Here is a 542,818-nt window from a genome sequence, read left to right as displayed (position 1 = left end):
TTTTCCCCTCAAGCAGGGCTGGTGACTGGCCTCCACTTTTGACGCCTCCGTGGCGTCTACTAGAGACGGCTTTCGAGGCGGCTGCCGGCGTGAGGCTTGTCTCCACTTTTTCCCCGTTTGTGGCTGCTGATGGTTAGACATTCCCTCACCTTGTTTTCTCACATATCCTCACTTCTGTGTCCAACCCACAGTAGTCGCTCCCAATGCACTTCCTGGAAAGAGAAAAATGAGGAGCCTGAAGGAGGTTCACCTGGTGAAGGTGCTTGGTGTCCAAGCTTGAATGCCCGAGTTTGATCCCTGGATCCTGTGTAAGAGTGGAAGACCGACCCCACAAAGCTGTCCTCTGACAACCATCCACGCTTTCAAATGAAAAGCTGTTAGTTCCTCCCTCTGCTTCCAAGACCAGCTTTGTCCCTACCTCCTAGGAACAAGTAAGAGCTCCAGGTGGCCCATGGTCATTTCTTCTCAATAGTTCCAATTGCAGGGTCTACACAGGTCTCAGAGCCCCAGATTTGATGTGAGGGAAGACCAGCCAGTAGTGATGAGAGCTTCACGGGACCTATCTTTTCCATTAGAATTTCCTCGTAGAATTTGTGCACATCCTGCATAACAAGGCCCTGAGTTCAATCCCCAGCACCATAAACAAAAGAGAGACTCTTGTCTTGATGTTGTGTCACAGACCTTTAATCCTAGCACCCAAGAGACAGAGACAGGTAGATCTCTGAGTTTGGGACCAGCCTTCGCTACATAGTAAGATCCTGTCTCAAAACAAAACAAGCACACATAGAATACTGGCTGTAACTCCTCAGCTTTTCACTGGGCTATAACCAAACTCAAAGTAGAGCATACTATATCTCACATGTGGAGCTGTTGAGGACTGCTGTGGAAAAACACATAATTGTGCTACTTGGTCTCATTTTACACGCATGGCCACAGCGTTAGTATGTTAGAGGACCTAGGCAATCAGTGTGGTAGGGCAAGAAAACCAATTGAAAAGAATATGGAGGTCAAGATGGAAAAATCGTGCCCACGGTCAATATGATTGTGTAAGTAAAAAACTGCAAAGAAAGGGTGAGCGCTTAGTGGGGTGCTTGCTTCTGTCTGAAGCCCTGGGGTAGATCCTTAGCACTGAACACAGCAGCTGTGGCAGGCAGGCAGGCAGGCCTGGGATCCTAGCACTCAGGAGGTAGAGGAAGGACGGTCTGAAGTTCAAGGTCTTTAGACAGAGTTACTGAGGGCCTGTTCTAAAAATAAAATGTAACAATCCAAGGGACCCTAAGGGTAATTGTCATTTTGCTTGTGTATTAGATTTACCTGATGTGTATGAGTGTATTGCCTGCATACGAGTATGTGCCACACATGTGTCTGGTGCCTGCAGAAGTCAATGTAGGGCATCAGATCCCCAAGAGGTAACGTTACAGATGGCTGTGAGCTGCTGTGTGAGTGCTGGTAACTGAAACCTGGGCATTCTGCAAGAGCAACAAATGCTCTTAACTCCAGCCTCACTAAAAGGAAGTTGTTAAAGTGAGCTTTAAAAAGTTGTTGGACACGGGACTGGAGAAATGGACCAATTGTTTAGAGAACCTATTATTTTTGTTTTGTTTTGTTTTGTGATAGAGTTTTTCTGTCCCTGGCTATCCTGGAACTCTGTAGACCAGGCTGGCCTTGAACTCTCAGAGATCCACCTGCCTCTGCCTCCTGAGTGCTAGGATTAGAGGAGTGTGCCATCACCCAGCTAAAGAAATGATTTTTAATAAAACATAAAAATGTACTAAACAAATGAAAAGCATCAATAAACTGGACGACATTACAATCAACTTTGTTTGTTTGTTTGTTTCTCGAGACAAGGTTTATGCTTGTAACAGCCCTGGTGGCTATCCTGGAGCTCTCTTTGGAGACCAGGCTGGCCTCAAACTCTCAGAGATCCACCTGCCTCTGCCTCCCCAGTGCTGAGATTTAAAGTGTGTGCTACCACACCCAGTTCCAGTGAACCAATTATTCTTATTCAGTGGCAATATTAAGAAGGGAGCCAGCCAGGTGTGTTGTTACATACCTGAAGTCCCAGGACTGGGCTGAGATAGTAAGATATCAGTTACCTGTTGGCTAGGGCTAGATAGTGAGACCATGTTTCAAATAACAACAGCAACAATAACAACAACAAAAGAATGTTAACCAACCCACTGCAGTCCTGTGATCCCACAGACTCAGCCTCTTTGAAGACTGAAATAGGAAAGTTATTCATGTTAAGGCAACATAGATCTTGATGGACAGATGATAGATTGGATGGATGGATGGATGGATGGATGGATGGATGGATTGATGGATAGACAGATGAACAGATAGACAGGCAGACAGACAGACTATATGTAAGTATAAAATTTAAGAACTCATGTTGAATACATATATAAGTCAATAAAAACTACACAAATCAGGGGCTGGTGAGATGGCTCAGCGGGTAAAAGCACTGACTGCATTTTCAAAGGTCCTGAGTTCAAATCCCAGCAATCACCTGGTGGCTCACAACCACCCACAGTGAGATCTGACATCCTCTTCTGGCATGTCTGAAAACAGCTACAGCGTACTTATGTATAATAATAAATCTTTGGGCTGACTAGAGCAAGCAGGGTCAACCGGAGGGAGCAAAGGTTCTAGATTCAATTCCCAACAACCACAAGAAGGCTCACAACGATGTGCAGATACAGTATACTCATATACATAAAATAAATAAATCTATAAAAAATACACAAATCAGTCGATATATGGATAAACGATTAAATAAGCATTACAATGGAAAGTAATTGAATAGCCAGGAAACTAATGAAAAGGTGCAAGCCTTTGAATATTGCATGAACTTGTCATGGTGTGCTATTCTTCCATTAAAAGGGGGAAAGATTGGGTTGATGGCTCAGCAGCTAAGGTACTTCTAAGTGTGAGGACTAGAGTTTAGATCTCCAGCACCCACGTGAATATTGGACGGATGTGACAGCCTGTTCATAATTCTCAAGTTCAGAGGGCAGATGGGCATCCTTGAAACATCTGGCTATGCATACTAGCTGTATTACTATTCGTGCTGTATTGCTGAGCTCTGGGTTCAACTGAGAGACCCTGCTTCAGTGAATAATGTTACAAGCTATGGGGGAAACGCCCACTGGGCTTGGGCTTCTATCTGCATATGCATCTGCACACGTGTGCTCACACACACTACAGCGCACACAGACATATTAAGAGAAAAAAATCAGATTTCTCCTCATTGCAGCCTCAGTCAATGTCTTTTGAGGACAGAGCTGAACTCTCTACCCCTCAAACAAAGCTGTGCAGGAGTAGGGAGGGGTTCAGTGCATGTCCCACATGGGCCAGCATCCACGTTAGGTGCCATTTCTGGTTCAAAATAATGCTCAGCCTACAGATTCCTACTGCTCCTGTTTGCTTCTCTCTACCATCCAAACATCGTCCTTTCTTGGCAGAGCTAAGAGTTTTCTGTCCCTCACGCTCTCCTGCCTAGCCACATCCCACACTGACCCTTCCAAGCAGCTGGAGAGGTGCTGTCTCAAAAACTTCTCTTCCTGACAGGAATCACCACAACCCACCTTTTAAGCTACAATTTTATGTTGTGAAACTATTGCTGGGGCATTTGCTGAGGGGGTTTTGGAGTTCTGCTCTCCCCACCCCTAGACTGTTTGGAAACAGTACCCAGTATTTATGTGCCCCCCCCCGGCTAGAACTTCTGTATCTTCTACAAACATGCTGGACCCCCTGGATAATTTTGCAAATGTGACTGTGGGCTTCATGAACCTATATACTGTTTATTTAGGAACCAGCCCTCAAAGCACAGATCAGCCCAGCTCTTCCCACAAAGTCCGAGTGTACATCACAGGAAACAGATGCTGCCCAGTGCTCCTGCCTCGGCTTCCTGGGAACCCTCTGCTCTTCTCTGGATTCTGTCATCTCCTGAGGGTAATGGTTTCCTGTTTGCAGCACTCAAGTGAAAGCAGTCGTGGCTGGAACTCAGTGTCACTGACTTTGGATGTGACAGAGGAGGCAAACTATCTCAGGGCAAAGAGCAGTGAGCAGGCTGTGGCCCTCCACCCAGAGCCTGTGAGCTCAGCATGGTGACAGAGCCAATGGCTAAGGAAGGACAGTGCCCGGAAGGTTGCCAAGATCCCCTCTACTCCAGCTTTCCTTTGAAATGTCCCTGCCTCTCTTTGCTGAGAAACTGTTGAGCCTCTGCTCTGCCTGCTGCGTGTATTCTGTGTGTGGATGTCTGTAAGCAGGGCAAGGCTGGAGGGTGGTAGTGAGTGTTTTTCTCTATTGCTTTCGTGCACCTTTAACTTTCTATTTACATCTTAAAATATTCATGTGTATGACTTTTTTGCTGGCATGGATGTATGTCCACTACATGTGTGTTTGGTGCTTGCAGAGGTCAAAACAGGACACCAGATCTCCTGGAAGTGGAGTTACAGGTGATCCGAACTGAGCCATCTTCAAGAGCAGCTGATCCTCCCAACTGCTGAGCTACCTCTCCAGCCCCTCAGCTTCAGATTTTTTCTTCATGTTTAATCATGTGTGTATGTAGTGACTGAGTTTGTGCAGTGCTGGGAAAGGCCAGAAGAGGGCGCTGGATCTCCTGGAGCTGGAGGAGTTACTAGGAGGGTTGGGAGTCTCCTGATGTGGGTGATGGAATTGAACTAGAGTCCTCCCCAAGAATGTGAGTGCTCTAACTTTCTTAAGCACTGGGCCATCTCTTCACCTTCCACTTTAAATTGCACTTAATTATTTTGTGTGTGTGAGTGTACATAGGGACGTAGCACAGCACACACTTGGAGGACAACTTGCAGTTGGTTCTTTCTGCCTCCCGTGTGGACCTGGGGATTAAACTCAAGTGCATGCCACCACACCTGAATTTCTACACGGGTGCTGAGAATCTAAACTCAGGCCTCCATGCTGGGGTGGCAAGCACTTTACCAGCTAAGTCATCTCTCCAGTCCCTGCCTTCAGCAGCCTACTATAATCCTGCATGTGCAGATCTGTATGAGGAACAGAGCTGCAGTAAGAAACGCCTCAAGAACCAGACTTTGCTGGTTTCCCATGGGCCCTCACTGTTCCCTGACCACTCTCAGTAAGAACTACTGTGCTGACCTGAGAGAGAACAGGCTTCTCTCTCTCTCTCTCTCTCTCTCTCTCTCAATCTCTGCCTCTAATGAAGCAGGAAGACACACTTAACTGCACCCTGGTCAACATATTCTTCCAGGATATAAAAATTATAAAATCCGCTGAGGTTTCAAAACAGAGGAATCATGGTGGATCAAATAACAAGAGGATGGTAATCAAGCCAGCATGCTCAGGGAGAGCAGAGCTGGGAGAGGTGCCTGCTCGGCCTAAGACCATGCAGGGAGCACGTGTGAGGCTCAGGCTGCATTGCAAGAGGGAGATGGAGGGGGGGGGAGAGAAAGGGAGCACCACAGACTAGCTGGAACTGCAGGATTCCACAACTTTATTTTACTTGTATTTTTGGTGAGACAGGCTCTCCCTGTATAGCCCTGGGTGGCTGGAATTATGTAAACTAGGCCAAGTATGAGTATCTGTCTGTCTCTGCCTCCCAGGTGCTGGCATTAAAGGTGTGCACCACCGTGGCCAAGAAGGTAAGAATGGAACCCAAAAGGGAAAGATACCTACAGGTGTGTCCAGGGCACGTGGCTGCCTGCCGCTGGGCCCTAGAAGAAGCACAGCGAGGAGGCCAGTCTGGTCAAGGACCATCACCTCTTTGGGCTGCAGATAGCAGTTTAAGCTGGAGCTGTGAGGTCCTGAGCCCCCGCCACCCTCCCCATCGTCTCCCCGCAGCATCATACAGGGGAGCCCAGCTCCTGGTGCCTGTAATTTATTTCTGAATGTGAGCTGTAGTACATAGGAAAATACACATGGCTTTTGGCCTACTCTTTTTTTTTTTTTTCCAGAGAAAATAGATTCTATCATTGGCTTTCTCAGCACCATCATCCTGTCCCATGGGGCTGCAGGACGGATGGCCTGTCTCTAGGATCCCGCTTTCAAGGCAATAGCCTGGCCAAGGCCTCTGGGGCTGAAAGCAGGGGGTCAGGGGACAGTGGTCCCTATGGGGGAAGGGTTGCACATGAGCAACACTCACTGCAAAGCTAAGGCAAAGAACAGAGCTGGCAGAAGGCGCCTCCCTCACCCTAAGGACATGGCTTGCTGAGGGTCAAGACTCAGACCAGACAGTGGGTAGGGATGGCAGCAGCCCAGCCTGGAGCAGCAGCAGGACTCTGGGTATGCACATGGGTGTGGGGGATGGGGGTGGCATGCTGAAGAGGCAGCCTACCAGCAAACAGAGGGTCTTCAGCTTGCGCATTTCCTCTGCCCCAATACAGTTCCCAGACTGTGGTCCCCAATCCTACATCTGGCCCCTTACCCTGACTCTCCTTCAGGTAAGGGGCCCGGCTCAGGTCCCTTCTAATCTTTTATCACCTCGCAGTGTCGGTACAGAACATCCTTAGAGCCAAGCCCCTGAGTTCTCTGCACCCTCCCAGGGCTGCAGAGAAGGGAGTAAAGAGAAGTGCTAGCTGGGAACCTCTCCCAGGTCCGGGAATTCCTTGTACATCTCTTGGACAATCATACGGTCCATCTGGCACTGGGGTGAGGCCTCTTCCTCAGTCAGGATGCGCCGCAGTGTAGCCTGCAGGTCTGACAGCCGATGCCGGTGCTGCAGGTAGGGCGTGGAGCGGACCACGGCATGCATCAGGGAGAGGTACTCCATGCGTAGCTGTAGGAAGAGCAGGCTGGTTCAGCAACCCCTGGAATGGTACTGCAACTGCCCCCAGAGGGGGACTGACCACTACTGGCCAGTGGACTATGGGACAACAAAGCAGCTCACACTGCTAACTATTTTACTCAACACTAAATGGCTCTCAAAGCTGTGGAGAAGAGAATGAATGAATCATTCCAGCCACGCATCCCAGAATGTGGCTGCCCTGGTCTTGCCAGTCCTCTAGTGCCAGGTCCCCTAGGACCTGTGTGTCAATCAGAGTCCTGGCTTCTCCATGTCCCTTGCCCCAGAAGATCTTAACTACACCCATGGCCTGAAACAGCAATCTGCCCTCATAGATCTTATGCAGATCTTTCCTGAGAGCGCCCAACAAGAATGTCTAATGGCCTGCCTGTCATCTCCTACCTATCTCGGTCACCTCAAATCCACACATCTGACAGCAAACTCATGAGCTTCCGCCATCATGTCTAAGGTCCAGTGTTCCCATGCTCGTCAGGAAGGAGCCACGGTTCCATCAGTTGATCAATTGAGGCCTGGAACGTACGTGACCTCTTCTCCTCTTCGCTTCACCTGTTTCCAACCCCCTGATGACCTCTGCTTTCTGTCCTTATAGCACCACTGCCTATCTTCTTTGAGCAGCTGGTCTTGTGCCTTCTCTTCTGCTCGCAGCACCTGCCCTTCCTGTCCTCATTAGAACAAGCAATAGAGTCCACCACTGGCCGCCTCTGTCTCACCTGTGCACCTCCCAGTCTCCGCAGCACATGGCCCTTTTCTCTATGCTTACTGGAGCCTTGCCCCAGACCAGGGCATGTCACAGCACCTCCCACCTTACAAGACCCTGTCCCCGTTTTTCTGTTTCTCTGTACAGAAAATTGGTTACCTTCATTTATTGCTTCCAAGTCCTTTCCCATCTCCACTCTCCCAGTGGAGAAACTTAAAAATTTCTCAAACTTCCCATTCAGACCTGATTCCCTCCACCACACTGGCATTGCTTGCCAGTCACCACCGGCTTCCACATGGCAAATTCAAAGACTAATTCTCCGCCCTGCCAAGAGCTCCTAACAGCACAGCGCACTCCTCCCTGCACACACATGGTCTGTGGCTTGCTCGCTCACTTGGGTTTGTCCCTGGATTTGTCCTTAGCTGAGCCTGTGGAGTCACAGCTAATGCCCCTGCTGATTATACCATCAGATTTCCTAGGTGACGACCCTGTCATAGGCTTTCTGTCATGACTCCACACACAACCCCACGTCTCTAGTCTCAGTTCACTCACTGCCTCCAGTGCCTTGGCACTTCAATGTCTTCTAAGTACTGTATTTTTTTAGTGCTAGGGATTGAAGTCAGACCTCAGGTACGAAAGGAAAGTACTCTATCCACAGAGCTCTAGCCCCAGCCCTGGTCCTCAATCTTTTTTTTTTAATTTGTTTTTTCCAGAGTTTCTCTGTGTAGCCTTGGCTGTTCTGAAACTTGATCTGCAGACCAGGCTGGCTTCGAACTCACAGAGATCCGGCTGCCTCTGCCTCCTGAGCGCTGGGACTAAAGGCGTGCGCCACCACTGCCTGGCTTGACTCATTCAAAGCACAACTGTTGTCTTTCCCTAAGAAGCTCTTTGGGCCTCTTCCATTAACCATCATCTGTCCACCTACCTGCTCAGAACCAATCCCGACGCAGGCTCTTCCGGGCCCACTTGCAACACACCCAAGCCTGGCCTACTTCACCACCCACTCCTGCCCCGGGCTTCCTGGCTTCCACTCTGCTCTCACAGGAAGGCAGTGTCTCTTCCTCTTCTGAAAAGCGATTCCAGCTCGCCTCAGACATCCTGCTCCAGTCTGCCACATACAGGGCTGGCTGCCATGTCCTGGTTTCCGAGTAGTCTTCCACGCTCACTTGGCCCTGGCAGCGGCAGCCCTGCCCCCTCATCTGCACTCAATGTCATAGTCACCCCTTTTGGTTAAGCTGCTGTGTGGCCCCCAGGCACCTTGTCTCCAGGTGACAGGTCTGCGATCTGGCGCACAGTGATGTCAATAAGCGCCATCATGTCTGTGTGGTAGAAGATGGCGGCTGTGGCAGAGCTGCTGAACACATCCTGCAGGAACTTGAGGACAGAGTGTGGTGGCTGGGGCTCGTGTCTGAAGATACGCACAGGGTCGTCTAGAAGACAGGGGTTCACAGGAGTCAGAGGAGGGCACGTGACAGAATCAAGTGTGTACGCAAGCGGCACTGTGCAGACTTCTAGGCTCTCACCCCCTCTGTTCAGAAGCAAAAGCAGCTTCTCAGAGAAGATCTTAACATTGGTGTGTCTGCTCAAGGCAGCCATGATGACATTCTGGTCAGGAGCTGAGGAGAGACGTGGATGGAGACAGGTAAGAGTGTAGGCACAGAAGCCCGCAAAGCCCACTGCGGTCAGCTGCCTTCCACACGGCCCCACCCCACCTGTCAGGTGCAGGTTGAGAGCCAGAAGCAGGTTCATGCAGAGGTCTGGCAGCTGCTCCGTGGTGTCCATTGGAAGGCCATCCTCAACAATGCTTAGTAGGAACTGGGCGAAGGGTGTGCCCAGGTGTTCTGAAAGAGCAGCATAAGGAAAGCAAGCTACAGATCCAACTTTTGCTCCCCATACGATTCAGCCTCCCTGGCTTTCTGTGAGCCTAAGAACACCATCTTCTAGTCAGTAGGTCTTCAGGCCCTGGAGAGACGCATGGTTCTTACCTCGGGATCTTGTGCCCACTGCTTAGGGTTTGACTCTTACCATAGTGTGCGTAGGGCACCGCCTCTCCCATGGAGAAGACCATGGCCAGGACGAGGGCGGAGTAACAGAGCTTCTGGTGGTCTGGGGGTGGGGGGTAAGGAAGGAGTCAGCAAGGCCAGGGATCCCTGGCAGATGGTGAAAACAGTCTCCGAGTGGTAAGGAGGGCCACCCCCACCTCACCCTGTGTGTCGGTCTGCATGTCCCGTGCCAATTCCACAGGCAGCACGGAAGACACCAGAGTGGAGATGATCGCTGCATCTAGGCTGCACATGGCACCGAAGCACTTGAGGAGCAGCAGCCGTAGCGACGCTCGGTGTTCCTGGCAGAAGAACCCGTGTGCTCAGTGCCCTTACGTCTGCCCACATGCCTCTGTGCCCCTCCCTTGTCTTATACATACCATTTGGTAATAGGCCACCAAGGCTAGGACAGACTCAAAGTCGCTCCTTTTGCACATTTTCTTGCAAACTTCGGGATCTGCATCCGTCTGGAGGGAAGGAAAAAAGTGAGAGTCACCCAGTGTGAGGTGAGCATGCATGAGCAGAAGTGACCTAACGGCTGAAGAGTGATGGTCCAGGGGAGGCTCACTGCTCCCACGCCGGCAGGCCCGAGGGTCCATCCCTGCCCCATACCAGGATGTGTAGCAGTTCTTCCAGATAGCAGCGGATGACGTCTTCATCCTCGTACAGCGCCCAGCTGCGCTGCTGGGCGTCATCCTTTCTTCGAGCCAGGTCTGCAAAAATCACTTCCAGTCTCTGCTGGTCGTGGCAGACCTGCCCTGAGGGTAGGGCTGTGCTCAGGTCCTGTGGGGAGAAGGCAGGAAGTCTCTGGATCACTCAGTAAGACCTCTGTACACCACCAGCTCCAGGCAGGAAGCCTCCAAGACCTGGCCCTCTAAGCTTAGCATTCTTTGAACTGAGGTCCCACAAAATTCACACTGTGTAGGCCAACTCCAGTTCCCACCTCCTGGTACAAGACTCTGCTCAAGGCTCAGCTGTGGGAATTCCCAACATCCCAGCTCCCACCCTGGAACTTGATGAGCAGCTCCCAAGAGGCAGGAACAAACTCTGTCACTCCTTGAATGTGACTCAAAATCCATCCTCATCCCATTTCACACAATGTGACACCAGGCCTGTCGTACTAGACACTAGCTGCTATGCTCAGCATAGGCACACAAACCACCGGCCTACTGCTCTCTGCTCACTCTAACCAGTATCATAGGTGGCGCCTAAGTACCACCTTTGGCCCACTCAAACCCTATCATGTAGTCAGGACTCACTACCCCGTTCCTTCTCCTAATGAGTGACCTACTTTTTTTTTTTTTTCAGAGACACAGTTTCTCTGGCTGTCCTAGAATTTGCATTGTAAACCAAGCTGGCCTCAAACCCAGAGAGCCACCTGCCTCTGCCTCCTGAGTGCTGGTATTAAAGGCGCGCAGCACCAGACCTAACACCAGTACTCTAACCTTGAGAAACGACCACAGTCATTTTGAAATGCCCATGTCACTCACTACCATCCAAGTTGGCACCTAAGCCACTATCAAAACTAAGCAAGCATCCAAAGTTAACCAAGCCTCCTTTTCTCTACTGTCAAGGCTGGCAAGGTACTGACCTCTCACCCACATGCTGTCTCTCTTCTTTCCCTGCATCCAGATCACAAAGACAGAAGGAGCAGCAGTGGGAAACCCCTCCAGGCGATGGGAAGCTTCCCCTAGTCCCACCTCATCCTGGTCTCCCTTATCACCTGCCTTAGGCTCACCGGCTCCCACACTGCCTGTGATGCAGATATGCCATCCACCTTCTTCCTTCCTGTGAGCCATGCTTGGTCCTGTCTCTTGTTCCTTAGAAGCTGAGTCTCTGTCTAGAATGTTCTTCCCCCCTTTCTCCTTCATGGGTCAACTCAAATGACTCTAGGACCCAGCACAGCACAAGCCAAGGGCCAGAGCTTGACAAATACCTGTCACACAGCCTGGACAAAGGCGTGAGGGCAGGAGCGGGGTGGGACTAGCAGGCTGCCTGAGGGTGGGAAGGCTTCTTGGCCATGCTGCCCACCCTCACCTTGCCTTCTACCAGCGAGAGGAGGACCTGCTCCATGACAGGCGAGCTGGCTGGCACGGTGGACTGGATGTGACCCACCACGACGCCGATGGCTACACGGCATAACTCATGGCTTAGACCGGTGTTTCTCCGCACAAGTTCCATCAGCTCTGCCCCAATGGTCTTTGGCACAACTGTCTCAGCGGCTGCCTTCTCCTCTGTGGTCTCTGGGCTCGGGGCATCCTGAGCTTCCAAGTCATCAGGGGTTGAGTTTGTCTCAGCTTCCACCTCCTCGGTAGGGGGCTCAGGGGATGGTGCCTTGGAGGGAGAGGGCTGGGGCTGGGACACAGTAGTGTGGACACCTCGGCGAGGTACAGGCGGGGGTGTGGGTGAGCAGCTGGGACCTAGATCAGAGGGGCTGGAGCCAGTATAGAGCGTGTCCATGGAGGTGCTGCTGGCTGATGAGCCACTAGACACAGAACTACCTCCAGAGGGTATGGCTGTGCGGCCACCTGTGAACAAGAAGTAAAAGCTATGCTGGGGCAATCTGTTGGGGAGCCCCAAGCTTCTTGGCCTAGAGAACCTGACCCTAGTACAAGACCTAGTCCCTCTGTCAGGCCCTATCTCCTCACCAAGCCTGGAGGCCCCACACAAACTCTATATTTACCCCAAGTTCAGAGCTCCTATTTGCCCAACATGGGCAGAGCAACCACTCCAAGCGTAGGGTACTCCCATCCCAACTACCCAAGCCTGGCTCTCTCACCACTCCCTGAGATCACCAGGGCCTCACGGTCTCGGCGCTTCACCGGCGGGGGTGGGGTGGTAGGAGCTGCTCGTCGAGGCTGTGGTGGGACCTGAGAGAACAGAATTGAGATCTAGGGGAAGACAGGCTGCTAGCTGCACCTGAGCAGACCCCTTGGGCCTCTGGATGAAGTCTTAGTCCCACACACCTCCTTCTAAAAGATACCCTCACTCCATACCTGGTAGAGGGCTCCATCTGTCCCAAGATGCTCAGAACTGGGCAGGCTATGCTGCCGTTCAAACCCAGTTCGACACACCCCATTGGGCTGCCTAGATACAGCAGCGTCCAAATGGTGGTCACTGGTGGATGGGGTCATAACCGTAGCACTGGAAGCCGAGGTGCCTCTTCGAGACAAGGTTTCTTTCCGGTGATGGATCAGCTTCCTAATAGACAAACAGACCATGATGGGAAGGCTCCTCTCTACACCCAAAGTACACACACACATGCATACACACACATGCATGCACATACTCTCACACACATATACACTTTCTCTCATATATACACTTTAAAATAAATATTTTTAGACCCCCCCCTGCAGGATTCTGGGACCTCCCAGTACAGCTCCTCATCCTCCATCTTTCCCATCATTCATCCCACTCTGTGGGCCCTCACACTAACCCCAGTCCTGCCTCCACGGTGTCTCTGGCCCCACGGAAGGAGCCTCCCCAGCAACACGCTCAAGGGAAAGCATGACCTCCACTTCCCAGATACTCACTGAAGGACTCCACGCTGTTCCAGGCTGTACTTGCCGCCATCTCGCATGGCTGTGTTGTGCACAGCCTCAATGGCACGGTCAATAGCTTGGAGGACATCTTGCTCCATGCCCTAAAGGTAGGTGGGTAGTTAGACCTGGGTGCCAAGTGGGATTGGTCAGCCCAGACCCAGCCCAATCTGGAACTAGCCTGGAATTCTGAACACTAGAAGACAGCCAAAATGGAATACAGAATGAAGTGGTCAAATCGTGTTACCTGGGACTCTGTGATGGTATTTTATATTTTACATTTAGGGGCTCGCATACACAGGCTCTCGGCAAAGACAATTCTAAAAACCTATAGGTCTAGAGAGAAACCATAGGAATCCCAGATTGGGACCAGGAGTCCAAACCTAGTCTCTCCCTGGGCTTGGCTCAGAGCCCAGCGTAAGATGCCAAAAGGAAGACTCTCATGTCTGGAATCCCTAATCAGTCACTCTGGATGCTGCGCCTTCACAAAACCAAGGTCACACTCCAAAACAGCCTTGTCCCCACAGGGACCTTCCCAAGCGCTGGGAGGTAAAAAAACGGGTCAAAAGGACCTCCCTTCCTTCCATCCTCCCAAGCTGTCCCGCCACTTTTTCAGACCACTTTGGGAAGGCACTCTGCTTCTGGCAAAGGAGGGACTTGAGAGACTGGCCTGATTCCTGGCCTATGTGGCCATCCTCAGTACCCAGGAGTCCATTCTACCCCACTGTCTGGCATGGAGGGAGGTGTGGATTACAGTGGTGGGGTTGGCCAGCTGTGGGATAGGAACCCCAGAGCAGACCTAAGCACACATTAGGGTACAGTCTCGTTTGTTTTGGTTGGCTGGGTGGCTGGTCTTTTGAGATGAGAATCTCTGCAGCTCAAGCTGGTCTGGAAGTGGCTATGTGGCCCCGGGCTGGCCTGGAACTCATGGCAATCCTCCCGAAGCCTCAGACTGTACACATAAGTCACCGGGTTTAGTTCTAGAGTGAGTTTAAGGGGCTTCCCTAGATAGGGTCAGATAAAATATAGGGGTCAGCAAAGTCCTTCAGATGGCAGAAGGTGTGTGGGTGTGTGGGCGGGGCAGGGAGAGACAGCGACAGAAAGGGAAAAGAAGGGCAAACATCAGGTGGAGTAAAAATGAGACAGAAATTCGCAGTCGGGGGGAACTGAGACTAGGGGTATGACGAAAGAAACAGGAAGTGATCCAAGAAAGAAGGGGCCTTTCTTTCCTTCCCAAACCCCCAGCCCCACTGACTCTGGCTAGAGCAGAGGCTCTACAGGGCCTGACAAAGAGGCAGGGCTTCCTCAAAGTCTCCAAAGAGACCTGGGTACTCAAAAAGCTGAGCTGGGTATGACACAGTTTAGATTTTTCTCCCCCTGAACACCTCTAGAGGAGACTGAGGGTCTGTGAGGAGGACCCTAGAACCAAGGGTCCCTCCCTTTAGCAAGACCAGATGACATTTCCAAATTTATCACAGTATTTCTGTCCTTAACTGGGCTGGGACAGGATGTTTCCATAGCTAGGGACTAGGGCAGGACAGGAGTCTGGAATAGCCCAGACTGCCCTGGGTCCCCCTTCCTCCTGCAGTCAGAACAGGCTAGCTGGGGACACTGCAGCATGACTACTATTGAGCAAACAGGAACTGGAGCAGGCTCCACTGGAAGGGGACCAGGCCATCTTCAGAACAGGGGAAACCATGAAGGAGGCTCACTTCCTCACAGTGTGGACAGCTCCCATTCCAGGATGGAGCGCCCAGATTTCAGAGGAAGGAAACGGGAGAAGTCAGGAGTGGAGGCTTGGGAGAAGTGGGGGCTGGCTGTACCAGGGAACCTTGTTTATCAGCAGGGGCCAGGGGTCTTGGTTCCTGAAGTGTTGGGGAATTGTCCTTGGGGAGAGCTTGATAGGTGGGCGGGTTCGGAATGCAGAGATACTACAGGAATTGGGACTCGCATAAGGGACGGGAATGCCTGTGGCTCTGGGGTCCAAGTGTGTGGGTGGGGTGGGGACTAAGAACCTGGAGGGTGGTTGAGGAAACAGGTGGTGTATGAGGTGGCACAGTCAGTGGTGGGCACGGTGATCTTTACGGTTAAAGGTTGAGGCTACAAAGATGGGAGATGGGCATCCTAGGGATTCAGGAAAGGGGAACGAATAGGGTTTGGAGGTCTAAGGGACTTGGGTAATGAATGGACTGGAAGTCTCTGGATCCAGCTCGAGAATTCAATGGAGATGGAGGCTCTGATTATCGATGAGAGTCCCTGTTCCAGAATTAAGCTTTTCACGGGCCTGCGGTTAGATGTCAAAGGCCTAGTCTCGGGTGGGTGTTGACGGCCCCTCCGGAGGGGTCTCAGTCCTTACGGCTCTTGGGACTTAAGGTCAGATTCTCAACCTCCTTGTCTGGTAGAAGTCCCGAAGAATCTGACTGAGCTTCCTGGATCGGTTCTGCGTGCTGGTGAAGGGGTTCGGTCGAGAGGCCTGGGAAGGAGGGCCACACTCACCTGCAGGCGATGCAGGTAGGCAGGCGGCACGTACCCGGTCTCGCCACTGCGCGCCCGTGCTGCTAACCACCAGTGCGTGCTGCTGCGCTCCAGCACCAGGAAGGTCTCGCCTGCAGCGAACGCCATGGCGTTCGGCTCCGCGGAGCGGAAAGCATACAGCGCGCGGTACATGAGGCCGGGCCGGGCCGCGAAGCGCCGGAGCTGGGTACGCGACGAAGGTTGCGGTGCCGGGAAGCCAGGCCCTGAGTGCCGCGCCGCCCGGCGCTTGCCCCGCCCCACCCCGTGACACGCCGCGCGTGCGCATGCGCGACCGCCGGAACCCCGCCCAGGAGCGAGTCGGCTCCAGTATTGGAGCGCCGCGCCCCCTCGTGGCGGGGAGAGGTTTGGCGGGGCGGGGTGGGAGTCTCCAGTTCCTTCAGGCCTCAGACTCCAGTCAGCTGACTTAGGGTCCTAACTCCCTCTCCCTGGCTTTCCTCTTCCTTTCCCAGCTCAGGTGCGAGTGCTGCATTCCTTCCCACCTCCTGATGAAGGATGCTTATAGCCAGTGCGTCCCTGGGGACGGGATATGGCGTTTTGCTTTGAGGAATCCTGATCAGACATTTGGAAGTTCTTTCTGGGGAGGGGTCTCCCCAGCGCATCTAGGCCTCACAGTGCCTTAGTACAAAGTCCCTACTCTGTCGCTGAGGTGGTGGACAAGTGTGGAGGGCAAGGGACAAAACCAGGTTGTACTGTCCAGAATGCATCTTTGCTACCCACTACATATACACTCCCTTCATATATACTGGCTTCTTTCCTATCTTGAGTCTTGCATCTGTTCTATTTGAACACTCCCTTCTGGACCACGCCCCAACTTGTCAACGACTATCCTTTTGCCATTTTGTTGTCACAAAAGGATTTAAGTCTATGACCTAAGGTCATATTTATTCATAACGAATCAACCTGCATGTATACATGCATCTCCCATTTTTTTTAAAAGATTTATTAATTTTTTTTTATGTAAGTACACTGTAGCTGTCTTCAGATGCACCAGAAGAGGGCATCAGATCTTATTATGGGTGGTTGTGAGCCACCATGTGGTTGCTGGGATTTGAACTTTGGACCTTTGGAAGAGCAGTCAGGTGCTCTTACTCACTGAGCCATCTCACCAGCCCGCATCTCCCATTTTAAAAGGCAGTCTGTTACCAACCCTGTCCTGTCCCAACGTCACAAATGGCACTGGGAAAAGAAGGGGTTAGGGCAGAAGGCTGATAGGGTAGGGACTGAACACATGAGGTTTAAAAAACATGTTTTGAGTTCTGAATGGTGGCATAATCCCAGCATCCAGGAGGCAGAGCTGCAGAAAGCCAAGATCAAGACCAGCCTGGGCTTCATAGTAAGAATCCGTCTCAAAGAAAGAAAAAGCATCCTTGACCTTCAGTTTAATATTCAGCCTGGCCGTCCACATCTTTGAAATCCTTGACATCCCTCGGTCGTAGTGAAGAAGACCTAAAGGATCCTTGCGTGCTCTCCACTAATCTAAGGAGCACAGGATATACACACCATCAGACAATGCTCCAAGGCAAGGTCTCACTGTGTAGTTTTGGCTGTTCTGGAACTATGTAGACCAGGCTGGCCTTAAATTCAACGATCCATCCGCCTTTGCCTCCCAAATGCTGAGACTTAGGGCAGGTGCCACCACACCTGGCTCCCCCCGCCCCGCCCCCCAAGACAAGGTCACACTAGCAGCACCAACTAGCCTGAAATTAACAGCAATCCAACTCCCTCTGCCTGAGTACTTAGAAGACGAGCCAGACTACACCTGGACTTCACTCATCTATTTTTAGGCATGGTGGAGGTAGGCCCAAGTGGGATGTGGGGAGCTGCCAGAAGGCTCAGCCAAGACAAGAACTTGATATCCAGACCCTGGCTTTATCAAATGTTTCTGCCAATTTTTGGCAGTGCGCGCGCACGCACGCACACACACAAGCTTTCAGGCACAAAGCAGTGGCAGCTCTTTGGAGCTTTGCTGGCTGGTCTTTGGTGTGATTATGGGATGCTGAGTAGGAGTGGTAGCAGGTGTTGAAGCTAAGACTGTCCATGGCTACCAACAGACCAGAGACTTGTGGCTACTTGAGACCCCACCACGGGGTCCAGGATATCTGAATTACTATGGCCAGCTAATTAATTTCTTGCTGCCAATTACCAAGGAGAAATAAAAAGCTGGACCCAAACAAGGGTTGGAGCACCTGTTGTCCAGCTTCTCCTTATGCTGCACAGGGCCATGGGAAAGCCTATACCAATTGTACTTTTGTGTAAGGGTGGTAGAGACCAAGCCAGCACAAACCACAGTGACCTGATTAAGTAGTGCTAGACTGGGACACTTTAGACAAAGCCAAGTCTTTGTAATGAGTGGATGCCAGGCCTAGGAGACCACAAGGCAAGGCTTCTGCAGGCTGGGAGGAGTCTGCATGCTCTTAGAAAGAATGACAGCAGCACTGTATACAATAAACAAAACCATCTGTATTAGAACATTTACACTCAGGGAAGAAAGAGGTATCTGCATCATCAAATGTGGAATGTTGAAGAAATAGTTAAAATAAATAAAAGGCTCTGAGCACGTCTGGGGCCGGCTCAGGCTGGAGGCGGGGGGAGAGGGGGTCACAGGGGCCACTGTCTATCAGCTCCAGGCTGCAGAGGCCAACACCTAGCCATACTGGCCTGCTTCCCGACAGCACAGCTGTAGGGGGACACAAAGAGTCTCTCAGGTCCTGGGATAGCCAGAAAGCTCACTCCCCACTCTCCTCACTTATCTCTGTGACAATGTCTATCAGGCTCTGCAGCCCAAAGATATAGCCAGCATCCTGGCCCTCATGCACCACACTGTCCTCGCCATACAGCCTGCAGGTGGTGTGTGCAAAGTCAATCATGCGAACGTCCACGGAGCTGGCACCGATGGGCTTGTAGGCATAGGCACCGGCAGACTCATCGGCCGACTCCTCGGAGAGGTCCTCCAAGTCCTCAGCGTCCGAGTCCAGGGCCACTTCTGGCCACTCCTTGCCGTCATAGATGACCAGCAGGGAACTTGAGTAGAAGCGGTAGGATTCCTGTCGCTCCAACACAGCCTTGAGCTCAGTTAGCTTCTTGAGCACGGGGCCCAGGAGCTCACGGCGCAGGTACCGCCCATTGTGAAAGAACTGGAAAAGTGCCTCCTTGAAGCCCTGCACCGAAAGCTTCCGCCCATGGTACTTGTTCATGAACATGAGCTGCCCAGTGCCCGCCTGGTACACCTGTGAGAAAGACCAGCAAGTCAGGGTCAAAGGGCCATTGCAAAACCTACCCATTGGGTGAATACAGGAGATGCGACTGGCTGTTGAGTAGGTCCCATCACCTAGGTTCAGTCACTGTACTCAAGCCCCCAGTTCTGCAACTACATCAATAGAAATGGCTTAACTTTGTATTCTAGTATATGAACACATACTATAGACTCAGCCATCCAGACTGGCCTCAGGGGGCTCAAGTAGGTATACATGCTTTCTTTTTTAACCAGAAAACAACAAATTCTGAGAAGGCCAAACCTAGAGTTTGCTTCTTTTTACTTTGTAATTTTTTTTTTTTTTTTTAAAGCTGAGCCTGGGCATGGTGATGCACGCCTTTAATCCCACCATTTGGGAGGCAGAGGCAGGCGGATTTCTGAGTTCGAGGCCAGCCTGGTCTACAAAGTGAGTTCCAGGACAGCCAGGGCTACACAGAGAAACCCTGTCCTGAAAAACCAAAATAAATAAATAATGTGAAAAGCTGGAGATCAAACCCAGGGCGTATGTATACAAGGCAAGCGCTCCACCCTTGAGTTAGTCTTCAGCCAGCTCAGGTGTTTTGTTTTGGATTCTGGGTACTGAACCTACAGCCTCACGCATTCTGGGTGTACTCTCAGCTGAGATGTAGCCCTACTAAGTCAACAGTTTGCTGTATTAAATAAAGCATACTGAATAGATGAAGGGCAAGTGGGGGAGGCTGAGTGGGAGGAGTTCCAAGGGGGAAGTACTTCAAATGTGAACTTTTAAAAGCATTTCAGAATACTACGCCACAGTGGACACCCTCGTAGTATCTGGGCAAACTCACCTGCATGCCGCACACTCGAACACCGATGACCGCAGACGTGCTCTGCTGACATTTTCGGATCTGGTTAGCTGCTTTTTCCTCCGAAGCATCATCGCCATGCTGGCGTGTGCCCATCTTGAGGTCCAGGACACAAGGCACCTCATAGCGGGAAGTCAGGTTCTCCAGTAAGATGAATTCTGAGTGGTTAAGGGCAATAGCCCAGAAGGAAGTACCTGCACATAGTGACTCAAGAAGCCTAGGCCTGCAGGACACTCATCCATTAGTTGTACTGTCTCCCATGGAGGGAGTTCAGGGCGGGGAGAGGTTTAGGCACCCCTACTGATTTGTCAGGAAACGAGGATAAACACAACAGCCAGTGTATAGCCTCAGCACAGGCTAGGGCCCCCAGGGCAGGAATACACATACTGTTTTCCTAAACTCAGCTTGGTAAGAGGTCACAGTCTTAACAGCACTGTCTTCAATTATAAATGTTAACAGTAAATAAGATGGATAAGTCCTGTAGCCTGAAATAAGAACTCTGAATAGCATGAAAGTATACTTTAATTGTAAAAATGTCTGTTTACTAGCCAAGTCTAGAAAGAATGAAAGGAGAGTCTAGAGTCTAATCTAGTTTGAGATAGGGGTTGACCATGCAGCCCCGGCTGGTGTGGAACACACTGTGTAGATCAGACTGGCCTTGAACGTGTGGTGATCCTCACACACCTGGGTGCCAGGCCTGGATGTCCATGCTTGACTCTGAGTGCCCAGAGTGCTATTTCATCATTCCCCACTTACGAGGAACCAGTGCTGCCCAGAAGAGAAACCAGTAAACCACAGCCCACCCAACAGTTGTGTAGTTTATAACTAGGAATGGATTTTACATTTCTGGAGTACAGAGGTTAGAACCAGAGCTTGTACCTGCTAGGTAAGTACTCTACCACTGAGCCATAGCCTGTTTTCCTTTCCTTTTCTTTTTTATTATTTACTGAGACAGGCCCTCACTGTGTAGCTCCAGCTGGCCTGAAACTAACAGATCCACTTGCATCTGTCTCCTTCGTGTTGGGATTAAAAGCACATGCTACCATACCTAATTATTATTACTATTATTATTTTATTTAAAGATTTTTAGCCAGCATGGTAGTATAAATCTTTAATAGTCTTCAGGAGGCAGAAGCAAGAGGATCTGAGTTCAAGGCCAACCTGATGTACATAGTGAGCTCCAGGTCATCTAGGACTACATAAAGAGACCCAGTCTCAAAACAACAACAAAGGGAGAGAGGGAGGATGGATTTCTAAAGTCTGTGTGACTCTGTGTGTCTGTACTGACTTGTGCATGTCAGTACTAAAAGAGAGCAATGACTCAGATTCTCTGAGCAGGAGTTACAGGTGATTATGAGCCACCTAGTTAGTTGGATGCTGGGAACTGATCTAGTAGTCTCCAATAGCAGTGTGAACTCTTAAACACAGAGCTATCTTGCCAGCTCAAATTTTATATTTTTAATGCAAAATATGTAATACTTCATCAAATGTATCAAAATATACAGTACTTTATGACCTAAGAGCATGATGGTCAAGGCTGGAGAGTAGCTTGCTTGCACACAATCCTGATGACCTGTTTGGATCCTCAGAATCCATGTACAATCTGGATATGGTTGCATATCTGTAAACGCAGCATGTTTAAGATGATATGTGAGGTGATAGTAGAAAAATTTCCTGGAAATATGAGGGCTGGATAGGCTGGAGTAAGGACACAGAGAAGTGCCAAGCAGACACTGCCTCAAGTAAGCTGGAAGATGAGAGCTGACGTGAGGCTGCTCTCCAGTCTCTACAGGCTACCATGGCATCTGCTTACACACACACACACACACACACACACACACACCACACATGAAAATATCTTTAAAAGAAAAGGTTTCGTTATAAGTAACTTTTCATTATTAGAACGTAGCTACACTAATTCATTTATATTAATATCTATGGATGTTGCTGTAGTGGCGAAGTTGTGACAAAAGACTGTATGACTTACAAAACATGAAATATTTACTGTTTAGTTCTTTACAGAAAAGGTTTACTGATTTCTGCCTTAAAAAGGTTTAAGTTAGCTTCTGGGACAGCAAATATACATGGTCATCTCCTAGACCATCTTTTTCAAAACAGAAAAAAAGACAAAGACTGTTGAACTTGGGACATTTAGGTTATCAGTAAAGATAACAGTTGTGGGGCTAGAGATATGGCTCAGTGAGAGAGCTTGTCTAGCAGGCCCAAGGTCCTGGGTTTGATTCCCCAATACCGCAAACAAATACCAATACCTGTACTCGATAAAAATATATCTAAAATGCCTAACTCATGTATTCAAAATAATGCTAAAAAATCTCACAGTGATGGACACCTCTGGAGGATTAGGACCCACTTATTCATTATTCCAAACATCTAGTAATAAAAGAAAGGCAAACATTTAATCTCTCCAACTGTAACTCAAGGTTATTCCTCTCAGAATTCCAGCTAATGACTAACAAAATTAGAAAATCACCTGTTAAAAAAGTGGATGTAAAACAACAACTGAAGAAACAAAGCTAACACCGTGTTTCCTAACGGACAACTCAGAATTCCCAAGGAGTCTCAAGAATTCTTGCTTGTAGCCCCTGAAGAACTGACCCTGAATCTGATCAAGCCTTTGGATCTAAATAACAACTTACTGTAAAGAGATGAGAAGATCATATGTTAAAGACACCCAACAAATGTACTCAGTAAAACCCAGATCATGGGAAACTCCAAGCTCTTTCTAATGTGAACAGCCACACATTAGTACAGAAGAACTCTAGATGTCAGGCACCTTCTCTATTACTTCCCACCTAATATGGTGACATAGGTTTCTTCATTGAACCTGGAACTCCTCACTGACTAGACCAGCTGGCTGGTGAGTTCCAGAGCCTTCGTGTCTCTGCCCTCCATCGACAGTTGCAGGACTGGGCTGTCATGCTCATTTTTCTGTACTGGGGATCCAAACCCAGGTCTCTGTGCTTACAGAGAAGCCTTATCTAACCACAGAGACATCTTCCTAGTCCTGACCCTTATTCACTCGTCTGGCAAGAAATCTCTAAAAAGAAAAAAAATGGAAATAATATTTTAAAAGTCTCAAACACTTCACATCCAATGCTATATTTAGAACTCCATATGGATCTGCCCCTTAAACTAACCAACAATAAAAAGACATTGACTGGGACAAGTAGAAAAAATGTGAACATGAAATAGGCATTCATCCATTCATTCTCATTCTGTCTGTCTCTGTCTGTCTTTCCTCCCCCACCCCATTCCTTCTGAGACAATGTTTCTCTGTGTATCCCTGGCTGTCCTGGAACTTGCTCTACAGACCTGGCTGGCCTCTGCCTCGATTCCCAGAATTAAAGATGTGCACCACCACCACCCAGTGAAATAGGTATTTTATAGTAAAGAATTGCTCTCTATGTTGATAAGTAAAATGGTATCAATGTTTTAAAATATTTTTGTGGATATGCACATATTCACACGTGTGCACATATGTGTGGAGAGCAGAGGCTGACACTGCTGTCTTCTTCCCTCACTTCCCTCCTTATTTTTCTTTGTTTTGAGACAGGGTCTTACACAGACCCTGGTACTTAATGATTTGGCTAGGGTGGCTACCTAATGAGCCCCAGGGATCCTCCTGCGTCTGCCTCCCAACACTGCGATTACAGGTGTGGCCAGCTGTTACCTGAATGCTGGGAATCAAACTGGTCCTCGTACTAAAATATTTTTACCTTTTGGGGATACATGATAAGTATAAACAGAGAAATTGATACATCTCAGACTTGTTTCACAATCAGATTTAGGAAAATAATCTCAAACTGAACAAGAGTAGCGTTACTAAGTTAGCCCAATGGTAAGAGGGTTTGCTTAGATTGATGAATCCCCAATACCAAAAGAGAAAAAAAAGCTGTCCTCTGTCCCCAAGATCTAACATGATAACTGTAGCCCTCACTCCTCATCAAGGAAAACTTCTCTTCTCAAAAAACGACAACCAACCAAAATGCAAAGTTGTGGAGCCCAGTCCCAATGAATACATTTACAAAACAAGTCCTACCCTTGAGTCTCAGGGAGCACTGACGAGGACCAGGAAGGTTGTGAGAGCCAGAGGACCAGGAGGATCAATGTTGATACTGCCTCCCAGGAAATTCAGAAGCTACACTCACAAAGTCTCACTAACATGACTGCCAAAACATGAGCTCAGCAAGGACAACAGACATGTTAAAGTGGACAAGGTAAAATCCACAAGGCCTCAATGCTATACAAACAACTACAGGCAAGGAGTCAGAGAAATGGTCTCTCCCAGGAACAACACACCAACTGGTTATCGACTATCAAATGGTCAAGCTGTGAAAATATACATGCAAGTTACATTATACAGACTGAAATGGTTATATATATATTTAAGAATATATATATATGATATATATTTAGATATATCATATATATATATACTTATCATGTATCTCCCAAAAGGTATAAATATTTTAGTATGAGGACCAGTTTGATTCCCAGCATATATTTATATATATAGTAAGAAATGTATATTCACATACGCATATGCATGTAACAACAATCAATGAAAAAGGAGGCCATGAATTTCAAGAGAACAAGAAGTATATGGGAGAGTTCAGAGGGAAGAGAAGGAAGGTGAAAATGATGTTAATTATATTCTCAAAAAATATAATTTGAAAAATGTCAGTGGTGGAACACTGGGGCATATGCAGACAGTCATGACTTGAGACTGAATGACAAGTAGCTAGAAATTCTATTTTTAACATTTTTCCTAATTAAAAATATTCTGGGGGGCTGGAAAGATGGCTCAGCAGTTAAGAGCACTGGCTGCTCTTTCAGAGGTCCTGAGTTCAATTCCCAGCAACCACATGGGAGCTCACAACCATCTGTAATGGGATCTGATGTCCTCTTCTGGTGTGTCTGGAGACAGTGACAGTGTACCCATATACATAAATTAAATAAAATCTTAAAAAAACAAAACAAAACAAACTCTGAGGAATTTCAAATTATACAATATAAAAAAGGGAGAGAGAGGGAGAGAGACAGACAGGCAGACACCCTGGGGGAGAGGGGAGCAGTGCGGTGGTTCAGTAGGTAAGCCACATGAGGGAACAGACTCCTGCACGCTGTTCTCCCACCTCCACACACACTGGTGAACTCCTGACCCCAGGCAAATCCTAGCCTGGGTGTAAAAAAACAAACAAAAATTAGGAGTCCAGTGAATGATAACTTATCAGAAAGGGGAAAAGGATCCTGGGACTTTCCTTGTGCAGCTGTGAGGCAGATTGATTCCTCTCAACTGGGCAGACAAAAATCCGTGATCCACTCCACAGGAGTCTGCAAACAGGGACGGCAGCCTCTTGGCATCCTAGGTTAAACAAAGCCCATCCTGTATAAGATGGCTTCCTCATGAGGTTCTCAGAGAACCTCCTCTTCTCGCTTACCTGCACTCTGAAACTAGGTTCTATTCCTAAGAGATGTGACAGCTGCCCAATTATCACACAGTTGTCCTGGGCACAACTCCAATAGAGGAAATTAACCATAGCTAATACAAAACCAAACCAAGGCCCATTAGATGGCGCAGTTGGTAAAGGCACCTGCCACCAAGTCTGATAACCCAAGTTCAATCCTTGGAACCTTCTTGGTGGAAGGAGGTGCCCTCTGACCCTCTCATTTATGCTGTGGTACATACATTCGAGCACACATACCCACACCCAGAACGGAATACTTCAGGCAGGAGCAGTGGCAGGCACCTGTAAGAGTTAGAAGAGTGCTCTAGACCCACTGGACTCTACACAGACCCTGCTATCACAGACCAACCAAGTACCCAACCTACTTCCCGGTCTCTGTTCAAGCTCCCCCTGCTGCTTCTGCCTTCCCGGGGGAGGAAGCCTTTACAAAGGATACTGTACTGGTTTCGATGCTTGGCATTCTCCTTCATTCTCTGTAACTGTTGTTGATGACATTTCATGCTCCAAGGGTTATAGTGTTTAAGCTGGGAACTTACATTTCCCTTTTTTTCTACACTGTAGTATAAGACTTCAGATTTCTTTAACCACTCAAATTCTTCTTCTAACTTATGGCTATAAAGAAATAAGGATTTGATAAATCATAATATGTTATTAAAATTAAATATGAAAGAATTAAGCAAGTTTCAAGAGTGATGGAAATTTATTGTGCAATGTACATATGTATGCTACCCAAACTTGTGACATATTTCAAATGGGTGCATTTTATCATGCGTATCTTTAGAAAGCTGATTAAAAACTTTAAAGGGAAGCAGTCTACCACCAGTTTCTCCAGCAAGATGCAACAATGACCTTTCCTCCCCAGCGTATGAGGTAGGCAGCTTTCCTCCCCTGTCTCCAGGGGCTACGACTCCTGGGCTGGCCCACAAGGTCCCCTGACTCTAGGGACTGGGGAAAAGTGAAGTGAAATGATACTGAATTAGTCAGTCTACTTAACCAGATTACATAATTTACACCTTTGCTTTATAGTCTCAGAAGTTCTTCTATGGTCCTGCCCACATGGGACCTCACTTTTGCAAAAGCTAACTGATCATTCGGTCACCCGCCATGAGCAAGCAACCTGAAGTAAAAGAATGGTTCCTGTCTGCTTGTGGCAGGCAGGACAGGAAGGAATTGTCGATTGTGGAAGAAATGAGTCAACGTCTTTTATAGCTGCCACTTCGGCTACTTATGCCTAATGGCATGATCTTATCTGGAGCCAATTAGAGACAGCAGACATGTGGAACCAGCCACCCAGTCACCTAGAGGGCCACCCTGAGCTCCTGGCTGCAGGGAACTAAGCTATAACACCAAGCCCCCAAATGACCTTTCAGGCATCACCCACCTCTTCATCTTCTCTTCTTTCCGGTGCTGGCGCACCCAGTCCTTGGGATTCTTTTCTGTTTCTAGGGCATGATGCTTTTTGTTTGTCCATCTTAGCAGCTTACTTTTTGGTTCACAGTCCGAATTGTCTACTATATCCACAGTTCCATGGTCCCCTTTTAATGGATATGCTATTAAACACAAGTTCCTGTCTTCATCTTCTTCAAAGCGTACTGATACCACACCTGAAACGGGGGTGAGGAGCAGAAACAACTCTTAATTCCACAGAAAAATGCATTCTAGATAACATGATTGTAACATTTGTTTTGTTTCTTACCCTGTTCCTTAGTCTCTATGTTGCCAGAGGCCCCAAACTCATCTGCACACCTAACAAATATCAAGACAGCTAGAAAAAAGTGACACCATACAAGACAAGCAATTAGGGAGCAAACATGGCCGAGAGACTTCCTCTCTAATGCACTCAACAAGGGAAAGCAAGGGCCAAAGAATTACAAGACACATTTTTCCATCATTGAAAATGTTTATTAATTTTATGTAACTCTTCTAATCCCAAGAAAGACACAAAAACATTGCTCTATATAGCTTATGAAAGTGTTTATGCCCTAAACAGAAACTCCGACGGCCTTGAGGCTTGCTTTAAAGCAGAGCCTGACTGCAGGGAACACAGGCGTGCCCTCAGGTGAAGGCACTGAGGGTGAGGGAAGACTGGGCAAGCAAAGCCAAAGCAAGCAGCAAACAATCCACACAGCACAGACGCCCTGGCAAAGGCTTCCACAAGCCTGCATGGTGGGTGAGCCAAGCCTTTTGTCCTTCTCAGTTATGCATTTATTGGTTTTTGTAGTTTGTGTCACAAAAGAACAAAATGAACACCAGCAGATGAGGGGGCAGGAACACAAGCACATGGTAGCCTTGAAAGCAGCTCTCCCTTTTGAGTCTCTAGGACCTGCCATGTGTAACTGGACAGTCTTTGAGAAGGGGCTGTGAGGTGGGAGCACTTCAGCGGTGCCGACGAGCGCCTTACAGCCGACTGGCTCAACACCTTTCCTCCTAGGCCTCTCTGCCCCACGGTCACTCAATCTGCTCAGTCCTTGCTGCCCGCCCGCTTGCGTGCTGCAGGGGAATGCGTGCTCAGAGAGAGACGACACTTCTGAGGTGGCCCCAGCTCTGGGCGCAGAGGAGCGGGAGGGGGGGTGTCAGGGGACCACACTTCCCTGTGGGCATAAGGAACGACCAAAGGGATAAAAACGGGGCAGGGGTGGCCAGCTAACAAGGGAACTTTGGCTTTGTCCTGGAAAAAAATAACAGAAAAGGACCAAGTGAGGGTCCCCAACACCCCCAGTCCCACCACATGCATTTCCAAGTAGAGAGCAGGAACCCAGTCCACCCTGTCTTTAAAGAACAATTGTGTCCCAGGGGAATCTATGCTGTCCTAGTCTTCTTTATCCCTGGTAATGCACATTTCAAATTAATTTAACGAGTTCTCTTCTGATTTACAAAGACTCCTCCCTCCCCAGGGAAAACCGCACCATTGCTGGTGGCTGGTTCCCTCAAAGCATACAATTATAAAGAGAGAAAAAGTCACTACATGTGAATCAAAGTGTTGCCTTCACATAGCAATTCTGGGGACATTCCGTAACAGCAAAGGGCTGGAGTTGACTGTACAATCCTCCCACTCCTGCATTCCATCTGACTCAACCCTGCTCCCAGCCTACCTAATCACCAGGGCTTCTGGTTTCCTGGAGGACAAAAAGCAGGCAGCAAGAATTCTGTGCATAATCCTCCTAGAGTCTTCCCGAACTGTCCCCACATGGGGACTATGGGTTACCTTGAGCAAGAGACACCTGAGCATAAAAAATAACTATACTTCTACCAAAAACAAACTCAAAGCAAATCCAGAAAACAAAACAATTGAGCAATCTTACCAGGGCTTGAAAACTGAGGGTGAGGTGCTGGGCTGAGGGCCAAGAGGAGGAGGAGGAGGAAAACAAAAGGGTAAATGGGAGGGGGGAGGGCTCCCAGGACGCTGCCAGGGCCTTCCACTGGCAAAATCCCTTACATCTCACCAGCCTGGAGACCCCTCTAGCAGCTGGGGGCTCACCTTTGTACTGGGGAGTGAATTTGCGCATCTCAGCTGGGAGGGTCTCGTAGAACTGATGCTCCCTCGGAACCAGGGGCTTGCACAGGGTTGTCTCATTGAATCGGAGAACGCATGAGTGCCCCCCAACCTGGTGGACAAATGGCTCCAGCAGGATGCCCTTGGTGCGGGGCTCCACGTCCATGGTCCTAAAGGCTGGGCTCATCCTCTGGACACGAGCAGCAGGGAGAAAGGGGAGGCAGCGGGGTCCAGAGGCCGGCTCGCCCTCCGTTTACTGTCTGTCCTTACAGCCACCTGTTTGATCTCTGCTCCTCGGTTTGTGCAGGCCAGGACACTCTGGCGGAAGCAAACACAATGATGACATGAGGCTTGGAAGTAGCCTGGGAACCTCCTTGCAGTCAGTCAGTCACTGGTCTTCTGGGCAGGAAGACAAACGCCTGAGCTTACATAGGGCTCCGCCCACACTGCCAACCCCTGCCCCGCCTTCTTCCAGGAGAGACAAACATTGGGAGAGGGAGGGTAAAGTAGGGTGGGGCAAATACTGATGGGCAAAGACTGGGCTCTAGGGGGCCCCTAAACTGCCAAACCCGGCCATCACAGCAAGCAAAACACAAAGCCACAATGGCGTAAAAGCACAATTTCCAACACAGTATTCAGATAAAACCTTGCAATTTTATAATTAAGGTTGTCATGCTTAAAGATAAATGGTTCCTAAATTACTCTGCTAATTATATTTTTATAAAGTGGATTTTAATACAGGGAAAACCAGCTTAAGTATTGTTTAATATGACTGACTCTCTCAGAGTGTCCACAAACACTGTCCCTTGCCCAAAGCCAAAGCCAAGCCCCATTAACCTTATTAGCAATGAAGCTCTGAACCCGCTTTAATGATTAACGTCTGTATCTAAAAACAACTGATTGAAGCTGGCTAACTCCATTTAAAAAGATACACAGTGTTCTAGGTCACCAACTATTTTTATCAGTTCTATCCTGATCACCAAATGCCTTTAAACCAAAGTTGTGAGGCAAAGTTGAGGCAATCTGACTATAAGAATGCATACATTCTCTGACACAGTTTGAGCTTACTAAAGCAACAAAGTCTAACCTATTCCCGTGCTCTCTTTCCCATGAGGCAAGCAGTCATACAAGCTCAAAGAAAGAAAAAAAAAAGCAAACATTCTAGTATTCCAACCACCTCTCTTTAAAGATGGGGCCCTGTTATTATGCCTCAGGACTTAACCTCTTTCTCTGTTTCTACAGACTTCCTGAGAAAGCAATAGGAAAGGAAAGCTACTGACTCATGAGCAGCTGTCAGAATCACATAGGTCAGGGACCATACTTATTAAACTGCCAGAGTCCGGCATGCTCCCCAAGGCACAGGCCAGGGAGACATAATCCAAAGTCTTCGTCAAGATATAAATCTGCTTTCGCTCCAAAAGTCACGCTAGGTACCAGGCCCCACAGCTGGGAGGCTGGGCCAAGGACTGCCACAAATTCAAGGCCAATCTGAACAAGAGTTTTCCAAATCTCTAGAAACCATTTCCCCCCTAGAGAGAGAGCCCAATACTGTCCGTATAAGTCCAACATACAAGCCATGAAAGAGAGGAAGGAGAGGACAGATTCCATAGAATATTCTCTGACCTCCACATCTGTGCCCATAAAAATACACATCACAAATACATTAATAATAGTTTTTAAATACCCCCCGAAAAGGCAATAACTTAATCAAGCTGAGGACTTGAATAAAATCCCCAGCTACACAAGCACTGGCCTTGGTAAATCCTGCTGGCAACCCAGTGCTGGGGAGGCTGGGATGGGAAGAATCTTGGGCCTCATGGGCCAGACAGCTTAACCTCATCAGGGTGCTCTAGCACAAGAGGCCCTACCTTGAAAAACCAAGGTGAACAATTCCTAGGAAAAAACCAAGAACTGACCTATGGATTCTAGACTTATGTGCACCTGCACACACATATGCATCCATATAAGCATGCATGCATACATGTGTGGCACAAGTGTACTACATCACACATGTACACACTGCATACTACTCAAATGTATTCAACTACAAAGAGTATCTTTCCATCTACCCCTCTAGTGAAAATTTCCCAATGGTCCCATGGCATCTCTGTACAGTGTGCTGTACTGTACATGGTAAGGTCAGAGGCTGAAAGACCCACAAGACACTCTACCTCCTCTCCTAGACATAAATGGCAGCTCTGCCACATCCACATCCTCCCCACCCAACTCTTTTTTCCCCCTTGCCTGAGCCAAATCTGATGGCAGAGAAAACTTCCGAATGTGAAATGGAATTAAAAAACTGGTTAGCCTGTGGTGAAGTGGAGCCAGACTCTGTCACTTAATTGATTGGGGAGCAACTCCAGTCCTTATTTCCCCTTTTCCTTTGAAGATCATTTTCTGGTCCATAAAATAGACTTCAAGTAGAAGTCTGGTTGTAACCACCAAAACTGGTATTTTATTTATTTTTTGAATAAACATTCCACATAAGGTAAGTTCTGTTCTGCAATTCTTTGGCTTCAATCACGTTTAACTTTGAAACATGAATTTAAGAATAACTTCATTGTGCAGCAGGTCTCACAGTTGGAAGCAGTAAGGAGAGCACCTCTGTTCTAAGTACGTTGTACTTTCCCAAACATTACAAGGCCCATCAATTTTCTCCCTTGAGACTGCAGAAGAAAGAAAAGCCCAAAGGGGCCTGCTCTCTGCCTCACTTGTCTCTCCCTGCTCCACAAGCAGTTGAGTAGAAGGTTACTAATTGCTTTCTAATAAAGCAGAATCGCACTATATAACCTAAAACTTTCAGCCATCTTCCTGCCCCAGAATCTGAAATGCTGTGTAGTTACAGTCATGTGCCACTGTGCCTAGCCTGCCAGTGATTTACAAACATCCAAAGACTAAAACTCAGTTTTTCAGGAGCCCTGGATTAGCTAGCAATGGTTACTGTAAAGCGCTTGCAATCTAGAGAGACCAAGAAGACCTACAAAATCCTGGCTTCTAATTTAGCAGCTGTTTTAGCTTTCCATACTGGCTCACCGTTCACAAAAATACAAGTAAAAGCAGAAAATGATGGGTCCTAGAACAGAACAGTATGCCCACAGTCTACCCCAACTCCATTAACCATCAGTCTAAGCATCTCGGTAAACAGTGCCTTAACCTTTTTGATTTTATTTTACTTTTTTAGTATTGCAAGTTAAACACCTGAGATTGAAGTCCCTGGGCTCTTAGCTCACTCCTTCAGAATTTACTTAATGAGACAACAAATGGGATCCACAGGAGCCACTTACTGCCTCAAAAAAAGCCCCAGGGTCAGGTGGTCATGGGAGACTGTGTGAGGTAACCTAAGTCTCATGGTACAAAACAAGCCTTTCCATTCGAATCTCTACACGGGGGGGGGGGGGGGGGGGGGGTGCACCACTAACAGCTGATCTGCACACCTGGCACAATCCACAGCTGCACAAGCAGGGACATTCACCGACTCTCCTACACTACTGCTAGGAGTACAAAGCCGCAGAAACCAGTGACAGAAAACAAGTGAACACTGACAAGCCAAAGCAGAGGACACAGTTGACTGAGGCTCCATCAACTTTCAGGGGCTGGAGGGTGGCCTGAAGAGTATGCGCCTGGAATAATCCGCCAGGAATTCATCAAATCATGGACTTAAAATTGCCTCTCAGTCACACATGCCTACGTCAGCCTGGTTAATATCCTGGTCAGAATTATATCATCTTCCTAGTTTTTATATACACATATATATACATACATACATACTATGTGTGTGTGTATTTTTGTTTGAGATAGCTTATCTACATAGCCCAGCCTGGTTTTGAACTCATAACCTTCCAGCCTTGGACTTCCGAGTACTACGATTACAGGCACATGGATAATGCCTGGTTCAATCTCTTCCTCCTCAATTCTTACCTCCCTTCTTTTTCTTTTTCAGACAGGATTTTGCCTTGTAGTTCAGGCTGGACCTATCTCTGAGCCTCAACTTTTTTCCCTGAAAATGTTTTAATTACATTAATTCATCTATTCATTCACTATGTGCTTCTGGGTGTAGTACAGGGTGTGTGTGGAGGTCAGCACATGTTTGAGAGGCAGTTTCCTCCTACTATGTGGTGAGCTCTGGAGACTGAACTCAGGTGGTCAAGACTGGCATTATGCCTTTACCACTGAGCCATGTCACCTACCCTCCTTTCTCTTTTTCAGACTGTGTGTGTGTGTGATGTTGCCCAGGATAGCTCTGAACTCAAAATCCTCCAGACTAGCTAGCCAGAATCTATGCCACTACACCCAGCTCTCAAGTCATTATGCAAGGGCCACACACTTGGCTTTTCCCAGGCTCTATTTTCAGTGAGAGAGGGGCTGGGGTAGAAGTGTCCTACTGTGTTGCCTGTGCTGTGTGTAGGCTCCAGTGATCCTCCCTTGAGCCTCCTGAACAGCTGAGTACAGAGGTCACCTGAAATCTTCCTGAGCCATATTAACCCCGTACTGTCCCAGCCTCACTCACCTATGGCACTTGTTTTGGTCTCTCCCTTGCCTGTCTGTCACCACATAACATAGTGTTTATACTGTCTGTCTCCTTTTCTCACCTCTGCTTGAAAACAAGTTCTGTGGACTAAGGGTTTTGTTTGTTTGTTTGTATTGTTTTGGGGACAGGGTCTCCTTATGTAGCCCTGGCTGTCCTAGAACTTGATATACAGAACAAGCCGGCCTTAAGTCAGAGATCTGTTCGCCTCTGCTTCAAATGCTGGGATTAAATGTGTGCACCACCATGCCAGCCCAGAATTTTTTAAAAACCTTTTTATTTTATATGTATGAAGTGTGTCTGCGTGTCTGCGTGTGTGTGTGTGTGTGTATACCACGTGCTAGCACAGAAGCTACAAGAGAGTGTTGGATTTTCTGGGACTGGAGTTAGAGAGTTATTGAGCCATCATATGGGTATTGGGAATTGAACCTTGGCACTGTGGGAAAGCAGCTAGTGTTCTTAACTGCTGAGCCATCTCTCCAGCCCAATATAAGACATTTTGGCTCTTTGGTTTACCCCACTAGCATAGAACAGGTATTCCATAGAACTGCCTCAAATCCCTACTACATCCTGTGCACCTATCTATTATCACAGATCCTGAGGATGCAAGGGAAAAGCCACACCGACGACGCCGTGAGCACAGTTGTTAAGGCCTGCAGCACACTTTACATCCCAAGCACAGATTTTGCACTTATTACTGCCACTTTATCGAGTCTGCCTTAACAAGTATAAATGAATGTAGATACTTGCACCTGAATACTCACCTAGGACCTGCTGGTATGGAAACTTTCCATGGAAACAACACCCAAGTTCCTGGTGTTTTATTTTTAAGACAGGCTCTCATTTGTAATTCTGTCTGGCCTCAAACTCACAGGTATCTATCTGCCTTCCTCTGTCCAATTCTTACCCCAAGTGCTTGAATTAAAATCATGCACCACTCTATCTTGTGATTTTGGTTTTTGAGATTTCACTTAGTTTTGTTTTTTGTTTGTTTTTTGAGACAGGGTTTCTCTGTATAGCCCTGGCTGTCTGAGAATTCACTCTGTAGACCAGGCTGTCCTCGAACTCAGAGATCTGTCTACTTCTGCTTCTCCAGTGCTGGGATCAAAGGTGTGTACCATCACTGCCTGGCAACTTTTTTATTTTTTGAGACAGTCTTACTGTATAGCCTGGATGACCTTAAACTTGCAGTGATCCTCCTGAAGTTACAGGTGTATCCTACCACACCTAGCCAAAACCCAAACTCTTAATGTTACAACAAATTTTTTAGGAAATCCTTTTGTGTGGAAAAGCAAGGAAGGCAATAGTTCAACAGAATCACCTCTTACTGTAACTGTAAACTTTCTATTCAATTCCAGCTTATCCCAAATGAACCAGCATTCACACATTATGTTTATTAAACCTCAAAGATTCAAGATCAGGGTGTTCTAATGTCACTGAAAGAAAATCCTATTTTGTAGGTAAAGTAAAACAACACCAAGTTGTTCTCAGTGTATTCAGCAAGCCTCTCCAGCAATAAGTGTGCCAGGCAACCTAGGCGTCTCAGAGAGCTGACGTGGGAGGGGACCTATCAGCTCATTTCCTGAGTTTCCACAGAAGCAACAAATGGACTGCAATCCGTGCTGAAGCCAGCAGGGTTAGTGCACTCTCCAGTTCTGACTCTCACAAGGTGAAGGTAGGAAGATCTGAAGTCAGTGGCCAGGCTTGGGAGTGAGTGACCAGTCTGGGCTACATACCAAGAACCAATCTCAAAACTCAAGAATAAAAAAGAGAAAGGAGGAGGGAGAAGAGCAGAGGAAAAAGAGGGGGAGAAAGGCAGAATAGGTAGGTATCGAACAAGCTTATGTCATAATAAACTGTCCATTTAAAATGTTGAAATGGAGCTGGCAAGATGATTAAATGTGGGGCTGGAGAGATGGCTCAGTAGTTAAGAGCAGTGCTACTCTTCCAGAAGACCTGGGTTCAATTCCCAGCACCCACATGGCAGCTTACAACTGTTTGTAACCCCCGTCTCAGGGGAGGGACACCCTCTTCTGGTTTCTACAGGCACAGGACATGTAAGTGGTGCACACACATATAAGTAGGCACCACACCCATGCATATAAATATTCTTTTTAAAAAAATATTTAAAAACGTGGTTCAGTGGGTAAAGGTGTTTGCACAGCTGAGTCTGACCACCTAGGTCCAATTCCTAGAAGCTAGCATAAAGAACCGACCCCCATAGGTTATCTTCTGAGTATTTGAAATTCCTTTAAATACTAATTCTGAGCATACATTACTTTTAACACCAGGAGAGAAAACAGAATGGTGGAATATTCCCAAAGCTGATATAAAAACTGAAGACAGCTTCCCAGCTCTTCAAGATTTTTAAACTACCCAAAAAGCAACACTGATATAGTGCTTACTTTAGGCTTACTAACTTTACTCCATATTGGAGTCTGTGAGAAATGGTCCACCTTCTCCCAAGTGAAGGCTATATGACCCAGGTGTATGTAAGGCACAGGACAGTCAGAAGAGAAAACAACCAACTTCTCAGCTTTCGATAATAATGTGGAGTGGTTTTAACAGAAATAAGAGGTGTTGGGGGTTTTTTCTTTGAAACATGATCTCATGTGGCCTAGGCCGGCCTTGAACCTGCGATGTACCTGAGAGTCACTTTGAACTTCTGATCCTCCTAAGTGCTGGAAGTACAGGTGAGCACTGCACACAGCTTGTGTATGGTGGGTTGAGTCCAGGGCCTTACACAGCACTAGGAGAACTACACTCCCAGCCACACTTTGTTTTGAAACAAGAGTCTACCTATGTCACTCAGGTTGGCTTTAAATCACCATCCTCCTGCTCTGACCTCCGAGTGCTGAGATTATAGGCCTGAACCACCATGAGCTCCTGTTTACTAAACACTTACATGGCTCCTCCATTCTTACAACTCTCTGAGAGAGGTACTGATTACTGTCCTTACAGGTGTGGACACGAGGTACTCATTACCCAGGTCTCCTCCCAGAAAAACAACAGGTGCCTTAAATCAAAGACGCACTGCTAAGAGCAGCAGAATCATTCTAACCTTAAGGAGTCAGGGCTTCTTTGCTGGCTCTAAGGGTCTCCCCATCCATAGCAGTCAAGAGCCTCCAGCAGCAGCAGGAACAGAGACAAGGCACAAAAGCCCTGTACAAACTTGATCTCTGAGCTCTAAAACTGGGAATTCATTTTCTACAAGTTTATTTCTTATTTAAAACAAACAAACAAACAAACAAAAACGAACAAACAACCCAGTGTGTGTGTATGCACATGTGTGTGCACATACGTGCAAAAGTGGATGCACCAATGCACAGAAGCATTAGGATGACATCCTAAGAAATGCTGATAGCTTCAGACAAGATTTTATGCTCCCTGTCTTCAGCACTTCACCTAACCCCAAATCTGAAACAAATGGTACCAAAATGATGTGGACTTCATGGACAGTAAACCCCAACACTGTTCCAGGCAGCACCTGCAGTGAATTGGAACAGGGTGAGCCCTATGCAGCACCAGACCCTGTGCTTTCTCAAACAACTCCCATAACTTGTTCGGGGTCTTCCCGAGCCCTCCTTCAGGCAATATTGTACCTCCAGTCTCTACAAATATTACACATTCACTGTCTAGTTTTTATTATCCATTCTGCCTGTGGACAGTCAGTTTTCTTCCAAGAACAAACCAGAAAAAGGAAAAAGGAAAAAGAAAGAAAGAAAGAAAGCCAGCCAGCCTTGTGAGAAAACTTCTAAGACTACACCATTCATAGCACTATGTCCTAAACCAAACCACCTGCCAACTATCCTTCACAAATCAGGAGACTTCTAACCATCTTCAAAGTCTACTTCAAGGAAAGCAAATCCAGCTATACTCATAGTCTTGTGAGGGAAGCAGTAGGCTCTGGTCAAGGAAAACCAAACTGAGGAATGAGGACTGAATACTTACTAATAGAGCAGTTCCACTTTGACGGCATCACTCTTGCTTGGTGTGCCCATGTGCTTATGCATGCTCCCATTCATTCGCTCATTCATTCACATTTCCTCTCCTATCACAAGGAGCTTACGTAACTTCCAAAGTAAAAACACTCTTTGAGAAAACAAATACCATTCTTGTTCCTTCCTTTTCTAGACCTTTCTTAAACGGGTAACCATATCCATCAATATTTAGGCCACAGAGCCTAGGAACAGCTACTTGGCACCCTAACAAGGTCTATATTCCCAAATGTCCCAGGACCTTTTTACCTTGGCTTAGAGTTCTCAATGCAGATGGGTATCCCAACTAAGCAATGATGTCATCACACATGAGGCCTTGGGAAGGTGCTCTTCAGTCACTGAAGGCCCTACACAAATCTTATAAAGACCAGAAGAAGGACGGACATCCCCACATTCAAATATGCGAACAGTCAGGCATAGTGGCACATGAGTTTAGTTCCAACTCCTCAGTATTCTGGAGGCAGAGGCAGGCAGGTAGGTATCTGTCAGTTTTGAGTAAAGATGGTTCAAGACTGGGGCAGGTAAGTGGTAGGCAGTGCAGCGGTTCACACCTGTAGTCTCAACACTCTCTCTTAGGTGAGACTCCATCTCAAGAGATAAAGTGCTGGTGTGCTGGTGCACGGCAGGCAGGCCTCTCTAAGCTAACCCTGCCTGATCTACACTGCAAGGTTAGCCAGGGTGACATGCTTACTAGACCCTGTCTCAAAAAACAAAACAGAAGTTCTTTGTACAGCTATGTTAAAAACTTATTGTCTCTAGCAACCTATTTCAAAAAATAGTATAAAAAATTATAAACATTAAGATTTGAGTAGGGAGAACAGTTAGAGAAAACATTATTATCCAATGTTCATTTTATACTTCAGAACAAAAACAGTCTGTTACTCTCCTAAAATAAGCAGTGGAGGGTGATGCAATATTTTTGCATTCCCCAATGGAGCGGAGACAAGTGCTTACAGCCCATGGGACACACATTGTGCACAAGAGTTTGAAAAGGCTGTTGGTCCTAATGCAGCCCCAGCTAGAAGAGAAACACAAAGCTCAAGACAAAGACTGGTAGGGGTACTGTAGATTGCATAGCTTTTTCTTTTTCCTCTTGAGACATGGTCTTGCTACAGAGCACAGGCTATCCTGAACTTTGGTGATCCTCCTGCCTAAGTTTTCAATGTTGGGATTTACTCACAACCCCACACTTGTCTTCAGAGCTATATACTAAAATGTGTAAACAAAGTTACATTTCTGGGGCTAAGGGTATATCACCAAGTATGGTTTCAAAAGCCCTGGGTCTGAGACTCAAAGCAATACAACAGAAACATTTCTGGGATATGCACCCTTCACAATTCAGCTTTCTTCTACTTTTCCTTCTCTAAAGACTGAGGCAAAGGACTGGAGAGATGGCTCAGTGGTTAAGCACACCACCTGCTCTTCTAGAGGTCCTGAGTTCAATTCCAGCAACCACATGGCAGTTCCCAACAGTAAACAACTGTAGTCCCATGGGATCTCTGTCCTCTGGTGTACATATATAAGGACAAAATACCAAAAAAAAAAAAAAAAAAAAAGCCAGGTGTGGTGGCTCAGGACTATATCTTGGGAGGTAGAGGTAGGCAGATATCTTGAGTTTGAGGCCAGCTGGACTACCAAACAAGTTCCAGGACAGCCAGGGTGACACAGAAAAACTCTGTCTTAAAAAAATAAGATAAAAATCAAAACATGCTTTAAATTGCAATCATACTAAAGTCATTTTCTATCGTAAAAAATGTGGTCTATTTTTAAGACATGATATGAAATAATTTCCCTTGCCAGCAGTAAGGGCAAATACCTCTAATCCTGGCACAAAGAGGCAGAGGCAGGCAAATCTATGAGCTCAAGGCCAGCCTGATCTATACATAATGAGTTCCAGGCCAACTAGAGACCCTGTCTCAAACAAGCAAGCAAACAAACAAACCTCTTCTCTTAAAAGGGAAAACCATTCCCCAGTGCATTCTCTTTATGAGCCAACAATGGAAATTTTTCACCTCAACAAGCTGGCCTCAGGAAGGTTCAAACTCATCCTTGTTGCCTAGATACCAGTGACATCTCTGGGGCTTACAGAAAGGCCCTGACATCCTCTGCAAAGGCCCTGCCATTCATCAGTCAGCAATTACTCCTGGCACATTCTAAGGTTCAGATACTTGGTTGTAAAGACCAAAATCTGTCTCCTAGGAAACTCTAAGGCACCAAAGAAATATGATAAACTGGTTTCAACAACAGTAACAGGTCTAGTCCTGCTACTGATACACCTGAATTCTACTCTTAACAGAAAACTAGAATACAGGTAAACCAGTCTGAGTTACATTGTTCAACCAACTTGATCTCCAAAAAAGATTTAGTGGGCAGTCAGATGGCCTGTTCACACCAAACATAAGTACTCATTTTGTATTTCTATCTGCGATAGCTGCTAAAATTAAAACAAAACCCTACAATTACACTCTCTGAGGCAACAACTTGGTAAATAAGCATCGCCCATCTCTTAAAATGTTATCCCAGGGAAAGTGCAAATCAGCAAACATTTTAAATACTGAAAATCAACAACAATGCTGTCAACAAGGAAGGTCCTTTAAATTTTTCGAAATGTTTGTCTACATCATATTTGCTGTTTCAAAACTTCCAGGGCTTCTTTCTTTTGGGTCTTTTTATTTTCATAAATATTTATTAGTTGACAATTCCAAACATGTATACAATGTATTTTGACCATATCCATCCCCCTGGGTCCCTTCTTATCCTCCTCCCACTGCCTCTGGATCCCTTCAGTACTTTTTCTTACAAATATTCGAAATTATTTTGTTCTTGCTCTATGTACATTTTTGCTAACAAAATGTTTATTTACATGCGATGACTAGCTCTATTTCCTTTGGCGTGTAAGAAGAGCCCTAGATTTCAGCAGTTCCTACATTTTTCCACTCATTTTTCCCGCTAGTACAGCTTTCTTGATATTTGATAGAAATTAAAATCCTAAAAACGAATCAAGTCATTAGGAAGGATGCAGAAGATAGATGCAGTCTTGTTATCAAATATGAATAAAATCCCACTCGTGGTAGGAGCATCAGCATAAGAAGAAGAAAAAAAAAAAGACACCTTCTGATCCATTTTGAGATCTTAAAGAAGAAGAAGGGGTAAGAAAAACCAGTAAGGTTGGATGCGCAGATCACCCTCTCCCCCGCCTTTCCGGGATCAAAGAGGAGCTGACTGGCACAACTGGCGTTCAACACCCAAAATGGCTGCACATCTGCAGGCCCAGGTAACAGTACCTGAGGATCCGGGCTGACCCTTCCTTCCATCCAAAGACAAAGATAAAGACCCCATCCTCAAAGACCAGGGAGATCGTGGCCGGGGGACCTCTGTGAGACCAGAGATCCTGTCCTCCACCGGAAGACCCAGGGAGACCGCTTCAAAACCGGAGAAAGACACTGTCGTCGTCCCCCGCCCCCTCCCCTCCCCTCCCCCGGTTCCGGGAGACCCTCTCCAATGCCGCGGGGAAGAGTCTTCCCCGTCTCGGTGGGCAACGCTACTCTCCCCAGTGACTGCAAGGTACAATGGCCCCCCGTAAATAGGGAAGAGATGACTACACAAAAAAAGGGGGAGACCGCTTCTCAATGACAGCCATAGGACCCCTTTCCCAAACCAACTGCAAAGCCTCCCAGGGATCCCGGAGCCCGGCCGCTACCAGCACCGAAAACCTCTTCCCCTGAGCCCCGGGGTGACAGGGCCACGGGCCGGGCGGGGCGGGCGTTACCTGCGGCCACAGCCCAGTCCCGCGACGCTTCCGTCCTATTGTTTCTCTTCCACCAAAATGGCTGCGGCCGCGCTCAGTCCCGCCCCCCAGCCTCGCTCCCAGGGCCCCTCGCTATTGGCTCGCACCCGAAGCCGCGCAAGCGGACTGGGCGGCCTGGAAGACTGTTGCTAGGGCGCCGGGATTCGCTTCGGGCGGCTTCCTGAATGGGCAAGGGGCGGGGAAGAGGCGGGGCGTTGTCCTGGGTGAGGAGGGTGGCCAGTCTGTTCTGGAGTTGAAGTAACTGATGGGCTGTGTGCCAATGGATCGATTGCAGGATGCCTAGGGTAAGGGTGGATGGACAGTCCTGGTTTGCCCCGCACTGGGGAGTTTCCTAGGATACAGGAATGTCAAGGCCAGTATTCATTCTGTGATAAACTGCAAACCTGGTCAACCTAGCAGATGGATGGACAGAACTACATGTCGCTAAGATGGATAAAGGGATAGCAGTAGGGAACAGAGAGAATGACTATAGACGATAGACAAATACATGGCTCTATAGGAGGCCAGTAAGACGGCTCAACGGGTTAAGCCGTTGCTCTGTTTTTCTCTGGCTTTCTCTGGCTCTGGCTCTTTGTCTCTATCTCCGTCTCTCTCACTCACATACACACACACACCACACACACTCACTATAATAATTTTTAAAAAATGTTTAGACAGGTGACCAGATGAGTGGACAGACGGACAAGATAAAAGCCAATAGAAGTCTGGTCAGAGGGATGTATAGAGTCCTCGGTAAATTGATAGGTCTGGAGCATAGAGCTCATCCAAGACTTTTGTCCTGGGGCCTGTGTCATTCAGAAGGCCTCCTGCAGGAAAGGCAAGGAGCACGATGGGAACCATGGGCATGGGATGACCTCCTTCTTGGCTATTGGCCTTTCTGTAAAGGAGGCCAGAGTTGTAACCATGCATCCTGGACATTAGCAAAGATGTGGCTCATAGGTTTTTAAAACTGAAGTATTTATTAAGCACCTACACTCTGCAGTGAGTGCAGTAAACATATTTTTTTAAATCCCTGCTTTCTAAAGGTGGACAAGAGAAACTCCTATTACAAACAGGTTCCTCTTGGAATCACCTTCCCTTGAGGCCTTCATGGTTCTGTGTTCAGCTCTGTCTAGTTTTTCTTTTCTTTTTCACATTTTTTCCTCTCTGTCTATACCCACTTACCCGGGGTCATGGTTTTGTCTTTAAAATATTGACTAATTGAGTCCGGATCCCACTCTGTAGCCCAGGCTGGCCTCAAAATTAAGGCAATTCTCCAGCATCAATTTTCCTCTTACTGGGATTACAGGCATGAACCGAGAGGCCCAGGTTTCAGGTTTAAATGCCAACTTCATGTTAATCGACCCCAAAAGTGTTTGCCCAGTTCAAGCTCTTCCTGGTTCAGTGTTCAGCTGTTGATAGACAGCCTGCCCTCTGGCTGTGTGTGTTCCTTGACTGTTTCCGTATGGCTGTTGTCATATTGTTTGTTTTGCATTCATCTGTTGTGCCAGGAGCTTGTGCTGTCTCAGGAACACGCCACTTTTTGACATGACCGTGACTTGAGTACCTTAACCCCTACAAGTCTCTCTCCAGATCAGTGTCACAGTTCCCGCCCAGCCCCCTGTTGACCTTGCTGCCTTCAGCCCACTCTCCATCTATCAGCCTGTGGATTAATAATCACTCCCCAGAGAGGCTCCAGAGGCAGCTAGACTCTCAGGCTTGCCCACTCCCGCCTATCTATTGCCTCCTCTGCTGGCCTCCAGCTCAGTCTCAAAGTGCACTGCACACACGGTGCCCAGTCAGGGCTGGCCTCCAGTTGTTCTCTATGCCTGAAAGATCAGGCTTCCACGGGCTGTACCTCAGAGCTCTCACATCCTCTCATTTTAGACTCTAACTTCTCTCTCTGTCCTCAGCACTGGGGACTACCTTTATTTTCTACCCTGTTCTACTTCCTTCCTCCCCCAGCAATTATGACCATATGGAATATTTTTTACTTTTTTTTTTTTTAAACACAAGATCTCATTCACTGTAGGCTGATTTCCTTGCCTCCAACTCTCAAGAGCTGGTATTACAGGTGTGCACTCCCTGGCTTTTTTTTGGTCTGTTTCTTCAGTATTGGGGATTGAATCCAGGGCTTCATATATACTAGATAGACACTCCGTCACTATAGTCACTATATTCACAGCCCTTTATACTTTTGAAGGTAGGTGTTTATTATCCTTCCAGCTAAACTCCAGAAATATTTGCAGATTTGTTTGCCTTAAAGAAGATGCATAATGCTCAGTGGTAAATATAATAATAATAAAGATAGTAAAACATTGGGGCAATGAGAGAATGTGGCTGCCATTCCAGGGTTGATGGCCTGCGGTGCTATTCTAAATTCCAGACTGCTTTAACTTCAGACTAGGCTGGCCTCAGAGCAGTGCTCCTTCTCCCTCTGAGAAGGAGCACCAGAAATGTAATTCTTCCTCAAAGCCCTAGCTGCCGTCTCTCTTAGGACAACCCTGTGCAACTGGACAGGGTGATGATCTCGACTGAACAGACTCAAGCCCTCGGAAGTTTGGCCCCCACGCCTGCCTCGCACAGACAGCTCTTCTCCAGGAGAGACAACCCACATGGTATAGGGTGTTCCTCGGCAGAACGATGAGTGTGGAGAGCTTCTGGCGCCTAATGGGGGACACTTGACATTGGGCCAGGACAAGGAAGTAGGCTTCAGGCAGGAATCTGATTTTGGACTAGAACAAAGATTTAATTTTAACTCATTTAAAAAAAAAAAAGTAGTCTCAATTGGCCTTTGGAGCCCTGCACTTGTAGCAAGGAGTCTAGCACAGCTGGAGAAGCCCAGCCAAGAGCTGATTGTCTGCACAAGCCGCTCTTAAAGGGCCATCAGCTTCTCTGCTTCTATAGTAAGGGAGCTGATGGCTGTTTGTCCTAGAAAAATCTCTGTGACTGTGATTATTGGGTTCAGCAGATGACAAGGTGCTCCTCTCTTGAAATTACAGCCAGAAAAAGTAAGAAAATTTTGTCTGGTCTAAATAAGTAAATGTGTAGCTACTTTGTTTTTGTTTCTGCCTGGTTTTAAATACTTATAAACATGTTCTGCATGTCTTGGTTATAGATTATTGGCTTATAAGTTATTGGGTGTGATTAAAAATCTGTAGCATTGGTAACAGAAAGTTGGCTTAAAACTGGTAACTCAGAGCCGGGCAGTGGTGGCGCACGCCTTTAATCCCAGCACTTGGGAGGCAGAGGCAGGCGGGTTTCTGAGGTCGAGGCCAGCCTGGTCTACAAAGTGAGTTCCAGGATAGCCAGGACTATACAGAGAAACCCTGTCTCGAAAAACCAAAAAAAAAAAAAAAACAAAAACCTGGTAACTCAGAGTTGGAGTCATTCAGACAACAACACGTGGCATGAGCCAACCCAAGGAAACAGGCCTCTAAAGTCTGCATTTAGTGAGCTTGCTGAAAAATCAAGCTTTTAATTTGTATACTAATAGCCAACACAGAGCTCATGGCTTACAATTGCTTGAAACTGTTCCTTTTTTAGATACTGCTAATTCTCAAATTTTGCAATTATTTATTGCATACACAGCTTAATTTAAGAGAATGGACTGTTCCTTAACTTTATAAGACATTTAAGAGCTCATACTGGATTGCCTGGACCCCTTAGGGCCATGCCACAGCAGATTTGTATACTAGGCAGATGCTGAAGGAGCATGCTAGCTGCCAGAGTGTTTGGTATGGCATCCTGATGCTGGGACAAAGAGTGATGCTGACCTCTGAGCCTGCTGAGTGCCCTGACAATGGTGACTGGGAAGCTGTATTGGACATATATTCCTGACCCATCTCTGCCTATATCCCAGATTGGACAAGCTGCTTTGCTTCAAGTGTTTAGACCTTGTGGGATGGAGACAGTGAAAACTGCCTTCAAACCAGGAATCAAGTAAGAAAAGTCGTTATAATGATTTTTCGCTTTCCCTTACTGGGACCAGTTAATCTGACTCACTCATGGACTGGTCTGGAAATCAATCTAATATTGGAAAAAAAGGAAAAGCCAAGTCTTCATTTGGAAGGCTGGCTCTGGACATTTTCAGAGACATATTTGAAATTTGAGATCTGCTTTGTATGAAGTTACATTTGCAGTGGATAAAATTGGACAGGATTTAGACTTCTGAACAAGTGTTAGTGCATGTGTTAAAGCTCTTAATCTTTTATTAATTGTCATGTTAAAATCACTTTTGTTTCTTCCACAGTATTTAATGTAAGTTGTATTGATTGTACACTTTCTAATTGTGTCAGGGTATTGAAAACTGGCATGTCTGTTATGGTGATCTATCAACCAGATTTTGTTTTATTGCCTGTGAGTATTACAGGACCTTGGCATTCTGAAAAAAGTTTGCACGAACTGGAAGAACTGAGTCAGGCTTTAAGCAGAAGCAAGAGGGTAGTGGGCTTGATTACTGCTGGAATAGCAGCTTAATTACATTAATAGCCAGCACCACTGCTTCAGCAATTGCTTTAACACAAGAAGTTAAAACAGCTACTTTTGTTAATCATTTAGCAAAAAATGTTACTAATGTTCTGACTATTCAAGAAGACTTAGGCGTTTGGAACAATGGATTGATGCTCTTAATGATACTATTCAGATCAGAGAGGAGGTTTAGTCTTTTGTTTTTTTTTGGGGGGGGGGGTTGTTGTTGTTGTTGTTGTTGTTTTTCAAGACAGGGTTTCTCTGTGTAGCCCTGGCTGTCCTGGAACTCACTCTGTAGACAAGGCTGGCCTCGAACTCAGAAATCCTCCTGCCTCTGCCTTCCAAGTGTTGGGATTAAAGGCATGCACCACCACTGCCTGGAGAGATTCAGAATTTAAGAATAAGAAGCCATCTTGAGTGTCATGCTAAATACCAATGGGTTGTGTTACTTCTAAAATTTACAATGATAGTCACTATAATTGGGAAAAAGTTCAAAGGCACTTGCAGGGTATTTGGCATAATTCCAACTCCTCTTTGGATGTTTTAACTTTGCATAGTGAGATTATAAATTTAAAGAATGCTGCTCTGCAGAGCTTTGGTGCTGTGGATACAGCTGATAAAATTATTCACGGCCTGAGGTCAGTGTTTCCATCTCTGTCAAGCTTTGAGAATGGCTTATACAGCTTGACTATGCTAGCACCACTTCTTCTTCTTCTTCTTCTTCTTCTTCTTCTTCTTCTTCTTCTTCTTCTTCTTCTTCTTCTTTAGATTTATTTATTTATTTTATGAATGTGAGTACACTGTTGCTGTCTTCAAACACACTAGGAGAGGGCGTCAGATCTCATTACGGATGATTGTGAGCCACCATATGGTTGCTGGGATTTGAACTCAGGACCTTTTTTAAGAGCAGTCAGTGTTCTTAACCACTGAGCCATCTCTCCAGCCCCCTATGCTAGCCCTTCTTGTCCTGGGAATACTTTTATTCCTGTTCATTGTAATAAACTTGCATTTAATAACATCAAATTGATGGTGGCCAAAATACATGACTTGAAACTAAAATTGGACCCCCAGACAGAGTTATTAATTTAACAGGCTGGCAGTCAGAGACGGGTAAGTTCTACACAGAGCCTTACCAACCTAACACAGAAGTGCATTGCTTTTGATAACACATATTCCACAGTGGGTAATGAAGGCATTCTTGTCAGAACAACCTAAGACAGACACAGTCTTGTTTATGAAATAAAAAAAGGGAAGATGTGGAGAGCTTTTGGGACTGCTTGGCAGGAATTTGACACTGGGCCAGGACAAGAAAGTAGGCTCCAGGCAGGAATCTGATAATGGGCCAGGACAGGGAAGTAGGCTCAGGCAGGAATCTGACTTTGGGCTAGAACAAAGAAGTAGGCTTCAGGCAAGAGTATGACTTTGGCCTAGGACAGGGAAGTAGGCTCAGATATCTTGGCCATCCTGAAAAGCCCCTAGAAACAGTGAGCACAGGACTTTGTTCATTGCCTTGCTTGTTCCTCAACCTAGAACTGACCTTATTACTTACATGTAATTAAAATGGTATAAAAGCAGATTTGGAAAAAATAAACCTGTCTCAGCATCAGAACTGGCTGGGGTCATGCTACAATGTTGTCTAGTTGTCTCTTTTTCTTTTTAATCCTCCCTCTTGCCCTAGAGAACCTGCTGACTGACTGGGCTGGCTTGTCAGATGAGATATCTGCCAAACTAGTCAGATATAAACCCTTCACAGCTGTCCTACCAGATAAGACCTAAGCAACCAGGCTCTGTGAGCATTAAAAGACTGTCTAAGCAGAGAATTGGTAAAGTGCTTGCCTCCCAAATGCCTGGTTTAAGCTCCAGTGTCTATAAACTGGATTGGTGGCACATACCTGTAGTGGAGGCAGGAAAATCAGAAGTCCAAGTTCATCTTTGTCTATCGGATGAGACCTAGGCTGTAGGAGGAGCTTTTTTTCAAAGAAGAAAGAAAGCAAGCCTGCCTCATCGCCTACATAGTGATCCCGCTATAAAAGTGCTGCCTTCAAACATGTGTGTGCAGTTCTCCATCTCCATCACTGTGCTTGTATACTGGCAGTGGAGCTGATAAATTTTATTTCTGTCGCTACAGCTGCCTCCTCTTCTCCCTTCTCCTCCCCCATTTCCATTCTTCAAAGTGAGTCAGCAGAAACAAATAAGATAATAGACTCAGTTTGACTTCAAAATGGCAAGAGCAGACTTTCATTGGTCTGAGAGGTTGGTGCCAGAACCCTGAGGCTTAGTATCCAAGGGTACAGGAGAATGAGCCAGCCTGAAAGTCACTTTCTGTACTTCAGATTAGGGAGCAGTAAGGATGAGTAAGGTCAGACCCAGAAACTACTGTGGGTTGGGAGACAAGTCAGGTTGCCTGGTTTTTGTTTTTGACCTATTGAGTTGACTGCTTTGTGGAATTCTATGGGCAGCAGATTTCTTGAAGCCTTGACCCTGATTTATGACCCTCTCTTTTTGGGAGGTAGTCCTTCTTTATATCATTTTTTGAATCAGGGTCTTATCCTGTAGCTCAGGCTAGCCTGGGACTCACTACATAGCCCATACTGGCTTCAAACTGGAGGCCATCCTCTAGCCTTAGCCTTCTGACTGTTGGGATTATAAGCGTGAGCCACTGTAATGAAATCGATCTCTCATCTTCTTCTGTCTTCTGGCAACCTATGCTGCTGCCAGCTGTCAACGCCGTCCCTAGCACAGCAAAAACTAACCCTAGGGTTGGGCTCAGAAGCCTACACCCTCACCTAGTGAGATTGCTAGAAAGCCTAGCCCAGTTCCTGCCCAGATACCAGACAGTGGTACCAGCTCTGGGTAGAGGCCCAACAGGCACTGCGTGGCCAGTGTTACAATGTTATAAACCACTGTTATACCTTCTCCCCACCCAAGCTTCTATTTCAGGGCTCCTTCCTAGGTGAGGAGTGAAAACCTGGCCAGGTAGCCCCAGCATTAACTAATTCACTCTCGGTCCTTCTGTTAAGTGTTTCCTAGGGGCTACATGGATTAGACCCTGGGAATGTGGTAAGAATGGATTTTGGATTTAGCAAGAATGTTATCGAATGACGGGGCTTCTGTCCTGTGAGGTGATAGGTATGGAAGACAAGATGGATACAACAGACAGCAAAAGATCAGATCTTAATCCTCAGGCGAGGAGGCAGGAGGGGCCTCTGAATAGGTGATCCTTGATCCTGGAGCTGATTAACTGGAAAGCATCTTGCTGCACAGGGAATGACCTGGGAGAACCCCACAGAAGGCACCGAAGGTGCAAAGATGCTGAGGAAAGAACCAGTTTGGCAGGATGAAGGAATATGTGCTAATGGGGGGAAAATAGCTCAAAACCTCAGGGAAAGATACACATTGCTCAAAGTCATTAGGCATCACCAATCTCAAGTCCAAGCCCAGGCAAACTCCAGAAATTCCAGGGAGGAAAAAAAAGAACAATTAAAACAGAGGCAGTTGACTAGTCAAATTACAGAGGCAAACTTCTGTGGTAGGAAAAAAAGGCTGCCCCAGCTAAGGCAAAAGGAAAAAATTGCAGTAAAAAAAGTAATTATTTTTGAAGAATCTTTTTTTGTTAATTTATCTCTCTCTTTTTCTTTTTAGATTTATTTATTTTGTTTTATATGACTATACTGTAGCTGTCTTCAGACACACCATAGGAGGGCATCAGATCTCATTACAGATGGTTATAAGCCACCATGTGGTTGCAGGGAATTGAACTCAGGACCTTTGAAAGAGCTGTCAGTGCTCTTAACCACTGAGCCATCTCTCCAGCCCCACAGCAAAAAATTTTAAAGGTGTATTTTTACTTGTGTGTAGGTGCCTGCCAGAGTGCTTGTCAGAGTTGGCACTGCATACATGCCAGAACCCACAGAAGCAAGAGTACTGCAGGTTCTCGGAATCAAACCCAAGTCTCTACAACAGCATTAGATCCTCTGTCACATGACCCATCTCTCCAGTCCCACAGTCAAATTCTCCAACAAGAAAAAAATTTAAAGTATTAGATTAGATAAAACAAGTCTCACACCAGGCAACCTTAGACTCTTCTCTATAACACAGACACAATATGGGCCACCTGCGTTCAGCCAAGGATCGTCCTCCCATCTAACAAAAGGACAGAAACTCAGGCAGGATAGAGAGGGGAAAGTCTGTGGTCAGACCACTCTGGACAGACTCATCTGATCTCAGAAGCTAGGCAGGGGTCAGTCTTGGATGGGTAAGACAGAGCAAGTCATGATCTTTTGGAAAGAGAAAACACTTTGAAGCCTCCAGGGAGGCTGATGCCTCTTGCCAGCTGAGAGTTAAATGCCCACATTTGCCTTCCTCCCTTCCTGGGCTAAAAACCTACAGATTTCTAGGAATCCCATCCTAAGTTCCTTATATGGTAAAGGAAAATGTCCTAACTGCTTTGTGCTACTTTAGAGGCTCCTGGTTTAATCTTACCGGATGGCAACTCTATTCTTGGCCCATCCAGAGCCAGCCTATAATCTCAACTTTTGAAAAAGGAAATAGCAATAGAAGAAGAGAGAATCCCTTGGAAACCTATTAACCATGGAATTCCAGAGGTCTCCAGAATCCTTTATTCAATCACCGTTACAGACACTTACAAACCCCGCCAGCCAAGGAGCAAGTGTTCAACAACAGGAGCCTGGCTCATGACACAAAATACGTTCGTTCAGATTTTAAAAGCCCCCATCATCTTTAACACTTTAAACTTGTTTAAAAATCCCAAATGTCGGGGCTGGTGAGATGGCTCAGTGGGTAAGAGCACCCGACTGCTCTTCCAAAGGTCCAGAGTTCAAATCCCAGCAACCACATGGTGGCTCACAACCATCCGTAACGAGATCTGGCGCCCTCTTCTGGAGTGTCTGAAGACAGCTACAGTGTATTTACATATAATAAATAAATAAATCTTAAAAAAAAAAAATCCCAAATGTCTTCAGAGCTCAAGACGATCTCTTCTTCACTGTGATCCCGTCTGGAAATAAAAATATAGATTACGTGCTTCCAGCACACAGTGGCACGGAGGAAACCTTTCTACTCCAAAAGGAAGAATGGAGGAATAGCAAAGGAAGCCTGAACAAACCAAAACTGAAACCCAGCAGGACAAACACTAGATCCTGCAGCTCACATCAGGCATTTGCAGCTCAGGATGGCCCCTTCTGACCTCTGAGATTTAGGTACCCCAGACCCTCAGCTCTGCTGAATACAGTGCACACAGATTCTCTCTTGAGTTGCTAAACTCTATATAGGATTAGAGTCACACACACACACACAAAAGGACAAAAGTCACACTCCTATAATCCAACACAGGAAAAAGAATTAAGGAGCTCTCTCTGAATTCAAGACCAGTGTGGTCTACATAATGAATTCCTGGCTCTCAAAAACAAAAGTAAACAAAACAAAGCAAGTCTGCATGCTCAGCTGTGCCCTTGCCTTTCCTAAGTGCCTCTATTTTCAATTAACGTCAACTCTGCTTCAGACTGGCTTATCCTGAAATTCTTTTCTGTGTTAAAACCAAGGGTCTACCTTGGTTCTACCTGAGTTGAGTTACCTAACAGATTAATGGAGCTTTTTAAACAACTTCGATGACAACGTGTAGTTGCACCTTTGCTGCACTGGGGCTGACATAAGCCTAATGCAGTGGAAGGAAGGATTGTAGAATCTTCAAGCTGGTGACAGACAAAAAAAAAAAAAAAAAATTAGACAAAATATTGAACTGACCAGATGAAATTGAGAATATTCAACTGTTTTGTAATTCTACAAAAATTGGCAGTTTCACACAAGGAATCGAATGAAAAGATAAAACCATGAAGTAAAACACAACAAATGAAGAGTGAATGTGAAAAGACTGGAGCTAAACATCCCTGTCAGAAGCCAGGCATGGCGGCACTCCTTTAATCCCAGTCCTTGGAGACAGAAGCAGGTGAATCTGTGAATCTGAGGGTAGCCTGGTCTACAGCTAGAGATACATAAAGAGACCATGTCTCGAAACAACCACAATGAAAATAAAATGGGAAAAAAAGAGAGGATTGTAGTGAGAATTCTGAAATTTTAGTTTCTTTTAAAACTCAGAAAAAAAAAATGTTTTTGTTTTAATCCCAGGTATGGACCGTCCACAGCAGCTGACTATGATTTGCCTCATGCTCTAGCAGAGGCATGGTTTTGCCAGCTGCAGACAGTTCCTGAACTTGTGTGATGTTTGGAATTCTAGGAACTTTTCAGAGGGTCTATAAATGGATATCTTTTTTAAGAGGCCAGCAGTTTATTGTGGCTGCTACCACTGGAATATCCCCTGCTTTGCTTCCAGAGGGGATTTTCTGTTTTTTATTTTTCTTCTTTGTACATTGTATTTAAAAAAAAGTTTGAAAGCCTGACTTAGCAGTTGGAAATAGAGGTGTCTGGGGTGGGGGCCTGAGGAATGGATGAATGGGCAAACAAAACTGGTTAATCTGTGCTCTCATTTCTGAAAGGATTGCAGAGTTGGCTGTCCAACTGGAGAGATTTCAGGTGGAGGTGGAAGCACTTGGGAATTGAGACGCACTGGAGAAGAGAGAACTCAAAGGCTCAGTACTGGTAACTGAGCAAGAGATCAGGATTTTCCAGCAAGAAGAAAGAGGGAAAGAAACTGTGCCTGAGAGTGGTCAGGTCAGAGAAAAGCTGAAAAGGCAGGACGACAATCTGATGGAACAGTCTGTTTCTAGAGGAAGGGTCAATCTTGTCAACCAAGTCACCAGAGTGAGAGGAGAGGTGGCCAGGGGTTAGAAGATCACCATCAGCTTTTCTAGTCACTGTACAACATATGCCTGCTAACAGGGTGGAACAAGGTTATAACAAGATAGAGCAGACTCCTATAGAAATGATAGACCTAGCCGGGCATGGTGGCGCACACCTTTAATCCCAGCACTTGGGAGGCAGGCGGATTTCTGAGTTCGAGGCCAGCCTGGTCTACAAAGTGAGTTCCAGGACAGCCAGGGCTATACAGAGAAACCCTGTCTCAAAAAAAAAAAAAAAAAAGAAATGATAGACCTAAGGTCTTTTCAGGAGACCATGATTTCATATGGGATGCACTCTCCTTATGTGAAGCAAATTCTAAATAACTCACCCACTCATATTAGAATTATTTCCCAAGACCGAAAAATTTGGTAATACCTATAGTAGAGGCCAGTTTGCAGTTGCAGTGGTAAACATGGTGAAGAGAAGAAGCCACGAATATGGCACAGCCAAGTAGAGCAAGGGGAATGAATACAGGAAAAGACCAGTTGCTGGGTGAAGGGCAGTACCCTAACCTACGAGAACAGATTCAATTTGATGTCTCTGCTATAGAACAATGCCGCTCAGTGGCTTTAAGAGCTTGGGAAAAAGTTGAGGAACCCCCAGGGGAAAAAAATCCACCTCATTTACAAAGATTTACAAGGCTCCGGAGAAGTCTTCATTGAATTTTTTGTATGCTTATATTTTATTTACTGACCCTAAAATTCTTATAACTAATATAAATTTCAAGTTATTCAACATGACAAACTTTTACAAAAAATACTTTACAGTATTTTTTTGTAAAAAAAATACACAGTACCTTCACTTCAGTCTTGAGCAGACAACATGGAACTTTACATTTGGAGGGTAAAATCAGATTTTACAAAAACAGGCTACATATAAACAGTGGACTTGTGGTTTATCAGGAACCTAACAGTTCTGAGAGTCATGCTATATTAATACTTTAGTTCAGTCTGAGGCAGGTACCACACAGTGTTCTGCGTACACTGCACACCGGCGTGAACTACGCACACACTGTCAGCCATCGGTGTCAGTATCCTGCCTGTGCACTCACAACTGCATCTCGCTCTGTTCACCACTCAGCAAGCAGAATCCACAAATCCCTTCCATTTAAACGTGCTTAAGAGTCCACTATGAGGGGAAACATTTCATTCTCAAAAAAAATTTTTTTTCCTCTTCTTCCTGTTATCAGTAGTTCTGAATGTTAGATATTTTTTCCATGGGGTCAAAGGTACCTAAGTATATGATTGCGAGTGGAAACATAGGAGACAGAATCAGGTATTGGCATTTCTCCACGTTCATTTGTGTGTGAATTTTTTTTTTTAAAGATTTATTTATTTATTATATGTAAGTACACTGTAGCTGTCTTCAGACACTCCAGAAGAGGGCATCAGATCTCATTACAGATGGTTGTGAGCCACTATGTGGTTGCTGGGATTTGAACTCTGGACCTTCGGAAGAGCAGTCGGGTGCTCTTACCCACTGAGCCATCTCACCAGCCCGTGAATTTTTAATATAAATGCAAGATGTAAAGCATTAATGCAAGCAAAATGTTTCAGTGAATACATTTCAACAGTTCAACTTTATAACAATTATAAATAAACCTGTTAAAATTTTCTGAACAATGCCAGCATTTGGATTTTTTTAAAATAAGTAAATTTCTTATTGACGGCAACTAAAAACAAAAAACAAAACAAAACAAAACAAAACAAAACAAAACAAAACAAAAAACAGTTTGAACCTGGCAAGAAAGGTAAATCAAACTTGCTCTTCACACCACTGGATCGTGCGCACCACAGAGCAGGTGATCCCCGGTACCATGCGAGTTTTATAAACAGCACACATGTTATACTCCAAAAGAAACAAGCCAATGCAACAAAAGTTATAGTTCATTTCCTCTTAAACAAACACAATCTAGAAATACTGACATGACTTTACCAGAAAAAAAAATTATATATGTGCCCAACATCAAATTATCTGCAAAAATTTCTAAGATATTTCTTATTCAGTTCCCAAAAATAAACGTTTTCTAACTAGAAATCCCGACATTCCTACTCTCTAAAACAAACCTTAGGACACAGGCTGGTCTCTCAGCTTTCGATAGCTCCCTTACATAAATATTTCCTTCCCAACACTCTCACTTTCAAAAGCTGATTGCTTCCCAAGAACATAACGGTCTTCATTTCGAACCATTCATTCTGTTTCCATAGTGACATCCGTTACTTTGATACACAAATTCCCATCAACATGCCTGTATTTGAGAGCTACTTGTATCTTTATGGGGTCCTCCAGGTAATGCTTCTCGGCCCCGTGGCTGAAATCCTCCCAAGTCTGGAACTGAGGCATTGTGGCTTCCGGCAGCGAGAAAACAAGACACCGCGCCACCGGAAGCCAACTGCTCTCCGGCAACCGCCCACAGCGCCGGACTCTGGTGGTACAAAGATCATCTTCACTAATTTTTAAACAAAGATTAGTCTCAGCAGTGAACAGAGCTGTATCAGACCTTGATGCAAAACAGGTGTTGATAGAGACCTTGGCATTTAAAAAATGGAATATCTAATATAAAATTTATTAAACCATTAAAGGCACAAGCAGCACCTATAGATGAATGGATAAGGGATGTGACCGATATTGGTTCTAATGTGTACCATGCTAACATGGTCAAGCAATAGTTAGAGGTCTCTGATATAAAAATGCCCAGTACCTTCAAGAAATACAGTCATTTGCAAAAAGACCTGTGACCAAGTTGCAAAAGATCTCAGATCTCTAAATTGTGGGAAATGTGTCATTTGCAACAAAACTGTAAACGCAGCATCTATCAAGGCAATGTTTGTTTGCTTGTTTCTAAATATAAATCAGGAAAATAAGCCTGGGCTTCCAGGGATGTGTAGGTGATGTAGCAAGGGTTGCCATTGAATTAATGAGTGTAGGTCCAGAAGAGATACTTGAGGTAATTTGAAGCTATAGTTAAAATCAGGAAACAGCCTTGGGACCCTAGCTCAAGCCCTAAAGCCAAAACTATGAGCTGTTTCAGCCAAGGAGTAACATGCAGACTGAAAAACCTCAATACTAAACAAGAGTCACCAAGTTATAGAAAAGAACGTGTGGAATTAAATCAGCCTATGTACTATAAGGATGTGCTAACAGCAGAATGGAAGCCAGCAAAGTTCTGCATTGGTTATGTGAACTTGTTTATATTTCCACAGGAAATGAAAAGCTGTGGATACCAACAAAGCCTTTAAAGGTTAGAACTGAGCAGGTGAGGTCTCACAAAGCCCTTGGCCACTTACCTGCGCGGTGCTTACTTCATTAAAAGCATCTCTCTAGTTTCTCACCACACCCAGCATAATCAATATAATAATACAATATAATCAATAATCAATGGGTTAACACAGAAAGGGAGAAATGTAGTGAGAATTCTGCAATTTTCATTTCTTTAAAAACAGAAATATAAGAATATGGTTTTTTTGTTTTAATCCCAGGTGTGGGGATATAGGTCTGCTTCGCAGCAACAGACTGTGATTTGTCATGTGCTGTGGCAGAGCCATAGTTTCCAGCTGCAGATAGTTTCTGAGATTGTGTGATGTTTGAATTCTGGAAATTTTTCAGAGGGTGTATAAACCCCCTCTCAGGTGGCATGGGTAGTTGTTGGTCATTCAGTGTCATTGGTGTACTGGCTTGTTTTGTGTCAACTTGACAAAGCTGGAGTTATCACAGAGAAAGGAGTTTCAGTTGAGGAAATGCCTCCATGAGATCCAACTGTAAGGCATTTTCTCAATTAGTGATCAAGGGGGAAAGGCCCCTTGTGGGTAGGACCATCTCTGGACTGGTAGTCTTGGGTTCTATAAGAGAGCAGACTGAGCAAACCAGATGAAGCAAGCCAGTAAAGAACATCCCTCCATGGCCTCTGCATCAGCTCCTGCTTCCTGACCTGCTTGAGTTCCAGTCCTGACTTCCTTGGTGATGAACAGCAGTATGGAAGTGTAAGCCAAATAAACCCTTTCCTCCCCAACTTGCTTCTTGGTCATGATGTTTGTGCAGGAATAGAAACCCTGACTAAGACAGAGGGGTTGGTTGCAGTTTGTTAGAAACAAAAGGAAAGAAATTAGATTCAGATCTCTCTCCCCCTCTCCTCCACTCTCCCTCCCCTCCACTCTCCCTCCCCTCCCCTCTATCCTTCTTTCTCTCCTATCTACTGACCAAGGGTGGGGAAAAAAAAAGAATCTACAAAATAGCTAAGTACCTGCAGAGTTTGAATTTCCATTTAAGTCTTTAGTGAATGTCATGATTATTAATCTAGAAAATCCAAAGTATTTTCCTTAATGTTGTCATAATATGGAGGTCCGGGAGAAAAAAGTATCATAAGATAAAATGTTAAGGTGATAAATAAATTTGCTACAGTTGACCCCCTTTAAAAGATATTACCTAAGAGAACGCTTTATGTAACAAGCCAAACTATAAAAAAATTAGGAATACATTCAGTAAGGAAAGAACCAGGTAGGAACTGTAAGATCCAGCAAACCTACAAACTGGTCAAATTTGATGAAAGGAGAACAGAGCTAAGTCTTAGCTCTGCACTAGTGGGAAGACAAACTAAGTTGATGATATCATGAGTGGTCCGGGTAGCAACCTTCAGATGTCTTCTCAGGGCAAGGTCTTCAGCCAAAGGCAGTCACCTTACAGAGGGTTAACATCCTCACTCCTGCAGGTAACCCCTGATCTCCCAGGACTCTCTCTCCTGAAGTGGCCGGTGCAATCCTAACCTCTCTCGTCCTAGATAAAGACCAGTTGTTTTAAAACTTAATATGTATGGAATCACACAGGATGCCTTTTTGAAATAACTCTTTGAAAGTCTCACGCGTATACAACATATCTTGGTTATATCCATCTCCCCTCTCTCTAGCCAATACCTCCCAACCTCGTGTCTTTTTAAAAAAGATTTACTTTATTATTTGAAAGAGGTGGGGGGTGAAGGAGAGAGAGGTGTGCTGGTGCCTGTGGAGGTAAGAGGCCCCTAGGGTGGGAACTACAGACACAACTGTACAGGGCGTAGTGACAGGAACTGCTATTGCAGTGAATATTATTTGGGGTTTCTGCCTCATCTTAGATCACTTATCTCCCAAATAAAAACACAAAACCTTTATATTTATACAAGCCTTAAAGCACTAGAGATGGGCAGATAGCATCTCTCTATGCTAGTTTATCTACTTCCCTGTCAATAACCCCAAGATATCACTTGCTATGTTCCACCTGGGTGGTTCCTACTCCAATAGGCTGGCCCTCATGGCCAGGTGCTTGTGATATGCACCCCACAGCAACTTCTTTCTCCTCTCTCACGATCTCTTTCCAGACCCCTAAGCCCAGGTACTGAAGTCCTGTCCGTTTACCTCTCTTCTGCCCAACCACAGGCTGTTGGCATCTTTATTAACCAATAGCTTTAAATTAAGGAGCAAGATTCATGCAACAAAAGCTGGCCCACTAGACCTTGGGATACAGAAGTGTTAGTTTTACAATTCATAGCAACAGACCAAAGCTCAACAGACTGCACCAGACTCCTCTGTAGGAGCAGTGCGTGCTGTTAGCTGCTTCACCATTTCTCCAGTCCTTAGTCCTCCTCATGTTTCCAGCATGCACAAGAGTGTGAGGACTTCCAGTGAGCCATGGGCAGCCTAGCAGCAGCCACACTTACCAAGAAAAAAGCAGCTTTCTCTCCTCCACCTTTCTTTCTTTCTTTTTTTTTTAAAAGAGATGGGAAGTTGTGTTGCCCAAGCTGCTCCCAAACTCTTGGACTCATGTTGACTCTTCTCTCCCAGTTTCCCAAGTACCTGAGACCATGGGCATGCTCCACGGTGCCCATCACATCCGGCTTAAATCTTGTTTTTACATCCATGTATCTATTGTGTGTACATGCTCATACACATGAGTAGAGGTCAGAGGACAGCCTTTGGGAATCAGCTCTCTCCCTCCACCATGTGGGCTTGGGGATCACACACAGCCATCAGGTTTGTCTTTGAGCATCTCCACTTGCTGTCTTCCCGGCTCCACGTCTAGCTTTGTAAATTCAGCATTATATCTGCCAATTTTATCGCTATTTTTCTCTTTTGCACGTATATAGCAATAGGTTTTTCTTTTAGTTGCTATATATTACAATATTCCATCATAGAACTGTAACATACACTATTCAACTATTCATTTGTTAGTGGGCATCTAGGTTGATATCGAATTTTGGCTGTTGTGAGTATAGCTGCCGTGGTTGTCCTCTTATGAGTCTCTGGTGGACACACCGCTTGTTGCCACTGAATAGACTCCAGTCCCTTGGTGCTTTTCCACCACCATCCTTAATATTGCTTCTGAGTTTGTGTTTGTGGTTTCAGTATCACAAGACGATGCCACCCTTTCCACATATTACGTCAGTATCCAAATCCCAGTGTAGGCTGACACTAGCCACACCTGGCCCTTTTTTATCAGGTTGGAAACACCCTCCCAGAGCCTCCCAGAGATAGCCACTTAGTCGCACCGACCAAACTCAGGTTACTATGGGTGTGCTTAGGCACAAGGAGGTCAGTAAGTCGGGGAATGGCTTCGGGATTGGCCTGTGACTTGAGATAGGATATTTTTGCTATTCTGTACTAATTCTGGGTTTGTTAATTAAGAGAGAGAGAGAGTGCACACCCACAGAACCTTTCCACAAGAAAAGGTGTTCAAATTGAACAGAAAACCAGGAATGCAAACAAAGTACGAAATGACACAGCAACAAAGGCTGCATAGATGGCTTAGCAGGTAAAGGGCTCGCCTCAGAAGCATGAGGACCTGAGTTCAATTCCCAGAACACCTGTAAAACTCAGGGCACGGTGGAACACGTATAATTCCCGTGTTTGAGTCAGAAACTGGAAGATTTTGGGGCTTTCTGATAGGCCAGTTTATCCTGATTGATGAACTCTAGACCAATGGGAGACCCTGTCTAAAAAAATACCACAAGGCTGGGGCTGGAGCAAGGACTCAGCAGTTAAGAACTGCTTGCCCTCACAGAGGACCTGGGGTTTATGCCCCGCACCCACTTTGTGTGGTTCACAATTATCTCCCTGCAGCTCCAGGGGATCCCATACCTCCTCGTATATCTGAACACACTGGCATGTACTCCTGATGGCTCCTGGAGAGCAACACTGGAAGTCAATCTCTGGCTTCCACACACAGAAACACACTTGTACCTGCACATACACAAGCATGCACATGCATACATATCTGCATAAGAGATTGATAAGCAATGAATAATAAGTTTTTAAATGACAATGAATGGCTATCAGCCTTTCAGCTAAGACCATGTGTAGAAATATAATAACAAGACAGGCCAATGCTCGAGTCCAGGGGTTGGGGACTTTATCTGAAAACAAACAGAAAATGCATATCAACAGGAAAGCTACAGAGAAGGTTAAAAGATCAGTTGCTGGTAGGCGTGAGAGGAGATGAGAATGTAGAACCCAAGAAGGAGGGGCAGGAAAATTGTCCCATGTGATGCCATCACAGTCAACACCTGTCATTATACTAATCTGCCAAGTGCATAGACTATGTAGCTGTGGCCTGAATGTTTCTCCACACAAATTCCTATGGTGAAACCTAATTACCTATGTGATGGTATTTGGAGGTAGGGACTTTGGAGGTTATTAGGTCATGAGAACTCCTCTTCATGCACACGATCGGTCCAGTGGGCTGCTTCAACCTTCAAACATGCAGAGATGAAGGGAAGATGCCACCTATGATAGGAAATGGGCCCCACTTAGACCCCCTCCAGGACCTTAACTTATGCTTCCTTGGCCTTCTGAACTGTGAGGAATCTTATCTTGTTTTGTTTTTAAAGCTACTCTGCCAATGATATTTAGCAGCCTGAAGAGACCCAGATAACAACACAAAGTGAACCCTATGCGAGCTGTGGATCTTGTCGATAACGTCAGGATTGCTTCATTCATTGTGTCGGGCATTGACCGTGGGTGTGGGTGCCGGGAAGGCCATATGAAAGCTCTGTAATGTTTTGTTTTTGAAGCAGAGCCTCAAACTCACCGTGTCCCCAGGGCTGTCCTGGAATTCAAGCTCCTTCTCCTTCCCTCCCCAGGCTGATGACCAGCATGCATTGCTACACTGGCTGAGAACTCTGGTATGTCATTCCATTTTGCTGTGTCCTTAAATTCTCTCGGGGCTGGAGACACAGATCAGCAGCTGAGAGTGTGCAAGTGTCCTGGGCAAGCGTAGGGGTGGGGTTCTGATCCTAGTGCCCACGAACGAGTCCAACTCCACACCTGTAACCAGAGCATTGAGGCGGCAGAGGCAGGAGGATCTTGGGAGCTTTGTGGCTACCAGTCTAGTCTAGTTGGTGAGCCACTGCACCAGCCCAACATGACAGAATATACGTTTCACTTTGAGTTGGGTGTGGGGGTAGAAGCCTGAAATCTCAGTTAAAAATGTGAGCTCTAGGTTCAGTGAGGGACCCTACTTCACAGGAAGAAGGCTGAGAGTGATAAAGGAGGGCGTGTACTTCTGAGAGCACAAGCATATATATGTGTGCACTTATATTTCACAAGCAGTTTCTTAGAATTCTCTAACAGTAGAGGCTATTCAACCAAACAGCAAAAAAACAAAACAAACAAACAAACAAACAAACAAAAGCAAACAAACAAAACAAACCAAAAAAACAAACAATAGCCAGGCCTGGTGGTGCAAGCCTTTGATGTCAGCACATGAGACATGCAGATCTCTGTGAGTGCCAGGACAGTCAGAGCTACATGAGATCATGTCTAAAAAAGGGAGGAAAGAAGGAAGGAAGAAACCAAGTGTGTGGCAGGGAGCTGGAGGGATGGCTCAGTGGTTAAGAGCACTGGCTGTTCTTGCAGAGGACCTGGGTTTGATTCCCAACAGTCACATAGCAGTTCACAACTATCTGTAACTCCACTCCCAGAATATTCTGCCCTCTTAGGGTGTGTCGTGCATAGACATACGTGCAGGAAAAACACACATACATATATAAAAAAAAAAAAGTAAAGATATAAAGCAGCTGTCGGAGGGATGGCTCAGTGGTTAAGAGCACGTGCTGCTCTTTGGGAGAACCTGACTTTGGTTCTCACTGCCCACACCCGGCAGCCCTTGACTGCCAGCATCTCCAGCTCCAGAGGACCTCACCCCCTCTTTTGACCTCTGGGAGCACACACCCACACAGCTTATACTCATATAGATACATATAAAAAATAAAGATAAATCTTAACAGAAAGAGTAATAATGAGAAGTCACTCAATAAGTCAACAGCCAACAAGCAAACATTTAGGAGTCACATCAACATGGCAGCAGTGGTTGGGCCTTTAATCCCAGAACTGGCAGAGAGGTAGGGAGGCAGGGAGGCAGGGAGGCAGAGGGGCAGAAAGGAGAGACAGAGGGATCTCTATGAGTTTGAGGCCAGCCTGATCTACATATTGAGTTCCAGGTCTACATAGAGAAACCCTGTTTAGAGAGAGAGAGAGAGAGAGAGAGAAACTTCCACCAACTCTTGTATTACAGGATGCGAGGAAATAGGTGCTGGATGGGGCAAAATAGCCTATAGCAATTCCACGTACTCAAGTTAAAACTCATAAAGCCCCTGAGGCTGGAAAGATGCCTCCAAGACTAAGAGCACACAGTGTTCTGCAGAACACTGTGACCAATGTTACACAGCCCTCACTGCCTGAAATGAGGATCTGAAACCTCTGACCACCACAGGCATCTGCACACACACACACACACACACTCACACACTCATAATAAAAAAACAACTCAGTACTTGGGAAGCAAAGCAGGCAGACTTCTGTGAATTTAAGGCCAACCAGAGCTACAAGGTGAGTTCTGGGCCAGCTCAGACTACATAGTGAAAGACTGTCTCAAAAATAAATAAGTATATAATCTACACAGCCCTGTGTGAAGAGGATTTTTTTTTTTTTTTTTTTTTTTTGGTTTTTCGAGACAGGGTTTCGGGTTTCTCTGATAGCCCTGGCTGTCCTGGAACTCACTCTGTAGACCAGGCTGGCCTCGAACTCAGAAATCCACCTGCCTCTGCCTCCCGAGTGCTGGGACTAAAGGCGTGCGCCACCACGCCCGGCCTGTGAAGAGGATTTTAAGTCTTCAGGCCAGCCTGGACTACTTAGTGAAAATTTATATCAATAAACCAAAACAGAAAAAAATCAAATACTCATCTTTGGGCCTCATCTTGGGGTTCACATTTACAGAAACGAAATCCCTGAAGGTGTTAGTGAAGGAGGACCAGGAGTTCAATGCCATCCTTGGGTACATAGGAAATTTGAGACTAGCCTGGGCTACATGAGACTGTCTCAGGGGAAACAAGATGGAGAAGAAGAGCAGGAGAAAGAAGAGAGGGAGGAAGAGTAAATGAGAGAGGAGGAAAGAGGGAGGAAGAGGAAAAGAGGGAGGAGGAAGAAGAGGAGAGGGAGGAAGAGAAAGAGGAAGAGAGGAAAGGGGAAGAAGGAGAGGAATTAACAGAATTTCCTAGAAATGAATGACATGTTCAGAGTATTTATTCTTCTATAATGTATAGCAAGAAAACATTTCTAAAAATAGTTGCCATCCACAAGAACGTTGCCGAAGACTGCTTGAAACCTCCGCACGGTTGTAGTAACTATATTGTAACAAGTTATCACAATATGGTTCTTCAAACTGTATTGATTTATTAAGTATATGTGCATGAGTGTTCACATGTGTATATATATATCTGTGAATCCCATATGTGCCTGGTGTCTTCAGACGTTAAGACTATGTGGGATCCCCTTGAGTGGGAGTCACAGATGCTTGTGAGCCATCTTTCAGGTCCTGGGAATTGAACCCAGGTCCCCTGAAAGATGAGCCCGCGCTCTTAAACAGAGCCAGAGCCATTTTCCCAACCTCGGTATTTAATTTTTAAAATTTGTTTTAGGTTAGGCTTATTTTATATGTGTGTATGCACACATGTGTCTATATGTTGGCACAGCACACGTGTGGAGGCCAGTGGGCAGGCAGCTCACCAGAGTTGGTTCTCATTTCCACCAATCAGGGCCTGGGAACCTCACTCCGATGTTCAGACTTGGTAGGAAACATGCCCAACAGCCGTTCCATCTCTCTGACCCTGGTCTTTAATTTTTGTTTGAGACATGGTTTCATTTATGTTTGTGAGCCTCTCCTTTTGCAGCTAAGAAAGAATTTAACCTCCTATCTCTCTCTCTAGGGTGCTAGTATTAAGAACATTTCTCAGCAACATAGTTTATGGGGTGCTGGAGAGCAAACCCGGGGTTCTGTGCATGCTAGGCAAGCCCTTTGCCAAATGAGCCCAAGACAAGTATTTGTTTGTCTTACAAAGCTGCAATCTGAGTTGGGTGTGGCCACAAATCTTGGCAGATGTAGAGACAGGAGAATCAGGAGTTTGAAGTCAATGCCAGTTACATACAGAGTTTGAGGCTAACAAGACATCTGAAGCCTCGCCTAGCAAAAGAATGGCCTCTGGGGCTGAAGAGCTTTTAACTCAGTGGTTAAAAGCAGTGATTTCTCTTCCCGCTGTCCAGAGTTAAGTCCTAGCACCCATGTGGTGGCGCAGAACCCTCTGTAATGTCAGGTCCAATGGATGTGCTGCCCTCTCCTGGCCTTCTCAGGCATTGCACCCATGTGGTACACAGCATACTTCCCAATCAAGCAGCCAAAGGCCTACATTAAAGATAAATCTTAAAGGGCAGTGGCACATGATGTTTCCTCATTCCCAAGTAAATAAATGTAGTGGGTTTTTGTTTTTTGTTTTAAGAAAAAAGGAATCCTAAACCAACCAACAAGACAAAAACCACAAATCAACCAGCCCCAGAGACCTTCCATAAGCTTGCGTAGACACAGGTCCCTCGGCATCACAAAGGCCCCTGGAAGGCAAAGGCTAGGCCATTTGACAGTTACCAGGGTCACTCTTGGGAGAGTTGAGGGCTGCTCTTGCCGATAGTGACTCTTCACTTGGCCCTGCAGATGTATAAAGGATGCTGACCATGGACGGTAAGATGTAACATTGCTGTCTTCATACTATCCACCGCTTGCTGCCTTCATCCGTGGGTCAGATGCTACTCAGCTCTGCTACATAGACACGTGTATCATTTAAAAATTGTTTGGGGACTGGAGAGATGGCTCAGAGATTAAAAGCACACCGCTCTCACAGGAACTGAATCTGGTTCCCAGCGCTCACTTCAGGTGGCTCACACTGACCTAGGGGATCCAGTGCCTCTGGCTTCCGAGGGAACCTGCATCCTCATGCGCATACCTAACACACACACACACACACACACACACACACACACAGTTAAAAATAAAAGTTTAAAAATGTGGGCTGGAGAGACGGCTCAGGGCTTAAGAGCACTCACTGAGCGCTTCTTCCAGAGGTCCTGAGTTCAATTCTCAGCAACCACATGGTGGCTCACAACCATCTGTAATGGGATCTGATGCCCTCTTCTGGTGTGTCTGAAGAGAGTGATCATGTATTCGCATACATAAAATAAATAAATAAACCTTTAAAACAAAACAAAAAAAGTTGGGTGGGCTGGAGAGGTATCTCTGGGGTTAGGAGCACTCACTGCTTTTCCAGAGAACCCCAGTTCAGTTCTCAGCACCAATGTTAGATGGCTCATAACCACATGTAACTCCAGGTCCCAGGGATCCAACAGTTCTGGCATCCAGGGGCATCTGTATGCTCCTGCACACACATAAAAGCATAATAAAAAATAACTTTGTTCTTTCGTTCTATCAAGACAGGGTCTCACTATGAAGCCCTGGCTGACCTGCAACTTACAGTGAAGACCAGGCTTGTCTTGAACTCAGAGATCCACCGGCCTCTGCCTCTCAAATTCAGGGAAAGGACTGAGGTTTGACTCCCAGCACCTCCATGGTAGCTGACAGCCATCCATGACTCCCGTTCTGGAGACTCTAATACCTTCTTCTGACTTTCACAAGCACCAGGCATGCACGTGGTACACAGACATACATGCGAGTAAAACACTCATAAACGTAAAATACACAAATAAAGCAGAAAAAAAAAGTGAAGTTCTACAGTGAACACTAACAAGAAACAGGCTCGTGGCTAATGCTGTAATCCAAGCACTACAGAGGAGGGGGGCGAGCCTTCGAGGCCCCAGAGTTCAAGGGGATCTTCAGTAACACAGCAGGTTCGAGACTAGCCTGTGCTTCATAAGACCTTGTCTTGAAGAAAATGTACTTTGTCCAAGACTATACATGAGACAAGGTTAACTCACCTCCCTGCCTGCTGGGCGTGTGTTTCTTGTGCTCCATCTTTGTGCTTTCTTTCAGCAGCTCAGACACAGGAAATCCCACCAAAAGGCCCAGAGTAAACCCAAAGACACGTAATGGTTCATGCACCATTACAGAGTGGGTGCTGGAGAGAGGCCTGGCTGCTCTTGCAGTGGCCCTGAGTTTGGCTCTCAGCACCAGGGTCAGGTGGCTCACATCTACCTGAACTCCAGCATGCACATGCACATTCATGCACACAGACACGTAACATTTTAAACATTATAAATCTGAAGGAAAAAAATGGAGCCACTAGCACATTTGCACACAAGAAGAAAAATAGCTTTTGAAACTCTACCTATAGCCAACGGAAAGTTACAAGATGAGCAGCCCCTCTGCCAACAATTCAACAAAATCCCCCCACCCCCACCCCTTGGCTCAGCCATCACTCTGGTCTCCTTCACAAACAGTGTCACCCTTCCCTCTGCTTGCCCATTTGGGCTGAAGTCCCAGTGTGACTTTTGCCTGTCATGTTCTTCATATCTGGCTGGGTCTCACTTCTATTGTTTCAGAGGCAAGAGATACCATTGCTGGCGCCAGACGGGAGGCTTTGCTTGGGGCCTGAACACCCACATTGCCTTTTTCCTCTGTTCTGGGTTTCATCAAAACACAGTGCCTAGGTTCTAACGATGGTTGTCTCAAAAGACAGCAAGCCCAGAGGAAGCTGATATCACCGTTTCTTGACAGTGTGTGAGTGTGTGTGTGTGTGTGCACATGCAGACGCTAGAAGTTGACATCTGGTATCTTCCTCAATTTTTCTCTATCACACTTAGTTTGAAACAAGGTTTCTCACTGAAACTGGATCGTGCCGATTTTTCTGTCCAGTAAGTCCCAGGGATCCTGTCTCCACCTTTCCAGGGCTGAGATTACAGCCATGGGCCTGCCTTTTAAAAAAAATCATTATTGTGCATGTGTTGGGGGAGAAACTGGGAAAGCAGAGGGAGAGGAAACTGTGGTCGGGATGTAATATATGAGAGGAGAATAAGAAAATGAAAAAATTCTTTTTTTTTTTTTTTTTTTTCCGAGACAGGGTTTCTCTGTGTAGCCCTGGCTGTCCTAGAACTCACTTTGTAGACCAGGCTGGCCTCGAACTCAGAAATCTGCCTGCCTCTGCCTCCCAAGTGCTGGGATTAAAGGCGTGCGCCACCACGCCCGGCCCGAAAAAATTCTTAGTGTGTTTGTGTGTGGTGGTGTGTCTGTGCCATGGTGCACATCTGGAGACTAAGACACAACTTTGAGAAATTGCTTCCAACCTTTTCCCTTTCCATGGGTTTCCGGGAATTGCACTGAGGTCATCAGGTTTGCCAGACAAGCACCTTTTCCTGCTGAGTCGTCCATCAGGCCCCCTGCCCCTGTGGTTTTTATTATTTTTCATTGTTATTTTTGTTTTTGAGTCAGGGTCTCAGTAAGTGTGGCAGTCCTAGAACTCACTATGCAGACCAGGCTGACCTCAAACTCATAGAGACCTGCCTGCCTCTACCTCCTGAGTAGTACCAATACTAAAGATGTGTACCATCATGCCTTGCTTTTAAAAAAAAAATGTGGGGTGTGCTGGAGAGATGGCTCAGTGGATAAGAACACTGGCTGCTCTTCCAGAGGATCTGGGTTCAATTCCCGGCAACCACCTGGCAGCTCACAATGGTCTATAACCATAGTTCCAGAAATCTGACAGCCCCACAACAATGCATAAAAAATAAATTTTAAAAAATGTGAATGCGAGAAGTTGAACTCAGTTCTCTCTCGTGTTTTCTTAGCAGGTATGTTACCAACAGCTACCTCTGCAGCCTGTTTTGGTTTTGAGAGGAACTCAAGTTCAATCAAGGAAACAGTAAGGCTCCCCGACATCAAAAGAAACATGTCAAGTATGGTATCATCTCAGAGTTTTGCTGAGGACTGGAGAATCACTATAAGGGGAGGGAGAGGGGAGGGGGAGGGGAAAAGGGAGGGAGAGGGGAAGAGGGAGAGGGAGAGGGGAAGGGGAAGGGGAAGGGGGAGAGGGGGAAAGGGAGAGAGCGGGAGAGGGAGAGAGAGAGAGAGAGAGAGAGAGAGAGAGAGAGAGAGAGAGAGAGAGAGAGAGAGAGAGAGAGAGATTGTAGTACCACAAACCTTTAACCTTTAACTCCAGCACTCAGGAGACAGAGGCAGGTGGAGGTGGATCTCTGTGAGTTTGAGGACAGCCAGCCTGGTCTACATAGTGAGTTCCAAACCAGGCAGAGTTGCATAGTCAAGTCTCCATCTCAATAGGAAAGGGGGGGAAGGAAGAGGAAGAAGAAAAGAAGAACAGATGGAGGAGGATGAGTTAGAAGGGAACAGCAGGCTCAGAAGGCCATGGTTGGACAATTGTGATTTCAAGGCCACCCCCAGGGTGACATGACATCCCATTCAAAAAGATATGTAGATACAAACGATAGTTGTATAGACATTGATGGCCTGCACCACTCACCCTGCCTAGTGACCTGAAGAATGACTAAAACTGGGACTAGGAGCCAGAATGAAGGCCAAGAGTGAGCGAGCAGTGGGGTTGATGGGACCACTGTGGACAGAGGGAAGGGGACAAAACCGAGGAGCACCTATGTCTAAGACAGCCCTGCAGCCTGGTGGAGATGTCAAGTAGGCAGGGGTCCACTCCAGCGCAGAGACATTAGCATGGCGATAAAAATCCTCTCGGGGAAGGAGAAGGGAGATCCCAGACCCCCGCAGCTTCTATTACAGCTGCTCAAGAGGAGATGGGGAAGGAAGGGGGAAGGAAGGATGGGGAAGGAAACCGGAGAGATGCGCATCACTTAAGAAGGTAGCCCTTGAAGCTCTGCTCAGCTGGCACACACACTGGTTGTCACTAAAAGTCTTTGGGGAGGCATGGATAGGGTGTGGAAAGAGTGAGAGGTGACAGGGGTAATGGCATCTCCAGGATGGTGTCGAGAAGGAGGCGGAGTCTTGGGGCAGGAGCTATAGGATCGTTGGCAGGCACAGAGGATTCTGACATTGGCAACACATGGCTTGGTTTCGCTCCCTGCAAACATGTTAAGGTCATTAGCAGCATCATGGGGTATAAGATGTTACACATGGCCTTCAGGACCCTGGAGAAGGATGGATAGCAGATACTGAAGTAGATCTTCAGAGTCTGGTGAGATCAAATCTGGTCTCTGGGCTGGTGTGTTAGGCTGCTGCTCTCTGCCCTTTTCTGGCTGTATCTGGGGACTTAAGAAGCACCCCTCTTTGCTAGTATCTGAGCCTGGAAGGAGGTAATATTGACTTGGGACCTGTCATTTATCAGAATCCCCTTCCCTTTATGCTCCTAAATTTGTGCCTTTCCTCCCAGTCCCCAGGGTGTAAAGTCTGCCCTGGGTCTCTGGTACCTGGCATCAGACACACAACTCAAGGCTAGAGACACAGTGTCCTCACTGGGACTGGAAGTGGTATTCGTGTCTCCCATGAGTCCATCCCTCTCCACAGCTACAGATCATGGGTCATTCAGGAAGGGAGCTGGCTGCTGTAAATCATCGCTAGGATATTCTCCCAGAACAAAACAGGAAAATTACCAAGAAAAGTGTTCCACAGGGCCAGGGTGGAGGCGGTTCCCAGCACGTCTTGGACATGCACACTGTGTCCCCAATGTCCCCAGTGCTTCCAGGCAGCACACAGCCCTGAGGGGCCAGCTGAAAGATTCCCATTGTGCTGGAAGGCTGCCCAGTCTGTGAGCCCCAATTCCACCCACACTCTCAATGCGCCCCTGCCTTCACACTGTGTGCCAGGCCTTTGCGTTGTTGTTTTTTTTTTTTTTAAATACATTTTTTTTTTTTTTTTTGGTTTTTCGAGACAGGGTTTCTCTGTGTAGCCCTGGCTGTCCTGGCACTCACTTTGTAGACCAGGCTGGCCTCAAACTCAGAAATCCGCCTGCCTCTGCCTCCTGAGTGCTGGGATTAAAGGCGTGCGCCACCACGCCCGGCCTTTTAAATACATTTTTAAGGTTTTAAATTTTGTATAGGGATGGATGGGAGAGATATATGAGTTAATCACACACACACACACACACACACACACACACGTGTACACACACAGAGGGATGGGGAGTGAAGGTCGGAGGACAATTTGCAGGAATAGATTCTTGCAGAGAACTGAATTCAGCTTGTTAGGTTTGACAGCCTTTACCCATTGAGTTCTCTTGCTGACCCTGAGCCTGGCTTTCTATTTTGTAAAACTAGCTTGTTTGGCTAGCTATTTGAAGGTCCACTCTGTACCAAGCAGTGGGGGCTGGTTTTGCTATGATCCAGAACATTCCAGTCTTGAGCAGAGCACAAGGGAGCAAACAAACCAGCCCCTGGACCCTAACTAACCTTTACTAAAGTCACCAGCTGATAGGGCAAGGGTCTAGGTAAAGCTAGGGCAGGCCGGGTGTGGTGGCGCACGCCTTTAATCCCAGCACTTGGGAGGCGGATTTCTGAGTTCGAGGCCAGCCTGGTCTACAAAGTGAGTTCCAGGACAGCCAGGGCTACAGAGAAACCCTGTCTCGAAAAACCAAAAAAAAAAAAAAAAAAAAAAAAGCTAGGGCAGAACGGATGGCTACCCTCCGGTAAGTATGTGGTTTCCCAGAGGGACAATCTGAGGCCCAGATCAGAATTCCCTTTTGTTCTTTGGGCAGCCTCCTCCAGGAGCTTGGGATGGTGACCTAAACGCCAAGGTCTAAGGGACACATTTTCCCACTCGACTGTGTCCTGCTCGAGGCTGTGGTTGCCTGGGGAACTGTCTCTCATTTAGGATCTGGGCTGAGATTTGGAGGCTGATGGAGACTTGGGACTTGGATGAGGTTTAGTTTCTCACTTGGGATTGGCTGCAGTTCTAGGATAGAAGGCCAAGAGCCCAAAGGGAGTCAGGGATAGCCTGCCCCCTGCTGACCAAAGTGGAAAACTGCAGCGCTGCAGCTCAAGGTCACACAAAATGGACACCGGCAAGAAAACTTGATTCTTGGCCACCTGTTCGAATTGAAAGCAACTTCGGCCAAAAGCGCATCTCTGGCCAACCGTTGTCAAGTTTCAAGTGCCATGAAACGAGGACGAGAATTCCTGAGGAATCCGTGTCTCTTACCAATCCAGTCTTCTCTTTTGCTTCTCCTGGGAGGCATCACATGAAAGGAGGGAGAAGGAGGAGGCGCTGTGTGCTTAAGTGTTTAAAACACTTAAGAGGCAAAAAGCCTGCGATGGTGCCATGACTTTAAACCCAGCACAGAGGCAGGCAGATCTTTGAGTTCAGGGCCAGCCTGCTCTACAGAGTAAGTTTTAGGACAACCAGGGCTACACACACACACAAGACCGTCTCAAAAAACCTCAAAACCTTTAAAAAAAGGGGGCGGGGGGAGAGAGCAAGACCGTCTCAAAAAACCTCAAAACCTTAAAAAGGGTGGGGGTGGGGGAGAGAGCTAGCTTCATAGCCTAAGACAGTAGAAACCTTAAAGTGGAAGCCATAGCTGCTGTCCACAGGAGTCCAAAAATATAAGCAATGAACTCCATCAGCAATGGTAAAAGGCTCTAGGACCCCCTGGCGGGCCACAGTACTATTACTGTTGAAACCCTTGGCTTAAAGTGTCAAGGACACACACAATTGCCCATCAGGATCTGTCCAATAAAGCAATGAACTACATCACATCTAACGTATGACATTTCAGTTCAGAACTTGGCAATTGTCATCCAAATTCAGGATTAGATATTCTTTATGTTCCTAACACTCTGATCCGCACTTTCAAAACCAGTAAGGAAGCCGCCATCTGCCGTGACCTGTAAGGAGGCAAACCTGTCTTTACAGACAACAGATGCAGCAAAACCTTCCATTTACCTCTGGACGCAGGGAGCGAGCAGCTCATGCCTAGATCCCAGGAGGCTGAGGCAGGACTGTTACAAGTTTAGGCCCAGCATGGGCTACAGCCTAAGGCCCCTTCTCAAAAATCAAGGAAACAAACAGCAAAAACCCCACCAACTCCAAAGGACCAAACTTACACTTGTCATGAAGCCTTGTGAAATAGCCCCTATTTCCTTCTGTGTCATAACAAGCACCTATCTATTTATTTATTTGGGTTTTTCAAGACAGGGTTTCTCTATGTAGCCCTGGCTGTCCTGGAACAAGTGCTGAGATTAAAGGCACTAATTTTATTGTTATAAGATTTTACTGTCATTAAGATTACTGAGTAAGTCAAATTTGACAGAATAAATGTTTAGCCTCTTGGTTCAATATACACAAAAAGCAATCTTCATGTAACATGCTCTCTTCAGGACTAAGACCTTGGACATGATACTGAGACACAGACACCACCCCACCCCCAACCTCAGAAAAGAAAACATTCAATTTTTAAAGCCTTGAGGCATGGCCAATTTGGCTTTTAGAGGACCAGCTATCAGATTCTTGGGACCTAGGTGGGTGATTCATGTCCCTATCACTTGGCACATTTCTATAGACAGGCATCTCTATCTAGTGAGGGGGCCATCCAGTGAGCTTCCTTTGCTCTCTAGGAAAGACAAAGGACAAAGACAAAGCTACCATGCTTACGTGTCCAGCTACAGTAACACAAAGAAGTGAGATCCCGGCAGACAGGAGATGGTTTCTATCACTGGTATCTTTTGGGAAGGGGCATGCTCGGTCCCCTTGATCTTATCTACAGCAATATGCCATGTCGTTACAGTTCACTTTGTGTGTCCACTTGATTGGGTTATAGAATATTTGGTCAACCATTATTATGAGTGTTCTCCCGAGTATATGACTTGGATGAGATTTTACTTGGTAAATGGAATAAATCACTTTGACCTGCCTAATGTGGTTAGGCCTTATCTGACCAGCTCAGTTTGAAAGCCTGAAACTACTCGGCCAGGCTGGGGACACAGCTCAACGGTAGAGTGTTTTTCTAACATGCGCAGGGCCCTGGCTTTGCTTCCTTCAAGTGGGAAAGAATTTTCCTTCTGACCTTTGGCCTGGCCCATGCCGTCTCTTGCTGTCAGCCTCATGCTGAGGAATTTGCTTTTCACAGCTCTTAAGCCCGCTGACCTTCGGACAAGAGCGACGGCTGACTGTCCTGGTTCTCAGGCCTCTGAACTTCAGAGCAGAACGAAACCCCATGTTCCTCGGGGTCTCCAGCTTGCTGATTCACCCTGTCTCAATCTTCATCATGTGGAGCAATCCCTTGTCACACACCTCAGAACCCTTCTCTCGTCATCCACCCCACCCACATCGATTGCTTCTCTGTGGAACCTAATTACCACAAATGTCCAGGACTTCTCCCTAATTTTCAAGGGTTCTATCAATCCCAATAATATATTTGCCAGGTAAGTGCTAAGATGGCCTGGAACCCTTACAAGAGAAGACAAATATACAACAGGAGACACACCAGGAAAATCAGACATGATTTGTCAGCCTTTATTAGTCAAGAGTGAAGCCGGGCCCTAGAGTTTCCTTTAAAAAACAAACAAAACCCCCAACCCAACCTTGTTTACAGCAAACTATGATTAATTACTTGCTAGTGGCTTTGATTCTGTGTTCAAGACTACAGATCAAGAATTGTGTGCTTGCCAATCATATATCCTTTTGAGATTAAAATACAAGTGTAAAACAGGTTAAATCAAGATTTACCCCAATGATTTAAAACATAACTCCAATTGAGAGACATTTCAAACACCATGTGTGTAACTCAGGACCTTAGAATCTTTTTACCTCTGAGGTAGCACAATAATTTTTAATTGGGTTTTTTTTTTTTAATTATTACAATGAGTTAAAAACAAAGCAACAAAAAAAAACAAGGAATCTAATCTTTGTTCAAGGTGGGCTAAATGTTTTTCTGCAAATCCCCCATGAGGTGAGCGACAATTTTCACTTTTTTTTTTTTAATTTTTTTTTTTTTTAATAAAGATAGCCCTGCAGAGTGTACTAGGAATCCCACGGGAAGGCTGCTCCCCATAGCACAGACATCAGAATCACGGAGAACGTCAGCAGTCAAGACAGGAGAGACAAGAGGTAACTGTAGTGAGAGATAAAAACTACCCAGATTGTGGGGAGACTGGCTTACAAGTGCATTATCAAAAACAAAAATTCCAATATCAACTGATTTGAGAAAGATAAAAGATGACATTCATGGGTCTTTTCTTTCTCTGTGCAAAATGCTTTCATCTTTTTAAAATGAAGACTGTGACACGCCATAAAATGCTGTGTGCACAGGGCGCTGGGACACCAGCAGCAGCACATAGAGGCTCCGCCACCACAAACAGAGAATCTGGGCAGTCAGGGTGCATGAGGCCCCTCCGGCTGGAGTGCTGGGCTTTCTCTTTCTCTCTTTCTTTCTTCCTTCTTTCTTTCTTTCTTTCTTTCTTTCTTTTTTTTTTTTTTTTTTTGCCACTTTGCTACTGAATTTGCTTACTAAACTGCTCAAAGAAAAGCTCAATGCTGATTTCTGAGACTCTATACCAGGAACATATAATTCTTTAAGAAGACTATGAGCCCAGAGGATGAGAACAAAAGAGCCTGTCCTACAGAGAATTCAACCAAGAGAAGACAGTGAGTGGGCTAAGCTGGGGCAGAAAGGAAGAGAAGTACTGCAGCTGGACCTCACGGCTCTGAGGAACATTCTCTGTCATTCCAAATCAATAGCAAAGTCAGGGGGGAGGGAGGGAAAGCTACACCCTCAGAAGAGAGGAGCTACCTAAGGAATCTTTCTGATACTCCTCCTAGGGGCCCAGCCACCTGCTGTGGGAGTTGCCTGCCACAATGGGAACCCTGCAACCTTGAGAAAAACCTGGTCTGTCACCTCTGATTCTCTGCAGAGAGACCTGGAATACTGTCAGGGCCTGGCACTGTGGTGACAGCCATCTTTCACCACCACCCAAGCTCCTGCAGACTCCGTGTACCTCTTCCCATGCCACCGTCACACGTGCCCTGACACAGGGCCACACTGCAGTGAAGACTCAGTGGCTACAGCAGAACTTGGACTTGATGCCTTCTCTGAAAAAGAACAGCCGTCAGTGAGGCAGGAGGGTGACAAGGAGGACTCTGAAGCCTAGCCCGGGAAGGGCGAGGGCAGGCGAAGGCCTACCCTAGCAGCCTATAGGAATAACTCTGGCAGGAGAGTCACAGCCAGCCCTATCCAGCGCTGGCATGGAGGGTGGGGGAGGGTTCAGAGTCTTTATAAGGTCTGGGTTGGATTTCTGGGCTCCTCCTGGAGCCCAATGCACCTCTTACCTTTGCAAGAAATCAGGTGTTATTCTGTCAAAGTACAAGGCCTGATTTATTTAATAAAGCAACACCATAGAAAAGGACCTTAGGAAAATTTGGGATCACTTTGAGGGTTTTCCAGTGCTAGCTGCCTGCTTCATAGTAGTAGTTACGACTGTACAATTCCCAGATCTGTAACGTAGGCTACTCAGAGCAGCCTGGAGAGTCCTGCTTTTACCTCATGGAACACAAGAAAAAGTGACTAATTACCAAAATTGTGGCAACTCACCTACTTTGGACATTTCTTGGCTATGGTGACCATGGCAAAAGTCGAGACTGTTACTTAGAAAGGCTTTCACAGTAATTCCACGTTTCTGCATGATAACCTGTCTTCCTGTGGCTGTTACAGTGCTGGAGACCAAACCCAGAGCCTTGCACGTGCTCCGTGTGCTTCGTCACTGAGCTGCACCCAGCCCCTACCCCAACGATACCTAGTTTTGAAAACGGATATTTAGGACAAATGCCTGAGTCAGTGGACAAACTCCATGTATATGAATACATCCAAGGTGAATTCTCTAAATAGAGAAATAATTTCCTTAAAAAAAAATAGCTTCTTTGTTAAGAGTTTAAAAACTGATGATTTCTAGGCACGCTATGCAGTAACGCTAGAAGGGAAGGAGTTCTCTGTGCAGCACAGCCTCCTGATGGCTTCCCGCTATCAGCCAGGGAAAGGGACAGGCAGGGCTCACTAGGGAAGTACTCAGGTCAGATAAAGTGACAACACCTCCAGACCCTGGCTCCTCATATCAGCACCATGCTCTGACCAGCTGAGCTAACCAGCCACCCCTGGCTCCTTAGAAAAGAATAGCAATTTGTTTATGTAAACAGCACAGAGGTTAAACAAAACAAAACAAAACAAAAACCTACTAAATACAAACAACAAAAACCCTAACCCAGATAACCTTTCCTGGCTACTACTGGAAAGAGCGCTGAATCCAAGTTTCCTGCTAACGTGAGTCTCAGTGCTCAGTCTGTCCATACGGACCTGCTGGGCCTTCAAAAGGGCCTCTTTCTGAGCTTAGACACAGCTGTAAAGTGTGTAGCTGCCAGCAAATAGGACAGAGCCTCTGGGGCAGAGACCTCCAGTATAACTGCTACCACCTTCCACTGTGAGAGTAAAGCAGCATTGTGAACACACTATGGACTTTCTAAAAGACAAACGAGACGGAAGGCTCTACCGATTTCTCCCTTGAGAAGGACTGGAGGTGTTGTCTACAGCTACTCAACAGGTTTCTGCAGACCTTAGAACTTTCAGAAGCAACGTTAGCAGCAAGAGAGGAAAGGAGGGTGTTACGCTTTGGACTTTGTATCAGGCACTTAAATTGCTGGAGAGACATGCCATTCTGAACCAAAGGTGAAACCTGGGTTGGAGTAATCATGACATAAGTGTCTAAGATGGCGTTCAGAAGCAAAGTGGAGGGTGGGTGTGGGTGGAGCCTCCATCCATCTTTCAGTGCTGACTTTCAAGATTTCTAAATGCCCTTAACCACAGCAATGGCAGCGGCGGAGACAGCAGCAGGAACGGTTCTGTCGTGTCTGTTTTCTGTGTGTGTTCTTGTGGCTGACTGGAAGGTTTTGGTATCACACTGAGAAAGCTCCAAGATTCATCACATCTACTGCCCGGGGTCCATCAGATCCAAGTTGGAGCCAAACATCTTCACCAGCTGTTCTTCGTAATGTGAGATGTTCCTCTTCATGATGTCCATGCAGGGGCCCAGAAGCCTCTCAAATGCTTGAACATCCATAACTGCATTGTTAAAAAAGGCGTGGGAAAGAATGATTTGTTTACATTAACAGTTTAAGTAATTTCCTGCATGTAACCCTTTTCCTAAACACACTACTCGGTCATGTTACAGGAGTGAACTTTTGAATACTGGGCACATGGGGAAAGGGGAAATGGGTGCTTCTGCATACTACAGCAGGAGGCATCTGGGTTGAAGATTAATGGCGGACAATGCCTTGTCTTGTTCCTCCACAGGCCTGACCACCTGCCTCCATCACTGCTGCTTTCACAGGCCTGTGTGCCTGTGTGTCTTTTTGTGTGCCTGTGTATCTGTTTGTCTGTGTGCCAGTGTGTCTGTTTGTCTGTGTGCCTGTGTGTCTGTGTGCCTGTGTGTCTGTGTGCCTGTGGGCCTGTTTGTCTGTGGGCCTGTGCGTCTATGTGCCTGTTTGTCTGTGTGCCTATGTGTCTGTGTGAATATGTGCCTGTTTGTCTGTGTGCCTGTGGGCCTGTTTGCCTGTGTGCCTGTGTGTTTATGTGCCTGTGGGCCTATTTGTCTGTGTGTCTGTGGGCCTGTGAGCCTGTTTGTCTGTGTGCCTGTGTGCCTCTTTGTCTATGTGCCTGTATATCTATGTGCCTGTTTGTCTGTGAGCCTGTCTGCCTGTTTGTCTGTGTGCCTGTCTTACTCACAGCCTGGATTCATTGCTCAGAAATGATTTCTAGGGTGCTGGGGTAGAGCTTTAGTAGCACAGCATGTGCTTAGAATGTGCAAGGTTTTAAGTTCAATGCCCAACAACTCCCCACAGGTGCAGACAGGGGGTGAGCTTTGCTATAAGAATTCATTTACACAAACTATCCAGACCTATCCAGACCTAGAACTGGACAAGAGTCATCAGAATAAGTCAGGCCAGTTACAGGAAAGACAATAAAACCTCTGTATATTAGTAATGCACGAAGAATTTTCTTTTCCATGTTTAGAATGTTTGTTAGCCTATTTCAGCCATACACGATAATGGTTTTTATCATGGCATCTTCACACATGCATGATTTTGATCATGCCCATCCCTCACTACCTGCCACCCGCCCTCACTCCAACCCATCCCCGCTCTTCCCAGCTAGTTCCCACCCTGCTCTTCTGATTTCATGTCTTTTTGGGAGGAAGGGGGAGATAGAGTTTAATCAGCTCCAGCTGCCATTAGTTGCCTAATGTTGGAGTAGGCCATGGAAGCCCTTCACAAAGCCTTTTCTTACCTAAGCATTTGACATCTCCAACCGCGTAAGCGGAAGCAGCTCTGGGTTTGTTGGTGACCAGGGCAAGTTCTCCGAAGTACTGCCCCTTATGGCAATGGGCAATCTCGACCTCCTGGTTCCCTCCATTCTTGTTCGACTTAGTCTGCAACAGACAAAGAACCTGACCTGGCTCTGGGATCCCAGAAGGGCGTGTCCAGTTGCACACACTCAAATCCTTCTCAGAAAGTCCAACAAAACTACCGAGGGATTCGCACTGCAGAGACTCTTACCTGTCCCTGTAAACCCGGACAGATAAATCTGTGACCTGGTACAACTGAAGGGTGGTTTTAGCTGGGTCTCACCTAGGCTATCAGATGTTAGGTAAAGGCTAAGCATGCAGTGTCTTCTGTGGAGATCACACATTCTGGGAGATGTGACCAAAGCACGGCTGAAGCCAAACAAGGTCTCGTGCTAATTCTTCTGCTAGTCACGAGCCAAAGCACAAGGGCACTGGCAGCCGTGGATGGTTTTTTGGGGACAACATTTCTCTTAAAGAACTTTCTGCACCTACACCAGAGCTGTCTCCATCCTTAACAAGTTCACTTCAGCCTTCAAGCATTTGTGCTATGCTGCATTGCTACACTGGGATTGGGTTTTTTTCTTTTTCTTTTTTTTTTCTTTTTGGTTTTGAGACAGGGTTTCTCTGTGTAGCCCTGGTCCTGGAACTCACTTTGTAGACTAGGCTGGCCTCGAACTCAGAAATCTGCCTGCCTCAGCCTCCCGAGTGCTGGGATTAAAAGCGTGTACCACCACCTCCCGGCTACACTGGGATTCTTATTATGACTCCATCTGCTAACAGTAGCAACAAATTATGAGAATCAGCCTCTGGCTCTAAGAACCACGAATGTTATAAGCAGAATGACAGCCCCTGCCCCAGTTGGTAACATAGTCTCACTTTCTGGCTCTGGCTAGACTGAAACTAGTTATATACACTAAGCTAGCCCTGCCTCTTGAGTGCTGGGATTACAGATATGTGCAACCATGCCTGTCTAATTCTGTTACTTTATTTGTGTGTGTGTGAGCACATGCACATGGACTTTATTTGTGTGTGTGGGGGGGGGCACACACACATGCACACACGCACATGGGTACAGATATCCATGAAGTCCAGAGAAAATGTACTAAGTCTTTATTAGTGGCAGTTCCACACCTCAGAGAGCGATGGCTTGGTATTAAGTACAGGCCACACTGTGCAAAGTAAACACTGGTGAGAGAACGTGTACACAGCACACTCACACTCACCTTGCTTCTAATCAAGATGCTCACTTCCCCAGACTCTATGATATAGAAGCTGTCGGCCTTTTCACCCTGAAAAAGAGGAGGTTAGGTCAGACTCGCGTCCAATACTGAAGACTGTCAGCACTGTCTGCTCTCAGACTCTATCTCCAAGTGCTCAAGTGGATCAATGGCTAACAAACTAAAGGTTTCTGATCAGTAAGGACATTAACCTCATTATGACTAACATTTCTCTTCAATCTTACACACTCATATTTATCTCCAGGAATATGCCCAGGTCACCAACTACACAGCATCTCTGTTGGGTGAGACCCATTCCGGGGACCAGTAAACAAGAATACAGCAAACAGTGTCAAAGCAAGGCCCAGAGTATGAGGTGTAGGAATAACCTTGATTAACAAACACAGTCCTCAAGAAGAGAAAGAGAGAAAGCTCAAGCACTGCAGACCAGGCACGATGACCTGAGGTTCAGTCCTCAGAACCTGTTTGGGGAGGGAATGCAAGTCTGAAATCTCAGTGCTGGGGAGGCAGATGCCTGGGGCATGCTAGGCAGCCAGCCTGACTTTAGCAGGCTGCAAGCCAATTAAGAGGCCTTAGTTCTTTTGGGTTTTGTACCCCTCCCCTGCAGGGGAAAAGTAATTAACATAGGGAGTTTTGAAACATCAATACACACCCAGTAATAAAATAAAATAGTGAAGTGAAATAAAGAGTAATATGTTTTATTTGTGTTTCCCATGCTAGGTGGTCCTGTGGAAAACCTGAATAACTTATGAAAAAGATACTGTCTTAGTCAAGGTTTCTATTCCTGCACAAACATCATAACCAAGAAGCAAGTTGGGGAGGAAAGGGTTTATTCAGCTTACATTTTCATACCTCTGTTCATCACCAAGGAAGTCAGGACTGGAACTCAAGCAGGTCAGGGAGCAGGAGCTGATGCAGAGGCCATGGAGGGATGTTCTTTACTGGCTTGCCTCCTCTGGTTTGCTCAGCCTGCTCTCTTATAGAACCAAGATTACCAGTCCAGAGATGGTCCTACCCACAAGGGGCCTTTCCCCCTTGATCACTAATTGAGGAAATGCCTTACAGCTGGATCTCATGGAGGCATTTCCTCAACTCAAGCTCCTTTCTCTGTGATAACTCCAGCTGTGTCAAGTTGACACAAAACTAGCCAGTACAGACACAAAGGATCTATATATCAAAGACATCTCATAGATCTGATTTATCACTGGACACTGAGGACTCTGGTGTCAGCACAGAGATAACAGAGAGCATAAGCCCCAGGTTTCTCTGGATTCTAGTATAGATTAATAAAGTTTACTTAAAGTCATAAGAAAATAATATCCAGTAGAACAGAAGCCCACCTCCAAATGAATGGAAGTCTGAGCCTAGCAGTAACTTTGAAGACTTCCAGGTTTAGGACAACTTGATAATATTGTCTCAAAGCACAAACAAAAAGTGCTAAGGATGCAGCTCAGTGGCAGAAGTCTTGGCTTAGCATGTGAGTTCAGTCCCTGGTACTTGAACTAAATAAGGCAGCAAGACATTTCCATGTCTCAGGGAGATGGGCATCAGTGAACTTCAGAGGTCTTAGTAAAAGGATTGACATGAGCCCCATCTCTTTCTCCTGCCTGAGTGCTGGGATTAAAGGTATGCACCATCATACCCAGCTAAATCTTTGTTTTCTATTGGAATCAGAGTAACACTATGTGTCCCAAGCTGGCCTTGAACTTGTGAACCTGATATCTTCGCCTTTTTTTTTTTTTTTTTTTTCTGTTTTGTTTTTTAAGACAGGATTTCCTCTCTGTAGCCCTGGATGTCCTGGAACTTACTCCGCATGCCAAGTTGGCCTTGAACTCAGAGACTGGCCTGCCTCTGCCCTTTGAGTGCATGGGTTAACAGCATGTGCCACCACTGCCTGACTTGCCTTCTCCTAAATGCTGGCATTACAGATGCGCGTTACCACAGTCCTCAAGCAGGACACTGTTCCTTAAGATGCTGACTTCCAGAAAAGGAGCTGTGTAAGACCCTGACTCACCTGCGCGATTATTCGCTCTCCGTCCTTATAGATCTTTTCCCCGATCACATCCACAATCTTCATTCGTTCTGACATCTAAATAACGGATACAGTTATACAGTATAAGGATAAAACCTGATTGAATGTTATGGTTACAGCTAGGTTAGAACAGCATTATTTGAAAACCTAAGAGTAATTTTAACAACTTTTTGTAAATCACATAAACAGACTCTTATTCAAACTTTACCTCTAGTGACTTAAAGAGTGGAACAGACTCAATAAATGATTCAAACATCTTCCTCTTCTTTGCATTGTTTTTCACTATGATTCTTCTAAAAGTCACCCGGTCCTACAAGAAAAAATTAGGAAAATTCTACTATATGTCTGTGTAGGAGAACATCTATTGTTTAAATAGCTGAACGACTGCTAGAGAGCTGGGAGTCACTGTATCAACAGAGTTTAATGATGCTGGAAGAAAAAAACCCTCTAAGCAGAAGTTTCCAAACTGTAGTTTGCTGTGCTCAGTGAGTGCCACCTATGGGCCATAAATAGAACACAAAACAAACTCCCATTAAATACCTGGGTGCTAGGGAAAGTACTCAAGGAGCTGAAGGGATCTGCAACCCTATAGGTGGAACAACAATATGAACTAACCAGTACCCCCAGAGCTCATGTCTCTAGCTGCATATGTAGCAGAAGATGACCTAGTTGGCCATCAGTGGAAAGAGAGGCCCATTGGTCGTGCAAACTTTATATGCCTCAGTACAGGGGAACGCCAGGGCCAAGAAGTGGGAGTGGGTGGGTAGGGGAGTGGGTGGGGGAGCGTGTGGGGGTCTTTTGGGATAGCATTGAAAATGTAATTGAAATAAATACCCAATAAAAAATGGAAAAAAAATACCTGGGTGCTCATAAGTATTATGGAGTATCAAAAGATACCCTCCAGAAAAGGCAAATGACACCTGTCAAGAGTTTGTAACTATAATGAAAAGAGAACATAAAATATGTAGGACCCAGGGTCTTAATCAACACTTAGGAGGCTGAGACAGGAAAACTATACATCCAAGATCAGTCTGGGCTACAAGGTGGGTTCTTGGCCAGCCTAGATGATAGTGAGACCCTATCTCTAACAAAAAAAAAAGAAAACAGACCATAAAGTAGTAAGAATATTTGCAATTGATATATGCTGAGGGAAAATATAAAGGAATTTAAAAGTTATATAGTTCAAGATGGCATTTAAACTGAAATGCACTAGGTCAAAGTACAGAAGGCAAACTCTACAGCCATGTCCAGTGGGCTCCAGGGCATGGCAGTATAAGCCTGTGATCCCAGACACTCAACAGACAGAAGACTCAACAGCAGGAGGCCCAACTGAGAAACTTAGCTTTATCTCACAAAAAATAAAATAAAATGGTTTGGAATGGGATCTAAGTTAGCAATATTTCTCTTCTACCTCTGGCTGTCAGAGATGAATGTTTTACAAACAGTAATGCCATCCTTAGTGTAAAGGCTGACAGATGAAGGTCAGAAGCCGCAGTACAGAAAGGGCTGAGCTGCAGCTGCTTAGCATCTTTGGTGACAGGCAGGCGCGTGGTGGAGACAATGTGGTTTTTATGGGCTCTTGTCCATCAGCCCCAGAATTCCAGGCCCTGTCTCATGCTATGACTCACTTACTTGATCAGAGAAGTCACTTACATTCCCAGTATGGGCGACTGTGGGCCCTTCCCCTCCACTGCTCTAAATTACATTGCTACTTTACAGCTCTCTGGCAAGAAGCTGGGCTCCATTTTCCTCACTGTCTGCTTGCTTGACAGGAGCTACTCAGTCTTAATGCTCTCATGGGACACATCATCTGCCATTGATTTCTGAATTCTTGTTTTGTTTTGTTTTTGAGACAGGGTTTCTCTGTGTAGCCCTGGCTGTCCTGAAATTCACTCTGTAGACAAGGCTGGCCTCAAACTCAGAAATCCACCTGCCTCTGCCTCCCAAGTGCTGGGATTAAAGGCCTGCAATACCACTGCCTGGAGATTTCTGGATTTTAAGGTTAAGAATTTATCACATGGGCTGGAGTTGGCTTAGTGGTTAAGAGCACTGGCTGCTCTTCCAGAAATCTTGTCTGGTGTGTCTAGAAACAGCTACAGTCTGAAGATGATGTACAGTAGACTCATATACATAAAATAAATAAATGTTTAAAAAGCTACTTTCGTGCTCGCTTTGGCAGCACATATACTAAAATTGGAACGATAGAGAGAAGATTAGCATGGCCCATGCACAAGGATGACACGCAAATTCGTGAATAGCCCAGAAACTTAGAATACCCAAGATACAATTTACAAAACACATGAAATTCAAGAAGAAGAAAGACGAAAGTGTGGATACTTTGTTCCTCCTTAGAATGGGGAACAAAATACCCATGGAGGGAGTTACAGAGACAAAGTTTGGAGCTGAGATGGAAGGAAGGACCACCCAGAGACTGCCCCACCCGGGGATCTATCCCATAAACAGCCACCAAACACTATTGCATATACCAACAAGATTTTGCTGACAGGAGCCTGATATAGATGTCTCCTGTGAGGCTATGCCAGTACCTGGCAAACACAGAAGTGGATGCTCCCAATCATCTATTGGGTAAAACACAGGGCCCCCAATGGAGGAGCTAGAGAAAGTACCCAAGGAGCTGAAGGAGTCTGCAACCCTATAGGAGTAACAGCAATATGAACTAACCAGTACCCCCAGAGCTCATGTCTCTAGCTATATATGTAGCAGAAGATGGCCTAGTTGGCCATCATTGGGAAGAGAGGCCCTTGGTCTAGCGAAGATCATATGCCCCAGTACAGGGGAATGCCAGGGCCAGGAAGCAGGAGTGAGTGGGTTGGGGAAACAGAGCAGGGGGCAGGGTATAGGGGACTTTCAGGATAATATTTGAAATGTACATGAAGAAAATATCTAATAAAAAAGCTACTTTCATACTTTGGAATATTATGCCATTATCTTTTTTCCATTATCTTTAAAATTCAGTTTCTGTATATTTTCTGGGCTAATCTAGGCCAAAAATATTGTAGAACGAGGGCAATTAAGATTGAAACACTGGCCGGGCGTGGTGGCGCACGCCTTTAATCCCAGCACTTGGGAGGCAGAGGCAGGCGGATTTCTGAGTTCGAGGCCAGCCTGGTATACAGAGTAAGTTCCAGGACAGCCAGGACTACACAGAGAAACCCTGTCTTGAAAAACCAAAAAAAAAAAAAAAAAGATTGAAACACTGTTGTTAGGTACAGTGGGACTTGCCTTTAATTCCAGCACTTGGGAGCCAGAAACAGATCTCTGTGAGTTTGAGGCCAGCCAAGGGTACATAGTAAAAGAAGGCTACCCCAGATGCCGATATCCTCTTCTGTGTGTCTGAAGATGGCTACACTGTACTCATGTGCATAAAATAAAGAAATACTTTAAAAAAAAAAAGATTTCCCTTCCTTTTTTTTTTTTTAAAAAGGAGGCTTTCTTCAGTGACTTATATATCGGGATTCCTGTCACATCAAATAATTTGCTTGTTTGTTTGTTTGCAAGTTCTCATGTAAGCCAGGGGTTCCTGTCCCCATCAATCAACTTCTTCCTTTCCCTTCCCCTTTCCTTTCCCCTCCCTTCCTTCCTTCCTTCCTTCCTTCCTTCCTTCCTTCCTTCCTTCCTTCCTTCTTAACAAGTTCTCATGTAAACCAGGCTGCTCTTGAACCCACCATGTAACCAGAAAACATTCTCCTATGCCTGGTTCTATGCAGAGTTGTGGACTGAGTTCAGGGCTTCCTTGCACTCCACCACTAAGTGACCTTTCCCAGCCAAGGCTGATCTTCTGTCTTTATGACTCCGTACTTCCCAGAACTTTTATTTTATGCTGTGCAAGGCCAGCTCTTGTGGCTGTGAACAGCATAAAAACTCTAGGATGCCCACCTACATCCTGAGGAGCAGTGAAGAGGAAACTTCCACAGGCAGTAAGTGCACAAGAGGACAAAGAGTCTTCACGTTCAAATGAAGAAAGGAACATCACTGCTGCTCATGTTTGCCAGAATTATCCTGACTGGGGGCAATGGCTCGTTTAAGCAGGAATGTAGAATTCAGTGTAAGGTCTCCGTGACAACATGGTCCTTGCTTATCCTCAGCAGGCAGTGCAAACGTTTTCCTTTGAACCTCTCTGAAGTTCCACTTCTGGACATAGGACAGAAGCTCCAAGACAGACTGAGCTAGCAAAGTAAACAACTGAAGCAGGAGAAAGGCAGAAGCCCATGGGCATCTTCTTCAAGGGTCACCAGCCTCACATCAGGGACAAGAAAAGACTGAAATGACTTCAAGTTAGGAGGGCAGGCTGAGATCTAAGAGGAGTATCCTTGAGAACAGACAGGTGGTGACCAGCACCACGGACGGTCACAGAGAACAGACAGGTGGTGACCAGCACCATGGACGGTCACAGAAAATTGATGCTACTATTCTCTGGGGATCTACCTGTGCCAGGCCTCGATGTGGCTATTTCTCTCATGTCTAAAACCCTTATGTCAAGCCAGAAGGCTGATTTCATAATCCATTATATTTTAAAATAATTTCCATTTTTATTTATACTTTCGTTCATAGTATTTTTATTAATTATTCACTTATATTACTTATATGAAAAGTGGGTTATATAATTTTCAAATGTTTGAGGATTTTCACTATTTTCATTATTATGGCTAAAGAATAAATACTAATTTCATTTTTTCAGACACACCAGAAGAGGGCATCAGATCCCATTACAGATGGTTGTGAGTCACCATGTGGTTGCTGGGAATTGAACTCAGGACCTCTGAAAGAGCAGTCAGTGCTCTTAACTGCTGAGCCATCTCTCTAACCCTAATTTCAAATTTAATTTGTTAGGATTAATTTTACATTCCAGGATAGGGTCTACTGTGGTGGCCATTTATGTTCTTAAAAAGAATATATACTGCTGTATGTCTTCTACACATTTCAATTAGATCCTGCTGGTTTATATATCCTCAATGGCCTTCTGCTGAGTAGTCTGTCAGTGTGGCGAGACAGTGTGTCATCTGTGATGTGAATCTGTCTACATCTCCTATTAGCTTTCTCACCTACAAGCTCTGCCACTGCTCTGTATACACGTTTTAAGGCTGCTGTGCCTCTGGGCAGACCGCACTCACTGTTATGCACATTGGCAGGCTGCACCTTTCATTACTATGCAGTGCTTACTCTTCTTTGTCCCTGCAATTTTTGTTGTTCTGAAATCTGATAATAATGTGATTATTCCTTTTTTATCGACATTCACATAATGCATCTATTTCTATCCTTACTTTTGACTTAATCATTGTATTTGAGTGAGTTTGTTAGACAGCATATGGCTGGATCATTTCTTTTTTGGGTTATGGGGAGGGAGTTCTGGGGGGGGGGGGTCTCTCTGTAGTCCTGACTGTCCTGGAACTCACTTTGTAGACTAGGCTGGCCTCGAACTCAGAAATCCGCCTGCCTCTGCCTCTGCCTCCCGAGTGCTGGGATTAAAGGTGTGCGCCACCATGCCTGGCTGGATCATTCCTTAAATTCAGTCTTATAGTCTTCTTAAATTAGAATGTTTGCTTACCTTTTGTTCTTCTTTTTACTTTATTTTCTAATTTTATGTGCATAGATGTTCTGCCTACATATAGGTGCATACAATCATTGTATCCAGAGGCCAGAAGGGGGCATGGGATCCCCTAGGACTGGAGTTACAGACAGTTGTGACCTGCCATAAGAGTGCTAGGAATTTAAATGTGTCCTCTTGAAGAGCAGCCAGGGCTCTTAATCCATTGAGCCATCTCTCCAGCCCATTTCTATTCTTTAAAAGACACAGAGTTATTATTATTATTATTAGGGAGGGGTGTCGAGCACAGGTGCATTAGTGACGGTCAGAGGATAACTGTCATCAATCTGTCCTCTCCTTCCATTGTGGGTTCTGAGGACTGAACTCAGGGTGTCATACTTGTACAGAAAGCTCTTTGATTTGCTAAGCCTGTGAAACAACAAAAGGTTTGCAGCCCTATCTAGCTTGGACTTAACTACGTAGACTAGGTGGTCTCATGTTTGTAGCGATCCTTCTGCCTCTGCCTAAGTGCTGGAATTATGACTGTACCACCACCGGCCTATTTAGATAACGTGAATTCTCATATTAGGAATTCGGTTTATAAAATGTGACTACCTCTCTATACAATTTTCGGTGCTGGAGGAGAGATGGAGCATCACTATGTCTGACCCTGAAGTCCTGGGCTTAAGTGGTCCTCATGTTTCAAGGCAACTGAGTAGCTGAGCCTAAGACACATGCCCTGCATTCAGCTAGAGACCTTTTTAGAGGCTGCTCTAGGCTTACATTATACATATATGAGTCACATCAATGAACTGCAAAACTGGACTCTTTTGATAGGTTTTACTTCTGGCCTCTCCCTCTTTATAAAATGTAGTTGTCGCAAATACTTTGTCATGTGTAATAACCACTGCAGTCACTCTACAAACTCTCACATAATTTAGAAACCTGACAAGCTGCTCACTGTTCACCTGCATTTCCTCCTTGCTTTTGGGTTTATAGTGTCTTCTCTAACTTTGCTTCTTCTATTGTCTCCCTCCTGAACTGGCTTTCACCATTCCCTTAGGGTCAGTCTCCTTCCAGTGAGAAGGTCCTCATTGTTGAAGGATCTCTTCAGGGAGCAGAGAGCGCTGGCTGACAGGAGCATTCTCCAGCATTGACTGTGGGTTCTCCCCACTCAATGCATCCATCACTCCTCTGCATTCGAGACACCTCATGCTGTACACTGGGTTATCCATTTCTTCATGCTTCTCTTGTTTGGGATCTGCTCTTTTTGTTTGTTTGTTGTTTCTTTTGAGACAGCCTCAATATGCTGCCTTAACTGGCCTGGAATTCATAATGTAGACCAGGCTGACTCTGAACTCATAGAGATCCACCTGCCTCTGCTTTCCAAGTACTGGGATTCAAGGGTTGTGCTACCGTTCCTGGCAGGAGTCACTTATTTTTAATTAATATATATTATATATATATATATATGTGTGTGTGTGTGTGTGTGTATGTGTGTGTATTTTTTTATGAAGTTTAGGAAATTTTGATTCATCTGTTATTCTTCCATTAACCAGAAAGATATTAATTCTATGACATAAATTAATTCTTATAAGAGAGGCAGAAATAGCCGGGCGTGGTGGCGCACACCTTTAATCCCAGCACTCGGGAGGCAGAGGCAGGCGGATTTCTGAGTTCGAGGCCAGCCTGGTCTACAAAGTGAGTTCCAGGACAGCCAGAGCTATACAGAGAAACCCTGTCTCGAAAAACCAAAAAAATAAAAAAAAATAAAAAAAAAGAGAGGCAGAAATAACTACAGAGATTCTCATTTTAAAAGTAAAATATGGAATTGTACTATAAGATATTTTTGAAAGAAGAGTTACAGATTATGGATATGTAACTTAATGCAAAAAGAAATCAGGTAGCCAGGTTGTGGTGGCGCAGCCTTTAATCCTAGCACTTGGGAGGCAGAAGAAGCAGGCAAATCTGTGAGTTCGAGGCCAGCCTGGTCTACAAAATGAGTTCTAGGACAGTCAGGGCTACCCTGTCTCAAAATACCATAGATAGATAGGTAGATAGAGACAGACAGACAGACAGACAGACAGATAGTTAGATAGACAGATAGAAATAAGGTAGACAGTAGATAATATACACAAGAACTACAGTGTTTTACCAAAGACAACTAGATCCCATTTCCCTGAATGTGGTCATTAGCATTCCTGATGATCCATTGGGTATGGCTGTGGATGGCTACTGGTACAACTAGAGATGGCAGTGCCACCTAGCTAAGGTTTCATGACAGCACCACCACTGTGGCTGCTCCTCTTCCTCCTCTTCTGTGTGTACACGAGTGTAAGTCCTAGGCTACAACTTAGGACACAGAGAGTTATCACTTCCCTGTATAATTGCCTAATAAAAACAAGTAAATGTAGCAAGGACCTGTCACCATGAGGACACAGACCACTCACATTTCTGTAACTTAGAATAAAGGACATGTGGTTAAGTCACTGAGGAAACATATCTTTTGATAACTGGCTATAGAAGGTAGTGACACGGCACCATGCACTTCTCACTCACCAATCCCCAAAGGGAGCCTTCTGAGGTGGCGATGATGGTAGCAGCTCTCGGGGTATTGTACATCAGAGCTAGTTCTCCAAAACTGCCACGGTTGTCATACTGACCGACAGAACGTGTTTGATTATCTTTCGTTACTAAAATGTCATAGGTTCCCCTAGGAGAATGATAAGAAATAGTTAATTCTTCTGATATATTTAAAAACTGGCTGGTACATATAAGACATAAGAGGTGCAGAGGCGAGGACAGAGCTCAGTTGAGAGTGTTTTCCTAGCATGCAGAAGGTGCTGGGTTTGAGCCCTGATCTAGATAAACCAGGCATAGTGGTTCATGTCTGCAATTACAGCACTGGGGAGTCAGAAGCAGGAGGATCAAAAGTTCAAGGTCATCCTCAGCTACACAGTGAGTTTAAGGTAAGTCTAGGGTACATAGCATCCTGCCTCACAGAGGGATAACCAACATAATTTTGCTAAAACATACAAATGATTTGTGCACTTAACACTGCTATTGTTTTTATTAACTTCTATGTGCATGGATGTTTTGCCTACATGAATACTTATGTACCATGTGCATGCAGTGCCCAAGGAAGCCAAACGAGGGTGCCCGATTCTTTGCAGTTGGAGTTACAGATGGTCACACACTGCCACATACATATTAGGAACTGAACCCAGGTCCTCTGGAGCTGCAGCCATTACCCTTACCTGCTGAGCCATCTCTCCAGCCCTGCATTTGACTTTGCATTTTCCAACCTTGATGAACTGACTTGCTCAGTTTAGTAACTTTTTTGTAGCACTCATGAGGATTTTTCCTGCAGAGACTTTCACTTCTTTTCTACTCTATATGAACTTTCTTCCTTACTTTTGCCTTACTACATTGGCTGGGGCTCCCAGCACAATATTAACTGGAAATGAAGAGCACAGGCACCCTTTCTTATGCTCAATCTTTTCTGGGAAGGTGGAAGGAGTACAGGGTCTTCCAGCTTAACCCAGGCTGGCCTTGAACTCCTGACCTCTGGCCTTAGCTCCTTATATAAGTCACTATATTTTGCATGATAAACAGTTTATTACAAAAAGATGTTGAATCTTATTAAGTATTCTGTGGAAAGCATTGAGTTGACAGTAAAGTTTTTCTTTCATGGTTTGTTGAAAACAAGGACCAAACTGATTAAAATAATTAAACAACTTTCTACCTGTTATTGCAAATGATTGCTAAAAAAGAGATACTCAGAACTACCCTTTAGAGAAATGGACATGTTCCACACACTAAGAAGCAAACAAACTTCTCAGAATTTCTGTAAGTCAACAACAATATCAACAAGTAACTCAAAGAGACCCTTTGGGGGTTAGAATGATGGTTCAATTGGCCAAGTGCCTGCATGTCCAACAGTGGTGGCCCATGCTTTTAATCCCTGCATTCCAGGAGGCAGAGGCAGGTGACCCTCTGAGTTCCAGGATGGCCAGACTACACAGAAAAACCCTGTCTTGAAACAATCAATCAAACAAACAAAGAAGGGCCTGCACTTCTCATCCCAGGCCCACGAAGGCAGGCAGATACATAACTGAGCTTGCTGGCTGGCCAGCTTATGCTAACTGGTGAGCCCCAGGCCTCTAATAAGGTGGACAGAACCTGAGCAATGGCACCCAAGGAGTCCTCTTACCTCTGAACACTGACACAGCAACACTGACATGTGTGTAATCATAAACACACACAAGTCCTGGTGACACCATTCAAAAGAGATAAAGATACTGAAAAGATTTATTGCAGGGTAACTCACCAGACAATATAACAGCAAAAATTAAAAAAAAAAACCACAAAACAATTATTCTGGGCTGCAGACACAGCTCAGAGGTTAAAAGCACTGGTTGCTCTTCCGAGAAATAGAGTTTACTTTCCAGAACACACAAGGTAACTCATAATTGTTTGTAACTTCAGTCCCAGGGTATCCAATGCCCTTCTTGTTTTAGTGGGCACCAGGTATGCATGTGGTACACAGACATACATGCAGGCAAAACACCCATATGCATAAAAAAGGTTTTCAAGAAAAATACCTTCAATATATATTATATGAATAATAAAATATAATATAATAAATATAATTTAATTATAATAATTAATTAGCCAGTAGTATCAAGGACACAAAAGATAACCAGGAAGTTGTAAAATTTTTCATTCAAATTTTTTAACAGGAATCAGAGAGGTGACTTGGTGGTTATGAGCACTGGCTGCTCTTCTAGAGGATCCAGGTTCAATTCCAAGTACCTACATGGTAGATCATAATCATCTATAACTCCAGTCCCAGGGGAGACAATGTTGTCTTCTGGTCTCTGTGGGTATCAAGCATGCCATGTGATGCACAGACAGGTATGCAGGCAAAACATACATATACATAAAGTTTTTAAAAATTTAAAAAGCCAGGAATGGTGGCACACATCTTTAATCCTAGGAGGCAGAAATAGACAGAGACAAACTCTGTGAGGCCAGCTTGAACTACATAGAGAGTTCTAGGACAAGCAGAGCTACAAAGAAAAACCCTGTCTCAAAACAAAACAAATGTGAACAGGGCTGGAGAAATGACTTAGCAGATAAGAGCACTTGTTCCCCTTGAAGAAAACCCAAGCTAGGTTCTTAGCATTCATGCCAGGCAGCTCACAACCACCTGTAACTCCAGTGCCAAGGCATCCACTTCCTTCTTCTGACCTTGACCAACACCGGTACATATGAGCCATGCATGCACCCAGATACCCAGACATACACATAACCTAAAACCTCCTTTGAACAGGGGCCAGTCAGATGCCTCTTTGGTAAGAGTTCGCGCTACTAAGCCTAACAACCTAAGTATTTTCAGTCTCGGAGATCTACGTGATAGGAGAAACTTCTCGGAGACCCACTTGATAGAAGGAGAAACTTGACTCCAGCAAGTTGTCCTGATGTCTGTACATGCACACACCAGAAGAGGGCGTCAGATCTCATTAGAGGTGGTTGTGAGCCACCATGTGGTTGCTGGGATTTGAACTCAGGACCTTCAGAAGAGCAGTTAGTGCTCTTAACCGCTGAGCCATCCCTGCCAGCGCAACAAGCAAGTTTTGATAAGCCAAATTTACAACAGTTACTTAATTACAAAGAATCCCAAAGCTCAGAGCAGTAATCAGAAAATTCTAAATAAGCCTCCATTGTGGCAGCAATTGTATAAAAGGTTTATTTCTCACTTAAAACTTGTGATGTGCCTAAGAGAACACCCTGGTTTTTAGAAAACACAGGTGGAGGTAAAGGAACATTGTATCTGAAACTTACTGTGTGTTGTCTGAGACAGGGTCTCAGATGGCTCAGGCTGGCTTTGAAATTGCTATGTATCTGAGGATGACCTCGAACTCCTGAACCTCCTGCTTCCACATCCCTGTTGCTGTGATTACAGGTACAGATGACCATGCCTAGCTTTCTGGAACTTATTCTGAACAAACTGATATGCTAAATATGGCAGAACATTAACCTGTAAGGCTGGGCTTATAAGAATTTTCTATACTATTTGTACTGTTTTGTTTTGTTTTTTTTTTGAACTTTGAGGTTACTTTGAAAGGAAAAAGGGGTTCGGAGAGCTGGCTCAAGGGTTAGAAGCACATACTGCTTTTCCAGAGTTCTGATTCCAATACCTCGATGGGCAGTGCACAAGTCTTTAACTCCAGCTTCAAGGGATCTAATGCCCTCTGCTGGCTCCTGTGGGCACTCAGTGAACCACCCTCACTCCCCACTCCCACCCCATCACACATAAGTAAATAATAACCTTTTTTTAGTACATACACACAAATTAACTAATGTAAGTATACATACATATAACATGAAAGAATGGAGGTCATGGAAGTCATGGATATGTGGTAATATTGTATTACCTTAGACTCTGATGAGACTACCTGATAACACTGTATTACCTTAGACTCTGACGATTACCTTAGACTCTGATGAGACTCCTTTTTTTAGGACTGAGAAGGATCAGAGGGAAGCCCTATTCTTCCTCAGGAGAATACATTCAGCTCAAGACACTAAGATGCAGGTACACTAGGGAGGTAAACCCCAATGCTTCATTTTCTCCAATATGGTTTATACATGGTGCAGAGTCAGAAGGTATTGAAGTTATGGAGGTCAGAGGAGTACATTCATTTTAAAAGCAAGCTGGAAATCAAAGCTTTCCACGACATTATAGAGTCACAGATCTGTTTCAGGATCAATTCAGTTGAACTCTGGAAATGGCATGTTTATAAAACACATTCTGCCATTCTTTGTCCAACTCCAGATTTTCAACTGTAAGTGGTGTCTCCCCCAAACAGGAGTTTTACTCAGGACTCTCAGGCCAGCAGTGGACAGAGAGGCAGCTATAATCAATCCCTCGAAAGGCTTTGGGAAACTTACTCACCTAGCTCTAGAGTTCTCTGGGCTGAATATAGTATAGTTTAAGGCTTTAGTCCGAAATTATGAATCTAAGGTGTGACCAAACACTTAGGAAGCATCCCCCACCTACCGTTCTATGACATAAAAGTTGTCCCCGTCGTCGCCTTGGTCAATGACATGCTCGTCAGTTTTGACAATCTTTTCAAACATGGCATCCAGAACTTGAGAAAGCTGTTCCTAAGGTGCACACAAAGAGAACGGATGGCTTTTACATTTGCTGAGAAAATATAATGGTCAGTCTACGTGGCAGTGTACACCCTTTAGCCCAACAAAAAACCACAAAGGTCGTATTTATCCCAATATATGTGATTATATAATAAGGTTCTATACTGGACCACCACTAAGATTAAAGCAGAAACCTGAGAGCTAAGGGAAATGTGTTCTTTATACTATTTGGCTTTTGGCTCATTAGAAGACAGCACAGTTGCCAACCCCACCCCCTCTTTCTCTGGGGGGTGGGGGAGAGGGGTGCTTTTCAAGACAGGGCTTCTGTGTAGCCCTGACTATCCTGAAACTTGCTCTGTAGACCAGGCTGGCTCTAAACTCAGAGATCCACCAGCCTCTGCATCCTGAGTGCTGGAATCAAAGCACCAGTGGGCTTGGGATTTTTGATGGTCCTGTCAGTCTCTTGAGTCTGGCCTGCCAATTCTTTTAAGGTAGGATTGTCTTGATAAGCTTTCTAATTCACTTGACAGAGAATCAATATCCAAAATATATACAGAATTCCAAACAAACAAACATTAGGACTGAGGGTGAAGCTCAGGCATATATTTGCATGCACAAGACTTTGTGTTCAATTTCCAATCATGTCAAAAAAATTTTTTTAACTTCCTAGAAGCCCAAAATGTTAAAAAAAAAATGAAGAAGAAGAAGAAGAAGAAGAAGAAGAAGAAGAAGAAGAAGAAGAAAGAGAAAGAGAAGGAGGATGAGGAGGAGGATAAAGAGAAGGAGAAGGAGAAAGAGAAGGAGGAGGAGGAGGAGAAGGAGAAGGAGAAAAGGGTAGTCAGGTTAAAAAAAAAAAATGGGCTAATGATCCGAAGAGACATTTATTAAAAGAAAGTCTGGGCTAGCAGTTTTAATCCCAGCACCAAGGAGGCAGAGGCAGGCAGATGTCTGAGGCTGGGGCTGGGGATTTGGCCCAACTGGTAGAGTGTTTTGCCTCACATTCAAGAAGCCCTGGGTTTGCCAGGCATGGTGGCGCATGCCTTTAATCCCAGCACTCAGGCAGAGGCAGGCAGATTTCTGAGTTCAAGGCCAGCCTGGTCTACAAAGTGAGTTCCAGGACAGCCAGGGCTACACAGAGAAACCCTGTCTCAAACAAACAAACAGCCCTGGGTTTGACTCCAAGTGCTGCAATAAATAAACAAACACTTTAATTCCAGCACCAGGAAATACAAGCAGAAGGATCAGAAGTTCAAGGCTATCCTAGGCAGCATTCAAGGTCAAACTATGGCATATGTATAGGATCACCTCTAAAAACAGAAAAGAAATGGGGTAGAGGGGCTCAACAGCAACATCCTTAGTCACCTGGGAAATGCAAATCTAAGCTATATTGAGATTTCATGCCACCCTAAATCCAATGTGTATTATAAGAACAGTTAGCAAAAGCTGGTGAGGAAGTGGAAAAAAAGGAACTGTGTCCTGGAGGCAGATGTAAATTAGTTAGAACCACTACGGAAAACAGAAGGCAAGCTCCTCAAAAGATAAGAATAGAGCTGCGTATGATCCAGCTATACACTGTTGGGTATTCATCAGAAGGAAATTAAGTCAGCAGACAAAATACATATTCATATTCTTATGTTACTATTCATAAGAGCCAAAATATGAAATCAGCCTATATGCCCATCACCATGTGAGCGGGTGGAGAAAATATGGTAACTACACAGCAAGGTGAATGAAGTCACGGAACGTTTGCAGGAAATGGAGGAACCAGGCAGCATCATGTTAAATGAAGTAAAACAAACACAGAGGGACAAGTGGTGCATGTTCGAACACTGAACAACAGAAAGATAACCTGGAAATGAAGAAGGACTATGGACTGTGAGAAAAGGAAAGAGCAGGAGAATGGTCAGAGGAAACATTTACATAGATGGGAATGTCACAATGAAACCATTAACTTTCATAATTAACATGTGATAATAATCTTTATTTAACAAATAAAGAGCTTTCCAACAATTTAAATGAAAATTGACTATCTAAATCATAGTTCCAATTTCCCTGGTTACACCTATACAAGTGTCTTCTACCTGGATGGCTCCAGTATATTGTATATAAAACTGTGCGCTGTTACTTTCCTAAATGTGTGGACATGAGTATGAATGGGTTTAGCAAGTCTAGAGAGCAGATTGTTGGAAATTGGTTCCAATGCTTTGAATTAATCTGGCCCCCAAAATCGGGTAACTGTGTATCCAAACACTGAACGTCCTTGTCCCCAACTGGTTTTTGATGGATCAAAAAGAGCCAATGACCAACGGTTGTGCAGGCAGACTGAGGCAGCATCTTTAGATTTGCGTGGGAGGAACTGGGAGGAAGACAGGGGAATCGTCATGACTTGGGGGAGAAGGGTGGGACATAAGAGCTGCAGGAGAGAAAGCCAACCAGTCATGTAAGAATTCAGGGAAGTGGCCACTGGCCATTTCCCCAACTGGGCCTGGGGTAGCAGGGGAAGATTTGGGAGTCTCAGGAGTAACAGAGGAGAATCTGCTAGCAGGGGAGAGTTTAGGAGTACCCGGTCTTTGAGCTAATCACAACATGTCAAAAATTAACTGGTGTGTGTATGTGTGTGTCCTTCATTCCTGAATCCAGATTGCTCCTGGGCAGGTGCGCGCTTTCGACCTGCTGGGAGCCAAGGCGCTGTAGACAACTACCGCTACAGCAGATGGCCTCAGAGGTTAGTTATATTGTAGAGTGGTACCTTACCTGAGTAGGCCAGCTCTACACTCTACTACACTCACAGCTAACTTCTAAAACAAGATTCATTTCTACCTCATCAATTTTAACGACTAAGGAGGCAAATGTAAGGAGAACATTTTGCTACACAGTGTTGCTTAGGACAGGAAATATATATATATTGTTCTATTCTTTTGACTTTACTGTAAATTTGAAATTTAAACCTTGTGTGTCCATTTATATTTGGAAATGCATTGTATTTGTGTGTCCATGCATGCAAAGGTGAATATGAGTGTCTTCCCTAGATTGTTCCCTACTTTATCTGTTGGGTCAGGGTCTCACTGAGCCCAGAGCTCACTGACAGGCTAGACTGAGAAGCCAGTGAACTTTGGGAATCTGCAGGTCTTCACTCCCACTGTGCAACGGTCATAAAGGTATGGGACCATGTTGGAGTTTTATCTGGGTACTGGGGATCCAAACTCAGGCCCTCATGTCTGTATAGCTACTGAGTTACAGACAGTTGTGAGCCACCATGTGGGTGCTGGGAACTGAACTCAGGACCTCTGGAAGAGCAGTCAGTGCTTTTAACCTCTAAGCCATCTCTCCAGCTCCCACAACTCCACAATTTTGCCCTTAGCAACATTACTGAATACAAAATGGAAAATAAACACAACAAAGACCTGTTGAAAATGGGCATTATCTCTCGGCGTGCTGGTACATTTCTCTACTCCCAACATTCAGGTGGTTGAGGCAGGAAGACTGTGTGTTCAAGGCCAGCCTGAGCTAAATAGTAAGTAATAAATTCTAGGTTGGGACTACATAGTGAAAAACAGACAAAGGAAAAAAAAAAAAGAGGAGAAAGGGGGAGCAGGGAAGGACATGAAGAGGAAACACAAGGCAGGAGTGGAGGAAGCTGAGGACAAAGGAAATTAGAAAATGAGCAGGAGCAAACAGCAAACTAGAAATGGAAAGAAGCTCATATTAAGAATACATGTTCAGGAGGCAGAGGCAGGCGGATTTCTGAGTTCGAGGCCAGCCTGGTCTACAAAGTGAGTGCCAGGACAGGCAGGGCTACACAGAGAAACCCTGTCCCGAAAAACCAAAAAAAAAAAAAAAAAAAAAAAGAATACATGTTGTTGGGCTGGAGAGATGGCTCAGCCGTTAAAGGCTAGGCTCACAACCAAAATATAAGAATATATGTTGTGCCAGATTGTGGCCGTGCACGCCTTTAATCTCAGCACTCAGGAGGCAGAGTCAGGTGGATTTCTGAGTTCGAGGCCAGCCTGGTCTACAAAGTGAGTTCCAGGACAGCCAGGGCTACACAGAGAAACCCTGTCTCGAAAAACCAAAAACAACAACAACAAACAAACAAACAAACAAAAGTCAGCATTACCTGATCGAGGTTTTTGAAAAGAAGAATGTCCTTACAAGCCTCCTGAAGCCGGCACCTCTGCTCATCAGTTTTGGGATGAACCACCTGTCGATTGAAACAAAGTCAGACAATGGTCTCACTGCATTTGGAAATCACCCATTTAAAAAGTAACATCTGTCTTCCTAAAAAGTGAGAGAAAAACAAAGAGTAGATATGTATGTATTGTATGTATGTATCTATGTATGTATTACAATTTTAATTCTACAAAAACAGCAAGCAGTGTGCTGCTATGGAAAGGCAATGGAATCCAGGAGTAAGAAGCACGGCTCTAGAGTCATCTGCTGTCTGTGTGGCTGCAGTCATCCCCTGGGAGCCTCCCGACTCTCATCTGGACAGCAGAGAGTTATAGCCTGTTCCTTCAATAAATTTTGAACATCTACCCAGTTGCAAGTACTCTCCTAACTCTGGAGACAACAGTGAACACATAGATAAAACCTTTGCCCTCAGAGTCTACAAACAGAAAACATGTTGGAAACTAACACGATTAAGGATAGTCAGTAGGCCAGGGAAGGAAGGATGAGGGTGGGTGAGGCCCACTGAGGAGGGGACAATGACGCTAAGATCTTACGCAGTGCCACCTGAGAGTGAGTGGCGAGGCTGCTTTGGGAAAAACAAGGCATTCTATGGGGTGAGAATGGTAGCAGATCTGACAAGTAACTGAGAGACGAGGCTCAGATAGACAGACAGACAGAGACCAGATCTGCTCAGTCGGGGAGGGATATCCAAACTCACAGAGCACACTATACATAGGTCATAGAATAAATGGAACTTCCTCTAACAGCTTGGGGGTGGTTTGAAGTTATCAATTCAGGAACAAGTTTAATATCTGAAGGATAACACTGGCTGTTAAGTTAGGCCTACAGGAAGGCAGGAATAGAGAAGAAGCCGGGAGCTTACATTACTGCAGTCCCATGCAGGTACCAAGAAGCAGAGAAGTTTGGATCTATTTTGAACACAGAGCCCATTAAACTTTCATTTTTAATTATGTGTATGTGTGTGCCAGTGTGTGGTAGGTGCATATGAGTGCAGGTGCCTACAGAGGCAGAGTGGCTGGAATTATAAGGTGGTTAAGAACTACTTGGTATGGGTGCTGGAAACTGGACATGGGTTCTCTGCAAGAGCGGCAGGTGCTCTTAACCACCAAGCCATTTCTCCAGCTTAGAAAGAGTACCTTTAAAGAAAATAATCAGTTCATATTGTCTTCTGACATCTACATGGAGATGGTAATTAACAACAGCTATGTAAGCTACACTTAACACACCAACAAGAACACTATTAACAGCCGGGCGTGGTGCCGCACGCCTTTAATCCCAGCACTCGGGAGGCAGAGGCAGGCGGATTTCTGAGTTCGAGGCCAGCCTGGTCTACAAAGTGAGTTCCAGGACAGCCAGGGCTATACAGAGAAACCCTGTCTCGAAAAACCAAAAAAAAAAAAAAGAACACTATTAACAATAACAGTAGTATTTACAAACTAGTTGTCTAAGAGTTAAATAATATATGTAAGGTCTCTAAAAACAATACCTTAAATTCATTTAGTAGGTGCTTTAAAACTATAACCATTATTACAGACAAAAATGTTTGCTGAACTAAAAAGAAACATTACAACTTAATAATATTATAATTAAGAGGCCTATTAAGTTACTTTCTAAACATGTTTTTTACCAGAAATAAATAGGTTAAATTTGCAACAGGAGGGGCTGGCTGCTTCTGTGGACCTGGCAGCCTGAGCCCAGTCATTGGAACCCACATAAAGGTGGGAAGAGGGGAAGCAACTCCATACATGTGCAATAGGAAATTGTATTCCTTTATTAAGACTCGTTTTGGGTTTTTTCATTTTTCACTATTACAACAATGTAATGATCTCCATTTGTGTTTCTTTAGGAAGAACTTTCCCTAGTAACTGCTGAACCTGACGGTGCCACCTGCCTAAGGCCAGGGCTTCTGCAAAGCCAGTCCTGGGCTCCTCACCAAACCCTTAACCAGAGTTGGTTTCAATCTATCATATAAAAAAGTCACGAATCATTAAGTTTCCTTTGGTATTTTTCATGCAAATTTTGTTTTTGTTCTTTCTCTTCCTTCCTCTCTTCTTCAATTCCCTTTTCTTCCTCTCCCCCACTTGACCTTTGAACCCTTAGTACTCTCCTTTTCATTTCCGTCTTCAGGATGCAGAAGTCCTCCTGCACCCTCCTCAGCTTTCCTCTACAGCTCTTGCCCCTCTCTTGTGGCTGCCTGGTTAGTTTTACAGTCTGTATCCACTCTCACAAAGGCATGCAGACATGAGAGCGAGGGTCTGCATGTGAGAGCGTGTGACTCACAAGGAGATTTTAATTTGCTCTTACTTCCACTATCAGTGGTTGTATGAGGCATGTAGTAGAAGAGAATGAATAGAAAATATAATTCCATGTAGCACTTTAGCTTTAGTTCTTACCCTTGGATCATTATCCTCCTCTTCTTCATCGGGGTTAAACGTTTCTGCACAGACTAAATATTGGAGAGAGAGAAAAAAGTTATAAAATGTGTGATTTTAGAAAAAAAAAAAGAGAAATTATGGTGTTCATATGTGTGCCAAAGGTTCCTTTGTCATTACTCTACATCCCATCCATTTGTCTGTCTGCCTATCCATCTATCTGTCTACCTATACACCCACCCATCCATCAAGTATCTATATTTGTATTTCAGACAGGGTCTCCCTGTGTAGCTCTAGCTGGTCTCAAAGATCCATCTACATGGGCCTCCCGAGTCCTGGGACTAAAGGCATGTCCCACCACCCCAGCCTCTGCCTCACTGTGTTTGGATAGTCTTTAACTGAACCTGGAGCTCACATTCTCAGTTAGGCTGCCTGGCCAGTGAGCTGCATGAATTCATCCGTCTTCCTCCTTCCCAACACTGACATAGATGTGTGCTGCCACGCTTAAAACTTTTATGTGGGTGCATGTTCCAGGCTAGCCATCTCCCCAGCTCCCTTCCTCTTTTTATAAGGACAAAAGTCCTGTTTTTGTTGACCCTTCATAACCCCTTTACAGGCTGTGTTCCTATTGGTATGGCTTCAATGTGTAGGTCTGCTGGGGAGGCATAATTCAGTTGTGACTGGATTTCTAAAGGATACTGAGCGACTGTTAGTGACATTATTTTATTACACTGTAAGCATGTAAGCTTACATGGCAGTGCTATTTAGTAGACAATCACTTAACATAAATAACTGGGGCAGGAGGGACGGCTCAGTGGTTAAGAGATGAGGCTGCTATTCCAGAGGTCCTGCATTCAATTCCCAGCAACCAGTGGGTGGCTCACAACCATCTGTAATGGGATCTGATGGCCTCTTCTGCATGCAGGTGTACATGAAGATAGAGCCCTCATATATACAAGTAAATGATTAATCTTTAAAAATAAATAAATAAATAGCTGACACAGTACCAGATTCCCAATGAACTAGCCTGTCAGTCATCAGCAGTCAAAACTCACTGCATAGACACACAGATGTTAACACAAACATCTCTGCTTAATGTGTTTTAAAGCCTCAACCTATATGTGGAATCTGTTTTCTTTCCCTTTTATTTTTTTTAATTTAATTTTATTTTATTTTTGGTTTTCTCTGTGTTGCCCTAGCTGTCCTGGAACTGCCTCTGCCTCCCAAGTGCTGGGAATAAAGGCGTGTGCCACCACTGCCCAGCTCCCTTTTATTTTTGATGAATGAAATTTTGAAATTGGTAGTCATATTTCAAATTTCAAATCATTTAATTTGAGACTGTATCAAGAAAGCAGCAGTTAGAACAGGTATGGTAGTGTATGCTTGCATTCCAGAACCCAAAAAGCGAAGGACAGGAAAGCTGCCATGAGTTTAGGGTGAACCTAGGCTACACAGCAAGAGCCTCCCCACCCCCCCCCACCCCAAAGAAAGCAGTGCTTTAAACATTTATGAGTCCAAACTGGACAGTGGTGGTACATCTCTGAGTTTGAGGACAGCCTGGTCTACAGAGTTAGTTCTAGGACAGCCAGGGCTACACAGAGAAACCCTGCCTCAAAGTCAATCAATCAATCAGTCAATAAAACAAAAAATCATGAATCCATCCCTGGGCTACACAATCAGTCCCAGTCTAAAATAAATAAAACCAAGGGAAAGACCACCACCACCACCAACAGCAGAAAACTTATTTTAAAAAATGATGTGGGGGAAGCTGGGGAGAGAGCTAAGTGCGTAAAGGCACTGCTGTTCTAGGGGAACCAGATTCAATTCCAAGCACCAGCATGGCACCTCAGAACGTTCTCTAACTATAGTTCCAAAGGAGCAACACCTCTTCCCGCCATCTTGGCACCAGGCATGCATGTGATTCACAGACAAGCATGTGGACAGATACATATAGATGTTCTGGATTCTGAAAGCATTAATTTTTATTAACAACTAGAGGAGCATCAGGTGAGCTAAAGCTCTGTTTGCAGCTAAATTGCTTATTCTTGAGATAGTAGTGAAAAACAAAAAGACATATTTGGGATACATTTCCCCTGCAGCCTTCTCTATACACTGCCTCTAAAAAGAGCATGGCAATGTCAGTCTCTCACCAGAGAACACCACGTCCCATGCTAGAACTGAAGACATAAGTCAAGTGACCTTAAAACTCATGAGAAAATTTAATGGCAGTATAATCTAGGATGCTAAAAATAGTAAAATGAAAAATCACTTTTGGAAATAATTTTCTACTTTTAAATATAGAAAATTCTTATGAGACAGATACAAAGAGAGCAAATATAATAATACATGTACACATTTACTCAGAATGAAGGAATCACAGATAGTTTTACTTTTAGTATAATGTGTGTTGTGTGTGTGTGTGTGTTGTGTGTTGTGTGTTGTGTGTGTGTGTGTGTGTGTGTGTATATATATATATATATATATATATATATATATATATAAAATACTGTTGGTTTATCTTTTCAGATTAGAGATGAATTATGGTCACTTAAAATATTCATATCTTAAAATAGGACTTTAGCAGTATATCATAAAAGAACACATACCTGATACTCGTCTAGTAAATTTGCTAGGAACCGGAACTGAAAAAAGAAAAAAAAAATTAGTCATCATTACATTACATGCCTCTATTCTTATCCCCACTTCTTGCAAAAACCTCTGATAGTAGAATTAAGCACCCCAAAAATCAATAGCAGGTCAGTCCATACTCTTCTGTATTTGACCACAAATTATTGTTGCTCAACACGATCATAAAAAGAAAAGCCCCTTATAATTTCAGTGTGGCCGGGCAGTGTTGGTGCACACCTTTAATCACAGCACTTGGGAAGCAAAGGCAGGCAGATTTCTGAGTTCAAAGCCAGCCTGGTCTACAGAGTGAGTTCCAGGACAGCCAGGGCTACACAGAGAAACCCTGTCTCAATAATAATAATAATAATAATAACAAGAACAACAACAACTTCAATGTGCTAGAGGATGACACTGGGCACCTCCCACTCCTGTCCTCCTCAGGCTTCCATGGATATCCGAGTGTGTGAAGTGAATGTAGCTAAAAATAATCGGGAACTTATACTTACATATATTCACAAATGTTAAATTATAAATATAATTTAAATTTTATTTTGAGATTTTATGTTTTATGTGTATAGGTGTTTTGTCTCAATGTATATCTATACATCATGTGGCTACCTAGTGCCCATAGAGTCTAGAAGAGGGCCCTCGAACTGGAGTTTCAGACCGTTGTGAGCCACCAACTGAGTGATAGGAATTGAAATTAAGTCCTTTTGAAGAGCAGTCAATGCTCTTAATTGCTAAACTATCTCTCCAGCTGTAATTTAAATAAAATAAATCTTACTAGATAAAGAAAGGGGCTTGTCCCCAAGCCTGGTGACCTGAATTCCATCCCTATAACCCATGTGGTAGAAAAGAAGAACTCTTGGGAAGTCGTCCTCCGACCTCCATGTATGTGCTGAGTATTGTATACCTGCCCCTGACAATAAATACATTTGTCTCTATAAAAATACATATGGCATCAGAGAGATGACTCAGCAGTTAAGAGCACTGGCTGCTCTTCCAGAATCCAGTTTCAATTCCCAGCATCCACATGATGGCTTACAGAAATTTGTAACTCTAGTTCCACGAGATCTGACACCCTCTTCTGGCCTCTGTAGGCACAAGGTACACATGTGGTACACATACATACAACCAGACAAAATACCCATACACATGAAAAAAATGATGGAAATATATCCGGATATCATAGTGCATGCATGTAAACTCAGTGTTTGAGAAATTGAGGTAGGAGTATTAGAGGTTTGAAGCCAACCTGGGTTATACACCAAGACTATATCTCTAAAAATAAAACCAAACAGAGCACAGACCCGAAACTATGGCAGGAACACTTGTCCTCCATCTGACAAACCCTGGGTTCAATCCTTAACATTGGGAAAAAGGGAGGGAGGGTCAAGAATAAAAAAATACATTAAAAAAGACAAATGACGTTCCCCCTCGCTAAAGGGAGAAACTGGGCTCTAGAAACAGACCTAGTCTGTTAGGTGCTTGCTCAGCATGTGTGAATTCCTAGGTTTGGTCACCTACACCTCCTAACCAGGTACAGAGCGCATGCTTATAATCCTAGTACTCAGGAGGATAGACAAGTTCTAGGTTATCCTTAGCTACATATTGAGTTCCAGCCCAACTTGAGCTTGAGATACTGCCTAAAAATAAACAAAAATGAGAGGAGGGGAGAGAAAATTTTAAGAATTAGTAGGGGGGGAAAAAAACAAAAGAGAAGAAAACAGGCAAATCTGAGCCTAACCAAGTTACTTGAGGGATCCTGTCATCCTGCCCCAGCTCCACCATCTAGCTCTGTGGCATTGGTTGCTAAACTCAATCCTGGAGGCACATGTTACCTCTTCGAGCAGACATCTCTCTGTTCTCAGCAGTCTGACAGGCTCTCGACTCTACATGCCACCATTATGATTATTTGCAATCCTAAATGCTAGAACCCAGGCCTGATGAACATGAATGCTACAAACTCATCTGCCTTCACAGGAAACACTGTATCTATCGTAGATTCTCCTGTCCCACCTCTGCTACATTGAAGACGAGAATAGAAAGACTGTGGCTGATGTCCTGGCTGTTTCCCCATGGACACATTTCCCAATTGATTGTGAAGCACCCAGGTTCCTTGGCCGGACCCAGAAGCTGATGAACCAGACCTTACAATCTACAATTAAAAACTTTAGTGCTAGGCAGAGTGTGGTGGCACATACCTTAGTCTCAACACTGGGGAGTTTGCAAAGGCACATAGATACCTGCAAGTTCAAGATCAGTGTGCTCTGCACAGCAAGTTCCATGCTTTTAGTGCCAGGAACATTTCCCTGCCTGCTAGAAATAGCAAACATGTGGTCCTGCACTGAAGTGGTTTCTTTTCTGTTGCTGTACCAAAAGCAACTTTCCCGGAGAATGGTGCACTTGGCTACAGTTCTAGGCTACTGTCTACTGTTGTGGAGAAGAAGTCAAGGCAGGAACTTGAAGCAGCCAGTCATATCCAGTAAAGATTGATGACAAGGAAAGCATGTATTCAGCTCACTTTCTTCTTCTTTTTATACAGTTCAAGATTCAAACCCAGGAAATACTACAGCAACCTTTTAGGCTGGGTCTTCCTACATCAATTAAAGCATTCCAGGTCAGTATGACCTAGAAAATCCCTCATTTAGACTCTTCCTAGGTGATTCTATGTTGCCAAGTTGACAATCAAAACTAACCATCATATTCTAATGCCCTCAACTTTCAGATGACAAAAGGGCTGGCGGGAGCTAGTGCTGAAGAGGGTAGGCGTGGAGCTGAGCTCCAGAAAGGCCAGGTGGCCCAAGGCAGCAAGCGCACTTTGTGTGGGAAGAGGCCTGTCCACAGGAACTCTGCTACCCCATGAGCCCTGATGTCCAAGCCTGGACATTAATAATATACTGAATCTCACTGGAAGCCACCTCTCAGACAGGCGGTATTATCTGTTTACCAGATGAGGAAACTGATGCAAATGAGCTCAAAGCCAACGTTCCTTTCATTTTCTTATCGCTCAATTATGCACTTCATTTGCAAAACAAAACAAACTCAAACTTCATCGAAAAGGAGAATCAGCAGTTTTAGAGTGTTCTGGGTTGACTTGATATATGAAAAGTATATATCAGTAGTAAATATTTATATAAATCTTCAATTTTAATCACCTTTTAGTTCTCCTCCTTCATAAAAACAAGTGAAGAAGTGCTTGAACCTCTGCAGAAAAAGTCACAGATAAATCTAGAGCTGTTCTTACTTAATTTTTGTCATTGTTTTTTGAAACAGGGTCTCATGTAAACAAAGCTGGCCTTGAACTCCTGGTTTTCCTGCCTCCCCTCCCAAGCATTGGTAGCATATTGTAACCTGCTCTGCTCTGCTCTGCTCTGCTCTGCTCTTCCTTCTTTTCTTTCTTCCTACTTTTTATTTTTAGTTTTCAAGACAGAGGGGTTTTTTGTGTAGCCCTGGCTGTCCTGTAGACCATGCTGGCCCTGAAGTCTCCAAGATCCACCTGCCTCTGGCCCCCAAGTACTAGGATTAAAGGTATCTACCACCATTACCCAACTATAAACAGCTCCTAATGTTTGTATATTCACTGAATGTAAACTACAAAAGTACATAACATTTTCACATTTAAATTTTTATGAAAAGTAGCTATATATGGATTTAACTCTAGTCATTTGACATTAGCTGAGAACAAGAGGTTAACTCTGTATTCTGTAATCAACCCCACCCCACCCCGCTACCCCCACTAACTACTTAGAAATCTACCCTACCTCACCACAGTGCCTGGAGAGATGGCTGAGGGTTTAAAATTCTTGCTTCTGTCTGTAATTCCAGTTTCAGATGTTCTAACACCCTCTTGTGGCCTCCAGAGGCACCTGCACACTCATGATGCAGGCAAAATGTTCATACAAATCCAATAAATAAATCTTTTAAAAAAACAAAAATCTGGGCTGGAGAGATGGCTCAGTGGTTTAGAGCATCCACTGCTCTTTTGAAGGTCCGAAGGTTTGAAGGTCCTGAGTCAAATCCCAGCAACCACATGGTGGCTCACAACCATCCGTAATGAGATCTGACATCCTCTTCTAGTGCATCTGAAGACAGCTACAGTGTACTTAGATATAATAATAAATAAATGTTTTTTAAAAATCTAGGGATGAGCCTGGCGTGGTGGCGCACGCCTTTAATCCTAGCACTCGGGAGGCAGAGGCAGGCGGATTTCTGAGTTCAAGGCCAACCTGGTCTACAAAGTGAGTTCCAGGATAGCCAGGGCTATACAGAGAAACCCTGTCTCGAAAAAAAACAAAAACAAACAAACAAAAAAATCTAGGGATGGAGAGATGACTCAGCGGTTAAAAGCATTGACTGTTCTTCCAGAGGTGCTGAGTTCAATTCCCAGCAACAACATGGTGGCTCATAACCATCTGTAATAGAATCTGATGCTCTCTTCTGGTGTTTCTGATAGGAGCCAGAGATGGCTCTGAGGTTAAAAAATAAAAAACAAAGCAAACAAACAAAAATTCTCTGGGCAGTGGTGGCGCATGCCTTTAATCCCAGCACTCGGGAGGCAGAGGCAGGCGGATTTCTGAGTTCGAGGCCAGCCTGGTCTACAAAGTGAGCTCCAGGACAGCCAGGGCTCCACAGAGAAACCCTGTCTCAAAAAAACAAAAAAAACCTAGCAGAGCACATTCAAGGAATGCCCCTGTGTCGATACAGCTGATAGTAAGTTTCTCCCTCCGTAAGAAGGACCTGCCATTTTTAGGCAATGCAAACCACTCGACTCTCCTTTTCTCCACACCCCTCCCTCTGAACCTGTTTTACTCCATCCCTTCAGGAATATGTCTACCTCTATTTTAAATACTATAGCTTTCTAGCATTTGCATCTTAGGCAGTATAATCTTCCTGATAAAATATAGTTCATGCCTTCATGGGCCCTGTCGGCTTGGTACCAGCTCTACAGAGAGAAACAGAAGCAGCCTTGGCTTACTTGAGCATTTCTCTCCAGTGTTAGACAGACTGTCTCTAATAGCTTGACAATAGGCTTCGAGCAGTAGGAAACAGAAATGACACTTCACGCTGATAGTGCAATTTTATAAAAGTACTGGATGCTTTTCTTGTTACTAGGAGACAATAAAATTATAGCAACCTAATCTTGGTTATGCTTTTTGAGACAATGAAATAATAGAACATTGTCAGAAAAAAATTAAATCTCAAGTGCAAGCTCCTTAGTGGTTGCTAGGAAAAATAAAGTTTGAATGCTATTTCCATGTTTCCATTCGGTCACACCACATGCCTGGATTTCTCCCATATTTACAGGTTCACTCTCCTCTGCCAGCCCTGTGGCACTGGGTGTTTGTTCTAGGTTATCATGCCTGTCAGTCAGAGCCCTCTTCTTGCTTTATCACACTTGTCCTGAAAGATCTCAATAATGCTCACAATTTCAAACAAAAGCTCACTCTTATACCTCTCATATCTGTCCTGTTAGATCCAGACAAGAATATCGAGTTGCCTATATCTGATCTGTAGGCTACAAGAAAGAGAACTGGATCTAGCATGGACTTTTTAAACCTCCAAGTCCAAACCCAGTGAGATACTTCCTCCAAAAAGGTCACACCTCCTAGTCCTTCTCAAATATCACCGCTCTCTGATGACAACGCATTCAAATATAAGAGCCTATGGGGCCCTTCTTATTCAAACCACCACATTCAGTGAACACTTACCAGAGCCTTTGGAACTAAGACTTTTCTCTGTAAGGAAGCTTTAACTGACTTTCCAGATCAGCTCATATTCCTGTCACAGGCTCTGTAAAAGAACCAAGTGCCTTCCCTTCAGAGAAGTGATGTCACAGCATAACGCTAAAGCAATCTAAGTCATTTATTTGGTTGATTGTGCTCTCCCTTCCTACCATTACCCCAAGGAATAAAATTAGGTCTATCTTTGCTTGCCCATGTAGCCTCAAAGCCTGACATACTATAGAACTTTCTGAGAGAGAGAGAGAGAGGGAGAGGGAGAGAGAATGAGAATGTGTATGTGTGTCTCCATGATTGTATGTAAGGGGACAGAAAATAAAAGCAAACTCCACGGTGTGTGTCTGAAGATCAAAGGTCAACCCTTTGGCATTGGCTCTCTTCTTTTACCTTTATCTAGGTTCTGAAGATCAAACTGAGGTCACCATGCTTGACAGCAAGCACATCAACAGCCCCCCTCTAGCCACTGTTACTACAGATCTTTTGTATATATTTGTTAGATAAGTTCACTTTAAATCATAGTATCACAAATATGCACCAAAATATTCATCTTTGGGGTAGGACATGACTCAATCTATTCAACCAAAAGTTAGCTGAGCCCACGGATAAAGAGGACTAGCTTTAAAGAGAAGCTGATTTTCCTGGGTGTGGTCATTCATGACTTTAACCCCAGGACTCAGGAGGCAGAGACTGGAGGAGCTCTGTGGGGTTGAGGCCTACAGCATTGTTCTCTCTAGTAACTGTCATCCCACTATACAGGGAGACTGTTCATAGTATTTCTGTTTATAATGTGCTTATAATACAGAAATCCTCTTTGCTGTTCTCAAAAAAAATTTAGTTCTGAAATAGGCATGAATATTTTAAACTCTGAACATGTAAACACAGCTGTCTACTATAAAAAGTAAAAACTTGTCTAATCTTATGCTACCCACAGTGGGCGAACTGGACAAAACTCTCCACACACAAAAACTAAAGATAGGAAACAAAGCCTAGGAAACTGGAGCTTTGTATAAGACTGCAATTTGTGCAGTCTGGACTCAGAGGATTAGATGTTCAAAGCCTATTTAGGCTACCAACAAAATTCAAGGTCAACCCGGGCAACTTAACCAGACACTATCTCAATAGGAAAACTAAGAGCCTTGTCAGACAGCTCAGGGGATATAGGCAGTTCCCACCATGCCTGATAACTTGAGTTTGCTCCTGGTGGGAGGGAACTGAATCTCAGGGGTTAGCCTCTAACTCCTCGGATAAGCCCTGGCATGCTTCCTCATACTCTCTTCATTTTAATTTAAAAAATTAAATAAATTATCAGAGCTGTTATCCTGTAAGCGCACTCAAATACTGTTAAAGGTTTATTTTATGTACTCTGTGAGTGCTGAGTGAACGCGACATGTACGCTGGTACATACAGATGCAAAAGAAGATCTGGAGGTGGAGTAACAGGTGGTTCCGAGCCACCAATGTGGGTGCTAGGAAACAAATCTCAGTCCTCTGGAAGAACAGCAAGAACTCTGAGCCATCTCTCCAGCCCTTATCACTTACTTGTCTGTTGTATGCGTATACATGTCTGTTGTCTGCGTATACATGTCTGTTGTATGCGTATACATGTCTGGAGGTAAAAAGAATTTGCAGGATCGAGTTCTCTCCTTGCACCATATGGGTTCTTGGGACTGAACTCAGGAGTCAGGTCTTCCGATTTGGCAGCAAGCCTCACTAACCAAGCCATCTCTCTAGTCTTACCATGTGCAAATATTATGCCAGCCTTTTTCTATTTTGTTTTTTGAGACATTCTCTATGTAGCCCCGGCTGTCCTAGAACTCACTATATAGACCAGGCTGTTTAGTACTCAGAGATCTGGCTGCCTCTGTTTCCGTAACCCTGGAATTAAAGGTGCATGTACCATCACACCTAGCCTGCCAAACATTTTAAAAGCATCATCACACAGACTCCTCACAACTCTTTCACCATACTATGAAGCAGAGGAGACTGAAATTCAGACAACTGCCCTTAAAGACAGGATTTATCTGCCGTGATCATCTCAACCTGACAACTGAGTTGTTCATATGAATATGTGTGTGCTGTGTGTTTTTGCAGGATATTTGATCACACTGTAAAACCTTTAATCCCAAACAATGAAGGTAAAGTTAGTTTATAGAAGGAAGCATCCATATTTGAAAGTAATGTCTAATTGAGTGGTAAACAAAGTGATGAATCAGAGAAAGACTTGACAGAATAGGATATGTCCAACTCTCATGAGAAGAGAGAGGAAAGGGAAGTTACTTGAGGGGCAGTGCAGAAAGAAGGGAAAAACACAGTTTTACCAGGAGAGTTTTAAAGGTTGCAAAGGGAGGACAAGCTGAACAGGTGAACACAGAACAAGCCAGAGAATGAGAAGGAGCCAGAAGATTAGAACAGATTGCTAGCATTAGTTTGAGGCCAAGCAGAGCAATTCAATCAAAGGCCTAGAAAGAAGCCAGTTTGAAATCAGTCAGCTTGGAGAGGAGTTTTGAGCCAGAAGAGCTGAGCTGAATCAGCTAGCCAGAGCACAGAAAGAACTAAAACAGATGAACTTACTCAAGCAGCAAGTATCAGAGGCTGAAAACACACTTGGTCTAGATTAGACTGTACAGAGGCTAGAAGCTTCCAGGATTAGGCCTAGGCTAGCAGATGGAGGCAATAAGCCCCTGAGACAATAATTACATCAGGCGAATAAAAGATGCTTTTACTGGGTTTTGTTTGTTTTTGTTTTTAAGACAGGTTTCTCTATGTAGCTCTGGCTATTCTAGAACTCTCTGTGTAGACAAGACTGGCCTAAAACTCACAGAGATCCACCTGCCTTTGCCCCATAAGCCACCATGCCTGTCTTCATTTCATTCATATATACACACATATTCATAAACATTTACATATACATTAAAGCTTGCTTATTTATTTATTTATTTATTTATTTATTTTATATATGTGAATACACTGCAGCTGTCTTCAGATACACCAGAAGAGGGCGTTGGATCCCATTACAGATGGTTGTGAGCCACCACGTGGTTGCTGGGAATTGAACTCAGGACCTCTGGAAGAGCAGTCAGTGCTCTTAGCTGCTGAGCCATCTCTCCTGCCCTACATTTTATATTTTTAAATAAAAATAAATTCTACCATGCTATTATTCTAATTATAGATCCAAAGCAAATTTAAATGTCCCCAACCTCTGCTGCTCTCAAAGGGTCAGAAGCTCCTATAGACTGGAAGGCTCTCATTTTCCAGCGCTGCAGACCAAGCAAAGGAAGAGTCAACCAAAGCAGCAGTGTGTCCTAGCGAGAAGTCTGCACAGCCCTCTTCTCCTTCAGACTGGAGCCCTGTGCTGCACAGGTGACCTCTCAGTCTTCCCCAGTGCTGCTGCTCACTTCTAACTTAGCTAGAGGACACCACACATGCTCCATGGTGGGAAGATTCCACACTGCCACAGTAAGATAACACTGTAGAGTGGGAACCTGACCCAAGCGCCAAGCCCGTCATGGTCCTTCCCTGAAATGTATCAAGCCGGAGAAAGAAAAGCTCGCGCTCCAGCTTGGATCGAAAACTACAAAAAGCAGTGAGGAGCAAATGGAAATCTTCCACAGGGGAGTGGAAGGTCATGAATGTTCATCACAGGAAGAAAACAGTTACAGCATCTGCAAGGGAGCAGAACACCACAAGAAGGGCCAGCAATGTGCCTAATGCAACAGTTCTAACAAGACCAGAAAAAAGAGAATGTATTAGCAATCGTGTCAAGTTCCCTTTTTCAGACACTGTCCTGAAAGAGAAAACTTTTGCCATCATATCCCTTGTTTTTTTAAAAAAGAAAAAAATCCAAAGGGCCTTGAGTATCCACAAGTTCAATGGGTTCAACTCATAGAACTGAAAAATAAATTTAAAAAATAAAATCTCTTCTTTAGAAAAGATCACTGTGACACTTTACTCATATAGAAAGTATTTGCCTTCTCAAACGTGGTTATTATTATGATTATGAAATCTGAGCCCTCTGCTGGGGTTCAAATCCCAGAGCCACCTCAATTACTTACAGAGAAAGCCTCAAATGAATGTGTATTGCGGACATGGACAAGGCCTCAGAACCATGGGAAATTGGCAAAACCTTTCCACTCATGCAGGCTGGGAAGTGACAAAGCCTTCCTCTGGTCAAGTATGTAAAACTTGTAACTGCGGCTTCTTTGTCTTGGATGTTTGCAGCCTGAGGCTGCTGAGCTGCAGAGAACAGCTAACTCCTCCCCACGGTGCTGTCTGCCCAGAGTCTGACAGCACACCAACACCAGCTTGCTAGTCCCTGTCCCTCCTTTATCCCCTCACGGCCTCTAGTCAGGTCAGGGGCCAAGCTGTGCAGTTGCAGAAAGAGACCTTGAACAAGTTCTTTACCCTCTGAGTCTCAGTTTCCTCATTATAAAAGCAGGGTAATAATAGCACCTGCCTTATAGGGTTGTTGCTTGGCACAAAACGAACCTTTGAACTGGTTGATTTATTTAAAGGAAAAAAAGCAATTCACTGTCAAGTAAGAAGGAAATAGGAGGGAGAAGGCCACTTTCAGGCAGAGAGAAGACAAATACAGAAGAAGAACATAAAAAGATAAGGCCCACTCATGACTCGTGTCCTCTCAGACTCACATTCCCACTGCTGGCTGGATGTCAGCTGGATCCTAGCCCTGAGAGCTGGCCCTGCATTCAACAAGTCCAGGATAGAACTCATCAGCGCTACAACTCCTGTCTCTTCTGGGTCGCCACATCTGGGGCAGTGCTAGCAAAGTCTCCTACCACTCCTCACAGCAGGTCAGGGTAAGGGCAGAACACTTTTCAGTATCTAAATACAGAACTTGACTGGTCAAGGCAGAAGTAAGATGTAGCATGATGGGCTAGAAACTGAGTCAGAAGTGGAAAAACAAACAAACAAACAAAAAACCCCAAATCTAGAAACAAAACCTAGCAGGCTCCAAATAATCACTTTTTGTCGTACGGTAAAGACCAACTCTTCATGGCGAATCCCCTTTATTAGCCACTTCCACTCCCTCTGGCTATTGGTATTTTGATGATCCCAATCCTGTTTTGTTCGATTTAATTTTTATCCATTTTATGTGTACAGGTGCTGTGTCTGGGTGTGTATCTGTGTACTATGAATGTGCCTGGAATTCCAGAACCTAAAATAGTGGAGGCAAGAGGATCAGGAAGGAGTTCAAGGCCAGCCTGGGCTATCTGAAAGAGAATTGAAAGGAAAGGAAAGGAAAGGAAAGGAAAGGAAAGGAAAGGAAGGGGAGGGGAGGGGAGGGGAGGGGAGGGGAGGGGAGGGGAGGGGAGGGGAGGGGAGGGGAGGGGAGGGGAGGGGAGGGGAGAAAGAAAACTAAGCTGGGAATTGTAGCACAGTCCTATCTATGATCACAGTGCTTAAAAGGCAAGACAAGCAAATCCCTTATAAGTTCAAAGCCAGCCTGCTTCCATAACAAGTTCCAGGCTAAGCCTGCCAGGGCCTGTCTTAGAAATAAAAAATAGGGGCTGGAGAGATATGGTTCAGTGGTTAAGAGCATTGACTGCTCTTCCAGAGGTCATGAGTTCAATTCCACAGATAGTGGCTCACAACCATCTGTAATAGAATCTGATGCCCTCTTCTGGTGTGTCTGAAAACAGCTACAGTGAACTAATATAAACATAATAAATAAATCTTAGAAAAACAAACCACAGTTGGGAGTGTAGCTGAGAGGACGGTGCGTGCTTAGCGTGTGCCAGACTTGGAATTCAACTCCCAACATAAAAGCAAAGCAAACAAGAAGGAAGGCCTGAGGCTCGGTGGCTGTGGAGCCAGGGCAGAGCCAGCCGAGGCTTTCTTCTATTTAGCAATATTCAGCAAACTAGTACAAATCAGTTATCAAGGAATAAACATATATGGACCTATTAAGTGTTTATTTTCTAAGGCAGACTTGGTGGCCTAAATTGTAGAGTAAAACTGTCTTTAAAAACATTTTTAAGCACATACATTGACTGGCTCGACCTTCTTGCCCACACTCTAACCTCATTAGAAAAATTAAACCATTTTCATTTTCTTAAGAATAAATTTTCATCAAAAAACAAAAAAGAATAAATTTCCATGTAGCTGAAGAGAGAGCTCAGCAGTCAGAAAGCACTGTTGCTCTTACTGAAGGCCTCATGTTCAAAACACCCTCACAATCTTCTGTAAATTCAATTTCAGGGAATCTCATGCCTTCTCCTAGCCTCCATATGCATAAAAACATGTGGTACACATACATACATGTAGGCAAAACATATGTATACATAAAATAAAAATAAATTCCCCTGCCTCTGCCTCCCCAGTGCTGGGATTAAAGGTGTGCGCCACCACTGCTCAGCTTGTAAAAATAAATCTTAAGAAAATAAAATTTTATGCCAGGTGTGGTAGCACATACCTTTCATTCTAGCACTCTGGAGGAAGAGGCTGGTGGATCTCGTTTGAGGACAGCCTGGTCTACAGAGTAAGTTCTATACCAGCCAGAGCTACACAGTGATATGCCATCTCGAGAATTAAAATAAGTGAAAATAAAATTTCACATAGTTTGTAATTAAAGCTTGAGACACATCATATACTAGTAATTCAGAGGAAATGACACATTAAGCTAATTAGTAAATCTGAATCATTCAATTAGATGCAGGTCCCTAGGCATACATGTATTCATGATGTGTCACTCAGTACTCGTTAACTTTAGAATGGTATAAATATGTAGAATGACTTCATTTAAATTGCTCAATCATAGCTTAAAAAAAAACTCTCATAACTTGTATCACACACTGGCACTCTCTAGTTCCAGTGGGTGGAAGTATAACCTGAGAACTTGTTAAATGCATACTGTATAAAGGCTGTTCTTCATACAAGGCTGTTTAGAGAAGAGCTCTGTAGTATATTGCCTGGCATTTATAAAAACCAAAATGACTATATATCATCTTTTTGCTTCTTAAGGGGAAAGATAAATTGTTAAGACCACCACAACAAAAGTTTCATGTCGAGCCGGGCGTGGTGGCGCACACCTTTAATCCCAGCACTCGGGAGGCAGAGGCAGGCGGATTTCTGAGTTCGAGGCCAGCCTGGTCTACAAAGTGAGTTCCAGGACAGCCAGGGCTACACAGAGAAACCCTGTCTCGAAAAACCAAAAAAAAAAAAAAAAGTTTCATGTCAGTAGTTTTTTTTGTTTGGTTGGTTGGTTTTTGGTTTTTCGAGACAGGGTTTCTCTGTATAGCCCTGGCTGTCCTGGAACTCACTTTGTAGACCAGGCTGGCCTCAAACTCAGAAATCCACCTGCCTCTGCCTCCCGAGTGCTGGGATTAAAGGCGTGCGCCACCACGCCGGGCTACAGTAGTTCTTAACTTTCTCTGCCCATGGCAAGCTGTTATCTAGGAACCTGTAAAACACACTGATACTTGAGTTTATCTTTTTTCCAGGTTCCCTTTAAACCATTAATTAATTGCTTAGTTGTTATTTTAGATTTTTGAAGCAGGTCTTTCTATGTAGCCCTGGCTGTCCTGGAACTCCCTATGTAGACCAGGCTAACTTCAAACTCATGGAGATCCACCTGCTGATATTAAAAGGGTGTACGATCATGTCTGACTTTTTTCTTTTTTAAGCTGCAAAAACTGAAAACCACTGTTACCAATTAGAAAGGGAAGGAGTGAGTGAAAGCTATATGGTATAGCCAGTCTTCTGTGAATATATCTTCTTCTATAGACTTGACTTCAGACCCACTTAAACGTATTACACAAGTTTAACATTAAATAGAAGGATAATCACTGGCCTTTTGATATAGAGTATCTATGATCCCAACACATAAGAGGTAGAGGTAGGAGGAGCTTGAAACTTGACTAATCTCCATAGCCAGTTCAAGACTAGCCAGGGCTACATAACTTTAAAACTAATCTCAAAAACAAAACAAAACAAAACAAAACAAAACACTAAAAAAGGAGCTGCGTGGTGGTACACACATCTTTATTCCCAGCACTCCAGAGGCAGAGGCAGGAGGATCTTTGTAAATTCCAGGTCAGCCTGGTTTACAGAGCTAGTTCCAGGACAGCCAGGGCTACACAGAGAAACCCTGTCTCAAACAAAACAAAGCAAACAAACAAAACCCAGAAAACAAGGTGGACCTGGGGAAATCACTCAGTTAAACACTGCCCGTCGAGCCTCTATGCTTTATCCCCACCACCCACACGCACAGTCAGGTATGGTTGTCCATGCTTGAGGTTCCCCAGTTAGCCAAGTCAGGGAGCCCCAGGGCCCAGTAAGAAACTATCTCAAAAAACAAGGTGAGGAGCTCCTAAGGAGTGCCACCAAGGGTGATTTCCAGTCTCCAAATGCACACACATAAGCAAATGAGCACGAATATACAACATGTGCATATACACATACTCTGACACATCTACATAAAAGATGCTAACAAATCTGTGAGTGGTGGTGCACACATTTAATCCTAGCCCTTGGGAAGAAGAGGAAGGTGGATGGAGTTCTGTGACTTAGCACCCTTAGGGAGGCTCTCGCACAACCAATGTACTGTAACTTCAGTCCCAGGGAATCTAGAAGCTGTGGCACTACACAGACATGTACATACATGTACAGAGACACACCTGCAAGTAAAACATACACATAAAACAATATTTTAAAGGAACTCTTAACCAGTTATCCTAGTGAAGTATATCTGAAGAACTTAAGAAAAACAAATATATATTTGGTAGCGAGGTCTCACTATATAGCCCTGGCTGGCCTGGAACTCTGCTGGCCTAAGGGGGAAAAAAAAGGGTTTTTGTTTTGTTTTGCTTTGTTTTGTTTTGTTTTGAGACTGAGTCTACTATGTAATGCTGGCTTTCCTGGAACTCACTATGTAGACCAGTCTGGCCTCCAATTCAGATCAATCTGCCTCTGCCTCTTGAGTGCTGAGGAAAAAAAAACAATTAAAGAAAAATTAAACTCTAATCACACTGTTAAAATTATGATTCTGAGATTGTTATCATGCGATTTAAAAATAAGAGTCACTGTCCCTCCCCCACCCCCTCCCGTGCTCCCTCCCCACCCTCCTTAACAAGTCTCTTACTGATTCTTTCCCATGCAAGCACACTTAGAGAAATGAGGATGTAACCAGGGCTTTGTGTGGCTAAAAGATTTAAAAAGCAAGTGCTTCTCGGTGAAAAGGAATGCCAAGCACAGAATCCATACGTTTAGGAGAACAAGCTAATCCCCAGTCTATAAAGCACTATATTCTTAATGGTCATCCTTGGTTTCTCAGCAAATTCGTAACTGGGACTTTTTTTTTTTTGGAAGTACACAAGACCATCTCAAAACAAAAACACAAAGCCCTAGGCCCAAGATGGTGGTGGTATCTGCATCCCAGGTTTCTGACACGCTCACAGTGGAGTCGGAGTTGCCCGAGATGATGTCTACAGCCTGGGCGGGGGTCTGAGCTTGGCTGTTCAAAGTCCTCACCTATTTCACAGTGCCCATTTCACTCCTAGTTGGAGTGGAAGTGAGGGTGTCAACGTTTTCCTGAAACCTCACCATGATGGACAGTTTGAAGACACAAGTTCATCACCAACACCCATCTCCACAACAGGACCAAACCCTTTCCATGGACAAATAGTAATCATTCCCTCTTCCTTAACCTTGGGGGCCAGGACTATCACCTAGGCAACAGGGCCACAGTCCTGGTTTGGACCATTTACTCCGCCTGCATGTGGGCCAGAAAAATGTGTGGAACATTAAACTCATGGGTTTTTTGTTTGCTTTGTTTGTTCTTATCCTGTTTTGTATCATATGAAGACTATCTCATGCTATCTTCCATTCTTTAACTGTGGGAGGAAATAGCTTAAATAAGAAAATTAAAGTTTAAAAAAAAAACCAAAACAACCAACTGTACTTTCTTTTTTAATTTTAAACAAGTTTATATAAAAAGCTTTAACTGGAAGAGAAAACTAGGACTCATTTTTATAATAATTTACTCCAACTCAGGGATAAATTGCCCTACACGTACCATCTATGTACCAAAAAAAGTCACAAAATTGTCCTTGCTTTTATGATGACAAATGACAAGTGAACACAGGATGTAAGAATCTTTTGGTTGAACAAAATAATTTACTGAAATATAAAAAGAGCTGACTGAAGCACTCCATTAATGGAAAAGGGAAATATCTTCAGAGAACTGGTAATTTTTTCCCATATTTCCATTTAATGTCAAGTAGATACATTACCCATTTAAAAAGGGAAAAAAATGTAGAGAGCCAGGAAGATAGCTCAGCAGGGGTATTAAAAATAAATAAAGATAGATGCTTACGAAAAATAAAAAGTGTAGTAATGGTGGTGGTGAAGGTGCCTTAAAACATCGGCTCTCTCTAATCCTATGATCAGTCTTCCGGAAGACAAGCCCTGGACCTGAGTAATCTTTATAACATAAGCTCAAATAGGAGCCAAGGGCTCAGCAACATTGAACATATCCCTAATCATCAAGAAAATTCAGAATTTCAAAAGCTTTAAGAATTCTTCTTGAGGGGCTGGAGAGATGGCTCAGCGGTTAAGAGCACCGACTGCTCTTCCAAAGGTCCTGAGTTCAAATCCCAGATACCACATGGTGGCTCACAACCATCTGTAATGAGATCTGACGGCCTCTTCTGGTGTGTCTGAAGACAGCTACAGTGTACTTACATATAACAATAAATAAATAAATATTTAAAAAAAAGAATTCTTCTTGAGAGAAAAACTAAGAAAAAGTGTGTGCACACCTCATGAGAGAGAAAGAAAAATTGTACAAAACATCTTAAGAAAGGATAAGAAGGTCTGGAGAGATGGCACAGTGGTTAAGAGCACTAACTCTGCTCTTCCAAAGGTCCTGAGTTCAATTCCCAGAAACAACATGGTAGCTCACAACCATCTGTAATGGGATCCGATGCCCTCTTCTGGTGTGTCTGAAGACAGTGGTAATGTACATACATAAAATAAATAAAATAAATCTAAAAGAAAAAAGGGCTAAGAGTGTAGCTAAGTTGGTCGAGGGCTTGCCTAACATGAATGAGGACCAACGTTCAGATGCCCAGTACTGCACAGCCCAGGAAACAGTGGGAGCACACCCATATTCTAGGTTTTGGGAGGTGAAGGCAGGAGTTCAAGGTCCTCCTCACCTACCTGGTAAGTTTGAGGACAACATGAGATTCTCTTTGTTTAAAAAAAAAAAAAGGAGGGGGCTGGTGAGATGGCTCAGCGGGTAAGAGCACTGACTGCTCTTCTGAAGGTCCTGAGTTCAAATCCCAGCAACCACATGGTGGCTCACAACCATCCGTAACGAGATCTGACTGGCTCCGTCTTCTGGAGTGTCTGAAGACAGCTACAGTGTACTTACATATAATAAATAAATAAATTAAAAAAAAAAAGAGGCTGGGCAGAGAGCTCAGCTGTTCATATAAGGACCGGCATTCTACACCAGAATCTACATAGGAAAGCCAGGACTGGTGGTAGGCACTTGTCATTGTAGCACTGAAAAGACAGAGACAGATGGATCTTTGGAGTTTGATGGCCTCACAGACCAGCCTATGTGAGCTCTAGGCTATTAAGATTTGTCTCAGAAAAAAAGAAAAGAAGAAAGAAAGAAAGAAAGACAGACAGACCAACTCCTGAAGAGTGATAAGAGGTTGACCTCTGTTATCTGTGTGTAAGACTGTCTGTCTGTCTGTCTGCCTGGGGGCTCAGCTAAGGAGATTGAGGCAGGAAGATCCATTTAAATCCAGGAGATCTGATCATTTCAACCAGCCTGGGCAACATAATGATACCTCAGAGATCTTTACAAAGATAGCTAAGACCAAGCCACAGAGATACTCAGTGGTAAAGAGCATACGCTGTTTTTATAAAGAACCCAAGTTCAGTTCCTAGCACCCAACCACATCAGGGGACTCAAAAACCTCTGCAACTCCAGCTCCAGGGAGACCCACAGCCTCTGGCTTCTGTAGGAACCAGCACTCATGTGCATACCATTATTTAAAATAATAAAAATAGTTTTTAAGAGAATATATACAAGACTAGTAATGTTCAATCATTTTATTAAATTTATTCCCCCCCCCTTCTCTTTTGGGACAAGGTCTTGTTATGTAGCCCCAGATGGCCTGAACTTACTATGTAGACCTAATTGGCCTCAAATTTATGAAATCCTTTGCCTCTGCCTCCCAAATGCTGGGATTACAAGCGTACATCACCTCACCCAATCTATAAGCCACTTTTAAAATTTGGTGTGCACTGAAATGAACCACACTCAGAACCATCTGAGGATCAAACAAAACAACTCTGGAACATTACCAAGCAGGTAATGTTTGTTTTGCAAGCAGATACACTGAGCCTTGGACACTTGGATTGGAAACAAAAAGACAAATCACTTACTATGGTCATGGAGCCAACAAACAAGACGCCTCAATAATCTGTCCCCATAAGACTAACCCACCTTTAATCCCAGCACTCGGGAGGCAGAGGCAGGCGGATTTCTGAGTTCGAGGCCAGCCTGGTCTACAAAGTGAGTTCCAGGACAGCCAGGGCTACACAGAGAAACCCTGTCTCAAAAAAACCAAAAAAAAAAAAAGACTAACCCAAAGAGGAAAACCAGATCTGATGCCCCACACTTTGTAACTCAAGCACTCAGGAAGTAGTGAGTTCCAGGACAGGATAGACAGTGCTACACAGAGAAGAAAAAACAAAAAAATGATTTAAAAAGAAAGAAAGAGGGCTAGAAAGATGGCTCAGTGGTTAAGAGCACTGACTGCTCTTCCAGCAGTATTGAGTTCAATTCTCAGCAAGTGTACTCATATACATAAAATAAATACATCTTTAAAAAGAAGAAAAAGAGGAGCCTGGGCTGGAGTGGTGATGCACATCTTCAATCTCAGCACTGGGGAAGCTGAGGCAGAAGAATACAGAGTTCAGGCCTGAGCTCAGTTCTCAAACCCTATCTATAAGGAAAAAAAAAGGGGGGAGGGAGGGCTTGGTATTTCTGGGTATATATTCAAGAATAATAGAAACACACACCTACAAAGTCACCCTGTACCAGAGTCTAGAGCAGCACATTTCTTCTACCCACAAAGTAGAAACCTCCAAATGACCACTAACCGCTGATACAATGTAGCATAGCCAAATAAGGAACAGTTGAAAGTATAAAATCCAACCAAAAGCAGAAGGCAACCAAAGAAAAGTTAAAGAGGAAAGAACACTTCAGGCAGGAGCCAGGAGTCTGCTGCAAACAACCTTGCAACACAGCAAAGCTGACAAAAAGAGAGCCATCGCTGCCATCCAACTCCAGAGTTTATTATTCCAAGCGGGAGTCCTGTGCTCATTAATACTCGGAAGCGAGGCTCAGTGCTAGAACAGAAAATAAAAGGGCTAGTGAGATGGCTCAGTGCTTAAAGCCACAGGCTGCTCTTCTAGGGGATGCTGTTTTATTTCCCAGCACCTACATGGTGGCTCTCAACCATCTGTATCCTCTTTTGGCCTGAGAGCTGCCTAATATAGTATGTATATACATGAGGCAGATAGACAAACACATAAAGAAAAATAAACCTGCCGGTGTTGGGCATAGATTGCCCTTTTTTTTTTTTTTTGGTTTTTTGGTTTTTTTCGAGACAGGGTTTCTCTGTGTAGCCCTGGCTGTCCTGGCACTCACTTTGTAGACCAGGCTGGCCTCGAACTCAGAACTCCACCTGCCTCTGAGATTGCCCATTTTTAATCCCAGCACTACTCAGGAGGCAGAGGCAGGCAGATCTCATGAGGTCAAAGCCAATTTGGTCTACATCATCCAAGGCTACACAGTGAGACTTTGTCTCAAAAAAAGGGGGGGGGGGATTAATTAAAATTAAAACAATTAAAGCAGGCTAACACTATTAAGTTAATAAAGCATAAGTGGAAGCAACCAAGGAAATAAAATTGCTCTTTGACAGTCTTACTTAAATCATATGAGTAGAATGTTACTTGTATACTTCCCTGCAATCAACACAGGAATCGAGGTATTGATTATGCTTGCCAATTTGTTTCAATTGTTTTAACCTTATCGAAACTTGGAGGAGGAGGAGGAGGAGGAACGCATAATTAACCGGACACGAATAAAATGGCATAACTGAAATTTCCTTTACATACTTGAGCAAAGGGAGAGAGGAAATATATATATATATATATATATATATATATATATATATGTGTGTGTGTGTGTAAAACAATAGTGAAAATATTTATAACTGTTGAATGTGAGCGGCAGTATTGGGCGAGGAGGTTCAGCTATTGAATGTGAGTGACAGCATTCAGGGAGGGGTTCAGCTCCTCTTTCCTCTTACGTGTATGCTTATAAGGTTTTCATTGAGGCAGAGGTAGCTAGATCGCCCCAAGTTCGAGGTCAGCTTGAACTACCTACTGAGTTCCTGATTAATCAAGGCGATCGACCTCATCTCCAACAAACAGTTTTCAGCAATAACTCTTCCAAAACGGAATTCTTTGCAAATGAAATGATCATCCTGTTTATTCGGGACGATTCGGATGCTGGTGCGCTTGCCTTCGGAAAGCAAGCAGGCTATGGGGTCTAAGGCAGAGAGGCAAAGCAGCTTCTGGCGGGACCGACTCAAGCTCCGCGCCACCACGCGGACCAAAGAACGCGCACGCTTCATTCAAGGCAGAATCTGACAAATCACTCTCCGTGAACGCTTAGGCTCAGAGAACCGCGGAGCTCAATTTGGAATGCTCACACGCCGGGGAACCCAAGCAGCTGGGCTGGAGAGCTCTCGGGTCTCGGCCCAGGGTAAGGCCGGGAGCCGAGCCCAGGGCACCCCTGGTCGGCCCTCGGGTCCCTCCCTGAACCCTTCACTCGGTGCCCACATCGCACCTCGGCCTTGCCCCGCCCGCCTACCTTCCAGATCGGCATCTTCCGAGTCCGAGTCACTCTCCCCGTCCTCCTCGACGACGGGGACAGCGCTGGACTCCTGCGTGTGAAAGGTCGTCGGGGAGACGATGAACGTGTCTGATTCCTGGCGGCGGGCCTCGCGCAGGCGTGTGAAGTACTCCACCGCGAAGTCGACCAGGTCGGGCGGCTGTTGCCGAAGCACCTCCACGGTGTAGCCCTGCAGCAGCTCCGTGAGCCCCGCGGGGATCTGGATGTGGCTCATGCCTGCGACGTCCGAGGGGCCCGGCGGGTCGGGGCCGCCGGCGGCTGCAACCTGCGCGCTCCCTCACGCCGGCCTGTCACTCCGTGCCCGCGGTCTCCCGCGCGGCCCGTCTCGGCCTTCCTCGCGTCGCGCGTTATTCTGGCCGGGTCTGAGTTTATTGTGCGGGCCGCGCGACCCTTCCGCTAGCAAGCCAGCCTGGCGCCGCTGCTGTTGTCACCCGGCCGCAGCCGCCGCCGCCGCCGCCGCCGCGCCGCCGCGGGGACCGCCGGGCAGGCGAGCTGGACGGGCGCGGCAGGCGCCCGGGTTGTGACGCACGCGGCCGCGGGCGTGCGCGTCCCCGGCCAGGAGCTGGCCCAAAGTGCGCGTGCGCCGCTGAGCCTCCCGCTCTTGGAGCAGCCCATGGTCAAGGTGCGGGAGGCCCCGGAGATGAGGGAAGAGTGGCCTGGCTGCGAGGCAGGCTGGTTAGTGTGTCTTGCCTGGTCACAAAGACCTTTCACTCATGCTTTCGGAGCATGCTGCGAGTCTCTTAAAGGAGTGCCAGGGACACTGAAGTGACACAGGACCACCTCACCTTGACCCCTGCTCTAGTGGAGGACCAGAGGGCTCACTCTAGGGAACGACATTAATGCTAAGCCTAAAGTACTGAGCAGGTTTGCCCAGAGAACGATCTGGAGGAAAGTCCTGAACAGCAGGAACAAAGACCTAGTCAAGTCAGAACCACCTTGACTGACAGGTAGAACGATGCGTGCCTGACTGCCTGAGGTCCTAAGGAGTCTAATATGACGTCGTGAGATGTCAAAGGGGGAAGGCATTGTAGGAAGTAAAAGTTTCAGTGAGATAGTCACTTGTGAGCCTCAAACAGAGAAATAACCCTGAAAGAGCTTGCTCAGCCAATTGTGGGCAGTGAGAAAGCAGAATAATGCCTGGAGCTGGACAGACCTCGGGGCTTGTTTCTCCTTTTGGACACTTCCATCTTGGTCTTCAGGTCTAGACTTAGAGTTCTCCTTCCTCCCCACTCTCAACCCTGGGCCACACTATTTGGTAAAGTTGAGCAGACCACAGACTGTGTTGTCTTTTGCCTTTGGGAAGAGAGCAGAGGTGAATTAGAGAGGCACCTGCTGTTACTCAACTTGTTTCCTCATGTCACCAAACTTGAACAAAAGAAGTTACAGACCTTTCTGGAATATCCAGCCTAGGTGCTGGCCAAAGAGCCAGCGAGAATACTGTCCTCCCTCTCCCTGCCGGAACCAGCCAGCAACTCGTGAGCTTGGGAACCTGAAGAGTATTGGGATTGTTAAGCACCACCTGGTAATTAACCAGTATTAATTAAGATCTCCATTAGCACCGCCCATACAGGCCTGGCACAAACCCAAAACCTCAGGCTGCTGGGAACTGAGCTGTGTATGGTGACAGGGGAATACCTTACTGAGGTACTCAATGTAGAGGCCAGTCCAGGCTGTAGGCTAGGTAGACCTGAGACTACAGACAGCTATGTGTCACTGAATGTATGTTGAGTGGTGGCGAAGCAGTATCCAGCATGCTGGCTGGGGGCACAGACAGCATACTTGTGAAGACTGAATGAATGAATGAAGAAGGAACAAATGATACATTTCGGCAACTGCAACAAAAGAAGCAGAAACTGCTCTCCTGACTTCAGTCTCATAATATGTATCATTTCTTTCAAAGCTGCTACATAATTCAAGTCTAGCCTGGGTTACATGAAACTATCTCAAATCAAAAACAAAAAAGCAAAGCAACACAGTGGAGATGGGTCTTCTCTTGAGCAGACTGGCTCTTTTTGGGGGGTATGGGAGGCGGGGAGAGGTTGTTGGTTTGGTTTTTCAAAACAGGATTTCTCTGTGTAGCCCTGGCTGTACTGGAACTCACTTTTTAGAGCAGGTTGACCTTGAACTCGGAGATCTGTCTCCTGAGTGCTGGGATTAGATGTGCACCACCACTGCCCAGTCTAGCCAACTCTTAAAAGTTTTCCAGGATTCAAATTACAACCCAAAAAACCTAAATGTGACCCCCACTGCATCATATTACCAAGGGAATTGCCTCTCTGCAAGCAACCCTACAGCCAAGCTTGTGGAAAAGTAAATTCACAACTCCAAGTCCCAGTCTTCCCACATTATCACGTCTTACATGTTTTAAATGGGGCACAGGCAAATGAAGAGTTAGGACTCTGACCTCAATTACAAAATAGAGGAGAGAAAGGTTGTTGACAGAGTTGGGTGTGGACAGGGTCTCCAGGTACACTGAAACCCTACTGGCCTCTGCCAGAAACAGTCTGGTTTTCCTGACCTGTTAAACAGATTCAGCACAGCCTAACCATCCATCTGTCCAACAGACAGCATTCAGAGAGCACCCAAGCCTAGTATAGCAACACATTTGTAGATCCAATTACTTAGGAGAATGAGGCAGAAAAAAAAAATCACTCTTGCACACAGGAATTTGAGACAAACCTAGGCAACACAGAGGAATCTCTATCTTAAATTAAAAAAAAAAAAAAAAAAAAAAGAGCAGGTGGAGCTGGAGAGGTAAGAACAGTTGTTCTCATAGAAGATCTGGATTGGAATCCCAGAACCCACATACTGTCACAAACTATACATAACCCCAGTTCCAGGGGAACCACAGATGATACAGACCTCCACAGATACAGTGAAGATACATTCATCCATATAAATAAATAAATCTAAAAGCAATTGTTTTAAAGAGGGTGACTCAGCAATAGAGGTTGTACTTAGCACCAAGCCTAAATGGGTTTAACACTGAAAGCCACAACAAAATCCTCAAAGGGCTGACATGAACAGAAATTAGACACCCTACAGCTAGCTGCTCCTTACCTTCCTCCATACAGCAGACTCACAGTGAAGTTAGATAGCTTGTAGTTCCAATCTGACTACCTCCCTCACTTCTAGGTTTCCAAAGGGAGGGTCTCTCTCTTCCCTATCCTTCAATAATTACAGGAGCAAAGGCTGTCATGAATGCCCATTTATGCTAACTAAAAGGCCTTGTAACAAAAGAGAGCATCAGGGATCTAAGCCCTGCATCTTCAACCTTTGTCCTGAATGCCATCTTGCCTGCATCCAAGCCTGTCCAGCTACACGACTAGTTGTTACCATGGCAACCAAACCCACCACTGACAAACAGCTGCTAAGAGCAAGTGACAATGGTGGGTGGAAAGGCCTAAAGCGGAGACCTTCAGAAGCAAAAGCCATCCAGCAGATGAGGCCCCTTGTCCCATGTTGTCTTCCTCACAACCCTCAGGTAATGAACATCATTAGACCACCATACCACCAGCCACAGATACAGATATGAATACAATGAGGCTAGTTCTCACAGACTTTTACAATTGCCATGCACAGTTTGCAGAGGAGGGACACAGGCAGTTTAGCACCAACAGCAGGGAGGGTTTTGATGAAAGCAATTTAGGCAGGGTACCAACTGCTGTTTCCAGTAAAATAGTGAATTTCTTAGACTCTTTTTTTGGTTTGGTTTGGTTTGGTTTGGTTTGGTTTGGTTTGGTTTGGTTTGGTTTGGTTTTTCAAGACAGGGTTTCTCTGTATAGCCCTGGCTGTCCTGGAACTCACTTTGTAGACCAGGCTGGCCTGGAACTCAGAAATCCACCTACCTCTGCCTCCCGAGTGCTGGGATTAAAGGCATGAGCCACCACGCCCGGCTTTCCTTTACTTAAAACCATTCCCCTTCCCAAGGGAGAGAGAAGCTAATACTTCTTGAAGCCTTGCCCTTGGCCCAGGTCCCAGCTTACTTACCTCATAGCTTTTATCTAAGAGAACTCAGCAGAAACAACCCACTTACCTGACCAGGAGGCCGTGTGACAACCTTAAACTCTTGATTCTCCTGTGCCCACCTCTGGAGAGTTAGGTCTACAGGCATGTGTTGCTATGTTCAGTTTATTCCGTGATGAGAATTGAACCAAGGGCCTTGGCCATGCTTGGCACCACGCTGACTGTGATACATCCCACAGCCCAGCTCCTTAAGCTCCTCCAGTCCCCACCTGTTCACTGGAACCTGCTGGTTACCTGAGCACCTCTATGGCAGTCCCTCACTGACAGTCTTCGAAGTTCACATATTACCTATGTTTTCTTTTACCTTAGAAGCATTCAGGAGCCTCTGGTTAGCAGGAGAGATGAGGAACTATTCTCTGTCTTCACCCATCTGTCCCTTGGCCTACATGATGCCTCCCCTATGAGATGCAGTCTTTGATCTAGGTGGTCTATTTTAACAAACATCCCTGTTCCAGGGAGCAGTTAATTCCCAGGCCACCTGTTTCTATACCTGCGAGTCAACCCCCTCTTTCCTGGGACATTGTGTCCCAAGAAAGTGTCAGCGTGTACAGCAGACCTGTTGTCTGCTTTTGAGACACCTTAGGGCAAGGAAAGAAACCGGGAAGCTCAAGAAACAACACTGCAGGACCAGAACCTTTGTGTGGTTATCACAGCAGAGAAAGCAGAAAAGTGAGCCCTCGGGGAGCAGCCGGCCCTCAGGCTTTTTCAGTGCTAATCAGGACTTTACTTGACACTCTTGGCCTGACTCACAGGCCAGCTACTTGGGCCTTGACCCAGAAAATACAGGCAAGTCTCTCACAGCCTAGGTCAAGTCAGCCTCAAGATAACATCAAAAGCGTTTCTTCAGGCCATTTAGACACACCTGGACACAGGTCCCTCTGTTACCAGCTTGGTCTTTAGAGATCTCTTTATCATAGCTGGGCTTTCTACATCTGAAAGTGAAAGTAAAAAAAAAAAAAATCAATGTAGTTAAATATTGAGTTCAATGAGGATAGAATTGGGAGAACTGGGGAGAGGTAGGGCTCCCTTGCAGAATAGGTAGTCTTAGCACTAGCATTGATGTGAATACATACCTTTCAGCAAGGACTGCCAGTCAGCTATATACAGCTCCAGACCTCTTCAGTTTTATTTTAAGATAGTACAAAGTTGCCCAGGCTGGCCTTGAATTCACTGTGTATCGCAGCTGCCCTTGAACCTTTGATCCTTCTACCTCAGCCTCCTGAACAGCTGAAATTGTAAGCCTGGACTACCTAAAACTAAAAAGAGGAAAGAAAGGCAGAAAGGCAGAAAGGAGAGAGGATGACGAAGCCAGAAAAGGTGTAGAATTCTGTTCAGTGGGACATGCCTATTATCCCAGCCCTCAGGAGGCCAAAGCATGAGGATCACAAGTCCAAGAGCCGGTTGAGCTACACGGCAAGCGTGAGGCCAGCCTGAGTTACATAATGGGGTGGACTCAACGAAAGAAACAAGTGTAGGTGCGTATGTTTGGGGACTGGGGGGATTGGATTGTGCTTCTAGCTTCAAAAGGCTATAGTGAACAAAATACAGGGTAGATACATCTCTTATATCAGAGAGAGTGCTACTGTACTTCTGAACGGCCACCGTTAAAACAACCTGCCCTGGTGCCCTCACCCTTAGTCCGGTTATATATAACTTCTTTAAAAATTCTGACCAGGTCACTATCCTTGATCAATCACTGCCTGGCTTCCATTCGACTCTGACAGAGAAGTCTTTGGGGAGGGCCCACATTCCCCACCCCCACCCCATGCTCCTGTCAGGAAGAGATATATAAGGAACAGGTGGCATTTCAAAGGACATCATAAAAGCAAGCCCTGACTGGGAGGGAGCCACTTGCCATCTGCTTGGTTCCTTTCACAAGCTGCCTCCAGGGGCCTCCCTGTTTGACTCAAAGTGCAAAGGGAAGAAATAATCCCCCCACCCCGCAGAACACCCCACTTTCAAATGTGAAGTATCTCCAAGGGGAAATGATCCTACCCCATGAGAATGGCTGGCATTTGGCTGAAATGCAAATACTCCATGAGCTTTCAGTCTAGGGCTGAGGTTTCCGGACAGACTCATTTCCTGGGGAGTATTAAGCAGTGCCTGGGCAGCTCTCAGAGAGACCTGCACTCCTGTCTGGTGTCATACTCTCCTTTTCTGAAGTCTCTCGCCTCTCTCAAGTCTGCACTTTAAAGTCCGTGCTCTCCCTTATTGTAACAACTTCATATTAACCTTCCTTTAGAGAAGGAGGGGTGGGGAGAGAGGGAGGAGAGGATGGGGAAGAGAGAGGAAGACAGGAGAGGGAAGGATGGAGGAGGGCGAGCTTCAGGGAAGCATGTGTATAGCTAACTTCTGGTCACTGAGATACCAAAGCTCCTGCAGCATGAGAGAGGTAGGCTGGCTTAAAGTTGATCTAGGGGCTGGAGAGATGGCTCAGCAGTTAAGGGCATTGAATGTTCTTCCAGAGGTCCTGAGTTCAATTCCCAGCAACCACATGGTGGCTCACAACCATCTGTAATGGGATCTGATGCCCTCTTCTGGTGTGTCTGAAGACAGCTATAGTGTACTCACATATATAAAGTTGAATTAACCTTCCCAAAGAGCCCCCGCAGGTAATAGCATTTGTTATACAAGCATGAGTATCTAAATTCAAATCTCCAGAACCGATGTAAAAACCTGGGCATGGCCGGGCATGGTGGCGCAGCCTTTAATCCCAGCACTTGGGAGGCAGAGGCAGGCGGATTTCGAGGCCAGCCTGGTCTACAGAGTGAGTTCTAGGACAGCCAGGGCTACACAGAGAAACCCTGTCTCAAAAAACCAAAAAAAAAAAAAAAAAAAAAAAAAAACCCAAAAAACAAAACAAAACAAAAAAACCCTGGGCATGCATATGTGTGCATGTGTAACCCCAGCAACATGAGGGACAGAGAGATTATTGCTGGAACATGCAGACACACCCACATGCAGACACACACACACACAATTAAATATACACATAATTAAAAACCAAAAAGATTTCTTTTAAAAATTGAAAATTTTATTTTTTGGCTGAGGATATAACAAAGTTGGTATTGCCTAGAGTTTGGCTAGAACCCTGGGTTCGGTTCCCAGCACCCCATAAGCTAATCTTGGTGATGCACAGTTGGTGCTAATCTCAGTACTTGTGAGGGACTGGAAGGCTCAGAAGATCGTCCTCTTCAACTACAGAGACTCCAAGGTCAGACAGGGAGACATAAGACCCCGTCTCCAACAAAGGTTATTTTCTACTCAGCCACAGTCCTTTTTGGTTTGCTTGTTTTCAAGATAGGGTTTCTCTGTGTAGCCCTGGCTGTCCTAGAACTCACTCTGGTCATAATTCTCAAGATTCTTTTTTTACTATATTTTATTATTGTGGGGGTGGGTATATATATGCCATCTGTGGAGGTCAGAGGACAACCTACAGGAGTCCCTCCATTCTCTCCTTCCATCATGTGGGACCCAGGGATCAAATTCGGGTGGTCAGTCTTGGTGGCACATACCTTTACCTTCTGAGTCTCTGCACTTATGCCACAATTCCCATTTGATCATTCAGAAATATACTGCTTTGAATCAAGTATCCTTCTTTGAACTCTCTGATCTTCAGCTTTCTGCAAGGTTAGCTACACACTCCAGGTGACTCCCAGGGGAGGTGCCTCTGTCCCTCATGCTCAGGGTGACAGTTCTAAAGCCAAGTCCCAAGGATCTCTGTGAGGCTGCTATGAGGCAGGAAGTGACACTGGAACTAACTTTCCAGGCTAGGGAGGGCAGTGCCAGAAAAGGCAAGCTCTCCCACCAAGATGATGACCATGCAGCTTAGGACTCCCCATCCAAGCTTTTCCAACCTCTTCTTGCCATATGTACACATATCATTGTGGTATAATGAATCAAACCTGGATGAGTGCATCAGATCACACAGCAAGTGCCAGACCCACAGCCACCCCGACTCAGGACTGCTTATGTCCTTTCAGAACAAATAACTTGCCATCTATAAACTCAGAACAGGAAGGAGAATGAAGGATGGACTGCAAGCCAGGTCTTGTGGTGGCCAGCCAGCCCAGCAGACACCAATCAAGTCTCCCAGCTCCACCCATCCTCCCTTGAATATCGAGAGCCAGAGAAATCCAGGCTAGTCAAAAAGTCCTCCTTCCCTATGAGAGGTCCAGCCTATGGCCCCAGGAATAGACACTGGATTTCTGACAGCCTCCAAAGGTACAGCCTACCCCCGCTGAAGTGTCCCTGAATCACAAGAGAAAATATCACACGATGGAAAAATTAGAAACAATCTTTATTGTTTCCTGTTAAAACTGAGCGCTCTCATGAGGAAAGAATGTGCGAAAGGAGCCTTCCTACACTATGGCTCTCACACGTGTCCCAGGAGGCTGGGACTGTCTTCACTGTGTAGGAGGGGAAATTCTCTACCTTCTCCTGGGGATTTAGACAATTGTAGTTTTCTTCTTATTATTTCTTGTGTAAAAATATCATTAAAAAAAATGGTTAGTAGGTGGGCTGTTCTTAGGTATTATCTACCCAGTCCATTGGGTAGACAGATGTGTGCTTCACACCTACATCCCATGCACAGCCAGGAGTAGATGGATGGCACCAGAGACATCTCTTGAGTTTTCCTGGCTAGCAATTAAAGATCCCAGCTCCTGGTTTAGCTGGCTGAAAATAGGCAAGGGACCTCCAGAGAGCCAGTCATCACCTCTTCGGGAAGGAGTATTTTGAGTGTAATAGGGCCTTCAGTCAACCAGTAGGTGGCAATTTGGCCAAAGGTATCGAGTCTATTAACTATTTATTCCATCTCCAATTCTCTGGAAATCCTCTAAATTCAAGTTTCAAAATGGCACCAAGTTATACAAGGTAGAGGATATCATTAAGGCAACAGTTTCACCATCACAGCCATGCCTGGAGCTCTGATCACACCACTTCCCTCCCCTCCCTCTCAGGACTTCCTCCTCCTGCCCCTGCCTCTCAGCAACAGTGTCCAGCATCCACAGGTCTTGAACAGTCTTCGGCCTCAAAAGTTGGGGGCAATCCAATTAAGGAACTTCATGGCAATTTCAAAGCCAAGGAAACAGGCCTAAGAAGAGGTTGGGTGGAAAAGAAAAGCCAGAAAGAGAGGGTGACTACTTGTAGATACCTTTTGCAGGACCATGTTGGTTAGCCCCTTCCTTAGTCCCATTCCCACCCAGATTAAGGGAGCAAATTGAACTGGCTGTGGTCATAAACACCTGTGCACCCAAGACTCCAGAAGCTAAGACAGGGAGAGCTGGAGTTTGAAACCAATGTAACTTGGACCACACAGTAGGGCCCCCTAAAAGAAGAAAGAGAGAGGTGAGGGGAGAGTAGTGGGAGAGGGGGGAGGAGTTAGTTACTGACTCCCAAGAAGAGTAAGATGTGCATGGCCTATACTGGGTATGCTGAAAAGCCTTAGAATCCTAACATTTTTACTGGGAGTTAGACTACATACAGAGGTGTGTGTGTGTGTGTGTGTGTGTGTGTGTGTGTGCAAGCACAAGTGCTCTAGAGAGGGGGGAAGGAGAGAAGAGATGAAAAACAGAAAAAAAAAAAAAAAAGAAAGTGAAAGGATATATGTCCCGCAACTGCCACTTCTGAAAACCAGGCAAAGAAATTCAAGTCCCTGACCTTAAAAGGCTCCACAGGCAGCTACAGGAAAGCAAGCAGATGCTGAAGCTCTGGCTGAGCCTTGGTGCTGAGTTGCAGAGCAATCCCAAGAGCAAGCAAAGCCAGCTCCTCCCACTAACCCAACAGGAACAAAACCTCAGCTCTCAGATACTCACTGCATTGGCTGGAAAGGCCCGGATCATGACGGCATTGAACCCTTTGTACAAGGAGGTGACTCCTTCTTCTCGGATCAGCTCTCTCAACACATCTCTGAAACCATTAGGATATTTTCCAGGAGGTGCTGCAGGGCAGAACCCAATTTTTTAAAGCTCTAAGAAGCTTTGTGACCTGACCATGGCAACCCACATGAGGAGGATCTAATAATGACACCTGTCGGGTCAGAGCTAGGACCAGGGTGAGGACATCTTGAAGGCTGCGTACAACTCAGCAGTACTCCATAACTCAACTCACACTGGGGCAAAGACACAAATGTCTAGCTTACTAGTGCCAAAGGAGTTAAAAATTGAATCAAACAGCTCTGGCCATGTTGAAGACGAAAAATAAGACTGTTTTAGTTTGTGTTTAGGCTGACATGAAAGCAAATCTAGAATATGAATGTGAAGGAGAAGGCAGGTCAAGCAGGCACTGGAAGAAAGAGTATATATATCCTCAGATTCTTAGACCTTCGCACTCACCGGTGGACACCCTTGCTTATGAACAGCACTTGGGAGGGAGAGGCAGGGAACAAGAATTCAAGATCATTCTTGGTTATACAGCAAGTTAGGGGCCAGCCTGAGCTACATGAGACCCCTTTTCAAACAACAAAAACAAACCCTCTGCACCCCAGGGTAGTCAATGATAGACCTGTTCCATCCACATCCACGCCACTCACCAGTCTGGAATCGAGACTTGAGCACGTCTGGGGGGATTGCCACAGCCCAGTTGAAGATCCCTGCAAAGCCGCCAGCCACCAGGATCCGAGGCACGCTGAGGTCACTGACACTGTAGAATACCATAACCCAGTCAGACAAAAGCCTGGCAGCGGGATGCAGACCAGTTCCTACATGCTACTCAGGGAGGAAGTTACTGGGGGAAGAGGCTCAAGGTCTAGCACCTGGCAGCGGCCACTCTGTTGGAGGAGGTTCCATGCATTATTCAAAATCCTCCTCCACCGTGTGAGGTAGAGAGTAGAAGATGTTAGCTGTACCCCAGCAGCTACTGAAGGAACCAACAGGGGGCAAAGAACAAGTATGTCTGCTTCAGACCTACTATGGGAGAGGACAACCTACCCAGCAGTGGGAAATGGCTTCTACATTCTAAGGTTCTTTTCACCTCTTTCCCTCTGGAGTGAAGAGATTTTTAAGCCATTCATATGTCATGAAATACATCCCACTGGCAGGAACGTCTGTTGATGGCAAGAAAAGTGAATTAAAAATTCATAAAATCTCCACAGATAGGCACTAGAATATTTCAAAGATTCGTTAGGTGTTTTTTCTTCCTTCCTTCCTTCCTTCCTTTCTTTCTTTCTTTCTTTCTCTTTTTCTTTCTCTCTTTCTTTTTCCTTTTTTTTTTTGGTTTTTCGAGACAAGGTTTCTCTGTGTAGTCCTGGCTGTCCTGGAACTCACTCTGTAGACCAGGCTGGCCTCAAACTCAGAAATCCACCTGCCTCTGCCTCCCAAGTACTGGAATTAAAGGTGTGTGCCACCACTGCCTGGCAGGTGTATTTTTTCTAAGACCTTTTTTCAGGTTATAATTACATCACCCCCTGTCTTTCTTCCCCCAGGTGCTCCATGAGGTTCTCCATGCTCTCTTTCAAATTCATGACCTCCTTTCTTTACTGTGTGTGTGTGTAGGTAACTTATAGTTATGCATAAATATAAAATAAATATAAATAAATATAAGAATAAGTTTATAACATATCCATACTATATAAATATATCATATTAAATATGTATTAAATATACAGATTTAGATTATATAAATATATTTATATTATACTTAATATAATATAAGTATACTTAATATAATATAAATAAATATATTTATATTATACTTAATATAAATATATTTATACTAAATATTTTTAAAGTACATTAAAGTATACTCAATATATATTATACTATACACATATATAGAATAAATACATAAATAGAGCCTTCTTGGTCTGAATGATGTTACTTGTGTGTATACATCTTCAGTGCACCAATTAGTGTGCTCTTCCCTGGGGTAGATCCTGAGGAGTTCTGGCAGCTGCATCCTTTCTGATTTTTATTTTATTTTATTTTTTTGGCTTTTAAAAAAACATATATGAGTATTTTATCTGCATGTCTGTGTACCATACATATGCAATGCCCATACAAGCCAGAAGATGGTATCAGATCCTCTAGAACTGGAGTGACAGATAGATTGGGTGCTGGAAACTAAACCTGAGTTCTCTAGAAAGGTAGCCAGGCTCTTAACCACTGAGCAATCTCTCCAGCCCCTATATCCTTCTTATTTGTTTATTTATTTGTTTGGTTGGTTGGTTTTTTTTGAGACAGGGTTTCTCTGTGCAGCCCTCAAATAGACCAGGATGTCCTCAAACTCAGAGCTCCACCTGCCTCTACCTACCGATTGCTGGATTAAAGGTGTGCACCACCACCGCCCAGTTAACATCCAGTTTTTAATACTCAATCTGCAGCTATCAGATGCTGCTGAGAGCCAAGCACTGGTGTAAGTATACAATCGATGTAATTCATCTTTCAGGTCTCCTGCAGGTCCCCACTAACACACCCACTCATAATCACAGCTAATTGTCTGGCCATCCTCCAAGTGCCTTCTCAGGATGAGACTCTCTCTGCCATAGGAATCCTGCCTGTCAAACTAAGAGGAGGTCTGGTGGTGTAGCTCAATGGCAGAGCACTGCCTAGCACGCACAGGCCCTGAAGAAGTTCCCACCATTCCTAAGTCTTTCTTATTTCCCCTTCTCATCCCTTCAGCCATGACTTCTATCCAGAAGCCTCTACCTTCCCATATCGTGACTCCACCCCTGAAGACATTCGAGAAGGATGAACTGTCTCTCCGTCCTCTCTGAGCCCACGCGGGGTGAGACTGCATATAACCAGGTCATACACTACGAGTTTGTAAGGCATATGTCACGGTCTAGACATCCAGGGAAGCCTCTCAGGGGCAGGCTTCTCAGCTGACCGTTCCAGCTGACCTCAGGAGCAGAGCTTCCGAGCGTACCTCGCATGAGTGTGAGCACAGTCCCTTTGTAGAAGCCGCGGATCCCGAACTCCTGATACAGCTTCTTTGCGCAGTCCAAGGTGCCGCTGTACTTGTTCTCCCCTGAAGACGCCTGAATCTGGGAGGGATGGAAGGTCACCATATCAACAACAGCAGTGATGGAACTGACAGACCCAGCAGGTCTGGGGCTTCCTGGCCAGCTGGCCTAGCTTCGTCACTGAGCCTCAGGCTACTGAGAAAGCCTGTCTCAAAGACAAGGTGGGCGAGTCCTTAGGGACAATCAGACCTCCACATGCACATGTACATATCTGCTCAAAAAACATATATATATGTATGTATGTGCCAACAAGATGCCAGAGATGTTAGAACTGTCTGATAATGATTTCTATTTTTTTTTTTTTTTTTGGTTTTTCGAGACAGGGTTTCTCTGTATATCTCTAGCTGTCCTGGAACTCACTTTGTAGACCAGGCTGGCCTCGAACTCAGAAATCCACCTGCCTCTGCCTCCCGAGTGCTGGGATTAAAGGCGTGCGCCACCACGCCCGGCTTGATAATAATTTCTTAAAGCAGCCATGATAAAAAAATCCTTTAATGAAAAATGATGAATATGCTTGAAACATGAAAATAGCCACAGAGTGGAAATGGATAGTTTCAGCAAAGAAACTAGGATATACAAAGGAGAACCAAATAAAATTTCAAACTGGAAAAGTAAACTTATTAAAGGCTCAATGGCTACCTCATTCAACAGCAGCAAAGAGGAAAGGGACCCAGGGACTGAGACAGGGGAAATGAGTCTATAAAGAGGAGCCGGGTATGGGATACCAATGGTGTAATCCCAGCACTGGGGAGGTCAGAGGCAAGAAGGCATGGAGTTCCGTGTCATCTCAAGCAACTTAGCAAGCATGAGGCTAGCCAGGGTTTCTATTCCTGCTAGATGGGTGGTACAGGCCTATGGTCATAGAGAGAGAGGAGAATGACTGAAGCCTCAAGGCCAGCTTGGTGCTCATGGCGAGTTCCATGCCAACCTGGGATATATAATAAGATTTTATTTTTGTTTTGTTTTAAGACTGTCTTTCAAAACAACCAAAATCGTGGCACACACCATTAATGCCAGCACTCTGGAGACAAAAGCAAGCAAAAGTCTCTGAGTTAGAGGCCAGCCAGGTCTACACAGTGTGTTCTAGATTATAAAGTAAGACCCTGTCTCAAAAAAGAAAAGAAAAATGGACAGTGAGATGACTCAGCGGATAAAAGCACACGTTGTATAAGCTTAGAGACCTAGGCTTGACCCCAGAACCCACATGGAGGTAAAGGAGAGAACTGACCCACAACGTGGTCCTGAAGTCACTGATGCACTGTGTGGCATGTGGGCCCCATCCCAGTAATACATTAATTTTAAAATGTTCTTTAAAAATTACAATTGTTTTTCAAACCAGGCATGATGGGTGCATGCCTATAATCCTAGCAGCTGAGAGAAGGGATGGGGGACTGGGAGTTCAATGCTACTATCCCCTCATAGTAAGCATATGGACAAGTAGCTCGTGAGTACGTGTAACTTGGACAACATAGACTGTTTCAAAATCAAACAAAATCTCAATAAAACCCAAAACAAAACAACACCTAAGGCAGTAGAGTAAGTGAATAAAATGTCACATGATGCATCCATCTAACTCACCTGCCCTTGTTAGCAGCGCTTCCAAAACTGAAGGCAACTGGTATCCCGGCAACAGTCATTCTCCGGGGTCTGAACCTAGGCCCTTGCACATCCTAAACAGATAATCTCCTACTGAGCTAGATCCACTCTCATCCAAGGTAGAAGGGGGGCTGCTCCTGCCCAAGACGTTGTGTGTCCCAAAGGGCAGTAAATGCCACTCTATAACTTTAGTTTTGGCTTTGGGTTTTACGTTTTGGTTTGTTTGTGTTGAGACAGGGTCTCTTTATGTAGCCCCTGGTTGTCCTGAACTCTATGCAGTCCAAAAAACACTGAAGTGTGGCAAGCCCCCGCCTCAGCCTCCATAGTGCTAGGATTGTAGTTGTATGCCACAGCAAATGAACGTGTGCCCCTCCTGCCTCATCACCGGCATCTGCCTATGGGAAGGCACCACAACTGGTATGTAGTTCTGGATCCTTTCATGTTTCTGAAAACATGTTTCGCACAACTGGACCATAGTCTTCATAAAAGGGAAAAGAACATAAATAAAAATCCAGGCATGGCAGAACATGCCCATAACCTCAGCATTTGCCTGTAAGCCAAGCATGGGGAGATTGAGGCAGGAGGATCATGAGTTTGAGGCTAGCCTATGACACATAGCAAAACTATGACCCAAAACAACAAAACTCTGGGCTGGAGAGATGGCTCAGTGGTTAAGAGCACTGACTGCCCTTCCAGAGGTCCTGAGTTCAATTCCCAGCAACCACATGGTGGCTCACAACCATCTGTAATGGGATCCAATGCCCTCTTCTGGTACAGTGTACTCATATAAATGAAATCAATAAATCTTTCTTTAAAAAAAAAGTCTTAAAAAACAAAAACAAAAAAAAAAAATACAACAACAACAAAAGAAGACAAAAACAAAAAAACCCAGTAAACCTCACACTACTACTAACATGTGTGTGAAATGTGCGCTTCTTTCTGTTCACAGCCTACAACCTTACCTGCAGTAAGCATTTGATCCGCTCTCCAGGGGTCATGATTCCTGTGGTGAACACGCCAGATAACATCCCAGCTGTAAACAGCTGTGGGTAGCTGCATTGAGAACAAGAAACAACCATCTGTGGTTATCACCAAGGACTGAGTCAATCCCAGCATACCAGAGCAAGAGGAGACAGAGTCGAGCAGTGGTGGTGCACGCCTTTAATCCCAGCACTTGGAAGGCAAAGGCAGGCAGATTTCTGAGTTCGAGGCCAGCCTGGTCTACAGAGTGAGTTCCAGGACAGCCAGGACTACACAGAGAAACTGTCTCAAAAAAAACAAACAAAAAAAAAAAACCAACAAAACAAAACAAGAGACCTATGAAGCCCACACACAGTAGGTGCACACTTGAAGTCCCCTCATCCCTGAGAAAAGGTTTATAGTGAGATACAGTTTTCACCCATGAGCCTGCTACCTTCAATAACTGGATAAGTTACCAGCTCTCAGAGCCTTCATCTCCAAACTGTAAAACAGTGGGTTGTTGTGAGGCAGGGAGAACTTCTAACCTGAGATCTAAACCTCAGCAGATCCCAGTTCCCCTCCACTATCACATCTCCTGGGCCAAGGAACAAGAATATTAAACCAAGTCTCAAGCAGGAAAGCTTCAAGGTCAGGGAGAAGGGCTGTGGCCATCCCACAGGCTGAGGTGGCCAGCAGTTCTAGTTTCATTTCTATTGCTGGGATAAATTACCTTGACCAAAGCAACCAATGGGAAAATGAGTTTGTCTGTCTTATATTTCCAGGGTACAACCCATCATTCGGGAGAAGTAAGGCAGGAAGTCAGCAGCTAGTTAGATCACATTTACAGTCAAGAGCAGGGAGAAGCAAACACACCCATGCTGCCTACTTTTAGCTTCTCTGGCTTTCTGTCCTACATAGCTCAGGGATGCTGCCTAGCGATAGGCTAGGTTTTCCTACATCAGTAAACAATGAAGACATGCCCACAACAACCAGATAAAGGCCATTACCACAACTGGAACTCTCTTGCCAGGCAACTCTAAGCTGTAGCAAGATTGCATTTAAAGCTAACCTTCAGACCTGGCCAGTAATGAGGATGGCAATGTGACGCTGAGAAGCGCTAAGTCACTGATGGTCCACAGGGATGTCCTGTGGGCACTGTGATGTAAAACTCCCCAATGGCATATAGCATGGACTCTCATCCTACCCCCACAAAATGCAGCAGTCTGAGTATGTGGAGGCCTCTGAGACTCCTAAGTGTCTGTCACTAAAGCTGTCTGTGCCACCTCTAACAAGACCTTCTCTTTCTGGGATTTGTAAGACCATCACGAGCAGACAATAGGACACACAATCACATTCAGTACTTCAACAGAGTCCCTGCAGTTTGTCAAATGTTGCTAAAAATTGAACGTGCTGGCCCTTGCATCAGGCCTCACTAGTCTAAAGCTCTGACAACTGAGCCTCAGGCCAAACTCACCCCAAGGAGTTCAAGACAAGGGAAACAGATGCTGTACAGCAATGGGGGACAGCCTAGCCAGGTTCCTTCCCATTAGGAATGACAACAGTTTGGACAACCCAGTTCTTTCATGCACTCAACCCACATAAGGTTCACACATCTACTTCAGACAACAAACCAAGCACACAGGTGGATGGCTGAACAATCAAGAGACTTTGGTTTTTGTTTCATTTCAACAGAGGCCCTATACTGCCCAGCTAGTCCTGGAACTCCAAGCAGAGGCCACAGGGCCATGGACAGGGTATTTGTTTTGTTTGAGACAGGAATATTATACGGCCCATGCTGCTGCCACCCGATCTCGTGATGTAACTGAAGATGACTTTGAGGTCCTGGTCGTCTTCCCTCCACTTTCCAAGCATTAGGGATATAGGCAGGTGCCACCATGCCTGGCCCAGGGAATGTTTAAATGTGACCAGTGATGTGAATAGTCTTCAACGTGGCTGCACCAGTTTGTATCAATGTACAGATCTTTTGGGCTGTGTGGTAACAACCTGTGGCCCTAGCTATTTGGGCGCTGAGACAGGAAGATCTTGTAGCTTCAAGGCTTGCCTGAGCTGTGAAATAAACTGAAGGCCAGCCTCACAACACAGTAGGAGGTTGTCTCAGAAATAAAGAGCAAAAGTGGGGTGAGGTGGCACATGCCTCTGATCCCAGAGAGGCAAGCAAATCTCTGTGAATTCAAGGCAGCCTGGTCTACAGAGTGAGTTCCAGAACAGCCAAGGCTACACAGAGAAACCCTGTCTTGAAAAACCAAACCAGGGGGCTGGTGAGATGGCTCAGCAGGTAAGAACACTGACTGCTTTTCCGAAGGTCCTGAGTTCAAATCCCAGCAACCACATGGTGGCTCACAACCATCTGTAATGAGATCTGACACCCTCTTCTGGTGTGTCTGAAGACAGCAACAGTGTACTTATCTATAATAATAAATAAAAATCTTAAAAAAAAAAAGAAAAAAGAAAAACCAAACCAACCAAACAAACAAACAAACAAAAAAAAACAAAGCCCACCCTCCCCCAAAAAGATAAATAAAAGAGGACTAGGGTTGGTGCACACCTTTAATTTCAGCACACAGGAAGCAGAGATTGGCGGATCTTTATGAGTCTGAGGCTATCCTGGCTTACATAGCCAGGTCCCAGGCCAGTCAAGGCTCTATGGTGAGACCCTGTCTCAAAAAAGTAAATAAAATAAAAGGCAGGATATAAACTCAGTGGTACAGTGCTTGCACAGCATGTGAGCGGTCCCAGTTTCAATCCAAAGAACTGTCATTTGTTAAAAGTGAAGCCTATTCAAAAGAGCTGTAATCACTGTTTTTTTTTAAAGATTTATTTATTTTATGTATATATGAGTACACTGTCACTGTCTTCAGACATACCAGAAGAGGACATTAGGTTCAAGTACAGGTGGTTGTTAGCCACCATGTGGTTGCTGGGAATTGAATTCATGACCTTTGGAAGAGCAGCCAGTGTTCTTAACCACTGAGCCATCTCTCCAGCCCTGTAATCACTGTTTAATTGACAGATTTTTGCAAAATCGAACACCCACTCTCCACCTGTAGGCCTGCCCCAGGTGGCACAAGAGACTTGCTTGCCTATATATCCAATGGCACAGTCCCTGCTTACACTGCTGTCCCCAAAAGGAGTCATCTCAGTAACTAAAATGCCCCCCATAACGCCATCAACCGCCATTCTTCTCAGGATGCCCAGCCTTAGGGACTGCTCCCTAAATAGGATCTTGTGTGTTCACAGGACACCATGCAGACACTATGAGCACCTGGCCCACTGTTACTCCCCATCCCCATGTCAAGGAGGTGTTTGTGAGCCCTGGGTCTTCCTGAGTTTCCATGTCAACAAACTCTTTCCCATGCTAAATGGCACTGTAGGGAGGTAACTGCAGCAACACAGACAGGAAGATGGGGGTAGGATGGGGTCCGAAGTGTCCCACTCTGCTCCTAAAGAAAGGCTGTTTCTCTTGTGCGGATGTTGCTCTATGGGAACACAGCCCATAAGTGTGGTACAACTGTGAACTGTCACATTGCAGGAGCAGGTGTTCAGAGATGATGATATGTACCCCTAGGTCCTTGGTCTGCCAACAGTCCAACAGCTTAAACAAAACAAAACCCAAACAAAACTGCTCACACCTGGAGGCCCTTAATGTATCTAGACACATTCAGAACACCATGACTCCAGAAACAGAACCTCCCATTGCGACACCTTCATGCGTAGCTTGGACTCTCTCAGAGCCTGTTATGGGCTAAAGTGTTGGTAGAGTACAAGCATGTTATACCTGATTTCCTCCCTTGAGCTCCCAGGCGCCAGCCTTGCCAGCCCTGGTGGCTCTTGTGCCTTTTCAGGATCTGTAACCGGTATGGCTCAAGACTGAGGACACCTTGTCGAATCATGTGCCTTTAATCCTAGCACTTAAGAGGCAGAGGCAGGTGGATTTCTGAGTTCGAGGCCAGCCTGGTCTACAAAGTGAGTTCCAGGATAGTCAGGGCTACACAGAGAAACCCTGTCTCGAAAAACCAAAAAAAAAAAGAAAGAAATTAATGACAACCCAGCAAAGAGGCAGGGGAGGGCTTTTTTTTTTTTAACCCTTTCATTTCACAGAGCACAGGAAACCCAGCTACTCCCTCCCCTCAGAGTGCCCACAAGTCAGCCCTGGGACTCAAGGGACAGCCTCGAGGTCAAAACTTCCCCTTCACACACATCACAGCATCAAGAACAGCACTCAGTGCTGCCTGAGAATACTCACCTAAGTTCATCCTCTGGAGATTTCTGCTGTAGTTTCTTCCCCAAACCAAACCCAAAGAAGCACACGGCGAACATAGGGGTGACTCCAATGATGGGTGCAGCCATGCCCCGATACAACCCTGTGATGCCCTGCAAGGAAGGGCAGAAATAGAATCGGATTTCAGATATCACCACTCTGTCTCTCAGTGCTGGGAATCAAACCAAGGGCCAAACAAAAGCTCACCTCTGAGCTGTACCCCAGTCTTTGAGCTGTACCCCTGGCCTCTGAGCTATACCCCAGAACCTCCACTAACAAAGAGGAGCCCCTCGGTTTCTAACCACTGCTTCCTTCCCCACCTTTTCAAGCATAGAGAGATTTATTCTCCCGGCCCCCATTTGTGTGTGTGTGTATATGTATGTATGTGTGTGTATATGTGTGAATGTGTGTATGTATGTATGTATATATGTATGTGTGGTATATGTATGTATGTGTGTATATATGTGTGAATGTGTGTATGTATGTATATATGTATGTGTGTGTATATGTGTGAATGTGTGTATGTATGTATATATGTATGTGTGTGTATATGTGTGAATGTGTGTATGTATGAATGTGTGTGTGTGTGTGTGTGTATGCGTGTTTCAGTATATACCTGTGTGGTGGTGGCACATCCCTTTAATCCCAGCACTCAGGAGGCAGAGGCAGGCAGATCTCAGAGTTAGAGGATAGTCTAGTCCACAGAGTGAGTTCCAGGACAGCCAGGGCTACACAGAGAAACCCTGTCTGGAAAAAACAAAAACTGAGGGGGGGGGGGAAGACTCCTCTTGGATCCCACAAAAGCCTGGCAGTGCCACGGACTGCAGATGCACTCACCATGGGCAAAGTACAGAGGCAACAAACAGAAACAAGACAGAGATGCAGGGACGGAACACAAGGTGACAAAGCCCCGTCAAAGCCTCTCCCACAGCTCTACTTTGGGATGAGGACGATGCCCAGCTTGTCAGGGGCCACCCACGCCTGCTGACAATTCATCTAGTCTTCCTTCAATGACCTGCAGCTTCATGAAGTGCAGCTCACACCTGGCAGCTCCAGAAACTGAGTTAAGTCTGGGACACCAAAAACAGATCAGGAAGGTGTGTGAATCCGGACTAATGAAGCCTGCTGAAGCCTGCAGTTAGGTCTGGAGTGTTCTCTTTCTAGTTTTTGTTTTCCCAATATATTTCCCAAACTGGCTTCCAACTCAGCTGTGGCGATTCCGCTGTCTCACCCTCCCAGAAACTCCATAAACATGTTTCTCAGGCCTGCCTTAGGTGTTGGATTTACGTAATTCCTCTCATACCCAAGCTATAGCTCAAAATGTGTTGACCAAGTGACCATAGACTTGGTTCTCTTACAGAGAACTTTCTGGATAGAGCTGGAGTTTGGAGCCCCCATGAGACCCTGATCAGACTCAGACCTGGGTCCAGATATAAGGAAGAAGGCCCCAAAAGAAGAAAGGCAGAGCCACCTTGGGTGAGAGAGCTAAGCAGGCTCTGCTTCAAGGCCTTCCTCCTACACTGAGACCTGCAGGAGCCCTGGAAACACCCACACCAAGGATGAGCCCACCCCTTCCCAGGTGACACTTGTCCTTCAGTTTCTGCATGTTTAACAGTGTGAGTGGCGGATAACCACATGTGAGTTGTGTGTTAGTGCAGCTGTAGTCTTTGTACTTGGGAGAGTGAGGCAGGATTAGTGGGAGCTCAAGTACAGCATGAGACACCGACTCAAACCATCAGGACAAGCAGAGAGGGACTGGAGAGATGGCTCAGTGTTCAGAGCACATGTTGCTTTTGCTAAGGAACTGGGTTCAACCCCCAATACCCACATGGTGGCTCACAACAACCATCCCTAACTCCATCTCCACAGGAGCTGACTCCATTTTCTGACCTCCACAGGCATCAGGCACACACGTGGACATTCATACACATACATTTTTAAAAGATTATATTCTATTAAAAATTATGAGCCGGGCGTGGTGGCGTACGCCTTTAATCCCAGCACTCGGGAGGCAGAGGCAGGCGGATTTCTGAGTTTGAGGCCAGCCTGGTCTACAAAGTGAGTTCCAGGACAGCCAGGAATATACAGAGAAACCCTGTCTCGAAAAAAAAAAAAAAAAAATTATGTGGTTGTCAGGCGGTGGTGGCACACGCCTTTAATCCCATCACTTGGGAGGCAGAGGCAGGTGGATTTCTGAGTTCGAGGCCAGCCTGGTCTACAAAGTGAGTTTCAGGACAGCCAGGGCTACACAGAGAAACCCTGTCTCGAAAAACCAAAAAAAAGAAAAAAAAAATTATGTAGTCAAATAACTCTAACAAAACTAAGTGCCCTGCCTAGGAGCACAAAGACTCTGCCTGCCTCCCTTCTTCTCCAAACTCCACACATTTCCTTTTTGTTGGATTTTTTTGTCACTTTTTTCAGATATCTATGTTATGGGTGTTTTGCCTGCACACACAAACACACACACTCACACATATATGTGCTAGTGTCCCCAGAGGTCAGAAGAGGATGTTGGATGCCCTGGAACTGAGTTATGAATGGCTGGTGCCACGGGAACCAAACCTGGGTCCCCTGCACGGACTGGTGTTGTTATCTCCTGGGCCATTTCTCTACCATCAGTGGTTTTCTGATACAGGAGCTCTCCACGTAGCCCAGGCTGACCTTGGCCTAAGATCTTCCTATCTGAGCTTCCCAGGTGCTAGGATTACTGGGAAGTGCCACGATATGGCAAGACATGAATTTTTATTCAGTTCACCATGGCTTCAATTAAGCCTTGCCGATACTTCCATCTCCCAGAAGAGCGAAGCATTTTATGGGCTTCATGCATCTGTATCTCCAGTAGCTGCAATTATCAGGCTCCACGGCAGAGGAGGCGGACGTGGCTAAGGAGCTACAGTGTGGCCAGCAGGATCTCACAGCTACCTTCTTCACCCCTGAAGGTAGTGCCAAGGCCTGCATTCAGCCTCTGAGTAAGGGACGGCCAGCAGGCACCAGAAGCATACCTCTCTCATAAGAGTCTTCCGGAAACAGTCGAGGGTCCCAGAGTACATAGGTGGCTGTCCAGACAAACTTGGTGGTTGTGTTTGCAGTCGGACCTGAAACCAGAAAACTAAAACAATCACCCTCTAGAATTACCATCGATGATCCAACTCCTCTTCCTCTCCCCTCCTGCTCCTCATCCTTCCATCCAGGGCTGGAGGCTGAGCCTAGAACCCTGTTCACACCTTTCCCACTGAGCTGGATCTTCAGCCCTTCAGCTTCATTTAAACCGGGAAATGCGCACCACTGTAGGTGTCTTCGGCATTTTCTTCTGATGGATTCAGACTTCAACTTTTACCCCATTAGCGCTCATTCAACTTAGGTATTTACTTTTTCTTTTGAGACCGAGTTTCTCTGTGTAGCAGTACTCATTCTTTATATTTTTTTTTCTTTTTCTTAAAAAAAAAAAAAACCAACAAGCATTTATTTATTTATTTTATGTATATGAGTACACTGTAACTGTCTTCAGACACACCAGAAGAGGGCATCAGATACCATTACAGATGGCTGTGAGCTACCATGTGGTTGCTGGGAATTGAACTCTGGACCTCTGGAAGAGCAGTCAGTGCTCTTAACTACTGAGCCATCGCTCCAGCCCGAAGTATTCATTCTTTTTTTTAAAAAATGTATTTTGTGTATATGACTATATGCAGTGCATAGTGTGCTCTTAAGCTGAGCCTGCTCTCCGGCATCTCTTCCCCGGCCCCTTGGTTTTTCCAGACAACACTTCTGCAGACCAGGTTGGCCTCAAACTCTCAGCGATTCATCTGCTTCTACCTCCTGAGTGCTGGGATTAAAGGCAAGCGCCACCTCCACCTGGTGGAGCCATCTCAGTCTTTTGTTTTTTTCCTTCTCCCTCCAGCCCCGTTCACTCTGGCCCCACCATCTCAGTCTTTAAAAGTATGTATGTTTTATATTTATTCTCTGACAGTTTCATTCACATATAAAATGTACCTCATGTATATAATCCATTTCTCTCCTATTTCCTCCAGACACGGCCCCCAATAATTTCATTCTTTTTACTGGCAAATATTTCATTGGATACCAAAATACACACACACAGAGAGCTTGGTTTTATGTTGCACTAGGGACTGAAACTTCATGCATGCTAGACACTCTTATCAGTGACTCTGCTACATCCCCAAACTATTATGTTTCTTCACTATTTCACACACACACACACACACACACACACACACAGAGAGAGAGAGAGAGAGAGAGAATGAGAATACACCAAGTACTTAGGAGGTAAGGCAGGAGAATCAGGAGTTCAAGGTCATCATTGGCTATCTAATGAGTTCAAGGTCAGACTGAAAATACAAGAAAATCTATTTAAAAAAGAAATACATAGCAGGATCGTAGTAGCAAACACCTTTAATGCCAGCACTAGAAAGACAGAGGCAAGTGGATCTCTGAGTTCAAGCCAGCCTGGTCTACACAGCAAGTTCCAGGATACTGAGGGCTATACAGAGAAAATGTGAAAGAAAGAAAGAAAGAAAGAAAGAAAGAAAGAAAGAAAGAAAGAAAGAAAGAAAGAAAGGGAAAGGAAAGAAAGGAAACAGACCTAATGCAGACCACCCACCCAAAGTGCTCCCCAAAATATGGCTCACAAAGACTACGAGCATTAATGAGTCTTTATTTTAGCCCCTAAGTCTTAGGGTCCAGTTTTATACCATAATAGAAACTGAAATGGCCAGGATTTCTATAGTCTGTTTTGCTAGGACCTTACATACCCCAGTGAGGAAGTCATTCCCTAGGCAATAAGGTTGGCATGCAAATCTTAACGTTTATGAGACACAATAGTCATACTGTCCAGTGGCTGCGGCTGCTGTTCATCAAACGACCCTTGTGCGCACCTTCAGATCCTCCATGGTAGGCAAAACTTCCCACCAAGAGGGAAGGGGAGCTTTATGTGGCCGGGCGTGGTGGCGCACGCCTTTAGTCCTAGCACTTGGGAGGCAGAGGCAGGCAGATTTCTGAGTTTGAGGCCAGCCTGGTCTACAAAGTGAGTTCCAGGACAGCCAGGGCTATACAGAGAAACCCTGTACCCTGTCTCAAAAAAATCAAAAACAAAAACAAAAACAAAACAAAACAAAACTAAGGGTTTCACAAATGCTAGGCAAGTACTCTGTCAACTGAGCTACATTCCCACCCCAGTGATTCTTTTTAAATGTCCCTTCTGTTTATCTCAGAAGCCTGCAGCCATCCCAACTAGTGGGAACCTAGAGCCTTCCTCAGCTGATATGACATCCTAACTCCATATCCAAGCTCATGCCTGCCCTGTCTTTCCTCTTGCCCCAAACTACATGTTGGAAGTTAACCCCAAAATTCAGTAACAGTGTTATGAGGTAAGTCCTGATAGTCCGTGTTTGTTCATGAATGGATTAATGCCAGCCAAAGAAAAGACTAAGACTTGAGTCTGATCTCTGGCTCTCTTGCCCTTCCATCTTCCACCATGGGATGACACAGCACACACAGCCAGGCAGATGGTAGACCCGTGCATCTTGACACTCCCAGCCTCCAGAACTGTTAAGAAATAAATCTTTGTTTCTTATAAACTGCAAATCTCTAGTGTTCTGGGACCTAAGACACCTCCCCATGATACTGGATTATATAGCTTTCCGTAGCCTTCCAGTCAGAAATCAGCCATTTTTCCTTTCCTTTCCCCTTTCCCTCTCTGTCTCTCTTGTTTGTTTGTTTGTTTGTTTGTTTGTTTGCTTTTGGAGACAGGGTTTCTCTATATAACATCTCCTGCTGTCCTGGAACTTGCTTGTTGACAAGCCCTGCCTGCCTCTGCCTCTGCCTCCTGAGTACTGGAATTAAGGCATGAGCCACTACACCCAGCAAATATCAGCCAGCTTTTCTTTCTTTCTTTCTTTCTTTCTTTCTTTCTTCCTTTCTTTTTAAGATTTATCTATTTTATGTAGATGAATACCAGAAGAGGGCATCAATTCCAGTATAGATGGTTGTGAGCCACCATGTGGTTGCTGGGTATTGAACTCAGGACCTCTTAAAGAGCAGTCAGTATCTTAACCGCTGAGCCATCTCTCCAGCTCCCAGTCAGCCAGCTTTTCAATGCTCCAACACTACTGTCTGTAAAATGTTTTCCCACCCCAGTTCTAAAGTGTGGCAATTCTTACTGACCAGGACATAAGAGGCCAAGGCTTAGTTTCTTTGAAACCTTGAAAGAACCTTCAAGTACCTGGGAGGCAGAAGGTCAGAAATTCAAGGTTATTTGCTACAATTTGAGTTTTAGGCCAGCATTGGATACATGAGACTGTGTCTCCAAAGGGGGGAAAAACACAAATAAAAACAAATACAAAAACAAACACCAAATCACAAAAGCATCAGCTTTTAGTTGGTGACCACCCAGCTTTCCGAGGTCAAAAGGACAGCGGTCAGCTGTGGGTTTGGTTTATACTGCAAAGGAAAATCCTCTCTGTCAAGACTCCAGTGAGCATTTTCAGTCGTTTATAATCCAGTACAGAGGTCACTCGGCCCTTGCTGGGTGTAACATCAAGAGCAAGAGGAGACGAGAAAGGAGTACACTTATATAAGGAGTCAGAATATTGCTTTTTAAAAGTCTCAGATGTGCAGGACAAGATTTCTGCCTCTGTAGAATAAGATTAGAAATAAAGGCCAGACAAACTCCCCCTTGCTAGACAGAGCTACTTGAACCTGCCGCCACTGTCTTAGAAGCACTAAGAAGCCCACACAGCCTTTGCTACTGAGAGGATTTGATTTCTCAAGGATGAACACTACAGAGTCTCCTCCTTAGGATGAGCTGTCTGTGGGGAGCTTCACTTTGAACAGAGGCCGTCAGATAGCCTGCTGTCAAGCCTGCCAAGGAAAGGCTCTTGGATACTGTTCTCTTTCGGAGGAAACTGGATCTGACATCCTATCAAGCCCCCAACCGAGGTTACCACCTTTATGAGATTCACATCTTCTCTGGCTTCCAGCCCCCAGCAACACGCCATCCACACACACAAAAGACTCATGTCTTCTTCTCACAGGCTCATCCTGGCTATGACCTGTCATTTCCCTTCAGGTCTATGTCCATAAAAAAAGAAGAAGAAAAAAGAAACCTATAAGCTACGAGCTTATATGAGCTCATCTATGAGCTAAGTCATCGAATATAGACTTCAGTCTCCACAAGACCTGGCTGAAAGTACAGCAAGAGGAAGAATGGAGGGCTGAGGAGAGAAAGGTCCCCTCGATTTCCACACCTGAGCCTGGCTGGTCATTGCTTGCTAAGGGGGTGACTATGCAGCTTACCCTGCAGTGAATGACTGGCTGAAAATGGCCAGGTGCCTCTTCAGGCAAAGAAAAGTGCACAAGAGATAGGCTATGGGACACACTGGCTTTATGAGACTGTGTCAAAGGACATCTCTGCCACCTTTGTCCTTAATTTGTGGGGGAGGCCAAGTCTACAGATAACCTGTTTCAATCTTTATAACAATATCAGGGGTAACCAGGCACAGACAGCAGCTTTTTCTTTCTCATCTCCAAAGAAGTGCGCAGGGCTCAAAAAAGACTGCCATCCTAAGACCTTGAAATAGGAGCTGTCGGGCTCTTAGGGCGCGATGTACAGCCTCTGTCTATTTCGTATTGGTTCTCGAGAGGAAAAAAAATTGTTTTGAGGTGCCAGGGAGTTGAATGCAGAGCCTCTGGCCGGGTTAGGTAAAGCAGCGCTTCTTAGTAAACTACATACCAACCCTCTGTGAACTTCCCACGGAAGGAAGCATCCATCAGTCCGGCTCCACTTCTGTTCAGAGAGGCAGCACCTCGCGGCGGTCCCTACTTTCCACGTAACCTCCCCACCGCCCTGGGGCCTTCCTCCACAAGCCCCCAATCCACACTCCGCGCACCTTGACCGTGTCCAGGGGGTGCCCCACAAACACCAGGCACATGCCGCCGAAGCCGCCGGCCAGGAGGTTCTTAAGCGGACTGATGGGTTTCGGCTCGTCTGCCATGGTCAGTCTTCTTTCTGTCTGTCTGCCTGGCGGCTCCGGGCCGTCTTGGTCTTGCTCCGCTGCCCGAGCGGCTCCGCCGACCTTTCACCTACATTCAGGTGGGCGGGGCCGTGGGCAGGTCGGAAAGAGGGCCCAGTCGGACTAGCCTGGCTTCCGCCCCGAAGTCTACTTCCGGCTGCCGCTCCTCCTTAGTGGGCGGGGCTCTTTCCCTAATGATGTATGGGAGGGGCTTGGGAATGATTGTCAGGGACTTACTCCTCCAGGAAGTCTTCTTGGACTTGAGGTTTTTTCTTTCTCTGGTCCTCTGTGGTCCTATGCATCTGTGCACTCCACAGAGGTCGCATACAGCCTTTTGCTTTTGCATGACACCCACTTTATTTTTAGGTGCTGAATTGTGGAGGTACCCCGTACAGGTCCCCGTCTTTGATAAGCCTTGATGAAGTTAAAAATGGCATACGTCCTATGGTAAAAATGGCTCTATAGGAAAATAAATCCGGGAAGAAGTAAAGTGTGAGAGACAAATAATTTGTAACTAATTTGTTAAACAAGAGAAGCTCTCATTAGGAAGGTAAAGGATAAAGATCTAGGGCATGGAAATGAGTCCTGTCTAAGGATACCGGGTAAAGGATGAAGGACCTTTCTGGCAGAAGATAAAGAAAATTCGAAAACTCTGAGATGTCTGTGTTGTCAAATCTGAGAAACCACAGGCCACAGGGGTGGGAATGGGGTGCGGTGGGGTGGTGGAGTAGCCGGTGAGGACAGGAGAAACAGAGACTACTCATCAGGAGGAACTGTAAGGGCATCAGTCTCTTCTATGACAGGTTTTGGATGGAGAATAACAATCTCAGATGAGATTTTAAAACAAACAAACAAAAACCAGGGTCCCTGTGACTGCTGGTGAAAACAGCCAGGGGAAATCCAAGGGCTGGAGAAAATTAAAGGTCATGCGTAGAAATGTTGGCTTGGACCAGCACATAGCAGAGTTGTAAATGAGGAGCGATCCAATGGTGAATATTTTCTAAAGGAAAACCCAAAGGACCTGTTAGTGAACAGAAATTCATTCTGCTCACTACTCGTGCAGAAGCTGGAGAGATGGCTCAGCAGTTCAGAGAACTGGCTGCTCTTACAGAGTACCTGGGTTCTGTTCCCTGCACCCTCGTAGCAGCCCAGAGCTGTCTGAAACTACAGTTCCATGAGATCTAATGCCCTCTTTGGGCCTCTTTGGGCACCAAGCACATATACATTCATGGAGGCAAAGACTCAACACACACACACAAAATATATATATATATATATATACATATATATATATATATATTTAGAAAAAGTTTTGTGAGAGAGGCTTACGGGACAATGCTAATGTTTTTGGCCTTAACAACTAGAAAGAAGATATCATCTTTAACTGAGATTGGGGAAGAGACAGGGGTCAAGCAGATTAGAGGATGGTAAAGGACATTTTAAACAAAATTAGTTTGATATTTCTATTAATAGATCTATCTCCTGATCCAGGATTCTGAAAAGAGGCTCGGGCTAGTGGTTAAATTCAGTATTAACCAGGAAAATTAGATCACCAAGGGAGTGGGAACCCTCACAACCCCTGAAACCCTTCCCCTTACAGTGTTTAGAGATCAAATAGATGAGGAAGGGCCTGAAAAATAAGCAAAGAAGTAACCAAGAAGTAGGAGACCAAAGAATCTGCAATCACTATGAGCAGGGGCTTCAAAGGGGATGGGAGAGTCAGGAACACTAGAACCAGGAAGTGATGGCGGTTGATTGGTATCAAAGACCTATGGGAGAATGGAGGACAAGGAAGTTGGAACGATACACACAAAAAAAAACTGTCATATATATATATATATATATATATATATATACATATATATATATATATATATATATATATATAATTTCATTTTATGTTTTATGTGCATTGCTGAGAGGGTTTCAGATGCCCTGGAACTACAGACAGTTGAAGTGTCCTTAACCATGAGCCACCTCTCCAGTCCACCTGTCTCTTTTCTTAGGAGGTAATGAGGCCCGTGGAAGAATTTCAGACCCAACAGCAACACAATCGAAAGTCTGTCTTCACTGAATCAGTTTATGTCGGGAGAGACTAGGGCAGCAAAGCCAGCTGAGATAATGATAGCAGCCCAGGTTAGAGAGTGTGAAGGCAAGGGGTGAGCATGGCAGAAGAAGAATTAGGAAGCGGAGGCACCAGGGGAAAATGGGCAGCAGCTATTGGTCTCCTTGCACCTTGGTGCTTGGAGAATGAGAACATGGCTGGTTAGCAACTGGTAAGAGAGACGCAGGAAAAGAGCAATCCCCACACATTTGAAAATGCTGAAGGATGGGTTCTTTTTTTTTTTTTTTTTTTGACTTTTCAAGACAGGGTTTCTCTGTGTAGCCCTGGCTGTCCTGGAGCTCACTTTGTAGACCAGGCTGGCCTCGAACTCTGAAATCTGCCTGCCTCTGCCTCCCAAGTGCTGGGATTAAAGGCATGCGCCACCACGCCCGGCATGAAGGATGGGTTCTTAAAGGCCTGAGTGGGCAGCATTGTGAGCCCCTATAGAATGGAAGGTGGAGGAGGGAGGCTGGCGATTTGGCCCCATGGTTAAGAGAACTTGTTGCACAACCTTCAGGACCTGATTGCCGCACAGATAGAACAAGCTGAGCAAGGTGTGTGATTGCCTTGTAACCCCAGCATTAGGTGGGTGGGTGGGAGGGAGGCAGCAGGAACAGAGATCACTGGGAGTTGATGGCTGCCTGCTCAGCACAAAAACTCATGTTCCAATTCAGGAAGAGACTCTGTTTCAAAGGAATGAGGCAGAGAGTAATAAGGGACTCTGATGGCACCTTTGAAGTCCATGCCTATACACAGGCTCTGCAGCCCTACCCTACCTCTGCCACCCCCCTCAACACACACACACACACACACACACACACACACACACACCACATTAGGCATAGTAGAACATGTCTGTCTGCAATAGGACATAGAGGAAAAGGACAAGGCCAGCTCTGGCTACATAGATATTTTTGTTTTCGAGACAGGTCCTTTGGCATATAGCCCTGGCTGACTAAGAACATGTTTATATATATTTAAAGCATGTCAGACTTAAGCTTCTGCTGATCCTTCTGACTCTGCCTCCCAAGTGCTGGGACTGCAGGCGTGTGGTGGTTTGAATATGCTTGGCCCATGGGAAGTGCCACTCCTAGGAGGTGTGGGCTTATTGGAGGCAGGCTTAGAGATCTCCATCCTGTCAGTGTAAGCCAGTCTCCTTTGGATCAAGAGGTGGAACTTTTGGCTCCTCTAGCTACGCTTCTACCTGCACACTGCCATGCTGCTGCCATGATGATAATGGACTAAACCTCTGAACCTGTAAGTCAGTTCCAATCAAATGTTTTCCTTCATAAGAGTTGCCTTGGTCATGCTGTCTCTCACAGCAGTAAAACTCTAAGGTATGTGCCACAATTCTCATCAATGTATCAAATTTTTGGACACGAGTCCAAGTTACAGGAGAGCCTATCTAAAGTAATAAGCAAATGAATAATAAAGCAAAAAAAAAGGGGGGGGGGAGAAGAAAAAGGAGGATGTGCTGGCTAGACTTGTCAACTTGACACAAAATATAGTCATCTGAGAGGAGAGAGTGTCTGTTAAGAAAAGACCTCCGTTAGATCGGGAATTTTCTTAAATTAGTCATTGATGGGGGAGGGCCCAGCCCAGTGTGAGTGGTGCCATCCCTAGGCTGGTGGTCATGGGTTCTATAAAAGAGCAGACTGAGCAAGCCATGGGGAAGGAAGCAAGGAGCCTACTCAGGGCCTCTCCATTAATTCCTGCCTCCAGGTTTCTGACCTGCTGGGGCAGGGTATTGGTGGAGTCACAGAGTAGGACTCCGGTGATGGCTTTAAAGTCTGAGGGTCTTGGACCTTTCTAGCTCTCTAGTTGTACTGAAATGCTGATGGTAACTTCTAAAGAGTCCTCTTAACACCTGTAGCCTAACAGTGGAGGTTTAAGCAATGCAGCCTTTGTTCTATCTCAGCAGGAACTGCTGGGCTCTAACTTTCAGCCTGCTAGTCGGATATTGCAAGAGAAGACACTTAGAGAAGTGATCATAGAATTTACTACTAAGTTGTAAAAAGTTTCCTATGCAGGGTGTGGTGGCGCACGCCTTTAATTCCAGCACTTGGGAGGCAGAGGCTGGTGAATTTCTGAGTTCAAGGCCAGCTTGGTCTACAAAGTGAGTTCCAGGACAGCCAGGACTATACAGAGAAACCCTGCCTCGAAAAAACAAAAAACCAAAAAACCAAAAAAAAAAAAAGTTTCCTATGAAAGCTATCTAAGGGGAAAAGCAGAAAGATCCTGAGCAGGGAAAGGGAAAAGATTTCTACTCTAGTGGGGAAAGGCAAAAAATTCTACTCTCTAGATCCGCTGCTTTCTTAGTCCTCAGTACTTATAGGCCCCTCAGAATACATGATTGCGTTACAAAGTTCATCACAAGTTCACACACAAAAAAAATCAAGTCATAAAATGAAATAGAAGTTTACGACAGTGAATGTTTACATGCATATCCATTAGGAGTAGTTATCTAGCTAAACATCCATCACCTGTCTCAGCTCCACAGGTGCACTGAAGGGTTAAAACCATAACTAGGTTATTAGTGAAGTTTTCTATAGATAAACCCAGTAGATATTTTATCTTCTGTCCTAGCACCGATAATAAACCTCCTGGAATGTGCTCTGCGTAGGAGAAAGTCTGGTTACCATCTAAGAGCAATTAACTGGTGACACTTGGGAGACTGACAGAGTTCTCATTGCAGCTGTGACAATCAGAAAAGGACCTAATAGCAGTCCCATTATAAAAGAGCTTAATAATCACAGATATAATTTTAAGAGTTCTTATAGAATCATCATTAAGATTTAAGTCATCTATGTGTCTATATTGCATCACTACAAGATAGTACATCTTCGTGGATCTGCAGAGATCTGCTCCAAAGGGGTGTGCTACTACTTAGTGATTGTTATATATGCTTAGTAATAACAGGAAAAACATATTAATAGCAGGAATCTTTCCTAAAATGAGTCCCTCACAGCCTTGCTTAATGAGGGCTCCCCTGTCAAGATTATAAAATAATCCAAGGCAGGCCACTTCAGGATGATCACCTGCTAGTTATTAGCTTGTCGAATTATGGCTCCTGACCCTGACCTGTTTGAGTTCCTGGCCTGGCTTCCTTCAATGATAGACTATGGTGTAGTAGTGTAAGCCAAATAAACCCTTTCCTCCCCTGCTTGTTTTTGGTCATGGTGTTTCTTCACAACAACAGAAACCCTAAGACAGAGGATAATTATTATATATTATTACTATTGTTATCATGAAGGAAACAAAGAGAAAAAAAAGGATGGTACTTTGGAATCCAAGGGCCAAATGGTGGGTGAAGGGAAGAGATGTAAAGTCTTGTTAGTTCAAGACTTCAATAACTGTTAGTTATTGGTGATACTTGAAGCTCTCCAGAAGGACAGCCAGTGGCAGATGAAAAACTGAACAGCCAGGCTGGAGAGATGACTCAGCAATTAAAAGAGTACTGGCTGCTCTTCCGGAAGACCTGAGTTTAGTTCCAATTTCCAGCACCCACAAGTCGGCTCACAGCCATCTGTAACTCCAGTTCCAGTGGATCCAAAACCTTCTGGCCTCCCTGGGCACCGGGCACACACTTGGTGCACATAAGTACATGCAGGTAAAATACCCACGTACATGGAGGCTAGGAATCACAGTCAAACACGGGTCCTCTGCACTCCTAATGGAGCCGTTCCAGGCCCATAACAATCAAATGAATCTTAAAAATAACAAGAAAAAAAAAAACTGAATAGGCCAGGTGTGTTAGTGCATGTCTTTAATTCCAGCAATCAGGAGACAGAAAAGACAACTGTGAGTTGAGGCCAGCCAGGATTACAGAGACCTTTTCTCAGACAAACAGAAAAGTGAACAGCCAGCGAGAGACAGTCAGTTGCTGTTTTGTTTGGAAGGAAGGAAGAAACAAAGAGTAAAGTAGGGCTTAATGGTTTAGTTTTTAAGAGGGGAGGGACTTTGTGCATAAAAAGGCCGGTCCACCCTTTCTGTCTGGCCTGATCCTTATGCTGGCATCTTAGATGGAAGCTAAGATGGAGGCTACTCCCACGTTGCTGAATCTCCCTCTGCTGCTCCTAATCCTAGCTAAGCTATGTGCATCAGGAGGCATCAGCTGCTTCTGCAAATGCCCTTTGTCAGGCCTTCCTTTTGTGAGCATCCTTTTGTCAAATCTGCCCCTTCTGGAGTGACCACTTGTCTACTTCAATTATGTTTCTTGTTTTATTGGAGTGGCTTAAACACAGGTGATTCTACTCCAGGTTCAAGAGACTATTAGTCTGAGAGACCAGGAGAGGGCCTTGCTGCTGACTTATAGAAGGAACCATTTCTTGTATCCACAGGTAGAGCTTTTGTTTTGTTTTGTTTTGTTATTTTTGGGACAATGTAGCCCTGATGGCTTGATAATTGCTATGTGTTTTAGGCTGGGTTCAGACTCCGACCTGGTAATCGTTCTCTCTCAGCCTCTGGACTGCTGGGATTAAACAGGTGCCATCTTTGTTTTTGTTTTTGTTTTTTTAAGATTTATTTATTATACATGTAAGTACACTGTAGCTGTCTTCAGACACCCCAGAAGAGGGCATCAGATCTCATTACAGGTGGTTGTGAGCCACCATGTGGTTGCTGGGATTTGAACTCAGGACCTTCAGAAGAGCAGCAGTCAGTGCTCTTGACCGCTGAGCCATCTCTCCAGCCCTTGTTTGGGTTTTGATCAGATCTCACTGTTTTTTGAATTTTTTTTTTTTTTTGATTTTTCGAGACAGGGTTTCTCCGTGTAGCCCTGGCTGTCCTGGAACTCACTTTGTAGACCAGGCTGGCCTGGAACTCAGAAATCCACCAGCCTCTGCCTCCCGAGTGCTGGGATTAAAGGTGTGCACCGCCACGCCCGGCTTGTTTTTTGAATTTTTAACAAGTTTTTTTTGTTGTTGTTGTTGTTGTTGTTGTTTTTGAGACAGGGTTTTGCTGTGTAGCCCTGGCTGTGCTGGAAGTTGCTCTGTAGACCAAGCTGGCCTTGAACTCCTAGAGATCCAATTGCCTCTGCCTTGCCAGTGCTGGGGTTAAAGGGATGTGCCCCGTGCCGCCATCACATTTGGGGGGAGGAGAGATTTAAACCAGTGTTTTTCATTATTTTGCATGCATGCATGTATGCGTGTATGTCCATCACATGCATGCGATGCCGTACAGGTCATTAGAAGGCGTCAGAGTTACAGATAGTCATGTGCTTCTATGTGGGTGCTGGGAACCAAACCGAGGTCTTCTATAAAAGCAGTAAATGCTTTTAAGTGCTGAGCCGTTTCTCCTGCCCAGATCTTCTACCCATTGTACATGAATATGTACATGAATTGAGACAGGGTTTCTCTGTGGAGCCCTGGTTGTGCTGGAAGTTGCTTTATAAACCAGGCTGGCCTTGAACTCATAGAGATACAAATACACACATATACACACACACACACACACACACACACACGTGCACACATACACATGTCAGGGGCCACCATAGGACAAGCTAATAACTAGCAGGTAATCTTTCAGAGATGGTTTCCCTCAGATTAAAATAATCCATGACAGATTTGCTCCTATAGGCAAGGCCCAGGAGAAAATCATTTTTGGAAAGATTACTGCTATTAATATGCTTTTTCTGTTATCACATATATAACAATCACTAGGTAGTAACCCACCATTTTGAGCAGATCTCTGCAGAACAATGAAGATGTGCTTTCTTGTAGTGATGTCTCAGGTGCTCATGGCCCTCATTCAGTTTTTTGGGTACCTTGTCCAGGTTTAAGGTGTAGTACCATGCCACAAAATTGGGGTGCACTTCATGATGTTGGTTCAAACCTTGGTGTTTTGCAAGGACACTGGAAAGCCATATGTACCTATGGTATGGCACATGTAAGCTCAGGAGATTGTAGGTGAGCCATTTTATGTTGCTGTACTGGAGCTTGAGGGTGAATCTAAACTTTTGAAAATATGTGTATGTATGTGAGCCTTTGTGAGTATATGTGTACCACATTTGCACTTGAGCCTGTGGAGGCTAGAAAAAGGCAGTCCTGAACTTACATGTGGGTATTAGGAACTGAACTCAGGTCCTCTCGAAAGAGTGGAAGTGCTCTTAGTCACCATCCAGGGCATGTACGTGGGAGGTACTGGAATCCTGAGGACAACTGTCCCACAGTACCTACAGTGAAACGGGGTTGGAATTGGTCCAAAACCCAAGGTTCCATGAGGTCTCTCATATAAAATGGGACTTGATAAGTGAGCACCCACATTCTGTAGTTTGCAGGTGTAAGACTTCTACAGATGGACTGTTCCTCTCTAGTTCTCACTGCAGTGGGTCTGTTACCAGTAACTCAAAGTGATTGCTGGAAACTAGTTTGCAGGAAATATGTTTTGGATCCTTGAGGCAGAAACCTAAGCAGGGATAGGGAAGAGCATGGCTCACATGGATTGCTTAGCCTGCTCTCTCTCTCTCTCTCTCTCTCTCTCTCTCTCCAGATATAGTCTCTCTGTGTAGCCCTGGCTGTCCTGGAACTTGATTCACAGACCAGGCTGGCCTTGCTGGAATTCAGAGCTCTATCTACCTCCTAAGTGCTAGGATTAAAGGCATGCGCCACCACTGCCTAGCTTTAGCTTCCAATCTTATACTCTACCAGGACCACCCATCCAGGGATGGCACTGTTGATAGTGGGCTGGATCCTCCCACATCAATCATTAATCAAGAAAATGTCTTGGTTACAGGCCAATTTAATGGAGACATTTTATCAATTGAAGTGAATCTTCTCTGTAAAAGCAAGTGGCACAGTTTTTTTGTTTTGTTTTGTTTTTTTTTGTTTTGTTTTGTTTTTTGAGACAGGGTTTCTCTGTGTAGCCCTGGCTGTCCTGGAACTCACTCTGTAGGCCAGGCTGGCCTCAAACTCAGAAATCTGCCTGCCTCTGCCTCCCAAGTGCTGGGATTAAAGGCGTGTGCCACCACTGCCCGGCTACTTTTTGTTGTTGTTGTTGTTGTTAATTAAAGATAATTACTGATCATGTACCTCAGGCTGCCTTGCTGGGCAGCCTGGATTATGTAGACCAGGTTGGCCTGGAACTTTCAATGATTCCCCGAGCCTTTGCCCTCCAAGTGCTATTAATCCTTACTCTAGAGACTTTCAACATTTGATTACCCCTGATTTTGATTTATGACCCAAATTTATATATATATATATATATATATATATATACATATATATACATTAAGTAGATTGTGTGGCTGCACACATATGAGTTTGTAAGTTTTAGGTCTGTATAGAGCTTCAAGTTATCCAGGGATACATAGTGAGACCTTTTCTCAAAAAAAAAAAAATTTTTTTTTTTAATTTTTTGTTTACAAGTATGTGTGTGCCGGAAGAGGTTCGAAGAGGGCTTCGGATCCCCTGGAGCTGGAGTTACAGGACATTATCAATAGTGGGCAAGGACCTCAGGTTTCTGGAGAGAACAGCAAGAGCTCTTAATGGCCCAGCCAACTCCCAAGTCTCCTCAGTTATATTTTTTCCAAGAATTACATAAAAGAGGCTACTATACAGTCTTTTTTTTCTTTCTGCCTCATTTTTCCGGCTGTCTTGAATACCAATACATACACTCCAGAAAAGGTAGAACTAGGTTATCTACAGATTTGCACGAACATTGATTTACCTCACAGCGCCTCTGGCTTCACTCCAGTAATATCATCTCGATGGAGCTGCTATTTGAGTGAGCCTCCTATCAGTCCACAATAAGGCTTGGTGACCAAAACTTGGGTGACTGGAGTCCTAATGCAGTCTATATTGTGGGCAGAGGGTGTGCAGCGAAACACTTACGATGTATGAATCGCTGGGTCTGGTAATCTAGCAAGGCAAACCAACCTTGGCTATATAGTGAGTTGCTTCTAAATATAACCACACCAAACAAAATATATCGGTCGTGAAGGTGAGTGGAAGTCGGAGAAGTGGGTGGCTACGAGGGTAGTGTCATGAGAAACTGAAGTCTGATCGATGCCCATGGGCCAGAACTTCTTCCTAACGTACGTAGAAATTCCAAGTATGGCTCATGTCAAACCATAGTTGCCCGGAAACTATGATCTTTTTACCTACTCCGGTGTTGCCAGAATGTCTTCTCACGCTGTTCGTCAGAGTATAAACGCTGAAGTGGGGAGACGTCTGGTCAGGGGGAAAAAAAAAAAAGCTAAAAATATCTCATCTAAGGGCCTGATGCCTCAGGGGGTAAAAAGCGCTTACTGCCAAGCCTGACAAGTGTTTGATCCTCGAAACCCACATGGGGGAAGGAGAAAAACTGCTCCCGGAAAATTGTCCTCTGACCTCTTCTGCACGCGAGCCGTGCGACACACACAAAATACACGCAAGAAAACCTAAAACTATCTATCGAGTAAAGACGCTGGTAGGCTATAACGCAGGAAACAAATGCCTACATCATTCCTTCAAAAGCGAACGCTCAGTAGTTCCTCTCAGCGGCTCTCGCTAGAGGATGGCGAGGAAGCGATTCCAACCGACTACGCAGTCGTCAGAAGCTTGGGAGCCTCCAGGGCGACCGCAGGCCGACCCCTACCGGAAGTGACGCGCGGCGCAGAACACTTCCGGAGCTGCGGGGGGACGGCTCTGCCGGAGGAAGCTGCGCGGGCCTGAGCCGCGTCCGCCGGCCGCCTCCGCTGCCGCTACGCCTCCGTCAGCCTCGTTTGGTCCGGCTTGACCTGGTCCGGCCGGCCTGGGCTCTGCGGCCGCGAGGTCGCGGCTCCCGGTAAGTGCGCGGCGGGAGTCGAGGCCTTGTTTACTCTTGACTGGCCGCCGGGAAAGGGGGGGGGGATCCCTGCGCGTTTCTCCGGCGCGGTCGGGGCTCCGCCTTCGCCGCCGCCGCCTGCGAGGCCCGGCCGTCCCAGGTCCCGACGTTCCCCGCCGACTGCTAGGCACTCCCGGAGGCGACAGCCCGCGCCGGCGGGTGCCGGGCGTCTCTCCTGGGTTCCTCTTCCTCGTTGGCTCTTTAGCTCCCCGAGAGGTCGGAGGCCAGCGCCTCTGGCCCGCGAGGCTCGGGTGCGCTCGGGCCTGCCCTTCTGGGCGCTCCAGGCGAACGCACCGCCTCGGAGGCTCCCGGTTTCTGTGGTGGTTGGGAGCTTTGGCAGCGCCGGCCGCACTGTTTGTTAACGCCCGTCCTGGGAAAGGGCCTCCCCGCGCGTGGGTTCCGTGTCCGCGCGAAGACCGGGGCGCCTCGCAGAGACGTGCGACCGACCGGTCACGCCCGACGCCACTGGTCTAGCCTCAAGAGAGGCGGTGGTGTTCTCGGACGAGCTCGGCTTAGTTCTTCTGTTTGTTACTCTGTCTCGTAGAACTTTCTGTCGGCGACGAACACGTTCTAGACCTTTGCTGTTCAGTATGGTAGCCATTAAGCCACACACGGCTTTCGTGTTGACGTGTAGTTAGTATATCTGAGAAACTACATTTGACTTTTTAAAGTAAACTAACTTTAAATAACTCCATGTAATCGGTAGCTACGTGCCATTATTAGGACAGATGCGGTGTTGAGTTGGTTGTTTTTAGACAGTGTCTACATAGTCATGGCTGTCAAGGAACTCAGTGTGTAGACTGGGCCGAACTCGAACTCACCTGCTTCTGCCTCTCAAGTGCTGGCATTGAAGGCTTGCACTACCACGCCCGGGACGCTGCTGAGTTTTTAAACAAGTTGCTGATTCATATTTTTCAGCCAAGAAATTTTCTTCGAAATGTAGTTAATAAATGACTACTGAGGGCCAAGTGTTACAACTGGAGTTAAACATCTGTGAGACTAGCCAAATTTTTGTGTTCCTGTCAACTTCAAACTAAAAGGTCTTTATCCTTTTGTATGTGGCCATGTCTTGGAAGCCAGCTCAAAATGAGTGGCAGGTTTTTTTTGAAGATGACTTTTTTTTTTTTTGGTTTTTTTGAGTCAGGGTTTCTCTGTATAGCCCTGGCTGTCCTGGAACTCACTTTGTAGACCAGGCTGGCCTCGAACTCAGAAATCCGCCTGCCTCTGCCTCCCGAGTGCTGGGATTAAAGGTGTACACCACAACTCCCAGCTGAAGATGACTTTTGACTCTTGGAAAAAGTACTAATTTTGTACCATTCCTCTCTGAGATAGTCATATTTAACATCTTGAATACTTTTTGACATTAAGAAAATAACACATTGGCCCTTTGAACAAAGTCAGGATTCAGTTTTCTTGCGTGCTTTATTTTGAGACAGTGTCTCCCACTTTTGATCCTCCTGCTGACACTCCTAAGTTGGGGATCCCAGAATGTGCCACTAAGCTCAGCAAGGCCAGCCTTCCTTCAGGAATCTCTTAACAGAGCCCATGGTGCCACTCACCTTTAGTCTGACCATTTAGGAAGCTGTGATCTGTGAGTTTGAGGACAGACAGCCTGGTCATAGTGAGACCTTGTATCAAAAATATGTGTGTTTATAATTTTTTTTTTTATTTATTTATTTATTTTAAAGATTTATTTATTTATTATATGTAAGTACACTGTAGCTGTCTTCAGACACTCCAGAAGAGGACGTCAGATCTTGTTACAGATGGTTGTGAGCCACCATGTGGTTGCTGGGATTTGAACTCTGGACCTTCGAAAGAGCAGTCGGGTGCTCTTACCCACTGAGCCATCTCACCAGCCCAATTTTTTTATTTTAAAAAAGCTTTATTTAGATCTGAATCTAGAACACCAGGAAGTATATGAAAGAGTCAATTCTTTTAAAGAACCTGGATTCCCATCTACTTGGATATTTGGTTGGTGAAAAAGCTGTGAGCCATGTTCTGGACAGATCCTGAGGAGAAATCAGAATTTGAAAGGGTATGCTCTTCAGTTAGTGAGATTTCTGTAGCTTTAAATCAGGCTTCCTGAGAGTGATGGCTAGAATCTGCATAGAATGGAATTCTGATACTGCCTCTGCTAGTTGACTTTGTATGATCCTAGGCAAGATTATCAATCCCAGCTTCATTTGTAAGCCTCCCAGCACCTCACCATGCAACTCATTGAATTTACCAGTCTTTGGCTTCCCAAATTCTGGAATTAAAGGTGTAGATTTGCACCACCTCACCTGGCCATTGTAAGCCCATTTCACCCCTCTCCCCCTCTCCTTTTTTTTTTCTTTCCCCTCTGTAGCTCTAGCTGTCCTGGAACTAGCTCTGTAAACTCAGACCCACTTGCTTTTGCCTCCCTGGTGCACTACCATGTCTGGCTATTCCATTATTGTGAAATAATTTTCCATGCTATTTGTTCGGACTTTGATTTTTAATTAATTTGTATTTTCCTATCTATAATTGAAGTATTCTTTGGTAGTAGTTATAAGCTCTGGTTGCCCAAGAAATCCTAAAGAAAAGAGCAATAGACATGAAAAAAATTAATATTTTACAAGTCTTGGATAGTAGGATCCATGTGTCTAGAAAAACCAGGTGGCCATTGTAATATGAGGTGACTGGGTATGGTAGCATGTTTACCACTCTAGAGTCAGTGGGACCTGATAAATGAGAGAGACAAAAGTTTCATTAAATAACCAACTTTATTCAGAGCATTTATACTCTGAATAATTTATACTCTGAGGGTTAAGAGAAACCATGAGTAAGATCACAAGGACCAGCCAAATGTGGATAGTTTACACATTTAATTGAGTAACAACAAACAGTAATGAGTAAACTGTTAAGAAGCTACACTTTCGAGAACACATTCCAAGAACAGTTCTGTGCTATGAAGAAACTGAGGTCATACGAATCTACCTTTAATCCCAGCACTCAGGAGGCAGAGGCAGGTGAATTTCTGAGTTTGAGGCCAGCCTGGTCTACAGAGTGAGTCTACAGAACAGCCAGAGCTACACAGAGAAACCCTGTCTTGAAAAACCAAAAAAAAAGGAGTTTTCTTACAAGCACTCAGAATTCCCACTCAGTTCATGAACTGTGTTTCAGGAGTAGCTTATGTTCATGGTCACAGAGTAAAGTTGGAGATGGATTTTTGCCTAATTGGGTGCATTTTTATTGTAAAGTTGAGACGTTTTGATGACCTTGATCGTCCTTCCACCTCACAACTTTTAGGATTACAAGCGTGTGCCATCATATAAACCTAGGCCCTGAAGTGTGTACTTCCAGTATTCCTACAACTGTGGGAGGTGGAGACAGGAGACTCTGGCAGGTCTTTGGGCCAACTAGCCTGGTTTATACATTGGTAATACAAACCCTACCTCAAATAAGGTGAGTTTTAGGTTAGCTAGTCAACTTAATAAGACTTTGTCCCAAAAAGTAACACAGGGTTGGGCATGTGGTGCATATTTTTAATCCCTGCGCTCAAGAGGCAGAGACAGTCTGATTTCTGTGAGTTCAAGGCCAGCTTGGTCTACAAAGTTCCAGGTCTTCCATAGCCACTTAGAGAGTATGGGTCTGGGTTGGGGGGTAGAGGGCTTGAGGAGGTAAAGTGCTTACCTAGTTAGCTCTGTGTAAGATGTTGGATTCAGTCCTCCCTCTGCTAGATAAGTAATGCTAGTTTGCAAACTGGGTATAGTGACACATACCTATAGATCTAGGATACACATTAAGATCCTATCACACACACACACAAAAGTGGGCTTATGGGACAGCACAGCAGGAAAAGAGCACTTGCTGCCAACCTTGAAGACCTTTATTATTTACTTATTTGTTTATTTTAGATTTGTTTACTTTATCTATATGAGTACATTGTAGCTGTCTTCAGACACACCAGAAGAGGGCATCAGTCCCATTACAGATGGGTGTGAGCTACCATGTAGTTGTTGGGAATTGAACTCAGGACTTCTGGAAAAGCAGTTAGTGCTCTTTAACTGCTGAGCCATCTCTCCGGCCTGAAGACCTTTTTTTTTTTTTTTTTTTTTTTTGGTTTTTCGAGACAGGGTTTTTCTGTGTAGCCCTGGCTGTCCTGGAACTCACTCTGTAGACCAGGCTGGCCTTGAATTCAGAAATCTGCCTGGCTCTGCCTCCCAAGTGCTGGGATTAAAGGCGTGCGCCACCACGCCCAGCGAAGACCTTTTTTAAATACCTGGAGCTCAAATAGTTGGAGAGAACAACCTTATACCAACTGTTTTTTGACTTCCACTCAAGGTGGCCTTTACCCACACCCACCCAAAATGTATAAATGAAAGAAACAAAATAGCTGGGCATGGCAGCACACCTTTGTTAACCACACACGTGAGAAACCGAGGAAGGTGGTTCTCTGAGTTCAAGGTCAGCTTGGTTGGTAGAGTTGCAAGACAAGTCATTATGTGGTGAGACCCTGTCTTAAACAAAAACAATAAACTTGAGAAAGGGTGTCAGTTCTAAAAATATGAATATTGTCTCTTTTCGTTTCAGATGGAAATCCTATGACAGAGACAGTTTGGGTGATATCTACAGGAAAGATCTTTAAACATTACAGGTGATTTAAACATTTCCTTAACTTTGTAATGTTGGTATCAGGTTTGAATTAATTTCAGGCTTGGAGGCAATGTGCCTTTACCTGTCTCTTGGTGAAAGGATTTCCCTTGATAAACATAGTCAAGGGAGAGGGTAGGGTTGTAAAAGAAACTAGAATTGAGATAGGAAGCTGGGCTGGGTGGTGCGTGGCTTTAGTTTTTTTAAAAAGATTTATTTATTATATATAAGTATACTGTAGCTGTCTTCAGACACACCAGAAGAGGGCATTGGATTTCTTTATGGATGGTTGTGAGCCACCATGTGGTTGCTGGGAATTGAACTCAGGACCTCTGGAAGAGCAGTCAGTGCTCTTAACCGCTGAGCCATCTCTCCAGCCCCTCATGTCTTTAATTTCAGGACTTAGAGGCAGGTGCAGGAGAATTCTAGGACAGCCAGAGTTACACTGAGAACTCCTGTCTTGGGGGGTGGGGGGGGTGGGGTGGGAAGAATTGAGATAGGCTACCATGGGAGCAGGGCTAGGGCTTTGATATTTTGATTGTTGAATGGTTTTCACTTTAATTGTTCATAGAGAGATGGTAATACTTTTTTCCTTTCTCTTAGAAGACAATAAACGCTAATGCATTTGAGAAAACGATAAAAATTGGGGGTAGGGAAAAAAGCAACTGTTTCTGCAACTTTGCTGGATGTTAAGATGTCCGTGGACATGAACAGCCAAGGGTCTGACAGCAATGAAGAGGACTATGACCCAAACTGTGAGGAAGAGGAAGAAGAGGAGGAGGACCCTGGGGACATAGAGGACTACTATGTGGGAGTAGCCAGTGATGTGGAGCAGCAGGGGGCTGATGCTTTTGATCCCGAAGAGTATCAGTTCACTTGCTTGACCTATAAGGAGTCTGAGGGCGCCCTCCATGAACATATGACCAGCTTAGCCTCTGTCTTAAAGGTGAGTTGTTCTGCCAGTTCAAATGTAATCTCTTAGGTGAAACTGAAGGATGGTCTGTTGTTAATCACTCTCTTGTAGCTTGAAACCCAAACCTAGGTATGTATGTATTGGGATATTTTGTCACATTTACTTGTTTTAAAATATAAACATGTCCAGGGTAAAAGGAGGTATAGAATAAGTTTAAAATCAGAAGTATGTGGCAGAATAGCTCAGTTTGAGAAGTGTGGTCTGTTTTGATGACATGATGTGTATCTGAACCACTGTAGTTCCTACAACTGTTTGATAAAACCTTGGTAAAAGTATCCAGATACCCTGTTTTGCCGTGATCAGTGCCTGCCTTCCAGTTTCAGGTGTACTGGTGGTTCTCTGTTTTGAGAGTTTTCATAAAAACAGTTCTCAGAGCTTATAATTGGGGATATCAGTATAAAAAGTTTAAAAAGTGACTGTACTCAGTTATTCCAAAAGAGTTGTTGGGTGCTTTGTTTTGTTTACCACTTAGACCAGCATCCTTTTTGAATCTTTATATCTCAGGCTGGTTATTGCCTTTTGGATAACTAAATGCTTTTAAATGCTTAGACATTTTTCCAGTATGCTTTCTTTGCAAGCTGTTCACCAAAATGTGAAAATGAGGGCATTTATCTTCTTTTCTGTCTTGTTGACTTTGCTTCATGAATTACCTTTGAGTTTTGCTGGATTGCACTGAAGGTCAGTGGGTGGGGCTCAGCAGGTAGAAGCCCTGGCCTTGTACACAGCCTGACCACCTCAGGTCACTCTCTGGAGCACAGAGAAAGGTGGAAGGAGAGCTGTCCTCTAATTCTAAGTGTATTGTGTTGTACATGCTCCTCTAACCCAAATAATGCCAACTGAAAGTTGGAAGGAATGATAGGCTAGGCATGATGATGCGTCTGCAATCCCAGCACTGGGGAGGTGCCAGTGGACAGATCAAAGTAAACTCAGGGTCCCAGGCTTACAGTGAGTTCAAAGCTGGCTGATACTATACAGGACTGTTTCAAAAAATAACCAACTAACTAAAGAAAACAAGACATGCCAACCAAATTTTCTTATAGTTATTTAAATGGAAATACCCATATGTATCATGTATGAATTTCTAGAAAAGATGGTTGTATATAATGCCTGATATCCAGCATAAAAATTCTGTGGGCTTGTGCATGGTCCTGCACGCCTTTAATCCCAGCAATTGGGAGGTAGAGGCAGAATCAGTTCAGTATCACCCTAAACTACATAATTTGTTTGAAGCCAGCATGGGATACATACAGTCCTGATCAACATTTTCCTGGTCCTCCTCAAAAGTTTGCAAAGCTGGGTGTGGTGGTATACACACCCTGCCCAAAGCAGTTTGATCTCTGAGTTCAAGGCCAACCAAGGTTACAAAGTGAGACCCTGTCTCAAAAAAAAAAAAAAAAAAAAAAAAATCCTGTCAAACCCCACATGCCTGTATTGTTTGGCCACATGTGTGGTCTCAGCTAGTGTTCTAGGGGCTCTCAAGGAGAGTCACTCAGTGAAAAACACAAGCAATAATCAACATAATAAAGAGCCCTGAGAACAGAAAAGGGTAATAATATCAAGGGAAGGCTTTACAGGGGCTGACCATATGTCACTTTCATAAGAAAAATAGCAAAATGTGAAGGTACATATGACAAACATTATGTTATAGCTTACATAAGTGTATGGTGTGTGTGTGTGTGTGTGTGTGTTATAAAACCTTAAAAACAAAACATAGAAAGGACTGGTGTTTGAGCCACTTACCAGCCTTAGAGGGACAGAAAAGTCAGCACAGTTTGAAAATTTGAGAGTTTGAAAAGGACTTACCGAGGCCAACCTGGTCTACAGAGTGAATTCCAGGACAGCCGGGGCTACACAGAGAAACCCTGTCTCGAAAAACCAAAAACAAAAAAAGGAAAGGAAAGGAAAGAACTTACAAGTCCTTTGCTTAAATGGGAGCTTCCTAACCTTGGTCAAAGAAACGATCTAGTATCGATCCACAAATCTGACATTTCCTTTCTAATTGCTTTTTTACCTCTTCCTTCCTTCCTCTTCCTTTCTTCCTTTTTTCCTTTCTTCTTTTCTTTTCAAGACAGTTTCTCTGTGTAGCCCTGGATGTCCTGGAACTTGTTCTGTAAATCAGGCTAGCCTCAGACTCACAGACATCCTCTTGCCTTTGTCTCCCAAGGGCTAGATTAAAGACATGTGCCACCACCACCAGGGTTATTTTCTAATTTTTTTAAAGATGACCTATTACCATTTTTTAAAGTTGTGTATGTGTGTGTGATTTTTGTGGGAATATGCTCATGTGACTGCAAGTGGCTGAGGCCAGAGGTGTTGGAGCTAGAGTTACAGGTGGTTGTTAGCTGTCCAATATGGTCCTGGGAACTGAACTTGGATCCTCTGCAAGAGCTCTGAAATCTCTCAGCCACCCACGGAGCAGCTCTCCAGTTCTTAACATCCTCCCTTCCCTCTTTTCTTTCTCTCTTTTTTTTTTTTTTTTTTTTTGTTTTGTTTGTATAGTTTTGATTTTGTTTTTTTGAAATAGGGTCTCTGTGGAATTTGGTATGTAGACTAGGCTGGCCTTGAACTCGAAGCATGCCTGAGTTTTGGGGGAGGTTGGTTGTTTTTTGTTTTTGTTTTGAGACAGAGTTGCTGTGAAGTTCATCCAGGCTTTGCCCTTCAAATCCTCTTGAGTCCCCCACCACCACAACCTGTGTGTGTGTGTGTGTGTGTGTGTGTGTGTGTGTGTAAGTTTCTTTTGGATGATGAACTTCAGCCTTCTGATAGCTTTATGTTTGATCCTTTTGTGCATTTTGGCATCATCTCTTAAAAACTTTTGATTGCCAGGTTCTGGCCATCCTTCCTGTCAGAATATTGCATTCACAGTAGATACCCGGTAATTTCTTGAATACTCGTGGGTTTTCTGGATTGTTGAGCGGTTGCTGCTGCTTTTGGTGGGAATTAGATTTTCTAGTCTTTGCTGAGCAACCTCCTAAATTGTCAGGAAAGGAGTTGTTCTGCCTTCATGACCAAGAAAAGAAAGAACAAAAAGAGCCAGGAACAAAGTTGAGAATTAAGAGATGGAGAGTTGAGACAGACTACAAAGGTTAAGAAAGAAAGGAGAGGAGAGGAGAAAATGATCCACATCACAGTTGCCGGGTGAGACATCTTCATTATTCTCCTCTACAGCTGCTCACTAACGAGCATGGTAGGTAGCTTCTTTTTTCTTCCTGGTTCTGGGCAGCAGATATTGAGGCTTAGATATCAGACCTGTAGAGGAACTACTCCAAGTGGTTCTAGCTAGGCTGGAGAGATGGCTCAGCAGTTAAGGCTGCTCTTCCAGAGGACTTGAGTTCAATTCTCAACACCCAAATGGTAGATTACATCTGTAATTCCAGTTCTAAGGGATCTGATACTGTCACACAGACATACATGTTAGTAAAATACCATTGCACATAAAATAAAAATTAATACATTGCTGTGATGGCTTATGCTATTAATCCCAGAACTTGGAAGACAAAGAAAGGGGGGATTTAGGGAGTTCATGAGGCCAGCCTGGTCTACTGAGTGAGTTTTGGAACAATAGAAGCTACACAGACTTCTGCCTTAAAGCAAATTAATAAATCATAAAGAATCAAGTGGTTCTAAAACAAGGTAAGAGGTTGGAGAGAGTTAGCAATAATAAAGGAGAAATGGGTTTGGTATTATCTGTGATAGCAGCACTTTGAAGGGTGGCGGTGACTGCTTAGGTAGAGGCCAGCTTGGGATTCATGAAACCCTGTCTTTTAAAATAGGAACAAAACAAAACAGTATTCTACAATTGTGCAGGAGGGAGCAAGAATAAGGAAGTATGGTGACCATGTCCTTACCATGACTGTGTCCTCATTGTTGTCTGCATTGTTCTGAGACATGTACGTGTTTCCTATGATTTAGATACTGCTTGGCTCATAGAAAACCTTAGATGTGTAATTTAAGTGAGCCTCATGAACAGCTTTCTGTGAACAAAAGCTATTTATCTGCTCTACTTGTCAAGTTGAGCTGCAATTAAAAAAAAAGACAGGGGGAGGGTATGGGGGACTTTTGGGATAGCATTGGAAATGTAATTGAGGAAAATACGTAATAAAAAAAAAACAAAGCACAAAATTAAAAAAAAAGACAACAGAAACAAAAAACTAGCTTTAATAAAGCCTAAGGTTGGACCCGGAGGGCATCATCTTGAGTGAAGTAACACAATCACAAAAGAACTCACACAATATGTATTCACTGATAAGTGGATATTAGCCCAAAACTTAGGATACCCAAGATATAAGATACAATTTGCTAAACGCATGAAACTCAAGAAGAATGAAGACCAAAGTGTGGACACTGTGCACCTTCTTAGAATTGGGAACAAAACACCCAGGGAAGGAGTTACAGAGACAAAGTTTGTAGCTGTGATGAAAGGATGGACCATTTAGAGACTGCCGTATCCAGGGATCCATCCCATAAGCAGCTTCTAAACGCTGACACCATTGCATACACTAGCAAGATTTTGCTGAAAGGACCCAAATATAGCTGTCTCTTGTGAGACGATGCCGGGGCCTAGCAAACACAGGAGTGGATGTTCACAGTCAGCTATTGGATGTATCACAGGGCTCCCAATGGAGAAGCTAGAGAAAGTACCCAAGGAGCTAAAGGGATCTGCAACCCTATTGTTGGAACAACATGATGTACTAACCAGAACCCCGGAGCTCTTGTCTCTAGCTGCATATGTATCGAAAGATGACCTAGTCGGCCATCAATGGAAAGAGAGGCCCATTGGACTTGCAAACTTTATATGCCCCAATATAGGGGAATGCCAGGGCCAAAAGAATGGGAATGGGTGGGTAGGGAAGTGGGGGGCGCTATGGGGGACTTTTGGGATAGCATTGGAAATGTAATTGAGGAAAATATGTAATAAAAATATTAAAAATTAAAAAAAAAAATAAAGCCTAAGGTTTAAAAAATGTTTTAAATATTTTGGGATTTGAGATCTTTTATCTTTTTTTTAAATTGCATGTGCAGGCATGGTGATGGATACTTTTAATCAAGCACTCGGGAGTCAGAGACAGGCTGATCTTTGTGAGTTCCAGGCCAGTCTGGTCTACAGAGTGATTTCTAGTTCATCCAGGTCTGCATAGTGAGACCTATCTCAAAAAATTACATTTATTTTCTCATGTGCATGCATGCCATGGGGTCAGTGTCTGTGGAGGTCAGAGGACGTCAGTAATCTACCATGTGGGTCACAGAAATCAAACTAGATCCTAAGGCTGAAGGGCAAGTGCCTTTATCCAGTGAGTCAGATCATCAGCCTAGTCTTAGAATTTGAAGTCTTTGGCATACTGGGCTTTTAGTTGTAATAGGGTCCTGGTGCTAGAGTGTAACTTATATATGTTCTGACAGAAGCCTAGTAGTAAGAGTAACTTTTTTAAGAGTGAAAGGTGAGGCTGGAGAGAGGTCTTAGTGCTTAAGAGCACTGACTGCTCTTCCAGAGGTTCTGAGTTCAATTCCCAGCAACCACATGGTGGCTCATAATCATCTGTAATGGGATCTGATGCCCTCTTCTGGTGTGTCTGAAGACAGTGTGCTCACATACATTTAAAAAAAAAAAGGTGGAAGGTGCAGCTGGCTCTGTTGGCACAACCCTGTAATTGAAAACCAATTACAAAGAAAATCAAAAGTTTATATCCAGCGAGGTTGCATAGTGAGAACTTTGTATTTAGCACCCTTCCCCCCCTTTTTTTTTGAAGATAGAAATCATCAGTATTAGAGCTCTTGGCTACCATGCACAGGGATTTAGGTTCTGTCCCTTGTGCTGCAAAAAGTAAGATGCCATGAAAACCTAGTCAAGAGCTGAGGATAGAGAGAACAAAGCAAATGTCTGTTACTAAATGACAACTATAGACAGTCAGACACTGTACAGGTTGTTGTGGGGAGTGAGAGACTACTTGAACTCTTCATTGTAAAAATGGAAAGGAGAACATCTTGTATGCATAAGTATTTTTTAGTGATCATGAAATAATATTTAAAGAAAGATTGCTCTGGGCATGGTGGCAAGCTGATCTCTGTGAGTTTGAGGTCAGCCTAGCCTTTAAGATTTCCAGTATAGTTAGAGCTAAATAATGGAGAGAATGTGTCTCAAAAAAAAGAGAAAATTACTCTCGTTACTATATTTCCTTTGAGTGTATGTGAGCCCTAGGAATCCTGTCACTGCTTTCACAGAAAAAACTAGCTTTTTCCCCGTCTTTTGTGAATGTAGTGATGGGTGCACACTTGGAAGTCCATGTGTTCCCGTGGAGATCTCTGCGCATGCGTTTGGAGGCTGTAGGTTGTTAGGTGTCATCCTCAGTCACTCTGCTCCTTGGTTTGCGGTTACTTACCTGGGATCCCAGTGCATCCTGGGGCAAGCGTGAGAGTATGTGATGTATAGGGAAAAGGAAATTAACTCTGGACCATTGTGAAGTATTCTCATTACTGGGGAAAGGACTCAACTTTGAAAACTTCAGGGCTTGAGTGTCAGGGAAGTATATTGCTCACGTGTCAAGCCTTGGGGAGAGGAGAGTTAAGCTAGTTATTATGAGTATTTATAGTTCTTCATGGGTTATTAAATGCAGTAGAGCTGGCAGAATGTTCCCCAGATTCTCTCACCCTCTTGCTTGAATTTATTTTAAAGTCTAGTTTTTGTTCTTCAAGAGGATGTAGGCAAATATCATGCTACACTCTTCTTCTGGGTCCCCCCCCCATTTGTGGGTGAATGATGAGGTTTTAGTGCTCCTGACTTTGTATGCAGAGGTATTTACAGTGCTGAAAACAACCTGGTTCTTCTATACTTTTGTCAACCCTGCTGGTTGATATTCTTTAACACAAAGTAATTTGTGTTTAGTTTTCCTTGGGTGGCATCAGATACATGTATAACATCTGAAGACTTAATTACTAAATTGACCTTCTTTTATTCTGAAATAGTTGAATTTTAAGACCATTATATTTCTATTATCTACATATTCATTTCTTTCTTTTTTCTTGTTGCTTCTCATGAGAATTGTTTTCAGGTTGAGCCTGGTAACACTAAATGTTTCTACAGAGAGCCTTCTGATTTCTGCTGTGCCTTGATACCAGGTTTCTTTGAATGCTTGTATTTAAGTACAGTCTGGAATAAATTCTGTGTTTCAAATAGATGGCCAGCATGTTGATGTATTTTGTGGTTTTAAGTTGGAAATGTTGTGTTTTACTAATATATTTATTTTTAAAGGGAGATTAAGAATGTCTAAAACAACATTGGGATTTGCCTAAATACAACTCATTGAAAATTGTCACCTTCTTGACAGCTTAGAAAGGTTATTGTAATTGCTGTGGACTTGGCATCACAGGCCACTGCAGTCATCACCCTTCAAAAAAGAAGCTCTCTGTCCCCATCCCATTGTGAGATAGATTCCTGCATTAGGAAACAGCCTTAGAAACTCTAAACTGTGAACAAGGATGAAATTTCATATTCTGATCTTGAATTTTGTTTATATACAAAATTTTACTTTTAGGGTATTATTATCAATTGTAATTCCATTCACAAATAAGCTTCCCGACTTGTTGTTCCCCCCAGCTCTTGTTCATATATATTACTTTACTGAAATTCATTTTTTCAGCCATTATGTATTTAGTATCTGCTGTGTCAGGGACACTACCAAAATAGTTCTGAACAAAATAGATAAAAATTTCTTACAGAGTGAGTTCTAGGACAGCCAGGGCTACACAGAGAAACCCTGTCTCGAAAACCAGAAAAAAAAAAATTCTTGTGGACATTTCCTCCTAGAAATGATTGTACACACACGTGCAGTGTGTGTAAAGGTGTGCTTTGCTTTCTTTTTTTTTTTTTTTTTTTTTTTTGGTTTTTCGAGGCAGGGTTTCTCTGTGTAGCCTTGGCTGTCCTGGAACTCACTCTGTAGACCAGGCTGGCCTCGAACTCAGAAATCCGCCTGCCTCTGCCTCCCGAGTGCTGGGATTAAAGGCGTGCGCCACCACGCCCGGCTGTGCTTTGCTTTCTTATCACACATATTTCAAACGTTTCTGTGCAAATTTTAACTTTGTCCTTATAGTTACTGTAAATTCCCATGAAGCATACTATCTTGTTCTTGAACCATAGTTTACTTCAAATTTCCCCACTGGACATTTGCGTGAGTACTTGTGTTTTAAGAGACTGTATTGCTTTGAGCATCTTTATGGATATAGTCTTATGTCTCTGAAGCTTTTCCATGGCCTGGATGATTGTCATATGATTGGGTTCTTTTTGCCATTTAATATAATGTGACCCTAGTCAAGTCCCTCAGTTGCTAAGCTTCAGTTTGTAATAACTCACTCACACATTAACTGTGGTTATGGCATAAAGTGCTGGCACATAAGTATTCTAATGAACACTGTTTCATCATCAGAGCCGTGAGAAGGGAGCAGTGGACATGCTTGCATTCATTCTGGCAGCTGGGCTGAGGTGGCATTCTCAGGAAGCTTGGGGTTGTATAGTGGGATCTCACTGAGGAAATTTCCTGGTGTGCATATGGTATTAGGTTGTCTACTTTGCTTTCTTTTACTCTGACCTAGAACCGGTCCTACCTTCTCCAGCTCATTAAAAACAAGTGCATTTTCAGTGGGGCCAGGAAAGACAGAAGGAAAGACAGAAGGAAGGGTGGTTGGTTCCTCAGTCTGCCCTGTACTGTTTGATCTGCTTTGTCAACACCATTAACTACCTACCTTGTTACCAAAGACACTACTTGATCTTCTTCTGGCTTTTGTTATGTCTCTTTGTTTTCCTCCTTTGCCCCTGTCTCTATTAATCTAAGAAAAACTTGAGAGACTTGAGTTTTCCACCCAAAAGGAGGAAGAAATCAGAAAAATTGAACAAAGTGCAGATTGAAAAAGCAAAAAACTTCTGCCACACCTGCTGGGAGTGGTGGCTCAGGCCTTTAATCCCAGCACTTGGGAGGCAGAGGCAGGCCGATTTCTGAGTTCGAGGTCAGCCTGGTCTACAGAGTGAGTTCCAGGACATCCAGAGCTACACAGAGAAACCCTGTCTCAGGAAAAAAAAAAAAAAAACAAAATACTTCTGCCACTTCTGAACCATGTCTCCTGAGTGCTATTACCTTAAACTGCACGGAAACATGGAATCTGTTTCTTTTCTTTGGGAGTATCATAAATCTTTATAAACACACATTTTTATAGTGATAACCCTGAGTTTTCCAGCCTCAGTAGAGAAATACAAATGGGATAAGAATTTGTTTGGAAATAGAACAAAGCTGACTAGGAAGAAAATGTCTCTATCAAGAAGCATTCGCTAGCAATTTCTCTATTCCTTTATCTTCTCTTCCTTGCCTCTACCTTTTTTTTTAAATCTATTTTATTTATTTATTTAGTATGCATGGGACAGGCATGGTGCTCATGGACGTCAGTGGACAACGTTCAGGAGTCAGTTCTCTCCTTATGAACTCACATCATCAGACTTGGCAGCCAGGGCCTTTACCAGTAGAACTATCTTGTCAGCCTTTTTTTTTTTTTTTGAGATTAGGTCTCATGTAGTTCAAGTGGCCTCAAACTTGCTGTGCATCTGACAGTCTTGAATTTCTGCTCCCTCTGCTCCCTACTTGCAAGAGTTGCAATTACCCCACTTCCCTCCTCTCCACACCCTCTCCCGCTCACTCTCCCTCTTTTTTCTAGCTGTGAGTTCAAATTCAAGACAGTCCTACCATGGCTTCCTAAGTTCTAGGATTATAGGCATGGGTCTCCACATCTGACTTCTGGGTGTGTGCATGGAGGCCAGGGGTTGATACTGGGTATCTTTCTACTATTGCTCTTTAGTGTTGTTGGTTGGTTTGTTTGTTTGTTTGTTTCGAGACAGGGTTTCTCTGTGTGGCCCTGGCTGTCCTGGAACTCACTTTGTAGACCAGGCTGGCCTGGAACTCAGAAATCTGCCTGCGTCTACCTCCCGAGTGCTGGGATTAAAGGCGTGCGCCACCACCACCCAGCTCTCTTTACTGTTTTGAGACAGCATCTCACTATGTCTCTATCTTAGGGTTTCTGTTACTATGATGAAATGCCATGATCAAAATGCAAGTTGAGAATGAAAGGGTTATTTGGCTTATGTTTCCACATTGCAGTACATCATTGAAGGAAGCCAGGAAAGGAGCCTGATCAGACAGGCAGAAATCTGAAGGCAGGAGCTGATCCTGAGGCATGAGGGGGCCCTGCTTACTGGCTTGCTCCACCTACTTTCTTAGAGAAGGACTTATCAGCCCAGGGATGGTACCACCCACAATGGGCTGGGCCCTCCCCCATCAGTCACAAATTAACAAAATGCCTTATAGCCCTATTTTAGGGAGACATTTTCTTAATTGAGGTTTCCTCCTTTTTAAAGGAGACTTTAGCTTGGGTCAAGTTGACATAAACTATCCAGCACAGTCTCACTATGTAGCTAGTCCTAGCTGACCTAGAATTCACTATGTAGATCATGGCCTTAAACTGCCTGCCTGTGTCTCCCAATTCACCTTAGTTTTTGTGCTCTCTGTTACCACTGGACTGGTGAGCAAGCACTCAGGATCTGCTTGCTTGTCTCTTAACCACTCTGTCCTGCAGTACTGGGGTTACAAATAATGTGCCCCTATTCCTGTTGTTCAAAGGGTGCTGAGGATCTGAGTTCATGTGAGCCATCTTCCCCAGTCCCTTCTCTATGTCCCTTCCTTCTTCTCCCTCCCCACACTGTTTGAACTTAGGTCCTCTGGAAGAACAGCCAGTGTTGTTAACCACTAAAGCCATCTCTCAAGCACTGAGATCTAGTTTTGTTTTGTTTTGTTTTGTTTTTGAGACAGTTTCGCCTCGAGCTCAGAGATCTGTCTGCCTCTGCCTTCCAAGTGCTGGAATTAAAGCACTGCTGAGCATGAGTTCAGTCCAGCAATGAGATCCAGTTTTTCTTTACACTTAAATCTCTAATAAAAATGCCGGGAGGCAGAGGCAGGCGGATTTCTGAGTTGGAGGCCAGCCTGGTCTACAAAGTGAGTTCCAGGACAGCCAGGGCTACACAGAGAAACCCTGTCTCGAAAAACCAACCAACCAACCAACCAACCAACCAAATAAATAAATAAAGCCTTTAATCTCAAGACTCCTGAAGCAGAGCAGTTGGATCTGTGAGTCCCAGGACAGCCAAAGTTACATAGTGAGACTTTCAAACAAACTTGAGATGCAAATCTAGTCCTGACCTAAAAATAAATAAATAAATAAATAAATAAATAAATAAATAAATAAATAAATACATAAGCTTGCTTGACTATTTTATGTTCTAAGACTGGGGTTGATAAGTGCATAAATTGCAAACTTGAACCTGATGTGGTGGTACATGTTTTTAATCCCACTCAACACTAGGAAGGCAGAGGGAGGCAGGTCTCTGTGATTGAGGCCAGCATGGTCCACAGAGTGAGTTCAGTACATCGAGGACTAGGTAGAAAAAAAAAGAAAGAAATGAGAACACTAAATGCTAGAAGTTGTACTTTTGTTTGTTCCTATTTGTAAACAGAAAATATAGTTGTCAAAGGTTTGTTTTCCATAAAGCCAGTTGGTATGGTAAGCAGAGATGATGTAACACACTGTGGTTCCAGCCATACATACTAGAATTAGTTTGGACAGTAGGAACTTAAAACTTCACCCAGCCATAATTGATTAGAATCTTCAGGAGGAGGAGGCTCAGTCCTTTATGTTACAGTCGATGATTCAAGTTCCTGAAGTGAGACAGGAGTACTTGCATGCATTGAAAGCTAAATATGGTGTTGGCAGCATTTGGAATGAACTGATTTTGTAGTCAGTGTGGGAGTTTGCTGTGAACTGCACAATTATGCTTATAAGTTGTTAGACTTCCTGTAATCCTTTATTACTTGTTTGTGTGTACATACATGACATGGGTATTGAGGTTGGAACGACATCTTTCGTTCTGTTTTGTGAGGCCTGGGGATTAAATTCAGGAAGAAAGCACCCTTCAGCCACTGAACCATCTTGCTGGCTCCTTTTGTGATTTTTTTTTTTTTTTTTTTGGATGTCTAAATGTAACTTCCTATACTTTGTTAGGATACAATTAAGTTCTTACGCCCTTTTTAATAGTAACAGGAAAGATGATAAATGATACCTATAGTCATAATAACTGTGTTTCAAACGTTTTGAAATTAGGGCCTGGAAAAAGTTCAGCAGTTAAGAACTCCCTGGTATGGCTCTATCAGAGCACCTAGTTTCAGAGCCTTACCTAGTTCAGCTTTCAGTGTCCTCATTGGACAGCTAGCATTACCTGTAGCTAAGGTCCAAGGGACCCATGGAAACCTGCATGCATATGTACATACCATATACACATAATTGAAAATGAGGCTCTTCAAAGTGATCCTCTTCTGTTTTCTAAACACTGAGGTTATAGACACATGCCATCTAGCCTCCAAATCTTTCCTATAACTGTTGATACAGTGTGAGGAGGAAGATACTCAGTTGGGAGAATGTTTGCCTTAGTGTGCACAAAGCTCTGGGTTCAGTCCCTCTCGCATCACATAAAACCAGAGGTTGTGGCACAAGGTTGTGCCACATTTGGGAATATTGGCAAAATCCAATAGAAACTTTTAAAAAATATTTTTTCCTGCCTGCATGTTAAGTCTATGTATCATGTATCAGGTGTCCACAGATGCCAGAAGGCTTTGGATCCTCTGACATTGAAGTTAGAGGTGTTGTGAACTATCCAATGGGGGTGCTGGCAAAGCTGGGTCTTCTGGAAGAGTAGCTAGAGTTTTAACTGCTGATCCACCTCTCCAACCCCCAGTAGAAACTTCTTTAAAGATAGGAGCAAGGTGACATTCCATTAAATGAAGAACTTGGCAAACAAGATATGGCAAAGGAATCTTATGGAACAATTTATCAGGAGGACAGAGAGCAGTTAGACTTTTCGTGTAAAACAGAAAAACTGGGGCTGGTGAGATGGCTCAGTGGGTAAGAGCACCCGACTGCTCTTCCGAAGGTTCTGAGTTCAAATCCCAGCAACCACATGGTGGCTCACAACCATCCGTAACGAGACTTGGCGTCCTCTTCTGGAGTGTCTGAAGACAGCTACAGTGTACTTACATATAATAAATAAATAAATCTTAAAAAAAAAAGAAAAAGAAAAAAGAAAAACTGTACACAATCCAGGTGGCCATGGTGGTCCACATCTGTCATCACAGCATTTGGTAGGCTGTGTTTGTTTGAGTGAAAATGGCTCCCATAGGCTAATAGGGAGTTGCCGAATTATTTGAAAGGGTTGGGACATGTTGGAGTAGATCTCGCTTTTTTGAAAGAAGTGACACGGGACGAGGGGAGCTTTGAGGTTTTAGAAACTCAAGCCAGGCTCCTGAGTGGCTCACTCTTTTCTTCCTGCTGCCTTCGGATCCAGATAATGACTCCTGCAGCATCATCTCTGCCTGCCTGCTGTCATGATGACAATGAAGTATATCTCTTTAACTGTAAGCCAGCCCCAATTAAATACTTATCCTTTATAAGTGTTGCCATGATCATGGTGTCTCTTCTCAGCAATAAACCCTAAGACAGAAGTTGGTACCAAGGGTACTGCTGTTATGGGCCTGACCATGTTCTGCCTAGATGAACATGGAACACTGTAGGGCTTTGGACTAGGAAATCTATTAGAAAATTTAAACTGGGATTAATGGGTCATACTAGTAGGAGCATGGAAGACAGTGGTGCTGAGGGGGGTTGAACTATCGGGGCCTGGCTCAAAAGGTTTCAGAAGAGAAAAATATTAGTGTGTGGTCTAGAGACTGTTCTTGTGATAGATACCTGGTAGAGAAAGCAGGAAATCCATGCTACTTGAGTTAAGACATCTCAGAGATGAGCCACATGGCAGAGTGGGTGGGGCTTTAGAGGCAGAATAAGGAAGCTCAAAGTATCCTCCTTAGGTTTTGACCAGCATTTGAAAGGGAAAAAAAGAAAGTAATAAAAGGGAGCAGATTCAGGTTGGTAGTGACTGCCTAAGTACGCGGTTTTCCATAGACACTTCCTGAATGACTTTTGTGGCTTTTTTTTTTTTTAGGCAGAATGGCTTATAACACAGGCTACACTCTAAACTTATGCAACCAAGGGTATCAGTGAATTTCTTATCCTTCTGCCTCTACTTCCTGAGAGCTAGGATTACAGGCCTGTGTGGTACCTCCCGAACCTGGTGTTCTGTTCCTGAAAATAGAGCCCAAGGTTTCTCGCAAGCACTCTAGCAACTGAGCTACATTTTTAGCCCCGTGCAGTTGTTTCAGCGTTAAACAGGAGCTAGAAGAGAAGGGGATGGAATTAGTTTGGGTTCTACCTTAACAAAATTTAGAGGACTTTGCTTTAATTGCCGCCCCCCCTTAAAGAATAGTGAGAAAGAAGGCTTAAATAAGTCTTCCTATTTCTGCTTCATGATCTATTCAAAAATTTTTCATATACTATATATTTTGATCATATTCTTTTCCATATTTCTGCTGCAGTGGTAAATCCACTGCACGTACTTCTGAGTAACCTACTCTATTGAAAATTTAAAGTGGCTTTTCTTGACTCCAACCATTGTGACTTATTGTCCTCATTGACTTTTGCCTTTCCAAATCTCTGAGGTTCTCAGTTCTCCATCTCTCTTAGATAGGATTACTACTGTTGTGATGAACACCATGACCAATAAGCAAGTAGACGAGGAAAGGGTTTATTTGGTTTATGCTTATAGCTTTGTTCATCATCAAAAGAAGCCAGGACAGGAACTGAAACAGGGCAGGAACCTGGAGGCCAGAGCTGATGCAGAGGCCATGGAGGGGTGCTGCTTACTGGATTGCTTCCCCTGGCTTGCTCAACCTGCTTTCTTATGGAACTCAGGTCCACCAGCCCAAGGGTGACCCCACCCACAATGGGCTAAGCCTTTCCTATCAGTCATTAATTAAGAAAATGCCTTACAGCCAGATCTTATGGAGCCATTTTCTTGATTAAGATTCCCTACTTTCAGATAACTCTAGTTTTTATGTCAAGTTGACATAAAACCAGTACTAGGAAGGCCCTGGGGCCTCCTTGCATTCAGTCAGCTCTGAGTTTACAGTTACTGGAGAGTTAACCACACACTGGTGGGTGGTAATAGCATGTGGCCAGTGCTGGCTCTTGCTGTGGGTGCTAAGGCATGGTGGGGGGGGGCATTATTTAAAGAGCTTTCAGTCAGTTTCTTACTGTTTATGAAGTTAACTGTAACAGAAAAAGGTTCTATGATTTGAGCCTAGCAAAGGGTACTGCTAAGGCAGTCTGTCCTCAGTACAGGTTGTTGAAAGTTGTGACTCATTAGAATAACTTTTGGGTTATCCTCTCTCTGGAGAAGGTACCAAAGGAATGGTGTATCTAGTTAGTATTAGGTATGCTACCTTGTTGATAGAGGTTAATAAGCATTGAACTCATTTTTAGATAAAATGGGTTGTGGTTATAAGAACAGGCTCATGTTTTTAGTCCTACTGTGGTCTGACATCTACAATTCTTTTTACTGGACATGACCTTCATTTGCTGAAATGGCAGATATTGTATATGCCATTCCTCAGAAATCTTTTCGAACATTAGAAAGAGCTGCAGCGTGCCTTTTGTACTAAGTGCTGCCCAGGAACTTTAGTTTCATTATTTTCCTCACTTTTGTAAATGTTATAGATTGTTCGTAATTTTAAAAAAAACACCCTCAGTTAGTAGAGCTTGCCCACACACACACACATGCACACACACACACACCTCAGTTTGATTCCCAGGATCACAGAAGCCAGGAATGGCGATACATACCTGTAATCTCATCACTTGGGAGCCTGAGGCAGCAGGGTCAGGAGTTCAAAGGCCCTCCTTGGCTATAGAGCAAGAGGCCAGCCTGGGCTACATGAGACCCTGTCTAAACAAACAAACAAACATCTCATGGTAAAAGAATAGTAATTTTACTTTTTTTTCTTATATTTTTCATAAATCTTTTTTGAGTGAAATCTTTGGAGTTTTGTAGATTGGTTGGGTTTTTGTTTTGAATGAACAGAGACCACAGTTGTCAGGAATGAGTTAGGTTAGGCCAATTAGCAATCTTCAAATTTGTGTGTGCTTCCAGATTTTGAAAGCATGTTTTATGTGGATGCTCCAATTAATTAAAGGTCCCCCCCCCCTAGCTTTGTAAAGAAAAGTGAATAGGAGCAGAGTTAGCAGCCTAAGAGCTGACTCTCAGAGTCTGAGACTGTGTAGTGTGAAGTATAGGGGAACTCAAGTCCTGACTCACCCTCAGTCAGTTCGACACCTCTATCACCACTGACTGTCACCACTTTGCTGATTCCGCCCAATTCCTCCATCTCTGCAGTAGCCTTGCTTCTTCTCTTACCCTTTATTTCCTCATCTCGCTACTTTTCTGCTCGCATGAGAGCCACATCATTCATCTTGATCCTTTTTAGTTTTCCTTTTCTACCCTGGGCCCAGAAGCTGGCTCACCTTTTCTTCATCTGGTCTGTTTAGTAAGTGACTATTATTTTGTTTATAAATATGATTGGACCACAAAGTGGTTTAACTGGATAAGGCATGAAGACCTACTGGTGTAGCCTTAAAAGATTTCAGGCAGTTGGCAAGTAAGAATTCTAAATAAAAATTGAAACTACCACCTGTATTTTTTCAGGCCGTTGATGCTCACTGCCATCGGCTGCATCCTCCCTATGGCACTGGTAAGTGTGGGAAGGGCTGTGACAGTTATGGTGGGCTGCTGGCTTGATCTTTTCTGGGGGAAGTTTTTTAATTGCAAGTTTTGTTAACTACTTGTTTTTGAGGATAGACAGTTTGAACAACTGTAGGTAACTGAAAGGAAGAAGCAGGTGATCATGGTCATGGATTTTCTTGAAGTGTTATCTGGAGTAGACATTAATCAGTGTGTGCCTTGATTCCTGCATACAACTAGTGTGTTCTATACATTAATGCTTTGGACACTAAACATCCTATCCAAGTGTTCTAGGATGTCAGGTAATACTTCATAATTTACAGAAATTCCTTTAGGAATTTGTTCCAAAGATACACACTTGGCTCTTAACAAGAGAGGTCCTAAATGTCGATTGTGCTTTGTGTTTCCTTAAGGAGCAGGATTTATCTTCCGTGGTATTTTTAGATCTCTGTAGGCAAGAGATGCAAATGTTTACTCAAGTAATTAAAATTTTAATAATGGCTTGCTTGCATTCGTGAGGAGGCTGCAATTGGTGGGAACTTGGGAAGAAATTTGTGGTGTTATTTGCTAACAGCCTTGAGGTAAACTTGAACTTGGAACCTGTGGTTGAAAAATAATTTTACTAACATATTCTCTCTTTTTGAGAACCTAGTGGTGCCAGCACTCAGGAGGCAGGTCTCTGTGAGTTCGAGACCAGCCTGGTCTACAGAGTGAGTTCTAGGACAGCCAGGGCCACACAGAGAAACCCTGTATTGAGTCCCCCAACCCCACACACAAAGAATCTAGTGGTGAAAAGACACAGTGAATAAAATTGAAAACTAGAATGGGCAGTGGGTCACAGAGTTGTTTGTATGCCCAGAACCAAATTGCTATTGAATCTGCCTTATCTATCAGACAAATGTCACTGTCGTGGTTACTGTTCTGTGGCTTTGAAGGGACCTCGTGATCATGGCACCTCTTACAAAAGAAAACATTTGACTGGGACTTAGAGTTTCAGAAGTTTAGAAGGTTTTCATCGTGGCAAGAAACATGTTGGCACACAGGCAGACACAGGGCTGGAGAATTAGCTGAGAGTTGTATCTTCGTTGGAAGAGAGAGAGACTGCTTGGAATGGGCTATGTGAAAACTCACGGCCCACCCTCTGTGACACACTTTCTCCAACAAGGCCACACCTCCTAATCCTTTCAAATTGTGATACTTCCTGGGGACAAGAGTATTCAACTCTGAGATATGATGGGGTCATTCTTATTCAAACCACTATAGTTACCAAGATAGTTTCCATCCCGAGCTGGCTGTTTGACTTCATTTTGATTATCTCTAAAATTCTTAGCTTATGAGGGAATATGTCTCTAGAGCAGCAGTTCTTAACCTGTGGGTCGTGAAAGGTTTAGCAAACCTCTATCTCCAAAAATAATTTTCATTATGATTCATAACTGCAGCAAAATTACAGTTATGAAGTAGCAATGAAAATAATTTTGTGGTTAGGGATCATCATAGCATGCAGAACTGTATTAAAGGATCGCAGCATTAGGAAGGTTGAAAACTCCTGTTCTAGAACAGCTTATGAAGTGGTGAGGCTATAGGCTTTTGTGCTGTTAGCCTTGTTTGGAACCACTTGCTGATTGATAATACAAGCTGAAGTATTTGTGTAGATGTCATTCCGTCTCAGTGAGGAAATCTTAACAATACCTAAATCCTGAATTTCCCTGTGGTCTCTGCTCTTCGTCCAGCACCTTGCTTTTGAAGTATTAATAAAATTGAGTGGCACAGTCACTAATTCTTTAAAACCAGAAAGGAACATTTGACTCCTATACTGCTGTCTACTTCTGTAGATCTCTCTGTGACACGGTGTCACTAAGTGGTGATTGCTGAGCATGTTTTGAAAGTCTGTGGTAGAGAGATAACTTTTCAATTTCCTTTACAAACACAGACTATAAAGGACGTTGTTAGATGTTTGTCTGTCACCTTTGGGAAGTACTGGTGATCAGAAACAGTCATTTGACACGTGTAAAGTAAATGTTTTTTGAAATAAAGATCTGGAGATGCTGTATTGGATTGAGGCCTATAGGCAGTACAGAATATTATGTAGGGTAAATGACATCAAGAAGTGTCCTTCAAGTTGGAAGGAAAGGTTCCCATCAGCATCTGGTCCATCTTGTTATAGGTATTGAGGGCTCAGGGAAAAGGGGGAGAAAGGCAGAAAGATGGACTGTACTTGATTTCTGCTCTAATCCCATTTTTATTCTATGAAATGCTCTTCAAGCCACCATGAAAATTAAGGGTAGGCCTACCCCACCCCCTTTTTTCTTGTTTGTAGTGTGTTCGTATGCCTGCATGTTTACAGTGTGTACAGGCAGATATGGGGTGTGTGTGTGTGTGTGTGTGAGCATTACTGTGGAGACTAGAGGTCCCAGAATTCTTCCCAGTGACTCTCTACCTTATATGGAGTTAGGGTCTTTGAGTCCAGAGTTTGCTAGTCAGTGTGCCCTAGGGGTCCCGTGTCTGGGCCTCTTGAGCATGCTGGTAGTACAGGCAAGCTGCCAAGCCTGTTCCTCACTTAAAGGGCGCTGGGGATCCAAACTCTGGTCATCATACTTGCTTGCCAAGCCCTTTACCCACTGGACACTGCGCAGCTGCCCACTTGTCACTCTCCAGGGAAGTGCCAGTGTTGGCTTGCTTCCCCTTCCCTGCCTTTGCAGTCACCGTTTTTCCTTAGCTCCAAGTCAGATGGCATGGCTTTGGCATGTGTGTGTGTGTTCACACTGAGTGAGATGGCATGACTTTGGCGTGTGTGTGTGTTCAAACTGAGTGTGGTTTAGGCACACATATGATAGGTCACAGACAGGCCACTAAGCAAACTAACCTGAGAGACATTCCTTGTCCACATCGAGTGACTTTGAGGACATGGCAAGTTGATAGCAAAACATTCAGTGGAACTTCTTAGGCTTGGTCAGGTAAACTGCCGTAGGGCTAGTGAAAATTACATGACCGTCTAGAATTTATAATATATAATCAGCTAGCCTTTGTTTAAAACTGTTAAAATTACAGCTAGGATGGTGGCACACACCTACATCCCAGCACTCATGAAGTAGAGGCAGAAGAATCGGTTTATATTCAAAGTCTCAGGGTAGGTAGAATGACATAACAAGACCCTGTGTCAAAAGCAAACAGGGGCAGGAGAGTTGACTCAGTTGTTAAGAGCCCTGGAAGCCCTTCTTGATTCTAGATTCAGTTCCCAGTTCCCACATGGCAGCTCACAACCCTCTGTAACTCCAATTCTAGGTCTGATGCTTTCTTCTGGCCTCCTTGGTCATCAGTCATACAAGTCTGTGCAGACACACATGAAAGCAATGCATCCAGGACCAGAACACCATAAAATTAAATTAAAAAGAAAATAGCACCGGCAAGATTACCCATTGTGTAAAGACACTTTGCTGCATAAGCCTGGCCATGACCCAAATTTGATCCCTGGAACTGACCTAAAAGTTTAGAGGGGCATGGTGGCGCACACCTTTAATCTCACCCAGCACTTGGGAGGCAGAGGCAGGCGGATTTCTGAGTTCAAGGACAGCCTCGTCTACAAAGTGAGTTCCAGGACAGCCAGGGCTACACAGAGAAACCCTGTCTCGAAAAAAAAAAAAAAACGGAAGGAAAAAAAAAAAAAAAAAGCCAACCTGGTCTACATAGTGAATTCCAGGATAGCCAAGGCTATATAAGTGAGACCTGTCTTTAAAAAAAAAAAAAAAAAAGAGATGGGTGGATAACAGTCAACTTCACAGGTTGTCCTCTGACCTCCACACAGGTACCATGTCACATGCATCACTCCCAATAAGGGCACTGCAGTTAGAACTCACTTTGTAAACCAGGTTGGTCTCCAACACACAGAGATTTTCCTGCTTCTGCCTCTAGTGTGGTGATGGGAGGCTTGCACTGCCATGCCCAGATAAACTTGTAGAAAAATAGAAATCAGTGCTTTAAACAAAGTCTTGGGCCGGAGAGATGGCTCCAGCGGTTAAGAGCACCGACCTCTTTTCCCGAGGTCCTGAGTTCAATTCCCAGCAACGACATGGTGGCTTACAACCATCTGTAATGGGGTCTGGTTGGCCTCCTCTGGTGTGTCTGAAGAGAGCAATGGTGGTATACGCATATGTATAAAATAAATAAATAAATCAGGAGGAGGAGGAAGAGGAGAAAAAAACAATAAAATCTTAAGGGAAAGTTTAAATTCTGATTATTTAAAGTAAAAATCCATGCCAGATGTGGCAGCGCATGTCTCTAATACCAATATCTGTCTCGATAAATAAATAAATAAATCAAAGCCAGGATGGGCTTGGTGGCAAGTAACAATTCCAGCACTCAGGAGGCAGGGCAGGATCATCTGGTTCCAAGGCCAGCCTAGTCTACGTAGATTTTGTCTCAAAAAAAAAAAAAAAAAAAAAAAGGTAAAATAAAGTAATAAAGTACATAAATATACTTTTCTTGTTAAGGTATAAAATACAAGTTCCTTTTTTTTTTTAATTTATTAGGTATTTTCTTCACTTACATTTCCAATGCTATCCCAAAAGTCCCCCATACCCTCCCCCTACCCACCCACTCCCACTTCTTGGCCCTGGCGTTCCCCTGTACTGAGGCATATAAATTTTGCAAGACCAAGGGCCTCGAAAGTTCCTTTTTTAATACTGTGGAGAAGTAAAATGTGTTTGTAATGGTAATTCTGCTTAGCTGTTACTGAGTAACAGCCAGGGAGGATGGGTGCCATAATTCTTTGGAATAGTGGACACTATAACAAAAATTAAAGCGTGAATATAGAAATACAAGAAAAAGGCAAAGGAGACTTGAATACTTCAGCAGTATTCAGAAGGGATCACATTTAAGGCTGTCCACTCGGCGTTGATCAGAACGCTGGCACAGTGTCCTCCTAAACAGCAGACCTATTTTATTGGTGAATCCACTTTGCTAGCTGTGTCTGAGTAGGACTGATAACTAGTCACTGTCTTTGGAGGAAGTTCTAACCTCTCCTTGTGTCCCTCCCTATGTGTGTGACAGTGCCTCTGATTTCATGTTCTGCAATGCATATTGCCACCTGCAGCTCCACATATCTTAATCATCACTGTGGTCATCTAAGCATCCAGTAAAGCACAGTAGATTTCTACTGCTTATTCAGTGTGACTATAACCATCTTCCTGCATAGGCTCGATACCATCCTTAAAGAGTCGGTAGTCACAGCCAGACATTACATTATTACATTAAACAACCAGCTGGGCCGCAGTGGCACCCACCTTTCATCCCAGCACTGGGGAGGCAGAGGGGAGGCCATCCTGGTCTGCATTGTGAGTTCCAAGACAGTAAGGGCTACACAGAGAAATCCCGTCTCTGAAAACGAACAAGGAAGCAAGTGGCTATGGTTATGTAGGCTGCTCTGTGGGGATGTCGAGTATGTTCTGAGCATCCCGACGAGCTCCTCTTGTCCCGTGTGGGATTAGGAGTTTGAGTGGCTTCTATAGTTCCAGAAGTTGCCTTCTAGAGTCTGTCTTCTAACTTATTTAAGGGGATTACATATGTCTCATCTTTGCCTGAACACTCTTTTAACATGATTAGCATTGTGCACGATGTGTGTGACCTGTGGAGATTGGAGGAAAACTTGGAAGAGTCAGCTCTGTCCTTCTACCCTGGTTTCCAGGGGTTGACCCCAGCTGTGGAAGCTTACATAGTGATGAGTCACTTTTACATCTATCTCATGGGCTCAATCAGGTTTTAACCTGATTTTTATTTTTGAGACATTTTCATGGAGCCCAGGCTGTGACCTTGTACTTGCTATATAGCCATGACTTTGAATTCTTCTGATCCTTCCACCTGCTAGCATTGTAGGTATGTGCTACAATGGTTAACTTTATTGAAACTTTTTTAAAAAATAGACTTTATATGAAGCCCTGGCTAGCTTGGTGCTCAAACTAGCCTCAAATTCAAAGAAATTCTCCTGCCTCAGTTAGCCTCCTGAGTACCACTTGGGACTACAGATGTGTGGTAGCAAGTTTAACTTTGCTTTCTAGAAACTTATATATAGGAATAAGTTCATACAGTTTTAAAATGTTTCATTACACATTTTGATTTAACCTAGTCACCACCACCACCACCCACCGCCAGCGTGTGTGTGTGTGTGTGTGTGTGTGTGTGTGTGTGTGTGTGTGTCAAACTAGCCTCAAATTCAAAGAAATTCTCCTGCCCTTGAACTCACAGAGATCCACCTGTTTCTGCCTTCCTGAGTGCTGAGATTAAAGGTATGTGCCACCCCACCCAGCTTTTTTTTGTTTCTTGAGACCAGGTTTCACTATGTAGACCAGACTAGCCTTGAACTCACAAAGATCTGCCTGCCTCTGCCCAGTACTGGGTTCAAGGCATGTACCACCATACCTTGCCACAAACCCAGCTTTAAAACATCCATCACCCTTGTGTCTGCAATCAATCCCCACATTTAGCCCCAAGCAACTACTATTGTCTGTAACAGTTTTGCCTTTTAGATATGTTATACAAATCGAATCATAAAACAGCCTTTTATTGCCTGATTCTTTCTCATGCTTTTTTAAAACATATTTATTTTATGTCAATAAATACACTGTAGCTGTCTTCAGACACACCAGAAGAGTGTGTTGGATCCCCATTACAGATGTTTGAGAGTCACCCATGTGGTTGCTGGGAATTGAACTCAGAACCTCTGGAAGAGCAATCAGTGCTCTTAACCATTGAGCAATCTCTCCAGCCCTGTCTTGTGATGCTTTTAAGGTTCATCTGTATTATATGCAATTAATGGGTTCTCTTTACTTCCAAATAATTATTTTCATAGTATAGATATACATTTTGTTTGTGTCTGTTCTATGGACAGTTAGGCTGTTTGTGAATTCTGGATGTTATAAACTATGTTGCTGTTAATTATCCATGCCCTGGATTTAATGTGGACATTGCTTTCATTTTTTTCTTGTGTAGATGTAGATACTTAGGGGCAGGATTGCTGTGCTATATGGTAAATATATGTTTAACATTTTAAGAAATTACCAAACTTGCCAGGTGTGGTGGCCCACGCCTTTAGCCTCAGCACTTTGAAGGCAGAAGCAGGTGAATCTCTTGAGTTCAAGGCCAGCCTGGTCTACAGAGCAGGTGTCAGAACTACACAGAAACTGTGTCTTGGAGTTAGGGCAGCAGGGGTCAGGGTAGAGAGTGAGGGTGAAAAGATGGAAAGGAGGGAGGGAGGGAAGGAAGGGAGGAAGGGAGGGCGCAAGCCAAACTGTCCCTAGGTGGCTGTTCTGCTTTGCATTCTATAACAGCTCTAGTTTCTCTGCATCACTAGGTGTTTCTAGTACTGTTTTAGATTCCCTAAGTATTTTCTGCTTTATTATTTTATGTGGGAATAATACATAGAATGTTTCTTCTTTTCTGATCTCCATCTCTGTTTCTTTGTCTTGCAATTATTGTGATGTCTTGGGTCTGCAGCATGATGTTAAATTAAATGGGAGTGCCGCCCTGCTACTTCCATAATATTGAATGTAATACCAAATCGGGTACTGTGCTTTTATTCCCTGATTGGGTGACGTTTTTATTTCTGTTTTAGTTTAAGGATAATTGTTATTCAGTAGTAACTGACATTTCCTCTCATTCCTAAGTGGTTATTGGATACATAGTAAGTGCTAAATTCCTAGTTTAGGGTTGATGGAAATCAGGTGTGGTGGAGCATGCTTGGAATCCTCGAACTTAGGAGGTAAAAGCTGGAGAACAGAGTTCCTCAGCACAACCCCAGCTACTAGGAATTAGACCAGCCTGGACTGCATGAGGCTTGATGTCAGAGCAGCAGAGCAACTCTTAGGAGGCAGAGGCAAGCCAAAGCTTTGAGTTCCTGGCCACTCTCAACAAGACAATACCACAAAAGCAAAAGCAGGACACCATAGCATAGGCCTTTTATCCTAGCAGAGGCAGGTAGAGCCAGCCTTAACCCAGGTTCAAGGCCAGCCAGGGTTACATAGTAAGAACTTCCCTCAAAAACAAACAAACACACACACACACACACACACACACACACACGTAGTTTTAATGCTGAGTAGGGTGGCACATAACCTGTAACCCAGCACTCAGGAAATAGATGCTGGAGGGTCAGGAGTTCAGGCTAGACATGGCTACCTTGTGAATGTGAGGTATGGGTGCACATGTGTGTGTCTGTGTTTTTCTCATTTTCTTTACTTTTTTTTTTTAAAGACATGGTCTCATTATGTCGCCCCCACTGTCCTAGAATATGTAGAGCAGGTTTGCCCAGCATGCACAGACCCATCATTGTCTGCCTGCTGGCTGCTAGGGATACAAACTGTATGGAGCTACACCTGGCAAGAGTTCCTCAGGGCTCAGCTGAAGATAGAGTGTGCATGTCCTACTGGCTCTTGGGAGCTGTACATGTATTAAGTGTATTTTCTTTTTTTAAAGATTTTTTTTTAATGTGTGTGTGTGTGTGTGTGTGTGTGCATGTTTTTGCTTGTGTGTATGTATATGCATGATGTGTATGCTGGTTCCCCTAAGAGGTCAGAAGAGAGTGTCAAAAATCCCCTGGAACTAGGATTACAGGTGCTTGTATGCCACCATGTAGGTGATAGGAATAGAACCCATGGCCTCTGTCAGGACAAGTGCTCTGACAGTTTGAGTGTCTCCAGCTCCTGGGAGAAGTGACTGTTAAAAGGTGTGGAGTATTAATTTGGAGTATTAGTGGTATGAACACTAGTTGATTCATGTGAAAACTCACCTGTTTAGCTGAGGCTGATTTTCATGTTCTTAGGGTTTCTTTTGATGTGAAAAGACACCATGACAAAGGAAACTATAATTAAGGAAAACATTTAATGGGGCTGGCTTACAATTTCAGAGGTTTCATTTTCATGATTTTGAGAAACATGGTGGTAAACATTGTGGCATCCAGGCAGACACGACACTGGGGGAGAAGCTGAAAGTCCTTTTTGGTTTTGTTTTGTTTTGTTTTTCGAGACAGGGTTTCTCTGTGTAGCCCTGGCTGTCCTGGAACTCACTCTGTAGACCAGGCTGACCTCAAACTCAGAAATCTGCCTGCCTCTGCAGATAAGTGTGGCGGAAGATCCTTTAATCTCAGCCTTCAGGAGGCAGATGCAGGCAGTCGCTGAGTTTGAGGCCAACCTGGTCCACAGAGCAAGTTTCAGGACAACCAAGTCTAGAGAAACTCTGTCTTGAAAAACAACAAACTGGCTTTAATTGTTAACTTATTTGAGGTAGGGTCTCACTGTATCTCTGGCTGGCCTGGCACCACCTGCCCCTATCTCCTGAAATTAAAGGCATTTGGCTTTATGCATGCAGATGGCTCAGGGTCTCACTGTACCCCTGGCTGGCCTGAAACTTACTTTTTAGACTCGGTCTTGAACTCAGAAGAGGTTTGCCTGCTGAGATTAAAATTATATGCTACCACATCTGACCTTAAATTCACTTTGTTGTTCACAGAATATAAATCAGATGCAGATGTGCTGCAAGCCCTCACTAGAAGCACTCTGTGGGTGTGGCCTTGTAGAGCAGCATTGAGAACCCAGTTGGGAAGCTCTCTTGCTTATGTTGGATATCACATTTTTAATTACTATAGAAAGGATGGTTTTACTTTAGTTTCCAGTAAGAGTTTGTAATGTTTAGTAGAAACATTAATGAAAACAAAGATGAACAAGAGATGTATAAAGTAACTATAATATAAGAAATTTAACTTAAAAGACAAAAACATAAACTAAAGAAAAGAATGTGAACCTAGCATAGTGGTAAATGTATTCATTTCTCAAACGATAAAACACTGAGGGACTACAGTTAAAATTTGTTGTTTATTGTTGTTTCTTACAGGTATCTCATTCAGTTGCAAAACTTATATTAGTTAATTTCCACTGGCAAGTCTCAGAGATTCTGGACAGGTAAGATATTCAGGGGGAAAGAGATGAAATTGCCCTTAGCATCCTTCTCTGCCCATCCACTGTGATTTTACTCAGCATGGGGGTGTCACCACCCACAATGGGCTGCCCCACACCCCCATCAATCACTGATTGAGAAAGTACACTCCAGGCTTGGCCTACAGCCTAATCATTTGGGTTTTTTGTTTTGTTTTTAAGATGTATTTTATGTGGCATCAGATCCCATTATATCTGTGTGGTTGCTGGGATTTGAACTCATGACCTCCGGAAGAGCAGTCGTCTCTCCAGCCTCCAAGATTTTTTTTTTCCCAGACAACCATTATATAGCTCTGGCTGTCATTGAATTCACTGTGTAGACCAGGCTGGCCTTGAACTCAAGGAGATGTGCCTGTCTCTACCTCTAAGCCCTGGGATCAAAAATATTATATTACCACACCAGGCCTATAACCTGATCTGAGGGAAGCATTTTCTCAATTAAGGTTCCCCCTCTCAGGTGACTTCTGGCTTTTGTTAAATTAACATAAAAACAAAAAATTAACATAAAAACTAGCCAGCATGTAACTTGGACATAGGCAAGATGTTCAGTGGAAAGATGAGTCCATAGCATCCTTCAGTGTCTGCCCAGCCCACTATGATTGTTCCTGGCTTTGTGGCATGTGTTCTTTTTTTTTTTTTTTTTTTAAAGATTTATTTATTTATTATATGTAAGTACACTGTAGCTGTCTTCAGACACTCCAGAAGAGGGCACCAGATCTCGTTACAGATGGTTGTGAGCCACCATGTGGTTGCTGGGATTTGAACTCCTGACCTTCGGAAGAGCAGTCGGGTGCTCTTACCCACTGAGCCATCTCACCAGCCCCCGTGGCATGTGTTCTTAACGCACACACAATTGCTAAAACACTTGAACATATTTTATATCCTTTTCTTTGAGCATATTCTCATCTGTTCAGCATACTCTGCTATTTCAGTTTTAATACTGGAATAGTATTTTGTTACTATACAGGTGTCTTCATACTTTTTTTTTTAAACCTCCGTTGTTTGGCAGTAGATTTACATTAAGTCTTCTGTGTCTGTGTGTAATAGACCATTCCCCATAACACCTACCCCCCAGAAAGCTGGGAAATGGCTGGGTGTGATGGTGCGTGCCTATAACACTTGTGGTAGACTAAGCAAGTGCTCCCCCACCGAGCTGTATCCCTAGCCCCAATTTACCCTTTATTTTGAAATCCGATTTTGCTAAGTTGTCTACGTGCCCTAAGTCTCTCTGTAGCCCAGGCTGGCCTTTACCTTGTGATCTGCCTGCTGCTATGCCTGAAGTACCTGGGAATACAGATCTATGCTATGAGGCTTGGCTGGAGTGGATAATTCTTTGGGGATGTGATGCTACTATGTAAACTATAGGAAATCTGGCAGCTCCTCTGGGCTTTACCTACTACATGTCAGTAGCAGTGGCTTCCTCAAGTTTTTGACAGTTAAGAATGACAGAAGCGATGCCGGGCGTGGTGGCATACGCCTTTAATCCCAGCACTCGGGAGGCAGAGGCAGGCGGATTTCTGAGTTCGAGGCCAGCCTCGTCTACAAAGTGAGTTCCAGGACAGCCAGGGCTATACAGAGAAACCCTGTCTCAAAAAAAACAAAACAAAACAAAAAAAAACACACAAAAAAAAACCAACAAGAATGACAGAAGCGGGCTGGTGAGATGGCTCAGTGGGTAAGAGCACCCAACTGCTCTTCCGAAGGTCGGAAGTTCAAATCCCAGCAACCACATGGTGGCTCACAACCATCCATAATGAGATCTGATGCCCTCTTCTGGTGCATCTGAAGACAGATGTCTGAAGACAGCTACAGTGTACTTATATAAATAAATAAATAAATCTTAAAAAAAAAAAAAAAAAAAAAAAGAATGACAGAAGCTGCTGGGTGTGGTGGTGCAGGCCTTTAATCCCAGCACTTGGGAGGTAGAGGCAGGCGGATTTCTGAGTTTGAGGACAGCCAGGGCTACAGAGAGAAACCCTGTCTCGAAAAACCAAAAAAAAAAAAAAAAAAAAAAAAGAATGACAGAAGCCAAGAATAGCTTGAAATTGGGCACGGTAGGTCCTCCTGTCTCTTTCTTTTGAATACTGAAAGTACATGCATGTGCCACTAAGGTTCTTTTTATACTCTTATTTTATTCTTAAATTATGTATCTTCTGGGGAGATGGAGGGATGGCCCAGTAGTTAAGAGCACTGAATGTCTCCCAAAGGTCCTGAGTTCAATTCCCAGCAACCACACAGTGGCTCAAAACCATCTGTAATGGGATTTTCTGATATCTGAAAAGATCAACAGTATATTCACATACATAAAATAAATCTTTTTTGAAAATTATGTATCTTCTATTTGTATGATTTTAAAACTTTATAAACAAAATTACGCTGTACGCATTCTTCGGCTTTCTATTTAATGTGGTTACATTTTATATTCTCTCACCAGCTATTTATTTTTTCTCTCTCAGAAAACAGTTTTGAGGGCTGGTGGTTGAATGGTTAAGAGTTCTTACTAAGCCGGGCGTGGTGGCGCACGCCTTTAATCCCAGCACTCGGGAGGCAGAGGCAGGCGGATTTCTGAGTTCGAGGCCAGCCTGGTCTACAAAGTGAGTTCCAGGACAGCCAGAGCTATACAGAGAAACCCTGTCTTGAAAAACCAAAAAAAAAAAAAAAAAGAGTTCTTACTGCTCTTGCTGAGGGCCCAGATTCAATTCTTAGCACCACATGGCAGCTACAAACTGACTCTATATAACTCTAGTTTCAGAGGCTCCAGTGTCCCCTTCTGGCCTACTTGGCACCAGGCGTGCAGATTGTGCATATACATACATGCAAGCAAAAATTTCATACACAAGATAAATAGTAAAAACTAAACAGAACAACTGAACATTGTGGCACACCCCTTCAATCTCAATACTTGAAAGGTAGAGACAGGGCTGGAGAGATGGCTCCGTGGTTAAGGGCACTGACTGCTTTTCCAAAGGTCCTGAGTTCAAATCCCAGCAACCACATGGTGGCTCACAACCATCCGTAACGAGATCTGGCGCCCTCTTCTGGAGTATCTGAGGACAGCTACAGTGTACTTACATATAATAAATAAATAAATAAATCTTTAAAAAAAAAAGAAAAGAAAAGAAAGGAAGGAAGGAAAAGAAAAGAAAAGAAAAGAAAAAAGAAAAGAAAAAAGGTAGAAACAGCTAGGTCTGTGAGAGTTTCAGGGCAGCCAGGGCTACAAAGTAAAACTCTGTCTCCACCCTCTTGCTCCTGCCCATCCCCTAAAGAAAAGAATGTATTGAGATAAAATGAAATTTGGCTCAATAAAGAAACCATCAGAGATAACCTGAAACATACTATGTAGAATAGGTTGGCCTCAGATTTGCTAAGTGCCAGGATTATAGACATGTACCATTATGCTGACAAAGTAAAAGACACTTTGCTGTAACCACAACACAACACCTGATGGCCTGTTCTGAGAGTTAAAAATGTCTTCAGATGTGATTCTGTTTCTGCCTTTTGTTTTCTAGGTACAGGTCTAATTCTGCTCAGCTGCTTGTTGAGGCTCGAGTTCAACCTAATCCATCCAAACATGTGAGTGTTTCTGCTAGAGTGAGCTGTCTTTGAGTGTCTGTGGCTTTCTCTGTGTCTCACAGTGTAAGCTCTAGCTTTGCTTGGTGCTGTATAGAATACCCAAGATCCTTATTTTGCTCCTAATTCTCCCCCACTCCCACTCCCAATTTTTCTCTTTTATTTAACAAGGTCTTGTTATATAGACAAGGCTTTGCCTGAAACTCAGATCTGCCTGCCTTTGCTTCCTGAGTGCTGGGATTAAAGTCATAAGTGTTTTGCCTACAAGTTTGCATGTGTACTACATGCATGCCTAGTGTGTATGGAGGCCAGCAGAGAGTATTGGATCCCCTGGAGCTGTGATTACAGATGGGTGCGGCCTGCCATGCGGGTTTGGGAACCTAACCCAGGTCTTTTACAAAAACAAAACCCTAGAAGCTAATCTGTTTTTGTGATTTGGGCATGTTTATATGGGAAAACCACTGCTGTTGACAAACTGTAGTGTGGACTGTTAGAACCTTTACAGTTCAGCCTTTCAGAACCTTATATGGTGTGTATTCTCCTTCTCCCCCTTTCCCCCTCTCCTCCTAGGTCCCCACAGCCCATCCCCCTCACCACTGTGCAGTGTGTATGCAATTTGTGAGGAAGGAAAACCTGCTCTCTCTGGCCTGCCAACATCAGTTTTGCCGAAGCTGTTGGGAGCAGCATTGCTCAGTGCTTGTCAAAGATGGTGTTGGTGTAGGTGAGTCTGCACTGAAATTAAATGACTCTCAAGAAAAATGTCTTCTGAAAAACATATTTATTTGATTTTATGTATATAATGTATTAAGTATTTTGTCTGGGTGTAGCTCTGTGTACCATGTATGTGCTTAGTGTCTGCAGAGGTCAGAGGAGGGCATGCGATCCTTGGGACTAAGGTGATAGGTGATGGTGATCATCATGTGGGTTTTGGGAATGGTCCTGTGTTAGAGCAGCAAGTGCTGCTCTAACACTAAAATATTCTAAGCCATCTCTCCAGCCTTAAAGTATTTGTCTTTCAGTCTGTATTTTCATATACTTAAGTAAATATTTCTTCTAAGATTAACAGGTTTTTATAGTCCGTCTAAATAGTAAAACTTTTCAGTAGTCTCCAGTAAAATGAGAAAATTAGGGGCTTTAGAAATATTGGTGTGGGTACAAAGTATCTTGTGTCATTTTTAAGAGAACTGTCCTTAGGCATTGGTGGTGCACATCTTTAATTCCCAATATTCAGGAGTCAGAGACAGGCTAAACTCTGAATTGGAGACCAGCCTAGTCTACAGTGTCAATTCCAGGGTAGCTAAGACTTCATAGAGAGAGGTGGGAGGAGGGGTGGAATGCTGAGGAAGTTGTCCTTTGAGCTGCCTACCATGTCTTGACTCTATCTCCTGCCTTTGAGCAGTGTAACCTATATCAGGTTTGGTTGTCGGGTGCAGGAGTGTTTGTTGTCCCCTGATGATGATAATAATAGCCATGTTCATTGCTGTCTGCAGAATCTCAGCATATTAGCCTAGGCATGGTAGCACATTGTGATCCCAGCATTTGGGAGGTAGAAGCAGAAGCATCAGGAGTTCAAGGCCTGCTTCAGCTACATGGCAAGCTTAAGGCTAGCTTGGACTATATGAAATTGTGTTCTCTGCCTTCCCTCCAAAAAAAGAAAACACTAAAATATCAATGTATTTGTAATAATTACATGTACATGGTATAAAATCATTAGTCATATTAGTCACTAGGTCTATAATTTTGTTGTTGTTGTTGGTTTTTTGAGACAAATCTCCACATGTAGCCTTAGCTGACCTGGATCTCATTATGTAAATCAGGTTGCCCTCAAACTCTGCCTCTGCTTCCCCAATGCTGGAATTAAAGACATGAGCCACTACATCTAACATTATAATTTTATTTAGTGGTGCTTATAATGATATTTGGGTAATTGGGCCCAATATCTTCTTTACATTATTATGAAAATATGTAAATTTCTCTCTCTGAATAAGTTCTTGTTGTTTTGTCTTGTTTTGTGGTTTTTCAAGGCACTCTTTCTTTGTAACAGCCATGCCTATCTTGGACTTACTTTGTAGACCAGACTGACCTTGAACTCACAGATTAATCTGCCTCTGAGATTAAAGGTGCCACCATACCCAGCTTTGATAACTATTTTGAACAGAGAATTTCCTATATGAAATTAGAATTTGTTGGTTGAACATAGTGGATGAGTATATTGTATTGTAACTTGTACAGTATGGTTGTCCATCTCATTATCTTTGTTCAACAGGAATCTCATGTATGGCTCAGGATTGTCCACTTCGAACACCAGAGGACTTTGTATTTCCCTTGCTCCCCAATGAAGAATTGAGAGATAAATACAGGCGCTACCTCTTTAGGGACTATGTGGAGGTAAGAACAGCCTTGTTCTTTGACCCTGTCTTCCTGAGACTACCTTATACAGTACAGTCACAGCTGGTGGTAAATCACCTAAGTAGAGGAGCTGGAGAAAGGCTCATTACTTTAGAGTCTTGAAGAGGACCGTGTTAGTTATGTCCCATCCATAACTCCAGCCACGGGGGATCTTAACACCTTCTTCTGGCTCTTTTAGGCACCTGCATGTATCAGCACATACCTACTCATTCCTCATACTAGACGCATAATTTAATTAAAAAAAAAAAAACTGTGATAAAGACCTTGTGCTCAGAAAAAATCCTGTCTGTTGCTTCCCTGCTAATGAGACCACTTGCTCGTTAGTTTACCTGCGTCTTGATTTTCACTGCCATATTATGGCCAGTCATTCCTGCCACCTGACCACACACAGATGACTAGACAAGCTGAGCAAGCCATCTTATTTGAGGGGGTGAGCACAGGTCAGACAGAGCTCAAGAGTTGCTATTCCATTTGTTTTTCAGTACAATTCAGCCCAAAGAAGGACTGTTTTGTTTGGGTTTTAATAATTTGAAAACGTTTTCAGGATACCAGCATGGTCAGTTCTACATTCTGTCTCCTATTAGGCTGTCTGTCCAGTTTTGCAGATTCTGTACAGCATACTTTTCAACCTTGTCTGTTATGACTTAGTTTAAAAGCTTATTGGATTAGTTGTTATCTTGCACATATGCAGGATAAACTCAAGGCCTTCTTCCTTGCATAATTTGTTCCTGTGGGTTATTGAGGGTCTTTGAGTGCTCAAGCTGTCAGATGCACAGGTAACTGAGCTCACATTTTTTTTTTCCTGAGACATGTTCTACCTGGGCTGACCCAGATCCCCTTGATTAAATTGCCTGGGCTCAAGCAGTCCTCCTGCCTTAGTTTTCCAAATAGCTAAGTATCTGGAGCTATGGGCAGGCATGTCTGTTCCCAGTCCACAGGTGCACTTCTGCACCTTCTTATAAAATAACTTTGAGTTAGTGGCTCCTTGTTTTAAGCTAAAGAAAGATTCTCTGTAGTAATTAGCTAATATCTGTTCTTCACAACATCTATCTGAAATGTGTTTAGTCCTTTGATGTAAGCCGTAGGCTGGAAGTGCAGAGGCACTTGAGCAGTCAGCAGATGTCTTTCTTCATCATTCCCCTCCGCTGTGTGTGTTCACAGAGCCATTGCCAGCTCCAGCTGTGCCCCGGTGCAGACTGCCCCATGGTTATCCGGGTACAGGAGCCTAGAGCCCGCCGAGTGCAGTGCAATCGGTGCAACGAGGTCTTCTGGTAAGAGAGGGAACGCTAAGCAGTCCTGGGCTCGTGACCCGTCTTCCTCCAGAGAGCATGTGTCTGTGTGGGGCTAGGAGAGCTGGCGTCTAGTGTCTAGAAGAGTAGAGCTCTAGGTGGCCAGGTCTGCTCCCAACAGTTTATGTTCCTCAAGGTATTTGTGATACATGAACAGACTCTGAAGGCAAGGGAGTGACAGATTCCTGACAAACATGTTAGGTTTATGCTGTACTCGTGACCAGACACTGTCTACCTTCTTGACCGTTCACAGCGACTTCAACATTTTTTATTTTTCTCTGTTGGGACTTTTTTAGCTAACTTTTAAATTTTAAGTTTATTGTTTTTTTATATTTTTTGGCAATATCTCATTTAGCTCAGGCTGGCCTGAGATTCAAAGCATAGCCAAGGATGACCTTGAGCATCTGATGGCCTTCCTTGTGCCTCCCAGTGCTGTGGCTCCAGAGTTGTATCATGGCCAGTTGATGCTAAAAGTTGAACCCAGGTCACAGTTTGTCTTATATTGTTTAATTTTGAGACAACATCTTGCTATGTAACTTTGGCTAACCAACCTGGAACTTACTTTGTAGACCAGGCTGTCATCAAACTCACAAAAATCTGCCTCCCATTCGCTGATAATAGTGCTAGGACTGACTTCATGTGCCACCCTGCTGGCACTGGCTGACTTGTATAAAACTGATTCATGGGTGAATTCTACATCTGAGATTCTCCTCATTCAGTAAGTTCTAAGTGACAAGCCTCTGTCCAGCCATTCCCCTGCATCATCACAGCTTTGAGATTTGCTGTCACCATCTTAGTGTTCTATGTCAAGAAATCAAGGTACAAGGTTACTAACTTCCAGTAAACAGCAGGGCCATAATTTAGATCCAAGTTTGTCCTAATTGTAGCTCCCTGGAAGACTGATGTTCTGGCTTCATAGAAACTTCACAGTAAGCCGGGCGTGGTGGCGCACGCCTTTAATCCCAGCACTTGGGAGGCAGAGGCAGGCGGATTTCTGAGTTCGAGGCCAGCCTGGTCTACAAAGTGAGTTCCAGGACAGCCAAGGCTACACAGAGAAACCCTGTCTCGAAAAACCAAAAAAAAAAAAAAAAAAAGAAAGAAACTTCACAGTAAGGGGGGGGGGGGGGAGCTGTCTTCTGCCGTTCAGGACGGCGAGTGGACTCTGTCCCACCAAAAGTTGAGAACTGAACAGTTGTTGCCTTGCAGACCTTTACTGTTGACTTGTACAAAAGGAAATTGAAAGCCGGAGTCCTAGCTTTGCTTTGTCTTTTATTTTTTTGAGCTTCAGTTCCTTTTTGGGGGAGGAGTGTGGGTAGTTGGGACAGGGTTTCTCTGTATAGTGCTGACTATACAAAATCCTCGAACTCACTCTGAAGACTTGGCTAGTCTAGAACTCACAGAAATCCAACTGCCTCTGCTTCTCAAGTGCTGTGATTAAAGGTGTGCGCACTACAGCCCATCAGTTTAAGCTTCAGTTCTTTCACATATAATATACCCTCAGATTTTACACGTGCTAGTATTGTGCATCCTCATGTGCACATCTAGCCAGAAGGTACAGAGAAGTTCCCCAAGTCTTAGTCCTGCCTTAAACCTAAATGAAGGTACTCCTAACTCACTTGCCTTTCAAGGAGCTGAGCTCATGGCTGAAGTTGTAGCTCAGTTGGTAGAGTGTTTGTATAACATAAAGCCCTGGATTAAAGCCCCTCACCACATGAGGCATGTGGGCTCATGCCTGTAATGCAATAAAGCAGAAACGGCACAAGATGAAAGGGGGACAGAGCAGTGGGTGGCCTTAGGGCAGGGATTGTAGCGTAGTAAAATTCAAGGCCTTGAGCTTAATTCCCAGCAACTCAGAGGGGGCGGGGGGGGGGGGCGGATAAAAGGAAACTGGGCTTCGTTTGACTCCTTTCAGAAAGGGTTAGTACCGTCCAAGAGGTTTAAGGAAAAGCTAACTTCTGGGAGTTGAGAGCATCTCTTCCCTCAAGATCAGGAAGCATTCATAGTGTGCTTCATTGTAATCCCGAGCACGTAAAGTCCCGAAGACCTCAAGGAGTGATTCTGCCTAATCTCTGATTCAGAATTTGTTAATTCAAACAAGAGGAAAATGTAAAAGGAAACCCTGACCCAATGACTGTTTGAATGTGTTTTCTTTTCCAATTTTAAGTTTCAAGTGTCGACAGATGTATCACGCCCCCACAGACTGCGCCACAATCCGGAAATGGCTCACGAAGTGTGCAGACGACTCCGAAACGGCTAACTACATTAGTGCTCACACTAAAGACGTAAGGACTATATGTTACCTGTACTGGGTCTTTCCTGAGTAATGCAGCTCCGGCCTCTCCCTGTATATTAACCATCTGAGAAGAGCATGTAGCCTAGGGCTCTGCCTAGAGACTTTGGACACTGCCATGCTTAGTATTATAGTTTTATCAATTTTTATCCTTGGATACATTTTTTTTTTTCTTAAATTTTAGAACTGGTCATGGGTGCTCACTCCAAAGGCAGAGAGAGACAAGTGGATCTCTGTAAGTTTGAGGCCAGCCTGGTCTGCCTATGTAAAGAGCCAGAGCTACATAGAGAAATCCTGTCTCGGGCTGAAGAGATGGATGGCTCAGTGGTTAAGAACACTGACTGCTCTTCCAGAGATCCTGAGTTCAATTCCCAGCAACCACATGGTGACTCACAACCACCTTGTAATAGGATTCGATGCCCTCTTCTGGCATGTATGAAGACAGCTACAATGTACTCATATACATAAAATAAATCTTTAAAAAAAGCCAGGCATGGTGGCGCACGCCTTTAATCCCAGCACTCGGGAGGCAGAGGCAGGCGGATTTCTGAGTTCGAGGCCAGCCTGGTCTATAGAGTGAGTTCCAGGACAGCCAGGGCTATACAGAGAAACCTTGTCTCGAAAAACCAAAAAAAAAAAAAATTGACTGGGCTGTGGTGGCTCATGTCTTTAATCCCAGCACTTGGGAGGCAGAGGCAGGTGGATTTCTAATTTTGAGACCAGCCTAGACTACAGAGGACAGCCAGGGCTACACAGAGAAACCCCGTCTTGAAAAACAAAAACAAAAACAAAATCCTGTCTCGAAAACATAATAATAATATAAATTTTTACTTGATATGTATGAATGTTCTACCTGAATTAATGTATGTCCACCACTTATGTGCCTTTTGGATATTTTGAAACTAGAATTAATGGGTGATTTTTGAGCCACCGTGTGGTGCTAGGAATTGAACTCTGGTCCCCTGCAAGAGCAACAAGTGCTATTAACTGCAGAGCCATCTCTTCAGCTCCAGATGCATTTATTTTAATAAAATTCCAAAGTCTTAGAAAAGTTTGACCTGAAGGAGAGGGGGAAGAAAAAAACCCAATTTTTGTTGATATTTACTCCCAGGCTTTGGGAGTGGAGTGGTGATTGGCATAGCTCATAAATAGCAATACTATACAATACAAGCGCAGACAGTCTCCGAGTTGTGTTGTTAAAGCTAACTCCATTGTTCCTGTGTAGCACTCGCTGACTCAGTCAGCATCACACAAGGACTGCTTCACCCTGAGGGGAGGCTCTGCCTCTCTCGGCTCGCTGTCCATTTACATGTGAGGAGAGTTTTAAGGTTGTTTCCAGAGTCCAAGCAAGCTGAGCAGGACTCAGTTTCTCCCAGCAGGCCCACTTTCTGCTGCTGCCTCAGCCTGGGCTTAGCCTGAGTGGCGTCTTAGCAAGGACAGATGGTGGAGGATTTAGTGGACCTCAGCTGACAGTGGAATTATTTCAGATCCCAGCACGCTGACCTCATTTCCTTATATTGCTGTTCCAGCCTCAGTGACCTGCCACATTTAAGTGAGACACTCCTCCCCAGACGTGCTTGCAATGAGCTAGCAATGGGTGCTTGGAGTTGTGGTAATGTTTCTTAGAACCGAGCTGATGATGTGTAAGCCTAATGGCACCTTCTGTCTCCTCAGTGTCCCAAGTGCAACATCTGCATCGAGAAGAATGGAGGCTGTAATCACATGGTGAGCAGCAGATGATGATGTAGAGTTTGCATGCAAGCATGGAGTTCTTGGTCAAAGTACTCTTGCTAATGTGTTCTCTTGTGTTTCTCTCTGACAGCAATGCTCCAAGTGTAAGCACGGTGAGTCCAGGCCTGGTCTCGGTCCTGGGGCATGGTCTGTTTCTTGTGCTTTCAAAAGAGAACCTCCATCACTTAAGGTCACTGTAACTGGCTTAAGAGCAACTTTTGATTTGAGGGGTGGGAACATTGTTTCATAATCCTACTGCTGTCTTGGTGACGTGTAAGTTTGGTGTGACCTGACCCTCAGTCATCCAGCAAGACTTGTTTCCCTAGCCTCCTTTATGGGTAGGGTATGCTGTGTAGGCTTGGTGACCGAATGCTTGCAGCAGTCCTCCCATCTGTGGCTCCCAAGTCGGTGGATTACAGACATGTGCCAACACTCAGTTCAAGATTTAGTGTGTTCTTTATTTTTCCCAAAACAGATAGATATAAAGGGGATTTTCTGAGATGCCTGTAAGTCGCCGTTTAGAAGGCTGTATATAGCTTTGCCACGGTGCTTTAAAAAAAAAAGTGTTTCTTGATCATTCATCCACTGGGACCAGTTTACGGAGCTACAAATTGGTAGTTTCCTTTTTCTTCCTGCCAGATCAAATTCCTACAAATTGAAGATACGTTCAGAGAGTATCCCACACAGTTTCTCAATTTCACAATTGTAACATGACCCATTTGTTACCCCGGTAATAAAGATAGGTATATATAGGTGGCACATATTTGTAATCTCAGTGTTCAATGTTGGTGAGGCAGGGACAGGTGGGTTCCTGGGATTTCCTGCTGGCCAGCCTAGCCTAGAGCTTATCTCAAAGGGGCAGGGATGGGGTGGAGGACGACTAACCCGAGGAACAACATTCAGAATTAACCGCTATCCTCAAAATGTATGCACATGAGCACAGGTGCATACACACCAAAAAAGGAAGAAATTTGATTTAGGCAGCTTGTGTTCTAGATGAACAGATGAGACTCTTTTGGGCACATTTTTGTTTGTGATGTTTGGGTGCCCCTTCACCCAACTCTCCTGCCTGGGCGTTGGAGGAGGGTGTGGTTCCTTGTGAAGATAAATGACTTCGCCCTCTTTCTGTGCAGACTTCTGCTGGATGTGTCTAGGAGACTGGAAGACGCATGGTAGTGAGTACTATGAATGTAGTCGGTACAAGGAGAATCCTGACATTGTCAACCAGAGCCAGCAAGCACAGGCCAGGGAGGCCCTCAAGAAGTACTTGTTCTACTTTGAGAGGGTAGGTGTCTTATCTCACACCAGAGCTTTCAGAGCAGGCTTTCCCCACTCGGCCTGCTAACATGAGAGCACGGGGATGCTTGTGCACGTGTGGGAGTCCATGATGAGCTCCTGCACATGCAGGCAGTGCCTCCTACAGTGTTGTTTCCTGCACATGGCGGGCAGCGCCTCCTACAGTGTGGCTTCTCAGTTGTGCAGGATAATGGGCTATTCCCTTATTTGAGTGATGGATCATGGTCTGTCTATTCCATAAGAAGATAGAGTAGGGGCTGGAGAGATGGCTCAGTGGTTAAGAGCAACGAATGCTCTTCCGAAGGTCCTGAGTTCAAATCCCAGCAACCACATGGTGGCTTACAACCATCCGTAATGAGATCTGATGTCCTCTTCTGGTGCATCTGAACACAGCTACAGTGTACTTAGGTATAATAATAAATAAATCTAAAAAAAAAAAAAAAAAAAAAAGAAGATAGAGTAAGCCAGGCAGTGGTGGCACATGCCTTTAATCCCAGCACTTGGGAGGCAGAGACAGGTGGCAGATTTCTGAGTTCAAGGCCAGCCTGGTCTACAGAGTGAGTTCCAGGACAGCCAAGGCTACACAGAGAAACCCTGTCTCAAAAAAAAAAAAAAAAAAAAAAAAAAGGAGTAAGAAGAAGATAGAGCAATCTGTGGGCATGGCTACCAGCCAGTGTTTGTCATAAACTTCTGTGTTGATCTCTGTACCTTCCTGGGGCTCTACTTTTTTCCTTCTTCCTCTGCTTTTAGTGGGAAAATCACAACAAAAGCTTGCAGCTGGAGGCACAAACATACCAGCGGATTCACGAGAAGATTCAGGAGAGGGTTATGAACAACCTGGGAACTTGGATTGACTGGCAGTACCTACAGAATGCTGCCAAACTCTTAGCCAAGGTATTCACCATCTCACTCTTCCATCTCTGGTCCCTGTTGGCTGGAGACTTAGGGTGGGGGCCATCTCTGAAAGGAGGGGGAATTCGGTGCCCTGCATAGCTTTGCATGAGTGTCTGTAGGGCCACGTTTTGCTGTGCTGAAGATAGCAGAAGTCTTGGCCCTTTGCTACATGTCCAAGGGATTTCTGAGCGGTTCTACTGTCTCTGCCAACAGAGAAAAATAAGGCGTTTTTCTTTGTTCCACTTATGGATAACTGAAAAGACAGTATATAGTTGATAAGTATTGAGATATGTAGATTTTAATGACCACAGAAAAGTCCTGAGGCAACTGGTGGTGATAAATCAATATGAAGGGTGGTGGTTTGTGACCATTCTATTCTTGTTTCCAATTTCCCTGTCTTCCTGTCATCCATCATCTCTGTAGTTTGGCCTTGTTGCTTTAAGATCCCCATGTCTGGAGTCACCATTTGTATGGCTGGATATGTATTGTAAGAGCCACCTAGTAATGTGGGTCAAGTAGAATCAAAGATAAAACTTACTTTTCTTTCCTATTACAGTGTCGATATACCCTGCAGTACACCTATCCATATGCATACTACATGGAATCCGGTCCCAGGAAGAAGCTGGTAAGCCAAGGCCTCCTTTCTGTTGTTCCATGCAACTTTAGAGGCACTGTACAGGTGCACATGGTCCTGACCTGTTCATTGGGAGAACACAATGAAAACTGTCCTACTACAAAAATCCATTGCTGGCTCTGGGCATCTCTAAAATAAACCTCAGATGCTATAATAGCCAGATGCACCTGATCCCTTAAACAATGTTATTTAAAGATCAATGGACTCAAAAAGTCTATGATCACTTGGATAGCCAGTGTCCATATCATACCCATCCTTACATTATAATTGTCTGCTTTTCCTTTAGTTCTTCTTACATATGGTTGATTGTGCTGATGATAAAAGTAATTTTTATATATTCCTTAAATGTTGGAAAACATAGCATTTATGTCATGCACTTTCTAGCCTTTGAAATTAATGTTATGGAAGTAAAACTTTGTGGTAGAGCACCTGCCTAGCATACATGAGCTCCCGGATTCCATCTCAGTACAGGAAAAACACAGAGGCATGGCATGGTTGCACAAACCTCATAACCCCAGTGATCCAGAAGGACTGAGGTTTCTGTCCAGCCTAGACTAGCAGATCCTTATCGCAAACCCAGGGCACAAAGACGCATTGCATACATCTTACTGTGACAGTTTTATCATTGTGGCTCTCACCCTTTACGGGATTGAATTCTTCTTTACATAACTGCTCTTACCTTAATGTATCATCATTTGAGATGACAATTGTTTCATCTTCACTGAAACAAATAAGACTGAGGAAAGTCTTTTTGTGTAGCATTTTATTCCTTCCTTCCTACCTACCTTCCTTCCTTTCTTTCTCTTTCTTTCTTTCTTTCTTTCTTTCTTTCTTTCTTTCTTTCTTTCTTTCTTTCTTTCTTTCTTTCTTTCTATTTACTTATTTATTATATGTAAGTACACTGTAGCTGTCTTCAGACACTCCAGAAGAGGGCATCAGATCTCATTAGGGATGGTTGTGAGCCACCATGTGGTTCCTGGGATTTGAACTCAGTGCTCTTAACCGCTGAGCCATCTCTTTAGCCCTGACAATTTGATTTCTTTCTTCTGAGTCTAAAAAAAAATAACCCAGGCATCCTTGAATTTAAAATCTGTCTCTGCCTCTAGTGTTGGGATTACAGGCTCACACCACCACATAGGCCAAATGTTTGGTTTTCAAAGAGTGTTTTGTTTTTTTTTTTTTTTCTGTTTGGTTTGGTTTTTTTGCTTGGTTGGTTATTTGTGGAGGTACGGTTTCTTGTAGCCCAGGCTGGCCTCAAACTTGGTAATAACCAAGGAGGGCACAGGACCTTGAACTTCTGATACTTCTTTAGTGTTGGGATTACCATACCATAGTGTGCTAGATGCCCAGTATATGTAGTGCTGGGAACCGAACCCAAGGCTTCGTACATCCTAGGTAGGCGTTTCACCAACTGAGATACATGTGTACCCCCTTTTAAGGCTTTGTTGGCCAGATGACTGGGGAAGGAAAGTGTGGAGTAAATACCGTGTCTTGGGCTGGTGAGATGGCTCAGCAGGTAAGAGCACCCGACTGCTCTTCCAAAGGTCCTTAGTTCAAATCCCAGCAACCACATGGTGGCTCACAACCATCCGTAACAAGATCTGACTCCCTCTTCTGGTGTGTCTGAAGACAGCTACAGTGTACTTACATATAATAAATAAATAAATCTTTAAAAAAAAAATAAAAAAATAAATAAATACCGTGTCTTAACAATACCATTTTAACTTAATTTCTGCAGCATCTGCGTCCCAGTGTTTTGGGACCCTCTTTTCCTGTGGCTTTAAGCTTCTCACCTTCCTTTGGTGGTGGGCCACCAATGCTGCTTTGACATTTGCCCCTCTCTTCTGGAAGCTCTCTGGGTGTTGTTTTCCAGCTCTGGGCATAAAGAGTCGCAGGCAGGCTGAGGACAGTGTCAGGCTTGTCAGTTGCTAATTGGAGCCTGAGGTGCTGCATGTACCCTCCATCTGCAGGCCCTGCCCGGCTACAGCCCTCTCTCCTTTTGACCCTCCTGCTCTGCCCATACAGTTTGAATACCAGCAGGCTCAGCTGGAGGCTGAGATCGAAAACCTTTCATGGAAAGTTGAGCGTGCAGACAGCTACGACAGAGGGGTAAGTGCCTGCTGCCTTCCTTCAGGTAAGGGAAGGATGTCACTTTAACAGTGTTGTATTGGGATGGGACTTACAGGGCTACAGGGAAGGGCGGGAAGGGCAGGTGTTTAGACTCTGTGGGGCGTCTGATATGACGCCTGTGGCTTTGCTTACTCTCTGCTCTTGGCACTGGAACTTATAAACCTGTTGTGCCGTTTGTACAGGACTTAGAAAACCAGATGCACATAGCAGAGCAGCGGAGAAGAACCCTGCTAAAGGATTTTCACGACACCTAAACTGGGCTGTGGCTGTGCCGGGGTGAGGAAGATGTAGCTGTGAGGCCACCCGGCTGTCGTACTGCATGCTGCAGGCTCTGCCTTTCACGACCCAGGCAACAGCCAGGGCCCCACTCCTGAAAGACACTGGCAACACACCTCTTAGTCGATTTGTTTTCTCCTCATCTTTTTGATTTTTATTTCTACCAGGGTAGAGGCCGTGTTGAGCTGGCCTCTAATGAGGACTTTAAATTTCCCCTGGATGGTTATTGGGCGGGAGGGAACTTTTTTTTCTGAATGGCTATTAATAGTATTAGATCATTACAACTTATGTAATTTTCAAAGGTTGTACGATTATAAAGAAAAGAGGCAAACCATAGATAACACAGAGCCCGATTAAAATAAACTGGCATTGGAGTGCTTCACCCTTTAGCCACTTGACTTAGAATGTATCTTGATACTGCCCAGCCACTGAGCCTCAGCGTGTCTGCACTGCCGGGGGCCCTGGAATGGCCCCTGCTTTCCAGCATCATGTTTGACTGGAGCTGGAGTCCTGGGGAAGAGCACGGGTGGCAGACAGTAGGAAACTGAGTTGGCCTGCATAATAGGATGGAGCACACAGTTACTTACCTCTGGCCTTAGCTGGACAGCCAGGGCACAGAGCAGAGCAAGGTCGTACTGCAGGCTTGCTTTTAGTCTTGAATGTGAGGTTTTTCGCTAAGTCAGGCCACCCAGACCAGCACCACAGCAGAGGTGGGCTACCGCACCTCTGGACTGGGAGACTGGTTCAGCATGGTGCTTCCTTTTGTTTCATAAAGAGGAGTTGTTCCCCAGATGGGTTTCTTTTTCCTTGGTTGTTCCTTTTGATCCAGTATTCAAGTGGTGTACTCTGACCTGGGTCACTGTCTTGTGTTCTTATGAACAGAGTTCACGAGGTCAGAGTTCAGCATGGCTCTTAGACCAAGGGCATGGGCCTTGTGGCTCAAGAGCTAGGTTTGCACAAGTTCTTTTTCTGTTCACCTAGAGTGTGGCCAGAAGCTGCTCCAGGGTGGGGTGTGTTTCTCTTTGCCTAGTTGCAGCTGCCAGAAGTCCCCATTGCTATGGTCTGGGAGTCTAAGGCCAGGAGAATCCCTGGTTTGTGGTCTCAGTTCCTGTACTAGAAGGGGCTGGCCAGAAGAAAGGACCAGTTCTTGCACAGTCAAGTGCAAGGGAACAGGCAGCTTGCCTGGTGTCCTTCCTATCTTGAACCTGGTCCTGTGGGCCTTTGAAAAGTTAGATCTGTGATCTCTGGGGTTTCCATGGCTTTGTTCAGTGCCTCCCCTCTCAGACTGGCAGAGCTGTCTATACTTGACAGGACCTCCTTGAACCCCTAGGAGAGCCTATAGAGAATTCTGTGAATATTATGATGCAGATTCTTTGATATTCATACATTTTTCACCTCCAGTCAGCAATTTCCTAGGTACCATGTAAAGCTGTAAAATTGAGTTATTCTTGAAGCCAGGTGACAGCTGTGACGCCTGGGGTACATGGAGCTGCATGTCCTCTCCCACCTCCTCAGGTGTTTTGTCTCTTCATGTCATCCCTGACAAGTGAGATTGGGAGGTGGATTGGGAGTAATAGTTTAGAGTATGCTGAGTGAACCTGATACCAATGGGAGCTGATTGTGACCCAGGAGTGCCCCTGCTGCAGGCCCAGGGTGGCTGTGATGCTGTGTTAGCACACAGACCTTTCCATCAAGCCCTGCCAGTGGCACTGCCGTGACACAGGACCAGAGTTGCAGCTCTGCAGCCTAACTCCCTCTGGGTACTTTCTGAACTGCACAGCTGCCATCCTCCACTCCTCAGCTGTGACCCTGACCATTGGCACTGCAGGAGGCTCTGCCAACCTGTAGCTGGTGGCGTCTCATCTGTGGAGACCTTTGTTTTGCACCCTCAGTGGTTGTCCTTGTTAACATTATCAGAACATCTGAAAGGTCAGGCAGAGGTAGGGTTTGGCTTGGTTTGGTTTAGCTTGGTGTGTTTGCCCTGCACAGGGCAGAGAAAGGTGTTTCCATGACCTGACCAGATCCTTGTCTTTCTTCAAAGAGAAGTTTGAGGTAATGTCATCTCGAAAAGTTGAGTGATTTATTCAAAATAAACTCATTTTCTGATTATAAAGCCTGTGGAGTCTTTTTTCAGTGTCCAGGTGACTGCCTTTTGTTCTTCCCTGCTCCTTCAGGTCTCTGAGGGCCCAGCCAGACTTAGCACTGCTTTTCTTTGCTTTTTTTTTTTTTTTTTTTTTTTTTTTTTTTTTTTTTTTGGTTTTTTGAGACAGGGTTTCTCTGTATTGTCCTGGCTGTCCTGGAACTCACTCTGTAGACCAGGCTGGCCTCGAACTCAGAGATCCACCCGCCTCTGCCTCCCATGTGCTGGGATTAAAGGCATGCGCCACCACTGCCCAGCAGCACTGCTTTTCTTGAAGTTTTTTCTCATGGGGAGAAGGCAGCTCTAGGTGCTCCCTGCTTGGAAATGTTAGTTCTCTCCTTGGCGAAAGATTGAGCCAGTCCCTACAAGCATCTTGGGAATGAAGTAGGAATGCCCTAAGCCCTGCTATTAAAGACCTCTGGGTCCCTCCAGAGCAGATGCAGAACCATAATACAGAGGACATTATGGCTCTTGAGAGTTAAAAACAAAACTTAGGACAAACACTGGAAATGGGTTTGGAATGTCAAGCATGAGAGCTGTATTAGCTAGGATCTTACTACTGTGAGCAGACGAGCGACTCTTATAGGGACAGCATTTAGTAGGGGCTGGCTTACAGGCTCAGATTCAGTCCATTATCATCAAGTTGGGAACATGGCAGCATCCAGGCAGGCATGGTGCAAGAAGAGCTGAGAGTTCTACTTCTCCATCTGGGTCTGCTGGGAAAATACTTCAGGCAGCTAGAACAAGCTCACACCCACAATGACACACCAACTCCAACAAGGCTACACTTCCTAATAGTGTCACTCCCTGGGCCAAGCATATGCAAACCATCACAAGAGAAACTAGCACGGGGTGGGGGGACAGGGAGGGCATACACAACTCCACTGCTGGACTTGGCCTTGAGTGTACTGCTCTTATTACCACTGGGTACACAGTGAAGTTCCAGAGGACAATGCCCCCTAGAAGTGCCTTTAGTTCATGACAGAATTGGTCACTAGGGATTTTTTGTTTTATATGTGTGGATGTTTTGTATGTGTGTGTACTGTGTTTATTATACACATGCCTACTACCTAAAAGGAGGTATATGGTGTTGGAAAGCAACCCCCAGGTGCTCTGCAAGAGCAACAAGTGCTGAGCCATCTCTCCAGCCCCACTAATGAGTATGTTTACTGGACAGCAAGAACCGGTTAGGATAGGGCCATCCTTGAATATCAGTGGGCATAGGGTGATGTGGTGTTAATACTACTTTTGGTGATCTTTACGCATGATGTCCCTGACAAGATGATTCAGTGGGTAAAGCTTGAGGTCCAGAGTTCAGATCCCCGGCATGTAAATAAAGGCTGAGTTAGACATTGCAGTCAGCCTATAATCCCAGTAGTGAGGAGGAGGTGGGTCTGGGGTCCTCAGAGCAAGTTAACTAATGAAACCAGATCAATTGGTGGACTCTGGGTTCAAGTGAGAAAGCCTGTTCAGTGAATATGGTAGAGAAGGATGGAAGAAGTTATCAGTATCAGCCTTCAGCTGCTGTGAACACACACTAAAAATAAATTCTGGGGCAAGAAGCCATGTCCTTATTGCTTTTGCTTCTGTGTAGGGGTGTGCCACCAGAGATCTCTGTTCCCACTTCTTATGAAGATGGAGGACCGTTGGTGCTGATCATTTTTTTGTTGTTTTGTTTTTGTTTTTGCTAAATCAACATTGCTACCTGTTCCCTTCTGACCCAGAAAACTTCAGTACCTATCATCTTCTGGGTTAGGAAGATTAACAAAGTACTCCTCGAGGATAACTAGATTAGCTAATAAACTTCTGGCATTTAGTGACCCTGAAGAAGCCTGCCATTGTAGAATATTCAGAGGAAGTGAGCTGTCAGTATAGCACTTTACTGCATTGGGAGAGGGGGGAGGGTAACGCAGCCTAAGAGCAGAGTTCAAAAAATGCCTTGGCCTCTGCTCTATAATCTTGAGTTTTATTTTCTTCAGATGCCAGGGTGTCCTGATTAGGGAAAAGCCTTCCACCCTCCCTCTTCCCATCCAGGAGCTAAGGCAAGAGTCACAAACAGCACCTGCTTCATTTTGAGGGACACTGGTTGGAGCCCAACCTGGTCACACTGGGCAGCCTCTCACCAAAGTCTGACTTGCAGGATTCCCTTGGTGCTGAAGGGCCTTCAAGAATGTCTTGAGGGCTGGTGAGATGGCTCAGTGGGTAAGAGCACCCGACTGCTCTTCCGAAGGTCCAGAGTTCAAACCCCAGCAACCACATGGTGGCTCACAACCATCCGTAACGAGATCTGGCGCCCTCTTCTGGAGTGTCTGAAGACAGCTACAGTGTACTTACATATAATAAATAAATCTTTTAAAAGAATATCTTGAATATCTTGGTACATACCTAGTAACTCCAGCATTTTAAAAAAAAAGATTTATTATATAAATAATATAAAACACTGTAGCTATATCCAGATACTCCAGAAGAGGATATCAGATTTCATTACTGATGGTTGTAAGCCACCATGTGGTTGCTGGGATTTGAACTCAGGACCTTTGGAAGAGCAATCGGTACTCTTAACCACTGAGCCATCTCTCCAGCCCTAACTCCAGCATTTGAGAGGTGGAGGCAGGAGAATAAATTTATCCTCTGCTCCTTTCAAGTTTGATGAGCCAGCCTGAACTATATGAGACCCTGTCTGGGTTGGTTTTTGTTTTTTGGTTTGGTTTTTTGTTTGTGTGTCTTGTTTTAAAATTTTTAATAATAAGCCGGGCATGGTGGCACATGCCTTTAATCCCAGCACTCGGGAGCCAGAGGCAGGCAGATCTCTGAGTTTGAGGACAGCCTGGTCTACAAAGTGAGTTCCAGGACAGCCAGGGCTACATAGAGAAACCTTGTCTCGAAAAACCAAAAAAAAAAAAAAAAAAAAAAAAAAAGAAAGAAAAAAATTTTTAATAAAATTTTTAATAAAAAAGCAAAAACAGAAGCTGGAGAGAGGCTCTTTAGCTAAGATCCATAAAAGTTCTTGGAGAACACACCGGTCCTAGTCCCAGCACCAACATAGAGACTTACAAACGGCTGTCTCTCCAGCTCCAACGCCCCTTCTGCCCTCATATACAGACATGCGTGGAGTGCACATACCCATAAACAACCACCCCATAGACATAAAATGTTTTAGTTAAATAAACCAAACCCGTGGGAACTGCTCTATAATCTCATCATCGGGTGTGCAGTCATTGGCCTCAGCATTCCACTATGTCGTATGTCCCGTTTCTGACTCCCTTCTCCCAGGAGTGAGAAAATGCCCACTACACTTTTCTGGGGGCGCGGGGGAGGGGGCGTCTTCTTCCGGGAACCAAGAAACTACTAGTTGCAATGGTGTCTGTCCTAACGGTGCTCCGCTGATGTGCCTCCACGTTTGTGGATGGCCTTCTTCACTGGAGTATATACAGCTCCACAAACGACCAGCCCGGTGTGGGCGAGGTCCCAGGATCTCAGTATGGACCGATGGGTGCGGCTCCGTGTAGGCACAGCATCCCTGAGCACCGTCTCCTAGTGACCGCCGGGCGCGCTGACTCTGCCGTCCGGGTCCCAGCGACTGCGCAGCGCGAGCACCCCCGCGGCCCCTCCCCTGGGCGCGCGCGCGACCTGGGCGCCATGGCGGCAGCGGTGGCAACCGTGCAGCGGCCTGAGGCTGAGACAGTCGAAGAGGCCTCAAATCTTCAGTGGCCGCTACCACCGGAGCATCGCCCTTCCGGGGCAGCGACCGGACCAGGCGATGATGAAGACGCCCCGGTGCGACCACTGTGCAAGCCGCGGGGCATCTGTTCCCGTGCCTACTTCTTGGTGCTGATGGTGTTCGTGCACCTGTACTTGGGCAACGTGCTGGCCCTGCTGCTCTTCGTGCACTACAGCAATGGAGACGAGAGCACAGACCCCGGACCCCAGCGCCGGGAGCAGAGCCCCCAGCCAGTGCCAACCTTGGGTCCCCTCACCCGGCTGGAGGGCATCAAGGTAAGAACATCCCCCCCCCCCCCCGACTCCCGCCCCGGGCGCTGAGCGGAGCTTCAAGCACTGCCAAGCCGAGGCAAAAGGAACCGTGGCTCAGCTCTGGGCCACCACGGTGCTCCTTGCATCACTGTGTGCGGGTCACGCGCGCGCCTACTTACTTTGCTACTGTCGCTCCCTGACACGGGACTTCTTGAGCAGTGCGGCCTGGCGCGCCAGCTGCCTGCTGTGTACTTTTCCTTTAGGTGGGATATGAGCGGAAAGTCCAGGTGGTCGCGGGCAGGGATCACTTCATCCGAACCCTCAGCCTCAAGCCGTTGCTTTTTGGTAAGTCTGCAGGACACTTCTGGGAAGGGCCGGGGAGGCTGCAGTGTCCACCCCAAAGCTTCTTTTGACCGTGTGTTTTCTATTTTGAACATGGCTGCTTCGTAGATGCGCTCTCTGAATCCAGTTTACTAAAGTAGAGCTCGCTTTTCCGTAACAGGACAGAGGTTCTTTTTCCACACTTCCCTCAGCAGACCCTTCAATCATAGGCTGGGCAGGCAGCACGACCCTGAGACAAATGTTCCAACTGTTTATTGAAGTTATCTTTGGGCAGTCTGTGCTATGAATCTATCACCTTCCAGATCAGGGCAGGGTGAGAGAGACTGATAACCAGGTGCCAGCTGACCTCGGGGGGGGCCTCTGGGGAGATCACATTCCCAAAGCTAATCCTGTGGTCTGATGAGAATCAGGCCGTCCATATTGCAATGAACTGATAACCCTCAAAGCCAGCAGCTCCCCAGAGGGGCACCATTCAAAGGCCCAGCTTCTTGTTTCCAGTATTCAAGATTCTTAGAATTCCTGTCTTCCACCCTTCATGGGCAGAGCTTATTAGGGTGACCTTTTTTAGCCACATCACACACAGCTCCTGTTTTCTGAGTTCTTAGTAAATGATAGGCTTCAAACACCTAACCATGGTGTTGTGAAGACCCCAAAGTCCTCCAAAGACTATCAATGTCACATTGTGAGGGCACTATGTCCACGGACCTTGCCCGGGTTAAATTTCTGCAACCCTAGCTGGGCAGTGGTGGCACCTGCCTTTAATCCCAGCACTTCGGAGGCAGAGGCAAGTGGATCTCTGAGTTCATGGCCAGCCTGATCTACAGAGCAAGTTTCAGGACAACTGAGACTGCACAGAGAAAACCTGTATCAAAACAACAATGACAGCAAACAAACAAAACAAAACAAAAACAATCTATCCATGGCCTTGGTGGTATGAATCAGCAGACCCAGGGCTGTCTTTGGCTGGGAATGGAGCTTGTAGAGAGCATTAAGAGGTCTTTGGGGAGATGGCTGAGCAGATAAAGGTACTACAATGCCTGACTGTCTAAATTCAACCCCTGCGACCCACATGGTAGAAAGCAAGGACCCAGTCCCACAAGTTGTCCTCTGCCCTGGTTACCAGGCTCCCACACTGCCCCGATTCTGGAAGGCGACAGATTAGTAGCAAATGCTGTCCAAAGATAACCTCAACAAGTGCTCTTCACCACCGAGCCAACTCTCCAGCCTCTTCTCCTTTTTTAAAGAGATGGCCTTTGCTTGTTTGTGCGTGTAATCTTCTCTTTGGCTCCGAGGGTGGTGCAGAGCACTAGTTATTCGTTACACAGAATCTGGGTTCCATTCCCAACATCCACACGGATCAACACCTCCTCAAGCACCAGGCACACACATGGTACACACATGGGACACGGACACACATGTAGGCAAAACAGTAGTACATATAAAAAAAAACAAACATGTCTTTAAAAATGTAAAACAAGAAGAGGACTGTGCAAAGCCGAATGCATGCTTCTACTGTCAGGCCAAGAGGGCCCTGGCGGGTGCTCTGGATAAGAACTATAAATAGCGATGTCCTGTGTATGCTGTTGTGAGAAGGGCCTACAAGGCTGTGAAGTGTTATTATCAATATTACCGTGAATAATGTAAAGCCTGTATCAGGTCTTAATTCAGGCATTGGAAACAGCTTCTTCTGAAGCTGGCATTGTAATGAGAAAGAAACAGGACAAACAGTTAACTGGATGTGATAAGGTAGTGACCACAGAGGAGGCAGAATTTTGCCCTGGGCTGAGACTTGTGATAGAGGAAGGAGGCCTCCCTGAGGGACAGTGAAGATCCAGCCTGGCAGGTCTTGAGAAAGAGAGACCCAGGCCCCCAGGCCCGTGAACAGACATGTTCGAGTGTTGAACTTTCATTAGTCAGCATGATATGTCTAATTCAAGCTTAGGTGAACCTTAAGACTAGAGGCCTTGGAATTTGCAGCTTGTCCTATAAAGAAGATAACTAAAGAGTCAGATTTGAAATCTCCAAGAGTAAATTACAAGCAGAAGAGATGAAAGGACTGTAAACCCTCTGCTGGGGCCATCAAAATGGGACCCAGGTTCTGGCAAAACTTTCAAAGGGTACAACTGAGGCTCTCAGCAACCTCAGGAGTGCTGCGTAACTCCTGAATGTGGGAGGGAGAGGCAGGAGGATCCTGAGTTTGAGGCCAACCTGGGCTACACAGCAAGTCTGTGCCTTGGCTACATATCAGAAGTGGGTGTCAACAAGCAAAACAACACCAGGACACCAGGACGGATGGACAGACAGACGACATTAGAGGCTTTATGGCTTCCTTTAATCCCAGCACTGGGGTTGAGGGGGCTGCGGGCAGAGTACAGAGGCAGATACATCTCTGAGTTCAAGGCTAACATGGTCTAAAAATATAGTTCCACACCAGTCAGGGTTACCAAAGAGTCCAAATCTCAAAACCAACCAACCAAAAACCAAAAATCAAAGGGGCTGGAGAAATTGTTTGTAGTTAAGAGCACTTGCTTCTATTGCAGAGGACCTGTCCCTGGCACCCAGGACACATATGTAGGTAGTGTGTGTGCGTGTGGCAGCTCATGACTGCTTTAACTCCTGTTCCGGTGAACCCAGCACTTCCAGGGTATAGGCACCACATGTGATCCATACATGCAGCCAACACACTCACATAATTTTTGTTTTACTTTTTTAAAAAAAAACAAAAACAAAGCCGGGCGTGGTGGCGCACGCCTTTAATCCCAGCACTCGGGAGGCAGAGGCAGGCGGATTTCTGAGTTCGAGGCCAGCCTGGTCTACAAAGTGAGTTCCAGGACAGCCAGAGCTATACAGAGAAACCCTGTCTCAAAAAAACAAACAAACAAAAACAAAACAAAACAAAACAAAAACAAGTTTTAGTGGCTGGAGCGATGGCTCAGAGCACTGGCTGCTCTTCCAGAGATCCTGAGTTCAATTCCCAGCAACCACATGGTAGCTCATAATCATCTATAATGAGATCTGGTGCCCTCTTCAGCCTGCAGACATACATACAGGCATATACAGCTGTATACATAATAAATAAATAAATCTTAAAAACAAAACAAAAAAAAACATGGGAAAGCCAGGCAGTGGTGGCACACGCCTTTAATCCCAGCATTTGGGAGGCAGAGGCAGGCAGATTTCTGAGTTCGAGGCCAGCCTGGTCTACAGAGTGAGTTCCAGGACAGCAAGAGCTATACAGAGAAACCCTGTCTCGAAAAAAAAAAAAAAAACAACTCCCCTCTCCACCATCACCAAAAAAAAAAAAAAAAAAAAAAAAAACATGGGAAGAAGGAATGTAGCCAGCTGGTAGTACACTTGCCTGTCTATCTAAAGTGGCTGTAGGTTTAAACTTCAGCACCAAGCACAACAACACAGTAGGGATAGTAGTGTAGGCCTGGAATCGCAGCACTCTGCCAGAAGAAGAAAGAAAATCAGGAGTCTGAGGTTATCCTTAGCAAGCTTGAGGCCAGCCTGGGCTATGTAAGACTGTTGTGAGGGGTTAGAGGTCAGGAGCTCAGGCTCATAGAGCCCCAGCTTACTCTCTGAGTCCTCATTTCTCCCCCAAACATTTACATTGCTTACTGATCCCTTGCTGGGAGATATCTCAGGTTTCACCATGAAAGCCCTGGGGCAGCCCAGCGTGGTAGCACAGGCCTTTAATCCCAGCCAGAGGCAAGCGGATTTCTGAGTTCAAGGCCAGCCTACAAAGTGAGTTCCAAGACAGCCAGGGTTATACAGAGAAACCCTGTCTGGGGGTGGGGTGGGGTGGGGGGTGGGGGGCATTCATTTATAGCTGTGAACTGCTAATCCCAGCTCTTGGAAGGTGGATGCAAGAGGAGGACTGGGAGTTCAAAGTCAGCCTGGCTGTCTTAGTTACCTTTCATTAGCTATGAAGAGACGCCATGACCAAGCCAGCAGAGCAGGAAGAGTTTATTGGGCTTATATGTTTCAGAGGGTAAATCCATGAGCATCGTGCCGGGGCTTGTGGCTGTAGGCAGCCATGGCGATGGAGCAGTAACTGGAGTTTACATCTGACCCACTTGGCTCAAGGCAGAGAGCCAACTGGGAATTATCCTGGGCTTTTGAAGTTTCAAAGCCCACCGCCTCCAATGGCACACCTCCAACAAGGCCACACCTCCTATTCCTTTCCAAACAGTTCTATCAACTGAGGACCAAATATTTAAACAAGAATCCTGGGGGAAGTGGGGGGGGGCGCATTCTGATTCAAAGTGTCACCCTGGGCTACATAAGACCCTCTTTCATGGGCTGGTGAGATGGCTCAGCAGTTAAGAGCACTGGCTGCTCTTCCAGAGGTCCTGAGTTCAATTCCCAGCAACCACATGGTGGCTCACAACCATCTGTAATGGGATCCAATGCCCTCTTCTGGTGTGTCTGAAGACAGCTACAATGTATTCACATACATAAAATAAATAATAATTAAAAAAAGAAAAAGACCCACTTTCAAAACAAAAAGCAATCTAGTTTTGGAAAAGAGAAACCACAGGGCAGGTTGGTCTAAAGCCCGGCAGCTCCAGGATGCTACAGTGCCCAGGGAAGAGCAGAGTGTGCCTGTCTTCTGTACTTGCCTGTCTGCCATCCATTGGCCTGATGCCCACTGTCATCCTCAAGAGGTAGGCAGAGGGCTGGCGAGATGGCTCAGTGGTTAAGAGCGCCGACTGCTCTTCCGAAGGTCCAGAGTTCAAATCCCAGCAACCACATGGTGGCTCACAACCATCCGTAACGAAATCTGGCGCCCTCTTCTGGAGTATCTGAGGACAGCTACAGTGTACTTACATATAATAAATAAATCTTAAAAAAAAAAAAAAAAGAGAGGTAGTCAGAGCTAGAGAGAATGGCTCGCTCTGAGCCTAGCCCTGCTGCTCTTAGCTCCCAATCTGTGACATACCAGATGCCCAAGGGATGTGAACTGAAACAAGCCTCCCCCACCCCATCTCGGTGGAAGAAAAATTCTTCAGTGCAGAGAAGAGCCCACACAAGCTCTCTCTCTCATCCTGGCTTTGTTTTGCTTGTTTATATTTTCTGATAATTCAATAGCCCAGACATGGACTTAGAACTTGCTATGTAGCCCAGGTTGGTCTCCTCTTGCCTCTTCCTCGCATGGTCAGGAGTTACAGGCCTGTACAGAAACTGAATCTTTGTTGTCGTTTTGAGACAGTGTAATACTGACTATGCTGGAGCTTGCTATGTAGACGGGTTCAAAACTCACAGCAATAGCCGGGCGTGGTGGCGCACGCCTTTAATCCCAGCACTCGGGAGGCAGAGGCAGGCGGATTTCTGAGTTCGAGGCCAGCCTGGTCTACAAAGTGAGCTCCAGGACAGCCAGGGCTACACAGAGAAACCCTGTCTCGAAAAACCAAAAAAAAAAAAAAAAAAAAAAAACTCACAGCAATCCTCATGCCTCGGCCTCCAGAACACACCAAACCACAACACCACAAACTGGAGAGATGGTTCAGAGGTTAAGAGCACTGGTTGCTCTTCCAGAGGTCCTGAATTTGATTCCCAGCAACCATGTGGTGGCTCACAACCATCTGTAGTGGGTTCTGATGCCCTCTTCTGGCATGGAGGTGTACATGCAGTTAGAGCACTCATATACATAAAATAAGTAAATACATCTTAAAAAAAAAAAAAAAAAAACAACAGCATGCACTACCACACCATGCTGAGAATAATCGCTTTCCTACAGTGGCTCTGTTTTCTCTTAACCGACCCCTCCCACTCTGCTTTTTGAGGTAGGGTCTTACTGGGTAGCCCTAGCTACTCGCTAGCTATGGGTTTATAACTGATCATCCTCCCATCCAATATCAGGTCTGGAGAATCACAGACCTATGATATGATGTGACTTTTTCTTTTTCGGGGGGTAGGGGTGGGGGAGCAGGATTTCTTTCTTATTAACATAGTCTCTCACACTAAAGCTCAGGCTGCCTCAGAACTCACTATGAACCAAAGATAATCCTCTTGCTTTCCCCTTCTCAAGGTTGGAATGTCAGGTATGAGCCACCACTTCTAACATGTATGTATGTGCACGTACACGTGTATACATATATGTACAGAGGCTACAGGTCAACTCCGCATGTCATTTTTTATATTTTATTATTATTATACATGTGTGTGGACATGGATCCAGGCACACATGCAGAACTTGCCTGTGGAGGACAGAAGTCGGCTTTCTGGGGTCAGTTCTCTCCTACGTCATGGATTGAGCATTGAGTTCGGGTGTTTGTTTGTTTGTTTGTTTGTTTGTTTGTTTGTTTTTCAAGACAGGGTTTCTCTGTGTAGCCCTGGCTGACCTAGAACTTACTTCGTAGAACAGGCTGGCCTCGAACTCAGAAATCCGCCTACCTCTGCCTCCCAAGTGCTGGGATTAAAGGCGTGTGCCACCACGCCCGGCTTGAGCTCGGGGTTTTGTGGCGAGTGCCTTTGCCCACTGAGATTGTCTCACCAACAGCTTTCCCTTGGTTGTTTTTTTTCTTTTTGGTTTTGGTTTCTCTGCACAGCCCTAGCTGTCCTGGAACTCACTCTGTAGACCAGGCTGGCCTCAAACTCAGAAATCTGCCTGCCTCTGCCTCCCAAGTGCTGGGAATAAAGGCATGTGCCACCACTGCCCAGCTTTCTCCTTGGTATTTATTTATTTATTTATTTTTGGTTTTTGGTTTTTGGTTTTTCAAGACAGGGTTTCTCTGTATAGCCCTGGCTGTCCTGGAACTCACTCTGTAGACCAGGCTGGCCTCAAACTCAGAAATCCGCCTGCCTCTGCCTCCTGAGTGCTGGGATTAAAGGCGTGTGCCACCACGCCCAGCACCCCTTTTTTTTGTTTTTTTTTTAAAGATTTATTTATTTATTATATGTAAGTACACTGTAGCTGTCTTCAGACACTCCAGAAGAGGGCGAGTTACGGATGGTTGTTAGCCACCATGTGGTTGCTGGGATTTGAACTCTAGACCTTTGGAAGAGCAGTCGGGTGCTCTTACCCACTGAGCCATCTCACCAGCCCACCCCTTGGTTTTTAAAGACACAGTTTCACACTAAACCTGTAACTCACTGATTAAGCTCGTCTGGCTGGCCAGTGGGCACCTCGGGTCATCCTTGCCTCGCCTTTTCCTTGGGTGCTGGAGCTCCTAACACAGGTTCTAAGCTGTCATGGTTGGCACGCCTTTTATCCCAGCACCTGAAAGCAGAGGCAGAGGGAGCCCAAGCTCAGTAAGATCCTGTCTCAAAACCAATGAATGCAACCCAGGCCCTCACCCTTGCCAGGCAAGTGCCCCACCCCGCTGATGGAGCTGTCACCCAGCCCGGCCCCTGTTAATCTTCCTTTGGAGAACTCTTGCTCTGTGCCCCAGACCTACCCACAAATTAATGATCTTTGGAGCTAGCGAGATGACAGCAGTGGTTAAGAGCACTTTCTGCTCTGGCAGAGGACCCAGGTTCAGTCAGCTCATAGCCTGTCTATAGACTCCCTGCCAGAGGGTCTGACACCTTCTTCTTGCCTCTGCAGTCATTAGTCACGCACACGCTGTACGTGGGCAAACATGAAGGCAAAACACCAAACATGTCAAATAAATAACATTCTTTTCAAATTGGCAGTTTTTTGGTCTCAGTCTCCTGAGCACTTGGGGTTCCCTGTGTGACCCCAGACCTGGCAGAATTTCTAGCCCCTATCCATGGTACCAGGGGTGGTGTTACCCATAGAGAGCCAGCCACAAGGTTTGATGGTCTCAGCTCTACACATAAACTGTAGTTACCAACAGGTGGCCCCCTGCACCTTCCTGCTAACGCTCACTTCCTGTATTGCAGTCCTGGAAGGAGCTCACATGACATCAGGGAACAGCCATGTTACATGGTGATCATCAACTCTGATGAGGGTAGGGATCCCAAATTCAACTGCTCTAGTCTTGAGTCACATCACAGTGCCCATAGCCAGAGTGTGTGCTGTGGTGCCGGTCTGTCCTTCACTGTAGACTGAATTATGGGACTAAAGGGTGAGCTAGGTTGTCCCCAGGAGTGCTCTCTCTGGCCTCTCCACACGGCTAATTAAGATGCTCAGCCCTCTGAATCAGGCTCCCAGGAAGCCATTCTCCTTACACAGTTTCTGTTTGTTGAGAATCTCACGAAGCCAGGAACTCTCTGTATAGCCAAGGTTGACTTTGATCTCTGGATCCCCCTGCCTCTATGCTCCACGCGCTGGTTTGGCAGGTACCCACCACCACTCCCCGCTTGTCCTTATTTGTTTGTTTCTATTGATGTTCTAGCAGTACTACACCACCCTAAAGAAGTATGTTTTTAGCTGGGCGTGGTGGCTCATGCCTTTAATCCCAGCACTCGAGGCCAGCCTGGTCTACAAAGTGAGTTCCAGGACAGCCAGGGCTATCAGAGAAACTCTGTCTCAAAAAACCAAAAAAAAAAAAAGAAGTATGTTTTTTTTATTCTATTCAAGCTTAGAACACAGGTCTCTCTCCTACATGCGTCATGCATGGTTCACACACGTGTATATGATGCATAAAGGCAGGGACTGGAGAGATGGCTCAGTGGGGGCACTGCTTGCCAGGGAAGTTCACAAAACCCACGTAAAAGCTGGGCACACTATGACACACCTGTAGTTCTGGTATTCCGATGAGAGGTGGAGATAGGAGAATCCTGGACTTGCAGGGCCCCTAGCCTACTGGCACATGCAATGGCGAACAACCGGAAAAGAGGCCTGTCTCACACACTCTCCAGAGTCCCTGATAGGAAACATGTCCAGGACGCCTTGGGTAAGGCTGCAAGTCACTAATGGTCCCTATTTCAGCTGCTATGCTGCATAGCAGGGGAGGTGACACGGGAGTGAGGATGCAGGTCCTGCTGCCCAGCCTCCACCTGTGTGCCCCCCACAGCAGCCTGTTTTGGGGGGTTCCTCCCCATCAGTTTACATGGTCCCCCCAGGAATGATTCAAAATGGGTGTGGTTTGACTATGACATTGAATATAGTGGAGACATTATGCCAAGACCCACTCTGGGTACTCCGGGGGGGAGGTCTTGACATCTGCTGTGACACAGATCGACGGTAGCACACAGGGAAGTCTCTATGGAGGATAGTTAGTTCACCAGGAAAAGCCACACCTGGCTATGAAGGCCACACAGCTGGCTTACAAGGCTTGTCACTGGCTGCGACATGTTAATGACTCTGTGGTGTGGGAGAAGCTGGGTGATCAAGTGGAGCCTCTTGTGTTCCTAGCACTGCCTTATAGCAAGGAATACTCTGGTTGCTGGGCAACAGCACTGTGGTCACCTAGCAACAGCTCTGCAGCCTGGCTGACTGCTTGGGCCACATCTCATACCTCAGCCCTTCCCCCCTTTATCTCCTGCCTCCTCCCTCTAACCCAGGCTTTTTTCCAGCTTTCCAGTGCACCTCCCCCACCAGCTTCTTAATCATCCCCATCCAGAGAGGGCTAAGGGAGGGCCCCACACCCTGGATTTTTACCTCCGACCCAGATGGAGCATGTGGTCCACCCCCACCTCCGGCACCCCCGCCCCATACTGAAAGTTCTTTGACACCGCAGCCTCTGGCGCAGTGTCCTGCGCCCTGGCCTTTGAGTTCTGAAAGAACTCCATTCTCGCTGCTACTGATAATCCAGAGCTCCGGGAGGGGCTTGCTCTGCCCAGAGGGAGCTGAACAAAAGCTGTTCCGAGGCGAGTTAAGCTGCGATGGAACAAGCCGCCTTGTGACCTTTAGGCTTCATCTCTTGCCAGCATCCCTTGGGCAGACAGAGCTTCCACAATTTACTGGAATGGAGCCCGGGGGTCTCTGTTCCAGTGGCATCCCTCCTGTCCTATCTTGACATTCAAGAGACTTTGATAGTTTCTGGTAACAGAACAAGAAACCAAAAGCACAGGTTCTCTGCCCCCGGGTACTTGCTTCTCTCTGCCAGGAACACTAACAAAAACAAATCTTCATTTCTTCCCTCCCCCACACCAATACCCAATACTGATAGATGACAAAAGGATTGGAACTGGCCTTCCAGAGCAGGCCCTGGCTGGGGGACCACACACATCCGAGCTACTCTGCACCTGGGAGCCTCTGCCCTTTTTCTCAAAGCACTTGGGGTTAAAGACGGGGCAGAGGAAGACTCACAGGGCATTGGGTGGCATCCCTTGGGCAAGGTGGGGCAACAGGAAATCCGCCATTGAATAGCCTTGGCTGCTATGTCATGGGCTGGGTCAGATGCATCTCAGGGTGTCCAGTGTCGTGGTACAGTGCCATGGCTTTGTCATACACTCTGTTAGGTGCTAAGTGCTATGTCAGTATACGATGCCACTGTGTCAAAGCCTCTATCAGTTTCCTTGTCTTGGTCTTAATGAGCTGGGGTTAAGGGCTGTGTCCACTCAGAAAGTTCTGAGGGTTTTTGCAAAACTCTCACGTCCCTGCACCTGCCTAATTAGACCCCAACTGACTGACTTAACTTGTTTGCTTGCTCTGTTTTGTTTTATCTAAGACATGGTCTCTTGTAGCTCAGGCTGGGATTGAATTTGCTATGTGGCAGAAGGTGATCTTGAACTTCTGACCCTCCTCCAGCTCCCAAGTCCTGGGATTGCAGGTGTGTCTCACCACACCCAGTTTTATGTGGTGCTCGCTAGGAATCAAATCCAGGGCTTTGTCATCAAGGGGGCGGGGTTAGAATTATCTCCATGGATTCGCAGATTCCTGGTACTTAATAATAAAGAAATCTGGGCTCCGGGCCTGCATCTTCCTCCGCCCCCCTTTTTCATTTCTATTTTAAGTTCTCTGTCTTTAGCAACCAAGAGATGAAAACTGATAAGCAACTGAACCAGCCTATTGGTCAGCAGCGCAGCTAGCGTCTGTCTGCTCACAACCTTTTATGGTCCTGCAGGTTAGATGGGCGTCTTTATCCTGTTCTATCTTCAATGTTACCACATCTGGAGCCCCAACACCTACCCTTGGAAATTAACTGTGATTTCCAATCTGGTTCTGGGTATAATATCTGGGTGGTCCTGGATAGAGCACTGATCTTTCTGTGCTTGGGATTCTTCCCATACTGCAGAGGTACAGGACCTGGCTGGAGAGATTACAGAGCTGTCAGGAATGCTTAGCAAAGTACCGAAGTAACGTTGGCAGAGTGTGATTGGCTGTGGTCATTATTAAAAATGGCTCCCATCTTGTCATAGGGCCAGTCTTCTTGGCAGTGTTGCTGTGTCATCCTAGAGGCATGGCAGAGAGATGGCAGGCTACTCTGCAGGAGGCAGTACAACCTTTTTCTCTGCTGGCTTCTTATCTCTCAAGGGTATCCTTTTCCTTCCTTCCTTTCTTTCTTTCTTTCTTTCTTTCTTTCTTTCTTTCTTTCTTTCTTTCTTTCTTTCTTTCTAAGGTTATGTAGGTGGGGCCAGGAAGCATCTGGGCTGTGAGATGTGGGTTGTTCACTTTTGAGGTTCAGGGTCTAGCTCCTTTAAACCACCTGCCAGCAGTGGCTGGTGTGTGGACAAAGTCCTAGGGCCAACAGTCTTTTCTCAGGGTATGGAGGGACTGGAGCATCCTAAGCGATACCCACTGACTTCTCAGTACTAATACTTGAACAGAGCTCCGCTCTACCCAGAGCAGTGATTCTCAAACTGTGGGTAGTGATCCCTTTGAATATCACACAATTACAATTCATAACTAGTGGGAAAAAAAAACAATTATAAAGTTGCAACAAGCTAGGCGTGGTGGCACACGCCTTTAATCCCAGCACTTGGGAAACAGAGGCAGGCAGATTTCTGAGTTCTAGGCCAGCCTGGTCTACAGAGTGAGTTCCAGGACAGTGATGGCTACACAGAGAAACCCTGTCTGGAAAAACAAACAAACAAACAAACAAACAAACAAATAAAGTTGCAACAAAAAATAATTTTATGGCTGGGGATCACCACAACATGAGGAGCTATATTAAAGGGTGGCAACATCAGGGAGGCTGAGGACCACTGCTCTAAGTATTGGATGTCTTAGATGATGCTGAAAGGAAGACTAAAAGCAAGAACCAGTCACGATCCCTCTGGTCTTCAAATATAAATGCAGCCAGGGGGGTGGTGTATAGGCCTTTTAGTCTAGGCACTTGGCACCTGGTCAACGTAGCAAGTTCCAAGCCTGGGTATGTATATATATATATATATATATATATATATATATATATATATACACACACACACACACATACATATATACATATATACATACATACCCAGGAAGAAGTCAAGCTGAGTGTGTTGATACACACCTGTAATCTTTTTTTTTTTTTGGTTTTTCGAGACAGGGTTTCTCTGTCTGTGTAGCCCTGGCTGTCCTGGCACTCACTTCGTAGACCAGGCTGGCCTCAAACTCAGAAATCCACCTGCCTCTGCCTCCCGAGTGCTGGGATTAAAGGCATGCGCCACCACGCCCGGCTCACACCTGTAATCTTAGCACTTAGGAGACCAAGATGGAAGGACCAGAATAGTTCAAGGATATCCTCAGCTACATAGCAAGGCCGAGGTCATACTGGACTCTGTGAGACACTGTCTCAAATACAATAGTAACCACAAAGTTGTCTGGAAGTTAGGGTGTACCTCAGTGGTAGAGCATTTGCCTAGTATGTGCAAGGTCCTGGGTTCAATCCCCAGCACTGTCGGAAAAGAAAAAAAAAAAAAAAAGAGGTCAACCCTCTGCTGTTCAAGTTCACCCTGCAGCCTTCAGGTCCATGCTGAGGTGGTGGATCAGTGGATCTCTGGCTTAGGCCTAGCTCACTCCCATGAGCAGCCCTCCCCTCCTTAAAAGTGTGTATTGTCACCAAATGAGATAGGACAAGAGACCTCTTATCCCAAACACTGATAAGAACCTTGTAGGGCAACTCAACCTTAATAGATGGTCTGCCAGGTGCCTACGCCCTCAATCCCAGCACTCAAGAGACAGAGACGGGCAGATCTCTATGAGTTTTGAGGCCAGCCTGGTCTACAGAGCAAATTTCAGGCCAGCCAGGATTATACAGTAAGACCCTGTTCTCAGAAACAGCAAACTGCAGATTGGTGGACGGAAAGTGGCCACCCAAGGACAGACGGGGGTAGAAGGAGTACTTGATGCCCAGTACTCCAGCTCAGTCATCAGCATCACCCCCCCCACACACACACACACACACCCTCTTCCTGCAGAAATCCCAGGCTTCCTGAGTGACGAGGAATGTCGACTCATCATCCACCTGGCACAGATGAAAGGCTTACAGCGAAGCCAGATCCTGCCCACGGAGGAGTACGAGGAGGCGATGAGCGCCATGCAGGTCAGCCAGCTGGACCTCTTCCAGCTGTTGGATCAGAACCACGACGGTCGCCTGCAGCTCCGAGAGGTTAGGACCCCACCGGCCATGTGGGTGGGTACTGGAGAAAATGCCTAAAATGACCGTTCCAGTTGCCAGGAGTCTGGTCTAGCTTAGCCCTGGCCTCTGCAATCAAATGCTACCCCAGGCTTGCTTGGACATGCCCCCAGCCTGGGGTCCATCCACTTTCTCCTCTGACAGTCCCTTACTGCCCCAGAGACTCCAGAGGATGGCAAGGAAGTCCCTTCATAGGGAAGGCTGTTATCACTAGTTATTTTTAGAAGCGTACCTTCTGCGGGCTGAGTTTCTTGCTGCCATGTCTAAAGGTGATGATAGAGTTAAGTCCCGAGTACCAGTCAGCCTGCATCTTTCTCTCCCACACCCTCACCTAAGGACTCCTGAGAGCGGATGTCGTTCACTTCTCACACTGGACCTGCTTTCTCATGGCTATCACTGGACTGCACAGAGGCCTCGGCGTTCCTGTGTCTTCTTCACTCATGCCCTGGCACTGAAACCTTTAGCTCTACAGCAAGCCCCGTGTCCTGTCTGTTTTGGTGACTCTTTGCTACTATGCTTTAGGTCCTGGCCCAGACTCGCCTGGGAAATGGACGGTGGATGACTCCAGAGAACATTCAGGAGATGTACTCTGCAATCAAGGCAGACCCCGATGGTGATGGTGAGCGCACACCTTCCACTGTTCCGTGCTTGTGAGCTGTCTCCTCCCAGGAGCACGCCCTGAAAAGTGCAGGGGCCCCTCCCCTGCAGCAGGCAGCTTTCATGCCCAGCTTTGAAAGTGCACAGAGTTAGGGATGTGAGGATCTGGGTTTCTATCGAACCTGGAGTGAAAATTCACCTGGAGCCTGTGGCTGGCTCTCAGTCTAGGCCAAAGGATAGAAGAATTACAGCAAAGCCACCCACTCTTCCAGAACCCCAGAGGGATACCTCTGCTTAGTGGTCTGAGCAGGAAGAGAGGAGTCTTCTCATCTGTGGGGTGGTCAGGAGTTTGGGGTTTTTTTTTGCTAGGGTAACTGGTATTGTAGCAGGAAGGGCTGGCCAACATGGTTCCTCCCAGGATGGGACTTGAGGGGACTTCTGGCGACTAGCCCTGCTTTCACACTACAGTGTGAAAGGCCCTGGGAGAGACTCAGCACAGGCTGACCTCTCTCCTCACACTCTATAGGTTGGAGCATGGCTCACACTGCTACAGGACAGGTGGCAGAGCCCAGGGCCATCTTGGTCATGTGGCCCAAATGTCCTACAGAGACCCTGCTCTGGCTGTCTGGGTTTTCGGGACCAAATCAAGGTTTAAACAGAAAACAAACTTCTCTGGGTCTTCCCTCAGGGCCCGATGTGACAGAAACCAGGTTCATCTGACCCGAGTCCAGGTGGGGACACATGGCCCCCCAGTGCCTGAGGCCAGGGGCTGCCGCTACCTTTGGGGTAGGTAGGGAGGTGCCGCCTGCCACTGTGCTTCTCCACATTGGCCTGGCATTAGGCACTGATGAGGGTGCTCTGCGCAGGCGTGCTGAGTCTGCAGGAATTTTCCAACATGGACCTCCGAGACTTCCACAAGTACATGAGGAGCCATAAGGCAGAATCCAATGAGCTGGTGAGGAACAGCCACCACACATGGCTCCACCAGGGAGAGGGAGCGCATCACGTCATGCGTGCCATCCGCCAGAGGTGAGCATCGCAATCATCCTTCCTGGGGCAGGGTGGCCTCACAAGTCCTTTGCCAGAGCCAAAGGGACGGAACTGATGGGGACTCTGAAGAACAGGCAGCTATTGAATGCACATTAGCCTGACTGTGGGCAAACAAACTGTCTTAGAAATAAATCAAGCCTGGCATGGTGCCACATGCCTTTAATCCCAGCACTCAGGAGGCAGAAGCAAGTGGATGTCTATGAGTTCGAGGCCAGCCTGGTCTACAAAGCAAGTCCAGGACAGCCAGGGCTACAGAGAGGAAACCTGTCTTGAAAATAAAAATCAATCGAATATTTATTTTCTGTTAATTAGGAAAATGAGGACTTATTTCTGATCAGAGAATCCCTGTCCCTTGAACAGACATCGTCATAAGCCAGGCTAAGACCGCATGCCCGTCATCCTGCAGTCTGTAGCTAAGGCCTGACACTAGGGAGTGAAACTGTCTCAGAAACCCTGGAAAGATGAGGAAAGGACATGGCTTGGTTGGTCAAGGGCTTGCCTAGCCTGTGATCACACTGCAGAAAACCAGGCCTTGCTGCGCACAGCTCCAATCCCAGAACTTGGGAGGCAGAGATGGAGGCATCAGGAGTTTAAGATTGGCCTAGGCTACAGAGTTCCAGGCCGACACGGGGCTGCATTAGATCCTATCTAAATAATAACAGGAAGAAAACAAAAGATAAAAACAGAGGCTTTTAAATGAACAACTTTATTCCAGAGAGGAATCTTAACCTCTCCTCCTCCTCCTGAGGGTATGGCCATCTTGTTTTCTCAATTAATTGGATTCTCTGTGACTGGCAGCCTGGGATATAAAGAGGTCAACACCACCATCACAGACCAGAGTCTTTGTGCTCTCCTCCCTCCCTCCCTCCCTCCCTCCCTCCCTCCCTCCCTCCCTGTGTGTGTGTGTGTGTGTGTGTGTGTGTGTGTGGTGTGTGTGTGTGTGGTGTGTGGTGTGTGTGTGTGGTGTGTGTGTGTGTGTGTGTAAGGTCTCATGTATCCCAGACTCACCTCAAAGTTGCCACCTGCTTCTGCCTCCGAGTCCCAAGTCCTGGGGTTACAGGCACACACCACATCAGTTTCTGGTGTGCTAGGATCAAACCTAAGACCTTGTACATGTTAGGCAAGCCCACAACGATGAAATCATTACATGACAGCCTTCCTGCTCTTAGAAATCAAGTCCAGCATGGCTCGTGGGACTTCCAGGGGAGGTGGGCAGGGGTAAAGCTTGTGGCTGGCCCAGGATGCACCTTGGTCAGCTCCTTCAGGTGGGCATCCTGCTGAATACCTGCTGCCTACCAGGGTCCTGCGCCTCACTCGCCTTTCCCCGGAGATTGTGGAGTTCAGTGAGCCACTACAGGTTGTACGATATGGTGAGGGAGGTCACTACCATGCCCATGTGGACAGCGGACCCGTGTACCCAGAGACCATCTGCTCCCATACCAAGCTGGTAGCCAATGAATCTGTACCGTTTGAGACCTCCTGTCGGCAAGTACCTCCCATGGGGGTGGGGTGGGGAGGTGGGGCTTCAGTTCCCAGCCCGGGTGCCTTGAGGACATGTATTACCTGCTATTGGACCAAGGACACACTGGGCCATTTGGTCAGCCATACCCCTACCTTTCCCCCAAGTCTCCTCTTCACTCTTTATGGAGTAACTAGAAAGTGGTAGCCCCTGGCCACTGTATCTATTTCAAATGAAAACAGATCTAGATATCCACGGATACTGGAAATTGGCCCTGTAAGCACTGGTCTTGACGCCATTGTTGGAGGTCCCTGCCTCAGTTTATACAGTTGTGCCCTCCTGCCTGCTCAGTCCTCCCAGTTGCAAGGAGACTTTACATGATATTCCTGCTACTATCAGCTTACTTTCCCCAGCCAGATCTTTGGTTTAAGGTCACAAACTTACCTAAGTGCACCTGTGATCTTGGCCACACAAGGAGAGTGACTCTGTGGGGAAGAGGGCTGGAGAGATGTCTTAGCTATCCTAGCCTGACCCTGTGGGCCCTGGGTATCCTGCCCACAAGTGGGAATGTCCACAGTTGGGGATCTACACAGCAGCCTCCCCCCTGCCTTACAGCTACATGACAGTGCTGTTTTATTTGAACAATGTCACCGGTGGGGGTGAGACCGTCTTCCCTGTGGCAGACAACAGGACCTATGATGAAATGGTAAGGGCCAGTGAGCTGTTCTATTACTCTTGGGCTGGTAGGACCTTGGGCAAGTGTGTACACACCCTTCCAGACCTGGGACGAGGGCACATCTGCCTGTTTTCCCTCCAGCCAACCTTGGCTGCCTGGTCCTGCAATGGCAGGCAGTCCATAAACAGCCTCACCTTGTTGCCTACAGAGTCTGATTCAGGATAATGTCGATCTCCGAGACACTCGAAGGCACTGTGACAAGGGCAACCTTCGTGTCAAGCCCCAGCAAGGAACTGCAGTCTTTTGGTACAACTACCTTCCTGATGGGCAAGGTGAGGGCTTTACTCATGGCCAGGTCTTCGGCTTCTCTGAGGGAACTCATCTCTCCCTCCTGCTCTCTTGGAGGACTGTTTCTGTTTCTGTGTTCCATAACCAGTGATTGCAAAGCACAGTAGCACTAGTACAGTATCTTGGGTTATCTCCGCCCACCGCCCTTGCGCACCAGCCTTCCTGCTGTCTGGGGTAGGGAAACTTCTCTCCACAACCCAGGCTGGGAAGAGCTATGGCCAGGCTCAGAATCAAGGAAGCTTGGTTTTAAGGGCCAGTATGTTGACCATGCCTTAGTGGGTGAGACGCCAAGTCCTTCCATGGGGATTAGATGTGTGCACAGCTCAGGCTGAGCCAATCTAGAGTTTTCCCCTCCCTAACTTGTCCTTTGTTCATGTCACCTCCTTACCCCAGGCTGGGTGGGTGAAGTGGACGACTACTCGTTGCATGGGGGCTGCCTGGTCACCCGCGGCACCAAATGGATCGCTAACAACTGGATCAATGTGGACCCTAGCCGGGCACGGCAAGCCTTGTTCCAGCAGGAGATGGCTCGACTGGCTCGGGAAGGTGGCACGGACTCACAGCCCGAGTGGGCCTTGGACCGGGCCTACAGTGATGCCCGTGTGGAGCTCTGACGCAAGGCCCTGAAGCGAGTCACCCGCTGCCCAATGTCAAAGACCCTGCAGGTCCTCTGTCCTACTGCAGACTGAAGTTCTGGCCGACCTCTTGCCCTAGTCCTCCCTGCCTGCAGCCGCGATCAAAGGCGCAGTTCCTACATTCTCGTTATTTATTGGTGTACAGCCTCCATGCTGCTCCGTTAAATAAAACTACAGGGCTTCCAGCCAGGGGCCGGCGAGCTAAGCGCCCGCTTGGGGGAGGGGAGGCCCACCGCCCCTCCCGGCTAGTCTCACGCGTGTGTGTGTGGGGGGGGTGACTCTGATCCGGCCAATCAGGAGCGAGATCGCGTGGGGGCAGGGTCGTCATTGGACGTCCGAAGCCCAGGGCCAGGGCTTTGCTACCTGTAGCTAAGGGCTCCAGAGCTCTGCAGCGCGGCTCTCCAGACGGCTGGTTCTCGCGAGAACGCAGCTCGCTTCTTGTCCGTGGCAGCCACAGCAGCTCCAGGAACGTCATGGACGCTTTCGGGGACTATGTCTGGCCGCGGGCGACCTCCGAGCTCATACTCCTCCCGGTTACGGGTCTGGAGTGCGTTGGGGACAGGCTGCTGGCGGGTGAGGCTTGGTTGGCTCTAGTCGTGCTAGCGGGCGAAGAACTAGCCTCTCCCCGGGTGGTCGCATCGGACAAAGGGATGCCCTGGGGAGGAGGATGGGCAGCGGGCTGGGGACTGGTGAGGGGTGGGAGTGGGGGAATAAGGCAGGTTCGGAGGTGGCGGGAAAGCCAGGCCGGCGGGAGGAGGGCGGGGCTCGAGAGACAGTGGCAGCTCTTCATAAATTGCAGCCAGCTTGGAAAGGGTGGACAGAGACGCGTGAAGGTGTGGGGGACGCAGTCGTTCCTTGTTGGGGGAGGGACGTTGCACCCTCAGGTGAACGCAAATGATCAAAACCCCTGGAGAGGAAGAAAAAAAAAAAAAGGGCAGCCTCAGGGGGTGTGGCGGGAGTGTGGCTTCTGGAGAGGGTTGAAGCTCCGCCCCCAAAGATGAGGGGGCCAAAAAATTGCTTTCTGTGTAGAGCAGTATCCAGAGAGGCTGGGGCTTAGGTTCCTCTGGAGATGGTTGGGGTTCTGAGCCAACTAGGTTAGTAATCACACGTCTCAGTGTCTGGTGGTAAAGGTCTGAGATGGCTCTGAGGTGCTGAGTGTCCTGGAAGTAGTAGGGCCTGATGCGAAGCCATCCTTTGGTGATGGTGGTGTTGGGTTTTACAAGGACCCTTGGCACTAACAATTAGGCCTTGGGTCAGCCATTATTAGCCTCAGCAGGGCTGCGTGTTTGTCTCGTGGTGAGGGTATACTCTAGAGTTGTGTGTGTGTGTGTGTGTGTGTGTGTGTGTGTGCAAGTGCAAATATTGGGTTGCTCCAGTGAGCTACTCTCTGGAAGTGGGACCGGCAAACTTCAGGAAATGAAATCTGTAGAATTTTGAAGAAAGGGACATTAAGAGAGGAGTAACGTTGAGCTCTCTGGGTTTTGGTTGGGGGAGGGGAAGGGCTGGGGATGGGCAGAGGACTGGTAATCAGGAACCCTGACAAGTCCGAGGAGGAGGAGATCATGGGAAACAAAAGGCTGCAAGATGACCAAAAGGGAGCTGAGAGTCCCATTCTAGAAAACGTCTGTGGGTTCTATACACATGTATGGGGGTGTAAGAGATTCCCCAGGAAGTATGTGGATTTGTATAGAGGGAGGCCCTGGACAAGCCCCTCTTGAGCACAAGTTAGGAATGTGCCTAACTCAGAAGACACTAGCTTTGAGTCTGCTGTGTTAAATGCTGTCCAGGTTCTTAATACCTGCACCTCCTCTCTCCTTCCAAGCCTTGTTGCTTTTAAGTCTCAGTCGCATACAAAGGATGATCTCACAGCTGTCCAGGGGTGGGGCCAGAATACAAGCCTCACCCCTGCCTGCAAAGTGTGGGCAGCTTCAGCACGAGTGTGTACACATACACACACACACACACACACACAACCACACACCTACCCACCCCATCGCCTCTGTGGAGGCTCAGGGATTAGACTGATGAGGGGTGCTGATGACAGGCTAAAGGGTGCAAAGGTCGATACAGCCTTTTCCCTAAGGGAGGGAGAATCTGGAAGATCCACGCAGAGGCAGGTGAAGCTGAGAGTCTGGGCTATTGCAGAGCAAGGGCTTCCCATCTGAAGTGTAAGGATGGTGTGCACCAGAGGAAATCTGTCATTAAGGGTGATGGATAGCCAGGCATGACAGCATACTGCCACAGTCCCAGCAGATTCAAGGTTGAGGCAAGAGGATCTTGAATTCAAGGCCAACCTGGGCTCTCTGAGAGAACCTTACCACAAAAACGAGTGACTGAGAGGAGTGTGCATTTGCAGTCGAGGTCCAGCTGAAGCGGAGGCACGGGTTTGGTAGGATGCTGTGTCCTGGTATATTCTGAATCTATATGCTAAGGAGTGGCCTGCTCCACTCATGCGTCCTAGGGTCGGGTGTGTGCGTGCGTGGTGCTGATGTAGCTCTTTACCTCTGTCTAGGCGAGGGGCCTGATTTACTGGTGTACAACTTGGACCTTGGTGGGCATCTCCGAATGGTGAAGAGAGTCCAGAACCTGCTTGGTCACTTTCTCATCCATGGGTTCCGAGTGCGACCAGAGCCCAAAGGAGACCTGGACTCTGAGGCCATGATAGCTGTGTTTGGGAGCAAGGGACTCAAAGTTGTGAAAGTTAGCTGGGGTCAAAGCCATCTTCGGGAGCTCTGGCGCTCTGGCCTGTGGAACATGTCCGACTGGATCTGGGATGTCCGCTGGATCGAGGGTAACGTAGCCGTGGCCTTGGGCCACAACTCAGTGGTACTGTATGACCCAGTGATAGGGTGCATGCTGCAGGACGTCCCCTGCACAGACAGGTGCACCCTGTCCTCAGCCTGCCTGGTTGGTGACACCTGGAAGGAACTGACCATCGTGGCTGGCGCGGTTTCCAATGAGCTCCTGATCTGGTACCCAGCCACTGCTTTAACAGACAACAAACCTGTGGCCCCTGACCGGCGGGTTAGTGGCCATGTGGGTGTCATCTTTAGCATGTCATACCTGGAAAGCAAGGGCCTGCTGGCAACTGCTTCAGAAGACCGAAGTGTTCGTCTTTGGAAGGTGGGGGACCTCCGGGTGCCTGGGGGTCGGGTTCAGAATATTGGCCACTGCTTTGGGCACAGTGCCCGCGTGTGGCAAGTGAAGCTCTTGGAGAACTATCTTATCAGTGCAGGAGAAGACTGTGTCTGCTTGGTGTGGAGCCACGAAGGCGAGATACTTCAAGCCTTTCGGGGCCACCGGGGCCGAGGGATCCGGGCCATAGCCACTCACGAGAGGCAGGCCTGGGTGGTCACTGGGGGAGATGACTCAGGCATTCGACTCTGGCACCTGGCAGGCCGAGGGTACCCAGGCTTGGGCGTCTCATCCCTGTCCTTCAAATCTCCTAGCCGGCCAGGTGCCCTCAAGGCTGTGACTCTGGCTGGTTCCTGGCGAGTCCTGGCAGTGACTGATGTGGGGGCCCTGTACCTCTACGACCTTGAGGTCAAGTGCTGGGAGCAGCTGTTGGAGGACAATCGCTTTCGGTCTTACTGCCTGCTAGAGGCAGCTCCTGGGCCCGAGGGCTTTGGACTCTGTGCCTTGGCCAACGGGGAGGGTCTTGTTAAGGTGGTTCCCATCAACACCCCCACTGCTGCCGTCGAGCAGAAACTGTTCCAGGGGAAGGTGCACAGCCTGAGCTGGGCCCTTCGTGGTTACGAGGAGCTGCTTTTGTTAGCATCGGGCCCTGGTGGGGTGATTGCCTGCTTGGAGATCTCAGCTGCACCCACTGGCAAGGCTATCTTTGTCAAGGAACGTTGCCGGTACCTCCTTCCCCCAAGCAAGCAAAGATGGCACACATGTAGTGCTTTCCTGCCCCCGGGTGACTTCCTCGTCTGTGGGGACCGCCGTGGCTCTGTGATGCTATTCCCTGTCAGACCATGTCTATTCAAAAAGCCTGGGGCCGGAGGCAAGGCTATTACTGCAGCTGAGGCACCTGGAGCTGGTAGTGGGAGCGGTGGGTCTGAGAGTGTCCCAACAGGAATAGGCCCCGTCTCTACACTCCATTCTCTGCATGGGAAACAGGGTGTGACCTCAGTTACCTGCCATGGTGGCTACGTATACAGCACAGGGCGGGATAGCTCCTACTTCCAGCTCTTTGTACATGGTGGCCACCTCCAGCCAGTCCTAAGGCAGAAAGCCTGTCGAGGCATGAACTGGGTAGCTGGGCTTCGGATGGTGCCTGATGGAAGTATGGTCATCTTGGGTTTCCATGCCAACGAGTTTGTAGTGTGGAGCCCCCGGTCCCATGAGAAGCTGCATATCGTCAACTGTGGGGGAGGGCACCGCTCCTGGGCCTTTTCTGATACTGAGGCAGCCATGGCCTTTACCTACCTGAAGGATGGCGAGGTCATGCTTTATCGGGCTCTAGGTGGCTGCATTCGGCCTAATGTGATTCTCCGGGAGGGTCTGCATGGCCGAGAAATCACATGTGTAAAGCGTGTGGGCACAGTGACCCTGGGCCCTGAATTTGAGGTACCCAACTTGGAGCATCCTGACTCCCTGGAGTCTAGCAGTGAGGGGCCTGGTCTGATCGACATCGTGATAACAGGCAGCGAGGATACTACTGTCTGTGTCCTAGCACTTCCCACCACCACAGGCTCAGCCCACGCCCTCACTTCTGTCTGTAACCATATCTCCTCTGTGCGAGCCCTGGCAGTGTGGGCTGTTGGCACCCCAGGTGGCCCACAGGATACTCGACCAGGGCTCACTGCTCAGGTAGTGTCTGCAGGGGGCCGTGCCGAGATGCACTGCTTCAGCATCATGGTCACTCCGGACGCTAGCACCCCCAGCCGCCTTGCCTGTCATGTCATGCACCTTTCATCCCACCGGCTGGATGAGTACTGGGACCGGCAGCGGAACAAGCACAAGATGATCAAAGTGGACCCTGAGACCAGGTACGGTGGCCTCCCTGTCATGGGCGGGGTGTGAGAGGGTTATAGGGAAGGGAGTCCCGACTCCTGACTGCAGGCCCCACCTGACCTGTGTGTACCCCCTGCAGGTACATGTCTCTCGCTATTTGTGAGCTTGACTCCGACAGGCCTGGCCTCGGCCCTGGCCCCCTTGTGGCTGCAGCCTGTAGTGATGGAGCAGTGAGGTGAGCGCTTAGGGCAGAGGAGGGGGAGGAGAGGGGGAGGGTGTGAGCTCTCCAGGACGGTTCCCAGACCACCACCCCTCCTCCTCGCCTCCAGGCTCTTTCTCCTGCAGGACTCTGGGCGAATTCTGCATCTCCTAGCTGAGTCTTTCCACCACAAGCGGTGTGTCCTCAAAGTCCATTCCTTCACACACGAGGCACCTAACCAGCGTCGGTGAGAGGCAGCCCTCTGTGGGTTGGGTAAGGGCTCCTGTTTTCCCATCCCTTTTACTGATCTGGCTGCCCTCTCTTGGCTTCCAGGAGGCTGATCCTGTGCAGCGCAGCTACAGATGGCAGCCTAGCCTTCTGGGATCTCACCACGGCAATGGACAAAGGCTCTACTACCCTGGAGCTTCCGGCACACCCTGGGCTTCCCTACCGTGAGTACCATGACACCCCTCATTACCTCTCACATAAGATGAAAGCAGGAGCTAACAGCCACTCTCTTCCTCCAGAGATGGGCACCCCCTCCATGACCGTGCAAGCCCATAGCTGTGGCGTCAATAGCCTGCACACTTTGCCTACACCTGAGGGCCACCACCTCGTGGCCAGTGGCAGTGAGGATGGGTCCCTGCATGTCTTCACACTTGCTGTGAAGATGCCAGAGCCGGAAGAGGCTGATGGGGAGGCTGAGCTGGTGCCCCAGTTATGTGTCCTAGAGGAATATTCTGTCCCCTGTGCACATGCTGCCCATGTGACAGGCGTCAAGATCCTAAGTCCCAAGCTTATGGTCTCAGCCTCCATAGACCAGCGGCTGACCTTCTGGCGTCTGGGACAGGGTGAGCCCACCTTCATGAATAGCACTGTGTACCATGTGCCAGATGTGGCCGACATGGACTGCTGGCCTGTGAGCCCTGAGTTTGGCCACCGCTGTGCTCTGGCAGGTCAGGGACTTGAGGTTTACAACTGGTATGACTGAGTTATCCCAGTGCGTGGAGAACTGAGCACAGGGCCTGACTGCAGACAGAAGAGCAGGGATCAGCTGTCTGTGTCACGCTCAGTGTGCTCTGGGGAGGCGAGGCAGTACCATAGTTCTCCCAGGTATTCCAGTAGGGTGTTGCAAAGGTGGACCAAGAACACACCTCACTCTCACAATAGGATGAAACTGTATTTATTCTGACTTTAAGTGCCCAACATCTGTGAGGTCTTGTTTCTTTCCCAGTTGATGCTTTTATAAACATTCCCAGTTATTGGGCTCTTAGATGTGGTTCAGCGGAGGGAGGCCCAGCATAGCCAAGCCTGTGTGGAACACCTCACGCACTGCCCTCAAAAGCTGTAGGCGAGCAAACATCTGACCAAAGAGGTGTGGCCGAGGTTCCTGAAAGAAAAGCAGTCAGGCGCATCCTCGTTTCCCGTGTGCTCAGCCTTGCCCACATTTCCCACAGACCCCCCTTGCTGTATGCTCACCCCTAGAATATGTACTCGGTTATAGTAGGAGCTGAAATCCATGCTGAGCTGCACCAGGAACTTGCACACCTAGAGACAGACATTGAGTCGTTGAGCTGTTGTCTTTTTTCTTGTGTTACAACCCAGAATAAAGAATAATGTGTGTAGTGTCTTCTGTGCCTTACCATCTCCGTGCGGACAGGGATGTGGAGGCCTGGGGTGCCAGCCAGACTCACAGTCTGGCTCAGCAGGTCCAGAAAGGGAAGGACACTGTTGAAAAGCAGCAGCCACTCACCCTGTGGGAGACAAGCGTGCTAGGAAGACAAGTCCAAGCCTTCTGCTTGTGGACGTTTATCAGGACCAACACTCACCTCATCGTGGAGTAGGGAGAAGTCCAGACTGCTCACAAGTGGAAAAGTGGGGTACAGACCTTGTTCCAGTCCATGTTTGTAGCCCTCAAAGAGTGTGGCAAGGCGGGCACAGTTATACATGACAAAAGTCCCACTCTTTGTGCCCTTTGTTGAGATGGTGCTGTGGGCCAGGAGGAGCTGGGAAATGAGAACATAGCTGCAGAGGGCATTGGCTCTGTACCTGCATCCTCCGTCCTGGTGTTGGGAGGCACCCATGCTTACCTGGCTCTGTGGAGCTGTGCTTAGCATCTCAAATTTGATGGTAGCCACGGAGAGGATATCGAAGGTCTCAGTCCAGGTGGGGTCTGGGGTGAGAGAGGCTGGTCAGTGTCTGAAGATAAAGCACACAGGCTAGAGGTGTGCGTGACCTGCTTCCACCTCAGCGCACAGGCAGGATCTCCCAGGTGTACCTTGTGCCAGGTCTCCTCCGTGCTTCAGAGCTGAGGCCTCGCGCACCTGAGCATGTCTGAGCCTAGAAAAGTGAGCCAGTAAGCAAGGTCCCAGTGAAAGCTGTTGCTACCTCTCCACTGTTGGTGGCTATGGATGGCATCCCTTTCATACTCACCTGTAGTACTCAGGGGCGGTCATCTGGGTGCCGGGTACACCAGCTATTTTCACTGGACCACACACCAGGTGCTTCTGTGAAAGACTGGAAGGGCTCAGCCCAGTTGGCACTGCCCTCCCGCCTCCAGGGAACTACATCAGTTGCTTTTCTACCTTGGTTTTCCCCAATCTGTAACCACCAGCCTTCCTTCATACCTCCTCAAGACACCATCATACTTTTTCTTAAGACTACATAGTCACAGGACATTTGCACTTGCGGCACGGGCGCCTAAGGTCACATCAGTCTCTAAACCCCATGGTCTTCCAGGCCTGAGGTTGGACGTGGTTTGGTTAACTTTGGTAACCAACCTGCTTGTGAGGAGCCTGGTCATCCAATTTCTGCCAGAGCAGATCCAGCTTTTGTTGCTGGAATGCCTCTTCACAGCTAACCACGTGTATAACCACACAGTCATCTACACCAGCATCTGGATGCCCAGCCTGAGGAAAGATGGGGCAGTTACTACAAAGATGCAAAAATCCAGTTTGGGCAGAGGTCAAGACAGCCACTCACCGGGCCTTGGTGGCCACCCTCTGGCCAGTGGCGCACAGCCTCCTGCAGCTCAGACAGCACAGAGAGCACATCTTCAGTCACTACAGAAAACAAGAGGTGTTGAAGTGCCTGGCAGTGCAGAGAGACAACCCCACCCATGTTCTGGCGTTTGTCCTACCCAAACAGTGGTCTATGCTGGGGTCATAGCCAGCAGCGCGGCTCTGTTCTACCAGTTCCTTCAGACACAGTCGGCCTAGGACGCCAGGGGGCAGTGTCGCTTCCTTAGAACCATCAAGGTTTGCAAGAACACAGGTTCTCAGTGTTTCAGTCGAGGTGCTCTTCGAGGCAGTGGGCCATTCCACCCGAAGTTTCTGGAGGAAAGTTGACATGTGAGGGTCCCGCACCGGGGGCACTGAGCACACACGTACCCTGCAAAGCAAGGGAGGCTGTCTCAGCCTGCGAACCAGGCTTAGATTATCATGACTCCCACCTTTTCTATCCCCAAATGTTCGGTCTTTTGCCGTTTTAGCTTCGAACACGCACTTACCCATGAGCACGCAGTACCCGTACTAGATGATCGGCTACGAGCACAGCACGCAGCTGGCTCAATCGGAGCGTCCCCGAATTACAGCGCAGTGCTGGGCAGTGTAGGACAACTCGCGGGCCTGGTGAGGCAGGTTTGGCGGGAGTAGCATAGGAGGCCAGGGCACCGAGTACATGTTCGAAGACAGCGGGCCGCTGTAGTTGGAGCGATAAACCCGCGGGTGTCGGCGCGCAGCGCAGTACAGGGGCCACCCCGGGACCCTGCAGGCAGGAGACCGCACGGAACACGCACTCTGGCACCTGCAGGCAGATGTGTGTAAGTGGACCGTAGCTCCGTGGATCCCGCTAGGCAAGCCCCACAGGCGCGCACCCACCTGGCCGTCCCTGAAGCGCGCCTGTAGGGCGCTTCGCGGTGCCAAGAAATCTCGGACACGAAGATGGCGGGCATGCGTTTCCTTAAACCACACTGGGCTACCAGGCCCTACAGCTGCATTAAGGGCCTCCAGCGTCTCGCCAACCCCAAGGCGCCCGGTCGCCATAGCGACCGGAAGACTAAATGGAACAGGAAGTAAGTTATCCGTAGAGCTTCCGGGAGGTCTGCCTGGCGGGGGCGGGGATCCGGCCGTGGACTCTCCTGAGTGGACCAGAGCGATCGAGCATGCCAAGTGAGCTTACAGTCTACCCACGCCTCCAGCACTCCCTCCCGATAGCCTTTCCTGTATTCATGAGCCCTAGCCCCCAAATTTGAGGGTCCATTTTTCCTCCTTTTTAAAAAAATCGTCACCCCGAATTATTACTTTGATAACGGATCTTTGTTATCAGGCAAGACACTTTGCCACCAAAGTTTCACATCTTTGTGTTTATGTCTTTTTTTTCTTTTTTGCCCCATTTAAACAGATTAAAGGTCAGACGCATGAGACGAAATGTCAAAGGAATAAGGCTGTACCATTAATGACACTTTGTTTTTCGAGACAGGGTTTCACTGTGTAGCCGTGGCTGTCCTGGAACTCTATGTAGACCAGAAAGGCCTTGAACTCAGAGATCCACTTGCCTCTGCCTCCTGAGTACTGGGATTAAAGGTGTGCGCCACCACTCGAGTCTTCCATTAAAGACCCTTTACTGCCTAGTTGGAAAAGTAACGAAACAAAGCAAAATTTGAGTTCTTTCTGATTATTGGCACGCCTTTCCTCGGCTGCGGTATGGGATGTCTTTATTCTCAGTAAAAGCCCAATCTTATAGAATTGCCCATCTTGATACCTGAGGAATTAGTCATCATAATTTCCAGGATTACCAGCCTTTAATGTTTTTCCTTTAAACTGGTGTTACCGGCACCTTTGGTTCTTTAGGCAACTGGCCAGTTTAAGACAAATGTGATGATGAGAAGACCCAAATAAGCAGAGCTCTCAGGTAGAGCAAGCTGCAGGCGAGCTTTTCTATGTCCAAACGCTTTCGATTCCAAGTAATGTGAAACTCCACTTCCCCCAGTAATGAGTGAATCCAACCGGTGAACTTTGCTCCGGAGAGGAGTGACATCTAGAGATAGGAAAAGTTCGGGAAGGCCCGGGCTATGAGGCCCTGTTTGGGAGGTGCCGAAAGAGCACTGGGCGGACACGACATTCCCGATGGCTTCTTGGGTGCCCACTCAACGGGAGTAATCGTGTCATTCCAAAGCACTTTCCATGCTGTGGTGTGGGTTCAGCTGCAAGCAGGGCTGGGACCCACCAGCAAGTTGGTGATTTTTGTTACTCTCCCTCCATGAAGACGGTTAGGGTGGTTTTTTTCCCCAGGAAGTGAAGATCTATCTTTAGCGAGCTGCGGGCTGGGCGGCCTTGTGGGACTCACCGCCATTGCGGCCCTACAGAGAGGACCCAGGACCTCCCTGGTCAGAGTTCTCCAGGGATTCCAGAGAGGGCCATCAGCCCGAGCTCTTTTCGTCGCCTCTGCCTGCCACCATCAGTCTGGGGGTGCACCTGAGAGATGGAGATCAGAATGGCCCACTAGTGTAGTGTTTCTGAGAATAGAGACCACATTATCTGGGCCAGGGCGCTGCTCAGGCAGGAGAGCAGGGAACGAAATCCAAGTGCAGCTGGAATGCTCTGGAGACAACAGCTGCTTTTGGGATTCCGTTGCCCGCTGTCCAGCCATTGGAGGAGGGCTCTTGCTCCCAGGTCACTCGCCCTGAGGCCAAACCGGAACCCGCCCATCCCTTCCCAGGGGGCTGACTAGGAAGGAGTAGGTGTTTTAAACCAGTCTAGTGAGAATGAGACGCTCACCTGGGCCCCAGAACAATAGAAGGTGGGGGCATCCCCCCGGACGAGGTCCTGATCCGGATTAGATCAGAAGGGCTGGATTAGCCCTGTGAGTCCCAAGCAGGAGCCACTTGTACCGGGCAGGCTTCGGAATTCGTCAAGAGGGAAGCGATCCCGTGAGACCCGAGAGGAAGTAAACCCATGTGTCCACTTCTGGGACACCCCAAAGCTTAGGACCTTTTGTCCGGTGACGCTGCCAGCTCATGAAGTGCCAGGGGACAAACTGGCCCACATAGCAGCGGCTGGACAGCCTCCCCCCAAGCCCATTGCAACCGGCCCTGCAAAGAACCCCACAGCCAAGCCCCATTTGTGTCAAGCATCCCACCCGTCTAGTCCAGCGGATAGAGAACGCGACAAAGTTCCTCTGAGGCCAGGACAGAACCGGTGCGCAGAGATGCCCATGCCGCGGGAAGCCAAGGACTCATGCGCCAGTAGGCCCTAGACTCAGCTCAAGACAGGGGGAGGGAGACTCTCGGTACGCGCACGCAGAGCGCGGGAGGGCGGGGTGGTGCTCCAGGCGCGGTCTACTTCACGTCTGGTCCGGTTTGGCCCAGTCAGTCCCACTCGAACAGCTACTCCAGCACTGCCACGGGGTGCCCTTCCGCTGGCTCTAGCTGTCCCCAGACTTGGAGCCATTTTAAGGAGAAACCATCTGGCCACACCCCCTCGCGCTGCCGGGAAGCCAATCCACGCTCGGCCACGCCTCTCCTGGAGCGCTGCGCCGTCGCCAACGGTCGCGCGGGTGACGGTTGGGGAAAGCAGCGATTTCGAGACTAGCTAGGGAAACCTTAGCCATCCGCCCCGCCCCCGAAGCCCGACTCTCCAAAGCCTGGGATTAAGGGCCTGGAGGCTGGCACCACACCCTGGCCAGGTGTTCATAACAGGACCAGGTGCGCAGCTGCCCCGCCCTGGTCCCTGGGAGCCCGAATAATGGCTGAGAATCCCAGGAACAGGCCGCGGCGGTGGCCTAAACAATACCCCGAGGGCGCCCGTACTAGCAGGTGTTTTTCCCCCTCTTCCTTAGGGACTGTCGCTGGAGGCCTGGGGCGGGGTGGGCGACAGGTGCTGACACACCCGCATGGGGAGACAGAGGCTCTGCATTGGCCCACTGCGCCGTTCAAGGTGCGCGGTGCCCTCCGGGACACAGGGGGCGCTGTGGCTGCTTTGAGACAGACAACTCTGTCCCTACGACCGGGTCATTAAGCGCCGTTGCAGCCATGGCCACTGCTCTAGGATTTCGCTGCCTTTTCCGAACGCGACCTGCGCCGCTCTGTCGGCACGTCGACCGGCTTTGGTGAGCATCCCCTGTCCAGCCTCTGACCACATGGCCTCGGACCTTTCAGTCCCGCATAGTCCGGCCTGGCCACGAGTTCCTGACTTTAGCCCTCCGCAGGAGGAACCCGCGTCGGGGACACCGGCTTTCTCCGGCGGACGACGAGTTATACCAGCGGACTCGCATCTCTCTGCTGCAAAGCGAGTTCCCTCAGGCCGTGTACATCGACAGCTACAGTAGCAGAGGTTTCACTATCTGCGGAAATCGCGTGTTTGGCCCTTGCGTGCTGCTCCCACAGACGGTGGTCCAGTGGAACGTGAGCCTTCCCCCTACATTGAAATTTAAACATAGCGCCAAAAGCCACTCCCTCCTAGCAAAATTTAGCTTTATTTTGTTGCCTATTAGTGTCGCTGTGAGTAAAGGCTGTATAGATCTGACGTGTTGAATGACCTCTGCTACCATACAGGTGGGATCTCATCAGGATATCACTGAAGAGAGCTTCTCCCTCTTCTGGATGCTGGAACCTAGGATAGGTATGGGATAGTGGGTAGCACTGGGTCCTAAGTGACCACCTCTATCAGACCCTCAATGTTTGGTTGTCTCCATCCTCCTTAGAGATTGTTGTGGTGGGCACTGGAAACAAGACTGAGCGGCTGCACCCTCAGGTACTACAGGCCATGAGGCAGCGGGGAATTGCTGTGGAGGTACAAGACACGGTAGGTCGTTGGACGTGACAAGTCTACCTAGTTGAAGCCTACTCAGCCCAGGCATGCTAACTCTCATGCTGTTCTCCTTGCAGCCCAATGCCTGTGCTACTTTCAACTTCCTGTGCCACGAAGGTCGAGTGACAGGAGCTGCCCTCATTCCCCCTCCTGGAGAGACTGCACTGGCTTCTTCGGGTCAAGCCTCAGAATGACACATCAGGAACCATCAAGGAGGGCACTGCATGCTCTCCCAACACTTTCCCCACACTTGTCATGCTCACCCAGGATAATGTATTCTCCTCTTACATATTAGTGTTGCTCAGTTTGGCTGCAGATGGGAAGGGGGGCGGGGACGACTAAGGGTTGTTTTCACCCATACAATGTAGGATTCCCTGGTCCCTTAAAGGCTAGGAGGCAGTGGTTCATATGCAGATTTGAGGAGGCCCCAATAGCTTTCCCAACTTCTTTAGAAGTAGAACTGTAGGTCCATGAAGTCCACAGGGCATGGCCCAAGGCTCTGTCACAAATGAGGAGACTATATGCTATGAACATGTGTGATGGTGGGGACCACAAAAATTGCAAGTGCCCATTGAACTCAAAGATCAGTTGTCACTTCTTTTTTCCCAAACTTTTATTGAAAAATTCAAGGCAATATACTGGATCTGTTTTCAGAAAAGCCGTTTCTCATACCTGTAGGGAGAAACCATCTTGAGCTTAGGAGGAAGGGGAATGTCTGAGGCTGGCACAAGCTTCCACCCAGGCATAGGGGCTACTTACGAATGGAGGCTGTGGACGCCACCTTCGACCTGAGCCGAGGACGTCCTCTTCTCAAATTTAAGCTCCCCCGAGTACATCATGGCTCTGTGGAGAAGCAGGTATTAGATGCAGATGTAGACAGTAGCTGGCCGCACACCACTCCTATCCCCAGCTACCCAAGCTTACCTGACTTGGGTTAAACTCTTGGCACCAATGTCCTGACAGGAATGCTGGATGCCAGCAATCAGGTAAGGAACGAACTTGTGGATAGACCCCTTGTCCTGCACTGCCCCTGAAACTCCTTGGGCCACTTTGATTTTGTCAGCTTCACTATTGGATGAGGTAGAGACATGAACAAGGTTGCCAAAGGGCTGAGACCAAATGGCAGGATTTGGTGGGCTGACTTGTCCACCTGTCTCACCTGAAGTATCGGTTCTGGCTGCTGAGATGCTTGTCCATGGCATCGAGAGAACCCATACCTCGGTACTTCTTCAGCCGGATCCCATCTGAGAAGAAGTACTCCCCAGGGGCCTCAGTGGTGGCAGCCAGGAGGGAGCCCATCATGACTGGAGACAGACAAGTGAAGTTAGAGGCATGATCTGAGAAGGGCAGGAAGGGGGACTCTAGCCAGGCCTTAAGGTTACTAGGCCTTACCTGTGGAAGCCCCAAGAGCCAAAGCTTTGGCAATATGACCCACATTTTGGATTCCTCCATCAGCAATAACAGGAACACCAAAGCGACGCGCATACTCTGAGACCTTGTACACTGCTGTGGCTTGGGGCCGCCCACAGGCCAACACTGTTGAGAGATGGAGGGACAGATGGGTGTGTAATACTAGGATAAGGGGATGCCAAGAGGCTACTCACAGGACCCAGTAGCTCTGAAAGACACCTATACCAAGTCCATAGCCGATGAAGAGATGTGTTTGGGATGGCTGCTACCTATCTGCCTGAAATAGTACAAACACCCGTGCTGCCTTCGCCTCTGCATGTGCTCGTGCATGTATGTGTAAGGGCCCAGGGCAGCCTCAGGCACATGCAGTTTATAGCAGCCGGGAAGCCCCGCCCAGCTGGTATCAGTGGGGCAAGAATCACCGTGCAGTTAGTATCTAGAGATGCCAAGTCAGGCCTTGCCTTCCTGCATAGTGAACAGCTCAGGCGGGATCAGGGCAGTGGTAATACAGAGAAGGAGTTGAAGTGGTTGTTGAGCCATGCCTACTGCAGAGTATGTGGACAGAGCAGGGCCGGCCTTAGGAAGGAGGCCCTGCTCTAGGAGCACTCTAGGAAGGAGCTGTGGTCTCAAGCAGCCCCCAAACCATGGTCTGTACATCTGTTTGCCCTGCCCACCCAACAGCACCACAAACCCTGGGAGCTACAGCTACATCAACCAAGCAGCCGGGCAGTGGGCAGCTGGGCCGGGCCAGTGGGCCGGGCCGGACTTACTATAGCAGCCCGAGACAGTAGAAGGGCATTTGGGGCTGTGGGACTTTATGTCTGGTGGGATCTTGGGAGCCGCTAAATAAAACAAACAGACCAGAGTTTAGAGAGGGCACAGAGCAGGAGCAAGGAGGCCAGGCTAGGCAGGGAGTGGCAGGTGAGGGATGACAAGAACTTGTCTTGCTTCCAGCCATGTCACCCATCCAAGAGGCCTGTTTGGCCCATGTTGGAGGAGTCTAGTGTAGTTCCCCTAAGAGCCAACAGCCCAAAAAGTGTTTTACCTTCCTGGGTGATGCAGATGGAACCACTTCCCATGCCGACTCGCAAAGCATCCACACCTGCATCTATGAGGTTCTTGGCTTGCGCAGCAGTGACTACTACAGTGAAACAGAGAGGCTCATGAGGGTCTGTCCCGTGGCAGGGAGCATGATTCCCGCCGCCCCCCCCCCCCCCAGTACTGTCTTCCCTTACCATTGCCTCCAATGACCTGCAGACTGGGGTACTTCTCCTTGATGTATTTTATCATATTGATTTGGAAGATGGAGTTCCCCTGGGAAGAGTCCTAGAACAAACAGGAAGAAGGAAGTTCTAGCTACACCGTGATATGGCAAATCACCTCATTCATTAAGTCCCACCTTATTTATAATGCAGCTTACCAAAACCACTACATCCACACCGGCAAGGGCCAGTAAGTCCAGCCTATACTTGTCATCCTCATGAGTGCCAATGGCTGCCCCACACAGCAGTTGCTTTTTGGCATCTTTGGAAGCCAGGGGGTAATCACGATTCTTCTTTAGGTCTGTCCGGGCAATGATGGCTACCAGCTCATCATTTTCATTCACAATGGGCAACTTTCCTGAAGACAGAGCAGGAAACACGTCAGGGTTCTGAATATAATGAGCCCCTAGCTGGGCGGTGGTGGCACACGCCTTTAATCCCAGCACTTGGAAGGCAGAGGCAGGCGGATTTCTGAGTTTGAGACCAGCCTGGCCTACAAAGTGAGTTCCAGGACAGCCAGGGCTTCACAGAGAAACCCTGTCTCGAAAAACCAAAAAAATAAAATAATTTGAGCCCCTTCCCACCTTGTAGGCCAGGCCTCACCCTTTTTACTGCGCTGCAGAATCTCATTTGCCTCTTTCAGAGTGACGCCGGCAGGGGCTACCACCAGATCTTCCCTCTTAGTCATGATCTAGGATGAATCAAGAGGCAAAGACCAGTCAGACCAGGACCCTCCCTTACCCACAGGTCAAACTATACTATCAAAAGACCACCACGATCACATACATGGACCCGAGCCACCCCTCCTGAGAGGCAGCCAGTAGTTGTTATGGAGAACACAGCAGAAGGAGCAGCCTCTCTAGAGAGGACCACACAAGAGCATGGGGAAGAAAAGGAAGCACAAAGTTAGCAGACAGCAGAGGCACAGCAGGAAGAAGGGATGCAGGGATCGCATGAAGTAGTAAGAAACATAGCTGAGCATTTCTCTTGGACAGGAAATGAGACCACCAGCAGTGTCATGTAAGTAAAAAGAAACTGCATGCTTCCTCCAGTCTGGGCTTAGACCTCAGTTTCTCCTCAGCCACTGGCACCCACCTCTTCCAAGAACCGGTCATGCTCTTCCTCCTTGAGGAAATCAATGTCCCTTGAGGAGATGATGCCCACCAATCGACTCCCCATCCGGCCTGTATCTGTGATGGGGATACCACAGAAGCCATGCCTGGCTTTGGCCTCAAAGACATCGCGTACACGATCCTTGGGGCTAAGGACCACGGGGTCAGTGATGAATCCCTGTTCGTATTTCTGGAAGGCATGGTGAGAAGGTCACTGAATCTTTGAAATCACTGTCATCAAGCCCCTGTTCTAAAGGATGAGGTCCATGCCTAACTGTCCTGTATAGCAGAGCCAGGAAGCAAATCAAAGGCTCAAACAAGGACATAGGGGGTCTGGAAGCACCGTACGTGCTCTAACTTAAGAAATGGGGTCTTGGGTCTTCCTCCTCGGTAGCTGGAGCTCACAGCAGCAGAAAGGACGCTTAGCGAAACAAACCCTCCACTTCCACCCCACGCCTGTAATTCCCAGCAACTCTTGGCGGTGATGCTTGGCCTTCTAACCTTCACTTTCCGAACTTCATTGGCCTGGAATTCAGGTGTGCAGTTGTGGTGGATGAAACCAATACCTCCTGTAAGCTACAAGATGAACACACAAGTAAGTGATAAAACAGAAGCGCAATCTTTGGCTATAAGATGGCACCCGTGGCCCTCAAGCCTCACCGCCATCGCGATGGCCATTCCAGCCTCTGTGACAGTGTCCATGGGTGAGGAAACCAACGGGGTCTTTAGTGTAATCTTCTTAGTTAGAGCAGAGGTCAAGTCCTGAGGAGAAAAAGGACCAGCAAAGAAAAATACAGCTTATTCCTCAGGGTCCATCCCAGGAGCCCCGGGTGAGCTGCCATGTTCACCACAAAGCCTAGTTTGGTGCAGTAAGCTCACAATAACCAACAGCAGCATCTTACCCCTCCTAGATATTTACCAATCCAGTTCCCAGAGTGGGTACAGGGGCACATGCCTAGTAATAACAGTACCCACTCAGAAACAAGACTGTGCGTTGACACTAATAATTAGGGTCAACATAACCACTTCTGGAGCAGCCAAAGTAACGTAGGTAGGCTGTCTCAAAAACAAAAGCCAGGCAGTGGCATCGCACGCCTTTAATCCCAGCAATTGGGAGGCAGAGGCAGGCGGATTTCTGAGTTCGAGGCCAGCCTGGTCTACAGTGTGAGTTCCAGGACAGCCAGAGCTACACAGAGAAACCCTGTCTCAGAAAACAAAATCAAAAGAACCCCCCAAACCAAAAATCCAGTGCTTTACTATACTCACCACCTGATCTGCAGTGAAGTCGATATACCCAGGAAGAATGAGAAAATCACTGTAGGAGGGAAAGAAGCAGGATTCTCAGGCTTGTGACACCAAGAAACTTCAACTCCATATATCATCCCATAAAACTCTTGAGCAGGGAGTTGTACCGAGCAAGTGTGACACAGGGAAAATGTCACTGGGTGGATGCCACCGAGGTGTCATTAGTGCTACTGCACACTAACATATTCCACATATCCAGAGAACTGAGTCTCACGACTCAAGTCTTAAATACTATTGAAATCAACCTCTAAACCCCTGCCCCTGCTTCTTATGTCGAAGTTAGTCTTCGGCGATAGGGAATTCCCGGATCCTGTTCCCCATCTGCTCCCACCAGAGTTTCAATGAAGCCCTCCCTCATCCGGCCTTCCAGCGTGCGGCCCCTCGCCTCGCCCAGATGGGTGCCCTAGTCCCGCACTTGTAGGTGAGGCCGTCCCCGCAGTTGAAGAGCTGCTGTGCGGTGAGCCCGTCGTCCGGCACGTAAGAAGTGCCTCCGCTAATCAGGTAGTCCGCCATGATCAGGGAGGAACACGGACGCGTGCCTCGCAGGACCGCGCCGCAGAGGCCTCTGCCGTCCAGACCGCGCCAATATAAACTAGACGATTCCGTCACACGTTGCGTGCGTCGCTGACGCCAGGGCGTAGGGCGTGCGTACTAAGGGCCACGCCCCGTATAGAGGCGGGGCTGGCAATGCAGGGTAACGGCCTGCTTATGGAGCTCACAGGCCCAAGGCCAAAGGCCTGTTTCCTGTCCCACCCCTCTCCGCATCCCACCACAGCAGGATCCAAGCCAATTCAATTAAGTTTTGTTTCCACTCCCCCGCCCCCGGAGAGCTCCTCCCCCAAATAAAGACACGTTCTCCAGTAGCTTGTTGAAAAGACGTGCTTGTCATTCTTAATAAACAACTAGAATAAGAATACATAAGAGAAAGAGTGGTATCTTTATATGATACACAAGTGTATGTTACAAGAATTCCATCAGGCACAGGAGCCTCAGTTTTAAGGCCTCAATGTTAGGCCAAAAAGAAAAAAAAAAAAAAAAGAAAAGCGCATGGTAAAGTTTTTACTTTAACTTTTATGTCACTTGTCATAAAGAAGGGTGTAATAGAAATTGTCTGGATAAAAATCATAATTGAAGTTCCCCTCATTATTATTCCATCAAGATGTTAAGTTTATGTCTGAGCATTACAAAATAATAATAATTGTGGCTCTGAGTGGTCAGTAAAGTTTGCCGATCCCGAGTGAGAGGCTGATGAATCCGTCAGCAGCTCCATCTTCCCTGAGGAAGGGAAGGGCCTGTATTTCTCCATACAGTCCAAGTCCCTTTCCCCATGCCCCAGACAAAAGAAAAAAAGAGAAAAGAAAAAGCCAACCACTTCGTAGGACACCAGGTTCTCAGAAAACCCAGATCCCTATGAACCAGGGGGTCTGCCCATTTTATGAAGATGCAAAGAGGGCAACATCGTGTTTTACATTTTGAACAGAAGTAGCCTGAAAAGCATCATAACTACAAATTAAAAAAAAAAATGTGGAGGCCTCTCCTTTAGTGTGAAAGTCTGTCTGGTTTTTCCTGGATTTTTTTCCTGTAGCTGAGGCACCTCAGTGCATGGTGGTTGCATTGGCCACGGCAATGGCTTCTTGGATTTCTCGTATAACCAGGATCCGGGTCAGCATCTGTCCCATCTGTTCTCTGCTGATAGGCTGGACTGAGTACCAGATTGGGCTGTTGGGAGCTACAACTGGCTCAGGTGTCAGGTAAAAGGTGTCATTTCGGCCTTTCACACTCTGAGGGCTGAAGAAGAATTTCAGTAAGTAATAGCATAATTTTAACCCTTACTGTTTGAGCCTCCCAAACAATTTCAGGTTGAACTACTTAAATCTATCTATATCCCATTGGCAGCAGATCAGCATCTAGAAGACCTAGCTGCAGCTGTTTAACCACATTTTTTTTTGTTTTTTTTTTAAATTAGGTATTTTCCTCAATTACATTTCCAATGCTATCCAAAAAGTCCTCAATACACTCCCCCCCCCCCCAACCACATTGTTTTTAACTCAGCAGCAAAGGCCAATAACCATCTTCTCTGGGCTCAGCACCTCTTCAGTACTCAGCGTGCTCCAGCAGTCTTACAGCCATTCACTCATCCACTCAAAATTTAAGGAACATGTGTCAGCTCTATATTAGGTACAGATGTTAAATAAGTGGGCAGGGTTCCTGACATGTTATAAAAATATGTAAGAACTGATACTAGGTAAGAGCTACAGAGGAAATAGCTGAGGACAAAGGTAGGCAATCTAAATATGCTTTATTGGAGCTGCTAGTAATGTCCAGAAAAGGGAAAACTTAATGCTCTTGGATGTAAAGTATAGTTATGGGCTTTTCAAGAAGCAGACATGAACTAACAATGCAGTGCATTGGAAAATTGTTCATCACTTATAGAATAGTGAGGAAATCACCGAAGGTTTTATTCTAATGAAAGTACAAAGACCCAAAGCTACAAAAGCTGTTCTGACATTGATAGGAAGAGGATGTACCAACCTGCTATGACAAGAAAACAATCAGAAACCTAAAGGGACACCCCTATGCTGATGGCTCCAGCAATAAACTTTGAGCAAGTGACAATGTCCACCATGTGATTTTATTTGTTTGGTTTTTTTGAGACAGGGTTTCTCTGTGTAGTCGTGGCTGTCCTGGAACTCACTCTCTAGCCCAGGCTGGCCTCAGAAATCCGCCTGCCTCTGCCTCTGGGATTAAAGGCGTGTGCCACCACGCCCAGCTCACCATGTGATTTTAAAAGAAAAAAGCTGCTCTTGCTTCTCTTTTGCCCTCTTGTGCTATTCCCTTCCCCCCTCTCTCCACATGCTCATGGCTGGCCTCTACTTCTCTACTCTCTCCCTCTCTGACTTTTCTGCCACTACTACCCTCTTGACTCCCCTCTCCTTGCCCTAAATAAACTCTATTCTATACTATTAAAAAAGAAAGAAAGAAAGAAAGAAAGAAAAAAAAAGAAGGAAGGAAAAAAGCCTTTGTACCTTTATACCCCCTCTATGAAGTCATGTCAGAGCCTATGGTGATGCACACTTTTAATCTCAGTACTGTCAGACAGATCTCTTGTGTGAGGCCAGCCTGGTTACAGAATGATTTATAGGCCACCCAAAGCTACATAGAAGAAACAATGACTCAAAAGCAGTGGCTAGTGGAGTTCATGATCCCTTTTATCCTATAGTGTTGTGTATATAACAAAGTTTGGCTATGTGTGGTGGAACAGAACATTACTCTGAGCACTCAAAAGGCAGAGGGAGGTAGACTGGGTGAATTCAAACCTCATCTAAGTGAGTCTCAGGATAACCTAGGTTATACAGAGAGGTGTTTTGTGACTCCAAACAAAAGTCATTTCTTTGGCAGTACTAGGGACTTAATTCAGGGCACACACTTTAATCCTGAGCCAACACCCCTAACTTCTCTTTTGGTATCTGTGTACATCTTTATTATTTTTCTTGTTTTCAAGACAGGGTTTCTCTGTGAACTCTTGGCCATTCTTGAGACTCTGAGATCTGTTGGCGTCTGCCTCCAAAGTACTAAAATTAAAGGAGTGGCCAACCACCACCCAGAGTCATCTTTATTTTCTAAGTTTTATTTTATCATGAGGAGGCAGTTTGTAGTTCTATTCTGGAATCAGTTCAAGGTCACACTCCCATAAAAACAACACACACATGCGCGCAACACACACACATCAGTGTACAAAGCTTGCTCACCATTTAAAGAGGTAGAAATCGTAGAGCTTGATGGGACACCTTAGTGGATTCTCTGGATTCTCTGTTTGCTCTGCATACATGTCATCTGTAACTATTTGAAAAACAAACAAAAAGTAAGTTCAATTTCCAGATCCAACAGAAGGAGAAAACTGATTCAAGTTATGCTCTGACCACTTGTATGTTGGCACCTGTGCTAGGACAAGCATGCATGTGGGTTTCACACACACGACAGACTTGGCACGGTAACACAAACCTACGTCTTAACTTTAGGCATTCAGCCACCCAACAGAGAAATCCTGGGTTAAAGAAGAAAGGGATGAAGAGTCGACAGTGCTGGAGGGAACTGTTTAGAGCTTTTGGCCAAGAAAAAGGAAGCAGATAATTTCTGCCCAGACAACCTCAACTTGCACACACATTCCCACAGGACGAAGTCAGCGCAGGATAAGCACCTCTGGCTGTTATCCCTATTCCCAGTCCCCACTACCTTTCTGGCCAGTCTGATGTATTCCAAGGGCCTTCAGGTAGCGGATACTCGTGCTTTTATCCTTAGGATTCGAGGGGCTCTTCTTTGTCTGTCGGAGGACCTTGGAGAAAGCCAGCTTCATGTGCTGATCTACAGTCTTCAACAGGAAGTACCTGGACCACAAGTACAAGCAAGGCAAAGAGAGGGATGCAGGAGGATATGATAATTTACTTTCTGCCCATCAGTGACTGAAATGAACCATCCCCACTCCCAGGATCTAGGGAGGGCCATGTCCAAGCATACTGTCCAGAGAAAGAACCATATCAATACAGACTGAAGGGGGTGTGGCAAGGCTGTTTGCCCCTTACCACTGACCACACACAAACGCAGCCGACTGGAACTAAACTACTTCAAAAATTTCTCAAATGTATCAGAGGAATACAAAAGTCCTCCTGGTTTTCCCAGTCATCACTGGGTAGCTGTTAGTAGTAGCTCCTAGAGTACTTACTTGGTGTTAAAGAACATGAGGGTGGTCAGCAGTGTGGAAGGGGAATGTGCCCCAAGCTGCTTACATTCCCACAGCATCTCTTCAGTCACGTGGCTGGGCAGAACATAGCCTAGGTGGAACAGAACACCACTGTAACAACTGCATGACAGAGGCCACATAAACTAGGACCAGAAGGGGCAAGGACTACACAGGAACAGTCTTAATCTGGGCAAGTATCACTATAGTATACTTAAATAATCTAGAGCTAGTTAAAACACAGATCTGGGGCTTGAGAGATGGTTCATTGGTTAAGAGCACTGGCTCCTTTTCCAGAGGATCCTGGTTCAATTCCCAGCATTGACGTGGCAGCTCACACCTGTCTGTACCTCCAGTTCCAGGAAATGAGACACCCTCAACAAAAACATACATGCAAGCAAAACATCAATGCCCATAAAAAATACAAAGGAATTATGTAAACAAACAAACAAAAACCAAACAGGGTGTGTGTGCGTTTGGAGAGATGGATCAGTGGTTAGAGCAATCTGGAAATGGAGGGTGGATAGTGCAAAAGCATTCTACTCTTTGAGAGTTCAATTCCCAGCAACCACATGGTGGCTCACAACCATCAATCCTGGGATCTGATGCCCTCTTCTGACAAGAAGTATATATGCAGATGGAGTACTTACCTACATAAAATAAAACAACAAAAACACAGATCCCTGGGTTGCAATTAAATCTCTGTGGTAGACCCTGATAATGACAACTTGTTTCTAGTTAAGTTTCAAGGTGATAGAAAACTGTTGCTACCTAAAATTTTTCTTCCTACTCGCCCCAATCAAAGATGATTAGCTTAAGACTGTGCTTAAGAGCCGGGCGTGGTGGCGCACGCCTTTAATCCCAGCACTCGGGAGGCAGAGGCAGGTGGATTTCTGAGTTCGAGGCCAGCCTGGTCTACAAAGTGAGTTCCAGGACAGCCAGGACTATACAGAGAAACCCTGTCTCAAAAAAACCAAAAAAAAAAAAAAAAAACCAAAAAAAAAAAAAAAGACTGTGCTTAAGGAAAGTAAATTACTTAAAGCTACAACCCAAACTCTGCTTCTATGTTAAAATTTTATTTTGTGCAGATGAGTGTCACCTCTGTGCTTGTGTGTGCATTAAGTGAATGCCTGGTGCCTGTGAAGGTCAGGAGATGGTATCTGATCCCCTGAAGTGGAGTTACAGATGGTTGTCAACTACCTACCACGTGGTAGTGGCTGGGAGTTGATCTGGATTCTCTCCATGAGGAACAAGTGCTTATACCAACCCTTGACTTCTCAGTCCATCTATTTTGAGGGTGCTACAGCACAGAGATTTGGAGCATATACACCTTCTACATCTACTATCTCTGGCTAGCAAGGCATGAACAGAAGAGAGAAGACTGATACTTAAATTACTAGTTTCCTCCAAAATAGCACTTATTACTAATACCCAAGTAAACTTATAGCAGCTACAGGGTTCAAAAGGGCAACAGTCGGAACCTGAAAAACTAGAAACACACCATTGGATTTGCTCACTGTGGCACCTTCATGTGTTCAAGGCCTTTAAAGATGTGCAAGTATTTGTATACTGGGCACATGTTTAGCAGATGAGCTGACACAGCCTATGTCTCCAAAGACTTTTAAAATTATAGTCAGGAAATGAAGGTAACACTTCTAGATTGAAAAACAAAAACACAAAAAGCCATCCTATTACTACTTTAAAGCACATTTATTTATCAAAGACACTTCTAGATCATTTCTTGTTTCTTTGATTGATCAATCAATCAAGGCAGGGTCTCTCCCTGATACTTTTTGTTCTTTTTGTGAGACAGGGTTTCTCTGTATAGCCCTGGCTGTCCTTGAACTCAGAAATCCGCCTGCCTCAGCCTCCCAAGTGCTGGGATTAAAGGCGTGAACCACCATGCCTGGCTCCCCCTGATGCTTAAGCTGGCCTTCGACTCAGTATGTAGCCCAGGCAGGCCTGGAATTTACAATCTTATCTGATTCTGGAGTGTTTAGAGTGCCCAATTACGCCTGTCTGTGGCCTCATGCTGGTCTGTTGTACAATGTCTACATCATCCTAGCACAGAAGCAATGGGAACTGCTTTCCATTTCCCAGAAATGAAAGGGCTGAAGGGCCCTTTCAACATAGGATGAGCAGCACAACACAGCCTTCTCAGGAAGTCATCTCTAAGAAATTTCAGGTGAATGACTGCATATTCCACTCTTCCTGAATCACGGTGCCACTGACTCTCAGCTCCTCTGCACCATGCCTGCCTGGACGCTGCCATGCTCCTGCCGTGATGAAAATGGACTGAACCTCTGAACCTGTAAGCTAAACCCAATGAAATGTTGTCCTCGTAAGAGTTGCCTTGGTCATGGTGTCTGTTCTCAGCACTAAAGCCCAAACTTAGACAGAAGCTGGTACCAGGGACTGGGGTATCGCTGTGATAGGCTTGACCAGGCTTTTGTTTGGAAGAATGTGGGTTTGGAAAGCAGTGGAATCCTTTAAGTGGGGCTTAATGAGCATCTTAGTAGGAACATGGAAGACTTTGTTACTGAGTGACCTGAACTGTACAGATAGGACCCAAGAGGTTTCAGTGGAGAAGAACTTCAGTATGTGGCCTAGAGACTGTTTTTGAGGTGGCTGCTTTTTGCCATTGTCTGAGGAGTCTATTGAGAGTTAAGTGAAGAGATTTAGATTGCTTTGAAAAACCAAAAAAAAAAAAAAGAAAAAGGAAATTTCAAAAAGTCTGGTATAAATTCTGTTGTGTGGTTACTAAAGTTCGCTTTTATAAAGAAAGGAAAAATATAAAATATATGGCTCAAGTAGTAAAGGGACACCAGGCAGTAGAATGAAGCTGAATCCAATGTTCTAGGAGGTAACAGATTAAGGGAGTAGAACCCTGGAGCAAGACAACACCCAGCTAACCTTAGGTTCAGGCATGGTGCTACCACCTTTAATTCTAGGAGACAAAGCCAAGCAGATCTCTGAGTTCAAGGCCAGCCTGGGACAGAGCAAGTTCTAGGTGAAAAAAAGCTTAAGTCTAGGCATGATGGTACATGCCTTTAATATCAGGAGACAGAGCCATGTACATCTCTGATTTCAAGGTCAATCTACAGAGGAAGGACAGTCAAGCTTAGGCAGTCAGGGAGTTGGAAAACAGAAAGCTGGTAATAACCGGGATCATGTTCCAGCCACAGGAAGAACTCAGCAGCTTTGGCCATGTAGCTCTCTCTGGCTTTAGAGTTAAGAACAGAAGGGAATACTGGGACAATTGATGCTGATTAGCTTAAGCTAAGAAATTAGTGGTGACTGAGGACAGCATCACTAAGGTGAAATCATCCGGGAAGTGTTTTGTGAGAGCAAAAAGAAGCTACGTTCCAGACACAGCAAAAGTTGTACCTTGTGCTGTAACTATACTTGGTAATGTGTAAGAGTCACCCAGGTGGTACTGGTTTTGAAGGCATGAAGGGGTCATGAAGAGGAGCTGTGAGAGGCCAGGGAAGGACATTGGAGAAGGTGTAGACTCAGTTGCAGTTGATGGCCCAAGACCGAAGGGGTCATGCAAAAAGAGTTGAGGCTTGGCACCATGAAGAGAGCTCTAGAAGAGGCTACTGGTGAAGCCTCTAGTTGTAGTGTAAGACCCCAGCATATTGGAGATGCCAGTATCATGGCAGGATCACCAAGAACAGCAGTGGCAGTGGAGTGAATCAACCTGAGCTTAGAGTACTACAGAGGGCAGAGCTGGAGAAGTGATGCCAGCCCTTTGGAGGAGGCCAGAAAATCATGTGTGGATTCCAGTCATTGAAACAAGAAGCTTTAACACTGAAGTTGCCTTGGAGACCCCAAGATTTTTGAGATGCCAGAGCTGTGGGCTATCTGTTAAGGAAAGCTGCTAACAGGGAGTGGATCTAGCCCAGGAAAAAGATGTTTGCTGCAGTCAAAAAGGAAGAAAAAGGAACTTGAGATCTTTAGACCCCTTTGACATCAGATATGAAAATACCGAGTTTGGAGTTTGCCCCGCTGTTTTCCTGTCTTGATTTGGGGATTATAGTTAAGTGATTGGATGAATTTCAGAAGAGACTTTGAACTTTGGACTTTTAACATTGTTGAGACTGCTATAGACTATGGGGCTTTGGAAGTTGGACTAAATGTATTTTCATGCTATGGGTTGGTACGGTCCCCATAGATGCATGTGTTTGAACAAGCCTATGAGACCCAGGGAGTGGAATGGAGCGGTCTGAATAGATTTGGCCCAGGCAGTATTTGGACATGTAGTCTTGGAGTAAGTGTGTCACTGTGGGCATGGGCTTTAAGACCCTCTTTCTAGCTGCCTGGAAGCTAGTGTTCCTGTTTGCCTTCAGGTGAAGGCTTCTCCTGCACCATGCCTGCCTGCCTGGATGCTGCCATGCTTCTGCCTTGATAATAATGGACTGAACCTCTGAACCTGTAAGCCAGCCCCAATTAAATGTTGTTGCCTTGGTCATGGTGTCTGTTCACAGTAGTAAAACCCAAATTAAGACAGTTGGAGAGAGGGCTTAGTGGTTATGAGCATTGACTGTTTTTCTAGAGGTCCTGAGTTCAATTCCCAGTAACTACATAGTAGCTCATAACCATATATAACATTTGATGCCCTCTTCTGGTGTGTCTGAAGGCAACTACAGTATACTCTAAAATAAAAATAAATAAATGTCAAAAACAAACAAAAATAGTTGACATCAGATACATCTGTCTCCTTCCACCACAAGGGTCCCAGAAATCAAATTCTGGTCCTCAGGCTTGGAGTCAAGTGCCTTTACCCATTGAGCCAGGTTCCAAATAATAGTTTTTTTTAAAAAAAAATAGGACCAAAAACCCAAAAAGACTTAAGTAGATAAAGCACTTGTGTCACCGGTCTGACAAGTTCCATCTGTAAGATGCACAGTGGAGGAACAATTCCTGCAGCGCCCTGACTCTAATCTCACCCTAGGCCTTGTGTTTATGTATATACAAACAAAACACAGTAAAAATAAGTAAAATAAAAATAAAGAAATTTTAACAAATGTTTCAGGATTAAAATTCAGGTAATCCACATTGACTTAAACTTCCAAGTTGTTTCAGTAAATAAAAGTTGCATTAAAAAATTTAAGAATATAGCCAGGTTGTGGTGGCATATACTTTTAATTCCAGCACTCGTGAGCCAGAGGCCACGAGTTTAAGGCCAACCTCCTCTATAGAGTGAGTTCCAGGACAGCCAAATCTACACAGAAAGTGTCTCAAACTCCCACACCAACCTAAAAAATAAAACAAAAGTTTGCAGGGACTGGGTAGCTCCACAGTAGATCATTTATACATAGTATGCAGGAAGGCAAGCAAATCCTCAGCACTCGATTCACAACAAAAAGCAATTAACAGCTTTACAAATACATGACTAGAAAGATTTCCCCCCCTTAGACAGGGTCTCACTTTATAGTACTGGCTATCCTGGAACTGCTAATGTCTACAGAGTCCAGACTGGCTTTGAACTTGAGAATTTACTTGCCTCTCGAGCTGTGCTACCATGCCAATATACAAAAATTGTAAAAATGCATGCATGTATGTATGTGCCCATGTTCATGCATGTATGGATACACGTGTGTATGTGTTTGTGGGATGAAGAAGACAATCTCTGGTGTCATCCTTGGGAAGGAGTGTTATCTCCTTTGTAACAGGATCTTCCATTGGTCTAGAAATCACCAATTACGCTGGAAAGATTAGGTGGAAGGTAGCAGGAATCCTCTTTGTCTTCCTAGCAAAGGATCACTAGCACACATCACCATGCCCTGGCTCTTAGGTGGGTTCTGGAGTATCAAAGTCATGTCCCTGTATTAGCAAGGTAAGTGATTTATCAACTGTGTCATCTCCACAGCCTTACAAAGAATCCAACCCCTATTTTATGATACATACACATTAACACTCCCTCCCATTCCCTCCCCAACACTTTGTGTGTAGGTGTTGGTCTGCATGCAAATAGGTGGGGCTTCAGATCCCCTGCAAGAGCAGTAAGCACTCTTTTTTAACCATTTAACCATTTCCCTGGTGCTCTCCAGTGTCTGATTTTGCTTTGAGGTTAGTGGGGTAATTTGTGAACATAAGGCCAAATGCGTGTAGGCAAATCCTCTACTATTTAGTTACATTATTCAGGCCGGTCTTCAAGTTGTGATCCCATCTCTACTTGCAAAGCACTCTCAATTGTGGGCATGAATCATGTCTAGTTTAATTCTGTTAAGATTATCTTGCAAAAATTAAGTTAAATTCTTTTTGAGGTACAAGTATTATACATCATCATGGTGGTTGCAAGCTCATGGGTTCAATTTATTTTCCTTACAGACTCCAAAGTAGTATAGTCTACAGACAGATATACACAGATTATAGCTTTTTTTCCCTTAAACTTTTTCATTTTATACGTTATCGGTATTTTGCTTGCATGGACATCCGTGTACCACATGCATGCTTGATACCTAACAGAACCCAGAAGAGGGCACTGAATCTCCTAGAACTAAAGTTGCACAGTTATAAGCCACTATATGGGTGGTGCGAACTGAACCCAGGTCCACTGTAAAAACAGCAAGTACTTTCAACAACTGAGCTACTTCTCAAGCCCCAATGTGTAAATATTAAGTTCAAGTTACTATAACTTTTCTCTCAGATTGTGCTTCTGGTATTATCTTAAAAAGTCATCACCAGCCGGGCGTGGTGGCGCACGCCTTTAATCCCAGCACTCAGGAGGCAGAGGCAGGCGGATTTCTGAGTTCGAGGCCAGCCTGGTCTACAAAGTGAGTTCCAGGACAGCCAGGGCTATAAAGAGAAACCCTGTCTCAAAAAAACCAAAAAAAAAAAAAAAAAAAAAAAAAAAAAAAAAAAAGTCATCACCAGGGGCTGGACAGATGGCTCAGAAGTTAAGAGCACCAACTACTCTTCCAGAGGTCCTGAGTTCAACTCCCAGCACCAAATGGTGGCTCACAGCCATCTGTAATGGGGTCTGGTGCCCTCTTCTAGTGTGTCTGAAGAGAGCAATGGTGTACTCATATGCACTAACTAACTAACTAACTAAATCTGAAAGGTTAGCATGATTTTTCCCTTGTTAATGTGTATGCTTGCCTGGATGTGCAGGTATAGAGGCTGCAAGTTAAAATGAAGTATATTCTTAATTGTTCTCTACATTATATTTTGAAACTATCTCTTTCTAAACCCTGAACCCACCAATTCAGCTACACTTGAGAGATATGTTTTCCAGTGGTGGGATTATAGGCTAGCTCCCTCTTTTCACATAGCTGTTAAATATGAACTCAGGTCTACATGCTTGTGCACCAAGCAGTTTAGTTTGCTCACTGAGCCATCTTCCCAGCTTATCATTTTTTTAGAGTTTACTATTTACCATGAATGGGTGTTTTGTTTGCATCTCTGTCTGTGTCCTACAGAAGTATCCTGTGGTTAAGAAGTTCAGGAGAGGGTATCAGATCCTCCTTTAAACATATACGTCTAGATTTAAGTCTGTGATTCATCCTCAGCTAATTTTGTGAAAGTTTTAAGCCTGACTTAAACTTTTCTGAACGTGAATGTCTAGTTCTAGTCTCACTTATTGAAACTGCTATCTTTTCTGTGTTAAATTGAGTTTCTTCTCTGTCACAGTTAAATTTATCCTATTTGGATAGCTCTATTTCTAGAACTTCTTGTCTGATCCACTAAAGTTATTTGTTCACAAAAAACCCTGATATGAGCAAGCAGTGACAATGCACGACTTTAAATCCCAGCACTTAGGAGGAAGACGAAGGTGAGTTCAAGGCCAGCCTGGTCTACAGAAGGAGTTTCAGGACAGCCAGGAATATACAAAGTATAACCTGTCTCAAAACAAAACAAGAACAACAAAACCAAACAAAAGCCTCAATAGCTGGAAAGTTGTCTTCAGTGATTAAGAGTACTTACTAATAAGTGTCTTTTAAAACCTGGATGGATAACATGTGATATATCCACAAATGGAAGTGGATTCAGTACTAAAATTAAATGAAAAGAGGCTGGAGCTGGAGGGCTGTAGGAATGGCTCAGCACTTAAGAGCACTGACTCTTCTTCCGGAGGTCCTGAGTTCAAATCCCAGCAACTACATGGTGGCTCACAACTACCTGTAATGAGATCAGATGCCCTCCTCTGGAGTGTCTTAAGACAGCTACAGTGTACTCACATATAATAAATAAATCTTTAAAAAACAAAACAAAACAAAAAAAGAGGCTGGAGAGACAGCTCAATAGTTAAAAAGCACATGCTGCTCCTCCAGAGGACCCAAGTTCAATTCCAAGTACTCACATTGGGCAGTTCACAACTGAGTGTAACTTCAGCTCCTGCATGACCTCATGGACTGGTGGTCACCTGCACTCAGATGTACATACCCATCACAGAATTGAAAATAAAAAAACTTTGAAAAACAAAATTGAGCAGTCTGGTATGGAGCTGAATACTTAAAATCTATAGCCAGGGGTGGTACATGTCTCTAATTCCTGGACTCGGGGATTTCAGTGAGTTGCTGAGTAGTCTGGTCTACACAGTAAGCTCCAGAACAGTCAAGGCTACATATTGAGACCCTATCTAAAAACAAAACCACACAACAAACAAACAAAAAAGTTATAGAGTTACATAATAAATGTGAGACCAGCACGAGCCTTGTTTAAAGAGGCTAGAACGATGGCTCGGCAGTTAAGAAGTGGCTCTTTTTCCAGAGGACTCAGGTTCTATTTCCAGAAACAACTTGGTGGCTCAGAACTAGCTATAACTCCAGTTCCAGGGGATGATGTGCTCTTCTGGACTCCGTGGTTACCACACATAAACACACAGTACATAAGGCATACATGCAGACCAAACACCTACATGCATTAGAAGAGATGCCATTCAAAAAAAAGCAATAACAAAACAAACACTGGAATAGGATGGTGGCTATAGTTGGTAAAGTGCTGTCTGGCATACACAAAGAGTTCAATTCCCAGCACTACCCTAGAGATGGCAACATACCCCTGCAGCCCCAGAATGTACAGGACGAAGACAGGAAGATCAGAAACTCAGTCACCCTGAGCAACATAGTTTGAGATCAACCTGAGATGTGTAAGATTCTGCCTCAAACAAATAAGGTAAGAAAGGTAGAAAGAGACACAAGAGCTATGAATGTGCATTGCTAATCGAAAAAAATCACAAAAGAATAAATAATAACGTCATTTCAATTGGGGCAAGATGACACACTTTGGAGGCAAAGGTGGACAGATCTCTGTAAGTTCCAGGCTAGCCAGAACTCACTACATAGTGATACACTGATAATCAATCAATCAATCAATCAATCAATCAATCAAAGCAGCAGCAACAATTCAAAATCTGTGACATTCTAGAAAAGGCAACACTCTGGAGAATAGAAAACTATCAATGGTTGCCAAAGGCTTTGGGTTAAAGAGGGATGAAGAAATGAAAAATTCTTAGAACAAACATTTTGGAAGGACAGAGAGATAGCTCAGGTTAGAATACACTTTGAACTTTCAGAACAGTCAAGTTTGGTTCCGAGCAACCAAATGAGGCCATAGGGGCCCAAGAGATGGCTCAGTGGTTTAGAACAGTAGACCTGGACTCATTCTCCAGCAGATACATGGTTGACAGCCATGTAATTTCAGTTTCAAGGCCAGAAGGTATTGGATCCAACGGAACTGAGTCACAGATGGTTCTGAGTTACTATGTGGGTGCCAGGAATAGAAAGCTGGGTCCTTTGTAACAGGGCCTCTAACCACTAAGCACCTCTCAGCCGCTGAGCAACACGCTCTGATAGCAGGGAATGCTGGTCTAGGCTTCACTGTTCCCTTCACTTCATTTTACTCAGATAATGGTGTCACAATTTTGCCCACTCTGGTCTTAAACCTTTTGACTCAAGCAATCTTCCTGTGTTAGGCTCCCAAAGACAGGTGTATTCTATTATTCCTGGCAATGACTCTTATTTTAATTAATAAATTTGGACAAGTAGAAAAGTTGGTAGTAATTACAACAGCAACCAGTACTGCAAGCCCCAAGTGTCATCCAAGGGTACCCGGCATACATACAGAAACATTCACATACATAAATCTAAACAAAATTAAAGCTGGACATGATAGTCCCTGCCTTTAATCCCAGAATGGAGGGTGTGGGTGTGGGTGGGGGGTGTGCGAAGGCTGATAGATCTCTCAGTTCAATTCTACTTTGTGAGTTTCAGGCCAGCAAGGTGATATAGTAGAAAGCTAAGTGACCCACAGGGATTAGCAAGGGTCTCTGGTGAACAACATTCCTTTCCTAACAAGAGGAAGCACCAAAGACTCATGCTACTGCCTGTGAATCATGCCCTTTCCTTCCACTGTAACTGCAACCAGCCAAAGATGCCATCCATATTTTTGTTCTTTTTTTCTTTTTTGATAGTTTTTATTTTTGAGACAAGATCTTTCTATGAAGCCTTGTTTGGCCTGGAACTCCTAGAGATCTACCTGACTCTGCTTCCTTGATGGTGTGTGCTACCATACCCAACTTAGCTAGCAATCCTCTTAAAGCCCAAGTGGAGGGCTGGAGAGACAGCTTGATGGTTAAAAGCACTGGCTCTTCTTCCAGAGGACCTAGATCAATTCCCAGAAATGACAAGGCAGCTCACAGTTCTCGAACTCCAGTTTCAGGAGATCAGACCCCCTCCAACAGACAGATACACATGCAGCCAAAACACCAATTCACATTATTAAAAGGAAAAGAAAAGAAAAGAAAAAGAAAAAAAAAAAAAAGGCCCAAGTGGAATAGAAAAAAAAAAAATTTTCAAAGACTAGGTAAGCTCTTACCAAGTGGAGTGACCCGAGGCTGTACGTCCTTCAGAACTTCATGTAACCATTCGGTGAAACGAACATAGTAAAGATCAGAAAATATGTCATCTACTCTTCCATTTTCAAAAAGATACTAAAAGGAAAGTAATTAACAAATGTTACAGGTAGTCTCATGAGTAAAACCTTTGGGAAACCAAAACATTTTTTTTTCATCACTACCAGTGCCTTACCCTACCCATTCTCTCCAATAAAAAAAAGTAGTAAGTCAGAATTGTCCACTTTGTGTCATTTCCACAGCACACTTAAGACACAACAGATTCTTAAGTTACTGAGAGTGAGTCAACCCTGGACCTTTTGTAAATACTATTCCACATAAGCAAGTCATTGTAGCAAAAACCATGGGGGAGATGGGGGTAGAGACATGGGTCAGCAGTTAAGAGCACTTATGGCTCGTAGAGAAGACCGAGGCTCAGTTCCCAACAGCCACATTGCCACTACTGCATGTAGTTGTTCATGCCTACTCACACACACACATGAAATAAAATGACTCGTACATTATTAATAGGCAAGGGCATGTTCTTGTTAAGAATACTATGGTAATACATGTAATTTTTAAACTTTTTAATTTTTTGAGACGGGATGTCACTATATCACCTTGGCTGGCCTGAAACTCACAAAAGTAGAAAAAGCAGGAATTGAACTGAGAGATCTATCAGCCTTCACAACCCCCCACCCCCACCCCCCAATTCTGGGATTAAAGGCAGGGACTATCATGTCCAGCTTTAATTTTGTTTAGATTTATGTATGTGTATGTTTCTGTATGTATGCCGGGTACCCTTGGATGTTAGAAGAAAGCACTGGGTCTCCTAGAACAGAAGTTAGGAATGGGTGTGAACTACCATGTGGATGCTGGGAACTGAAAACAGGTTCTCTATAAGAACAGTAAGTATTCTTAGCTGCTGAACCATCCCTCCAGCCCCAGCACATCCAAGTCTTTAATTTCCTTTTTGGTAAAGGAAGATTACAATACTACAGCAGCCTTCTATGAACAGAGACAGGACATAAAATAACTCTGGGTTAGGATCAGAGGAAAAAAGAATGAAAGAGGCTGACTTCTCTCAGAAGCAGTCCATAGTGAGTTCCAATAAATTAGCCTTCAACAATCATGCTGGGAAGTTTTACTCTAGAGCCCTGCCCCCCAAAGATTTATTTATTATTATACATAAGTACACTGTAGCTGTCTTCAGACAGGCAGAAGAGGGCGTCAGATCTCATTACTGGTGATTGTGAGCCACCATGTGGTTGCTAGGATTTGAACTCAGGACCTTCAGAAGAGCAGTTAGTGCTCTTACCTGCTAAGCCACCTCGCCAGCCCTACTCTAGAGCCTTAAGGTTTAAAGAAATCTACTTCTCCCCCAAACTCTTGGTCTGCATTCTCCTCTGTTGTTAATCCTTCATCTCATGGCTCCCGTAAAACCAAGGGGATTTGTATACAACTTCAATCATACTCCTTCAAACAACTATTTTGTATTAATTAATGTAAGGTATAGCAAAACCTAAAAACCTACACTTGAGCACTACATTTTGAATAACTTAATAAAAACTATATACGTTAGCAAAATGTATTAAATAAATGCTTTGTAATTTAAGAAAAAAGTTATTTACATAATCAGCTCTGGGAATCAAATTCAGGTTACCAGGCTTGGTGAGCAAGCATTTTCATGGGCTGAATCACCTCACTGGCCCTCATTAAATATATTTTAACTCATGGTTTTCTAGGTGGAATTATACATATTTGCATATATTCTTTTCTAAAGTAAACATCTAAGCCTTTGTTTAAAAAAAGGAAAGAAAGAAAGGATAAAAAAAAAAAAAAAAAAGAAGCCGGCAATGGTGTTATATATCTTTAATCAAAGAACTTCAGAGGCAGAGGTGGGCTGATCTCTGGGTTCCAGGATAACCAGGGCTATGCAGAGAATGCCTGTCTCAAAACAACAGGATCTATGTAGCCTTGGCCAGCAGGAAGTCAGAGGTCAGCCTGCCTCTGCCCCACGTGCTGGGAGGAAAGCTGTGCCATGAAATCTTGTCATTTAAGTAAATTAGGCTAAAGTGAAAACATTCAATGGGAACCCAGGTCAAACATGTTCATGTGAAGATGTTTCCTACCTTCTGTATACACAGGAAAATGTAGTAGAGTACATCTGGGTCGTAGGGTTCACCTTCTCCATTCCGAGCTTCTCGTGTCATTAAACAAAGGCCATAATTCAATTCAGCCACGGCAGAGGAGATCAGATCTTCTTGAAATCGTAGCAACTGTCGCCCTGCAACACAAGTCCTAAGGGTGAATGGGAGTCTTGGCAACAGTGATGTCCTAACTTGTTACTCACATTGTTAAAAGGAGGGTTCAGAGAGGATGTTGCCCACCAGGGTTCAGACTAGGAATGTCCACTTACATCTGTGATCAGAACTTCCCTATTAATGCACTAACATATGCTATTACACCAACAGGCTTCTTTTCTATAAATAGAAATAAGTAGAAAACCCCAGCAACCACACTGTACTATGAGCAAGTAAATGAACCCAAACCAAGACTGGTTTAAATACAACTCACTGGCACCTCCCAGATCTTCCCAAAAGACATTTTTCTTTGGTGCCTTTTGTTGAAGCTAAAAACACGGGGATCCAAAACTCTGGTCTTGGGCAATCCCATAAATCTTGCTCACTCATGTGAAGACTACACACTGCTCATGAAACAAAGTATACTTCCAAGTATAATCTCCAGGCCTTATAGGCCAGGGGTGCTACCTGCCTGCATTCTGTTTTTCTTGTACTTACATTTTTGACACACCCCATCATCCTCTCCCTCCCAAACACTCACTCCCAATGGGGGCCAATCTGTTTTGAGCATCCTTTTCTAGTTCAGCATTCTTGGTCTGAGCCCAGTTTTTCCATACTTCAAGCCCTTCTTCTGGCTTCAAAGAATTTGGAAGCAAAAGCTCTGGTGAAGGCTGTGGTTGTGACTGTGGCTCAACTTCAGCAACCTGAACAGTTTGTGCCTATGAGAGGGAAACCATGAGAATTGTCAGTATTTTTCATTAGGACTTTTAGTAAAAATACCAGCAAATGAAACTTAACTGTGATTCAATTGGGAAAAACAAAAACAATAACAACAACCCAAACCAATTCTTGCTGTCCCGTCTTCATGCTTTGGAGAGTTTATCTGGCTATGGGGACAACAGAAGCAGCAATGTAACTAAGACAAAGCAGCACTCCTCAGCTCAGACTGCAACAGTTCTCTTTACACTATTCGGTTCTGAGGGTCTGGATGGACTGAATTCAGGATGTCAGGCTTGGAACAAGTGCTGTTACCCACTAAGCCATCTTGTTAGCCCTTGATTCTTATTTCAAAACATCCATATAAACCAAGGGTGACAATACATGATTATACTACCAGTACTTTAGAGGCTGAGGCAGGGCACAGGGTCACCTCAAGTTTGAGACTAGCCTGAGATTTATGGCAAATTCAAGGCCAGCCAGGGCTTTAAGTAGGACTTGGTCTCAAAAAAAAAAGAAAAGAAAAAAAGATCTGGGCAGTAGTCATGCCCATCTTTAGTCCCAGCACTCAGGAGGCAGAGGCAAGCAGATCTCTGTGAGTTTGAGTTCAAATTGAGTTCCAGGAGCTACAAAGAGAAATCCTATCTGGAAGTGTCCCCACACCACATCCTGCCAAAAAACAGGTAAGAAAAAGAAACACACATAAAAGAAAACACATACATAAAAGAAAACAAAAAAACCGACAACACCAATACTGCAAACTGCCCTAGAACCTCTCCAAAGGGCAGAGGCCAAGTCTCAAATCTTTTAAAACCTACTAAAGCAAGCCAGGCAGTGGTGGCACAAGCCTGTTAACTCCAGCACTTTGAGAGGTAACGGCAGTTGGATCTTTGTGAGTTCCAGGACAGCCAGGGATACACAGTAAAACTATCTAGAACAACAACAACAACAACTACAACAACACCCTAATAGAGGTTTATTTTTCAAACACTGCTTCAAAACTTCATTACGCAAATAAAACACTTAGGCATTTTATAAAAATGTTTATAAAGTGACTGAACACATCTGGGTTGGAACCTGAGAAAGCTCTAGTCCCAAACTATGATCTGAGTGATCATCTATGAGGAGGGACTGGAATCCACACCAGCAAGGCTGGAGCAGTAGGTGAGTACTTGGCTTGCAACTTATGCAATACCCTAGAGACAGTGTCCAGCACCTTAGGAGACTAGATATGACAGCTTCTCCCATCTGCAACCCAAGAAGAGCAAATGTGGAGGCTGAAGAAGGAGAACAAAGGGCCACCCTGAACTAACAGCAAATTTCAGGAAAACCTCATCCAAAACAAGTTTTCCTGTTGAGGTGGGAATGATACACGCCTATCATCCCAGCATGGGGAGTCTAGGGAGAGAGGAGGAGCCTATGCTCCCAAGATTCTCTCAGCCTAGAACAACCATTTACAAAGACAAGACAGTAAGTGAAGACACTGTTGCCATCGTAAAATAAAAAGGAAAGACTCAGAATCTTCATGGACGATTTTCTAGATTAGAAGATCCTTGTATTGGGCTGGAAAGATGGCTCAACAGTTAGCAGCACTGACTGCTCTTTCAGCAATCCTGAGTCTAATTCTCAGCAACCACACGGTGGCTCACAACCATTTGTAATGGGGTCTGGTGCCTTCTTCTGGTTTGTCTAAAGAGAGCAATGGTAGTGTACTCGTATGCATCAAACAAACAAACAAACAAATCTTTTTTCCTTTTGGTTTTTCGAGACAGGGTTTCTCTGTGTAGCCCTGGCTGTCCTGGAACTCACTTTGTAGACCAGGCTGGCCTCGAACTCAGAAATCCGCCTGCCTCTGCCTCCCAAGTGCTGGGATTAAAAGCGTGCACCACCATTGTCCGACATAAGTCTTTTAAAAAAAAATCCTATTTTTTCATAGGTTTAGACTGACCTTAAACTCTTGATCCTCCTCCTTCAGCCTCCTAAGTGGTTCTGAAACTACAGGCATGTGACATCATACTAAAGTTCAAACAATATTCTCACTCCTAAGAACATAATCCATACACACACACACACACACTCACTCACTCACTCCCCAATAGTTTCTCTGTATAACTCTTGCTGTCCTGGAACTCACTCTGTAGACCAGGCTGGTCTCCAACTCAGAGATTCGCCTGCTTCTATCTAAGGTGCTGGGATTAAAGTTATGTGCCACCAATCCCAAATCCCAACTGGGGTGTGTATATGTGTGTGTATGGGGGGGGGGGGAAGGAAGTAAGGAGGAAGAGGAGAAGGAGAGAAGAGAAAGTCTGTGAGTGTGACTGAGTCTCTCTCTATAGTCCTGATTATCCATTAACTCAGTATTTAGAATAGACTGGCTTTTACTCCCAGAGGTCCTCCTGTGTCTGTCTGCCTTCTGAGTACTGGGGTTAAAATTATGCACCATTATGTCTGGCCTTTCTTTAGGCCTCTTAGAACTATCAGGCACGGGGCTGGTGAGATGGCTCAGTGGTTAAGAGCACTGACTGCTCTTCCGAAGGTCCTGAGTTCAAATCCCAGCAACCACATGGTGGCTCACAACCATCCGTAATGAGATCTGACGCCCTCTTCTGGTGCATCTGAAGACAGCTACAGTGTACTTATTTACAATAATAAATAAATCTTAAAAAAAAGAACTATCAGGCACACACAGTGTGTGTGAGCAGACATGCATGTAGGCAAGACACCCATAAATATAAAATAAAACTTAAGAACAAAAAGAATGGCTGGGGAGATGACCTAGCACCCACATAAAAATGCCAGGCATGGCCAAGAATGTCTATAACTTCAACTGTGGGCCAGGAAACAGAAAAATTCTAGGAACTCAATGGTGATCATACTAGCCCAAAATAATGAACTTTAGGGTCAGTGAGAGAACCTGTCTCAGGGGAATAAAACTTAAGTGAGTAGAACCACTATTCTTTGTCCTCCTAAGATGTGCACATGGGTATATGTATCCACAGACACACAAATTTTTTGAATATGACTTTGGTCCTAGCACTTCAGGAGGCAGAAGCAGGTAGATCTTTGAGTTCAAGGCTAGCCTGGTCTACAGAATGAAGAGCAACACAAAGAAACCCCATCTTGACATCTCCCCCCCAAAAAAAGAAAAGAAAAAAAAAAAAAAAAAGAGAAAGACAATTTCTTTTGGAAAAATATTCCAAACACCACCACCGCCTGGCGTTAACTTTTCCTTTTGTGTAATGTGTATGCATACCACCAAGCTACATATTCAGCTCTATTATAGTTTGAAAAGAAAGAAATCAAGTTTATTTCCATGGCTGTCTTACACACTCAATCCTTTCTGTGTTCTGTTTGTATTCTATTTTTTTGAGCATGTTTTAAATTTTATTTCACTTTCTGGACAACAGATATAAACACTGTTATGGAAAACACAAATTTGTTTAGAAGCAGTTGTATATCCATCTCAAAAGTTCCAGTTTCTATGGAAGACCTCACAAGCCAAAGTACATAGTCAAGTGCAAAGCAAGAAGAAACTGGCATTCAGTAGAGTGTCCAGGCCTTTTCCATGAGTTCATCTGGGTGGTCCCTGGGAGTGGGTGGTTGGAGTGAGGCTTTCCTTTATTACTGGACCTAGGCCACCATCACCTGAGAGTCTGTACTCTTTCTGTTCTCAAGCTTGGGCCAAGAAATCTCACAGCAACTGATTCCTTTGTGTGGTCTCTCCACAGTGTCCTTCCCACCAATTATCCCCTATGGTTGGCTGCATAATGTGTTAGCTCAAGTTAGTCAGGATGTACAGATGCAGAGGCATGATAATGGAGAACAATTCACTGTGTCTCCATGCTCTCTGCCATCCAAAAAGCTATTTCTCTATATTTATACATGTGTCAGTAAAATATCAAATGTTACTTCTAGTTCTGGTAAATATGTCTGATGTGTGTTTTGTATGAATCTTTTTTTTTTTTTTAACTTTATTTATTTAATTAATTTATTTTTGGCTTTTCAAGACAGGGTTTCTCTGTGTAGCCCTGGCTGTCCTGGAACTCAGAACTTCGCCTGCCTCTGCTTCCCAAGTACTGTGATTAAAGGTGTGCGCCATCACTGCCTGGCTGTATGAGTCTACTTGATGAATGTAGCATAATTTGTTTAACTAGACCAGCCTACTCTACAGAGCAAGTTCTAGGACAGGCAGGGATAAACATGAAAAAACAAAAACAGCCGGGCGTGGTGGCGCACGCCTTTAATCCCAGCACTCAGGAGGCAGAGGCAGGCGGATTTCTGAGTTCGAGGCCAGCCTGGTCTACAAAGTGAGTTCCAGGACAGCCAGGGCTACACAGAGAAACCCTGTCTCGAAAACCCAAAAAAAGAAAAAAAAATAATAAAAAAAAAAACCCAACTGTTTTGAGAAACCAAAATCAAAACAAACCAAAACAAAACTAAGGAGGTAGGAGGGGTCAGTAACACCAGAAGGCAATAGATGGCATGGAACCCAAGTTGTAGACAGTTCTGAACCACCGTGTACGTGCCGAGAAGCAAATCCAGGTCCTCTGGAAAAGCAGCCAGCGCTCTTAACTGCTGAGCCATCTCTGCAGTCCCTTTTCTGTCTGTGTATTTTATATGTACACATGTTAGTAGGTGTTCTTGGAGGCCAAAGAGGGTCCGTTTGTGTATCTGGAGTTGTAAGCCACACAATGAGGGTGCTAAGAATTGAAATGGACTCTGTGGAAGGGCAGCAAGTGTTCTTGATTGCTGAGCTATTTCTCTAACCCTATCTTTAAAGACAGGGTCTCATGTACTGTGCACTGGTCTAGAACTCATATGTAGCTAACACTGACCTTGACCTTAGCCTCCTGCCTCCCTTGTTCTAAGTGCTATGGTTTCAGGTGTGTTCTACCATACCCAGGATCCTTTCTGTGTTTTCTAACATTACTTTCTTCCTTTCTTTTCTTTTTTTTTTTGGTAAGGTTTATTTATTATATGTAAGTACACTGCAGCTGTCTGCCTTCAGACACTCCAGAAGAGGGAGTCAAATCTCATTACAGATGGTTGTGAGCCATCATGTGGTTGCTGGGATTTGAACTCAGGGCAGTCAGTGCTCTTAACCGCTGAGCCATATCTCCAGCCCAAGTTTTCTAACCATCTCAAAAGATAAACAAACAAACAAACAAACAGTCTTAACAACAAAAACCCACAACTGAAGCCAAATACACATCTCACCTCAACTATTTGAGAGGCTGAGGCAAGAGAGCTAGTTACATCCCAATAGAAAAATGGATAAAAGCGGAGTTGGGTTTCTACAGATACTGTTGTAAGAGGCAGAAACAGAGCGGGTGGAAAGCAAAATCAAGACAGGAAGCTTCACTGTGAATATAGCTTACAGACAGGAACTGTCGGTGAAGGCTTTCAGAAACAGCCCTGCTCTCTTCAACTCACTGTAGCTGTGGAATTCAACACTTTCTCACCAGCTCTTCCTGAGGGTCAATCCAACACAAATGTCTTCCCCACAAGCTATTAACATGGTATAAACATGGAAGAAGAAACTGTCTTGTTCTGTTTTAGACAGTCTTGCTATGTGGCCTAGGCTGACCCTGAAGAACCTGTGATCCTACTTTTCTCAAGTTCTGGTATTATGCAGATATGTGCAACAATGGGCCAGTTGCTAATTTTACTTTTGCCATTGTTCCCCACCTTTGTTTTCTGAGACTAAGTATCATTATGTAGCCATGGAAGGCTTGGAACTTGCTAAGAACAAGCTGGCCCTAAACTCACTGATCTACCTGCCTCTACCTCCCAAGTGCAGGCCTTACAGGTACACCCCCCCACATTCAGCACCTTTCAATAGACCCACTAGGAGGTATTCTTACCATTTATTTATACCATATTCAAAGATAAATAAAGGAAAAGAGCTATCTTATAAGCTCTCTACCAAGAATTTACTATTTATGTTGGGCAGTGGTGGTGCATGCCTTTAATCCCAGCACTGGGGAGGCAGTGGCAGGCAGATTTCTGAGTTCAAGGCCAGCCTGGTCTACAGAGTGAGTTCCAGGACAGCCAGGGCTATACAGAGAAACCCTGTCTGGAGAAATCCCCCACCCCCCAAAAGAAAAAAAAACAAAAACCAAATTAATGGTTCTAAATTAATTAATGGTTCAACTACAGCTGTAAATATAAGTATTCCACGAACAGTGTGTAACACACTTTGGGGTCTTCCATTCTTCATAGCATTAACTTCACTTATCATAACAAGATATTACAAAGAAATATTATAGGTATCTATGATGGTTTATATATGCTTAGCCCGAGGAGTGGCACTAATAGGAGGTATGGCCTTGTTTGAGTGGGTGTGTCACTGAGGCTTAAGACCCTCATCCTAGGTGCCTGGAAGTCCGTCTTCTACTAGCTACCCTCAGATGAAGATCAAGAACTCTCAGCTCTGCATGGATGCTGTCATATTCCCATCTTGATGATAATGGACTGAACCTCTGACCCTATAAGCCAGTCCCAACTAAATGTTGTCTTTTATAAGACTTGCCTTGGTCATGGTGTCTGTTCACAGCAGTAAAATCCCAACTAAGACAGCACCCTACCCAAATACTCTCTAAAAACTGGTCATTTTGTTGAATTCCAAGAATGATAACCACCTCCTCATCTACTGCTTCTTTCTCTTCCTTCCCCCATACACTATCATTGTTAAAACAATCATAATGGAATTAAATAATTCAGACACTACAGGTACTTACTAGGTTACACTGGAACTAAAGGAAGCAAAACAAAATACCCTACAGATTAAGTCTTACTTACTGAACAAGTGACCTGCAGCTGCTGCTGCTGCTGTGGTGGTGGTGGTGTCTGTTCTTGTGCAGTTTGCTGTTGTGGCTGCTGCTGTGGGTCCCATATATGTACAGTCTGAGCCGTATTCTGGTATGTGCCTGCTACAGCCTGCACAGCCACTGGAATGTGGATGTTGCCATTCATGAACTGTGCTGGAAAGAGAGAGTTTGCAAGGGTCTGCACTACCTCTTCATGGGAGTTTTTCACTACAGATGTGGTGCCCACCATCTTCTCCTTGTCATCCTCCAGCTTTACAGCTGCCAGGGCTGTAGGTGAGCCACTGACATGAACCGCATTGTAGGCTTCCTGGGGAATGGCAATGTGCGTAATGCTCTGCTGCTGAGGATCCCCGCGGGGCTGGGCAGAATAAACAGGGATGGTCCAAGTTTCTCCTGTAGGGCTAGTTATGGTCCCAGTGGCACTGTACAGGTGGGCACTGTCTACTGTCAGTAAGTCTGGCCTCAAAGACACATAACTCTGTTGCTGGCCTTGTGGAATGGCCAGCACAGTGGCCACTGGCTGCCCTGAGATGGCGTAGGACACGGTGATAGGCATGTCCACTTTGCGTTTCTTCACTGGCTGAAGGACACTGGCTGTGCCAACCCTCCGTTCCCCTTCCCTGGGTGAGCCCTGCTGGGATGGTGGTGGGGAAAGAGCACCCACAGTCTGAATTTGAATTTGCTGGCCCCCAGCAAGAGATTGGCCAGCTACCAACTGAGCCTGGATTTGTTGATGTGGGATATGCTCCTCTGGGATTTCTGCAGCCTGGATCTGTTGGGCCGCCTGGACGTGCTGCACCTGGATCTGAGCTGCTTGCAGCTGCGAGGGGCTGGGGCTCTGCAGAGATGGAGTCTGAATGGAGGGGGCTGTGGACTGTGGTGCTTGGCCCTGGATCTGCACCTGGACCTGGATGGGTTGCTCAGCAGGCTGGTGAACGGTGAACTGTGGGGAAAGTTGCTGAGCTGAGACCTGTTGTGGAGACTGCTGCACCTGCACCTGTACCTGTAGGAACAATATTCATCAGTGAGAAAAAGCAGGTAGCATGAAAATCCAGCTCCCAAAAGAAAACCTTTCAGCAAGACCCCGTGTAACGTCAACAAGGGGAACTGTATCAGTCAATACTTCTGCAGTCATGATGCCTCAAACCAACTTCAGCATCACACTGTGAGATAGATCCATCCCAAAAGTAAGACAAGATGATTAACAGGGTCCAAGAAACAAACATTATGCCAGGCGGTGGTGGCGCACGCTTTTAGTCCCAGCACTTGGGAGGCAGAGGAAGGCGGATTTCTGAGTTCGAGGCCAGCCTGGTCTACAGAGTGAGTTCCAGGACAGCCATGGCTACACAGAGAAACCCTGTCTCAAAAAAACCAAAAAAAAAAAAAAAAAAAGAAACAAACATTACAACTTTGTTTTCTTGGTTCTTTGTACATGAATAAAGTGGTATAAGCACACACTTAAAGTGAGTGTTTTCATTTATTAGGGTTTGAGTGTTGGCTCAGTGTCAAATTATATAAATTAAAATTTTATGTATGGCCTAGAGAGATGGCTCATTGGTTAAAAGTACTACCGGCTGTTCTTACAGAGGACCTGGATTCTAATCCCAACAGCTCCATGGTGACTCACAACTGTTTCAAACTCCAGTTCCAGTGTTCTCCTTGTACTGCCATAGGTACCAGGCACATGCATGGTACACAGACATACATGCAGATAAAACATGTAGAACACATAAAATATGAATGAAGTTTCTAAAAATAAATAAATGGCCAGCAAGATGGCCCAGTGTGAAAAAAGTATTTGCTGCCAAGCCTAAATATTTTTTGATTCTTGGTACATCATTTAAGGACAGGCATGCACATGCACGCAAACAAGAAATTAAAAAAATGTAATAAAAACAGAATTCTGAGCTAGGTGGTAGTGATGTGTGCCTTTAGTCCCAGCACTCCAGAAGCAAAGACAGGTGGATCTCTGAGTTTAAGGACAGCCTAGTTTACAACAATCAAGACAAAACAGAGAAACCCTGTCTGGAAAACTAACCAACCAACCAAACAAACAAACAAAAAACCCAAAACAAAACAAAAATAGAATTCTCTATGGTAAAAACTGGGTATAATTTTTTAGGAACACTTGGAAAAAAATTGTTCTTCACCTACGTATTAAGAGTTGGTATGAGCTGGGCGGTGGTGGCGCACACCTTCAAACCCAGCACTTGGGAGGCAGAGGCAGGCGGATTTCTGAGTTCAAGGCCAGCTTGGTCTACAGAGTGAGTTCCAGAACAGCCAGGGCTATACAGAGAAACTCTGTCTCAAAAAAACAAGAGTTGGTATTAGGCATGGTGGGGCAGATCTTTTATCACAACACACAGTGAGTGCTAGCATAAATGTAGCTAAATAGTATTTTCCCAGCACATGCAATACATCAGGTTCAACTCTAACCCCTTCACAAAAGGAAAAAAGGGGATGCATAAGTGCAAATATTTTCAGAATATGATCCACTTGCTATTTTAGCTTCAGAAATTATACATTCAAAGTTTTCTTTTTGCTTCTCTGTAGTATGTTTTCCTCTTCTCGCACCCAGTGTGTACTCAGTGGTAAGAGGAATCCAGGTCAAGCCCTCTAACACTTGTGTTCCACACATAATCCTGTGTGCATACATGTGTTTTGTTTTAGGCAGGGTCTAACTACATAGCACTGGCTGTTCTGTAACTCACTAATGTAAACCAGGCTGGTCTTGAACTCTCAAGAGATCTACCTGCCTTTGTCTCCTGAACGCTTGGATCAAAGGCATGCACCACCACAACAGGCCTTATTTTTTTATAGTCACTTCAAACACATTAATTCTTTAGACACATTGAAAATCCTAATGGTGGCCAGTGTGATGGCTCAATAGATAAAAGGCATTTGTTGCATAAGCCTGGAACAAGGTGAATGGCCAGGAATGGCTCCACAAAGCTGCCCTCTGACCTCCATATGTGCTCCCACACGTAATAAATAAAATCAATAAATAAAGTCCTATTTTTGACAATGGGTGGGTGGGTGGTGGTAGCACATACCTTTAATCCCAGAGCTAATGAGGCAGAGGCAGATGGATCTCTGAGGTCCAGGCCAGCCTGGTCTACATAGTTGAGTTCCAGGATAGCCAAAGCTACACAGAGAAACCCTGTCTTGAAAAACAAAAACAAAACAAAAAGATCATTCACACCAAAGAGTAGAAACTAGCATATATATAATAACTATTAAACTATTAGCCAATGCAAAAGTCTGATGTACTTTAGAAATAAAACTAAATGTTTTTGAGTAATTAAATATATACAACTTTAACTTGAAAGATTATTATGAGTGTACAATGTGGAGAAGGGAGGCCATAAATGCCTCGGCACACACCTTCCAGCAGTAGGCCACCAGTCCCCAAAGTTGTACTTGGCAAGGTTCATAATCCTAGCTGCTCAGGAACCTGAAATAAGCAGATCCATCTATAGAAGGCGTTCAAGGCCAGCTCAGGCAACTTAGTGACAGTTAATCTCCAAAGGTAAACTGGAAGGTCAGGGATAGAGTTCAGCAGGGTAGCTTTCCTAGCATGCTCCAGCCCTACTTCCAATGTACAGCAGAAGAGAAAAGAGTTAGAGCCTTAGCTGTTAATATTTTCTTTTTTTTTGGTTTGGTTTTTGTTTTTACACCCCCTGAAGACGAGGTCTATGTCTCAAAAAAATTCCCATAACTATATTCAACTTACAATTTCCTTTTGGTTATCTTTTTTTCTTTTTTTGGTTTTTCGAGACAGGGTTTCTCTGTATAGCCCTGGCTGTCTTGGAACTCACTCTGTAGACCAGGCTGGCCTCGAACTCAGAAACCCGCCTGCCTCTGCTAGGATTAAAGGCATGGGCCACCACCACCCGGCTCCTTTTGGTTATTACCAATGTCATGTAACAGCTATTCTTACTTTATTAGAGGGGCAGGTGAGATGAGTCAGTGGGTAAGATATTTCTTGTGCAAGCATAAAGACCTGAGTTTAGAATTACAGCATCAGCCGGGTGTGGTGGCGCACGCCTTTAATCCCAGCACTCGGGAGGCAGAGGCAGGCGGATTTCTGAGTTCGAGGCCAGCCTGGTCTACAAAGTGAGTGCCAGGACAGCCAGGACTACACAGAGAAACCCTGTCTCGAAAAACCAAAAAGAAAAAAAAAAAAAAAAAAAAGAAATAGAATTACAGCATCTACATGAAAAGTATGATATCCAGGTAATTCTAAACAGAGGATTCCAGAGTCTCACTAGCCAGCTACTCTAGTCACTCAGTGAGCCCCAGATTCAGTGAGAGAGAATGTCACTAGGAGGAAGAGAAAAACAAAGATGTGGGAAATAAGCAAACATCAACCTCTGACCTCTAAAGATGCACACACAAACATCTCATGCACATAAGTTGTTTTGAATAATATACTTAACCTAGACAAGATTTAAAGAAAGAATACAAGGAAAATATGTGTTGGTTTACAATGCCATTTTAATATGAGCTTGCAGGGGATCCTAAAATGAATTCCTCAAAACTCAAGGGATGATGGTTGCTTTAGAATCCCTAACAGCTCTTGAGGAATGAATGTATGCTTTAAAATGCTTGTTCAGTACCCAATCTTTGTCTATCTATAGAGGATCATTCTAAGTAACCTTTAGATCTCAGCTTGGTAAATCCAGAGAACTTTTCCATCCTCCCAACAATTCTCTTGTTACCTTATTCTGTATCTGTACTTTATTTTTATCAATTTTTCAGAATTCATGGTTTTGACCAAGATGGACCCAGAACTCACAGTTCTAGAATTACAGGCATGTGCTATCATGGTCAGAAGACTCAGTGGCTTGCTTCTCTTTTCTTTCAGACAGGATCTTACTTTGTAGTGTCAGCATTCGGAGTATAAATTACACTTGAGTTACTCTTGGTTAAATTTATAGAGGTTTAAAACCATGTTTGTTATTGCATGTGTTTTTAATGTAATATATGGGTGCACATGTGTCACAGTGTATGTGCAGAGAAGTCAGAGGACAATTTTGGGGAATCCATTCTCTTCTTTCATCTATGGGTTCTAGCATTGGAACTCAAGTCACTATTTCTGCTACAGGCACTGTACCTGCTGAGCTGAGCCACTTCACCAACCACATTTAGTGGGGTTTGATCTTCTTCTTCTCCCCCGTTATTGTGAGGAATTTTCTTACTCTCTATGATCACTAATGAGGGAAATGCAGTTGGGCATGGTACTCACCTGTAATCCCAGGAACTAAGGAAGCTGAAACAAGAGTATGTTTTGACTTTGAAGGTAATCAGGACAACATGGAATACAGTATATAAAATCCTGCCTCAAAATAAAAAAATAAGGGCTGGCGAGATGGCTCAGAGGGGCACTGACTGCTCTTCCAAAAGTTCTGAGTTCAAATCCCAGCAATCGGCTCACAACCAGCCGTAAAGAGATCTGGCACGTCTGAAGACAGCTACTGTGTACTTATGTATAATAATAATAATAATAATAATAATAAAATCATTGAGCCGGAGTGAGCAAGGACTGAGGGAGCAGAGTTGGAGCAAGAGGAAGTCCTAAAATTCAATTCCCAACAACCAGATGAAGGCTCACAACCATCTGTACAGCTACAGAGTACTCATATATATAAGATAAATAAATTAAAAATAAGAAATAAAATAAAAAAATATAAAGAATGGAAAAAAATATGTTCTCAGGAACCTATTTTATGAATTACATTTCTACTTCTTTTATAATCATGAGCTTTTTGTTTTTGTGTTGTTTTTTGGTTTTTGGGGTTTTTTTTTTTGGTTTTTTCGAGACAGGGTTTCTCTGTATACTGCCTGTCCTGGAACTCGCTCTGTAGACCAGGCTGGCCTTGAACTCAGAAATCCTCCTGCCTCTGCCTCCCAAGTGCTGGGATTAAAGGCGTGCGCCACCACGCCCAGCTCGTGAATTATCTTGATTATCACAAAACTTCAAAGAAGTCTGTCACACCCAAAATCTCAACCTTTTGAACCTTAGTAAAGAGAAACTTCTAAGAAACTAGAGACACTTTTTTGTCCATTATCTCATTTGGTCTCACTTAATTGGTATTTTTATCATTTCTGACTGATAAAAAAGTTAGAATCATGTTATTAACTAAGAAATCAAATAAAACTTAAATCTAACCTCTGGGTTCAGAGCCCAGATTCCCACACTATCTTCCTTGTAACTACAGAGTCAACCTTCTAGCAAAGACACATTTCTGCTTTCCCATTATGTTTCACATCCTTCCTATTATATGGTGTAAAAAGCATCCAAAGTAAAACTCAATCCTAATATAGTGCCAAGAAAACTACTGACTGACGTAAAGAATAAGCTTAATGTCTGCCTGAGTCAGCATTATTGTGAACTTATTAGGTAGGAAAATGACAACCTAGAATTCTATAGATAATCAGAGAATTGAGATATATAAACTAAATGAATACATCAGATGTTAATTTTAAAGAAAGTTCTAAATTCCACACTTTCCACAATGAGTCGAAAGGAGATATCCTGCCCTTTCTGCTAAGACTGCTGCACAAAGATAAAGTCTCAGTCACTTGAAGCTCTCACATTCAAATGCAGTGCTGGCCTCTACTTTTCTGTACTATTCAAGCTCTCTAAAGCAAATCTGTGGTCTTTACAGTTTACAGTGGCTAAAGATATTATCAGTCCATATTAAATATGAAAGATTCCACACTACAATAAAATAACTTCCAGCATTTCTAACATCTGTATAGGTGTGTTGTAGCTATCCTAAACTGTGAGAGAAGATAAAAGTTTATTAACAGGCTCCAACTAAATATTTCCTCTTACCTGAACCTGCTGTGGCTGCTGAACCTGGATCTGCTGCTCTTGCTGAGTTTGTGGTTGAACACTGGTTGTGACTGGACAAGCAAGTTCAAGCAAAGACCCAGCCACTTCAGTGCTGTCTGTATAAATGCAGTTCCCACCCTGCTGGTACACCATGGTGGTGGTGGCAGTCTGCTGGAACTCCTGAAGAGCTTCTGGTCCCTTAGAAGCCAGTGAGTCCAGAAATTCCTTCATCCTGTGTTGCGGGACAGACCTCGCCTTTACTCGGATGTACTCTTCAAATGAGATGGTGTTCTCTAGAGAATTATTCATATTGCAGAGTCCTTAGGGTTCCTAAAATTAAAATGGATAGTCAACACTCTGCTGTTAGCATATTGTTTTTATATTTTTTACATTACTTATTGGGGTATAGGCATGCACATGCCAAGGCATGCGTGTAGAAGTCAGAGGACAACCCACTTTAAGTTGGTTTTCTCTTTCCACCATGTAGTTCTCAAGGATCAAAATCAAATCATCAAGCTTGGCAATAGGTGGCTTTACCTACTGAGCCACCTTACCAATCCTACTGTTTGTATATCTTGAAATCACGAAATACACAGACACAATTACTCTGGCAATGAGAATGAAATACTGTGTGTATTATATATACTATAACATTATATATATATATGTGTGTGTGTGTGTGTGTGTGTGTGTGTATACACACACACACACACAAACACAAAATATGTAAGTTTTATATTAAACCTTCCCTTTCTCCCCAAAATAAGTTGTGGGTTTTTTTTCTCTTTTAAATAAGGTTATTACTGTGAATCCTTGGATGGCCTGCAACTTGCTATGTTGACAAGCTGGCCTCAACTCCACAGAGATTCACCTGCATCTGCCTTGAGAGTTGTGCCCTTCTCTGTGAGGTATTTTTGTTTTTAATGTTCTGTGTGTGTACAAGATAATACAGAGCGCACATGCCATGACAAATGTACAGAGGCAGAAGACAACTTTTACAGTTTGTTCTCTCCTACCACATTTACCCGGGTTCCAGGGTTGAAACTCATAGGCTTATAGAAGTGCCTCTCATCTGCTGTTAACACTTTACCAGCCCTTGTGCCCAGTCTGTGCTAGATTTCCATGTAGCCCAGGCTGGCTTAGAACCTAAGGAAATTCTCCTGAGTGCTGGGATTACAGATGCAAGCCAGAATAATATGCTCATCATCTTTCAATATTTTGTTTGTTTGATTTTCCTAGACAGGGAACAGCACTTTGTAACAGCCCTGGCTATCCAGGAACTCACTGTGTAGATCAGGCTGGTCTTGAACTCATAGAGATCCACCTGCCTTTGCCTCCTGAGTGCTGGGATTAAAGGCATGTGCCAACACTGCATGGGCCTTCAACATTTCTTAAACCAAACTATCATACTTAAACAAAAATCAAGCACATTCAAGTACTGGATAGAATAGGCTGGAATTATATTTTCCATCCAGCACCAGGCCAATTTCATCCTCTCTATGGAGTCAAGCATTAGACAGTAATGTGGCATGCAAAACCACTCCCATGCCTGCTTGTACACACCCTTCTTCAAAGGACTTAAGAGGCAGCTGCAGGTGGAAATCTAAAGATTTGAGACCAACCTGGTCTACAGGGCAAATTACAGGCCAGTCAGAGTGAGACCCTAACTCCAAATAAATAACAACTGTCCTCCTAATACCACAGAAAAGAATACCAAACAAGGGGAGGGAGATATGAGCAGATTCCTACTTACTGACATGTTTTTGTTTGGTTGGTTTTTTTGAAACAGGGTTCTTACTATGTAACTTTGTCTGGTCACCTGGCCCTTACTGACATTTTATTTCCACTACTAAGTGCTACTACAGTAAAGTTATTTATGTATACCATCTAGCAAGACCCAAGAGACAGGGAGCATATTCTTTACCTCCTATCAGAAACACCAAAAATCTCCTGACTTAGTGGTGCACTCCTTGTTCCTTAAACACATGTAATCCCACCCAGTACTTGGCAGGCTGAAGCAAGAGAATCTCAAGTCAGAAACCAGTGAGAACTACATGCTACATATACAAATCACTAAAAAAAGAGCAATAGGTCATTTTTAAAAGGCAAAGATGAAAAAAGGAAAAGCAACAATCTCATTCATTTTCCATACACTGCTCGAATTCTTTTGCAGCCTGGCTAAAGCATAGTCTCTAGAACCATACTGCTTGGTTTCAGATTGCACTGTGTCTACTTTAAGCAAACTAATTAACTTCAATATTTCTCCTTCTATTCAACAGGGATAAAATAGCACTTACCTCAGCAAAACATGAGAGAATATGTGTGCTTACAGTGCTTGAAAAAATACGTGAGAAAAACAAAGTACCATGTAATACTGACTAATTTTATTATTAATTTAATTTAAAATAACTAGAAATTGGGCTGGAAAGACGGCTCAGTAGGTTAAGAACCCTGGCTGCTCTTACAGAGAACTGGGGTTTAATTCCCAGTACCCAAACGGCAGCTCACAAGCTACTGTAACTCCAATTTCAGGAATCTGACAACCTCTTCTGGCCTTTGCAGCACAAGGCTTGCATGTGGGACCCAAAGGCATGGGTACAAAACACCAATATCCACATAAATAAAAATAAACAAATCTAAAATTAAAGGAATTGAACAGTTCTTTAAATAACAAAGTCACTACCAAAATCCAGAAATCAATTTTGCACTTTTTTTTTCTTTTTCTTTTTTTTTTTTTTTTTTTGGTTTTTCGAGACAGGGTTTCTCTTTATAGCTCTGGCTGTCCTGGAGCTCACTTTGTAGACCAGGCTGGCCTCGAACTCAGAAATCCGCCTGCCTCTGCCTCCCGAGTGCTGGGATTAAAGGCGTGCGCCACCACGCCCGGCTTTTACTTTTTTTTTTTTTCTTATCAAGTATCTATGACAAAAAATGATCTGGACCCACGCAGGGCCACAATCCAGTAATTCCTCATGAAGCCTAATCAGGACAATATGAGTTTAAGGCCAGGTTGGACTACATCCTTTTATCTTGCTTCAAAAAACAAAAATAAGAGCTGGGGATATAGCTCAGTTGGTAGAGTACTTGCTTGCCTAGCACACACAAAGCCCTGGGTTTTTCCCCCAATACTACACCAAATGGCAAGATGTTGCAGATCTGAAACTTCAGCCCTTATGAAGTCCAGAGAACTAGAATTTCAAGGTCATCTGTAAAACCAATGAAAGCAATTGATAGACTTCCAAAACAAAAGGGCCAACAAGATAGCTCAAGGGTAAAGATGCCTACATTCATGACTGTGGCCTGAGTTCAATTCCCATGACATATATGATGGAAGAAAGGAACCAACTCCCACAAGTTGTCCCCTGACCTCCAAACACATGTCCTGGCATGCAGTCACACACGAAATAAATAAATAAATAATAAATATAAAAAAGTTTAGAAACACACCACCAACAAAAGCACAGTGACCTATAGATACTAAGCTGTCTGTCATCACTGTCTTTGCACCACCCTTTTAGGCAGCACTAACTCAAAAACAAAAGCAATCCCAAGTGATAAGAGTAACAAACCAAGGGAAGCCTCTTGCCAAAGAGGGCCCTCAGCTGACCTCAGATGTCTGGAAACGAGATTTGTTCCTCTGCGCCATCGGGCAAGAAACAACGCATCTCTCAATACTCAGATGCTCTGCTCCACATCACACGTGCGGGGAACCATCTACTTCCTTCCATCTGACTAAAACTCCTGGCAGGCATAACTGCATCCCATTCATCTCTAAATAACTCATACATGGAAGGCACTTCTTACAGACTTCTAACAAGAATTAAGAATTAGGATTCTTTCTTCCAGGGCTGGATGGAGAGGTAGCTTAGTGGTTTAGATCATTTGCTGCTCTTCTAAGAGTAAAATCCTAGGACCCATGAGAGGTAGTTTACAACTCCAGCTTCAGGGAACTCAATCCCTTCTTCTAGTCCCTGTGACACTGGCAGACACACACTTTAAAAAAATAAAACAAAAAAATTTTTTCAAGACAAGGTCTATAGTCCTGGCTGTCTTGGAACATGCTCTGTGGACTAGGCTGGCATTGAACTCAAGAGATCCCAAGTGCTGGGATTAAAGATGTGTGCCAGCCGGGTGTGGTGGCCCATGCCTTTAATCCTAGCACTCAGAAAGCAGAGGCAGGCGAATTTCTGAGTTCGAGGCCAGCCTGGTCTACAAAGTGAGTCCAGGACAGCCAGGGCTATGCAGTGAAACCCTGTCTCAAAAAAAACAAAAACAAAAACAAAAAAACAACAAAAAAAGTGTGCCAATGCACCACCTAGCATAAGAATAAAACTTTGGGCTGGAGAGATGGCTCAGAGGTTAAGAGCACTAGCTGATCTTAACTAACATTAGGTTCCTAGCAACCACCTGGTAGGTTACAGCCCTCTGTAATGAGTTCTGATACCCTCTTCTGGTAATGCAGGTGTACAAGCAAATAGAACACTCACATGTAAAATAAATATACAAATATTTAAAAAAAAAAAAAAAAAAAAAAAGCCAGGAGTGGTGGCACACACCTTTAATGCCAGCACTTGGGAGGCAGAGGCAGGAGAGGCAGATGAATTTCTTAGTTGGAGGCCAGCCTGGTCTACAGAGTGAGTTCCAGGACAGCCAGGGCTACACAGAGAAACCCTGTCTGGAAAAAAAAAAAAAAGATTCTTCCTATTACATCTGTAACTCAAGAAAAACAAGGGTACTACTTTTCTCAAATAGTATATTTCTTGGGAAGAATAAAATTACCTATCCAGGGCCAACAAGTGAAACCAAAGAAAACCAAATAGTCTTCTGGCTATTAATTGACTGACATTTTTAACATTTCTGTGGAACAATATGTAAGTATAGTATACTAATTATACTTGGGTGCTTTCTTTCAAACAGAATGATCCAATGACAACTCTTAAAAATAATGCACATATTGTGCACATAAGCATAGTAACAATGGGACAGAGGACTTGTGATCAATTTCTCACACTAGTGTCGGGTGCTGGAACCAACTTAACTCCAGTTCCAGGGGAACCAATGGCGCCTTCTGCTTTCTGTGGGCACCTGTGTAGACATGTAGACATACAGAAACAGAAAAAAATCCTTTTTTAGATAGAGTCTCACTATGTAGCCTTGGCTTGCACGGAACTCACTATGTAGAGCAAGCTGGAGATCCATCTGTCTGTCTTCCCTGTGATGGGATTAAAGGCATAAATCACCATGCTTGGCCATTGATTTAAAAAGAAAAACAACAACAACACAACAGATCTTTTCCTACAGAAACACAGTATTTCCACACAACACAATAGATATGCCTTTATCCTATAGAAACTCATTGTTTCCAGGCCACAGCAAACTTCAAAATCACCCCTCACACTACAATATCCCAATAAACAAAAGTTCATCAAGCTAGCTTCAACCTGACACACAAATGCTGTTTTGGAGGAAAAAAAGTTAAAAAAAAAAAAATATATATATATATAGCACTTTCCCAAGAGTTCATCTGACACACACACATTTTTTTTTTTTAAAAACATACTGTCACCTACTGTGGAATTCTGGCCGGCTGGGAATCAAATCCAAGGCCCTACACATGGACCTAGCTCCTAAGTGTATTTTAAAGAAATATTCTGAGCCAAGCTTAATGGCGCCCACCTTTAATCTCAGCACTCAAGAGGTAGAAACTTGGGGATCTCTGTGAGCTCAAGGCCAGCCTGGTCTACAGAGTGAGTTCCAGGATAGCCAAGGCTACACAAGAGAAACCCTGTCTTGAAAAAAAAAAAGGAAAAAAAATTTCATGACACAGAAACATACATTAGATGTGTTTTTAAAAAAGTAACTCATGGGCTGAGGGCAGGGGAAAAAAGAAAAAAAAAGGAAAAAAAAAAGTAACTCATATAATTTTATTTTATATGTCCCAGTATTATTAGCTGTATTTTAGGACAAAAAAAAATCAGAACAGTAATAATTAGATGATAAATTTCTCTGTGTAATGCTCTGCTGTATTTTCCATAAATTACATTGACAGATACTTAACAAGTCATCCTTTTCTATTTTTACAGTTATATTAGAACAGTAGGACATACAATTCTTTTGTAATATGCTTTTCCCTAAAAAAAATTTCAAGTCCCCAAAATTTACATAATAATGGTGTTAGATTCTTTAAGATGCTGTTCACAGTTCACAAGACACAAAGGCTCAGCCTTCATAATAAACTACCCTCTACAACATTTAGAGACAATAGACTCCTAATTAGTGCCTCATAGTCTAAGCCAAAGACCAGGTGAGAAGCAATAAAGAAATTAATTAAGACTTCTAAAATCTTGGAGCTGTGGGAATACGCTGAGTACCCCCAGTACCTGGAAGTCAGATGAAATTAACAACAGGAAACAAGAAAGCACAGTAGAGTTCATAGTGGGTAGAGAGCCCTTAAACAAGCATTTGCTTCTCAAGACCTCAAGTACAGTTGCTTTGCAGTACAATGTAAAGACAACCCAGCTCCAATCAACACAGATCCACAGCACTCTCAATCAGGCTTGGTTGCAGCTAGAACTATTACTAACACAATGCCTGACAGGAGTTAACTATGAAAGCGATTATGTTGTGACCAGAGCACAAAGGGACTCATGGAAAAAATTACTCAAAAAACACTTCCAAGGGCACTTTCACTAATTTCTTTCTTTTTCCCTTGTTTAGGTATTAAGAGATGACTCTAGTACTCACCGTCTAGAGTCATTCATTTCTGCCTGCTGTTGTTTGACTCATCAAGCAGAGCAGTTAAAGAGGGGAAAACGCATGCCAAGTTCACTTTGTGGCTAACTGCAATCAGTTAAGACCACTTACTACTTTTGGGCTAGCCAAACTTAGAAGTTTTTAAACTTCTAAGAGAATATAACTTGAGTTGCCTCAGTCTTGCCTCTTTGAGCCTCAAACCTCTTACAAAGTAAGGTGTTACTGCCAAAGAAGCAGAGTGTAAAACCCAGTTCTGTTCTTACAAATGCTAACCTACTATAAAGTTTGTCAAAGGAACTCTCCTGGGCCACTCACCCACCCCATGCCTTTACTGAGAAGTCCCAGATTTAAGGGCATTTTCATCATGGTTCTATTTTTAAACAAAACACACTTTCAACTAAGAATTTAAAAATCACTGGGCAGTGGTGGTGCATGCCTTTAATCCCAGCACTTGGGAGGCAGAGGCAGGTTGATTTCTGAGTTCGAGGCCAGCCTGGTCTACAGAGTGAGTTCCAGGACAGCCAGGGCTACACAGAGAAACCCTGTCTCAAGAATACAAAGAAACCCTGTCTCAAAAAAAAAAAACAAAAACAAACAAACAAAAAAAAAACAAAAGAAAAAAGAATTTAAAAATCAATGGCTGGAGACATGGCTCAACAGTTAAAGAGTACTGACTGCTCTTCCGGAGGTCCTGAGTTCAATTCCCAGCAACCACATGGTGACTCACAACCACCCATAAAGAAATCCAATGCCCTCTTCTGGTGTGTCTGAAGACATCGACAGTGTACTCACATACATAAAATAAATAAGTAAATCTTTGTAAAAAAAAATCAAATACTTAGTACAACCACTTACATTGGCTTGTGAAATTGAAAACATCCCTTCCATAAAACCAAGATCCCTAACCTTAAATGTATATATCACCCAAATGTATGCAAATTTTCACAGCACTGGAAAAATATAAATAATATAAATAATATTACAATATAAATATAGTTTTCATCTATAAACTAGAAAAAATGTAGTAGTTTACCAATGTGGGATAGAAATATTATGAACTATCAACACGGGAATACAGAAATGGACAATAACTACCAAAGCTGCACACACAAAAAGCAATGACAAAAGCAAAAGACAGTAACAAACTAAACTCGGAAAGCAGAGGTAGGTGGTAGGAGTTCAAGGCCAGCTTGGTCTACAAGGTGTGTTCCAGAAAAGCCAGACGATAAGATACTATCTTGGAAAACAACAATAATCATAATGTGTATTTACATGGAATTCAAAACAAAAGCTATGTTAGAGATACAAAGAAGGTTAACTATAAAGACAAGATTACCAAGGTGAAGAGATGGTTTATCAGTAGTTAAGCACACTGGCTGCTCTTCCAGAGGCCCTGAGTTTGATTCCTGCACCCAAATAAGAGCTCACAACTGGCTCTAACTCAAGTCCCAAGGAATCCAACACCCTAATCTCTTCTGGTTCTAAGGACAACGCACAAAATGGTGCATAGACATATATGCAGGTAGAACACCCATACACATGAGAGGAACAGAGAGAGAGAGAGAGAGAGAGAGAGAGAGAGAGAGAGAGAGAGAGAGAGAGAGAGAGAGAATGAATGAATGAATATGAATGGGATTGAGATTATTCAAATCAGAAGAATAGTTTGTCTCCAACAACTGAAACACTAGGAGGGATGGGGATGATGGCACTCTATTTCTTAGAGGCAGTTATACTAATCCGATCTGTAAACAGGAGTATTTCACAGCTTTGAGGGAGGGAGTTGTAAGTGTGCTTGTCTAGCGTATACAAACTCCAGGGTTTCATCTCCAACCCACAGAGAATGGGCCTGGTGACAGAACACCTATAATCCCAACACCTGCAAGCTAGACACAAGAGGATCAAAAGTTCCAAGATCACGTTCTACAGCAACAAAACAATCCAGAATTTCTAAAATGCTGTCTCAAAGAGAAAAAGCAGCAGCTTTCTAACACATCTCATCAACCTAGAATTAAGCCTTAGTGAGTGCAAAGAACCATTTCTTCCCCCCTTTGAAGAAAGCAAAAATTTACAACTTTTTCTTCATGCAACCACATCAGTTTAAAGACAAATCACAACCCAGAGCCAGAGTAGTTTAGTGGTAAATTGCATGCTTCGCATGTGCAAGACACTTACGTTCAATCCTCTGCACCAAACAACAAACAAACAAACCTGATAAAAACAGAAATCACAATACACCGTTATAGGGAAAACAGTGAGGCTAGGGGGGAACTCACACCTGGAACCAAACGCAAGAGTGCAAAGGAAAGAACAGGTGTTCACATAACACCTCAGTCTGAGGCCAACTCAGAAATATTCACAGAAAAAGCATGGCCATTTAAAAAGCACAGAGGTAAGAACTAGGCACACCAGCACAAACCACTACTGATTGAAAGCATGCAGGCTTAGAGAAAGACAGCCTGATTTTGAAGCTGCTATAAAAAAGAACAGCCACACCCAAAGTCCCTAACTGGGTTTTGACTGTGTTGTTTTTGTTTTTTCAGGTAACTCAAATTCACAACAAAATTCAACCATTCCTCAAGTCTTTGAGACATCAATATAAGCTTTTGTAAGATGATGTGAACTGTTTAAGCTCTTGGAGAAATATAAAACCTTATCCCAGAAAACTAGAAGTTACCTACCAGGTAAATACTAGTTGATGGAAACATTGGTTTAAAAAAGAGAAAAAAGAAAGAAAAAAAAAAAGTAAACTAGAATAAGCAAGCTTAAATGGTATAAAAAGTTCACAAACACATCCTCAACAAACCTGACAGGTTTTTTTGTTGTATTCTGTTTGTTTTGGAAAACCATTTAGGTTCTTAGCTGATGCTTTGCAATGTTAATCATGAATGTTCCACTGACTTTGATTTTAGGGACTGTTGTCCAATGAACAAACTAATACCGTTTCCCTCATCAGCAGTTTTCTAGTAGGTAGCACCTTCTAGCAGACAACACCAAGAAAGAATGACAAGATTTGTAAAGTTTCAGTATTACCAAGGGGTTGGGGGTAACGGACTGCACACATACTTCCAGCGTATGAATGATTTTTAACTCACCAGTCACCATGTTGCATGTATGTCTGCTGCTTGTCCTGAGTTCTTAAGACTTCTAACATTCTGAAGAAGATAGAACAAAGAAGTTCCTTCCATCCTCAGCCTCTTTTTAAGTTTTAACTTTGTTCTTAAAAAAATACAGTATATTAAAAAAAGTCATTACTATCAAATTTGATTGCTACTAAAAGGAATAAAAATCCTTTTAGCTTGCTTTTCCTCAACCTTAATGTAACAAAACTGTAAAAATAAACTAGCAGATGTTTTGTCTTAGGAAAAAAAAGAGCTGTGTATTTCTCCATCACAAACCTAGAATTTCCTAGATAGAAGATCACAGCACTGAAACAAAATGTGGAAAGAAAAAAAAAAAGCTGAGAAGGACTTCAGTTACATAGTTTTTATAGTGACACAGGCAGATTTTAGAAATTTCTGCTGGATATTTTAGAAATTACAAAGAAAAAAACCGGCAAAGCATTGATCAAGTTAATCGAGGTTAAGAAACGGCCCTTATCAAGAACAGAAAGGCAAGCCCCTCCCACCCACGCAGGGGTGAAAAATGGGGGGGGGGCTGCATTTAAGTGAGGATTTAAAGCGGAATTTTAGAGCTCCGAGAGTTTGATACCATACACAGAGGAGGATCTCTTTCCGGAGCGCACAGAGGTGACGTGTATCAACTGCGCTTATGGAAGAATCGGTTCTAATGGAAGAAAAGCGGGGCCTGGTAATGGTAACCTTCTCTCCTCGGCACAAAGCACCAATACAAGGTGAGGAAACCCATGGGGACCCAATGCCCTCTCCGGCCAGCAGGACTCGGTTTCCCAAGCAGAGCAGCACCCTCCCCAAGCACCCACCCAGTCCATGGGCCTCGCTTAAGTAACAGCATTCTTCAGTTAGTACGAGCAATCCTGTCCGCCTCCCGGAGGAGCGGAGCCGCAAGCCAGACCGCAAAGCCGCTATGTTTCTCCGCAGACCTAGGCCGCCGCTGCCCCGGACGTCACCAGGGCAAGGGCCCAACCCTCAACCTTCCCCAGTCGGCAGGTCGGTCGTCCGCCAGGCCGCCCGCCCGCCCGTCCGTCTGCCCTCCTCTCGGAAGGGGCGTCCGGCGCGCACTCCGGACAGCGCGAGCGACCAACAGCAGGGCGCGCGCCGCAAAACCGGGGGGTCGCGGGGTGGCGCGCGCCCCGGAAGCCGTTCTAGCCCACGGGCCACAGCTGAGAGCCAACGGGGACGCGCACGTCGGGCGGCTACGCGCAACGGGAGGACCGCACAGCGCGCGCGGTAACGCACGCGCGCGCAGAAAAATGAGAAAAAAAAAAAAAAAAAAAAAGCCACACTCGTGCGCGCGCCCGTGCGCGCGCCCCCGCGAACCGCGCCCACCCGCCCCTCAGGCCCGCCCCTCCCCCACCCGCGGGGCGGAGGCTCGCGAGCCGAGGGACGTTCTCCGTTCCGAAGCCGCCCCGAGGTCGCCTGGGCCCAGCGGCAGCGGCCCGCCCGCCCCCGCCCGCCTGCCGTTGTGTAGGGTGGGCCTGCCGCTTCCGAGCCAGAGCCTTGCTGCGTCCCCGCCCTCACCAGAGCCCTCACCCGGCGACGTCACCGCCGCCGCTGCCTCCGCTCTACCCTCCGGCCCCGCTTCACCGCCCGGGGCCTCGGTTCTGCCGTCGCCGCTCCGAGACCGACAGGATTTTCTCCTCACAGCTCCCTGGGCGCCATCTTACATTCAACCCTCACGGCCAATGGGAGCCGAAGGCCCTTCTCGCGAGAACCGGAGCGTCGGATCCCGCGAGAGCTGCCCGCCAGGCTTAAAGGGAACGCTGCAGCCACAGAGGGAGCCCGTTGGAGCGGAGAGCGTACCCCTCGTTGTGGGAAGGAGCGCCACGCCCATGGGCACCCCTCCATGCGGGGCGGGGCTTAGGCCCGGGGTTCAGCATCTCGGAGTATTTTGTCCCTGCCCCGGGTCTGAAAGCGTGCTTCTGGAAGCCACCTACGGAGTCCCGCTAGCGCCTCCTCTAGTTGCACAGTTCCACGCGAGGCGGGGCCGGGCCTAGCTTGGCCTCGTGGTTAAGGTAGCCCCCTCCCAAGCCCCTGAGCTGGGCGCAGCTTTAACCATTGTGCCGTGCCTGGGAAGCGCTCAGGGCGTTAGTGCACGGGAGAAAACAGCTTCAGGAATCCCCAGCAGCAGCTCTCATCTGAGATCGCTTTGCCACAGTCAGGTCCACCTTAAAGCAGGCCTTGGGTAGCCGAGTGTTTGTATACAGGGAAAATGTGGAAGGCTTTAAAGCTGCAGGCACTCACCTACAGCCTCACCAGAAGCTCCCAGCAACCCAGGGAGCCCTCAGCCTCTGGCAAACCTTTGTGCCTTCTGCACTTGTTCCTGTCCTAGCAAACTCTAATCTTCAAATTCTTCAGAAGTCAATTTCTGAGACGGGGACCAATCCAAGGGCCAGCATAGCCAGAAATCTCATCTCAGCATCGTATAGACATCCAGGGAGTCTGCTGGGGTCTCCAAACTGGAAATGCCACAACAGCATCATGTTTTATCTCACTATGCTTAACTAGTTGACAGGGCTTTTTTCTAAATGATCACACCGGGGGTCATGTGTCTCTTGATCTCTAGCCACAAAGACACAAACCTAGATCCCTCCATAGGACTGGTGACTGCAACAGCATCTCCGGGGTTCTCAGGTTTATCATAGTAAGTGCTGAGCTAATTCCAGCTATGCACCTGCCTTTGAGAACCAAGTGCAGTAGTGACTTTGTGGCTGGCTCTTTTCTGGGGAAGTGCATTCTTCCAGAAGACATGAGACCCACCACTGCCAGCTAACAAACTATTTCTCCAGGGTCCTCAGATACTAGAAAGGCAGACAACAGAGAGATGCCAGAGGGATTTAGTTATTCTTTATTGAAACCGAGTGTGGAGTGCTGAGGGCACCCCTAGCCTCCAGGATGAGGTAGGGCCACATGTATTCAGTTCATATTTTGCCTGGATCTTCTTTTAGTGTGACAGTTCGGTTGAAGACAATCTGAAAGGCAGTAGAAGAAAAATGACCAACAACCCAGAACCGGGCTTCTTACTTCCCCTTCATCACCTAGGAGGTGAGGTACCAAGCTTCTCAATAACTCTGTAATATCAGATAAAGGACTAGATGACTTAGTTTCATGAGGATTATGACAAACTCTAAGCTTGCCTGCTACTTTGAAGAGTAAAAATGTTAGGGCCGGGGCTGGAGAGGTTGCTCAGCAGTTGAGAGCACTGACTGCTCTTCCAGAGGTTCTGAGTTCAATTCCCAACATGGTGGCTCACAACTATCTGTAATGGAATCTGATGCCCTCTTCTGGTGTGTCTGAAGACAGCAATAGCATACTAACATAAAATAAAATAAATCTTAAAAAAAAAAAAAGTTAGAGCCCTATAAAATTTTGTGCTTGGACTTAACTGGAAAGTAATGAATGTCCCTCCCAACTTATTTGGAGAATGCTAAGGGGATGTGGGGAGAGTGTTTATCACAGTGAACAGCTTCCACCATAAGTACGCAGAAGGGGTAGGTGGGTCAAATTAAGCACCTGTCCTTGATGGCTGTCTGGATCCACAGAGAAGTACCCAAGGCGCTCAAACTGGAACTTGTCAAAGGGCTTTGCCAGAGCCACAGAGCAGTCCACTAATGCTCCTTCCACCACGTGTAGCGACGCCTGCAGACAGAGAATCCAAGTGGCTGTCCAGCTCAGAAGCCCACCACCCTCACCTCACATTCCATGAACCTACCGGGTTCAGGTCACTTAGGAATCCACCAGGCACTTCAACAGGGTCTTCGGGGTTCTTGTGCTGGAATCTGTAGCCAGAGTGAAAATCAGGCCCTTGCTAGAGAGCCACAGCATGCAATTCCCATCCTGTGACAGTCTCAATTCCAGATATGTTCACTCACAGGCGCTCGTAGAGGCGAATCTCACACACCAAAGGCTGTGACACCCAGTGAATAAAGGCCTTGGGCTTCTCTCCAGCATCAGCTCGTCTACAGGTCACCTCCAAGCGTTCCACACAGCCACTGGAGCCCTAGAAGTGAGGAAGATGGAATCAGACCAGGGACCAACACGAAGACTGTTAGCTACACACAATCTTGGCCCTAGCAGGCACTGTACAGAATGACTGCAGCTGTCTCTTACCCTGACAATATTCTGCAGTTCAATGACATAACCAGTGTGTCTCAGGCCCACAGGCTGGCCCGAAGCTAGGCGCTTATAGCCTGGTTCCGACTCCTAAAGAAAAGAAGCATGGGAGATAGAGAAGCTGCAAACATCATCCAAGAGCACGGCTCCTCCCAGCCTCGTGCTTGTTAGGGATTGGCTCAGGTAAAGCAGGAGCCAGGAGAGGCTATTCAAAACAGACCTAGCAGTAAACCCCACTTACCTCCTTAAAGTCGCTTCTCTCAATGAAGACAGTGGAAGCAAAAGGAACCTGGTGGAAACCCTTGGTCTCATCAGCTGGGAAGTTTGGCACTCGGATGTCCAAGGGCTGTAGCAGGAGACAGATAGCTGTTATCTCAGATACTCGGCATTCACACACGCTCACACACACACACACACACACACACACACACACACACGGAGGTAGGCCCACCTTGGGAGCAGGAAAGTTGGTGATGACAACTTGTAGTGGCTCTAGCACAGCCATGGCACGTGGAGCTGTGTCATTCAGCACATCACGCACACAGGCTTCCAGAAGATGAGGCTCCATTGTGGTCTGTGCCACTGTGACCCCCACCTGGTAGGAAAACTCATCTCAGTCATACCACAAGTAAAAGGGCCACCCCAGCCTGCTTTCACCCACTAAGCCTACTGAATTATACCCGAGCACAGAAGTTGTTGATAGCCTCCGGTGGAAAACCCCGTCGTCGTAGGGCAGTGAGTGTGAAGAGCCGGGGATCGTCCCAGTCCCTTTGGATAAGAGGGTGGTCAGAAGACCTTAAACAGCACATGGCACTAGAGCTACAACCTCTGGCAGACCCCATGACCACACCTACCGAACAGCACCAGCTGCTACAAGCTGGAGAATCTTCCGCTTTGAGACAACAGCATAGTGCAAATTGAGGCGACCATATTCCCACTGAACAGGACAATAGACTTTCAGCGCATTACATAACCAAAAGTAGGAAGACCGTCTAGGATGGAAGAAAAGGGTTAGCCATCTGTGGGGTCAGAAAGAGACTACAGAAAAAGCACTAGAGGCCAACGAGAGGGTTCAGTGGGTAAAGCCAACTCTGGAAAATCAAGTTGGATCCCTGGAAACTATATGGTGGAAGAAGAAAGCTGACTTCCACAAGTTGTACTCTGATCAACACACACACTGTGGCACCCACAGCCCCACTCATATGTATATACACCTTAAACACATAAGGAATCCCCCTAGCTATACCCACTACATGACTTCAGCCTCCTCACCGAGCCTGGAACTCCTTGGTACACAACGAGTGGGTAATGTGCTCAATGGAGTCACACAGACAATGTGTATAGTCATAGGTGGGGTAGATGCACCTGTGGAACAGAAGCATTAGATTCAGCCAACCAGTCTCTCTGCCCAACCCACAGCCCTGCTACTTCACCCTTCATCATGCCAATGTGTACCATTTGTCCCCTGTGCGATGGTGTGGCGTGTACTTGACTCGATAGGCCACAGGGTCCATCTTGCCATCTTCCATCACCAACTTCATTCGAAGTGTGGCCTCACCCTCTGCAAATTTGCCCTTGCGCATTGCCTGAGGAGAAAAAGAGCTCAGGCTATCTCTAAACACAGGTGTGTCTCATGCCTACCCAAACCAAGCTGCCCTCTGGGACCCCACCTCAAAGAGCAGCAATGATTCTTCCTTAGGCCGGTCCCTCCATGGAGAAGGTAAAGGGTTATGGCCTTTGAGCTCTTCCACTCTCTGGTGACACACATAAGCAAGACCCCTGTGAAGAAGGGATATGAATGTGCAGGAGGCCCATGAGCTGACTGGGCTCAACATTATGGACCTAACCTTACCCATGGATGAGTTCCACGGCCCAGGCATACAGCTGGTCAAAATAGTCAGAAGCATATGTCACTTTGTAAGGTGTATAACCTGGAGTGATATGAACATAGTATGAAAAGCCAGCAGGAAACACTAACGGGAAGCCATGGCCCACAAAAGAGGTCCACTCCCCACCAACTCTGCCCAGGCCTCAAGCTCATCATACCCAGCCAGGTCACCATGTCATAAATAGCAGTGAAGAATTTTGCTTCTTCTTTCTCAGGGTTGGTGTCATCAAAGCGCAGAAAACAGATACCATTGTTGGCCTAAGAGAGTTGGAGGACCACACCCATCAGCCCTAGAGTCCATACCATTAGCCTCACATTCTCAGAGTCCGAGCTTATCAAATGTAAAAGGCAGCCAAAAGTTCAGCAGATAAAAGGAGCAAGCCGAATGACCTCAGTTTGATCCTCAAAGTCTATGATGAAAAGAACCAACTCCACCAAAGTCCATCTTTGACATTCATGAATGTTCAATAGCATGAGTGTGTGTGTGTGTGTGTGTGCACACACACCATTTTTTTCCCCTTTAGATTTATGTGTTTGAGTGTTTTGTCTGCATGCATGTGCTCACATCATGTGTGTGCCCGGTGCCCTCAGAGGGCAGAAGATGATATCAGAAGAAAATATTCCCTAAAACTGAATAAGCCACCATGTGGGTGATGGGAACTGAACCAAGTTCTCTGCAAGGCCAACAATTGGTCTTAACCACTGAGCCATCTTTTCAGTCCCCTAGGAATTTTTTTTAATTAATGTCTATTGATGACTGCCAAAAAATAAATTGAAAGTTAATATAAGGAATTGAAGAAATGCATCTTCCATGGGGCATAGGGGTGCACCCCTTTAATCCCAGTACTTGGGAAGCAGGGGCATGTGATCGACACAATTCAAGGCCATCAGGACTCTACAGTGAAACCCTATCTAAAGAACCATTTTAATTTTCCCCATTAACCCAGTATTTCCTGACAATAGCTGTTACATGGAGTTTTTCTCTAGGGCCTCGGTCATCAGCTACAAAAGGCAAGACAGAAATATACCTTTCTGGAATGCAGTCATTGGGAGTAGGTAGTGATCATATTACTTGCCAGGACCTAGACAAATGCTTACCTTGGCATAACCAAAGTTGAAATTGATGGCTTTGGCGTGTCCAATATGCAGGATTCCATTGGGCTCTGGGGGGAACCGGGTACGTACCTAAGTAAAGGAATGGGATAAAGGGAATGGGACCAGAGCTCAGATCACCCACTGAAATAGATGAGATGAGGCAGCCTAGGCAGTCAAGTGTCTGCCTGGCCACACCCCTACACACCTGTCCCCCAGTGATCTCCAGGTGCTGCTTCAACAGATCCATGGTATATGGCATGATCACATAGCCTGGCGTCTTGTAGTTCTCACCTGCAAGGATCAGAACAGAGCTGATGACCAGGAGCAGCTGTCAGGCAAGGGTCCTGACTTACAGGCCTGGCTGTAATGCTAACCACCAGCACACCCCAGAATTTCGAGGTATCCCCTCACCTGGCTTATGAAACTTAAGTGCCTCCCCCCGGAGCTGCTCCATCAGAGACAGGGTCTGGCCAGCCACTTCACCTGCAGAAGAAATCAAGAACCTTGCCTCATCTTTGTTGTTTTTCTTTTTGATTTTTCTTTTTTTTTCCTGTCTTTTTTAAAAAAAGACTTATCCGTTTATTGTATGTGAGTACACTGTAGCTGTCTTCAGACACTCCAGAAGAGGGCAGCAGATCCCATTACGGATGGTTGTGAGCCACCATGTGGTTGCTGGGATTTGAACTCAGGACCTCTAGAAGAGCAGTCAGTGCTCAACCACTGAGCCATCTCTCCACCCTCTTTTTTTGATTTTTCAAGACAGGGTTTCTCTGTGTAGCCCTGGCTATCCTGGAACTCACTCTGGAGATCAGGCTGGCTACAAAACCAAAGATCCACCTGCCTCTGCCTCTGCCACCCAAGTGCTGGGACTAAAGGTGTGGGCCACCACCGCCTGGCTCTTGCCTTCTAGATGAAACTATCATACCCACTAGGAAAATATCCATGAATATCCTAAAACCAGATCTGAGGTGACCCCTCTTCTCCAGTTCCCAGAGACAAGAGCTACAGAGCCAAACTTCTCAGGTCTCTACGCAAAGGAAACAGCAGGAATCGCAGTCATGAGAATACGGGGAGGGGCGGAGAAGTCTGTATGTAAGGTCCTTCAGATAGAATGCCCAGAAGTCTGCAGCTGAGTGTAACAGGAACCTCGGGCTTCTCACCTTTCTCCACCACATCTTTTGCTGTCTTCCGGTCTGTTTCTTCCAGCCGTGCCTTTGCCACCTAAGAAAGGCATAGAAATCGCATCATTCTTTCTAGGAAAGATCTGCCGATGAAATGGGTTCAGACAATCCCTTCTCCAGCTGTAAGTCTCTCTCGTTCTACTGCACTCCCAGTTATCTTGGGCAGTTCCTAGCCTCACCTTGGGCTTCTTCACCAGATCAGCTTCCATCTTGGGCCCCAAAAGGTGAAGCACCTGAGCAGATAGATACAGACAAGGGAGTCCTCTCTCAAGAATCTCCTGATGGAGTCCTTGCCTGACAACCAAAGGCTTCCTGGCCTTTCTGCCAGCCAGCCTATCCACCCCATCCCGCTGTATCTCATCACAGGTTTTGCTGTTTGACATGGGATCTTACTATATATCCTTGGCTGGTCTGGAACTCACTATGAAGACCAGATTAGAACTCGTAGAGATCCACCTGCCTCTGCCCAGATGGCTTCTTCACATGGTTCTACTGGCCTTGAATGCTTTTTCCTTTCTGAGGACTTCTCCTGGGCCCAGAGAACAAGTGCTACCATTTACAGATAAATAACGTGGGCCAGCATCACGATAAACAATGTACCTCAGTCATCGTCCTCTTGTGATTCTTTGACAGATATCAATAAAGGCCTCATCATGCACTTGTGAGAGGAGGAAGCAGCTTCCCAAGAAAGGGGTTCACCCTCACTCAGAGACCCAAGTTAAGAGCTACTCCCTCCACACTGGGCTCCACTTTCCCTGTCAGAAGAAGGACAGGGTCTCTTTCCCTTTATCTCCGTAGCATCTTCTTAGGGAGGTGCCCACCTGCATATCCACCTCGTTCTTGATCATTTTGCCGTCTGCCCATCTAAGCGCAGCCCGAGCCTCTCCTAAGAGGATAAACATAAGAAGCTGCAAGGAGGGAAAAGGGAGGACTTCTTCCCCTCCTCAAAGAAGGCCCAGCTGACTGGGGACTAGAACCTGGGCCCCGTCAGAACACTAGCACACTGTCCCTGCTCACCCTCCCATCGCCCTTCCCATATATGCCCAAAATGAAAGGAACAATCGGAATGATGCACTTCCAAGTAACTCCCTGCCCCAGATCCAACTCACCCATTAGCAGCCCCATGTTGAAACGGTACCGTTCCGCTAGGAGCTGCAACTGATGCTTATTTATGGTGGACTCCACCTGCAGAAAGCCAAGCCATATGGTTCATGAACACCTCTTCAGAAGCAGTCTGGAGACCACAGCCACTCTCTCTCTGGGTCTGTGGAGAGAAGCTACACCACTCCTTTGCAGGGGCAGAAGAACTAGGAGGAGCTATCTGATGCCTGGAGGAGAGGACTTACAGCTTCCTCAATCTGCTCAGGTGTCACCACCACACCGACGCCACACTCCTGCTCGAAGTCCTTGGTATCAATGGGATCCTGGGGATGACTCCGAACATATTCAAGAGCAGCTGAAAACGGAGGGGCAATTAACTGGACGAGTCAGCTCCAAGAAGTGGATAGATAGGGCCTTAGTACAGTGAAGAGGTAACTATTTTGGTTACTTAGATGCCTAAGAGGTTAGGCCCTGGCACCACTGGAGAGAAGCTCTGAGACCAGAGAAAAGAGAAGCCATGTGTTCTGAAGCAGGCTTCTCATTGTGGTAATTCTGCGATCCACACCAGAGGTCTCCTACCTCCATGCCTCAGTGCCTGTCCAGAACCTGCTGTCCAGAAAGCAACTGGGGAACTTGACAGAAAAAGCTAACACGAGTCTTTGCTAAAGAAGAGATTGAAGGTGGACTAGTAAAACAGACAGGACTCACCGCTCAGCTGGAGTCCCGTGTGAATCTTCTTATTGGCTATATAGCTCACAAGGAAAGAACGACGCCGAGTATCCCTGAGTCTGGAGACCAAGTCATATAGGAGGATCCCGGTAGCCTTGTCGATGGTAGAACCCAAAATCTGGTGCGCCTGGAGTCAGGGGGCCAGGGGAAAAAGATCCATTCGCAGTGAGTTAGGATGAATCACTTTAAAGTGTCTTCCTCTTCCCACAAGGCAAGAGCAGCACCCGGAGCAAATCAAGATCTGGACCCAGTCCCACGTTGCTCTGGAGCACAGCAAGCAGCTAAGGCCAGGGAACAGGGCTCGCACCTGGGTCGCCGCCTCGCGCAGCTGAGTGCTCAGAGCCTCGTTCTTCAGCGTCTCGCGGGCCTTGTTCTCGCTAAGGCCAAGGCCAGTGAACAGCGTCAGCGAATCTGGAGTAGCCATAGCAGGCACACCGGAAACCAAAAGAAACTTTGGGCCCCATCTGAACAGCGACCTTTGCTCATTGACCAATAGGAGTACGAAGCCTTGAAGAGAACCAATGGTGGCCTTCCTCGGTGAAAGGGGCGGGGCCAGCCAGATAGTTAACGCCATTTATGAGCCAGAGAGCGAGCGGACCTGCTTTTCCGGACAGTTAGCTTCCGCCTTCCCGGTTCTAGGCAGTTGACAGGGTTGGGTCCGTGCGACTTTAAAAAAATTGCCATGGGCGTGGAAAGGGAAAGTGTTTAGCAACAAAGCTGCAGGTAGACTCAGGCGGGTCTTCTTCCCTCTCAGCCCAAGGAATCCGACGCTATCCTGTTGTCGGAGAGCAAAAGTGAGTTCCGGCCGCGTTTTTCAACGTCACAGCTTTGGGGTTGTCATGGCAACATAAATGAATTCCCTGAATTTCCTGGTCCACATCACTTCAGAAAATATATAAAATGACCTATCTAGGGATCAGATAAACCAGGTACTTTTTAAGTGCGTACTGGGACACAGCAAGGAGAAGCGAAAGAAAGTCCAGGAGTGACTTCATAGGAAGTTCTATGATTTCTTTAAAATCTTATGCGAACAAGGTGCATCAACATGCCACAGGAAACACTGATTGGACCAACTGGGTACCCAAGACAAACCTGTTGAGGTTTCTGGGGCGAGTAAGAGGCAGGTGTTCCGGAGTGGGAGAGACTTGGTATATTCCTTTAATTCCAGAGACAGAAACAGATGAATTCGCTACAGGTTCAAGGCCATCTGGGTCACATAGTGAGACTATGTCTCAAAAAATAAGAAAACAAAAAGATACATTGTTCACATATATGAAATTGTCAAGGAGTAGATAAAAGACATCCTGGGAGCTTGGAGAGATGGCTCAGCATTTAAGAAGAGCACTCGGGCAGGGCGGTGATGGCTCACGCCTTTAATACCAGCACTCAGGAGGCAGAGGCAGGCAGAGTTCGAGGCCAGCCTGGTCTACAAAGTGAGTTCCAGGACAGCCAGGGCTATGCAGAGAAACCCTGTCTTGTAACAACCAATAAATAAATAAATTAATTAAATAAAGAAGAAGAAGAGCACTGCCTATTCTTCCAGAGAACCTGGGTTCAATTCCTAGCACCCACAAAGTGATATAAAATAAATGTATTGCCTGTTGCAGGGGATCCAGTGCCCTCCTCAGGTCTACACAAACTGGGTTCTAGATCCTTAGATCATAGTGGCAGGAGAGACCTGACTCAGAATACTGCACTTGCCCGTGCACGTGCGCGCGCGCACACACACACACACACACACACACACACACAGAGTTTTATATTTCTAAATTGAATTAATAGCACTTTGCGGTCTTGGAAAACATCAGGGTTTAGTTCCCAGCATCCACATGATGGCTCTCAACGAACTGTAACTCCAGTTCCAGGAGATCTAATGCCCTCTTTTGGTCCACTGTGGCACCGTACATGTGACTGGCACTCATAGAAACTAATACAAAGACCCATACAATAAGATAAATTGGCATGTTTGTTGGCATAGGCCTTTTTTTTTTTTTTTGGTTTTCGAGACAAGGTTTCTCTGTGTAGTCCTGACTGTCCTGGAACTCACTTTGTAGACCAGGCTGGTCTCGAACTCAGAAATCCGACTGCCTCTGCCTCCCGAGTGCTGGGATTACAGGCGTGCGCCACCACACCCGGCTGGCATAGGCCTTTAATCCCTGTGCTCAGGCTAAGGCAGTCAACCTCTGTGAGTTCATGTGCAGCCTGATCCCCCTAATAAGAACTGTAAAGTCTAGCCATTTCAGAGCTGCCAAATACCACACACACAGGTAAACAACCCACAACCCACAAGCAAATCCCTCCATGGGACTTCTAAAGTAGGGACAGTGTGAAACAGAGGGTAATCCTGATAATAGCTGTAGCGCGCTGGGCAGTGGTGGCACACAACTTTAATCCCAGCGCTTGAGAGGCAGAGGCAGGTGGATCTCTGTGAGTTTGAGGCCAGCCAGGGCTACACAGAGAAACCCTGTCTCAAAAAATAAAAAATAAAAATAGGGCCAGGCGCACGCCTTTAATCGCGCACTTGGGAGGCAGGGGCAGGCAGATTTCTGAGTTCAAGGCCAGCCTGATCTACAAAGAGTTCCAGGACAGCCAGGGCTACACAGAGAAACCCTGTCTCAAAAGACCAAATAAAATAAAAAATAAATAAAAATAAAAAATAAGCCTGGCGTGGTGGCTCACGCCTTTAATCCCAGCACTCGGGAGGCAGAGGCAGGTGGATTTCTGAGTTCGAGGCCAGCCTGGTCTACAAAGTGAGTTCCAGGACAGCCAGGGCGATACAGAAAAACCCTGTCTCAAAAAACAAACAAACAGACAAAAATAGCTGCAGTGCTTGGAGTTCTCCATGGGCGTCTAACTTTCAAGATTTGCTGGCAAGGTGGCTGGGCATAGTGGCAGGCGCCTTTAATCCCAGCACTCAGGAGGCAGACTCAGGTGGATTTCTGAGTTCAAGGCCAGCCTGGTCTACAGAGTGAGTTCCAGGACAGCCAGGGCTACACAGAGAAACCCACCAAAAAAGAAAAAAAGAGCCGGGCGTGGTGGCGCACGCCTTTAATCCCAGCACTCGGGAGGCAGAGGCAAGTGGATTTCTGAGTTCGAGGCCAGCCTGGTCTACAAAGTGAGTTCCAGGACAGCCAAGGCTACACAGAGAAACCCTGTCTCGAAAAACCAAAAAAAAAAAAAAAAAAAAAGAAAGAAAAAAAGAAAAAAAAATCTGCTGACAAGGACAAAACACACAAGTTGTTCTTCATGTGGAAAGTGAAGAAGTCAGCCACTGTTAGTAGAATGGTGAAGAAATTCCCAAATGCAGAACTCGAGTTGAAGCTTTTGGAAGCCTGATGTTCTTCTGGATCTTCAGGGACTGGTCAGGAGATTGATAAGGCTGCCTTCTGCTGACATCCCACAATTACCAAGGGTCACATTTGAGTCTACATGGAGCTCTCCCATAACAACCTCCTTGCCAGGTTCTGTCCAGAGCCACAGATCCAATCCACTATCCTGAGGGCTCCATTTACCCTAGCATGCACAGCAGTTGGATAAATGATACAGGATAGCTATCTAAGCAAAGCCATGGCCACATCAGCACTGTGCCAAGTCTGCAGCTGCAGAAGACCAGACTGTGCAGCATAAGGGCCCATAATGAGCAGAGCCATACAGAACACCTTGCCAGGCATAGCAATATATTCCTGTTATCTTAGCAATTGAAAGGCAGAGGCAGGGCTTGGTGAGATGGCTCAGTAGGTAAGAGCACCCGACTGCTCTTCCAAAGGTCCGGAGTTCAAATCCCAGCAACCACGTGGTGGCTCACAACCATCCATAACAAGATCTGACTCCCTCTTCTGGAGTGTCTGAAGACAGCTTCAGTGTACTTACATATAATAAATAAATAAATTAAAAAAAAAACATTTACCTATAACTGGCAGTACAAGAAATTGAAATTTGGTCTAATGTGCTTTATTAAAGAAATATTTAAGAAAAAAAAAAGGCAGAGGCAGATCTGCCATGAAATTGAGGCCAGCCTCAACTGCATAGCAAGAGGCTGTCTGAAAATAAAATAAAAATAACCTGCCACTATCAGTGTTTCCTCAATACCTGATGCCAACCAAGGACTCATTCCTACTCAGTCCCCACCATCACTAAGACCTGCAGGTCTGGCAATGGCCTCCTGAATGGGGTCAAACCTATTCTCCTTTACCTCCTCTCCTAACCCATCCCCCACACAGAGCCAACAGCTCAGTGTAACTGCCCGAGACAGTAGCTCTTTCAGTACTATGTCACATGTCTAATCAGACCTCAGGAACCATGACTCACACAAAGCAGAAAACAGTTGTATGGCCCTAGCCTATAGGTTAGCTTTTCTGTAGGAGTACCACCTCCAAGAAAAATGTCCAAGTACAAAAGCTAGGTAGCAGCCAGTAAAGCCCATCATAGCATGCAGTCAGGCAGATGCATAAACAAGTCTTTTGTTTTAGGGGTTTTTTTTTTTGTTTTTTGTTTTTTGTTTTTTTTGAGGCAGGGTTTCTCTGTGTAGCCCTGGCTGGCCTGGAACTCACTTTGTAGACCAGGCTGGCCTTGAACTCAGAAATCCGCCTGAGTCTGCCTCCGGAGTGCTGGGATTAAAGGCCTGAGACACCACCTTCCAGCACATAAACAAGTCTTAATGGCACGGACTAACAGCACACAGAATGATGTCACGGGTTTAGCAGTAACAGTGCTGCACACAACAAAGAGCCAACATGATCCTGTTACACACTCCATACCTACCAGGCCCTCCAGCCGTCATAGCTGACATGACCAACACACAGTTTAGCATTTCCATTTCTACAAGATCCCACACTCTGCTAGTTCTGCAAAACCAACACTAGCACATGGCCTTTTTCATAGTGTGTCCCCAGTTGTGATCATGTAGTTAGGCTCACTGCTACCCCTGACTCCCATCTCTGAAGAGAAGTACTACTGAGTGAGCTTCATGGAATTGGCTCCACAGGCTTGAGGATGCCGCAGACCCCATTCACACTTTGGTCTTTTGTCTGCTTCTGGCTTCTCTAGGGAGAACTGTGTGGGGAACATGGGGATGGGGGGAGGTTGCAGGTACTCAAGGAGAGCAGAGAAGTTCAAAATTCCCTGAAGCAGCCCGACAGTGGTGGCGCACACCTTTAATCTCAGCACTCGGCAGGCAGAGGCAGGCGGATTTCTGAGTCTGAGGCCAGCCTGGTCTACAGAGTGAGTTCCAGGACAGCCAGGGCTACACAGAGAAACCCTGTCTCAAAAAACAAAAACAAAAAAAATTCCCTGAAGCTGTAATTTTAGGCAGTTGTGGATTGCTTAATCTATGTGTGTTGGGAAACCACTCTAGAAGTTCAACAAGCGGGCTGGTGAGATGGCTCAGTGGGTAAGAGCACCCGACTGCTCTTCCGAAGGTCCAGAGTTCAAATCCCAGCAACCACATGGTGGCTCACAACCATCCGTAACGAGATCTGGCGCCCTCTTCTGGAGTGTCTGAAGACAGCTACAGTGTACTTACATATAATAAATAAATAAATCTTGAAAAAAAAAAAAAAAAAAGTTCAACAAGCAATCACTTAAGCCACTGAGCCATCTCTCCAGCATGCTTCCAAATCTCTGCTTCCTCGTCACCTTGGCTCCCCATCACTCTAGTCTCAAGTAACTATGAGGATGTGGTGAGACAGTGTGATCCAGACCCAGACGGAAGCAAGGTTTCCGGTGTTTGTACTGGAGTTGGGGGCTTAGCTCAGCCACAGAACATTCAACTACACAATCCCTCGTACCGGAAGAAAGTGTGTCAAGGTTGCAGAGACCCTGAAGCTAGAGATGCTTACTGACCTGTAGTTGGCCAAGAGCCACAGTATGAAGGCCCAGAACTCCTCCACCATTAGGAAGTCAACTAAGATGGTCTCTGTCCTCTGCTTATCCTCTTTTCAGAGCAGGACCTTCCTCTCCTTTCCTCTCAAGGGATGCAAGTATTTTGAAACTATTGCAGAGGCTAGGGGAGGGACGGTCGTCCCATGGACTCTCCTTTCCTTCAAGTAGTCTCTAACCTGCTGTGTGGTTATCCCCAGGCTGCCACAGGGTTTGGATCTTTTAACCCAAGTTACCAGCTCTAGAGTTTCATGGGTACTACTCTATCCTTGGATGTACTATAATCACTTTAATACCAATTACAGCCACTTTAACATGGGAGCCAGAACCAACGGGATGCCAGTTAGCAGGCAGCCTCCAAGGAACTGATATATGAGGGCTTCGTGGTTAATATTGTCAACCTGGCTGGGCGATGCTGGTACACACCTTCAGTCCCAGCACTCGGGAGGCAGAGGTAGGGAGATCTCTGAGTTCAAGGCTAGCCTGGTCTACAGAATGAGTTCCAGGACAGCCAGGGCCACACAGAGAAATACCCTATCTCAAAACAAAAACAAACAAACAAACAAAAAGACTACTTGGAACAGTCTAAAATCACCTAGGAGACAGACCCTAACCGTGCCCAGCACCATTTACTCCATAGCAAGGATCTGACTGAAGTGAGAGTGAGCTGGACTGAGCACTCAGTGCTCCTGACTTCCTCACTTGAGATGCAATGGGACCCACTGCCTCCTGCCTTTTCTGTCATGGCTGTACCCTCCAACTACGAGCCTGAACAAACTCTTAAGTTGCTTTTAGCAGACAGCTTGTCACAGCAACAATTAAAAGTTCTACAATAACCAAGAGAAAATGTGCTGACCCTATCTCCCCGGATCAGAGAATTTTGGGATCTTTAATACAAACACACAACCAGATGAGGAGGGCGGGGAGGGAGCCATAACATGTTGTGGATCAGTCACTAAGTCAGCTTATTTATTATTTATTTTTAAAATATATTTAAACAGCAGCAGTCACTTCCAAAATGCAAAAAATTACAATTTTTAGAATAAAATTATAATGTTTGTAATGCAGGTCAGAAAGAATTGAAGGTACAACTGAGAACCAAACAGGCAGCACTGAAGGCAGCTGGAAAAGCCAAGGCCTACTAATCTGGGGACCAAGTTAACAAGAGGTCATAACTTGTGAGGTTCCCACCCTCAAATCATGTCCCCCCAAATTCCCATTGGTAGAGCCAGTGTCCTCTGAGTGACAGAAGAAAAAAAATGTCAGAGATGGCCCTCTGTAGGGGACCTCCCAAACCCAGTCCCTCCATCAGCCAGGGACCTGCTAATCGACCTCCTCCATGTTGCTGTACGTGGGGGCTGGGCGGTCCACAGGGGGGGCGAAGCGTTCAGGGGCTGTCCGCGTGGGGGCCACCTCGGGGGCCTGGCCAGGGCCTAGTCCCTGCAACAGAATACGAGGACGGGTTGGGGGCTGCCCAGCATACTGCCTGGCATCCCGGGTGCTGGCTCAGAGCCCCTGCACCCAAGGAAGGGCCCCCAGGCAGGCGCAGACAGCAGCGGCGTTTAGACAGAGAGACAAGATTGGGCCTGAATACTCATTTTATTAACACTTTAAATACAGGAAATAGTTCCAGCAGGGCCAAGCCCTAGGACAAGGGTCAGAGAAACAGGACGACAGACAACTGGATGGACACACACCCTAGGATACTCTGCCCCTGCAGAGACGTCTCCCACCAGACACACACACTGAGGCTCAGAGCCCAGAGTTGTCTCCCGCCACAAAGGCAGGCATGACCTGGTGAGCAGACAGGCAGGCCAGCTCACAGCAGGTGCCTGCAGCTGAGCTCATCTCCAGCGACTCTGAGTTACCAGAGGATAGAATACGTTGAGCACAAGGGCCACCAAAGCCGCCACGGTACCCAGGACAAAGTATCGGAGGCAACCCTCGTCTGGTGTGGTAGGGCCACGTGGCGGGGGCCCCACCCAGTCTTGGGGCCCCCAAGGACCCAGAGGCCCAGGCCCCTCAGGTACCATCTCCTCCTCGGCCTCGAGCTCCTGCCAAATCCGGGAAGCCTATGGTATGTGGAAAGGGCCATCAGCACCCAGAGGATGGGGAGGCCCAGTTTCCCTGAGACCCCTAGCCAAGACAGTCCCATCAAAGTGACTGGGTCTAAGCCCCCATGTTCCATATGAAGCAGCAGGGAAGTTGGTAGATGCTAGGATGCAGATTTCTAAGCTGAGAACACTAGGGCATAAGAATCGTGACAGTCTTGACTTCCTCCAGACAGCCTTCAATCCACATGGAGGTTTTCATGGGCAAGGGCGTGGCATTTACCTGGTCAGGCTTTAGTCCAGACATCCCACAGAAGGGACCAGCTCACAGAGGACAAGTATCCAACCCCATGGCAATCTCCTCAGGATTACCAAAGTCTAGATCCTGACCACTGTGTTGTGTCTCTGAGCCTAACACAGGGAGGTCTCAAGGGAATATGGGTAACAGAAAAGAAGGTTGCTGGTCCAGAGAACAAAGTGACTGTGCTCATGGACCTACAGAACAGTGTCAGCAAATGACACAAGAGCCTGAAGGTTCAGTAGGGACATTTGTTCACCACAGAGAGTGTGACAGCCACTCGAGGCAGCAGCCATCTCTGACAGGGAATATCTTGAATACACATCATAACAGGAGGGTGACCATAAACGATGGGCTCGAGGCCAGCTTATGGAGACTCTGAGGGAGAGCCAGGGGGCAACAGGGTTAAATTAAGTCTGTATAAAGCACCGTGACTGGTAAGCTCAGGGTAAGTCTTTGACCTATTCTTTTGTGCACACTGGTGCATCGTGTTTATATATATGTACACCTTTGACTGTATCCCTAGGCTATCTTCCAGGATGTCTCTGGGTGAGACCTTAATGAAGAACCCAGTCTCTAAATTCTGTAGACCTGAAGGCCCCAACTCTGTCTCCCAACTAGCCTGTTAGGCCTCCCCAATGCCTCACCTGGCTGGCAGCAGCCTCAGCTGCAGGGCCTAGGTCTGGGTGGTGTTCAGAGTGACCTGCCCTGGGGGGTCTCTCCACAGGAGAGTTCCGACGACGGTAGAAGAGAACATAGGCATAGCGCGTCACGACCTGGCTTTCGTCTACTGTTGTCACCGTGCTGTCATCAAACAAGCGCCAGCCTAGAGCAGGGTGGGAAGAGTATGAACACGGCCTGGACCACCACCCTACCACCTATCCTGCTGGCTGTGTGTGCCCTCACCCACGTCACTGCGCTGGCTACTGCGATCATTGGGCAGCCGTGCACAAGCAGTATAGTGGCCACCGATCATGCCTCCATAGTGGTTGATGACAGCATACAGGTCATAGCTAGGCAGCTGCTCCTCTTTCTGACCGATACAGAACTTGCTCAAGTCCAGGTTCCTGTAGTTCCAGTCAGAGAAGGGTGAGGCAGTTAGTTGGTGGGAGCCCAGGCTGCCCCTGATACCTGTGCCCTGTCCACAGTCAGCAGGCCTCACTCATTGCTCACCGAACAGGAAACTCCACCAAGTCATTGATCTTGTCTCGCCAAATGAAACTACGAAAGGAGAAGCGCTTGAGCTGCACAATGAGCACGTTCGGTAGGCGCCACAACAGCAGCTGTTTGGAGGCCTCACGATGCTGTTTGCACTGTGGGCAGTACCTGTGAGCGACAGAGGAGCAGTCAGAAGCAACAAGTTTCCCTCCACCCTGGTCCACTACCTGCTTGCTACCCAATCCTCACCAGGCCTCCTCAGGTGCCAGCACTTCAGGTCGTGTAAAGAGGTTGAGGCACTGGTCCAAGGTGAAGTGGCCAGCACGGGCAGCCTCACCAGCGGAGCCAGGATCTTCAGCACATTCTAGCTCCTTGGAGGCTACCAACACAAACTCCTGCAGGCGTTCATTGTTCCGCCACACCAGAGCCAGGCTACAATCATCACCTAGCTCCAATGGTGTCTCCCCTAGAGAGAAGCAGGGACCATGGTCACATAGCTGCGCAGAGCAGCTGGTACAAGATACCCTATGACTCCCACCCACAGCATCAGGCACCTTTGTCCTCAAGCCGCTGCTCACGGTTTGATGCATCAATTTTATAGATGAAGAACTGGGGTGTGTGGGTAGTCACAGATTCACTTGAGTGTTGGTACCCAGGCACAGCAGCTAAGACAAAGCACAATCATCAGTGCTCACCTGTCCACTATGGTCCTAACAACCTTCCCAACGTCTCACTGCAGTACCCAAAGCATTTTAGCAGATCCTACCTTCAGGCCGAGATACCCTCTCACCAGCAAGCAAGGAACAACCTTCGATAGGCCCACTGGCCAGCATCTCAGAAGAAAGTCCACTGGTGCTAGGCACAGGACCCCTATCAGCAGGCGGCCATACTCGGTGAGCCCCTGTATCCCCCTCAGCCACAGGGGTCACCAACTGGAGCTCAGAAGGCTGAATGGGTTCTCTTTCACTGTCCCCAGCCTCCAGAGAGCTGGTTGAAAGCAACGTGGTACAGCCAGGGCTCTGCGATTCCAAAGCCATGCGGCCAGGCTGGAAGGGCGGCTGGAATACACTCACAGAGTACCTGGCGGCAGACAGCAAGGCAAGTAAAACTCTGACCCACTGGTGTCACACATGGAACACCTGCTCCCTGTGTATACCAGGCCAGCCTCTGGGCTCTTACCGGGCATAACCTTCTAGTAGCTGAGCAAGACGGGCATAAGTGAGGCGTGAAGCAGGCACACTGACCAGGAAGGGGTAGCCAATGTTCTCAGGGCGGCAGAGGCCTTTGTGGTCAGGCCAATGGGTTTTCTGGCAGAACCTGGAGGGAAAGAAAAGGTAAGCCTTAGTTAGCCCTGAGTGCTGTAACTATATTATCAGGGACTTGTCTGATGCCCTTGGGGACTAGGTATGCCAGCCCTGCCTCCCCCAAGGCCCAATAAAACAGAGAAGTGGGTGGAGGGCTTGAGAAGGACAGGAAAGCAAAAGGCAGGTAGAGAAAATGGGAGGGAGAGGCCATGTGGTTCCTCACTGGTTGCAGTAGCCCACACGGTAGCAACGGGTACAGCGCTTCAGCTTTTCATCTTCTGACTGCTGCTTCCGCTGGCAGGCTGCGCACTTGGAGATAGGGATGCTGGGTACCTGGGGGCGCTAGGGTGGGTCATCTGGCTCAGCAAGGGCAGGCAGCAGTGACTGCCCCCACCAGGGCCCTGTGGCATCAGGCTGGCCCCACTCACCTGCTGCACCTCCAGCACTACTACCCGCTCCTTAGCCAGTTCCGGGGAGAGCAGCTCAAAGCAGAGGAGCACGTCCGTGGGGGACACAGCGTCCAGTGAGTGGGAGGGCAAGAAAACACGGTGGAAACGGTTCTTAATTACCTGGGGAGAAAGGACACACATACGGCATGCGGTGAGACCTTTCTCCAGCTCTGCTTCCCGGCACCACCGAGGGCTGAGTCCTGCACTGGAGTCTACTGAGATGGGGCAGGACAGGAATATGTGGACTAAAAGAGGAATATGCTTGCCCTGGGGCAGAAAGTACTTTAGAGAACCTGAGACAAAGCCTGAGCAGGCATCAACTTCACTGACCCTCCTTATAGAACGGAGGGCCTCTACCCCTGGGATTAATAGCAAACGCCTTAACCAGAGAAGGAAAGAATACATAAGTGCAGCACTTGGGAGGCAGAGGCAGAGGCAGGTGGATTTCTGAGTTCAAGACCAGTCTGGTCTACAAAGTGAGTTCCAGGACAGCCAGGGCTGCACAGAGAAACTCTGTCTCAAAAAAAAAAAAAAAAAAAAAAAAAAAAAAGAAAGAAAAGAAAAGAAAAGAAAAGAAAAGAAAAGAAAAGAAAAGAAGAATACATAAGTGGAACTGGAAAAATGGCTCAGCATTACAAGCACTGACTATTCTTCCAAAAGACCCAACAAATACATGGCAGCTTGTAACTGCCATGTTGTCTATAACTCAAGTTCCATGCGGTTCAACACCCTTAACCTGACACCTGGCACATAACATACTACACACACATACATGCAGACAAGCAGACACAACACTCATAGAAATGTTTAAAAGAACAAAACAAAAACAACTACAACCTCACAAACATGGCCACACATGCAGAAACCCGGGAAGGACATGTACCTCGGCTAGGCGCAGGTTCTCAGGCTTCACGTGGACACTCTGAGAGAGGGAGTCCAACACTTCACTTGCACTGGAGTTCTCCTTGCTAACACTCACCAGGAACTTTGGCAAGAAAGGTCAAGTCAGCATGGGGCACAGGAAGAGTCCTGTTTCCTTAGGACGGCCAGACAGAAGGGGAGAGAAGGGAAAGGGGCTTGTTACTCACCTTGATGGGTTTGCTGTGGGGCTCCCTGGCAAAATAAAATATGGGGAGAACCTTTTGCTTTTGTGGCAAGGGTACCGGCAGATAAAGGAACGGGTCAAAAGTGATGGAGACCTGTGGATGCAGAGGTGACATGGGGGTCACACGAGTCAAGGCTGTCAGGGCTCTCATAGCCAATCAGCAAACTTCAGTGGTAAAGCACTAGACTGAAGAATAGAAGCCACCAGGAGAGATAGATGCCCCTCTCCTGGCAGCTTGGCCTTTTCCCCAAGGTTCCCTTCATCTGCTCTCCACATGCCTTTCCAACCTTACCCACAACATTGGTGGACCTCATTTTATCCACACCTGTGCATCCAAACACCTCTCACTTCAGTCTGGATGCCTACCTTGCCTGATTTCTTCTAACCACAGGCACCTTTAGGTTCTGCCCACTTCCTCCCCCAAATTTTGCCCAGAATTCCCTGAAAACACAAATGCTTCTAAGTAATCTGGCCAAATCAGCCCAACTAACAAGGGGGCATCTCTCTCGGGGAACCCACCGTACCTTGGCACACACAGGGCACACCAGCTTTGACTTGTATTGGCCCTGAAACAGGTCCACAATGAATGAATCATTTCTCATCTTGTGCCGCTGCCATGCTTCCTCGGCTACCACCTGAAGGAAGACAGTGAGAACTAAGGAGAACTAAGGGCTGGGACACACAAGACCCCACTCGACAACCCCAACTGACCTCATCGGGCCGCCCGTCCGAGTCCACAGTCTCTGTGTAGGGTTTGTTTTGGATTCGATTGAGGTCTTCATGTAGCCCATCCAACAAGAAAGCCATGAACTCTTGAGCATCATGCTGCGCATAGCCTGTGAACTGGCTGGCCTTGCTTGCCACAATGGCCTAGATGAAGAGGCCAAAGCGTTAGTGAGAAATCTTACTATCCGCTCACAGGACACTCACTAGCCCTCCCGTCCCTCTGTAAACAAGGTGTGTGTGTGTGTGTGTGTGTGTGTGTGTGTGTGTGTGTGTCGGGGTGTGTGTGTGTGTGTGTGGGGAGGTGAGCACAACTCACCTTTAGCTTGGAGGGTTGAAAGGCTTGGTGAGTGCCCTTCCACAGGGCCCGGAGCAGCACAGCAAAGCCAATGGCGAGGCGCCCACCAGTCCCCAATGGGTTATTGTAGTTAATCTCAGCTTCAAAGGATCGGTCTACGAACAGTCAAGTAGCGGTGTAAGACACAGAGGTACCACCTCTGCCTATGCCCCAGTCTCCTGGCCCTGACCTACCATGGAAGAAGTCACGAAGTTCCCGAGTGTTGGACAAAGACTGAATGACACTATTCATGAAGCAGGTGTTCCCTAAGTTGACAAGGCCAGTGAAGCCTGGCAGGCACACCTTCTTCTCTTCCTCTTCGTCTTCCTCCACACTATCCCCACTCACTGGACTGTGCGGCATTGGAGGCACCATACACGTGGGTTTGGGCTGCAGAAGGAAGGGAGCCATGACAGAGGAGCCCTGATGCTCTGCAGCCTCATTTGTGCCCATCCCAGCTGAGGATTCTTACCGAGGCCAAGTGTGGGTCTGGCTTTGGGGCTACATGCTCCAAGGGGGTGCGGGCCACCACACCATCCAGCCCCGAGTCTTCTGATCGAGCCTTGGGTTTTTCCTTCTCCACAGCCCTGGCTTCCTCCTGGCCTGTCAGGGGGTGGGGGCCACCTCCTGGAGGGGTTGAATCCAAAGGGGTTGGGCCTGTCGGCACGGCAACCTTTGCACCACCCACTGCACCTTAAAAAGGGGGAATGAGAGGGCTGGTGGTTAGCAGCATGTGTGAAGTCGGAGGGGAGGTCCTAACCACGTGGGGCTCAGGCAATGAAGGGAGCTCGTGTGCAGACCTCGTGTAGCAGGGGCCTCCAGTCCCCCCCAGCGCTGACTCTGCCGCTTCCGGAGGCAGATATCGATTCGAGAGGCCGTGAAACAGAACGTACACTGCTCTGGTTCAATCAAGTTTCTGTCAAGGAAAAGCTGAGTTCAGAGACTTCAGGCGAAGCAGGAGAAGCTGAACAAGCCCGAGAGATGGGAGCCCAAGTGAGGGCAGCAGTGATGGGGCTGCACACCACCCACCTGAGCTTCACCTGCCAGCGGAAGATGGTGTGGGGCCCACAGCCCGGATGCAGCCTCAGAAAGTTTCCGTCCCTGCAGAGGCAGAGCAGAGGAAGAGGAAGGACAAAGAGAAACGCCTGAAGCACATCCCCATCCGAGACACACTGCTGAACCTGCCCCAGCATCAGCCACACACCTGGTCTGGAAGATCAGCGTGAAGTCCTGCTCTCGGAAGAGCACTCGGGAGCTGTCCCTGCGGATCTCCTTCACGTACACGTGCACCACCACTGAATCAGGGCCCTTCTCATACGAGTCGTTCTTGACAAATGCCAGGTTCACCATAGACTCTGGTTCTAGGTTGAGACCATGGCTCAGTGCCACCAACCCAAGACAAATTCTAGCCTGTTACTGTATTACTCCATGCCCACCCACCAACCCTGCAACCCAATCTGGGGGCCCGCCTGCCCAGTCCCCACGTTACCCTCCACTAAGGCTGTAGAATCAGCCCCAACTGCCATCTCCTCTTTGACTTGGTCTTCTTTCTCAGGGTCTCTGTTCCGGACCATAACCGGGGCGACTGGGTCATTCCTGGGGGACACTGTCTTCTCTACCGTCAGAAGGGCTAAACTCTTCTCTGAGCTCAAGAGACTTGTTTGAGTGTTCATTGGTGGAGCACAGAGCTTCTCCTCAGCCTCAACCTATACACACACACACACACACACACACACACACACACAGAGGCAAGATTAGCTCTGGTCTGGCAAGTGGTACCCACTCTGATCCACATTCCTTCCCCTATCTCCAAATACCCAGATAGAAAAGCAGACGCCTAACTCTTACCTGGGTAGCTGAGTCAGACAGGAAAGACGGGGCGTCACCCCGGGGGCCGGGGCCATCCATGGACCCTTCCCCTTCTGGCCCTCTGCGGAGATGAACAGCCCTCTTGGCACTGGGCCCTGCCTGTGCCCCTGGGCCAGCCCCCGAGCCTACCTCACCACGGCCCTGGGCCCGCTTCTGGTTTCGGGCTTCCTGTTTAGCTCTGCGGGGCTCAGAGCCTGGCTCCAGGGCAATGGGAGACAGCTCTTGCCCGTTCTCCTGGCACTGCAAACCTGGCACCAGCTCTTGGGTCCCCAGAGGTTTCTTCTGCCAAAGAGATAATAATTAGGCCCTGTTGAATACATTGGGTATCCCCAACTCCCATACACGCAACTGGAACGTACCAGGAGAGAGGGCCACGTGAGCAGAGGCACCTTCTTGGGTAGTACGAGCTGTAGAAGGCCACCCTTGCGAGCCTGCACTTTGGTGCAGGAACTCTGTATTTCAGCAAAGAAGACGCCACCCCACTGCCGACCATCTGGAAAAAGAGTGGCAAAAGTAACCTGGAGTGGGGGTATCCGAGCACTCAAAGGTAACCTTGTTCTCGGGGTACACGGACGCACCTGGAAGCCTCACCACACAGTCCGTGTCTGTGAACGCAGCATCTACATCCTCCAGACGTACGGGACCCGTTCCCACGCGAAGCTTAACAATCACCTCATCTGCACTCTGCCTCCAATCGAGCAACAATTCTACAGGGAGAGAGGGGCAGAGGTCAGAGGGTTCTCAACAAGGTGCTAATGGTGACAGACAGGTACACGAGCCAAGCCTACTGCTCCAGACGGGAGCTAAATTCTCCTCCTTTCTCTCACGTAGCACTCAGTACTCACCATCCATGGTTGGCTCCTTTCGAGGAAGGGACACTGGCAACAAAAGGAACAGACAGGAATGAGTGAGCCAGACCCCAGACGCTCCCACCTCATGAATCTTAGCCACGTCCCTCAGGTGGAAAGCCCAGGTTCTACCCAGCCTGCCATGGGTCTTTTTCTCCACATCAAACCAGGATAGAGGAGGAAGAGACAGCTGCCCCCCCCCCGCCCCCATACTTGCATGTCCAGTGATAAGGGAAGCCGTAGGCACTCTGGAAACGCCCCTCCTACCTCTCCTAGCATCTCCATCTTTACTTTCCAGGTTTGCTCGATCCTTCTGTTTTTTCTTACTAGTGGCCTCCTCCAGTCCTGGAGGCCCCCTCCTGGGGCCTGTAGCACTGGCCCCTGCAGACATCTTGAGCCGCTTGGTAGCCAGCCAGAGTGGCCCAGAGTCGGCAACAGCGTCTGGGTCAGGGCTGCGGCGCTTTCTTCCCGGCCCAGCTATCTTGGCAACTCTTTGTGGCCAAATTCTTCAGCAAAGAACCAAGAGCCTAATGAAAATAGACCACGAGTCACTGCCAAGGCCAAGCGATCTGCTCCCTGCCTACAAGGGCTCAGCAAGGCAGGCCTCTCTGAACCCTAATGGGCAGGATTTTCACCATCAGAGGCAGCCATGTGCACTGTGAGGCTACCCTGTGAGGAAATAAATAATTCAAGTAGTGGCAAGTGCTTCAGGCCACACCTCCTGGGTATCTACAGAGACCCACAACGCTGGAAGGCTGCACTGAGGAAGTGCTAGGTCAAGGCAGTCGTGGCCTGGGACCAGGATCATCTCTGGATGAGAGCCATGGCTCCAACCCACAGGACTGCACTCTGAGCAGCCTGCTCCGCTTCCTTCACTCTCGCTGGCTGCTTAGTCACCAGTCGCCAGACAAGTAGTGAAGGAGTCAAGCAGCAGAAAGAGAGACCAAGGAATAGGAAGAGCAGAAGGGCAGACTCTGAAGCTGAAAACAGCCCCAGGTGCTGCCACTAACCAGAAAGGTTCTGGTACTAAAGCATCTAATCTGCTTGCTGCCCGCTCCTATTTTTTTTTGCCATAAACCAGCTCCTGAAACTTGATCTTTTGTTTCCACTTAAAGAGGGATATCTCTCCTCAGCCTTAAAGATTAGGAGTGGTGGCAGGCAGTGGTGGCGCACGCCTTTAATCCCAGCACTTGGGAGGCAGAGGCAGATGGATTTTCTGAGTTCAAGGCCAGCCTGGTCTACAGAGTGAGTTCCAGGACAGCCAGGGCTATAAAGAGAAACCCCGCCTCGAAAAAAAGGTTAGGAGTGGACTCCAGTTTTGAGACACAGTAGTAGGCTTAACAACAGACATCACCCCTGTCTCCAGGTTCCTTCATTCATCATCAGCTCTGAGCCACGGAGGCCTAATCTGTTTCCCAACTGTGTGTGGATTCGGGCTCTCTCCATCCAAAGTGAAGTTCTCAAAACTAGTGAGGGTGGAGATGGAACGTAGACCTAGTACTAGCCCTGGCAGCCTCAAGCCCGGCTTGCGAGACGAAGGAGATTGAACTGTAGCCTGTGTTCCCTTAGGGGAGAGGGGGTGATAAAAATACCCTTGGACGATAAGAGTGATGAGCAGAATCTTTAGTGACAGTCCGTCCAGGCCTCTGGGCAGAGCACCCGCCGTTTCCTCCTTACACCGAGGCCCGATTCACAGCCGGAATCCCTCCCCCATGCTCCGAAGCCGTCGAAGCGGCAGAGAAACTATCCGGAGATCCCAGCTGGTTAGAAAAGCTGCGCAGAGTTACTGAACGCAGACCAACGCCCCGGCTAGGATGCTGCCCTCCTCCAGCCTCCGAATCCCAGGCCTGCCACCACCTCCTCCAGGAAGCCACCCTCGCTCGCCGCTAATCCTCTTAAAAACAGAGAGGCCAGCCACAGGGGTAGCATAACGGCTCGGTCGGCATCGGTGGGCCGAGCACGCCGCGAGGCTCGAGATGTCGGGGCTGTAACGGCCCGTGACCTTGAACAGGCCCGCCCCGGGCCAACCTTGCGGCCTTCCCCCGCTGCGGCGAAACCGGCGACTTGAGGCCCACACCACTCACCGAGCGAGACCGCAGCCACCAGCCCTCTTCGGGCCCTGGCAACACGCTCTCGATTCCGGTTCCGGCGTCGGGTCGGTTCCGGTTCCGGCGCGCCCCTCCCCCGTCCCGGCTCCTCCGCCACCGCCGCCGCCTTCGCCGCTGCTTCAGCCGCTTGTTTTGTTTCGACTTCTAGCTACGGCTACGGGAGGCGGAGTGCCGAGCTGATGACGCACTTCCGGCAAGAGTGGGGGCTGTAGGTGAAGGGCAGCTTTGGGGAGGGCGGGAAAGGAAGAGGAGGGGTTCCGGTGCTTCGGCCTCTGCTGGAAGCCTACCGCTGATGGTGTGTATAAAGGTCCTCCGCCCCTCCCATCAAAGGCCAGACAACACAGAGGAGGTTCACACAGGTTTATTGAAAGCTCTTGCTAGCCAGGAGCTCTTTAATGTGCGGACGATCGTGTGCAGAACAGTGCTTGGCGACAAGGCTAGGCCCTAGGGAGTGGTCACTGGCAGGTGTTGTAGATCTGGACCTGCAGGTTGATGGCCTGGAGCACACTGCGCATCCTGGCTTCCAGCCCATCCAGCTGGGCCGCTTTGCCCTCCAGTGCACGCTCGTTCTCCTCATATGTGCCCTCCAGCTCTAGAAGGGTCAAGAAATAGTTCAAGTCTTTTCTCACGCAAGCCCATCTTTCTAGCTCCCACCCACCATGGTCCTCACCCTGTAGCCGCTGCAGCTTGTCCTGAGCTGCCTGCAACAGGACCCGAGCCTCATCCCGCAGTTGTTCTGCCCTGGCTTGTGCAGCCAGAACACCTTCAGCCTTCCGCTCTGCCAACGCCCTCACTGTTTGGTATTGGTCACCTACTTGTTCCCGTAGTTGCTGTAGATGTAAAAGGCAGGGTCCGTATACTAATTCAGTGTAATTCTAACTATAATACCCCTACCCCATCCAGAGGGCTTCGCCCCAACTCACTTTCTCAGCCTCCCTGGCACGGCTCTGGGCACTGCCAGCTGTTTCTTCTGCTGTAGATGCTGCCAAGCTATTTCCTGCCCGTTTCAGTTTCAGGGCCTCCAGGAGGGCATCTAATTGCCGAGCCCGCTCACCAGCAGAGTTCAGAGACTTCTCAGCACCTGCCATCCTCTCCTGGACCTGCCACAGAAAGGCCCAGGTTTAACAAATCCACCTTTAGTACCAGCAACTGAGAAGGAGAAGCAAGTTGGTCTCTGTAACTTCCAGGCTGGCCAGGGCTACACAGTAAGACCTCCCTGTCCCAGACAAAGCAAGCCAGATCCATAGTACATGCCCATCACCTCGTCCTAAGGAAGTCATACCCGCTGCAGGGTCTGCTCTGTGTTTTGTGTGTCAACCACTGCTCCCCGGATGGCACCCTGAGCAGCTCCTTGTGCCCTCTGAGCCTCCTCCAGTGCCGATTGGACTGTCTCTGCCTTCTGTCTCTCACCCTCGGCCCGGCTCCTGAGGAAGAGGGGAGATCAGGGTCTACAGGTATCAGGACCAGGTTTCAGGAATGGGGACCAGGCTTGGGAGTCAGACCGTGCCCGCTGCGCATCTTGCAGTAGCTGTTCAGCCCGACGCACGTCACCCATGGTATGGGCCAGGATTGTGTCCACATCGGCCAGGCTTCGGACGCGTTCTGCAATCTCACTTGCTAGGCGCTGGATCTGCTCAGGTGAGGCCGGGATGGAGATGTCTAGCACCCGAGTCGCTACCATTTCAATACTGTCAGGATCAGCTCCCTCCTCTATGGAGACACAGGCAAGGGCTTAACAGTTTCTCCTGCATGACCTTGGGAACACAATCTTGGTATTGTGGGGTCTCAGACTGAACATGCAATAGGAGTTTGCTAACAGGCATAAGGATGTAACCAAGGAACAGGGACTATATAAGGGACACAGACTTAGGGACATTGACTGGACAGGGACTCAGGGCCAGACATAGGGTTATAAACACATGTCCATTGCAGACGCCGAGACTCAAGTACACACAGACACAAGGGAAGCAAGCACATGGCCTGGGACACATGGTAGGCTCACGGCTGAGGAAGTCTTTCACATTCTGGATAAGTTCTCGAAGCTCCTGATTGGCCTGTTCCACCTGGCCCCTGGAAGCATTAGCCTTGTCCAGGGCTGCCTGTGCTCGCTGCTGTGCCTCCTCTGCCTGCCGACGAGTCTCAGACACCCGGCTGAGGATGCCTCCACCTTCTACCAGTGCCCGCTGCAGCTCTGCCTGCGTGTGCCGAGCCCGGCCCAGCGCTAGATCTGCCGTGGCTGCTGCCCCACTGCAACCGAGGCCACCACAACGGGGCTGCCCATCTTCATCCCGACATCCGGCACCCCCACAAGGGCTGGTGGCACAGGGTGCGTCCCCTGGGGCCCCACACACCTGCCAGACACAAAATAAATCAAGGTTCTGTGGGAAGAACACCCACACCCACCTGTCCCTCTCCGTACTTGCACCTCACCAACTCATTTATGCCCGTCAGGCTCAGGGTGTGGGCATGTGCAGAGAGCCGTCCCAGTGCCTGCTGGTTGGCCAAGTGTTGGCGGTTGAAGTTTTCTTTTTGGGCACCCATTAGCACTTCTGTCCGACGCCGGGTATCTGCTGAGTTGCTCACAGGGCTGGGTACTGCAAAGGTGGAGGCGTTGGCACGGCGCTCTGCTTCTGTGGACTGGCTGTGGGCATGTCGGATGCTGTCATAGGCACCTAAGTTGGGTAGAAGGGGGTCAGTCAGCTGAACGTCCGCCTGGCCCACCCGCCTGGTTAACCAGAAACTCACCTAAGAAATTTGAATGTTTGAGGATCTCCAGATGCTGATCCAGCTGCCTCAGAGTGAGATTAAGCGCAAGCCCGTCTCTCTCCAGACCACTGAGTGCATGGTTGGCATTGAAGTTCTCATCCTGCACAGCTGTTAGCTCTGCTTCCAACTGAGTCAGGCGCTCGGTGGTCTTCCCAATTTCATGACTGTATCAATGGGGGACATGTTTAGAGAAGCCTTAGTCCAGATCTCTTGGGCCTTTGCTCCACCCCACTGTATTTTTTATTTTAGCCCCATCCGTACCGCAGTCCCTCTGTGGCCTCTACAAGCTTCGCCGTAGAGGCGGCTGAGGCATTGCGGGCACTTATAATGGCCTGCACCATGCCCAGCTTCCCCTGCATGTTCAAAAAGCTGCTCTCAAAAGCACCCAGCACTCCCGTTTGCTGCAACTCCTGAGCCCACTGCTCCAGGCGCCGCGTCCGAGCAGCCAGGTCCTGTACCACACGATCCCAGTCTCCAAAGCATGCGTGGCAGGGGTGACAAGCAGGAAAAACCCCTGAGAAGCCACGAGCACACTGGTCACAGCGCACACCAGACACGCCTGGGCGGCAGCTACAGTGGCCCGTGGAACGGTGACATTGAGGTTTGTCTATTCCTCTAGGATCACAGTCACAGGCTGCAAGAAAAGCCAAAGCACAGTATTAGGGCCCTGATGATACAGACGAGATTGTCTTTATCTACCCTGTCTGTCCAGATTTCTCACCACGGCACTGAAGACCAGGGTCTCCCCAGTAGAGCTCTTGGCACTCAGAACAAGTCCTCCCACCAAAGCCAGCATGACAGTGACACTGCCCTGTGAACTGGGGTACACACAGAGAAAGGCTTAGAGTCTCTATGAAAGGTAGAGCTCTCATGGCAAATTGCTGGCTCCCTCTACCCAAATCTCCAGGATTTCGTACCTCATTGCAGGTAGGGCCTCTGGCCCGGCTTGGGTGACAAGCACAAGGCTGGCAGCCACGGCCACTGGTGAAGTTCCAAAAGTTGGGGGCACAATGGTCACAGTTGAGGCCTTGGACATGGGGAAGGCATGGGCACTGCCCAGTGCTTGGGTCACAATGGCACAGGTCGGTAGATGGGCACCGCCTGGGATCTGTGCCCAGAAGGTTGCAGGTACAGCCTGGCAAGCCAAGACAGACACAACAATCAAGGGGCTCTATCTCCAGCAGAAGTCACCCCAAGCATCTCTTCCCACATTCCTACTCACGGTGACAGCTCTGCCGGGCAGCTTGCCCGTGGAAGCCAGGCTTGCAATAGCCACAGTGGGGCCCCTCTGTGTTGTGTAAACAACGCAAGCATTGCCCCGTGTGGGGATCACAGGCATCAGGGTCCGTGGGATCAATGTTTCCACTGCACTCACACAGTTGGCACCTGCCACCTGGCTTTGATGGGTCCCCAAAGTGCCCAGGGGCACAAGCTTCACACCGAAGCCCTGTCCAGTCAAGAGGAAACCATGATTACTTAGCTTAGCTACCTCACCCTGATCTCATACCCAGTCCTGCCCACTCACCTGTGTAGCCTTCTCGACACTGGCACACAATTTGCTGGGAATATCCATCCCGGTGGCAAGAAGTAGCAAAGTGTCGCTGGCTCCCGGGGCCTTCAGGGCAGGGACAAGGCCGGCACTGGCCCCCATATGGCAGCCGTGGGTCCCCATGAAAACCAGCAATGCACCTGCAGGGAAATGAGTGCTATCTGCAAGCAGCCAGCCCAACCACCAACCACCGTAGCTGCTCTAGGCTCACCTTTCACAGTGCTCGCCCCCTGTGTAATCACGGCAGCCCAGGCAAGCGCCTGTGTGGGTATCACACTCATCGGCACGCCCATTGCAAACACACGGCCGGCAATTAGGGAATCCCCACTGGCCACGTTGACAGTGGTCACAGCGAAGGCCAAAGGCACCAGGTCGGCAGGGGCACTGTCCACTAGTCCCTTCACAGAGGGCACTGAGTGCTCCATCAGGACTACACTGGCAAGCTAGGGACAAGGTAGAGATTGAGTTGACAGGAGGCAGTCAGGCTGGGAAGGTTGGGGAGTGGGAGAAAGGGGCAAGGGACCCCAATCTGAGAGTGTGGGATCCAAGTCAGAGCAGAGGAATAGAAGAGGCAAAACCAGAGGAAAGAAGGAGACTCGTAGTGGGAATGGGAAAAGATTACGGGAGACGGAGAGACAGACAAATACCTTGACAGCCTGCAGGGCCAAAGCCATAGTAGCCAGTAGCACAGACATCACAGCGGCGTCCAACCACTCCAGGTTTGCACCGGCACTGGCCGCCGTGAGGATTGCATTCAGAACTCAGTGAGCCTTGAGGGTCACACTGACATGCTATGAGAAGAAGAGCAGATTGCAGATCAGCCTAGGGCCCAACCTCTGCCTACCCAACCATCGCAAGAATACTTACGCAAGGCGCCATTGTAGATCAAGGAGGACACGCTGATGAGGAGGGGGGCACAGGTCTCAGATAGAGGGGCCTTGCTGGGCATCAGACCTTCCTCATGGCAGCGGTAGCGTTCAAAGGTGGTACGGCGCTCCAGAGCAGCAGCATCACCCCCACTAAACATCTCTAGCACCAAGACATGGGGCTGCAGGACCAGCTGAAGAGATGGGCAAGAGTGTATCTCACCTAGGACCACATCAGTGCTGCCAGAGGACCTGCCTTAGCACGACATGGGCCTGCCTTTCCTTGTCACAGACCCTTCCCAATCATCACCACCGCCATTATCTCCACCCCGCAGGCCCTGCCACCTTGGCTGATATGAGCAAGAGGGTCTTGTTCACCGAGTCAATGAGTAATCCAGAGTAGGAGGTTTCAGGCTGGACTCGTCCCCCTGTTCCAATCAGTTTCAGCTTCAGCTTGTAGGAGATGCCAGGCTCAAGGCAGACAGGTCTGGGAAACACCAAAAACCTGGGCATGGGGAAGAGGGAGAGAGAGATAGGATGCCACTCAGGGTCCATGCACTCGTCAACCTGGTCTTTTTACACCGCCACTCACAGCAATCAAACATGTTGACCAAGGCAGAGGTGCAGCTGGGCCAGAGCAGGCCAACATATACCTGTTGAAGCCCTAACACAACCTCAACAGGAGAGTCCCATAAGCATGGCTTTCTGGAATCAATCATCCATACAGAGCAGCATCACTGGAAACAGAACCTGGCAAACCCACATCTCCTGGTATTAAAATTTACCAGGTTGCCGGGTGGTGGTGGCCCACGCCTTTAATCCCAGCACTTGGGAGTCAGAGGCAGGTGGATTTCTGAGTTCGAGGCCAGCCTGGTCTACAAAGTGAGTTCCAGGACAGCAAGGGCTATACAAAGAAACCCTGTCTGGGGGGGTGGGGGGGAGGAAGAAAGAAAAGAAACAAAAAGAAAAGAAAAGAAAAGAAAAAGATACAGGAAATAATTACTTCTAAAATGTAACAAAACCTTAACTAGTCCAGTTACATTTCTTACACCACTGTAACTGTCACCATCATAAGGCTGTTTCGGAGTAACAGACCAATTAATGTCTTGCCTTCTGAAACTTACACCCTTGAGGAAGCAGGCCATGTGTTATCTATGTCTTTCCTGTGAGCATAGCCATGGGAACAGCAGCCAGGAGGAGGGACTTGAAAGAAGGAGCAGACGACAGTGCAATGTCGGCTTTCAGGAGGTCTGTGGGCAATCCTTACCGCGCTGCCGCCTCACCTGGTGTTTGGGTGAAGCATTCCCTGAATGCGGTCATCCTTAGGCAGCACATGCCCGCATGGACTGTGAGCAGACACAGGCCCCGGACGCTGCACCAACAGTTCCAGCTCTGCCCATTGCTCAGGGACCTGGGGAAAGAGGACAGTGGAGAGGATGCTTCCACACCCAGAATGTCAGCACAGGTCAGCCACCACAGGGTCTAACCTGGGGCTCCCAGCGCAGTAGCAGGTCATAGTCCATGGCCCTAGGCAAAGAGGTCACCAGGAACTCCACTTCCTGACCTTCTCGCAGCCGCACAAAGCCTGGGCCAGTCCAGGACGGAGTCTCTCGGTTGGTCACCAGACGCTCTACCACCTCAAGCCCCTGAGTCAATGCAGTCAAAGCAGAAATGAGGTATCAGGTGAATCACTGTCTCTTCTGCCACAGCTAGCCCCAAACGCGATGTCCTCTGCCAAGACCTCCCCTAAGACTGAATAGCAACCAAGACCCTCCAAGGCACCACCCACAACCCCTCCTCTCTACCACACCACACACATCATATGAGTGTTCCCACCTGCCCTTGGGCAGCCTCAGCCTCCCAGGTTAAATGGTCCAGAAAAGGCCGGAAGTAACCAGGCTGCACTTGTTCACAGCGCCGTCCAATCATGTGTTGGCGGCAGCGGCACTGACCCGTGGCCTCATCACACCTGAGGAATGCCGTTGTTACCAAAGGACCCATGCTTCGCCTTCCCATCCACCTCCCAAGCACCTGTAACAATACTCACTGAGGATCCAAGGCACCGCCCACATCACAGTCACAGGGACGGCAGCCCAGCAGGTCGTGGCTCAGGCCCCAGTGGCCAGGCTAGGGAAAAAGGAATTGCTGGAAGCCAGGAACAGACCTCCTTGCCACCCACCAGGGAGTCCAGCATCTACCACTGACTGGTGAATGCGAAGCCCCCAGACCACTGGTCTAGACCCTTGACCTGCCAGACCAGACACTTGTCTTCCAGGACTAGACTCTAGGCTCTCAGTGTCCACCCACTGGACTTTGCCCATGTGCTTTGAGAACAAACCCAGGATCCCAGGACCCCAGATCCCTCAGTCGTACCAGACAGCGGTCACAGCCATGACCAGTCACCAGACGCTTGCAGAAACAGGTTCCACTACTGGAGTCACAAGGGGAGCCCCCAGGCACTGTGCCCCGTGAATTACACTGGCAACCTGTAGTGAAAGGCAGCCCATTTTAGGGAGTGAAAGCAGGTTCAACTGCATCAAGAACAAGAGGCCTGGGGTTAAAGGTCGACACAGGAGTTAGGGCAGGAGGCACATACGCTGGCACCCTCGAGGGTCACTGGCACTAAGTCCAAAGAAGCCATCACGGCATTGCTGGCAGCGAGTGCCAACCACGTGTTCTTTGCAGCGACACTGGCCTGAGACCAGTCCTAGCACAGGGTCATCATGAGAATCACAGCGACCACCATCTTGAGAACCCATAGGGTCACAGTCACAAGCTGAGAAAAAGGAGAGTATAAAGTCACCCCATCGCAGTGACCATCCTGAGCCTTCCCCTTTCCTTGTTCTGGTTCTACCTCAAGCCCTGACCACACCAATCCCGGGAACCGGGACTGTAATCTAGCTTCCTAGTTCCTGACGCAGGCTCAGCTTTCCCTCCCTCATGCCCAATCCCAGCCTTACGACGGCACACAGCTGGGTCCCGCATGTCCTTGGTGGGGTCACGGTAGAAGAAGGGCCGGCAGAACTCGCATTGGCGCCCAGCTGTGTTGTGCTGACACCCATCGCATACGCCTCCACTTACATTTCCAGATGCCAGGTAGACAGCCATGTCAAAGTGGCAGCTATGAGTATGCCCGTTGCACTCACACTCTGGAAAGAAGTCAAAGACCAATTGGGAAACCAGGTCCCTAGGGTAAGGGACACCGGGAGTGGGGCTAGTATCATCAGCCTATGGTACCATAGGCTAGAATTTGTGGGTGGCAGCTTAAGGCTTCAAGGCTTCAGAACCTTTTGGGACTGGTAGCCAGAGCAGATGGGTTGAGGGCCATCAAGGCCTGGATACCCTTCAGACCAAAGCCCAGGTATTTAGGGCTTGACCAACTAGCTTTTGGCTCACCCAGAGCACAGCCAGGTTAGAGTTCTGTGTCTCACTCACTCCGACAGGCATGAGTATGGCCGTCCTCTGCAGGGTGCCAGGGAAGGTCCTGATAGAAATCCTGACATTGCTCACAGTTGAGTCCACGAGTATTGTGCTTGCAGATACAGGCTCCGTGTACCTGTGCAGATATGCGGGAAGGTTGATGGCACCATCTAGAAATGCCTGTCCCTCCCCGGCAACCCTGTTCCAGTCATCTGAAGTCCCTTACCATGCCCTCAGCATGGGCCGGCGCCCCTGGTGCAGGCGCGCACTGTGAGGCGTGGCCATAGCAGAAGCAGTTGCCACGGATGACAAGTTCATAGAGAGCATAATAGTATTTTTCCCGGATCTCCCGCCGTGGGTCAAGCAAGTTGTCTCCCAGTGTGTGAAGCCGGGTTAAGTTCACTCGTAGGTTGGTGATCTTCAACAGGTCTAAGACGGGGAAGAGGGTCTCGTCCAACTAAGCAGGTGGCCCCTTGTTGCCTCGTCCCCACCAGTGCTACCATTGGTTGCAGCTGCCAAGGTCACCTTGGGAGACCTCTTTTCTATTGCTCCCAGAGCTAAACTGGGCTTGGCATTTGCCTTAGGAAGCACCTAAAATAGTTACTGAGGCCCCAAATAGTCCCCATCCGGACACTGAAACTGTGCCAGTCTCCATAGTAGAACACTCACTTTGAATCCGTGAGCTGTAGGGGTCTGGGATAGGAATAGCAGGGTCCAGCACACGATAGATGACCTAGCACGGCAAGAAGTCCATAGATAATGAACCTTGCTTCACTTCCATCACAGACCCCATTAGCCTGGTCCCAGCCCTTACCTCGCCTTCCGTAGACGGCTCAATTTCTGAGTAGCGGGACTCACACACTACATCATCCCAGCGACGTGGCGGGGCCAGTGGGATTCCCGGGAAGTCAGCCCCGCAGTCATAGGAAAAATATCGGTACACGTGCCAGGTGCGGCCAAAGTCTGCAGAACGCTCCACCAGCATAGCAGCAGGCCGGAACGTCTGGATGGGGAAGGAGGACATGTCTGACTAGCAGGAACCAGGACTTCAGTCCAGCCTAGGTTACTGAGAGCTCTGCTTAGTCATGATCACTGCTGAGCATCTCAGACACATGGGAAAGACTAGGAAAGCCAGACCATGATCAGACCAGGGAGGACAGCCACCTCTGACAGGCAGGTTAAAATACCACAAGGCCCAGAGAGACTGTATCTGACTTAGCCTAGGAATGGGGCACAAGAGAGCATGTGCAGAGGTGTTCAGCTATGGAAGCCATGCAGGACGTGACCATGCTTCACACATAGAGCACAACACATGAGCTCAGGGAAGCTTCATTGTAGAGCTAGGACTCTGTTAGGGGTACTGAGAAGCAAAGCAAAGTCAGGCGGGTTTGCTGACGCGCAGGCACCTTGAACGTCATAATGAGGTGGGTGAAATGGAACTCAGCTTCCAGGTCCAGTTGGATGGTGACCATTGGAACACCTGCAGCAGGAATAGGGGGTCAAGGTTCTGCGGTTACTGGTTACAAACCCTAATCATCCTAATGACCTACTCAGGGGCTCACCGTTCTCCGATTGCCACCAGGCCGTCCGGCGTTGTGGCGCAAAGCTGGTGACTACATTCTGGATCCGATGACTATTTGGGTTGTCTCGAGCAGAGAAGGGACGTCGGGAGTCACACAGGAAACACTTCTTTTCGTCCTGGATTGGGTGGAGTGTAGGATAGGTACCTTAGCTGGGGCCGACCCCACCCGGACCCAGCCCTCTCCTCCCGGGACCCAGCAGCACCTGCAGGTGACTGACAATACAGTAGGGTTGAGGGCTATGCAAGCCACACGTGGATGAGGCCGTCAGTCTGTCTGCACGGCCCACCAACAGGTCACCGGTGGCTGGATAGCAGCTTCCTCGAGAACAGCCAGGTACATCCAAGGATGGGGCCTGGGCCAATGTGGCAGCCAGCACTGAGGACAGTGAGTCAATCAGCTCAGCAGGATTCCTGGTGGCTGGCCCCATCCCTTGGGCCTCTGGGACAGCCTGCCACCCTTGGACCTACCATCACATCCCACAACCTTAGGCTTCACCAGGCCCCCTCACCACTTAGAAGTAGGCCCAAGCGAAGTTCCCATGGCACAGGCTGTCCCTGCCTGCCCCTCCCTGGTTCTCCTGAGGCCCACTCCATCCTGAAGAAAAGTAAAATAGAGATAAAGAGAGATAAAGAGTCCACAGACGAAAGCCCACCACCTCCCTTGGGGCTGATGCTGACCCGACCGTGTGGGTACTGGGCTGGTGTCCCTCCAGGCCCTCAATCTGTCCAGGGTGGGACCCAGCAGTCACTCCTCCACAATCTGAGAGACTCTGACGACTTTGAGTAAAGTTGGAAAGCAAGGGAAGGAAGTAAAACACGGAGTGGATCTAAAATAGGCTTATAACTGAGGGTAGCACCCCTACCCCCTACCATACCCCTCCCCGCTGCAGACAACCTTCATCCCAAGAAACAGACTTTGGTTACTTCATCCACTTTTTTTTTTTTTAAAGCTGAAGTTTATTTAGCAGATGTGTACTTAGCAAAGAAGCAGCTTAGTTCGAGGAACTAAAAGGGAGCATCCAAAAAGAAATTAGAGTAGGCTGCTCAAAGACAGAGCATCCTGATCCACATATCTTCATCGGATCCCTTAAGTCCCGATGTGAACCAGGGGTTGCTGGCAAGCATGGCATTCAGGGCACAGGAAGAGGGTTCGTGGAGTTGGGAGGTGGCAGAGGTAAATCGAGAGGTTTGTGATCTTTGTGTATCTGGAAGGCAGATCGAAGGGGCTTATGGCCTTTGTCCTGGTGTCACTATGGAAACCACAAATCAGCCGCGGGGCTCCCAGGGTTACAGCATCAGTCGGGAGATGGATGGGAAAGGTGTAAGCTAGAATCCTATTGGACCTGTGGAAAGGGTTAGGACGCCCCAAAGGATAGACTAGGACTGAGCTCTAGGAGAGACTGGAAAGGCCATGCACTACTGCCTGAAACAGAACTCTGAGGAACTCGACCGTCCATAATCACTCCAGCAAATGGGTTGCGAGAAAGGTTGCCTGTTTCCTGATTAAAATGGGCTGTGGCTACTCAGTTACCCAGAGGATGAGTCTCTGGACCAGTAGCAGAAAGTGAATCCGAATCTTGTGACTATTTATCCATGCCGGACTTTCCAGTCGCCTGGCAGCCCGGGAGCGGAGGGTTGGAATGCGCGCACCCACTAGGCGCGCGCCCCACCCAGACCCCTGGGACTTCAGCCGGGAAGAGGGTGGGTTCAGGTCCGTACGGCTTGCTTTGAGTGCCACCGCTATGAACAGACTCCTGGAGATCAAGCAAAGATTATTGGAAGCTGCAGGCGCCTGTGGGAAAGCTGAAAGTTCAGAGGAAACTTTCCGCCTCACAAAGGAGGATGGGGGCGGGGCAGTCAAGCCGCTGGATTTTCCCTGTCACTAGAGTAGACTCTCCTGTCACCTAGAGGAGTCCTGTGGGCAATCTAGGGAAGCTCTGGGATGCTAGAGGTGATAGGTCAGAATTTTAGATCACTCGATAAAGGAGCAGGATGGGGTTAAGGGCATTAGCGGGAGTACATGATAGTTCTAGTCTCAAGGTTAGCCGGCCAATGAGGGACATCATAGAGTCACATTTATTTATTTATTTATTTATTTATTTATTTATTTATTTATTTATTTATTTATTTAGGTTTTTTTCAAGACAGGGTTTTTTGTATAGCCCCGGCTGTCCTGGAACTCACTTTGTAGACCAGGCTGTCCTTGAACTCAGAAATCTGCCTGCCTCTGCCTCCCGAGTGCTGGGATTAAAGGCATGCGCCACCACGCCCCACTATAGAGTCACATTTAGAACAGAGGGTACTCAGTAGGGTCTCTGGTCTCTCAAAATCAAGATGAGATTCCTTAAGTCACTAGAGTGTCACCCAGGGGTATTCAGGGTCTTTCCTTTTTCTTTTTAAGTGTATGTATGACTGTTGGAGGAGCAGCCTGTGCACTAACTGTTTATTTCTCCAGCTGGGCCAGGCCCCCTTTTTTTTTTTTTTTTGCTAGCATCTGTATGTAGACAGCCACCAGCTGCTAGCATAGCCATAGCACACATGCTCTTAAAGTTTTGCTGCTTTGGAGCCAGTAGATTGGCTGCTTTGTGCCGAGGATCCGGACATTCTGTGCCAGGCAGTGCACCAACTCTGGAGCACGTGAGGAAGTTGCACCTCAGCCAGGGATGTAACGTCTGACCCTGGCCTAAATCTTTATCACAACTCTGGCCCCAGCCCTAACCTTCGATGAATCCCGACTCAAATCAACATTTGACCCCATCCTGAACTTTACTGCCTCTCACGTCTCTACAGAAGGTTGAATCTGATACTGATCTTTAACCTTTGTTCTAGCCTCAACAATCCTGATTTAACCCTACCCCAGGAGTCTGCACCACTGAAACCCAGTCACATCTCTCTCTAGGTGGCTCTGATGCCCGCCCCCCCCCCCCACTCTGCCTTTCACTATAGTTTCTGGCCCCTAGTTTCTGCCTGAGCCAGCTCTTCTCTAACGTGGCCAGCAGGGTGCATTTGCTCCTCCACAGATCCACAGAACTTCTTGGGCCTTCTGCAACTTCTAGGACAATGTTGAGCACCGTATCCTGTCCAGACTCTAGTAAGAAAGTAAGTCTAGTAAGACTCTAGTGAGAAAAATCACTGCTCACGGTTTCTGGGAGGTAGGGATTTTAGAACTGAAACGCCCTACATTAACCCCATATAGCTCAGCCTAGGTCCTACTGTTGCAGAGGGATCCTTGAGACCCTAAGACCCCATTTAACCTAGCCTAGGTTACTAGATACCTCCATGGCCATGTTGCCTGCTCTGCTACCTGAGCCTGCTTCACTCATCGTGAAACATGTCCTGAGATTCTCAGCCACTGGACACACACTCCAGTGCTGGGCCGTAATCTAATAGCAGCTGAGTACACTGTCATCTGAGTATCTGCCAGCAGCAAAGGGATGGGGTTGTAGAGAAGTCACAGCAAGAGAGCAGCCAGGTCCAGCATTCATCTCATATGAGTGATTAGTACTTGCTGGAGGATTCCAGGATCGAATGTAGAGGGTGTATGCAACTGTGGTGTGTATGTTGGGGGTGGTAGTGTGTGTGTGAAGGTATGTAACGTTAGCCTTCATCTGTCCAGAAGGAGGGTGTAGGCCTACACAAGAACTTTGATGGATAACCTAAGGGACCCTCATCCCAACCTCTCACTGATCCATCACCTGCCTCTAACAGCTCTGAGGTGGTAAGAGGTTTACAAGAACCAGTGGTTATAGCTGGGCCTGGTGCCAAGGCCTTGTAACCTCAAAACTCGGGTGCAAGGAGGATCACCGTGAGTTCAAGGCCAGCCTGGACTACATAGTAAGACCCTGTCTAGAAGAAAAAAAAATTAGGAAATGTAACCTCCCCCACTCAGCTCAGGTTTCACTGTTAGCAAGAAGATATCATCTGGGGAGCTTGCCGCCCTGTCATTCTGCCACTCCCACTGCCGCTGCCTGCCTCCTGCAACTTTACTCCAGGATGATTTGGCAAGAATGGGCCCCTTCCCCCTCCTTCATAGCTCGGTGCACGAAATACTAAAATTGAACTTTGATCAGAATCCTATCTTAGCTCCATCTCTCTCGCATCGCCTAGCCCCCTCTTTTCTTCTAGGTTCCAAGATGCCTCTCAGACTAGAACCCAGACATGTGAGCCGCTGGCCGGCCACAAGGAAACGTGCAGAAAACCTTGCAAATTAGTTGTTAAATGCTATGCATACCGTAAGCCACCATAGAAGGTTACACCCCGGAAACCGATGATGCAGGCTTCTAACCAGGCCGCCTAATACCAAACAATTTCTTTTTATGGTTTTTCGAGACAGGGTTTCTCTATAACCCTGGCTGTCTTGGAACTCATTTTGTAGACCAGGCTGGCCTCGAACTCAGAAATCCATCTGCCTCTGCCTCCCAAGTGCTGGGATTAAAGTCCTGGAGTTGGTGAGGCTGGATCAGATGTGGAGTCTTGTCTTCCTGCATCCCTATGTCTAAGCTATAGTCTCCTGGAGCTCCCTGTATGGCTCAGTAACATTGTGCCCATTCCTGATAACTGCTCCAAATTTATGACTGCTATGTCCAGGTTACAGGATATAATCTGTGGGAGGCATTTAGAGAACCCTATGCAACAGACAGGGTTCAAGGGAAAGGACGGATCCCCACAGAGCACAGAAGCACAGGCTGAAAAGTTACTGGCTCCTATAGTACTACAAACAAGATGGGAGAGAGACTGAAGAATGTGTGTCTCAGCTCCTGCTAACCCTCACTCAGCCTGCCCCTTGGAGAGAGTCCTCACAAGGTAACATCTCTCACAGTATCCCACATTTCCATCCACTACTCCAGTTCTGTCAGGGGTTTCCAGGGGATGTGGGTCCAGCATCAGCATCCTATTGATCCATCCCTCTTCAGCGCCCACCCACACAAGATAAATAAATAAAATGTTGAAGTGGAAACTTAAGGGTTCTTTGGAAAGTTGGCTGGATGGTGTTTTGCTGGGGCGAACACAAGAAGGAATGTTTCATTAAAGTGGACACAGGTGAAAGGTTAAGGCAGACTCATGAAGGCTGAGGGCTGGAGAGATGGCTCAGCAGTTAAGAGCACTGACTGTTCTTCCAAAGGTCCTGAGTTCAAATACCAACAACCACATGGTGGCTCACATCCATCTGTAATGAGATCTGATGCCCCCTTCTGGTGTGTCTGAAGACAGCTACAGTGTACTTATATACATGAAATAAATAAATAATTATGTTTTTAAAAAAATAGGATTTGAAAAACTTAGAGTGCACAGTGCTAATGTCTTCCTCCTGTCATAGCCCAGCCCCTCCCTCTCCCTGTTGCCCACACATGTGCCTACTTGGCCTCACCTTGCACTATTGTGGCCCTCTTGTGCCAAGCCAAGATGACCTGGTACTCTCTTCTGTGGCACACAGTGTCCAGGACATGACAGTCAGTTCTTTCCTACAGGGGGAGTCAGCATTAGCCTGGCCAGAGAGCCCTTCTGTTCCATGACTCCTCAACACAGAACTCGGGCAGGCCATCTTGTGATCCTCTATATCTGGACTCTAGGAAGCTGACTAGAGAGTCCATCTCCCCTAAAACCAGATTCCTTGCCTGAACCCCCTGTCTATTTTATGGGCTGCGGTATAGTTCCCACAAGAGACAGGAGACTGTCTGTTAGTTCTTGCTCTTTGCAGAACCTGCAAGTGTCAGAGTGATAGATCTCCTTTTGTTTTGTTTTGTTTTGTTTTGTTTTGTTTTGTTTTGTTTTTTGAGATAGGGTTTCTCTGTATAGCCCTGGCTGTCCTAGAACTCGCCCGGCCGTGATAGATCTCCTTGAACGGGTGACCACGTCCTGGGCTGCAGTTTCAGGAGAATCAAGCATTGGTCCCAGGAAGTAAAGCAGGCAGGGCAGGCCGTGTAGTGTGGAAGGGAACTGCTGGGGTCTGGGGCACATATCTGCTCCTACAATGGAGATGTCCTTTCTGCTGTGGTAGATTCCCATGTGATGGTCAGAATTGGGAAAGATGGAGCCTTGGGCCTGGAGAGATGACTCAGTGGTTAAGACTACTGACTGCTTTTCCAGGGGATCTGGGTTCCATTCCCAGCACCATCGTGGTGGCTAACAAGAGTCTATAACTCCAGTTTCAACTGGCTCCCATCCTCTCTGTGTACACAGACATTCATGTAGGCAAACATCCATATACACATATAAAATAAATAAGTATGAAGCTTTGTGGGGCACAGGTGTAGGCTGTAGGAGAGAAACTAGGTCCGGGCAGCAGGTAGTACTAGCCTTAGCTTCAAGAATGGCCTTGAAGCCGGGCGTGGTGGCGCACGCCTTTAATCCCAGCATTCCCAGGAGGCAGAGGCAGGCAGATTTCTGAGTTCGAGGCCAGCCTGGTCTACAAAGTGAGTTCTAGGACAGCCAGAGTTATACAGAGAAACCCTGTCTCGAAAAAAACAAAAAAACAAAACAAAACAAAAAAAACCAACAACAACAACAACAAAAAAAAAAAAACAGAAAAAGAATGGCCTTGAGTGAGCCAGTGCGGTGATACCTGCCTGTAATCCCAGGGTTTGGGAGGTGGATTTAGGGAAATTAGCTCAAGGAGAGCTTTAGCTACATAGCAATTTCAAGGCCATCTGAGCGAAAGACATCTCTCTCAGAATAAAATGAAACAACTTTAAAAAGCCAGGTATAGCCGGGCATGGTGACGCACACCTTTAATCCCAGCACTCGGGAGGCAGAGGCAGGCGGATTTCTGAGTTCGAGGCCAGCCTGATCTACAAAGTGAGTTGTTCCAGGACAGACAAGGCTACACAGAGAAACCATGTCTCGAAAAACCAAAAAAAAAAAAAAAAAAAAAAAAAAGCCAGGTATGGCATATGCCTATCGTCTCAGTACTCCAGAAGCCTCTGAGGGAAGGTTGCTGTGAGTTCAAGGCCAGCCTGCTCTATAGAAGTACTAACCCAGTTAGTGCTATATGTCAAAATCCAACATCAAAAGACAAAGAAACTGAAAAGCTAACAGCACACAGGACATGCATGGTCCTGTTTAAGTGTGTGTGCGCACACCAGCCCAACTTGTTTAGGATTCACACGGGCACTGGCATCTTGCCTGACAGGCCAGGCCATATTTCAGAGCAGCCCTTGGGCAGGATGCACAAGGCTCAGAGGTTCTTTTGTTTGTTTTGTTCGTGTTTTGTTTTTTCAAATGTATGTAACCCTGGGTATCCTAAAAAACACTCTGTAGACCAAGCTGGTCTCAAAAGCAGAGATCTGCCTGCCTTTGCCTCCTGAGTGCTGGGGTTATAAGCCATGTGTGCCACCACACCCCCTTCTCAGAGAGTCTATTAACATTGAAGATTGAACCAGGGTCGTGGGCTTACAGACAGGACTAAGAATGTGCTGTGTCAAAGCTGGGTGTTGGTGGTGCACGCCTTTAATCCCAGCACTTGGGAGGTAGAGGCAGGTGGATTTCTGAGTTCGAGGCCAGCCTGGTCTACAAGTGAGTTCCAGGACAGCCAGGACTACACAGAGAAACCATGTCTCGAAAAACCAAACCCCCCTCCTCCCCAAAAAAAAAGAATGTGCTGTGTCTTCCTCCAGGAAACCACCAATTGCTCACTTGTTCCACGTGCAATGAAACCATAAGGCAGCTTTATCTTCAGGGGAGGCTATGGGAGTGTCCCTTTCACTTCTTCATTCCTACTGAGAACCCAACGCTCCTGAGCATGTGGAAGTCCTGGATTCTGGCCAGCAGGGGCACCCTATGTCTCAGTCCCAGAGATGAGAGTGAGCACTGCAAACTCCCTCCCTCCTGAGAAAGCAATGGCCAGGAGTGCTCACCAGACACACACCCCTGTGCCTTCTGCCAGCTGGGCTCTGGCCTCTGGTCTGTTTGGTGGCAGGCTCCTCATCTATGGCTTCTTCAGCCTGGCCTTGCTGGCCAGTTCAATCTCTGCCATCCACACCACCAACTCCTGCCTCCCATGAATCCTGAACCCCCTTTTGCTTCAATATGTCATTCTGAGTCCCCATGCCTCCCTTACCCATCAACTCTGACCCTAACTCCTACCTCACCAAAGACACAGACCATGCTTAAGACTTCATTGGGCAGGCTCTTCCAAGATCTGCCTGTACCAGACTTCCATGTGTAATTGTCATGTGTAATTGTAAATTTTATTCAAGTAAAGTATTTGTTGTCTCAGAGGCTTATGCCTCAGTGGGCTAAGTTTTAGTCCTGGAAGTTTCCAGCCTCCACACAATGTAATCTAGGCCTAGGATGTTTTCAACCTCTGAGACTTGCTGTCGAATCAGCTTACCCTATCTAGTTCTTTCTGAGCTCTTACTGGCTGATTCAACTCAGCTATTCTGGTTCAAATTCTTTTCCTTTTCCAAGTTGACTGATTCATAATTCAATCTGGTTTCTCTCTCTGTCTCTGATTGAGAGTGTCTGTCTGTTCTCTCTCTCTCTCTCTCTCTCTCTCTCTCTCTCTCTCTCTCTCTCTCTGTGTGTGTGTGTGTGTGTATACCTCTCCTGAATTACTCTGCTTGGCCTCAAACTAACTCAGACAATCTGTTCTAATATTCTAGCTCCTTCTCATTGTCTGGCTCATTCTTTCTTCACTTGTTTGGCATGCCTCCTCTCACAATAATTTTTTTTTTTTCAAGACAGGGTTTCTCTGTGTAGCCCTGGCTATCCTGGAACTCACTCTGTAGATGAGGCTGGCCTCAAACTCAGAGACCTGCCTGTCTCTGCCTTCCAAGTGCTGAGATTAAAGGCATACTCCACCAGGCCCAGATACATTTTTTTTTTTTTTGAGACAGGGTTTCTCTAAGAAGCTCTGGCTGTCCTGGAACTCTGTAGACCAGGCTGGCCTTGAACTCAGAGGTCTGCTCATTTCTGCTTCCCTAGTGCTAAGATTAAAGGTGTGTACCACTGCTGTCTGGCTTTTTGGTTTTGTTTTTTTTTGTTTTTTTTTTTTTTTGACAGGTTTTCTCTGTGTAGCAAAATAATTGGTGTGTACCACTGCTGTCTGGCTTCTTGTTTTTGGTTTTTTTTTTTTTTTTGACAGGTTTTCTCTGTGTAGCAAAATAATTTTAAAATTAAAAAAAAAAAAGGGCTGGTGAGATGGCTCAGCGGGTAGGAGCACTGACTGCTCTTCCAAAGGTCCTGAGTTCAAATCCCAGCAACCACATGGTGGCTCACAACCACCTGTAATGTGTCTCTTCTGGTGTGTCTGAAGTCAGCTACAGTGAATTTATGTATAATAATAAATAAATCTTTAAAAAAAATAAAATAAGCTGGGCATGGTGGCGCACGCCTTTAATCCCAGCACTCGGGAGGCAGAGGCAGGCGGATTTCTGAGTTCGAGGCCAGCCTGGTCTACAAAGTGAGTTCCAGGACAACCAGGGCTACACAGAGAAGCCCTGTCTCGAAAAACCAAAATAAATAAATAAATAATAATAATAAAGAATGTGTCCAGTGTACAGGTAGGATGGGCAAAGGACTGTCATGTATCTTGATGGATTTGGAATTATCAACAAAATCACTAGGACTGTGGGTTTGCCATTGCAAAGTATGTCTTACTTGCATATCCAGGTACACATTTGTGCTTTTTACAGGACAGGAACTGCTATTCTAGGGGCCAGAGTCAAGGTGCCCAAGTCAGAGGAAAGGCTACCACTGCTGGTCCAAGCCCAGAGTGGCATAAAGAGCAAGGAGCATATTAAAATTTCTGACCCATTGCTTGGAAATGTTCACCTTTCATGGTGGCCCATCGTGTCCCCTTACCCCTGGCAGTAGAGAAACAACAGTCACAGTGCAAACAGCCAGTCTGGCTTGCATATGCGCTGCCCCCTGAGAGTTATACATAGTACAGGTGGGTAGCACCCTCAGCAGGACAGTGTCTGATAGTTTCCTGCTGAAAGACTATACTTTCCAGCCTCCCTTACATACTCCAGAAGTTATTCCCACCCCTGTGAGGGACTACATCCCACCTTCCTCCATAGGCTCTCTGTCTGTGCACACATGACACAGCGCTCCCTCCTCATGAATAAACCTGGTCCTGCCTGAGGTCAGACCAAGCCTCTCCTCTGCTTTCTGTTACTAGTCCCATCAGCCAAGAATAAGACCACTACCATGATTCTTTTCAAGACAGGGTTTCTCTGTATAGCCCCTGGCTGTCCTGGAACTCACTTTGTAGACCAGGATGGCTTCAAACTCAGAAATCCACCTGCCTCTGCCTCCCAAGTGCTGGGATTAAAGGTATGTGCCACTACTGCCCAGCTTGTTTTTTTTTTTGTTGTTGTTGTTGTTGTTTTTTTTTTTTTTTTTTTTTTTGGGTTTTCGAGACAGGGTTTCTCTGTGTAGCCCTGGCTGTCCTGGAACTCACTTTGTAGACCAGGCTGGCCTCGAACTCAGAAATCCGTCTGCCTCTGCCTCCCGAGTGCTGGGATTAAAGGCGTGCGCCACCACGCCCGGCGTTGTTGTTGTTTTTTAAGATTTTTATTTTTATTTATATTTATATGAGTACACTGTAGCTGTCTTCAGACACACCAGAAGAGGGCATCAGATCTCATTACAGATGGTTGTGAGCCACCATGTGGTTGCTGGGCATTGAACTCAGGACCTCTGGAAGAATAGTCAGTGTTCTTAACTGCTGAGCCATCTCTCCAGCCCCTTTGTTTTAAGCACAGTAATTTAAAACTTAAAACACAACTTTATGGGGCTGGAGAGAGACTGCTCTTCCAGAGGTCAAGGGTTCAAATCCCAGCAACAACATAGTGGCTCACAACCATCTGCAATGGGATCTGATGCCCCCTTCTGGTATGTCTGAAGACAGCTACAGTATACCCATATAAATAAAGTAAAATAAATAAATCTTTGTTAAAAAAAAAATACACAGGGTAGTGGCAGCTCATGCCTTTAATCCCAGCACTTGAGAGGCAGAGGCAGGTGGATTTCTGAGTTCGAGGCCAGCCTGGTCTACAGAGTGAATTCCAGGACAGCCAGGACTACACAGAAAAACTCTGTTTTATTTATTTATTTTATTTTTATTTTTTTTATTATTTTATTATATGTAAGTACACTGTAGCTGTCTTCAGACACACCAGAAGAGGGTGTCAGATCTCATTTCCGGTGGTTGTGAGCCACCATGTGGTTGCTGGGATTTGAACTCTGGACCTTTGGAAGAGCAGTCAGGTGCTCTTACCCACTGAGCCATCTCACCAGCCTGAAACTCTGTTTTAGTTAGGGTTTTACTTCTGTGAACAGATACCACGACCAAGGCAAGTCTTATAAAAACATTTAATTGGGGCTGGCTTAAAGGTTCAGAGGTTCAGTCCATTATCATCAAGGTGGGAGCATGGCAGTATCCAGGCAGGCATGGTGCAGGCAGAGCTGAGATTTCGATGTCTTCATCCAAAGGCTGCTAGTGGAAGACTGACTTCCAGGCAACTAGGGTGAGGATCTTAAACCCACACCCACAGTGACACACCTACTCCAACCAGGTCACACCTATTGTAACAAGGACAAACCTCCAGATGGTGCCACTCCTTGGTCCAAGAATATACAAACCATCACAAACCCTGTCTCAAAACAAAAACAAAAACAACTGTGCTGGAGAAATGCCTCAGCGGGTAAGAGCACTGACTGCTCTTCCAAAGGTCCTGAGTTCAAATCCCAGCAACTCACAACCATCTGTAATGAGATCTGACGCCCTCTTCTGGTGTGTCTGAAGACAGCTACAGTGTACTTATGTATAATAACAAATAAGTCTTTGGGCCGGAGCGAGCAGGGACTGAGCGAGTTGGGTTGACCGGAGCAAGTCCTAAAAAATGTTCAATTCCCAACAACCACATGAAGGCTGACAACCATCTGTACAGCTACAGTGTACTTATATACATAAAGTAAATAAATAAGTGCCGGGTGTGGTGGCACACAACTTTAATCCCAGCACTCAGGAGGCAGAGGCAGGCGGATTTCTGAGTTCGAGGCCAGCCTGGTCTACAAAGTGAGTTCCAGGAAGCCATAGCTATACAGAGAAACCCTGTCTGGAAAAACAAAACAAAACAAAAAACAAACAAAAAAGTAAATAAATAAATCTTTTTTTTTTAAAGATGTATTTATTTATTATATGTAAGTACACTGTAGCTGTCTTCAGACACACCAGAAGAGGGCATCAGATCTCGTTACGTTTGGTTGTGAGCCACCATGTGGTTGCTGGGATTTGAACTCCAGACCTTTGGAAGAGCAGTCGGGTACTCTTACCCACTGAGCCATCTCGCCAGCCCGTAAATAAATAAATCTTAAAAAACAAAAAACACAAACCACAACTTTAGCCCTCATACTGTCTCTCTGCAGCTGCTTTTGAATAATCTAACGGATCTTTCTGTGTGGCACTATTCCTGGGGACACGTTAACAAAAGTCTACTCCAGGCAATGAGCTGGGAACAGTACAAAGTACAGACACCACCAAACATGTCCAACATGGCGAACCAATGAGTTTTATTGGGGCTCCTTACAGGAACAGAAAAAAAATGACCCAAAGACAGCTGCTTCACCAAAGCCCATCTCAGCATGGGGGACAAAGATGAAGGCTGGAAACCTGGAGCACACTCTGCCTGCAGGCAGATCAGCAAGCTGCAGAATCACTTGGTGTGAGCCTCTCCCAGGCTGCTTGTCTTGTCTCAGCCTACTCTGGTTGGCCTGGCAGGTCTGTTTGCTTCAGGCAGCCTAGCTAGCCTGAGCCAGGAATGTCAGCTTGTCTGAGTGTCTCTAGGCAGACAGTATTTACTACTTTTATTTGCTCATGGAGGGAGGGACCTAGTGAATTCCGTCAGTTTCAAGGACTTCAGGAATTCCTGGGCTGAATGAGCTTCCTGCCAGTACAGAATATTTCTCCTCCCTAGAATACCTTGTATCTTAAGGAGCCTCCTTCAAGGATGGGATGTTTCACTACCTCTTAGAACGTTCTGTGTCCTAAGGAGCCTCCCTGAATAATGGACTGTTTCCTCCTTCCCTTAGATTGTAAAGTTCAGAACAGCCAGTGTCTTAAGGAGCTTTCCCTTGGAAATGGATTTTATCTTAGAGAAAATTGCTACACAACACATAGCCCTGCGTGGAGTTACAGGGCAGTTAAATCACTCAGATAAAGGAGATGATTGGTCCTCAACCTCAAACCTACAGGCCTTGAACTTACCATTAATTAATTCGGGGGACAGTTGGGGCACTGCCCACTCAAGACACATTTAGAGGTCAGGGAACTGTGTGGGTGGCCTCTAGGATCAGGTCTCAGTCACCATGTTGGGCAGGAAGCCTTTCTTCATTGTTCCCGTGCAGCCTGCTCCGAACTCCTAGGAGTGATCTGGGGCCTCGGCACCTAAGATGTCAGCTCAGGTGTCACCTTTGTCAATGACAGGAGGGCAGAGAGCAGCTGGTGGGATGGGTCATCACAGCCTCGCTCACTGTCACCTGCTCCTGCCCTCCTCTTGGCCTCACAGCTACTCCATACCCATCTCTGCTTCCGAATATCTTCTGAACCTTTATTTCCTGTCTCTCCCAGGGAGCAAGCTTCCCCCAGACATTGCCAACTCTCCTTCTTTAGGCCTCCACAAGGTTTCCCGTCCTTCCAAACAATCCGTTTGGTTCTCACTTTTTTGTTCAAATCTTTCCCGTGGTTCATGTCTCCTGGTGTCGTGAACTCTGACCCCTGCCCTATTCTCACCCCCCCACCCCCCATCCTTCCTACGTATGATTCTCCACTGGTACCATCGACCTGTGCTCTCCTGCCTCTCTGACAGCTTCCCTGCATGGATCCTGTCCAGCTATGATTTGTTTCCACAAGAGGTAGGGCTGAACACCAAGAACTTCACCGAAACCAAAAGGATGGTGGTATGCATAGGCGGGGGTACTCACTTCGTTCTCCAAATCCTCAATGTCTTGAGGGTGAATTGTTTCCGGTTGAAAGCAGAAGGGCCTGGGCAGAACCACTGCCCTCTTGATGTGGGGAATGGCACGAGGTAAGGTGAGTATATCACGACCACTTGGTCCCAAGGATACTCTCTCCCACCCCCTTTCATCACTGTTTTTCTTTTCGGAGACAGTGTTGTGTAGCCTAAGCTGATCTCTTGCTTGAGCCTCCCTAGTTCTGGGATTATGTGCATTCTTCCCTTCTCCCTCCTCTTTTTTTTTTTTTTTTTTTTTTTTGACTTGGTCTTGTGTATTTGTGCCTGGATGTGTGTACATGACACACAGGCAATCTTGTCCATGCAGGTACATATATGAAGGCCAGGAGCTGATGACAGGATATCTTCAATTGCTTACCCATCTTTCTTTTTAAAAAAGATTTATACAGCCGGGCGGTGGTGTTGCATGCCTTTAATCCCAGCACTTGGGAGGCAGAGGCAGGTGGATTTCTGAGTTCGAGGCCAGCCTGGTCTACAAAGTGAGTTCCAGGACAACCAGGGCTACACAGAGAAGCCCTGTCTCAAAAAACCAAAAAAAAAAAAAAAAAAAAAAGATTTATACATATTGTGAATTTTTGCTTGCATGTATAGGATATACCATATGCATGCCCTGCACTTGGGGGCCAGAGGGAGGCATCGGATCTGTTGGAACTGGAGTTAGGAGTGGTTTTCAGCTGTGTATGCTGAGACCCTAATCCTGGTCCTTTGCAACAGCAGTGAACTCTCTTAACAATAGTCATCTCTCAAGATCCCAACCTTATGATTTTTAAAAGTTATTTATTTTGGACATGGTGGCGCATGACTTTAATCCCAGCACTTGGGAGGCTGAGGCAAGTAATCTCTAGGAATTCAAGGTTAGTCTGGTCTATATAGCAAGCACCAGGTCCTTCAAAGCTACATAGTGAGACCCTGTCTCAAAGAGAGATGGAGGCATATATATATATATGTGTTTATGTACACACACACACACACACACACACACACACACACTCATCCAACAGTCTTTACATAGCCCTGGCTATCTTGGAACTCACCAAGTAGACCAGGTTGGCCTTGAACTGACAAAAAACTACCAGTCTCTTGTCTCCTGATTGCTGGGATAAAAGGTGTATTCCACCATACCCAGCAAGAGATGGTTAACATTTTTTTTTAAGATTTATTTAAGTATATGAATACACTGTAGCTGTACAGATGGTTATGAGACATCATGTAGTTGCTGGGAATTGAAATCAGGACCTCTGCTCGCTCCCGCCCCACTTGCTGTGGTCCAAAGATTTATTTATTATTATATGTAAATACACAGTAGCTGTCTTCAGACACACCAAAAGAGGGTGTCATATCTCATTATGGATGGTTGTGAGCCACCATGTGGTTGCTGGGATTTGAACTCACGACCTTCGGAAGAGTAGTCAGTGCTCGTAACCTCTGAACCATCTCTCCAGTCCCCGAGGTTAAAACTTTTTAATGTGGGTGCCCATGGAGAACAGAAGAGGGAATCAGATGCCCTGAAGCTGGGTTACAGGTGGTTGTGAGACACCTCATGTGAGCGTCGGGAAACAAATTCTAGTCCTAGATTTGTGTGTGAGGGCAGCACATGTTCTTAAGTACTGAGCCATCTCTCCTGCCTCCATCTTAGTTTTCCAGACAGTTTTCATTGAAGGTAGATTTGTCATTTTGGCTAGAATGGCTGTTCGGTGAGTCCTAGGTCCTGCCTCTGTCAGGCAGTACCTGGCATTTTGTTGAGTTCTGGAGACCTGAACTTAACCCTTCATGCTTGCATGAAAAGAAAATTACCTCCTAAACCATCTCCCATCCCAGTCTACTTTTGGTCTTCTTCTTGTTGGAAAGTCAGTAGATGTATCTTCTTATTCATTTATAGGTGTATAGGTGTTGTGAATATTTTGTTGTTTTAAAAAAAAAAAACCAAAAAAACAGAGGGGGCTGGAGAAAGGGCTCAGCGATTAAGAGCACTGACTGCAGCTGGGCAGTGGTGGCACTTGCCTTTAATCCCAGCACTTGGGAGGCAGAGGCAGGTGGATTTCTGAGTTTGAGGCCAGCCTGGTCTACAGAGTGAGTTCCAGGACAGCCAGGGCTACGCAGAGAAACCCTGTCTTGAAAGACAAACAAACAAACAAACAAAGAGCACTGACTGCTCTTCCAGAAGTTCTGAGTTCAATTCTCACAACCACATGGTGGCTCACTACAATCTGTAATGGAATCCAGTGTTCTTGTCTGGTCTGTTGAAGACAGCAACAGTGTACTCATATACATAAAATAAATCTTTAAAAAAAAACCCACAGAAATGTAAGAATATGCTTTCATGTTAATCCCAGGTATAGGATGTGGGGCTGCTTCAGACCGTCCATAGCAGCTGATGTGCTTCATGCTCTAGCAGGGGCATGATTTTGCCAGCTGCAGGTAGTTTCTACAATGTTGTGATGTTTGGAATTCTGGGGACTTTTCACAGGGTATATAAATGTTAGGCCCCAAAGGTAGGTTGGTGGCCAAAGATTGTTAAGTAGTCATGTGCAAAGAAGAAATTAGATATTCTGATGGCAAAGATCAAACTTGTCCCAAGGAACTCAATGCCCCTAGTCAGCAGGGAGTAATATAACTTCACCTCCTTTTCCTTCTATCCTTTCCTCTTCTATCTAGTGTTAAGGTGTCAAAAGGGTGGAAGAAAAAAGAACCCACAAACTAGCCAAAGTTCAGCTACAGAGGTGTTTTACCTGCACGCATGTAACCACAGATCTGTCCAGCGCCCAGTAAAGCCACACAAGGGTGTCAGATCCTCTAGGACTGGAGTTATAGACAGTTGTAAGCTAACATGTAGGCCCTGGGAATTGAACCCAGGTCCTTTTAGAGCAACCAGTGCTCTTAGCCTCTGAGCCATCTCTCCAGCCTGGCCAGTAAGTATTTATTTATGGTATTTCACATGATTCTTTTGCTTATCAACATCACTGAAGTTCAGAATTCTCAACACCACATTTTCTCAAAGAACTGATGCTTAATTCAGCTGTGCCATTAGTCTTTTTTAAAAGATTTATTTGTATGTGTCTGTCTGCCTGTGATCATGGATGTGAGACCCCTGGAGATGGATACAGGCATCTGTGAGCTGCCTTTTGTGGGAGTCACAAAAGGGTCTTCTGGGAAAGCAGCTCAATCCTCTTAGCCAGTAAGCCATTCATTCCCCTGGCTTGGTCAGGTGGCCCACGCCTTTAATTCCAGTGATTGGCCAGAGGCGGACAGATCTCTGAGTCTGAGGCCAGCCTGGACTACAAAGTTAAGCTCTAGGACAGCTGGGGCTACACAGAGAAACCCGGTCTCAAAAGACAAACAAAAGACAGGCAGAGAGAGTCTCACTATGTGGCTGATACTGACCTCAAACTCATAGTCAAATCCCCAAGTACAAGGACTGCAGGTTCTCCGCCTCAACACTACCTTCCAGCCTGAGCAGCTGCTTCCACTGAGGGCCCAGCTTCTCCAAAGCAGAAGCTACCAATGTCCACTGTGTACGGGTCACGTTAGGGGACATGGTGAGGCTGGATCATGGATAAAGATGGAGCCAGCCTGTGGAAATGAGTCTGTCCCTGGTTCCATCGCCCGTTACCACAGAGAAAATGCTCTGGACAGTAAGGAAGGTTTTGTGGTCCAGATTCAGAGCCTAGCCTCTTGTCACCAATTGGGAAAATTGAGGCTAGTCACCGTAAAGCAGAAAAGAGGCACTTCAAGCCTCTTAAGTTTGTTTCCTCCGCCAAGAGAAGCTCAGGCAGAACCTTAAAGCTGGGCCTCTGGAGAGCAACACCACAAAGACTTCTTTCCCTGGCCTAAAAACCTGCTTGGTGCCGGATTTCCCACTGAGCTGCAAACAATTTTGAATGAGGCCCATCTGGTTCAAAACTGGGACATTCGAGGAGAGGTAGTGGCTCTAACCCTCCCCTCAGGATCTCTCTCAACACATTCCCAGAAACCAGCACCTGAATTTCCCCATATCTCTCCAGAACCCCGAGAACATCATTCCTTTAATGTCACCCTATCATTTAAATTAATGACCTGCTTCAAGCTACCAGGGCACTCTCTCCAAGCCTGCTCCTAGACTTCTGATAGCCTCTTGCCACTACCTCCCACACACCAAAAAACAAAAAAAAAAAATTTTTTTTTTTTTTTTGATAAATAAGACCATGGAGGGTGAGCAAGGAGACCGCAAGGTGGAAAGGTATAAAACATGATAGATGAACGTGGACATACAATCTGAAGAACAAGTCACAGTGCGTTGAGCCATGAGAACACCCCTCCCACAACCCGCCCCACCCAAACCCTCAGTTTCTGAAAGGATGTTGGGGACCACAGGGGTCCCGGAGGTCCCCAGAATCCGGGAAGCTGCAGAGTCCCGAGCACTGCACAATGCAGCTGGTCACACAGACAGCTCCACTGTTTTCCCAAGTACTGCTGCAAGGGCTTAGGATGTTGAGTATGGGATCAAAATGGTAGCAAGGGCTGGAGCCATACCACGGGAGAGAGATTCACACGGAGGATCTGCTGGGCACACTGTCGGACCTCGTCATCTGAGCACTTCCTGTCTACCTTTATGGTCTGGGACTTTCGAGGTTTTGCCGTTCCAGGCCCCAGCCATACCTTAGGAGGTCGGGGCACACACCGTGCTCTCTTCTTAGGTGGAAGACCCTTGGTCTCCTCGGCCTTCTTCCTCTTCCGCCCCACAGTCTCAGAGCTGTTTTTCCGGTTTGCCTTTCCAGTTCTGGTCTGAACAGATCCATTTGGCCTTCCCTTGTGCTTGGTCTGGGCTGCTTTGGCCTTGGCCTGGATTACCTTGTCTTTAGCCTTGTCCCTCACCACAGCGGCCTTGGCTTTGGCTCTGGCTGCCTTGGGCTTGGCCTGCTTTGCTTTGGCCCTGACCCTTACTGTCTTGGTCTGGGTTCGAGCCACATTGGCATGAGCGCGAGCAGCTTTGATCAGGGTTCGAGATGCCTTGGCCCGGACAGTTTTGGGGCCCAAGGCAGAGCACCCTTTCCTTTGGGCGCCATTGCTCTGGGTTCCAGCACCTCGTTGGAGACCAGCTCCAGGGCCTTTGCTAGTCAGATATTTGAGGCCCTTGCTTGTGATTTTTTGGGGTGCTTTGGACTTTGGGTTCCCTGAACCTTTCCTCACTTTCAGGGGAGACTTTGCAAGTGACAGCCGCAGTGACTGTGCCCTGTGCTTAACATCCAAGTAGGGAGTCTTGAGTGGGACCAGTGCTTCAAGGACCACAGAGAGCCGCATGGCAGGGTAGACGCCTGGATAGAGGTGGGCTGGGAAGCCCACTGTTGTACCACCGCTGTTGCTGGCACCCGACTGCTTCAGGGAGCTCAGCAGCAGGTTAGTGGTGGCGTGTTTGGCTAGGGCTGCTGTGGACCCTGTAGCCAGCCTGCCAGACAGTGGCACAGGGAGCAAGGTGGCCCGGCCTGCAGGGACCGACACAGCAGTTTTGGGAAGTGATGTGGCAGGTGGGTTGATGGTACGAGCTTGTAGCTTTGTCTGGCTGGGGGGGCTGGCTGTGCATGAACTATAACCATAGACATCTCCACTTCGAAGAATGGTCGGTTGGAAGCCATCATCTCGCAGACCCTGGAGGAAGGCCACGAGCTGGGCCTCTGTGGCACTGAGATCCTGGCTCATGGGATTAAACACAAGCAGGGCCTCTTCCAGGGCTTTCTTCCCTGCCGTGGAGATACGTGACCACGAGTGCACAGCTTTCTCCTCCACAGGCTGCACTACCATGCTCATGGCATTGGGCACTGCAGGTCTGCCTGGGTATCCACAAACCAGCACTGGGCACCTCCAAAGCAAGAAGAAAAGAGTCGATGAGAATGGTACAGGACACAGAGCTAAAAAAAAAAAAAAAGGCAGGCAGCTTGAGCCAGGCTCCCTCCCTCTGTGACAGAAGGGCCTGGCCAGAATAAATCTCTCCAGGGTCTCCTGACCATCTCTACCACGTTGGGTCATTTCTTTGGGATATATGCTCAGAAGCACCTCAGACCATCTACCCTACCACCGGGCTTCTGCGGAGACTTCGATCTAGCTCGTTTTAATGCAATGGCATTTTTCTTTTCTGGCTTTAAGTCAAGGTCCCTCATGAGCTAGGCTGATCTCCAACTCTGTATACAGCAGAGGCCAGCCTTGGACCCCCAGCCCCTCTGTCTCAAGTGCTGGGATTACAGGCAAGTGCTACTATCTGCGCTTAGTTGATTAGGACAAAGGGTCTCACTACACAGTTCTGGCTGTTCTGGAGTTTGCCATGAGGTCCAAAATGGCCTCAAACTCAGACTCCTCCTCCTGCAGCCTCCCAACTGTTAGGATTACAAAAGTATGCCAAGAACTCAGCTACATCCTGCACTTTACTCTTTGACAGGGAGCTTGCTATGCTCCTGGTCTGGAACGTGTCGATGCACACGATCTGCTGCTCAGCTGCCCAACAGTGTGTACTACCACGCCTGTTTTCTTTTGGCTCTTTTCTTTCCTGGTGTTCTAAATATCTAGACTCAGTCCCAGGAATATAAGCAAATACCTCAATCCTCAAAGAACCCAGTCTGGAAGTGAAGACGCAGCTGTCATTAAAGGTTCTTAGAAGCAGATGGTGTTATCCAAGCCAGCTTCTAATAGGTTAGGGAAGGACTCCTGGAAGCAGTAACATCTACCTATCTGGCTGCCTGCCAACAAAAAAAAAAACGGAGCAGGTACACATGGAGCAAAAAGGGTAGCAACTCCTGCAGAGGCTACCAAGTAAAAAAAGAGTATGGACCATATGGATGAAGGCCAGGCTGTAGCTGAGAAAAACAGACTAAGGCCTTTGAACATAGGCCCAAAGACCCAGACTTACACCACCCGATGTCCACCCCACCTCTGTTCATCCAACTGCCAACGTTCCAGTGCAGGGGGATGGCTCATCTCCTTACCAGAGTCTATAGACAGGATACTCAATGACCTGATTCCTAGCTCTAGTCTTGGAGTTCAAACCCAACATAAGACTCGGACAGTTGCAAACATCTCTAAGGCAAGCAAGAGACCAGGCAACTAGACCAAGGAGTTCAAGATTTGACGACAAAGGACAGGGAAGGATTCCAACTAGGAAGGTAGGCCAAGCGGTAGCGCTTAAAAGGCGACAGACCTTAGATTAGCACAGATGCAGCTGTCTGGGACCGCTCAAGTCATCCTATGCTTCCTTAAAGAAGCCATGGCCGTCACTCGGAAGTTACACCCAGCACCCCAACGCAGCATCTGAGGGCTTCCTGAGTCAAAAGGTAAACTCCCCAGTTGCACTGGAGCGTTAAAAGATCAGCTGGGATAAGACAGGTCCCTGGAGTCTAGGAGCCCGTCTGTGCCGCCGCTCTGCAGAGCTCTAATGAAGCAGACACACAGTGCTCAGACTCCCCCGAGAAAGTGCCCTGGGGCTCTTTGTTTGGAAACATTCTTGGATCCTCAGGTGTCTGAGGCACTTCCCCTCCCCAGAGGATGCTCTTCAAGTACAATCCAAGTTAATTCTTTCATTTATTTATTTATTTATTTATTTATGTTTTGAAGGGGTGGGCTATGAACTGTAGGACAGAGGGGGACGACCTACCTCCCACCCCAAACCTCCGGCGCTCATATTACGGGGCGGGGACCAAGGAGCTCTTTGCCTAGGTCATTCTGAGCCCATGGGAGGGAGGGTGCTTCTTGGCTCTCCAGAAGCTTTGTAAACAGAGGCTGCAGCCAGGCAGGCTTTTGCCTTCACACATTCCTTTGGGGCCAGCACAGGAAGTTGACAGAAGACTGGGGGCGGGCGTACTAATCGGGCGGACTGGGATCAGGGGCAGATCGGGGCCCTCAGGCGGGGAGACCGCGTCCCCGGGGCCTGAACGGCGACAGGGAGTCGGGGTCACGGCGGCGGCGAAATGTGTAAGGTGGGCAGTGGTCGCTCGACAGGATCCTCAGAGCCCCAGGGTGGGGTCCTGGGTAGGGGTGGGGTGTCTCCGCCAAGCCCTGGGAAAATGAGGATCCCGGAAGGGCCAGCCACCCAGTCCCTTCGCCCTGCCGCCCTGTGGCCTCATGGGCCGCCACTCCACAGCACCGCTAGGTCCGCGGCTCCAACCTACCGGCGCCGCCGCGGGGACCCAGGACGCACCTCTGCGCCGCCTCCGCCGCTCCAACATGGCCGCCTGCTGCGCGCCGGAAGTACACCGTGCTTCCGCTTCCGGGACCTGGCCCGCCTGGTGACCCTTGACACCTAGAACTCTTCCCCCCACCCACCCACCCTCAAGTCTGGGGGCGGAGCCGGTTGAGTACCAGGGAGGGCTGCCTGGAGGGGGTGGCCTAGGAGGTGACAAGTCCAAACCTATCTGATCCAGTACGGGAGCCTGCGCACATAGATGGCAAAAGTCACAGGAGCCCAGTCAGGATTGGACTAAGGACCATTTTTCTAAAAAGTCCTGGTAGTATAGTGTAGGACATCAAAGTGACTCCTGGCAAGGTCTATGCTATTCTACACCCCAGGACCTTACTCTTTCTCTGGCACCTGATCAGAAGAGAGTGTGCCTGACAGGGATTATCTCAGGAAAGTCCCCTTGTTTCACCACACAAGTACTTCCTGAAAGAATAACAGGCGCTCCTCTCCTGAGAATGGGCTTAACCCTGGCAACACTGCATGAAAAGCTGGTATATACATGTAGGCGCAAGTAATACACAGCAGCCTGGGGCTCTAGGTGGCCAGTTTGTAAGTCACAGTACATCAATGTGGGCCTGAATATACTTGCTCAGGTATGTATACACAGTGGAGTGCCAAGATCTGGCTCAGCCAAAGCACCTCAATGGCACAAAGTACCACTTTTCAGTCGTTACAGTGCCCAGAATCCGTATCTGTTGGCAAAGAGATTGCAAACTCAGTCCTACCAATGTCCTGTAGGCAATGGAAGATGGTTAGCTACAGAGCCCTCTCCTCAGCAGTATTTGAGGACACAGGTTAAAATTAACTCTAGGAATCTGAGACCTCAGATGAACAGTCAGCATATTTTCCAAACCTTGTTCTTTTTTGAGACAGTGGATCCCTACATAGCCCTGGATTGCTGGGATTAAAGATGGCATGTGCTGCCATGCCTGGCTTCACAGCTTTAAGGAAAGGACCCCCTTGTCAGATGTTTCCTAGTCCAGCTTAGGAGGCATCAGGAAAGCTTTGGTTTCACGGATGAGGGAGTGAAGATATCTGGACCTGTCTAAGAGTTTGGTGTAGGTAGACAAGGGTGTTTGAAGTGCTTCATGTAGGAGCTGGATACTTAGCCTTCTTCCCCTTTTGTATGACTGAAAGATCCTTAGCTGTTCTGTGTTTCCCAGCCTATGTAGAGGGATCTGGCATCTCTAAAGATAAGTATCATCCACCCATCAATACCCAAGGCCTCACTTGATGCCTGTTAACTTCTCAGAGCTTTGGCACCGACAGGAGACTCCTGACAGTTTCTGGGTAGCCAAAGTACCCAAGAGGAACCACAAAATCTGCGGGCAGTCTGGGGTCAGTACCTCCAATCATTTCTCTTGGTAGAGAAAAAGGGCCTTATGGACCTATACCAGGATGAGCCATAACTATGCAAACAGAAGCCACTTCTGTCAAGAGGCAGAGCTTGGTGCCTCCCAGGCATAGTAGCAGGTCAGATGTGCCCTAGAAGACCAGATGTGCCCTAGAAGACCAGATGTGCCCTAGAAGGAGATTCTTCTCTTGCATTGTCCAACCCAGAGGTCAGAGCAAAATGGAGGATAAGAAGGCTGAGTCCATTCTCTCTCTGTTCCTTCTCTCTATGGCTACTAAGGGAATGAATGGTGAAAGTGAGGGAACCTAGCCATCAAAGGGGGATACACCTTGGTGTTACAACTGATGTGGGACTCTCATCAGAGCACAGCTGTCACTTGACCTGGTTCTTGACAGCTGCTAGCTCTACATCAGCGTAACCTGAGGCAGTGAGGATGAGGTGGAAAGACGCCTAAGGCATTTCCATGGTCCATCCCTTGCTCTCTACTTGACATCTTCCATGGTCATTGGTGAGGTGAAGCCACATCCATCTTATCGGAGACAACTGTTTGACCAGGTGGGTTAAGATACAGTTTGGGAAAGATTTGCTTTAATAGGTCCTATTTTGAAAAGCCAGAGCCATGGGCTGGAGAGATGGCTCAGCGGTTAAGAGCACTGACTGCTCTTCCAGAGGTCCTGAGTTCAAATCCCAGCAATTACATGGTGGCTCACAACCATCTGTAATGAGATCTGATGCCCTCTTCTGGTGTGTCTGAAGACAGCTATAGTGTACTCATAAAATAAAAAAATCTTTAAAAAAAGAAAAGAAAAACCAGAGCCAGGGCTGGAGAGATGGCTCAGTGGTTAAGAGCACTGACTGCTCTTCCAGAGGTCCTGAGTTCAATTCCCAGCAACCACATGGTGGCTTACAACCATCTGTAATGGGATCAGATGCACTCTCCTGGTGTGTGTCTGCAGACAGCTACAGTATACTCATATAAATAAAATAAATCTTAAAAAAAGAAAAGAAAAGAAAACCAGAGCCAAATCTGTTTTGAGGTATGAAATTGGGTTCCATGCATGGTAGGCCCTCTCTACTCTGTGTGTGTGTGGAGGGGGGAGTGTGAGTGTGGTGTGGTATGGTGTGTGTGTGTGTGTGTGTGTAGGCCAGAGGACAAATTCAGGTGTCATTGTTACTCAAGAGTCATTATCTATTGTTGCTATTTCAAGATAGAGTCTCACTCTGCAGTCCTGACTAGCCTGGAACTCACTGTGTAGACCTCAAGCTCAGAGAGATCAGTTCTGGATTTAGGACTATCACACTCACGCTGGCCAGCAGCCTCAAGGATTTGCCTGCCTCCACCTCCCCACGACTGGGATTATCACATGCACATCTGCCTGGCTTTTTAGTTTATTCTGTTGGTGTGTTTTCATTCTCGATACACCCACAGCCACTGAAGACAAGAAACACAAAGGAAAGGCCCTGACTGCTCCTAAGGATGGTGGAGGAGAAAGTTTATTGTAGGCAAAGACAGGGACATCTGGGAGAGCCCAGAGTAGATGTGACCCTGAGCCATGTGGGGAGAGGAGGAGGGGAAGAGAGAGGGAAGAGAGGGGAACAAGGTGCAGCAGGCAAAAGATGAAAGAGGACAGGCAACCAAAATGGTTGGATTATATAGGCAAGAGCAACCCGCCGGCCGGCCGGGCGTGGTGGCGCACGCCTTTAATCCCAGCACTCGGGAGGCAGAGGCAGGCGGATTTCTGAGTTCGAGGCCAGCCTGGTCTACAAAGTGAGTGCCAGGACAGCCAGGGCTACACAGAGAAACCCTGTCTCGAAAAACCAAAAAAAAAAAAAAAAAAAAAAAAAAAAAAAAAAAAAAAAAGCAACCCAGCTGGAGGGGGTGGGGCAGGAGGTGGCTAGAAGGCAGATATGCCTTAGTCCCTACCCTGTAACAGGGACTAAGGGATGCTGGGAAACCTGGTAGCCAGGTCAGCTTTAATAGGTCAGGTTTAATACGTTAAGTACCTCAGTCATTTGTCCCAGGTTTGAAACTTAACACACATCACTGGTGTTGAGAGGGTAAAGGGGAATGTTTGGGAATGGATTCCCTTGCTCTTCTACCTAGTGGTTCTCTGGAATCCAGCTTGGGTTGTCTGTCTGGTAGCAGGTACCTTTACCCTTTGAGCCAAGTCACCAGCCTCCTCTCCTCCATATATATTAAAACAAAGTCATAAGCTAAACCTGGATCTTCTCACCTGCCTCGTCTGGGTTACAGGCAGACTGGGTTCCCCGAGTCTGGGGTTGCGTGCAGACTGCATACCTACCTGGCTTTTATGTGGACTCTAGAGAATCTCATCTCCAGTTCTAGTGCTTACCGGACCCATGCTTTACTTTCTGAGACTTCTCTACAGTTCTATACCTGGGTTTTTTGTTTTGTTTGTTGTTGTTTTTGTTTTCCATGACAGGGTTTTACTGCGTAGCCCTGCCAGTCCTGGAACTCATGCTATAGAACTCAGAGATCCGCTTGCCTCTGCCTCCCGAGTGCTGGGATTAAAGGCATGAGACACCATCACCCCACTTCATCCCTAGATTTTTAAAAATGTAGGTTCTGGGGGTGGGTGGGTGGGGGACTGGGGGGGGAGTGTATTGGGGACTTTTTGGATAGCATTGGAAATGTAATTGAGGAAATTACCTAATTTAAAAAAAAACACATTATAAATAAAAGTGCAGTTCATATGAAGTTCAAAAAAAAATGTAGGTTCTAGGGATCTACGTTCAATCCCCCTGTTTTTACCTCAATCACATTACCACTTGAGTTAGCGCTGAAGCTCCAACCCCCCTGTTTTGAAACGGAATCTCACAAAACTACAGGGTTCAGTCTTGAGCTGCTCTCTGAGAAGGGTGAGAAGGTCCTGCAAAAGACTCTGAGAGGCCAGACAAACTGTCAGCAAGGACTCAAGGTCACAAAGGGCGAAGCTGTGACAAGTCTGAAAAGTCTCACTTGAGAGAGAGACCACAGGGTCCAGTTTTATGTTGTGTGTCATGATGGTTAATCTTGGTTGTCAACTTGACTGGGTGGAGCTTTCTTTTCTTTTAAGTGTGTATGTGTGTGTACATACAGTGCCCATTGAGTCCAAAAAAGGACTTTTGATTCCCTGAACCTGGAGTTACACAGGTGGTGTGAGCAGCCCAATTCCAATGCTGGGAACCAAACACTGGTCCTCCAAGAACAGCAAGTGCTCTTAAAGCCATCTCTCCAGCCTCAGTTTTTGTTTTGTTTTTGAGACAGAGTCTCACTAAATGGCCCTGGCTGACCTGCAAGTCCCTGTAGAGCAGGCTATCCTCACACTCAGATCTGATTGTCTTTGTCTCCAGAATGCTGGGCTTGAAGGTATGGGCCACTATGGTGGCCCTTGACTGCAAACGGAATCAACTAAGAGATAAACGGCTGGACACACTGTAAGAAAGCACATTTCTAACGTGGATGCTCTTCCTAGTGGCTGCTCAGATGATAGGAGGTCTGCCAGAAACTATCTTGTTTTTTGCCTTCTTATCTTCATGTGTCTTGCTAGGAAGTTCCTTATACTGTTGCTGCTGCTTCTGCTATTACCACTGCCACCATGGCTGTGGGGCTGGGGAACCATGGGATTGAGTGGTGGGTGGTCGAGGAGTCAGCCCAGAGCAAGAGAGGTTCAAGGTGCGCCTGAATCCCAGAAATCTCAGGAGAAGGATTGCCCCTCCCCAACCCTGTGCCCTCACTTTTGCCCCTGGTAGCCAGGTTAAACTTCCTCTCCCCTTATAAGGTCATGTCTAGCAGCAGCTGGAATTCCTTATGCAAATGGGGCATCCCCATTGCCCTGGCCAATGATGTACACTTACCCCAAAAGCCCCTACACACCCCTCAAAAGGTCAAGTAGGCTGCGTTTTTCCCAATTGAATGAGCTGTCTACTGAGGCTCTCACCCAAGAGTCTATTCTTGTCAAGCTCACCACTGCCACCACTGCCTGAGGTCTCTTCCCATCTGGCTACCCTCACCCAGCTTCCCCTCGAAGGTTCACTGGTTGCTATCTTGAGCCAATCATGCAGTGAATGGTGGGGAAGTAGAGCCAGAACAGCACATTGCTACCACTGTCTTCACTGCCCCCACTGCAACCACTGCCTCCACTGCCTCCACTGCCTCCACTGCCACCACTGCCACTTCATTCCTTCACAGATATCAGAACCCAGCTTCTTTGGGATTTCGATATGGATGGGAGACTAGTGGTTTCTCTAGGAACCGTTCAGTGCCAGATTGTGACTCCTGAGGCACCGGACTCCAGGACTGAGTCACCAATGGATTCTCAGCTTGTGGTGAGCATGAAGAGAGCCATAATTGTAGTGCTCAGACTGTATGATGTAAGTCAGTCTATTAAATTCCTTTTTATCCTTAAATTTTTTTTAAGATTTATTTATTATTATATCTAAGTACACTGTAGTTGTCTTCAGATGCACCAGAAGAGGGCGTCAGATCTCATTACAGATGGTTGTGAGCCACCATGTGGTTGCTGGGATTTGAACTCAGGACCTTTGGAAGAGCAGTCGGTGCTCTTAACCACTGAGCCATCTCTCCAGCCCCCTATCCTTTAAATTTTTAAAGATTTATGTGTACACATACTGTTTGCTCGTATGTGTACGTGTGTGCATGTGCATGCCTGATGCCTGCAGAGGTGAGGAAAGGGTTTCCAATCCCAGAACTGTAGTTCAGCCATGTGGGTGCTGGGAATCACACCCAGGCCCTCTGAAAGAGCAACCAGTGCTCCCATCCTGCAAACTGTCTTTCTGTCGTCTAAAGCCCCTGTGGTTTGTGTTCATTCTGTTGGTTTTGTTCCCCTGGAGAGTGTGGACTAATACACATGGTGACTTTTCAAAAGCAGCTTTGATACCTACAGATGGAGCTCAGTTGGTAGAGTCCTTGTTTAGTGTGCAAGAGACCCTGCGTTCCCTCCTCATCACAGGTAAACTGGGCAAGGTAACCCCAGCACTTGGGAGGAGGGAATAAGAGAACCAGAAATTCAGTCATCCTTGGCTATGTAGCAAGTTTGAGACTAGCCTGAGCTACAGGAGATCTGACTCAAAAAAAAAAAAAAAAAAAAAAGGTTTACTGGGGCCAAAAAAAAGTTCACTGGGGCCTTTCATCCCAGCACTGGGATTGAGGAAGAGACAGATAACAGATCTCTCTGTGTTACAGGCTTAGTCTGGTCTACAAGGCAAGTTCCAGGACTGCCAGGACTGCCGCACAGAGAAACCCTGTCTAGAAACAAACAAGAATTGCAATTGCTTCAAAAACAATTTGGAGGAAGAAGTAGCAAGAGACTGAGGTGGCAGATAACAAGGCAGTGGCGTCTGGGGACAGATGGCTTCAGAATTCAGAGGGAGCAGAGAGAGATAGCCTTGACTTAGACTGGGAGACATTAAAAAGCAGGTGCTTGTAAGTGGTAAACAGTGGGAAAGCAAGTAGAGGGGGCTTAGAACAGGGACAGTGGGGAACATGAGGACACAAGAACATGGGGTACATACCAGAGCCCCAAGTGAGGAGCAGCCTGAGGATGGGAGACGTGGCACTGGATGGTAGAGAGGGGCCTGTGCAGTTTGAGGCCAGTCTTTGCACCATCATTTCTAGGCATGCCCCTTCACTTCAAACTGATAACCATTGAGAGAGCTATAGGCTCTGTGTAGTCATAAAGAAGGGTCCATCCACATTTTGGGCAGGCAAAGGCATTAGTACCCTCAAACAACTTTCAATGTATGATCCCTGGGAATGTGAAGGTGGGTTTCTGAGGTCCCCTTGTTCTTGGGAGCAGTAACAATATAAGACCGATGTTTCTAGTCACCTCCCAGAATCCCCAGGTTGCAGTTACCCACGGTTTTAACTGATGGCACCTCCTTTATTGGCTGCTTTCCTTGGTCTTCTTGCTATTCCTCTGCGGGTGCTTTCTGGCTTCACCTCCTACACTAACCACACACACTTGTGTCATTGCCTCAAGATCTGCTTTGGGAAAATTAAGCTAAACACTGTACACAAAAGGGTCGGAATCAATGAACAGACGCAGACAAGTGCAGGAGCTGTTCACACAAGCTCTCCAACTGGAAGCTTCGGCTGATCAGAATGCTCACAAGATAGGCTGAGCCAAAGTGTGAATCAGAGGTAGGTGGGTGCAGCTGGTCTTTGCTACTTTGTGGGTTCTTCTTTTCCCACCCTTCATCCCCCAGTTTCAACTCCTATCACTAGATAGGAGAGAAAGAAGGATAGAGGGGAGAGATAAATAGAGATCCTTGAATCTAATTTCTTTTGACAACTAACAACAAACTGCAACCAGTCCCATCCCCACTGATGGCCAACAACCACCCATCCACCCCCCAGGGCTCTCAAACTCTGAGAAGTACCCAGAATTCCAAACATAACACAATCACAGAAACTATGTGCAGCTGGCAAAACCCTGCTTTTGCTAGAACACAGGCAAATCTAGTCAGCTGCTGGGAAGCAGCCTCGCATCTCCACACCTGGGATTAAAACAAAAACATATTCCTATACGATTTCTCTGATGTTAAAAGAAATCAAAATTTCAGAATTCTCACTCCAGGGGGGTCTTTGTCACACCAGTTTGCTATCACATGACCACGGAGTTGGCTAGAGATGAGCTCTGTACCCTGAAGATGAACAGTCACCCAACCTCAGAGTAGTAGCCCCAGAGTAGCATTAGGCAGAGAGACTCCTGGCATCTGGCTGATTGTGCACATCCACTGCTCGGATCGAAGCAAAAATAACCTACTTTTCTATAAAGAAGGTCTAGATAGGCCCCAAGGCTAGTACAGTCTGCCCCTCCACCCTACATGCTGCTAGTCTCAATATACACTAAGGGATCTTTTCTGTGTCCGGCTTTGTGTCGTGGTTAGGACAGCTCGGCTGGGCTCCCCAACCAGAGGCCCAGGCTACAGCCCTAGTGGCCTCTAGGGGGCGCCGCTGGGAAGCTTGTGGTTTGGCACCTCCAAGCTCAGTTGTGATGGGCGGGCTCCGACCCCTAAAGGCCCCAGGTTCCACTGGCTAGCCCCTGGCTGATTGTACCCAGAGTGGATCCGACTCAGAACGACACCCGCCTCCGATCCCACCATACCGGTGTTCTGTTGCTCGCCGCTGCCTCATTTCTATCATCGCCCGAGGTAGAGCCCTAAATCCTGGCCGGCCGGATGTCCATATGCCTGTCTGTTCATTTTGGGTGACCGTGGGTCGGTGCGCCCTACTCCTGCCGTGGCATGTGCAGAGTTAAGGCGGGAGGAGGTTTCCCCGAATCTGGGGAGGGGGGAGCGAGGGGCGGACCCGGTCCAGCCCCGCCCCACGCCGGAGCGGTGCGGGAGCCCCACCAGAGCCCAGCTTCAGCCCTAGCCGGAGCCAGCGGAGGGCGGAGGCGGAACAGCCGACCCCGTGCCCTGGCGACATCTGAGATCCAGCAGGTGAGTCCCACGGGAACCTCGCGCAGGGGAAGTTTGGGGCATGAAGCATAGAACCTTAATTAAACCCACTAGCCAGACCCGCCCCCCACTCTCCTTTGAGTTGGAAGTTTGGGGCCAGGAGGCCGTCCCTGTTAAATCCCGGGACTGAGAGTGGAGACCCCCAGCATACACATAGAGACATAGACACATAGAGACACACACACAGCAAAAGGGGAGGCTAAGGAATGTGCTCTTGTGTGTGTGTGTGTGTGTGGGTTGTCAGGAATCCAGCCGTTTATTCCTACAGGAAAAGCCCTGGACTCAGGCACCTTCTAATCCTGTGCTCAAGAGATTCACCACACCAGCCCTCTAATACCTCCTCAGCAGGGAATCTGCTGGCATCGCCACACCCATAAAGGATGGACTTCAAAGGGAGTGTGGAATCCTGGAGTCCCTTTGAGTCTTGCATATGACACTGGCCTTTTGCTGATATAAATGGTTATACCTTGTAGAAGATCCTTCTTGTAAGGACTACAGGATGAGGGACCTGATGGCTGGACCCAGGTTGTTGAAGGCACACTAGGTGCCAGTGTGTAGAGGATGCAGAACTCTCTTGGAGCACTGAGATAAGACTTGTTGGGACAGGAAGCACGCTAGGATGGAGATCTGGGATCTATCTTCTCTTCCTCTCTAAATTGATCAAGTTACTATTTGCTAGTTCTTAAGGTTGGGGAGGGAAGAATCCCTCATGCTCCTACAAGAACCAAGAACGCCTTCTGGGTACCTGAAATCTATTCTTCCCACTATAGAAGGGCCTTCACCAATAGAATGTTAGTCAAAGGTGTGGGTCCTTCTGCACGAGTGGTTTTGGGCCTGGCCTGTCTTCAGCTACATGTTGTTCATCTGTTTCTTGACAGTGGCCCTGACCCTTTGCTTTCTGTCTCCCCTCCAGGTCAAGGCAAGATCCCTTGGACTGGGCAGACACACCCATCCAGCCCTGACAGAATCAAGATGAGACCTTATTGTGTCCCCCCAGTGAGGCCCACAGCCTGAGCAGATACTATGGCCTACCACGGGCAGTGAGCAAGTACCATGGCTGCAGGAGGTGGTCGGGCCTTTGCTTGGCAGGTGTTCCCCCCCATGCCGACTTGCCGGGTATATGGTACAGTGGCACACCAGGACGGACACCTGCTGGTGTTGGGGGGCTGTGGCCGGGCTGGGTTACCTCTGGATACTGCTGAGACACTGGACATGGGCTCGCACACATGGCTAGCACTAGCACCCCTGCCCACCGCCCGGGCTGGTGCCGCTGCTGTGGCTCTGGGTAAGCAGGTGCTAGTGGTAGGCGGTGTGGACGAAGTCCAAAGCCCAGTAGCTGCTGTGGAGGCCTTCTTGGCTGATGAAGGCCGCTGGGAGCGCCGGGCTACCCTCCCTCAAGCAGCCATGGGTGTTGCGACTGTGGAGAGAGGTGAGTGGCTTAGAACATCCCTCAGTTGCCCCAAGCTTCCTTTTCTTTTCTCTTGCCGGAGAGTCCATTATCACAGAGGCTGGATAAGGACTGCCTTGGACATGGCTTTGCCTCCTGTCTCTTACCTAGGCTTGCCGCAGTTTACTGTTAATTGCCTTTTCTGGGCTATGAGGTGGGGGGTCAGAGCCCAAAAGGCACCCCAGAAAAATGGGAGACCCCAGCCACTACCCTGTCCTGTTCTTTGTAACTAAGAGACAGTGGGGGGTGTGGCCTAATGACTCTCTCATAGTTATAAATAGTATGGAGGGGGAGGGGAGCAAGGCCTTGGCTCTGAGCCCAGCAAGTGCTTAAGTGCTTAGTGCTCCCCCTTACCCCTAGCACACCCCAGGGATCCTGATGTGGACAAAGGCCAAGCCGACCTGGAGATGGTTGCCATGGAAGCCCCCAGCTGCCAGGCAATATCACCCAATGGCCTGTGGATGTGCCCCTAGCTGACTCTGAGCACCTAACAGCTCTATCGAAGCAGCACGGTGTAGAGGTGCTGACAGGGTGCCAGAGGCTGAAAGCTGTGGCCAGCGCCTCTATCCCACAGGTTCAGCTCATCTCCCAGCCCCAAGGCTTCACCAAGTTGATGCCCTAAGTTCCCTTCCCAGACTGAGCTTCATGCTGAACAAATCTCCTTGTAGCCTCTACCACTGTCTTACACTACCCCTACCCCCTTAGGGGACCTGCCCCCTACACACACACACACACACACACACACACACACACCTACCTGGTGGCCTCCGGGTCTGACCACCAGTCCCAGGCTAGCCTGCTAAGATGCCAGATTTGGTTGCCATAGCGTCTCCAGGGAGACCGGGCTGGATTATAATTAGATCAGCTGCCTCCTGCTCTTCACTTGGAGGGGCCTAGGCCAAAGCTGGAATCCCAGTTCTCCTAGCTCCCACTTCAGACAGGCAACAAAGTTTTTGATAAACACATGGGTCTCCTTCCACCCTTGGGTCTGACCGAGGGAGCTGTCGGGGTGGGGTCCAGCAGCTCGACATGGTTGTAGAGCCTGAACTACTCTCTTCTGTGCAGATGGTGTGGTGTATGCTCTGGGGGGAATGGGTCCTGACACGGCCCCCCAGGCCCAGGTACTGGTATATGAGCCCCGCCGGGACTGCTGGCTTTCACTACCCTCCATGCCCACACCCTGCTATGGGGCCTCCACCTTCCTGCACGGGAACAAGATCTATGTCTTGGGTAAGGGCTGAGGGATGTGGGAAAGAGGGAAAAGAGTCCAGGAGGTTACCTAGATTAGGGATCAGTCTTCATCTGAGATGTTAGGATTTGAGATGCTTTGGTGTGTGTGTGGGGGGCTAATCCAGGTCTATTCTAAAGCCTCCCTGGTGGCCCAACTGGGGTTGGAAAATCACATTCAGTGCTGAGGGTTTACATGGTCTCATGGTTACTCCATGAGCAGGTATGTACGCAGCTGGATGTCGGGACCTGGGGAGGACAGTTCAGCAACCTGGTGAGGACACCACCAAGCCCTTTGGGCTCTGTCCCAGGTGCTTCAATTCCTTTGACAGGAGGCCGCCAAGGCAAGCTCCCAGTGACTGCTTTTGAAGCTTTTGATCTGGAGACCCGTACATGGACCCGACACCCAAGCCTGCCCAGCCGCAGAGCTTTTGCTGGTTGTGCTATGGCCGAAGGCAGTGTCTTTAGCCTGGGTGGCCTGCAGCAGCCTGGGCCCCACAATTTCTACTCCCGGCCGCACTTTGTCAACACTGTGGAGATGTTTGACCTGGAGCATGGTGAGCAGTGTCTGTTTTACTGTCCCCATGGGACAGAAGGCAGCGTGTGTGTGTGTGTGTGTGTGTGTGTGTGCACCCTTGCATCTGCATATGTCTGTGTGCATACACCTTACATCTTCTCTCTTTCAGGCTCCTGGACTAAGCTGCCTCGTAGCCTGCGGATGAGGGATAAGAGGGCTGACTTTGTGGTTGGCTCCCTCGGGGGCAACATTGTGGCTATTGGGGGCCTTGGTGAGTGTCCATGGGGCTAAGGAAAAGGCGGTATTAATTAAGCAGGAAGGAGTATCTCCGAGCAGGACTACCTTCTCTAGACAACAGTGGCATAGCTTTGGGAGATCCTCGCCTATCTATAAGTCAGGGAACATGTGATTCACCTGGCTCAGCTCTCGGAGTGTCTGCCGTGCCCAACTGGGGGGCCCTAAGACACAGGAGCAGAACAGATGATGGAATGTGACCAAATAGACAAAGCATGAATGAATGAACTTGGGCAATGAGACACAGAACACTCCTAGGTCATGAGGGAGGAGTACTTACTAGGCCATTATCCAAGAAAGGGAACAAAGGGGTCTTCAGCCCCTTACCGTCATCTATGTGCACCTTCCAGGGAACCAGCCATGCCCTTTGGCCTCCGCGGAGAGCTTCAGTCTCGCAAGGAGACGCTGGGAGGTGCTGCCTGCCATGCCTACAGCCCGATGCTCCTGCTCCAGCCTCCAGGCTGGGCCCCGACTGTTTGTTATTGGGGGTGTGGCTCAGGGCCCAAGTCAAGCTGTGGAGGCACTGTGTCTACGGGATGGAGTCTGAAGACCTGGTGAGACCCGTCTACCAGGGCAGCTCACTATAGAAGCAGATTGGGCTCCTTTTTGCTGCTGAGGGTGCTCCCCATGGCTCTGTGGGATGAGGGAGGCACAGGAGAGGGCACCTGAGTTACCGCCTTAGGGACTTGGGTTGGGGAGCCTTTGTCTTTAGCATAGAACACACATGCTCACACCTATTTTTATCACCATCCACTCACGAACCATAGCTAGCTCCACCTATGCCCTAGAAGTTACTAGGCCCTCTGTCAACTCTGACACGTGAAGAGCAGAGTATTGGCCTCACGGTCTACAGCTTAGGCCCTAAGAGCTGACCGGGCCCTTTCCAGTGGCCAGTCTGGAAAAGTCTGAGCTTCCAGCCTTCCTGGAGGGGTTCCTGGGGACCCCAGGAGTATTCTGAGGATAGAAATCACAGAAGAAACAAAGGAGAGAATGTGGGGACTGCCGGGGCCAGTGGATCCCTGGCCTTCCCGTCTGTACTAAGGCTTGTGTGACCTGGGGCAGGTCATTTCACCTCTCTGTGCCTCAGTATCCTCATCTGTAAATGGGGATCTCTGAAACTTTCCTGCCCGACCTACCTCACAGGGCTGTTGTGAGGACCCAGGGAGTTTTGATGTAGAAATAAAAATACTGCTCAAATCTGGTGTGGGGTTTCTTTCAAGCCTCAATTCTGTCTGGGGTGAGAATCCATAGGGAGCCTGGGAAACCTTATAACCATATCTGAAGTCACCTGGAGTCTCAAGTCCACCTAAGCCTCAGCTTTGTCTTTTGTTTTGTTTTGCTTTGGGTTTTTTTGGTGTTGTTTTGGTTTGGTTTGGTTTTTTGAGACAGGGTTTCTCTGTGTAGCCTTGGCTGTCCTGGAACTCACTCTGTAGACCAGGCTAGCCTCAAACTCAGAAATCTGCCTGCCTCTGCCTCCCAAGTGCTGGGGTTAAAGGCATGTGCCACCACTGCCTGGCTTTCAGCTTTGTCTTAAATGACAAAGGATGTCTTGAATGTTTGGGGACTTGGTAGGATGACCAGAGGAGGACTTCCAAAAATGACATTTCACAAGGTTAGGATGACCTTCAGATCCGACCTTTTTACAATGTCTCCTCAAAGCTTCTGCATACCTCACTTCATGGTGCTGGCAGTTGGGGGGCTCAGCTGGGTAGTGGCTGGGGGCAGTCTCCTTGTGAAGCATCTCTTGGGCAGGACTGTGTAGCTGAATGGCCAACCCCCTCAAAGGCACCTGACTCCTGGAGGGAGCTGCTACTAGCCCTTACCTCTCTCTCTCAGCCTTAACTGTTCTAGAAGGATCCCTGAAATTACATGGAGTACAAGAGGCTGCAATTACTGAGAAGTTATTGGGTCCCTAGAAACTAACCATGGTCATGGTGATTTTTCTGGACTCTGGAGTCTGTTGCAACCATATCCTTTCTGACTTAGTGGCAGGGTTCCCCAGACAGCACCTCCCCAGCCCAGCACACAGAAATGATACATACTCTATGGGAGCCAGACACAGGGCCTGCTAGCGAGCTTGTTCATAAGCACAGATGCTCCGCCTCCCCTGTCCCAAAGCATCTTGGACTGTGAGTACAAACAGCCTGCTATGTCAGCTGAACCTTTTTAATGCTTGGGACCAGTTTAAACACTCAGAAACTCCGGCGTGGAGGTAGTGCTGCAGCAACTTGGGCTTTGTGATCCCCGGGAGGTCAGGCAGTGTTTCAGTAACTGGCTCAAGGGGCCTTACCTTGGCGCTACCACAATGACCACCCCGGGATGGCTGGCAGAAGTTGTGTTGGTACGTGGTATTGGCATAGGGAGGCTGGACCTGCACAAACTGGACAAGGCGCTGGGGGAGCCTAGCGAGTCCTGTGCCTGACCGGAAATCAGTCTGGTAGGACGATTCCAGAGGTGGCTGTTGGCTCAATTCCAGCTCGCAGGGTGCCCAGCGCAGGAAGGTGTGTCTCTTCCACAGGCGTTCCAGGTCTTTCCGTCTCCCGATTCCCTGCAGCAGGCAGTAGGGACCCTTCTCAACGGTACGGGCTCTTGGCCCACAGTCTTGGCATCCAGGATTTGCTTGGGCCCCTTCTAATCCCAAATCAGTTTGGTAATGCTGGGATTGTGCCTGGTCTCCCTAACCTGTACCTGCATCTTTAGCAATGTTATTATCTTAGCGTGAAGCCCCTGAGTGACCCCCTGGGATGGTTGTTCACAGTAGCAAACTAGTCAAGAAAACCAAGGCAAAGTTGCCTCTGTCTGGGAGATGTGGTTTTTAGCAGTGGCAAAGGTTATGGGGAGATAGATATTATTCTTCTTAGGTAAGAAACCTGCTCCCTAAACGTCTCGGGTCTACCCTGCTGCCTGCTGCATCCTCCGCATCAGCCAAGGGACTCCTCCCCCTTCCCCTTTCCTCTCCGACTCACTTTGTCGAAGGAAGTGCGGTTGTCGTGCTTGGAGAAGTAGTGTTGTTTTGCAGGCTCCTTGAAAGAAGATGAGAAGGAAGGTGAGGGCAGGGCGTGCTCACCTGCTCCTGCAGAGACTGCCTCGGGACACACCACTTCTAAATGCTAAACTTCCAGCACTCTGAAAGGGTAGAGACAAATCAAAGTGACATCTCACCCCGTCCTCACCCCTACCTGGAAGCTTTGGGACCACAGGCATGTCTGCCAGGACATCTTGCAGTCAGTGGAGGGCTTTAAATCCAAGTTGCCTAGGACCAGGCTTCAGGCTTCTTCCCTCCACCCATGCTCACTATCTAACAGCACAGCCTAAGTGACATCTAGAAACGAATATGCCTGTCTCCATTTGAGGGTATCTGCTCAGCCCCAGGCTCAACGGCCAACTGCCTACTCCAGATCTTCGTGTCAAAGCATGGCGGGACACCTCCACACACATCACTGGTCTGTGAATCACTGCCAAATCCATTTTGCCTAAAGCTCAGGCCATGGCACCTGACAGCTAGATCCACATGCCTGAGTCTTCTCTGTTTTGTTTGTTTGTTTGTTGTTTTGAGGCACAGAGTCTTGACATGCAGTCCGAGCTGGCTTGGGATGTACTATACAGCCCAGGTTGGATTTGAAGAGCCTTCTGCCTCTGCCTCCCAGGAGCTGGGATTACAGGTGTGAGTCTCATTACTTGGCTTGTTCTAGTTAAAATCACCACCCTCTCTTGCCTGAAGTATCAGTTTTCCACTTATGTCTAGGCTTTCAAGATCCCACTTCCAGTCTGGTATCTTCTCAGTAACAGAAATTCCTTAAGTACACAAAGCAGATCACATCTTGTTTGCCAAAAAAATCTGCAAAAGCTCTTCATGTTTGTAACAGTCAAAACCATAATAGTGATCTGTGAGATATGTGCAACACACATCCTCCCTCTGACTCTACTTCCAGCCATGCTAGACTCCTCCTCTCTAAAGGCCAGCGACTGCTTCTTCAGACCTGAGCTGGTGAGACCTGCCTTGGCTGGGTTTGTGGTATTAGCAATGGCTGACAACAAGCTCAGATACAATGCAGGATTTGGGGTATCTCAGTCAGAGTGTTAGCACAGTTGGATTGAGGCTCTGGATTTTTAGCCCCAAACCAGAAAAGAAAGAAAGAGAGAGAGAGAGAAAGAAAAAGAAAGAAAGGAAAAGAAAAGAAAAGAAAGAAGAGAAAGAAGGAAGGAAAGAAAGAAAAGAAGGAAGGAATGAAAGAGAAAGGAAGAAAGGAAAGGAGCCGGCAGCAGCAAAGTCAGCAACCCATGGACTGATGGTTCAGGTAAAATGATGTCTGGCTTGTCTTCAGTCTACACTTTTGGCACTTCCTGTCTTAGATATCGTAGATCTGGAAGTAAGCTCCAAACATCGTGATAGCTCGATGAAGAGAGGACGCTGGCCAGACTTCCTCTCTTGCCTTATAAAGAAGGTGACATATTTGGCACTAAACCCCCAGGGCTCCAGAAACTAGGGTTTAGCTCAGTGGTAGAGAGTGGGTTTCACATGTGCGTCCAGCAAACACACACACACATCAACTAATAATTAACCAACCAAAAAATAAAGCTATTTAGAAAAAAAATAGGAGAAATTCTTCAGAATTTAGGGCAAGTTCCTTTTTCTTTTTCTTTCTTTCTTTTTTTTTTTTTTTTGAGACAGGGTTTCTCTGTGTAGCCCTGGCTGTCCTGGAACTCACTTTGTAGACCAGGCTGGCCTCGAACTCAGAAATCCACCTGCCTCTGCCTCTGCCTCCCAAGTGCTGGGATTAAAGGTGTGTACCACCATGCCCAGTTTAGACAAAGAGTTCTTACAATTGACACTAAAATCAAAAGCCAAAAAAAAAAAAAAAAAAAAAAGTAAGCCAGGTGTGGTGAGCTATACTGTAATCCCAGCAGGTGTGGTGGATGGGCTACACTGGAATCCTAGCAGGTGCAGTGGGCTATGCTGTAACCCCAGCATTTTTTTTTTTACACTGTAATCCCGCATTTGGGAGGTGAGCTATGCTGTAACCCCAGCATTTGGGGGGTGGGAACAAGATCAAGAGTTCAAGAATGCACTTTGCTACAGACCATGTTTGAGGTCAACCTCAAACGATACTTAAATTTTTTAGTTCAGTTAAACTAGCCCTTATAAGACTTTAAAATGTTTTAGTTTTGAGTGACTAGAAGATAGGAGAGATGGCTTGGTGGTTAGGTGTGCTTACTGCTCTTGCAGAGAATCCAGGTTCAGTCCCTACATCCTCATTAGGTGGCTTACAACCACTTGTAACTCCAGGTCTAGGCGATGAACACCTTTTGGGCTCTTCTATCCCCTGCACACTCTTGGTGCACATAAAATCATTCAGACACATGCAAATACACATAAAATACATAAATAAGTGTTTAAAAAAATAAATCTTTTTAAAACGCTCTGCCAGCCATGACCACAATATTTAGAATCCCAGCATTTAGGAGCCTGAGGAGTGTGGTTTGTTAAGAGTCCAAGGCCAGGGGCTGGAGAGATGGCTCAGCGGTTAAAAGCACTAACTGCTCTTCCAGAGGTCCTGAGTTCAATTCCCAGCAACCACAGGGTGGCTCACAACCATCTGTAATGAGATCTGACGCCCTCTTCTGGTGTGCATGAAGATAGAGACCGTGTACTCATATACATTAAATAAATAAATTAAAAAAAAAAAAAAGAGTCCAAGGCCAGTCTGAGCTACACAGGGAAACCCTGTTTTCCCAAAATGTTTTCCTATGAAAATCCATAAGAAGAAGATGAAAAGAAAACTACGGAGTAGGGGAAATATACTTGCAAATACTTGCACCTACTTAACAGGGGACTAGAATCTAGAATGTATTTTTTGTTTGTTTGTTTGTTTTTTTGTTTTTCGAGACAGGGTTTCTCTGTGTAGCCCTGGCTGTCCTGGCACTCACTCTGTAGACCAGGCTGGCCTCAAACTCAGAAATCCGCCTGCCTCTGCCTCCCGAGTGCTGGGATTAAAGGTGTGCGCCACCACACCCGGCTTAGAATGTATTTTAAAATAATAACTTTGCAATAGTAAAACAAATAAGCCTATAAGAAAATAAGACCAACAACATGAAGATGTTTCACACACACACACATACACACACACACAAAGAATATACAGATGACACCTAACATGAAAAGATGTGCAGCATCAGTAAACTCGGGAGCCATGTAGCAATCACAACGGCATCTCATCACCCATGTATCGGAATGGCTAAAAATAGAGACGATGTCAAATGTTAGTGAAGAACTGCGGAAACTGGATCATTCATGCCCTGCTAGTGAGCATGTAAGATGGCAAGGCTACAATGGAGAACAGCTTGGCAGTTCCTTTAAAAACGAAACATGCCACTACCATATGATTGGGCAACTGAGCTTCTGGGCACCTCTCCCAGAGAAAAGAAAAACTTATGTTCACTCAGAGATCTGCACAAATGCTCCTAGCAGCTTTCTTTATAAGAGCCAAAATTGGAATCAGCTCAGATACCCTTTAATAAAGCGAATGCTCAGACAATCCAATCCATACAAACCATAGAACACTACTTAGTGATGAAGAGATGAACTATTTATAGCCACAACAACTTGGATGACTCTCCAGGAAATTACACTGAGCCAAGGAAACCAGGCTCCAAGGTTGTACACTATATTATTATACTTAGGTGGCAGTTTTCCCCTTTAACTCATTGATTTGGTGACAGGGCTTCACACTGCAGCCCAGACTGTCCTGGGCTCACTGTGTAGCTTAGGCTAGCCTGAAACTTGTAGCAGTCCTACATCAGCTTTCCAAGGGCGGGGGTTATAGTGGTGGGCCATAAGACCTGGGTTATTATTATTATTATTAATTATTTATTATTATTATTATTATTATTATTATTGAGATGAGGTCTCCCTGTGTAGGCCTGAGGATCTAAGGTCCACCCTGAGAACCCACATACTAAGCTGGGTATGGCCCTGTAGTGGTGCACCCTTGTAACTCCAGGGCTCAGGGGTTGTGGTAGGAAGCTCCCTGGGGACTCCAGCCAGCTTAGCTGAATTAACAAAGCCCAGGGAACAGGAAGGAACCCTGTTCTCAAGGTGGATATCTGTTCTGAGGAACAGCACTCCCCACTGACCTCTGACTCCATATATGTATGCACATTTGCACACACACACACACACACACACACACACACACACACAAATTAAATCTGGAGATCTGGAACAAGTTTCAACTGACCTCCAAGTTCCCCCATCTCTTCTCAGCTGCAGAGTCACACACAGCCTAGAATGAAGGCCTCTGTTGTCAGAGGCAGCCCTGACTCTGGAAACTCATTATCCACAGTGGCAGGATAATCTATCGACTCCCACTGATTCCAGTTTTACTCTCACAACTGTGGGAGCCTGGTGAGAAGGAAGGAGTCATTTCCTCTCCCGCCCAGGCAGCTCTGGGTATCCTTGCCCTCGAGAAGAAGCAGAAGCGGTAGCTGCGTCTTCATCTCTCATTTAGGCTTCTCTTCTGCTGAAGTAGCTGAGCAGGTGGGACTAGAGACAAGATTCTCAATTAAGAGGCCTTGGGGAGAAAAACAGGTTCCGCTGGGAAAAGGCAGGATTTCCACATGGGCAAGCTAAGGGTTCTGAGGAAGCCGGACAGTGTTAAGTCAGTAGGGTGCTGAGGGAGGAACCTGTGTCACATGGAGCCTTGGGGAACAACAGGGACATAGCACGAAGCCCTGCAGCCAAAGGACCTGCTCCATCCATGAGTCTGTGACACCTCTTGTCTGCCTTTAGGAGCCAACACTGATGTTACAGTTCCCAAGGGTCAGGCAGGTAAGGGCGAGGGTAAACCCATACGGTTCAGAAGGAAGATAAAAATAGAAAGAAAAAAGAACAAGAGTTTTCCCCATATCCAAATGTCACAAATGTTTATGTGCTCTAAGCCAGAGGAAAGTGTTGCCATGTCTCGGGAAGGCTGTTAAACACGAGCTGCAGCCAGCCGGCTGAAGCTGCTCCTCTCGGCCAGTGAGAACTAAGATATGCACCTTTCCTGGGCAGTCCTATTAATTAAGAGAGGCTTAGACTGAGAAAGACCCTTGAGACTTGACATTTATTCAAGCCAAGTGAGATACATACAGACCATGCTGTTTGGTGTATTTGAGAATGCTAGATAAAGTCTTCATTCTGATCAGCAGCCAAAATGTGTGTCCTGTATATCTGCTCCTGAGGGGTGGGATATTGGCTCTGGAAGGCAAACCCCCTGAGAGCTACTATAAAAATTCAGCAGGAAGGTTCTGGATTGCTTCTGTCCCTGTAATACTGTCTCTATCATTTTTCCTCTCTTTCCTCTTCTCTTCTCTTCTCTTCTCTTCTCTTCTCTTCTCTTCTCTTCTCTTCTCTTCTCTTCTCTTCTCTTCTCTTCTCTTCTCTTCTCTTCTCTTCTCTTCTTCTTCTTCTTCTTCTTCTCTCTCTCTCTCTCTCTCTCTCTCTCTCTCTCTCTCTCTCTCTCTCTGGCTTAGGAATACATGTACATGACATAGCATGGCTGTGTCTGAACTCTTGACCTTCCTGACTTCATCTCCTAACTGCTGGGATTGCAGGTACGTGACGTGCCACCACACCTGACTTCATCATGCTTTCTAAAGGATGGAGAGAGGTCGCTGGTGAGCAGTCAAATGGAAGGAGGCTGCTGGTGCAGTCTGGAGCTGCTTTGGGGCCTGGTAAGCATTGACAATAAGTCCTTCCAACTGGAAATGCTAAGGCTGCTAAGAAATATGGCAGCCTCCAAGACCCTGCTGTCACCCTGAGAAGGCAATTCCTGAAAATCCAGATGGCACATCTAGGCAGACCTGGCAATAGGCTGGGAAGCAAGAAGCTGCGGTGGGCGGGTGGAGCGTGTTTCTCTGGGCTTTCCTCCTCCCTGTTCTTGTTTGGAAGGCAGATTGAGCACAGACACCACTGGGACCCCTGGGATGCCCTGGGAGAAGACAGAGGAAAATAAATAGGAAAATGTTTCTTCTCCCCTTCTGCTCCTGGCTGACTACGACTCCCTTCTTGGGAGCATTGACTTTTTCAGGCTCTTCTCTCCACACTTTTCTTTTCTGGACTCCGGCAGCCATGTTGCTGCCCTGTCCCTTTGGGCTCTTCTGGGATAACAGTAAGGGCTATTTGCCAGCTTGTTTGTTTGCTTGTTCAGTTTTGTTTTGAGGCAGCATCTCGTGTATTCTCAAACACACTATGAAATTGAGGAAAACTTTGAGCATATGATCCTCCTGTGTGCTGGGGTTATAGGCACAAGCTATATTTATTTAGTGCTCTGGATCCAACCCATGGCTTCCTGCTTGCTAGGCAGACACTCTACCAACTTAGCTACACCCCCCAGTCTGTTTGTTTGAAACAGCATATTGCTACATAGCCCTGACTGGCCTAAAGTTTGCTAAACACCCCAGACTTTGCCGTGGAACTTTCTCCCATTCAGAAGGAGCCTGCTCTTCTCTATCCTTGTGGTAGAGAGCTGGTATTTCAGGCCTCAGGTCCCAGTCCTGCTATCCCAGGGTTAGACTGTTCCCAGGCAACTGGCTTGTCAGTCTGTCTCTGCAAGGGCTGAGACGATGAGCTTGGAGTCTGCATCCTTGCGAGGCAGGAGTGGTCCTTTCCTTCCCACTGCCCTCAGGGATGCCTTGTACCTCACATCTCTGTAGGAACACTGCTGGAGGTGGGGGCTTGGCAGCAAGACGGTATTCTCCAGCACTCTCACTCTTGACTTGACCTCGGTAGTGCCCGTAGAAACCACTGTTGTGCTATAACAAGGCAGGTAGAAATTATGGCAAAGCCCACTTAAATCCTCACCCTGGCTTCCCAGAAACCAGAAACTCTTCCTTCAGTTTCAGACAGAATAGGATTGAAGAGGAACAATACTCCTGGACTGGAGCCAGCATAAAGTTGTCCCCTTCTTTCATTGGGACAAGTGGCCTCAACATGTTGATCTTTCTGGGCTGTGTGTGGAAGGGGCAGGGAATCATACAGTCATACTTTTGTAGGCTACTGTTGAATGGGGTGGTATGATCTTGGGATCTAAGAATATGTCTCTTTTGTTCCTCTCCCCACATTATTAATAGTGGGTCAAGTGTCCCTGGGAACCAAAAAGCCAATGGATATTTCTTTTGAATGGATTGGCAAGGCTAGGAACACTCATTTACCACCCACTCTGCTATTCTGGGGCAAAAATGGGCACCTCTGAACTTGGGGCACTCAAGACTTCTTTCCCCAAAGAGGCTATAACCAATAGAGAACCTAAGTCAGAGGCAGGTATTGGCAAAAACAAACCAAAAAAGAACAGAAATAAAAGCTGAGAGGTGGCTTGATCTTGGAAGGTGCACGTCTTTAATCCCAGCAACTTGGGAGGCAGAGGCAAGCAGATTTCTGAGTTCGAGGCCAGCCTGATCTGCAGAGTGAGTTCCAGGACAGCCAGGGTTACACAGAGAAACCCTGTCTCAAAAAAAAGAAAAAGGAAAAAGAAAAAAAAAAGAGAGAGAAAGTGTTCAGGGGTACTCATATGGGATGAGAGAGGGTAACAGAGAATAAAACGACCAAGTACATTTATATGCATATATGAAATGATCAAAGGATAGGGATAATTTGGAAGGGGGCACTGGAGAGATTGCTCAGCAATTAAAAAGCATTGTTTGCTCTTCCAGACGACCTCAGTTTGATTTCTAGCATCCAAATGGCAGCTCACAACTATCTATAATTATAGTTCTAGGAAATCTGATATCATCTCATGTGGCTACCTTGGGCACCGGACACACACATGGTGCACAGACATTCATAGACAAAACACTCATATGTGGAAAATGACAAAATATATAAAAAAAAGTAAATTCCTATGGAAGAGCTGTTCTGTGCAGATACCATTAGGTGGATGTTCTTGGACAATCACATCAGGTTAACTCCTATGGCCCCGTCCTTTTGTGTTGAGTCCTCATAGTCTTAAGCCTAAGCAGAGGAAGCTGTCTGGAGGCTGGCCTTCAGCCACAACAGCAGACTCCTTGACATCTTGTTCCACCTCACTGATTTGCACCATAGCCAGTCTACCTGTTCCTGTCCTGTTTGTAGACACCCCTCACCCTCTACTCAGATTAATTTAGCAATATTTTACTTCAGTAGCATTCACTGTGCTCCAGGCATGGGGATGGGCCCAGAAAATAGACAAAACCACCAACAATAATCTGATGATCCCAAACTAGACAGTACTTAGTCCCAATGTTTGACAGAGCCTGGGAGGACCAGTGAACAACTAAATACTCAGAGGTTCTACCGGTTAGCGGGAGAGCAGGAAGCAATGCAGCCTTCGGAGGTATGGAGCCCTGGAGGAGGAGAGAGCAGCTAAGACCTCTGCCTGCCTGGATATGGGATGACACCTCTCTTCATCCTCATGACTCACAGAGATTTCATGCTGGCCAGGGGGTCAGGATTAACTCTTACCCAGGAGCCTATTAAAGCACCTTGCATCTTTCCACAAAGGGAGCCAAAAAGGCAAACTTTCCTCGTGTCCTTTTGAAGCTACATCTGAGAGAGAGAATCTCTGGAGGTCAGCTGTTTGTTGCTTAGTAACACAGGGAGGCTGTGACTGCACAATGCTGCTGTTGGGGCAGCATCCAGCCCGTTGCCCTTTTGTCCTTGCTTCTCCGATTCTTCTGTATGAGAGAATCCCAGTTCCTGTCATGATTGACTTCGGAGAGCCTTTGTACAAATGTGCAGAGCTCCACAGCAGAGTCTGATGAGCTGGCCAATGAAATATTAAAGACCACTTTGGAGGCAAACACTGTATCTTAAAAACTCTGTAATGACATTGCTAGGGACATAAATTTAGAAAGCATTCTATGGATTCAGGAGAAATGTCATGGGGTGGTTTGCTTTTAGGAGAAAAAAATCACCCTCAAGCCCTGCCTGCTTGATGCAGCATTTTGTTTGAGCGGTAATGCCAATTTTTACAGGTGAATGGTAAGAAGGCTTACATGGAGGAGGAGGAGAAATTGGTCATGGTCCAGGCCTGAGCAAGTTTGGGTCAATTGTATACAGACATGATCCATTCGCCCCTTTCTTTTTACCAAAAGAAGCTGGTTAGAACTATTCTGATGGAAGTTCAGCTACAGGGCCAGGGAGCAAAAAAAAGCTGGGTGAGGTAGGAAAGAAAGACAGAGAAAAATAAGACTTTGTTTTGTGTCCGAGTGCTTGTGTGCATGAGCACCACGTGTGCAAAACCCATAGCCACCAGAGGGGGCGTGATGAACTCCCTCCCCAGGAGTGCAGTAGACAGTTGTGAGCTGCCATGGGGATGCTAGGAACTGGGCTTGGGTCTTCAGGAAAACAGTCAGTGTTCTTAACTGCTGAGCCATCTTTCCAACTTCGAATTAAAAGGAAAAACAAACAAACAAACAAACGTTGACAACAGAAAACAGACTCTGCTGGTGCCTCTAGCAGGAAGTCTGTCCCAGTGTGCCTGGCCACACACATGGACACATCAATATGAAAAGGATTCATAGTAGCTGCATACACTTCCTATACTTTCCTGGAAATCCTTGAAGCCTGAAATGTTTCAGGATTGTTTTCTGATCTTGGAATGGTTCTAGCTACTTTCCTGTTGCTTCTATAAAATACCTTGACAGAAGTGGTCTCCACTTCATCCCAACTAGCTAGCCACAGCAGGAGTTTGAGGCCACTGATGATTCTGCATCCAGTTGTCACCAAGCAGAAACTAGGGCTGGAGAGGTGGCTCTGTAGCCAAGACTGGCTGCTATTACAGAGGACTCAGGTTCCGTTCGCAGGGCCCACACAGAGCTCATAACCATCTTTAACTACTGACTCAGGTAACCTGATGCTCTCTTTTAGCCTCTGTGGGTTGTGCATGCCCACAGTCAGGCACTTCTACACATAAAATAAAAATGAAATATCAAAAAGAATTTAAGAACCAGAAAGCAGCACAGGTGAAAATAGTTTAGTGGGTAAAGGCGCTTGTGGCCAAGTCTGAAGACCAGAGTTCAATCCCAGGGACCGGTGTGGTGGAAGGAAAGAATCAACTCCTTTGGGTTGTCCTCTAATCTGCACAGAGCAGTATGCGCAACTTCTCACCCAACACTAAATATGCAATTGTTTAGAGAGAGAGAGAGGGAGGGAGAGAGAGAGAGGGAGAGAGAGAGAGAGAGAGAGAGAGAGAGAGAGAGAGAGAGAGAGAGAGAGAGAGAGAGAACAAGTGCAAAGGGGGAGGAGGAAGAGAGAAGGTGGCAGTGAATTCTGTGCTCATTTGATTTTCTTCTTTTTATACTGTCTTACACTGTCTTACACTAAGTTACTTAGGCTGGCCTTGAACTTACTCTGTGTCACAGGAGAGTCTTGAAATTGTGATGCCTGGAGTCACCAGGCCACCTTTTTCTTTTTTCAGTTTTGTTTTTGTTTGTTTGTTTTGTTTTTTGTTTTTTTTTTTCAAGGGCAAGTTTTTTTGTGTGTGTAGCTCTGGCTGTCCTGGAACCCACTCTGTAAACCAAGCTTGTCTTGAACGCACAGAGATCCACCAGCCTCTGCCTCCTGAGTGCTGGGACTAAAGGCGTGCACCACCACCCCGGTTTGGTTTGGTTTTAATTTTTTTTTTGTTTTTGTTTTTTTGTTTTTTTAGTTTCTCACTCTGTAGCCCAGAATGGTTTGGAAATCACATCGAAATACTATTGCTTCAGCATTCCAAGTACTGAGACTAAAGGTGTGAGTAACTGGGTCCAACTATCTTTTTTTTTTTTTTTTTGAGACAGGGTTTTTCCACTCTGTATTCAAGACTTCCCAGAAACTGTCTATGTAGTCCAGGCTGGTCTCCAATTCCTGATCCACCTACGTGTCACTAGGGCTACAGGTCTCACCATACTTGGCTAATTTATTTTTGCTGTACCAATGATGGAACCCAGGGCCTTCCATATGTTGCGTATGCTTTCTGCTGCTGAGCTCTACACCCCAAACTAGGTTGTGAGTTTTTGCTTGTACTTTGAGACAGAATCTCACTATGTAGTCCTGGATAAGCTAGAACCCCCTCATATCTAGGCCAGGATAGCTTTGAACTTGGATCTATTGTCTTACCTACACAAGTGCTGAGATTTCAGGCATGTAATACCATGCCTGACTTTGTTTGACACAGGGACTCATGTATCCCAGTCTGGTCCCAAACTCACTCTGTAGCCAAAAAGACCTTAAACTTCTTTTTTTTTTTTTTTTGCCTCCACCCACCCAGAGTGCTAAGATTCCAGATGTATACCATAATTGTCTCCATTGTTTTGTTACTATAGAGAGTGTACATTTTTTTAGAATTTTATATAAATAGAGCCATACAATATGTACTATTTTGTGTCTGATTTCTACTTAGCATAGATATTTGAGGTTTAGGGGCACTGGTGTAATAACTGTTCCGTCATTTTTATTACTTGGGTTTACCTTTGTTGTTGATGGTGGGGTTTTTGTTGTTTTTGTATTTTGAGACTGGCTTTGTCTGTGCAACACTGGCTGTCTTGGAACTCACTCTGTAGGCCAGGCTGGCCTCGAATTCAGAGATCACCAGCCTCTGCCTCCCGAGTGCTGAGATTAATGGCATGCGACCGCTTCCCAGCTTAAATTTTTATTTTATTTTGTTTTTTGTTTTGCTGTTTTGCCTTTGTGTATGTGTGAGTTTATGCTCGTGCCCACTGCACACACGTAAAGGTCATAGCACAACGTTCAAGGGTCTCAGAACTCAACTCTACCTTTGTGGATCCTGAGGAGCAAAGCCAGGTCTTTGGGCTTGGTGGCAAAGCTGAACATCTTGCTGGCCCTTGAGTTCCCTGTTGTCTGAGTATAGCCACTCTCTTCACTCTGGCTCCAGATGCTCTGGCTACTCTGATATACCCAGACAACGGTGAGCTCAAAGGCTAGCAAGATGCTTAGCCATATCCTGATCTTTGGCGTCCTCGCCCACCCTACACACGGCCCTCACAGGCAGCATTGGGCATTTCCCCGGGCCTCCATTTTTTAGGTGAGAAGTGAGATGGGACAGTGGACCCTGAGAGGGCCTGTGCTGAGCAACCAGACATGAGGGTTCAGGCTCGTGGGGTCTGCGAGCTGCCTGTGGCTTAAGGAGGAGGGAAGCAAGCCCACTGCCAAATCGTTAAAAAGCCTGCGGCATCGTGCATAAGGGGGCGGGGTCAAGGATCGGCATTCTCATTGGTGAGCGCAGCCCGGGGGTGGGGCCTCACCTCGGCGGGCTTTCTTCGGCGCCCAGGAAGTCGCCGGAAGGCGTGCCTGTGCTGCGGCGTGTGGCGAGGTGAGAACTCGAGGTGCGTGGGTCACGAGGGGCGTGAGGAGTGGGAAGGGATGAGGTGGTTGGGGAACCTAGGGCCCCCGTAGGCCCAGTCACCGATGCCTTTGAGGGCCACTCGGCCACTGGAAGCCTGGCCTGAGGCTCTCGGCTTCTCGTCAGCCTCTCACAGGGCCGGAGCTTCGAGTGGGCGACGAGGCAAGCCTGGGAAATGAGTGAATGGGGAAACAGAGAGGCAGCTGGAAATTTGTTCTTATTGTTACGAACAAACAAAAGGAAAAAAGGAAAAGTAAGCCGTCTGGGAAACACATAAAAATGATTATCCAGGAGCTTCGAGGTTCTCTCTCTCTCTCTCTCTCTCTCTCTCTCTCTCTCTCTCTCTCGGTTTTTCAAGACAGGGTTTCTCTGTGTAGCCCTGGCTGTCCTGGAACTCACTTTGTAGACCAGGCTGGCCTCGAACTCAGAAATCTGCCTGCCTCTGCCTCCCGAGTGCTGGGATTAAAGAGGTTCTTTTAAAACATTATTTTAGCCAGGCGGCGGCGGCTTTAATCCCAGCACTCAGGAGACAGAGACAAGCAGATCTCTGAGTTTGAGGCCAGCCTGGTCTACAAAGGGAATTCTAAGATAGCCAGGGCTACTGAGTAGGATCTTGTCTCAAAGACAAAATCAAACAAACAAACAAACAAACAAACAAAAAAACACAACAAAACAGAAACAATTATTATTTTTTAAAAACTATTCTTATTTACAGGGTGGGAGTTTCGTGAAGGTCAGAAGACAGTTTTCAAGAATTGGTTCTGATCTGCCTTGTGGATCTCGGGGTCGAACTTGAATAGTCAGGGTTGCTAACAAGCATTTTTACCAGTGCTTAGTCCTTGGAGAAAGCTTCTTGACCAGACAATATGAGAGTGAACAATTCTTTTTGGCAAAGAATCACCTGGCGATTAGGTAGAAGGGGACCAGAAGTCTTTGGAAGAAACTAGCCTTTTCAGCATTAAAGGAGGGGTGTTGGGGGGATGTAGAAGATATAGGATGGAGTGTGGGGAGGGAGGTGTTGAAGGCTTTCACTCCAGGACCCCATTTCTCAAAGCTGGAATAGGACAGCCTGGGCTATATAGGGAGTTCTATCTATCTCTTGTTAAGTAGTGGAACCTTGTTCCAAAAAACCCAGGCTGGACAGCGTGAAGGATATGTGTAATCCTAGCACTATCTGTGGCTGAGGAGAGCCAGGTTGGGGTTCATAGTGAAATCCTGTATAAAAAACAAAACACCCAAGCACTAGGTAGGCAGAGGCAGACAGATCTCTGGATTTGAGGTCATCTTCCTTTCCATAATGAGTCCTAAGTAGCCAGGGCTACATAGTTAGACTATGTCAAAATAAGTAAATAAAACCCAAAAGCTAGCTGGGCAGTGGAGGTGCATGCCTTTAATACCAGCACTTAGGAGGCAGAGGCAGGTGGATAGATCTTGTGAGTTTGAGGCCAGACTGATCTAGAGTAAATTTCATGACAGCCAGGGCTACACAGAGAAACCCTGTCTTGAAAAACAACAACAAAACCCCCAAAGCCTTCGAGGCCAGCCTGGTCTATAAAGTGAGTTCCAGGACAGCCAGGGCTACACAGAGAAACCCTGTCTTGAAAAACAACAACAAAACCCCCAAAGCCTTCGAGGCCAGCCTGGTCTATAAAGTGAGTTCCAGGACAGCCAGGGCTACACAGAGAAACCCTGTCTCGAAAAACCAAAACCAAAACAAAACAAAACAAAAAAAACCAAAAACAAAAAAACCCCAAAGCCAAATAGTGAGATAATGACATAATGGTAGCCATATAGACCTATACGATCAGTTCAAAAATAACTGTAGCCAGTTAAGCTGACTAGATTTCTTTCTCTATGGGGGTCTGGTGTACAAAGGTTGCAACCAGAGGTAGTTTATGCGGCTTCTGTGGGTTGCCTTGGAGACAGTGTTTTGCTAGATTTATGTCTCTGATGTCAATGCTGTCCCCAGTTTGTGATCCTGAAAGGTTATATGGGGTAGCCCTGGGAAGCTTTAGGGCACAGTAGCTGGGACTTACATTGGCCAGATTGTCATGACCTTCGGCACCGAGCAGAACATAAGGAACATTTGATTAAAGATCTGTATAGCACCAAGTTGCTAAGATCCACATTTCAAAGAAGTGTGGCTTTGCCAATTTAATGCAGATGAGTCTGAAGATGTGTTAGCTGAGAAGCAGCTGTGGAGTCAAGTATATCCCAAGTATATCCTCTGGTGGGTCCCTTGGACTAGCCAAAGGCCCTGCACTCCTGAGGACTAGCATGGTGTTGTCCTATATTCACCAAACCATGCTCACTAATCTCACATCCAGTCTGAAAAAAAAAAAAAGAGTCCAGGAATACAGAATGTTTGATGGGCAGGAGGGACCAGCCACTGTGACTCCCAGGGCCACCGTCTCTTCACAGGCACTCTTCCTTTATTCATCTAACCAGAGCCCTTGTGGCTCCACTTTTCTTCTTTCCTGCTTTCTTTTATAAAGATGAGTTGATAAATGAAGAGGGAATCCTGCACTTGAAAGTTTCAAGTGTGTGCATTTAAGAGTGTCATTTACCTTGATGGATAGGCACATTGGAATGACCTATCTGGATCTGAATTCTCTGGAAGTTAAAAGCTCATTCATTTAACAGGAGACAAAAGACTAGCTCAGGCTGAGGACATTAGCCCATGTGGTCCTTAGACATAGTTAAGAAAACAGTAAGACTATACTCTCTTCCCCTTTTGGAGACAGCCTATGTCCAAGGTAACACTTAGTATAAGGATAACATTTCGTTGGGGATGGCTTACAGGTTTAGTGGTTCAGTCTATTATCATCAAGGTGGGAGCATGGCATTGTCCAGGCAGGCATGGTCCAGGAGGAGCTGAGAGTACTACATCTTTATTTGAAGGCTGCTAGGAGAAGACTGGCTTCCAGGCAGCTAGGATGAAGGGTCTTAAAGCCCACACCTACATGAGGCTACCTACTCTAATAAGGCCACACCTCTTAGTAGTGCCAGTCCCTGGACCAAGCATATTCAAACCTCCACAGGTCCCTTAGGACTGAAGTTAAAGATGGTTGGGAACTGCCAGCCATGTGGGTGCTAGGAATCAAATCTAGGTTCTTTGGAAAAGCAGCCAGTGGTATTAACTGCTGAACCATCTCCCCCTATCACAAGGTTGAATAATATCCTCTGGCTGGCCTGGAACTCACTATTTAGACAAGGCTGGCTTCACATTCACAGATCTCTCTCTATATATATGAAGTTTAGGTTGGCCATTGAATTTGTCCCAGTCTTTTCTGCTTCTACCTCCTAAAGTTAAGATTGCAGGTGTCCAATTGTCACATCTGGCTCATAATACAGTTTGGTAGCAGAAAAGATCCATTTCTGACACATTAAGCAGTGGAGTTTTTCACCAGTTTGGATCAGAACAAAACTGTTAGAATGTTCCTACATGTAATTAGTACATTTGAAAATATACTGTATTAGTCCTCTGAGACGATTTCTCTGTTCTCTCTCATAGAAGCACAAAAAATGAATTTTAATGTCTGGAATGTTAAAGAGATGCTCAGCATCCCCTCAGGCTCTGGGTAAGTTCTCGGTTACTTTCTTTGATATTTAAGTCCTGTGGTTTCATGGATTTCTGTAGGAAGTCTCCTTCCTATAGCTATTGGATAGTGCTAGAGGTAGCCTATGCTACCCTCCTCTCCTTTTCCTGTGTCCCATGCTACCTCTCTTTCCTCTCCTTCTCCTGTGTCCCATGCCACTCTCCTCTCCCCCTCCTGTCACTGCTATCCCTTTCAATGTGTGTCTTTTTCCTCCCACTTCTTTTCTGATTGGAAAAATGATGTCCGTTTAGGGGGATAGCTGAGGGTAAAGTGCTTGCCTGCCAAGAAACCAAATCTTTTGGGTTCAGACTCCATCTTAGAGAACCTGACCTAAGGTTGAACTCTAGTTAACTAAAAACTGTCACCTAGAACCGGTTTCCAGGTTATTCCCTAACAAATCTGCACCTCCAGGTTACAGGCCTACCCCTGACACTTTACTTCCTAACAACCACCAGTCAGGAGGAAAGCAGAGGCTAAGTTTGTGGTTTGGCTTCCAGCACCAGCCAATTATGTTAAAGGCCATACTGGCCCCCCAATAAGTTGTGTACCAGGCTAGATACCCCCTTCTTGCCTCTATAAATGCTTGCCTGAAACTGGTCTCAGGGCCCCTCCCATTTTCCAGCGTCATGTGACCCAAGCTCGAGCTTGAATAAAGAGACCCTAATGGGATTGCATCAGAACCTACTCCTTAGTGGTCTTTGGGGGTTAATGCTCCCTGGCACAACAGCTCCAGATAAGAGCTCTTACTTTTTTTGCAGAGGACTCGGGTTTATTTCCTAGGATACACATGGTGGGTTACAACCATCTGTAACTCCAGTTTCAAGCAGTCGATCTGACACTCTTAACTCCTTGGGCATCAAGTACACACATAGTATACATACATACATGCAGGCAAAGCACTCACACACATTAAGTAAAATTTTTTTTTTTTTTTTTTTTTTTTTTTTTTGGTTTTTCGAGACAGGGTTTCTCTGTATAGCCCTGGCTGTCCTGGAACTCACTTTGTAGACCAGGCTGGCCTCGAACTCAGAAATCCGCCTGCCTCTGCCTCCCAAGTGCTGGGATTAGAGGCGTGCGCCACCACTGCCCGGCCTCCCCACCTCTTTTTTCCCACTGTTACTAATTATTGTCTTTATTCTAAGAGAAAAGGAAATCAGCTATTTTGAATAATGATTATGCAACTATATTGAAATTTATTATGTACAGCTCAACTTTAGCTAACCTCAGGACATAATTCCATCATTAAGATAATTCCTATGCTGAACTGTTTCTTTTGTTTTAATAATGTTTGTTCATGTCAATATGTAAACAGATTTTGTATTGATAATGTGATTCCTTTGACTTAAAATATTTATTTACATGTTATTCAGTTACCTTAAGTTTAGTGTTTGGGGAAGGTGTGTTTTATTTTTGTGCACTTTTTGTTGTTGTTGTTGTTGTTTTGAGACAGGGTTTCTCTGTGTAGCTCTGGCTGTCCTGGAACTCACTCTTTAGACCAGGGTGGTCTTGAACTCCCAGAGATGCTTCCTTACTGAGTGTTGGGATTAAAGGTGTGTGCCACCACCACCATCTGGCTCACTTATGTGTTTTAATTAATTATATTTCCTCATGTTCCACAGTAGCATTAAATAATGCAAATTGTGGATCAAGTGAGATGGCTTAGCAGGTAAAAGTGCTTGCTGTGTAGATCTGATGATCTGAGTTTGATCTCTAGAGCCCATGTGGAAGGAAAGAACTGACTCCTAAAAGCTGTCCTCTGACCTCCCCTTGCGCCCTGGCACACGTGTAGACACATAAAATCATCATAAGCGGCATGGTGCAGTCTTTAATCCCAGCACTTGGGAGGCAGAGGCAAGTGAATTTCTGTGAGTTTGAGCCCAGCTTCATTTACATAACAAGCTCCAGGACAGCCAGCACTACATAGACCCTATCTCAAAAAACCATAATAATATCTTTTAAACAATATTTTAAAATTAAAAACATGTGCCACTACCCCCCAGCTCATAGTAATATTGTTATTTAGATATCTTCCAAATAAAAATCTGAAGACCAGTGCTGGAGATGGAGCTCACGGTTAGAGTTCCAAAGGCCTGGGCTAGATCTCCAGAACTTAAGAAATACAAAACTTGGGAGTGGTGGTCGCTTACAGATCTTTACTGCCAAATCTGCCTGATCTTCTGGGTTCTAATCCAGGAGGCATAACTCTTGCTTCTCCTTCTTCCTGTCTTTTAAGGTATCAGACGCAGTCCTTAGCACGGTTGTCCTAACACTCTGGACATTTTCACTCTTTCTCTTAACCACTCCTTTAGATCAATTTCTACAGCTACTTGTAGCCATCCATTGCTGATCTGAACTCAGTAAACACGGCTTTATGTCTTTCTTTTCTCCATTTCCCTCCTGTCAGTTACTTACAGCTTGCCTGACCTGTTTTCCTCTCAAATCCTAGATAAAATAATCCTCAGTTCTGAAAAACAAAACAAAACTTGGGGGCCAAAACTTGGGGGGCCATGTGTTTTAAAAGTTTGTCAGCCTACCTGAAAAAAGGTTTCACCATTTATTTATGTGTATGCATCTGGCTCCGTGCATGCATTCATGCCATGTCTCCAGTCCCCAAATGGGCTACGTTTGTGTTGTCTTTGTAGTGGGCTCTATCCACAATGTTCAAGTGCGACTGACTGAACCATCAACATCTACGTTAGCCCTTCGGATGCGATGCATGGTTTGGTTTAGGTTTCTATACAGCATCTCACACTGACTCGAGACTGTCCTGGGACTGACTTTTGCCTTCTCATTTGTTTCGAACCTTCTGCCTCACCCTCCTGAATGCTAGAATGCTGGTGTAAGCCACCTTCATATTCAGGGTTTAACACTGGTGTGTATTTCCACAGAAAACAAGTTAGAAGTTCACAGCTTCCAACTGGGAAGCAAGAAAGACAGATAGACACTAACAGGATAGAAGAGCAGTATCTGCTTCAAAAACAACTTTGCCCAGATCTAAGTTATTCATAATCTCCATTATGTAGTTTGTTTGTTTTGAAACAGGACCACACTATGACCCCTGGCTGTCCTAAAACTTCATGTACATCAGGCTAGTCTTGAGCTCACATAGGTCCACATGTCCCTGCCACACCTGACCATAATCTCCAATATATATGGGCCTGAATTAGCCTCCTCCACCTGTTCAGCTTCCCATAACCCAATGCCATGGTCAGTATGTGAAGAGTGTGTCTTCACCATTCTGGAGGCAGAGGGTTGCATTAGGGCATCAATACAGTTGGTTTCTGGTACAGTGTATCTTCCTTTCAGGCCCGCACCTTTCTTTCTGTTTTCACACAGTTGCCTAGGGTTGAAGATGGGAGCGGAATGTTGAGCATTTGTCTAGTTCTCTGGTGGGTTTTGGGGTTGGGTTTTTTTTTTGTTTGTTTGTTTAGAATGTTTGTTTTGTTGTGTTTTGTTTTTAAGACAAGGTTTCTCTGGGTACCTAGCTGTCCTGGAACTCTCTTTGTGGACCAAGCTGGCCTTAAACTAACGAGATCTGCCTGTCTCTCCAGTCCTATTGCCTTCATTCACTTTCCACTTGGAAAGTGATCTGTCATAAACCTGTATTTATATAGGTTTAAAAATTCACAAAATTGCCGGGCGTGGTGGCGCACACCTTTAATCCCAGCACTCGGGAGGCAGAGGCAGGCGGATTTCTGAGTTCGAGGCCAGCCTGGTCTACAAAGTGAGTGCCAGGACAGCCAGGGCTACACAGAAAAACCCTGTCTTGAAAAACCAAAAAAAAAAAAAAAAAAAAAAAAAATCACAAAATTATATGTGATAGAGTTCACTTTAAATAAAGTTCTACTTTTTAAACTGTGTGTGTGTGTGTGTGTGATGGGTAGGCTATCTGTGTAACCTTCAGAGGAGCTGGTTCTCTTCTACATTCGTGAGTTCCAGCTTGTCAGGTTTATGTGGCAAGTGCCTCTGCCTGCCGAGCAATCTTGCCCTAATGTTTTGGGTTTTTTTGGGTTTTTTTTGGTACTCAAAATTATTTTTGAAATCTATCCATGTGTTTTTACATAAATCTAGCTTGTTGCTTCCAACTACTGCATCAGCTAAATTCAGTCTGTAGTTTATCTTTTTTATTTATGATGAACAGATTTGTTTCTTAAAGAGAATGTCAAACTGGGCGATGATAATGCACACTTTTGATCTCAGCACTCAGGAGGCAAAGGCCTGCTATTTTTGTTTGTTTTGTTTGTTCATTTCAAGACAGAGTTTTTCTGTGTAGCCCTGGCTGTCCTGGAAGTCACACTGTAGACCAGGCTGGCCTCAAACTCAGAAATCCACCTGCCTCTGCCTCCCAAGAGCTGGGATTAAAAGCATGCGCTACATTTAACCACCCTTCTAGCCCACCACCCACCAGAGGTAGTGGAAAAGAAAGGTTTTTAGAATACCAGGGATGTGGACCTGTTTAGACTTAGTTCTTTGGAGCAAATCTAATCTGAGTTGTCAGGACATCAGCAGTTCAGTTCACATGATTCAGCAGTGGCAGTCCAATCCACTTGCAAACATCGTTCAGGAATCAGCAAGGACAGAAGAAACCATGAGGCTCTGCTGTATGCTGTTTAAAAGTAGTTCCCTGGAGTGATTTCGGTCTCCAATTGTCAGGATACCAGCAGTCCACTTCAGTAGTATCAGGAGAGCAAACACAAATCAGCAGCAGTGGCACGACCCAGCAGAAGCAGCCAGGCCTCTGAGGATCAGCAGGAGTCAGCAGGAGGGAGAGACCAAGACTAGCAGGGATGACAGGAAATGTTTTCTGCCTTGCCTTTCTCAACAAAGTGAAGACCTTCTTTCATGGGCTGGTGAGATGGCTCAGCAGTTAAGAGCACAGACTGCTCTTCCAGAGGTCCTGAGTTCAAATCCCAGCAATCACAACCATCTGTACTGGGGTCTGATGCCCTCTTCTGGTGTGTCTGAAGAGAGCAATGGTGAATATAATAAATAAGTAAATAATCCTTTAAAAAAAAAAGACGCAAGACCAACTAAGTGATGCAAAGGTAGCTATGCAAGCCTGCCATCACTGTCCGTTGAGTCCGATTTATACTCCCTCCAAACATCACGGGTCCTCCCACAGGTCTTGCCTCAGCAAAACACCATGGGAGTCTGTCTTAGCTAAATTCCATGTGAGTCTGTATCAGCTGACATATCCAGAAACTTCCCCATCACTCTGCCAGAGTCCGAAAGAGGTGAGAAGGCACCAGAGCACCCCCAGAGGTTTTTTGGTGCATTTCTTTCTATGAAGTCACGACCAGTAAGGAATGGCAAGGTATACCAATACCATCCAGCGTCATCCACCTTGTGTTGGGTCCTACTTATATTCCTTCTTAACATCATGCATCCAGCTGGGCAGTGGTAACGAATGCCTTTAATCCCAGCACTTGGGAGGCAGAAGCAGGCAGATTTCTGAGTTTGAGGCCAGCCTGGTCTACAGAGTGAGTTCCAGGACAGCCAGGACTACAAAGAGAAACCCTGTCTTGGAAAACCAAACAAACAGAAAAACCAACCAAACATCCTTTCACATTTTCGCTGTAGAAAACATCCATTTATTTATTTATTTATTTATTTATTTATTTATTTATTTATTTATTATATGTAAGTACACTGTAGCTGTCTTCAGACACTCCAGAAGATGGAGTCAGATCTCATTACAGATGGTTGTGAGCCACCATGTAGTTGCTGGGATTTGAACTCCAGACCTTCAGAAGAGCAGTCGGGTGCTCTTACCCACTGAGCTATCTCACCAGCCCCGAAAACATCCTTAATTCTGTGTCTGCTTCAGTGAAACATTCCTTCATGTTTGCTTTAGCAAAACATCCTTTCACCTGTATGCCCCAGCAAAACAAAGCCAGAAGTTTCTGCTTCAGACCAGTGGATTTCTGAGCTTGAGACCAGCCTGGTCTACAGAGTGAGTTCCAGGACAGCCAGGGCAACGCAGAGAAACTCTGTCTCAAAAAACTAAACCAACCAACAAAACAAACAAACAAAAAGAGAATGTCTCTTAATCCCAAAAAAGTTTTATAAATTTAGGTCGAAAAATGGTGTTTGCTGAGGCCTGCTCCTTTTAACATAACTGTAGCCATCTTGTATTTGATAGTCCATTTTGCTCATAAGGTGAAATTAAATTCAGGTTCTCAGGGTCTTCTTCCCAGAAGGAATTATCCACAGCTGACACTGAAGAATGTTAACAACAAGCCAAAAGTCATGGCTGAATTGCTCATGCTCTGTTATCTCAGTGTTCTGAAATTCCTCTGTTCACCACCTGTTCATCACCTCTTACCTCACTCAGGACCAATCAGCTTAAAGATTGGCTGGTAGTACTTTGCCTAGTTAGCCAAAAATGCTGTGCCACCTCACTGCTTGCCTTCACTCTAGCTGCAGATTTTTTATATGAAAAACAGTCTCAAAAGTTTAAAGGTGGGCTGGTGAGATGGCTCAGCGGGTAAGAATACTGACTGCTCTTCCACAGGTCCTGAGTTCAAATCCCAGCAACCACATAGTGGCTCACAACCATCTGTAATGAGATCTGATGCCCTCTTCTGGTGTGTCTGCAGACAGCTACAGTGTACTTATATATAATAAATAAATCTTTAAAAAAAAAAAACTGCCCTGAGGACAGACTGATGCCACAATTAGAGTCCTGAACATTCAGTATTAGGGTGTGCCTTCAATAAACTATTCTTGCTTAACTGAGATCAGTGTTCGTATGGATTGAGTGGCAGTTCCTGAACCCCAATAGTGTTATGGCTCAAAATGCTGTAATACAAGGAATAATGGTGTTAGTCCTCTCTGTTTGAATTTCCATTTGATTGTTCTCCAGTTGTCAGTCAAAGAGTGTGTGTCGGGGGGAGGTGTTCATAATCTCCTTGTTCTTCATATGTCATAAAGGCAGTGGATATAGCATATTGACTTGGAGGACAAAATAAACACAGCAGAGCTACATAATAGAGAGCCTATCTCAAAACAAGGAAAACAAACACACGCTCTCACCACAATCTTCTGAAGTAGTAGCTGCGAGTTATGAGTTATTTTCTTCAAGATGCTTATTTACATAATGTTTTTCTTGCTTTGTTTCAGGATCACTAAACCATCTAACTGGAATAATAATCAGACTGACTGTTCTCTCAGTGATTCCCAGTTCCTCTTTGGATCTCAGTTCTGTCCTGAAAATTCAGAGACTCTGTTACCATCCTTGGATGCTGGTGCTTACTTAAGACACCCCAAACAGACACAGCAGAATTCTGTGGATGTGAGTCTCAGTTCCAGCTAGTTAAATTTTTCCTTTTGAGATAGAATCTTCCTATGTAGGCCAGTCTGGACTCTCCATCTCTGTTTTCAGCCTCCTGATTGTTGGAATTACAGGTTTAGACCACCACCCCAGCTCTGATTTCTGAATTTCTCTGTACATACTTCATACTTATTATGGATCTAAGCTTTAAAAATGAATTATTCTATTGGTACATGAACATACTTTAGAATTTTACTCTAAAGATTACTATCCTAAATGGGTTTGTGCTTGATTGATGATATTTTGTTTTGTTTTTGTTTTTGAGTCAAGGTCTCACTATGTAGCCTTGGCTATCCTAGAACTCCGTATATAGACCAGGCTGGCTTTGAATTTAGAGATCTACTGCCTGTTCCTAAGTATTGGGATTAAAAGGATTCACCACCATGCCTAGCTTATTCATGACTTATTAATTAACCTAGAGATCTGAAATTAAAACAAAACACACACATATATATACAGTTTCTCTTATTGCCAGAACAACATAAAATAGTGTCAATCCCTTGAGCATTACTAGGGAGAGGCAGATATGCATATTTCTTCATGATTGTGAAAATACCTAAGAAGCAATAACTTTTGTAAGATAGATTTATTTGTTTGCTTTTCTCTCTATGTAGCTTTGTCTGGCCTGGAACTCATTATGTAGACCAGGCTGGCTTCACACTCACAGATCCATCTGCCTCTGCCTTGAGAACACAGGGGTTCAAGGCATGCACCATCAATCCCACTGCTTCTATAAGATAGGAATAGAAGAGGTTAGAATGATGGCTCAGTGGGACAAGTGCTTGCTGTATAAACTCGAAGACCTGAGTTCAAATCCCTAGAGCTCATCTAAAGCCAAGTATGATGGTACATATCTAACCCTAGAGCTTATACTAGAAGATGAGCGGGTGAGACAGGAAACCAGTGGGGGACCAGCTCTTCCTCAAGCACACTGGAAGGGCTCACCAACACCTGAGGTTGTCCCCTGACTTCCACATGTGGCATACACATACTCACACTTATAGACACAAACACAAGACTAAATCAATCAATCAATCAATCAATAAAAATAAGCCCTTTGACTTAAAAGAAATAAAGGGACACATTTTAGTTTTTCAGCACTGTTGATAGAATCCAGGACCTACCAGGGCAAGTGTTCTACCAGTGAGCTATAGTCTAGCTCTCTTAATTTTTAAAACATTTATTCTTGGGACTGGAGAGATAGCTCAGTGGCTAACAGTACTGGCTGCTCTTCCAGAGGACCCAGGTTCAGTTCCCAGCACCCACATGGCAGCTCATATCTGTAACTCCAGTTCTAGAAGATCTGACAAAGACATAGATGCAGGAAAAACACAATAAAAGATACAAATAAGACATTCATTTTCTCCCACAGTCTCATGTATGTATAATGCACTTTGATTCTCCAGTATGTTCTCTTACCTGCTTTCCCTTTCCTCAGAACTCCTTCCTCACAACAGGTTTCCCGCTGCTGTTCTGTATTGTTTTATAGCCATTATAACTACTTTTCATTGCATCTTTGCTTCTGAGACAGTTTTCATGTTGCCCTGGCTGGCCTCAAAGGCACAGAATAGCCAGACGTACTGTGTAGCCAAAGATGATTACAGACTTCTTAATTATTAGTAACACTGCATTATTGCATTGCTATTTATTATTTGTGTCTTTGGGCACAGAGGACACCTTGGTAGAGATAATTTTGTCTTTCTACCCTGTGGATTTCAGGGATAGAACGCAGGTTGGCAGGTTTGATGGTAAGCATCTTTACTAACTGCACCATCTCCTAGGTGTGACTTTGAACTGCTGAACCTCCTGGGACTACAGGCTTGTATTATCACTGTTATCTTTTTATGAAAACTAGTTACATTGATTTATATATTTGTGGGGGGTGAGCACTTACTGTCATAGTCAGTGTTCTATTGCTGTGTAGAGACACCATGACCAAGGCAACTCTCATAAAAGAAAGCATTTAAGTGGGGGCTTGCTTAAGGTTTAGCTTATTATCATCAAGGCAGGGAGAGGCAGGATGTAGGATGGAGTTGGAGCAAGAGTTGAGAGCTACACACTAATTTGTAGGCAGAGAGAGACTCTGCACTTGGCAAGGGCTTCTGAAACCCCAAAGCCCACCCTCAGTTACACACTAACTCCAACAAGGCCACGCCTCCCCACCCTTACAATCTTTCAGCACCACTTCTTGGTGACAAAGCATTCAATTCACATGAGCCTATGGGGGTCATTCTTACTCCAGCCACCATAAGCACTGAAGTCAGAGGTTTATCCCAGGCCCCAGGAAACAAACGCAGGCAGGCAGACTTGAGAACAGGTACCCTCACCTAAGTCAACTCACCAGCCCATAAAAAAGGGATGATTGCCTGAGCAGTGGTGCTTGCCTTTAATCCCAGCACCAGGGAGGCAGAGAGAGGTGGATCTCTGTGAGTTCAAGTCAGCCTGCTCTACAAATCAAGTTCTAGGAAATCCAGGGCTGTTACAGAGAGTAACCCTGTCTCAAAAACAAAACAAAACAAACAGACAAAAGGATCCTTAAAAATAAAATTAAAAATTATTTTAATTAGCATACAGAGTTTTAGGTGTTATGGCATTATAAAGCAGAATTTGTTTTTGTTGATTGTCCCTCCCACTCCTCTCTTCCTTCCTCTAGCCTTCCCTGTCCCCTTCCATCTGCTCTGCACTTGTCTGACATTCTGGTCACAGCTGTCCCACTCCACTCCTTCCATTCTTTCTTTCTTCGGGTTCCTCTTTTCTTATTTTGTAGACGGTAACCACACTCACCCCCACAGACACATAGAAACAAGCATTAAACACAGTATTCTGGCCGGGTGGTGCTGCACACATTAATCCCAGCACTGGGGAAGCAGAGGCAGGTGGATATCTCTGAGTTCCAGGCCAGGTAACTCTGCAGAGCAAGTTCCAGGACAACCAGGACTATACAAAGAAGCCCTGTCTCAAACTCCTGCCAACCCAAAAACCAACAAACAACAAAACAACAACAACCAAAAAACCCCTCAGATCTACATGTCAAAGAGAACAAGAGATATTTGTCTTTTTGAGTCAGGATTTTGCTGTTGCTATTTTTATTTTTAAAAATTTTAATTTAATTTATTTTTTTGAGTCAAGAGTTTTTGTTTGGTTGGTTTTTGAAACAGTTTTACTCTGTAGCCCAGACTGGCCTAGAACTCACTATGTAGCCCAGGCTAGCTTAAACCTCCAGGCCATGCTCCTGCCTCTACCTCCTGAATGCTGGGATTCAGCTATATACCACCAGCACTCATTTACCCCTTCCTGGGTTCTAGAACTACATTTAATATTATATTTAGACTTGCCTATATCAAATGAATAAGGCTAGCCCAGTTCTTGAGGTTAGTAAAGCATTTTATGTATAATCTCAAAAATTGATGCTAGTGATAGAAGGGAATAAATGCACTTCCCGAGTGTTTAGAGCATGTTTTCCATAAGAAACGCAGGAAATAGCTCTCCACACCACATGTCACTGCTTAGGCCGTGTGGAAGTTATCAACAGGTATTGAGTTCAAAAGACACTTAAACATAGCAATTTGAATTAAACATGTTAAAGTGGGACTTTAATAACACAGCTCAGAGGCAGAGTAAGTAGTTCTCTTGTTCCCTATAAGGATATTCAGTTGGCCTTGAGTCATTTTAGCTGAAAATTTAGTATTTCTGCACTGATAAGGCAGAAACTGCATTAACTTAGACAGTTGCTTTATTATAAATATGATTTCCTGGTAAACACAAGTAATGGAAACAACATGCTTTATTTTCAGCCTTATGCTTGGCACGTAACTATAATTCTGCATTTTACAGAGGGAATGGTGTGTGACATTTGGTATTGCTTTTTTTCGTTTCACAGAGTGAACCTAGTATTTTCATAAAATACCAGGCAAAGCCCCAATTGCTTGGAGGCGATACAAAAGATGAAGGCTTATTTTCTCTTCCTTTGCCGGTTGGGAAATCAAAAGGACTCTCAAAACAGTTTGAGGAGAAAAAACGAAGGGCATCGGACCAATCTGACAGGTACACATACCTTTTAAGAGGATGAGAAAACTCGTGCTTTCTGAAGGAAGCAAAATGTACTATTAATAATCAGATAATTCAATTTTAGTATAATAGCATGCATTTATCAGGGATGTGCATAGCAAAAGGAAACAGAATCAATAGTACACACACTATTCACATACCCATGGGGTGGTCAGTGATAGACAACCTAATTTATTTTGGAAGTTAGTTGGTTCCATAAACCTTCTGTATGCATGCTAGAGAACCAAGGGCCCAGAGATATAATTGAGCCTGAACAAAGGAAGGGGCAAGGTGTTTTGAAGTTTTGAAGTGTGAAGACTCAAGAACTAGGAGCTCAAATGTCCAGGGCAGAAGAAGCTGGGTGTTATAACCCTTCCTTTAGCCTCTGGTCAGGTCATCAGTAGATTGGGTAATCTATGTGGACTTGGATAAAGGTTAACTTGATTTTTTTTTCTTCTAAGGGTATCATGTAGCACCTCCCCCCCCCCAAAGTATCAGCAGTAGGGTGCTTACCTAGCATGCCAGGACCCTAGGTTTATTCTCTATTTCCACAAAATAAACAAATATTAAATAGAAAAAAGGAGGGCAACATTGCAACAAGCTGGGTGTTGAGGGTGCACAGCTGTAATCTCAGTTTTCAGGAGGCAGAGGCGAGAGGCTCAGGAGTTCTTGGCAACAGAGCAGCTCTGCTTACAGATCAGTTGGGGTTACTGACCCAAACTGGGCTGCACCCTTGCTTTCCTTCACTTTGCCTGGGTGTGCATTAGCTTTATTTCCGCTGCTATCTATGATAAAATAACCTGACAACAGCAACTTGAAGCTAGAGAGATGGGGCACACCTTTAATCCAGTTCCCCAGAGGCAGACGCAGAGGCAGGTGGATCTCTGTGAGTTCAAGGCCAGCCTGGTCTGCAGAGCAAATTCGAGGACTGCCAGGGCTGCACAGAAAAATTCTGTCTCAAAAAACAAATTAAAAAAAAAAAAAACAAGAGGCAGAGGCAGGTGAATTTCTGAGTTCGAGGCCAGCCTGGTCTACAGAGTGAGTTCCAGGACAGCCAGGGATATACAGAGACACCCTGTCTCGAAAAACAAAAACAAAAAACAAAAACAAACAAACAAGCTTGACTAAGGAAGAGTAGTTCTTTTGGCTCAAGCTCCAGGTGATAGCCCATCTCTGTAGAGAAGTCAAGACAGCAGGAACTTGAAGCAACTGATACAGCACATGTTCTGTTTGAGAGCAGAGAGATGGATACAACACCTGCATGTTCTCTCCCTTTTTCTACAGTTCAGGACCCACACCTAGGGACTGGGAATGCACCTTTAGACCTTCTCGTGTCAATTAATATAATGGAGACAATCACTAAGAAATATACCCACAGGTCAACTGAATCTGGATGATTTCTTATTGAGAGTCACCTCTCAGGTGATTTTACATTCTCAGGTGTTGACAGTTGGAACTAACCATCACTGCTCGAGTGTGCCTGCCTGTGAGGAGCAGAGTTGGACTTTAGATGTTTCCCTCAATTATTCTCCACCTTTTTTGGTTTCCACTTAATTTTTGTCTCAGTGAACGTTGACCTCATGAGTTTAGCTTACACTAGCTAATTAGCAAGTACCAAGGATCTTCTGATGCTGGCTTCCCAGCCCTGGAATTACAGACATGCATCCTCATGCCTGGCTTTTATGTGCATGCTGGGGCTCCAAACTCAAGTCCCTTGTTTTTCCAAGGCTAATATTTCATCTACTAAGCTGTCTACCCACACCCCCTGCCTTGGTCTCTCACTAGGGCCTGGGGTTCTCTAATTAGGCTAGTTTAGCTGGCTGTTGGGACTCTGCAATTATAAGACTATGCCTAGCTGAGGGTGCCTGGTCTAGAACTCAAGACCTTATGTTTTATAGGAGCCATCTCCCTAGTGTTCACACTCTTGCCTGTTAATTTTTTCTATTATGATTTTGTTTGTTTGAGACAGGACCTCACTGTATAGCACAAATTGGCTTAAAATTTGTCGTGATCCCTCTGCCGTAGACTCTCAAGTCCTGGAGTCATAGAAATGGGCCACCAGCACCCAGCTAGTAATTACTTTATGCTTTCTTCAATGTGACTTTTGGATTTTAATGTAACCACTATAATTTTTGTCTCTGGAAGTCAAAAACTATATTTTTTGAAAAATGCAAAATTCAAGTAATGTCGTATTGCTTCTGTCTAAATGTTTTCCTTCTAGATTTTATTTCTCAGATCATCTAGCTTGAGATGGTGTTTCACTGTACAGACAAGGCTGGCTTGGAATTGCCAGAGATTCAACTGCCTCTACTCTGACTTTCATGGTGCTGGGACAGAAGGCATGAGCTACCATGAACACCTGGATGTGGACAGAATTTCTTTTTCTCTATTCTTCTCTTTTCTTCTCTTTTCTTTTCTTTTCTTCCCTTTCTTTCTCTCTCTCTCTCTCTTTCTTTCTTTCTCTCTCCCTTCCTTCCTTCCTTCCTTCCTTCCTTCCTTCCTTCCTTCCTTCCTTCCTTCCTTCTTTGGGTTCTCAGCACTCATGACAGCTAGTAACTGTAACCCAGTTATTTGTTTTGTTTCTTCAGACAGGGTTTCTTTGTGTATCCCTGGTTGTTCTGGTACTCATTCTAGACCAGACTAGCCTCAAGAGATCTATCTGCCTCTGCCTCTCAAGTACTATTCTAAATAATTCCCCTAGAAATAGGGAGCTCTTCCAGAGGACCTGGGTTCAATTCCCAATACTAACATGGTGGCTTACAACCATTGATAACTTCAGTTCCAGAAGATCTGATGCCCTCTTCTGGACTCTGGGAGCACCAGGCATACACATGGAGTATATACATAGGCAAAACACTCATACACATAAAATAAAACTGTAAGCCAGGCCAGGTATGGTGTCTCACACCTCCCACAGAGACAGGCAGATCTCTGTGAGTTTGAGGTTAGCCTGGTCTACAAAGGGAGTTCCAGGACAGCCTCCAGGACTGTTACACAGAGAAACCCTGTCTTGAAAAACCAAAGCAAACCAAAACAAACTAAACCAAACCAACCAAACAAACAAAGAAAATTTAAAACCAGACATTGTGTGTGGCTTTCCCCCAAATCCTCTGAATTTAGAAGGCTGAGGCAAGAGCATTGACAGGAATTGTCTGCATCTGGAGAGATGGCTCAGCAGTTAAGAGTGTTTGCAGCTCCTGCTCTCAAGAGGGCTCTTCTCTCTAGGGCTTTCCCTCTCCCTCCTCCCTCCCCTCTTCTCTCTCCCCCCTTCTCCCTCCCTCTCTCCCTCTCTCTCCCTCTCTCCCTCTCTCCCTCTCTCCCTCTCTCTCTCTCTCTCTCTCTCTCTCTCTCTCTCTCTCTCTCTCTCTCTCTCTCTCACACACACACACACACACATTCTAATGAATATAATCAAAAAGAGCCAGGGACCATTTGCATTTGATAGCTCAGTGGATGGAAATACTTGCTGACAAGATGACTTGCATCCCCAGAGTCTTGATGGCTGAAGAAGAGAGCTGACATCTCACGTTTCCCACAGCCTCCATGAGTGCTGTGCATTGTGCATGAACACACATTATATGTAAATTAAAGTTTTTAGACTAAAAAGTACAAATGTTGTAATTTAAACTATTTTGTGTATTTACACGGTTTTGTTTGCTTGTTTTGAGACACAGTGATATGTGACTGTGGTTGGCCAGGAACTCTCTAGACCAGGCTAGCCTTGAACTCACGGAAATCCACCTGCTTTTACCTACTAATTGCTGACGTTAAAGGGGGCAGTACCATACCCTATTGTTTTAATTATCATATCTGACTATTCACTTTGCCTGCATGGGTGCTATAGCAAATAGCAGGGCAGATAAGACATGTACAATAACCTGTCTCAAAAAGTCAGAAAGAAGAGCTGGAAAGCTGCCTTAGCACTAATTGTTCTTGCAGAGGACTCAGGTTTGGTTCTCAGCACCTACATGGTGGTTCACAAATGTCCTTAACTCCAGTTCCAGGAGAACCAACAACTTCTCCTGACCTTCTTGGGCACCAGGCCTGCACATGGTACACAGAGACATACAACAGACAAAACATTTATACACGCATGATAAATACATCTTAAAAGCAGAGGGGGGAAGGCAGCCGCAGGATGGAAGGAAGAGAATGGGATTCACATTGTAATGCAGGTCCTTAGGGCTGGGGCTGGACAACCAAGCTTTCCCAGGCAGACTCTCCAACTTAGTTATCTGTGTTTTTTCAGTAGGGCACAAGGATTTATTCTCTTCTCCTTTTCCTCTCTCAACTCTAGTGAGACCCTGCACAGCTTTGTTTCTCAATTTCCAGAAGTTATTAACAAGGTAAGGTCAGCTCAGGTCAGAGGGTCAGAGTGCTGTGTAGCCCAGGCCGAGAGCAGCCGTTTCCTGCTTTACCTTAAACGACAATTCTCCACGTCAGTGACACAGAATGGGTGGTACTTTTTTTTTCTTTTCTTTTTTAAAATTTAAGTTTATTTTATGTAAAGGGTGTTTTGTCTGCATGTATGTCCACGAACCATGTGTGCAGTGTCCTTGGAGGGCGGAAGAAGTCATTGTATCCCCTGAAGTTGGAGTTATAGACAGTTGTAAGCTACTATGTTTTGGGTGCTGGGAATTAAAGCCCGATATTCTAGAAGAGCAGCCAGTGCTCCTAACCTCTGACCAATTCTCCAGTCACCATGTGATTCTTAATTTTGTTTCTTAGTTGCAGACATCTGTGGAAAAGACTGAGGCACATCTCAGCTCTAGAAGCCAGTCTATTTTAGATTCTGTGGAGACCATAGCCAAGACTTGTGAGTGTCCCATGGTTTTTTGTTCATTTCTGTTTTTTAAGTTTTTGTCAGTGTCTCAAGGTTAATGTTAGCAGCAGAGGGCACTGGTGAGTCATGAATGTGAACTTTCTGACCCTAGCCAGGTTTCCAGGGTGATTTCATATTGTTCGTGATAAGGTAAGTGCATAAAATTAGGCCTGCATAATGGAGCCCACTGCTATGTGATGACACTTTTTTGGTTTTGTTTCATTTGATTTTGTTTGGTTTGAGGCACAGCATCTCTCTACATAACCCTGGCCGACTTGGAACTCACCACCAGGCTGGCTACCTCTGCTTCCCAGCTGCTGGAATCAAAGGCATGTTTCACCACACCTGGCTTGCAAACTTTAGTGCAATCTTTTATTTTATTTACTTGGAAAAAATGTTTGTCTATGTAGCACTGGCTGGCTTGGAACTTCTAAATGACCAGGCTAAAAGTACATATTACAGAACATCACCTAAGTAGTTCAGACTTTTAGAATATGAACGGGTTCCCTAGGACTGGTATACAGAGAGTTGTGAACCACCATGCTTTGTAAGTGCTGGGGATCAAACCCAGATCATCTGGAAGAGCGGGAATTACACCGAGCTCTCACTAGCCCATGCCAACACTTGGATCCCACGATGGCTCTTAATGAAGTTCTGATCCTCTCCTCAGTCCTTGCTGTCTCAGGGTAGCTCTGCCAGCCTTCTCACCACATGCCTGAAATGAATCAGCAGCCTCCCGAGTCTCACATGGCTTGCCCACTGTGCTCTATGTAGACACACTCCTCCTTAGAAGTTAGAAATACTCCTGTCACCTGCTGTTCTTCTCACTGCCTTGGTTTCAGTGAGGGCTGTTTTGTGATGAGTCAGCCTTGGTCTTAATGTCAGTTATAGAGCGCTGTTTGCGAGATCCCCTCCCCCACCAATTAAATGATTTACATGTAGACGGATGCCTTTATAAACGCCAACACACTATTCTCCCTAGCTAGACACTTCTCTAGAATTACTATTCTCTAAGAAAATAGATGCATGTGCATCTGTACTTGTTTGCATTTGTTTATTTTTTTATTTTAAGCTAATCTGTCAGCTCATTCACATTTACAAAAATCAATGCCTTTGCATGGTTCATAAAATAATTTCCATCTGTCTGAAAAGAAAGCACTGTACTGTTTATCCACTGACTTCCAACCTGAGCATCAGCACATGGGGCAACTGTGAATGTTTAGATAGCTTAGACCGAGAACTGTTACCCTCACAAGGAGCAGTGCTGAGAACAGGCAAATGGGGGTGCTTCCTGTGTGATGTGATGGAGTAACTCGTCCGTGGGTGCCCCAGTCATGGACTCTTTTAGCTTTCCATTGCTTTATAAGAAGTGATGGTGTGTGGGGTGGCAGTGGTGGTGGCTTATGCCTTTGATTCCAGCCCTCCAGAGGCAGATAGATCTCTGGGTTTGAGGCCAGCCTGGTCTACAGGGTGAGTCTACAGGACAGCCAGGGCTATACAGAGAGATCCTATCTTGGAAAACAAACAAGCAAACCAACAACAAAAAGAAGTGAAGGTTTGTTTTGGCTTCGAGTATTTGAGCTGTCTGTGGGAACAGTGCTTCCTGATGAGAACATGTGGTGAAGGGGGTCTGTCCAGCCCAGTGTTCTGGAAAGGAGAGAGAAATTAAAGGATTAGGGTCTGGGTATTTGGTGAGTGTAAGGAAACATCCCCAGTGATCTGACTTGTTTTTACTCGGTTCTACCTCCTATAAGTACTGCCTCTACCCACTACTGCTTCAGGCAGACAACCAACTCAGGAGGGTCAGGAGCTTAAGGATAGCCTTGGCTGCGTGGGGAATCGAAAACCAGCCTGGGTTACAGAGTGAGACCCTGTCTCAACAAAACAAAACCGAATGAAAAATTTTAAAAATAAATTTATTGCCAGGTGGTGGTGGCGCCTGCTTTTAATCCCAGGGCTCAAGAGTCAGAGGCATGGAGATCTCTGAGTTGAAAGCCAGCCTGGTCTACAGAGTGAGTTCCAGGACAGCCAAGGCCACACAGAGAAACCCTGTCTTGAAAAAAAACAAAGAATTGCCAGGTGCTGGCAGAGCTGGAAGCTGGTGGTAGTAGCAATAGTAAAATTCTTTAAAATTTTAAATTCTTTAAAAAAAATAAAAAAGGCAGGCTAGACTGGAGTTTCCCATGGCCTCAAGGCTGGTTTCAGAAGCATGATGGTTCTCTTCCTGCATCTTCCTAAGAGCTGGTGCTGTAGGTGTGAGCCACCACTCGGCCTGTGTAGTTTTAAATAGAGAAACACTGGAGTGTGCTATGTTTATGAGTACCCTCTAAAGGTATACGCCTCTGTGACCGGCTCTTTTCTGGATTTAAATGCTATTCTTTTGCTGAGTGTGGTGAAGCAACACCTATAATTCCAGCACTTCGGAGGTAGAAGCAGGACGATTCAGGACAGCCTTGGGAGTTTGAAACCAGCCGGGGCTGAAGGGACTCTAGCCAGCCTGGGCATGGCAAACATGGCTCGGGCAGCCCTTGCCCTTCCCCTCCTTTTGTTTCCTTGCTAACAACCATTAGATTACATTCCTTTTTTTTTAAAGATTTCTTTTATGTATATTGCTACACTGTAGCTGAACAGATACAATAACCACATGCAGTGAGTTATTGGGAATTGAATTTTTAGGACCTCTGCTTGCTCTGGTCGGCCCTGCTCACTCTGGCCCAAAGATTTATTTATTATTATACATAAGTACACTGTAGCTGTCTTCAGCCTCGATAGAAGAGGGCGTCAGATCTCATTTCAGGTGGTTGCGAGCCACCATGTGGTTGCTGGGATTTGAACTCAGGACCTTCGCAAGAGCCATCTTGCCAGCCCTAGATTACATTCCTAAAGCCAGGTGCCAAGGTCTGTTCCCTTATTTGGCCACTTGCTCCGCCTGAGACTGACTACCAACGATCTAAGTTTGAGATCTAGTAATCAAAAATCCCCTTTTGGCTGCCCTAATTAACTTATCCAATCAAAATTAAACACCTCATCCTAACAGGAAGTTTCCCCCTTTACCTTTATAAACCACCGCTTGCCTGTCTTCTCTCTATCCCTTTCCCCTCTCCCTAGGCCTGTATCTCCTGTCTTGGCTTTGTTTCTTCTTCCTGGCTCTTGTCGTACAAATAAGTCTCCTTTGTGCTGAGAACTTGAACACGGGGTGTCTTGTATCAGATGCTGGCCCTTCATGGGCTATATGAGAACTTGTCTCAAAAACAAAATAAAACCACCCCAGTCAACAGCAGCAACAACAACAAAGCCAGGCATGGTGGGCCTTTAATCCCAGCATTCTGCAGGCAGAAGAAGGCAGATATTTGTGAATTCTATGCCAGCCAGAACTATATAGTGAATCTCTGTCTCAAAAAGTTAAGTAATGGGGGCTAAAGAGGTGGCTCTAGGGTTAAGAGTACTGGCTACTAGGCTGGGCAGTGATGGCGCACGCCTTTAATCCCAGCACTTGGGAGGCAGAGGCAGAGGCAGAGGCAGGCAGATTTCTGAGTTTGAGACCAGCCTGGTCTACAGAGTGAGTTCTAGGACATTGAGGGCTACACAGAGAAACCCTGTCTCGAAAAAACAAACAAACAAAGAGTACTGGCTACTCTTCCAGAGGTCCTGAGTTCAATTCCCAGCAACCATATGGTAGCTTACAACCATCTATTAAGAGATCTGGGGCCCTCTTTTGGTATGCAGGCATACATGTAGGAGGATCACTATATGCATAAATAGATCTTAAATAAATAAATGCCCAATTGTGGCTGGCTCAGATCCTTAATTTGAGGCCATTGCTGGGCTATGAGAGACCCTGTTTAAAAAGAAAAACAAAAATTAAAAAATGATGCACTTTAAAACTTGGTATCCTTTTCCTTATAGCAATTATTATATTATACCACAGTTATTCGTGCATTTGTCATTAGTTACCTGTTTTCCCTGACAACATTTCTTTCTTTTCTTTTAAACAGTGTAGCTGGGTATGGTGGTGGACACCTTTAGTCAAGGCCTGGTAGAGGTTGACTCACACCCTTAATTCTAGCACTCAGGAGGTAGAGGCAGATCTCTGAGCCTAAGGCCAGCCTGGTCCACAGAGTGAGTTCCAGACCAGCCAGGGCTACAAAAGAGAAGCCTGTCATAAAAATAGAAAACCAAAACCAAAAAAAATAAAATAAAATAAAATAAAAAACAAAAGGATAAAATGGGGAATGTGGGAGTACCTTCAGTGGCCTGTGCCAAGGCATGATGCTAAGAAATTATGCCAACAACAGATCTAATGTGAGAGGTTTATTGGGAGAAGGAGAGCTGTTTAGGAGTGGGGACATGAGGGAGAGATGGAGACAGACAAGCAGACAGACAGACAAAGAACAAGACAGAATAAGGGAGAGACAGAGACAGAGAAGGAACAGGAAAGAGAGAAGTGGGGAATGAGTGAGAGATCTGGGTGGCTGAGGCTTTTATGTACCTCACCTCTTATACCTGGCAGCAGAGGTGGGCATTGGTGGGTGTCAACTGTAAAGCTGTGGATCTCTGAGGGCAGACTGGTGGAAATGCCTGGTTGCTAACAATATGTATATAATATGTATGTATGTATATATGTATGTATATGAATGCATGTCAGTGTTTGGTATATAGAAAGATGGTTGATAAATATTAGTGAGTTTGGGGGAAGGTTGTGTTATTTTATCTTATTTTATTGAGACATAGTCTTACCTAGGATTCATAGCATCCTTATGGCTCAACCTTCCAAGTGCAAAGATTGCAGGCCTGTGCTTGAGGAGAGACTATTTGTGTCAAGAGGACCGAGTCCTGGACATTAGGAGAGAGGATGTGCTGTGTCATCCTGCACACTGGGATGCAGCCCCTTCCTTTCCTCTGCCCTGCTCTGAGCAGGTGATGCACAGCAGCAGGCCTTAGGAAGACTCTGTCTTTGTTTCGTGTTTAGTTCAAGAGACTGCACGGGTCCAGCACGACCTGATGGTTGAGTCAGTGAGAGACAAAGGCAGCGTGGAGCAGGCCATCCTTGAGCTCCAGCGGACATGTGCAGCTGTGAGTATGACCGCCAAACTCTTGTTTGCTTGGTTTTGTTGTCCAGGATTGTCCTGAGGTAATGGTCTCAAGTGTGCTTGCCCTAGCCTCCTGAGGAGCGCAGATACAGATACCTGCCACTGCCCATGTGAGAGTCAGGCTTCATCTCTAAGGTCAAGAGAGACACTTAATGTGTGAGAGATTTCCATCGAAGACGAGAGCCCAGGATAGTGGTCTTTCGTTAAGTCTACCTTTTCGTTATAGTCTACCTTCAGGGTTCTCTGGCAGGATGTGTACTGTACCCAGTCTTTGCTCACAGTGTTCTTATGCTTGCTCTGTGAGGGACCAGTCTTTGTCCACTGGTTGCTTCTCACATTCTTTTTATGTTTTGACACAGGGTCTCTCTCCTGTAGCACAGGCTGTTTAGAACTGACTCTGAAGCCCAATCTAGCCTCAGTGTTTTGTTTGCGTGTGTGTCTCTGTACCATGTATATGCCTGGTTCTCATAGAGGTCAGAGGAAGGCATCAGATCCCCTGGAACTGGAGGTACAAATGGTTGTAAGCCATCATGTGCGTTCCTGGAACTGAACCTGGGTCCTGTGCAAGAGCAGCAAGTGCTCTTAAGCACTGAGGTGTCTGTCCCTCCATTCCCTCATGAAAGTTAGTGATCTTGATGCAGCCATCTCAGCACTGTGACTAGGATGTGAGCTCCGCCTCACACCTGCCCCACCCCACATCTGTCCTCACTTCCTCCTGTCCATCAATCTCCTCTTTCACTTGCTTTCCCAGAGACAAGCGGAATTGATGGAGATGAACTCCACCCTGAAGAACCTTGAAGTTTTAGTTGTGGAGCAGACTAAGAACCTGCAGCAGTTCTGTGACAACCTGAGCCAGCTCATTGTGCCCGCTATCCTAGAAGAGCTGAAACAACTCACCTCTGTGCCTCAGGTGGCTGGGCGTCTGAAAGACAGCACCTCTCAGACCTCACCATCTCTGACCCAGAGCCTCCATTTTACCGGGCAGGAAAAGTATCCCTCTGAGGAGCCAGCTACTTGGCAGGCCCAGGAGGCTCCTGCAGGAAATCCCAGTACGAGTTCCCAGAGGCCTGGGGAGTGTGGTGTCTGGGATGAAGGAGCAGAGAGTGATGTTTTTCAAAAGACTGCATTGCCAACAGATGGGCTCCATAGAGGCGATGGGCATGTAAAGAACAAGACCATGCGGACTTACTGCAAGAACTGGGTTATGACCACCAGAAGCCTCAGTAGCCACTTCTCTAACCTCCCAAGCCAGAAGGCTGCCAATGACCAAGGTCTGACTGCCCAAGGAGCTTCACAGCGGGACTTAAGTAAGTTTGAAGCCAGAGTGAAGAATGCCTGCCCCGAATATGGGCCCCAAAGCATGTGTTCTTTTGACTCACTTGAACAGTCAGCAACTGAACAGAAAGGCAGGCCCTGCAGAAAAAGGAGGAGAGGCAAGAAGCAACAACCCAGGAGATCAAAGAGAGGCGGGCTTCTAGATAGGAAGCAAGAACAGACCTCAAAGAAGGCCTGTGCTTTCATAGCTAGGCATCACTGCCCCCAGTCTCCAGTTTGTAATCCACAGGGGCCCCTCATCTGTTGGCTGACTCCGAGAAGTTCCACAAAATCAGCCTGTCACATTTTGGGAGGAACAGGAGAGACCAGTCAGACAGCAAGGGCAGCACAAGGGAACCTCTTGCAGCATTCCCAGCGCTCTTCCACAGACAGCAGCTCCCAGGGAGACCAGCAGATAAATTGGTTCAGTGACCTCAGCCTTGAAAACCTAGAGCCGCCTCTGTGTAAGAAGGGAGGGACAAATTTGCTCTGTGACCCAGATTTTGATAGCAGTGATGATAATTTCTAACCTGCCAACAGTGACTTTAGCTGATGGCTTGTTATCTCAGAACGACAAACTGTAGGACATTGGATTGAGCAACAGCACACAGCATCTGAAGCTGGTTTATCCAGCCTCAGAATCAGAGGCTTGACTGACTGTGACCAGTAGGAGGAAGGGGAGAATCCCATACTCTCAGTATCAGTCGCTGCTCACAACGGGAAGTTACGGGGAAGCAATGTGTGGAGACAGTGAAGAGAGCTCAGGGAGTAACCTGTGGTGAGGCATCAGAAAGTGGCTGCATGTCCTTGGTGAAAAGGGCATTGACTTCCTTATGGAATACGATTTAGAAGAACTCTCAGAAACTTTGAGACTATGTGAGTAGCTCTCAAGACGTTCCCTGCACCTGACTGGTACCTTTCTTAGCCTCAGCTTTGTCTTTTCCCTGAGAGGACATGTTACAGGGTACACTATTAGACAGAGGTTTATTATGCAGCCTTGGCTGGCTGTGAATTTATAATTCTTCTATCTCAGCCTTCAGAATGTTGGTACTATAAACATGTCTCGATTCTCAACCGTAAATGAGACTACTTAAGAACAGAGTGTTAATCCTGGTGCTGGTGATGCACATCTTGAATGTGCAGGCAGAGGCAGGCAGATCTCTGAGTTTGAGGCCAGCCTGGTCTACAGAGCAAATTCCAGGACAGCCAGAGCTACACAGAGAAATCTTGTCTTGAAAAGCCAAAACAACAACAATAACAACAACAACAACAACTCAAAACAAAGAACAGAGTGTTAAAGCCGCTTATGAAAGTGGGGTGGGTGACTCACTCCTGAGATTCAGCAGGAATGCTTCCTCCCAGCCTTCCCAGACTACAGGGCCATCAGAAGGAAGCTTTGAGACCAAAGGACCTTATTCCTGTTGAACAATTGTAGTATTGGTTATATTTTATTTTTCTCTCTTGTTGATGTTTATTGTTTTACTATTTTAATTCAAAGTTGAAATCCTGTGAATTTAAATAATTTTTCAGTATTTGTGAATGAGCCCTTCTAGAACCATCTGACTGTAAAGTGCCAAAGATGGCCCTGTGTTACCAGTTTCTGCTGTTGAGATAATTAAAAATTACACTATATCTCTGACAACCATTGGGAAAGGTTATTGTTTCTTATTTTATTACTATGGTTTTTTGCTTTCCTTTTTAAATTTCTTTTTTTTTTTTTTTTTGTTCCTGCCAGACTTGGTGAGCGTGACACAGTCCCAAACACGTCCCTGGAGCACATAACATTTTTGGCTCTTCAGATGCTCCTAGAGCTGTATGTAGCTACACAGGGGCGGATGTGGTGGGAGGGCTGGGGGGGGGAGGATGGAGAGTCTGTTGAGTGCTCCGCCCTCTGTTACTCCAGGATGGAAATGAAGTTGACTACAGCACTTAATTGCCTGACAGTCCTGTATCCATTTACATCTTACCAGCAAAATGGCCTTTTTATGTTTTGAGTGTGTGTGTGTGTGTGTGTGTGTGTGTTTTCTCTCCTTCCACCCTGTTGGTTCTGAGGACCATTCATCCTCTTGCCCTGTTTTATCTCACACTGATCTAGCCGAGTTAGTGTTCTTGTTTTACTTAACCAGGGAAATGAACTCAATAAGTCAGGATGACATCGGTCTTGTCTTTGCTGTGTTCCCAGCACACTGGAGAGTATCTGATTTTATACTTACTGAGGGCAGAGGCGGCATTTCTAGGCAGCTAGTTTCTTAAACCCTGTCTTCAAGCTGAGTGGTGGTGACACACATTTTTCATTGTAGTACTTAGGACACAGAGGCAGGTGAAGCTCCAAAGTTGAGGCTAGTCTGGTCAACAGAGTGAGTACCAGGACAGAGACACCCACCCCCCATCTCAAAAAACAAACTAACAAACCCTCAAAAACCAAAGGAAACCGTATCTTGCAATGTGGCCTTTCTGTGGCCTCCCCTTTGCTGCCCGCCCCTGAACTTGGCTTCAGAAAGACTCCTGCTTATCCCCATTTCTCTTTCACAGGAAATTTCTCGTGACTTCCTCACCCAGTGTGCCCAGAAAAACAGTCGCCTCCCTTTCTGGATATGTTTGTAATTTAAAAAAAAAAAAAAAAAAGTTTTTTTAAGCCAGTCCTAAAACAAAACTTTATCATACATTTTCCAGATAGTCTATGCCAGAAAGCCCTTCCACATTAGGGCTTGAATCCATCGCAAATACAGTTCCTGAGTAAGACCTCGTTCCTTTTGTAAATATTTAGTTTCAACCTAAAATATTAATGTTCTCCCATACCAAGAAGAAAACAAAGTACCAGTATGTGGGGTGACCGTCTTTTTAGCAATCCTCAACACTTGGGTAGCTTAGTAACAGGGCTTGTCTTTTTCCTGCCATGTTAAGGTCGCGTGCCTCCACAGTGAGAGAAGCACCACGTGGCTCCCAGATGCGCCCTGTCTACTGTCTTCTTGATCGTCTTACAATTCCATGGGTGTCAGGATGGCCTTATCCTGCTATCTTGATCCTGGATGCAAAGGTGAGGGACACAGGCTCTCCAACTGCACTGCCTGTTTCCTCCTAATCCCTTGATTCTTCTGGAATCTTCTCTGAGGTTCAAGAGAAGACCAAGGAGCTAGGGGAAGTAGAACAAGAGGTTAATGTACTGCTCCCCGAGTGGAGAGCAGGAGGCACCCTGGTGAGAGTCCTGAGAGCTAGAGATGAGAAGACAGGTTTCAGTGCCTGATGGAGCAGAGAGTTGCTAATACCCAAGTGCCCTGGCACCTGGGTAGGGCATTTAATTATAGGGCCTTGAAATGTATCTAGGTAGCCTGGGTGGCAGCCATGCTCGGGAGTGTGGGGAAACACTGCCATGTAGTTGGCCTGAGGGCAGTGCCAATTTCAAGCTCTTGACTGCAGCTGTTCTGCCCTTGCCTGGCTACCTTTCTTCCCACTGCTATTTAACTCTCTCTTGGCAACAGGCCCTTCATAAGCCTCCTCCAGCCATCCAATCTTTTGTTCTAGAAACATCTGTAGACTATCTCTTGCCTTATTGTCTCAGTCTACGTCTGAAGCTTTGGATTTAGCATATTGGACTGCAGCCATGGAACCTGAAAATCACAAGGGTGGATGGGCCCAGCCTCTCATCTGCCTTATGCTGTGATTTGAATTTGCAGTTTGCAGCTAGCAGGTTCCACTGCGCCTATTTATTCTTGAATTTGCCTTGTTTCTATTTTGATTCTTGTAATCCAAATTGCACTCTGGTGTTTCCACGGAAACAATTCAGTGATTGTTTGGTGTGCCAAGATGAACTGCGGGGGAGGGAAGCTGAATGACGTCCAAACATTTCCACGTTTGTCAGACATGACCAGGATCACCTGTCACACAGCATGACTGCTTTGGACTCTTTAGTTCTACTAAATGCTGTGTTCTAGGCTTCTCTATCCTCTTCAGCAAATTCCTGAAAAACCATTCCTCCTCCTCACCACTGAGCAGATGACAAAGACAAGAAGGACCTTAGGGGCACATTAGTGAGCCAGGGGATGTAAATGGGTGAGGAGGAGGTCCTAAGCCCACTTGAGTAACCTGGGTCTGCCATGTTTCCGCAGGGATGAAAAATAGCCATTTGGATGATATTTAAATGAATTCCTTATTTCCTCAATCTAATCTTCATATAAAGCCTTTACTAAAGGAAAACCTACCTTTCTGGCCAGGGGGAGCCTGGATTCACCTTCCTTGTCTTGTGTTGGGCCCACATTCCCAAGGGCCAGTAACTCCACCATAAGCAAAAACAAAAACCTGTCACTTCAAAGTGTTGCATGGTTAGGGTTCCGTCCTCATCCTTCAAAGCCCTGATGGAGACTAGACCTTGAGCTGTGACCCCAACTAGGACTTGGTTTTGTGAGACCTGTGACATCCAGCCTGAGGATCCAGAGCCCTCAGGTCAGGGGTCCTATAGGAGTCCTGTGTGGCTGGAAACCATCCCTTCAGTTCTCACAAACTGTGACAATTGGTGACATTATCCAGGGTTGATTGATGGAGATGGGGATTAGGACGGGGTGAAACTCAGTGAGAAGTGCTATCCTGGTCTGGATTCTGGGATTGTTCAGCAGACACACTTGATTTCTTTATACTGAAATGATACATATCTACTGTAGATAGAAATAGAAAATATTTTAAATCACTGTAATTTCCTTTGATGCTTCCCTAAGAATATTTCACTTAAGTATTTTTTGTAATAGGTGGGAGTTGATTGCATTTTTTTAAAGATTTATTTTTTATGTATTGTATTGAGTACACCGTCATGTCTTCAGACTCACCAGAAGAGGGCATTGGATCCCATTACAGATGGTTGTGAGCCACCATGTGGGTGCTGGAAATTGAACTCAGGACCTCTGGAAGAGTAGTCAGTGCTCTTAACCTCTGAGCCATCTCTCCAGCTCCTTGATTGCATTTTTTAAATGTTAAGTTTTGGAATAACTTTAGATTTATAGAAAACCTCAATATAGTGAGCATGAGTGTATTCTGCCTGGCTTTTCCAGTGTTGACATAAAACTGGTTTATCTGTCAAAACCGGGAAGCTCTCCAGACATTAGCCTCAACCTTCAGGAAGCTTCCCCTCATTGCTGCTGATAGATATCCTTTACCATTTTAGCTCCAGTGCTTAGCCATTGTGTCTTCTTAGTGCCGGGAGGTCAGGGGTTTTGAATCATTTTTTCATGACCTTGGAAAATCCTGAAGTTCTGACCTCTAGAATGTCCTCTTGTGTGGGTTTGTCTAACTTTGCCTCATGGTTATAGGCTGAGGACTGTGGGTTTGTAGGCATATCACAGATCTGAGGTGTTCTTTCCCAGCTTTGCCTTGTACACTAACTGTGGTTTCTCAACCTTCCCAACCTCCTGTGACCCTTTAATACAGTTCCTCATGTTGTGCTGACCCCAACCATAAAACTATTTCCATTACTACTTCATAACTGCAATTTTGTTATAAAGTGAAATGTAAATATCTGAAATATCCAATATGTGAACCTGTAAAAGGGTCACTCAGTTCCACGGGACTGGAGAGCCGCAGGCTGAGGACCACACTATTATCATGTAGTCAGGAGAGTCGTGGACTCCTTAGCCTCCTGCTTAACTTCCTAAGTGCTGGAATTACAGGCATTTAGCCACCACACCTACATCTTTTAAGATTTAATGTTTTTTTTTTTTTCTTAAATTTGTTTTTTTGTCATCTGTTCTCTCCAGACCTGATAAGACTGGGTCCCTTTGTGTAACAGCCCTGGCTGCTCCTGTCCTGAACTCACTCTGTAGACCAGGCTGGTATTGAACTCAAGAGATCTGCCTGCCTCTGACTGCTGGGATTAAAGGCATATACCACCACCACCACCCAGTGAAAGATTTTCGTTTTTATGTGTATCTGTGCTAGTGTGTTACATGAATACAAGTGTTAGAGGAAACCTAAAGAGGCCCCTGGAGCCCCTGAAATTGAAGGTGTAACAGTCATGAGCCTCCCATCATGGGTGTTGAGAACCAAACTGGGTCCCTCTAGAAAAGTGGCAAGTATTCATAACTGCTCTGACAGCAAACCTACCTCTCCGGCCCTCTTTTTTTTTTTGGAAGAGTCTCACTACATAAACTTTTCTGCCATGCTATTCTCCTGCCTCAGCCTTCCGAGTTCTATGATTACTGGTGTGCACCACCACACCAGTCTTCTTGTTGGTGACATCTATGTGACATCATGGGAGAAGTCGCAGGATTTGTTGGGACTGCAGGTTTTTCCACTCTTCCTTTAGTCTTTGGAGTAAGGGTAATGAAACCTAATTCATTCTTTAGGGTAATGATGGGGTAAGAAGGGCAGGAAGGAAGCTCTATCTCCACATTTGCTGGTACACACCTTTGGCAGGCAGAGACAGATCTTTGTGAGTTCAAAGCCTGCCTGGTCTACATAGGGAGTTCTAGGACACCTAGGGATATATACAGCCTCTCAAAAACCAAAAGCAAAACAAAGTCCACATCCACTTGAGCAAGGCACTGGCGTGTGAACATGAATCTCACATAGGCTGGCACCTCTCCATCTAGAGGTGAGCAGAGATGGGCTAGGATGCAGTGAGCAGTCACAGTACCACCTCTCACTACACAGGCTGGGAGTGTTTACTGAATATGCTACCCCCTGCAAGGACTAAATGGCAGCTAGCCAACAAGAGCCACTGGTTAGACTTGGCCTTTTCTCTTGCCTCAGGCAGGCAATGCCAATGAACATCCCTGGTTGGAAACCAGTTAGCACTCATCAGGGAGGTCCATTTGACAAAGTGGATAAATGTGCTGAGAGATTGCCAGGTGATGGCATGAATGCTCCATCACACACCAGTCAAGTACCAACTGAGCCAAATCCTGAGACCAAACTAGCTGTGAAAAATAACTGAGTGATATACTCTGAGTCAGCTCACCCATCACCATTTTTTTTCTATGCTAACCTTGGGGCAATGGCCTGCTTCTCCACACCATCTCAGCTCAGCTAAGTGCTACAGAACTACTCATGGTGGGCTGAAGTGGTCAGGTGTGAAGGTGGACAGGTAAACCTTTGCTTACCTTCCCCTGCCTGCCCTCAGCAGGGGCCACATAGCTGTGGAGGATTGATTAGGTAAGGGGCCTCATGGGATGTCCTAAAGGAGGCAGCCTGGGATCCTACCAGAAACTGATTGCAGCAGATCTGGGCAGAGGCATTGCTCTGTGTAGGGTAGGGCTAGGGACTTGAGGAAAACATGGGACTGGGTCCCTGTGTGCAGTGTGTGCACTGTGTGAGGAGAATAGAGTACACAGGCAGGAGAGGGCCCAAGTCAAACTTCTGCCTGAGCCTGGCTCTTCTGAGTGGAGCTTACCTGTGATGGGCTAGCCCCAGGTAATAAACCCTTTTTATGGTTCCAGGGATTCATATAAAAGAATACAAGGACAAAGAGCAGAGGCACAACCTATAACCTATCCTGGGGACTGTATATATTCAACACCAACCAAGAATACACTTTAAAAAAATGTCAAGTCCAAAAAAACTTTTCAAACATTTCAAAATAACAGAACTAAAACCTGGGCTCTCAGCTCAAAATGGGATTCAGCAGAAATTAAGGTATGGCAATTCGGGCTCTGCCAACCCCTCGTGAAGACTTGTTCTGGTAACCACCGTGGTTGCTGACATCCACTCTCCTCACTCTATTTGGTATTTAAAAGAAGTCATCAAGTTGTAGTCTTCTTCCAAGTCCAGAACAGTCTCAACTATATTCTCATCATCCAGAGCCTGCTTGAGGCTGCCGGGGTCAGTGTCCAAAGCCTTCTGAGGACTCTCATCCACAAGCAGGGCCCATGCTTCCTCCTTGAAGGGTGAATCTTGGCAGTGTCCACACACACGGTTCAATTCATTTTCAAATTCTAGTTTTCCAGCCAATTCTTCAATAGTTCGGATACTTGTATGGTCTTAAAACAACAAGGACAAAAAGGACATATGACTTTACAGCTCTACTTAGAAGTTCCTGAGGACAGTCCAGGCATAAGATAAAAACCACAAAACTGATGTACTCAAGAAAGAACCTGTCTAGCCTGATACCTGATAGCTACCACAAGCTCGCAAGCACATAGACACACATAAATAGAAGAGCACTGCCAACTGCAGAATTCCTGTCCCAGCACAGACAAGTGAGCACCAATGTAAGGTGGGCCTGATACCTTCCCTTTACCCCAGAATTCATCTGACCCCAATTATCGGTATGAATTAAACACACAACATAGGCTTGATTTAATGAAACTCCATGACCTATGAAGAATGACAAGATGGTATGAAAAGCAGGGTCCTTCAGGTAATCCAAATGGGGACTGGTGCTGGCGAGGTCTAAGGAAATGACAGGCAGAAGCAACAGCCAGAGACAGTCAGTCCTCCAAAGTTACAAAGGTTCTGGGGCCTCCCACTGGGCCCTTTCTAACCTGTAGATTTTTCTAGGTCAGTAGTTTCTGGCAATGCCCGAGGGTATGTATCCCTCCATCAGGAGCTGCTGGTCCACTGTGCAACATGAATCATTTAGAAACAGCACACAATCACAGAACATACAGACACAGAATGTTTGAAGGATAAATGTCCAGCTGCTGGGTGTGGTAGTGCACAGTGATAATCCCAATATTCAGAGGAATCAGCAGGAAAAATTTCAGTTTGAGATTAGCCTGGCCTACCCAGCCAGATCCTGTTTGAAAAAGAAAAGCTTGGCATAGCCCTAGGGAGTCTCAAAACTAAACAATAACCAAAAAAGTGGGGGGTGGCCATGGAGAGATAGATGACTCAGCTGTAAAGAGGACTTGCTGTTCTTGCAGAAGACATGGGTTCAGTTCCCAGCACCCACATGGCTTACAACTCTGAAATTCCAGTTCCAGGGACTCCCATTACCCTCTTTTGGCCTCTATGGGCACAGGAATGCACATGCTATACATACATACATGCAGGAGAAATACTCATACACATAAGATAATCTTCAAATCGTGCCTAGATTAATAAAAAGAAAACTGGGACTTGAGAGAAGCCTCATCAGCTAGCAGCCCTTACTGCTCTGCAAAGGACCTACGTTTGGTCCCTAGCACCCATGCCAGGTGGCTCACAACCACCTGGGATTCTAGCCCCAGAAGGATGCAATAGCTCTGGCCTCTAAGAGCGCCCACACTCACATGCATATACCCACACTTAAGACACACATAGACATAATTAAAAATAAAATTAAAATATGAAAAATAGGACATATAGTGCTATGCTAACTAGCTACTTCTAGGGGAGATGTGAAATTTTGGTTTTTGCAACAGTCTGTGGCCTTGGCTGGCCTGAAAATTTGTAGACTAGGCTGGCTGTAAAATTCCTATAGATCTGTCTGCCTCTCCCTTCTGAGTACTGGAAGGATAGGTGGGTGCCATTCTCCCCAGCTACAAGGAAGACTTCTTCCACTACTGTAGAACAGTAGACTATCTGCTGTCTCTTCCCCTTAGGCCTATATCCCATTTTTTTTTTTTTTTTTTTTTGCAGCTCTACACTCAAGGACTAAGGCCCAGAAGCTGCTCTCTGCTCCTCAGGGACCCCAAATCATTATTAGAAACTGTAATGATATTACTGCTGTGTGACCTCACTAGGTTATCAAGGCGTGCGCCACCACGCCCGGCGTGAGCAAACTCAAGATGTGTGGACTCCTGGCATGTTGAAGGTCAGACCATGTGGTCTGGGCTCTCTACTTACCAATCATGTCTAGCAGATCCTTTGTGACCTCTTGGCTAGAACTGCTGAGCAGTACATTTGGGTCAGCTTTTAAATCTCTCTCCATATCCTTCCTGCAGTCCAGATTGGGTGCGGGATTGAGGGGAGAAGATGGGGAATTAGATATTTTCAAGAAAATATTGAAAATTTTCAGAAAATCCAAAACGCAACTGATTTGTTGTTTTTGAGACAAGGTCCTCACTATACAGTCCTGGCTGGCCTTGAACTTACTGTGTAAACCTGCTTCTGCATCCTGAGGGCTTGGGATTCAAGACATTAGCCATCTTGCCCAGCCAAGGCTAAAATGTACTGGTGACCACCATTTACGATATGACAATATCAGAAACTGGAAACTAAATCCGTGAAGAAACTAAGAGCCATAATGACCCATTCCCATTACAGACTGCATTCATCTTTATGAAACTAACACATATATTTGCAGTTAAATGGCTTCTCAATTTCTTGGCTTCGGGATAGGCAAGATGACCAGACATTTATGTCACATCTCATGCAATCATCCCTGATCTAGGTCAGGATGCCTGGGATCAGGCAGTTTGTAGTTATTTAATAGGCCTAAAGGAGACAGTCCAAAAGCACCCCCCAAACCCCAGGGACAAGTTTTCTCTGTGTAGCCCTGGCTGTCCTGAACTATAGACCAGGCTGGCCTCAGTCAATCTCAGAGGTCTACCTCTTCTGCCTCACAAGAGCCGGGATTAAAGGTGTGTGCCATCACCACCCAGCTGCCAAAAGGTTTTTAAGACAGGGGTGAAACAAAAACAAGGTAAATCCAGGAAGCAGGGCCTAGCCATAGACTTAGGTGTGGGAAAGCACCTTAAAAGCCAATGCCCTGTCTCTGAACATGTTATTACAATGTTGCACATTATTTTTTTGTGTTTAAACCAGGTTTCTGCAGGGCTGACAGTTCATGCCTACATTTCTTTTTTTTTTTTTTTTTTTGGTTTTTTCGAGACAGGGTTTCTCTGTATAGCTCTGGCTGTCCTGGAACTCACTTTGTAGACCAGGCTGGCCTCGAACTCAGAAATCCGCCTGCCTCTGCCTCCCGAGTGCTGGGATTAAAGGCGTGCGCCACCACGCCCGGCTCATGCCTACATTTCTTACACTTGGGTCTTTGCGAGTGTGACAACCCGAGTTGGCTCCCTGAACCCACAGGGCAGAGAGTCCACTCCTGAAAGGTTCCTTTTGACTTCTGTAAGCATGCTGTGGCTACACACATGCACACACACACACACAGAATTTTAAAAACGAGAAAAAATTGGCAGCTGGAGTATGGCTGGCTCAGTGGTTGAGAGCGCAGCACTGGCTGCTCTTCCAGATCTGAGGATCCCACATGGTACCTAACAACTGTCAGTAACTCTAGTTCCAGGGGATGTGATGCCACAGCCTTCTGGCCTCTGCAGGCAAAACATCTACATGTACAAAAGACAAACATTAAAAAAACTTAGGAAAAATCCTTAAAGTATCAAACCAGACAAAACATTGCTAAGGCTTGTAGATCAGCGGGAGTGCCTGCCCCAGCATGTGTGAGGCCTTGGATTCAGTCCTTAGCACTACCCACAAATTTAAAACTAGCTCAACACCGATTACCCTTTGGTACAGTAGTTTCCATGACTGTTTGGAAAATAACCAGGCTTTCAACCTAAACACATAAAAACTGTTTGCTGGCCTACATTCTAAAAACCATGAATTTCTTGTGTACAGTCAGCGCTCCAAAGAGGAGGCTAGCTTAGTCATTAGATCTGAGATCTTCAACTTTTTTTTGTTTGTTTTTTTGGAGACAGGGTTTCTCTGTATAGCCTTGGCTGTCCTGGAACTCACTTTATAGACCAGGCTGGCCTCGAACTCAGAAATCCGCCTGCCTCTGCCTCCCGAGTGCTGTTTTTTGTTTTTTTTTTTTTTTTCTTTGTTTTTTTTTTTAAACAAACAAATGTTTCTAGAAAGCTATCGAATTAAAATCACCTTAAACTTTCTTTTCTCCAGTCTTCCCCATCACCTGCAGCTCTCCAAAACTGTCTGTCACGTGCCAAAATGGAAGAATGCATCAAGACATTTTCCTTGCTGGTCAGAGGTTTTCTTTTGGGGTATAGAGGCTGAGGTTTTGCATTAACTGGAATATGGTGTGTCCCGAAGGCCCGGTTCTCACTCTCAGGAGCACACGAGGCACCAGAGCACGGGGCAGCAGAAGGGCAAGCAGCCAGTGGGTTTCTGCAGAGGAGCCTGTGTACCGGCAGGGAGGTGAGCGACTGGGCGTCCAGCCTCTGCTGGGCTGTGCACTCCTGAGAATGCCTGACTCCTTCAAAGGCTCGGTCTATAGCAGCAGTCAGCTCCTTTCTGCATCGTCGTAGTTTTTCAGACATTTCCCTAAAAGCGACCATGCTTTCTTTTATTAAGTGATAATTGTAAATGCACGGAGCAACGTGAGAATGATGCTTCTATACAAGAGGCTGGGATTCAACCTCGATTTCGAGTATGACCTACGGTTATACAACATCATCCTTCGTTCTTTTCCTCGGAGAGGGGCGGATCACCCGCCATTCTCAGAGGACCCAGGGTCACGGGGGAGGGCCCGAGACGCCCCGCCTCACCCCCCAGAGCTTCCTTAGCCTGTAGGCAGCTAAGCCTTTTCCCTCCACCCACTACTGCGCCCAGTCGCTGTCTGGGCCCCCAAACTATGGCCAGCCTAGGCAGGAAGGGGCCCGTTGAGTCCTCACCCAGCCGTTGCCGCACAAGAGTGGCCAACGGTCACTGAGTCCACGTTCCAAGACCAGCGATTCCCAATGCCCACCAACTAGGTTAAAGGTCGCGGTCAAGACTCACATGACCCCAATGGGAACAAAGGCCCCAGAGCGGGCCTGTTAGGTTGCCGGCTTTGCCACTAGGGGAGTAAGGCAAGGGTCAAGGAAGAGAATTCGGTCTGGAGGGGGTCTATTACCGGAAAAGTATTTTCTTAAACCTTATTAACTAGAATGTCTTGGAGATCTGAAAAATACCCATCGTGTTCTTCTGAAGCTAATGTGGAGAAACAATGCCACACACTGCACCCAGTTTTATGAACAGACTTCTTTTAAGGGAGAGCTAATGAAAGTTCCACACAGAATCACTTTATCAAGGGCAGTGGGGGACAAAACAGAACTTCGAGGGTTCTGTGAGAAACTGAAAACAATAGCCCAATACTAACTTCATTTCATAACCAGGAAGGCGGCTGGAAAATTCTGAGAGAACAAGAGAATAGAAACGGGTTTCAGAGACTGTTTAGAAAATTATAAGCCCATCTCAATGAACAGCAAAGAACTAGAGGACAACATCAAATTTGCTGGAGGCTTGGTTTACTGTGGCCAGACTACTGGGGTGAGCAGTGTGGGCACCAGAATCCAAAACCCAGGAGTTCAGAGCAGCCCTGCAGGTGGGTCTTCATGGCTGCACCATGCTCATTGCAGGGTGTTCCTCTCCACTCTTTGGAATCCATGAGACACATGCCACTGTGCACCAAACCCCATCCCACAATTCAGCTCCACAGGTTTTTCTCTCACCACCCGTTTAAAAGAAAAAATAATTCAGTCTCTTAACATATAACCCTTCCTTCTCAGAAAGCAGGGTCTTTTTTTTTTCCTTCCTCTTCTCATAAAAGAAGGTAATTTCCTCATCTGGTTTGAGATTGATATGAGCAGTCTTCAAGAGTGCCACAGATATTCTCCTGGGGGAGGATGCTGGTGTTGGGAGAGTGGCAGGGTCGCAGAGGCTGCATCAGTTGGTGTCCATGTTGTAAGCCTCCTCATCCCCCATGCCCTGCTGGGAGCTGCTCAGCTTCACCCCTCCATCAGAACTGGGGAAACTGCCCAGTGAAGACGTGCTGGAGCATTCGTCATCCCGACGCTGATAGAACAAGACGTAGGCGGCTTTCGTCTAAAACACAAGGAATGGGGTCCATTCACTGATAATAAACTCACCCCACCCCTTTCCTACCACCTGTGATCCCAGCAAGGAGAGGGGAGCCTGAGAGGAGAATTCTTTTCCCAAGTTCAAGGCCAGCCTGGGCTTCAGAGTAAAACCCTATCTTTAAAAAAAAAAAAACAATCTTAAACTGAATGTGGGGATGGATATCTGTAATGCCGGCACTCAAGAAGCAGAGGCCGGAGAATTTCCCTAAGTTTGAGGCTACAAACTTACAAAAGGAGTTTCAGAGCAGGTAGAGATATAGAGACACTATCTCAATAACCAAGCACACTGACTGGGTGACTGAGTGGACAGCTGTACGCTCAGGAACCTGCCACCTTTATTTCTTAGCTGCCTCCTGATGCCCCTGCCATGGCTCTAGCAAATGCAGATGCACTGTGACACCTCCAGGAAAACTGAGCTTCTCCGTTAGGAACGATCTAGGATGAATGGCAGTCTCCTCTGCTCCACTCAGAGCCCTAGCATATGAGGAGGTAACTTGAGGGCTTGAGGGAGCCAGGGAGGAGGCCAGGGAGGAGCAGGCACCTGGGAGGCACTCACCACTATCTGGTCCTCAGAGGCCAGGGACACGCTGCTGTCATCAAAGCAATACCACTTCCCGTTCAGTCTGTTCTTCGCATACGCAGTGTCTGCCAAGTCACACACCAAATGCTCCAATGGCCACCGAGAAAATTAATCTTGTAACTTTATTAGGCTAGCACTAAATACTCGCACATGCTCATGCCCAAAATGTTAACACTAAAATTAAGAATAATGTATACCCAGTGTGGATCCACTCAGGAACCAGAGACAGAAGTAAGTACTGCTCCCAAGTTCAAGGCCATCCTGGCCAAGTCTAGGTAGGTTGCACAGTGAAACCACATCTCGAAACAGAAAACCACCACCACCAAATTATAGAAATAATTTTAAAAATATGCACATACACATAAGTAACGGTCATTTATAGTCGATAATTTATAGTTCTTTTTATTTCTTCCCCAGAGGTTAGGGGATCCAAATCCAGGGCCTTGTGCTTGCTAGGCACACACTATGGCGCTAAATAAATCCCTGGCCCCTATGGCTCATGGTTTTGTACATTTTGTTTGTTTTTGGCTTTTCAAAACACGGTTTCTCTGTGTCCCCCTGGCGGTCCTGGAACTCAGAGATCCTCTGCCTTTGCCTCCCACAGAGATTAAAGGCCTGTGGCACTGTGGCCCAGTGGAAATAATTCACCATTTTTTGCAACCTGGATCTTTCAGACAAACTTGAAAGGGTGAGCACAGGGTGTCCTATAATTTTGGGATAGTAATCAATAAAACCGACCTACTTAATGTTAATATTTAAAATAATTTTAAATTTAATTTTTTTTAAATTTAATTTTTTAAAAAAGATTTATTATATATAAGTACAATATAGCTGTCTTCAGACATTCCAGAAAAGGGAGTCAGATCTTGTTACAGATGGTTGTGAGCCACCATATGGTTGCTGGGATTTGAACTTGAGACCTTTGGAAGAGCAGTCGGTGCTCTTGCCCGCTGAGCCATCTCACCAGCCCTTAAATTTAATTTTAAAAGCTGTGTGTGGCCGGGCGGTGGTGGCGCACGCCTTTAATCCCAGCACTTGGGAGGCAGAGGCAGGCGGATTTCTGAGTTCGAGGCCAGCCTGGTCTACAAAGTGAGTTCCAGGACAGCCAGGGCTATACAGAGAAACCCTGTCTCGAAAAACCAAAAAAAAAAAAAAAAAAAAAAAAAAAAAAGCTGTGTGTGTGTGTGTACACACGTGCCATGGTATTTGTGTGTGGACATCAGAGGTTAACGCTGTGGGGTGAGTTCTCTCCCTCTACTTTTTTTAAGAGTTCTTGGAATTGAACTCAGGTCACCAGGCTTGTGTGACCAGGATCTTTACCTGCTGAGCCACCTTGTCACCCTAGTGTGTATTTCTGAAACTCTGTGGACCACACTGGCCCTGAATTCAGATCCACCTGTTTCTGCCTCCCGAGTGCTAGAATTAACAGCAGATGCCACCACACTCAGATTTGTCTATTTTTAAATAAAGATTTATTATTTGATTACATGGAGGGTACCCACAGGTGTCATAGAGTTCCAGGCAGTTGTGAGCCACCTGACCTAGGTCCTGGGAATTAACTCAGGTCCTCTAAACAACAGTGATCTCCACTACTGAGCTTTCTCTCCAGCTGCGCTGGTGTCTATTCAATGACTGTAATCAGTGCTGGAGATATAACACAAGGAAAGAGCATGTGCCTGAGATTTTCATCTGTATCTCAAACAAAGATGGCCATGAGTATAATCCAGAGCCACAGAAGGACTCAAGAGAGCTGACGCTGCTAAAATTTAAAAAAGCAAAACAAAAGCAGAGGCTCCACTCCCATCTTCACAGAGCATGGGCTGCAGAGCTGGGGTGCAGAGCATGGGCTGCAGAGCTGGGGTGCAGAGGCCTTACATTTCCTCCTCTCCACAGCTGTGGCTGAGCCTCTGCCGTGGGCGGGGCTGCAGGCGAAGCTTGGCGGCCGCGCTACTTACCTAGGATGCACAAGGCTCTAACCCCATCCCAGCACTGGGGGGGAAACAAGGCATATTATTCTCCCAGGTATGGAGATGTGGACCTGTATCTTAGCACTTAGGTGCCTAGGGTGGGAAGAACATGGGTTCAGGGCCATGGAGGCCCACCTGGCAAGTCACAAGCCAGCCTGGTCTGGATGTGAGGTTCTGTCTCAAAACCAAACCAAAAGTAAACTCATTTTGGCATCTCTTCTTCCCTTGCATTTTCTCCAGGTTTTGGTTTTGCAGAGCTGGGATACTTCTGTAATTATAGTCACTAATTTTGTGTAGTTGTTTTAAATTATTAGGGACACTTCTCTGTAACATTAACTTTATTTGGAAACGGTTAAGAATTCTTTCACGGAGTACCTGAACCACAGTGCTCCGCTCGGAAACATTGGTCTACAGAGTGAGTCCCACGACAGCTGGGGTTACACAGAGAAACCCTGACTTGAAAAACCAAAATAAACAAAGAGAACTATGTTCTGTCATGTCCTTGCTCTAGTAGTTTCCAGAGTAACCCAGTGTGGTGGCTCACACTGTAAATCTTACTTTCCTAACAGGAAAGTAAGGCCACCCTGGCTGAGCTACATGGTGAGCCCCAGGTCAGCATAAGTGATCAGCAGGACCGTCTTGATCGACAAGGTTACCACCACTGAGGAAGGTAGGGAGGAGAGAGGGGCTGAGAAAGCCCAAAGCCTGAGACTAAAAACAAGGCAGGTGCTACATGAGGGCTGGCATCCAGGAAGAGGCCGAGGCACAGGAGGTGGGAGTTTCCATACCTCAGCAGGAAGCAGATGCCAATACTTACAGTGGCCGACCCCCATGGCTCCATAGTGATTGGACACAGCAATTAGGTCATAAACATAAGGCCTTGCTGACCGGTCACAGACAAACTCGGACATGTTCAGAGCTCTGAGTGAAAACATAATGGCCCATAAATATGGTAAATTCAAAAGGTCAGTGTAACCCAGCAACCCCCTCACCCCACAGAACACTAAACTATGTGAGAAGACTAGACCGAGGCTGTCATGGTGCTACCATACCATGGGTTTGAAGCGCGGTGGGGGTGGGGGGTGGCAGGAAATATGCCAAAGAGGAATTCAGCATCTGTGCAGGAAGGCTGAGACCAACCACAGTGCGGACAAGGCCATAGGAATTTAAATGTCAGACAGGCCCCGGAAACCTTTACTGTATTTTGAAATTTTCTTTTGTTATTATTGTGTATTTAAGTTTGAGTAAGTGTGGCCATCAACCCACAGCGTGTTTCAAACCCAAGGCAAGCCACAGACATGACTGGTGTCTATTGATTTGTCACTGTCAATGCAAGCCTCTAGGTCCCATTAGTCCTTTCTCAAGGGCCCATTTAACCCTGAAAATTGCATGGCAGTCTAGAATAAATGTTTTGCCTTTTCACCCAGGAAATGGCTGTTGCGGCTTCTTCCCTGTGCCCACGGCAGGGTCAGGGAAGCTCCCAGCCTCCCTGTGGACCCTAACTAGGATTAAAAGTTTTATAGAGAGCTTTAATTTAAAAATTGTAAATTTTAAGGCTTAAACTAAACGGATAAAGCTGCAAAATAGTGACCTTACATAAACTAACAGTTAAGAATAATTAAGACATGCAAGTTCATAGTCAGTCACCTTATAAATGATCAAATTCTTTAATGTGTTCAGAAGTAGACTTGTAATCATGCTAAGTACTAAAGTAATTATAGGAATAAAGTTCCCGCATGTTTTCAAAGTTAAGCAGAAAACAAGTGACCAGAGACAGAGTTTGTTTAGGTACAGTTAAAAGGTGGTCCTCAAACACTTCAGAGATCTGCAGAATATGGTATTTAAAATGTTTAATAAAAAAAGTGTTTCATGACAGAGGGACAAGTCAGCTCCCAGCAGCTCCTCCCAAGAAGACAATGGGCACAGAAGACCATCCCCCAGGCTTACTCTAAACGCAGCAAAGCAGGCCACTGGGCCAAACACTGCCCTTCACCTCGACTGTTCACAGCACAGTGTCCAAACTGTGGACAAGCATGTCACTGAGGAGTCGACTGTCCCTCTTTGCCTGGACAAGTAGGCCAGTCCCCCCAAGCTCCTACTGTACAGGAAAGTCTGTCAGATTGTCTATGCCTGGTGGCTACAGAGTCATGCTGCCCTCCACCGACCACGGAGGAACCTAGGGTGACCTGGATCTCTGTCACTTTTTAAATAGATTTGGAAGCTGCTTGGTCTATACTTCCTGCTTACCCAAGGGAAATTTATCTTTCTCAGGTCTCTGGTGCTGACCACTAGGCTCAGGGCAGATTTCAGTTTTACAGCAGCAGCCAAGGCTTCAGCTGTTCTCAGTTCTCTTCATGTGTACAAAATTCAGGCCTCACCTCCTAAGCTTCTAGCTGAGAAAGACAGTTTACCTTGCTACCAGACTCTAAAACGGGGTAAACTCACAGAAAAGGTCTCAAGTAAGCTTTTCCTCCCTTATCATGTAAAGAACCCGCTTTACAGTGACTACTGTCAGGAATCAACCACCTGTACCTCATAGCAAGTAACTGGGGAAGAAAACATTATTTCCGGGTTCTTAAGCTTTTACTATGACTGCAAGGTATGAGTCTGCTGCTCTCTCTACCATGTGGCTCTCAGTACAGATTACAGTGGTAACACTAACATACCTAAAACATTGAGTTTTATAAACTTCAAAAAATAATTCTAGCCAGGCATGGTGGTGCACGCCTTTAATCCCAGCACTCAGGAGGCAGAGGCAGGCGGATTTCTGAGTTCGAGACCAGCCTGGTCTACAAAGTGAGTTCCAGGACAGCCAGGGCTATACAGAGAAACCCTGTCTCGAAAAACCAAAAAAAAAAAAAAACCCAAAAAAACAAAACAAAACAAAACAAAAAAACAAATAATAATAGTAATTCTTGGAAGTTTCAGGGAATCGCCTTGAATCCACCTCTCACAGGTCAAATGGACTCCAGATAAGCACTGTCAGTCAACAGCCTGTTTCCTCACCTGCCTGATCCTGGGATCTCTTCTCTCCCTCTTTCCCTAGTCTTGGGACTTCCCATTCCCAACTACTAGGACCATGGGCCTAAAAGTTTCAAATGCACACCTAAGAAAAAAATTTCCCCAAACTCCTTAGCTTTAGCTTCTACCCTTAATATCTATCTGCTTGAGCAGATTTCCAATCAATTAAAGGCTGCAAATTGCTCCAACTGCTACCTGCATGTCCCTAGCCCCAGATGATCCTACAGAGACTGGACAGCAAGAGCCTGCTCTAACCTGACTAGGCTATCATTCCATCTTTTTGTTTTTTGTTTTTGTTTTTTTGTTGTTTTGGTTTTTCGTGACAGGGTTTCTCTGTTTAGCCCTGGCTGTCCTGGAACTCACTCTGTAGACCAGGCTGGCCTTGAACTCAGAAATCCGCCTGCCTCTTCATTCCATCTTTTAATTGATAAAAAAGGAATAAGGGGAGCGACCCAATCGTGCATAATTACTTTCTGCTGACATTAGGGAATTGTTGTTGGGGGCCAGAAAGCTGGATATGTTAGCATTACCTCTGCATTCTGCACTGAAATCCACCCTGCAGAAAGAGCTGGGGACAAATTTTAGGAGTTGGTTCTCTGCTTCTACCCTGAGTCTGGGAACAAATCCAGGTCAGCAGGCTTGGGGGTCAAGGATTCTCAGTGAGCTGTTTTGTCTCACCAGCCCATTATACAATTTTCAAAAATAAAAGGTAAAAAATAAAAGTCAGGCTGAGGCACAGGCTTCAATCCCAGCACTCAGGGGGCAAAGACTGGCACTGAACGACAGAGTGAGTTCCAGGATTGCCCAGGCTGCACAGAGAAACTCTGTCTCGAAAAACCAAAACAAACAAACAAACAAAGTAAACAAAAATGTAACTACGAAGGTGGCCTTAAACTCAATCAATGATCCTCCTGCCGGAGCAAGGAATTACAGGCATGCGAAACCACACCCAGCTGAAGATCAGTTCCCTCGGGTAGGCTGACCTGCTTGCCTCGCCCTGTTAATGAGAACTGAGCCTGTGCTGCCCTGGCTGAAGTCACGCTCCCTGACAGCAATGATGGGCCAGGACAGGCCACAGACTGGAGTGAGGATTCCAGCAGATCAGCAGCGACACAGTCAGCAGGACTCTTCTTAGTGACTTTTCCCACGAGTAGGGGAAGGAAGGACTGCTCCACAGCCAACCTCCCAGAGCCAAGTACTACAATCTAACTCCAGCATCTATCTTCTCGCCTCCCTCCTCAGCACCCGTGCACACACCCACCTGACTGGGAACTCCACGACGGTGTCAAGTTTATCCCGCCAGTATCTGTTATAGGAGAAACGCTTGAGATGAACCACCAGGATCTTGGGCAAAGACCACAAGTCAAACTTCTTTGTTGCCTGCTGGTGTTTCTTACAGGTGGGACAGTACCTAAAGACAAAAGAGACTTACTTAGCCAGGGCAGCAGGAGGTCACAAGGAACAACCTTCCAGGCAGGACTCGACCCCAGGACTTATGAACAAACCCCTGCCTTCTCATCAGAGCAGTGGCTTTTCTCAGTGCAGCAGTCATCTCACACACACAAATATATTACAGAACTGCTTAAGAAAAGATGACCTGTCCAGGTACAGGAAGAGGTTTCTGTGCACACAGGTGGTCCCAGCAAACCTCAGAGCCTAGGAGGGTACATAGGTCCCCTGCTCAGAGCTCGGGGACTTGCATACCAGGGGTCATGCTCCCCAAGGGTCTCCATGGTGGTGAAGAGCTCGATGCACTCTCGCAGGGCTACCGCCGCCTTCTTCTTCTTCTGCGGCTGTGACATGCTCAGGTGCTTCTCACAGGCCTGCGGAGAGAAGCACTGAGCTCTGCTGTGAAGCCTCTTCCCGGCTCACGGGATGCTAAAGCTCTGCCTGGAATATACCGTGCTTTCTGCAGTCTCTGCACACAGAATGGCAGTCTTGGGTGCTTTTCATTTCAAGTCATAAGGAAAATTTGTTTTAACTGTTGTCCAATCAATGAGAGGAACATCAATGTATTTTCAGAGCAGAAGCCAGAACACAGCACTGACCACAAACCCCAAATGACATACCTCAGATTCTTGCTCATCAAAGTAAAGGCTTCGGGTCTCACTGTCCCAGTCAATGGCCAGTGTGGATCGAGCTGTGGAGGGGACCATAGTGTCACTCATTATGGAATGACCAACACCAGGAGAGGCTCTCCAAGTGAGAAGGGCCACACTCAGGCAGCAGCACCACACCTGCTCACCCACCACCAGCCACTGAGGAGAGCAATGCTAGAACCTGGGGCAGCCTTTTTGAATCTCAACCTCCCACAGCTTCAAAGTCTCCCCTAATATTACAGATAACCCCCAAACCCCAGAATCTGACAGGTCATACACAGAGTCAAGATGAAATAACCGCCTTTAATCCCAGCACTTGGGAGGCAGAGGCAGGTGGATTTCTGAGTTTGAGGCCAGCCTGGTCTACAGAGTGAGTTCCAGGACAGCCAGGGCTATACAGAGAAATTCTACCTCGGAAAAAACAAAACAAAACAACAAAATAAAAATGTAAATGGGAGAGTAGATATGGCCCAGAGATTAAGAGCAATTTCTGCTCTTGTAGAGTACCCAAGCTCAGCTCCCAACACCTACACAGTGGCTCACAGTAGTCTGAAGTTCTAGTTTCTGGGATCTGACAACCTCTCCTGGGCTCTGTGAGCACGAGGCATGCATGTAGTAAGCTTACAGACAGGCAGCAATAAAAACTCAGATAAAAGACTGTCTGTAAAGGGAACCGGGAACTACAGTGAGTGCTAGAGCCTCTGCCTTGTATGTACAAGTCCCTGAGGTCAGTCCTTAGTCCTGATAAATACATGAAACATTTAAAGAGCTGGAGGAGGCTGGAAAGATGGCTTAACAGCTAAGTGCCCTGTCTGCTCTTCCTGAAGACCCAGGTTCAATTACCATCACCCAAAGGCTCTTGATTGTCTGAAATTCCAGTCCTGGGGGATCAGATTCCCTCTTCTGGCCTCTGCAGGCACTCATATGGTGCACACATATACATGCATGTAAAATACCCATTCACATAAAAATTTTTGAAAGGTATGGGTTGGGCTGGAAAGATGGCTCAGTAGTTAGAGAGATCATTTATTACTCTTGTAGAACACTAGGGTTCAGTAGAACACCCAAGTTGGGGAGCTCATAATTTATTACAGCTTTAGTTCCTCTGCAGGTCCCAGGCACACACATAGTATACATACATATATGCAGGAAAACACTCAAACACATAGAATCTAATTTTTTAAATTAAAGCTGGGTAGTGGTGGCAGGCACCTTTAATACCCAGCACTTGGAGCGCAGAGGCAGGTGGATCTCTCTGAATTTGAGGCCAGGGCTACAGAGAAACAACAAAAAAATTTTTTTAATTAAAATGAAGGGAAGGGAAGGAAGGGCAATGGGGGGTGGGGGGGGGGAGGGAGAGGGAAGGGGGGGAGAAACTAACTGATAACTAGTTAAGGTAGAAGACAAAGGGTGCAGTGTCCGCCCTGCCCATGGAGGCATCACACATGATGCATGTCCACACCCCTAGAGATGGTTTTGCCCAAGCGCTGTCCTGATTACAAAGCTCCACGTAACTGATATCCACAACTACCCCTAGCTTCATCATACACAATTAAGTATTTTTACGGAAGAGACAAATACACCTATTCTTATGAGGGAAGCAAGTCTACAGAAATGCTCCTAGCATGACCCTAAGAATCACTGAGCCAGAGGAAAGCTCTCACAGAGCAATGGAAGCCTGTTTGCTTCTGAGGTCAGGAACATCAAGGATTAAGGTGACAGCTGGGCATAGTGGCACATGCCTGAAATCTAAAGACTCAAGAGATAGAGACAGGAAGGTCAAAAGTTCAAGGCCAGCATCAGCTATATGTAGTCTGGGGTTAGAGATGGTGAGGAATACTTCTTGCTCTGGTAGAGTTCAGGTCCCAGTATCCACTTGGTGGTTCACAGCAGTAATGTCCATTGTAGGAGATTCAATGCTGTCTTCTGGTCTCCACTGATACCAGGCACAAACATGGTGCACAGACATACAAGTAGGTAAAATGTCAACACATAAAAATGAGGGGGGCGGGGCTTGTCTTAAACTTGCCACTTTACTACCAAAGGGAATAGGGTAAAACTCCTTTGAGAGATGTGTGTCCTCAAATGTCTGAACCTAGAGCTACATAGAGTTACCACCTGATGTAGGGAATATGAAGTAACGCGATTCCCAAAGAGCTCTTATGTGCCCCAAGTCTACCTGAAGGGGCAGAGCAAGCACTTACAGTTGAGTCTGAGGAGTCTCCCGTCAGTCGCCAGTGAATTGATGTCAGCCGTTCCACAGGAGTTCACGAGGCTGAAGGTAAAGAGCCTCCTGGGCCTCGGCTGGCCTCTCACCTTTTGGGCGCTCTCGCTACGGTCATCTCCCTGATCGTCCTCACCACTGCCTTCCACTTCGGAAAGCTGCTCTTTCCCTTCCTCTTGATGATCCATTTCTTCCTCTTCATCTCCTGATACACATGGAAAACAATTTGTGAAGTCCCATATTTAGCCAGGTATGGTGGTATCTATCTATAACCCAAGCACTCAGGAGGCTGAGAAAGGACAGTGAGTTCAAGGCCAGCCATAACCACATGACAAGTTTGCGGCTGGCCTGGACTACAGGAGACCCTACCTCAAAACAACATAACCCACAAAGAAACCATAAGACATTTATTTACTCTAAGGTGCATTATTATTTCCTAGTATATTTTGTTGTATATATATTCTTAAAGATTTATTTATTTATTATATGTAAGTACACTGTAGCTGTCTTCAGACACTCCAGATCTCGTTACGGATGGTTGTGAGCCACCATGTGGTTGCTGGGATTTGAACTCAGGACCTCTGGAAGAACAGTCTGTGCTCTTAACTGTTGAGCCATGTCTCCAGCCTCTTTGCTGTATATATTGAAGTGTATCCACCCCTATACATCTCCATAGTTATTAGATACTTGATTTAACAAGTGCCTGCCTCCCAGGGGCAGACAAGGCATGCTATTCCATGATGAGCTACCAGATACCCAGAGAGTGAATGCATATATTTATTTGTTTCTCAAGAGAGAGGTGGTTTTTTGTTTGTTTGTTTTTAATAGCCCTGACTGTCCTGAAACTTACTCCATAGACCAGGCTGGCCTGGAACTCACTCTGTAGACCAGGCTGGCCTGGAACTCAAGAGATCCACCTGCCTCTGCCTCCCAGTGCTGGGATTAAAGGTGCACACCACCACCATCGCTGCTGCTGCCGCCGCCACCGTTGAGAATTTAAGTGCATCTCTTGGCAGCAGCTCCTCACATCACAGGGTCCTCCCCTTGACTTCATCATTAACTTCACAGAGAGATGCACTAAAATGGAACACTCAGTACCCGACAACAGTTTTGCAAGAAAGAAGATCTTGAAGTCAGATTTAAAATCTTGCAGTCTCAGTGCTTGGAAGGACTGGGAAGGAAAGGCAAGCAAGCCTAACCTACACAGTGTGTTCGAGCCCGGCCTGGGTTAGAGACAAAGGGAGCATTAAAGTCAACAGAGAAAGGCATGTGCTGCATGAGTGTGGTGAGCTGAGTTTGCTCCCCAGAACCTGCATAAAAACAGATGCAGGAGAGAACTAACTTCCAAAACGTCACCCTCAGCCTCCACACACACCCATGCATAGACAATGCACACACGGATACAAGCGTAATACATAAAAAAGTTAAAAACCCAAAGAATTCAGAGATGACTTCTGGATTTATAGGAACAAAGGCACATGATCACCTACACACTGCAGACCAGGCACACTGGCCACAAGAAGGGACCGAGGCCTTGGGGTTTGCAATGAACCCACTGCACTGTTTTTCAACTGTGACTTATGACCTAAAACTCAGTTGTTTCCTAGGAAGTCAGAAATAAATGCCCAAGATAGCCAGCTTCAACCTTCTGATTAGCTGGCCAGGAAATCTGTCCTTTTGGGGCAGTAAAGGCTCAGCAGCCATGCTGCACGGTGTGTACAAGTTCATGCTGGGGAAGTAAATGCTAACAGATTAGAAGGAGACTCCGGCTCTGGAAGCTCGGGAAGGGAGCACAGCAGGCAGTGATCATGCAAGGCCTTCATGACCAGCACTGTAAAATCAAACAGATCTTGGCCCTGCTTCATAACTTTAGCCTCGTGTTACCCAGTACTTCCAGGCTCAGTGTGTCTGAGATAGAACACAATGTGAGTCAGCAGGAATCCAAAACCATTCTACAAGATCCGAAGGTTAATGGTGACTAAGAGATCCTACACTCTACCAGTCCAGACTCAAATAAATCCATGTGTTTAACACCTTCCAAGAAGAGGGAAATCAGGAGCAATGAGGTCATCGCAGCCCCGCAGCCCCGCAGCAGGAGTGCTTACCTTCACAGCTACTCCTAGAGCCATTGCAGGCCCCAGGCTCTAAGGGTGGGCTGAGAAACTCATCAGGCAAAGGCTGTTTTATGTAGCGGCTTAAAAAAAAAAAGATTGTTGGTATTAACATTTAACTCTTTTTCTCCAATACAGCTATGAAGCAGTACGTAATTCACATATTCAGATATCCATAAGCATAATGTAATGGCTCAAGAAATTAAGAACCACCTAAGAGATCACAGGTTAACTTAGTAAGTCAATAAAGATACCGAGAAAGGCTGGTTTCAGGTCTTCTGGGAATGTGATATGCATTATTTGATTTGATTGCAACAGGGTTTTATGGTCCCCAGGCTGGCCTCTAATTTGCTATAGACTTAAGGAAAACTTTCAGCTCCCAATTCGCCTGCTTCCACATCTCACGTGCTAAGGTTACAGGAGTGCACTGTGACCATGCCTGGTTTACGGGGCTGTGGAGAATCAACACAGGGGTTTGTGCAAGCTAGGCAAACCCTCTTCTCCTCCAGCTGAATGCCATCCAGCACCTTCCATCATAAGGTAGTTGATAAGATTACGTGTGCCAGCTACTCCGTCCCGTTAGCCTCTGCCCCGACCTGCCCCTCTCAGGGTCTGGCACAGGTCCTTTTCTCAGAGGTGAGTACATGGTATCAACAGAAAAACGACAAGTGCAGAACCCATTCATCTCAGATAACCATGTGATTACATTTCCAGTACCAACCTGATACGATCACAAACAGCCTGGTACAAAGACTCCAGGGTTAGCTTGTGCTTAGGGACAGAGACAAGAAGGGGCTGTCCATAGAGCACAGCCCCCGAGGAAGCACTCGACGGCCTGGACTTCTTCTCTCTGAAGTAGACTGGAAGAGTGATACACTCTGAGCCATCCATGGACGTGTTGCAGACCTCATACCTGCACGAGTCACAGAGAGGGAACCTTTAGCAGCAGGTCCGTCAGCAAAACAGATAAGCTGCTGCAAGGGGGTGAGCTTTTTATCTTGAGGATAAAAGGTAGAGTACCTTTTCAAAAGAAAAAGGAGATAAGCCATTTCCAAGGTGATTACAGGTTGAGTCAATAATCTCACCAAGGTGGCACACGCCTTTGATCCCAGCACTTGGGAGGCAGAGGCAGGCGGATTTCTGAGTTCGAGACCAGCCTGGTCTACAGAGTGAGTTCCAGGACAGCCAGGGTTACACACAGAAACCCTGTCTCGAAAAATCAAAAACAAAACAAAAAAATCTCACCAAGGATCACTGTCAATGCATGTGAACCTACAGAACTCAGACACTGGACTACACTGCTTACTCCCAAAGACATAAACCATGGGCCATCTCTGATCATCAAAGGAAATGAGGACCATCATGGGCACCACCATGGAGAATTCGTCTACCAACTTCACTTTTTCTCACCAAAAAGCTCAACTTTTAAAAGTTATTTTTTAAGTCTGTCTCTCTTCCTCCTTCCTTCCATATCCCAGGCAAGTCTCAAACTTACAACATAACGGAGGAGGACCTTAAACTTCGAATCCTTCCTCCTCTGCCTTCCGAGTGCTGGGATTACAGACACACCTGGTTTATCTGGTGAGAGGGACCAAATTCACTACTTTGTATACACTAGACGAGCATGCTACCAACTAAGCTATATTCACATTAAAAGTGTTCAACACTACCACCCAGCTAGGAGCTCAATTTTTTAAACTGAGTTAGCGGGACAGTGATGGCACACTCCTTTAATCCCTGCACTTGGGAGGCAGAGGCAGGCGGATTTCTGAGTGCAAGTTCAGCCTGGTCTACAGAGTGAGTTCCAGGACAGCCAGGGCTACACAGAGAAACCCTGTCTCGAAAAAAAAAAACAAACAACAACAACAAAAACCCAACTGAGTTCTTAGTGCTCTTCTGTATAATAAAGCCAAATATAACACACTGAGACTGCGAGCCAGAACCTTATTAAGTGGGGAAAGTTATAAAACCAGTTACTTACCATTGTTATTCCAAGAATCACTCACTATGCCGGGGCCAAACAAACACAGAAGTGGATGCTCACTGTCAGCTATTGGATGGATCACAGGGCTCCCAATGGAGAAGCTAGAGAAAGTACCCAAGGAGCTAAAGGGATCTGCAACCCTATAGTTGGAACAACATGATGAACTAACCAGTACCCCGGAGCTCTTGACTCTAGCTGCATATGTATCGAAAGATGGCCTAGTCGGCCATCACTGTAAAGAGAGGCCCACTGGACTTGCAAACTTTATATGCCCCAATACAGGGGAATGCCAGGGCCAAAAGAATGGGAATGGGTGGGTAGGGAAGTGGGGGGGGGTATGGGGGACTTTTGGGATAGCATTGGAAATGTAATTGAGGAAAATACGTAATAAAAAAAAAAAAAAGAATCACTCAAGCAAAATAAAATAATTATACCCCACACCTTCTTATTTTTTGAAAAGTTTACTATGAAGTCTGGGCTGGTCAGGAACTTGTTATGTTGGCCAGAGCGGTCTCAAACTCACCAGAGCCACCTGCCTCTGCCTCCCAAATGCCAGACACAGGTACACACCACCACATCCAGCCATATCCAACTTTATAAAAATCCAGAGAAAACCAAACAAACTACTAGGTACAAGTAAATTACTTTGAAATCTGTGTCTTAAAATAGTGAATAAATAGCACCAGATATAATAAGGACGGAGATTTAGAGGTAACGTTTGCTATTCTGGAGTCGTTACTAAAATTATTGGCAACTGACTGCAGTCTTTCTCTCTACCTAGAGAGGCACACACAGACTCACTGATTCCAATTTGGCGAGTGCACAAACTGCAGTCTTCCTCAGTGCCTGGTCAGCAGTCTTCATTAGGAATCACAAAGGAAAAACCAAAGTCCTTTAAAGATTTATTTTTATTGGCATTTGTGTATATGCCTTCATGAGTTCTATGCACCATAAACATGAGCATGGAGTCCTCAAAAGCCTGAAGACACGAGATCCCCTGCCACTGGTGATAAAGGTGACTGTGAGCTTCCTGACACAGGTGCTGGACCCGAAGCTGGTCCTCTGCAGGATAGGTACTCACAGGAACTACTGCCCTAAATCTCAACCTCCAGGAGCAGTTTTTGTGAAAATGCTTGTGTGTGTGTGTGTGTGTGTGTGTGTGTGTATGTGCGGAGTGGAAACTGACAGGCACATGTCACACAGCACAGCGGTGGCCATCACAGGACTATTTGAGTGGAGTGAGTTCTCTCCCTCTATGTGGGTTGGAGAGATTAAACTCTAGCAGTTAGACTGTCAGCAAGTAGCCATACCTACTGAGCCACCTTGCTGGCTGGTGCAGGAGGGATTTAAAAAACAACTCACTGGCGCACGCCTTTAATCCCAGCACTTGGGAGGCAGAGGCAGGCGGATTTCTGAGTTCGAGGCCAGCCTGGTCTACAAAGTGAGTTCCAGGACAGCCAGGGCTATACAGAGAAACCCTGTCTCGAAAAACCAAAAAAAAAAAAAAAAAAAAAAACCAACTCATATGACACGCTGTAAAGAAAGATTCAGTACTCACTGATAAGTGGATATTAGCCCAAAAACTTAGGATACCCAAGATATAAGATACAATTTGTTAAACGCATGAAACTCAAGAAGAACGAAGACCAAAGTGTGGACACTGTGCCCCTTCTTGGAATTGGGAACAAAACACCCATGGAAAGAGTTACAGAGATAAAGTTTGGAGCTGTGAAGAAAGGATGGACCATCTAAAGACTGCCATATCCAGGGATCCATCCCATAATCAGCTTCCAAATGCTGACACCATTGCATACACTAGCAAGATTTTGCTGAAAGGACCCAGATATAGCTGTCTCTTGTGAGACAATGCCGGGGCCTAGCAAACACAGAAGTGGATGCTCACAGTCAGCTATTGGATGGATCACAGGGCCCCCAATGGAGGAGCTAGAGAAAGTACCCAAGGAGCTAAAGAGAACTGCAACCCTATAGGTGGAACATTATTATGAACTAACCAGTACCCCAGAGCTCTTGACTCTAGCTGCATTTGTATCAAAAGATGGCCTAGTCGGCCATCACTGGAAAGAGAGGCCCATTGGACTTGCCAACTTTATATGCCCCAGTACAGGGGAATGCCAGGGCCAAGGGGTGGGGGTGGGTGGGTGGGGGACTGGGAGGGGGGAGTGTATTGGGGACTTTTTGGATAGCATTGGAAATGTAATTGAGGAAATTACCTAATTAAAAAAATAAAAAGAAAGATTCAAGTTAGCAATGGTTAGCAGCTGGGCCTCGAGTGAGGCTGCTCCAAGTTCCAGGTTCACTGTGTCCTTTTCAGGTTGGAGTGACCCAGTGATGCCCTCTAACTTCTAGGTCTGTGTACTTGGTAGGATTACTCACCTACCAGGGTGTGGTGAGCATTAAATTACAAGGATAGCATGTAACATGGCTAAAAATACTATCTGTACCAAGAAGTGAAGTTTCACACCCATACCCAGCACTCAGGAGGCAGAAGGACATGGTTCATTGTGAGTTTGAGGCCAGCCTGGTCTGCATGGTAAACTCCAAGACAACCCAGTCTCAAAACAATGTATCAACCAACCAAGATCAAACACTGTGTCACTATTCTCATAAGACAATTCATTCTCTGTGTGTGGTGCATGTTCGTGTAGAGGTCAAGTCAACACTGGCATCTTTCTCAGTCAACTCTGTTTTCTGAGTCAGTGTCTCTCACTGAAGTTGGAGCTCACCATTTCAGATAAGCTCGCTGGCCAGCAAGCCCAGCTCCGCTTCCACAGCACTGGGATTACAGACATGCACCACTAGGTCTAGCTTTTTACACAGGTGCTGGGAATCTGAACTCAAGCCCTCGTGCGTGTATATGTGTGTGTGTTAGAATATGTATGTGTGTGTGTGTGTGTGTGTGATAATGTGTGTGGAGGTCAGAGGACAGCTCTGTGGAGTGGGCTCTCTCCTTTTACTATGTGGATTGGAGGGACCAAACTCCTGGAACTTGCTTTGTAGACCAGGCTGGCCTTGAACACGGAAATCTCCCTGCCTTTGCCTCCCAAGTGTAGGGAGGTTAAGAGGTGGCTCAGCAGTTAAAAGCACTTCTAGCCTTGACTGGCCTCAAATTCAGAGAGATCTGATCTGCCTGGCTCTGCTGAGACTACAAAACTGAGCAAGCCAACTGGCCGCCGTTCTGAATGGGAAGTAAAAAGAGAGTATACGTAAGACATGGCTGGCTGGAAGCTGCACCTCTGTACCTAGGAGGACGACACACACCCTATTTCCCAAAGAGTTGCCACAAAACAACACTTTGTATTGTTTCCATGGTGATGAGAAAACTGAAAAGCTGAATCTCAGAGCTTTGCAGAATGCCTGAGCTGCCAACAGCCATCCATTCATTCTGAGATAAGAGAGTGCCACCATGGCATCTGCTTGAGAAGCAGAAAATGGGGCAGAGAAACCGGAAATCCCTGTATACCACTGCCCTTTGATTGCCCTGGCCTTTCACACAGCTGTGACTCTTTGTTTTTCTCTAAGACAGGGTTTCTCTGTGTAGCCCTGTTTGTCCTGGAACTCACTCTGTAGACCAGGCTTGCCTAGAACTCAGAGATCTTTCTGCTTCTTCCTTGTGAGTGCTAGAATCAAAGGTGTGTGCAAACACCAACTGGCCAGCTGATTCTTATTGAGCAAGAAACCTCTGACAGCAGAGCCACTGAATTAGTCCTCTTAGCAAACAGAATCTATTGCCAAAGCTGTGTTAGTGCAGGGCTCTGTGGGGCCAAAGGGTCCTTGGTACTAACACATACCCAGTTTCCTGAACATGTATCTCTGGCCAGGTACTAGGACATATATACACAAGCACCTAAGCCAGATACTAGGACATATATACACAAGCACCTGGTCAGCTACTAGGACATATATACACAAGCACCTAGGTCAGCTACTAGGACATATATACACAAGCACCTGGTCAGGTACTAGGACATATATACACACAAGCACCTAGGTCAGCTACTAGGACGTATATACACAAGCACCTAGGTCAGCTACTATGATATATATACACAAGCACCTGGTCAGGTACTAGGACATATATACACAAGCACCTAGGTCAGCTACTAGGATATATATACACAAGCACCTGGTCAGGTACTAGGACATATATACACAAGCACCTAGGTCAGCTACTAGGACATATATACACAAGCACCTAGGTCAGCTACTAGGACATATATACACAAGCACCTAGGTCAGCTACTAGGACATATATACACAAGCACCTAGGTCAGGTACTAGGACGTATACATACACACAAGCACCTGGTCAGGTACTAGGATATATATACACAAGCACCTGGTCAGGTACTAGGATATATATACACAAGCACCTAGGTCAGGTACTATGATATATACACACAAGCACCTGGTCAGGTACTAGGATATATATACACAAGCACCTGGTCAGGTACTAGGATATATATACACAAGCACCTAGGTCAGGTACTATGATATATACACACAAGCACCTGGTCAGGTACTAGGATATATATACACAAGCACCTAGGTCAGGTACTATGATATATACACACAAGCACCTGGTCAGGTACTAGGATATATATACACAAGCACCTGGTCAGGTACTAGGACGTATATACACAAGCACCTAGGTCAGGTACTAGGATATATATACACAAGCACCTGGTCAGGTACTAGGATATATATACACAAGCACCTGGTCAGGTACTAGGACGTATATACACAAGCACCTAGGTCAGGTACTAGGATATATATACACAAGCACCTAGGTCAGGTACTAGGATATAGATTCACAAGCACCTGGTCAGGTACTAGGACGTATACATACACACAAGCACCTGGTCAGGTACTAGAACATATACACACAAGCACCTATGTCAGAGCAAAGTCTATACAGTGCTCTTCTGCTCATGTATCAGTAACTGCTAAGTACTTACACAAAAATGTCATCTCGAGGCGTGATGTGGCTTAAACCTTCATCCATTTGGAAAATTTTGTGGAAGCGGTGATTATATACATCAGTGACCACCATCTAAGAATCAAGAGCACAAGCAGATGACAGGATGGCTCACAGAGCTCCTGTTCACTGACTAAAACCCAGAAACAGCAGGCAGAAACTCCTTGTTCAAGTGTTGCCTACCGAGAACCACCATTCGAGTGGTCCCAAGGCGACGTATGGCCAAGATGGAAAGGGAGCAACAGGCTATCGCCAGCACAGCTGTTTGATGACATTGCCTTCAAATGGGAGGAATGATGAGAAGGGAGTGTTGAGCAGACACTGGTCATGGCGTAGAAATCCCAGTGGCTTTCCAGAGCCAGTCTCTATACCTGCACCATGATGAAAGCAAGCCCTACTCTTGTCCCTCTAACAATGGGCGGCACCATCACAGTAAGAGAAAGACTGTTTCCCTGCGCTGAAAGGGACAGTGAGTAAGACCAGGAGCTACGAGGTATCTAAGACATTTGCGCTGTCCAATAACAAAAATCTCCCAAAACTTTCAGAGTAAACCCAAAGGACCATAAAGTGATTTAATGGTGGGAGGGACCACTAATGACTCCTTACATTTTCTGCAGCAATGCCAGACAGCTTGGAGAGTGCTTCACACAGGTCAGAAATGGCCCCCATCAATGGCACAGTCACGCGGTACTGCAAAGGAGAAACAGTCAAGGTGACAGGAGACAAGAAATGACCCTAGAGGAAGACACATCCTGGAGACGTAGGTTTCCTCCAGAGGCAGTGCATGGCCCAGATATGGCCAGCTGACAGAGCCAAGGCTCTGCTGTCAGTACGGCTGCAACATTCAGGCAGCCACCTCCTTCCCTCCCAAATATTGCTGTATCCTTTACCTTCTGGATTGGGTCAGCACTTCCTTTAAAGAAATGTTAAAAGCATATAAATTGCCATTTAATACTATGTATCACCTTTCTTTCCTTTTTTCCCCTTGAGACAGCTTCATTGTGTAGCTCTGGATGGCCTGAACCTCATTATAAAGACCAAGCTGGCTTCAACTTCAGATCTGTTCTACCTGCCTTTGCTTCCCTTGAGGGCCAGGAGAAAAGGTGCACACAGCCACACCCAGCAGGTATCACCTTGCCCTCTGCTACCAGCAGAATTGCATATGAAGACCCACTGACCATACCTGACTTGTTCTCCCACCTGACTGGAAGACAAACTTAAGGAAACTCTCTACTGCATCCTCCCAACATTCCAGGACCTTTAGCAGGAAAGGCAGGTTACTACAGCTACATGAATTTACACGGTGGGGAAGTGACAGAGATAGCCTAAGGACCATCACAAGTAATGAGCTTACACAGAGGTCTCAGAGCGGCCAAGGTGCACATACAGACTTAAGCCCAAGGGGACCTAGGGACAGTCAATGGAGTGTCCCATGCAGCAGATAGAATGTAGTCCCATCTGGGACCAGAGTCTACTCAGTGAGGGTGCTATGAAGGTGAGGATTCGGGTACCTGGATAGGTCTGCACTGAGGGTCAGCAGGAACCAGGAAGACCTCCATAATCCGATCCTTCTTCAAAGGCAGTGGGAGAGTTAGATAGCAAAATGGGTCAAAGGTCACAGAAACTTTAGCACATTCTGGGCAAACCAAAGTCGATTTGAAAAGGCCATGGAAAGTATCCACAATCACAGAATCATTCCGCAGCCTGTGGTTTTCCCAGGCTTCCTTTGCTACCACCTACATGAAAGGAAAAGGATTAAGTAGGGAGACTCGCAACATCTGTCCTTTCCCAGTGAACAGCCGAGAGCTTTTAGTGTACCGTAGTCTCACCATGGGCTAGCTCTACACCCACAACCATCGAGAATCTATGGCAAATAAGGGATTCTGAGAGCACCAAAGGCACACAGGTCCAACTGGGGATAGACCAATCCTTTTGTGCTTTTAATGATCTAAAGGTCCTTAGGGAAGATTTTTGTTTTGGGTTTTTGAGACAGGGTTTCTCTGTGTAGCCCGGGCTGTCCTGGAAGCTGCTCTATAGACTAGGTTGGATTGGAACTCAGAAATACACCTGGTTCTGCCTCCAAAATACTGGGATTAAAGGCATGGGCCACCACTGCCTAGCCTTAAGAGAGATTTTCTTTCCTTTCCTTTTAAAGATTTATTTATTTATTGTGTATACAGCATTCTGCCTGCATGATAGAGGAGGGCACCAGATCTTCATTATAGATGGTTGTGAGCCACCATGTGGGTTGCTGGGAATTGAACTCAGATCCTCTGGAAGAGCAGGCAGTGCTCTTAACCTCTAAGCCATCTCTCTAGGCCACTAGGGGAGAGTTTTTAATCCATGATATAGTTAAGCTGTTTTTTAAGATTTAAAAGCTACTTTAAAGCATTCATGTCAATTGTTTCAACGCAACAGGATCGCTAAAATAAATTCCCCTTTCAAGTACCAGAGAAATCAAGGCATCAAGTACATATGTCTTAAATTTAGTTTTAACCAGATTTTTAATAATCAAGGAAAGAAGAGGCTACTTTAATACTCTGGAGGCAAAAGACTCAAAATTTCTAGGCACTCTCAGATACACAGTCAGACACCAGCCCAGAGTACTAATGAGATCCTGTGCCACTAAAAACTGGGCTAGTGCACAGGCCTGTAACCCTGGCTACTTGGGAAGTGGAGGCAGAAAGATGCCAATTTCAAGGTTCCTAGGCTAGAGTCTGAGGTCAAGACCATTCTGAGCAATGTAGTTAAGACTGCATTTCAAACTAAACAATGCAAGTAGGCCATAACTTCAGCCCAGTGGTATGCACTTGGCCAATAGGAAGAAGTTGGAGGTTTTATCGCCAGTACCACAAATAAACCAACCCTGGCTGAGCTGTAAAGAGCAGTGACAGTGCTAAGAACACACGGTCAGCTGGAAAGTTCTCAGTGCTCCGCTCAGTCCTGGCTTGCCAATGCAATACTAAACAAACTAACTCACTCGAAGAACTCCGAGGAAGTGCTAGGAGTTTCTACGACTGGCCTGGGAGGTAGCTCAGAGGTTATAGGCCTGTCTAGCACTCAAAAGGCCCTGTGAGTTTGATCTGGAGTGCTGGCGGGAAAGGCAACTATAGTTAGCGTCCTTGCTGACTAGGTAACCGGGGCCCTTGCACTGACCCCAACCCCAGAGGTCTGTTCCCATGCTGCCAATAGAAGGGACTCTCTTTGGGACAGTGTGCCGACCCCTTCAGTATCATACCGCATCTGGTCGCCCATTGGCGTCCTTTGGCTCCAAGTAAGGCTTCTTCTTTACGCGGTTCAGGTCCTCGTGCAGTCCATCTAGAATAAAGGCTAGCAGCTCCTGAGAGTCTTGCTGTTGGTAGCCAGAAAACTGAGGAGCAAAACGTCCCACTTGCGTCTACAACAAAAGCAACTCCATTAGGAGACACAATAAAGTAGCTAAGGGGGAAAAGAAGCAAACAAAGTCAGGGCAGGGCCCACAGCAGCAGCTTACAGTCAGCTGGGCGACAGTCCCACTAACGCCTTACAAGCGACACTGAGGCCAATGGGACACCAGAGGAATGGCTCAGGTTAGAGGTCCAAGTAAACCACGGGCCTGAAATCAGGCCACTATCCTAACGGGAAGGGGCGCACTCTCAGCTGATAGATCCAAGCAGTGATGTGAACCCCACTCCAGTGTCTTTTTGTAGTTCACAGAGTTGAATTATACAGCCTTAGAAGTGATCAATCCAGTTATATATGAAACAGCCCTAACATCCCTAGGTCTGAGTGTCCAGTGCTGCTGTTCCCAGCAGCCCTTGGAGTGTAGTTTCCGTCAGCAGCACAGCAGCACTCTAAAGTGCTCAACCACACTCACACTCAACCACAAACTCCAGGATGAGCCCATAGTCTCTTGTGATAAGTCAAGCAATGTTCTACATCTGTGCTGTGTAATATTTTAGCTACTAACTACCAAGGTTTTTATATTTAAATTAGTTGAAAATAAAAGAGCAGCTGGGATGGAGCTCACCTCCCCTTTCTGAGCATGCTCAAAACCTTCCTTTAAGACCCTAACACCAAGGAGCTGGGTTTTTTTTTTTCCATCTGCCTCTATGGTACCCATGGAAGCCAGAAGATAAATTTCCTGGGACTGGCCTTACAGATGATTGTGACCATCATGTAGATGCTGAGAATCCAATCTAGATCCTCTAGAACAGCCAGTTCTCGTGACTACAGAGCCATCTCTCCAATCCCTCTTCCCCTGGTCAGATTCTTGGTCACAGTAACCACATGACAAGTGCTCAGTAGCACCTGGTCTAGCAGCTACCACCAGACAGTGCAGCTATCAACTGTGTCCATCAGTATGCCACCCCAAAATGCTATTTGTAAGTCGTTTCCACTTGAGCAAATCCAGGGTGCTGCCGTCCAATGTTAGTATCCTTTAGGATTTAGTATTTAAATGGTAATTGACTTGTATTTCTCACAGATTCAAGTGACTGAGAAGATGAAAGAGTCCTCACTATTAACCGACCACTTAAGATATTTTTTTTCCCTCAGTGGAAAAAAAAATCTAAGTAAGAATTGCCTTTCATGGGGCTGAAGAGATGGCTCAGCGGTTAAGAGCAATGACTGTTCTTCCAGAGGTCCTCAGTTCAATTCCCAGGAACTACATGGTGGCTCACAACCACCTGTAATAGGATCCAATGCCCTCTTCTGGTGTGTCTAAAGAGAGCCAATGGTGTACTCACATACATAAAATAAGTAATTCTTTAAAAAAAAAAAAAAAAAAAAAAGCCGGGCGTGGTGGCGCACGCCTTTAATCCCAGCACTCGGGAGGCAGAGGCAGGCGGATTTCTGAGTTCGAGGCCAGCCTGGTCTACAAAGTGAGTTCCAGGACAGCCAGGGCTATACAGAGAAACCCTGTCTCGAAAAACCAAAAAAAAAAAAAAAAAAAAAGAGAGAGAATTGCCTTTCACTAGGTAGTGGTGCATGCGCCTTTGATCCCAGTACTCAGAAGACAGAGGCAAATAGATCTGTGAACTAGAGGCAAGGACAGCCAAGACTATACAGAGAAACCTTGCTATGAAAAGAATTGCCTTCCATATCACCCTCTGAGAATGCAAGTCTATCCCTGCCTTCTGAGGTCCTGACTAGAGCACAGAGACATGGGACACAGGATTCCGGATTACATCACTTTAACAGTCAAAACTAAACATTTAGGGGCTGTCAAGATGGCTCAGCGGATAAGAGCACTGACTGTTCTTCAAAAGGTTCTGAGTTCAAATCCCAGCAACCATATGGTGGCTCACAACCACCTGTAATGAGATCTCTCACTCTCTTCTGGTGTGTCTGAAGTCAGCTACAGTATACTTATGTATAATAATAATAAATAAATCCTTTAAAAAAAAAAAAGCTGGGCGTGGTGGCGCATGCCTTTAATTCCAGCACTTGGGAGGCCGAGGCAGGAGGTGGATTTCTGAGTTCGAGGCCAGCCTGGAACAGAGTGAGTTCCAGGATAGCCAGGGCTACACAGAGAAACCCTGTCTCGAAAAAACAAAAACAAACAAACAAACAAACAAACAAAAAAACCAACAACCAAATGTTTATAGTCTAGTCTAGATCATAGGGCCCAGGTGGTGGTGCACACACTTTGATCCCAGTATTTGGGAGGCAGAAGCACATAGATCTCTTGAATTCGAGGCCAGCCTGGTCTACAAAATGAGTACCAGGATAGCCAGGGATATACAGAGAAACCCTGTCTCAAAAAATAAAATAAACAAACAAAACTGTAGTACTGAGTCAGGCCTGGTAGCACATACCTTTAATCCCAGTACTCAAGAGCCAAAGGCAGCTGCATCTCTCTGAGTCTGAGAATAGCCTGGTCTATATACTGGGTTCCATGATAGCCAGTGCTACATAATAAGACCCTGACTCAAACAAAACCCAAACAAACAAAACCCAAACAAACAAAACCCCCACACCACCAAAAACAAAACAAAACAAACAAACCAAAGTAAAAATAAATAAATAAATAAAATAAAAAGCCCCCCACCCAAAACTCCGCAGCACTGAAAGAAAGAAAAGGACGGTCTGATAACATGAACTTATTTTAAGTCTTAGATTATACCTTTTTTTTTTTTTTTAAACAGTATAAGTTCTGAGTGTCACTGAGTGCCATAGTACAGAACATGACAGAGGTCAGAGAAAAACTTCCTAGAGCCGATTATTTCATTCTACCGTAACATGGGTTCTGGGGGCTGCGCTCCGGTCATTGGGCTTGCCTTTACCACTGAGCCATCTTGCTGGCCCCTCAGAGTCTACCCTCACCTAGGTCAAAATGCAAGCAAAGGGATGCCTTAGTGCAATATGAAGCCGCTCCCTTCAAAACAGATAAGGGGTCTAACACACGGGCTCAGCAGATAAAGATGCTTACCACCAGGCCCGACAGTCTGAGTTTGATCCTCAGGATCCACACGCTAGAGAGACCCATTCCTGCAAGTTGTCCTCTGACATCTACACTTGTGCTATGGTACATGCATGTGTGCACAACTGCATTCAAGTGTGCACACAACCTACCTTGAACATCCGTGGTGCCACGTGAGTGTCCCTTCCAGACCACATCTGCTTGATGAGCTCTGCATAGGCCTCTGCAATCTCCCCTTTCATCCCCAGAGGGTTGTCTCTGTTGATCTCGGCCTCGTACTCATCTTTGAGAAAGTACTCAGTCAGTGGGGCAGTGTTGCTCAGGCACTGAAACAGAACAAAGCCAGAGCTTGCAACCCTTCCAGACAGTATGAAAACAGTTCATACAGACCAAGTCCTTTCTGTCTGATACACTTACAGACCAAGCTGGTTTCAAACTCTTGGTCACCCTCCCACCACAGCCTTCCAAGTCCTGGGATTGCAGATATATAGAAGCATACCAGAGTTGTGCATTTTGAATCCTGGACACTCTATTTGCATTTTCTCTTGACTACCATTAATCTGTATCCTTTCCTCATTAAAAACAATTATCATGAATTAACTATCATAGTTTTAAGTAAATCCTAAATCCTTCTAGCAAAGTATTAAAATTGAGAGCACTCTTAGGAAACCCTGAACTTGCAGTTGACATTTTTAGAGACTATGACCTCCTAATTTTGGAGTGGATTCTTAATTCCTTGCAGCCCATGTCTATCAGATGTTATTACATAGTACCTACCCAATAAATATGTGATGAATGAATAAAAAGAGATTTCTGAGATAGATCTCCCTCTGTAGCCTAAGATTTTTGAACTTGAGATCTTCCTGACTCCCGAGTCCTGAGATTACAGTCATAAACTACCATGCTAACACTGGTTTCTATTTGGCTCTGTAGCAGTAGTGCTAGGGACTGAATCCAGCATTGAAGATGCTTAATATGCTTGACAATGCCAAGAAAGACCTCAATCACCCCGAGCCCTTCTTGCCTTTTTATTTTAAGAGAAAGTAAGAGTCTGGTGTCTCAAAAAAATATCAACCAACTAACAAAGCAATAGATGTTTTAGGACCATAAACACTGACGATGCCACTCTGGAGCAGCCAGTAGGAGGTACCCTAGCAGAGACTGCTGAAGCACTAAAAGGAAGGGGGGGGGGCTAATACTAATTTTTCAATTAACAAACTCCAACCACAGTTTTATTCAGTTGGTGACACTCCCCTCTACCTGCAAAGCAGAGTTCATGAAGCAGGTGTTCCCCAGGTTTCCAAGTCCACAGAGGCCAGGGTGTATATGAGGTGATGGGGGCTCCTGGCAATTATACGAAGCAGAGAAGCCAGATCCACTGAAAAACACAACCCACATCAGCAATAAAACCAAGTGCTGCACATATCCCCTCAGGACGACTTTCGGAGCTCTACTTGGGCATTGAGATTTTGTGCCTGGTTGTCTCATAATGTACCCTACCGTCTCTGGTCCTCCAGAGCCACCCCTCCATCTTTACTTGACTTGTCAGCAGGTGTAAGTATAGTGGAGAAATGCTATTTGGATTTTCTTCTTTTAGACTTTGGCGAGTAATTTTATATCATTCTAGAAGGCTATCACACGATAACAGGAAAACATATTTTAGGTACCAAGATCAAGAGCTTACATTACACGTGCCACCATCCACAAGGCCATACTACCCTCAACTGGGCCTGAGTGTTCATCTACTCTTTCCTTGCTTACTCTCTTCCATCCTGTTTATATCTCGTGGCAGGCACTCCTAACATTCATAGAGAAAGGAACACAGCTACTAAAAGGAGAAACAGGGTTCTACAGGACTGAGAATTGCCCCCTTGCAACTGCCATCTGACCAGCCCATCCCTTTACAAATGTTGTAATCTCCCTACACCAGCTACCATGCCTTCAAGATTCTCAATGGCTTAGACAGGAAAAAACACCAGACAGCAAAAGGACAAGTGAGCAGAGTCAGAAGGATGAGGCAGGAATGGGCTGGAGCAGAGGCCACATGCAGCATGCTCTAGCAGGCAGCTCTAATCCCACAGCTTTATTTTAGGCACAGATGAGCAGCCCAGGTACGCCTGAGAAAGGAGGCAGAGGAAGGAAAGCACAGTTAAAGGCCTGTTCTTACCCCCTGCTGACACCGGAGCTGTGCATCCCAGAGCTGTTAGTGCTATCACCATTTGCAATGAGAGAGGCAGACACTGAGCAATAGGGACTTGCGGATGGTTTTGAAGAGGTAGTGAAATTTCTGCTAGGTGCAGTGCTTGATCTGGAAGGGGGAAGCAAAAAACAATACCACTGACTATTTTAAAAGTACAGGCCCAATTCACTGCTTTAGGTCTCGTCTCAATAAACATTCCTAAATGTGCTTCATGGCTCATACTTGAATCCCCAGAATCAAAAGGCTTGAGGACAATCTGGCCTACATGGAAAGAGGAAAAAGGGAAGGAAAAACATTCTCCATTCTCAGTTAAGCTGCAAAAGCACTGTCTTCACACTAAGCAGGAGCTGTGAAGTAGAAAGGAGAGAACTTGTCAAGTTTGTGGGCCCAGCTCTGGTCATCTAGGGTGGCGTGGGCAGCAGCAAACTAGAGAGAGAGAGATTCCCATCTGAACCTAGGTGGACTGACATCTGACGTCAACCTCTGGCTCCACAAGCCTGTGTCTGCATTTACACACAAACACACATAGTCATCCATTCATTCTTTCATCCACTCATATATATTCTGTGTGTGTGTGTGTGTGTCCACCTCGTGTGATGGCTCAGCAGGTTAAGTCCTCCTCGTTCTAACTCCTAGAGCTTGACAATTCTCTCCTTCAATTTTGTCTATGTTGCTTATGGATCAGGGGCACAAGTACTTTTCCTATTGCTCTCCTTTCCTGACCCAACGTTAAACTGTTCACTTTATGGCTGTATCCTCACGCACAACAGTATCTGATACTGCACCAGACATCAGAGAATGTGCCTCACTCCACTCTATGCTCACTCTTGATCAACCACACCACTCCAAGAGACTCTACCCTTCATGGAGTCTCAAGGAGGTACTGCTACGTTTTCAAAAGCTGTCTCCCTTAGTGAAAATTCTTAGGCTTCAGAGTGTGGGGTGGATAGGGAGAAGGAAAACCAAGAAGACAGAGGTCCAAAGGCCAGGCCAGCCAGCCTGCCTCTGCCTGGGTTACCACCTGTAACCTCACAGGCTACAAGCTGAGCACCTTGAGGGTTTTCTCTAGAGCAGTGGTTCTCAACATTCCTAATGGTCACACTCTTGACAGGGTTTCTCTGTGTAGCCCTGGCTGTTTTGGAACTCACTCTGTAGACCAGGCTGGTCTTGAACTCAGAAATCCGCCTGACTCTGCCTTCCAAGTGCTGGGATTAAAGGCGTGCGCCACCACTGTCTGGCAGTGTTCACACCCTTAACACAGTTCCTCAGTCTGTGGTGATCCCCAACCATAAAATGATTTTCATTGTACTTCGTAACTGTAATTTTGCCTGTGTTTTCCCATGGTCACAGGCGACCCCTGTGCAAGCCCTGGAGGGTCCACAGGCTAGGGGTTGCTGTCTGCTTGGTGCACTCTGGTGAAGAGGGGGGCAGTCCAGCCTGCACTTGCCTACTGTTCCCTACTGTTCTGTCACAGGTGTCTACTCAGACAGGGGCTTCACAACAACCCAGCTGGGTTCTCATAAAAGCACAGATGTGAAAGTCTAAGGAGGGCTGGATTGAGGCTCGCATGACCAAAAGCACTGCTGCTTCTGCAGAGGACTCAGCAACCATACGATTACAACCACGTGCACCTCCAGGCCAGGGAATCCAATACCATCTCATAGCACCAGGCACACACGTAATACACAGATATACATACAAGCAAAATGCCCATACACATATACAAAAAAATCCAAAGGAGCTCTGAGTTCAAGTCAAGATGTCCCAGTTACAGTCCTCAGCAGAGTCCCTAGATCCTTGTAGAGGCGTTCGTTCCTGTGTCCTGACTGAGTCAGTAAAGCTTTTCTCACAGTTGACTGCTTCACCTCTGCTTCTGACTGCATGCCCACTATGACTCTCCAGCTTCCCTCTCACCTCCAGGGAGCCTCAGGATTACAATGGGTCCACCTGGAGAGTCTCTTGATTTCAACATAATTAATTTAATCACACCTGCAAAGCAGTCAAAGTTCTGTAATAAGGACAAACATTTTGTGGCAATATGGTGTTTTCTACTAAACTTTTGTTTTGTTTTACGTATGCATACATGTGGGAAACGTGCATATGTGTACACATACATGTGGAAGCGGAGGTTCATGCTAGTTGTCTTCCTTCACTGCTCTTCACCTTCTACTGAGGCAGGTCTCTCTGAATACAGGGTGAGACCATTTCTGCTAAGTGGCTGGCCAGCTTGCTCTAGAGATCCCTGCCTGCAGCTCCTGTGCACTAGGATTACAGGCAGGCTATCACACTCACCCAACACGGTGAGTTCTGGGAATGTGAACTCTGGTCTTCACGCTTGCATAGCAAACAAATGACCTGCTGAGGCATCAGCCCAGCCACAGGTTTGTTTTGTTTGTTTTGTAGATATGCTCTCCTATATATCAGGCTAGCCTAGAATTCACTAAGTATCAGAGGATGGCCTTGAACTCCCCCTCCTTCTACCTGCCACACAGGCATGTGTCACTACAGCTGCCTCTGTCATCAGGTCAGGAAACACTCATGTTATTTCCCTGCACTACATCCTAGAGAAAAGCCATCACTTTCTACTGCAACCTTCTAAGGGTGCACAATTCCACAAGCCACACAAATATCTCCTGGCATAACTGTGCTTGGAATCCAAATTTAGTAGCTGAGCTGTAATCTGTAAGAGGCCAAGGAAAAGTCGAGTAGGAGCAAGCCTTTCGTCGTCTCACCCTGATCCTCCTTCCTTTCTCAAAGCCTCTAAACTACAAGTAGAAAAATAAAGGAGCTTAACACACACACACACACACACAAAGCCACAATATCAGATCCAACCCCTTTACTCCTCCCCATCTCTTGTCCTGACGGAATCCTGACAGCTATTTCGTACATGAATGTCAAGCAGGCTGCTTAAAAACTGGTGCTTTGGAATGAGAAACTGATTTTCCATCTAATTCAGAACAACCCTTTCCCTCTTTCCCTTTCTCTGCACCTATGAGCCAGGTACATGGGAGAGAAGATTCACTTACTTTGACTGCAGGGTCTGCCGGGGCCATGTGCCATCTTCATTTTGGGGCTCAATTACTAGCACCTGAGTGAAAGGGGAAACCAGATGAGCACAATGCAACAAACCCTACCTCTGACATGCTTACTGCCAGAAGCCTTCATGACACACACCCCAGTCAGAGTTGCCAGTCTGGGCATGGGTTGGGCCCTCCTACCTGACCCTGGTACAGCCCAGCATCCTGGATAGTGTTGTCTAGCTTGCTCAACTGCTCATAGGTGTTGCTCATGTATTTGTTCCAAAGCCGTGTTTCACGTTCTGCAGGGATGTTGAAGAGCTTCCTCATCTCCTTCTCAATAGTTGCTAAGAACAGACAAAAACATCACTCAGGATTGTCTCCAGAAATAAAGTTAAAGATAGCGTAGAATTCACTAAGTACCAGAGGATGGCCTTGAACTCCCCCTCCTTCTACCTGCCACACAGGTATGTGCCACTACAGCTGGCTCTGTTTGTCATCAGGTCAGGAAATACTCATGTTAAGGCAAGCTGGGTAGTGGTGGTGCACACCTTTAATCCCAGCACTCCGGAGGCAGAGGCAGGCAGATTTCTGAGTTCGAGGCCAGCCTGGTCTACAGAGTGAGTTCCAGGACAGCCAGAGCTACACAGAGAAACCCTGTCTCGAAGAAAAAAAAAAAAAAGAGAGAAAGGGAAGAAGAAAGATGGAAAGATAAAGAAAGAAAAGTAACATAAAAGCTAGAAAACTGGAAGCTAGGTTGTGGTGGCACACAACTTTCTGTCTCAGAAAACAAACAAATAAGAAAAGAGAAGCTTGTTCTATGATCATTAATGTTAGACACACACACACACACACAAATACAACCTTCTGAGTTTATTTCACCAATTTTTGATGGAGTGGGCAAGGCCACAGGAGAGATCTGAGAGAGTAGGGGAGGGGTGGAGTAAGGAGAGAGAAGGGGAGTGATGTAATAAAGTTTTAAGGAAGAAAAAGTGACCTCGAAGCCAGGATACACACAGCCCAGCCCGTGGTTTAGCAATGGAGATGATACACAGGATCATGAGTTTGAGGTCATCTGAGCTACACAGCAAGGCTTCATCGCAAAGAAAGTGGGTGCTAGGCAGAGTGGACAGAGGATGTGGTTTAGTGTAGAGCGCTTGCTCAGCATGAGGAAAAGATCCTGAGACTGATCCCCAAAACAACAACCCACCCAAACAGAATCAGCCATTCTCCCCCGAGATTGTTAGCTTTTTTTAAATTAATTTTTATATGTATAAATGCTTTTTTGCCTGTATGTATATGTGTTTGATACCCTCGAGAGCCCAGAGGCTGAGGGTCCATGGGACTGGAGAAAGAGAGTGTGGTGGTTTGAATGAGAATGGCCCCCATAGGTTCGTGGCTTTGAATTCGTGGCTCCCAGGTAGAGGAACCAACCATTTGGAAGGATTAGGAGGTGTGGCCTGTTGGAGAAGGGGATCCCTGGGAGGCTCATGCTCTCTCCTCCTCTCCGAGGTACGTATGGAAAGCCTGCAGATCAGTATGAAAATACTGTTGCAGCACCACGCCAGTGTGTTTCCTGCCATGACGCTCGGGGACTAATTCTCTAAAACTGTAAGCAAGCCCCCAATTAAATGTTTTCTTTTATAAGTGTTGCCTTGGTCTTGGTGTCTCTTCACAGGAATTAAATAGTAACTGAGACAACTGTAAACTGCCACACAGTAACTACAGATGCAGTCTAACTCCTCTGCAAGAATAACCAGTGCTCTTAATCACTGAACCATCTCTCCAGCCACTGTTATGTCTTCTGTGTATGGTATGTGGTTTATTAGTGCTGGTATATGCATAAGCATGTGTGTGGGTGGGTGTCATTGTGGGGACCAGAGGCCATATTTAGGTATCTTTCCATCCCTTCCCATCTTTTATTTTCTGAGACAGGATCTCTCTGTGAATCTAAACGTTCATTGATTGACCTGGAAGTAGTGACCAATGAGCTTCAGGGATCTACCTGCTTGTCTCACGTTCCCCGGTACTAAGGTTTAAGATACATACCACACCTGGATTTCCTATATGGCAGGGATCTGAACTCAGTTCCTCAGGCCTGAAAAGCAGGTCCTTACCTGTTAAACCATCTTCCTAGCCTTTCCTCTTTGAAATAGGCTCTCACACTGGCCTTAAACTCTTGGCAGATCCTTATGCCTCTGCACTCCAAGTGCTGGGATTACAGGTGTTAGACACCACGCCCAATTCAAGTAGTAAAGGCTTTTATTGGTTTTTGTTTGGTTTTTGTTCTGAGACCATGAGTGTAATCCCTAGGATCATATAAACCAGGCACTTAGGAGGTGGAGACGGGGGATCAGGAATACAAGGTTATGCATGACTTTATACAGAGTTCAAGCCTGCTTGACCTACTTTGCTGGCCATTTTGCTTGCCCAAGTACTGTTCTAAAGAACACAGTTCCCAGGTCTGGTTCCTCATAAACATTCCCTCACCAAGACTTCCAAGTCAGAACTGAAGACCACAGATGAGTAACAACAGTGAAAGAGAGCAACACAGCTTCCCTCTCAGCAACTACAATACCCTGTATATTTTCACCAGACATGCAGAACCCTGCCAGCTGCTTACCAATGGTGTCAGCTTTGCTAAAATGGCAACTTAGCACATTGGTGGGGTCACTGTTCTCACAGAGCTTCAGCTCCAGTAAATACACTTCCACTTTGCAGTGCTTGACAAACAGGCCATGCTCCACAACCTGTAAGCAAGAGAGGCAAAGGTGAAGGAGCGGTGGTGGACATCTGGACAGTCCTGGAAGCAACATGGCTCAGCACCAGAAGGCTAAAACCTCCCAGGAGAGAGAACCTTCTGTCAGGAATTGTTTGTTTCTGAGACAAGGTCTCACTATGTAGAGTAGCTTGGAACTCACTATGTAGACTAAACTGGTCTTGAAATCAAAGAACTCTACCTCTTCTAAGTGCAAGAATTAAAGGAAATGTATCCCCTACATTTGATCTAAGAAAAACTAATTTTTATTCAATTTTACAAAGTATATACTGAATAGCCAGGCAGTGGTGGCACACACCTTTGATCCCAGCACTTGGGAGGCAGAGGCAGGCGGATTTCTGAGTTCAAGGCCAGCCTGGTCTACAGAGTGAGTTCCAGGACAGCCAGGGCTATATGGAGAAACCCTGTCTCGAAAAAACCAAAAGAAAGTATAGACTGATTTTATCAGCATATATCCCAGAAGTTACAATTTTTCCTACTATAATGAAGAAACAAGTATATCTTCAGGGAACCAGACAGAGATCTGTGTGGATAAACCAGGCCCTATAGGACATATCTCAGAAGGTCAGCTTTGAACAGAAAACTCTTGCTTTGGCCCTTACAGAGTCTGTCAAACCTCAGCAGAATGCTTACACTCTACACTGACAGCATTCGCAGACCTCTGAAGAAGGCTGTATGCCCACAATGTTGATTCCTTAGCACTCTTAAGGATTTCAAACTGTCAAAAAAACCAAAAACAAAAACAAAAACAAAGAGTTCTGAAGCCTTGCATGGTGACACAAGACTAATCTCAACTCGAAGGATATTGAGGCAGAAGGATAAAGAGTTCAAGGTTGGCCTGAACTATACAGTAACTTTAAAGCCATCCTAGACTACATGAAACAGTTTTTTTAAAAGGGAGCAGGTGGGTTGGTAGTCATGGTGGTTCTGATTTGAAATAATGACTCCTTAAGAATGCAGCTCTTGGGCTGGTGAGATGGCTCAGTGGGTAAGAGCACCCGACTGCTCTTCCAAAGGTCCGGAGTTCAAATCCCAGCAACCACATGGTGGCTCACAACCATCCGTGACGGGATCTGACACCCTCTTCTGGTGTGTCTTAAGACAGCTACAGTGTGCTCACATATCATAAATAAATAAATAAATAAATAAACCTTTAAAAAAAAAAGAATATCCCTTTAAAAAAAAAAAAAGGGGGGGGCTGGTGAGATGGCTCAGTGGGTAAGAGCACTCGACTGCTCTTCTGAAGGTCCAGAGTTCTAATCCCAGCAACCACATGGTGGCTCACAACCATCCGTAACGAGATCTGGCGCCCTCTTCTGGAGTGTCTGAAGACAGCTACAGTGTACTTACATATAATAAATAAATAAATAAATCTTTAAAAAAAAAAAAAGAATGCAGCTCTTAGCCGGGCGTGGTGGCGCATGCCTTTGGTCCCAGCACTCGGGAGGCAGAGGCAGGTGGATTTCTGAGTTCGAGGCCAGCCTGGTCTACAAAGTGAGTTCCAGGACAGCCAGGGCTATACAGAGAAACCCTGTCTTGAAAAAACCCAAAAAAAAAAAGAGAGAAAAAAAAAAAAAAAGAATGCAGCTCTTACCAGACAGTGGTGCCCCACAACTTTAATCCCAGTCCTCAAGAGGCAGAGGCAGGTGGATCCTGAATTTGAGGCTAGCCTGGTTTATATACTGAATTCCAGGACAGCCAGGATTATACAGAGAAACCCTGTCTTGAAAAATAAGCAAAGCAGAGAGAGAGAGACAGAGACAGACAGACAGACAGACAAGGATGAAGCTCTGTCATACTGAGGAGAGCATACACCCAAGCAACATGGAAATGTATGTATTGTCTATGTATCAGCAGTCCTGAATGGGCTTTTATGATTCCTTTCTAGTAAGAAAAGCTAATAGCTGAGAGACAAGGCAGTGATCTCATGTGTTCTGTCCACCAAAGGCACAAAGCTGTGTGTCTCAGTGTGAGAACTTGAGAAGTTCTCCTATGCATATAAACACCTACATTTTTACTACTCAGCAGTACAATCAGACTCATGAGCACAGGGGAAATGGCTTTAGAAAAGTTGTTAGAGGGCTGGAGAGATGCCTCAGTGGTTAAGAGCACTGACTGTTCTTCCAAAGGTTCTGAGTTCAAATCCCAGCAACCACATGGTGGCTCACAACCATCCATAATGAGATCTGCCGCCCTCTTCTGGAGTGCCTGAAGACAACAACGGTGTACTTTAATAAATAAATAAATCTAAAAAAAAAAAAAAGAAAGAAAGAAAGAAAGAAAGAAAAAGAAAAAGAAAAAGAAAAAGAAAAAGAAAAAGAAAAAGAAAAAGAGAAGTTGTTAGGTAAGCATGGTGGCTCACACTAGTTATCTCAACAACCAGGAGCCTCAATGAAAAGGCTCAAAATGGTCAAAGCTCTAGGCGTACCTGAGCTATAAGTGAGTTCAAATTTAGCCTGGTAACTCAGTACAAAGCCATCTCAAAGGAAAAAAAAAGAGAGGGCTGGATATAGCTCAGTGCTAGGCCACTCAGTGAGCCATGTATTCTATTCGGCCCTAGGTTCACTCCCAGTCCTGGGGAAAAGGAAGCGGTGCAATGCATTCGATTATGTCCACACAGCCCAACTGAAGAGCTGGGCTCCAAGTACTATGGGCATTCCAAACCAGCAGGCAGCTCTTGTATTTGGAGGCCACTTAGGAACATCCTGAGTTACTCACAAATACTTCATATCCCAGAGAGAAGTAGAAATAGTCACTCAGGCCAAAATTCCAGCATATAAGAGGCAGGAGATGACCAGAACAAGACCAGTCTGGGCTACACAGAGATCCTGTCTCAGGAAACATAAACAAGGTCTAAAGTCTGGTACATCTTTAATCTCAGTACATAGGGATCTCTCAGTTTGAGGCTGGTTTGGGCTACATAGAAAGTTCTAGAACTACTAGTAAGGGATACTCAGAAAAACCCTATCTCCAAAACCAAAACAAACCAAAAACCAAAAACATTACCAACAAAGTCTCACCTCCTTCATTTTCAACCATGTATCATGCGTTTTTCATCCTCCCAGGAAATAAAGAGAAGCCAGTGTACCCAAGGAGGACTCACATACACACCTAGCAGGTCTAACAACTTGTCAACTCACTTTTCTGACAATAGGCTGCTGGCCCTCCACACAGCCATACCAATTCAGCAATTTATTCCAGGCTTCGGCTGGGAGCAGCACGTAGTCCAGCTCGTCGATTAAGTGCTCCTTCAAGGTCTGACTCTCAGGATCTGAAAAAGGAAATCAAGGCACATCTCATTTTTCTTTTCCCCAGAAGTTTCTTTTTGTTTGGTTGTTTGTTTTTTGAAACAAGATTCTAATGTATTTTCCATAAGAAAAGATTCAACAGGAACAAGCACAATATTCCAGAACACTGTCACTGGCTACAAAACAAAGCAGACCTGCCCACTCTTTATCCTGACAGAGTCCTGTTCTATGGGGAACTTGTATCTTCTATAATTAGAGAAAAGGGAGCTGGAGTCCGTGGTTCACCCTCAGTCTCCACTACTCAGGAAGCTGAGGAGGGATAGGTTAAGCTCCAAAGTTCAAGGTCAGCTTGGGCAACACAGCCAGATTCCATCTCAAAAAGAACAAGGAGGAAGGATGGAGAGGAAAGGAACCTCTGTTCATTTTCTTCTTTTGACGTCAAATGTATTGAAGGTGGACATGGTGGTGCACCCCTTTAATCTGAGGACTTGGGAAGCAATGGTAGGTGGGTTTTTGTGAATTTAGTCAGCCTGTTCTATGTAGGAGCTCCAGGACAGCCAAGGCTACATAGGGGTAAAAAGTAATTCTAAAATAAAATTTATTGAGCTATATTTTAGCCATATTTTTTGCCCTTCCCCAACTTCTCCCAGATCCCCGCCCTACTTGCCCCCTTCTCATTTTTGTTGTTTGTTTTGAGGGTCACATGCAGTACAGCGTGACCTTGATTTCTACACAGCCAAGGATGACCTTTAATTTCTGATCTTCTTGCCTCCACTGCAGAGATGACAGGAAGGAGACTGGAGGGAAATGAGCTGGGGAGATGGCTCAGCAGGTAAAGGTACTTGCTGCCAAATCCATGAACTTGAGATCAATAAGAATAGGTTTTTGTTTGGCTTTGTTTTTTCAAGACATGGTTTCTCTGTGTAGCCCTGGCTGTCCTGAAGAAGAGAGTACAATGGCTAATAATTATAAATACTTATACTAGCAATCCTATTGATAGTGCTTGAACTCAGACCCCATCTACACATGAAACATTTACTAAGAAGGCAAATGAATGAGGTGCTGAGGGCTGGGAGGGGGATGAGGGGTGGGGGTGGCTAGGGTATTTTCTTACCAAGCAACCATGCCCACAGCCCTCAGTTCAATTCCCAGCATGGCAGAAAAAAATGAGGGGGGGCAGGATACTGCACAAGTTGCCGGGCCTCCACAACAGAAGTTTGTTTTACAGCGGGCGTGGTGGCGCACGCCTTTAGTCCCAGCACTTGGGAGGCAGAGACAGGTGCACTTCTGAGTTCCAGGTCAGCCTGGTCTACAAAGTGAGTTCCAGGTCAGCCAGGGCTACACAGAGAAACCCTGTCTCAAAAAAACAAAACAAAAAAAAAGAAATTTGTTTTACTAAGAGTCATTCAATTTTCTTGTTTTGAGGAGTTTTTGCTATTGTTGTTGGTTAATTATTTTTTCAGAGACTGAGAATAAACCCAGGATATCAAGCATGCCCGGCAAACAATCTGCCCTTGGCTCTATATCCCGATGGTCTCAGTTAACAACATACCTAGTCTTTTGTACTTAGGGGACTGTTTAAATTTTACTCATGATTTCTATGGGCGATGGGAGGGCCACTCGTTCCACAGGTGGAAGTCAGAGGACAGCTCTTGGGGCAGTGCTCCCCTTCCACCTTTATGTGGGCTCCTAGGATTGATCTCAGGTTATCAGATCTATATACCAAATGCTTTCACCCACTGGGTTATATTAGCGGTGTAGTTTTGAAATAAGGTCTCTCTATGCAGCCCAGGCTGGCCTGAAATAAACAGTATATAGCCCAAGCAGGCTGAACTTATGACAATTCTCCAGCCACATACTCTCAAATGCTGGGGTCAAAGGTGCACATACCTGCAGTTAACTAAGCAGCATTCTGAGCTAACGTATTTCTGGTCTGCAGTTGTATGGAGCAAACCCAAGGCCTGCACACTCTAGGCAAGTACTCTGAGCAGTATTTACAGTTCTGCTTATCTGATTATTTTTTATATGGATCAAACCCAAAGCTACACAAATGTCAGTCCATGTACCCCACCACTAGGCTGTGCGCCCCACACTTAACCACACTTGTTATTAAACATTCCAAGTAAGAATTCTCAGTGCTGGAGAGATGGCTCAGTAGTGACTGCTCTTGCAGAGGTCCTGAGTTCAATTCACAGCAATCACATGGTGGCTCACAACCATCTGTAATGAGATCTGATGCCCTCTTCTGGTGTGTCTGAAGACAGCTACAGTGTACTCATATACATAAAATAAATAACCTTTAAAAATTAAAAAAAAAAAAAGAGTTCTCATGGACACTGTGTGGAATGGAAAGTAAATATGTAACCTGTTAAACATGCATTTTACACCCATCACAAAGGTATATGAAACACTCAGCAGAAAATCCAACAAGATTGGATCACCTGTCAGCCACAAAGTGTACTCCCTGCTAAGCCTGTTTATCAACACCCACACTGAAGACGACAGAAGTCACTGTTCTCAGACCAGTGTAGACAGGAAAGTACCCGTGAAGGAGCAACTCAGCTGTAACCCAAGGCAGATGATTTTTTTTTTAAATAGGAACCAGGTGTGATAGCACGCACACTTGATTCCAGCACTCAGAAGGTAGAGGCTGGTGCATCCCTGTAGAGTTCCAGACCAGCCAGGTCTATATTGTAGCATCTTGTCTCAAGAAGAAAAAGCTGGGCGTGGTGGCACACGCCTTTAATCCCAGCACTCGGGAGGCAGAGGCAGGCGGATTTCTGAGTTCGAGGCCAGCCTAGTCTACAGCGTGAGTTCCAGGACAGCCAGGGCTACACAGAGAAACCCTGTCTTGAAAAACCAAAAAAAAAAAAAAAAAAAACAAGAAGAAAATTAAAAAAAAAAAAAAAGGAGAATGACATGCATGGTGGTAGTATACATCTGTTAACCCTGTGCCTAGCAGACGGGACAGGGGGATCTGGTGCTGCTAGGGTATCAGCTACAGAAGGAGTTTGAGGACTGGAAATGTTCAACACATAACTGGAAACGAGGAGGTCGGAGGTAACTCTCCTGAAGCGCCGTCTCTGACTGTCTCTGATCTGACAGTCAGTACAGAGATGCCTGATGACCTTCAGCACACCTACAGTCTGATCTACTTCACATGTACCCTGCCTAGCCTAAGTCAGTCTTCAAAGCAAAACCTAAGAAAACTGTCCAATTCAGTAGACAGGTGGAAATAAGAAGGGCTGCTCTGCAGGTGACAGGCCTGGTCCCTGCTGAATACATCCGTCAAGCAGTCATTCCCACATCATGATGCTCACACTTAGAACCCCACAGGCTCTGGAAGGCTGAAATAAGACTGGTCAATTCTCAGGCCAGCACAGGCAGTAGAGAGAAACTCTCAACCACCAGCACCCCCTTCCCCTCCACCAACAACACCCTGCCACTGTCACCGTGAAACAACAAATAAGAAAACAAAAAATTTTCCTCTTAACCAGACGTTATGGGGGACAATTGCAATCCCAGCACTATAGTTAGGAAGAGTATAAGTTCAAGACTTAACTGGGGTATACATGCAGTTCTGGACCAGGTTGAGCTACAAACTTGCTATGTATCCAAGTTGTATACCAAGACCCTGCCTCAAAATAAGTACGTTAACAAATAGAATTATCTTCCTGAGCATCTGGGAGGTAAATTCAAGTACATGAGTTCAAGGTCAACCTCAGCTACATTGTCAGTTTAAGGCCAGCCTGAATGATACAAGATCACACCTCAAAACAAAAGAAGCAAATAAAAACTCCAAAGTAAAAATAAAAATAAACAGGCCAGTAAGGTAGAGCATAGGGCATGGCTTTAATTTCAGCACTGAGGAGGCAGAAGTAGGAGGACCACTGTGAGTTAAAGGCCAACATGGTCTACATAGTGAGACCATATCTAAAATAAAATTAAACCCATCATGGAATAGCCATTCCTGGCAGCAGGCCCCTGTGAGCCTAGCACTTGAAACAAGGAGCAACACAAATTGAGGCCAACCCCAGATCCTTAACTCAGATCCTGTGTTGAAAAAAACAAGGGCTGGTGAGGCAGCTCAGCAGGTAATGACACCTGCTACCAAGCAGAACCACATGAGTGTGATCCCCAGAACCCACACTGCAGAAGAGACAGAGACGTTGTCCTTAAAGCCACACCCTGGACCACGCCATGCACACAAGCACTCACCCTATCTCACAAACAGATACATTTTTAACCTAAAAAAATATAAGATTAATAAAAACCTGAAAGCCAGACTCAGTGGCACAAGACTTCAGTCTCATAACTTGGGAGGTTAAGACAGGAAGGCAGTGATTTCAATGTCAGCTTATGCTACATAGCAAGTTTGAAGGAACACAGCAAAACTCTATCTGTAAAACAAAACAAGAGTGTAGTTGTAATGGCACACTCCTGAAACTCTAGCACAAAGGAGGCAACTGCAGGAGGATTAACTCAAGTGCAAGGCCAGCCAGGGCAACACAGGGAAGACACTGCCTGAGCAAAATCCAACAGAAATGGAGGGAGCTGGAGAGACCGCTCCACAGGTAGCGGCATTTACTGCCAAGCCTGAGGACATGAGTTGGTCCCGGAGGACATGAGATGGTAGATCCCACACGGTAAGAGGAAAGAAACACCTTCCCTCAGCAGCACTCTGACCTCCACATGCACACCACATAAACACCAGAACACTCATGAGCACACTCGCACACAGGAATATATTAAGTGTATGAATACACTGCCTGCCTGCCTTGCTGAAAGAGGTGTGTCACTGAAGGGTGGTCTTGAGGTTTCTAAAGCCCTCACCTAGCTCTGTCTGTCTGTCTCTAGTGTGTCTTCAGACACTCCAGAAGAGAGCATCAGATTTCGTTATGGATGGTTGTGAGCCACCATGTGGTTGCTGGGATTTGAACTCAGGACCTTTGGAAGAGCAGTCGGTGCTCTTAACCACTGAGCCAAGCTCACCAGCCTCCCTCAGCTACTTCTTAGTGCACACTCACCTGCTGGTTCCAAACTCTTTCCACCACGATGATCCTGAACTAACTTTTTGTTTTTGTTTTTGTTTTTCGAGACAGGGTTTCTCTGTGTAGCCCTGGCTGTCTGGAACTCACTTTGTAGACCAGGCTGGCCTCGAACTCAGAAATCCGCCTGCCTCTGCCTCCCGAGTGCTGGGATTAAAGGCGTGCGCCACCACGCCCGGCTTGATCCTGAACTAACTTGCTGAAACTGTAAGCAAGCCCCCAATTAAGTGACTCCTTTTATAAGTTGCCTTGGTCATAGTGTCTCTTCACAGCAACAGAACAGTAACAGAAAAGGCACGCTTTTGCTAGAAGTAGTAAGGGCAAAATAACTACTTGACTTTTCCCTAATAATCTGCAAAGTCGTCTACTACAGAGGTAAAGGAACATGTCTATGTCTTCACATTATGAAAGTTCCACGCTCATGAGGACCATGGCAGAGATACGCACAGCCCCTGACTGGCCCATGAGAGAGAACTACAGCAGAGACTGAGCATACTCCACCTGAGAAGAGTCCGGAGTTGTCAATCGGTCCAGGAAACAGGTTATGCTCCCCGACATTGTACATGTCCCAGCTGTCAAAGCCCACATACTTCTTCCACTGCTTGAACCACCGGCTGTCAATAAGATACCTAGGGAGAAATAGCAGCTTCATATAAAATACAGCTGAATAAAGAAGCACAGATTTAAAAACCCAAAGCTTTATGTTTTGCAGCTCTCCTTTAATTTTCATCTCTAGATACCTACCTTAAGCTCCTTATGGTCTTCTCACCAAGGTAATATACAATTCTCACAAAATCACATCTTTGGGGGGAAGGGTGCTTTTTCAAGATAGGGTTTCTCTGTGTAGCCCTGGCTGTCCTAGAACTTGCTCTGTAGACCAGGCTAACCTCAAATGCAGAGATCTGCCTGTCACTGCCTCCTGAGTGCTGGGACTAGAGGTGTGCATTACCACCACTGTCCCACAAAAATCACACTCCTAATATCAAGAACAGAAGTTAGCCCCACATGGCAGAGAGGGCCTAATCTATGCCAGGTATTCACTAAGAGAAATGACTGCTAAGAGACTAAGTAAAGGAAGTTTGTGGTGACCCATATCTGTGATTCCAGCATCTGTGAGGTCCAGGCAAAAAGGTCAGTCTCCCTGCACAGTAAGCTTGAGGTTCGCTTGGGCGACAAGAGACCCTATCTGTAAAAGACAAAACAAAGCTACACATGCTGGCCTTTACATCCCAGCACTCAGGAGGCATAGACACTTGGATGTCCATGAGTTCCAGTCCAGCTTGGTCTACATAGGGAATTCCAGACCAGCCAAGGTTACCTAACATGACCCTGTCTGAAAAAAAAAAAAAAAAAAAAAAAAAAATGAACAAGGGACTGGAAAGATAATTCAGAGGTTAAGAGAGTCTGGTGCTCTGCCAAAGGACTCAAGTTTAGTTCCTAGCACCCATGTATGGTATGCACAGCTCTAGCTCCAGGAAATCCAAAAGCCTCTTCTATTCTGCATAGGCATCTGCATGCATAGCGTGTATCATACATTCTCATTCTCTCTCCCTCTCTCCCTCCACCCCCCCTTTCTCTCTCACACACAAGACACTGTGCGATCATTTATCTGTAATCCCAGCACACAGGAGGCAGATGCAGAAGAGTCTGCAAGTTTGTGGCCAGCCTGGCTACATCTCAAGTTCCAAACCAGTAGGGGTCACAGGGAGACCTTGTCTCAGAAACAAACAAACAAACAAACAAAAACATAAACGATTATTGAAAGAATTTTAAAACTTAATTAACTTTGGAGATGGCAGGGGAGGTGCCCAGGATAGCCTTGAACTAGAGAGATCCACCTGTGTATGCCTCCCAGAGGCTGGGATTAAAGTTGTGTGACACTATGCCTAGTTAGGATTTAATTTATTTTAGTTTTTCAAAACATGGTTTCTCTGGCTGTCCTGTCTGTAGACTGGGCTGGCCTCAAACTCTGAGATCCACCTGCCTCTGCCTCCCAAGCGCTGGGACTAAAGATGTGCACCACCGCTCCTGGGCTGAGTTTTTCTTTTTAATTATGCTGTGGTTCTGTGCCTGAGTTTGAGCGTGACTCCCAGTGCCCACGGAAGTCGGGGAGTTGCTATCCCTGGAGCTGGAGCTTGAGTTACATACAGATGGCAGGGAGACACCAAACCCAAGTGCTGGGCCTCAGACTCAGGCTCTGCAAGAATAATCTAAGTTCTCAGCTGCTGAGCAGTCTCGCCAGCCCATGAGCAATCGTTTCAAATGGACTCTTTCTACAAGTAAAACTATGTTACTAAGTTATTAATCACATTACCCACCACCAAATTATTTTTTTTTTTTTTTGAGACAAGGCTTTTACTATGTCACTGAGGCTGGCAGCAATACCCGTCTCCAGGACTAAGACTACAGCCATGAGCATCCACACCAACCTGAATATTCTTTCTGTGCCATCCCTTTGCAGAATTTCTAAAGTACCTCTCTCTATTTGGCCTTTCACTGGCTCAATTTAAACACCATAAACTACACCTAGACCGCACTCCCAAACACATAAGTTCTGTTCTCTTTTTCAGTCCTCATATTGGTCATAATCAGTGAGAAACCTACCCTATTATTTGACTCCTACACAACAGCACCGCCCAGGCATTTCTCCTCGACTGGTGAGTACAATCCCTTCTAGTTAACAATCTATTAAGAGGCCTCATATTTGAATCTGCTCTAGTAAACCTGAAACTTTTTTTTGAAGTGGGGGGGGCGGGGCGTGCTGCTCACTGTATGAGACCAGCCCTGAAACTACAGCAATCCTACAGCCTCTGCTCCTGCAAACCAGTAAAGCATATGCCAGCGTGCCTGGCAAAGTCTTGTAACTTTCGATCTTCTATTTTGCTCCAGGAGTCAAGCTCCCCTTCCCTCCCACTCTTACATCTAACTACTGCTACAATTGTCCGGGACCATCTGACAACTGGCTTCTAGTTTTTGGCTTTGAATTCTGTCCCTCAGTTTACAAGTTACAAAGTATCACAGTTTACAAGTTACAAAGTATCCACTTCGGATCCTCTCTCCACGCCTCTCTCCAAGCCACAAATTGCTACCGAGGTTTTAATTGTAAAGAATCGGAGGTGTGTAAGGGGTGGACACTTCCCCCACTAAGGTCACCATCAAGCGCCCAAGTCTTCGGTGATTAAGTGATTTCCCCCACCTTCGTGCTCCCACCGACCCCAGCGCTCCCCCTTTTCTATATTCTACACCCCCTGTCCCCGCCGGTCCAAGACTACTGTGAATCCGAATGGACCGGGACAAACCCCACGCCTGTCAGCGCTGTCCCCCAGCTGATCCCGGGGTTTCTTTCAACAGCGGCCGCTGTCAAGCCACTCTTTCAGACTCCAGGCACCGCCCCCGGCCCGCCTCCACCTAAAATTGAGGAAAGAGGTCCGGCCTGAGGGCCAGCGAGCCGGCCTGACCCTCTGCGCCGCGGGAGGGCAGGGCGGACGCTCACCACTGCGCCCCACGTTGGAGCGCGGTCCCCATCAAGGCTCCGAGCTCCGTCTTCTGGGTCTCCACATCCGGTCGCTCACGGCTGCCCCGGCCTTCCGCCATCTCGTCCGCCGTCCCGGCCCAGCCGGCCCGGACATCCGCCTAGCGCACGGCGTGCTCTGGGCCGCGCCCACGCACGGACGTAACCACGCACGTGCGCGCGCCCGGCACCGCCGTCGGCTTCCGCCTCTTCTCCCCGCCCCCACGCGCTGTTTTCCCCCCCATCCCCCCACCCCCACCCGGGAGCCGAAGCGGACGGAAGCAGGCTGGACGCCCAGAGGCGGCGGCCACATCCACCCGTGTCTGAGCGGCTCCTGCGATCTGACTGCTGGCCCGCCCTCGACCCATTAGGCACTGGCTCCATCCTGGCCTGTGAGGTTAGCCTGATGCTAAATCCGTGCAGGAGGAGCCTGCCGCTTGCTTTTCTTGTTTCCACTCGGTTCCATGCGGCTTTCAGCAAGACTGCCTAAATGCAAGATTGAGTTTACTGCCTCGGCAGCCCCTGTAGCCAAGTACATAGGGACGCATTGAGATCTGGACTGTCCGGTGTGGTCCAGCCATTAACAGTTGTTTCAAACAAGGGCCGGCGCGATGGCTACGTGGGTGACAACTGGGTTTGATCCCCAGAACCCGTGTAAAAGTGGAAAAAGAAAACCGACTCTTTAAAGTTGTCCTTTGTTCCCGACACAGACACTGTGGCACGCGTTCGCCAAACAGGCACACAATAGTGAAATTTGTTGTTTGTTTGAGACAGGTTTCTTCTACCTGCTGTCCTGGAGCTGTTTATGTAATCTAGGCTAGTCTCGAATTTAGGCCCATTTGCCCTTTTGTCCAGAGTGCTGGGATTAAAAGCATACATCACCACACCTGCAAAAAAACAAAAAACCAAAACAGTCATAAATAGACGCAAAAAACAAAGTTGTCTTAAACAACTTTGTATCCTGTCAGCCATCCAGGTCAAGGAGAGACTAGCAACCATGGAAGCCGACAGAGGTCCAGGCATCTTAATTTCTGCCTGGAACAATTATTCCGTTTTCTGCCTAGCGGTGATGACACAGGCTTTTAATCCAGCACTCAGGAGGCAGAGGTAGGCAGATCTCTGAATTCGAGGCCAGCCTGGTCTACAGAGAGAATTTTAGGACAGCCAAGGCTACAAGAAACCCTGTCTTGAGAAGAAGAAGAAAAAGAAAAGATTGCAAATCTTGAAAATCTTGCTCTGGAACAGGTTTAAAAGCATGTTCTTCTGAAGGAGAAAGCCATCTGTGGAGATGCCCGGGCAACTGGTAAGCCTTTGCTTTTCAGGCAAATCCTGTTTTGGTTTGGTTCTTTTCCTAGACAGGGTTTCTCTGTGTAGCCCTGGCTGTCCTGGAACTCACTTTGTAGACCAGGCTGGCCTCAAACTTAGAAATCCTCCTGCCTCTGCCTCCTGAGTGCTGGTGCTAAAGGCGTGCGCCACCACACCTGGCACAAATCCTGTTCTTCTTAACAGTAAGACAAGTAAGACAGTTTCTTGGGGGATAGGAAAGCATGTCCTTAAAAAAACTAAAACAAAACAAAAGAACCCCCAATCCCCTCACCTTCCCAGTAGATTTAATAAAAAAAATAAAGATGCATTTATTTTATGTGTATGTGTGTGCGCCCTGCATAAATGTATGTGCATCACCTGTATGCAGGCACCCTCAGGCCAGAGAGCATTGTAACCCCTAGCGCAATAGTTCTCAACCTTCCTTATGCTGGGAGCCTTTATTACAGTTCCTCATGTTGTAGTAACCAAATTATTTTGTTGCTACTTCACAGGTGTAATTTTGCTACTGTTGCCAGGCAGTGGTGGCACAGGCCTTTGATCCCATTACTTGGGAGGCAGAGGCAGGTGGATTTCTTTTTTCTTTCTTTCTTTTTTTTTTTTTTTTTTTTTTTTTTTTTTGGCTTTTCGAGACAGGGTTTCTCTGTATAGCCCTGGCTATCCTGGAACTCACTTTGTAGACCAGGCTGGTCTTGAACTCAGAAATCCGCCTGCCTCTGCCTCCCGAGTTCTGAGATTAAAGGTGTGAGCCACCACGCCCGGCTGGCAGGTGGATTTCTGAGTTCAAGGCCAGCCTGATTTACAGAGTGAGTAATGGGACAGCTAGGGCTATACAGAGAAACCCTGTCTCGAAAAACCAAAAAAAGCTGGGCGTGGTGGCGCACGCCTTTAATCCCAGCACTCGGGAGGCAGAGGCAGGCGGATTTCTGAGTTCGAGGCCAGCCTGGTCTACAAAGTGAGTGCCAGGACAGCCAGGGCTACACAGAGAAACCCTGTCTCGAAAAACCAAAAAAAAAAAAAAAAAAAAAAAGAAAAACCAAAAAAGAAAAGAAAAGCTTAAAAAGGAAAAAAAAAATTGAAGACTGATTTAAGTAGCATTTGAGTATGGTCCTGAAGAAGCATAAATCAGAAGGAATGCAGTTCATTGTCAGAGTGGGGATTGGGCCAAAGAGCTGAGCTTTGACTGCTGATAAACTTAAGGAGGTTGACAGCTAGAGAGGAAGCAAGTGGGAAGTGGAAGGCAGTCATTAGAGATTGGGACAGAGGTAAGATTCCTGAGGGTGTCTTCCAGCACAAAGAGGCACCCGGGACCTAGATCCATTAGGAACCAATGACTGTAGCTTCAGGGGGAAGACACAGATCAGGGCTGTCATGGTAGAGGGGATCTGTCCAGTGCAGGTGAGATAGATCATTTGAGAAGACTGTGTATATTGGGTTGTTTGTTTGTTTGTTTTGGTTTTTTTTAGCTAATTGACATAATTTGGCCTCTGTGGGACATCTGTGTTAAAGTGACCACAGAGACACTGGGAAGAGTTAAAGGAGCTACCCCACGTCAGTCCACGAGCCCACCCACCCTAGGGAAGTTGAGGCTGGGGGATCTCAAATTCAAGACCAGTGGCTGCATTGGAAGACCTGAAAAAGAAAAGAAAAAGAGAGAGAAAAAAAAGATGGTGCCTCATCTGCTGCCAAGCTTGGTGACTTGGCCCATTGATCCATCCTGGGGATTCCTAAGGTGGAAGGAGGAAGCTGACTCCAAAGAGAGTTGCCCTCTGACCTACACACACACACACACACAAACACACAAGGGATACATTTAAATGCAGTTTAAGGGGAGGGGCAGTGAGATAGTTCAGCGAGTAAAGGCGCCTGCTACAAATCTAAGGACCTGAGCTTGACCCCCGAAGCCCACAAGCTGGAGAGAAACACCTGCCTCTTGCCCTCTTGCCTTCACACACTGTAACAGATGAACAAAATGTAACAACAGAATGAAGGAAAAGATAGACAGTGTAGCCTGTAATGTCTCTATTGATGAACTGGAGACAGGCAGGTTAGGAGTTAAAAGGTACACAGTAAGATGGAGGCTTGTCTGAGTCATAGGAGAGGCTTTTTTTTTTTTTTTTCTGAGACAGGGTTTCTCTGTATAGCCCTGGCTATCCTGGATCTCACTGTGTAGACCAGGCTGGCCTTGAACTCAGAAATCCACCTGCCTCTGCCTCCCAAGTGCTAGGATTAAAGGCGTGCGACACCACTGCCCAGCTAGGAGGTCCATTCTTTTTTTTTTTTTTTTTTTTTTAGGTTTTTTCAAGACAGGGTTTCTCTGTGTAGCTCTGGCTGTCCTAGAACTCACTCTGTAGACCAGGCTGGCCTCGAACTCAGAAATCCACCTGCCTCTGCCTCCCAAGTGCTGGGATTAAAGGTGTGTGCCACCACGCCCGGCTAGGAGGTCCATTCTTTTTTTTTTTTAAAAGATTTATTTATTTATTATATGTAAGTACACTGTAGCTGTCTTCAGACATTCCAGAAGAGGGCGCCAGATCTCGTTGGGGATGGTTGTGAGCCACCATGTGGTTGCTGGGATTTGAACTCTGGACCTTTGGAAGAGCAGTCGGGTGCTCTTACCCACTGAGCCATCTCACCAGCCCCGGAGGTCCATTTTTTTTTTTTTTTTTTTTCGAGACAGGGTTTCTCTTTATAACTCTGGCTGTCCTGGAGCTCACTTTGTAGACCAGGCTGGCCTCGAACTCAGAAATCCGCCTGCCTCTGCCTCCCGAGTGCTGGGATTAAAGGCGTGCGCCACCACGCCCGGCTCGGGAGGTCCATTCTTAACAAAAGAAAAGTATACAAATAAATAGACATACACCAATCCATCAAGAGACAATTCTGCACTCTATCTGGGAGGCCAACCTTGATAGTTTCTGAGGGAGAGGAGCTGGCTAGGTGGCTCAGCAGATAAGAGCACTTGTTTTTTAGTATGACCTGGGTTTGATTCCCACCACCACTCATATGAAGGCTCACAACTGTGCATAACCACACTTCCAAGGGATCCAGATCTGACCTCCATAGACACCAGGCCTGCTCATCCATTCAGGCAAAACAGTCCTACCCATTAAAGAAAAGAAAAAATAAATAAATCTCATACACATAAAAATTAATTTTTTTTCAAGACAATATTTTTCTGTGTAGCCCTGGCTGTCCTGGTACTTGTTCTGTAGACCAGGCTGGCATGGAACTCAGAGTTACCTGCCCCTGCCTCCTGAATCCTGGGATTAAAAGTGTGCACAACCACAAGTGACTGACAGTGGGTCCTCCTTAGTAATAAAACCACAGTGCTGTGAGAAGATTAGAACTGAGCGAGATGCCGGATACTCAGAAAGCTAAAAGGACCCAAAGCTCCAGGCTAGACTGGGCTACAGAGTCCATTCAAGCCCTGCCTAAGCAATTAATAAGATCCTATCTCAAAAATATCAGAAGATACATTTCATTGGTACAACACCAACCATGCTGCATGCCCTGGATTCAGTCCCCAGCCAGCTTCTACCCCTTCCTTCCTGCCGCCACACACACATACACACATCTCTCTCTCTCTCTCTGTCTCTCCCCTCTCTCTTTCACACACACACACATCTCTCTCACACACATACCTTTCTCTCTCTCTCTCTCTCTCTCTCACACACACACACACACAGAGTAGTCAGATGAATCTGAGTGTGGTAATGTGCCAGTCAGTGCCTGCAATGCCAGTTACCTGGAACTGTCAGTTCAAATCCATCCTACTATATTAAGGCTAGCCTGTGCTACAGAATGAGACCTTTTTTAAAAGAACAAAAACAAAAAGAGTAAAAAAATAAAAAGAGCCTGTGATTTAGGTCTGTGGCAGAGTACTTGCCCCGTATGCCTAAAGTCCTGGGCTAAATCTCTGGTACCACAGAATGAAAGCCTTTAAAAACATTATGAATTACAAACCATTACCATTAATCTTGTTTTTATGGAAGAAGAAAGCCATTGCCAGCATTAACTCAGAACCTACATCAGAGGGCGGCAGCTTCCTTTTCTTTTTTTAGTGGTTTCATCTACACCATTTATGGTAGTTTTAAGGAAGTAGGGCATGTCCTCAGAACTAACAAAAAAACAAGGAAGCTAATTTTTACCAAAGTGATAAATTGTTTGGGGAACTCCATTAGGAGAGATGAAGCAATTTGATCAAAGGTTAATTGTACCAGAGCATCTGACCTCATTTTACAGTCATTTTGACAAATAAACACAAACAGCACTTTTGCTAGAATTGCTAAAATGGAGGTTTTTGAACCTAGTTAAGTAACCACAGGGCACATTGGCTTCTCAGAAGGTCTATGACCTAATGCCAGTTCCCAAAGCAAACAAACAGTACCCTACAGTCATGTCGACCAGAGGCCAGGCCCTCCAAGAGCTCAATGGGATTCCAGTTTCATTTGTTTGGACTGCTGAGTCAGGAGGTGGGCACAGGGCAGAGCCAGAAGCAGTTACAACGTTGACTGTTTCTGTGAATTTTATTCTCTCTCTCTCTCTCTCTCTCTCTCTCTCTCTCTCTCTGTTGGTTGGTTTGAAATCTTGGGAAAGTACTGAACTGGAATTCTGTGTCTGAAGACAGGATTGGAAAAGTTTCCTGTGAGTGAGGCTCCTGCCTGCAGTCTGAGGAGGAATGCTCCCCACCCCAGCTGTGTTCAAGCTTAGAACTTCCCATTCCCTGCAGTCCAAGGCCTTAACTAATAGGGAAAAATGGTGAGGGAGGGAGGGTGAGTCACCACACAGCCAGAGGGAAAGAGGCTGAAGTCTGCGAGGTCCTGGGTTCCCTCCCACCCCTAACCAGACTGGCTCAGCACACTGAGAGGCCACTAAGTGCAGACTTCTCAAGTAAGTAGCTTTAAAGGGCTTGTAGAACAGAAGCAAAAAACATATTAAGCATATTAAAAACATTAAAACATGTTAAAACATTGCTTTGAAAAAGTTTCCCTTAATCTCAGCACTCAGGAGGCAGAGGTGGAGGAAGGCAGATCTGTGAGTTCAAGGCCAGACTGATCTATACAATGAATTCTTGGCCAGCCAGGGCCACATAAGAAAACTCTGCCCCCCCCCCCAAACAACAACAACAAAACACATGTGTATTTTTTTGTGTATACTTGGTTGTCCATGTCCATATTTCCAGTACTTAGGCAGTGGGCAAGCAGGTGGATCAGGAATCTGAGGACAGACCTGATCTCCGAAAGAAACAAAAGTAAACTACCAGGGGGCATAGTGGCTCTCACCTGTAATCCCAGCAATTGGTGGAGATAGGAGGATATTGTTACAGGCTGGCCAGCATGATGACAGTCAGTCATCATAGCAGTCAGGAGACAGAGCCAGAATTGCTGGGAGCTGGGGGTCACCTTGAGCTACAGCCTTAAAACAACCAAGGGCTGTGGATATGGTTCAGCGGTAAAAGCATTACATGGCATCTGTAATGCGGCATATTTCCTCCCGACCTAACTGCATGCACACATAACCGCTGAACCCGGGGATATGTTTCTGAGTTGACACACATTAGGCACACATACCAGGATGGCAATAGCCTGTGGTCCACACTCTAGATTGCTTCATACTACCCACATTCTCTGGATTCGTGTTCCTAAGAAAACAACTGAACCTAGTTACTGCAGAGTCTCTGGGAGGTTATGATAAGAAACAGCTCCAGGTGTGTCTTGAGATATTTAAAGGGTGGGGCCCAAGCAGTAGCAGCTGGCCTTTAAGATATGTCTTATTCTAGGCCCAAATATGTAAACTTGCAAGGTTTGACAATCATTTTTTTCTGCCTCAAACAGGCCCAGGCTGGTCTCAGAACCCTCCTCCCCCACACTCTACACCTGCCTACCACCTTTTCCCTCGGAATCTCCCAACACCCAGCATAACTTAAGGCACTGAGTAGCAGTGTGAATTCATGCAGCAAAGAGAAGCTGGTAACACTGTGCAAGGCTGCTGTAGCTGTGCAAAACAGGCTTCTGTGGGCAAAGACCTAGATTTCTCGAGTCTTGTGTGAACAGGGGCACAGTCACTTCCTCATCCACCAAAAACTCAGAAAGGAGAAGTTCACGTTTGGGGTTAGGGTGGCCTTAACCGTTAGGCAGTCTGCCCTTATCTACTGGCTTCCTCCTTCTGGAGTAAGGGCTCTGCTGTAACAGCGACTCAAGACTGCCCTTAAGCATGTCCTGGGACAGGGAGAAAGAAAAGCAAGCATAAGGTGCGGGGAAGGGACGTTTAGGCTCTGGGATTGAGTTCCTGATCCCTGACCATGAGGCTATCCTAAAGGTGACAATGACACAGGACACACAAACAGTTCTGACATTCAGCACTTTATTCTTAGTAGTGAAACCACCTTTCATTAGGTGGAAAGGCATCGGGAATGGATGGGACCAGCGCCCATCTGAGGGGATTTTCCTGGAAATCAGGTGTTTCTCCGTGCAAATTTAGAGGAAACACCATCATGGAAGAACCGCCCCCCAGAGTGCAGCCAGCAATCACCAAGCCCATGCCAGGACCGCCTTAGGAGTTGCCAGACTGCTGGGACAGCAGGGTTTCTATGTCAGGTTCGATGTCGATGGTACGAAAGCGGCGGCTGTACCTGCGCACCGGAACACCGTCGGGGCCCACCAGGAACTTCTCAAAGTTCCAGGCAATGTCGTTGCGGCACACCGGAGACCAAATGATGTACTTGGGGTCGGTCATGAGCGCAGTGGGGTCGTCACTGGGTGTTGGCAAGGCATTCCGCAGGAAGGTAAAGAGCGGGTGCGCCTTCTCACCATTCACTTCGCACTTCTCAAACAATGTAAAATTGGGCTCGAACCCGCCACCAGGTCGAACATACTTGAGGGAATTCAGAATCTCTTCATTCTTGCCATTCTCCTAGGGAAGACAAAGGCATTTATTTAGGTGCTAGGATTTCGGAAAGAATGTACTTTTTAACTGCAAAACAGAGGTTTCCCGATGAGTCACCAGGAAGTTGCCCTCCTTGTATAACCGAGGATAGGCCTGCATTCCAGCTGTAGTACCAGAGGAGAAAGTAAGCGGTGTCCCGCCCCTGGGAGCCTAGAGCCCAAGGCCACCCATCTCGCCCCACATACCTGGTGTCCGAACTGATTGCACGGGAAACCGAGCACCACCAGACCACGAGGTCCCAGACGCTTCTGCAGATCGTTCATCTCCGTGTAGTCCCGGATCGTGGTGCCTCAGAGAGACGCGACATTCTCAATGAGCAGCACCTTGCCCCGCAGGGAGCCCAGGCTCACAGGCTCCCCGCCCGTCAGCGGGCGCGCGGAGAAGGCATACACGGTGGACTGTGCCGCCGCGGAGAGCCGAGCAGCACACATTCTGGAGACCTCGGGACTCAAAAGTGGAATCCGTACTAGCGCTAACAGAGCCCTGCACCTCCTTTTAACTGGAGGGTGCTGAGATCACGTGGCATCGCTTTCTTTCCGGCTGGCAGCCAGCTCTAAGTCTCAGGGTCCCGCCTTATCCGGCCTCTACCCTCCCCCCATCGACGGAGTGGGAAGAGGGTGCGGCCAAGCTAAAGCGCCTGGAGGTGCCTAGGGCGGGTCTGGTCTAGCTCAGGCAATGTAGCACTAGTCTGGTAGGAAGCTGCTTGCTTAGGCGGGGATCTTCCAGCTCTGTGTTACTCAACCTTAGTCTAGAGTCCCGCCTAGGAAGATGGCCTCTGGCAATAACAACGGCTTAAGCAGCTCACGCACAGCTCCCTTATATTGCATAACTTTACCCACACATGTTTCTAGTCATAAGATTATAGGGTTTTAAAAACATAAGTTTAATTACACTTATTGTTTAATGAAATCGAAGGAGCATGCATGTGGAGGCCAGGGTTGGTTCTCTCCTTCCACTGGGTGATAATTTGGGAATTGAACTCAGACGAGCTGCGTCGCATCAGGTGGCCAGTGTTTTGTTTCTGCGACAAGGTCTCTACAGAGCCCTGGCTCGCCTGGAACTCCAAGTTCATGTTTTCGTTTTGTTTTGTCTTGGGGGAAGGGGTGTCTCTATCTCATCAGTGTTTCTGTATGCAGTCTTGGCTGTACTAAGGCTTGTTCAGTAGCCCAGGCAGGCCTAGAACTCAAGACATCTACCGGCCTCTTTGCTTTCATCCCGAGTGCTGGTACTAAAGGCTTGTACCACCCATGCCTGACTTTTTTTTAGTAGCACTAACAGCGCTGTGAAAGGCAATTTCTTTTGGCTGTCTTTGTAAGGGTGGACAACAGTGGAGGACTCCCTGCTCCAGGCTCTAACCTAGCTTCTCTCAGAACTCTAACACGTGCTTCTAGTGGTCCTAGATTTCTGCCACCAGTGCAGTTTGGTCTTAGTCCAGAAAACCCAGCCTGTCATGTCCCCTCCATGGCATTCCACTCCGCTTTTTTTTTTTTTTTTTTTTTTTTGGTCTTTTTGTCTTTTTTAGACAGGGTTTCTCTGTATACCTCTGGCTGTCCTGGAACTCAGTTTGTAGACCAGGCTGTCCTGGAACTCAGAAATTCGCCTGCCTCTGCCTCCCGAGTGATGAAAGGTGTGAGCCACCACGCCTGGCTTCCACTCCACTTTTTAGATTTGAATGTGTCACAGGGAAATCAAAAGGTTGGTCTAGACAAGTGAGGGAGTAGGAGGAGCTGGTGCCATTCAAGAAGGAACCTCTCCAGGGAGAGAGAAGGCAGGGGAGTCTTCCCGACAAAAGCAACACACAGGAGAATACAGGAAATTTAGAAAACTGCCTTTATTCTATTAGTTGGAAAAATTAACTGGTACAGAAAAATGTTTAGTCAGCTGGAGAGAAGAGACACCCCCACCCCCACCCACTGCCACCCATAAGAACTGGTGGCTCCTCTGGGAGGCAACTTGGATACAGTGGGGAGAAAGGAGCACTGTGACTTAGAGCCAGACCCTGCAGTCCAGGTGAGAAAGGCTATGCCACCTCCAAAGTATAACTGCCTCAGGCGGGAAACCAAATTCCTACTTAGTCCAGTCTGGAAAGGGGTACTGGAATGATATATAGGGCTGAATAAGGGATATGGCCATATTTTATCAGAGAAAGTGACAAAATGGGAATTTTAAAAATGAATTCTTCCATCTGACTTTATTTCCAAATACACTTTCTTAAAAAAAAAAAAAAAGAAAGAAAGAAAGAAAGAAAAAGAAAAGAAGCAATACACTTCCTGTGGGAATGACAAATATCAGTATTAGGAAATCCAATTATACAAAAAATACTACATCTAGTCTGGGGTAGATATATTTATTTTTTGGTAACATACATTAAGTGGCACTAATTACACAGTAACTATAAGGTAACTAACATGAGACCACAGAACTGTAACTCTGCCACAGCTGAGTGGACTTGGGCCTTTCTGGCTGAGCAAGATTTCAAAAAACTGAATACCCACCCCAGAGCTCTGGCAATGGAGTCTGTTAACAAGGAAAGCTCTGAAGTAGTGACTCACCAGAGTGCTTGCAGTTGACAGAAAGTAGGCAGGACATGTTAGTTATAAAGTAGTTACAGCCTAATTCACAAAAGTTACCAACTGTTTCTCTTTCTAGAAAGAAGCAAGAAGTTAAGAAATTCTTTGAATTAGCGCCTGTGTCAGGTGGAGTGCAGAGAGGGCTGTTAGAGCAGTGTCAGAAGGACCCTGGCTGGTCAGACAGGTTGGACATTATTAATAATCATGGTTGGCTTCTAAATACTGGTAGCAAGATGACTTCTGATTTGTAATCTTAGGTAAATTATAGATAAATGAAAAGGCCAGTAATCATACACTAAGATTAATAAACAGCACTTCAAATTAACCGCATGAGGCTGCGTTTCACAAGGCTTCACAAGATGAGGCACCCAGACTTTTTCTTCCCACGTCTAGCTTGCAGAGCAGCTCTCGTGGCCATCTCAAAAACCTCTCTCACTCCATCTTTGGTCTTTGCTGAACACTCCATGTACCCAAAAGCGCCAATCCTGTTTGCCATATCTCTGCCTTCTTCAGGTTTTACCGGCTCCTAGTTGAAAAGAAAAGAAAAGAGAGAGAAAAAAGTGTTTTCAGTTAATTCTTGTCCTTTTTTGTTTTTTCTTTCTTTCTTTTTTTAAAAAGATTTATTTTATTTATACACATACACTGTAGCTGTCTTCAGACAAATCAGAAGAGGGCATCAGATCCCATTACCAATGTTCTAAGCCACCATGTGATTTTGCCGGGAATTGAACTCAGGACCTCTGGAAGAGCAGACAGTGCTCTTAACTGCTGAGCCATTTCTCCAGCCCTGTTTTGTTTTGCTAAACAGAGTTTCTCTGTGTAGCCCTCACTATCCTGGAACTTCCTCTATAAACCAGGCTGGCCTGGAACTCAAAAGAGTGCTGGGATTAAAGGCACATGCTACCACAGTCAGCATGACTCTTATGCAGAACATCAGCTGAGACTACAGATGAGTGCCACTACTCCCTTATACCAACAGGGCGGTGGTGGCGCACGCCTTTAATCCCAGCACCCGGGAGGCAGAGGCAGGCACATTTCTGAGTTCGAGGCCAGCCTGGTCTACAAAGTGAGTTCCAGGACAGCCAGGGCTACACAGAGAAACCCTGTCTTGAAAAACCAGGGGGGACAAAAAAAAAAAAAAAGACTTATACCAACCCATATTTAGCCCATAATTGAGAATAGTGCATCTCAAACTTACAATGAATACCCCAAAACTATTGTGTCTATTAAACTTGTGCCCCTTTTGCACGCAGAGAGAAGAGGTCAGACAAACTCTCAAAGTTTAAGCAAGGAATCCAGAGGCAGCCTTTTCTGTTATAATGGTGCTGATATATATTATCCATCCTCCCTCCCTCCCTCCGTGCCTCCCTCCCTCTCTGGTGCTAGCCAAGCAACTGACCTGGACTCAGTCCATAGCTTACTGAGTGCAGTGCAAGGGCCTGGACTCCCAGTCCATAGCTTACTGAGTGCAGTGCAAGGGCCTGGACTCCCAGTCCATAGCTTACTGAGTGCAGTGCAAGGGCCTGGACTCCCAGTCCATAGCTTACTGAGTGCAGTGCAAGGGCCTGGACTCCCAGTCCATAGCTTACTGAGTGCAGTGCAAGGGCCTGGACTCCGAGTCCATAGCTTACTGAGTGCAGTGCAAGGGCCTGGACTCCCAGTCCATAGCTTACTGAGTGCAGTGCAAGGGCCTGGACTCCCAGTCCATAGCTTACTGAGTGCAGTGCAAGGGCCTGGACTCCCAGTCCATAGCTTACTGAGTGCAGTGCAAGGGCCTGGACTCCCAGTCCATAGCTTACTGAGTGCAGTGCAAGGGCCTGGACTCCCAGTCCATAGCTTACTGAGTGCAGTGCAAGGGACAAGGCAGCAACAGGTCAGGGAGAGGACTGCCTGTACCTAGCTTTACAGGGGACTAAATCTGTGAATGCCAACATGTCTGTCCTTGACACTGAGTAGGGGAAACCTGAATTTCTTTCTTTCTTTTTTTAATTTTTATTTCTTTCTGAATTTATGTTAAATACTTTAACTCCTCCTTTACAGGAGAAGCCCCAACATCAGAGCACCTGATATTTCAGGACAGCCAAGGCTGTCTAAACTTATGTGTATGTATGTGTATATAAGTGAAAACAGAACTCTAGCTCTTCCTGCCCCACAACAAGCATACCTGCTTCATTTTGGCTAACTCCCGTCTTGTGTGCTCATCATTCCGAAGGTCCTTCTTGTTCCCAACCAGGATGATGGGCACATTTGGACAGAAATGCTTGACTTCTGGAGTCCATTTTTCTGGGATGTTTTCTGAAAGACAAAATGCACAAAATTTGAGGATACATTCTAATCCCACTTTGAAGAACTAAAGGCATTTCCTTTTCCACTCTTATTTCAACAAGCACATTGGAGACAAGCAGAACAGCTCAGCAGATAAAAGGTGCTTGAATCTGAGCCTGAGGACCTGAGTTTGAGCCCTGGGACCCATGTGGTAGAGGAGAGCGGTCTCCTGCTTGGTGTCTTCTGACATTCCAGTGCACCATGGCATGCGCCCGCGTGCACACCCACACCCACCCTGTTTAAAACAAACAAACATTTGGGGCCCTATAAAATGAAAAAAAGTGCATTCATTTCAAAATCACAGAAAAATGCACAATCAGCTGGGCGGTGGCAGAAAACACCTCTAGTCTCAGCACTTGGGAGGCAGAAGCAGGCAGATTTCTAAGTTTGAGGCCAGCCTGGTTAACAGAGCAAGTTCTAGGACAGCCAGGGTTTTTGTTTGTTTGTTTTTGTTTTTTTTTTTAAAGATTTATTTATTGATTATATGTAAGTACACTGTAGCTGTCTTCAGACACACCAGAAGAGGGAGTCAGATCTCATTACGGATGGTTGTGAGCCACCATGTGGTTGCTGGGATTTGATCTCCGGACCTTTGGAAGAGCAGTCGGGTGCTCTTACCCACTGAGCCATCTCACCAGCCCTTGTTTTTTGTTTTTAAAGAGAGAAGAGAAGAGAAGGTAAAATCTAACTTCCACTCTACAAACACTGAAGGGCACTAGCCACTGTCTGTCCCATCAAGTGTTGTTGAGCTTCTCAAGGGTGGAAACTCAAATAAGAGCTCTAGACTCTGTTCCACTGAGAGAATGCTCACCACCGGCCATGCCTGTCATTGGTGGTAAAGGTTAGAGTCACCCCAAGGTTACATTCTCTATCTTGTTCTTGGTTCCACAGCATAATCTCTTGCCCAAAGCTTCCAAAACCTCTTGCTTTGTGTAAAAGAGAAACAGTCTCAAGGTCTAGGCTTATCTCAAACTGCAGCTCCTCCTGATTCTCAAGAAACTTCCCAAGAGCTGGCTAAGATCAGGAGCATGCCCACTACAGCTCCCTGGTATGCTTTTGGGGGTGGGGTCTTTCTTTTTTTTTTTTTGGTTTTTTTTTTTGGTTTTTCGAGACAGGGTTTCTCTTTATAGCTCTGGCTGTCCTGGAGCTCACTTTGTAGACAAGGCTGGCCTCAAACTCAGAAATCCACCTGGGCCTCCTGAGTGCTGGGATTAAAGGCGTGCGCCACCACACCTGGCTGGGGGGGGGGGGGGGGGGTGAGGTCTTAATCCTCACTTCAGGATAGTGTCTACACCTAGCTCCAGTCCTGTGTTACTAACACCTGGCTCTCTTAAGTCTTTCTTTCTTCTTCTTCTTCTTCTTTTTTTTTTTTTTTAAGATTTATTTATTACATGTAAGTACACTTAGCTGTCTTCAGACATCCCAGAAGAGGGCATCAGATCTCATTATGGATGGTTGTGAGCCATCGTGTGGTTGCTGGGATTTGAACTCACGATCTTTGGAAGAGCAGTCAGCGCTCTTAACCGCTGAGCCATCTATTCAGCCCTCTTAAGTCTTTCTATGGATGCTTGAGAGGAGTTCAAATGCTTGGAAAAACACTTGCTTGGCGCTTACAAGGTCCCAAGTTCAATTTTTAGCATGATAAAATAACAAGTTTTCTAACCCTAGGCACTCTCAACAATGTATATTCCAGACCAACTACTAATGAGACAGCAGAGGTTCCACAAAGCAATCGTGATTGTCATAGGTCAGCCAGCAATGGGACTGAAATGTGTACAGCGATTCCAATGTTTCAAGGCAGAACTGTAGCTCTCTGGTAGAGCATGTGCCTAGAGTAAGGATCTGGGTTCAAAACCAACAGATGAGTCTTTCTTGAAACAGTCGCATGGATCCCAGACTGGCCTCAGACCCATGATATCGGCAAGGGCCATCCTGAATTACCTGGTCTTCCTGCTTCCACTTCTGACGTCAATGTAAGCTAGGCAAGTTAGTCCTCTGCCACCTTAGGTCCATGGCTTGATTTTTAAATTAGCTTTAAATTTTAAACTATTATGGTATAATCATCTGGATGCAACAGGGGCTATTTCTCAACAATTTCTTTTCTTTCTCTCTCTCTCTCTCTCTTTCTTTCTTTTTTTTTTTTTTTGAGACAGGGTTTCTCTGTGTAGCCCTGGCTGTCCTCGAACTTAGAAATCCTCCTGCCTCTGTCTGCCTCCCAAGTGCTGGGATCAAAGGTATGCGCCACCACTGCCAAGCCAATTTCTTATTTAAAGTGAAATTTTAGACTTTAACAAGCTTTTGGCTACTCGCAAAGTTATTAGTGAAGTGAATAAGTCTTTCATATCTTTTCCTCTGTTTTCCAATATTTACTCTTGGCTGCCAAAATAAGACAAACAGAATGTGCAAGGAAACGTTTTTTCTTCCATCTGTAATGGAAACCTCAGAAGCAGACAGTTAACTGCTTCAGGTCTGACAAATAGATGCACAAAATTCTTTTTTTTTTTTTTTTTTTTGGTTTTTCGAGACAGGGTTTCTCTGTGTAGCCCTGGCTGTCCTGGAACTCACTCTGTAGACCAGGCTGGCCTCGAACTCAGAAATCCGCCTGCCTCTGCCTCCCGAGTGCTGGGATTAAAGGCGTGCGCCACCAACGCCCGGCTGATGCACAAAATTCTTAAGTGAGGTCCAACAGGTTATTTAACACACAAACTCAAGGCCAGGGTATTAAAACACTCAACCAGATTTTAAAAAGTGAAGTCCATCTTTTTGATGACTTTGGTCTTTTCTTTCTTCTTTTTTTTTTTTGGTTTTTCGAGACAGGGTTTCTCTGTATAGCCCTGGCTGTCCTGGAACTCACTTTGTAGACCAGGCTGGCCTCGAACTCAGAAATCCGCCTGCCTCTGCCTCCCGAGTGCTGGGATTAAAGGCGTGCGCCACCAGGCCCGGCTTTTGAGAAAGGATCTTATCGTGTAGTTCTGGCTAGCCCAAAAATTACTGTATAGTTGAGACTGGTCTCAAACAACTCTTCTGCCTCTGCCTCCCAAATGCTGGGATTACAGACAGGCCCAACCCCATACAGCTAACCTTTACTTAACTTTTGTTTTTCAAGACAGGGTCTCTCTATGTAGCCTTGGCTGTCCTGGAACTAGCCCTGTAGACCAGGCTGGCTTCTAACTCAAAGATCCTCCTGCCTCTGCCTCCCGAGTGCTAAAATCACTGCCAAGACGGCAGAGCACGTTTTAAGCCCTAAGATTTAATTCTGTACGTGTGAGACACTCTTTCCTCATTCCTTGCTGTGCTCACGGATTGGCACACAGGTGCCACAGCTCACCTGGGGAGGGCAGAGAACAACTCACAGGAGTTACGTCTCCCCAGCATGTGGGCTCTGGGGACCAAATCTACAGCGTCAGGCTCACTGAGAGCGCCTTTACCTGTTGAGCCACCTCACTGGCCCTCACCATGGGAACATTTTAAAAAAATCAACACTCCCGGGTTGGAGAGCTTTTCAATTCCCAGCAACCACATGGTGGCTCACAACCATCTGTAATAGAATCTGATGCCCTCTTCTGGTGTGTCTGAAGACAGCTACAGTGTACTCATATACAATAAATAAATAAATAAATAAATAAATAACAAAAAAACCCCAAACCACTCCCAACACATACCAGTCAAGAGAGACCTAAAATGAAATGGAAGCCAATGCCCATTTTCTAAACTCAGGCTCTGAAACTCTGGGCACCATTGACTCCTGTCCCTTTCAGTTTTTGTTTTTCTTTATTTTCAAAGCCCCGGAGGCTCTTTTTTTTTTTTTTTTTTTAAATTATTATTTAGTACATCTAAGAGTGTTAGGTCTCATTACAGACAGATGGTTGCAACCCACCATGTGGTTGCTGGGATTTGAACTCAGGACCCTCAGAAGAGCAATCAGTGCTCTTTCCTGCTGAGCCATCTCTCCAGCCCCCTAAGGGGCTTTTTTTTTTTTTTTTTTTTTTTTGGTTTTTCGAGACAGGGTTTCTCTGTGTAGCCCTGGCTGTCCTGGAGCTCACTTTGTAGACCAGGCTGGCCTCGAACTCAGAAATCCGCCTGCCTCTGCCTCCCAAGTGCTGGGATTAAAGGCGTGCGCCACCACGCCCGGCTCTAAGGGGGCTTTTTATGTTTTAGATCTTTAGAAAAAAAAAAAAAAACCCAGTGGGGTGTGGTGGTGCGTGCCTTTAATCCCAGCACAGGTGGATTTCTGAGTTCAAGGCCAGCCTGGTCTACAGAGTGAGTTCCAGGACAGCCAGGGCTACACAGAGAAACGCTGTCTCGAAAAACCAAACAAACAAACAAAAAACCAAACCCAAAAACCCAGGATTTCTCCTCATTTATGTTTTCATCTTGCTTCTCCATGGTCCATGATGCCAGGTTGTCAGTACAATGAAACCATTGTGCCATTTTTCTAGGTCTCGGAGTTGCACATCAAATCTAGGGCTCTGCACTTATTTATCGGGTTTCCCAGCTCTGTGATCATCAGTGACCTCTCATTCACCGACGTAGCCATGTTTTGTTATCAGTTAGGAACCAAACAGTAACTCTGCAGTACGGCCTGATGAGGACCTAGAGTTTGCCTCTCTTTCTTCTCAGCAGTGTTGATGCCCTTGGTGTCACCATGGTGACAGTGCAAAAAGATGGTGTAAAGACTATTTTTATTTTTCAAAACAGGGATTCTTTGTGTAGCCCCGACTGCCCTGGAACTTGCTTTGTAGACCAGACTGGCCTCGAACTCACAGAGAGCCATCTACCTCTGCCTCCCAGAGCTGGGATTATAGGTGTGCACCAGCACAGCCAGGCATGACTCATTTTCTGAGTGTCAGAATATATGTATCTGAACCACTTGATACCCAGAAAGGATCCAGGATACTAGATGTAAGTATCATCTGAGTAATGACAAACAACCGGCCTGTAGGGCTACTCACCTAAACTATCAGGGCTGTCAATGGAAAAACACATCAATATAACATCAGTGTCTGGATAAGAGAGAGGCCTCAGGCGGTCATAATCTTCCTGTCCAGCTGTGTCCCATAAAGCCAACTCTACCTGTGACAGGAAAAGCAACCACAATGTTAATATTACCACACATGTGCAGACTATCCCAAATAGTAAAAATAGCTATTCATTTTTATGAGAATCAAATCCAAATACAAGGTGTTTAAAACTTTTATCAAAACAGCAAATTTATAAACAGCACAAAATGCTACAATTAAAAATGTCCAGTTAATAAGACACTATAGTTTATAAGACAGTATAGTTTATAAAAGCATATACAAAGAACTAAAGGGCAACTCCTGCTGAGAGCTGGGGAAACAGTCTTTCCCAATAAAAGAGTATACCAACTAGTGCCAATTCCCAACAATTACTTCTGAAAATATACATAGACGCTCCCCACAGACTAAGCAGGCTGAACTTATATATTTGTTTTTCTTTTTTGGTTTTTTGTTGTTGTTGTTTCTTTTTTTGGTTTTATTGAGACAGGGTTTCTCCGTGTAGCCCTGGCTGTCCTAGAACTTACTCGATAGACCAGGCTGGCCTTGAACTCTCCTGCTTCTGCCTCCCAAGCGCTAGGATTAAAGGCATGCGCCACCACTGCCCTGCTCAAAGATTTAAGTAAACATGCTATTTTTCTTTTCTAGACATGGTTGCAGGAAAATTAGGTTGTCCCCAAATTCAGGATGCAGCTAATGGCGACTCTGCAGGTGTGTGCTTCCCATGTCCAGTTTCTATGAAATTCTACAAGAGAGTATAAGGCCTCATGCAGGCTCTGGCAAAAACTCTACCAACTAAGCCACATTCTCAGCTTCATCAATAAATTTCCTATAGACAAGATCCTGGTTTATCCAAGATATCCAGGCTCAGAAAATATGTCAAAGAGGAAATACTGTTGACCCCAAACTTAGGAAATTATAGTTATAGATATGCTAATCTCAATGAAGAAGGCTATCATGGCAACAGTCAAAGGTCAAAAAGACCTCAGCAAATTTCCACCTATGGTTCTATATGTGACATCCGTAAAAACCAGTCCCCATCAGGTCCTCAGAAGCACTTGGATCTAAGCATCTATGCAAATACTGAAACTGAAGTGGCAAGACACTGCAAAGGTAGGTCACCTTCAAAGAACACGCAGGTTCCCAATGTCCCAGTCCAAGCGTGTTCAGGTCCATAACCAGTCCTCTGTGTGTGCACTAAAGCTGAGAGATTTCTCCAAGTTGTCAGGCTCACTTTGAACTTGTGATCTGGCTGCTCTAACTACAGGTCTGGATCACTACACCAATATTCTTTCTTTACCTGAGGCAGGGTTTATTATTCTGCCTGCCAAGTACTGGGATTATGTGTGTAAGCTACTATGTCTTATGCTAGTCTGAAATACCTTTGTATTTTATTTTACTGTAATAAGACCTCATGTTCTCCGGGCTGGCCTCAAACTTGTTATGTAGCTGAGAAGCTGAAAAGGACCTTAAGTGTCTGGTTTTCCTGTCTCTGGCCGCCATTACTAGGATTAGAAACACGTGACACCACATCTGGTTCATGTGGTGCTGGAGACTGAATAGCGGCGTCACTCTACCAACTGAGCTGTGTCCCGAGAGCCATTTACTCACCTATATACATATTTGTTTGATGGTTTATTTAACAGACAATCTTACTCTCTAGCTCAGGCTGATCTGGAACTTATACTGTAGGATTTCAGACATGAACCACCACGCCCCTTCTATTCCCTATATTATTTATATTCTTGGCCCAAAAAAGTGCTCTATAATGAGAAATTCTGGAGTGCAGAGCAGCTAGTCTAGCCCACTACACTAGCTGGACACTATTACATATACCTGTAATTATCTATGTAGTAAGCAGTGGAAGGAAAATCCTGAATATATAAGACCCTGGTTCAAAAATAAACAAGATAGAGCCCAGAAAATCATGGGTTCAAAGCCAGCCTTGGTTCAACAATGATATAAAAATCAGCCGGGCATGGTGGCGCATGCCTTTAGTTGCAACACTTGGGAGGCAGAGGCAGGCGAATTTCTGAGTTCAAGGCCAGCCTGGTCTACCGAGTGAGTTCCAGTACAGCCAGGGCTACACAGAGAAACCCTGTCTTGGAAAAACAAAAACAAAAACAGCTTGAGTTGTCTCAACGTCCAAGTACCAACCAATCAATTCGTCCAAATACCCCCAAAAAAAGGCGGTAGAAAGAAAATGGATTTCTGTTTCTAATATTTTGGTCACGGGGTGTACACAGAACCCAACACACAACGGCACTGACTCTCCCTCTCGGGACTTGTACTCACCTGCTTCCCATCCACCTCGATATCCGCCACATAGTTTTCAAACACCGTGGGCACATAGACCTCTGGGAACTGGTCCTTGCTGAAGACTATGAGCAAGCATGTCTTACCACAAGCTCCATCACCAACAATCACCAGTTTCTTCCTGATGGCAGCCATCACTTAAACATAAAACAAAGGTATTATTTAAAATGCATTAAGAATACATAAGCAGCCGGGCGTGGTGGCGCATGCCTTTAATCCCAGCACTCGGGAGGCAGAGGCAGGCGGATTTCTGAGTTCGAGGCCAGCCTGGTCTACAAAGTGAGTGCCGGGACAGCCAGGGCTACACAGAGAAACCCTGTCTCGAAAAACCAAAAAAAAAAAAAAAAAAAAAATACATAAGCAGCCTCAGATTATAACACATATTAGTAGCCATAGGGGTAGAAAGGAGGCACACATTGGGGCTGGAGAGATGGCTCAGCATTTAAGAACACTCAGGACTGCTCTTCCAGAGGTCCTGAGTTCAATTCCCAGCAACCACATGGTGGCTCACAACCATCTGTAATGAGATCTGATGCCCTCTTCTGGTGTGTCTGAAGACAGCTACAGTGTACTAATAACATTACATAAGTAAATCTTTAAAAACAAAAACAAAGCACACACAATGATCACAGTGAATAATGTAATAATGTGGGATACTGTTTGAGCATGGTAGCAGGCAGATCTACGGGAGTTTGAGGCCAGTTCTAGACTAGCCAGGGCTACACAGTGAGACTCAAAAACAAAACCAAGTTGGGCATGGTGGCGCACGCCTTTAGTCCCAGCACTCAGGAGGCCCAGGCAGGCGGATTTTTGAGTTCGAGGCCAGCCTGGTCTACAAAGTGAGTTCCAAGACAGCCAGGGCTATACAGAGAGAAACCCTGTCTCGGAAAAAAAACAAAAAACAAAACAAAAACAAAATAAACCAATAAATCAGTCAAGAGGCTGGCTTAGTAAAGGGCTTTCTGCTTAGGCTAAAGGATCTGAATTCAAATTTCCAGCATAGAAAGTCTGTCAAAAGACAGCAATTGTATTTTTATAAACTGACAATGAGCAATCTGGAAAATGAGTAAGTTTACAGCCTGGCATGGTGGTTCATGCCTGTTATATCTCAGTACTTGGAAGGCCCAGGCAGAAGGGATAAACTTCCAGCAGGAGCTGCCTCATCCATTCCTGGCCAGCAGAAGCTATAGTGTGTATGTTTCTAAAAAATAAAAGCAAAAATAAATTTTGCAAAGCGTATCTGGGCACTCTATGTTTCAAGAACTAGAGATGTGATATAGCTCAGTGGTAGAACATTTGACGTTTTTTTCAAACATATGGGTTTAATCTCTAGACCTCAAAACCATACAAAACAAAACAGACAAAAAAAAGACAAAATAAAAAAAAAAAAAAAAAGTCTGGGCAGTGGTGATGTAAACCTTTAATCCCAGCACTCCTAAGGTAACAGGTAGCTCTCTAAATTCAAGGCCAGCCTGGTCTATAGAATGAATATCCAGGACAGCCAGGGCTACAGAGACATCCCCCCCCCCAAAAAAAAAAAATTTCGGGCAGCACGATGACTTAATGCAAAAATCTATTTGCCGCTGGGCTGGAGAAAAGGCACAGTGGTCCAAGCATTGACTATTCTTTCAAAAACCTTGGGTTTAATTCTGAGCGCTCATATCAGTTCCAGGAATCGGATACCATTTTCTGGAAAGTGGTACTGCTGCCAAGCATGATGACACAAGTTCAATGCCCAGGACCCACTTGGTAGAAGGACAAACTGGTCAATTCCTAAACACTGCCTTCCAATCCCTCCCACCCCCACACAAAAGAGGTAGAAATGGGGGGATCTCTATACAGCCAGTCTTGGTCTAAGCAGCAACTTCCTGGTTGGCCAAGGATACATATAAGTGAGACTGTCTCAAAACAAACAAAAAATATATAGATGTGTACATGCCTTTAAAACAGACAACACAGAGGTGGCCAGATAAGGCCACTGATTTTGACCAACAGTATAGTCTTGTCTTGCTGCAGGTAGTTAAGACATCAGACATAAAGAAACTTTCAAGTACAGGAAATGGAAATAAGGGTGGCAGTCTGCTTTGTATTAAAGTAAAATAAGACTTTGGATTATGTGTCCTTTTTCAGTTTATTAGCTCACTTCTGTTCTTGGGAATGCCTTTTTTTCTTAATAAATTACCTATTTCTATTGCCTTAAGTTCTTCTGAGCAGATATAAAGGCCAATGACATTGCACATTGAGTAAAAGAGCTTGAGATGCAAGCCTAATGACTGACCTGAGCTCCATCCCTAGTACCAATGATGGAAGGAAAGACTCCCGAAAGTCACAGCACACCAACACCTACACTCATCTGCTCCCTATTTTCCCCACAAGTACAAAAGTTATCCTGTTCCTATGGCTGGGTATTCTCAATGCTGAATGTCTAGCATTTAGGATCTTCTAAGTCTCTCACATTTTTGAACCACATATCTTATCTACTAACTAGCCTTGAACATTCCTAACTCCCTCAGTGCAGAAAAATATCTTTACCAAAAACCTCTTTTCTTTTCCCAGAAAGAAGCACCCTACTTGTTCATCTCAAGTATTCCCTTTTGTTCCAAAATCTGTTTCTGGCCCTAAATTATCATTCTCCTAAATGGGTGTTGCCTCCAAGTGTAGCACTGGGATCCTCTTGGAGCTGAGCAAAGTGGCAGATGCTTTAAGCCCAGCTTCAGGAAGGTAGAGGCAGATGGAGCTCTTTGAGTTTAAGGCCAGCTGGTCTACATCCAGAGCTACACAGTAGACCCTGTCTCAAAACAAACAAGAAGGCAAGAATCATCTTTCCTTGGGTCTGAACCATTCCTGAAGTTTCACGTTCTTTCACTGTAGGTAGCACATATACCTATTCCTCCTCCAACTCTATTTTCTAGCTGCAGTCAGCATGGAATGACCATAATACATAGCTACACAGGAGGAGCAAAATCACAGGAAGGACATGTTTTGAAGTAACACTGATAAAATATCTAACTCCTTTATAATGTATCATCAGCCTTCTCTCATCAAGACTGGCCTAGAATCCACTATGTAGTAGAGGCTGATATAGATCTCCCTGCCTTTATTCCCAAGTGCTAGTATGTACCATTACTGCTGGCTGTGTAATGACTGTTTCTCGCAGGACCCTGAAAACATTAAATTTAGCAAAACAGAAATCAAACACACACACACACACACACACCTGTGAAACAATAAAGAATCAGAAAACCTGGGCTGGGTTAGACTAGGCAGGCCTCTGCCTCCTGAGTGCTGGGATTAAAGGTATATACTACCACACCCAGCTAGTTAGCCTAGTTTTGTACACAGCCTTCTAGAGTCTTCTAGATTAAACTAGATTGGGAATTCAAAATAAGTGCTCAGCAATGATACATATGAAAGTATGTTTGTATGAAAACATAAAGGTTTAGCTGTGCTGTTGCATGAGATGAGGCAGGAGAGGAGAGTTGGGGGGGGGGGGGCAGCACTGGAGAGATGGCTCAGCAGCTAAAAAAGCACTTAGCTGCTATTCCGGATGACCTGGGTTCAATTGCCAGCACCCACATGACTCCTAGCAACCATCTATAACAACCCCAGCTCTGGGGGACCCAACACCCTTTCTTGGGTCTCTACAGGTACCATGCATGCAAAGTGGTAAGGGAAAACACCCACATATAAAATAATAAAAGACTAAAAGAAATCTATTAACTTGTATCTATTAACCTTTAGAAAATGTAATAAAGCCAGGAGTTAGCAGCGGGTACTTTTTTCTAGCACTTGGGACAAACCTGGTCTACACAGTGAGTTCTGGGCCACCTAAAAAGACATAGTAAAACCTATCTCTAACAACAACTCCTCCTCCTCCTCCTCCTCCTCCTCATCTTGGGTTTTCAGGACAGGGTTTCTCTGTGTAGCCCTGGCTGTCCTGGAACTCAGAGATCTGCAGGCTCTGCCTCCAGCCCATTTTTTTTAAGGTAATAAAAAGGAGAAAATGCTAACTTAATGAACAGCAGATACCTCCAAGACACTAATGATTACTTTAGTATGCCATACTTTTTAATATGCCGAACTTTCGATCTTTTTTTTCCTTTCCGTTTTTTTTTTTTTGTGTCTGAGGAGTTTTATGGAACTGAAGGTGGCCTGAAATTGTCTAAATAGCTAAGGATAACTTTGAACTCCTGATCCTTCTGGCTTTTTTGTTTTGTTTTTCGAGACAGGTTTCCTCTATGTAGCCTTGGCTGCCCTGTAGCCCAGGCTGGCATCAAAGATCTCCCTGCTTCTGCCTCCCTCTAGAGTGGAATTAGAAGCATGCACCACCTAGCCTGGCTCTCCTATCTTTCAAGTGCTGGACTTACAGGTGCATGCCATCACTGCCAGCTCAAAGACAATCTTTAATACACAATTGTTTTCGTTATCCATGTGATATAGCCATATTATTCATCATTAACAGTAATGAAATAGTAATACATGTTACAATGTGGATGAATCTTGAAAATATTACGAAGAAAAAGTCAATCAGCTAAAAAGACCACATTCTTGTCTTTTTTCCCCTCTCTTTGAGACAGTAAGGGGTTTCTCTGTGTAAGAACCTTGGTTCTCATTAAACTCACAAAGGCCTGCCTGCTTCTGCCTCCTGAGTGATGAGATTAAAAGTGTGAGCACAGCTGGGCATGGTGGTACACGCCTTTAGTCCCAGGACTTTGGAGGCAGAGGCAGGCGGATTTCTGAGTTCGAGGCCAGCTTGGTCTACAAAGTGAGTTCCAGGACAGCCAGGGCTACAGAGAAACCCTGTCTTGGAAAAAAATGTGGGCCACCACGCTCAGTGAGGACCACATTCTTTATTCTGACTTTACATATTACCTCACCTATTGGAAAATATATAGAAAGCATAGTCATTGCCAAGGCTGAAATTATTTTAGACTTTCCAGGTGAAACCCAGGGAGCTCAGAGATTTAGTATAGTTTACATAGCCTGGCCTCAGGTAGACTAGCCCATCCTAGAAGGATTTTTCTAATAGAGTTTGATTGGCAGGACTTAGTTCTAGCCCATGTCCTTAATTAACAGACTTCTTCCTTTGCTGAAGTAAAGGTCAAAGTGCTCTTTACTGATGCATCAGGAGCTCTCTCTGTTCTGTCAATCACTGCAATGGGTAACACTTTAGAATACAAGTTACAACCACATGGTGGCTCACAACCATCCATAATGCGGTCTGATGCCCTCTTCCGGTGTGTCTGAAGACAGCTACAGTGTACTTATATATAATAATAAATCTTGTTTTGTTTTGTTTTTGTTTTTTGAGACAGAGTTTCTCTGTATAGTTCTGGCTGTCCTGGAACTCACTTTGTAGACCAGGCTGGCCTCAGAAATCCACCTGCCTCTGCCTCCCAAGTGCTGGCGTGCGCCACTACTGCCCAGCTAAATAAATCTTAAAAAAAAAAAAAAAAAAGAACTACTTAGGAGATGCAAGTTTACAAATGGTTTAGAAGACAGGAAAAATCAATTCAAAAAATACTAAGCATCCCCTTTTGCTGGTTAGTGCTGACGGAGAGATTTACTAAGTAATTAATCAGACAGTGCACGCAAGACTAGTCCAGACCCTGTATGACACTCTAATAGTATGAATTATATAACATACAACAATAAAACACTTGTGTAGTATGATAGTGAATGTCTGTAACTTCAACCTTGAGGAATGAGGCAGAAAGTTATGAGTTCAAGGCCAGCCCTGGCTATCTTGGAACTCACTTTGTAGACCAGGCTGGCCTCCATCTCAGAAATTCGGGTGCCTCTGCCTCCCAAGCACTGGGATTAAAGGCATGCACTACCACTGCCTGGCCAGCAACAGTAACCTTAACCTTGACTGTGGGTCAGGACAGTAAGAGCACTTGGGAGGTGAAGCTAGGAGCATCAGAAGTTCATCCCTGGCAACACAGCAATCGCTCTATGAAACACTATTTGTTAAAAAGAAGGGAGGCCAGAGTGTGTGTATGTTGCAATAATGGCTTAGCCATTAAGAGCACATACTGCTCTTGCACAGGACCAGGATTTGGTTGGAAGCACCCACATGGCTACTCAGAGTTGTCTATAACTCCAGTTCCAGGTGAAATAAAGCCCTCCTTTGACTTCTCTGAGTACCAGGCAGGTGCATGATGCACACATTCATGCAGGCAAAATACCCACAAACACTAAATAAGTAGACAGGTAAATAAATAGCAGCATAGTGGCTCCCATCTATAATCTCCACACTGAAGAAATAGAAGCAAAATTCAAGGTCTGCAAAGACTACATAGCTGCTGGTAATAAAGACTACCATTTCCCAGCATGCACCCAGGATTATTAAAGTCTAGCTAATGGGCCTTATGGAAAGGGAAATAGCAGGAAAGAAATGCGACAAGTTTTGAGGTTAGAGGAAATGGACTTAGCATACAAGTGGAAAAGTATGGAAACACTAACTCTGAGGACTGTCCTCACTGAGGGAGGAGGCTGAGACTACAGAGCAGGTGCTCCTACTGCTCCTACTCCTCCGACTGCAGGCATCCAGTGCTACCATCAAACTGTAACTGAGACAGCAGGCACCACATTCATTCATTTGTGTGGTGCTAGGAAATCAAATATAGGGCTTTAGTCAGTTGTATTGGCACACACCTTCAATCACATCAAACAGATCTCTGTATGTTTGAGATTATCCTGGTCTACAGAGTGAGTTCCAGGACAGCTAGGACTACACAGTGATCCTGTCAAAAGGAAAGGAGAGGAAGTAAAACCTGTATAGGGCTATGCACGGCACTCCATCAACTGAGTACAGCCCTGGTCCTCATTTTCTCAAAAAAGCAAGTAACAGTTGACAGTGATGCTGGGAAAGGAAACAGGTTTGCACTAGAAAGAGATGTTTCACTGTTCTAAAAACACTAAGCAATCTTAGAACTGCTAAGCAGGAAAAAGGGTCACCCTTGTAGTCAAGGGTTATTAGGCCAAAATGAGACCAGTTAATATTCTTTTTATGGCATGAAGCTGCAGGTACAGAATAAGTGAAGCATTGTCTTTAATCATAGCTAATAAATAAATATAAATGAAAAATTATATATAGAGATAGAGATGGAAAAGCTAGATAAGAGAAGAGCAGGCTGAGAGATGTAGCTCACCAAGCAGAGAATCTACCTAACACACAATGCCCCTGGTTCAATCCTCAAAGAAACCTAGTGTGGTAGCACACATGAGATACTGTCTCAAAGTGAGAGAGAGAAGTTGGGTTAAAGAAAATGGGGAATAGCTTACTTTGCATTGTTTTTAAAAACCAACTATTGGGGGCTGGAGAAATGGCTCAGAGTTAAGAGCACTGGCTGCTTGCTCTTCCAGAGGTTCTGAGTTCAATTCCCAGCAACCACACGGTGGCTCACAACCATCTATGTTGGGATCCAATGCCCTCTTCTGGTATGTCTGAAGACAGCTACAAGTGTACTCATATAAATGAAATAAATAAATCTTTAAAGAACAAAAAAAACAGCTATTGATGTCATTTCCAATCTCCTCAATTCTTTGATCAATTGCTCTGTCCCAAAGCTAATAGCCTTAAATAGGTCTAATTTCTGATCCCCTTGCTGTGGCCATTAGCATTAAATTACTGGTGCAAAGTCTTCATGTGGGAAAAGCACACAATGTCTTTATAAAGAGTAGAGTGTGCACTGTTCGTTATCACAGCATTCTGAAGTGCCAGGAAACCCAGCCCCAAGGTGTACACACAGACCTCAAGTGACATGAGACCCTGGAAAGAGGCAGACAAACTCAGGATTTCAGACTGGCATCTATTGGGGAATTTCTTGCCAGCAGAAGCATGTCCAATGGATGGATGCAGATGGGAGCTTATGAAGTAAAGACCCGGAGCTACACCACAGACTTTAGGAGTATACTGCTGTTTTAACTCTTGTAGCCTCCCTAGGTATGATGATTAGTTTTTGCTTTGTTTTGTTTGTATTGATTGACTGATTCTTTTCAAGACAGGGTTTCTCTGTGTAGCTCTGTCTGTCCTGGAACTAACTCTGTGAATCAGGCTGTCCTTGAACTCAGAAACCCGCCTGCCTCTGCCTCCCAAGTGCTGGGATTAAAAGGGAGAGAGGGAGAGGGAGGGAGGGAGGGAGAGCGTGAGCAGGCATGTGGTGGTGCATGCCTTTAATCCCAGCACATGGGAGGCAGAGGCACCCAAATTTCTGAGATCGAGGCCAGCCTGGTCTACAGAGTGAGTTCCAGGACAGCCAGAGCTACACAGAGAAACCCTGTCTCAAAATAAAATAAATAAATAAATAAATAAATGGGGGGGGGGATACTATACCCTTAGAAAATTCTAGAAAGCAGGTTTTTACCATAATGAAGTTCATTATAAAAGACTAAACACACTTGTTATTAACATCTAAGCACTAAAGGTTGCAAATACTTTGTCATAAATTAGAAGAGAATCATAGTTACTCAACTAGGGCATTTTTCTTAAAAGGAAATTTAGACGCACAAATCGTTTTCCCTATAACGTTCCTTTCGTGCATTGTAGGAAGCATTCCTACGCAAAAGAGAAAAGGGCTAGAAATCATGTTACTGTTCCTACAGCTGATCTTGTCATAATCATAATAATTTACCTGGATGAAGATGAAATCATATTCACTCTAATACAAATCCTAGGCACATCTGGACTAGATCAGTTAACACATTTTAGTTCTAGAAAGAGGTCCAGGTGGACTCTGCTCCATTGTCATTATACAAAGCAATACATTACTTTACTGACCAAACATTTCATTTAGATTTCAAATTCTGAGATGATTCCCACAAGAACACATACATCTACCACATGACTGTTCAATAAAGTTAAACAGTTAAAGTGTACATAGATCAGGCACAATTACTAGAAACTGATTTCAGTTATAAAAACATAGATGGCAGGAGACCAGAATGTCAGTCATTTGCAGCACTGGTTCATCAGCTCCACTAGAGGAGGGTAAATCCCTACTTTCTCACTTTCTTCAGTGCTTTCAGTACCAGTTTCCTTTGTCAGATCATAGACAGTCAGTGAGATGGTTCAAGGGAGTAAAGGCTGGCCTTGACCTACTAACTCCCTGCCCTCTTCCCTCACCCCGTACTGGCATTATATCGCACCTGACTCTTCTACAACCTACATTACTAAACTGGATAGTTTTGATGACTTTTTAGAGACTACATAGATCATATTCTCTCTCCCTCTCTCCTCTCTTTTTGGTTTTTCAAGAGAAGGTTTCTTTGAGTAATAGCCCCAGCTGTCCTGGAACTTGCTTATACAGGCCAGGCTCGGCCACTGCCTCCAGCATTACAGTGTGTATGTATCTATTTCTTCAATAATTCTTAGCTTACTTTTGACATACCAGAAGCTAACAAAGATATCTGAGGAGATGCTGCTAGTTAGCAGTAAGTGCACTAAAGACACCTATTAGCCAAACATTAATTATCAGGAGGCTCGAAACAGTCCTCCACCAAGAAGCAGAAGTGGAAACAATCTGAATTGCTATGCCTCTGCAAGATCAAGATGTTTGTAATATTTTAGAAAGATAATGAATAAATTTGCATGCAGATAAAATAAACACAGCTTTAAAAATGACTAATTCAGCATACTTAAGATAATTATCATTTTACCTCATGCATCTTCAAAAGGCTAATTATGCAGAAGAAACCGTGATGATCACAGCAAGGTTTCTACCACTTCTAGACACTGGGACACTAAATGCAAAACAACCCCGTTTGTCAAGGGCTTGGTGACGGGTGGGGTGGGGTACAGTACAGCAGCAGAGCTCTCCTTGGGCATATGTGCAAAGCCTTGGGCTTGAACCTTAAGACTTTCAAAAATATGAAATGAATCCTTTACTATAGAGAATATAACATTTAAACACTGAGGGTATAACATTTATCCTATTGACATTACTTTAAGTATATAATTCTAAGACTTTATCCCAAACAATTAGGCTGAAATTTACACATCTTGGGTTTTTCTCTAAATTGAAAATATGTATGATGCTGATGAGTATTAGAAAAGCAAAAGCTACCTAAGCCTTCTAGGATTAAACCTAAAAATTTCAATAGAAAATTTAACAAATAAAAATCATGTGACTTAGCCAGGTATGGTGGTGCATACCTTTGATCTTGGCCCTCAGGAGGCATAGGCAGACAGATCTCTGTGAGTTTGAGGTCAACCTGGTCTATAGAGTCGCAGGACAGCCAGGGCTATATACAGAAAGACCTGGGTCTCAGAAGGAAGGGGAAAAAAAAAAAGAGCCTGGTAGCCTGGTATATATAAATACTTCTTTCAAATTTTCAAACCTGTGTTTTATTATGTGTTAATTTCTCTTAAAGATTTATTTTAAGTGTTTGGGTGTTTTGCCTGCACATGTCTGTATGTCTTTGCATGTCTGGTGCCCACACAGGCCAGAAGAGGGCACTGGAACCCTGAAACTGGAGTTAATAGAAGAAGGTTGGGCCCTAAAAACTGAATTTGGTTCCTCTAGGATAGCAGTTCTCAACCTGTAGGTCATGACCAGCTTCGGGGTGGGAGTTTCGCTGGATATAGAGGACATAACATTATATATACACTGGGACCGCATATCAAATATCCTGCATATCAGATATTTACATTACGATCATTAACAATAGCAAAATTAGTTATGAAGTAGCAATGAAAGTAATTTTATGTTTGGGGGTTACAACAACATGAGGAACTATATTAAAGGTCATCAGGACGGCTGAGAACCAGTGCTCTAGAAAAACCACCAAATGCTCTTAGCAGCCATGCCGTCTCTCTAACCTCCAATGTTAAATCCTAAAGAATCTTTGGTTTCTGTGTAGCAGTGATTTGCCCGTGTGTCTCAATGTAAGCAGTACAAAAACCACCTCGGTTGAATTCTGGGTAGAGTACTGTACTAACAGATAAGAAAATAACCTAAGGTTCTGGAGACATTAATTTCTGGAATTCTAAAACCCAAAGCTGGTAACTACTTTTTGCCAAAACTATTAATTATCTATTAATTATTAATTTTGGTTTTTTTGAGACAGGGTTTCTCTGTGTAGCCCTGGCTGTCCTGGAAGTCATTTTGTAGACTAGGCTGTTCTGGAACCCAGAAATCCGCCTGTTTCTGTCTCCCAAGTGCTGGGATGAAAGGCGTGGGCCACCATTCCCCAGCGATCAGGCCATTTAGTGCTTTCCTGCAGCACCTGGCACTTCTCTCCAAGGTTCGCTCTTCCCAGAAACCACTAACATGACTAGCATTATCTGCTGCCAGTTGGTGGTGGCTTGTGCTTTAACTGCAGCAACTCGAGGCAAAGGCAGGCTTTGTGAGCTCCTGGGCAGTGTGGTCTTACAGAGCTAGTTCTACACAACCAAGGCTACACAAAGAAACCTTGTCTTGAAAAAACAAGCTGGGCGTGGTGGCGCAAGCCTTTAATCCCAGCACTCTGGAGGCACAGGCAGGCGAATTTCTGAGTTTGAGGCCAGCCTGGTCTACAGAGTGAGTTCCAGGACAGCCAGGGCTACACAGAGAAACCCTGTCTCGAAAAAACAAAAAAGAAAAAAAGGAAAAAAAAAAAGGCTGGCAAGATGACAAGTAAGAGCACTGACTGCTCTTCCGAAGGTCCTGAGTTCAAATCCCAGCAACCACATGGTGGCTCACAACCACCTGTAATGAGATCTGATGGCCTCTTCTGCCCGTCTGAAGACAGCTACAGTATACTTTATGTATAATAATAAATAAATCTTTGGGCCGGAGCGAGCAGGGACTAAGCAAACAGGGTTGACTGGAGTTGACCAGAGTAAACTGGAGCGAGCAGAGTTCCTAAAACAATTCAATTCCCAACAATCACATGAAGGCTTACAACCATCTGCACAACTACAGTGTACGCACATACATAAATAAATAAATCTTAAAAGAAAAAAAAAAAAAACGAAGGAAGGAAGGAGGGAGGGAAGGAGAGGGAGGGAGGGAGGGAGGGAGGGAGGGAGGGAGGGAGAGAGGGAGGGAGGGAGGGAGGGAGAGAGAGAGAGAGAGAGAGAGAGAGAGAGAGAGAGAGAGAGAGAGAGAGAGGAAGGAAAGTAAGTCGAGTATGTACCAGGCCTAGGAAGGAGTCTGTGGGCTAAGATGTCTGCTATCAAGGCTGACCACTCTATTTAAATCCTAGAACCCACAAGATGGAAGGAAAGGATTAACTCTTCCAGGTTGTCCTCTGACTACCACACTGCTCCCCAAAACTCACATCAATAAATGTAAAAAAGACTGGAGAGATGGCTCAGCCAGTGGTTAAGAGCACTGACTGCTCTTCCAGAGATCCTGAGTTCAATTCCCAGCAACCACATGGTGGCTCACAACCATCTGTAATGGGGTTTGATGCCCTCTTCTGGTGTGTCTGATGAGAGCAATGGTGCTGTACTCATATATGCATAAAATAAATAAATAAATAAATCTCAAAAACAACAACAAACAAACAAATGTAAAAGAAAACGAGGCCGGCAAGATGGCTCATCAGATAAAGATCCTTGCTGCCACAGCTGATGGCCTTAATTCAATCCTTGGTACCCATGTGACAGAGAGCTGACTTGCACAGCTGCCCCCTGATCACCACAAGCATGTGCACATGCATGCATACACAAAACAACAGGAAAAATTCAAAGGTTTTCAAAATCAGAGAACAAGAGAATCACTTAATTATTTTTGCAGATTTCGTATTAATCTCTCAATATGAGGAAAAGGAAATGCAAGAAGAAATATTTATTTACATACCTTATAAAGGTGCTAAAAACACACAGGTTCTGGGATGCAGTTGTACAAAGTACCTGGAACTTCTCAGATGCAAGGCTATGAAAAATAAGATATAAGTTCATTTTATTAGGATAAAGACAGAATGTAAATGTCAATCCAGACAGGAAAATGTACAGCACTATTTAACTGCATTTGAAGTACTCATCCTTAACCTGAGATTCTTCGCCATAGTCCTTAACCACTACACAACCACAACCTATCTTTCAACGCCGTAGGGCAGGCACTAAAGCTTCAGCTGTGACACAGAGCCTAGTGCCTCACGCTGCCATGACCCCACGCACCAAATACTTTCCTTGCTACTTCATAACTGTACTCTTACTATGGTCATGAATCATAATGTAATTTTTGTTGTTGTTTTTGTTTTTTTGAGACAGGGTTTCTCTGTAGCCCTGGCTGTCCTGGAACTCACTCTGTAGACCAGGCTGGCCTGGAACTCAGAAATCCACCTGCCTCTGCCTCCTGAGTGCTGGGATTAAAGGCATGTGCCACCACGCCCAGCATAATGTAAATATTTTGAGACAGGTTTGCCAAAGAGGTCATGACCCACAGGTTGAGAACTGCTGTTTTATGGGTTGTGTTCACTACCCCCCAACACACACACACACACTTTTGCAGAATCTACCTATTCCGCAGATTTGGATTTTTGTCACTGTTATCAACTTAAAGTTGATTTGGTGCTCAACACCAAACCACTTCCACCACACACACTCATCACAGAGACTCATCACAGGTAGATGCAAGTACAAAGATTGCCTTGGTAGCTTCATGAATTCCCAATGAGGGTATTTAGTGCCTCTTGCAAAACAGTATGAAGGTCATTACACCTTTAGAAGGAACACTTTCCTTGGTTGTGGTGGTGAGATGAAGTCAAATATTGAATACACTGGAGCTTCTGCTCAACTTAGTGGTATCAAGGTAAAAACTATTAACATTAGAAAAATGTATCATTTATACCACCCATGACCTTCTTCTGTAAAAAGAAAATAACTTTTAGCTAGGCCTGGTGGCACATGCCTTTAATCCCAGAAGACGTGGGAGGATCTCTGAATTTGAGGCCAGCCTGGTCTACAGAGTGAATTCCTAGACCGCCAGGGTTACCAAGAGAAACCTTGTCTTGAAACCTTCCCACACACACAAAAAAATATGTATTTATATGTGTCTGCATATGTATGACTATAGTAATATACATGTATATAAATACACACACATGCCTGGCACAGTGGCATACATCTATAATCTCAGACTCAGGACGATGCAAAGGGAGGTAGATCTCGAGTTCCAGGCTAGCTTGGTCCACATTGTGAATTCCAGGTCAGCCAGATCTACAGAGAACCTGTCTCAAAACAACAACAACAGCAGCAGCAACAAAATAGATACACATCACTCCTCCCCTCCACTGCACAAATACTTAGATACAACCACTCTGCAATGGACAACCAATAATAGAAAGACTATTTTTCTGAGCAGCCATTATTGACTTGCCTGTAGTTTTGTGACCCCCATACAAATTTCCCCCTTCCACATTAGCATGTCCACTGATGTTGTCATGGACTTCTTCACATAAAAATGTACATAATCAATCTTACTTTTCAAATACCATAAATGCTGTCCTCTAAAAGTAAGACAGATGCTGGGCGGTGGTGGCGCACGCCTTTAATCCCAGCACTCGGGAGGCAGAGGCGGGTGGATTTCTGAGTTCGAGGCCAGCCTGGTCTAAAAAGTGAGTTCCAGGACAGCCAGGGCTAAAAAGAGAAACCCTGTCTCAAAAAAACAAAAAAAGAAAAAAAAGAAAGAAAACTTTACATTATTTATTTTGTGTCAGAGGACAACTTGGGGAATTTGCATCATATGGGTCTCAGGAATCAAACAGATTGTCAGGCTCATGTAACAAATACCTTTACTTGCTGAGATATCTCAACCAGCCTGAAAGCTATGCTTTTCCTTTCTTTTTGGAAAAAGTCTCTCATAGCCCTGGTTGTCCTAGAAACTCACTACATATACAAGGGAAGTCTTGAACTCCAATTTCTTTGCCTTCCAAGTTTTGGAATTAAAGGAGTGAACCTCCATATTTGACTCCAAAATTTTTATTTATACACACACACATATACGCATGCAAATGTGCAGAAGCAAATGCTACAGTGCACATGTAGAGGTCAGAGGATGGAAATAAGAATTGATTCTTTGAAATTCCAACATGTGGCTCCTAGGGATGGAACTTCAGGTGGTACAGACATCTTTACCTTACTGAGCCATCTTGTTGGCTCTGTTATACAAATCTTTATTTCTTTTTTTTTTTTTTGGTACTAAATTAGTGTTTTCTTTTTTTATGTACTAAATTAGTGTTTTATGTACTAAATTAGTGGGCATTACATGTGTGTCTGGTGCCCTTGGAGGTTATCTCCGTGAGTTGTAGCTATGGATGTTTGTGAGCTGCCGTGTGAGTGCCGGGCACTGAGCACTATGTGCCTTACCCACTGGTCAGCTCTCCAGTTCCCTATTATATAAATCTCCAATCACCTAAGCTAGAAGACTTACAGTGATCGTTGTATCTTACTTCCTAGACTATTTAACATATTATCAAATAGCATTTCCCCTTTTTAAAGTTTTATTTGTTAATACTGAGGTGCAGAAGTCCAATTCAGGGCCTCATACATAATAAGCAAGTGTGCTGGTTAGTTTTATGTCAACTTGACACAATCTAGAGTCATCAAAGAGCAGGAAGATGCTCCCAAAAGATTCAGCTACAGGCAAGCTTAGACATTTATCCATGAGGAAAGGTACAGTACAGCTCTGGGCTGGTGATCCTGGGTTCTAAGAAAGGAGACCCAGCAAGCCAGTAATCAGCACTCCTCCATGGCCTCTGCACCAGCTCCTGCCTCTAGGTTCCTATCTCGTTTGAGTCCCTGCCTTGGTTTCCCACAATGGACTGTGATGTTCAAGCCACACAAACCCTTCTCTCCAAGTTGCTTTTGGTTCCCTTGTTTCATCACAGCAATAGAAACCCTAAGACAGGCCAGACAGTCCCTATTATTCAGAAAAGCAGCTTTTGTTTGTAAATTGATGGCTTAGAAATAAAAGGAAACAAAAGTAAAGCTTAGACTGATGAGAGCTCACAGTACAGCCTCATGAGCTTGAGAAAGAACCTGAGTTCGGATCTGTACCACACTTGTAAACTTGTACATCTGTAACCTGAGCACCAGAAAGAGTGATTCAGGAAGATCCCTGAAACTTCCTGGCCAATCGGTCTAGCTCAGTCGTGAGCTTCATGTTAAGTGTTTTTAAAAAAAAAAAAAAAAAAAAAAAAGGTGGAAAGCAATGAAGAAAGACACCCAATGTCAATCTAGACTCCACAAGAATGCCCACAAATATGTACAACATGAACTTATACACACAGACACAAAGATTTGGGGACAAGAGAAATGGCTCAGTGGCCTTGAACTTAAAATCCTGACCCTTCTCTGCCATCACTTCCCAAGAGCTAGGATTATAGGTGTGCAACAAGTCCAGATCACTTGTTGGTTTTTTTCTGCTGGTTTTGGTTTTTTTCTATATCTAGCTGAAGATGTCCTCAAACTTGGAACAATCCTCCTGCCTCTGCCATTCTGAAATCTGGAGTAACAGGCATGCAGTAAAACTAGTCAAGTTAGTAACTGAGTTTTGATGTTTTCGTACGTACAGATATTTTGCCTACATATATAACTGTGGACCACTTGCATGCTTGGTGCCCAAGGAAGCCAAAAGGTGTCAGATATCCTAGAACTGGAGCTACAGATGATGGGGAGGCACCACAAAAAGCCAGGAATGGTTACACTCACACCTGTAATGCCTGAACCAGGGAAATAGAGGCAAGAGGACCAAGGTCATTCTTGGCTATATAGCTAGTTTTAGATCAGCCCAAGGTCCATAAGACCCTGTCTCTCAAAAAAATTTTTTTCAGATCATATTATTACCCAGCTTCAAAACAAGACAACAAATCTAACACCTGATAGGTATTCCACCTCAGAACAACCAAAGCCAGGCAAGGCTTGGTGGCTCATGTCTATAACCCTAACACTCAAAAGCTAAGACAAGGATTCCCAGGACTTGGGAGGCAGAGGCAAATGGATCTCTGTGAGTTAGAAGCCAGCTTGGTCTACAGGACAAGTTTCCAGACAGACAAGAGAAATGCTGTCTCAAAAATAAAATGAAAATCCCAAAAGAATAAAACAAACAAACAAACAAAACAAAAAACACACAAAAAGAACAAGCCCAAGGAATTTCTCATACCACATGATCTGTCCTCTGCCCATCTCTCTAAACCCATTTTACCTCCCACTCTTTCATTAGCTGCTTGCTTTCCTCTTATCTGCATTTGAAATTTAAGATTCTTTTATAAACAAATCTGGACATATTTCCTCTATCTACCCCCACCTAGCCAGGGGTGGGGGGTGGGGGTGGGTGACATCAGATGCTAGTAGTATCGCACTTGGGAAGTGGGAGCAAACAACTGGGATGAGTTTAAGCTCAACCTAGCTCTATTAGCAAAAACCTTTCTCAAGACATCCCAGCCCTTATTCCCAAATCAAGTTCAGTTTGGTATTAACCAAAGCTTAGTTACAACTTAATGGTCCTTTATTTCACACTTCCATCACTTAGAATTAAAAAGGCACAGTCAGAAGAAAATTTTAAGTACATTCAGATTCATTTGACAGCGCAAACACCAATAATAATAAGCAGCTTTACTGCCTAGCTTGTTTTCAGTCACACGGTCTACATAATTATGAATATACAAACCTTCACTTAGAATACTAGAGTACCATAGGTTAAAAATGAGTCTGGGATGGTGGCTCACACCTATATTTCCTGCACTAGAGACTGAAGCAGGGAGCTGGAGAGATGGCTCAGCAGTTGAGAGCACTGACTACTCTTCCAGAGGGCCTGAGTTCAATTCCCAGCAACCACGTGGTGGCTCACAACCATCTGTAATGGGATCCACCACCCTCTTCTGGTGTGTCTGAAGACAGCTACAGTGTGCTCATATATATAAAATAAATAAATCTTAAAAGAGAGAGAGACAGACCGACAGACAGACAGACAGACTGAAGCAGGCAGGATTGCCTCACTTGTGAAGTCAGCCTGGACTACAAAGCTCCAAGCCAGACAGAGCTTGTCTCCAAACAAAAAATCACCAGAATTAGGGATTTTACAATAATTAATTTCAAATTACTTTCAAAACTTACTGTCACCAATATCTAATGTCACCAAAACACTAATAGTAAGTAAGATGCATACTTAAATATTGTAAGTTTGGTATGGTGGCTCATACCTGCAGCCCCTGCAACCCCAGCACTCAGGAGGGCTAAGCTAAGCTAAGGGAGAACGGCTACAAGCTCAAGACCAATCTGGGCCACAGTGTAAGTTTCCAAGCTAACCTCACCTAGAATGTAACTGCCTCAATAAATAAATAAATAAATAAATAAATAAATAAATAAATAAATAAATAAATCGAACTTGGTACAGTCAGGCCTCAGAGCTGCAAACCCAGTCAACTGAGGAAGGTTGAAAGCTGCAGATGAGCTCATAATCACACCCTGACAATGTAATAAGACTACCTCAAAAGTAAAATCAGGGTTCAGGAGGCACTTCAGCAGCAGACCCCTTGCCTAGGATCTGTAATGCCCCGGGTTAAAGCCTCAGGCTGAAAAGTAATCAGTTAAGGTATAGAGAGGCTAATAGTATAGCTACCAATCAATCAAATTTAGGTCTCATTCCCCGTGCCAAAAGACAGAGAGAAGTGACATACATTCTTAACGCTTTGGTGCAACAATTGAGTTCCACTGGATAGAATTAAGAGGAACATTTTTTTATGAGGCAGGATTTTGTTATATAGCCTAAGCTGGTCTCAAATCTGCAATCCTCCTAAGGTCTGGAGTGTTTCATTACAGGTTTGTCACCTCACCTACTTCCTATTTTTATATTCAACATTTATGCACAATCTGTCATCATTGCTAGTGGCTACGATACAATAGAACTAAGTATGCTGTCTATAAAAACCCTCTGATCTTAAATTAGTCTTTCAATGAAGTTAACTGATCTTTTGGCTCTTTAAAGACAAGTCAAAATACTAGTTTGGCTTTTCTTACTCGACCTCTTCTTACTACTTCACCCCGTGGACTAAGAAGCGCCTGAAGATCTGCTTTGTTTTGTTTTTCCCCCGAGACAGGGTTTCTCTGTGTAGCCCGGGCTGTCCCAGAACTCACTCTGTAGACCAGGCTGGCCTGGAACTCAGAAATCCGCCTGCCTCTGCCTCCCAAGTGCTGGGATTAAAGGCGTGCGCCACCACGCCCAGCTCTGAAGATCTGTTTTCACTCTTCTAGTAACTTACTTACACCCCTAATAGAGCAAGGTGGACTTTTTAAAGGACTATGAAATCACTCCAACAAAACCACTCTCACACATGTACACCAAGGTCTACTTGATGCATGCAATTCTCACCAATTCCACTTAAAACTGACTCAAGGGAGTCCTGAAAACATTCTAGCTGGACCTCATTACCTTATCTTTGCTAACAGCAAACTCTCAAAACCTTAAGTCCTTAAGAAAACTAACACACAAGGCAATCTAGCCAGAAAGGCACTACTTACAAATTTGTTCCCAATTGTGCATAATCTGCATGGTAAAGAACCTGAAGTAACCTGGAAACCCTGATTTTAAATGACAGTACGTGGAGAATAACAGAAAAAAAAATAGTTGTAGTCTAACTACATGTATGACCTTCAAACAGTTTAAGTCTCAGCAGGAATGGTGGCACACACCCAGTGATCCCAGCACTCTTCAGGAGGCAGGACTAGGAGCATGTGAAAATTAGAGACCAGCTTTATCTACAAATTAAGTTCCAGATCTCAGGTCAGACCCAGTGTCCTTTTTTATTAAGTCTTAGGTCAATGGTTCTTCTGGTATTATCACACCCACTGTTCTCTCTGCAGAGTAATAAGCCTTTCTCAAGAAAGAAAGAGACAGACAGACAAACACACACACAAAGAAGGAAAGAGAAAAAAATTCCCTAAGCTCAGTTCCCACACCTACAAATGGAATTGGTTTGAAAATCCTAAAAGTTTTTTTTTTTTCTCCCCAGTCTAAAATCCTACATCTATTGGGGGTAAAATCAGCAGAGTGGATGTTCCTATTCTCCTGTTCCAGTAGATTTTTGAGTAGAAGCTACGTAAGTTGAGCACTAGAGTTTGATCCCAAGTTAAGTTGTAAGGCTGAAATGAAGCTCAGAGATACAGCACCTGTTCACTGTGTCCCAAGCCAACACCAAAGAGGAAAATAAAATAGGAAAAAAAAACAAGCTCCATATATTTTATGTCCCTAAGAAACGTCACTGCTCCAGAGAAATACTCCAAACATCATCTCAGAGTCTTCAATATTAAGACCTGGTCTTGTTTTCTTAGTTTAATAATACTTGAGTCAAATGCTCAAACTAGCCAATGAAAGGTGAAAAAAAACAGTCCACATGGTACATACACATTTGGGCACGTGACACTAAGTGGCTAAAAATTCTCACCACATACCGCATCCTAAAATATAAGTTTTCCCCTTCCAGATTGGCATGGGGATGTACATTATACATGTACTACATATTATACATATATAATATTATCTATAACATGCAAAAAGCACTTATTTCAAAATATGTCAGAAGACAAAACCAAATAAATAACTAATAGGTCAAAATTTAGTGATGACTATTAGAAAATACAAGTAGAACCAATTCTGGGGCAAAAAAGAAAAAAATGGTGTCAATTTTTCCATTATCAGCTACTAAACATGAACTTTTTTTTTTAAAAAAAATCAACTTGCCAGCAAAAAATGCAATTTTACGAAACCGACCTGAAAAGGGGAACCCATCAGTGATTCTTAATTGAAGTAATAACTTTAAGCAGAAATGCATCTATTTTGATGCAACCTCGCCAAATTATTAAGTGTTCTTTCGACTGGAAAATACCTTCCCCCATAGAGTCATAACCGCTAAGATTTCAAAACAATCTTTTACTTACACAATCTCCAATAATACGGCACTCAAAACAGAAAATCCACCCAAACCCTCACTGTCTTCACCCGGTATAAAACGGTGATTAATAATCCACGTTCAATGCAAAAGGCAAAATGGAGTTGTAAAAGAGTTTCTTGCCTAGTCCAACTCCCGACAGCCACACGCGCTTCGCAGTGGCAGGCTACCCCAGCGCGGTCGCGGGCCGGCCGGGAGCCCCCGCCCAGCCCGGCGCAACCCTGAGAGGAAGCGACGAGGAGGGCGGGCGGCTAGGGCTCCACCAGGCCCGGCCGGGCGGGGGAAGGGGGACTGGAGGCGGCGGGGCGCGCTTCCGGGGACTGCGCGGGCGGGGCCGCCGCCTCGGGCGCGGGGCCCCAGGTCAGGGGCCGGGGCGAGGGGCTGCGGGCCGAGAGCAGCAGGTGGGGCGCGACCGCGGGCAGGCGACAGGCCGGAGGCCGGAAAAGTGGTGGCCGATCAGCCGGCCAGCCGAGCCCGGAGCCGAGGCGGCTGGAGGGAAATGCTCCTGCTCACCTCAAGGCGACGACTCCGAATCCGGCCTCTTCGCGCTGAGGACGCCTGTCCGCGAGTCTGCGAGCTCCGAGCCAAGGACGGGCAGCTCCGTGGGAGACGGCGGGCTAAGGAGAGAACCGACGGAGGACCGCGGGCGGCGGGCGGGGAGCGCGAGCGAACGAGGGCGGGCGGTGGCGGGAGGGCGGGGAGCGACGTGCGCGGCCCCGAGCGCCCTGCGGGCTCGAGCTGGCGCCAGTCGCGGCCCCGCGCACGCGCGCACGCTCTCAGTTCAGCCACGATTGCTCAGGAACGCATCCACGCCCTGAGAGCTAGACGCTTAACCAATCATGGCAGACGCGTGGAGCATGACGGGAACTCCGGGGCTATAAAAGAGCGAGTTGCTATTTTATCCTCACCGAATCACTCATCCTTTAAGCAAGCAGGGTGGGGCTGGGTGCGCCTGCGCGGTTTTAAAAACCCCTCCCCAAACTGCCAACACTTCGCGCAAGCGAAGTAGATCTTCCTGGCCTTGTATTACGCGTGCGCACTGACAAGCCTAACCCCGGAAGACCATACGCTTGCGCAGTAAGAACTACGGTGACAGTACTCCCGGTGGGGCGCTGGCCAGTCATGGCGGAGCCTTGGGCCGGGCAGTTTCTGCAAGCTTTGCCCGCCACGGTGCTCGGAGCGCTGGGCACCCTGGGCAGCGACTTTCTGCGGGAGTGGGAGACACAAGACATGCGAGTGACTCTCTTCAAGCTCCTCCTGCTGTGGTTGGTGTTAAGTCTCCTGGGCATCCAGCTGGCCTGGGGGTTCTACGGGAACACAGTGACCGGGTTGTATCACCGTCCAGGTGAGGCTCCCTACGAACCTCCTTGGCCCGGCTGTCCCTACCACCACCATACTGTACCATTGGGTTCTCCTGTGTCCACATAGACTACCACTGGTCCTCCAGGAGCCTCACTGTACCCAGACCTACAACCCCGTACCATTTTACACCAGAAGCCCCTCATGCCCATCATCACGTTGTTAACTGTTTCTCAAAACCCTTCTTGGACAATACCACTAGTCCCTAGTATCCCACCCATCCTCAATCTCTATTAAACTATACCAGTGGCCCCTGACCTGACCTGGGCTATTGCCTGCTCAGATCCCCACCCTCAGCCTCCTGCAGCTCTGGGTGTGTTCCTGCCTCCAGGTCTGGGTGGCCAGAATGGATCCACACCTGATGGCTCCACACATTTCTCTTCATGGTGAGTAAATCTCTGTCTATCCCAACCCCATGCTTGACAGGCAGAGAACATGCTAGTGCTGGTAACAGGACAGAGAACGCTCAGCATGTGAGTGCACCAGCTTAGTGGCTGTGCAAGAATCCTTCAAGGCTAATGGTAGAGCTCAGGATTCCAGTTGGGGGTTCCCAGTAGCTTTAGAGCCTCTCGTCAGCGTGTTCAGTAGGAATGGATGGTGGTGTTACCTTAATTTCAGAAAGGTGATATGCCAGGTCTATTGAAAACAAATCCCGCCGGGCGTGGTGGCGCACGCCTTTAATCCCAGCACTGGGGAGGCAGAGGCAGGCGGATTTCTGAGTTCGAGGCCAGCCTGGTCTACAAAGTGAGTTCCAGGACAGCCAGGGCTATACAGAGAAACCCTGTCTCGAAAAACCAAAAAAAAAAAAAAAAAAAAAAAAAAAAGAAAACAAATCCCTTGGTTGGGAAGTCTTTCTTTAGGAAGGCAAGAACATCTATTCTAGGCAAGTACTGTACCACTGGAGCTATAACTCCCAGCCTAACAGTCTCTATTCTTAGCATACGACCTCATCAAGTCAGCCTCCTAATCTCTAAAAACAACAGCTTACTTATCAGGACATTTCATTCAGCTAATCTCTGAGCTTCTACCACATGGCAGAGGTCACAGTACACCAGAAAACAAGGACAACCCAGATTCTGCCAGGCAGTGGTGGCGCACACCTTTAATCTGAGCACTTGGGAGGCAGAGGCAGGAGGTGGATTTCTGAGTTCGAGGCTAGCCTGGTCTACAGAGTGAGTTCCAAGACAGCCAGAGCTACACAGAGAAAACCTATCTTGAAAAACCAAAGAGAGAGAGAGAGAGAGAGAGGTTTATCAGAGAAATCAGTACAGATGCAAAGGAGTTGGGGGAGCACCCCCTCCCCCTGTGACACCTAAGCTGAGACCAAAGAGGGAAAGCAGCACAGTATGTATACTGGATAAGAAAAAAAAAAAAAAAATAGGCCTGGCGTGGTGGCGCATGCCTTTAATCCTAGCACTTGGGAGGCAGAGGCAGGCAGATTTCTGAGTTCAAGGCCAGCCTGGTCTACAGAGTGAGTTTCAGGACAGGCAGGGCTTCACAGAGAAACCCTGTCTCGAAACACCAAAAAAAAAAAAAAAAAAAAAAAAAAAAGAAAAGAAAGAAAGAAAAAGAAAAAAGGAAAAAAAAAAAAGAAATAGATAAAACAAGACCCAGTAGCAAGGGGAAATGTATCATTAGGAGACTAAATCAGGCTGTGATGGTGAACTTGGAGCACAAGGGCAGAAGGAGACCATGGAACAGTTGAGGGGCTGATTCAGCAGGACAGTTGCCTGAGCTAATTTGCCTTTATAAGCTTCTTCTATGGCAAGTCGACAAAGGGCTTCAAGAGTGAAAGCAAGACATGGATTAGGAAGGTGGCCACTGTCTTAGCTAAGCACCATAAGATAGGAAAATAGTAAACCCAGCAGGGACTACGAGAGATTAGTAAAGAAGTCTAGATTCTACTATTAGCTGTACTGAGCACAGCTTAACCAAGAAGCAGCAAAGGAAGAACCAATGTCAGGGACTCTTCTGCTATCGATGAAATAACCTTGCTTCTCTCCATTACTTTCAGGGAGATAGCAGCAAATGAAGCTCTCAAAACGCACAGAGAATAAGGGAAGGCAGCAGCAGAAGGGTCTCCAGAGATATCGCTGGGTCCGTTGGCTCCTGTGCTATTTGTTGCTGCTGTCCAGACCCCTTGGACAACTGCAGAGGGCTTGGGGTTGGGGGACTGGAGTACCATGATGCTTCCAGTGTGAGCCTCCGCTGCCCTCAGCCTTGCCTCCAACAGCTTCAGGTACTGGGCAGGTGAAGTTTGTCTCTAACAAAAGGAAAGACTTCTTGTCAAGGGTCATTGCTTAGAAACATTTTGGTTGAGGAAGTCAGTGGTCCCTTTCTCACCTTGGCTTTTTCCTGACATAGTCATCCCCTTGGGATGTGATCTTAGAGAAATTGGTTCTTCTAAGAGGAATCTTGAGGTTGGCCAGTTCTGAGATTTAGAAAGAAAGCCAGTTCTCCCATAGACTCTGACTTTCTTGGCTTTGCTTCGTAGGCAAAAAGCCAGTTAATCCTGGCCTGGACTAGGGCACCAAACCTGTCCCTCCCTGGCGGAGCTCCAATCTTCTACGTCTGAGGCAGGCAGAGGAAGTTATCATTTCCCACTGACTTGTCTCTCTGTTCTTTTTGAGGACAAGTTGAATTCCTAAGAGACATCTCACTAAGATCCCTTGGTATTGGCGAGCTCTCCACTGCTGAAGTACCCACAGGCTTTTTTGGTCCGTACTTGCCCCCTCCTAAGGAGGTACTAAGTAGTTAGTGCAATGACTTCACTGTGCCCTGTTACCTTGTTACTTCCCATCTTGATAAGGGCCTAGTCCTGAGAGTCCACCAGCCTCATTTCAGCCTCTAGGAATAGCAGTAAGAGCAAGCCACAAGCCAGATAGCTCTGTGCCCTTCACCATGGGTCAGAAGAGGTTCCAAGGGGGTGGGTGTCCCCACCAGTGTCCCCATGAAAACGCCACTTCCTCAGAGCACTGTGGTTCCTAAAAGCATTGTGGTCCTGGATCTGTCTCCTCTAACAGTTGTACTCCTGTCTCTGCTGGGCTACTAGCTACCTCAGGTGTCCACTGTCTCTTTGTTAGATGTCATATAGCCATCTGGCAGCCATTGCCTACTGAGACTTTGTAGCAGGTGTACTATAGGTGAACTGTACTGAGCGCCTCGTGCACGTGCACCTACTGGAGAGATGTCATCTGTGTGGCAAGATGTTCTTCACAGCCTCATGCCCACCCACTGACATCACTACAAGAGTCAAGGTCTCACATTCCACCCCAGGAGCAACTGAAGATGTGGCATATTAAACACAGAAGTGCATCAGTGGTGTGGTTATTCAAACAAGACAAGTGTTGTGTACACATGGGCAACTGGTAAGGGATCTTGGTTGGGTATATTGCCCTTAGGATCCAACATACAGCACTTTGCAGAGGTGACGACGTGGTGCCAACTCACTGCAATGGTGGTGGGCAATATCCCCGTTAGCTTTTTTGGGGACTTGGGAGGAGAGATTAGAGGAGCTGAGCTAGTGTCTCATGTTTTCTAAGTTGGCTTTCAATTCAATATATAGCTGGAGATGACCCTGAACTCCCAATACTCTTGTCTCCAACTCATAAGTGCTAGGATTACAGGAATAGACCAGCACACCACTTCTATATTCCTGTTAGTTGTCATATAGCTGGCCCCTTCCAAGGAGATCCTACTTAGAGTCTGTCTTGGAGGCTAAGAAGACACCCCAGAGGGGCTGGAGAGATGGCTCAGCAGTTAAGAGCACCACTGACTGCTCTTCCAGAGGACTTGAGTTCAATACCCAGCAACCACATGGTGGCTCACAACCATCTGTAATGGGGTCTGATGGCCTCTTCTGATGTGTCATAAGAGAGCAATGGTGTACTTATAGACATAAATCTTAAAAAAAAAATAAAATTAAATTTAAAAAAACCACCCCAGAAATCCAGTGACGAAAGAATAAGGAAGCTAGAGACCATGGCAAGAAAGAAAGAAATTAATTTTATTTATTTTTCAAGAGTTAGTAAAGTATAATTATTCACAACAGCTGACTGAGGTCAGCCCAAGTATTAAACCATCCATGTCTTGCTGCACAGCAGGCTGGGTTGACTAGAGAATGTGGAAGGGTGAGTCCCATGTTTGCTTAGCCATCCCTATGTTTGCACACAGGAACAACTCAGCCAACACCGAGTCAGGAGTCATTTCTATCTAAGGAAAGGCAGCAGTATGCATTCATGGAAAGCAAAGTAGAGAAGGTTCCTAAATCCACACTGCCCACAGTAATAATCCTTTGAAATTAGAGAAGCCATAGTGAGGTGGGCGGAGGTGTTACCCTCCACACAAAGGCAGGATGACCTTTGTTCCAAAGTCAGCACCGGGCCGATTAAGGTTAGTGGGATTGTGGGCTAAAACAGGACATTAAGTATGGTGATTTGTCATTTAAAAATTGGGCCCTACGCCTTTAATCCCAGCACTTGGGAGGCAGAGGCAGGCGGATTTCTGAGTTCGAGGCCAGCCTGGTCTACAGAGTGAGTTCCAGGACAGCCAAGGCTACACAGAGAAACCCTGTCTCAAAAAACCAAAAAAAAAAAAATAATAATTAAAAATTGGGCCCTAAAATTGGAATGGCTTGTAAGGGAAAGAGTCTAGATAGGATTCTCTCCCCAACCCTAAGCAGACCCAGCAAACCTCATTCAGCTTCCACCCGTGGGAGTTGTCCTCCACTGTTCTGACTAAGCACTATGCCATGCCCTCTAGAGAAACACTCCTGGAGGGAAGGGCTTCCCTGTGGGCCATCTTCACTTGAGAGTATAATAGTTGGTGGGCACAAAGGGCATTTTGCTAACCACCGTCATTTGCTGCTTCCGCCGGACTTCCACCAGCAGCTGTGTCCCTGGTCGACTGTACTTAAATGGCACATAACCCATCGCCACATTTTTCTTCAGGCTGGGTGAAGGGCAGCCACTGGTCACTGTACCTGTCCAGGCATAGGCCATAAGTTAGCACCACCCTGCCAGCTCAGTATCCCTGTCCTGGATACCTGCCAGCCAGTATCCCCATCCACTTACCGATCACAGTGCCTTCTGTGTTCAAAATAGGACTGTGTGCTCTCACTGGAGCCCCTTCACATATCAGCCCCACACGTCTCCGCTGTACCTCACCTTTCAGCTGGGGAACAATGATTTTGGCTCCTGGGAAGTCCATAGCAATTCGGCGGCGCTTCCCTGGAACATAACACACCAGACTGTAAGCCATAGTTCACAGAAGCCCTAAGCACAGGAAGTCTTTACTACTAAGACCCCAAGTGATAATCCATTAAACATCACTTGGGCTCTTGAGCTCTATTCTTCCCCTGAATTACAGTCAAGTCAACCAACCATCACCTACCTTCTGGAAGCCATATGTAGGACCCTCAGTTTATAATAGGCAAAGCCACAGTAGCACCTTCAGCGAATGAAGACACAGCAAGGCTGAGTCACTTGTTTCAGACTACACAACCTTAGGAGTAGTCCTGGGCTAGCTGGCTTCATTAAAGAGTATTCTAGCTCTCAGGACCCCTTGACTGCTAGCCCGGCTCACCCAGTGTCCAGCTGAGGCTGCCCTCCACAGGTGTGGTATGTTCATCGATGTCATTCCCATATAGACAGAGGCCTGCCTCCAGGCGCAGGCTATCTCGGGCTGCTAGTCCTGCCAGCTTTACCTCTGGATTTTTCAACAGAGCAGTTGCCAAGTGGACTGCCCCTGCTTCTGGGACTGATATCTGCACAAAGGAACGGAGAGCAGATGGGCAGTGTCTTGAATGTTGTAGCTACTTTTACCACTTTTGGTCATGCAGGAGTAAAACTCTACCACTACAGTGTATCGCCCACTTTCCCCAATCCTATTCCTCTGTCTGAGACAGTTAGCCAAGGTTGGTCTGTAATTTATGATTGGACTGTTTCTATTTCCCAGGTTTTGGGATTATAGGCATGTGCTATCCGATCCAAGCTTTACAAGTAGATCTTTTTTGTCTTAGGATTTATTTTTTATTTATTTTATTTTATTTTTTGTTTTTTTGAGACAGGGTTTTTGGTTTTGGTTTTGGTTTTGGTTTGGTTTGGTTTTTCAAGACAGGGTTTCTCTGTCTATCCCTGGCTGTCCTGGAACTCACTCTGTAGACCAGGCTGGCCTAGAACTCAGAAATTCACCTGTCCCTGCCTCCCAAATGCTGGGATTAAAGGCGTGTGCCACCACACCCGGCTTGTCTTGGGATTTATTTGGTTTTGGCTTTGTTTTCATTGAGATAGGCTCTCTTGGTTAGCCTGGAATTCACTATGGAAACCTAGCCACCTTGAATTAAGATCTTCCTGCTAGAAATGTGATAACATATAATTACTTCTTGACTTACCTCAACACCATCCTCTCCTGTGTAGCCACAGCGGGTCACACGACAGCCAGACACACCGAACACCTCCATCACAGCACTTGTCATGAAGGGCAGTTTCTTCATATCATCTGTCACCCCAGCCTGTAACACCTGTGCTGCCGTGGGTCCTAGCTCAAAGAGAATAACCAAGGGAGTTGAACCCAATACCCCCTGGACTACAGCCCTTATTTAGAAAGCAGAAGATGTCCCAAGCAAGCCCAACTCTGCAAGTGGAAGGAGAATGCCCTTGTCCCTACCTAGCCTATGGATAGCCTTACAGTAGGTGAGAGGAGAGAAACAATAGTTAACTTTGGAACTGTGGTGTGCAGATATCATATCCATATCTTCCCCATATAGCCTCCATGCAAATAAAGCCAGGAAGGCAAGGGCTGGCTCTAACTCCAACCTGGCATCTCACCTTGCAGAGCTAACAGGGCATTCTCTACCACCTCCAGGCCTACATCCAGGCCCCTGTTCTGGAACTCCTTGACCTTGTCCTGAAATATAAGACAAACACATCAGTGTCTATGATCATTATTGAGCTCCTACAATAGACTGGACATTGAAGACCCTTTCCCTCACCTGAGGATGCTCATTTCAGGGTGAGCTTTATCACTCCAACTCCTCTAGTACCTATCCCCAAACACTGGTGTGTACCAGGGAAGGCCTACTCTTCAGTCTATTGACTGTTCTTTTATCCAGTCATTCTCTGAGGCCCTCTCTGCATTGAGAACTTCTTTATAAACAACACAAAGTACGTGCAGCAGCTGTACCTGCATGAGAGCCAAGTCCTTGTCCCGGCAGCCAGCATTGGATACTACATACAGGTGCCCCTCAGAAGTATTGGTTACAATCAAGTCGTCTAAGATGCCTCCAGCTTCGTTGGTGAACAGAGAAAGCGTCCCCTATGAATAAAGAAGAGCATCCTATGTCTCCAGGTCCAGGAAGCCAAGGACCAATATGAGCCAGAAACATACTTAAGTCCATTCAGCAACCACAAACTCATGAACACAGTCCTAGGTAAAAGGTAAGACTCAAGGCTCAAGGCCTTTGCTCTCCATCTGTCAAGTACATCCTTACTCCTCTCATCTTAGGGGGTCTCTCCAGACTCGGAGGACCTTCAGCTCCCTCACTACTCAGTTCTTAGAAACTCATTTCCTACTCACGCTATGAGACCTAGGAACTACTGCTTCACTCCACCCAGTTAACTCCACCCAGATGCCAACCTCCAGGGTTAAAAGCTTCAAAAACCATCTTCATGATCTCACAGGCTCCCACTACATTCTTCAGCAATGTGTTAAAAATAAATAAATAAATAAATAAATAAATATTGTTAGCCTTTGCCACTGGAGGGACAAAACCTGAGACTGATAGATCACACGAACCACTTAGGGATCTTGGTAAAACCAAGGTTATGGCTCAGCAGGTCCAGAGCAGTGCCCTAGCATATTCCTAGAAGATGGAGAGGCTCCTGGTTTAAGGACCACACTTTAGCAAAGATATGGGCAGCATGAGAGGTCAGGGCATATAAACGGTGGTCTCTGGCCTCCCAACCCAATGGAGTAAGGCTGGGATATTGCTCCAAAGTTGGCTGAATATCTGGAAATGACTCAAAAAGACTCCATCGAGATAGCAAGCCCTGAAAAGCTGTATCTGACCTGTCTTTGTGCTTCTCACACTTTTTGTTTGGTTGGTTGGGGGGGGGGTTTGTTTTTTTGTTGTTTTTTTTTTTTTTTTTTTTTTTTTTGAGACAGAGTTTCTCTGTGTAGCCCTGGCTATACTGGAACTCAACTCTGTAGACCAGGCTGGCCTCGAACTCAGAAATCCACCTGCCTCTGCCTCCTGAATGCTGGGATTAAAGGCGTGCACCACCATGCCTGGCTGCTGCTTACACTTGAGGCAAGGGTGTAAACTGTTTACTGGCTTGTGACTGAAAACACACATGGAGAAGACATAAAGAAGGCTCACCTGGTTAGACTTTAGTTCCGCAATGTCTCCAACCACTACACTCTCCAGCAGCTTCACTCGGTCACAGCCAAATATCTTGGTCTAGGGGAAATAGGGAAAGCCCCAGGCCACTGCAATATCTGTAATCTAAAAAGCTGCAAGGCAAGCATCCTCCAGCCTCCCAGAACACTGTCCAGCCCAGAAGTGACTCGTCTTTTGGTTCTGGAGAGGGCAGAGGTCCTAACTTCTCAATTCCAGGATCCCTCCCAGCCTCCATGCAACCAAGCAACATCTAAAAATTCAAGGCGATCTAACACCTTACTGAGATACCAAACCAATTTCCATCTAGCAGTTTCTATCTAGCAAGCTCTGGGGCATTAAAACACACCGCAGGAGCAGGCAGGAGAGATCAAAGATACATACATCAGATCTCCTGAGTTAGCCCTCTAGCTCTGGAGTCCCTAACACTTTAGTCTTCTAAGATAGCCTCAAAGCTGCAGAGTTCAGTTCTGTAGACATGGAAGAAGGCCCGATCCTCCCTGACTCACCTGTAGCATGTGGGACACATCAAAGAGAGAGCAGTGCCGGCGTGTGTGCAGGTGTGAATCAACATGACTGTCACGGTATTGTACAGGCAGACTCCACCCTGCAAACGCCACCATTTTTCCTCCATGAGCTAGGTGGAAGTCATAGAGTGGAGTCCTGCGGAGCACATCCTGTAGACAGCCAGACTTAGTGCCACCAGGGCCCCAGTCACCATCAGTTTCCTTCCCCCACCCTCCAAGACCAGTAACAAATTCCAGCATCCTTTATCCCACCTGTACAGAACTGAGTGGGCGACTCTGGACCAAGGGTTGTGCCTGCAGGCGAAAACCCAGAGAGGCTACCACACTGACTGTCCGATGCATTGTCACCCGCAACTGGTGCGGCCGGCACACTGAAGCCACACTGAAGCCACTACTCTGCCAGGCACGCTGGGAGATGTAGTCCAAACCTCAGCCTGGACAGGTCTTTCTAGTCCGCAGGGGGCGGGAAGACCATAGGGCAGGCTGGGATTTAAATTGAGGCTGACTCCCGAAGGCCTCAGGCTCTTCCTCAAGCTAATCAAAACAAGTTCAGGGCAGAATAGGCTGCCTAGAACCAGAATTGGGGGTTAGAACTCCCAGCCTCCAGAAGGTCAAAGTTCTCCAAAGGACTGAAAAGCCTGAATTACAGATTCAGGTCAAATAGCAGTGGGAGGCGGAGCAATCACTGGAGGGTGAAGCCCTCCAGGCCAGCACAGTACCCTGGCTGGCCCAGCCTTTTATAATCATCTCTAGCTCTCCCTCTAGGCACAAGCAGCTGACACAGTCACATATTCCACAAGTATTTATTGATCTTGCCGTACACTAGCTCCAGTTCTGGGAACTTAGGAACACAGCTGTGAATTATGCATAGCCCCTGCCACCTCAGGCTCCTCTTTGCCCATGTGTACTGAGGACCATTGTTCCCTGAACACTGGACTATGGTAATTTCCCTGTCAGTGGGGTTTAACTATGATCCTGTAGGTGAAGACAGGACCTTCAAGAAGGCTGACTGCAGAGATGCAAGGTAGCTACCAAAGGTGGCCAGACTTTCCCAGAAAACTGTTGCATAGACTCGTGTCCAATTTTCCAGTTCTGAGACACCTTGCAGCACGGCTTAATAATACTTCCCGGGGACGAAGCCAGGAAGGACTAGAGGGAAACAATCTGACCACAGGAAAGAGCAGTAATCTTCTTCAATTAGTGGTTGCTCTGGGGTAATGGAGGGCCTCAGCCTCAGTGAGTATCAGTGAGACGTTGGCTTGGATACACTCCCCCAGGGTGCTCTCTCAGCACCCTGAGCATGACGGGCAGAAGCAACTGAGAGAAGGGACAGGGATCATGGATGTACTTCATGCTGAATCCGATGACAAATAGTCGGGAAGGAGGACTCGTTCTCTGGCCCCAGCTGTGCCAACAGCACCTACCCAGAACTGACACGGAACACTTTTCAGGAGCAACTGTACAAGCTCCCAGAGGTCTCATCTTCACCTCCCAGGCTGGGAACAGACAATTTCAAAGGGAGCTATTTTCTTTCTCTCCTTTCTTCCTTCTCTTTCTTCCTTTTTTTTCTTTCTTTTCTTTCTTCTTTCCTTTCTTAGTATGGAGTTTCATTATGTGGCCCTGATTGGCCTTGGGATTCAGTGTGTAGACCTGGCTGATCTTGAACTCACGGAATGCTAAGATGAAAGGTGTGTGCCATGCCTGGCTCTAGGACATTTTCTTTTCATGGATACAATACAAAAGGACAAGGGCTACTGGCAGAAGCAGAGAAATGAATAGAAGGTGTGTCTTCCTCAAGCTTCCCAGGTCGTGAGTGTCAAAACAGTGGCTTCCTTGCTACAAGAGACAGGTTTATCTCAGCAATGGGGGGAAATGGTAGCAGACTGGGGTGTTCGTATTGGCAGGACAAGCAAGAGGACCTCAAGGATTCTAATTAGAACCGGTGAATTCTGAGAGGAAGAGACTTAATTTACATGTCAGACAGTCAGAGACAGAAGTGTCCCCACTAGGAATTCATGCTAAAACAACTGGATGGATATCAAGAATTCCCAATCTGTAGATTTTTGCCCAGATTGAACTTGAATGCACAGGGAACATGCTTCGGCCTCTGGTGGCCAAACCCCACCTAGATGGGCACAGAAAGCCAACGTCTCACGTAGAAGCTGCTGCTCACGTGTAGGAGAGTAAATTCAGATCATAGCAGCCATCCACCTGCAACACAAGAGATGATCAGTGCTGAGCCGCTCAAAGCAACGGAAGCAAGGGGGAGGGACACCTTTACTCACGTCAAAGCGGCCGATCCTCGTGGAAGTGTGACTAGCCCGAATCATCTCTGTCAGTGCCCACATCTGCTGTACCTCAGAGGATACTCTGCTGGGATCTGGGAGACCCTGCTCCAGAAGGAAGGCACATGGTCATGAATCTTTCCCCAGAAGTGCCCTTATATATATATATATATATATATATATATATATATATATATATAAGGGCATATATATATATATATATATATATATAAGGGCATATATATATATATATATATATATAAGCTATGGAGCACTGCAGATGAAACCAGTAACATTCCCAGATAACTTGAAGAACAGTTATAGCCTGATGGTCATTAAGCAAGACCCATGCTTAAACCAGGGATGACTCAAAGCCCACAGAGCTCCCAAGAAGACATTGAACCATAGGCCCTAGGTCCAGACCCAAATGTCTGTGGTGTTGGGTAGTAAGTATTCTACCACTGAGCTACATCTCCAGGCAGCCCCAGGACAGCCAGAGGCCCACTTTTTTTGTGCTCTAGACATTAGAACCATGTATATGTGGTTAATACCCAGTGTTAGAGAGCTTACCTCAAGGCGGGGAGCAGGCTGCTCATTGGACACTGGGTGGGAAAGCCACTTGGGGAACGCCAAGGAGGGGCTCTGCAAAGCAAAGGCATAATGACCTCAATGAGGCAGAATCTAAGAGCTCTGGCACCTGCGAGCAAAGAAAAGGACCCTTGAGCCTAAGACACTGGGAAATCTATGTTCAGACATAACATCAAAGGGACCCTCATAAAACTCTTCCTTTATGCAGAAGGGGAACCCAGGAACATAAGCAACAAAAGTAGTGAGCAGTCTCAAAGGCCAGGGGTTGCTGACACAGAACCTCACATCTGATCATGGACTCCTACATTCATACTCCAGCTTCCTTGAGGGCTTCCTTCAGAGTCTCACTATCCTTGCTTGTGACCCGTCCCAGTGCCCCATCTCTCCTCGTCAGAGCCAGAAGCTTTTACAGTAAAGGGTTAGCCAGTAGGTTTTGGAAAATCACTTGCCTTTGGTCCCTGTTGGTAGATCTGCAGTTCCTCCACTGTGAAAGACAGCCACAGTGGTGATGGCTGCCGCAGAATCAGACGCAGCTCGAGCACTCTGTTCATGTCACACAGCATCTGACACACATACCAAAGTACCCACTGAGCAGGGCATAGTGGTGCACACTTTTAATCCTAGCACTGGGGAAGCAGAGGCAGGACATTCCTTTCTCTGAGATCAAGGCCAGCCTGGTTTACAAAGCAAGTTCCAGGATAGCTAGGGCTACACAGAGAAACCCTTTCTCACAAAACAGAACAAAACAAATTTCAAAAAACAAATACATAAAATAAAAGACCCACTGAAGACCTAGCTCGTTTACCAAAAACCTCCTAATCTACAGTAAAGCCAAATGCTTCTCCAAGTCTAAATGAAGGACAGAACAGTGGCCCCTCCAAAGTACCAGCTTGAAAGCCATAGTCCAGCCCAGTTTTGCCCGACTCTTTCCTCCTGCTTTTCTGCTCAATCCATAGGCAGGAAGTCCCCATCCAGTGTTCCCTGGCCATGCTGAGGCCCAGCTGACCTGGTGCTTGAACACTGATACATAGTCCTGGGCTCCCTCTTCACTATGTGGGTCAGGCATCAAACAGTAATCCCGCAGACACGTCACCCACTTGGCTGCTGTGTGCACGGAGCTTTGTTGACGAACACGGATGCTCAAAAAAGCTGTGTAGTAATTCTTAAACATGATCTCCTGCAACTAGAATACACGCGACACGGTGACATCGTCTCCTCTTTTTTTTAGAATGCACACTTTTGCTAGACAATTCAACAATTACTGTGGCCCAAATGCAACTTTGCTTTCCTAAAAGTGCTCACAGATCTGTAAGTCATGCAAACAAACCATCCCAACGCATCCGAGATCAGAACCTTAACCCGGAAGAAAGCAGAACATGGACACGTGAAACCTGGATGAGTGGACCAACGAAGATAGGTAAGGTAATGTATTGGGCTGAGGATGTGGCTCAGCTGGTACAGTGCTTGCTTTGGTTAGCATGTTTGCAGTTCTATGCTAGATGCCCAGTAATGCATACACCAGGCATGTGAGGTATACCTGTAATCTCAGTACTTGAGGGGTAGAGGCAGGAGGATCAGAAGTTCATGATAAGCCTCCGCTATTCTTGGCCACTCTGGGATTTTTGAAGTCCCCACCCCTACCAAGAGCAGCAAATTTTAAAAAGTACCAGAATGAGAGAACCTGAGTATCTAGTATGTCCTTTAGCCTAGTACTAGCAGAAGTTATCTCCACCTCTCTCAGAATTAACAGATTTAGACCAGAATAAGAATAGTAGGAGCTGGGCGTGGTGGCCCACGCCTTTAATCCCAGCACTCAGGAGGCAGAGGCAGGGGGATCTCTAAATTCAAGGACAGCCTGGTCTACAGAGTAAGTTCTAGGACAGCCAGGGCTACACAGAGAAACCCTGTCTCGAAAAACAAAAACCAAAAAACCAAAAACCAAACAAAAACCAAAAACAAAAAACAAACAAAAGAATAATAGTAGGGCCGGGCAGTGGTGGCCCACGCCTTTAATCCCAGCACTTGGGAGGCAGAGGCAGGCAGATTTCTGAGTTCAAGAGGCCAGCTTGGTCTACAGAGTGAGTTCCAGGACAGCCAGGGCTATACAGAGAAATCCTGTCTCGAAAAAACAAAAAAACAAAAAGCAACAACAAAAAAGAATAGGAGGATCGTTCACTGTAGGGGTATGGGGAGCCTAGAGTACCAACTGCCATAGCAGTAGTTTCCATCTCGATGCACACCAGCATCACCTATGGAACTTAAACAAAACAAAACAAACAAAAACACAGATATCAGGACTAGAGAGATGCTCAGTAATGAAGAGTACTTGGTGCTCTTGCAGAGGACCAGGTTCCCAGCACCAACATGGCACCTTACAGTTGTTCATAACTCCAGTTCCAGAGAATTCAGAACCTTCTTCTGGTCTCTACTAGCACCAGCCATGCACAAGGTATATATGCAGACATGCAAAAACAACACTTGTAGATTTAAAATAAAGATTTTTAAAAATAAAAATATTAAATAAGTAAATAAAAATATAGATGTCAAAGATCCACCTCAAGCTGGGCAATGGTGGCTCACACCTTTAATCCCAGCACTTGGGAGGCAGAGGCAGGCGAATTTCTGAGTTCGAGGCCAGCCTGGTCTACAGAGTGAGTTCCAGGATAGCCAGGGTTACACAGAGACACCCTGTCTCGAAAAAAAAAAAAAAAAAAATCCACCTCAAACACACTGACTCAGATTTTCCAGGGTCGGATCAATTAACTAGGTTTCCCCAGGCTGTGGGAAGCAACATCTTGCGAGAGAATGACATATTGTAATACGAAGCACATAGAGCCAAGAGGGTGGGTAAGGGAAGGATGCTATGCCATTAGAGGTAGCCTTTGTCCTGAGTTGAGGTCATGCAACGCCCCGTCACTGTCAGCTGAGATGGAAGAACAACTAGGGATTGGAAACAAGTCACCAGGAGGACCTAGATGAAGGCTAGGTTGCACCTGACCTGTGGCAGGGGCCACTAGAATGGTACGTTTACATCATTATTTGACGATTGCAGCTATGGCCGAAATCAAATATTCTCTCACTTGTACTGAGATTCAAATTATAGTTCCAGTGATATCCTGGGCACCGGGAAGAGATGCTGAAGAGGATAGAACGGGAAACTCTAGTCTATTTAATAAAGCTTATTAATAAAAACTGTATATGCTTCTGAATAGGTCCAATTCGCAAAAGCAAGAGACACTATAGAGGCTGTGTAAATGCCTAGGAAACGCCCAAGTTACTAGGTATTCCCCGCCCAGAAGCCTTGATCGCGTATATGGGGGGTTGCTCACCTCGAAAGGCGCGATGTTGGGAAAAGTGACATCGACGACCAGCACGCCAGGCCGACCTTGAGAGGTCCTCATGTCGCCCACTTGCAGGGCTACAGTGCTTTTCACATGACAGGGCACCAACACACGGGACATGATTTGGGAGATTACAACCAAGCAAAATCACCGCTCACAGTCTCCATCCAACCACTAGCTCTTATTGGCGTCCCTTATCAACCAAAAGAACTACAACTCCCAGGCGACATAACGCTTGTAACAGTTCAGCCAATCACCGATGATCAGGGCGGATCAAGAGTCGGAAATGCCAACGGAAGTTCTTCTTCAACCAATCATCCTCGCGTCTGTAAGTCCCTCCTGGGCTGCTCCGGGCAACCGTCGAGCCGTTCTTTATCCAAGGGATCCAGAATGCTTTGGTCTGGCTTATCCTTCACTTAAATTCTGCTACTTTATTAGGTTAAGATGTATAAAACAATCAGGCGTTTAGTGGCACTCGCTTTCAATCCCGGCACTTGGGAGGCAAAGGCAGGCAGGTCTCCGAGTTCGAAGCCAGTCTGGTCTACAGAGTTTCAGGACAGCCAAGGATGTTACACAAAGGAATTATTTCTCCATAGCATCCACAAGATCCATCTGGGTACAACCCGAGGGATATGGCAACCAAGGGCTATGACACTTTTTCCTGACCTCGGAACTATGGTATTTTTAAAACTACAAACTAGATCAGGTATGTTGGTGCAAGCCTTTAATCCCAACATTGAGGAGGCAGAGTCAGAAGCAGGTGAATCACTGAGAGTTTAAGACCAATCTGATTTACAAAGAGAGTTCCAAGCCAGTCCTGTCTCAAAAATAAATAAATAAACAAACAAACAAATAAAGTGGGGTCACAAGGTATTGACTCACTCCTATAATCCCACCTAAATTGTAAAATTAGTTAAGAAATAAAATGCCAGGCATTAGTGACACTTTAGTTAACCCAGCGCTTGGAAGGTAGAAGCAGAAACGGGAAGATCAGAGGTTCAAGGCTAATCTCATGTAGTAGGTTTCAGGTTAGCTTGGGCTATGTGAGGCCCTAGCTAAAAAAAAAAAAAAAAAAAAAAAAAAAAGCAAAACAGTCAATAAATTGATTGACTGGAGAAGAGGCAAATACTTGGTTTGGGATTTGTTTATTTTTTGAGACAAGATCTCACTACAGATGTAGATGAAGCAAACCTCCAATTCAGAGAGATCCATCTACCTCCATAATTCTGGGATTAAAGGTATGTGTTACCATGCCAACCTACCAAGCTTTCCTTTTAAATTTTATATCGAGGCATTTGGGAACATTAAAGAATCTGAGGTATATGATCAGGAATGTCAGTCCACGCAGCAGGAGAGATGGCTTAGCAGTTAAAAGCCCCTGCTACTTTTTCAGAGGATGAAGTTCCCAAAACTCCCATCAGGCTCCAATGAATGCCTGTAACTTAAATGCTCTCTTCTGGCCTCTAGGGAAATTTGAACTTATGTGTACCTACCCCTACACAGCCCCTTCTGCATGTGCATACACATAACTTAAAATTAAACCTAGCAGTCGTGGTACACACTTTAATCCCAGCACTCAGGAGGCCGAGGTGGGTAGATCTCTGTGAGTTTTGAGGTCAGCCTGGTCTACAGAGCAAGTTTCAGGACAGCCAAGACTACACAGAGGCACCCTCTCTTTGTGTATGTGTGGTGGGGAGTGGGATTCCTGGGAAATGATCCGGTGAGGAAGAGCACTTGCTATGCAAGCTTGAGGACCTGAGTTCGAGTCCCCAAAACCTGTGTTAAAGTTAAAAGGAAGCTGGGCACTACTGTGCATGTCTGTAACCCTAGCATTTGGCAGGATGGAGAAGAGGATTCTGGGAGCTCAATGGCCAGCCAGCCTAGCCAAATAGGGAGATTCTGGTTTAATGAGAGACTGTGAAAGGAATAAGGCAGACAGGCATAGAGGAGGACACCCAGATCCTTCCCTGACCTCCAAATGTTGGAGCACAGGCATACGTACCCACACACACACACACACACATTGTACCAAACACAACATATATCTATAATGCACAAAGAAATGTTTAGCTAACACTTAAGCAATATTTTTTAATTAAACGAGTTACTGAGAAGTAGCATCATAATAGATATAAGCCAAATTGCACTCTTGTTGAAGAAGAAATTAATTTTTTTTTTTTGGTTTTTCGAGACAGGGTTTCTCTGTGTAGCCCTGGCTGTCCTGGAGCTCACTTTGTAGACCAGGCTGGCCTCGAACTCAGAAATCCGCCTGCCTCTGCCTCTGCCTCCCGAGTGCTGGGATTAAAGGTGTGCGCCACCACCGCCCGGCTTGAAGAAGAAATTATAAAGAGCCATAGTTACTGGGCTAAGCTCCTACACTATTTCCTAATCGTCTAGGCTAAAAATAAAAATGGAATCACTCATACTAAAGATCCACATCACCATGATGAAATTAAACTGATTATTCAAGAAGTTAGGATTAGAAAAATAGCAGCCAGCTTTCCCAAACAGACCAGTTTGCATTGGCACAATAGTATTCCATCTGCCTCAACCCAAACACAAAAATGGTAACATAATGTGAACTGTTTTGCTTCCCTGTATCCACTTTTTTTTTTTTTTTTTTTTGGTTTTTTGAGACAGGGTTTCTCTGTATAGCCCTGGCTGTCCTGGAACTCACTTTGTAGACCAGGCTGGCCTCGAACTCAGAAATCTGCCTGCCTCTGCCTCCCAAGTGCTGGGATTAAAGGCGTGCGCCACCACCGCCCGGCCCGTCCACTTTATACTGCTTTTGTTTCCGTTTCTACTCTCTTTAGTCCTTTTCTGTCTATGAAGCTGTGATGGGTTGTATATGCTCAACCCAGGGAGTAGCCCAATAAGAAGGTGTGGCCCTGTTGGAGTAGGTGTGTCCTATGGGTGTGGGCTTTAATACCCTCATCTTAACTGTCTGGAAAACAGTATTCTGCTAGCATCCTTCAGGTGAAGATGTAGAACTCTCAGCTCTGCCTGCACCATGCCTGCCATGTTCCCACTTTGATGATAATGGACTGAACCTCTGAACCTATCGGCTAGCCCCAATTAAATGTTGTTCTTATTACAGTTGCCTTGGTCGTGGTGTCTGTTCACAGCAGCAAAACCCTAACTAAGACAGAAGCCAACCTCTTATGCTAGGTTTTGGGTTTCGTTATGTTTTATTTTGTTTTGTTTTTGAATCTTATATCGCTCTTAAGTTCATGATCCTGGGAAAGATCTGTGCCATCACACACAAATTTCAATCTATTGTATCATGCAATTATGTAGCTGTCTCAAGTTTCTTTTTTTTTTTTCGTTTGTTTTTGTTTTTTGTTTGTTTGTTTGTTTGTTTTCAAAACAGGGTTTCTCTGGGTAGTCCTGGAACTCACTCTGAAGATCAGGCTGGCCTTGAACTCAAGAGATCAAGCCTCTGCCTCCGGAGTGTTGGGATTAGAGGAATAGCCCACCACCAAGTGGCTCAGATGACTCAGGAGGAGGAGTCAGACACAGGCAGATCTGAGTTTGAGGTCAGCCTAGTTTACAGAGCAAGCATTCCAAGCCATGGCTGTATAGAGAAGTGAAACCTTTTTCAAAAAAAAAAAAAAAAAAAAAAGAATACATAAATCCTAGATCATAGGGGCTCAATCAGCATTTGCTAAGTGGATGGGTGGGTGGATGGGTGGTTTAATATTTCTTACTATCATTTCTTTTTTTTTAATAATGTTAACTTCTCTCTTTTTTTCCCTTTTTTTATTGTTTTTTTAAAATTAGGTATTTTCTTCATTTACATTTCAAATGCTATCCCAAAAGTCCCCCATACCCCACCCACCCCCACTCCCCTACCCACCCACTCCCACTTCTTGGCCCTGGCGTTCCCCTGTACTTAGGCATATAAAGTTTGCAAGACCAAGGGGCCTCTCTTCCCAATGATGGCCGACTAGGCCATCTTCTGCTACATGTGCAGCTAGAGACACAAGCTCTGGGGGTACTGGTTAGTTCATATTGTTGTTCCATCTATAGGGTTGCAGACCCGCTTTAGCTCCTCCATTGGGAGCCCTGTGTTCCATCCAATAGCTGACTGTGAGCATCCACTTCTGTGTTTGCTAGGCCCCGGCATAGCCTCACAAGAGACAGCTATATCTGGGTCCTTTCAGCAAAATCTTGCTGGTGTATGCAATGGTGTCTGTGTTTGGAGGCTGATTATGGGATGGATCCCCGGGTATGACAGTCTCTAGATGGTCCATCCTTTCGTCTCAGCTCCAAACTTTGTCTCTGTAACTCCTCCCATGGGTGTTTTGTTCCCAATTCTAAGAAGGGGCAAAGTGTCAACACTTTGGTCTTCCTTCTTGAGTTTCATGTGTTTCGCAAACTTGTATCTTGGGTATTCTACTTACTATCGTTTCTTATTGAGGAGCCCATTAGTTGTCAAAGCCTGCAGAATGTGTTATAAGTTCTGGGGATGGCTGCCAGAAAGCTTATCTTTTAACCACAGCCAGCCTTACATTCTTTAGGTTCAGGCCTTTTAGTTTTCGTTTTGTTTGCTTTTGCAACAGGGTCTCCTGAAGCTCAGGCTGGCCTCAAACTCTCTCTGTAGTCAGTGCAGGCCTTGATCTCCTAACTCCCCCCTGCTTCCCGGAATGAAGGATTGCAGCTATGTAACACCGTCCTCGGCCCCTGGGTTTGCTGCTTCTTTCTTTTAAATATTAATTTTCTTTTTTTTTTAAGATTTATTTATTATTTATTATATGTAATTACACTGTAGCTGTCTTCAGACACTCCAGAAGAGGGAGTCAGATCTCATTACGGATGGTTGTGAGCCACCATGTGGTTGCTGGGATTTGAACTCTGGACCTTCAGAAGAGCAGTCGGGTGCTCTTACCTGCTGAGCCATCTCACCAGCCCAAATATTAATTTTCATGAGGACCACATGCACACCTGATGCCCTAGGAAGCCAGAAGAGGGCATCAGATCCCCTAAAACGGCAGCTCCTGAGCCACCATGTGGGGGAGTGGGGAGTTGAATTCTGGTCAGTGCAGCTATTATTCTTTATCACTGAGCCATCTCTTCAGCCTTTTTGGATTTTGTTTTTTGTGGGGTTTTTTTTGTTTGTTTGTTTGTTTTTTGTTTTGTTTTTTTTTTTTGGTTTTTCGAGACAGGGTTTCTCTGTGTAGCCCTGGCTGTCCTGGAACTCACTCTGTAGACCAGGCTGGCCTCGAACTCAGAAATCCACCTGCCTCTGCCTCCCAAGGGCTGGGATTAAAGACGTGTGCCACCGCTGCCTAATATTTATTTATTTACTTATTTAATGTATATGAGTACACTGTAGCTGTCTTCAGACACACCAGAAGAGGGCATCAGATCCCATTACAGATGATTGTGAGCCACCATGTGGTTGCTGGGAATTGAACTCAGGAACATTGGAGTTCAGTGCTCTTAACTAGTGAGCCATCTCTCCAGCCCTCGGCCTTTGTTTTTAAAAGAAATTGTTTTATCATTTCTTCTCTCTATCTCTGTCTCCCCCTCCCCCTCTCATACAATGCGGGTATTTGCTTGCCATGGTGCACATGTGGAGGTCAGAGGACAATTTACAAGAATTGATTCTCTCCTTCTACCCTGTGGGTCCAAGGATTGGACTCAGATCATCAGGGTTGACCACAGGAGCCTAACACTGAGTCATCTTGGTTTTCAAGACAGGATCTTGCTAATTAACCCTGTCTGGCCTCAAACACAAGTTGATCCTTCTGCGAACTAGGAATTATAGATTATAGGCATGTCTGTCTGTCCTGTCCCGTTCAGTCAATCTCCCCACCCTGAAAAATGCTAAGGAATTAAAAGAACGGCCTGTGTATGCTAGCCAGATGTCTTACTATTCAACAAAATACCCACAAAATGTGCTATAGGATGGGAAGACATCCTCACAGTCTGGTTAACAGCTCCTAGGAAACACTACGATACCAATCAGTTTTGTGAGAAAGATGATTTCTTTTTTTATTTTTAAGTGATGGAAACTCAAACTCAAGACCTTTTGCATGCTGGGTAAGCATGGCTCCCCTGGGCGATAGCCCCAGCTCTGCTTGCCGTGTGTGGTCAGGCAGGAAACAGGTGAGTAGAAGATCCTGTTGGGAACGTGGATGTGAGTAGCACAACACAGCACAGCACTGACGAGTGTAGGTCTATTGGTTCGCTGAGTTCGAAATTCATTATCTATTTGTAGGATTATAGCTCCGTACCACGTATGCAGTACTCTCAGAGGACAGAAGGGGGCACCAGGTCCCTTGGAACAGGTGTTATACAGGCTGTTGGGAGCCACCGTGTGGTCTTCTGGAAGAACAGTCAGTGCTAAACTGCTGAACTATCTCTTTAGCCCAGATTTTAGGCTTTAAAAAATGTTTATTTAAATTTCTTACTTTCTTGCCAGGCAGTGGTAACACACATCTTTAATCCCAGCGCTTGGGAGGCAGAGGCAGGCAAATCTCTGTAAATTCAAGGCCAGCCTGGTCTACAGAGCAAGTTGCAGGGCAGTCAAAGCTACACAGAGAAACTCTGTCTTGAAAGGGGTGTGAGGGTGTTATTTTCTTTCTTTCTTTCTTTCTTTCTTTCTTTCTTTCTTTCTTTCTTTCTTTCTTTCTTTCTTTCTTTCTTTCTTTCTTTCTTTCTTTCTTTATTATATGTAAGTACACTGTAGCTGTCTTCAGACTCTCCAGAAGAGGGTGCCAGATCTCGTTGTGGGTGGTTGTGAGCCACCATGTGGTTGCTGGGATTTGAACTCTGGACCTTCGGAAGAGCAGTCGGGTGCTCTTACCCACTGAGCCATCTCACCAGCCCCGAGGGTGTTATTTTCTTAATTGTTTTATTTTACATGTATAATTGTTTTGCTTGCATGAATGTATGTGCACCATGTATGTGCTTAAGTATGAATGGTTGTAACCCACCATGTGGGTTCTAGGAGCTGAACCGTGTTCTCTACAAGAACAGCAGGGGCTCTTAGCCACAAAGCTGTCTCTCCAGCCTCCTTAAAATTTATTTATGGGGGCTGGAGAGATGGCTCAGACGTTAAGAGCACTGACTGCTCTTCTAGAGGTCCTGATTTCAAATCCCAGCAGCCACATGGTGGCTCACAACCATCTGTAATGAGCTCTGACTCCCTCTTCTGGAGTGTCTGAAGACAGCTACAGTGTACTTGCATATAATAAATAAATAAATCTTTTAAAAAAAAAAGACAGATAAGATGGCTCAGCAGTTAAAAGTGTATACTGCTCTTGCAGAGGACTCCAGTTCTGCTTCCAGGATCCACATTAAACATCATACAGTCATCTATAACTCTAGCTCTAGGGGATCAACTCCCACACCCCATGTCTATGGGCACCTACACTCACACATGCATATTCCCAAACCAGAGGCACACCTATACAATATAATCTTTTTAAAGATTTATTTATTGAGACCATCTTCTCTACAGGCCTGGCTGCCCTGGAATTCACTATGTAGCCTAGGCTGGCCTCAAACTGACCTGCCTGTGCTTCCCAAGTGTTGAGGTTAAAGGCCACCATATCTGGCCTAAAGATTTATTTTTGAAGTCTGAAGAGATCTCTCATTGGTTTAGAGTATTGGAATTGAAATTACAGATGGTTGTAAGCTGCCATGTAGATGCTGTGTGGATGCTGGGGACCAAACCCGGGTCCCAGAAAGAGCACTCAGTATTCATAACTTCTGACCCATCTCTCCACCCCCTACAGCATATGTCTTTATTCATTTTAAAACTTTATGGTTTTGGCCATTGTTCCTGAATGTGTGTCTCTTCATGACATGAATTCAGTGCCCTTGAAGGCCAGAAGAGGGACTAAGACTCCTGTAACGGGGGCTGGTGAGATGGCTCGGAGGTTAGGAGCACTGACTGCTCTTCCAAAGGTCCTGAGTTCAAATCCCAGCAACCACATGGTGGCTCATGGCCACCCATAATGAGATCTGACACTCTCTTCTGAAAACAGCTACAGTGTACTTACATGTAATAATAAATAAATCTTTAAAAAAAAAAAAAAGACTCCTGTAATGGGAAGCACAGACAGTTGTGAGCCACCATGTTGGTGCTGAGTCTTGAACTCAGATCCTGCCGGGCAGTGGTGGCGAAAGCCTTAATCCCAGCACTTGGGAGGCAGAGGCAAGCAAATTTCTGAGTTCGAGGCCAGCCTGGTCTACAGAGTGAGTTCCAGGACAGCCAGGGCTACACAGAGAAAACCTATCTTGAAAAAAAGAAGAAGAGGAGGAAGAGGAGGAAGAGGTGGAGGAGGAGGAAGAAAAGAAAAAAGAAAAAAAGAACTCAGATCCTCTGGAAGAACAGCCAATGTTCTTGATTGCAGAGCCAACTCTCCAGTCCTATCTTTGTTTGCTTGTTTCAAGACAGGATTTCTCTATATAGCTCTGTTGGTCTTGGAACTTGCTCTGGAGACCAGGCTGACCTTGAATTCACGGAGATTTGCTGGCCTCTGCCTCTGGAGTGCAGGGATTATTGTATACTACCGCTACCACCTGTCTTTTTTTTTTTTTTAAGATTTATTTATTTTATGTATATAAGTGCACACTTTAGTTGTACAGATGGTTGTGAGCCTTCATGTGATTGTTGGGAATTGAACTTAGGACCTCTGCTTGCTCTGGCCAATCCCATTGCTCTGGCTAAAGATTTATTTTAGTATAAGTTCACTGTAGCTGTCTTCAAACGCACCAGAAGAGGGTATCAGATCTCATTATGGGTGATTGTGAGCCACCATGTGGTTGCTGGGATTTGAACTCAGTACCTTTGGAAGAGCAGTCGGTACTCTTACCCACTGAATCATCTCACCAGCCCTATCCCCTTTTTAAAGATTTATTTATTTATTATTATATCTAAGTACACTGTAGCTGTCTTCAGATGCACCAGAAGAGGGTGTCAGATCTCATTACAGATGGTTGTGAGCCACCATGTGGTTGCTGTGAATTGAACTCAGGACCTCTGGAACAGCAGTCAGTGCTCTTAACTGACTGAGCCATTTCTCCAGCCCCCCACCTATCTTTTTAAAAACCCTTTTGGTTTAATTAATTTACTTTACACCTGCATGCCAGAAGAGGGCATCAGATCCCTTCATTGATGGTCATGAGCCACCATGTGGTTGCTGGGCTTTGAACCTAGGACCTCTGGAAGAGCAGTCAGTGCTCTTAACCTCTGAGTCGTCTCTCCAGCCTACTCTCCGGATCTTATTTTATTAAGTGTGTGTGTGTGTTTGTGTGTGTATGATACATGTTTGGGATGCATGCTACAGAGTGTGAACGGAGGTCAGAGTGTTTCCTAGTTTGCAGACATGCCCACCAGCCACACTGATGGAGGCCATTCTTCGAGTGAGATTCATTCTTCCCAAGTGTGCCAAATTGACAGCCAAGGTCAGCCATCACACAGGACAACTCTGTAGTGTGGGTGTTCTCCTTCCACATTTACAAGGGTTTAGAGTCAAACTCAAGTCACCAAACCTGTGTAGCCATATCACCATACTATAAACTGATTTATTGTTTTATGTTTATGGTGTTTTGCCTCCATGTCTGTCTGTGTACCATATGCAAGATGGGTCCAAGTGGACCAGAAGACGGCATTGAATCTCTTGGAACTAAAGTTAGAGAAAGTTGTTAACCACCATGTGGTGCCAGGAATTGAAACAGCTCTCAACTGATGAGCCTTCTCTCCAGCCCCACAGAATTTGGGTTTTTTAAAGCAAGGTCTTATGTAGCTCATGCTGGCCTCAAACTCCTGAGTCTTCTTCTCAAGTGCTGGAATTTCTAGGCCTGTGCCACCACACCTGTCTCTCTCTCTCTCTCTCTCTCTCTCTATATATATATATATATATATATATATATATATATATTTCTGTGTGTCTCTGTGTCTCTCTCTCTGTCTCTGTCTCTCTCTGTGTGTTTCTGTGTCTCTGTCTTTCTTTCTTTATAATGGTAAGGATCGAACCCAGCACTGCTTTGTGCCTACTAGGCACTCTACCATTGGGCTGTATCCCTAGCCTTTATATGTGTATGTGTAGTGTATGGTGTTGATGTGTGTGTGTGTGTGTGTGATGTGTGTGTGTGTGGTGTGTGGTAGATGTATATACATGGTGTGGGTATGTGTATGTGTGTGTGTAATATATGTGTGTGTACTGTGGTATGTGTGTATGGTGTGTGTATGTATGTGTGTGTGTGCTATATGTATATGTCTGTGTGGCATGTGTGTATGTATATATATTTGTGTGTGTGTGATGTGTATATGTGTATGCATGTGTGTACATGTGTGTGTATGTGTGTGAGAGAGAGAGAGAGAGAGAGAACTTCTGTAATCTAGGCTAGCCTCAAACTTGCTACGCAGCCAAGTAACCCTTCCTTTTCTGAGACAAGGTCTTGCCATATAGCCTAGACTTGATAACTTGATGCTGTCTCTTGTCTCAGCCTGCAAGAGCTGCGATTACAGGCATAGGCCACTGCACCTAGATCCTCTCATTTATTTGTTTATTTATGTATTTTACAGTGCTAGGGATCAAACCCACAGACAGTCTGTTCAGCTGTCTCCAATAGGCTGGAGGGAGGTAGCACAGTGGAGAAGTGGAGCAAGCTGCTTCCTTGAAGCTCTCCTAGCCTAGTCTCCTAGGCTCTGGAGGGCAGTTCGAGTCAACGTGGCCAGGAGGAGGCCCTTGACTCATAGCCAGTTGGGGCTGAACCAACATGGAATTTCCCTAACCTTAGGGCCTCTTAAGGCTGGAATCCCTACAAGTTAAATATGTGAGACATACAAAGACTTTTAAATAACAGGTTTATGGGCAAGATAATGTAGAGAAACGTGTTTTGTTTTTTTTGGGTTTTTTTCTGTGAAAATTGTCAATAGCCTTTTCAGATTATGAAAGTAAAGAAGGCTGGAGGAGGAGCCTGCTCTGATCATGAAATCCCTTCCCAGGCCCTGTCTCTAAACACCACGGTGCCTTCCAAACGTTGGCTGACAGCCCTAGCATCTCCCTGGGGCTTGCTGTGGAATACTCAGCTGTTCCCACCCTGGTCTCTGTGCCTAATCAAGAAGGACAGGAAACAAGATTTTTCTCCAGTTCTTTGGGGCGGGGGTGCTGGGAGAGCTAGGGGCTTGGAGCTTCCTGCAGCTGCTGGGAACAGGAAGCCAAAGAATGCTTGTATGTCCTGGTTTTCCTGGGACTCATGTCTTGCCATCAAAGTCTCTGGGCTTCTTCTTCTTCTTTTCTTCTTCTTCTTCTTCTTCTTCTTCTTCTTCTTCTTCTTCTTCTTCTGTTTTTTTTTTTTTTTTTAAACCTCTACAGGATGGGGACTTCCAATTTAGCCTTGGCTGTCCTGGAACTTTTTTTTTTTTTTTTTGGTTTTTTGAAACAGGATCTCTCTGTGTAGTCCTGGCTGTTTGGAACTCACTTTGTAGACCAGTCTGGCCTCCAACTCAGAAATCCACCTGCCTCTGCTGGGATCCCAAGTGCTGGGATCATGCCTGGCGTCCTGCAACTTGTTATGTAGTCCAGACTGACCTCAAACGCACAGAGATTCCTTGTTACAGTCTGCAGAGTGCTGGAATTAAAGTTATGTGCTACCATGCCTGGATCTCTGGGCTTTCCATCAAAATTAGTTTTTGTTGTTGGTTTTAAAGATTTATTTCAGCTGGGCGTGGTGGCGCACGCCTTTAATCCCAGCACTTGGGAGGCAGAGGCAGGTGGATTTCTGAGTTTGAGGCCAGCCTGGTCTACAGAGTGAATTCCAGGACAGCCAGGGATATACAGAGAAACCCTGTCTCGAAAAAAAAAAAACCAAAACAACAACAACAACAAAAAAGACTTATTTCTTTTTACTTCATGTGGATGGGTGTTTTGTCTGCATAATATGTATTTGCCTCACTTGCATGCAGTGCCTTGGGCAGCCAGAAGAGGGTGCTAGATTCCCCTGAATCTGGAGTTACAAGGGGTTGTAAACCTCCACGTGGATGCTGGAATTGAACCTGGGTCCTTTGCATGAGGAATAAGTGCTCTTTTTTTTTTTTTTTTTTTTTTTTAAAGATTTATTTATTATATGTAAGTACACTGTAGCTGTCTTCAGACACTCCAGAAGAGGGAGCCAGATCTCGTTGCGGATGGTTGTGAGCCACCATGTGGTTGCTGGGATTTGAACTCCTGACCTTCGGAAGAGCAGTCGGGTGCTCTTACCCACTGAGCCATCTCACCAGCCCCGAATAAGTGCTCTTAACCACTGAACTATCTCTCCATTTTGGCTTTTACTAACCACATGTTTTTTTGGGTTTTTTTGTTTTTTTTTTTTTAAAGATTTATTTATTTATTACATGTAAGTACACTGTAGCTGTCTTCAGACACACCAGAAGAGGGAGTCAGATCTTGTTAAGGATGGTTGTGAGCCACCATGTGGTTGCTGGGATTTGAACTAAGGACCTTTGGAAGAGCAGTCGGGTGCTCTTACCTGCTGAGCCATCTCACCAGCCCTAACCACATGGTTTATCCCCTCTCAAGAGAAATCCAGAATGAAGATGACTTTAGTTCCAGACAGTGTAAGACCCAGGGGGCTTTTTTTTTTTTTTTTTTTTTCCAGATCTGTTATCCATAAATTTCAGCAGTTTTGATTGCCTCCTTTGAGGACTGCTTGAAGGATCAGTCAGTCACCTCTGCTCCATTTGTGTCCATTTGGCCTGGCTGTGTCCTGTTACCACTGAACCCCTCCTGGGAATTCACAAAGTTAGAAGGAAATTTGGGTTGACCCAAAGGCTCCGCTACCGTGACCTCTCCTCCAGAGGGACTCATCCAGCTCCTGGTTTCCTGGGGGTCTATTTCCCCATCCAGGGGCGGAAATGCAAACTTCTTAGCTTCGAGGACTGCGACTTTCACTTCTCTGCTTTGGGCATTCTTGTATGACTGAGGATGGTGTAAACGGCTTCTTAAATGCCTTTGTCATTCATCTACTGTCCTAGCTCCATGAATACACTCTTTCTCTTTCTTTCTTCCTTCCCTACCCCCTCCCCCCCCCAGGTGAGGACCAAACCCAGGGACTTGCACTTGCTAGGCAATTGCTTTTTTTTCTTTTCTTTTCTTTTCTTTTCTTTTCTTTTCTTTTCTTTTCTTTTCTTTTCTTTTCTTTTCTTTTCTTTTCTTTTCTTTCTTTCTTTCTTTCTTTCTTTCTTTCTTTCTTTCTTTCTTTCTTTTAAGATGTGAGCCCTCATGCCTGTTTTTTTTTTTTTTGTTAAAGATTTATTTATTATATGTAAGTACACTGTAGCTATCTTCAGACACTCCAGAAGAGGGCGCCAGATCTTGTTACAGATGGTTGTGAGCCACCATGTGGTTGCTGGGAATTGAACTCTGGACCTTCCGGAGAGCAGTCGGGTGCTCTTACCCACTGAGCCATCTCACCAGCCCCCTGGGTTTTTTTGTTTTTTGTTTTTTGTTTTTTAAGATTTATTTTTATTTATGTGAAAACACTGTAACTGTCTTCAAACACACTAGAAGAGGGCATTGGATCCCATTAAAGACGGTTGTGAGCCATCATGTGGTTTAACTCAGAACCTTTGGAAGAGCAGTCAATACTCTTTTTTTGTTTGTTTGTTTTTTGTTTTTGTGGTTTTTTTTTTTTTTTTTCAACACAGGGTTTCTCTGTGTAGCCCCGGCTGTCCTGGAATCCACCTGTCAGAAATCCGCCTGCCATGCGCTACAATGCCCAGCTTTGTTTTTGTTTCTTTTTTCTTTTAAAGATTTACTTATTTGTTGGGCCTGATCTACAGAGTGAGTTCCAGGACAGCCAGGGCTATACAGAGAAACCCTGTCTCATGAACGCCTTTAATCCCAGCACTCGGGAGGCAGAGGCAGGTGGATTTCTGAGTTCGAGGCCAGCCTGGTCTACAAAATGAGTTCCAGGATAGCCAGGGCTCCGTTTTCAAAACCCTGTCTTGAAAAACCAAACAAACAAACAAAGAAACAAAAAAGATTTACTATTTGTTTTATGTAAGTACACTGTAGCTGTCTTCAGACACCCCAGAAGAGGGCAACAGATCTCATTATAGATGGTTGTGAGCCACCATGTGGGGAATTTGAACCCACGACCTCCAGAAGCAGAGCCGTTGGTGCTCTTAACCACTGAGCCATCTAGCCAGCCCCCTCCGTCGCATGTTTTATACAGCAAGTTCCAGCTGGCCAGAGTCACATAGTGAAAACATATCTGAAAAAAAGAGGAGGCAGGGGGAGAGCGACTGTGGCTGTGATTTCAGGTAGGGTGCTTGCCTAGAGGCACTGAGGCTCTCCCTGGCTTTGATCCCCAACATTGGAAACCAGATGTGGTGCCATTTGTCTGTATCTTAGCACTTAGGGGAGACAGGAAGATCAGAAGTTCAAGGTCATCATCCCATACATAGAAAGTTCCAGGTCTGGGGCTGGAGAGATGGCTCAGCAATCTCTGCTTGTCCAGAGGACCTGGGTTTGATTCCCAGCTAACAACCATCTGTGCCTCCAGTTCTAGAGGCTCCCGTGCTCTCTTCTGGGCTCCCTGGGCACCAGGAAGGCATATGGTGCTCAGATACACAATTGAAAATATACACACAAAAAATAATTAAATCACATTGTTTTAAAAGTTCAAGGCTGAGAAACCCTGTCTCAAAAAACCAAAAAAAAAAAAAAAAAAAGTAAAAGTTCAAGGCCAGAGCTGGAGAGATGGCTCAGTGGTTAAGAGCACTAGCTGCTCTTCTAGAGGTCCTGAGTTCAAATCCCAGCAACCATATGGTGGATTACAACCATCTGTAATGGGATCCAATGCCCTCTCTAAAGACATCAACTGTGTACTCATAAAAATTAAGTAAATAAAACTTAAAAAAAAAAAAATCAAGGCCTGAGCTGGCAAGATGGTTCAGCGGGTAAGAGCTCTGACTGCTCTTTCTGAAGGTCCTGAGTTCAAATCCCAGCAACCACATGGGCTCGCAACCACCCGTAATGGGATCTGACGCCCTCTTCTGGTGTGTCTGAAGACAGCTACAGTGTACTTAACTATAATAATAAATAATTTTAAAAAAAAGTTCAAGGCCTGCCTGGACTGCATGAAATCCTACCTCAAGAGCAATTAGTGGGGCTGGACAGATGGCTCAGTGATTAAGAGCACTGACTGTTCTTCCAGCACATACATGGCAGCTCACAACTGTCCTGGAACTCACTCTGTAGACCAGGCTGGCCTCGAACTCAGAAATCTGCCTGCCTCTGCCTCCCAAGTGCTGGGATTAAAGGCATGCGCCACCACGCCTGGCTCTTAACCACTATTCTTAGTTCTCAAATTATAGGTATTGATCACTTTAAGGCAAATCCTTATAGGCCAGTACAGGACAGGGTGAGGACTTCAATTTACTCTGTGGCATGTAGAAGTCA

General features: G+C 46.0%; 25 protein-coding genes, 2 long non-coding RNA genes, 2 other non-coding genes and 1 pseudogene across 61 annotated transcripts; 12 read left to right on the top strand and 18 right to left on the bottom strand.

Annotated features, from left to right (window-relative positions):
• Positions 1 to 5,033: 5,033 nt before the first annotated feature.
• On the bottom strand, positions 5,034 to 15,847 carry Nckipsd (NCK interacting protein with SH3 domain). The gene is made up of 13 exons (XM_021172126.3): positions 15,577 to 15,847; positions 13,075 to 13,184; positions 12,535 to 12,739; positions 12,318 to 12,408; positions 11,576 to 12,066; positions 10,151 to 10,321; positions 9,919 to 10,005; positions 9,702 to 9,840; positions 9,522 to 9,602; positions 9,209 to 9,337; positions 9,020 to 9,112; positions 8,754 to 8,926; positions 5,034 to 6,772 (listed from the first exon to the last, which is right to left on the bottom strand). The coding sequence occupies exons 1-13, from the start codon at positions 15,745 to 15,747 to the stop codon at positions 6,569 to 6,571; spliced, it is 2,145 nt and encodes a 714-aa protein (XP_021027785.1). The 5' UTR covers positions 15,748 to 15,847; the 3' UTR covers positions 5,034 to 6,568.
• Positions 15,848 to 18,055: 2,208 nt separating this feature from the next.
• Ip6k2 (inositol hexakisphosphate kinase 2) lies at positions 18,056 to 41,110 on the bottom strand. 4 transcript variants are annotated; one of them, XM_021172268.3, is made up of 7 exons: positions 40,967 to 41,110; positions 28,660 to 28,992; positions 26,878 to 26,946; positions 26,563 to 26,785; positions 25,618 to 25,793; positions 19,675 to 19,850; positions 18,056 to 18,842 (listed from the first exon to the last, which is right to left on the bottom strand). In XM_021172268.3, the coding sequence occupies exons 2-7, from the start codon at positions 28,859 to 28,861 to the stop codon at positions 18,342 to 18,344; spliced, it is 1,347 nt and encodes a 448-aa protein (XP_021027927.1). In that variant the 5' UTR covers positions 28,862 to 28,992; positions 40,967 to 41,110; the 3' UTR covers positions 18,056 to 18,341. The 4 variants fall into 4 exon arrangements, with proteins under 4 accessions (XP_021027927.1, XP_085684161.1, XP_021027928.1 ...); XM_085828035.1 differs by lacking the exon at positions 40,967 to 41,110 and adding an exon at positions 40,482 to 40,653; XM_021172269.3 differs by lacking the exon at positions 26,878 to 26,946 and having other exon boundaries at positions 40,967 to 41,109.
• On the top strand, positions 29,667 to 29,815 carry LOC147002148 (small nucleolar RNA SNORA28). The gene has a single exon (XR_015044583.1). It is a non-coding gene; the product is annotated as a small nucleolar RNA SNORA28 (small nucleolar RNA).
• Positions 41,111 to 54,639: 13,529 nt separating the features above from the next.
• On the top strand, positions 54,640 to 60,401 carry LOC147002147 (uncharacterized). Its single transcript, XR_015044564.1, has 3 exons — positions 54,640 to 54,701; positions 55,474 to 55,526; positions 60,375 to 60,401. It is a non-coding gene; the product is annotated as an uncharacterized LOC147002147 (long non-coding RNA).
• Positions 60,402 to 72,973: 12,572 nt separating this feature from the next.
• Prkar2a (protein kinase cAMP-dependent type II regulatory subunit alpha) lies at positions 72,974 to 124,238 on the bottom strand. Its single transcript, XM_021171883.3, has 11 exons — positions 123,693 to 124,238; positions 103,014 to 103,049; positions 100,429 to 100,481; positions 97,962 to 98,045; positions 93,750 to 93,856; positions 89,243 to 89,396; positions 81,347 to 81,448; positions 81,121 to 81,195; positions 79,092 to 79,157; positions 77,811 to 77,952; positions 72,974 to 76,586 (listed from the first exon to the last, which is right to left on the bottom strand). Exons 1-11 carry the CDS (start codon positions 123,946 to 123,948, stop codon positions 76,453 to 76,455), a joined length of 1,209 nt encoding a protein of 402 aa, XP_021027542.1. The 5' UTR covers positions 123,949 to 124,238; the 3' UTR covers positions 72,974 to 76,452.
• On the top strand, positions 83,302 to 83,408 carry LOC115032105 (U6 spliceosomal RNA). The gene has a single exon (XR_003837732.1). It is a non-coding gene; the product is annotated as a U6 spliceosomal RNA (small nuclear RNA).
• A 7,805-nt stretch (positions 124,239 to 132,043) lies between the features above and the next one.
• Slc25a20 (solute carrier family 25 member 20) lies at positions 132,044 to 151,727 on the bottom strand. Its single transcript, XM_021172967.3, has 9 exons — positions 151,465 to 151,727; positions 146,560 to 146,652; positions 143,543 to 143,670; positions 139,281 to 139,371; positions 136,626 to 136,743; positions 134,733 to 134,805; positions 134,293 to 134,402; positions 133,577 to 133,701; positions 132,044 to 132,855 (listed from the first exon to the last, which is right to left on the bottom strand). Exons 1-9 carry the CDS (start codon positions 151,567 to 151,569, stop codon positions 132,793 to 132,795), a joined length of 906 nt encoding a protein of 301 aa, XP_021028626.1. The 5' UTR covers positions 151,570 to 151,727; the 3' UTR covers positions 132,044 to 132,792.
• Positions 151,728 to 162,063: 10,336 nt separating this feature from the next.
• On the top strand, positions 162,064 to 213,403 carry Arih2 (ariadne RBR E3 ubiquitin protein ligase 2). Of its 4 annotated transcripts, none has more exons than XM_021171368.3 (16): positions 162,065 to 162,457; positions 167,054 to 167,117; positions 167,720 to 168,059; positions 194,671 to 194,738; positions 198,281 to 198,344; positions 198,912 to 199,062; positions 200,608 to 200,729; positions 201,912 to 202,021; positions 204,204 to 204,321; positions 206,004 to 206,054; positions 206,152 to 206,173; positions 207,194 to 207,345; positions 208,107 to 208,250; positions 208,807 to 208,875; positions 210,910 to 210,993; positions 211,197 to 213,403. In XM_021171368.3, the coding sequence occupies exons 3-16, from the start codon at positions 167,808 to 167,810 to the stop codon at positions 211,266 to 211,268; spliced, it is 1,479 nt and encodes a 492-aa protein (XP_021027027.1). In that variant the 5' UTR covers positions 162,065 to 162,457; positions 167,054 to 167,117; positions 167,720 to 167,807; the 3' UTR covers positions 211,269 to 213,403. The 4 variants fall into 4 exon arrangements, with proteins under 4 accessions (XP_085684159.1, XP_021027027.1, XP_021027026.1 ...); XM_021171367.3 differs by having other exon boundaries at positions 162,067 to 162,457; positions 167,717 to 168,059; XM_085828033.1 differs by lacking the exon at positions 211,197 to 213,403 and having other exon boundaries at positions 162,064 to 162,457; positions 167,717 to 168,059; positions 210,855 to 210,952.
• Positions 213,404 to 217,023: 3,620 nt separating this feature from the next.
• On the top strand, positions 217,024 to 236,119 carry P4htm (prolyl 4-hydroxylase, transmembrane). Its single transcript, XM_021172880.3, has 9 exons — positions 217,024 to 217,426; positions 217,666 to 217,747; positions 230,948 to 231,138; positions 231,688 to 231,784; positions 232,629 to 232,791; positions 234,112 to 234,297; positions 234,887 to 234,977; positions 235,156 to 235,279; positions 235,689 to 236,119. The coding sequence occupies exons 1-9, from the start codon at positions 217,070 to 217,072 to the stop codon at positions 235,907 to 235,909; spliced, it is 1,512 nt and encodes a 503-aa protein (XP_021028539.3). The 5' UTR covers positions 217,024 to 217,069; the 3' UTR covers positions 235,910 to 236,119.
• A 168-nt stretch (positions 236,120 to 236,287) lies between these two features.
• Positions 236,288 to 242,718, top strand: Wdr6 (WD repeat domain 6). The gene is made up of 6 exons (XM_021171307.3): positions 236,288 to 236,503; positions 238,443 to 240,924; positions 241,029 to 241,124; positions 241,219 to 241,335; positions 241,422 to 241,540; positions 241,616 to 242,718. The coding sequence occupies exons 1-6, from the start codon at positions 236,404 to 236,406 to the stop codon at positions 242,077 to 242,079; spliced, it is 3,378 nt and encodes a 1,125-aa protein (XP_021026966.1). The 5' UTR covers positions 236,288 to 236,403; the 3' UTR covers positions 242,080 to 242,718.
• Positions 242,256 to 247,516, bottom strand: Dalrd3 (DALR anticodon binding domain containing 3). 2 transcript variants are annotated; one of them, XM_021171308.3, is made up of 13 exons: positions 246,866 to 247,516; positions 244,967 to 246,562; positions 244,597 to 244,892; positions 244,228 to 244,478; positions 244,071 to 244,150; positions 243,869 to 243,997; positions 243,522 to 243,595; positions 243,367 to 243,428; positions 243,179 to 243,261; positions 242,918 to 243,094; positions 242,732 to 242,842; positions 242,568 to 242,636; positions 242,256 to 242,478 (listed from the first exon to the last, which is right to left on the bottom strand). In XM_021171308.3, the coding sequence occupies exons 2-13, from the start codon at positions 245,129 to 245,131 to the stop codon at positions 242,359 to 242,361; spliced, it is 1,617 nt and encodes a 538-aa protein (XP_021026967.1). In that variant the 5' UTR covers positions 245,132 to 246,562; positions 246,866 to 247,516; the 3' UTR covers positions 242,256 to 242,358. The 2 variants fall into 2 exon arrangements, with proteins under 2 accessions (XP_021026967.1, XP_085684158.1); XM_085828032.1 differs by having other exon boundaries at positions 242,256 to 242,636; positions 244,967 to 246,125; positions 246,435 to 246,562.
• A 136-nt stretch (positions 247,517 to 247,652) lies between these two features.
• Positions 247,653 to 249,185, top strand: Ndufaf3 (NADH:ubiquinone oxidoreductase complex assembly factor 3). The gene is made up of 6 exons (XM_021171313.3): positions 247,653 to 247,791; positions 247,926 to 248,195; positions 248,295 to 248,490; positions 248,641 to 248,707; positions 248,790 to 248,890; positions 248,974 to 249,185. Exons 2-6 carry the CDS (start codon positions 248,119 to 248,121, stop codon positions 249,088 to 249,090), a joined length of 558 nt encoding a protein of 185 aa, XP_021026972.1. The 5' UTR covers positions 247,653 to 247,791; positions 247,926 to 248,118; the 3' UTR covers positions 249,091 to 249,185.
• A 306-nt stretch (positions 249,186 to 249,491) lies between these two features.
• On the bottom strand, positions 249,492 to 254,607 carry Impdh2 (inosine monophosphate dehydrogenase 2). Of its 2 annotated transcripts, XM_029481363.2 has the most exons (15): positions 254,401 to 254,584; positions 253,947 to 253,995; positions 253,341 to 253,442; positions 253,182 to 253,256; positions 252,664 to 252,870; positions 252,172 to 252,259; positions 251,727 to 251,926; positions 251,542 to 251,632; positions 251,352 to 251,447; positions 251,077 to 251,148; positions 250,289 to 250,432; positions 250,056 to 250,200; positions 249,821 to 249,964; positions 249,656 to 249,739; positions 249,492 to 249,568 (listed from the first exon to the last, which is right to left on the bottom strand). In XM_029481363.2, exons 1-15 carry the CDS (start codon positions 254,496 to 254,498, stop codon positions 249,547 to 249,549), a joined length of 1,617 nt encoding a protein of 538 aa, XP_029337223.1. In that variant the 5' UTR covers positions 254,499 to 254,584; the 3' UTR covers positions 249,492 to 249,546. The 2 variants fall into 2 exon arrangements, with proteins under 2 accessions (XP_029337223.1, XP_021026971.1); XM_021171312.3 differs by lacking the exon at positions 251,077 to 251,148 and having other exon boundaries at positions 254,401 to 254,607.
• A 243-nt stretch (positions 254,608 to 254,850) lies between these two features.
• Qrich1 (glutamine rich 1) lies at positions 254,851 to 298,180 on the bottom strand. 6 transcript variants are annotated; one of them, XM_029481291.2, is made up of 11 exons: positions 297,654 to 298,180; positions 296,091 to 296,150; positions 286,249 to 286,578; positions 279,379 to 280,410; positions 272,402 to 272,579; positions 271,690 to 271,844; positions 269,542 to 269,656; positions 258,706 to 258,814; positions 258,219 to 258,370; positions 257,735 to 257,825; positions 254,851 to 255,773 (listed from the first exon to the last, which is right to left on the bottom strand). In XM_029481291.2, the coding sequence occupies exons 3-11, from the start codon at positions 286,555 to 286,557 to the stop codon at positions 255,581 to 255,583; spliced, it is 2,334 nt and encodes a 777-aa protein (XP_029337151.1). In that variant the 5' UTR covers positions 286,558 to 286,578; positions 296,091 to 296,150; positions 297,654 to 298,180; the 3' UTR covers positions 254,851 to 255,580. The 6 variants fall into 6 exon arrangements, with proteins under 6 accessions (XP_029337151.1, XP_021028272.1, XP_021028271.1 ...); XM_021172613.3 differs by having other exon boundaries at positions 297,666 to 298,180; XM_021172612.3 differs by lacking the exon at positions 297,654 to 298,180 and adding an exon at positions 296,936 to 297,319.
• Positions 298,181 to 298,964: 784 nt separating this feature from the next.
• On the bottom strand, positions 298,965 to 306,859 carry Qars1 (glutaminyl-tRNA synthetase 1). Its single transcript, XM_021172611.3, has 24 exons — positions 306,547 to 306,859; positions 306,219 to 306,366; positions 305,756 to 305,865; positions 305,519 to 305,594; positions 305,231 to 305,295; positions 304,589 to 304,642; positions 304,389 to 304,449; positions 303,640 to 303,711; positions 303,434 to 303,519; positions 303,232 to 303,318; positions 302,292 to 302,391; positions 302,098 to 302,176; positions 301,916 to 302,024; positions 301,701 to 301,831; positions 301,518 to 301,610; positions 301,100 to 301,237; positions 300,926 to 301,013; positions 300,697 to 300,840; positions 300,487 to 300,591; positions 300,243 to 300,335; positions 300,005 to 300,132; positions 299,845 to 299,911; positions 299,646 to 299,771; positions 298,965 to 299,104 (listed from the first exon to the last, which is right to left on the bottom strand). The coding sequence occupies exons 1-24, from the start codon at positions 306,811 to 306,813 to the stop codon at positions 299,054 to 299,056; spliced, it is 2,478 nt and encodes an 825-aa protein (XP_021028270.1). The 5' UTR covers positions 306,814 to 306,859; the 3' UTR covers positions 298,965 to 299,053.
• Positions 306,860 to 313,077: 6,218 nt separating this feature from the next.
• Positions 313,078 to 324,515, bottom strand: Usp19 (ubiquitin specific peptidase 19). 10 transcript variants are annotated; one of them, XM_085828029.1, is made up of 27 exons: positions 324,343 to 324,515; positions 322,526 to 322,785; positions 322,256 to 322,288; positions 321,989 to 322,117; positions 321,770 to 321,903; positions 321,390 to 321,692; positions 321,031 to 321,247; positions 320,746 to 320,902; positions 320,571 to 320,642; positions 320,342 to 320,457; positions 320,014 to 320,228; positions 319,736 to 319,931; positions 319,524 to 319,657; positions 319,193 to 319,351; positions 319,006 to 319,116; positions 318,465 to 318,575; positions 318,260 to 318,361; positions 317,356 to 317,496; positions 317,151 to 317,269; positions 316,803 to 316,940; positions 316,390 to 316,703; positions 316,178 to 316,288; positions 315,873 to 316,089; positions 315,639 to 315,791; positions 315,372 to 315,532; positions 315,113 to 315,291; positions 313,078 to 313,556 (listed from the first exon to the last, which is right to left on the bottom strand). In XM_085828029.1, the coding sequence occupies exons 2-27, from the start codon at positions 322,647 to 322,649 to the stop codon at positions 313,440 to 313,442; spliced, it is 3,963 nt and encodes a 1,320-aa protein (XP_085684155.1). In that variant the 5' UTR covers positions 322,650 to 322,785; positions 324,343 to 324,515; the 3' UTR covers positions 313,078 to 313,439. The 10 variants fall into 10 exon arrangements, with proteins under 10 accessions (XP_085684155.1, XP_085684157.1, XP_085684154.1 ...); XM_085828031.1 differs by having other exon boundaries at positions 317,151 to 317,260; XM_085828028.1 differs by having other exon boundaries at positions 320,014 to 320,234; positions 321,390 to 321,689.
• Positions 324,448 to 326,790, top strand: LOC115031918 (uncharacterized). Of its 2 annotated transcripts, none has more exons than XR_003837553.2 (3): positions 324,448 to 324,574; positions 325,377 to 326,004; positions 326,299 to 326,790. It is a non-coding gene; the product is annotated as an uncharacterized LOC115031918 (long non-coding RNA). The 2 variants fall into 2 exon arrangements; XR_003837552.2 differs by lacking the exon at positions 324,448 to 324,574 and adding an exon at positions 324,579 to 324,661.
• Positions 324,712 to 335,338, bottom strand: Lamb2 (laminin subunit beta 2). 2 transcript variants are annotated; one of them, XM_029481376.2, is made up of 33 exons: positions 335,233 to 335,338; positions 335,059 to 335,144; positions 334,753 to 334,925; positions 334,530 to 334,665; positions 334,374 to 334,447; positions 333,782 to 333,970; positions 333,637 to 333,700; positions 333,194 to 333,396; positions 332,983 to 333,103; positions 332,508 to 332,696; positions 332,144 to 332,323; positions 331,921 to 332,033; positions 331,595 to 331,674; positions 331,384 to 331,516; positions 331,035 to 331,193; positions 330,831 to 330,958; positions 329,926 to 330,052; positions 329,549 to 329,741; positions 329,329 to 329,472; positions 328,893 to 329,124; positions 328,658 to 328,821; positions 328,355 to 328,579; positions 328,050 to 328,267; positions 327,854 to 327,950; positions 327,394 to 327,766; positions 327,112 to 327,296; positions 326,797 to 327,038; positions 326,369 to 326,717; positions 325,869 to 326,076; positions 325,649 to 325,790; positions 325,290 to 325,466; positions 325,037 to 325,196; positions 324,712 to 324,958 (listed from the first exon to the last, which is right to left on the bottom strand). In XM_029481376.2, exons 2-33 carry the CDS (start codon positions 335,141 to 335,143, stop codon positions 324,822 to 324,824), a joined length of 5,400 nt encoding a protein of 1,799 aa, XP_029337236.1. In that variant the 5' UTR covers position 335,144; positions 335,233 to 335,338; the 3' UTR covers positions 324,712 to 324,821. The 2 variants fall into 2 exon arrangements, with proteins under 2 accessions (XP_029337236.1, XP_021027291.1); XM_021171632.3 differs by having other exon boundaries at positions 335,228 to 335,327.
• A 17,398-nt stretch (positions 335,339 to 352,736) lies between these two features.
• Positions 352,737 to 365,270, bottom strand: Ccdc71 (coiled-coil domain containing 71). 3 transcript variants are annotated; one of them, XM_021172841.3, is made up of 3 exons: positions 356,655 to 356,693; positions 355,088 to 355,229; positions 352,737 to 354,358 (listed from the first exon to the last, which is right to left on the bottom strand). In XM_021172841.3, exon 3 carries the CDS (start codon positions 354,304 to 354,306, stop codon positions 353,005 to 353,007), a length of 1,302 nt encoding a protein of 433 aa, XP_021028500.1. In that variant the 5' UTR covers positions 354,307 to 354,358; positions 355,088 to 355,229; positions 356,655 to 356,693; the 3' UTR covers positions 352,737 to 353,004. The 3 variants fall into 3 exon arrangements, with proteins under 3 accessions (XP_021028500.1, XP_029337645.1, XP_021028499.1); XM_029481785.2 differs by lacking the exons at positions 355,088 to 355,229; positions 356,655 to 356,693 and adding an exon at positions 365,207 to 365,270; XM_021172840.3 differs by lacking the exon at positions 355,088 to 355,229 and having other exon boundaries at positions 356,655 to 356,719.
• Klhdc8b (kelch domain containing 8B) lies at positions 365,062 to 370,225 on the top strand. Of its 2 annotated transcripts, none has more exons than XM_085828021.1 (6): positions 365,062 to 365,252; positions 366,475 to 366,990; positions 368,074 to 368,238; positions 368,568 to 368,792; positions 368,922 to 369,023; positions 369,397 to 370,225. In XM_085828021.1, the coding sequence occupies exons 2-6, from the start codon at positions 366,615 to 366,617 to the stop codon at positions 369,591 to 369,593; spliced, it is 1,065 nt and encodes a 354-aa protein (XP_085684147.1). In that variant the 5' UTR covers positions 365,062 to 365,252; positions 366,475 to 366,614; the 3' UTR covers positions 369,594 to 370,225. The 2 variants fall into 2 exon arrangements, with proteins under 2 accessions (XP_085684147.1, XP_029337648.1); XM_029481788.2 differs by lacking the exon at positions 365,062 to 365,252 and adding an exon at positions 365,361 to 365,543.
• A 973-nt stretch (positions 370,226 to 371,198) lies between these two features.
• Cimip7 (ciliary microtubule inner protein 7) lies at positions 371,199 to 380,597 on the bottom strand. Its single transcript, XM_021173133.2, has 4 exons — positions 380,526 to 380,597; positions 378,728 to 378,841; positions 372,013 to 372,069; positions 371,199 to 371,615 (listed from the first exon to the last, which is right to left on the bottom strand). Exons 1-4 carry the CDS (start codon positions 380,550 to 380,552, stop codon positions 371,199 to 371,201), a joined length of 615 nt encoding a protein of 204 aa, XP_021028792.1. The 5' UTR covers positions 380,553 to 380,597.
• A 5,627-nt stretch (positions 380,598 to 386,224) lies between these two features.
• LOC115031998 (small nucleolar RNA SNORA70) lies at positions 386,225 to 386,333 on the top strand (annotated as a pseudogene).
• A 1,597-nt stretch (positions 386,334 to 387,930) lies between these two features.
• Iho1 (interactor of HORMAD1 1) lies at positions 387,931 to 412,011 on the top strand. Its single transcript, XM_021172891.3, has 7 exons — positions 387,931 to 387,986; positions 395,127 to 395,298; positions 399,218 to 399,381; positions 403,682 to 403,730; positions 404,113 to 404,200; positions 409,176 to 409,279; positions 410,048 to 412,011. Exons 1-7 carry the CDS (start codon positions 387,931 to 387,933, stop codon positions 411,137 to 411,139), a joined length of 1,725 nt encoding a protein of 574 aa, XP_021028550.1. The 3' UTR covers positions 411,140 to 412,011.
• A 6,072-nt stretch (positions 412,012 to 418,083) lies between these two features.
• CUNH3orf62 (chromosome unknown C3orf62 homolog) lies at positions 418,084 to 423,471 on the bottom strand. 2 transcript variants are annotated; one of them, XM_021172832.3, is made up of 4 exons: positions 423,108 to 423,471; positions 422,356 to 422,757; positions 420,361 to 420,452; positions 418,084 to 418,571 (listed from the first exon to the last, which is right to left on the bottom strand). In XM_021172832.3, the coding sequence occupies exons 2-4, from the start codon at positions 422,751 to 422,753 to the stop codon at positions 418,306 to 418,308; spliced, it is 756 nt and encodes a 251-aa protein (XP_021028491.1). In that variant the 5' UTR covers positions 422,754 to 422,757; positions 423,108 to 423,471; the 3' UTR covers positions 418,084 to 418,305. The 2 variants fall into 2 exon arrangements, with proteins under 2 accessions (XP_021028491.1, XP_021028490.1); XM_021172831.3 differs by lacking the exon at positions 423,108 to 423,471 and having other exon boundaries at positions 422,356 to 423,073.
• Positions 423,472 to 423,705: 234 nt separating this feature from the next.
• Positions 423,706 to 469,666, bottom strand: Usp4 (ubiquitin specific peptidase 4). Of its 2 annotated transcripts, XM_021173310.2 has the most exons (22): positions 469,507 to 469,666; positions 466,515 to 466,642; positions 460,858 to 460,988; positions 457,562 to 457,688; positions 455,140 to 455,285; positions 454,948 to 455,009; positions 451,886 to 452,026; positions 450,979 to 451,096; positions 449,871 to 450,044; positions 446,554 to 446,712; positions 444,827 to 445,051; positions 443,922 to 444,005; positions 443,296 to 443,390; positions 437,058 to 437,249; positions 436,331 to 436,419; positions 434,206 to 434,430; positions 431,972 to 432,042; positions 431,607 to 431,725; positions 431,164 to 431,313; positions 427,699 to 427,802; positions 424,891 to 424,979; positions 423,706 to 424,299 (listed from the first exon to the last, which is right to left on the bottom strand). In XM_021173310.2, the coding sequence occupies exons 1-22, from the start codon at positions 469,605 to 469,607 to the stop codon at positions 424,141 to 424,143; spliced, it is 2,889 nt and encodes a 962-aa protein (XP_021028969.1). In that variant the 5' UTR covers positions 469,608 to 469,666; the 3' UTR covers positions 423,706 to 424,140. The 2 variants fall into 2 exon arrangements, with proteins under 2 accessions (XP_021028969.1, XP_021028970.1); XM_021173311.2 differs by lacking the exon at positions 451,886 to 452,026.
• A 7,527-nt stretch (positions 469,667 to 477,193) lies between these two features.
• On the bottom strand, positions 477,194 to 478,287 carry Gpx1 (glutathione peroxidase 1). Its single transcript, XM_021172037.3, has 2 exons — positions 477,978 to 478,287; positions 477,194 to 477,759 (listed from the first exon to the last, which is right to left on the bottom strand). The coding sequence occupies exons 1-2, from the start codon at positions 478,221 to 478,223 to the stop codon at positions 477,400 to 477,402; spliced, it is 606 nt and encodes a 201-aa protein (XP_021027696.1). The 5' UTR covers positions 478,224 to 478,287; the 3' UTR covers positions 477,194 to 477,399.
• A 1,679-nt stretch (positions 478,288 to 479,966) lies between these two features.
• On the bottom strand, positions 479,967 to 511,596 carry Rhoa (ras homolog family member A). Of its 3 annotated transcripts, XM_085828020.1 has the most exons (7): positions 511,412 to 511,595; positions 504,060 to 504,181; positions 502,810 to 502,884; positions 490,001 to 490,158; positions 487,640 to 487,760; positions 482,527 to 482,657; positions 479,967 to 480,888 (listed from the first exon to the last, which is right to left on the bottom strand). In XM_085828020.1, the coding sequence occupies exons 4-7, from the start codon at positions 490,154 to 490,156 to the stop codon at positions 480,715 to 480,717; spliced, it is 582 nt and encodes a 193-aa protein (XP_085684146.1). In that variant the 5' UTR covers positions 490,157 to 490,158; positions 502,810 to 502,884; positions 504,060 to 504,181; positions 511,412 to 511,595; the 3' UTR covers positions 479,967 to 480,714. The 3 variants fall into 3 exon arrangements, with proteins under 3 accessions (XP_085684146.1, XP_085684144.1, XP_085684145.1); XM_085828018.1 differs by lacking the exon at positions 504,060 to 504,181 and having other exon boundaries at positions 511,412 to 511,596; XM_085828019.1 differs by lacking the exons at positions 504,060 to 504,181; positions 511,412 to 511,595 and adding an exon at positions 510,888 to 511,073.
• A 95-nt stretch (positions 511,597 to 511,691) lies between these two features.
• Tcta (T cell leukemia translocation altered) lies at positions 511,692 to 515,572 on the top strand. Of its 2 annotated transcripts, none has more exons than XM_021171699.3 (3): positions 511,692 to 512,243; positions 512,541 to 512,643; positions 514,272 to 515,572. In XM_021171699.3, exons 1-3 carry the CDS (start codon positions 512,021 to 512,023, stop codon positions 514,312 to 514,314), a joined length of 369 nt encoding a protein of 122 aa, XP_021027358.1. In that variant the 5' UTR covers positions 511,692 to 512,020; the 3' UTR covers positions 514,315 to 515,572. The 2 variants fall into 2 exon arrangements, with proteins under 2 accessions (XP_021027358.1, XP_021027359.1); XM_021171700.3 differs by having other exon boundaries at positions 511,704 to 512,243; positions 512,589 to 512,643.
• A 669-nt stretch (positions 515,573 to 516,241) lies between these two features.
• Positions 516,242 to 521,756, bottom strand: Amt (aminomethyltransferase). The gene is made up of 9 exons (XM_021171698.3): positions 521,432 to 521,756; positions 521,162 to 521,329; positions 520,635 to 520,715; positions 519,440 to 519,571; positions 519,085 to 519,163; positions 518,649 to 518,794; positions 517,841 to 518,021; positions 517,330 to 517,485; positions 516,242 to 517,238 (listed from the first exon to the last, which is right to left on the bottom strand). Exons 1-9 carry the CDS (start codon positions 521,519 to 521,521, stop codon positions 517,060 to 517,062), a joined length of 1,212 nt encoding a protein of 403 aa, XP_021027357.1. The 5' UTR covers positions 521,522 to 521,756; the 3' UTR covers positions 516,242 to 517,059.
• A 206-nt stretch (positions 521,757 to 521,962) lies between these two features.
• On the bottom strand, positions 521,963 to 527,648 carry Nicn1 (nicolin 1, tubulin polyglutamylase complex subunit). Its single transcript, XM_021172116.3, has 6 exons — positions 527,382 to 527,648; positions 525,059 to 525,235; positions 524,502 to 524,615; positions 524,035 to 524,106; positions 523,465 to 523,569; positions 521,963 to 523,390 (listed from the first exon to the last, which is right to left on the bottom strand). Exons 1-6 carry the CDS (start codon positions 527,511 to 527,513, stop codon positions 523,349 to 523,351), a joined length of 642 nt encoding a protein of 213 aa, XP_021027775.1. The 5' UTR covers positions 527,514 to 527,648; the 3' UTR covers positions 521,963 to 523,348.
• Between the last annotated feature and the right edge of the window lie 15,170 nt (positions 527,649 to 542,818).

This window comes from Mus caroli, unplaced genomic scaffold (assembly GCF_978045245.1).
Source record: "Mus caroli unplaced genomic scaffold, Mus_caroli_1 scaffold_11, whole genome shotgun sequence".
NCBI classification, from domain to species: domain Eukaryota; kingdom Metazoa; phylum Chordata; class Mammalia; order Rodentia; family Muridae; genus Mus; species Mus caroli.
The sequence above is the reverse complement of the archived record's forward strand: the minus strand, read 5'-3'. Positions and strand labels throughout refer to the sequence as shown.

Bases quoted from the DNA above. Each gene is read 5' to 3' on its own strand.
- Nckipsd (XM_021172126.3), bottom strand. From the start codon at position 15,747: ATGTACCGCGCGCTGTATGCTTTCCGCTCCGCGGAGCCGAACGCCATG. The intron at 10,006-10,150 runs GTATGGGGCAGG...CCTTCCCTCCAG, and splicing joins AAGAACTGCTACACATCCTG to ACGGATGCAGATCCCGAAGT. The intron at 9,338-9,521 runs GTAAGAGTCAAA...CTGCTCTTTCAG, and splicing joins GGTGCCCTACGCACACTATG to AACACCTGGGCACACCCTTC.
- Ip6k2 (XM_021172268.3), bottom strand. From the start codon at position 28,861: ATGAGCCCAGCCTTTAGGACCATGGACGTGGAGCCCCGCACCAAGGGC. The intron at 26,947-28,659 runs GTGAGCCCCCAG...ACTTTTTTCTAG, and splicing joins ATTCACTCCCCAGTACAAAG to CTGTCTTGATATTTGTTAGG. The intron at 26,786-26,877 runs GTAAGAAACAAA...CCCCCGTTTCAG, and splicing joins CATAGAGACTAAGGAACAGG to GTGTGGTATCAGTACGCTTT.
- Prkar2a (XM_021171883.3), bottom strand. From the start codon at position 123,948: ATGAGCCACATCCAGATCCCCGCGGGGCTCACGGAGCTGCTGCAGGGC. The intron at 81,449-89,242 runs GTGAGTGAGAAG...TTTTTCTTGTAG, and splicing joins AAGGCTCCCTTTGGGGATTG to GACCGGGTGACTTTTAGAAG. The intron at 81,196-81,346 runs GTAAAGTTTGAA...TCCGTTATTTAG, and splicing joins CACTCTTTAAGTCACTAGAG to ATGTCAGAACGAATGAAGAT.
- Slc25a20 (XM_021172967.3), bottom strand. From the start codon at position 151,569: ATGGCAGACGAGCCGAAACCCATCAGTCCGCTTAAGAACCTCCTGGCC. The intron at 146,653-151,464 runs GTGCGCGGAGTG...TTCTGGTTTCAG, and splicing joins ACCCCCTGGACACGGTCAAG to GTCCGACTGCAAACACAACC. The intron at 134,403-134,732 runs GTGAAAAGAACC...GGTATTCTACAG, and splicing joins TTCACTCCAGAGGGAAAGAG to TGTCAGTGACCTCAGCGTGC.
- Arih2 (XM_021171368.3), top strand. From the start codon at position 167,808: ATGTCCGTGGACATGAACAGCCAAGGGTCTGACAGCAATGAAGAGGAC. The intron at 206,055-206,151 runs GTGAGCAGCAGA...TCTCTCTGACAG, and splicing joins ATGGAGGCTGTAATCACATG to CAATGCTCCAAGTGTAAGCA. The intron at 210,994-211,196 runs GTAAGTGCCTGC...CCGTTTGTACAG, and splicing joins CAGACAGCTACGACAGAGGG to GACTTAGAAAACCAGATGCA.
- P4htm (XM_021172880.3), top strand. From the start codon at position 217,070: ATGGCGGCAGCGGTGGCAACCGTGCAGCGGCCTGAGGCTGAGACAGTC. The intron at 232,792-234,111 runs GTGAGCATCGCA...GCTGCCTACCAG, and splicing joins ATGCGTGCCATCCGCCAGAG to GGTCCTGCGCCTCACTCGCC. The intron at 235,280-235,688 runs GTGAGGGCTTTA...TCCTTACCCCAG, and splicing joins CTACCTTCCTGATGGGCAAG to GCTGGGTGGGTGAAGTGGAC.
- Wdr6 (XM_021171307.3), top strand. From the start codon at position 236,404: ATGGACGCTTTCGGGGACTATGTCTGGCCGCGGGCGACCTCCGAGCTC. The intron at 240,925-241,028 runs GTACGGTGGCCT...TACCCCCTGCAG, and splicing joins AAAGTGGACCCTGAGACCAG to GTACATGTCTCTCGCTATTT. The intron at 241,541-241,615 runs GTGAGTACCATG...CTCTTCCTCCAG, and splicing joins ACACCCTGGGCTTCCCTACC to AGATGGGCACCCCCTCCATG.
- Dalrd3 (XM_085828032.1), bottom strand. From the start codon at position 245,131: ATGGCGACCGGGCGCCTTGGGGTTGGCGAGACGCTGGAGGCCCTTAAT. The intron at 244,893-244,966 runs GTGGGTGCGCGC...ATCTGCCTGCAG, and splicing joins CGCGCTTCAGGGACGGCCAG to GTGCCAGAGTGCGTGTTCCG. The intron at 244,151-244,227 runs GTAGGACAAACG...TGTTTTCTGTAG, and splicing joins CAGCATAGACCACTGTTTGG to TGACTGAAGATGTGCTCTCT.
- Ndufaf3 (XM_021171313.3), top strand. From the start codon at position 248,119: ATGGCCACTGCTCTAGGATTTCGCTGCCTTTTCCGAACGCGACCTGCG. The intron at 248,196-248,294 runs GTGAGCATCCCC...AGCCCTCCGCAG, and splicing joins CGGCACGTCGACCGGCTTTG to GAGGAACCCGCGTCGGGGAC. The intron at 248,491-248,640 runs GTGAGCCTTCCC...GCTACCATACAG, and splicing joins AGACGGTGGTCCAGTGGAAC to GTGGGATCTCATCAGGATAT.
- Impdh2 (XM_029481363.2), bottom strand. From the start codon at position 254,498: ATGGCGGACTACCTGATTAGCGGAGGCACTTCTTACGTGCCGGACGAC. The intron at 253,443-253,946 runs GTGAGTATAGTA...TTTTCTCCTCAG, and splicing joins ACTTCACTGCAGATCAGGTG to GACTTGACCTCTGCTCTAAC. The intron at 251,927-252,171 runs GTGAGGCCTGGC...CTCTGTCTTCAG, and splicing joins TCTGCAGCGCAGTAAAAAGG to GAAAGTTGCCCATTGTGAAT.
- Qrich1 (XM_029481291.2), bottom strand. From the start codon at position 286,557: ATGAATAATTCTCTAGAGAACACCATCTCATTTGAAGAGTACATCCGA. The intron at 258,371-258,705 runs GTAAGTACTCTA...CTTGTGGTCCAG, and splicing joins CTCATGTTCTTTAACACCAA to GTACTTCCTGTTGAAGACTG. The intron at 255,774-257,734 runs GTGAGCAAGCTT...ATTCTTCTTCAG, and splicing joins GATTTCTACCTCTTTAAATG to CCCTCAGAGTGTGAAAGGCC.
- Qars1 (XM_021172611.3), bottom strand. From the start codon at position 306,813: ATGGCGTTAACTATCTGGCTGGCCCCGCCCCTTTCACCGAGGAAGGCC. The intron at 304,643-305,230 runs GTGGGCACCTCC...CTATCTGCTCAG, and splicing joins AGAACGAGGTGGATATGCAG to GTGCTTCACCTTTTGGGGCC. The intron at 300,841-300,925 runs GTATAATTCAGT...TTTTCCTACCAG, and splicing joins TCAACAACTTCTGTGCTCGG to GTGGGGGTCACAGTGGCACA.
- Usp19 (XM_085828022.1), bottom strand. From the start codon at position 322,649: ATGTCTGCAGGGGCCAGTGCTACAGGCCCCAGGAGGGGGCCTCCAGGA. The intron at 319,658-319,735 runs GTAGGTCAGGGC...GACTGTTCGTAG, and splicing joins ACTTCGTGACTTCTTCCATG to ACCGATCCTTTGAAGCTGAG. The intron at 315,533-315,638 runs GTGAGCAATGAG...CTGGAACTACAG, and splicing joins TTGGTGGAGTTTCCTGTTCG to GAACCTGGACTTGAGCAAGT.
- Lamb2 (XM_029481376.2), bottom strand. From the start codon at position 335,143: ATGGAGTGGGCCTCAGGAGAACCAGGGAGGGGCAGGCAGGGACAGCCT. The intron at 334,448-334,529 runs GTGAGCCCCTGA...TTCCTGCTGCAG, and splicing joins CTGGTGGCAATCGGAGAACG to GTGTTCCAATGGTCACCATC. The intron at 327,767-327,853 runs GTGAGAAATCTG...CTTTTCTTGCAG, and splicing joins CCCTGGTCTTCAGTGCCGTG to CCTGTGACTGTGATCCTAGA.
- Ccdc71 (XM_029481785.2), bottom strand. From the start codon at position 365,244: ATGATAGAAATGAGGCAGCGGCGAGCAACAGAACACCG. The intron at 354,359-365,206 runs GTATGGTGGGAT...CTTGCTTTGGAG, and splicing joins CGGCGAGCAACAGAACACCG to GTGCCCAGTGCTGGTTTGTG.
- Klhdc8b (XM_085828021.1), top strand. From the start codon at position 366,615: ATGGCTGCAGGAGGTGGTCGGGCCTTTGCTTGGCAGGTGTTCCCCCCC. The intron at 368,793-368,921 runs GTGAGCAGTGTC...TCTCTCTTTCAG, and splicing joins GATGTTTGACCTGGAGCATG to GCTCCTGGACTAAGCTGCCT. The intron at 369,024-369,396 runs GTGAGTGTCCAT...TGCACCTTCCAG, and splicing joins TGTGGCTATTGGGGGCCTTG to GGAACCAGCCATGCCCTTTG.
- Cimip7 (XM_021173133.2), bottom strand. From the start codon at position 380,552: ATGCAAGGTGCTTTAATAGGCTCCTGG. The intron at 378,842-380,525 runs GTAAGAGTTAAT...GCCTTGTTATAG, and splicing joins GTGCTTTAATAGGCTCCTGG to CACAACAGTGGTTTCTACGG. The intron at 371,616-372,012 runs GTGAGTCGGAGA...ACCGTTGAGAAG, and splicing joins ACCGCACTTCCTTCGACAAA to GGTCCCTACTGCCTGCTGCA.
- Iho1 (XM_021172891.3), top strand. From the start codon at position 387,931: ATGAATTTTAATGTCTGGAATGTTAAAGAGATGCTCAGCATCCCCTCA. The intron at 399,382-403,681 runs GTACACATACCT...TCTCAACTCTAG, and splicing joins GCATCGGACCAATCTGACAG to TGAGACCCTGCACAGCTTTG. The intron at 403,731-404,112 runs GTAAGGTCAGCT...TTTGTTTCTTAG, and splicing joins TTCCAGAAGTTATTAACAAG to TTGCAGACATCTGTGGAAAA.
- CUNH3orf62 (XM_021172831.3), bottom strand. From the start codon at position 422,771: ATGGTCGCTTTTAGGGAAATGTCTGAAAAACTACGACGATGCAGAAAG. The intron at 420,453-422,355 runs GTGATTTTAATT...TCTGGACTGCAG, and splicing joins TGGAGAAAAGAAAGTTTAAG to GAAGGATATGGAGAGAGATT. The intron at 418,572-420,360 runs GTAAGTAGAGAG...TGTTGTTTTAAG, and splicing joins GGATCTGCTAGACATGATTG to ACCATACAAGTATCCGAACT.
- Usp4 (XM_021173310.2), bottom strand. From the start codon at position 469,607: ATGGCGGAAGGCCGGGGCAGCCGTGAGCGACCGGATGTGGAGACCCAG. The intron at 432,043-434,205 runs GTAAGTGCTTGC...TCCCCTCCACAG, and splicing joins GAGACTCCTCAGACTCAACT to CTCGATCCACACTGGCCATT. The intron at 431,726-431,971 runs GTATGTCATTTG...TTCTCTCCGCAG, and splicing joins TTGATGAGCAAGAATCTGAG to GCCTGTGAGAAGCACCTGAG.
- Rhoa (XM_085828018.1), bottom strand. From the start codon at position 490,156: ATGGCTGCCATCAGGAAGAAACTGGTGATTGTTGGTGATGGAGCTTGT. The intron at 487,761-490,000 runs GTGAGTACAAGT...TTCCTGTCACAG, and splicing joins TCGAGGTGGATGGGAAGCAG to GTAGAGTTGGCTTTATGGGA. The intron at 482,658-487,639 runs GTGAGTAGCCCT...TTTGTCTTTCAG, and splicing joins TGACAGCCCTGATAGTTTAG to AAAACATCCCAGAAAAATGG.
- Tcta (XM_021171699.3), top strand. From the start codon at position 512,021: ATGGCGGAGCCTTGGGCCGGGCAGTTTCTGCAAGCTTTGCCCGCCACG. The intron at 512,244-512,540 runs GTGAGGCTCCCT...TTGCCTGCTCAG, and splicing joins CGGGTTGTATCACCGTCCAG to ATCCCCACCCTCAGCCTCCT. The intron at 512,644-514,271 runs GTGAGTAAATCT...CATTACTTTCAG, and splicing joins TCCACACATTTCTCTTCATG to GGAGATAGCAGCAAATGAAG.
- Amt (XM_021171698.3), bottom strand. From the start codon at position 521,521: ATGCATCGGACAGTCAGTGTGGTAGCCTCTCTGGGTTTTCGCCTGCAG. The intron at 521,330-521,431 runs GTGGGATAAAGG...GGCTGTCTACAG, and splicing joins GCCCACTCAGTTCTGTACAG to GATGTGCTCCGCAGGACTCC. The intron at 520,716-521,161 runs GTGAGTCAGGGA...TATTTCCCCTAG, and splicing joins ATGTGTCCCACATGCTACAG to ACCAAGATATTTGGCTGTGA.
- Nicn1 (XM_021172116.3), bottom strand. From the start codon at position 527,513: ATGTCCCGTGTGTTGGTGCCCTGTCATGTGAAAAGCACTGTAGCCCTG. The intron at 525,236-527,381 runs GTGAGCAACCCC...CGTGTATTCTAG, and splicing joins CCAACATCGCGCCTTTCGAG to TTGCAGGAGATCATGTTTAA. The intron at 523,570-524,034 runs GTAAGCTCTCTA...CTTCTGGAGCAG, and splicing joins AGCCTGCTCCCCGCCTTGAG to GGTCTCCCAGATCCCAGCAG.